Raw genomic sequence first — 506,760 nt, 5'->3', positions numbered from 1 at the left:
TGTGTGTATGTGTGTATGTGTGTGTGTGTGTGGGCATCTTTTTGTCAATGTTTAACAGAGCAGTACACCGAGGGGGTCTTATGTTCACAGGAAGAAGATACCTTTGGTATGAGGCAGTCAAGTTCTGTTTTACAGTCTGTTAGCGCCAAGCTTGATAGGTTTAGGTTAAGGCCTCTGGTTGGGTGTGTATCCGAAGACAAACAGTGAAAATAGATTGAGAGATAAAGCGACATAAAACAAACAGTAATCTTCTATGGGTGTCTAGAGGTACAGACAAAGGAGGACATCCTTTCTGTAAACTGGATCAGGAAAGTGGGTTAGCCCTATAGTATATGATCATTGTTTCCTGCTATATCAAGGGACCGGAGCCTCTAAGAAGTGGTGTGGCCCACATAATACGGCTCTCCTGGGAAAGGGAGGCGTTGATAGATTGTGGAGAATAAAAGAGTGGAAGAGCTGTAGTATGTAGAGGTCAACCATTTTCATTATCGTTAATCCGGAAGAAATAACACATCGTCTTACTGCATTACATCATTTAAACTCTAGTGTAGTTTATTTTATACCTCTCAGTGCAATTCACATCCTCTGAGATAGCTTAGTTTACAACAAATCCTTTCAATGTCCTATTTTCTCTAGTAATGCGCAGTACAAATGGGTGGACAAGTAGGGACACGCATGGCAACAGTTCTGGGTTACTCTGATTCAAACGCATTATCCACTTCACTAACCAAGGTGGTAACTGAATGAGACAGGTTTGATGATGCATGGAGGAAGTTTCCCATCTGGGAGAGTGGGAAAGTATCCAGTGATTACGCCACCTCCATCTACCTCTCCATCTGTCTGTTAGCCGAGTCACTGGCAGTGACAGCCTCGCTCAGGACAGCGCGCACTGTGTGAACAAAGCCTGTCTATGTCTGATAATATGCAATGGACCTTGCTCAAGGAGACACTGCTGCTTAGTCACTGTCTGAAGGTTTGTGTGTGTGAAACAGAGGCTGACGAACTGCAGTCACCAGGAATGACTAATAAAGCGTTCAAAACAGCAGCTTTCATTCAGAACACAGAACGGTAAGCAGGGTTGTTAATGTGCGGGGCATACATGGAGATGCAGACATCTGTGAACTGGATTCTGACGGTATGGGTGTCGGTTCCTGCGTGTGTTTGTGTGCCTGTGCCTGTGCCTGTGCGTGTGTGTACATACACATGATCTATCTTTGCTCTCTCTATTCACTTCTTGTTAAGTCCTATGACATACAAGGAAGCATACTGTATCTGTGGTTGGGTGGGGTTCACTTGCAACATCAGCAACAGACCCTCAGCTGTTAAACTGCACCCTGACACCAGTTGCCACATAGAGACGCAGGCCACTAACCACATTCCAACATGTATGGCCCTCACACAGAGACGGTACACTTTTGATCCATTTGGAGCAATGACGACCTAGAAATAGATCCCCGAATGGCATCAGAGCAAAGGAAAAACATAATTGCATAAAAATGCTTTGTCCAGCATGTCGAGGCGGTGGGACTTAGATAAGATAAGGCTGTGAAAGAAAGTGCTGTCCTTGACGGGCACACTAATGTTGTGTGTGTGTGTGTGTGTGTGTGTGTGTGTGTGTGTGTGTGTGTGTGTGTGGTCATATGAAATAGAAAGGAACAGAGACCTTCAGGGCTTTTGAGTCCCAACACCAAGTAAACAAACGCAGTATACTGTAAATATCAACTGTGAAAATGAACAAATTAGAGACCGAAAGAGATTATCACTGCCTCAGAGCAAAGACATTACGTGAATTACATTTGATGTATGACATTTTCCTACAAACAATAGGCTTATTGTGTTGAATAAAAAACGGCAACATAACCCTGCCTAGTTGCATAAAAAGATAAAGAACGAGCATATGAGAATTCAAGAGTGAAATAAGTAATACTCTTTATTAAATACTTTAGTTGAACAATAAAGCATTGTTCTCTCTTTCACTAAACATATTAGAGAAACAGTTACTCATTACCATGGGAGCAATTGCAGGACATTGGCTGAATTTTTAAAGAGACTTAGATTAAATAATTTTTCATTTGTGCTAGCACTCTGAGGCTGAGTGGGAACAGTGCTCCACAATGATGTATACACAAAGCTTGTGCAATAACAAAAAGTTAAACATTTACTAGTTAAAATATCCCTCAGCATACCGAGAAAGCCTCCGAGCAGAAAGCTCCAGTGGTCGAGCTTTGTTTGAGAGGAAGGGTCTTTGAAAGGGTAAACCTTTCCCTGGCATCTCCGCTGCACCCCTGCAGTGTTCAACATGCCAGAAAGCCCCGAGGCTTCATAGTAGTATGAAGTCCAACACTAATTTGGAAGATTGGGCTACAAATCTCAGATGATAACTCTCTCACAGAACTCTTGTAGGCCAGTCTTGGCAACTTTGACACTGTAGTTGTTCAAGAAATCTGGAAGAATGCCTCCACTCTTAAGAATCCCCGGGCCTCGGAGCCTCTTTGCCTCTTTGCCTCTCATGCCCAAGCTCAAGGCTATGCATTGGGCTTTGTGAGGCGATGACTCATTGTTCTCTGGGTACACAGAGCTGCCTTGAGAGAGAGAGAGAGAGAGAGAGAGAGAGAGAGACTGTGGGGAACTTTTGGCATTCCTTGAAAGCGACTCTTTTCTCAATGGGTTGATGATCTGAGGTGCTTCCTCTTGCTGGCTAGTGTCGTCCTGGCAACGTCTATATGACCTCTCTCTCTCCATCGGTGTATGTGGGGAGGCAAGCATATGCTTACATAAACAGGTTTAGTTCATCGCAGTTTTCTGCCAGGCCACATTAAACACTAGCAGAAGCCACACAGAGACGCTGCTGAAAATGAGGCTGCCTACAGTGCGAAGTCTGCCTCTGAGAACTATAAACCATACATCCTAGCATCTGGAGAAAACATAAGTGAGACAATATCTCAGACGTGGGAGAAACAACACCAGGTTTCCAGTGATAAAAGCAAAAATATTCCCCACCCCCAAACATAAAAACAAGTAAACATTGAACCAAGTTCTGAAAAGAGCTGCAAATGTTTGACTTTGCATTAAACTAAAATCCCATCACATCACACAAAATACAAGACAGGAGTTACCGCTCTACTGGTGTGACCAACACATTCTTTTAGGGTGGGTGAATATATGCTGAGTATAGGGAACACCAACATTTCACTAAAGCTACTAGTATGTTTAGTTTGGATACTTACTGGTGAGAGTGTGTGGCTCTACAGGGTGGAGAAGGGCAGAGCACCAAAACCAACCAAACCGCAGCCCAAAGTTGTTAAAGCTTTAATTTGACACAAATGCAGACTCCCAGTACTTGCCATACACTCCTGCAGGCTGAGAGGAGTGAGTGGGTAGATGGGTGTGTCATTACACACACACACACACACATCTAACCACTTCCTGGCCTTACGTAGCTGGTAGTAGCCACAGTGGTGCGGACTAGTGGGGACCATCCTTGAGTTAAACACAAGACGGAGCATTGAAATACAGGACATTCCATCCCCACCTCCATAATAATACCCGCACTAGCCCAGGCTCCCACTGCATGCCTGGGTGGCTTCAGCTGAAACAGCAGAGCCGACGAGGGCCGAGATAGAGCAGAGTGCAGAGACACACTGGTGGCCTCTTGGATCAGAGAGGAGGGATGCAGAAAGCAGAGGTCTTCTCTGCTCCCACTGAGAGCAGCAGGCAGAGGATCGACAGAATGGATTTCTAAACATATGAGCATGTAATCTTTTGCTCAGTTTCTCAATCTCCCTCCACTCTCTGACCATATTGTCAATCTGTGATGTGCACACAGCAGAATGATTCAGCACTGAACCTCAGAGGATGTGGAGTCAGAACACATGCAGGACTGTCAGGACTTATAATGCTGAGACACTCAAACTGGACGCATGGCAATATTTTAAACATTTGAATCTTTTATTTACATAACTGATAGGCACATAGTCTACATAAATCCCCAAAGTCTGGTTCTGCTGTTTCTAGATTAATGATATCGGTCTTGGCTTCATTTACTTCCAGACAGACACAGACACACACACACACACACACTATTTAATTTAATGTTTTTAACACTTTACTCCATTCAAAAGATTATACAAGCACACTTTACCAACAAACATATTAAATGCTGAATGAATAAGCTAATCAAATATACATAGTTTGCTGCTGTGAATATGGTCTAATGCAAGATAACTGGGGCATTTAGGCAGAGTCCTAAAAATGATCTTTTCTCTTCCAATTACACATTTCCATTTCCCACATACATACAAATAAGATTCACTTTGGGTTCAGTCCAACAAAAGACACGCTCTCTATCAGATGGTTGTGCATTTCATTCTCTGATAGCAGGTCATTGACTGACAAACAAAACAACATTTCAGACAAACAACCTTCACGCATTTAAATAAGAGGCTCAAACGTTGGCACACACAAAGTGATATCCCTTGGCACGGTGAAAAGGGGGTGCTTTCACACTGAGGTAACCTGCTTCATTAAAATGCCACAGTGGCATTGAGAGAGCCCTAACACACAGAGCCGGAGGAAAGCCTTAGTCCCTGAAAGAGGATCATTAGCATTGGCAACAAAGGCAGAGACACAAATTAATCTTGTATGAGAACCAGCGGAGAGAAGATTACACAGTTAAGGAAGCAATGATTGTTGTTGTGAAAAGAAGGGACGCTTTTACCTTGATAAATAACTAACACAGAGACTAAACAGGGAAGTAATACGAGTTAGGGGTGAAAGCTTGTTTTAAAGATGAATGTGATGGTTTGCCTGGTCAGTCCCTTTTCTTTTATCCGCTTTTCATTTCATTTAAGTTCTCCAAAAAACAGGTAAAGTACAGTCTTCGGCTCTCGACTTTTGCTCCCTCCTCATCTAACCCTCACCCGACTAAGCTGGCAAAATAAATACAGAAATAAATATTATAAACGATAAGTCATGAATGCTTCCACTGCTTTAAAAAAAGCCCAAGTACCACTGCTTATCTCTCTGATCACAATGCCTCTGAGGAAAATTGCTTACACTCTCTGTGCACCTCGGAGACATTCATCAACTCGCACCATCTGAAAATAAAACACATGAGATATTCCTGCCTGAGATACTCTATAGACTTAACCACATGAACACTGCTGCACCTCCAGGAGGTGTTATGCATTATTGGCCTTTACGAGCTTGTGTGTCAGATATGAACTTGCGCTGCTCAGAGACCAAATCAGGGTAATTCTGAGTGCACATCAATATGATACGAGTGTGCCCGACTCTCCAGGGGTTAGTGGTGTTTTCCTGTGACGTGAATCGTAAACAACTGGTACACATAAACTGACAATATCTATGCCTGCACACACACACACACACACACACACACACACACACACACACACACACACACACACACACACGGTGAAAAAGCAAGAGAGATTCAGAGAGGGGAGGAGAGAGACAGAATCAATACCCTATCTTTTCCATTAACTATATTGCACCATTAACATTTCTTAAATATCCTCTTACAATCGAATCCATCACATCTTCTCTCTCTCTCTCTCTCTCTCTCTCTCTCTGATACTCTCTTGCATACACACACACGTCACCACTTTTTCCTGTCTAGTATCACCGGAACAAATCTATCCAGAACTGTGTACAGCTGAAATGTTGGTTTAATTTTAATTTGACACACACAAACACTCCTAAAACTGGAACATGTTTCTGACTGAATTACCAAATATCAGCACTCTCAAGTGAAACCAAAGTTATATGCAAACTGCCCACGGCTCACAGGAAAGTGTGTTTGTGTGTGTGTGTGTGTGTGTGTGTGTGTGTGTGTGTGTGTGTGTGTGTGTGTGTGTGTGTGTGTGTGTGAGAGAGGGAGAGGAAGACAATGTAGATGGACAGAGGGAGCACACACAAAATTAATTAGAGGTTGCATTGGAAATCACTTCTGAGCTTGTCTGCTTTGCCGACAAACAGTGGCTAATGTGAAGCAGATGTTGACATGGGAGCTTTGCAGGGAGGAAGAGGAAAACATGCATGAAGAGTACCAGTTCTAATCCAGTGATAAACAGCTGAGAGGGCTACATCTCTGACCTAGTTCTCAACTTTTGGATGCAGCCTTATTTTCAACTGTCCACATTCTGCAAAATTAAAGCAGCTAAAAGACAAACAAGTGAGCCAATGCACTTTACAAAAGAGCAGTGAAGCAGAAATCTCTGGAGGACAGAATTACAAAAGTAGGTATAATGCATTTTTTTTCCAAAATAAAAATGAGCCATAATGAAAAACAAATGTCATGTTTTTCATTACTACTTGAAGGTGCCAGCATCACAACAGAATTACACAATACCCTATTAAACCAAATATTAAAACAATACCATGGGACTTGGAACATAACCTAAAGCACATTTAACTTACTATTAGCGCATTACTGAGTACCGCAGGCACACTTCTAAGTCTCTGTAGGGATATTATTGGTTTTTGTTTAGAGTCGAGTAAAATGCAAAGTAGTTTGGAGATGCTGCAATTAAGCTTTAATTTGAGGACGTGAAGGCAGCAGCAACTCTCCAGTGCAGTTTAATTAAAATATCGCACAACTCAAAAGCCTTCAAAACAAGATTAAAGTGTGCCAAATGAGATATTTTGTAGAGGGAGAGAGATCAGTCAAAGTTGTAAACAGAGAATCCCCCGTAGTGTGTGCGTGTTTATTAGTTGCGTGTGTGTTTGTGTGTGTGTATCTACCTGTGATGTGTCCAGGAAAACGCTCTTTCTGAACTTCCCTCGTCGTATCTCCATTTCAAGGGCAGAGCCGCGAGCAACGGTTGCTCTCGCTGTTTGATTTCGGCAAAACATCGTCTCTGCTTTCTGCCAACTTTACAGATCGTCCTCTACAGAGCGTATTAGCAGAACTTAAAGAGTGCGCAAAGAAGAGGAATCGCTTCGAAAACTGCCAAGCAGCCCGACGCAGGTCCAGGTGGTACACAACGGCCCCCAAGAGATCAATAAAAAGCCCCGAATCAAACACTGAAGTTGCTTCTGATGTGGGATCCGAGACTGAGACAAGTCCATTCGCAGTAAGGCACAAATAGATTTACGGAGTCTTCCTTCACAGCTGACTTTTCACTTTTCCAAACACTGCCCCTTGTGCGTGCAACAGTGACACAGTGACACCCCATGTGGTGGAGTGGAGCTGGGAACTAACTTTGGCCTATCCGGAGACCCCTACCGGCGATGACTGCAGTGAAGAGATTTACTATTGCAATATCTCAGGTGCCTGTTGTAGGCCTGTTAATGCAAGTCATTCAGCAGCGTTGGATGAAGCAATAGCAACATTTGTAGCCTAAATTATTTCCTTTTGGTATTTAACTTTCAAAATATAGCCTACACAATCTAAAACATATAGAAAGAATTAATCGAAATTAGGATACTTTTATAGGAATTAATGATATCTTTAAACTATTGTTCCAGGTTCATATTTGAACTTTTCTTTTGTTCACTGATTTGATTTGATTTTTTAAAATTATTAGAATTCCCCTTAAGTGGGTTCAAAGGGAGAGCATTACATTACATTACATTAAAATTATAGAATAAAAGTATGACAAAGAGTCTACAGAAAATACTATAACACATATGTATAATATTAAAGTTTAGTACACCTATGTTAGGGGATGTGCAAAAGTTCATAGTTAAAATAATATTTGCAATATATAGTGACAATAGTCCAAAATGTGCGTTCATGTAATGCATAGAGAACGATGTCAGGGGTGGGGGGAGTCAGTGGGTCCCGAGACTTCTTGATGAGGTTTTCTTCCTGATGGACTGCAGTCTCTTCGGGCTGTAGCCTACCATCCTTAACCTTACATGTTTGATATCGTTGTAAAGCTGGAGGTCTTCACTAGAATACAAATGGGTGTGAGAGATATTTGGCCAAGTTTTGTGCCTTTGAATAATGAATCCACCAGTGGGACCAGCTGGGTTGATGAGGTTAATAGCATATGGCTTAGCCTATCACATAAAGAGAATACCAGATAAAACAACTCCCTTAACCTGTCATGGGACCAGGAGCTTGTTTGAATATGTTTCAGGTGATGCTTATTTGCTACTCTTTAACCTCTCAGAATCCCCATTTCCTCAATACTAATAATGCAGCCTACTTAGGGGGCCGCGAAGCGGGGGGTACGGCCTTTGCCTTCATGGTATAACATTTTATTTACGATTGTCTGCACAACAGGGCTTACAGATTCAGCAGGAATGTGAATCACGATATGTGGCGGCACCGGACCTGCTGTGAGTGGAATTCTGAAAGGTCAGAAAGTCATCGAGGTCACATTCACGGAGAGAGTGACAGAGGTCTGCTGGGAAATCTCAGCTCCATGACACAAGGTGATACCACAACTCTGCTTAGTCCAGTCCCACAAGAAGGCACATGTTATCCAGACAGGGACTCACATCCAATTCATGAGCCTTAGAGTCACACTACTTTGTACATCTTTCCTGAAATGCATTAGTGATATTACAAGAACTATTGGGTAGCAAGAAGCCAGTGTTCACAGCTCGATTTATCTTTTTGTTTCTGTACATTCAGACACTGTATAACCCCAATCATGACCTACTGTATCAACTGAAACTATCCAAATAAAGTGTTAAAAGAGAGGAAGCAGAGGCTACAAACAAAGACAAAGATCAGTAAAAAAGCCGTTAGTGATGCCAGGATGAAAATGCTTTGCATTAAGATAAAGTCTACATTAGGGTTTGTGTAATTTGCAAGCCATTGTTCTGTGTGATTGTCCTACTATTTACAACACAACTGCTTTAATCAACACTGGGAAGGCAATTAACTCTGAAAACCCACTGTCTGGCATTATGGTATCATGTTGTGATGTTGAGCATGTTTTGTTCATTTTTGTCTTAAATCACAAACGAGCCTTGATGCAGCAATCTCTTGTCTGTCTTCCAATCATAAGATTAGTTTTGGTTTGTGTTCTTTGGGTATTGTTGCATTTCCCATGCTATGTTTCAACCAGATTTCTCAACAGTTTAGTGCTCGATGCTCACTGTAAAACAAAGTCTTGCATACACTTACATCCAGCGATTAGGCACAGACCACACTTACTCCTCCATCCATGGGTTAAAGGTGTTTGCACCACAATCTTACAAATATATTGTTGATTGTAGGTCTGCAATGAGTTGTGCACGGTCTCTATAGAAAAAGGGGCTTGTGTAGCCCCTGTTCCTCTAATCTCCCCCCAAGCATCTTATTTAAAAGCAGGATGTTTGTTGATGTTGGGAGCTTGAGTAAATAGCTGAAGGCGCTGTAACTCATGCAGCAATGTGATCTCCCTTGGATGTCTGTCTGTTTCCTAGAAGGGACAATGTGAAATGCAGATTTTGTTTACACGCCTCATGCCGCTTTGGTCAGTAGGGGGTAGACAGTCTCAGAGGGGAGCAGTGCTTTCCCAAGCAAGGTCTGACCCCCTTTTAACTCCTCGTTGGGCTCCATCGAGCCCTTTGGGCAGCTCAGTTCGCTGCAGTCAGGCAAGCAAGGGGCTTATGTGCAGGCTTTGCCATGGCAGATTTTAAATCCATCTGTGGGGAAAAGATAGGTCTGGTTTATCACCCCTCGTTTATAGTGCATATTCTATTTGTAAATCCCTAAATATTTATCTCTTTTGCCCACACACACCGGCAAAAACAAAAGTGACTGCTACAGGGAGAATCAAGTACAGCAGTCAACACTGACACTGTCACAGCAAGCTATAAAATGCCTACCGCAGTCAGAGCACAAACGGCCGCTCTGCACTCAGAGAGCAATGTCTATGGAACAGCTGGAGGAAGATCACATGATATAAAAAAAAAAAAGAGACAATCTTGCCGATACATGGTACAAAATAGAATTCTGTTTCTCTCTGCCTCATTCCCACACAGTGTATGATCGATTGCCCACCAGTGTAGATCCAGAAGTGTGGCTGTAAACAGGCATCAAATATTGGAAATATAGGAAATCTCTCTGGCTTCCTTTTCATGGAACGTAAGCGCTACAGGCTCAGCAGAATGATTGTGGCTGTTCCCACTGTAATTATATGTGCTTTTCTATATTCTAAATATACACTTGCATACAGTAACTATTGCCCTACTTCCTCTACTGTTCTTACATTATTGCACTTCAAACATTCCAGGATCAGTTTTCAGGACACCTAAGGAAATAAATAATGGGTGTGCAGATCCAAAGTTAACACAAGTAATGGCCAATGTGCTCTCATGCCACACAAAATGATAAATCACTGCGGCAATGGTATTATAACACCTCAATGTTCTCTCTCTGACCTGTAAATACCCTTTTGTCTGCAATTAAAGCTTGCAAGCTTAAAGGATGTTAAGAACTGGCCCAATGTGTGTCTGTAAACCCTGTTATCACTCTGAAATATGCACACATCCGATGTGAAAAACATTATGATGGATCACTCGATCCATGGTGTTTGGATGAGGGAACACCTCAGGGAAAACGGAGAGCTCGAACACAACGCATATACTGGAACGGAAACTGTGTGGAAAGCACCAGAGGGACTAAAGGAGGACTTAAGTCTGGCTTGCAATCAAATTATTAGCCTGCCAAGAGACACTAGTGTATACAGCGCACACACACACACACACACGCACACACACACTTGGAAGCAGAGTGTTGGGCTGTGATTCTGTACATGCTTAGACACCAAGCCCTTATGTATTCATGCAACATTTTACTGTAATGTGAATACATTATACTAGTCTGACTTCTGCTGGACATGACTTGCCATTACAGCAACACATCATTAAGTCGGTCACACACATTTGGGTAACAATTCCCCATTTTGCTAAAATTTGTAAAAAATAAAAAAAAATATATATATAAACAAAAAAATATTTAAAAAAAAATATATATAAATAAATATATATATAATATAAATATACACACACGAGTGGAAAACCTGTCTAATAAAGTTTAATTTTAGAGAGTGCATGTATGCTACAGTGCAATGAAAACAAAACATCGAGCGAGGCATGAACTGTGCTCTCATAGCCTTTATTTAATCTATTTACAAAGAATACAAAACTTTCCTTGAGCTCAGATGTACGTTCTGTTCACAGCATGTACACTTAGTTCATAACATTTCATTGAAACAAGAAAAACACACATTAGGCACAACAGGGAGGGTGGCTCTGAAACTGAAACTCTGAACTGTTGAGTGGATCATTTCATTTGTGGTGCAGTTTCGTCCAATTGGCGGCTTCTTTGCGTACCTTGTTTCAACCCCTGCTAAAAAGAAAAGGATGTTAATATAGGTGCTCTTTTAAACATTAAGGACACTCACCTATGATGTAGCATTGGATGAAAAGGGCTATTCTTGCCTTTAACAAAAAGGCATCCAAATAATTAGCATGTACGCACACTGCTCTTCACTACATAATGCAAGAGGCTGAAACTTTAAATAAAAGCTGTAAATCTCTTTTATAGCCCACAATAAGTCAGTTAGCGTCCGTGCACATACCAAGTAGTATCCAGTGTGATATCCACTCATGTACCAGGAGATCAGCATGCTGCCCAAAGCCTCGTCATCCACCATATCAGGGCTCATCGGTGGAGGTGGAGGAATCATCTTAAGGAAGAGAGCGTGTGATCACAATGCAGATGCTGACAATATTTGTCGTCCATCAATAACATGCTAAATGACAATTTACCAGCTGAATTGGTTAATGTGTGATCCAATTACTCAAATTATAATCAATCAACAATATCTGCTAAAGCTTTTGCATTTCTTATTAGTGTACAGATCAAGTTCAACTTACTGGTGGACCAAAAGGCATCATGGGAGGCCAGGAAGGAGGCGCAGGCCCCTGACCACCAGATCGTCTGCTACCCCCCTGGTAGAGGACAGAAATAAAATAAAAGTATTACCAAGCATCAAGTATCCCAGATCCTTTTGATTGAAAGGAACGTACATAGCTAAAACATAAAATAAGTGCAGTCTGAGTCAGTTTTTGTAATATCAGCAACTTCTATGTACATTATGTGCAAAGAAGGTAATATATATTCTTTTTAAAACACATTTGACTATTCCTCTTTATACAGTTACATCAATACAGAGGGTAGACCTATTAGCATAAACGCCAGTTAAATTCATTGCAATCCAATACAATCTCCCAGCTATAAATGCCCATTCTGAGAGCTTGTTGTTTATATTCTAGTTTTATTGTTCACATTGTAAAAAACACTTTATTGTTTACATTTCATTTTTCTATTTTTTTTTTTTATTGTCTGCAGCAAAGAACTAACCTTCTCACATAATTTATAAAGTCTTACCATTTTAAACTCGAGCAGTAATGTGTATGAAAATACTCGATTACCGGTTCATTTTGTTCGCTGACTTCTAAATCCAAAAAAGGAACGGCGATAAGGAGTCTTTCTTCTTACCTGTCTGAAAGCATGCATGGGAGGTGGACCTGGAGGAAACCCAGGGAAACCAGGAGCCCACATAGGAGGAGGTTCTCGGTGGGCCTTGGACTTCTGGGGTTTACTGTGTGGCTGTTGTTTGTGTTTGTTTGGTGTGGCTGACCGGTCACTCTCCTCGGTTGACGATTCTACCTCCTTTACCTTAATTGCAGAGACACAATGCTTTAGCCTTGATTTCTCATTTATTGGTGACTACACATAGGAGAACTGAAATATATTAAAATGTGTTCTTTGGAGAGAAAAAAAAGTATTAACTTATCTTTTGCCACAGTAATTTACAATCTATATAAAACACAAGTTCTTGACTAATTAAATGAATCCTTGGATTGATTACACAAGATGGCAATTTCTTATCATTGCCTTCCAGGACTTATTATTGGATAAAAATCAAGTCACTTTGCCTCAACTGAACTCTTCTGTCAATAATTGCCAAAAATGATATTCAGATAGTGGCCAAATAAAAACATTTAAAAAGTTAACTTGGCTATAACTTAATCTATTTTTAAATCACAAGCTGTTCATTATGTTAATTTACTTTTTTGTGGGTGCATACTTGCAGAGCCATAACCTTGTGTGAACCGTACCAGGGAATAATGCTGCCTTTCTCAACCAAGTAAATGTGCTAGAAATATAACCAGGTTTGAGTTGGCTTATTGCCAGAGTGATTTAAAAAGGGAAAAAATTATATCTCTTTTCACAGTGAACAGCAACATGCTAAGTTAGTGAGCCATCTACAAATTCAGGTGCATGTGGGAAAAGGTTTTATAAATATCAAAAATGTAAGTGTTCAGTTTAGAAATAACTAGATAGATAAATAAAAAATAAATAGAAATCTTATAAAATTCAATAAATATAAATACAACTATGTATTTGCTCTGCTTTACCTTGGTATTCGTCTCCTCATCTTCCTCAGAAATCTCTGAAAGCAAGTCTTCAAGGTTCTGTTCCTCCTCGTTGCCATATTCTGTAAAAACAACTATGCACGTGCCCTTCTCCTCGTCTATGGAGGAGATGGAGGCTGCATAGAGCTGGGCGTCCTCTGACCAGTACGCACTGCACGAGTCCCCAACCTGCCACTGTGACACAACATAACAAAGTGTCACCATACTGTTTTGGTTGTCTCCGGGTAGGAAGTAAACCAAATCCAGAATGACAAAATGGGTGGACCAAACTCTAATTATGATAACTGAAATATGTTATCTTACGTGTTAAAAAGTTAAAACACATACGAGACCCCTACAAACGGTCATTAAAATGACTGAACAATAAGCCTGCTTCTTGTATATGTATCAGTGTTCTTTAGGTACTTACCTCTTTATCTGGTGCTGTATTGGTTCTTTTCCTGCTCTGGTTCTTTTTGTTGTTCTTGCGTTTTTTTCCTGGTTGTTTTTTCTTGGAGGCTTCCGGCTCATCTTCACCCTTAAGGGCAGTCTGGAACACAAAGCAGAGACATGAGCAAAAAAACAAACAAACGTTGTACAAGCACATACAAGCACCAATTTTACCTTGAATGATGAGACTGCCTTGTCATAAGCCTTTATCAATGCTGTGTCATCCCATATATCCGAATCGTCACTCTGGAAAGGAGAACAGATTCAAAGAGACTTTTTAGAAAGATTCCTGTTTAAACAAACCTTTTTCACATTCAATGCAAAACAAGACAGGCAAGATGTAAAATAATTGTGAACTCTTGCTCTCTTTATTTTCATTTATCCTACGGCTAATTGAACAGTACAGCTATGTTTCTCTAAGTCCACCTGATATCTGACTGATGTTTACCATCGCATCCCTGCATCATAGAAAGGATGTTACAGTCAGTGCAACATCTATGCGCAGCTAAAGCTAACTCACGTGTTGTCTGTCCACTACACTGTATTAAAATAAGGCAATATTTCGACTAATGAAAACACACCAGACACACTGTGGATTTCTGGTTTCATTGTTTCTCTTGCTTTCCCTCTTTGTTACCCAACCTAACTTAGCAGAACTCAGCGTTGGTTTGTAGCTTAGCTTCCTAGCTTAACAACTCAACCACATCTACAGCGGCCTCCAAAGGTTCGCATGTGTTGTCATCGTATGCTCACAAGTGCATCATAACTAACCTGTCCACCTCCACGTGAAAACAACACGTCTTTGCATCCATTCGCCATGTGAAGATGTGTAGATGTCACTGCTCACTGCTAAAGGCTCAAAAACTAATAAGCAACGTGCGTCGCAAATGTTGACGGACTATAGTAATGGTGACGTATATAACCTGCGACGCAGTGGTTGGCTTGGCAACGACAGTAGCCAGGTTAGCTTAGCTGTTGACTTCTCAAGACCCGTAAACAAAACGGATTTTTGTGTATAATAGTCGAAACTACGGCTTTTTCCTCAACCAGGCAGCACCGGAGATCATCCTCTTTGTTGTGTGAGTCACTGAAGATGATTGATTCATCTCTAAGTTCTCTGGGTGCAAAAGTTGTCGTCGCTGCATCCAGCGATGAGAATCACCCTCCAGAAAACATCACCGACGGGTTAGTGATAGCTTAGTTGATTCTGAAATAATAACGCAAATGGATTTGTCAACCTTAAGTACAACTTAATGTCAGGTATTCACTTTATTCAATGCTACTGAATTCCCAAACCCGTCGGATCAGCGTTGACATGTGATGTTTGTTTTTCCCTTTCACACAGAAACACCAACACGTTTTGGATGTCCACCGGGATGTTTCCTCAAGAGTTCATCCTTCGCTTTGCTGAACCGACGAATGTTTCTGCTGTGACCGTGGACAGCTACAATGGTATGGTGTCACGCATCCTGCTACTGTCAAAGGAAATGATTGAGAAATCAAGGTTACTTATTATCTGCTTTGACGTCCCCTACTGTAAACTGTCATTATTCCTCTATAAATCAAAAACTAGCCTATTTAGATATACTCACACATTTTGATAGTATTAAAACTGTATATACATATTTAATCTGCCATTGGTAATAGTAAGCATAATGCATCTTTAAATTCCATAGTCAACATACACATTTACATACATAATACATACATACATAATTAATATTTTAAAGTTTAGACACTATTTATTTTCCAATGCACCTAAATGGACAGAAACTAAACCCAATATATTGAATAAAAACATACAAAACGACCTAACAAATTCTAAAACTGAATGGCATATACATGTATATGATCAGCTATCAACTCACCACCATTTTCCTCTGCCACATAGTTTATTAATATGAAGTCAAGACTAGGTTTTTGGAGACTTTTAAAGTTTTTCTCTCTTAGATCGGTAGTGTTTGTAATCACAAGTAAAGAAGCCTGTCTTTCATGTTATGATCATAGACTTTATATATAGTATGTGATTATTATATATATAAATTCCTATTTTAACAAATTATTTAAATTGTAAAAATTACTTATTGATTTGGAAGTTATTAAACAAGAACTAATTGTGTAGTCATTTGAAGTGGGAACATTATTGGTAAAAGTAAAGATTAAGATAAATGTACATAAATAAAGACACCACAAGAGTCTATAGTCCATGCACTGTGAGGCTGAGCTTTGAGCTAAAAGCTAAGGTCAGCATGCTAACACTCTCACTGTGACAATGCTAACAGGCTGCAGTTATGATGTTTATAATATGTTGACCATCTTAGTTTAGCATGTTGGGATACAAATATTTAGTTAGCAATAAGGCATAAATTACTGCAGAAACGGATGGAAATAGGTCAGCCCGTAGGGACGTGACTAGTCCCTGAACGGACCAAGTACAGAGTGTGGACTGTTACTCTGAGAGGTGCCAGTTCTCTTCCTGGGCACTGGCAGAGGTCCCCTCGAACAAGGCACCGGAACCCACACACTGCTCATTTGTTGAGACATTTTATTCAAAAGCACAAATGTCAACCTCATGGTAATGCTAGAAGAAAAACTAGGAAAAAATCATCAAATTCATTAAGTTAAATCGTTTGGGAACCAACAATGTCTGAAAAATAAAATCCCATGGCAATCCATCCAATAGTTGTTGAGCTATTTCAGTCTGGAGTCTGAAGTGTTGGACCGTCCATCGAGCCATTCTGCTAGCATAGCATAAAGTGTCATTTTAGCTTGTTTGTTATTTGAGCACAATTTGACAAGCTCATTGCCAATAACTGTTTGTCCCTAGGCAGCAGTGAAAGAACAACATGTTCATACTCTAGTTTGTCATATTTTCTCACAAAAACAGATTACAGAACACTTTATAGATATCTGGTTGTGTTATTTTCTTTTGCAGTCAAGCAACTAAAGATAGAAAAGAACACCTCACAAAATGCTTCTCAATTTGAGTCTGTTGCAGAGAGAGGTAAGAGGAACAGCCATCTACAGTATCTGTTTGCTCATTTTGTTTGAATGCCAAATAATTGCAATTTGTATTAACACGATGATTGTTTTATAGAATTTGAAATAACCGAGGGACATCTTCAGTCAAATGCTATTTCGGTGAGTTGAAATGAAAATATTGTTATACAAAATATATTAATGCCTAGAATTAACAGATGAATCCACTTCTTGTCTTTATTTAATTCTAATTTTCAGCTAAATGGAAGCGATGCAACTCACCTTCGTTTTATCATCACCTCAGGATATGATCACTTTGTCTCAGTGCATCGAGTCAGTGTACAACATTGACACACTTGACTTGTGAATTAAAGCTTTGTGATACATTTTTTGTATATGGCATTATTTGACCTATTGTAAATATGAGTAGAACACACACACACACACACACACACACACACACACACATTCACACACACACGCTGACATCTTGTCCCTCGTGGCAGGCAGTAACTGGGAATCTGATAAGCACACCACATGAATATGTGAGGTACATTGATTGAAATTAATTACCGCATGTCTAAACAAAAATAAATGTTATCATCTACCGAAATAACACATGGTTAAAAACTAAGATGCATTTTTTTTTTATCTGGCCTCAATTTCTGAAATGAGCTTGAATCCATTTTCTGAGTTTGTGCTTATTTAATGTTTTGGATTCACTCTTTTTATGCGCTCTTTATCTTGCATTCAACTGTTCCTCGCTAATTTCACGATCTGACCAGTTAGCAAAGCTTCGGAATAAAAGGATTGTATTGTGATGAATGGTAGAATTACTTACAAAGGAAGTTTCTCTCTGTGTGAGAGAGATAGAGATAATTAACAAATTATGAGCAGTGGGGGCTTAAATTGGCATCCGGACAGCCCCCCCCATGTGCAGAATTTGACATCCCCATAGAAATTGGCGATGCAGCTGGAGGATTGGGGAACCAGATGGTTTCCCTGCCAACCAGTGAATCTCTTAAGACTGCGGGCCTATTCACACAAAGTACTGAAGCCACCCTCCTGTACTTATATCCTCCACACACACAAACACTGAATCCTATCTACCTCCATTGCCATTTCAACTTGTCTGTAGCAAAGAGTTCAGCAGTATGTGCTAGGACCCTCTGGGACTCCCTCCCCAATTACGTTGGTGACTGCAGAGGAGCTTGGGGATTTGCTGAGGCTGAGTTTGCTGTAGCTTGGTCTGCATGTAGAGCTCCGAATAAACCAATAAAACTATGAAATACATGCCTGAATAACTAGCCCCCTGATATTTTAGAGCAACTAATTGCTTAGGGGTAAGGCTGGGATATAGCACATTTGAGTATGTGAGTGTGTAATGAGTAATGAGGGTAAGGTAGAAACTGTACAGTGTTATTGACTCATCTATTATTTATAAGTATGGAATATGTATTATAATGTTAGAGGTGAGGGTGGGGCCATCAAATGAAACTCCCATTTCATAGGAGTGCGATTATATGTATGTTTCCGCAATAGTTTAAATTGTGAATTTGTTCCATTTGTTTTCTGTGAATGTTTAAGCAGAGATCGCTTTTTTTGCATGTCGAACAGGTTCGCAAATGCGCCTCCCCATGGCTAATGAATTCAAGCCCTTTTGTGCTCGACTGTCAGCCGATCAAGAGAATCCCAGCAGGATATGAGTGCATTATCATCATGTCAGTGCAGGGCAGGGCTAAATTATCACCCAGTGTCTTCTGACGGCTGCCTCACTGCTGTCCAATCGCACCGAGACATCTGCTGGACCCAAACTCTATATGTTCAGCTGACTCCATATAAGAGAAGTACATCACAACCTTCCCAAAACACGTCTCTGCTACGGCATGCTGTAATTGAAAATGGTAGATTTTATGATAAAGATAAATATTGAAAGCCAGAATTTAATGCTGCAATTAAAATCCTCTGCATACTTATTGCATGATTCACGTGAGAACATTGCAGCAAGGATCTATGTTTATTGTATACTATCATGTAAGTGTAGATGATGTATCTTATATGGTTATTTTATGTATAAAAAAAAACACCTTTATCCAGTCAGTTCCGTTGCTTTCTTTCATGTCAAACCAGCGACTTTGAATTTCTTGTTATCTCTGCTGTGTGGTCCTCCTTTCATGTCAGTGACGGAGCAACGCGCACTGACAATGGGCCTTAATTTGATTTCAGTTTTGATTTGGTCCAATCAGCTTAATAATGACAGAAGATGAGCTGGAAAGAGCGTCTGTTTGAGGAAAGAAACAGTATAAAGGCCGAAATTAGATGATTAGGCGGTAGAGGAAAACAATCTTCTCATTTAAGTCCAAGAGGAACGGAGAATGATAATGAGGAATTGACAAAGAGCGCAGTTGAAGAAGCTTTGAAAATATTTCAACATTATTCATATTTATTTATAAATCCAGCATTTGCTTGCGACGTTATAGAACAAGCATGAACCAGATCTAATACATCTTTACATTTACAGCAGTGTTCTCCAATGAGGTGTGGTGTGGTGTGCTTAACCAACAGTATTCACCCGTGTGTCTTTCAAGTGCATTAAAGTACAGTATAACTAATCATTAAAAAGCAGAATGATTCGTCCAACAAATGAATCTGCTTCTGGCAAGAAGAGCCTCAAGAGGTAGAACGAGCACTGCTGCACAAATTACAAACATTTGCTGCTTTTTGAATCACACATGTTTGCACCCTGGCATGTTTGTTGGTACTTATTTCCAATTTCCTCCCAGCACAGCCTCTTTCACTGAGGCTTTCCCCCCCCAAAGTGTACAAGAGTTTGATTGTGTATATTGTATTCCAAGAGGTTTCACCAGTGTCACAGCTGGACTATCAGCCATCCTTTTGCTACTTCCCCATTTGACCACTTTTATGTTCTAAGGACCAAGGTAAGGGCTGTGAAACACTTATCGGAATCGGAGTGCTACTGGTTATAGCACCTCACCTAGGTTCCACTTAGTCGGGCTGCCTCCAAATCTCTCCTGACCTGCTGTGGTAATGTAATTTACTGGTGGGTAGCTGAGCAATCTCAAGCAGCCTCATTACAGAGATGGCCACACATTCTTGACCAGCGCAGTGTGTGCATATATTTCTGCCTGATTGTTGTGAGCCCCTGAGTATTGAGTGGGTGGAGTAGTTAAAGTTTTGCTTCACAAACTACTTTGCCCTTGTGGGAAATGGAATAGCTCCAAAATAGCAGAGCCAAATGTCCGGGGCTGCTGCTGCTAGGAAGGTTTGTTTGTCTCCAAGTGGAGCAGTGCCAGCTAACTCTCACAAAGTTAGATGAACAATGTAGGGAGGGAGATAGACAAAACAGGGACATCTTCCTTTTCCCACTTGTTCTTCTCTTAAAATATTAGATTTTATTGCATTCTCTCCAGCCCCATTTAATCTCTCTCTCTCTCAAAACACACACAGCAACAAAGTGGATCCCAACATTTGCATTTGCCCTTGGTATCTGTCAGAGGGGCTTTCTAATTTCTACCGTATTATGTGCATTTCTACATCAGGAACAGGTTCAGGCATAAGGCTTGCTTTAACAAAGTCCTGCTTTCATGCTCAAGTGTGTAGATGGATTCAATTAAATGACACAATTAGATAACAACCCTTAAAACCTCATCAACACAGTCAGCCTGTACTACAATGACATCTATCATCTATTCATCTATCAATAATATATCTGCTCAGTGGAGGAGGGATGGTTGTTATTTGAGTGATATTAAGAGCGTGTGTGGCACCTGCATTGACACGTGTAATGGTGTTGCCTTGCAAGATGAATTTACTGTATCAATGAAATGTCCTCAGTAACAGAAATGTTGAGTGTGACAAGATTCAGAGAATTACAAAAAACATACAGATGATATAACATAATAAATGGACTTCAGTGTAGTGCATACTGAATAAAATATTCACTGTTGAATTGAATTTAAGGGTGAAAATGCACGACGGCTTAAAATGATTTGAACATGTGTTTTGAAGTACAAAACACCTTTGTGTGGGAATAACAAATATTCATATCATAAGACATGTGTATTGTTACTCATAAAGTAGTATAAAACCTTTTTCCATGCTCAGACCCCCTAAGAATGGATCGTGTGGAGGGTATACAATAACGTGGATACAGATGATACATCACTGCCATTTGCCATGCTGGAAGGGACAGATGTAAAGCCACTGTCATGCTTATCGTGTGTTACCATCAGACATTAATCATAAAACAGATAAATCAGCTTGTCTGCCCTGTATCATTGAACAACTAACACCATGCTGATCCTGTAAGACAGCATGGTAAAAACAAAAGAAATGAAATAACTTAGTATTTACTAACAGTGGCATCTCAAAAGGTTTTAATTGTACTGTGTTTTGTGTCAAGGGCACAAAACACAGTACAATTAAAACTATGTTTTTTAATTTATGCACATTCTATTAAATAATCCGTGTAAAACACTAACTAGCGGTGAATGATCTCCAGCTGTTACAATATCATAAATATCTGTGGTGAAAAAATAGTCAAGTGCCCAGCGTCTAAGTGCTCCCATCAAATCTCTGTGGCAATAACATCATCATATGTTTGTAACCCTGAGCTGTAGTTGTCCATGCCGAGTTCTGTCCGGCTCTCCAGTTCAGCGGTCAGCTCCTTCAGGATCCTCTCCAGGTCCTGGTTTTTCTTGTGCATCTGCAGGTAGTTGATCTGCAGCTGCTTCTGGTACTTGATGACTCTGTCTTTCTCCTTGTTCCACGTTAGCCTCTCCTGCTCAAAGCTGTTGGCCAGTCTCTCCTGTGCGTCCTTCTCCTCCCTGAGCTGCTGCTTCATTCTCTCCACTTCTCTCTGGAGTGATTCTGTGGCGGTTTGTCTGCTGGTTTCCTCCCCCTGGCCCTGGGCGGGAGGGTCTGAGCCTTGGTTTAGTCTTTCCAAGGCCTGAGTCTGGGCATGGGCCTCAAGTTGCAAACTGTGCTGCAGCCTCCGCTCTTTGGCCATGGCCAGATCCTGTTTCATTCCCTGAATGTCTTTCTCCAGTTTGCCTACTTTCTCTCTCAGCAAACCAGCCTCATTCTTCTTGCGCTGAAGTTCATTTTGGCACACCTGAATTAAATACGGAAATTGTTTATACATAGGCAGCAATTAAGAGGAGTATTTTGACTGATGTCTTAAGTGTCAATCTAGCCCACTGATTAAGAGTGTAATTATATAAGTCTGCTTAAACACAGACAGTGAAAAACAGTCTGAAGGTCACAGTTGAGTGTAGCAAATAACACGAGGTATCCTTCCTAGCTTGAAGTGCTTTTATACTTTAGCACTGTGTGGGCATTTTATTCACACGTCCCTAATTGAATGCTGTAGTGGAATGAATTGCCATTGAATCATGAACAGACTGACCTCAACCTCTATGGTGCGAGTGTGAAGTTTGTCCTCATGGTCTTTATTCTGTCTCTCGAGCGTCTCCATCTTTGCTGTGCTTTCCTTCAGTGACCCCTTGAGGCTGACTATCTCGTTTAGTTTGCGCTTGACGTCCGCCTGGCAGTCTCTCAGTTGCTGCTTCAACAAAGAGATCTCTCCTGTCTTCTGGCACACCTACATTTGGACAATTTACAATTATGAAGATGAACCAGTCACAATAATAATGTGTGTGATGTGTACGCTACACTGGCACTTAAAGGAAAAATCAGCTGTTACTGTTAATAATGTTCAAGGTTTCATGTACATTTTTACAATTATGGATTTTGTGCATTTCCCATAAAGCTCCTAATAATTGGGAAATGTTGAATTTGTTTGTCAACACAGTGAAGCCAAGATGCAGAATCTTTGGACATTAATGACAAACTTATTAATTATCAGTAAATTATTGTTCCTTTATAAAAAACATCATATGACAATAGCATGCATGGGAAACTACTTTCACATTGTCACCTCATGCAAAGGCAGGCTAAAGATTTAAATAAGTAAAACTATTTATTTAAGAATATTTTTACTAGGTTTTTGAGCCACTGGCATGGCTGTATACATAACATTTACATATTTTCAACATAAAATTGTTACCAAACGTGTTTCAGCAGACACATTATTTCAAAGTTATGTTTCTAGCCACAGGGCAAATGTTAAGTCCAATATTCACTCTCCTTTTTTGCTCTTTTTTGTTCTCCACCAAATCCCGAGGGAACTATCTGTCTCTGTAGCTGCCAAATGTCCACTAGGTAACTTTGTTTGTCTGCCATTTGGTGTTGGTCTGCGAGCGAGGTCAGTCAGTTGGTTTAAAACTGAAAAGGGTATGATGTGAGCGGTGATACTGAACCAAAACAGTAAAGTAGAGTTGAGGAGAACTGCAGAATTGGTGATAATTCTCTGTGGGTTCATCACTTTGAGTGGTCCCTTTCACATAACACGTAACAAAATAGATTAAAAAAAGTAATGCTCCTGATGTTAGAGGCAAAAAAATGTAAACTCTTTTATAATGGATTTCTTTTTAAACATGATGCATAATGGTGGATTTTTCTTCTAGTGATGTAAGAACACTGTGTTCCCACATCTCGTCAGCAGCCTTCAAGCTTGTACCAGATTGTATTGTATGCTACAAGGTTTCAAATACAACTGATATAACACATAAGACTCAGGACTCACCTCCCATTGAGTTTCCTCGAGTGTTGGAGCAAGCTGTGTGCTCTCTGTCGCATAATACCCCAGCCTGAGCTCAACAAGATCCTTCTCTCGGCTTAGCTTTGCGACATCCTCCTGAAGTGTCTCCTTCTCCGCCTGCAAAAGAGTTAATTTGTCATTTCACTAATTCATGCAAGGTGTAGAATTACTATGCCTCTGCTAATGCATTTTGTTCTTAAATAAAATTCAGGTAAACTACTGTGTCTCAATTAATTTATTGGTGGGAATAAGATTAACCAGAAATCAAGGGGGACTAAAAAAATAAAAGATAAAGTGAGCTGACCTGGAGCTGGCTGACCTGCAGCTGGAGTGCCTGCTGGTTTTTTGCAGCAATTTGGGACACTTGCCGCAGCTTTGTGGAGCATCGCTGCTTCAGCCCCTCCATCTCCTCAGAACAGTACTTTTGTCGTTCCTCAAACAGCTGACAAGTGTCTTCCTCCTTATCTTCAAAACTCACCTATTGTAAGGTGAAGACATCTCAGTCAAAAGTATTTAACAGTTATACAGTCATTAATAGAAGTACTGATCTAAATTAATCCTGCTTGTAACATGACAGCTTGGTACCTGTAGCTCCTGCAGTTCAGATTCTCTCTCCAGCAGCCTTTGTTCCAAACGTTCAATCAGTGACTCATCTGTAGTTATAGGGGACCGAATCCCACCTGCAGTTTCAGAGAGAACGCTTGGCTCATCTGCAGAAAGTGGGGAGCCAGCATCCCCATTAGCCTTAGATGCCAACCTATTTAAATCAGCCCTGTAGCTACAGTCAAGGTTAGTGCTATTCCCGTTGACCCATGGAGGGAAATTGAGCTGCACTCCTTTGCTGAGGCTGTTTGCGGGAGCTGAGCTGCCATCGCTGTGACTGACGGGGCCCGTGGAAGCACTTAGGCTGCCACTGGTGCTGTGGGTGGGCAGGCTAGACATAGAGTTACGTCCAGAGTCGGAGAGAGTCCCTGAAAGGAAAAGAGATGACATTTTATTTTAGGGGAATTTGCCATTCAACCTGAATTAGTTTTTTAATCACGTCACACAACCCTGTGTTATACAATGACAATGAATGATCCTTGTATCCTCATATAATTGCATTTTAAAGAAACATTTCAATACAGTATAGATAAAGACCTGAGAAGGTGTCTTGCTTGTGTCTAGTGTCTGAACTCTTTGCTTTCTCCAGAGGACGAAGGATGTGGTCCAGGCTGTTGTGGACTGTCTCTGTGGAGGATGTACTCCTGGGAATCACAGGCTTGAAGGCAGTAGAACGGACCAATGACTTCTCAGCAGAGGTCTAGAATAGTGAAATGACAAACAGTCAGGGGTGCTTTTCCCAATTTTTATTTTGATATGCAGTAGCTCCTCTTAACGGTTATGGAGAGCGCAAATAGCCAAGGATGGGTCACGTTCTGAAACTTGAAAATCATAATGACTGGCTTTCACAAAGATATATATATTTTCCACGTGCTGAAAGTCTGTATAAATGAAAGGGATATATTATTTTCCCAATCGTGTCTTTTCTTATTGAAAATAGAACCACTGAAGCGTGAAGAATTGCTTCACTACAAGCTGGCAGTATTAAAAGCTACACAGCAGTGGTTACAAGTAAAATTCACTAGAATGTCATGAAAGAGAAAACTCATCTCATAGATGAACTTATATTCCACATGCCCCCATCTGTGCTGTCCAAGGACGTCACAAGCAGTACCATACCTCCCCTCCTTTCTGTCCTGCTCTCCTCCCCTCTGCATCCCACATCTCTCCCCCATGTGCTGTCTGAGCGAAGATGAATAGCCCTTCTCTGTGATATTAATAATATGAGCTACTGCTGAAGTGTAAGAGGTAAAGCTTGTGAGCTCAGCATTCCTTCTCACTGACTTCATGACTGGGATGCCTTTCCTCATTTATTCCTCTCTTTCTATCCCTCAAACTCTCGTTGGCCCCCGATGTCTCTTTCTCTCTCCTTTCCTTCATATTCTCTGCTCTGTCTCTTTTAAAGCTGCTTCCTATTCCTCTTCTTTCTTCCCCTCTTGCCCCTGAGGAATATAGACCTATTGAAGGAGACTCCGTTTTATTCTTGGCACAGAAATTACTTCAGTGAGAAGATCAAGGCATGCTTAGGTCATTAATCTGGGAGGAGGTGATTAATAAGCTGGGAAGGTTCAACACAGGTTATGAAGAATGGCTGCTACCAATTAAACTACCTGCTGTGCATGTTTTATCCTCAACTTTGCTGTGAGATTTTCAAAGTCTGTTGCAGCTGTGCAGTATGACTTCTTAATGGTTGTTAGATTAACCATAGCAACACTTCCAGTTAAGTAAAGGACAGCGAAACAGAATCTCTGTTAAAATATATCTATGGATATATCTATAAAAACAGACAATTCTTTTTTAAAATTTCAATTAATTTCTGATATATCTGATTGGATATTGTTTCTACACAGTATAAACACGATAGGTGAATGTTGATACGTTTGCACGGAGCCAGGCAAGCTGTTTCCCCCTGTTTCCCCGTTTTTATGCTAAGCTAAGCTAAGCTAACCATCTACTGGCTCCAGCTACACATTTACCGTACAAATGTGAGCTTGCCATTAATCTTCTCATCTAGCTCATGGCAAGAAAGCAAATATAATCCACAAAATGTTGAACTCTTCCTTTAAAATCTAATCATATTATTACATTACAGGTCATTTAGCAGACACTCTTATGCAGAGCGACTTGTGAAACACGAGAGAAGAAACAACGGGCATTTCGCTCACCCTTTCGGCCATTTTTCCTGACACAAGCAGCCGTTTCGGTTGCAGTCGCACATCTGATTCCCCATCTCGGTTCTTTCCTCCTGCATGATCTTCCATTGGTCCTCCTCTGTGATACCCTGATCTTGATTTATGGTTCACCTTATATGGAACAGGATCAAAACGTTATGCTTTGTAACTCTAGTGTAATGTATGTGCACTATAATGAATTAAAAGCATAGTTTTAATGTCATGCAATGCATACCTTGATGTAAAAAAAATCTTCGCTTCGTCCTGACCGGGAGTGGGACAGGCCCTTAGAGGGTTGAATGGTGGACGAGGAGCCCTGAGTAAAGCCACACTTCAGTAACTCGTCAAGACTGCAACCTCCACTCTTTCTATGAGGGTTTGTTCCCTTCTTTAACCTATGCTCAGACGCCTTGCAGTGTTTGCTGTTGAGGCTGTTGCCGTTGACGAGGCTGCTGACACTGCCCATGATCCTGCAGGCATAGATGAGGAGAGGGTGGGGCGGAAGTCCAGGTGGTAAAGTTACACAGAATTGAAGGGAAGACACAGCTCATGACCCCAGAGGAGTCAGTCTGTCAGTAGCTCCATCTGTAAAACAAGAACGAGATAATACAGATTAAACACGGAGAATATTAGCTGCTGAATGTCAGAATGGCTTCCTGATGTATTTTTGTGTTGTTATAGTCTATTGTTTCTTGAAACAGTCCAGACATGCAGTGTTGAAGCAGGTATGTTCACATTTGCAAAACAAACAAAGTAAAAAAAAGTCCATCTTGGCACGCTGCCTGGCTTTGTGTGTCTAGATTTATGACTCATCCGTTGAATTTGACAAATAACCCTTTGGGTGCCCTTCCTCTAAACAAACGGGCAATTAGGCTACTTAGAGCCTTCTCAACACTTGGCTGGTGCTGCCATCTGAATAACACTGTGCTAACATGTTGTATGTGATATTGTACTTCAGCACAGTATAGACACAAAATATTACGTATTAATAGGGAGATTGGCCTCGAATTACCAAATAAAGATTGGATTAAGAACGGAGAACATTAATGGATATGTGTTGTTAACATTCTCACTTGTAATACGAGGACATTTATTCATAGAGGTAAAAGAGATGCTCTCTATTCACTGTCCCCACCTCCCTTTAAAAGACAACCAGACCCCAGATGCTGCTAGTCATGATCTCCGACCCACAGGGGAAAAGTAGAGAGTCAGTGGCAAAGGGCTCCATGCTGGCTGATCAGGCCTGTGGGCTTCCCTGACCACCTGGTCCTCAGCCTTTAAGCATTTTGTAATGGCCACACTAACAAAGCATTGGGACTAATGGCCTGCTGTAAGTCACATATTAGTGTACATTGCATTAGGCTTGAGGCTAATCCATAATTATTGGTTGCACAATGTTTATAAGGAAATGCATAGCTGTCAGTGTCATTTTCTTGAAGTGTTCGATGGGCATACTTGAAGGGAAAATGCAGAATGAAGGCGGGAGAGCTGATTAAGGCTGTCAAAATAGATGTTTCATCATGAGGAGAATAATAGGAGCATCATAGACAGACAGCAAGGAAGACAGAGTAGGAAAGTTTGAGTGGTCTCTGCGGCAGAATGAAAAGCTGACAGTTATAGTCTATTTAAGGTGAACACAGGGAAGGAAAGATAATCTTAAATTGCATGGAGGCTTCTAATCTTGAAATAATCACATTGGAAGTTGGAAGTCTTGCAGCACAGCTTCAGTTTGAATCTTCTGCTTCATTCGGGATGAAATTCAATTGTAGGCTAGAAAGTAAACAGCCCCTGAAAATGTTGAGTAATGGTATATGATGTTAAATTTGTACCTGCAAAGTAGTCCCCCCCGTCTGATGTAAACAGTCTCTGACATGACTGTGACTGCCTCTATTGTACTGTGCCTGGATGTCTGCCGCTGAATTCCAGCCTTCACTATCACTCTCAGATATTAGCATCCACCACTGACATGGGACTGAAGCAATGAAACAATAGATTGTACTTACTGCCAGATCAATCAAACATCCATCTCTAGCAAGGCCCCTCCTGAGTCATCTATCCAGTCCTGGAGAAAGTGAAGAGGCAAACATGTGTGTTCGTCTGTGAGTGTGTATGCCCTTGAATGAACCAGCAGCATATGCAAACCTACTAACTGTTCTGTGGAGTGGGTGGGACTCTCTAGTTGGCCTGTACCCAGCTTTGCATTATAACTGACATGTAAATCCAACTCTGTGTGTGTGAGTGTGTTTTGGGACCTCCCTCTCCCCCCGGGGGAGCCAGTGTACAACATGTGCTCCCATAGAACTGGCGTGTGCCGCTCAAGTGATTAACTCCCAGCCTTCACAAAAGATCTTTTACACCCCCCGTGCACCCCCCCCCCTCTTCTCCCCACTATCACCCACAGACACCCTCCGTTTGTGCATCGACTTACTGTGTAATAACCATTCATCCTCCCTCCCCTCCTCCCTCCTTTCTTCCATCAGTCCCTCCCTCCATCTACCCGTCCCACTCGGTGCCCTGCACCCACCCTGAACAAACAACACTTCATGTGAAGGAGAAAAAAAAGGCGCTTGCCCTCTCTCTTTTCGCTCTTTGTCTGTTGAAGTGTGCCGCTCTTTGTGTGGACTCTTGTGTGCCAGTTGATGTATTCTCCCCAAACAGCGCAGGACCATATTTGAGTGTTAAATAAATGACTAGTTCCTCACAATGAGAAGGCTGGAGAGTTTCAGTTTTATAGTGATTTACCACCATCCTGTCTTTATGCTATTTGTTCTGACACACACGCACAGACTCACTCTCTCTCACACACACACACACACACACACACACACACACACACACACACACACACACACACACACACACACACACACACACACACACACATCTCTACACACCCACACAAATAACACACACTTTCACACAGTCTCATTTCTGGAGTACAAGTCTCTCAAAGGGCAGTGGAGCGTTCAGCAACCCACGGAGTACACACTGTTAACAAAACACCTTGTGGATGAAATACAATCACACATCACGACAGGAAAATATACAAGGTACTGTGCTCAAATGAACAGACAACAACAACAGAAGAAATATGGCCCCTAAGCTCTGCTGCTTACAAAACAAGTGTAAATCTTACAACCCATTTTTGTCAATAGGAAAGGTATTCTTTTTCCTAATGTGAAGAAAACAGACAGCTTTATTACACATGTACTGATAGAACACAACTGATTCATTGATAGCATCACACAAAAATCAATAAAGAAATCAGTTTGATAAAGTTGAACTAATGTGAAGCAGCATGACCCTATACTGTGAGATCTTTCAACATGTGCAGACAGAACTGCACCAAAGTTTACATCATCTTACATCATACTGTCTGGAAGTTTTTCTTTCCATAAAGTCTTTTGACCCACTAATGCAGTAGCTCTATAGATCTACCATAATCTTTTTTAGCAGCACCGCTCACTCAGCCTTTCAGCTGACGACAATTGCTCCTTGATTAGTCCCATTCAGCGCCCCGAGCCTGTGTGTCTGGACAATGATCTGGCCATTTCCCTTGTATGTTCCCACTCACTCACTCACTAGAGAGAATCTCTCAATTTCGGCTTCTATTTGAAGCAAATATTGAAGTAAAACATTTTTTATGGCTCAATAATTGCAAATTTTAATAACCAACACAAATGGTCTGACCTTGCGGCTTTTGAGTGGACAGTGTGATTTAAGACCTTTGGTGAGATGGGATTAAGGGGGGGGGGGGGGGGGGTGGGGGTGGATGTGTGCATATATCTAATCTTACATCTGATTGGCTGCATGTTTTTTCTGTGTCTGCACAAAAGAGTGTGTGCACTCGTTTGTCTGTGTGTAGGCAGGGAGTGGTGTGTGTGTGTGTGTGTGTGTGTGTGTGTGTGTGTGTGTGTGTGTGTGTGTGTGTGTGTGTGTGTGTGGGGAGGCGGGGGTCATCCTAGCTTTCGAGCCCCAGCTGACCTGCCTGACACAAAGCCCTGTTCCGCACAAGACCAGCTGACAATACAAACCCCCCCCCCCACCCATCCACCACACACACACACACACACACACACACACACACACACACACACACACACACACACACACACACACACACACACACAAGCAGACACAGTCACACATAAACACACACTCCGAGGGCATAGCCAATCCATTACCACAGCCAGTGGAAGGCAGCAGTGTGCTATAAAGGTCCAGGATTTATACCTGTCTTACAATGACCATGAAACTCTCCACTGTACCTCTACACGGCCACGGTGCCAGATGGCATCACTTTAATTCTCACTGTCTATATGGTAATTTCTAACAGATGCATGTGTAATCTATCTAGTTCAGTGTATCTGTTTTTTTAGGTCACTCTCAGACAGCTTATGGTTCTTTGTTCATGTGCAACGTCTTAAGCGCGCACATAATTTCATACTCAGTATTTCTTTATTAGAAGAGCCAAATATGGTGAAACACTTTTTATCTGTAATATAATTTTTTAAGATTTAAAGGGACGTTTCAGTGTTTCATTTCACAGTTTCATCACATTTACCATGATATTTTTGAAATTTAAGGTTGAATTACTGCAATTTTAAGTTGGAGAACTTGTGAGGGAGGCCTGTCAATGGTTACAATTGAAGAGTTATCCTGACTTTTAGTTCTCAGTATTTGTCAAGCTCATGTCATAGCCCTTATGACATAAAATTTTTTCCTGATTAGAAATATGGTCTCCCATAGCCTCCCATTCATTTTTCCCAAAAAGTTTTTATTTTCATTTTTAAATGTGTTTGCCATATTGTACGGGCAGCCAAAACTTCTGATTAATGTCAGTACAGCATCTTGTAGACTTAAGACTTACTTGAGGCATCTAATCCATCACAGTTAATATTTCTGTTAAAGTTTCGTTATCAATGCGAGATAGTGGAGATGAAAGCAGTTTGTTTTGCAAAGACTTTCAGCCTGGCATGTTCAAGTGCTGGCAGGGATGTCTGACATCAAGGCCTTACGAAAGGAGTCGACTACTGAAGCAAAAAGCTGCAAATGTTCATCCAAATATTTTTCCTATGTGCCCGTGTGCACAGATGTTGTTTTAGAACATTCACCAAAGTGCCAGGAATAAAAATAAACAGAACAATAGACAGATCAGTCTAAATAAATCCCTATTTTGCTGTTCGATCCTCTAAACGTACGCGGAACATGTTACATGTTAGATAACTGGAATCGATCTGTGGTTCACACAAAGTAACTGATGACTCACATACAATGAAGCAGCCATTTCCCAGAATACCTGGCAAGACACTGGAAATGAAACTCACAAATGAAAGCCAGAAGAAGAAAAACAGCTCACGTATGACGCAGAGAATGATACGCTGACAGGTTATTGAAAAGCAATACTCTTTTTCTCTGTCATCCACATGTGACAGGACCCAGTCACACACACACACACACACACACACACACACACACACACACACACGCACACACACACACACACACACACACGCACACGCACGCACGCATACACACGCTTCCCTATGTCTTACTCACTGTGGCTTGTGAGTTGTGGAGATGAGTAATGTGGCCTCCAGCAGTGCATCAACTGGGAATGAAGTGTGGGGCACAGACAGCCATCTATCTTTCACTTTCACTGCTAACACTATCTACTGACCAAGCACAAACACACACACACGCACGCACACATGCACACACACGGACAATGGCATCCAATAGCAGCTAATTGGGTAATCCCTTTAGTGCATTGTAAAGGAGATTGAGCATGAATAGGGCTTCAATGCTGAAGAGCAGAATACCAGACACTCATTACTGCTCCATAGTAAGGAGATGGAATACCAGGCACGGAGAGAGAGAGAGAGGCACGAGAGAAAGAGACAGACATGGAAAGACAGAGTGTGTGTGTAAGAGAGATTTATATTCTGTGCAGCTAACTTTGCTATACATTGATGACTTTTGTTTGTTCTACAGCAAACAGTCAATGTCTCCTCTGTTCAAAGTTTGAGGGGTTGTTAGAGCAGAGAAAGGCTTCAGAACCGCATGTTCCCTCGAATCATGCTAGTAATTGCTCATTAATTCAATCTCAGTGTCTTCTATTGGCAGCCGTGTGGCCGCATCTTTGACTCGAGGCTGGCTTTTAGTGACGGACCCCCTGTTTGAATTAGATTGCATTCAGTTACTATTTTGTGCATCCAAATGAGACATTAGGTCAACCAAAATAATCTACCTCCTTAGGCTTTAATAGATAAAGAGGTTGTGTGCAATGCTCACTGGGTTTGTATGGCGGACCAACTACTGCTCCTGTAGAACGAGCATTTGCATAACCTTGGCAGCCAGAGTATAGAGCAAAATGTATTTTTAATGGAGTCTAAATGGGAGCCTTTAGTGCTGTGACGAGGATGGGAATTGATGCTCATGAATTTAAGGAGTCCTGAAACTAAATATATGAATTCTTCTTTTATATTCCTTTATTGAGCTGCATCCATCCAAACGAGATTGATTATTGCATTACAATGTGTCTCTGCACTTTTCTGTAATGCTTTAAACTTATGCAGTGCCCTGGAATCAGTCCAACAATGGCTTTAAAGAGTTCTATGCGTCTTCAGTTAGATTCTGCAGATCACCGTCCAGATACAGAGTCATGAAATATTTACATCTAAGGCTTTTATCCCACTCTAAAAACAGCAAGTGAAAATGCATTGAAACACACGGAAGTATTTTTAGACGTTTTAAATTATTGCCCATCCATTAGCCACAAATATTTACCTTTTCCATAACCCGCCACTTGTTTTGAGTCATTTACGGATGATAAGACAGCCTCGTGAAGATGAAATGTAAATTTGATGTATTGTGATAAAAGCTTTGTTGTGGTGTCAGATTATTATTTGTACAATAATTGAGCTTTCAGCAAGGAAGCACACTTGCTGTCAAAATGTAGAAGTTGTATTGGTAACACATAATTCTGGCTATTCATCAGATTAGAATAAAGGTTTTGATCATTTCATAAACATTGTGTTCCAAATACAAATTCGAGATACACTTTTTTATAACTTGGACATTTTACATAAACTCACCTAACTTGCATTTCTCACATAGTTACACATATTCACACATATTCACACATATCATATTCACACATATTCACACATATTCACACATATTCACACATATTCACACATAGCATACTATTAAAAGCATGTCTCATATATTTTTGTTTGATACGGTATCACTGTGGAATGACATGCATAGGCAGGTGGAAAAGAATGAGGCCTTTCCTGGCACTGGGGCCCATCGACCCTGCAAGCTGAAGACTCAGTGATAAGGTTGTCATTCTGGAGCATAACCATCCTCCCATCCTCCTAATCTGCTGTGGCTGTATGTATGTGTGTGTGTGTGTGTGTGTGTGTGTGTGTGTGTGTGTGTGTGTGTGATGTGGGAGTAAGAGAAGACATAACAAGCTCACTTTCAGGGGTCTATATCATTCTGAAAGCAGCTGGAAATATGTGCTGCATGCAATACCTGCGCTTAGCTCCAAAATAAAAGCCCCCTGACCTTGTAATACTAAATTGTTCACGGTAGGGAAACTCTGTGTGGTTCTTTTAACAGTTTGAGCTGTCATAACTCACAAAAGTCACATCTGTTACTCACCTGCTGTGTTGCTCAGTTGACTCATATACCAGCAGAATATTATTCTATTTTGAGGACGTTTATACGAATCATTACTGAAAAGTTGAAAACTCTGCAACATCACACTGAGCTGAAACTCCTAAAGATGGTGGGATGCTGCACTTCTCCAACAAACATCCTTCACTCATGAAAGGATGCTGCATTTGAGTATCTGGGACAGTTATTTTAAGCAGCGTCTTCTTTAGCAGGTCATGACAGCTCCAATGGTCACACGCTACAGATATGGAACTGAGCTGCATTAGTTCCCACGAAACAATTGCAAATATAAAAGATATAAAACTGACCTGTGAAGTCAAGAAAATACATTTTGCACTTCTCTTAACACAAACAAATCACTCAGCTATTCTCTGCTGTGACACTACTGTACAAGAGACGTGTCTTTGCGACTTTCATCCTGCACATCCTCTCCTTCGTCTCTCTCTCCCCTGTTTTTGTCTCTGTGAAATAAGTTACAATACAGAGCAGAGCCGAACATGCCTGAGCAGGTGCCTTATACTTACTTATTCACCTTGTCACCAGCACAGCAAAGCACATTCAGGTTCCCTACAGGTCTCAACACATATTACTGTACACAGGTGTGACAGTTCTGAGGTTGTGCTGAAGGAACATTTTTTCCCACACAGATCTCCACCTTGTGTTGCTGTTAGTTATACTGCCAAATCATCAGAATATTCAAGAAATGTTGGGGCTGTGACTTAAGAGAATCATAGGGTGGGACATATATGGACATTAATTCATGCTTAAAACACCTTTAACAACCGGCTCTGTGTCCAATGCCATTTATTTCCCTAAATTGCTGTGTATAGTGTAACATTTAAATAAAGACCCTATTATTTCACCAGTTTAATAACAATGGTTTGTCCTGTAATGGCTGTGCTTGAAAGTAAAGAACATGATTGGTAGTTTTCTGCAAAGAAACACAAAAGACATTTCATTCAGAGCCGGCATGTTCTCAAACTCAGAGATGTTTTTACTTTGAGCTTGCATAGTAAAAGAAGCCAGACTTGGACCATGCTGAGAAACTTTCAGCCAGGATGTTGAACGAAGTAAACAACTGACATAACTCAGTGTGGTAACAAAACTAACCGAGTGTACATTTCATACCTTACGTAGTCCAAACATAGCTAAAGAAAAACGTTACGTAAGTCACATCAAGAAAGCTCCACTTAACAAATCACACACACTTAAATCCGCGGGACCTGTTAGTGCCACCCCGGCTCACTGTGAGCCCTGGCTGAGTCTGCACCCTCAATTGTCCTCTGTCACATCCAGTCAAACAGCCACAACTTTCCTTCAAGTCCCGCTGGAGGTGACTTACCTCTATTATAGTCTGCCTGCCCCCACGGTCACAGTCAATGTCGCTGCTTTCCCAAAGCGATGTGGATAACTGTGGACAAATCACTTCCAGCCGGATACAAGTTAACAATACTGGTGTGTATAGAGATGTCTGCTTTTGTTGCATGATCTTTCTACGTCCCCATCTCACCCCTTGTCAACACCTGGTATGGTGCAATCAGTCCGTCCCATCTCCCTTATTCTGAACACAGTCACATTCCTTCATAAACTCTCTTTCTCTCTCTCCCCTCCCTCTCGTTACAGTGTATCCTTGTTGCCTCCCTGCTGAACTCCCTCCCACTCTCTCCTTCACTCTGCCTCCCATCCTCCCTCCCTCCGCCGCTTCCCTCGTCCACCTCTAACATACATTTCTCTTTAGTTGTGCACTATCTCTTTAGTATTTCATCTTTCATCCCTTGCATCCGTCTCTCTCCACCTATTTTCTCTCACCTCATTGTTTCTCACTCTCTTTTTGTCTTTTCCTGGCGACATGCCCAGCTATTCATTTTAAGACACTTTACTGCCTCTGCATGCCTACGTACAGCACATCATCCCTGCCCACACTTCTAAGCCACGCATAATATCTGTAAGCTGTCTAAATATCGAGGAGTGTGTCGAGCTTCAAATCTTCCTCTTACCGTGTGTCCATTTGTGTGGCTGTATTCATGTGAACCATTGCATGTGAGTTCACCTGCAAGTAAGTGGCTGCTGGGCTGATGACTCATGCATGCTGGTAACCACCATGCTCTGCTGCTGAAGATTTAGCCCGCTTCACAGCTCCAACTCACTCCATTGGCTCTCACACACATGGGAAGCCAGGGGCAGATCTGTTGTGTTTTGGCTTATTTATGTAACAGATGAGTTGAATAAATGATCAGGATAGTAGTGGTAGCAGGTTATAACCCCGCAGTGCAGTCTTGGCAGTATACCTACTTGACATGCTAGTACATCCTTCCATCTCTCTGTTTTGTCTTTCCGTGTCCATCATTTTCCTATGTGCCTGTCTGCATGTCTTTCTTGTTCTTGTTATCTTCCTCTTTCTTCTTTCTCTCCTCTTTTAAAGTCTTTGCTCCTTTCTCGTTCTTAATCTTTTGCCCCAAAACTCTCCGCCGCATCACAATTAGAGCTATCAAAACTTCCACTCTCTCTCTCACAGTTATATGACAATGATAAAATAAAATAAAGTTTTAAGTTACATTTCTGGCTTGTGAACATAATGAACAATATTCCTCTTTGCTGTCTGGGAATGTTTGGTGGAGATATAATGACTGTTTCAGACTTCCTTCAGTGTACCTGGAGTTCAAATTAGTCTTGAATATATCCCAACTTTAGCAATTAGCACCAGTCATCGCCTTTACAATCAGCGTGTGCCAAGCACGTGTACATCTGTGTTTAACTATGTGCTTAGGGTTTAGGCCTGTAATCTTAGTTGTGACCGAGGTGTATTTGAATGATCTCATTTCGATACTCGACACCGTCATTACCCCCCCTTTTTGTTTTTTACTGCCCTCTGCTATAGCTGACCACATCCAGGTTATTCATATGTGTGTCAGTTGTTTTTTTCCTCATCACACACAGTCATGTCGTGACAAAGTATACCAGAAGCCCCTACATTTGACTAGTTTCCTTTTTGCCCTCGCAGAAGCATCTGTGCGTGCACGAGGGAATGTGTGGGCAGGATTGAGCATTTTGAAATGTGTGTGTGTGCACACATCATCACAAAAGAGCTCTGAAATAGTCTTTTTTTGTACCTCGGTGCAAAGGTAGCAATGATGGTGGGCAGAGTTGTTAAAAATAGTTATTGATTATTTTTGCGCCTCAGCACCCTTTTGCGTGTGAGATTTTGTGTGCGTGTAGTGTATGTGTATGTGGTTCTTTGTGTATTTACAATCACTGTCATATAAATCTTCTACCAAGTCTCTAAAGATTGCATTACAGGAAAACAATTAAGAGATGTTTGTGTTTTCTGCCAAAGTGAATGAACCGGCGTGATTACTCTTGTGAGTTTTGTGTTTTCTGTACTTGAAGGAGCAGCTCAGGCTGTCAGACTGGGAATGGGCTGCAGCAATTGATTGGATTTTATGTCAAATTTGCTCTTCCAGAACGTGCGTCCTTTTCTTGGCCTGGCCCCATTTCCCTGCTTATCTTCACTCACCCCCATAGACACACACACACACACACACACACACACACACACACACACACACACACACACACACACACACACACACACACACACACACACACTAATATAAACACATGGAGGAAGATCAATACCTCATTGAATAAAAAGGCCGAGCATAATGCTGTTGACCCAGCTGGCCCAAGAAACTGACCCTACTCAATGTTGGGTGGCCAGATGCTGGCACACACACACACACACACACACACACACACACACACACACACACACACACACACACACACAAACAGCTGATAGCAAAATTTAATTTCTTATGTAAGCCTGCTCTATATTTGCACATATGCCTTTTTTGGCAGACTGGTGGATGTAGGCAGCTGAACATAAATCCAGTATGAATCCATATTATACTGAGGATTAAATAGACAGTGTCAAATCACAATAGTATCACACATGCCGAAAACATGCACAGTAGCTGTATGGTTTACAACTGTCATTTAAAATCATAAGCAGCTACAATGGTAGGGTTTTATTCCAACATTTCTGACAAAGGCTGTGTTGGACTGAATCTTAAAATTAAAGTTGTTGTTTTGCAAGAAGGACTTTGTTTTGTAAATCAATTTGAGCTTTTTCATCTGGTACCAAATGACATGAAAGAAGAGTAAAACATACTCACTCATTACAAAATGATCACTGGCGCAAAGCACCCTGCTATTAAAGGTGTCTTACATACTTACACACATCTTTTCAGGACAAAACAAGCGCTGCTTTTAAAATATTAATTAGCAAAATAGTTCCGGAATGCTTTTATAGCATTTTAAATTTGAACCTTTCTGTAATACTTTACAACTTTAACATAACTATGATCTCTGAAGAATCATTTTTATGGGGAAATATTTCCAAGAGAGATTAAAGTACCATTTCTCAAAAATATAATCCAAGTCCCTTGTGGGAGAACTTCATAACGGTAATCGACAGTAATAAATGAAAGCCAAACCTCTTCGCCCCAGGAAACTGCTACTCTTTGGGTCGTAAACAGGTAGCAGTGACATTGACGCTCCAGTTTAATTACCGTGAACTACTCCCCAGTGCTCCTTCTATCTCTCTAATAGCATTTCCACTGCTGTCTGAAATGGTTTGTGGGTACTACACAAGGCCCTCCATCATTTAAACTGTCTATTTGGGGAGCATTCTCCCCTCTAGAGCTTGAATCACTCAGCCCCTCTGTAAAAATTAAGTATGCATTTGTCTGATGTAGGTGCCGCTGCACTAACAAGCTGAATGGCCTTCTGTAATCCTAAAGCCTTGGTCTTTTTCTTTACTTCTGAAGTGCTTTTCTGTTTTCTTTATTCATCTCCTGTCAAGGCTGACAGCTCCACTGTGTATCAGCATGTTCACCTGAGGCCCAGCAGAAGGGCAGATAGAGATAATATTGAAGTCAGACACAGATAAATGATGTCACCCTGGAAAAGACAGAAGTGGAGAGAAAAATGTAAGGAGGAAAGAGGGAGAGAACGTGTGTAAGAAAAGAAGGTAAAGAGGCCGAAGCGGGGTCTGAGTGCAATAGAAGTAGGGCTTGAGCTAAAGATTTATTGACTCTGTTGGTTTTGTCTGTCACCGCCTCAGAGGACACAGTTGGCCTATGATGTATGGCTGCTTCATTCTCTGCTGCTGCGACGAGGGACACAGGTCAGGGAGTCAGGCACCACAGGGACCGTGTGCTACGCTGCAGGTACAGCAGGGGCAGGGCAGCCCTCTGAGCCCCGTTCATCACAACTCCACTGAGAGCCGGTGTGAACCAGAAAGAGCAAGAGACATTCACCTGCTTGTTGACCTGTAAGAACATGGCTTCACACTGAACGTGATGAATCCCCAGCACTCACTGCCAGACAACAGACAACACAAAATTGTCATCAATAAATAAAATCCATACACAGATTTGTGTTTTCCCCTGGCGTAAATATGTACAGCTTGTCTTGCCCGCTGCAAGAGTTGAAGTGAGAGGCTATGCTCACACGCACACACACACACAGAGACGCTCACACTTCAAAGCAGTGATGGCTGCCTCTCTCTGTGCAAGGCAATTTGCTCTCCCTAAGATCTCTCTCACCGGCAGCATATAAATAAGCCTGGCACCAAGCGGTCAGAGTGCACAGTAACAGCCTGTCAGGTTGCATGAGAACAATAAAGTTGTGTGTCTGTCCCCCACCTGATGAGTGGACCAAGTTAAGAGTATAGTATGCATTACACACCCAGATGATGGTGTTGTCACTACACATACAGGGGTTATTAGTATTGATTTAATGTACCTCGCTCAACTCCACTAAGCCACAGTTTGATAAGGCTTTAATTCATCAACATACCCTCTGTGTTGAAAGTGTTGGGCACAGAGCCAGGGCGAGCATTGTCTTCATAGACGAAGAAGGATTAACTGACTTCAGATAAAAGTATAGGATCAAACACGTACGGGTCTGCTCGTCATTATATATCTTGACCCCTTCGAAAAGTGAGAGGTTATTGGCAGGACAGGAATGCCTTTGGTGCTCACTGAATCACTTTTAGTGCTTCCAGCTGCCGTTTAACCCTCATTTACCTTTAGATTTGCACATAATCCTATTAAATCGTGGGGTTAATAGAAGAACTGTTGCCGATGATTTAAGTTTTTGATGCAGGGGCACGGAGGTGCAGGGTGATGTAGTACAGATGGATCATTGCCAAAGTCACCCTGATCCAGCCGTTTTGCCCCCCAGGTGTTAACGTGCATAATATAAATTCCACAAATTAAGTCATCCATCTCTTCCTGTGGTTAACATTTCACAGGCTAGCAACAGTTAACTGCTTTCAGAAGTCTTAAGCATCTGCTAATAGGGATTATATGGAGTGTAACTAAGCTATAAATTGTATAGCAAGGTGCATGGTCAGGTAGCGTGAACAGAATAGCAGAATACACTAAACACCTCCTCCCTCCAAAATGTGTTTGCTTCATAGAGCATGGTCCGGTTATGTTAGCTCCAGATCTTACCGGTTTTTGTATTTTCTTCTAAAGATTGATGGTGTAATATATGTAAATTGCACTATAATGGATAGGCTATAGCGGACTTTTGGGCCTCATGCCAGCTCTAACATGTGTCTCAATTGAATCATGAAAATAGTGGTGTGTAAGCCAGTAGTTATTACTTTCAAAGAGGCCAAGCTGAAAAAAAATGGCCTTCAATATCATATAATTAAGCCTATGTGAACACTAACACAGCATTAAACAAATGTGTTAATACTTGCTGCACTAATTAAAGCTGAGGCCCCATTGCACTAATGCATTTATAGAAATCCTGTTGTAGACATAATACCAGCTTGTGATTGCACTTTATTCATAGTGTTATTGTATCCCTCTTTTATTCTGTGCCACAAACTGCTCATAAGCTGGTACCCTAAAATAACCCAACTTCACGTAACCTGTTTCCCTCAGCTATGTTGTCAGTCCTGATCTTTCCTGATCACTTAATCCTTTTTAGCATGGCTAAAGTAACTAAGGTGTGTTGACAGTATGAGGCTGCACCGCACAAATCAGCTTCTTCATGTATGAAAGAAAAGAAAAAATGTGAAGCCATTGCAAATCTTTAGCTGCACTGTTACCGAATGCAGAGAAGTTGCTGCTGGGCTTCACAAGGGGGCACTGTTGCCATTCACTCCATAAACCATGGTCTCCTCACACATTATTTTTCATGTTTTCTTCCTTCTAGATGATATCATACATGAAATGAAATTATGTTATTCCTTATAAGCATGAGGGAAGTATTAACAACAGCTTCCTCATTTCTTTCCTTGGTTAAAATTAGCTGAGTGCTGATACAGGGGGCAGTTCCTCCATTGTGCTTGGAGCACGCAGGGTCCCTGTTAATTTCCTAGCTCAGTGGTGAGGCAGTCATTATCTGAGGATGGGCATCTACAATGGATAATTATCCTGGGAAAAGGATTTCAAACTGTGGAGAAAATAGTGCTTTCAGCAAGGGGGCCTGAATGCACAAAAACACTGGCTAGCAGTTAGTCACTACCATTACATCTTTCTATCTGCTTTTTTCCAGACGCCCAATTGTGATTTGGACAAACCAAAACAATTTAAAAATCACTCCCTTTTCCCTTTTTTCCGCATAATTCTATATTTATTGCTGTTTTAAATCTAATTTCCAAATGAGCTTGCTGGCTGGAGAGACCAGATAATAAAGTGTGTAAGTGTGTCTAGGCAGAACAGGAGAATGGACAACAAACACAAATACGTGCACATCAGTGAACACAGGTGCATAAAACATGCACATACCCACAAATACACAGACAGAAAATCATAGTTGAGGCTGTGCAGGAGCGTGACGTGTTTCACTCACTGTTGAGTTGATATCAATAATTACTTTCTTGTATTTCAAAGGCAGCTTTTTGGGGATGGGTGGGTTGTTTTAAATGGTCTCTTCCTGGTGAGAAAGCAAAGTAAAGTGCAACATCACACACACGCTCTGAGAGAGTCCATTTATCAACACAGACACTCTCGCTTTTGATGCACTGACTTATAATTTTAAATAATAGGAAAGCTACTCGACCCCGGTCAGAATCCCCTTCAACTGTCAATCCTTTTATCGGAAAGTCGAAAGATAAATTACCCGACATAATGTCATGTCAATGTTATCTCTACCTCTTACATGCAAATCAATACTGCAGTCAATTCCTTTGTGTTTTGAGGGGACTCAATTGTAATGGTTAAAACTAAGGCTGGCTTTTAAAAGTTTAAACAGATCCTGGATCAGAAGCGGCTTGACCCTGCAGAGCAGAGAGAAGTTCAGTTCCCTCATACGCCCTGTGAACTCAAAAAAGTAAAAAGTATTATTATTACTATTTTATTTCACAGTGGACCTCATATCTCGTTGGAAAGATCCTGCAGAGATTGAATTGATTCCCAGCTGTTCTGTGCGGTAAACTTAAATAAACTCAAATCATATCAGACCAAAAGAATACTATTAATGACTTGGAGAAGCTTCACATACCCTCAGACATACACACTGCACACTATTCCCTCTTCCCGGTTTCAGTGATGTTTGACCCTGGCGGGCAAGTGAGGAAGAAGCCAGATCTTGAAAAATACATTATATCCTAATAAGATTATCCTCTATAAGATAAAAGTAAAATAAAAGAACAGGAATTGTATCTGGATCGGGAATAAGCGACTGACAACATTGTATCTCTGATTTGTTTCTGGTGTACTGGTTTAGCTCAATATAATTGGCCATACGGTCTGCAGAACACAGGTGATTTACAGATAAGTGGGTCTGCATGAGGCCTGGTTTAAGCTAATGCTCAGCCTCTAACGTCAGCAGTTGGTCTCCTTTTTGTTTCAACTCATTAGACTTGAGTGCTGTGAAGGGCAAGGGGGGGGGGTGGGGGTTACGGACCTGAGAGCCGTAGAGCTGCAACTCTTAGAACAGCCTTGGAAGTCTAGATCTATAATTTCAGAAATGAAAACATATAAACTTCATAGTGCACTTTACTCACTTCTCATTGTAGCGTGCTGGTGTGGCTGCTGGCTGTTAAAAAATGAGGAGGAACAGTGGGTGAGAATAAATATCATAATGAATTTAAAACTCTGTCACGCTAAACCTGTCACTGTCACTTGAATACCTAAGTTTGGGATGTTGGGATTTTCCCCCGTATCCTTTACCTCCTCACAATTTAAATCCCTTCCCAAAAGACACATTATTATTCCCGTATCTGTGGATTGAGTGTCCCAGGTGACAGAAGATTTAAAAAGAAAGATAACCACAAGAAAGAAAATTCCAGCCAAAAGTTTTGCGATCTGATTTTAAATCATATAGTTGGTATCATAACATTTACAGTCGCTAGAGTTCTTGTCCTCAAAATACCAAAGTTTACCTTTGCCGTGCTTTTACTTTGTAATATATTCAAATGTACCCACACTTCTAAGCTCCATTTAGTTTCTTAAATGAATCCTTTAGATCAGAAGGCCAACAAGGAGTATGAAAGGTTTTTCAATGCCACGGCCTTGGATGATGTGGTCTGCGGTGTATTAGCGCTGAACATGTTTGGATGTTAAACAGAAGGAGACTTAATGCTACCGTCTGGCCCAAAAAAATCAAACCCTTTCAAATCCGAGCAAAACAGAAGCACAGCAGCACTTCTGTTGACAGGAAGCATTTGGAACAAATCATCAGCTTTGTGATTGTCCATTACTGTCTTATTGTCTTCCACCATTAGCTGCAAGCATCAACAAGCAGCCATCTTCTCTTCCAGCGTACTTGACCTCCTCAATTAATCACCCCTCCTTTTTCCATGAAATGTTTACCGTCTTCCTCTCTGTCCAGCCCTACTCACTCTATCATTTCTTTCCATTTCACGAAGTCTCCAGTGATATCTTTGTAAAAGATGGAGCAGTCATTATGTCAGTGATAGAGAGCCAGCCTTCATTAATGATAAAGTCATTTAGATTTCTTGGAGATATACCACATTGATCCACCTCATTATGAATTTAACCTCCCAGTTGTGCTGTTTTAACAGAAAGGAATAGTTCAATATTTTGAGAATAATCGCTTTCTTGTGGAGCGCTTGATCTTAAGATCAATGCTATCTGACCTTTAGGCTTAGACAGTAAGCCAAAAGCCAGTTAGCTTAGCTTAGCACAAAGACTGGCTTTGTCCAACGTTTACATAATCCATTTTCATGAACTTCTAGAGCTCACAAATTAACATACCTAGTTTGTTTAATACAAAAATGGAAGTATAAGAAGAACATTTATCCATTTCTTAGGGGGTTATGAGCCAAATTATTCCTTAGTCGGGAGCAGTTACTTCCTGGGAGGGAGGATTATGTTGCTTATGGACAGAGCCAGTCTGAAAGGAATAGTTAAACATTTTTCCTAATTTGCTTTCTCGTTAGATGCTTATGTCTGTTAGATATGAAATTACAGCCAGCAGCCGGTTAGCACAAAAACTGGAAATGGGGAAACAGCTAGAAATATACAAATGTAACTAAATCTGCCTACCCAGTCGCTGCTCCCAGAAATAGTCGAACACAACCCTGCAAAATGTCCAATTGTCATTTGAATATTTTTTTTTTTAGATTAACCAAACTAAATGTTAATTAGTGAGTTTTAGAGGTACTGGTAGACAGTTTCTGTAACCACTGAGCCATGGCTAGCTGTTTCCCCCTGTTGTCAGAGCTTTGTGCTAAGATAAACTAACCTGCTGAAGGCTCCTGCCACATATTTACCATTGAGACATGAAAGCAGTCAAGCGATTTCAGCTAGGCTGTCTCAGACTGTGCCCAGTTAATAAGTGGAAATATTTTATAACAGAGATATCTTGCCGTCAGCAGTTAAATAAAACAGATTTACAGAAGATAGTGTTTATTTAAGGTATTCTGTTCTTCCATCCGTCCCTTCTTACAGAATGCAGCATTTAGGTGCACAAGGAGTAATCACAAGTTGTTATTTCTGCTCCATCTTCAGAACTTTGTCAGTTTAGCTACAAAGTGCAGCACTTGATGTATGTATGTGCTGTATCAGTATTCACCAAGCAAGTGCTGTAGTGGGAGAAAGACAGCAAAGAACATCTTCAGGTGTGTGATTTCTCACTTTTTTGCGTCTTTTTTCTCTGCTCCCCTCTCCATATCATCTCTCTTTTTCTCCCTCTCTTGAAAACTCCATTTTATCCCCATACATACATACACCTCACACCTCTACACAGTGTATATAGACCTCCCCCCCCCCCCCCCCCCCCCCCTCTCTCTCTCTTAGCCTTCCCAATGTGTGGTTGTAAGAAGAGGTGTTTCGACCTGACATTGGGTTTGTTCAGCACGTCGGTTTACAGCTGCTGGAAGCCCGATGGGGTCCTCTGGGGTCGGGGTTTGTTGGTTGTGGAGTGCAGTTGTCCAGCCAAACCTCATTCAGAATACAAACCTGCAGCTCTCCTCTGAAGAGGGGGGAGACAGCGATAAGGGCTAAGAGCAGGCAGGGGGGGCTTCATCACCACCTCTTCGTTCCTCCATTCAGCACTCTCATCCCCTCTCCTCCTTCTCTGCTCTCCTCTCACTCCATGCCCCAATGCATACATAAACACACAGACTCAGGTTAGTACAACGGCCCTGAGCAAAGACCTAAAAATACAAGCTTCAACACACCCTTACATGAGGCGATACACACACACACACACACGCACACACACACACACACACACACACGCACACACACACACACATGCTTGCAATATCACACAAGATTCCCAGAGCTGCTCTCTACCATCGCACAGAGCTGTGTGGGATCCACTAAATACATCGCTGTCCACACTTGAAGTTTTTGATCTGAACTTTACTTATTGTGTTCTGAGCTGGACGACAAATCATTAAGGTGTTTAGATGTCAAAGCTCTTTTCTCCCTCTTTCCTATTTTTTTTTAAGTTAATTAATGCAATGTTGAAACACTGCATCACTATTTAGCGTTTCTAATTCATTGGCTGCTGATCCTGCCTAATGTAATATTCATTATCATAATGCGTTTTTATCAATACTGTTTGATATGTTGACACGCCATCTCAGTCATAATGAGTGATCCCCAATAATGGCCATTTTATTCCAACAACAAGTCCAGACCTATACGTTTCCCCCTTGCTTTGGGTTGTGCAGCACACTTAAATATTCTAATTCATTAATTATTTGCTGTTGGTTATGATATGACAGTTAACACCGGGAAATAAATAAGACCACCGCCACAGTTGCAGCAGATTTGCTGGAGCAGCAAAATACTACTGTTTTACTGTAATTGATGAAGCACTACAGTGAACAGTATTTCATATGCTGAGTAATTTTCTAATTGGTTGAGGGGAAGTAAGCTGTTGTGCAACCCTGCTGCACCCTCGGTGGGGACGGGGGGACGGGGGGGGGAAACATGCTTATCAGAGAGAAAGGAAAGGGGGAAAGAAATCTAATGAATTGTGAATCTCCTTAAGACATGCAGCATGAACTGAGTTCCTGCTCGCTGTACATTCTTTGGCTTTATAATAGTGATGTTTTTATTGAGTTTGGCCTTCAAAATCCTTCTCCAGTGATTGGGTCTCATACAGCTCTCCTGCTGGAGTATGTACAGTTCATGTACATATAATTACAAGTCTGGAAGACACTCGCATCAACATAACAATGCCTTCCTCTCCCGTCATTTAGGAAATACTGTAATCATGTAATCAAAACTCTAAAAGGGTTGATTGTAAAATCCAAGTGAAATTGACAAAAAATCTTTGGGGTATTGCTGGTGTTGTGTATCATCCACAGGAGGTGTCTTGATGGGTCATCTGCTCTAAATTCAAAGATTCCAGTAGTGAGAAAAACCAAGGGTTATTTTTTGTGAGAGCTCATGTAATCCAAAAATCCACCCATACCATTTTAAATCACCACAGGCAGCAGGAATAATGAATCTTTCGCTGTGTGTACGTCATAAACATGTAAACTCACTGGGCTGGGAGGTGCAAGAATAATGAGAGGCAGTCTAAACAGTCCGTCATCATCTTGCCTTTAGAGTGGTTCCTTTACCCGGGCCCCTGCAAAGTATATTGGTAGCATTATAGCATAGCGGACCTCAATTTATCAATAAAAGAACCAATGTGTCACTCCAGCAAACACACAGCCGGCATTTGCATTCAAGATAACGAGACCTGTCATGTGAATTTTATACTCTGTCTCCTTGCACTGTTTGTGCTGTCCCTCTTTCTTGCTCTCTTGCCTTTCGTTTTTCCTCCCTTTGGAAATTCGGATGAAAGCTTCTCCCGTGACCGCGATGGTTCTTCGTGGAACACTGTGATATTTAGATTCCATTCTAGTGTGTTACTGATACATTATTCATAAATTGCTTTGCATTATACTATTTCTTTTATTCTATTTTGTTCAAATCTATTGTATTCCACTTCATTTCTACTAGGCTACATTCACTCCCCCCCCCCCCCCCCCCACCTTGTAATGCCACTCTTCCCACCAACCCACCTATTGTTGCACGCTTTCTGCAGCCACTGCTGATACCAACTGTGCTTCTAGTTTTCACTGCAGTTTTCTTCTTTAGGAGCCTGCTTCCATTATGTTTGCCTTCTTTTGAAAGAATAGTATATTTTCAGAAAGCACAAAAGTCATTTAACTCTTGATTCAATTGCAAACATTATTCTGAGAATGAGAAACGGTATAAAATACAGTAAAAAAAGCATTGTTGACAGACCAATCCAGAGAGGGTAAACAATAGCTACAGTGGTGAGCTGCAACGTAATCCCTAAACGCAGGACTACATACAGTGCTGTATACTGTGTGTGTATATAATGTGCTATCCACAGGATGGCTGTGCAATAAAAGCCAGACTACAGCTGTGAGAGAGACAGAGATCCCATCGCCAAATCCAATAAGAGGAGTAGAATTTCATTACAGATGTTCAGCTTGGATATGACGGCTCCATCAATAACCACCCCACATGTGAGAGGCAGAGGGGTGAGCATGACGAAGTCAAAGTCGCACCGCCATGGCAGAATCTATATCGAATTGTTTCACAGCTCCACTAGCTTGAGTTTTCTTCTCCCTCCCCGATGCTTGTCTTTCATTCCCTCTCTTTCCTCCTCTCTTTCTTTCACCTTCACTTTCTTTTTTGTCTTGACAATAGAAATGTCCAGTCTTTCTTCATTGGAGCAAAGAATTACATCTCAAGTGGTCTGGTTCAATACGGCTGTCCACTCTCCTCGGCAGACAACGAAGATGTTTGCTTAAAAAAAAATATATGGCCCCTTGCTTTGATTTCCAATTGCATTCTCTCCCCCTGTCTCTGCGCTTCTCTCCTCCTCACTGAAACGATTTTCACTTGTCAAACAACGTGTCATAACTAACACCGTTTCTTGTGTGGCAACTACAGAGACAGTTTAACAATTTATTAAAAGAACAACACCACTTAACTTTACAGCAAGAAATCAATATGCATGTGCTCTTCTCATTCACTGTGTGTCAACATAAAAGGAAGCACTGCCGTTATTGGCTTTTTACCAATAACTTATAAACAACATTTTTCTCTGCTTCACTTTTAAACTAGTGTCTCCTATATATTCACAATGGGATGTGGTAACAAACAACTTTGTAAGTCCCTTTATAGTAGCATGTGGCTGAAGCCCAATAATAAATACTGTCAAAATACCACTGCAGTCCTGCAGAGATACTTGAGCAGAGGGTCAGAGCGACTCCACTGAATAGACAGAAAGGATAGCAGTATCTGGAAGAGTTGTCACCCCTCTTGAAAGTTTTAGTTTGAACAGTCAGATGAAGTAATGGAAAAGTCTGAATAAATCGTACTCTTATTTTTCAGACCATTTAACTTTTTCAATCAGACATTCGTTTTATTCAGACTAAATAATATGTGAAGGAAAACAAATTTCAAATCCATATTTCACAGCGTGAAGAGACACTGCTCTTCAAATCATGCTATTGTCAGAAATATTTGACATCAAATACTTTTCAGGGTTGTAATTATATAATGTAAAAAGGTTGTGTCAGTTAAAATGATCAGATTTGTGTTGTCATGCAGGAAATCAACTGTTGAGGCAATATTTATATCCAATGTATTTGTGTACAGCCACCATTTGAATGAATGCAGAGTATTGAAGTATTAACATTTTTCAATTACCTCTCGCTGCCATCTGGACCCGCCACCACTTGGGTACTGCTTTGGCCAACCTTTGTTTTATTTAATGAGCCGAGTTATTTCACAGAGGCACATGCTGAAAATCCTAAATGTATTAGATATGTTTTAATAAGCAAGATTGTGTAATGTAAAAAAACACCTGCAGTATCAGAGCCAGATAAAGACTCGGAGGATTTGCTCTTTTTAGTTTTTACTGTCAGCTATTAGTATTCCTTCTCCGACTGTCTCTCTCTAATCACTTTAATTCCCTACAACTACCATTAATACCGTATTGCAAATTGATCAACCAGAAAGGACTTTTCACATTATAGTAGAATATTAACACCTTCAGCGGAACAAACAAAAGCAGAAAGAAAATCATTTGGCTTACTGACCGTAACAAATACATCTGAAAATGTTTTGCTGGCATAAAAGTAATACCCTATCTCACATGGATATATATTGATATATATATATATATATATATATACTACACACAGCACTACGGGTCTATTACTTTGAATTTATTCATCTGATGCTTCTTCTTTTTTCATTTTATCCCCCTGTGAGTTATGTTCACAGTGTATTACAGTGCTAAGGATACATGCTGTGGCTGGGATTTTTCTGCCTCGGCATTGAAATAACTATAATTCTCAGCTCATATCGCTGTGGTTGTGAGAGCCATTAGTACATGCCATACATATTTATCAAGGATCATCACATCCAGGCTGCGTATCAAACTTGATAAACATGACTTTATATCGAAAATACAGTTCTGTCAAGCATGAAAGTGATACATTTTCAAGCACATCTGTAACTATTACTCAATATTTTACTTGAGGATCTTTTTCAGCTGTCAGCAGGCAGCCCACTATACTTTTCTCTTGCATGATGACATAAGCCACATTAACAGCTCATTACAAGCGTTTACATCAGTTCCTGTGCTAATCCCCGAACACAGAGCGTGAAACACACTGTGAACTGCACAGTAGCAGATGTATCACTCATTTCTCAGACAAAACTCATTGGCATGGTACCTAACACGGGGTAAAGGGTCCAAATTCATCAACTACAAACTGCTGTGGAAAAGAGAAGAAGAGAGCCCAACAAAAACAGGTGGGTGAGCACAGAAAGGAATGATGGGACGGCAATGGGAGCCGTCTGTGATTGGAGCATTGCTAGCCTCAGAAAACCTTTCTTCTCTGTCCGCCATGTGCAGAGTGTTGATAAGAGACATCATCCCACTGACTCATTAATCAACTGTGAAATATACAGCTACCTGCCGCTTTCTTATTCCCTTGCCCCCAAAACCCCTCCGCTACCTGCTTCCTCTTCTTCTCCACTTCTACCCGCCTGTAAAGAGAAGAAACAAACTGGACTCCACAAGGATTCCTTTTGAAAAAAAAGAGAAGAAAATTGCTCTCCCAGCACATTTTCTGTTTCAAGATTTTTTTACTCACACCCTTGTGTACGCATGCATTCACGCACACAGACGAGTGCGAACACAAGCTCCGTGTTTAAACACTGGAATGCAAGGACACGCGGGCAAAAGGAGCACCCACAACTCTGCAACTGGTTTTTTTTAAAGTTGTGCAGCTGAGCATTTTGTTCCGCAGACACATGTCCTTCACATTTCTCAGTAGCTTAAATTATGATCATGCAAACAGATAACTGTATCCTTTTGGCTTTACATCTTTAACATCCAGACCCAGCTGCCTTTCCTCCCCTATAAAAGCACTTTATTCTGCCTCTTTTCAAGCTGTCCCCTCGCTGCTCTCCTGCACTGGTAATATCTGCTATAAAATCCCTGATACATTTCTTAATTGTGCTGTGTGTTGCGTAGGTCTCCTGCATATACATTCTCTTAAGCTGTGTAAGAACTGCTGATCTGCTGTCTTTTTCCCCCCAAACTCAGCCCCACTCCAGGGAGGGTGAAATGAAGTGAGGGGAGGTTTGAATTTTGATCAGTTTATTTGCATTTTCCACATGTCAAAAGCCTTAATTTATCTTTGATCGCCTTTATAGGAAGCTGACTATATAACTTCGTCATCAATTTTTCTGAAAAGTAAGCAACAAACTGACCAAATCAAAGTGTGATTAATAGGCAGGGAGGTATAGACAGCATTGTGCTGGTGACAGCTGAGTAAACAGGAAGCCCACAGAGCTTTTTAGCTATAAATGTTCTGATAGAGCAGATTGTAAAAATATACACAGCAGGGCAGAAGTTCACTTTCATGTTGCATTTATGGAACAGAATATACTGCTAACAGGCAAATGCAGTGATTTACATTTACGGTACTCTGCGGAGGCATGAAGAACTCTATTTGGTTGCACGCATGAAGTGAAAGCCAAAAACATTTTATGTTGTCAGAAAGGTTGAACTGAAGTGCCAGTCATTGACTTCTCACAGTACACATCCCAGAAACATCACCAGATTCCTTCTTATCATCCACGTACAAATGCTGCAGTCTGTCTGCATTTTACCTTCTCTGAGTAATAACCCTGCTGTAGACCCAAACTGAGCTCTAAATTATTCAGGCAAAATGCAAAAATACATAAAGGTGTAACTGCAGGTAAAGAAAGGCCCAAGTGTCAAACTGGACAAACACTTCCTGACATTGTAAGCTCAAATATACTATATTTGTAATTGAATATGAAAATGTAAGCATAACATAATTGTAATAAGGTTTTCCTGCTTTAAAGAGGAACCATGTCTGTGACGTTGTGACTGTATTGCATTATGGACTACAGAGGCGGTTCTTGCAGGAGAACTGAAGCTCTGCTTTGATGGATTTCTTCCCTCTGAAGTTGTTAAATGTCGATGTGAGATAAGAAACCTTTGCTTTTTCATTCTCAAACACAGAGCCTGACTTTTACTATCAGGGTTGCAGATAATGTTTTAGATCGATGAGTAGATAGATTTGTTTAAATTGAACACATCCCGCCTGTTTTCTTATTTTTTGTTTTACTTAGACAACTATGTAGAAACATGTTTTCTATAACTTGAGTTTATAAACAATTACATCATAATTCAAAAGGACTGCTGCATTGCCAGGAATAATATCTGATAAAAAAAAAGAGATGCTTCTGACAGCAAGCGGAAATTACTAATGACTTTATCTTTTGAAATAATATGCTAGTTGGAAATGTTGACATAATTCTTTGTTCTGAAAAGTCTGGACTGTTGACCTCATAAAGTGACCATATCTATTGACATCCAAAATCATAACAAGACCGAGCCAAAACATCTAACACGGTGTTCAAATTTGTTGAATGTGTAAAATGATACATATAATATTCAGAAGTTTGACATTTTATATTCTCAGAAGCCCAGAGCAGGAAACACACCAGTTTAGGAAATCACTGTAATTTCTGCCAGACCTGACCACACTGTATACGCTGCATTTACAGTTAACAATAAATATTGAGCAGAGTTTAATTTTACATCTGTTCCCGTGACAGATTGTAAACCTTTTTTCCAAATCAGCCGGGAACATAAAGCTGTTTGATTCGGTAGCATGCATTTATGTGGCACAACACTAAACTCGATGTGCCGCCTGAAGACATAAACATTTTGGTGGAAACACTGATTGTGCATCAGTTACAGTCAGCATTCATTCACTGCAAGGAAAACATATGATGTATGTAAAAACATACACAAATACATGTTAAATGATTCTGCAGAATGTTTTTAAAGGATAGGAAGGATTTTTATTTTATTTTACACTCACTAGCCCATATGTACATTGGAAAAATGATTGGTCATGAAGGAAACTCTTTCTAGCAAACATAAGGGGCGAGATCCACGTCCTCTGTAGGAAGGGATCCCATCACATGTGAACAGGACATATGAATATGTTTTTCAATGTACATATGAGGCCTTTGAGTTATAAGTAAAAATGTGAACTATCCCTTAAGAAGTACCTTTTTGTCAAAAGTATAAAATTGCCACATCAGATTCATACTACTTTCATGTTGACTAAATACAGTTAGCTTTGCACAAACCCCACCTAAATTACATCATATTCACACAACACACAAGATATTGCGTGTGAATCAATGAGCTTCAGAGGTGGTTCTCCGTTTCTAGTCTTTATGCTTGTGCGGTGACTTCGTATTCAGTGTACAGATATGAGACTGTTATTGATCTTCTCGTATAGTTCTCTGCAAGAAAGTGAATAAGCGTATTTTCCAAAATGTCGGATTATTCCTTTAAATTGACACGTTGCATTTTCACAACTATTGTTTTGAAGGCAGCCAGTATTCAAAAATGTACTTCTTAAAGGACGTTCTTTTCAACAAAATATCTTTCAGTTAATAGATGAAGTTAATTTTTTTTATGCCTAAAATATGGGACTTTTAAAATATTATATTAAAAGATGAACTATAGAGTTAAAAGACTGGGTCACAAGCACCACTAAAAACTGGTGGCTGTCCTGACTCTCAAAAAACCTTGCAGTTAATTACACTATGCATCATAACCTCTGTTCTCTGAGGGGGGCAGAACGAACCCCCACACTGGCAATTTAAACTCCTCCTAATAAGCTTCTTTTCTCCTGCATGGAAACATAGGTGCACACACATTGTAATAATTGTCCACACACACACTCAGTGAACACAGTATGATACTCACACACGGGGTTATGGCTTTCCAAGCAGTTTGAGCTTGTTTAATCTCATCCCTGTATACATTCTTGTGATCAAACCTTTATAGACAAATATAAACGCAGATAATGAAGGCTTTCCATTAGTACCAATACAGAGCAATCTTAGAGTACAGTCCATTCAAGGTACCGTAGATATTATTTGGTTGAATGAAAGAAAAACGTTGTTTATATACATAGAGACAGAAATATACACATGTGCAGGTGGACGTATGGCGAACACCCACAGTCATTAACAACAACATCTCAAATGACCAAAGGACCATTATTAACTGTTTACTTCAACATCTTTAATTCTTTTCGCCGCCTGCTGAAAAAGTATACGTACCCAAATGAAAGAGCTGTACGGTAGATTGATTATGGTCACGGATACTATACCAACACTTAGAACACTGAGTAGGCTTTACAGTTTAGAGTTTACACTAGTGTTGAAGAGACAGAATATAATCATCCCCCATCCCCGCCCCTAAATTCGTGGTCTGTTCATCCAAGAGAAGATTAAGTCGAGAACCAATTCAAGACAAAAGAAGTGTGACTGATAGCAGAAATATGTCTCTTTCTCTCTCTCTCTCTCTCTCTTCCTCCTTTCGCTCTCACTCTACCCCATTTACCTCTTACTCATTCCCTTTCTCTCTGCAACAATTTATTTTCTGTCAATCCAGTCTTCTTTTAATTATGTTGTTCATTCCCTCCTTTGGTGAGAAAAGTGCAGAAGTCTTTGAAATGATCAGCTTCAGCCCTCCAGGATTTTTGTCTCAGTCTGAGGGAGAGACGTTCCCAGAGAATGGCTTTCGTGGTCTCTCTTACCAAGGGACCTTTTAAAAGCCATGTGCTTCATCACAGTCATGGTCCGACCTAACAATACATCAAATGAACAACAAATTCACAATTGTAAAATTTCAATATTTTCCATTTCTTTTTGTTTTTTTTCCTCTTTCATGAATGCCATTTATTTCAACTGCCGAGAGATTCAGCCTTCTTAATATCAGTCTCAGAAATAACACCTTCTGCTTTTGGGATCAGCTTGTGGGTGGATGACCTCTTTTTTCTCCTCCTGGCGCTTCTATAAGGCATGCTGGGCCAGGACAAGAGCCAACGCCAGGCCGGGAAGCACTGCCCAGACGTTGGCACACAGACAGGCAGAGTGATCCTCTGGCAGGCCACGGGTTTTGGCCAGGCCACCGTCTCTTGGTTCAGGATACTGGGCAGATAGAGGGATACAGCGACAGACAGAGAGAGAGAGAGAGAGAGAGAGAGAGAGAGAGAGAGAGAGAGAGAGAGAGAGAGAGAGAGAGAGAGAGAGAGAGAGAGAGAGAGAGAGAGAGAGAGAGAGAGACGTGTAAAGGTTAGACATGACGCAGACACTCGTGCTACTTCTTGTTTTTGCATTTGATGAGAGGAGAGGAACAGGAGGAGACAGGAGGAAGGGGAGGAAGGACAGGGTCAAAGGTAAGGAGAAGAAGAGAAAACGAAGAGTCAGAAAGTCAGAGTAAAAATAAGACATTACATGCATCCATGGCAAACCCACTTTGGCACAAACATTAAGGGTTTGATCCGCCAAATGTTTTAATATGTGAAGTATATTCCAAGCCCCTGCTGCTTAGTATGCTCTCTGCTTCTTTAACAAGTTGGCAACAAAGGAAAGCTTCTTGTGAGGAACTCTTTTAGGTTGTGCCAGCAAGTCTCTAAACACTTTTTAAAGCTATCATTACAGACTTTATTTACAAGAAAAACATGCTATGAAGCCAAACACACACACTACAGAAGCCAGCAGCAGCTGTGGATTTCTTTCAATATTTCATAAGGCATAAATTACAGCAAGCAGAGCCCGAACAAAACACTTGCAAGACCCCTTGTATGCAATTTGACTGTGCACAATCAAAACACTACAATGTTTATTCTTATGCACAAGAGAAAATAAACTTATGTACAGAGCCCAAACAGAAGGACAGGAAATGCAGTTTAACACACTGTTCACATTATGGCAGAGAACAGTGGGAACACATCAGCCCAGATATTAAACTCTATGGCCTCCAGAGTTCTCTTGTTATATCCACACTGAAATTGCCTTATTATGTGCTTTCCCATAAAATTGTTAGCATTTTGAATACTTTTTAAATTTTCTCGGATTCTTGTAACACAGAGCATAACCATTTGCCTCCAAGTTAAAGTAGTCTCGCTCAATTTGTGGAGGCAACATTTTCAGTCTAGCACAGCAATATAGAGGCACATCATAAGGAACATGAAAGATTCTCTTCTCTTCCTCCTCCTCCTCCTCCATCACCATCCCCTCATCTCATCTTCACCAATGTAACCTTTGCAGAAATTGCACGTTAGTCCATTTTCCTGAACTCGGGAAAAACATCTACTCAAATGTTATCTACCGGCGCCTCATCTTCCAACAGAACAAGGCAAACATATGAAGAAGTACATCAAAAATGAAAGAAGAAAATTGTGTTGGATTGTATTAACAAGACAGGCATATTCTTTTTCCTGTTAAGGGAAAGAAGGATGGAGAGTGAGGTAGGGAAAGGAGGGGCATTCGAAATAGCTGCAGTTATCACAGTACCTGGGCTTGTGCATTCACACTCTACAAAGAAATGGTTAAAGGACAGTTGCCAATAAGGGGGGGGGGGAAAGCTATGGGTAGCTTGACAATGCACCAAACACATCCGCGACTAAAAGCCAATTAATTAGCAGGAGCAGTGATGTGTGGCAGCAGCCTGTTGACATGAGTCCAGATCTCTGGCTGCAGCCAATATCCACACATACACTCAGGCTTGTGAGAAGGCACACACACACAAACACACGGCTAAAAGCGCAAACAAATGCATGCACCGTGACGGAATAGAGACAATGTCAAGAGAGAGAGAGAGGGGATGGAAAACAGTCACAAGTATTTATTTAAACTGTTGATCCTGTTTGTCATTGAACAGGTTACTACGCATGTACTGTAGACAATGTTTTCATTATCGATCAGCACGTTGTCAAATTTACAGTGCAATCGGGCTGCATTTCCCAAGACAGGCAATCGAGTAACAGTGAGGTACGTAGTTTCTATCCACAATCAATCCATTCAATTGAGCTGAAAATCAACACATGGCAGTGACAGTGTGGGAACACAGACATCACCAGCTTCCCAGTGGTTATGAGGTTAGAGGGGGGGGGAGGTTACACATACAGAAGTTGGTTTGTATTACATTTCAAATTAAACTTGAAATGCAGTAAAAAAGAAATACAAAATTCAACTTGAACATTTGCTTGTTTAAGAATCTGTTAAGCAAGGATGTTAAAATTCAAGACATGATTCCAAAAGACACACACAATAAGTGAGACGCCCACCATGGGAATATAGTAAAGACATCATTGGGGGGTTTAAAATACTAGTCATTACATTTGACAGAAACATGTTAGTATTTGGGAGGGAAATGTTTCTCCATATCAACAAAGCAGGGCTTGTGATGGCTATTACCCTCTGACAAGGCTCAGAGAACCAAGCTTCTGCCCACATGTTTACTCACTGAGCACGAGATAAAGCCAACAACCACTGGCAGTGACATTTTTGAATAATTATGAATCTAAATTAGCTGAAAAAACTCTATAAGAGAAGTATGAATGTCGTGAACAGGCTTAGTCACAGACTGCTGATTCTGCTGTGCTCACGCTTCTCTAACTGTGCTTCATATTATAGGTTGTACTTTTTGTGTCATGGTTCGTTCATCCATCCATCACAGACCTGACGTAGTCCGTAGGCTATTTGTACACATGTGTGCATTCACGTGTGTGCGTGCTACCGTGGGCCCAAAGCTGGCCGCCATGAGATTTAAAGCCCTGGACAGTCAGTCTTCTGCCAAGAGGACCCCATACCATAACAACATGTATCTGCTATGGAAGTTTGACAAGTTTTAATTGCCAAGCTTAGTTGTCTGAGAATGCAGGGCCCCCCAAAATGTCCCTACCAACTCCCTCTCTAATTATAAACTTCCTGCTTGAGTAATCACACGTCTTATTGTTTCCTAATTACCATTTTTACAATAAATTAAACACCACGCTGCAGTGAGACGGGCACAGAGCGGTGCATCAATACTGACATACACACACACAACCTTTGCAGAAATCCACCATCCATTCCCTCGCCCCCATCCCCTCTCTCTCTCTCTCTCTCTCTCTCTCTCTCTCTCTCTCTCTCTCTCTCTCTCTCTCTAACACCTTTCCCAAACATACACACTGTTATTGTTATCAGAGGTGCTTGTTCATTAATTCTCCCCTTCGCAACATTTTTAAGGTTTTAATTCCCTGTCTTCGCAACAATGAGGGTTTCTGCGTAAACGACAATACTGCATGACTCGGCTGCAGTGTGACCATTTAATGGCTGTGAAAGCCCCTGGAATTACTCAAAATAGATGTCTTAATGGGAGTCATTCATTCAGCATGCAAATTTGCATCCATAAACACTGCACGCTGCTTAGATTCTGTGTATATTTGTAATAGTGACTGAAAAATGGCACTAACAATAACATCAACAACAGCAGTGGCAGCAAAAGGTTTTACAAGGTACCATTTTATACTACAGTATCTAATTCAGCCAAGCTTGGTAACTGGGTGTTCTGCAAAGGTGAAAAACATCATTAGTCTTTCAGCAGAAGGCTGCACGGCACATCTAAAATACATCTGTAAAACAGAGTAATATTTCATTGTGAAAACTAATCAAACTCAACAGCTAGATAAAAAAGAAAAGAAAAAAGAAAAACCTCTCCTTTGCCCAAAGTGCAGTGAAATATTTCTGTCCTGTTAAAGAGAGACAGACAGAGAGGGGGAGTTTTTGGCGGACAATATGTTCCTTTCATTTTCACATTTATTTGAAAAGAAAATGAAGTACAGTTCTATTAAAAGACAAACACATGTGCATTCTTGCAGCACAGCAAAGAGTGATGTTTTCTGCTCCAGATGGTGAACCCAGTTATAGCTGAGTTGACTGCAGTCTTCAGAGTAGACGGCGTTGAGCAGTGCACAGGCCCTGGGCCAGTATTTTAGAACCTCTAATCCAGATTAAAATCCCACCCTCCCATTTATTTCACTATTTCATTGTGTGAGAGAGAAATATAATATTTCAACCAAATGTCATCATCTTGGGTGTAGCATAAACTGTCTTATCATAAAACGTCTGTTCTGATGCGCCAATTGCTTTAACAAGCGTAGAGATTGAATGTGATGTGAATGTGAATGCTGCAGCGTGTTGAGATTCATGATTTTGCCTCTTTACAAAATCCTCCTTTCACAGAAGCAGAGTGAAGCAGTGTTTCTGTGGTTCTTCTTGTTGTAAGACGTCAATTTTAACAAATGCATTCAAGGAAGTTGCTTGGAACTGCTGGAAATGTACAGTATGGATATATTTGTGCTGCGACAATAACAAAAATAATCATTTTGCATATGAATTTAACAATCAATGCAAACCTATTACCTTTGGGATGGTGACAAAGGGAGGCTCTGAGGTGGCTGTCGACCAATCCGACCCCATCTTCGTCGTCGCTGATGGGCCAGGGACAGACTCATTTTTGTTCTGCATGTTGTCTATCCCGTAACCGAAGGCCTGAATGGCATTTCCTGCAGGGACAGAGATATAAAGTCATTTGTTTTTCACTGCCGTCCCAGCAAGAAGCCAGCTAGCAGACAGACAGCTCTAAGTCAACATCTTGGTCCCCTGCCCAAACTTTGGCAACCGAGGGAATGAGGGAGGGCGGAGTGGGATTGAGAAAGGAAGGAGTAAAAAAAGAGTACCAACAGCCAGTCTTTTTGCTTCATCAGTAAGCTTGAGAGTTCAACTAATCAAAAACAACAATTGGGGATTTGTTTGTAAAATCTGTCAAATTGGAAGCTGAGACTCAATTTAAGTCCTTTTTATAATTTAGTGATTGTGAAATGTTTATATATGCTTTTATCGTGACCTGACTTGACTACTGTAATGCCCTTTAAGTTGGTAGCCAGGCTCCCGTCTTTTCTGTCTAGGAATACGCAGACAAGACCACATTTTCCCATACTCGCCTCCCTTTACTGTTGCCCCATGAAAGGGATCCTTCGGTGACCCCTTAGTTGACTTCATCAAGTCAAGCGGTCACTTTTTGTTTGGTTGTGTGCATTAGGCTACATTGTATTGTTATATGCTAGCAGAGCCAACGAGATGGGGATGAGCATGAGTAACGAGATGTGTCATGTGCTTCCCAAGCCGTGCCTGTCGTGGTGCACCGCGGCAGAGCAAATGCGCCTGGCAAGGGCCAGCCAGCGCAGGGGAGAGATCCCAAGAGGGGATCCTCCACACCAAGCGCCCGTTGCTGACCCTCCAAGTTGAAACAAAAAGGGAAAAAAAATATCTGATACATATCAGTACAGCCCTAACTCCCTGTACATTTCAGGATTGATTTTAAGATTTCATTGTTTGCCTACCATTAAATGGACTAGCTCCAACCTATCTCTCTGACGTTTCACAACCACAAGTCCCATTAAGTTAAATCAGTTCCACTGACCAGTTACTTCTGGTTGTCCCAAGATCAAGGTTCAAGCACAGGAAAGAAGAAGAGTTGTAGCCCCCAAACTCTGGGACGAGTTTCCCCTGCATGTTAGGCTGGCCCCTACACTGCCTTATGTTCAACATGTTAACCTGTGCTTCCTTTTTAAGTGCAGAAACATGTTTATAGTATACTATCAATTTAGCTAGTAATATTAGTGAATCCTTCAGAGACAGAATGGGAATGTCTATCAAATACTAACAACCAAAAAAATAGTGGAGTAATGTCCGCACTTGAGATGATGAACCTCAATTTGTTTGCCGGCATACACTCAGAAATGGAATCTTTTAAAAGTAGCAAATCATTCAGCTCAAACAAAGCATCCTGTGAATGCATATGAGTGCTTGTGTATCCGCCTGCAGATTTACTGTATGCATGTGTATAATTTTGTGTCTAAGTGCATGTGTGAGTCTCTGCAGAAGTGTGATAAATCCCTGTTCAGTCAGCTTTTCAGCTAGATATGGCAAAATAGGGGCTGAGTACCTTTTCACTGCTCATCCGTTTAAAACACGAGGCTTGTTTCTCTTTGTTCAGCCAGAGAGAAGGCAAGGCATGTAATTGCTTGGCAACCACCTCCATTATAAGGTCAGCATGCAGAGATGACTTTGAATAGATTCATGTGACTGATCAAACTAAAAACATTCCCAAACAAAGCAGAAATGGCATTTCCCCACCACGACACAAAGGACAAATTGGGAACACACATGCATAATTGGATGGACACAAACAGTCCTTAGTACTCCCGCTGCATGGCCACATAGATTGGTCTGTCACATCCTCTGTCCACCTACACAGTAGGAGCACACAAGCACACATACTGTACAGCAGAACACAAACAAAGGCACACACACAAACACACACACACACACACTCGTGCACACTTAACACATACAAAAGCACGCTCTATGTTTCTCCTTCTGTTCGACACTGGTGATTTTGGCATTCTGCTGGAAAATAAAAGCACAGAAAGGAACAGAGCTCACCAGTAAAGCCTAACAACTTAGATGCTAGCAGTGGAGAGCTAGTGAAGTACTGCTGAGACATGCGATGTTACGCATCTGTTTGTCAGGGTCGTCTATCGCTTGCTATCCCCCTACAGATGCGATACGATGGGGGAATAAAGTCATAAATCAAACTAGTTGGCTGGAGGGCCTCCACACAGGATGTTTTACTGCACCCAAACGTTTCACTGAGTGATTAAGCTCATTGCCAATAGCAATTCAATTTTTTAATGACTCTAGATAAGTTTTCCTTTAACCCCTGGGCATAGCATGCATTGCCCTACCTGCAGGGACAGATGGAGTAAGAGAAAAGGAAGGAGAGTACAAGAAGAACAGAGAAAGAGAGAAGAGGGAATTCAGAATATGTTGGAACTATTATGATATCCTTTCAGCTGGAATGTTTTATGTTGGCCTTACCAACATAAAACTAATGTTCAGTTGGACTATTCATTTGCTTGGTCTTGTGAGGAGAGTTTGGGAAATAGAGTGTGTATAATGAATGATTTGTCCAACAGATGGTTTCAATCGCAATATGCTTCGGTTTGTCGATAAATGTAAAAAGAAAGGATTTACTCAGAGTCGGCAGAAACAGGGAAAGATAGGGGGGAGATTGTGGAGTTGACGGGGGACATGGGGAACTTAAAGATAATTTCTCATATATATATAAAAATATATATATCCAGTGGATACCGTCTCTCTCTCTATATATATATATATATATATATATATATATATATGTAAAGAACTGTACAATGATGTGTTTTTGTGTCTATTCTCCTCCCTGGTGTGTCAAAGTTTATCGCCTGTTCTCCTTGACTGCAGAGAGGAGATGCTGCATTTTGTGTTATTTTTCAAGACGCCTCCTCAGCTCCCAGCCTCATCCCTCATCCTGCACACTCAGCTAAAACGGTACCCCGGCAATCTATTGAAATGGTCTGAAAGCATTATCCACACAATGGAACATGTTAAAGGCAATGGTGTCTTGTAGCACTGATGACACTGCTCGCTCCGCCATAGCAAGGAAGGAGCTCGCTGTATTTTACTTCTCAGAGGGAAAAAAAGCACAGGGATGTTTGAGGTAACCACTCTGTCATGCTGCAGCCTGTGTGTTATGCATAAGATGTACAGATGATATGTATTTTAGCTTCTGCTATTATTTCATTTGTACTAGGTTTGTTCCTTTTCATGACATTTTTCTGCCGCAAGGGATAAGCACTTTAGCTCTCTCAGATTGAATATGAAAATGACATGCAAATGGTTTCTTTTGTATTAAAGTCTAGGCAGATTTTGCCCTAAAGGGGGGGGGATGAGAAGTGATAAGAAATGACCAGCTTTTGAGAAACTAAGAACATTTAATTCCGACCTAATCAGTGGACAAAGGGCTGTCCAAGGATAAGTTGTATCAAACGATGTATCACACAAACTTTATTTGAACTTCACGATGTTCCATCCATTAATATCTTAATCCTTCCGGTTTTATTTACTCTTTTTTTATAACCAAATAACATTAAATAATTTCTTATTTTCTGTTTAATTTAAATAAATGAATTAATATAAATGAAATTTCTTAATTTAATTTACTTTTTTACATTTTAATACCTGGATGTCTGAAGTGTATCCAGCCCCACCTCTCAGTAGTTCAATAATCAGTCCCCCCCACCACCACCACCACCACCATCCAAACCACCTCCACAGTAATATCACTGGAGAGCTCTACGACATTGAAAAACAGAATCTGCCATGGGACCATTAAAGTTGCATTAGATCGAAGTTCATAGCTCACTCTACTTCTTACATGGCAGCAAGAGTAACTACCCGCATCACATGCTTGTGCTCTTATCAATATTACATGAATGTTGGACCCCTTTAAGTTACAAAACCCATTTCAGATGCATGCATAGTATCCATGTGTTGGGATGGCTCACTTAGGCATGTGTTATCGGTGAAGTACCGCAGGAAGTTCATACATTCCTCTTCTTGGTTTCCACTGCCCTTACAGGTGCACCACGGGGAGATGGTCCAGTTGGAGAAGCTGCTGTCGACATAGTTGGGAGTCATGTCTGTCCCTGTGAGGGCATCCACACACAAACACATACACAAATCAGGACAAACAGTTATGGGTCACTAATGGACAATAATGGACTACATTTATTGCACATAGTATATAAAACGGATAACAAGATGTTAGTCATAGGAATGGGTTTGCACTATGTGAGTTTATGAGAAGGTGAAGCATTCTGTAATGCTTTATTTTAGATGTAAAGAGGCCATTATGTTATGAATATTTTGCAAAGTAGGTGCTTTAGGAAGTGCGTGTGCTGTTTGAATATAGCACTGCGGTACCAAAACATTTTACTTTGCAAATGTGTCTCTATGTCGATGCTTTCAGCTAGAGTCAGGGGTGTTAGATGCACTTTGTGTAGCATTTTCCAGAGAAATCCAGGAAGAGCCATGGCAAATTATCACTTCACACTGCACCAGTTATGACACATGGCGGGGAGGCAGTGACCGTTACTGAATTATGGACACTTCAACAACCACTATGCAGAATTAAAATAAGTTATTTTAAGTATATTTGCATTTTTAACTCTTCGAGAGCCCTGTAATGTCGCCGCAACATCACCAAGGGACTGTTATCAAACGTTGGCTGGGGTTGGAAAAATGTGCATGTACTCGTCCAAGCACATTGTTTGAGCAACATTTACTATGAGCAAACAGATGGTCATCAAGTGTTTTAATTAAGTAAACACTCTCTGTGCCTCTCCTGCCTAATTACTTATAGTAGTGCGCTGATGTCCAGTGTACTGGGGGAGATATAGGCCAGGAGGGGAAATAACAGAGTCTCGGTGCTTTAAGTGAAGGTCACGCTGTCTATAACCAGCAATCTTTATCTCATCATGTATCTGCAATTTGAGAGAATCTTGTGGGATTTGGGATGGGTAAATGTGCATTTCTGTATTCCCGCCAATTTTCTCTCTCTCTCTCAAACACAGAAACACACTCACCGATGAGCCTTGCGTAGGAGGCCAAGCAGGCTTGGTGATTGTCTTGGTTGGGACAGGTGCGCTCTGTCTGCGGACTCTGCCAGCAGTTCACCAAGTAATCAGCCAGCCTAGACCTGCACAACAAACATGAAGCACAGCAGAGACATAAACAGAGAGGCAGGGGCTCAGTCACAAGCACATGACAGATGAACAAACATACGGAAATTCAAAGCACAGGGCCTCATTTTTTTGGCACCATTTTTGCACTGAAGCATCTGCCAATTGAGACCTGCATCTAACTGGGAAAGTATGTGTAACATCTGTTTCTGGACCATGACGACAGGTGTCCTGAATAGCAAACGAGGTCTCACTCACTCAGTAACAACAAGCTGCTTACTATCTTAACAGTATGCAACATAAACCCAGTGGAAGTGCATTTGTGTGAGGATGAGAAAGATGCCTCTTTTGGCTGTTACTTCCACGCTTATCCTGGACATCTCAACTGCCTCCCAAACTCACTTTCCTCCACAAACCGAGGGAACTGATAAAAATAGTATGTTTTGTTTCGGTGTGTGTTTGTGATAAGAGCTTTAAGTCTGTGCAGGCCCCCAGGGTGGCATTGCTAATCCACTTAAGTAGGTTTATTGGGAGTAACGTGTGCAAAGTTGCTCTGTCTGTACTGTTCACATCACAGCTGCCCACTAAGTGAATCACAATCCATTGCACATTTCTCGCTCTCTTTCTTTATCTCTGTATCTCACTCTGCCATGACTTATTCTTTCTGACCTGTTCTGACCAATTCTTGCAGCCTTAAGTTCAAAGGTACTGTAAAGTTCCTCAGGCTGTCTTGTCCTTCGTGAACACAACAGCACACACACACACACACACACACACGGAAACACAGAAACATGTTTCGTAAGGGAAGTTATATACTGTTATATACAGTGTTTTAAAGGGTGATATGGGAGAGGATTTCCAATAAATAATTGTGACATTAATTGCAAGACATTTTATTTACCAAAAATAAATGACTTGCCCTCCAGAGTGCCAGTCTTTACTGTATCTTGAGGCAGTGGTGTTGTTACTGCTTGTTTCTCACAATTAAAGTAACATTTGTTGAACATTGTTTGACATTTTGGGAAATATCCTTTTTCATGTTCTTTCAGAAAGTTCTAGAAAGATTGTTACCACTCTCAGGTCTGTACGAAATGTAGCTTGATGAAGGAGATAGTTAGTTTAGCTTAGCATAAAGACTTGAAACACTTGAAAAAAAGCTAACTTTGCTCTGACAGAATGTTTTAAGTGGTGGTTTGCTGGTATTGCAAACATGTTTGACAGAGTCAATCTAGCTGTTTACCCCCTTTGTCCAGTCTTTATGCTGAGCTAAACTAATCTCCTGGGTGTATTTATAAAATGTAGTAGATACATTTGTTGATATTGATATTCTTTATTGGCAATAAAGCCATTAAAACTATGTTCCAAAAATGCCTAACTATTCCTTTGAGACAGCATTTATGTCAGACACTTGTGTTCCTGGTGCCAACGTCTCAGTCATAGGATTTCTCTTCTACTAGAAAGAGGAGATTTTTTCATTGAATTTTTCAGTGCTAACCTATCTACACTGGAGTCAGACATGTTTTAACTGGGTTTTTCATTCGTCTGACAACAGATACACTTTTATGCTTTTAAGCACTGCAGCTGTCCATATCAGACACATAACAGCTTGTGGATCTCTCGTGTCCTTGGCCCATTTTATTTAGCTTATTTTACTGTGCAAGATGTAAGAAATGTGTAGTCTTTTCCTGGTGATGGTTTCTTTCAGCTAAGTAACTATCCCAATGTCTCAAAATGAATATGATAATAATTAATAATTAATTAATAAGGTAAAATACGACAGATGTAACAACAGTACTTGTACAGTACAATGTGAATCATGCATTTGCATGTATTCACATTTCACTGATAGCAAAAATTTAAAGGATTAATTACGATTTATCGGTAGTTAGTGAGAATCTTTGACAGATGCATCTACAATATTGCAGTCTGAGCAAGAGATTCATATTAAAAAACAACAACGTGCTGATGGTGCACATCCCTGCATGTCATAGTAGCCTAAACAGGTGGAATGTTAATGTCACATAAATTTACATACCGCCTTGTCTCTAAATATGCATTGCGGCTGTATTACTTACACCTTCTATAGTGGTGCTACCTGATCACTATTCATCATGTTGTGCTTTTAATTGGATTAGATGAGATGCATTGCAATGATACTGAGCTTCTGCATGTTTATCTGCAAACACTGAATCTATTGCTTTCGGCAGGAGGGAACTTGTCATTCAGGAAACTCAGAGAGGAGGGTACGTGTGGCCATAATACTGTCTATAAGAGAAAGACAGAGAGTTCTTCTGTTGTTGCAGGAAGTGAAAGACCAATGTATGCTGTATCTCAGCTCTGCAAGTAAAGACATTGGAGACTAGCAGATTTGGCTGAGGGGGAATATGGGGTGATAAGGTTACAATCTCTCTGTCTCCCTCTCTCTCCATGTCTTTCACCACGGCAGAAATGCAGCCAGCATGGTGTGATGGGCTTGGGCCTCGAGCAGCAAAACCCACTCAGACTCACTTCATTACTCCAACTCCATCTCCATCCGCCCTCCTATCAAATCATCCGGAGAGCCTCTCGATGTGACATGCTGCTAACATCACATCTCAAGCCATGCTTCAGAAAATGGGACGTATGGTTGCTCTACCATGGCTGCAAAGACTGATACAGATGCACACACACACGCAGTGATACGCAGTACATAATGTTAATTCACACACAAAAGAACACACTGACACAAATACAGACCAATCCCTCTCCACACCTTCCTTCCTCACTCAAAGCCATCTCTTATATATTCCTGTGTTGAGTGAAAGAAGGCACTCGTACCCACAATCATTCCACAGATGATAAAAAAAAGACACAACAGACTCATAGAAAAAAACTCTATTGTGCCGGTACAAAGCAACCTTTACAACCACATTTTTCATTTTTCTCTGGGCAAAGGGTCTTTTACTTTTGTGTCAACAAAGAATGTGAATGTCATATTTCTTGCAGGAGAGGCAAAGACCACGGAAGATTAAAGAAAGTAAACCAGCACTATGTTGCTTTTTATATGCAGAGCCTTTTCAGACAATGATGGCTTAAAAACAGTCATTTAAAGTTTAGAGAGGTGTCCAGAGTGTTCAGACAATGGTGTTCCAACATTGGGATTCAGCAAATTTCATGGCTTCCACAGGCTTTCTATTATACCTCGGCCAAGCGCCACTCGCTGCTGAAATTACAGGCTGTCTAGCTCAACAGAGTTTTATGGTCATTTCAGCCACTCAGCCCCCAGGGAAGTGGCAAGGGAGCCCCCACAGAGGTAGACTTCTTTCAACCAACCTGACACTTTAAACACAGTGATTCGGCTGAGCACTGAGTGCCTGTCCATCCAGCTTGGCAGTAATAGAAAACTAATGGCTTTTTATATGGATTCTTATTCCTATCACTTGATGCCCGTGACAAACAATGTGATTCAAATCAGATGATTGTCAGTCTTGGAAACCATTTCCTTATGAGGGAGGAGGGCAGGAGAAAAAAACTTTATCAATCTCCAAAGTCTCTAATAGCTTCCTTTCTACATTAAAACAACAGTCTATTGAGAGTCCTATCTGGTTTAGAGACTACCCCTCTGTGCTTTGTCTACAAATATGAGTTCTTCTCGGATGATAATTTCTGTTAAATGTTACGGCGCTTTGCTCTTATCACTTCCCGCAGTCTTCAGCCTAGAGATACTTTAGAAATCGTATCTCTCACTCATTTACAGAAAGCCTAACAATAACCATGACACAATAGCTGCCAACATAATAGCAGTCACATGTAGCAAATGAGAAAAACAAAAGATGTTTTTCTATGCTACGCTTTCCCCCTTCCCCTATCTTCTCCTCTGTTGTGTTCCTCTGACCTTATCTCCTCTCCTCCTCTCCTCTCCTCTCCTCTCCTCTCCTCTCCTCTCCTCCCTTCTCTTCTCCTCTCCTCTAGAGAATCGAGACGAGAGCCGAGGGAGAGGCTTCTTCAAAGAGAGAGCGAGAGAAGAGAGAAGAGAAGAGAGAGAGAAGAAGGGATGAGGAGAAGAGAAGAGAAAACAAATGAGAGATAGCGAGAAGAGAAGAGCCAAGCGAAGAGAAGAGAAGAGAAGCGGAGAATAGAAAAAAAGAGAGCAGAGAAGAGAAGAGCGAAAAGAGAAAAGGAGAAGGAAGAAGAAGAGGAGAAGAGAGAGAATAGTAAGAAATAAAGCCAAAGAGAAGCAAGAGAAGAGAGCGAAGGAGAGAAGAGCACAGAAGAAGACAAGACAGGAGAGAAGAGAGAAGAGAGAAGCAAGAGAAGAGAACAAGAAGAGAAGAAGAGAAGAGCAGAGAAGGAAGAGAGAGCAAAAGTGAGAAGGAGAAGGAGAGAAGGAAGAAGAGAAGAGAGAGAGAAAAGAGAGGAAGAGAGAGAAGAGAAGACTAAGAGAAGGAAGGAGAGAGAAGAGAAGCGAAGAGAAGAGAAGAGAATACCTCTCTCCTCTCCTCTCCTCTCTCCTCTCCTCTCCTCTCCTCTCCTCTCTCCTCACCTCTCATCTCCTCTCCTCTCCTCTCATCTCCTCTCCTCTCATCTCCTCTCCTCTCCACTCTCATTAATGTCCTGTTGTCACTGTCATATAAACTGATTGTCATTGCAGCCCTAAGTGTTTTTGTGCAAACTCACGACTCACGACGTTTGACCCTGGCCTAATCAATAGGCTCAACAGCCTTGTGTGTCCTTCTGTCACTTGATGTTAAATGCCAAAGCAAACACTGAGTCTTGGCAGAGCTGAGATTTGACTAGATTTGACTATTACTCTATTTCTATTCTACTCAGAATGTTCTGCATTGTGCAGCATGGTTCATTACATCATAACAATTATTATGAAAAGCCTAACAATACAGCTACTGTGTCATTCCGGTCCTGCTTTCTCACTTAAACTTTTGCTGCTGACCTAGAGATGGTCTCTTTGTTGCTCTGGTCAGAGTATATTGTGCATTTTACCCGTAGCTATTTTCTCTTGAATGTGCCTGGACAGAGGCCTGCCTTTTTTTGGCAGCACTGTACTCATTAGGATTCCCAGTCAATACTCTAAAAGGGCAATGTGGACAGATGGCATTCAGTCAAAACACAAGGCAGTTTAGCTTAGCTGTCACACGACAAAACCTTTCACCCCCTTACTCAGCAGAGAATAGAAACAAACAAAAACTGTCTGGTGAAACAACCTCCCCTGCATTTTTAAGTGGAAAATCCAAAAGTGAACAAAAACAAATATGAACTTTCATATTTATTGAATAAACCCACTTTTTGTTTTATTTTGACATATTTACTTTTGCATGGTTGAATTGTTCCTTGTTTGGTGCCCAGAAGATTGGCTTGCAAGTCAGTGTTTCTTTTACTTTCTCTCTGTTTCTCACTTGTTGCAGATGTCTTACAACCCCGCACTGAATGTTATATCATTGGGAATAATGTTAAATCAAGCATGCCACACACAAAACCCAGTACTGCCTGTTTAACAAGGGGCGAGCAGATTATTCAAGGTTATCTGAACTCCCTAAATACTCTCCGAACAAGGTAAACATCCGCCCCCCAGACAAAGTGTACATGTCAAACAGATGGATGAACTGTCCCTGAAAAAATACCGAGTTAGCAGCACACTGCAGAACAGTTACTATCAGTAATTAAATAGCTGTTAGTCACATACAAAAATCATTCTGAAGGTAAAGTTTAAAGAAAGCCACAACCTGCGGCTATGAATGCGACTCCTTAACTACAAAGAGAAGTTCAGAGGAAGACTGATGAAGAGCCAAAGAGCAAGCCCTAATTGACACATTCAAAACCACATATTGACCTTTCTGTAAATAAGGCTGAAGTCTTATTGATAATGTTTGCATTAATAATAAATACGGTAGCATTGGCTGAAGGGATTGTGAAGGAAAGAAGAGGCCTAGTCAGTAATGACTGCCGTTTTCCGCTATACCATGTTCCCTTAGAGAATATTGTTAGGAATGTAAATGGTCATATACTAATCCACATATTGGAATTAAATGCACAACTCTTTCTTTCCAGCTCCTGCCCCATCCCTCCCATTACTTGTCTTCCTCTCTCTCTCTCTCTTACTTACTTTCCTCTTCCCCCGTTTTCCACTCTCATGTGTAGCCAGCAAGCTGAGCACGTCTGCACTGAAGCTAAGGCTTGATTAAAGCCGCACACTGCAGCAAACTGTACTATGTATGAGGAAAAGGTCACATATTGACACATGCTTCGCTTGCAAAACCAAAGCTTTCACATCAGAAAAGACTCTTCGCTTTGATAACTTGTATTATAACTAGGGAGACAGAAAGAGTACAAGGATAAACTTAGACCTTAGAACATAGACTTCTACAAAGGTGAGTAACACAATACTCTATACTTCTGTCACTGTGAGAACCGTTTTGAAACCTTGAGAGTGAGAACATTTGTGTGAGGACAGTTTGGCCAGTCCTTGCTTCTTCAACAGGGTGCGTGAGACTTAAGACTTTTACATCAGAGAAAATAAAAAGATTTGATTTAAATTTGTGCTAATTATTCAATATTCTTAGCTTAAAACTGGGCCAATGACTACATGGAGATACTTATCTACATATGAAGCGTTTCACCCGACCCAGCCTGCTCTCACGTTCCTATGCAACAAAACCGTAATGTCAATTACGCTTCGAGAGACATATACACATATTTTCTTTCGGATTACGTTTGTTTTTAATGTATCACAAATATGTGTCTCATCAAAGTCTGCCGAAGAGGTTGGGATGAATGGACGGGTCAAACAAACACAGGACTTTTACCCAGGAGACTGCTCTTTGTGTCACGTGTGAAAGAAAAGCAAACGTTCACTTATTTGAACTTAAGTTACGTAAAAAATGTAAAACAGATCTTTTGCTAAACCTAACCTTCAAAAGTGTAACCTTAATCCATGAGAAAATACATTTCCCTCCCAAAGTAATTAAGAATGCAGTTTTAATGTATGGGAACGTTTAAGCAGACTGGGTTGCCATCTCATGTGTCTGTCAGGACAGATATGCTAATATTTTAGAAAATGCAGCTGTATACACAATACTGTGCCTGAATGCATCCTGCTTAGACATTGACTGAGGACTGGAGTTGCTGTTGCTCTGCTAACTTGCTGATTTCACTTCACATGCTGGGTAATGTGCATGGGCTCTGCTGCACCAAATCACAAGAAAAAGACCAAAGAAGAAAAAAAGAATCAACCCATGTTTATGGTAAGGGTTTAGCTGTGTAGTTGTGATGGTTAATGCCTCGCTCACACATTGTTTACATATGAGTCTATAGCTTAGGGCGTATTTCCGTTGAGCATGTCATTTACATACACTGCTCAGATTATGCACTCATTATCTTGATTCATTTCCTGGGAAATCGGTTTCCACCCCGCCAAGTCTTGGTTGCTCATTTAAGTACATTATAGAAAACTGTCTGTATGTGTGAACGCGAGGTTAGCGAAGAGTGTGTGGCCTGGAAATACACTGTGGGTCCTCACAAGTACAAGAGCACAAAAGTGTATATGTTTGAGAGGGGATGTGAAAGAGAGAAAGAGAGAAAGAGAGAGAAAGTGATGATAAAAAGGCAATACCAATCTTTCAGCTTCGTCTTAGAAGCCACAGAGTAATGCCATCTGGGCCAGTCAGTCTCCCTACACTGTTACCCCTCAGTGGAGGCTTGAGTTGTCAGATACAGCAGAGTAGACTGTTTGTGTGTGTGTGTGTGTGTGTGTGTGTGTGTGTGTGTGTGTGTGTGTGTGTGTGTGTGTGTGTGTGTGTGTGTGTGTGTGTGTGTGTGTGTGTGAGAAAGACAGAGGGTGTAATACCCTTTGGGTTTTTTGTGTGCTAAGGCGGCCTGGTACAGAACATCTCCCAAACTAGGTCAGGTTACCTGTACAGTGATCGATTGTCTCTCAGCTCCCCACTTTGATAACCAGTGGCCAAAGAACTCAATCAAAGAGCACCCAGTGAGCCTGGAGACCCGGGGATATTAATCAAAGATAGAAGTGTTCATTGATCCTCAGACAATCAATACAATACACATACAATTCAATGCTCTTTGATTTAGGCTTCATTGGGCTTGTGTTGCGTGAGCTGACATGGAAATAGATAGGCGAGTTTATCTGCTTGTGTACTGTACATGCATGCACACACATGCTCAAAACAGCACATCCAAATATAGCCCTATTGTCACCCTGTGGACTCAGCGGTCCCAAATGAATAGATGTTGGATCCATTGGAAGGGTGGTGAGAACACAGAGCGGAGAAGCTGAGAGGAGAGGAAATTAAGAAAACAGTAACAAACACAGATTTATTGTGTGTTGTATGTCTGTTTTTTCCCTCTGTTTGAGCAGGATTATTGAAGGAAATAACGTAATAACTGCAGCAGAAGTACAACCAGGTGTAAGAAATAAGAGCTGCTCCATTTAATGCTTGTTCTCCGTCCATCTGCAGTACCTAGATCTCCAGAGTATGTCAACAATTGCCTCCACAGAGACCCGAGAGAGAATGAAATATTTCAGTGCAATATGCCACCTAAGCCCGAGCCAAAATTATATATTTGAAATGCTTTCAAATATTTATTTTTTGTTAGATTGAGCTGTGGGCTCCACCTGGAACAATCTGAACAATCTCCAAAGGTGAAATAAAAGCCAATCTGGCATCAATTGTGCTCAAGGTAAAACTCAAAAGAGAAAGTATTTCAAGGGATTTTTCCTGTTGTAAAGGAAGTAACTACCTTTCAAAGTCTAAAAGAAATAATAAAATAGGTATAGAGTATAGAGTATAGAGTATACATTTTAACTTTTGCACTGAGACTCCTTCTTTATCAGAGCATGCTGCAAAAAGCTAGGCTTGTCTTTAAGATGCTGCAGAGATCGGTAGCTGTGTGACCAAACAACTGACCTCCAACCCGCTGCAGTAGCTTTACGGCCCAGATCGATTCCGCGACCCTCCCTCCGTCTCTCTCTTTGTCTCATTATCTCTCTTTCCCTCCCTCCCATTCCCTCCCCCTCTTGTGCTCAGTCCCTTGTGTTAAAACGAAATAGGCTTGGGTTAGCTGTGTATCCTCGGTTTGGAGTCAGACAAGCGTCCCCAGGAGAGGCAGGTCTGTGGTGGAAATCTTCCCCTGCTTTTATCAACATATCTCTGAGAGGTGGAAAACGGAGCCAAGGAAAGTTTCCTTTAGTGTAGTACTTAAGTCTGCTTTGACTTCTGTGTTTAAAAAGTTTTGGAAGGGCTATTTCTGGGGTTGTTTAATACCAAGGTTGCACAAAACAAACTCTAATCTGTGGACTTTGTCTCCATTAGCATGACAAATACGTTTTAAATTCAATTTGCTTGTACAACATACTGAAAGTGCAGAGCAAATTAAGGACATAACGTGTTGCTTAGTGCAATATCTCGATAAATGATCAGACAAAATAACAAGTCAGTGTTTCCAAGGTCTTCCAGGACAGATGCTCTGACATCATGTAACAGATAGAGGACATTGAGACAGATAGAGGACACAGTAAAAAATATCTCACAGGACGGTGGTGAATGTGGACACATAAAGGCCGGATGAAATCACCAATCAAAGAACATTGTCAGCCCAGCACCGACCAATGACATCTCACTTTAATTGAATCGTAGTGACATTCTCTTGCATGGCAGCACTTATTCACTGCGGGAGAATGCGTCACCCAAACAGTAGATTATTAGAGTCACGTCCAAGCTAAAAGTGGTTGTGTATGAGTGTGAGTTTTTTGTGTGCGTGCGTGACTTCTGAATGGGTGTTGTTCTGTCGGCGCGCAAGCCAGCATGTGTCCATACTGCATGAGTGTTTGAGCACTCATCGAGCTGTTGACCTCAGCGGGGCATTACACAGCCACAGATAATGAGCTTTAACGTTCTATTTCATCTTTCTCAATAAGCAGGTGCACAGCAGACACCTGAGGGCCTAAAGGTCAAAGAAAGCAACTCAGCCTGAAAACAGATTACACAATGCAGGCAAGCAGGTAATTATCAAGACAATCGTAAATCGTAGAGGAGGCAATAGAGTTTCTCTACTTTAGCAGCGATGTGGTTGGATTTAGTGTTGGTGGAGAGTGAGGACGAATTGGGTTTTTGCCATTAATGCTCAGCCTGCAAGGCTGCTTACCTCTATAGAAACAGGACAAATGTGAAGCACCACGGATTTACTTCTCACAAGGAATTGTTGAGCATGGCTATCAAGCCTAATTTGAATTTCATGTGACTGTAAATCATTCTTACTTCTTACAGAAGCAAATGATTCTGGCTCGTTATCCAAAAGAGAGCAAAGTAATGCAAATGTGGTACAAAATGTTTTCACAGCTTTTTAGGACTATTATCCATATTGGGCTACCTAGTATTTATTTCAGTGCACAACACAAATCAGTTGATAAACCATTTAAATTAGTTTCAACTAATTTTCTGCATTGTAATAGTTGTTGTGTCTGACACAAGCACCTAGCCAAATGTATTCCAAACCTGTCACAAGACCTGTGTCAAGACCTGTCACTCGTTTGCACTGAACTGAATCATGCTGCCTAATCATCTGTCAAACTGGGACTAGCCAAATGTTTCCCCTTCTTATAATTCATACATTACGAGTATTATTTTTAGTGGTGAGCTTTCAACACTTGGTCAAAGTCCATTAGGCTCACAAATGAGCTTTTAAATTCTTAGAGTTATTTAAATGTCCCACATTTTTTTTACGCTATTAGACTAATGAACGCAGAGCATATCTCCTTCAGCAGGCTGGTTGTGTAGCCTGTTGATGGCCAGACACAGCACATGGTTCTGGGAGGTATAAAGATCTTGACAGCTGAAAGTACAACCGCTGTGTTTCACCTGCTCTCAGCTGTACTAACACAAGGGAACATGTCACGGCTGGGTAGGTGTGAATTGAATCCGGCCGCTTGAATCCAATAGAGGCCCCATACAGCCAATGTGATCCACTAATGTTTTGTTCAGCTTAATTGAGCATTGTCCCTTCAACTTAGCCTCACATCTTCATCCTGCGTCTAATAGCCGCAGCTTCCCTGGAAGTCTAATTACTTCACTGGCAAAGTTACAGCATAGAAATATACAACTTTAGGATGCCATGGGAAGAAGGAAATTGCCGACAAACAGCAACTGTCTCTAACGCAGGGATTCAACTTTGTGTTTTCTCCTTTTCTATGAATAGAAGAAGGTGTTAATGATTCTTCACATGTGTTTGTCCCTAGCTTGTCTTATTTTCACAGCACTGAAATATGTCCATCAAAACAACAGAACAAAATGCACTAACAAAAACAAAGATATGCATGCGCATACAATTAGTGTCTTCCCTGCCACCCCTTGCATCACATACACATACAGTACACCCCCCACCATTTCCCTTTCTTTCACCTGCAGAGAGAGTCCTGGCGGCAGACCTTGCGTAGCTCCAGACAGTTGGGTTTCTCCTTATCTTTATAGGAGCAATCAGGAACGATTGTCTGCCTGCGTCGCTCGGCACAGCCCACACTCTGGCAGGGACAGAAGAGCAGCCGGTGGCTAAACTCAGGGGGCACGCGGTCCAGGAACAACCTCAGCGCTTTGTGGCAGCGCTTCTTGCTGCAGGCTTCACCCTTGTTGGGGTCCTCCTTACTGCAGGTAGCGATGTAGGCGGAGCGTTGTCTCTTGCAGCTGCTGTTGAGGTTGCAGGCTTTGGCCGCATCAAGACAGGGGTTGCAGTTTCTCTCGGCGTCGACACAGTGGAAACCTTTTGGGGCCACTGTGAGCATCCCTGACAGTGGATACAAAGAAGAGAAAGAAATCAGTGAATTCAGTGACTGTATTTATCAAAGAGGGATGAATAGTTTGAATTTTATTATGTAATCTTTTTTCTGATTTGGTACTATTGAAGCAAACACGGTTCAATTACAATCAGATCAGATCAGAACAGAAACACTCTTTCCATTGATCCAACATCATGAATCTGATATAGTTTACAGTCGGCTCTGCTGCAAAGTACGATCAACACATAAAACAATATTTCTTGCATCTCTACCCATCAGGGGCATTCATTGCAAATGTTAGATTTAACTCTGAAGGAGACTCTTCAATATCATCCATCAGTAAGCCACTGGAGGGATGCCTGAAGCAAGCCCACATCCACTCTAACTGAATTATTGATTCAGTCTGTTTCAGACCTTGAGTGAAATATGAATGAATTAAGCAACAATTCCAAATTGGAAAGTAATAAATGATTAATTTCCAGGTAACATGATGTGATTATAATATTCCCTCAATAATACCTGGAAATGATGTAGCCTATGTAAGTGTAAGTAAAACAAGCAAACAATATATTTTAATTAATGGAGCTAATGTAAAGCAAACAAGTTCGAGTCCTTGGGAAGATATTGACAAGAACGCTTATTGATGTGAACACTGGTCAGTGGGAAACAACCCTAAATACTGTAACATCTGTTGATGCATGCTCAATGACTCCACGCTGTAATACACGCTGTGCTCTGTCATCTACTTATTGGATGGTTCAAGTCCCTTATATTTTTTTCCCAGTGTAAACACAAAGTGAAACATTGCAATTACCCCTCAGGTTGCACATCATATTTGTGGAAAACAGATTATTTCATTAGGTGTGTCTGGGTGTTCTGAGACACTTCATATACGACAGTTGTGGTGAAAAAAACCCACACGTTTTCATGAGATATACCGGTAATAAAGCAGGATCATGTTCACTTGTGGCACTTCTTTCTTTTATTCAAGCTATATTAGAGAAGTTAACCTCCCTCCCCTGTAGATAATGATATTTCAGAGGTCGTAGCGGCATGGTGACACCCAAAGAGATTCATCTCTTATTCAACAGAACCAATCTAACTCTGTGTCTATCAGCCTGGAGCAGGAAGAAGACCAATTATTTTAGAGAGGTGTGCTTGAGATGCTGTGTTGTTTTCCACTAGTGAATCCCACGTTATCAATCCTAGAAATGAGGATACATAGAATACATCGCATCACAACGTGGGGGATGAAAAATTAAGCAAACCACCAAAATTAATGATTTATGGCAGATCACATTAGATAAAACAAAACTCTCTCCGACTGAAGAACAGCGGAAATAGAATATCGGGACTTCAACACAGATAGAACAAAAGCACTCTTATACTAGCTTTCCGTTAACCATGAATTTAATTTAAATGTAACAAGGTTAAATGCAGCAGCCGCTACGATAAACAGGCAGGATTCAACAGCGGTATGTGTCGTTTTCAACGCTTGTCACAGGCCAACCTTTCTTTTTATGTTCGAGCATTAACTTTCATGGCTCTTATTAGAATAAGACATCATTGTATCGTCAATTGAAACTTGTTTATCCTTGCACTCTCTGAGGGAAGCAGATAAATGATCAGCAGCAAAACTCAGTCTTGTTAGTGTTTGTGACTGAGAAGGCAGACAGAATTGTGCTCAGATCCTGCACTTATGTGACAGTAACAAACATCAAACCTTAAAGGCAGGATGTGAGACAATTAGTCAACCTCGACGAGAGGGAGCAGCTTGGTTGATGTTGGTTCAATGAGAATTGAAGAGAGAGCTGACTTTGGCACTGGGCATGAAGAGGCCGAAGCAGGGCCAAAGTTTTACTAAAGTGGGCCAAGCTTGGCTGAAGAGGGCCTAAAGAGGGCCGGTACGGTCCAGCTGGAGGATAGGTTAGCGGAGCGGCTGTCCAGTGGTTTGGGCATTGATGGATTGCAGTTCCTAAATCTCCCCTGGCCATCTGCAGGCTCTAATGTGGGCCACTGGGGGGTCCAGGATGAAAAGAAAATAGGAGAAGGATGAGCTACTAAGATTTATCTGACCAAGCAGAGATGAAGCCGCTTTTGAGGTTACAGCGATGGACGGGTTTTTTACTACCTCTGATTGGGGAGCTGAGATTGAATTTGTGTGCTCAACCCAAAAAGAAAGTCCTGGGGCGAACATAAGACACTAAGCCAACACGATGGCTCTGACGTGCTTACACACAAACAGGATGATAGCAAGAGCGGGTGGAGAAGAGGAAGGGGAAATGTGCAGTATTGTGTTACAGAGTTATAATTGATTTTCCAAGTGCATTACAATAAAGGTTTTCAGCAAACATATTCTGCTATAATGCGAAGAGAAAGGGGTTGATAAGTTAATGATACGAGACATTTAAAAATGGAAAAAGCTTTAAGAGCGGAGAGGAGACTTGAGCAGTTGATTGCAGCAGCTGATCATGACAGATAAGGAGAAGACATGAGAGGACACAAATTTACATATTGGACGGTCACTTACAGAGACATGCTGGAGAGCTTTCAATTAATCCAGCCAAATTCAGGAGCGATGTGTGACTCTTGCACAGAATAATTAACGCAGCCCATCAGCAGTGTAATCAACACAGCATCACAATAGTTTACACATATCTATCCCCTTACCTTGCTGGTTGTTGTACTATACAATGATGAGAACGCTGGGCGCTGACTGACTGAATGAACAGACAGATGGGCTGGTGGCTGCATTGATTGGTTAAAGGATGTAATAAACACATCACATCAGTGTCATTAAGTGCAGGAAATAATATTTGTATCCTGACACTTGTTGAAATGTTTGCTTTGTTGTTTTAATTGTGCGTGAAGAACAATGCAACATATTAATTTGGGGAATACAAAACAGGAATTCACAAAAAGAGTTTCAAATGGTCTTATGTTGTTTATTCACAACTGCCTCGTGTAGCTGGGAAAATGCAATCTCATAACTGTTTAGTCGATGTCAACAACAGTTAAAGCATCGTCATTGCTATTGGTGATCCTGCCGTTTGACTGTAAATAGGCTTTTAATAGGGCTCTCTACTCTATGGGTATCATACATTAGACCCCACTGATGGTAATGTAGTGGAAATAACCATCTATTCATTCCACACATATAACACACACAGGGGAGAGAAAGAAAAAGAGGGAAAAGAATAATGAGAAAGAAGTTTAAAATAAAAAAGCAGAGAGGTAAAATGTGAGATAGGAAACACCTTTTGGGAGACAGATGGAGAGAAACAGAGAATTACATAAGACCTGTGTTCCAGTGAGAAAACAGAAAGAGGGATAATAACGAGAAAGAGAGAGGTGGACAGAACACGTATAAATGAGAGGAAGTGGATAAAAAGTTCACGTACCCTGTATCTGGATTTTGATGCTTCTTTTTTTCGCAAAGAGTAAGGGATCTTTTTTCCTCGGTAATTGCTCTCTGTCAGCCTAATTTGAATTCTGCATTTCATGTATCATCCCATACTCAAGGGATACTGCGCTGCAGAGGGGAGTTCAGCCCAGGTTAGGAAGAGGCACTAGGCTCCGGGTATGTTCTCAGTAATTAGGAAAGGTGCCAAAGTTTGGATTTAATACAGCCCTGGGTGAGCGTGCAAGAGCTTGTTAGGGAAGTCTTTAGTCCGTACCCTGAGGAGCATGTCAAGCATTTCCGTGTCAAAGGGCTCATCAGTGATTAGCTCTATGCTCTGTGTCGCTGTGGGGTTTCCAGAGGGTAGGAAGAGGGTGCACTAGATCTACAAAATCATCCCCGTGAGCTTTACTGAGCAAGTTAGACGTATGGACGTCATCAAAGGAAGACCGTCGGAGTCTTCTGCCGGGATCAACTGAATCACCTCTAAGCATGAAATTATTGCTGGAAAATCAACTGACGTGCAGATGAGAGAGAGAGAGAGAGTCGGGGAGATGGAAATGATGAGAGAAGACTAAATATTTGTACGTGATAATAAATGTGTGTGTTCGTAGGTGGGAGAGAGTTGTCCAAAGGAATTTTAAATCATTGTAAACACACTTCTAAATATTTGAGCTGTTTATGAGCGTCTGCCTTTAAGTTGAGCTTCCTCTGGTGAAATTCAAAGCTTGAGCATCGTCGGCGGCCCCCTCATTCTTAATATGCATGCTGTTTAGCTCCTTTTACCATCACTGGCTATAATGCATAATGTGTTGAAATAATCTAACAGGACGTGTGTGTCGAGTGAACCTACACAATATTAATAATCTGCTTCAATTTTAATTACCAACATGCTAGTAGGGAATAACTAAAAATACTAACAAACTGAGTATTCTGTGGATTATTCATTCTTGTTTAACACAAAGTTGTTAAAAAAAACGCTGACTGTAACAAAGGTTTCCCGATAAATGAGCTCCGAACAACAACTCTCATTACTGACCCACAGAGACACAAGCTAAAGCCGGACTAAGGGTAAACTCATTAGAAAAATCCCTACAGAATAATGAAGCATATAAACAAAGTCATATAAATGCACACACACACACACACACACACACACACACACACACACACACACACACACACACACACACACACACACACACACACACACACACACACAATCACAAGAATTCACCGAACAAATCTTGCACAAACAAAAAAAGGAACACTTAAACTAATAACCAAAACCCCCGACTGTACGCATGCAAATAAAAAAGATCTTAGTGTTACAGTAACAGTAATTGTTATGTGGGCAATGTGAAAATGTCTAACATTTCAACAGCATGCTGAACACGGCTGTTGCACTGGTTCCTCCCCCCCGCTGTAGAAACAACTTTCTGGATTTAATTGGATGGTGGGCACACTGAGCTGAGAGGTGAGAGGCTTAGTGCGGAGAGTTAGAAGGTCTAACTAAGGGATGTTAAAGTTAATTCCTGGAGGGACCTCTGAATGCAGGATTCTACGCTGCCCTCTGCTCCTAATAAGTTAATTAGCTCAGTGCTGGGTCAAGAGAACAGAATATATTTAACGTGGAACATATTAACAATTACACTTAATGATATATTTGTATGCTGTACGTAATATGGAATTCATTTGTGCATTGATGAGGGTCCTGGTGCATTGTTCAGGAATGATTCTCCCCCCACATCCTTCATACATGGTGTCTTATTGATTCCAGTAGAGAGCTATTGACCTTGAAACCAAGAAAACAACGATTATATAGTTCTGTGAACAGGACCAGAGTTCTCTAGTGGGGCTCTGCATGCAAGAAAAAAAAAGAACAATTCCAGCTTTTAAATGTGAAGATTTGCTGCTTTGTTATTTTCCATTATAACAAACTAAATAATTTTGACTTTTGGAAAGTTAGTCTGACAAAACAAACGATTTGAAGACATCACCTTGCTGGGAAAATGTTTCATAGAACCAACAATGAATCGCTTAATACAGGAAATAAGTTGCAGCCTTATCCCTCATCAACAAAAGGTTTCTACGAGCATACAATGAACTAATAGGAACATATCAGGCACCGAATGTGATTCATTTTCTGAACTAGGAGCTAGAGGAGATGTCTGTCATTGGCAGGTGTGGGACAGTAAACAAGACAAATGGGCCTTCCTGTAGCATCTCCATGCTTCATCTTTTAGTTTGATTGTGTTATATTTCCACTGGAGTTTAGTCCAATTTGATTAGAACAGGAAAAATATGCATTAATATTACTTATTGCGTTTAATTCTTCTGTCACCTCGAGGAGTGTTGGGTAGAGAACTGATCATCAATAGATTTCCTCTGGGAAATACTCAGCTGTCGCTATCATTTAATGATGATTGTTCAAGTTACAAACAGTTACATGCGTGTGTATTTCTTCTTGTAAATGTACCTCAGCTTTCCACTGAAGACAATACAGTAACTATAAATGTCCTCAGTGTCAAGAGAAGAGGAAGTAGTGGTTCAAAGGGAGCTTTGGTTTGGGCTTGACAGCCATCTTTAGGGAGATCCTCCTTGATAGTACGTTGCTGTTTTTTATGAACATATGAACACGGGAATGCAGGAGCAGGCTAAACACATTTCTGTGTCTCCTTTGACCAGATTACAGCTGTAACAAACAGAAATCCAATCTGTAATACATCATTGGATGATACACTCATGAAGCTCTGAATTGGACCTGTGTCAAGCTTAAAAAACAAGAAGAAATAAATTACTAAATTAAAAAACAATGATTGAAAAAGGGCAGCAGTAAGGTAAAACAAATCAAATTAAAACAATATTGTACTGAGCTGCTAAAACAATACTAGGCGATGCTAAAAAATATATAAAAACACACTTTAAAAAACAATAATAATTGCTTATCTCGGGTTCAATAGAGAGCAACTGTGAAGTGCATTTTAAATGGATCCTTTAATTTGCTACAATATTTTCATTGTAATAGTACTTCAGCTCAGACACTGATATTAAGGACCGAAGTTGTGTCATCGCTCTCTTTTTTTTGCTCAATCCCTCCCTATGGTGTCTGAAAGGCATATTTTGTGGTATTATTGAACCTTTTTTATTTCTGCCGTATTTCCGTGGAGCAGAGGTGGCACTTCATGGTTGTTGTCATACTCGTCATACGATAGCTCAAACCAAAATGTTGGTGATAAAGCAATTTGTGTGACGTCTTTCTCTCTGTGTTTCTCACTTTGTGCCTGATGTATGCACCAGGTATGTTCATAGTGACAATACATTTAGTGTTTTCAGGATATTGCCGGAAACATAATGTGATCATTGAAGCTTTACGCTTCAACGAGGGGGTTTACAACACCTAACCGTCATCATATTTCAGATACAGGCTTAGTATTATAGATGATCAGTGTTTTCCCCAGCATCCCCACTTGCTGGTAACCAGGGATCACTTCCACTTCCAGCCAGCTTTGAGTATTGTCATATTGACACGCTTGCTTCCCTATAACCTTTACTCTCTTTCCATCTTTATCATCTGTCAGATATCCATGCCCTCTGCCCTGTCACTGACAGCCTAACATAGTGATGAAGACTCACAGGTCACAGGAGTGAGCAACAACCTGCAATACCCAGACTCCTTCAGCAGAATGCAGAAAAGTAGGCAGGTGTGCAGCTTCACCTTGTGACAGTGGGCCAAAAGGTGGACACTGCACCTCTTGGATGGGATGGGGAGCAAGTGTCATCCTGCTGATAGCGAAGCCTAACTGTGCCAGGTGCCTCATGCTGTGCGTCCATTTAAAAGTATAACATAGAAAGGTCTACGAGAACCTGCTGCCCTTGTAGGCCTTCCCTTTGGAATACAACATTTCCTGTGCAGCGATGGAATCTGAGAAACATGGTGGTAAGCATTTTTCATGCAACCAAGAAACCTAGCTGGCTTCTACACCTAGCTACTTCTTGTAGCTTGCATCACAATGACAGTAGGATTATTCTTCTCTTGTGACTTTAAAAGCAGTTCACCTTGTCACAACACACACTACACCTACCTCACCCTTTAGTGGTGAGAGGCGTGGCACAAGAGAGAAAACTGTGCCTCGCTGCCATCGCAGCAAAAAGGCCAGTGTAAAAAAGCCCACTGTTGTTGACAAGGGCACTCCAGTAAGCCTTGGATGCAACTGTGCTGAGCGCTGAGATGATAAAACACTGCTGATGCAGGTGCACGGTGCCTGAGAAGCCAGGACAGGAGGAGCAGAATCTATCGCTGTCTCTCTAACTAAGCCATTCTTGGCTATACGGTCATCACTGAAGGGCAGCCACTGTCCTTATTTAGAGGAATACATCATCCCCAAAATGATTGTTTGTATATCAATTAATCAAAATAAAGAAAATGTAGTTTCTCACATGACTCCATAGTGAACAAAGAATCCAAAAAAGGAGAAAAGTCTTGATGAGTTGATGTTTAACCACAGCAAATCTATGTCAAAGCATCCGTTTACAGACTCTCACACAACTCGTGCGGTATAATCCAAGTCTCATTTATACGCTCACTACTTCCCAAACAAATGCATTTTGGCTGAAACTATTTAAAAGTCTTTATTCACCGTGGAGGCATGCGAGAAAAGCTAAATTGTATTCACAAATTCAAGTTAACACGGGTTGAATAAATGATATATAAATGATCATTTTAGGGGTGAAGTATTCCTTTAAGGGACAGACCCCGCAGTTTTAAATGTGCTCGTCCTCTTTTTGTCTGTGTATGTTCAGTGCATGCAAATTTTCAGTTTGAAGATATGCAAAAAAAAGAGTGTCTCAGACTACACAGTCCTATTAGAAGGAGAAGCCTGTGTGAAATAGTTTTGTATCACTTGGGGCAATGCAGAAACAGAGTATCCATATGTTCTGTTTAATTTCAACTTCGAGTGCGAGAGCATTCAGCGGTATATAATGCTTTTTCATTTCTATCACAACTCCTGTCCCTTATCTTCCTGCCAGACAAAAACTTTTAAAGTAGCAGAGATTATTTTTCAATTTCCTACCTTTCCTTTTGGAGAGTGTACATTTCCCCTGTCCTCATCAACCAACCAGATATCATATATTCCCCGGGTCTCCTTGCAGTTTAACATTTATAGACGTGATTATGAATACGTTTGTGTGGTTTAGTAATCGAAGGGAGAATTATTTTCATAAAACAAGTGTGTAATTACTTATCCATTTGCCTGTGGTTTTCTCTCAGCACCACAATCAATTACTCTGTCCACAGAAATTATAAATAATGAGTAAAGCTTGTGGCTAAACAGATTTCAGAGAGAAAATCCGATATTTCACCTTGGAGGGAATGGAGGAAACAGCTGAAGCAAAATGGATGAATTAATGAGTCCCCTATTGTATCTTAATATGCCTCGGATCACTGTACTGCGCTCCTTGTTTTACCAGGGCACTCAGACAATGCTAGGCTACAAGCTCCTGTACTTCAATTATTATATTGCTGCTAGCAAGGCATCTCAAAACTACTAAACATAGGTCAATACATTTTTGGAAATGTTGTGCTCATTAAAAGGTTCTTTATATTCTCACTCACACATCGTGAACTGGATTGAAGGTCTTTTTTACATATGTGGCCATATTTCTTGAGCACATTGTGCAACCGCAGTTGTATTTAAATGATGGGTGCACATATTGTTTCGACTCTGAATCTTTTTTCAATATTTGCCTTCATTTCACCTGCAGGTGCCGCTAAACTAACAGGATAAATTGAAGTGGTCATGAATCTTAATCACAAAGTTTCTCTTTGTGCAAAGCCCTAAAAAAACTACCATTAAATCAGCACAATTGACATCTTCCATCATTGAAATAACAATTTTTGATTCTTCAGCGTTGACAGAAGAATTAGCTTTTTTCTGAATTCTGTCTAGAGGAAGATGCTCTTAAATCAGGAAGGGCAGTTTGCCATCATTTCTCAAAATTAATCAAAGCCTGCACCTTTTTCATATTTGATCTTGTACTCGTTTCTTCTTTCACTATATCAAACAAGCACATTTAAAAAAAACAAGTGATACACTGCTGATTTCAAGCTAAGAGGATTATACAAAAAGCGTGTCTTTCTTGTACCTCCCAGTTATAAAACAAAGCAAGATACATCAGCCAAATGAAAAGGAAAATGTGCAGTTTTCTGTTTGTACATTGCTTTTGGCAAAAAAGAAAAAAAGAAAATAGAAGAGAACATCCTTCGGAAATTTCTGTCAGAAAAAACTATTGAATTTTCAAGTGACTGTAGCCTGTAGCTCTGGCAATGGCTATGCACTGCAGTTACTATTGTAGCTGTGTCTTATAATAAGATCTACATTGATTCGGGATACCATGAAGGTAATAACCAATATATTAAATAGCAGGCTATAACTCCCCTGCTGAGTGCTGGGCTGTTTAATTAGTAAACCCAATAGGAAATCAAACTGAAAGCTAAGTCAATAACTGGGAAAAATGTGTGATAATAAACTGAGAGAATATGGTTTACCCCACAACAACTGTCGTATGTCAAGACAGATCAAAGGATATGTGCCGATTCATTCAGAGGCCAAGCACAGTTGAATGGTGAGCAACAATTAGCACAAGAATTTTAGATCACTACATTGTTATTTATCCCAAAGGAAGCTCCATTTCACCGTCTCTAGAAGAAATATTTACACAACATTTCCACTCGTGTGATAAACACTTTAGTTTAAAGATTAAACCTGTGATACCTGAAGAGATGGAGGCCAAGCGAAATGCGTCATGGTGTCGGTTTGGTGCCACAGGTTCATACGGGGAAGTGTCATCCATGCCTCCACCTGAAACAACAGCAAGGATGACAAAGATTAATGTTTACATCAGATGATGACGTTACCTTCCCAGCAGAGCAGAGCGTTTCCGCAGAATCAAAACAGAAATAAGAAAACATTCTCACTGCGAACACACAACAACAGAAAGGAAATTCAGTGCATGAATAGAAACACTGTAATAAATCAAAATGTTTGGGATTAAATGTAACATCATACTGTAATGATTTAATATCCTAGTATTGGAATGGCTAACCAACATCTGACTCCCACTCTGGAAGGTTAGTTATTATTTTAATTTGGAAAACAGGATGCTCATCATGATCAAATCATTTGAAGAGAGGATTTTGTTCCTGCCGTGGTTTGATTTTGGGGAGCAGCTGAAAGAATAAAGCACACGCGATGCATCTTCCCTGCTAACAATGTGTTGCCAGAGCTGTTTGTAAAAAAAAAAAGAAAATGTTTTAAATCAAATTAGCACTCAACTGACTGAGTCTCTCCCATGTGCCCGCTTCTCTGTAGGCCCTAATCCCGCATTTAAAATTCATAGCCATTCGGTGTGATTGAGACAACCCCTCCAGTGTGTAATAGCTTTGCATTCTGATCCCAACAGAAACACAGCCAGGGTGTTGTGAGGAAGGTTTGGAAGCCCGCTGCTACAAATGAGAAAATGTGAAACCTGTTGGTACAAGACTGTGTGCTGCCTACCAATCAGTATTTCCAATCAATAGTTATAGTACATTTTGTTTATCCACATCCTCCTCTGATGCTTTCCAAAAAGATGATGCCAGCTGATAATATGTTGTCTTGTAGCTTGTATTTAATAATAGCTAAGGCTATCGTGGAAAATGTGTTTACCAGTACATTGTCCATTAAAACTGACCAAAAGCACAGGAAGATATGCACACTGGCACACAGTAAAAAGGAATGGCTAAAGGTAGATAATTAAAGGAAAAGGGAGCTAATGGAGGGAATTTTCTATCATAATTTGTCCACAGAGTTAAAAAAAACAACAACCTCAGACTTGTGTACATCTGCAGAGTCATTGCTTTACGCCTACTTCTACATCTCCCCTCTCAATCAATATTGACAATCATAACAAGATGGAGCAGCTCAACTGGCCATTCTCTGAGCACATAGAGTATTGACATCTGGCACAGTTGAGAATTGTAAGTGTGTTTAAGAAAGAGAAACGGAGCAGCGGAGAGTCAGACTGGAAAGAAAAGAAAGACACAAAGGAGAGAAAAGAAAGACGGACAACGACAGGGAAAATTGGAGGAGAGAGAAGTAACACATAAAGTGTCACAAAGAGACTTAGAGAAAATTACCTTGAATCACCTGAGAGTTTGGAGCGTACTGAATGTGCCTTTCTTGGTTTGTCTTTTTGGTTTGTGTATAGAAAGATATGTTGACACATGAATTTATTTGAAAGTGTATCTCTGTCTTTCTCTGTTTTCCAAGGTTGCCTTGACGTCAGCCTCATCTCTGTTCATGTTCGTCTTTACATCTCTGTCAAGAGACAGGATCTGGAGATACTGCCAGACTCAAAATCTCTCAGTAAGTCTAATTACAACACCTTCTAAATTACCTTCTAAAGCTATAGTGCTTTAGAAGCTTTTAAAGAGCTCAAGACTTATGGTTGCACAACCATGTCTTTTTTCAGCAGTAGACGGTTATTGTGTATTTCTAAAAAAAAAGAGGGAAATATTGCACAGAAAAGGGCAATGCTTCTTCCACTACACCGAGAACACTTTGTGCCGTGCAGACCAACATGGAAATAAAGGATGCCCCATCTTTTTGCCAGAAGCAAAACAAATTGTTATGAGGTTGCTTAGCATTTTGTTCAGGCAGCTTCTTACAGTGTGGGGAAGCTTCAGTGCACAATCAGCCCGGGATCAAACAGTGTTAAGGCATATTCAATTTAGTTGAACTTTATAGTGTGCACTGTGGTGATCCCATAAAAACAATATTCAACCACAACAGTAGCTGTAGTTAATGAATATTAAAAGCTTATTTACATGGATGTTACAAGCCGTACTGAATCATAAAATTGCAAAACACAGTGTAATCACACACACCCTTAGGATGTGAAAAAACCCACAGCAGGAGGCCTAGTTGTACTTTTTTTTTTAAAGTGCTCTTTGACAGTCATCCTGGACCCAATTATGCATTCATAATAGAAAATTCTTCCCAGCTGTTTAGTGATAAGATGTTTTTAGCCAGAGGGCAACAACTTATCGCTGTAATTAAGCCTCCCTTTGACTTCATTTGCTCTGACAGTATGGAGCATGACCGGCACAGCTCAGAAAGACATGCAGGCCTTTCCCTCGTTACAGCATGGGAGGAATACCGCTTTTAAGTGGATTCACAGTCTTCTCCTTTGGGTTTTATGAAGCCGTTAGGCGGCATCATTCTTCCTTTTCATGTGCATTATCAATGAAGCTAAACTCCTGAGGCGATGGAAAGTGTCCTATGGATTTCTTTAGCGACTTGGCTGGAAGCAAAAAATGTAATAACTGTCATTTACTTTGTTTTGTGTTTTAAAGGTGCCCTATGCTGATTGTGTTTCTATTTAATATTAATACTAATTTCATAGTGTACGCTATTTCTTGGCTGCAGGCAATGTTGGGAAAAGACCAAATACTAATATTAAATATTACTCCATATTAAAATAATGACAGTATATTGCACTTCTATTCTTATGTTAACCACATACCATGAAAGCTTGGCACAGGCTGAGCAGCCCGGAGCACAGCCGGAGGTCCTCTGCAGAGCTCCTATGGTTATTGCACAAACTGGGCAGTAACAAAAGGTGACCTAGTCTTTGCTGTCAGAGCCTCCAAAGTTTGCAAATGAGCTGCCAGAACACTTTTCTCTTTAAAGCACTTCTCAAAGCACACTTGTGTTCTATAGAAATCTATTAGAAGGAACACTGGAAAATGGGAAATCACATTTTTATCACAGTGAGATAAATGCATTATTTGTTTCCTCTCAGCTCCATCCCATAATGTGCTCATTTCACCAAAGAAGAGATTAAGTAAAGTGATACTAATGCATCTTTTCTTCTTCAAATTGTGTATTAATTCAGTTCAGTAGCGGCTCAGCGTTTGAAGTGATATTGACATTTTAAACTCAATTCCAAACCATACAAATAGAATATTGGATTATCTCAGAATAATATTTCAAGTCACAATTCCAATCCAGCGTGCCTTGGTGAGCAAACACAGCTGAGAAAATGAGTGCTGAAACTTTCAGCCGTGAGTTTGGCTGTGTGAATGTAATGTTGATATGAATAGCTACACACTCGCTTACCTAACTCAGCATTTTAATACCTGGTGTCGGGTACTAAATGTTGAATATGGTGTAAATGCTGCACAACTTCAGTAAAAAAAAAACAGCTCTCATCTTTATGGCATAGCAGCATATTGGGGAGAACATTAAAAACAGGCGGCAGCAGTGCAGCCCAATATATCAGCCTCTCCTCAACATTTTACATTTTATATCAATTTGAATAAAATAGAAAACCCCATTTTGAATGTTGTAAATTCACATTATCTTAAATAGCCGATATTACATATTTACAACAAAATATGATTAGTGCTGCTGTGTTTGTAAACGAAGGATAACGACCCAAATGATTGATCTAAATATATCAAATGTTTTTGGCCCCTAGTGTGCTTTGAAAAACTTGGCTGACTTATTTGAACAAGCAGCTATTTCAATGAATGACGCAAAGTGAGAAGCAAAGAGAGAGCGAGATCGCGGACACAGAGAGAATTGGAAGTAACTATGCCGTGATGACAGCAACCTGTGAGTTGACTTCTGCGACACACATTCATTCAGCAGCGCTGTGAATCTAGGAGCGAGTCTTATTGCCCACACCATGACAGTATTCACTGAGCTGAATGGGCCGTCACTCAATCTCCCCTCTGATAGAGAGCCGGAGAACTCACTCCACTATAAAACGCTAATCTAAACCCCGCTACCTGGCCTTCATTTCAGCCGCACTGTCACACTCTATACAGCCTCATGGTGAATGGGAGTTATCTCGGGCACTTCACCTTACAGTGAGGAAAATCATTAGACAGATTTACGAGGACAAACAGTCCCTGTTTTGTCATCATACTTCACTGATCCTTTTAACATTTTGGGATGAGCGATCCCAAGCAGGGGTGAAAAGGAGGAGGAGGTGAACGCTCTTATTGAGCACATCCAGAAGCTATCGACAGGTCCCTTCCTCTGATGATGAAGCAGCCACCTAGTGAGTGCCGGGCCGGGTCTCCAGCGGCAGGAGGGTGAAAGCAGAGAGGACATATTCAGCATGCAGGAGCCTGCTTCCCCTATCCCCTGACATGCAGGGCTGGCTGGAAAAATGTTCTGCTTATGACAGTGGATGGCTAAGGTAATGGCCGGTGACTGCTACCATTGCTCATAGTAATGATGGTTTCACCCAGGAATACTGTGTACCTTTGTAAACCCCCCCCCCCCCCCCCCCCCGCCCCCACCACCACCACCACCTCTTGGTTTCCCCCTATGACTCTCTCCGTCTTTCTCTCGCTCTTTCATTCTTTTCTCTGTCTCTCTCTTCAATTTTCTCCCCTCTTCGTCATTTATCTACCGTCCTCTCCTCACCTTCTCTCCTCACCTCCTGTCCTCTCTCTCGCTCTCTCCATTTCTCTTCCTCCCCCGCCTATGTCTATCATGATGCATGCAGCATTCTTACAATGTCCATTTCATGTAACCTCACACTGCACTTGTGGTATTAGCATGATGTGGTGACATATTCAGAGGGTGACCTTTGCAACACTGACATTCATGAAAATGGAGGAAATAAATCAGGGCACAAAATTGTCTGGTTTTCTTGTCATCTCGTGTAAAGATACGGTCTTCTCTCACAATGAGCTTGAACTAACGAGTGGTGGAGCTCCCTTTTACCTCTCTGCAGTGATAGTTGGCTCAGCTAATTAAACTGCTCTGAAAGCCGCCCGCAAAAGATCTTCGATTGTGACCCAGGCTGTGATTTCATAGCAGAGGCTATGAAATATTGTATGTTAGAGGTGTGGAACTTGTTGTTTAGATTTCTAATTCTACTGCAATCCTGCAAGGCTATATCCGCAAGTGGCCCACGGCACAATTGAAGGAGAACTACAGCTGCCTATACAATATCCCTGTGTGTAGCAGCCAGCGTTTCTTTCTTAGTAATTGCTTCTTTTATAGATTCAAACTGCGAGACCTCATTCTTCACATCACCTCAGAGCAGAAACCACCTATTATCCATCAAGGACGGCTGCTCTGACGTATTGAAATCAGCAGCCATTTTCCTTTAGAAAACATAATTAACAGTTCACAATTAACACCATCACTGATGGTTTCAGGGGAGTACAGTATAGCCTGAAGGTGAAAATAATAATCAAGAAGGAAATCTCACCCCACATCACAGCTACGGTGTCATACCAGTACAGTGTATATAACGTGTTTCAATATTTAACATGCTACAGAAATATAGTTCTTACCACCTGCTGAAATATGCTGGTGTTTCACGTAGACACATCAAATATCACTTAATGACGATATTAGATCACGTTGTTGCCACGCTCTGCAAAGTGTTCTCTCAGCAGCAATGCATTGTTGTATCACACACATTCAAGGATTCAGGTCTCTCATTGGACTTAAGTAACTGGAGAAACTCATGCTGCTCATAAGTGTCTGGACCTTGTTTGTTATAGCTAACGTAATTTACAGTTCCATCTCGACACAGGACACACCGCAGCTGAAGGGCCTTTCCACCAGGGCATTTTATGGTGAGTCTGCTTGGACTCGGCTTGGGATTGATTTCCTTTCAGTCTCGGGGTAGACTCTTCAGTTTGCTTTCAACTTAGTATGACACTTTCAGGTTTCACACTGAAGGAGGATCAAACTCTCACAAGTAAGAGAGGAGCATGCCGCTTAGTTTAACACAAAGTTTTCAAAGCCTGTGCATGAACAACATCTACTTGATTGCGAAATTAATTTAGGTAGAAGAGAACTGTACACGAGGTGACATCCCTTCTGTCCTTCATCCATTTAAACTATTTTGTATTTAAATACCTCATAAATGTGCAATCAAATATAACTTGCTTTCTTTGAAATGGGAAGTGTCTCCGACATTAGCAGAGGTGAGAAAAGGACAAGTGGCAGGTTGTGTTGGTTGTTTATTTTTAGATTTTATTTATGACAAAACACACACTGCAAGTGTTTAAGTTTTCCACCTACTTGAAGGCAACTCGCAACACCTCTTACTCCTTCAGACAAGAGACTGAAGGAGTCTTGAACCTATTATCTGGTCTGTATGGATCATTATCATTGTATTATTATTATTATTAATAATATTATTAATATTATCCTCCATTCCAAACCTCAACCCCACTGTTTCATCACAAATACAAAAACTAAATGAATTAGATTAAAACAACGTGTGAGTCATCATTCAGTATTTAGCTCTTCCATGTGCTAAAGCAAACGTTTCGATGTATGCTGAATGACATAGACCTCAGTGGAACGAGAAAGAGATGACGCAGCAGACTCATGGATTTGAAGAAGCAGATCTTTCAGAGCTTGTTTTGAATCTTTGAATGACATTATTTCTTTCATTATTCTTTATGTGACATGGCCCCCGAACTGAGTCACAAGCAAGCACTTTTATGTGTCATACTGTCTTTTAGTTGATAAAGTCCTTTTGATCTAGAGAATAATGTTTGTCTAGATATTATTCTCTTATTTGAGTACGAACCCTCCAGGCTGGGGGGGGGGGGGGGGGGGGGGGGGGGGCGGTCCTTCCTTCACTCACACATGGAAAATTAAAAACGTTTGATCTGATTAAGACAAAGTCAGAAGAGTGCACAGGATCCCTCATAAATATGTTATGCATTTTATATATATATATATATATATATATATATATATATATATATAAATCTCTATTGTGAACATTTATATATAATATTATGTACAAATGATCATAACGTTCTTTGATACTTTGTTCAAAACAGATATGATTTTTTTCTTACTTGAGAAAACAACTGAAAGGTTTTTAACGTTGTGGAAGCTTCTTTAATATGAAGCCTAATCTTGGATATCTATTGTATTGTTTACTGCATTCACTCGGTTCTGTTTTAGAAATAAAGAATAATACTATATGCACTAAATAGGGTATTTTGACAACCTTGCCCGAGGCAGTGGAGTATCTGTGTGCCGTGTCCCAGTCCATCCCTGGTCAGCATCAGCTTTCCATTCACAGACACAATGGCTTAGCCCTCAAGCTTGAAGGCCAACTTCCTGCCCCTGGTCAACACGGGTCATAAGAAACAGCCCATCTTATAGCTGTGGCCTGATTTCTAGATGGCTTTCTACACTTTATAGTGGCCTTAGGTTGCAAAGTTGCAATATGTGCAAGACCAATCTCTGCCCTCTTCTGTCCGTCATCTGTGTCCTTTCACCTTCTCGAGCTCCACTCATCTTTTAATCTCTAGTTCCTCACTTTCTGTTTCACATTTTCTTGGGCTCTTCATCTCTCCAAATTATCAAGAGTGGACTAAGACTCTCAAAGCCACATTATGCATTATCAAACTCAACGACTACATCGAAACCTTCATGATTTGTCCATAAATGATTTTTAAAGTGGTTTAACACCATTTCGAGAGGGTGTGTTGGGATTCGGCCCTTCGTGTTTGTTTCCAGAGATGGATGTTGTACACAGATTGTTTCCAGTTAACAAAAGCCTGCTTGACTGCACAATGGATCGTGATTAGATTAAAGCTGCACTATAAGAGCTTTTCGTTTGTGTTAAAGCAGGTTTTATCTCTGAGGGCGACAGGGCCAAAACAGGACAGTGCTGAGAGGCATTTGTGCGTAAAGAAACACAAACTCTGTGAAGGGCAGGCACAGAAGGTCTCTATCCCTAACAGTCAGACAACTTTCATGATGCATTCAAACGCAAACACTTTGAGTGATGCCGAGCGGCTGTTTCTTGGAGAAAGGAGAAAGAGAGCGAGATAGAGACATGGAAGGAGAACAGAAAGATCATTACAAGGGGAAAGAGTTTGAAAAGGAGAGGAAGACAGGGAGGAAGACTGAAGGCCTGGGGAGCATCCATGTCATTAGATTTCCCTTGAACTCATGTAATGGACCCTCTGCTGCCATCAGTCTGATGAAGTGTAGCTGGTGCTATGAGCAGTCAGCCTGGCAAATCACTTCACGGATCGCAACACAAAAGCCCAGAATGCTCAGAGCTCTGAGACTTTTTCAGCGTTTCCACCATTACCCCACGTGTCAAAACAGCTGAGCACATTATGTCCTCCATGTTTACATAGCAAGCTACTTGACATCAGTCAACCAGACTTCGGCCTCATGTAAGCATTGAGTACTGTCACTCTTGGGTTAAGGCCCCCCTTTAGCCCGGTCCCCAGGGCACTGCATCTCTCCTAGCTGTGATTCAGACAGATTTGTCTTCATATGAAACACTGTCTACTTTTGACCCATACGGATGGACCATGTCAGTTCAGGAACCTGCTCTCTAAATGTATTGCACTGGTTTCAATGTTACAACAAGAGTGCTATTTTACGTCCTGCATAAGTGGAGACATAAGGGCCACTGAACTATACAATTGTAACCTAATTACATAGTAATATGGAACACTTTAGGTGAAAACCAATAAGTCCCCCATAACAGGTCTACCTAATGTAATCCCATTATAGCTCCATTACCTTTGAGTGGGTGAGGAAAGAAGGAAAGCATATGTTTTTCATCAGGGGCTTCTGGGTATCGCTATAAGAGGGCATCAGGGAATAGGGCATCAACAATGGGTGTGGAGTTTATCCTTCTTGTCTTTGACCGGAAAGTACACTGTTACTTAAGATCGGAACATCAATTTAAAATAAACGTTATAATTCTAAAGAATGCACTAAGGCATACACATTAACATCAATAGAGGTGCGTTGCACATTGAGACAGACTACTTACTGCAGCATTGCATGTGCATCTTCCAGTACGCATGCATGGCTCTACACGATCATGAGGCTCATGTAGAGCCCAGCTATACACATTCAGTCACAAAACCATTGAACATGGTTGTGAGCTGAATTCCCGACCACAGAGGGAATACAGAAGGAAACAAATGACACTGAAGATCCAGGTCGTTCATAATAAGCTGACTGGTAAAAACGTGAAAGAAGCAAAAGCTAATTTCACATGAATAAATGTGTAGTTTTACAAAGCATGATTTAAAGAGGTGTAATTATATTACAGGCTCTGAAATTGCCACACAGTTAAACATGATGGGAATTTTGTGAGACAGAGAATCGTAAAACCATCTGCCTCCTACCTTCAGTGAGTCCCATGTGGATGGTCCAGTAGTTCTGCAGACACTGCAGCTCCTTTTTCATGCTCCTCTTGCAGCGGCAGTCATACAGAGGACTAACCAGGAGCACTTCCAAGGCAGCCTGGCACTCCCTGTTGTTGTCCAGCATTGCTTCCTTCTCCTTGCCCACAAGACACTGGCGCATCACCCGGTACCGAGAGCTGCAGTGAGGGTTCTGGTTGCACATGTCACTCGCCTGGATGCAGTCCACCCATTCTGGCTGAGCTCCGGGCCCAGACCCGGCGCCCAGAGATCCTGGAGAACCGTTGGCCAAGGAAATGGACAAAGCTGAGGGACCGTCCCAGAAACTCGCTGACTCACCTAGGTTAGGGACGAGGGGACAGAGGTTGGTGTGACAAGACACACAAGGGGGCTCAGAAATTGCAAACGAATGTGTGTGTGTGTGTGTGTGTGTGTGTGTGTGTGTGTGTGTGTGTGTGTGTGTGTGTGTGTGTGTGTGTGTGTGTGTGTGCACATACAGTATCCTCAGGTGTGTAAGAAAGTGCAAGTGCAAGCACATACCATAAACCTGTTTTCATTTTTGTTTTGCTGATATGGGACCTATAAACAGGTTTGATGGTCTATGGCATGCCCATACATGTTAGACTGCAACTCTCAGTTTCCTATCACATGTAATTAAAAGAAGACTTAAATTATTGAAGTGTATCTAATTATTGCACCTAAAAAAAGTGAACTACACTTAATTCACATCAAGGTAAGCAGACAATGACAGCTAACAGTGAGTAAACAGGGATCCACTGAGCAGAGACTCAGGTGTTGCCGTTCGACAAGAGTCAAGATTCAAACGCGCATCCAGACACAAACCAAAATCCAGTTCTGGTGAAATGACAAGAGAGACCCCTTGTGGTGATATTGGGCATTGGCCTCAGAGGGGAGGGGATACTGCATCAGTATCGGAGAGAAATGGGTAAAGGAAGAGTAACATGAAGTTAACTGTGAAAATATTTTATCAGTCAGATGATTTTTACTGATGCACTGGCGTTTGTGGACGACACTTATGATGGCAATTGTGATGATTATGATGATGATGATGATGATGATGATGATGATGATGATGATGATGATGATGATGAAGATGGTGATAATGATGGTGATGGTGATATTTTTTGCATATTAAACCAAACACAAGTGTGTAACTGAAAAGAGATTTTAAAAAGCTGTTGCAATAATGAGATTTGTATTCCTGCTATGGAAGCTTGTTTGTTGGTTCAAATATAAGTGGTTCACTCGCATAGACCAACTTCACTTTGCAGCTATGGGTGACAATTAAACATAATCTAATGAAACCATCCATCTATAATATGAACGCATGTCAGTATGTTATCAATAATAATACATTTTAAAAAAGCAGAGTGAACCTTGTGCCCTCAAACAACTCATGCATGATAAAAGTGGACACATAGGAGAAAATGCTAGAGTTAGAATGTATCTCTGACACACAATATTCACAATTTTCGCACAAATGATACATGTTATTTAAATATTTCACTTCTCACCTAAGAGCAGGAGAAAGATGTGAACGCACATCCACACTGTGACAGACTTCATATTGGACTCAGCGGCAAGAGAGATGAGTTAGGGTCCACTACGACTAATATTTCCACCTCGTGAAAGGTTAATTCCCCTTTTCGGATCCTTGACCCAGGCGTAGGCTAACTGTAAAAAAAAATAAAAAATCAATATCCTCATTAAAAACGCACCTCCGAAAAAATCCTCGACCCCAAATAGTAATCCACGATTTTTTTTTTATTATAGACTAACCACGACACAGAAAAATCCTCTGATATTGAAAAAAAATCAAAAATCAAATGCCAATCAATCAATCAGTCAATCCATGAAAGCAGTTTCTCAGGGTCCGTCTGCGCTGCGTTCATACCGACAAACTACTGAGACTTGATCTCTCCGCATCATAAGGGCTCAGGCTGCCCGCTCCAATTGCCCCTTGGAGACAATTTGTCTCTAAAACATTCCTTAAACTGGCGTAAAATGATCTGTCAGCTATGCCAATATCTCTAACGAGGCAGAGGAACTCATCTAAAAGTGCTACAAAACGCTGACTGGATTGTTTTTTCCCCCTCCACTGGCTCCTTCAAAAAGCTGTGCGCTCCTCTGGAGGGAGTGAACGCTTCTTTTGCACTGACTGCATGTGTGTCGAGGCATCACGGCACTTTATAAAGAGGAGTTTCTGTTGGCCAGCAGAGGGCGCTGCAGGGGGGATGCTCTCATTGGAAAACGTGGGGACTCGGTCACATCGAGGCCCAATAAAAAAAATGTTACCCTATAGAAAAATCACCACGATATTCCTGTAATCTTCCTGCAGGGAGCTGGGGGGGGGGGGGAAATACACCTGCGGTACTCAGCAGCAGTGAAATTATAGTGACCTCACTTGGCCTGTGAGGTATTTCCTGTGGGATATTGTCACTGGATTTTCTGTGAAAGCCTATACATTGTGTGAAAACAATTTATATGATTCATGTATAATACCCTTCTTACACTATTGCTTTATCTTTCATAAGGGAGTCTTTATCGTCTTCTGAAGAGAGATGCAGCTGCAGCACATCAAGATAGGAATTAGAAAGCAATAATAAGTGTGTTGGCTACTTTCACTCATAGCAAGAATATCGGGTCTTCCAGGTCATAGTTAATCTTTTATTCGAGTATTTAGCAAGTGCATTTTTTGGCTGGCATTATGGCTTCATACCGCAACGCATAGGAATTTGCAAATGATTTTTAGGGACAGGGTTCAAGGGTGGACTCAACAATGATGATGAAAATGTCATCTTTCATTTCAGCGATACTCCAACAACTTCTCATGACATCTGTGTTTCCTCTGATTGAAAGAAAGAGAAAAAATGGAGAGAGAAAAAAAACCCGGGCACAATGCTTCGTATTATATTTGTGCTCGGAGGAAATAAGCCCACAACCCACAGAATCAGCCATTTTTCAAAGTGGCTTTGCATTAAACAAAATGACTTTGTTGTGCATCATCGCTTAAATAGTGCCCGGAATGTCATAAATCTTTACAAATCTTGAAAACAAAGTCTCTATTTAGAGGCACTGACAGTGACAAACTGCAAGGCCACTGGCTCATAATGACGTTTGACTGTCAGCCCCGGCTTCCATCCAAGAGGGAAAACAGCTCGCCGCTATAATGGCAAAATCAGCCTCATTCTGCCTATATTGGCCCGGGCTTATTCTCGTCTCCCCCCGGATTTTGAAGTCTCTGTCATTATGAGGACACTGAAAAGCATCATCCTCCACCATGAATGTGTCCTGCATCCGTCCTGCAATAGTGCTGCAATGATGCAGCCTATTCTTCAATTGTTTAAAGCAGGAATAATTCAACACAGAATGGCAACCGTGCGCCTTTCGAGCAACTATTTCCTAAAGCAGACCAATTTAGCAGATAAACAAGAAGGCATTAAGTTATTCAAGTAATTTCTCACTGAAAAAAACTGTTATGTAAACTAGTTAAAGTTTACAGTTGCTTGAGCAGTGGACTCAAGAGGAAGAAGGCATTTATAATAAAACACAAAAAAGCATGAAATCAAGAGAGAAACATTAGCGGCAAACACAGTGAATAAACAGCTACATTTGCAATGTGGATTTTTACTCGGGCTTCACATTATTTCCATCTGTGATTGTGCAATATGGATAAATCCTCTCCTCAGATTTTTTTCTTTTCTTGAGCCAGGCTGTCAGGTCCACGGTGGAACATTATTCTTGTTGACATTGCACGATTCACCCCCTCTGTGGGTATTTAATTGCTCCATTCTGACTTCATAAAGCATCTGCAGTTGTTGTTTTTTCACGTGTACAATTAAAAAGAGCCCACAGAGAGAGAGACACACACACACACACACACATGCATGACTCCCTTCTGGTGCACTCTTTTGTAAGCATATACTTATGCATGCAGATGCACACAATCTGTATGTTGCATAACCGTGGTCCCCTGTGATGGCTCAAGACCGTGAAGATAGCGAATGACAAATCTGGATATAGAAGACATTGTTCTTACTATTGAGGGAAATCAGTGCCTGTCTCTGAGAAGTGTGTCTCATATAGTGAATATAGATGATACCATTATGAATTCATCGGATATGAAATAATGATACAGATAGCAGTGAAAGTTAAGACTCTGTGCTATAACTTGTGCTTAGTGAGACAGCAGGGGGGGTTTGAGATACTCATGCATACTCTCATGGGTCAAATAAGAGCTTAGACAGTCTGAAACCGTGAATGCAGGACAGACAAACTTGCATACAAATGTTATGTACAAAACGTTTCATTCGTGTTGCAGTGCTTTCAGGACGACTGCAGTTAGTGTGCTTGGTCGTCATTCAAACTCCACCCAGGTGAATCCTGCACATTTAGCCATCAACATGTTAACTATCTAGAACAACACATTGAATAAACTATTGATCCTCGTGCTTAATGTCTCACCCAACAATACTTTAAATTAAAAGCGTGTTAGGCAACAACATTGATAAGGTTTTGCTTCGCCTCACAGATTTGCGAAAGCAAAATTTAGCTTGAGATTTATCTGAGGGCAAAGGTCTCTGTATCTCTCTCGGCTGGTCATGCTCGTTGGAGAGAGTACTAATGAACCTGAGGATACTGTATGTGCACACACACACACACACACACACACACACACACACACACACACACACACACACACACACACACACACACACACACACAGACAAGCTCACAGAGTTAAGCATGACTGATTAGATTAGGAATTATGGGCTAATTAATGTGTATCTTGGGAGACCTGTACAGCATGCTTATTAGGAGACACAGCCCCGAGTTGAGCGAGGAACATGACAAAAACACAAGTGTTGTTAATTCCCAGTATTAAATTAAATTAAATTACAAACAGTGCACTATAGCTCTATTCCTTCCTGTTTTATCCAGTGCAGCGTAATAAGAGAAGCAAAGATGAAACATATGTCTGTGTATCTGACAGTTATGAATTATTGACGGTTAGGTTGCAAAATATCTTTACAACTTCCCCACCGTAACTCTATTTTGAAATATTAAAAACAGCCAAAACATATATGGGTCAAATAATATATTTGAATCCTCTCAGCTTTCACACAACCGTTAGTGCCTGCATGTATCAAGTGCGGAGCACAAAGTCAATTCAAATCAATCTGTTCAAATCAATGTGAGAAAATAAGCGATGAAATAAGCATCAGAAAAGTCAATTGTGGAGACGGTGGAGTGACAAGCTACTAGTGATAGGCTACTTCATATTCTGGGTAAGGTCTGCGTGTTTCACTCTGCATTGTTGTGTTAGCCTTTCAGTCTAATACAATGAAACAACAAACTGCTCTGGTTCGCGCACAACGTCCTACATGTCAGTGTTTATGTGTGTGTCAACTTTGTTTTGGGTTGTTTTGAGCGAATAAAAAGCTCTGCATTTCTGATGTGACCTCTGCTAGACTCTCTGGAGGCTATCGACCAGTTAGATCCATTTGTTTTCCAGGCATTTTAGACGTTGTCCATTTCTATCACATTACTTTGACAGAAATTGAATTCCCTCTGATGCATTTTTATGTATCCTAAGTGCTGCACCGTTCTCACTGGGAGTATAGCGTTTCCAGTGGCGTGATGATGCAAAAACACTTTAGGTTTAAACAGAAAAAAATGGGAAATGGGTTATATTTCAATGTGTGTATTGACTCTCATGTTCTGTTTTGTTTTTTTTCAAAATGATTAAAGTGTAAGCACCATCCTCATGTGACTCTGGCCATTGTCTAAAGGCTGTTTCAAAATCCAACAAGAGCACACAAGAACACTGAGAGGACAAACTTTATCAGTGTCCTGATGCCATGCTGGGCTTTCTGTCTTGTTAGCCTTCAAAGGATTGCCATCTTTCTGACTGTAATGGCAGCACACAGTGAAGATATGCACCTATACCTATCAAGGAGCCACAAACAAATAGCATGAGTCTGCAGTTTTTTGCAGCTCTTATTTATTTTTTCTTCATTCATTTACAGTTTAGGATTTAGGATTTTTTCTGACTGGTTGCTGGTGGCACAGTGGCACAACTAGCCCATCATGTTAAACACGCCGTGGGTCCCGTATGGGACATTGACAGGGACCTCTGCTCTGCCTAGCTCAGTGAAGGTCTTTGCATCCAGAACGAGCAGGAAAGTACTTTTCTCCTGGAAACAGAAGGGATTAATATGTTAATAAATAAAAAGGTCACAGAACACCCTCCTCACAATAACGGTAGTGAAAGTACCAAACGGTTTGTCCTCTCCATGCATAGTAGCATGACCAGGTCACACACATCTGTGAAAGCTTTGCGTGATATGCATCTTTTTCTATAATATTTCTCACAGTTCTGTGTCAAAGTTCACTGTTACAAACTAATGTCAAAGTGAGTTTAACTATTTGATCAAGTCAACAATGTCTGCCGCTCTTGAGGAGTGTTTTGTGTTCTTTATTTAGTACTTGTTAACTTACTTCTCTGGGTGTGATGATGACTGACAAGACAACTCCATCATCTTCGTCAGTAGCTTTGGGCGATGCAACAAAGACAGGCTCAGACGGGTACAAGCCGGGATAACGCCACACCTAGACAGGGAAGATTACTTAAACATCCCCTTCGCTCTGAGCTGTTTCATGTTATAAAACCAACTCCCAATGTCCTGCCCTCATTGATAGAGACACAGCAGTAGAAAAAACGTTGATGTGATCAGTTAACAATGAGGTCTCCCGAAGGAGTCTTTGATTGATACAGACCTTAAGCTCCTTAGTGTGGACATCCATTTTGAGCAGGGAGTCACTGAAGCAGTGTCCAAAGCCACAGGAGTAGAAATAGCGGTAGGGTCTTCCGTTGTACTGGTCATAGTTGATCTGAGGGAACTCAAGGCCGCCGTACTGCAGCAGCTCGTCATCGTAAAGTTCCTCGTGGGTCATGTAAACCTGGAGGGTTACAGGAGAAAGTCACAATTTTACTTTCTTGTTCAACTTTCACGTTTTAGTCGAAGAATGTGTCCAGTTAACGCTCACCAACAGACCTGATTTACTCTACACTGTTAAAGGCTAGAATCAATACTGCATTATTCTCTAAAAAACCTGTGAACAGATACCTACACAAGATGCCGGGCATTTATTTCTAGCTCGAGTTAAGAATAGGTCAATTTCTTTTAATTTTACTTTGAAATTTATGTTTCATCAATTGCCTTTACAAACCCTTCTTGTTCTGTTTGTCCTCTTTGACTGTGGTAGTCAGCAGCACTTTCACAGATGTTTTCCAACCGTTACATGTACATAACACTACTCTCACTGAGAACTGAGGATAGTGTCACTTAGGTAGTCATGACAACTAAAACATCACATTCCCTTTTAAAGTTTCATCTTTATTCTGCCATAAAAACAATGTTGGACAGTGTGTGTTTGTGTGTAAGTGTGCTAGCTTTTAAATGGCAATTGTTCAGCCATACGGTGGACATCATTTTTATCTGCTGTAAGTCATAAAATGACTATCTTGTAGAAAGTACCCTCAGTGTCTCATCATGCTGGATAATTGCACACAGTACGTGGGAGTGAATTGGCTGTATTCATCATGATTAAAGGCCTCCATTTTTACTTGATTCCAGGAAAACCAATTTGAATGTAATGTACATATTATTTTGTATACACAATGATCGTACTGCACTCTGTTTATTCCTACCTCTTTGGCTTTTGTTTTCTTTGCTGTGGCTTTATAGTTCTGCAGAGTGACAAGGTTTTGGTCCAAAGGAGTTTGTTCGTCCACAGTCAGGGGTAGGACATATCTCCTTGGGAGGTTTCTGCACAACGAGTTGTAAAACTGGCAAACGAAATCAGACAGACATGGAAAACTGTGAGCGTGGCTGATTTGCCTGTAAGGTGCAATTCAACTTCAGGAACAATCAGACATAAACAGATACAAAATACTGACACAAAATCAGGTTTTTATGGCATTTATATCGTTTGGAGGAATTTTAAAATTATTTTCAGGTGAATATGTTTTGATTAAAGTAAAAATTTGAAATTGAGAGAGAGAGAGAGAGAGAGAGAGAGAGAGAGAGAGAGAGAGAGAGAGAGAGAGAGAGAGAGAGAGAGAGAGAGAGAGAGAGGGAGGGAGGGAGGGAGAGAGAGAGAGAGGGAGGGAGGGAGGGAGGGAGAGAGAGAGAGTGGGTATTGCTGAACAAAGATGGGCCTTGTGCATATAACCAGAAAAACCTCTAAATCCTGATTCGTGTTTTGTTTTTGTTAGTTTTGTTTGGAGTTTTATGGACGTTGCTTAAAGTAAAACTTGGTGAATTGATGGTAATGTTAAGAATGCAAACCAACATATTAGCTGAACAATGGTGGCGTAACGGTGTAACAGAAACACCACTGCATGAAAAATGACTTATACATTTGAAATCATTTACCTAAAGCCAGAAAAGCCTTAATCCCAGATGCTCACTGATAGAAGCTCGTATGCATTTACCTTGTCCATTTCCTCTCCCGAGTCTCTCCTGAGGTTCTCCAGTGTGAAGTCTCCAATGACCTCACCATCGTCCCCACAGCACATGTCCATAACCAAGAACCCGTCGTCTTCGAAAGCATTGATCTGATGCAGTGTGAACATGGGTGCTCCGCGGTACTTCACCTCACTCTCCTGTTGGACCGGTCACAACAAGCAATCAGGAAAGGAAAAGATTGAACAGAATGATGAAGGATTATAAATGCTTTCGAACAAACAAGAAGGATTTTTCTTTTGTTGGTTGTAACATTTGAGGACAAGCACCCACTGCTGTTATTGTGCTGTACCTTCACATTATGAAAGTTGGATATTGCATGCTTAATGGGTATGCTGTGTAATGAGATGAGAAAATTGAGAGTAACAATGTATGAGGAAAGGCTACACCATCAGAGTGTGACTTCATCAAAATAAATAAGGAAAAGCTCTACCGTGCGTGAAGAGATTAGCTTTCCTTTTGTTGTTCTGACTATTCAGCAAACGTGTGTGTTTCTTACCTCACACGTCTGCTGCTGCCGCCCAGTAAACTAACCCACCTTGCCAGTGTGCCTGTTCACCAAGTGGAAGATGGTTTCATACTGAGGCTCCCAGGTCATGACTTTATGAAAGCTCTTTCCCTGGATTCTGTAGAGCATGAACTTCAGCAGGTCCAGCTTGATCGGCTGCTCAATGAACACAAAGTAGTTCTCCGACATGACTGGAGACGGAGGGCACACACAGGAGGAAATGTATTTACTGAAAAAACACACGATTGACACATGTTATACGTCATATTTTCATAATATATCATAAATAGTTTCAAGCTTGTATGATCTAGACACGCTGTCTCGTGGTGTAACTCATCCGTGCAATGTTGATTCTGTAAACCAGTTTCATGACTAGTTTGTTGGGTTTTTTTCATAGCCCCACTGATATGGCTACATTTTCATAAACACACATAAAATGTGTCATAGCTAATCATTGCAAGGACATGTAACTTGCACAATATGATTTCAGTGATGACTTAGATCATTTGGAGGGGGGAAATGGTAGGACATTAAAGTCTGTATCCAAACTGAAAATGACCCCGTGTTGTTGAGTAATTGGAAATGATGCCATGAGACTTGTGAATCCTTTTTGCATGAGGCTTCTGCTACTCCACTTTTGGCCATTCAGTTTGCAAGGTTAGACTTTCTTGCTTCGGCACCAACCTTTGATACAAAAATATTGTGCTCGCAGATAAACACATGAAATGGGGGGGGCTAAACATAGCCCACCATCTACTGTAACTACTGACAGAAGTAATTATGCTGTGCCTTGTATAACTGCAAAATGTTCCATCACTTGTGAGATTTCTTGGTGCCAGACAGTCTGGCAGAGCGAGGGGTGGTAGACTGGAAATGTAGATTCTATCAGGGAACTGGTGCGGCACAAAAACCAAACGGAGTTACATTGTGTTGGAAGGAGCAGGGACACCTCTGTGTCTTTGCTTTTGTTTATCAGTGGTTTCTTCATCAACTGCTTGGCTATTAGCTGGTTACTAACCTCCAGTAATATTAAAACAGGTGTTTATAACGTGGCCACCATTACCGGCATATTCCACCTAATAAACCATAAGTTATTAAATATTAAGTTTCTCTAAATGCTCCCTTATAGAGCATATAAAGGCTGATTTACAAACAACAAACAGTATTACACACATTATGTGTATTCTGGTAACAGTGCTTTTTTGAGTTAAGTTAAAAAATCATGTCTCTTTTTTAACATATTTCATATAGTGCATACTTTTGTGTGTGAGTCAGAAGCAAAGTTATAGACAGAGAGAGATAGTGAAAGCTGAAGAAAAAGACAAAGGGGCTGTGATTGTCAAAAAGAAGCAGGGCGAGACTAGAATTCAAATGAGTAATTAACTAAAAACAGTGACGCTCTCGTTCGGTGGAGGAGGCTCACCCTGTAAGTGCAGGCGGAAAACAAAATCTCTCATAGAGCTCATTAATTCCACTTCAGTATACATCCAGCGTGCAGACAACTTAAAGAAGGTTTGTGTTATACTGTAGTGAGTGTCTCACCAAAGCTGTGATAGTAGGAAGGCTTCCTGGGCTCAGCTGCACGGATGGAGCAGATCACTTTGGCTCCATACAGATCTGCAGAGTCCTCCGCTGCTGCTTTCTCATCAGGAGGAGGCACGCGGATGATGTTGTAGAAGAAACCTGAGGAGGCGATAGATAGATAGATAACACAAGGATATTATATGGATATATAAATATATGGTTTGGTAGGTCGACAGGTGGAAAGCAAGGAGTAAAGGAAGGTTACCGCTTTTTCCGTAGGAGTTGCCCATATTGTATGTGGCTCCCTCACGGTCATAGTGTGGGTGAGCTGTAGCTGAGTTGACAGCGATGTATTGAGTCCAGTCCACCTTAAATGGACAGCATTATCATCTTTATTGTGTTCATTATCATTATCAATAGCCATGTTTCTTGTCTTTGCCCTCTGACTCTGCCCCTCTGTTTATCAGCACCAACATTCAAAAGAAACTTTTATATTCGTTACACTGACTCACCTTCTCCTTCGTCTCCAGGCTCTGAGGATCTACTCGTCTCATGTAGTTGGTTTCTGTGCTGACATAATAGTCTCCCTTGTACTTGACAAAGTTCACACTGGCGTTATCTGTGGCCTCTGTTCAAACGCACAGATGTCAGTAACATATTAAATATAGAAGCGAAACTCATCGCTCTGACAGATAACACCAAAACTACTTTTACCATCAATTTCTTTCTGCTTAGTTTTTCAGAAACTTATGACATGCTTTCGCTTACAGACAACTACACACACACACACAACTACACGCACACACACACACTTATGCACGCACTATACAATACTGTGTTCCCTTTACTTCAAAAACACAATATGATGCAAAACTGGCTGTAAAAGCAATATAGAATACAACACATACAGTCAAGGTTATGAGCATTGAGGAAAAAATAGAAAAAGAAAATATATTTTTCTTTGCCTGTAAATATCTAGCACCAGGTACCTTCATGCTCAAATGAATTAAGGTAGTTTAATCATGCATTTGGCACTGCCGGTGCTACATTACGCTGCACTGAAATTGATTACACATGGGAATATGCAATATGTAAGAAGACACGCGTACTAGGAACTTGAAAGCGTGAAAAGAAGCGTGCAAAGATGTTCTTGCAGGGATCAGGCATGGCTAATGTCCCGAACTCTGACACCACGATGCGGTTCTTCTCTGAGTTGAGGACGTATGAGTCACTTCGCAGGAATCGGCTGCTGTAGGTGACATTGCCCTCACAGATGTGGAAGCGGTGCATCATGGCCATGCCGTCAAACCAGTGGGTGTATCTGAAGGAAAAAAGAAAAGGCATTTGTCGCCAGGGTATTTGTGTAAGACAAAGTTAGAAATAGTGATGTGAGCACTGTTAGATAATGAATACAGTAAGAAATACTATACATTTTATTCTTAAATATCCCTAATTTCGTCATCAACATAAGGACAATATTTCTGGAGAATTTGTCATGTATGTAGGAAGAATAACCTCTGTGTGGCTCAGTGTGTGACAGCTTAACATACATGGTTTTAATATCTCTGTTGCTTATTAAATATCTTCAAACTGTGTATCCTGAACAACCGTGCTGCATTTATATACAGATCCAGGCACAGACAACAGGCCAATATATTCTGTTTCAGTTATTCAGTTTTGAGAAAAGGGGGGTAGGCTTCAAGAAATATTTCTTAGCAATTTTGAAAAACTGTGAAAGACCTGTCAATCAATTTGAGTGATGGCAGGTTTCAACTCTGTTCTTGAAGATTAATTATTACTGTTATGTATCCATGTCGTATTTCCTTTTTTTTGCTAGCTGTAATTCCAATAAAGCTCACTTGATTTAGGTATCTTGTGTTCTCTATAACTTGTTTCTTTTCCATATTTGTTCTCAAATACCTGTCTTTCCCAAATTCAAACTTCCCAGGACCATTCCTCAGGAAGCTCCCATTGATCCAAGTTGGCATAGTTCCCTTGATGGTGGTGGGGATGGGATCAGGGGTTTCCTCCACAGAACGCACCAGAGGCTCTATGCTCTCCAGCCCCTTGCCCTGCGGACATTGCTGCCTGCTGGATACTGGGGGGGGGGGGGGATTACAATCATAACAGAACGCATAATCTCTTGGCCCCACAACCCCACACCTCTCCCACCTCACTCGCTTACGTTCTCTCACTCTCTCAAACACACACAAGCACACACACACACACACACACACACACACACACACACACACACACACACACACACACACACACACACACACACTGGTATATCACATGCATACACACTAGGTGTGGTGCTGAGAACCATTTATATCTCTGGGACTTTGAACAAGTGTAAAGTGTGAAGTGATGTAAAATTGTTATTAACCCTTGCAGGCTGGCATTGTCAGCTGACATCAACACAATCGTTAAGCAGAAACGGTATAGCTTTACGTCTATGCAATCTATTTTTGACACAAACCTGTACACCTTCTTCACACCCCTGCGACTGTATTATTTCTTCTGTGGTAGGAGTATAAGGCTGTATAAGTCTACGGTCAGGAGACATTTTGTGCTGTAACAGCTCCTGCTCGAATGTTCTCATGGCTGGTCGGGTCATGCACTGTGAATGACACCTGCACTATCTACTGTTTTATCTGTTATCCAATAACCAATTCCTGTTCCTCACCTCATATCTCCACACATAATGGAGTTTGTAAAATATATATGAGAGTTACGTGATTAGCAAAGGCAAATCATTGCGGTTCAATACGAAGCCCATGCTGAGCTCAGGTTACAATATCAGAGTCAATGTGAATTGTTATTGCGACAAATCAGTAGACACACAATTCTGTTCATTCTCATGACACTACTACAACAGACAATAAAAACGAGAATGTGCAATAGAGAGATAACCACTGTAGGCTTTAACAGTCTCTTACAATGTAGACTTTGTGAGTTTTGATTGTGATTACTGCAGCATTGCAAATGATGCCTGAATGTGTGCTGTCATATTTAAGGGGGGTATTTCATGTACTTTCCTACTGGTGCATTCAAAAATGAGTCTCTTGGAGAAAAAAAACAGCGGCACTGACGAGTCCAGAACTGTTGTGGATAATAGATTCAGGTATTGCTTTTTTTTATCTACATTTTTTTCGAAAATCACAATTGCAAGATTAGTTTATTTGTGACAGCTATTACTTTAACAAATTGTTTTCCTCACGACACCAACAGTATGTCGGTGTAGAAGGAATCAAGCTTGTTGGAAGTAGCTGTCAGATTCCAGCACATCTTTTCTTATTTCTCTTCTTTTCGCTTTACTGTGCCGGCACCTGCTAGTTATATACAGTCTTATTATAGGTAAAAAGCTGAGAATGACTAAAAGCAGTTAATTACAAAGTGTGCATATTCTTTCACCAGCGCTGATTTGACAGGAGACCTTGTAGCAGGAACAATAGAAAATGCCAACATGTTCTATTGTAACTGCAGCTCTGATTTTGAAATGCAAGAAAACACAATTATGACTAAACCACATTATGCACGCAATTGTGTTTCTGTGTGGAATTCTATAACATAGATAATGCTATTGTTAGTGTCCCTTCTTTAAAAAGGATACAGTAAAATACAGGAATGCTATGAATGTCTACACTTTGATTTTGTTTGTTATAAGTGACTTGTTGATTGAGTTAGTCATGCTATTTCCCCAAAATCAAGGATAATAAGAAAACAACCTCATAGTTTGCATTTATGTAGAAACAAGACTAGTGTGAAGTCAACCAGATACTTAAATACTTAGCTCAAAGGAATTGTGTATGTATGTTATTATGAGTTATATAAAATAGAAAAGGTATTCCTCCATTATGACCATCTTTCGTGTTATTTACTATTCTCCCAAAAACCAAACTTTTCATTGATATTTTTGAATCTGCCAGAATCTGGCTACACATCTGAACGTGGTATCTACTCACTGCTGTGTGTCTGGGGCTCTTTGGTCTTGGACATGACTGGTCGTTCTGCGGATTCGATCAGACAAATGCAGAGGCTTTATACGAGCGTGAGGGAAACCTTTGAACCTTTTCTTCCTCACCAAGATAAGGAAGTGACATGAAACAACAGTGGGATACAGTGTTGACTATCATTAAACTGGTAATAAAAGTGACATGAACTGCAGTGTCCGTTGCTTCACGACGCAGGTCACTGTTTGCAAAGTGTGACGTAATACATAGACACAAAAAAATACATTTGCTATATTTTCCTCATCATTGTGCCATATGCATATATTATTGTCAATAGGTATAGCAATGGTAGTGTTATTGATATATACTGTAAATAATGCTGTGTGTAAGAATGACCTTTAGATTATATGCAGCATTTAATCCACGTAGTCTTGCTGCTTTTTTCTAATCTCACTATACATTATCTAGCATCATGCATTTCAAGTTCAAGTTTATAATTACTGTGAATATTAAAACATCTACTTCTATGCCAAAGCTGTTTTTGAGCCAGATACAGCAGTATCTTCAGTCCTATAGATGCACTCTTTTAAGTCCAGTGATCAAAGGAAACTTTGAAAAAGACTTAACTGCACTTAAAATATATATATACACAAAAACACAGGTAATGAGGTACTTTTTTTTGAAAGCCTGTTCAGTGTTAATTGGTATTCTGTCAGTGTGTTGAACTCTGATAAGCACTGTGTGCAAGTTCTATGAAATTGCATGCATTCCAACACCCCAAGCAACCCTGTACACACTCCTCTCAGATCAGAAATAGTTGTGGTGGTTCCAAAACCAAATTACTCTAATAACTCTTCATTTACTGTATGTGTGTGTCCTGTCTAGTATAAATGTAAAACATGTGTGAATGAAGAACAACAATACCCAATACACTCAAATGTAGAAAAATATGTGTTTTTTTTAAAGAATAGAAAGAAAAAAATAACAAAACAAACAACACTGAGGACAAGACAATGAAGTAGACAAACATGGTAAAGGGATTAACGTTAAAGAGTAAAGCTGCAGCAATGCATAGAATTAAGGGTTAAAAGAAAAAAGAAGAATTTCAGATGGTTGATAATTATTTTGTTTGCACACGAGGCATAAACTGAATCAAATAAATCTTTCATTCAAACACTGAGCTGTTATGAACGCGCTATAGCACAGTATGTGGAGAGACAGGCTGCACCCAGTCCCACTACTCCCCTGCTACTCTCTCCCACTCGACATGAAAGAAAATGAAACCTGGCAAGTGCGTACAAGACCTGTAGGAAGACCAGTTGGGTCATGATGTGCTTATGAGATTCAATTAAATCGCTAGTTCCCATCATGGGAGTTTCTATGATATTCAAAAAATGTTGGGAAGCACTGAATCCAACAGTAAACAAAGACATCAAAAAGAAATAAACATATGCGGCAACGATCGAAAAGTGAAGACAGGGAAGACCGTCTGCTAACATCAATAAGAAGGATAATGATAAAAGGAAATCAGCAGCAGACAGCCCGCCGATGCTTGGATTTACTTCAGCCCAGCGGCTCAAACCACACTGCCTGAGGCAAATAAGGCCGGCACTGGAAAATACAGCTGTATATATATAAGCAAAAAGCTTAACAATATGCAAGTTAGTGGGCTCAGAATGGGCTAAACTATTAGACTTTTGCCACAAATCAAAAGATCATTCACACTGTGCATAGTCATAATACATACAAGTGGTGGTAATGTTGGATACAAAGAGGGCTGCAAAAACCGCTGACTGAAGCCAATAGCAGCGGCCTGTTGCTATAATATTTATACATTATTGCAAAGTATTTCTCCTTTGCTCCACGTGGGGAGCAAATGGACAACTTCAATGTTTACTGCCCCAAAGTGACAATCATAAACCTCACAGGTGTCATTCAGAGTTCAGATGCTGTTGTGTTTGGGAAATCATGCTGAAATGTACCCGTTACAAACCCCTGGGGGCTTTCAGTTGATGAGGTGGTTTGCTTTCCTAAGCCATGAAACTAGTACGCCTCATCTCAGAACATGACAGGATGCATCTGACTGCATATAAACATATTTCAGTAGTAAAGAGCAGATGTTGGAGATCAGAGGTTTTTAACTCGCTATGAAAGGTCGGTTCAGGTCAGCTCGACAGCATTACCTGAACTCATTTACTTAACCTATTACCTATTCTAATCCTGTCTCTGTTTCATGTAGTTATATCAATACAGCAAACACCTCAGTTCATTATCTCGTGTCATCTGGCCACTAACAAATTAATGAATACAAGAAGCTTAATCAGAAAATTGGACACGGGAGGGGGGGGGGCATCTTTTCTGGACACTGGCCTGTAACACGTTTAACTGTGTTTTGAAGATTTGAAGAGTCATTTTAATTAACTTTCAATTAATTGCATATTGTAGCTGCAGAGAAGCTCACACACGCACGACGGGGATGCTTTCACACACACACACACACACACACACATTTAGACACACAAATACACACGCACACACAAACAAGCCGAGTATGTCTAAGCTTGTTTTGCTGCTGTAGTTGCCTTTCAAGTGGTTTTTTTTTTTTCAACCTTTCAAGTGTTTTTTTCTCCAGTCTGTAAACTATAGATGAGTAGCTCTAACCAAACTTTGAAAATTAACTTTAAAAAAACATACACTGTTTATCACGCCGGTTATGTAAATTCAGCTGTCAAGAGTTGTAAGGCATTCTCCGTGAGTGTATTAGAGTCTCTGACTATCATTTTCAACATCAAAGTTTAGTTTGACCTCCTTTACAGGTGATTCTGTACAACTTAGTTAGTTTGAGGACTGATTCTCTGAATGGCTCACTTTATAAAGCTTCGATCTAGTATCTTGACACAAAATGTAGCCTTTCCTTGTTGTCTTTTGTAAAAAATAATGCATGGTGTCTAAACAGATAAATTGTCCCATCTAGTGGTGAACTGGGAAATGAAATGATTCATGCACAAAAAGTCCAGTCAGCCGTCTGGAGAAGTCTGAGGGTTTTTTTTTCATTTTGGAAATGCTCTGTACTGCAACACAATGTTTTGTATAGAGGTTACATACCAGACATAAAGCTCCAGTACCTGCCTCAGCAATGTTTGGCCTAAAGAACCTGATTCTGTCTAAGCTGATGTCAGGTTCTTTCATCAGAAACACCTTAAACATCATTACAAGCATTTTGTGTTCAAACACTGACTATTCCTCACCACCTTTTCTGACTCGTAACCTTTATTGTGCCGTGTCGTATCACCAAAGCAGCCTTTGACGGATTTGAAAAGGTCCGAGCCACTTCAGGCGCTGCCCACCCTGACAACCTTTATACCTCAGGAACTGTGTCTGTGACCTCCAAGTCTCATAACTTAATCAAGCCATTAAAACAACCTCATGATACACTTGGTCAGTGTTTTAAAGCACGCATTTTTCTTTACACCAACACATTTACTGCAAAGAATAATGATAAGAATCTTTGATGGGTCATGCAATATGTGTTGCATTCCTGACTGTGTGTGTGTTGTAAGACTTCAAAAGAGTGTGGTGTAAGCTGTCAATATGTTCCGAACCAATCAAACCATCTGTTCCTCATTGTCCTGGTTATTTATCATAGTAAAACCTCTTAGTCTGAGTTGTGTGTTCTATTTTTCGTGGAAAACAGGACATTACCAGTAATCCAGATGTTGGCTTCCCATGCTGTTATGCAAGTGTTTAATTCCAGGTTTCAGGGAAGAGAGTTTTCCATGAAAATTCGTAGAGGTGACTTCAAAAACAGAATATAATGTGGAGGTTGTCTGGTGCTATGTGTCTTCACCAGCTTTTGCAGACATACACATACTGTGCATGTATACATGCGAGCCCTCGTGACCACACATATCCCATGTAACGGAGCATGTACTGTAGCTCTACATGAAGGTCATGAGAAATGTTCCAGAAAGAAACACCTGTGTGTTTTGTCAGGCACCCCAATCGCACTGACCCTCTTCGCCATTGGTCCTTCTTCAATCCTGGAGTCCATGATAAACCAATAGGAGTGTGTGTTGCCGCATTCAGAGCGGGTGTTGCCTGTGGTGGAAAGTTTAAAAGAGTGTGTGCCCTGCTGTCCCTCAGCGGAAGCATCAATCAACATGATCCCCATTGTGCTGGCCTCAGTGCTCATTGCTAGCGGTAAGAACATCTGGCATTCTCTAATTCTGTGTGAAATTGTTTCTCGAGTTTGCAAATTTGTGTGAGTGAGTATACCTGCTTGCATATTACCACACAGGGATCTAGCACTGTGCACGTTTTTTATTGAAAAGAATAATTATGCAGTATGTGCCGGATGTAGGAATACATTTTTTATTGTTCACACTCTGTATCTCATGTTCATGACATTCAATATCTATATCCTCCTCGTCCAGCCCTTGGGTGCGGCACCCCACCCATTGAGCCCCTGACTTCCCGTGTGGTCAACGGAGTAGATGCCAATCCCCACAGCTGGCCCTGGCAGGTATGCTAATATGTACACATCTGTCAATATTTACTGGCAAACTATATGGGCTTATTAGATTCCAGATCCAGTAGCTATTGAAAACTCTGTAATTAAACGGATTTAGTCGGCAAACTATGCCACCCATCTATAAATCCACAGCCTGCTTCTTGCTCTTTCCTTTACGCTGTCCTTATTTGTCTCCAGATCTCTCTGCAGTATGAGAGGGACGGTGTGTGGAGACACACTTGTGGGGGATCTCTGATTGCTGCCAACTGGGTCATGACTGCTGCTCACTGCATCAAGTACGAGCACCAGAGAAACACACAAACAAAAAAACACAGCCACCAAAACCCTCTACATATTCTGCTAAATGTGCTGTACTTATTCTGCACCACACTACCCTAAACCCTATTCAACCCTAATAAATATGAGGATCAGGCAAGTCATAAGGTCCAAGGGTTTCAAACTATAATTTCACATTCAAAAGAAAGTACACTGAAGGTGATCTGAACCACTGCCCAGTTCAAATCCTCTTCATCATCTTGCCACCACAACTAGTCATCAATTTGAGCTCATCACATAATTCAACTGTGCACTAAATATTCTGTCTGAGTTAGCATAGGCATAACAGTCTGTTTCCCCCCCCCCCCCCCCCCCCACCCCCCAAGCTCCAAGCTCTCCTACAGGGTGTTTGTGGGCAAACACAACCTGGTGGAGGAAGAGGCTGGCTCCAAGGCCATCCTGCCTGAGAAGATTATTGTCCATGAGAAATGGAACCAGATCTTTGTGGCCTTCGGGTAAGACAAGCACCATTGTAGAGCACAAAGAGAGAGTCTGAGTTGCCTGCCGCGACATGCAATACATCATAATCTCCTCCGTTCTGTGTCGAGGTGACAAAGTGGGCTGAGGCTCACGTTCCATTTATTCACTTCAGTGCAGCACATACCTTTGACACAAGTTCTTCATCTTCATACAGCTCAGATTTCTCCACAGCAAACAAAAAGAGTAAGACAACATGAATAAGAGTGCCATATTAGTGAATTACTCAACCTCAAATATTGAATTATATATGTATATATGGACTTTTGCTTCTGTGGAAAATGTAATAAATAAGATTAGCCATGAAGCTGATTCCTTTGTATGCAAAGCCATAATAATACAAATGAATACAAATACAGATTGCACTTCTAATTAGCTTTTTTAGAACTGTTTCTCTCTCCTTCTTTCTGGCTCTGGAGTAGGATTTTAAATGGCCTGTCAGTAGACCACTTCCCTCAGTCACTTTCTCGCTCTGTGTCTGTCTTTTTGCAGAAACGATATTGCCCTGATCAAGCTGTCAGAGTCTGTGACTTTGAGCGACCAGGTGCAGCTGGCATGTATCCCTGCTGCTGGCACTGTGCTGTCCAACCTCTACCCCTGCTACATCACCGGATGGGGCAGGCTGTACAGTAAGTCACTGTTTAAGGAAGGCTGGGCTGTGTTTATGTGTCTGATGTTGAATGAATTTCTTTCAGCTAAGCATCTCTGAAATGTCTTCATGTTACCGTCCTTTAGGATGTAATATGGGATGTTTGAATTTATGACCAGCTGCGTGTGAGTGTGCGTGATCACGGTTACCCATGCAAACCTCCAAAGTTGGGATAAAGATTACATGCATGTGATCATTACATGAATTTAGCTGAAACTTTTTTTTGGGGGGGGGGGGGATTACAACTAAATTGAAAAATTGGGGCGGACTGTGAATTTGGAGCTTGGGGGAAATGCTGTAAAGCAGAATTGAAAGACGGCTGGTGTATGTGGATGATGGTAATAGACTCTGCCTGTGTGTTTTAGCTGGAGGCCCCATAGCTGATAAGCTGCAGCAGGCTTTGATGCCTGTGGCTGACCATGCCACCTGTTCCAAGCCTGACTGGTGGGGCATCGCTGTCAGGACCACCATGGTGTGTGCCGGTGGGGATGGAATCGTGGGTGGATGCAACGTAAGTTAATATTTGTGTGTGTGTGTGTGTGTGTGTGTGTGTGTGTGTGTGTGTGTGTGTGTGTTTTTCACCTATTTCCTATTTGCTCCTCTAAATAATAAACATTGTAAAGCGTGTTGAACCTGCTTTGGTTAATGCTGTACCGTAATTATGTCAGGGAGCCAAATTTGAATGTGAATGCAATGAGCGTGTTCAAATAAAAATGTCCAAGGAATCAGAGGTAAAGCTCTTTTGTCAATTCTTTTGTTTTCTAGCTGCCAAGGAACATGACAAATGTATTTTGTGTCCGCATTACACTTGGCGAAACAATGATTCGGATTGTGTTTCTCATAGTTGTGCCTTTCCAGTCTCCCAGCAGCTCCACCAAATGAATAAAACATAAGCTCTCCTCCTCTCTCTCTCTCTCTCTCTGTGTTTCCAGGGCGACTCCGGTGGCCCTCTGAACTGTAAGAACACTGAGGGCGCCTGGGAGGTCCATGGTATTGCCAGCTTCGTATCTGGTCTTGGCTGCAACTATGTGAAGAAACCCACAGTCTTCACCAGAGTCTCTGCTTTCAGCGACTGGATCGACCAGGTAAGGGCGACACATCCAGTTGGCTCGCAGTAAATGCTATTTCATGGTTTCATTTTTCAGCTAATAACTGAATATTTGTGTTTTCAGGCTATGATGAACAACTAAAGAAGATGAAGTGTCAATAAAAAAAGACCCAGCAAACTGCATTTGTCTTGTGTGTGTTTGGATACCCACCAGATTTAGCAGAATCTCACATTCGATAAACTCACATCTAGATAAATAATGAATGAATGCTAACCCTTATTAAGCCCCATTAATTCTGTGCCATTCTCTGAGGCTGGCTAGCAATTAAAACAATGTCAACAAATATCCAGCAGGTGTCCTCATACACTCATGCTAGGAAATTGGTTCTGACAGCTTTCCAAATCAGGATACCGTGCAAAATGACCAACTGTCTGACTGCAAAACAGCAACAAACAGATGAGATACACTGCAAATAGCTCCCATAAAACAAGCACGTGATTCAGATTAAATGCTCCATCTACAATATGTCAAATAGCTTCATTTTGGATGATAAGAGCAAATGGTGTGTGCTGCTCTTCATATAAAATATGAATCTAATATCACAGCTTGAAACTGACCTGGTTTGTCCCGGTGCCCTTTGAACAGGAGGGCTTTATGAAAAACATCATACTGGGGAGTCTATCTTTCCTCATGATAATAGTACTCTGAAAATGAAAAAGGCTATGGCAAAGTTGAGATGAACACTTCTGTCATTTTTTTCCCCTCGTTGTGAAGAGATGAGGATGAGAAGTTAAATTGCCTCTCACTTCTTTCTTTTCTTTTTTATCTCACACGCTCTTTAACTCATTTGCAAGATTCTCACGCAGACACACATCCTGATAAGTTTTGACGGGGTAATGGAGGTGTGCGATCGTCTTCATTGACATGAGAGGCAGTGTTCAGACATGACACGTCCCGCAAGGGTGAGTAATAATGACTGTGTGTGTGTGTGTGTGTGTGTGTGTGTGTGTGTGTGTGTGTGAGTGTGTGTGTGTGTGTGTGTGTGTGTGTGTGTGTGTGTGTGTGTGTGTGTGTGTGGAGAGGCTGGGAGACACAGACAGTTTAACTGTGTGTCTGTGCTTCTCTCATACTATATTTGAGTGCATTCCTCTGATATGATGAATCACTCTAGTGAAGCAGCTTTCTCTAGACTGTCAGTCTGTGATCAGTGATGACTTTACCATCCAAGCGCTCATGAAGACTACAGCACAAGTGCTTCTTTTTGACTAATTCAGTCTGATTTAGATTTTAAAAATTAAGGTATGCATGGATATTGCTTGTCTACATTTGAAATGCACCCATAAAAATAAACCCATACAGTTTTTTACCAGCTTCATTACAGTGCACAGTACTAATGATGTAACACTGCATGAATATGGAATAAATTAATTCTGAGTGACGTATTTCATTACATTTGAATAAAATAACTAAAAATAGGCTAAAAATGTAATTAAGACTTTTAATGTGCCTGACTTTGTCATGACATCCTCCCATGCTGGTGCTGAAATTATAATATGGACTGATAGTGTAATAATTAAAATTAATGCAATAACTGAAGTTATTATCTCTGTTATTTATAAATATTTCACAGACATGGTGTGAGCCAATGTGTCAGGATTAATTCATTTTTGAATTGTGCTTATTGAGTGCTGCTTTTAATTTAATTTAACTACTACATCATTTGGCAGTCGCTACATTCATGTTTAATTCAAACACTGTACTTCTTCAAGTATTGCTAATATGTGCACCAACACAGCACGTTGACTAAGCTGCTGCTCTCAGGATCTGTTCCTCTGCAAAACTTTTTTCTGTAGCCAATGGGGAGGGTTGAAAATGAGGCCTCAAAAGAATGCTTTGTCCCTGCCTAAACTTTGTGGGTCAGGGTGCACACACACACACACACACACACACACACACACACACACACACACACACAAAGAGAGGGAGACAGAGAAAGCCGAGTAGAATCCCCTACGGACACCCTGCTGTTGTGCTGAATACCAACACGTTTTAAGTTTATGCAGCTGCGATTCAGCTTCATGCAACTTGTTTCAAGTCTACTAAGCAATGAAGAAGGTATTTGTAATTCCCTGCAGCTCAGCTTGTGTTTAGGCCAAAGTACTCTTGATGCTTGAAATGAATTCTTCTGCACAAAAATTGTCAGTACTCCATATGTCTTCAAGGATCATGGAATAATCACATAATGTATTGTTAGTATCTATAAGAGCACCCTTCTTTTCCCTTCTTTTTTGTTTTTTTCAAAGCTGAATAATGACTTTTTTTGTTGATAATGTTAGATCTCTTTTGCTCTGCTTTTACTGACTGTTTGTTGGCAATGATCTTTGTAGAACAGTGTTGACTGTGGGATCTTCTCAGAGGTGTGAGAGGAAAAGCCGTTAATGGGATGTTCAAGCGTCTTTGTATAAATAGCTCAGTAGTAACTGACTCAGAGGGAGGGAGGGAGGGAGGGAGCGAGGGGTGGGTGGGTGGGTGGAGGAGGGGGGAGGGACTTTGGGATGATGAGCAGTCGCATTGACAGCAACATCTCCGCTCTGTCGCCCCGCGCCTGTCAGCAGTCTCTGGGAACCAACCGGGACTCCGCCAAACTTCATGGGCGCTGACCGACCGCGCGTGCTGCCCAGCCATCTTGCCAAACGGTCGGGCAGAGTTTAGTGACCTACTTCGGAGCAAAAGTTCCCACCTCACAAACTATTTGGTGAAGATCGGTGTTCATTTTGAACATTTGATATAAACGCGTTTTGCATCTAAGGCGCGCGCGAAGGAGAGGACACTAAAGTACAAACGCTTGGACACTGGACACCCGAGGGAAGAATTAGGTAGGCTGATGTATGAAATATTGATGTGATTTGCCTGAAGGAATACTGCAAGTACAAACAGCAAGCAAAATATTGAAATATAAATAAATGACATTTCTTTCAGTTTGCTCTCGCTTTTTGTAAAGTCCACACTAAAGTAGCCTCTTTTACAAAATAGATGTTGACGTTATTGGATGTGTGTGTTGTCTTCATTGTTAAGACAATTTAAAAAGCGGTTGAAAGTATTTAAATAAATGTAATAGCCATATAATACATTTGCGAAATATCCACAAGGTAACAGGCCACTAGAGTTTCCCCTATAAGCACAAACAATGATTGCATGTCTGATTATGCCCAGGTAGAGGAACTATTTGGTTAAGTTCATTTATGTCATAAAAAGTGTCAGCACTCAACACTGTTGATTCCCCTCTTCATAGGGAAGTTGTTGGCCATGCAGCTGGTGTTGTCAAATGAGCTGAGGAGGAAGAGAAGGCTGTTTAGTCACATGAGATGGAGTTCACTCATTCTGTCCACTGCAAGGTGATGCATCATGCACAAGCATTCACCTGTTTTCCATGTGGTCACTGCAGGCACAAGTTTGTAAGTTTGGTTGTATCGCACCCAGTCTTTGCTACATGTCGGCAAAATTTGCATGCATTTACATTTGATAGTTTGCATGAGTACACAAAAGGCCTTTATGTCGGTCAATGGCACCATTCACAAACACGCGTTCAAGAACAAGCACACATTCATGCTGTATTTTGTTGCATGACACCAGTAACAACCTTAAGCTTAACTATTCCCAGCTACAGCCACAGAGCGCTGACCCATTACGCAAACACATTGACTGTAGTTATCTGTGTATTGATCGTGGCCTCAGGAAGTGTTTCCATGTGTGTTTATGCTTGTTTGTGTGTGATGGGTCACTCATGTGCTGTTATGGTCTTTGAAGCTTTGAATCTACCAAAACAAGCATTCAATCAATCAAACTTCTGAAACAGCTAACTGACTTGTGTGATTTGGGCCTCTTTGAATCCAGTCAATGGGCTCAGATGGACACCAGCATTCACCAAATATCTTTTATCTGCCAAGAGCCGTGAAGCAGCACATTTGTCCTAATCCAAGTGCTCTAAGAAAAGCAATCCTCTTATTTTCGTAATGTTAGGACCCTAACACATTTGCTTTCCTCCTGTGTGCTCACCAGATGAAACAGAGCTACAGTATCTTGTATTGAGAGGAAATGTATTTATCTTGCAAAGAAGAACAAATTATCCTTGTAGCTATTAAAACATGTGCCACAATTATCTACTTTGCAGAGTATGGGTTATGAAAATGGGCTATAATTGGTGATAATGAACAACTGGTGCTGTGTGTTTTCTTGTTATTTGCACCACTGATTGTCTGAAATCAATATGAGCATGCAAACAGCTCTCTGTTCCAATACATTGCTCACAGTCACAGCCCCCCCCCCCCCCCCACACACACACACACACACACACACACACACACACACGGAGATTCTTCCCTTTCACATCTCTCTGTCATCTAATAGCCAACAGTATACATTCCTCGCTTTTGCTCTAATTGAAATTGTAAACTGGATACGCTACATTTAGTGTCCCCTGACTTCTGTGAAAAAGTTTTGGATGTTTGGGAAATATTCTGCAAAGCAGTGAGGGCAGTTTTATTGACAGCAATCCAAGTTGGTGATTATGAGGGTTCATTCCCCATAGCAATGCTACCAGCATCCTGAGAGGGACCCATCTGGTGCAAACAGAAGCCGACTTCACGGGTTCAAATGCATCACTGCCACCTACTCTGACTTGGAGCTATCCATCTTTATTTGGCTTGGACGTAAAATTCCTATAAAAGGAAGGATAACTTTCAAATTAGTTCTCAACAGCAAGCTTGGGCTGTTGCAGTATTGCCCTCAGTTGGAGAGAGGAGGAAATATGTGGTCTTATTATAGAAATGCATTAGAGGTAAGGGAGAGTGGTATAGAAGCAAAGAGATGAGCTCAAGTTTTTATCTGTTAGACTCTGAGAGAAAAATATTCACACTCTCCAACTCATGCTTGAACTGACTTCTCACCCTCTCTGTCAGTCTCTCTCTCTCACACACACGCACACACACAGGCACACCAGTACACCTCAGTGACCCATTTAATATCTGCCACAGAACTGGCAACTATATTCCCACACGTTCCTCCTGAAAACACATTACCGCTGAAACTCATTCAAAATAATTCAGTGAGAAAAAGTGTGCACTGGCACCTTCTTTATCAGTTTAATAACTTCATCACTCTCTGCCTGTATAAAGGAAACAAGACGAAAAAAATAATGTTTCAACACAGCACTGTAGCCGGAAGGAACTCTTTTGTCCTGGAATACTCTCCTATCATCTGCAAATTATTATACATAACAAAGTTCCTAGAATTATTTTTTTCTGCACCTGTCATATACCTTTTTGTATATTACAAATACAGAGTTGATATGATAATGCTTCACAGTGCAGTTTTATTAGAAATCGTTGTAATGCTCTTATTCCCTTTAAAAAAGAAGTCTTGAGAATAAAAACCCTCATGCAGATACTGGATGTACGTAGGTTGTCCCATATGTAGCGTCTGCATGGATGAAGCCACCTTGGCCTGGTGACTACCTTGTCAGGGAGAAAGTAATCTTTACTGAGCTGACCTCATAGTGGCTTCCGCATGCTCATTTGACAGGCCAGCTTAAGCTGTGGCCAAGTATGCCAACGTGTCTGTGTGTGTGCCTGTGTGCAGGTGCTACAAAGATAAACTCATGTGATGCATTTCTTTTCTTTTAAGGGAGAATCTGTGGAGTTGAGGCACCGCTCGCAGACCTCAGACCCACCTCTGAGGTGTGATGTGACCATAAGGAGTCTGGAGGCTGCAGCCTAGTCATGGAGCATGATATAATAATGGGCCTGTCCGTGTGGGCCATTATAGCCATTGCTTGTAACTCTGTGGTGGGCATCCTCATCCTCATCCTATTCGTCATCCTCTACAAGGCCTGCAAGGTGCCTTCACACCAAGAAAAAGAAGCAGTTTTCACAGCATTGCCAGAGAAGAAAAAGGCTGAACAGAAGCTACCTGCTGACTGCAGCCTGATCATGACGGACACAGACTAAGATGTTGACATAATTCAACTTTGTCCATCTAGTACATTCCAAAAGTTGAGTGTTGGAGGACAAGCTGGACTCTGAACTGTCAGTGATCTTCTTTATTTCTCTTCCTCTTCAACAAACCAAGACATTACACTCAGTAACTCCTTTTGTTTTACATCAACATGCATGTTCACATTTCTGCACCATCATTCAGCGTAGCTCAAAGTGAGCTAACTGCATGAAGGGTTGCAGCAAGGCCAACAACAACAACAGCAAGCAGGCCCAATCCTCTTATCTCTGCTGTGCGTCGCTGGGACTATCCATCTGTCAGTCTGTTTGCTTTGCTCTACACAGGCTGACCATGATCTCTTCCTCGACTGCGTCCTGTTTCATCCCTCCATGTGACACCACTGAGAGGATGTGGAGGAGAAACTGCAAAGACACTTTGTATTGTAACATAACAGTTTGCGGTGATGAGGATGGTTGAGAGTCACGAAAACATGTTAGAGGTAAAGAGATAAAGTAGCTCACAAGCGGTTTGGTGTTTGCCAGCTGCAGCACTAATGACGACAACGACAGAGCTGCCAAAACCAAAAGCCTGAAAGAGTCAGGAAGGAAGAGAGATGCTGCTGGGGAAAGTGTGTGAGAGTTACAACAGGGCAGAGAGGGAGACAGACGGAGATAAAGGACGGATATTTTGTGGGGATGATAAAATTCTGGGGAAGAATCTAAGAGGGGATGCTTTGATGTTGTTGTTTACAGAGAGGGAGCTCGAGGCTCCTGTCTGACAGTCTGCCTATTTGACACACAAGCTTCCACCAATCCGACTCCCATGAGATTAAAAGCAGCAGCAAAAATGTTTCTCATGTCCCAGTGTGCCTCTCTTTCATTTTGTTAGCTCCTCTTAAGATTAAATAAGATATTTATACACAGCCTTCCCCAGAAATGACAGACTGACTGAACACAAGTGAATATTGTATTTATTGGAGTGAATGTACTTCCGCTAACACACTTACTGTGCGATGTCAATGTTGTCTAAAGGATGGAAGAGAGACAATGTGACAAGCCAGACATGTGTATCTCCACATCATCGGAATAAAGAGAGCTGCATATCTCAAGATGTTTATTAATGAAAGGGCTTTATTTTGTCTGTACTTGTACTTGTCAGTGAGTTCATATGAGTTAACTTGCTAAAATAAAGATATTCTGATTTGATATTCAGAACTTTCTGCTCTACTTATTAACATGATATTTCTGTACATGTAATGATGAACAGTAATCTGTGTTAAAGTGACTCGTTTGGTATTTGATAAATCATTTAAATCATCACCATTAAGGTATTGTTGCACTGTTGTAATTGCCATTGTGCTCTATGCCTTGTGATACTAATGATAGTTTATTTTTGACTGACTCAATAAATTCTTTACTATTGTTTGTTAGCTATGTAGTCCACAATCAATGTTTCCATGCCCCCTAATAGCCATACACAGTCTTTAAACATGAGGGCTTGAATTACAATAATAATTAACTTCTGCTTCCTGCACTAAAGTTATCAATGTGGAACATATTGACCTCGACCCACTTCCTGTTGTTAGTCAACTGCAACCATATAATCCTTATCTGGTAACCATGATCCTGCATTATTATGACATAAGAGGAAGAGAGGAAACTTGTGACTTCTAACTGCTGCTTTTATTTTCTTTGAGTGACAACCAGCATCTTGTTTATACAGACTGTAATTGATTAAAGTCATTATTTCAGCACACATAACATTACATTTCAGAGGAATTTATTTGAAAGCTAAACTGCCCAATCAATGATTTGACCTATGACCCCCCCCCCCCCCCCCCAACGTGCACTGAAATTGCAGTTACTGCCTCTGCAATTTTTAGCTTTTTATCTGAGGTAGCCTACGTAAGCAAAGTTACGTAACGTACGTAACGTTTCTAACCCTAACCAGCTAGTTTTTGCACCTAATATAACTGAAAGTGAAACTTTCATAAAGTTGGATTTGCAGCTTCTGGCCTGCGGGCGGGTGCAGTTTGCCCAATATAAAGTGAAATCAACTGATAATGGCCATTTAATGGACTGGACAAGTATTACCATGGGTCGAGGCATTGTTGTTTATTGTGAGGTTAACAATAAACCTGCCTATAGGCCTTATTTATTAAACATGAGATTATCTCAACCAACCAACAGCATACAAAATAATGAGGTTTACGTAAAAGAAATTTGTACAAGAAATTATTACAAGAAAAAGAAGAAGAAGAAGAAGAAGAAGAAGAAGAAGAAGAAGAAGAAGAAGAAGAAGTATATTGTGCTGATAGTAAATTTGCACTATTACTTAAATAACATTTACATTGCAGAATTTTTTCTTTCAATCTATTTTTAAATACTTTTATATATGTGTGTGTGTGTGTGTATGTGTATATATATGTGTTTATTTCACTCCTCATTCACCACTTCATAAAGGCATAAGATCGAAGATTGGTTCTCACTGAGTGAATTTGCTTTAGAGTGCCATAGAGGCTAACTATTAACAAGATCACAGATCTTACGAGATGAGATGAAGAGCAATGTAATGGTTTTTGTTTATTTGTTTGAATATATATATGCATGTATGTGTTAAACAGTGGTTTGCAGCACGTATAAGACAGATGGTTGGGGCCTTTGGTGGGCTTTTGATTTGAAAGTGATCATCAGGAAAGCGGCTCTGCATCTGTCTAGTGTTTATCTGCTTCCCTTCTATTCATCTGCCTGCCAGTTCTTCTCGCTCGCTCTTTGGCTGTCTTCCTCTTTTTTGTTTCTCTATTCCCATGTAACCGTACCGGTGCCAGACCCCTGCAAGCTGCCCAGTGCAGATCTAGTGATCCACTCCACAGTGAGCTGGATGTGAAGGTCACTTTATGTTCTGACTCACACTGTTTTTGAACCACTGCACTGAGGTCCCTTTTTTTTAATCAGATGTTTTGTTGAAGAAAGGAGTTTATCATGCTGTGTGACAGCAATGAAAGAAAATAGTTCCTGCCAATCTCACTTCCACAGATCTCTTCATCTCAGGTTTCATGTTCTCTGCACCACTCACTACATCCCTCAATTATATCTGGTTATGCATTAGCAAGCAGCAAAGCAATTTCCAAGATCTTCCAATAGTAGTTGAGATGAAAGAGTGTCATTGAACTAAACATGGTTTTGTATAATGATCAGGAGAAATATTACAGAGAGGGAGATTTCTAATAAACATATGAAAGGAGAGTAATCTGCAGCTCCATCTGCACGGCTGGAGGGGTTGCATAACCCACATCAGCCCAGACTGAGTCATGGGCAGTCTGTGTGTGTGTGTGTGTGTGTGTGTGTGTGTGTGTGTGTGTGTGTGTGTGTGTGTGTGTGTAACGCAATTACCAAGGGATCAAATGTTAATCTCTGTTTTGAACGCTACATGCTCAGAAATTGAGAGGGATTTTTGAGCTATTTCAATGTTATGAAATCTATCATTTAATTTAGTAGCCTTCAAATAAAACATTTCAAGTGTGTGTGTGTGTGTGAGCTTGTGTGAAATAGAGAGGGATAGAGAGTGAATCTATACACATAACTGTTGCTTTGAGGCTGTCTGTGGTTACGTATGTACGCTGTATAGTGAGTGTGCAGATATCTTTGCTAAAGAGTACTGTGCAGGGATAGATACATGTGTGTGTACTGTCCTTGTGTATAAATTATTAATGAGAAAATTCAAAAACCCTCTCTCTTACTCATTGTTAATTAGATCTTCATAACAACACCCCTATGGATATACACACTCATCACAACTACACACACACAGACACACAGTCATTAAATCGATTTTGACAACAGCGCAGCTCTGATATCAAAATCATTATAATTCAGTATAATTTAGTCAGAATGAATGTTTATTCTGTCAACAGAGGTCTAATTATTGCACGAAACAGGCTGAAATCGTGACCGTGAGAGGAAAAGCATCAGTATGCATGGCACTGCAGAAATGTGAAAAAAATTCATTTGTAATTATTTTTCTCACAAACGAGCACAACCTCACAAAAGAGTCTCACAGTTCCCGAAATATGAGAAGCTGACCTCTAGATATGTTGCAATAGTCATATTTTATCCATATGCATAGCCAGAATTACGGCCCTCAAGCTGTTTGCATTTAGAAGACATAAAACACTATGACCTACTTGACCCTGCGCTCACCTCATTGTCATTCATCCTCCATCCATCCTGTGCACCTCCTCTCCTGTAGAAGGAGACTGCCACCTGCTGGTTCAACCTTGAATGTCTGCTGCCTCGAGTTGTAACAACCTGCTGTTGGCTGCAGCAGTGGCTGATTGCTGCCAAGACCCTTCTCCATTATTGTGCAGCAGAGCATGCTGTGACTGCTCTCTGCTGGTATTTCCAGGTAAGGACAATGTGCAGTCAGACGTGTCTGTGACTTTCAATGAGAACGAGTCACACCAGTGCAGATGTTCTCCGGCCGTCATTAGCCAGAGGTTGCGTTGCGTTGAATGTATAATTAACGTGCCCCATTAAATTCATTCGCTTGTTTGATTAAACATTTGTTTTAAAGTTATATGAGGGGTGCAAATTGTCCATGTTTTTTGCCTAAATGTATGTTCATCTAATAATAATTAAGGCTAAGTGTACACAATTATAATTGAAAGTAGAATTTGTAATTAGTTTTATCATTTATTTTCAGATATAGAGGGAAATTGTTACCTACAGCCTACAGGGACACATATACAAATAAAAATATATAATAATAATTATATTAAAAATAATAAATGCAGTTTAAAGATTTATTTATTTTGATCCAGAGAGGTGCCTAATTGTTCAAGCAAATACTTTATTAAGTATTATTACAGGGTAAGTCCAGAATCTTACATGAGTAAAGTAAGATGTACTTTATGTAACAAAACCACACGTACCCATGAGGCAGCAGAACAGCCCGTCAGAATGATTTCAGTAAAGATAATATATAGTTTGATTACTAGGTGTATAACTGATGCATAAATGTACAAGAAGCTTCAACTGTAGTTGGACAAGATGATGCAAATTCCAACTACTTTGTATACTGTTGAGTCGTTTATTACACAATAATGCTTTATATTTTTCAAGCAGCTCATATATTTTTTTAATCTAATATAAATCTGCAAAGTAACATGTCATTGTAGCTGTCAAATAAATGTAATGGAGCAAAAAGTATTTCCATCTGAAATTGTACTTAACTGTATAAAATTAGCTCGAGTAAACTGTTCATTAAAGTCACATCAACTAAGTGATCCTAATTGTTCTGTACCACAGATATTAAACCTCAGGGATGTGCTGTGATATAAATAAATGCAGTGTATAAGAAACTGGATGATAACAGACCCCAGGTTATAAATCTTTTACCAATTACGAATATTACTGCTGTTTTTCGTCAGAAATGTGTTTTGGACCTGTCAAACTCATTTCTGGCGCTATAATTAATTGGTTCCAAGCTGTTTATATGATTGAGTAATTTATTCAGTTTTAATTAAAATTCCTGGATGAAGACAATCGTTAATTGACTTTCCGAATGTGACGGGCTGTTAAGCGTTCTGCTTTTGATATTTCTAGTATTTTTGCAGTAAAGAGTCTTGTGTGTTCACTGATCTGCAAGGTTTAAACTGGAGTTTAAACTTTAAATGCTAAAGACAGCCAGAACAGAGATTTGTATTTTGTTTTTGAGGATATAACGATGGAGATGGTTAATCCTCAGACTTCATTTATTCACATACCTCCAGAGGAGCAAAATAAACAACAAGAACAAGTTACCACCACAGTGATTACCTTACATCATATCTTCAAATAACACTGACAATAATATATTACCAGAGGTGTAAGAAGTAAGACGTTTTATTTAAGTAAAAGTAGTAAATCCACAGCGTATAAATACTTTGTTACGAGTAAAAGTCATGCATTCAAAAGTAAAAGTGCAAAAGCATCAGTATCAAAATATAGGCTGCTTAAATACCAAAAGTGAAAGGGCTCATTATGCAGAATAATGTATAATATATTGTTGGATTATAATTACTAATGTATGCATGTCTACATTACTGTAATGATGCAGCTGGTAAAAGTGGTGCTCATTTTGATTTACTGCTGGCTAACTTGTGAATTTTCCACCGTTGCTCAATAAATTCTTATCTTATCTTAACTTATTATAATATATCATCATTTAATTGTTGATTACATTTTGTACTATTAATCCGAATCAGCAATGCAGCCTATTAACATTAACTAAAGTTGTCATTTTAATTAATGAAGTACAATAATTGCCTCTGAAATTGAATAGAAGCAGTAAAGTAAACGTACAAGTACCTTATTTAGCCATTTTATTTAAGTACTTGAGTAAATGTACTGAGCTACTTTCCCCTGTGCATTACTCACTTTGCCTCGGACCACTTTGTCCTCTTTAAAAGGCCCCTTCTGGGTCCCTGGTCCTCAGCTTGGGATACCCTACCCGGAAGTGGGTGGTGGAGTCACCGTCACCCAACTGGTCACACCACCGTCGACATACTGCCTGCTGGGATGAGGCTCGCCACCGGAGAACTACAGAGATTGTTACAAATCTGAGATCGCTCATAATCTCGTCTAAACGACCAGTTACCAATAAATAGTTTCCAGGAGAAGGAGGAAAGAGGCGCTCTGCCAAAATGATGGAAGAAATAGATAGATTTCAAGTGCCGAGTGCCGTGCAGGAGGCGGAGATGCAGGCTGAGATGCAACCGCTGGTAAATCAGATTTGTAAACTATTATCTATTGTAGTTAATCAGTCAGTTCTTTTATCTTGATTTCTAATTTAATGCCATTGTTATTGCAGGATGTTTAGTGTATGAGGCCTTCCATTCACAATGTTATGCTCTGGGATCCCGACAGATCCATCACCTGCTGCCATGCGTAATATTGGCTGATGTAGCCTAACATTTAGCATTTTCAGCAAGTTTTTTTCGACTACAGTACAATAGCAAAATGACAGAGTAACGTGTCAGAGGATAATTGATCTGCTCATAGATGGGCGTTTGTGTTTCTCTGTGTAATGCAAGAAGCGTCCGGTCTGCTGCGTAGTGAGCAGCCTCCGTCATGTCTGGCGAAAACAAGCTTCCCATCCCAACGCTGCTGCTACATCCTCAGCATCCATGCAGCAAGTTGCTCCGGCTAAACGCCACATGTGTTGCCCTGACGTGATTAGTGATCGCTCTTTAATCTCACATATGTGCATGTATGTACCGTTCAAGCACAATCTTTTGATTGAAAAATATATTAAATCAGTGTAAATGATTTGGCGGTGCGCTCCATGGCCTGCAGCGGGGCCCTGGGTTACTGCAGCCTGCAGGGCGGCCTCTTCAGCCCACGGCCGGGGCCGCTCGAGTGCCAGACTAGACCCAAAGTAGTCTGACCTGCTGTCTCCAGGCGACCCCATAGCTCCATTCATCCCCATGCGTCCTGTAGCCACTGATAGATGAGGTCTTTTTTGTCCTTACATTTATGCCCTGTGTTCAATATTTTGCTTTCACTTAATGTGTTAAAACAGAATAGTGTAATAGCTATTACGATTCACCCTTTAAATCTCTACCTCGTCAGTTGGAGGTAGCTACGACAAGACCTAGTGTGCCTCTAAAGGTTTAGGTTATGTTGTCAAGAAGTATGTGAATGTAGGTTTAAATATTTTAGCAACAAGCAATCCGCCTCATACATTCATTACATAGACTCTTCTCCACATGCTTTATGTAATTATGAACTGTTTTATTCACGTTGTCTGTAGTATGGTGTATTAAGAATTACAACAAACATTAATTATTTATTAATGCCTCAGTCATGCACATTTCTGCTCATCTTTCGGTCCTCGCTGTCTCCAGGATCCGGCCTCGTCCACAGCCTCAGAGGCGGACTCCGACACCAGAGAGGGGGAACCTGTCACTATCAACTACAAGCCCTCACCCCTGCAGATGAAAATAGGTGAGTAAGAGCTACATTTTCTTTGGGCCAAGTGTCAGCATATCCTTTAATCAACTGTATATTTAAAGTCCTGGAAAGAGTAACCTACTGTTATGTGCAGACGTGTCATCGTCTCGAGACAAGAAAGAGACTGTGTTTTTGAGGGTGATGGCAACTGAACAATGAGGATGCACTTTAATAACACAAGCCAAACCAAGAATGTGGGAAGTTGTGGTTTAATCATCCTCGTTATGCTGCTAAATTTATCGGTAAAAATAACAATATTCATCCATTTTAGGATATCTATTTATAAAAACGTCTGTCACAAGTTGCCCTCAAACTGCTTTTTTTCTGAGCAACGGGCCCACACCCCGAAAAAGTATTTAATTGTCCCCGATATAACATAGAAAAAGCAATAAGTCTTCACATTATAGAAGCTGGAACGATCAAACGTTTGGTATTTTTGCTTGAAAAGTAACTTAAATGATGACTTGAATATCACAGTTGTTGTCAATCACCTTTTAATCATCTAATAAATGAATAAACTAATTGTCTCAGCTCAAACCCATTTGATTGTCTTAGGGTTGGACATCCTTGGCAACAAATATCAACCACTCTTGCCTGTTTTAAAGCCACAGTCCTTAGAGGCTCATTTCAGCACCTTGGACAGAGTCCAGTGGTGCGCAGCAGCGCCTCTTTCTTTTTTTACTCCTACTCTTAATACATTCTCAGCCAAAGCCTTGAAGGACCAAGCATATTCAGTAGAAGTGAACCTTTCAGTGATAGAGTTACAAGAAAAGGCTCCTTTTTAAAACGTAACTCAACGTGTGCAGACCTTCAGCCGCTACATTTATCCCAGATATTGAAAGTAAAACCAGTTGTATTTCATATGATTCAGCTTAATCTGCGAACACACTGTCATCACATTTCCTGTCTACAAAATACAATCTGAGTTGTTTCCTTTAATTATGCATGCTTGTCTAACAAGTCACTTTGCCTTAGTGACCTTGAGATAGAAAAGGCTCTGATTTGCATTTCAATGGCATTTTAAAACCCTTTTCTGGATTGAAAATGTAATGCTATCACTGATGACTCAATATTAATTAGATGCATCACTTTCTAGTAGCATTAATGTGTTATACTTCCGTTCACCGCTGGCTCAGAGTCGACTTGTAGTTTAGTTGTTTGTCGTCTGATAAGTAACAAGAATCAAAAAAGGGAGAAAAGGGAAGTGAAAGCCTGTTGTTTCTGAATGTATTGTCTCATCTTTGTGGATTTTGTGTTGTATTTTATTACATAAATGAAACAACCTGCTCAGCACCAACAGCAGTTATTCCTCCCTTAAACATGAACTGATTTTCCCTGATGCCGCTGCAAAGAACACAATGAAATGAAACCGAAAGTAGAGAAATTATTAATGTGTGTGTGTGTGTGTGTGTGTGTGTGTGTGTGTGTGTGTGTGTGTGTGTGTGTGTGTGTGTGTGTGTGTTGCTTGTGCAGAGAAACAGAGAGAGATGGCTCGGAAGGGCTCATTGAAGAACGGCAACGCTGTAGGTAGTCCAGTCAACCAGCAGCCCAAGAAGAACAACGTCATGGCCAGAACACGGTAAGAAGAGAGCGCTGTGCTCTCAGATTAGCAGAGAAACTTAGATGGTGGCTGGCGTCTTTTCGGAGCGATTACGGTCTTTAAAATGTCCAACACTGCATTGAGGTATTTTGAGCAACAACATGCAAAAAGCCACAAAACAATACAACTTCAAATCAAATGTATTTTAATTCCAGTATATGTTTCACACACAAACAGTATCACCAATTAATTGTCCACTAATTCTGTTCGGTTTACTTCATCGTGTACTGTAAGTAGATCATATGTGTAAGATCAGAAAGATCAGGCTGGACCAGAGGGATTGTATTCTCATGTCCATTATTTTCTGTCTGTCAGTGGGGTTGACATGAGTATAGTTTTATTGATTCAGGGTTTGTAAGATGTCTGAGTTACAAATTAGAGCTCTTTCACGCTTCAGTTGTTCCTGTAGTTCAGCTGTGATGTTGCCTCCAGGCCCGCCTCCCTTTTCTTTCAGCATATCTGCCAGTCTCACTCACCTCTTCCTCTGTGTGTGACTCTATTCTCCCTCCTCCATCTCCTCCTCCCTCCTTCCTGTCACACTCTGTTACACCCTTTTACCTCTGATCATTTCTCCTCTCTCTCTCTCTCTCTCTCTCTCTCTCTCTCTCTCTCTCTCTCTCTCTCTCTCTCTCTCTGTTGCCTCCCTGCAGGTTGGTAGTGCCCAATAAAGGCTACTCCTCTTTAGACCAGAGCCCAGATGAGAAGCCCTTGGTGGCCCTAGACACAGACAGGTGAACACACACACACACACACACACACACACTGCTCAGCTCTTTCGTTTTAATTCAGATATATTGTACATCTTTTTATAGTATCTTTTCATATGTTTATTGTCATTTCCTTTTATTATTATTATTATTTTAATTTAATTTTTGATTATTATATTTAATTTCCGTTTACTATGTTTATAGTTAGTTACCAAAGCACCTACTTGGCAATTTGCTGGATTCTGACTCCATTAGCATTAATACACTTCTTGCCACATGAACATCATAAACACAGATATGATAAGCTAACTTGTGTTTTGTGTTTGTTTCAGTGATGATGATTTTGACATGTCTAGATACTCATCGTCGGGCTACTCCTCTGCTGAGGTGAGATATTTGATAGAGCACATTTCTGCTTCTTTACCTCATATTTCTGCTCTCATTCACTCCCTCTCTCTCTCACCTTCTTCCCTCCATTTCCCATGATTGTCAACAAGTCAAGAGCCAAGCCTTTATAAGCCAGTTTTGACACAAACCCATTTATATCCATCCTGCTCATCCATGTTAATTCTGTAGGTGTGTGCGCTCTTTACAGGAGCATTATCACAACTGCACGCAAATGTGCATGATACACAAAGAAGGAAACAAATGAAATGTCATCTCTGGGTGTGTGCTCCTGAAAATCATGTTTTCAACGCTGCGAGTGCCAATCACAGACATATTCGCCAATAATGAGCTAATATCACCCTTCTTAGTTCTAGCTAACAACAACAACAACAACAACAGCAAGTTGTACGCAAGCAATACAGCTTGTCAACAGTGTGATTGTACTGTAGCTAACAAAGTAGGGAATGTGTATACAGTACAGTATAATACATAAAACGCTTTTAAATGAAGACATTGCTTCTGTTTTGCATGCAAACAAAGACATTGTTTTGCTTTAAAAAAAGATCAGCAGCAGGACAGTAGTCATCACATTCATGACAAAGCAATGTGATGATCCTTGCAGCCATCTGTGAAAGTGCCCAAACTCAGATTGCCATGGTTACCACTGTAAATGGTACCCAGACTAAGACACAATGTTTTGTATTGACTTAAACGAGATATAACGTGTCCATTTGTGAGTTTCAGAGGTGTTGTTAGGCAGATTTTGGGACATAGCCAGGCTAGTTGTTTCCAGCAGCTGCTGGCTGAAGCTTCATAGTTATGGTGCGAACCTCTGTCTATCCTCCCTTCTCCAGCAAATCAATCAGGATCTGAACATCCAGCTGCTGAAAGATGGTTACCGCCTAGACGAGATCCCGGACGACGAGGACCTGGATCTGATCCCGCCCAAATCAGTCAACCCCACCTGCATGTGCTGCCAGGCAACCTCCTCCACCACCTGTCAAATACAGTAACCCCACCCCTCTGACCTTCTGCCCCTTCCCCTTCCCACACAATATAACCCCCCAATCTTCATCTGCTGTGAGTTTACTTGGTCGCCACAGTGGTGATAGTGAAGCATTGGTAGAGTATTGTAATGATAGTTAAGTGCTATGATGATAATGACAATGGAGAATAATCAAGTTAACATATAAAGTATTTGTCTTCTAGGAGAAGGAACACATTTGAAAGTATTCAATATGTATTTAAAATGTGAGTCAAAGTTTTGGTTTCCTCCTATGGTAGGACGTGCACTTGTTTGAGAGCCCTTCTCCTAGTGAACATGATGTAACACACTAATATTAGTGGACAGAAAACAGAAGGTCAATTGATGCTATTAAGTGATATCCATTTCCCTGAAGAATAAGAAACATCATAACTGATGACTCAACTGTTCCGCTTACCTTACTGAATTCTGGGTTGCATCTTTGCATTTTTATAGGTTTTTTTAATTTAGTTTTTATTTAAATGCTTTCTTTTTTTAAGCCTAAAGGATAAGAATGAATGTATGTGTTGACGTGGAGATTAGAAGTGTGGACTGCGGTCTTGGTATCCCTAAACAGAGGATATCTGGTACCGTATTCATTGTACTTTACAGGGTTGTTATGTAGCACAGGCCCGGTGGTCGCACTCATTCTCACCACCCTCGACATTTACTGGCTTGATATGTTTCAATGCAGAGTTTAGGGATGAATCTGTGAACATGAATCGCTAAGGAATAAATTGCATGAAGAGCACTGGACTGAATAATTGAATAGAAAATAATGAAGAAGTTGCTTGTTGCACATTTTATTTTTGCCCTGGTCTATTGTGCAATCACATGCTACTCTTGGGGCACTAGCTTGACTTGTATTGTTTTGAATTTGCACATTTTGATTTTATATTTTTTTGGGCTCATATCTGTGTACTCTTTCCTGCACAGCAGTGACAGTGTCTTATCTGAAATGAACTGTGTCAAAAGGGAAATATTACATATCGTTGCAACGACCCTCTAACACATGATGCTCACATGATTGACACATTTTTAAGGCCAAAGGGACGGTGGGGGGCCTTTAGATAGATTTTGCAGCACACACTGCTGTGTTACCCCCCCCCCCCCCCCTCCCCGTTATATCTTTTCTTGATCACTGGCGAGCACACAGATCCAAACAGCAGAAATATTTACCCTTTCTAGTCTTTCATACAAACACATAAGCATGTATAGAGACATACATTGCCAACATAAAGAGTGAGATGGCATTTATTTGTCACTTTTTTGACTGATGGGTTGGAAATTGTTTTGTAATTGCTACATTGAGGATCATTGACTTGGCGCACTAATATCCTTCATTTATAAATCTCTCCCTCTTAAATCAGTTGATGATTTTCAATTAGAGTATGCCTTAAGTACAGAGACGTTTAAAAGATGTGTGTATTTCTTGCCGTCTTAGTTTATTTGAAGAGCATTTGCTGTCTATGACGTTATGCTTTTTTTCATAGACACGGATGATAATTGTTTTTCCTTTTTTTTTATGATTTTCTTGTAATGTAAACACTTCCATTACAGTATTTAACAATGTTATTGTTATGTGCGGTGTATGAAAACAATAAATAAACACAAAGCTAATGGAGCACCCGTGCTACCTTTTTTTGTTTTGTTGTTACACCTCATTTGCATTATTTTATCAACAATAAAGAAGAGCCCCTCTTTATTTATAAAAGGTGTAAAGTACAGTGTGTGATGTTGGACAGACATATTGAGCAAATCTTTAGAAAGAAAAATAATTTTAATGTTTAAACTTTTGAGCAGTAATTATTACACAGCTATGTATATTGCAATAACGTGGGGTCTGCGTTCACAGTCCCTGATTACAGTACAGTAGCATCAGAAGGGCTTCGACCTGAAAGGCACCAACATCTAATCACAGTTGTCATAATGCCAGAAAACTAAAAACAGCTTTTAATAAATGCATGTAGTTTGTGTCCTACAAGCAAAACTACACATAACTCTATCTGGAGGTTTTAATGCATCATGTGGCAAGTATAAAAAGAAAACAATATTTCTAGCTCCTGTAGTGGATGAAAAGGACCCCCCCATTAGTAATATTATAAAAGATTACCAGACAAATAAAAAAATACATTGTACTAAACAAATACATACAAACATGCTACATGATGGAATTCAATGATTCACAATCAAACTAATAAACAGAGACTGCCTCAAAATGCTAGGACGGAAAATAAAAAAGTTTCTTTATGACTTTCTGTTGTGAGAAATGTTGTGCTTCCATGTCACCACCAGGGGGTGTAGTAATTACTGAATTGGCCGTGCATCACGTTCCCTGATAAAATGCAGTGAAGATACAGAGTAGTTTCAATGTACAGCAACTGGCACTGTTGGCATAAGAGACAGTCATTGATATTCATAGTATAAAGGAATATCAACATAAAGAATTTGACGTTTTTTCAAAGGTTGACGATGTAGAAATTCCTCTCTGCTACAAAAACCCTTCAAAAGGCACAGACCTCCTTGTTTACAGTTTACACACTTTAACTAAACATTAATCATTACGGTCTTAACATTGAAAAGTCTGTCAACTGCAAGTGAAAAAGTAACCTTTTACCTTTTAAAAGGCTTTACCCTGTTGTGTTTATCCCTGCACTATGGACTTCATTCAAGCCTGAAAAAGCAACACAAATCTTGAAGTTTCCTTATGTGTCATGGTCAATTACTTACAACGTTATCATGATGTGACAACATTTATGTTCCAAAACAGGAAACTGTACAAACTATACCTACAAGTCCATAGTCAAATATATAAAATTAAATACACAAGCTCTGTAATTCTCTATATTATAGCTTCCTCTTATTTTTCTCTAATAACACTTTACTACAGTATACTGAGTATATCATCCCTCGGAAAGTTAATCTGTTTAATCTATTTACATGATAATACTGCTATACTGTACATCCGCCTTGTCCTGGACTAGAGAGTAACTGTCCAAGTATGAGTGTATTTGTGAAACAATATTTACTAAAGGAAAATTCCCAAAACTTCTTGACCCAAGAAGGATTTGATTTCTTGTTTGTCGTCTTCACCTGCAAGTAATGTCTGTGATGCAAAGTGATCACATGTAGTATTAATGAGAACTATAAATGCACATCTATATATGTACACGGATGCCTCTTGTATTGCAGATTCTTCCAGGAAAAAAAAATAACTCACAGAACACAAGATTAATTGATAATAAAGGGCAAAGCAATTAGAACTTATGTGACAGACCCTGAATAACCTTTAATAAATACCAATCACCTCGGGGAGTAAGACGGGGTCTAGTTCTAGTTTGATTACAGTCAGGTTCAAACGTATGTTTCTATTTGCTGTTGCACAATGTGCCATGCATAGAAAAACTTTTTAAATAGTGGTCGGGCTCGTTGAGTAGATTGGTTTGACAGGATTTGTGTTAAGGTGCAAACACGGCACATTGTGTCTGTGTTTGTGTATGCCTCTGTATCTACTGCATGTACCTTTATGTATATATGTACAGTAGTGTGGGTGTGTCTCACACCCCAACAGGGCTTTGGTCTCCAGAGTCAGATGAGGACAAGGACACGGAGCAGCGGCGTCTCTTGGCCGCACTGGAACCCTGAAGCATGCTGGGATGGAAGCCTGCGTGTCGCCGGGCATGCTTAGTCAGGTGGTCGCTCCTGATGAAGCATTTATCACACATTGGACAGTTGAAGCGCTTCTCGCCTGTGTGTGTGCGGTAGTGACGCGTCAGCTCGTCTGATCTGGAGAACTTCTTGCCACAGACTGGCCAGGTACACTCAAAGGGGCGCTCACCTGAGGACACACACACACACACACACACACACACACAAGATTTGGATTACTACACTTTTAAGGACTTCTCTTTACCTGCAATTATTTAATAAACTCAAACCTTCACCCCTGTCTTTTGCTGATATTAGACCCACAGACCCCACTGCTGTATTTGTAAATAATAATAATAATGCAAAATCAATGATTAGTTTCCTTTAAATGTTAATCCATAGTATTTTAACCATGTTTTACAGCATGCTCTCTGAGACCCCAAATGTAAGTAATACATATTTGTTTTCTGAAAATCTGAATGAACTTAGTACTCAGTATTATGTCATCAGATCAAACATATTAATTAAATGTTGTTTTTTGAGCTCTTACAAAGAGGCTAGTGTCTCCAGGACCCCAAAAAGAACACCTAATCTATAGATTTTACTCAAACGAATTTAGTTTTATTCAAAACCATCATTTTGATTCTGAGCCATTGAAAGAGGGAGGGCTGGCAATAAATAAAAAGAACACAAAGACACAGTACATAACAAATCAAGTGAGAGGAGGAGGAGGAGGAGGAGGAGGAAGAGGAGGAGGAGGAGGAGGAGGGAGAGAAAGTAGGAATGCAGCTAGTACACTTCACAAAAAGGTTGTGGGTTTTGGTTTTTTTCTCCACATTTTTGAAAAGGCCTGAATAAACAACATTTTCTAGGAACAATAACAGAACATATTGATTTGGAAATGGTGAGTCATGATAAGAAAAAAAAAAGAACTATGGCTGCTCCCACCTCCTCCAACATGTGCTCTATAGAACCACATGTCTGCCCTTGTTTACAACCTGACGTAAGGAAAGGGGAGAAGGATGACGTATGAGGAAATGGTGGTGCAGGGTCATCTCAACATGAGGGGGTAACAGTGTCGCAGTGAACTGCATGAGAGTCATAAGCCAAGGTGTCGTCATGGTGCTATTATTAAAATACATGTTATGCAAATAAACGCAAAACAGGAGAGAGATACCACGCGACTGATAACGATGACAATCATCCGGGTCATTACGCGGGATAACTTAATGTGTCATTGCTGTCCAAGATGTCTTATAATCACACCTGAACAATCTACCGTGCAACACAAATATGGGCGGCGGTACGCTGTGTTCCCATATTATGGGTGAGTGCCATACAAGCCTCCCCTCTCTTCCACTACCCTCCCCCGCCCAGCAGCCAGCCTCTGTCCCGTTATGGGCCGATCAGTCACACCCCCAGCAGGGGCAAATTCATGGGACGTGTTATTCATTTGCAGGAACATGCGGTCTTTGAATTGCACTCCTCATGCCACGTTAGTCACATCATGGACTGCATGCCTAGTTTTAAATGTTAGACATAATTTGTTTACGTATTAAATCATTACTTATACTTATAGTAACATCATAATCAATTATCTTGCAGTGATTGTCAATTGTTCACAATTCTGTCCATCGTCTTTGCCTGCACACTTGGCGTCCTAGAAATAGCCAGTAGTGTTTTAACAGTGATGTCAACAGAGCACATGACATAAGTAAGTGACGCAGAGCGATTTCGCTGTCGTCAACAGAATCGAGCACATTAGTTTGGTGGTCGTGCCTCCAGCAGAGGCTCCACTTACCGGTGTGGACCCTGAGGTGGGCTTTGAGGTGGGATGATTTGCCGTACATCTTCCCACAGCCAATAAAAGGACAACAGTGTCTCTTCTCAGGAGACTCCTGTCTCACCGCAGCCGCCTTTTTGCTCCGGGACTGTTTGGGTGCAACCGAGCCCCGACTGTCCCCGGCGTTCAACCGGCAACTCCCCCGCTCCACCTTCTCCTGTGCGCCGGCGTCGCTGCTGCCCCCCAGACATCTGCTGTCTCCAGGGCTGATAGCGTTTGGGTTGCATTTGTTCAAGTCCAATAAAATCATTGCCACCATCAGTAAAGTCCTGTTCTCCTGGTTCTCTTTCAACGTGTCCTCTGTCCGCACCAGTGGTCGGCTGGGGTCACAGTCTGCAGAAACACTAGCCTCTGACATCACTACAGCAGATGTGGAGCAAAGAAACAATGTATCTACAGTAGCTCTATATTAAAAAACAATCCGCCAATATGGACACAGTTAAGCGATCAGACCGCAGTCCTCTCAGAAAACATGTGGTTAAGAATCCACACGTGTCCTCTTCAATGTGACTATTCCGCAAAGGCTGCGTTTTTCTTGTTGAGGTTGCAGGGCGGATAAATAAACACCCCCACAGGAAAGATAGCAGTTTGAATCTCTACCTCTCTCCTTCTCCCCTTGGAACCTTTTTTTCTGAATGCAGGAACAATCAAACCCACCGTTATAACCGACTGAGCGAGAAGCTATTGTGTCTGCGTTTATTCCGTCTTTCTGTGCACTCCCACACTTGCGTCAACTTGTCCTATTTTCACTGAGAGCGGCACTTCCCTCAACTCCAAGAAACAATTTCGCGGAATCCCACGGTGTCATCAGAAAGCGACACTGTGATTGGCTGAGAGAAAATGTGACTCTTTTTTGGAATTGTCCATTCACAGGGGTGAGTGAAGGCACAGTAGGCCAATCACAGGCTGGGATTGATGAAAAGAGGGCGGGACGAGGCTGATGTTGCATTCAGGTACTTCAAGTGACTGGGGAATATGGGAACCACTGTCAAAAAATAATTTTGAAGTCTTGGCTAAAATGGCTAGTACTTAGAAATAGGAATAGGAATCTATCTAAAACACAAATAAAAAATATTGTATTATTATATTTTAATGAGAATGACATTTATACTTTAATATGTTGTGTGATTATAATTGAAACTATGCAGCACTAGAATTGTATATGCGTACATGTTGTCCTATTCATTCTCTTATACCAACTCAAAGCATATATGTTGCTTGACTCATCCAAACTCCTGTCAGCAGGCTTATTTTTGGCAATTTCTAAACCAAAACACAACTCATACTATCATTAAGACATGTTTTGAAGAGGCTGACAAATACACATCACAACAGGGTGGCTGGCTACCCAAACTCATCATGGCACGCCCCTAGGCCCACATGCTGGAGAGAGCTGTCTATTGCAAAATACTGTTTATTTCATATTTGTACAAGTACATATTTGTCATAGCAACTTGCTGGCTGGAGGACAATGGATTTACATTTATTTTTAATCCAACACAGGCAAGCACATATTGATTTGCACTAAATGGATATGCATTGTGCGAGAGAAAACGAGAAGAAAAAAAGGAACAGACTTAAGATTGATCGTGCACCGGTTGCCACAACTTACATTTTGCATGAGGATAAATTAAATGCATGTCTACATCTTTTCACACGCCACGGAGACTTTATGTTGCTTTGTATGTATAGACTGCGGTTCAATGTTTGGCCTATGTGTTTGGCTGAGGTTTCTTAATAAGCCATTGGTCGCTGGTGTTGCGGGATGTCCCGCCCACAGCTGCAGAACTATTTGCTCTACCGTTATCAATCACTGAAGGTCAACCAGGCAATCCGCTTACATCAGAAGCATATAATGCAGCTGTTTTACCAGTATCTATATATTTGTACTTTAAGCAATTGTATAAGTTTATATGTGGTTCACATACTGACTTAATTATGTAGAGTTTTGGCATCATGACATTCCCAGTTTTATTAGGTTAGCATACTGTATAGTGAAATTAGCAGAAGTTGGTTATACCTGTCTATTTGGAAAAAAGGAACTGTGTTGATCACAGATTATGCTTGGGTAACATCCGCTTATTTGCAGCAGCATTGGCATCCAACCGGAGCTCAGTATTTAGAGGGTGACACCTGTGTCATAAGTAAAGATATATTTTTGTTTAGATTTATATGTTTTCTAATTATGAGATGTAATCCAACCCAGCAACTGTGCCTCATAATGTTATGCCTGTAGACAGGTCTCCCAGTTTCACAACCATGGTGTGATCCTAAATTAGTGCAGTCCTCACTTGAACTATTTGATGCCAGTGCCAACTCACTTGACACGGTGCATGAGGTCAGGTAGGCTGTCATTGTATAATACAGTTTTTGTATGAGAAGCTACCGAGGCCAAACTCAACAAAAGAAACAGATATGAGAAAATGAAATGTCAAATCAGATTAGCTGTATAACCTTGTAACAGTCAGCTGGTATTGTAATGAATGCCTCCTCTCTATTGCTCCCACAAAGACACTATCAATTTGTCTTTGTGTGAAGCTGTGCAAGTACACAGTCACACTGTCAATTTAAAGTCTAAAAAATAAAAGAGTTAATGAAAAATATATGTTATTATATGTGTAACGTGTAGAAATATGAAGGGTTATGAGGTTTTATAAGCATCAGTAGTTTATGTACTGAGGGAGAGTGTGGTTAGAGCTTATTTTAACACCCTTATGACTGCGCTGTGTCTGCTTCAAGTAACATGTTAGAAGTTAAAAATGGGTGTTTAATTCATGAAATGGGAAGAGAAGATTACAGCTTTTTCTGTATTTTTGAATTTCAGTGTACACAAATATCTCCATTGATATGATTTCATCAGATACAGTTTGATTGGAGCAGAAAGTTGCACACGTATGAGAAGTTCTGCAATGACTATGATGTTGTTGTATGAGCCATTCAAGCATACCAAGTGTTCTTCTATCCTGCCTAGTCAGCGTTCCCCCTCATTTAATTAAAGATACTTTTTCAAAAAGTCTACCGTTTCCTCTGTGTCTCAGCACTTCCTGGTCTGTATGGACTTCTGCATTCTCACTCAAGCTTTTATAGTGGAGTCTAGTGTCAGGACCAACACAAAGCATAATGTACAGATCCTGCTACTGTCTGCACCCTGCGTTAAGTAGAACCGTACTTGACTTAAACAGGCAATGTGTTGCCATTAAAGTGTCAAACCAGAACCACAATGTCCCTTCTAAATGTTTACAAGAAGCACATGTGTGCTCATAATACATTTAGGCCTTACATGGAAAATAGGTCCATATAAATAGATACTGTGGATCAACTTTTAAGATACTGTTGCATGTGTTGTTATGCATTATCATAGCCTATAAGGCGTTATAAATCAGGGATTCATAGGATGTGTTATTGGTGTTTTATTTGCATTCTTTAACAAAATAATGCATACAAATATATAGGTTTATACATATAGTATCTCTTGCAGAGTATATATTATACTCTGCAGAGTGTAACAAGACCCTTAGTTTAAAAGAAAAAGAAAAAGGAAAGAGTGTTTTCAGTGCAGTGGGTGGTTCATTCATGGGTAAAGTTCCTAGAAAATCACACTGAGCTTTGGGGGTTGCTGGGATTGAGCAATGCTGCCTCTAAACAATTCCTTTTGGCATAAACTCTGTAGTCATTATTTGGATACATGCTCTTCCCTGGGGCTTTTCATACTCGGACAAAGCAATGACAAACGTCCCACACACATGTCCTCATATGCCTCTGCGCTTCCCTCAAAGATACATCATGATGAACTGTGACGATATGATACTATTGTGAACATTTTAAACGGTGGGGATATTACAAAGTAGCAACAGTTCACAACAAGCAGAGTGCCACACCTCTCATGAACAAAGTACCCTCTTCAGTTGAGGCTAAATCCTGTCTGCTCTGCACTGTACTGCAGTGACTCAGTGCCTAAAAGCACATCGTGATCCTTTAATGTTGTCCAATGCTCACACGATATGAGAAAACAACATGCACAGGAGGAAAAGTTCAAGAAAAATGAAGGAGTAATAACTCAAAGTTTGAGCACAACACATGCTGTAAACCTAAAAAAAGTGTCCTCATATTGGAACTCCGCCCCACTTTGCTCTATTCGTTGGCACAGTTTCCACATTTCCAGGAAAAAAATGTGTTTGAACAAGGCGACTTGGCCGGTCGCGTTTAGTCTGCAGCCAGTCTGCAGCCCTCCTACAGCTCCTCCTTCAGCAGAGCTGTAAACATTTCCCTGGAAGAGAGAGGAGGAGGTGCTTCTGCTGCTGTTCCTCGCTTCCCTTCTCACAAAAGTGCGAGAGTTCAAGAGTGCACGGAGCATCTCGGTCATGGGGATGTGTTGACACGATATGGTGATTGTGTCAAAGCTGAAGTTGTTTTTTTGAGTGCGCGTGCGTGTGAGAAGGAGGGGGGCACGTGCGCAATCTCAGTACAGAATGTTCCCTCTTCCACGTGCGGAGTATGAACTGACGCAACTCCGCTGACCTGCTCCCTTATGAAAACCCTCACCAACTGGAAGACCCAGAGAGTTCAGTTTCCTCCTCTGTCTGTTGGTTCATGCAGAGGAACAGGAAACAGTGCTGCACAATGACGACAGAACACATACAACAGGGCGGTGAGAAGTCTACACATCTAGAACATCTATGCTGCTGCTGCAAAGTCACTAAATAGAATAACAAATGAATCCAATAGAAATAAATCATAGGCAACATACATAGAGTGGTGGTGATATTTCCATTTTGCACTACCAGATACTTGAAAATCACCACAAGAGGGAAATGTTGTACGTTTTACTCCCCTACAGTACCTTAACTGTCAGCTAGTTACTGTTAACTTTACACGTGCACAATGCATATAGTCAGCTAATGGAGGCTAATACAATGCATTCACAAATAAAACGTGCATCCTAAAATTCCCATGGTGCTCTCCAGAAACTAGAAGATTAAAACACTGCATACATGTAAATGCAACAATAATATTAACGCTATGGTACAACAGTGGATTTAGGTACAGCATATAATATATTACTCAGAGTGTTAGACGAAAACTGAGAACTTTTACTTTTGATACTTTTGATAGTATGTAACTATTATATAAATAAAACAATTAATGCATGGCTCTTATTGTATTTAACATATGTTATTACTACTTTTACTTAAGTTTTTGAGTAGCCTACTTCTTCCACCACTGTATGCATTATGGATTTTGCAATTCAATAAAACACTAAAAATAAGAAACCTTTCAGTTTTGATGAGACAAGTGTGGATTCAACTCCTAACGTGAATGTTGTGAACACATGAGGTGGTGCACTGCATTGCATTGTATTTTTAGGGATATGGTGCCAAAGATTCTGTTACACCTGTCAAAACAGGAACAATAGCTAATTAACTAAACATGGTAAACAATGGCCTCAAAAAATGAAGTAAGTTTTACAAAGGAAACATTAATTACAGGGCGGTTTGCACAGATTGTATTGTATTACAGGTGGTAATGTTATTGTGTTCATAAAGCAGGGTGAAACAAACAAACACATAAATGCAGAAGTGGTGATTTTCAGTGCGTGCAGTGTTTGTTAAATTTGGCAAACTGGTGCACAGATGGTTGTTTTACACAGACCTTAAAAGCCACTCAGCCAGCCAGAACCATGAAGACAAATAAAGTGCCAGAGAAACAATCATTTCCAAAGAATATAGTATAAAAAAAGTCACATATCACATATGTTCTTATGGGACTAATTCAATACTGTTTGTGCCGGTTTTAAAAAATGACAGATCACCAGTCACACTCCTCTCACCAGCAGCAGGGGCCTCATTACTGGATGCTGTACACACTGTGCACTTGTGATGTTTAATGTGTTCTACTAAGATAAAGGTTGACAGTTTGTAACTCACATAAAGGAGTCAAAGAAATGCAGATGCTCCTGATGTTTAGTCCAATAGGCTATACGCATGTGTGTCTGAGAAACACCTCTCTGCTGAGCATCAGGTCGGGTGATCTCCTTAAGTTTCTTCATAAAACATACTTTCATCTGAGAGCCTTTCCTGATTTTACCTGAGTTTTAATTTCCTTTGAACTGTCTTTTATTTATTTATTTTTCTTGCCCTTTTCTACACTATATTGCTTGTTATACTCCACATCTGTTTCCTTTTAAACATGATTATTTCTGACTTGTCTGTTTGTGTTTTTCTGTCATTGTGAAGTACTTTGTAACTTGGATTTTGAAAAGTGCTCTATAAATAAAGATTGTTATTGTTGTCATCACTGTAACCTGCTAAAGCTGACACGACTGCGCTGTTCATACACACGTTACATACATTTCTCATATCTGTCATACACATGAGCATCACTAATCTGATTCGTTAAAGATAAAAACAAAGTAAAAACAGGCGAGACACAGAGTACCAATCTATTTATTTTTTTATTTAACAATGCATGCCAGACATGATCCTATTCACATTGAAGAATACAGATTTGTATTTGCATCCAAATACTCACTACTTTGATTTCATATTATAATCTCTCTCTATCTTTCTCTCGCTCATCTTTACAGGTTGTCTCTGTACACTCTGAGTGGAAGAACTGCATGCATTTGAAGGACATTAAATAAAGTGTGACCAGTAGGGGGATAAGTCCCTTTCAGTTGTAGAAGCACATCAGCAATTATTGCAGAAAAAAACATGTGTGAAACTCTCTTCGGCTCACAGGTCGTCATAGGAGGGAAGCAGATCTGTTGATTATCATTATATGCTCATGAGATACAGTATAGGAAAATATTTTAAAAATACTGTACACTGAGAATCTGTTGGGTTGTGTTGTGTTGGCATGACCCCTGTCATCTGTATGTCTGGGTTCACACGCAGTTAATGTACACGCACATACACACATACGCACACCACCGATCGATACCTTCCAGCCATGTCAACATACCACAAAACCGTGTATAGAGTCATGTACACACACGTTTAGAAGTGCCACGGACACGCATGTTATCTCATATTCCTTACTGTAAGGATAAAGAATTTAAAAAATAATATTTAGATTTTCATATCACAGTAGGTCGAATAGGAGGGCCTAAACTGTCAGTCTGACACAGTCATCCCTTTGCTTGGTTAACTCCTGCCTGCCACGACGGGTCAGTAGAGCGCGATTCAGCTCCTTTCCATTTGGTTTTGGCAACGTTTGGTTTGGTTCAGCGTGTGAGGGAGCAAAGCTCTCTCTAACTACACGCAAATCTCGTTGTTTGGATTAATTTAAAGTCCTATGGGTGCACTAAGTCAGTCGATCAAGTATGAAGACATTCATTCATATTCTATTGCCGTTTTTTTAAAGACATAAAATATAAAAAAGATATAGATGTCCCTACGATCCCCGAAGATTCGCAAAGCACAGTGATTATATTGGAAGCCTTCTGCTGCAGACAAATGCAAATCTCTCTATTTCTTTTTTCTCTCTCCACCATGATAAACTCACTGCCTTGCATCACTGGGGTAATTTGTCCCTGAGCATTGACTTGTGTTCGACCTCTCCTCTCTTAAACATACTGTGAACTACATATTCGTCTGTATGTCCCGACGGGCTACAACATCCCATCAGTCATCTTATAGGTATTTTAAGCGTGTTACTCCCCTCGATCTGTCCAACCCACACGATCCGTACTAAGCACGTGTCCACAATTTGTGTTGGTGTTGTTACTACTTGGTTAAAGGCGGGAACTAATAAAAGTCAGTTTAATGAACACAGTTGTATGTCTTGTGTCGCTCTGGAGGAAGCTTTCAGAAGTCTAAGAAAATAACCCTGATGATGTCACCGGGGTGATGTTTATTTAGGCTCGAGACTTTACATATTTCACGGACAACCTGCGATATTAACTGGGGGGGGGGGGGGCGAGGGGTTTGAAATATGAGATGATTTAACAGTCAGGCAAGGTCTATCAAAAGATGCTATTGAGTTGCATCATGGGAATTTAAGGATCCAGTGTTTTTGAAGCTTGATCCATAATGGGCACTAAAAGTCTGTCTCTAGAAAGTCCCACAATGTAGCTGATGCAGTACTAAATCACTTTTAAGGTGTAGGGTCAGGGTTATTATAAATATGAGCAGTTTGGATCATCAAACAGATTGGGTTGTGATACAGAGAGGTCGTATTATACAAATTCATGCTATATCCTCACCGTTATGTCGCAGTTTTATGTGCAAATAGATTTTTTTATCTTCAGCTATGAAACTATTATTCTCAATGAGATCTTCCTATGTGTTTCGGTGGATTTAAATGTCCATACAAGCAATGACACATGTCTACCAATAACAAGATTCCCCCCACTCTGTACATCAGACGTGTTTAAAGGGAACAACAAAAGGTCTACGAGTGTATGCAAAAGCCACATGTTGAAAATAATCACAGATATTTGGGGCTCTATGATTAGGGGGGGGAAAAATGTCACAGATTTCTGAATCACTTCAGTCCGCACATACTCCATCCATGCCCAAAAGGCACCCAAAGTTTGGTATACTGGCAACTGCATTGCCGTGTCAACTTTACATTAGAAAATTCTCATAAGCTGCTTGATAAAACATACGATAAAAACTACTTTAAATACTTTAGATATGATTGAAATGTACAGTATATCAGACAATTCTATATTTAATAAATAATATAATACATCAGCATTTAGTGCATGTCGATGGTCATCTTTTTATTAAATTTAAAAGCTTAATTAGAAAATACTTAAAATTCGACAAAAATATCACTGAGAAGATATAAATATTGATTTCGTAATTCAAACAGGCATTTACTGTAATCATCGATAATGAGCAAGAAAATGTCGATAAATAGAATCAATCTCAAAATAAATGCAACGTGATTAAACTGAATCGTGAGTGAGGAAATATAAACATAAAAAATCAGTAAGAATTATATTAATTTCACCTATCTTATCTTTACAAAGCCATCAGAGAAAGGCCTCTTCCTCCTCCAACAATTTCTACGTGAGAATAAAAAAATGTCAACTTTTTAAAACACTGATCTGGCTTTCATCTTTTAATAATAATAACTCTATGTTTCCTCACCCATTTCACCAAAAATGCACGTCTTCTTATATCTCAGCGAGAATGCATATATTTGACAGCTTATTTCAAGCTTTTTTTTTTTTTTTTTTTAAGATAAATTCATGAATGAGCTCTTTCTTTAGGAACTCTTCTTGACCTGTATGTGATTTATAATGGACTTAGTCATCGGGCAATTTATTTCTATTAAAGTCTCCTTTTGCAGCATCTGGCTTTGAATGCATCTAACAAAATAAAGGAGAAAAGCAAATGAAGGACAGTTATTGAGTACATGAAGGACGGATACATTAGGTGTAAGGTGGGTGTTAAACCATTGCAACATAATGCCACCGTCAAAACCTGAAGTTGAAGGGTTGGGCTACACGAGAGCAATGATTCATTGAATGTAAGGATTTTTGGTGTCAGGTGCAGGTAAAGCATGTTCACATCAGGTTCACCCAGCAAGCATTGCTTCTGAATTAGGCTCACAGGCCCCCTATTGTCCCCATTATTTGCAATTGCACTTGGTAAAGCTCTCAGAGATCAGGTCTGAACTAGACTTTTTTTTTTCCTGTATTATGTAGGACTTCACTGACAGTGTGTATGTGTGTGTGTAGACATTTGAATATGCATGTGATGTCTACATGAACTAAATTAAACTCTTCTGAATCCTTTCCTTTATTTTCCTGATATAGATTAATGCCTCGATCATCAGTTGTAAAACTCACATACTTTCTCACTTTTTCCTGATAACCTTTAGCTTTTCACTCTTATGACGTGGGCGACTCAAACTCAGTTTCTACTGCAGATACAATCTGCTGACACTTGTAAGCCATGACACGAGACTTGTGAGACAGTAATGACCTTCTGACTGGAGTATGTTCAAACACTGTTTTCTTTTTCTAGCTTGACTGACAAAAGAAACAGTTCGGTAGATAAATTATGCTATAAAACGCAAGACAACGAAAGGAAAACTTGATATACCTTAGAGAAAAAAAGAGATAAATATTGATTATTTGAAAGGTGTATTTGTGTATCTAGAGGTAAGTTGTTGCCATGTTACTGCAATCATTTCCAGTGCAACCAAGAGAGGAAATAGTTCCAAAACACTTCACTGATTCCTTTAAAAAGTAGTCCGAAGTGTTAGCTTCTGTCTGTTTGCAAGTGCTGGGGTCTTACAGAGTGGAGTTAAGATTATATGAAGAGAGGATAATGTATTTAAAGCGAAAGTTTCTGCGACAATAATGACTCTATGCTAAGACAAAATGAGGTGGTGTCTTTCTTTCTCCTCTTTGTCTCTCAGACTTGACAGTTTCCACCATATAATGCGGCTAGGAGTAACAGTATACTTTCTCTGACTTACGTGATTGATATGTGATGTAACACAGTGACATGTGTCTACTTGATGTAAAGTTAGTGGGTGGAAGACATACAGTACAAATACACCTTCCATTGCCATAACACCCCATTAAGAGTTACTTAGCTACAAGAGGAGGTAAAAACTACTCTAGATTCATAGCTCTTTGTTTTTGACTGGTGTGCAGTAGGACCCCTACATCCCCCATCCTGTTCCCCCTGACACCTGATCTAGAGTAAAGTTGCCCTCCAGCATAACTATGAATACACTTTTACCACCTTTTCTAACCTAAAACGTAAGTGGAAAAAAACTGTAGATCTGGTCCAGATCAGCATCTATGGGCAACTTCACCCCGCTTTCACTTTTAACCCCTTGGCCCTTTCAGTTTTCCTCCCTGGTCCTATCAGTGTGTGAGTGTGCTGACCAGTGTTCTTGTCACGTGTAGTTTTGTCTATCAAAGCTGCGGAAAGCTGACGGCGTGGCCAGCTTCCTCATGGAGAGGCTGTCAGTCTTCGCTGGTTCAGGCCTTGCTCCAGACTTGCTCCTGAGGAAGGGGTTTCTGGTTCCTGCCAGACCCCGGCCCCCCGGCCCAGGCCCCCTGTCTGCCCCAAGACCCTGTCCCCTCTCCATCCTCTCACTCACCGACAGGCTCTTCCGGTGTGGAGGGGCCAGCGTGAGGGAAGGATGGGAGTCGTCTGAGGAGCAGCTGTTTGCTCGCTCCAGCCTGGAGTAGGAGGAGCAGAAAGGGGCCCCACTGGGCCCGTCAAGGCCCCCTAGACGAGGGGTATCAGGGGTCGGAATCAGGTCCTCGGGGTCGTCTGGATCAGACTCTGTGTGGCTAAGCTCTGCCTCTCTCTCTGGGTGAGCGGAAGCAATGTCTAACGGCTTATCAAAGGGGAATGAGGTGGATCCTCCAGGGGAGTGTGAGCGTTCTACAGGAGTGTATGGAGCTGAGACACAGCGTGTATCAATGCAGTCAGTAATGCTGGTGTACTCTGCAGCTTTTACCTGGACTCCTGCCCCCAGTCCACTGTAGCAGCCTCGTGGTGTGAACATGAGGCTGTGTGACTTGACCAAAGGGTGCTCATCCAGGAATGCTGTGCCTGTTGTAGAGAGGTAGCGGCTGCTCTTAGAGCGCTCGAGCAGCCCTGCTGAGGGAGGTGGGGATGGTTCCATGTCCCAAGGAGATGCGTGGTCCGGTAAGAGGTGGGCTGAGCACAATGACAAATCAGCAGCTGCACTGTCATCAAACATGGCTCCAGCTGTTCCGCTGCTGCCTACTCCACCCTCCGAGTGCCTGTCGCCCATACCGCTGGGGGCAGCGCTGCCAAAGTCCCGGCCTCCCGGCAGCACCGTTTCCATGATATCCGACTGCAGCGAGCAGTCTCTCTGGAGCGGCGGGATCATTCGGAGAGGATCCAGAAAGACCTCTGCAGGCCCCACCTCCTCAGAAGTTGAGACATAGATATCAATGCATGATGATGGACGGTGCTGCTGGGAGACCGATAGCGTCGCCAGGGGGAGGGGCTTAGACTCCTTGGGGGCAGTACCTGAGGACACTGATTGTGAGCTGTTGGCTCGATGGAGACTGAACGAGCGTTCTTTGAAGAAGCTCTCAGCTCGTTCAACTCCGCGTGCACGATCAACACCACGACCGACATAAAATGAGTGGCTCCTTGTCCGTGCAGCCATGGCAGTAGGAGAAGGAGGCGACATGGAGCCCTCAGCTGTTCCCTCCAGTGCCTCCTGCAGGCGGTAGCTATTCCCTTCTGTGCTGTTAAAGCTGCTTTGACGGAGGATGTATGCTGCTTCTGGGCACTCACCCTGGCGGAGTATGTATGCCGAGTCTGTGCAGTCAGATGAAGTCCGGGAACGTACTTTGTTGACCTCTCCACGCTCAACGCCTGTCACACGCTCCAGTGCTACGGCAATTCGTCCAATCAGCTCCTCCATTTGGGCCAGACGAATGTCAACGGTCTGCAGTGAGGCCTTCATGAAGTGTTCCCTTTCGTTGACTTCCTCCAGACGCATTGCCATATTCTCCACCCTGTTGGAGTAGAGAAGAAAGGAAAGAAAATACATTGAAAGCACTGGAGAGGGGAGAATGTTGGAGAAAAAAGGAGTCGCTCAAAACACTGTGAAATGAAATGTGCACTATAACATCTGAAGGCTAAGTTGCATCTTCTATCTATTTTCAATATACAGAAAGTTTTAGGTAGAATGCAGACAGAGGTTTACTGTCCAGCTATGTCCCACCTTTCAGAAGTGACTCTGATCCTCTCATCGTTGGAGGAGTGGAACCGGTCGTCCTTCTCTCTGAAGTACTCTTCTATGCATTGCTCCTCAAAGTCGTGGACTTTCTTCAGCTCATCCTCTGTGATGAAAAGTTCTGTGGATGAAAGAGTTTGAGGAAGTGATAATGCTACAGTGTCATGTTTAACTGGTATAATAATAGCTAAAGTTCAAATCCAAAATATATATAGCACTCACTATTAGGTCGCTAAAAACAGAATAGGCCTATTGAAACTTGATGTGAATGAATTACAACTCTAAAAATATTGCTGTTCATATTGTTTATCGGGCTTCTGTCACTCACTCAGTCCATAGTCCCTCTCGTCATCGTCATGCTTGCGCCAGCGACAACACAGATGTTTGAGGACCATAGTTATGTGACTGAAGATGATGAGGGGTGGAGGAAGGACCGGGCGCTCATGGAAGGTCATAATGAGCTGGTAGCGCTGGAACTTCCAAACCTGGTTGGAGATGGACTTCACCTCGAAGAATGTATTGCTATGATGACGGACAATGACGCACAAGAAATATTACATCCACTGAATGTTCAAATAAAGTGAATCAAGTTATCAGTGGCACAGCAAAGATCACTTCAGATAGAATAAGGATTTATTGTTGGATTAATGTATTCCTTCACTTAGCGTGCTGCTGCTGCTGCACTGCAGAGCCAAGTTTAGACACAGTATATGGAGCTATGGAGATAAATGCAGCAGCAGCCGACACAATAAATGGTTTCTGTCACTTGTAATGACATTAAACCTTCAATTTAAATGTCGTTTTTTTAACCATTGTGCACTTTTTTGGTAATTACCCTTACAAACGTGGAGATGAGGATGATTATTATTGCTGCATGGATTAGTCAGATGCACTTTACAGCAGCCGAACACAGACTACTGTCATTTCTCTTTTTCTCTCACACATACACACATGGATCTCACGTCTAAATTGTTTAAAAAAAGACTTCATTAACTGCCTTGAGTAACATCCATGTTATAGTGATACTGTTTTGCAGGGGTGATGCTGGACAGAGAGAGTGTTTCAGTCCCTGGGGTGTCTGTGAAGCAGTGTGGTGTCTATAGTAGGTTACAGGTGGAAAAGCTTTGATTAGAGAGTTTACATACTTGAACACGGCTATGAGAAGGTTGACCAGCAGTATGTTGGCCACCAGCAGATAGCAGGCCATGATGGCTGGGACAATCCAGGCGCCCGTCTTACAGGGAGGCAGGGCCACCACCCCCCCATCATCTGTAGTGATGTTCTGCCCACAGGGGGCTGCCCGCCGCCACAGAAAAACACACACATACAAGTTAATACAAGGTTAACTATATCGATAGATAGAGTTTGAATCCATTATGAATAACATTTTAGTAGAAATTTGTAGATGCACAACAAATTAGAAAGACATGCATACACATGACACAAACAGAACGTAAAAAAAGAAATGATAAAACCTAAGCAACTTAATATAAAGAAAACATACACCATTTAAGCTCATACTGTACACTGGGTTACAAGACAACAATAACAAACAAAGAGACAAGCAGACCTGGAAATACCAAATAAAATGCATAATTATATTTTTTGCAAACAAACAAGAAGCATAATTTCTCTTTATGCTTCTTAAAAAAAGGGACTGGAAAGAGTGGACACTATAATGGTAGGGGCTCATGTTCAGAAATGTGCATCTGAAAAAAAAATACATTCATCATGTCTCATCACAATTTGTGTTCCCAATATATTTAAACATGCAGTGGATGTTTAAAATATATTGTCACATGTGTGCCATAGCTTCATTCAGCAATGGTTGATTGCTTTGAATCATTTGAAATGTATTTAGGATACATAGTATGTTTTTTCCATCTGTGATGGTTCAGTTGCTGTGGCTTATCTGGAAAACATTCAGCATTTGTTCTTGGTTTGTTTGCCTTTAATATTCATTCTAGTCACACTCATCATTGCTTGATGTTCAATTGTTTCACACAATGCAGCCCAAAGACAGAGAACTGAAGTAATTTTTCTATTTTTCAAATTTTCACCTTCAAAAAATTTGGATTGAAAACTCTGACAACTGAACCACGTGAAAAAACAGATTACAGATGATGAAAGGGGGCTGATAAATATATTCTGCTGTGGATGTGTGTATATATGCATTTTATTTCTCTATGGTGTGGTATGTTGTATGTCAATTTCAATGCTTACTCATATTAAATGTTGGCTATATTTGTTAGAAATATTTTGGCAATGTTGCAATTGCTCCTGTGAGAAGCTGAGCCGGCGTAAAAAAAGGGAGGGTAACATGGTTTATGTGACAGACGGTGTTAACATGGCAGGGTCACTTCTTCAAATGAAACTAATTGAAAGTCGAGGAACAAAATAAGTAGAAGAAACATCAAGGGAATATCAAACTTTTACACTTTGATATTTCCTCTTGATGTGACAACTGACCAACAACAAAGAACATAAAAATATTAGAACACATTTGAAAAGTGCTTCTGCCAAGTAACAGTGCCATTTGTCAGCCAGTGCCAAAATTAGTCAGGGTAAAGTTGCTTACAAGATATAGCCTTTGGTCAAGCTACTAGTTGGTCAATCAAAGATTTGGAGAAGATAGGCAGCCTCATTTAATCAGGTTGCCATATCATTTAAATGAAATGAAACAAGCTTCTGGTATTTAAAACAAATGCTGTTTAGAGTAGCTGACCCAAGATACCAAACACATGAGGGCAACTTTAACCTTCGAGCGTGTGGAGCCGCATGCACACTTTTGTCTCAAGTGGCCTCTAGTGGTAGGAGTGGGCATGACATGGTGGTAATGTGAGGATGATGAAGGAGAGGTGGATAGGTAGATGTGATTAAATTGAAGTCTATATCTATTGATTTACTGGGGGTTTGACTGCACTGGGGAAAGTGGGATGGACCACTACTACGCCAGGTTCCGTAAGTTCGTAAGTAATTTGCGACCAGCCAGGGTTTTTCATTCACCCTTTGCTTTAACTTCCTACTATGCATATCTGAAACAAAGAATGAAAACATTATTTCAGATCTCTTCTCTTTGGGCCACTCCTTACATTATGTACACACCATCATATATACAACCGTACAAAAACAGAACAGCACACATCAGCATTCTCACTCTCAAGAGTCAAATGTCACTTTGTCTACATGATAAAAAATAATGTAGAGACGAAAAAGATCACAACAAACTGACAGTAAAGAAATGAATGTCCTAATGTAAGAAGTTGAGTAACTTGTAAAAAGATTCTGGGTGATGAAGCAACATTTGTCAAGAATTTCAATATTAAATGATCAATACGATGCAATTTGTCTTGTAGTACAGTGTTTTGTGAGTGTTATAAAAGGATATCTTCCAGTAATATGTGCACCTGTGGAGGAATGACTGTCACATTGCTTTCATCTCTATTCAGAGTCAGGAACTATTCTCCCCTGAATTAACAAACATTACGTTTATTCAAGTTCTCTGACACTCTGGCCCTGAACTTACGGTCAATCTGGTCGGCAAACACCTCTCCGTAGATCATCCAGTAAGGCATGAAGAAGATGTTCCTAGCTAGCATCCAGGACGGGTCTTCATTAGGGTTGAGGATGGCCTGACGCGCCACCCCAAAACTCATCAGCACCACCAACATGATGATCACAAAATACATCATGTCGATCATCTAACAGAGGAAGGGGGGCAGAGGAGGGTCGTCAAAGAGAGAAGGGAAGGGGTGAGTGGTTTAAGAGCAGTTGGTAAGAATGCTTATAGAAAAGAACGATGATAAAAAAAAACAGTAATGAGGCAAAACAAGAGAGCAAGGAGGGAGCGTGCTGCTCCGTCACAACTGGAGAAGCAGATTGAGAAATGTGATGATTGATCGTCCGCATTAGCATTTTTTGATTACTATCCCTCTCAGAGTCATGGTTGGTCAATCAAACTTTAATTTAGTTTGCTCTGGAATGAAACCTGAACTCAAAAACCAAAATGCACTTAATTTAGATTAATCCCAAATGCTGAAGTAGGAAAAACACTTGTAATTTATATTCCACTAGTCTCTGCATATTTGTTTGCAATTAAGGGTGTCATGCATTGTCTTCGTTAGAAAGCTGAAAAACAACAATTTGACTGAACAAAAGCAGTTTTTCCATAAAGACATGGTAAAACAAAGACATGGTAAAACTGCGTTGTGTAACGAATGCTCGTGGACCAGCAGATGGCCTGAAAGTATTCAGTACTTGAGCTGTTATTTACAATGCACCATTGCTTTTTCATTACTTCTCTGAACTGCTCCGACTTCAAATATGCCTATTGTGCTGCACCATCATACATGCTTATTATTGGACTAAGTCATTGAATACAACCCCCCCCCCCACCCTCTCTAACTAATTGCTGATTTTCATATTAAAGACCGCAGTGGTACACAGCCCATGTAAAAGACAGCCGAACATCAGACGAATACAAATGTGAGCCTTTGATCGCTTCTCTAGTTTTGTTCTCATGTATGTATCACAGGCTCTGATCTTCTGCTCTTTGAAACCAAACAAGGTTTAGAGTAACAGAAGCTCTATTAGGACCGAGCCTGCACACCACAAAAACAGTTCAGGCTTTGTAATGATGGGACTCAGTGAACTCTTATAATCAGTAGGGATCATGCTGAGTAGAAGTCATAGGGTAAAGAAAGTCAGACATAAATGAAGAAAACATAATGTGGAGAGGAAGTATTAGAAAACACACACACACGTACACACAAACACACACACTCCCTGCCTCTTCTCACCATCTTGCCAATCATCATCACATAGGGACCCAGGTACTTGTTGACCCCAAAGATGTCCAACAGCCGGATGTACCAATAGATGATGTTGACGCAATAGATGACCCGCCCGTAGCTCATGAGCGGCGGCTCCTGGAGACGCAAAACCATGCCGACGGAGAATATGAGGATGGCCATGAGGTCTGTGATGTTCCAGTACTCCTGAAGCCAAACCTTCACCTTCTGCAACAACTTCCCTGGCTCTGACATCAGGATCTGGGAGAGGGTTGGGGAGACATTAGAGGATGTTGAAAGGCAGAAATGATAGAAAGATGTGTTCAGAAAATTGAAGTGAGACCAAAAAGTGAGAGAAACAAAAAGAATGGAAATGCAATACATCATGAGCACCATAAGAGGGCAGTATGAGTTCGACAATCAGGGCATCTAGCAGATGTCTTAGGAGACATTGTTGTGCAGCTGAGAATGATGTGCCATCATGATTAATGCATTCCACACTTACAGTACAAACACAGCCACAGAGTGAGGCAGAAGTCTCATATGGCCAAATACCTGTGTGTGTGTCTTTTACTTGTTTTTGTTTCCCCATCCGATTCTTACCTTTATTTCCACCCCAGTTCTTTTCTCCTTCGCCTTAACTCTTTGTTTGGTTGCATCACACTTTTCCCTATTTATTATGAGCTGTTTTTTTGATATGGACATTATGCTTAGCCTCTGCCCTCCACCACAGAACTCACTGAAATGAACCGTAGGCGACATTATGGTGAAAAGCTTTGTGGCGTCAGATGAGTGGGCAGTGGTGAATAATTGATTGTTGTGTGTAAAAAGAAAATAGTTATGGATGCTGGTGCACATTTCCATGTAGCTACTGGTACAATCTGTTGTACCTCTCTCATCTTCTCAATGCCGTTGGTGAAGATGTAAGCGATGACGATCCACTCTTGTGTAGAGGGCCACAGGTCCATCTTGACCAGGACAATGTAGTTGAACAACATCAGGTAGCCCACGTATGCCATCTACGTGAAAACATCACAGCAGAAAGAAATCAGCAGGGACACATTTATGGTTATGTGCTAGGGTTTGCTTTTCCCACAGTAGAACACTGAACATTAATACAGTTCAGACAAACAAACTGGTTCAAACGGTTACTTAGTGAATGATTGACCCTCATTTACAACTCCCTTTAATGCAGGTTTTCAGAGGTGGTGATGGATAGATTTGATGTCAAGACACTTGATTGCTGTACGTCCACACTTGGCCTGAAAATGTCCATTATGTGTCTCCTGTGGCTGTATCTATTTAAATCCATGTCAGCTGTCCACTTTTAATTTTTCCTGCACTTACAGTAGTTGCGCACGGTGGCTCCAGACTAGATACAAATTCTGATCACAATCCAAGTCTAACCATCTAAAGCACAGGCCTAGACGATCTGACACAAATGTATTCAAAATCCATTTGAATGTTTTCATTCCCAGGTCCTGACATTATCGGATTTCAATCAGATATTTGACATGTTTTATTCAACGATTGGTGAATTAGTATCTCCTGAAATCATCTGCACTGCATGAATATATTCAGCAGTGATTTGGAAAGCACTGCAAAGCTGTTCCTACAATTCAATTGGGAACAAAGAGTAAACGATTTGACATATGAAGATTGTAGATTAAAGTAACTACAAACAAATTGGGGATGGTGTCTCCTACAGTCCATGCTTAAATCAAGTACTCCAGGGAAGTACGCTGTAAAGGGAATTAAATAATGTGTGACCGGGACTGTCAATGAGTCCCACATGCACAGTTTATGTGATATGTTTGACAAATAATACTTTAAGCGGGGTAGCCCTCTACAGCGGGTGACGGGTTTGAATACAAATCTGGTGATGAGGTAAAGACCACATTTTGACTCAGCTTCTGTTCTACAGGCACAGTAATGAAATTCACAGTAGAATAGTATTTTTGAACCTGAAGGGCAGGAAGGAGAAGAGGGGGGGGGGGAGTAAATAGCCAGAGAAGAGAAAGTGGGATGAAACAAAAAAAGGCAGTCAAAATATTTTCCCAGGATAAATAAAGAGTGAAATCCCTGCTGGTGATGTTAACATATGTTTTCACTGGACGAGCACGCTGATGGAGTCCAAGCTGGGGTGTGGGAGACAAAGTTCAGCTTATGTAAAACATTACAGGCACGCTCACAGGCAGATACTGTAAAAAACACAAGCTATACACAGACTTCAAAGACATCTACAGTTACAGAATCCAGATGAACAGTGCTGCAAAGAAGACACACATATATACACTGTGAAACCGAACTTCAAAATTAAATAACATTTACTTCTTGTAATACTTAACCCACTGGCAACATGTCATGACTCAGAGGCTTCAGTGTGCGCTTGCTCTCCTGATACAAAACCTCCTTGTTTTATCTTCGATCCCTTTCACTCCCTCACTCATTTGCACTTTTCTCACCATTGCTTCCATCGGTCTCCTCATCTCTCTCGCACTAAACTTCCCCAGCCCAGTCAAGCTGGGTAATACAAAGGTGGACCAGGAGGTTACTGACAATAGAGGCATTGTAGCTGTAAAAGCTAACGGCAGGGAACCAGTAAGTGATGCTGTTGCAGAAACAAAGTGGGCACTGACAGTGCCAACAGGAAGCTGAACACGTAGGTGGTGTAGCTGAAGCCGACACTGACCGTATGGAACCAGAACTTGACAATTGGAGCGTTGTAGAACTCGTATATCTTGCGTCCCAAGGGGATGAGGCGGTGGCGTTTCTGAACCTCCTCAACATCCTTCTTTCTGGATGTCTCTGTGGCTACGTTACCCAGCATTGCCTGGGGGAGCGCAAACCCCACATGGAGCGAGGGAGGAAGGAGTGAAAGGTGTGAGGGATTAAGGGAATCAGAGAGTGGGAAGAGGGAAGTGTTATGGATTTGAAAGACGGAGGAGGATGAGATGCAGAGACAGGATGGAGATGAGGACAAGTGTGTGGAAGGGAGGAGGTGGGATGGGAGGAGTTGAACAACAAAGAAAAAAGGAGAAAAAAAGGAGAAGGGGGAGAGGGTTACATTATGGCTACAGCACAGTTTTAATATCATAATCAAAGAAGCAAGCACAGGCAATGTCATCATTCCAAAATGTGAAATGTGTTTGAGGTGGAGTGTTCGGTGAAGGCTGGTAAAACAGTATGACGCAGACACAGACACTCATGGATTGTGTCTCAGACAACAATTAAGAGACAGAAGAGAGACAATATAATGACAGAAAGAAGACAGAAAAAGAAAAAGACATAGATATCTAATTTCAATCTGTGACACATTTCTTTATCCATGAGAGAGGGTCCGGAGCCCACTGTTTTTATGGGTCATGGTCAAAGCAACACCAGACCTCTGAGGGAGTTCATTCATGTAATTGTATTGTATGTAAAGAAGTATACTGCCCTACAAAGGCGAAACGCAGTAACTATATATTTGATCAAAACAGAGTAAGAACCTGTATCAGACTTTCTGTTGTACTATATACAAAAACATTGTACCATAGAAATGTGTACTTTCTGCAAAAACAGCTTTTTAAACTAGCAGTAACTACAAAACGGACCTAAAAAACAAAAAAACAGTGTGTGCACTGTGTAGTTACTGCACTCTGGTTTGGTAATCTGTGTGTTGTAGGACTTGTCAGCACATCTACTGTACCGTCTACCATAGAAAGACTAACCAGACAACTTAAGTTAGAGGGCTATATCAAGGGAAAGCTATCTTTTGAGATGGATAGCTTAAAGCTAAGTTAAGTTATTGATTTTTAGTTATTCATTGTTATCTGTAAATTAAAAATATCCATTTTGATGAACTGATATTTTGTTTTTTAGTTAGTACTTAGTTTGGTCAGTTTGTTATTCCACATAATTCAATAAGATAGAAGCACGAAGAGCAGCAGCAGAAAAAGCTAACAGCTAAACTCCTGCTAAAGGGAGCTAGCTTAGCAGATCTCAGTATCTAAATGTTTGACTCTAGCAAACTTCAAATGATGTGGTTTGATTCATCTTTAAATCCCATACTTACATTTATTAAATTAATGTATTATTAATTAGAATGATCCAAAACTAAAGTTCATTTTTTTAAAAACACATTAGTTAAAATAGATAAGAATGCTGAACATAGTTTGTTTCTCTGAGAATCCTGTGGAGAGTGCAGTGTCTGTATTTTCTAGGTACTGTGTGGGTACTATGGGAATGGGTTTTTGGGTAACAAAAAACAACCTAAAAAGGATAAAGTAAAATGAAAGCATTACAACCTTTCTATCTGTTTTGCAGTTTGCCGTCCAGTCTGAACACTTTAAACCCTTTCTCAAACTTCACTGTTTAGTTACTGCACTCTGCCTTTGTAGGGGAGTACAGGAGACCTGGGTAAAGATAAAAGGTTTGAAAGTCAGACCATATATCTGAAATGCATGATGAGGAGTTGGTTTAAGTTCCCAGGCCACTAAATAGATGATAAAATCATCAATAAGAAATCACCATCAGTAAGGAATCAAGAGATTTCTATTTTTTTTTCCAAATATGTGAAACATATAGAGCTAAAAGTTTTGTCCAAGGCACACACAGACAGGGCCTTCAAGGTGAACAGATTCAGATGCCAGTGTGTAAATCACACCATGCCTTTACTGTACCGAACATGCACATTATCCGATCAGTAAGTGGACACAAGCTATCACACAAGCTATTACATTCATCACAGTGTGGTATATCTAAAGCATCTGAGGATAAAACAATACAATCTCCCTCTGTGGTGTAGCAGTCTGTGTATATCTGTATGAATCTTTGTGTGATTCATAAGTATCTGAGGGTGCATTTGTACAGTCAGAAGCAAGGGCAATAGGAAGGGGCTCATTGCAAATGCATCCTCTGGCAGCAGGGTTCTTTGTTTAACACCGCAGTGCCTCAAGGACTGCATGTGTGAAATGGCCCATTTGCGCTGGCTTGCTGGCTGTGTTCAATGCAGATGGAGAGTATGTACAGTGGTGCTAAGGGGCGTTCAACTTCAGCTCAATCATTTAATGGGACAACCTTAGATCCAGTTTATGTCTTAAAATTGTATTTCAAATTACATTCTTGCTCTCAACACACACACTGGATCTTGGCAGCATCTCCAGAATTGATTGGATTGAAATGGAACGAGTCCTAATCCTGCTGTACATCCATGTCTATGCAGATGGACCAACTCTTCCACTGTGAGCAGGGAGAAGGTGCTCAGACTCTGCATGATTTAAGCTCTGCAGCAGCAGGCGGACATGGTTATATAATGCAAAAGCCTGGGCCTCCCATGCTCAGCAGCCGACATGCTGAGTGGTATGCTGCAGCAAGCCACCATCATGATGGGAGAGAGTGAGGGGCAGCAATCGGCTAGCATACGGTACTGTACCTCAATCAGATAAGAGCTTGGAGAAAAGAGAAAGAGGGAAAGAGAGAGAGAGAGAGAGAGAGAGAGAGGGGGGGAACTGAAAGCAAATAAGGAAAGAAACAAAAGGGGCAAAGAGAGAGCTGGGCAGAGAACAAGAGGGACCACAGCAAAAGGCAGAGAGAAATAGAGAAGGAGATAGATGGAAGAACAAACATACACGAGGGAACCCACAAGCGGCGACAGACTGAGACGCTACAACTCCACGACCATGTCTTTGCTAAGACGACGAGAAACAGGAAAGGCCGATTTGGCTGGAAGGATCCAGGTGGCCAGAATAGAGAAACAAGTATGTGTGTGTGTGTGGGGAACTGCGTGTGTATGTGTGTGCGTATCGACATCTCATTGTGGACGGAAACAACATAAAACTGGTCCACGAGAGATATTTACAAAGGACACATAATCTGGGCTATGTGTCCAACGATCAGTTTTATAATCTGAACAAAGCATGTGTGTATTGTCTAAAGTTTAATATGTGTATAGATTCTGAGATGCGGGGCTGAGGTGGGTTCTCTCACCACGGAGTTGTACTGCGCCTCACAGTAAGATCTTACTGTGAACTCCATGTCTTCCTCCTCCTTCTCCTTGACTGGTTTCTCAGGCTCCTCCTCCTCCTTCTCCTGCAGATAGGTCTCCTGATCCTGAGGCATGTAGGACATCTCATCCTTGTTCTTGAACTCCAGACTCAGGATGGACGGCGGCAGAAGCAGCCCTAAGATTACCTGGGTGATGAGGAAGACAGGAAGTGGAAGAGGAAGAGGACTAACGTTAGGGAAAAGAGCATTACATTACAGATCATTTGGCAGACGCTGTTATCCAGAGCGATTTACAGTGAACTAACTACAGGGACAGTCTCCCTGGAGCAACTTGGGGTTAAGTGCCTTGCTCAGCGGTACAATAGTGGCAGCCCCTGGTATTAAACTCACAACCCTCCGGTGTTCTGTTTGAAAGCCGTACTACCACTAGGCCATCACCACCCAAGAGTTTCAAGAGCAGCGCTGCAGAAATGAGGACACAGAGAGTCTGGAACAAACCCACCTGGGACACAAATGTGAAACTCACGTACTATACATTTACCCTCGTGAACACCTCCCCAATCAATTACAAAAGCATTAGTCCAGATAGACAGCAAGGGTTCTGCGCTGCAACGGTGGATGAGAGGAACACACACACACACACACACACACAGATAAAGGAGGCAGGCGTGCTGTAAACACTTAGGACACATCGCAGTCAAACAAGAAAAACAAGAGCGAGGCTTTTAACACAGTGTCGAGGTGAAGAACACGAGTAATTGAGTGTTTTCTGATCTCTGGCAGCAGCTGTCTTTAATTTAAGATTGAAATTTAGCTGTTTTAATCAACTATTGACTCAAAATTGAACGGAAGTTGAATTTTACACAGCGTTCAGAGCATTAATATAGCAGTAAACAACTATGTGCTTTGTAAAAACATAGTGGAATAACTTCTACCTGAGCAGAGAATGAAGTCACACTCCCTCAGTGTATGTTGTAATCCTAATGTAGCCGTTGCTTCCACTGTTAGCGCTGTTAGATGTTAGAGCTTTGTGGAAGCAATCCCTCAATCATGGAAATGCTCTGAATTCCGCATAGAGCAATTTAGGTTTACTTTACATTAATTCTGAGCTATGAAAATTGAGACAGTTCATGTCACAACTTAATAGTAACGAAGCTGTCAGTAAAGTTAGATGACAAAATGATTGAATGTATGAAAAAGAATCGTTTCAGGTGAAGGAATGAGGTAAGTGACCAGTGAGAAAGTGATGTCTCAGCTTCTCTTGTCAACAGTTGTGTCAGGGGGACGACAGCTTGGATGTAAGTAGTTTGTCATACTTATCGATGTGTGAAGAAATCAATGCACTCATTTTTGCAATTCATAGTCCATCAGTAGCCTCCAGAAACCAAGTTATGATACGAGTTACTGCCCTCGCAACAATAGCAACTCAAAAATGTGCACGCACATTATCTTGACAACATTTTGACAATGTTATTTGTTGTATATCATGAACTCCTGGGGGCACAGAATCTTGTTTGTTCCACTTGCGGTTTCCTTCCTGTCTTTCTGCTCCAATGAGCAGCACTTGCTTCAGCAGTGCATTCTCTCCCTCCATCCTGCAAAGGCCAAACCACACTTAAAGCATTTGTAGTCTGCCCTGCCCGAGAAGCTAGCCAGCGAGACCCATCATCCTATCTCACTCTGAGTATGAATGAGTGTGAACCCAGCCGTCCTCTAAGCAACTCTCAGGGCAACTCTTCATTATAAATAATTTTAACCTCTCTGATCTGAGCAACTGCCTCCTATCACCTTACCACCAGACGTCTGGAAAAGTCATCTTAACTGAAACCTCTCCCCTCGACTGTGTGTTTACCACACAAACCTCCATATAAAACATGTTGGACATAATATCAAAGTGTGTTAGCGACTAAGCTCAGTTCTTCTGTCCCCTCTGGCGTAAGAGAACACTTTGTGGGCTTATAAATAAAGTTGTGGTGGAAGTTCGACCAGGAGGCTTCAGAGGCTTTGGGACTCTCGTCACACTCCTAATGTTTCTCTTTCCTCTGGCAGATCCTCCTCCTCCTACCTGCCATCCCAAGCGACCTCGACTGGCTCTGCTCCAAGTACATTAAGTATATCATGTCACCTGTAAACTCGCCTACAAATCAGTTTGACTCTTTGATTGAACTGAACCGTGTACTGGTTCAACATTCAAGTGGCATTTATAACAAGAAGGAGCACATTATACCTCTTCTATCATCACTGCAAAGGTTCATATAAGATCATATAATCAGATACTTCTTGCTGTGCCCAATTGTTTTGACCAGAAGGAATCAGGCTTTTGCTTTAAGGGTTCCCAAACTATGGTATGCACTTTGTGTAGAGATTGGATCATAAACATTAGTATCCACTTTAAAGAAACATTAAAAAACACAGTGTATTAGGATAGCATTTTTATAACGACCTAAATTTAATGTGTCTGGTTTGTATATAGTTTTCTTTTTATCACCATGTGTGAACTCTTTTTTACTTTTATATCGTTATTGGTGTGATTTGTTCAGTTTCAACTTTTTTATTGTTTTTACTTTTGCCTATTTCTTCTGCTTTATTTGTCTCGTGAAGCACTTTGTAACACTTGTTGTATTATTAATGTATTATTATTTACTACCACTTGTTTTTTCCCTTTTAAGCTTGAAACACCATGAAATACTTACTACTGTATTCATCAATACTACTGACTGACAACCCTAAAATATAAAATTATTATAAACGGACTCCGAACGATCTACTTTTCACGGTCCAGTGCACTCTCTCCACACTTTTTGGGAATGAGTCATCATGGTCAAACCACAGTTATAAGTAGCCAGACTAATGTGCTCCCAGCATTAGCTTGTCAATTCTTTACTTTGCTTGAATAAAAGCTCCTTTTATCACCTGCACAGTTTGACTCAACATATACAGTATATAGGGACACACTGTGATGGCTAATCTGAATTGAAGGCTATGGTTTCAGTACGAGACTAATGTGGCATGAGATTTAAAAAGGACATGACTATTATACTGTACATCTAATGCATATGCTACCTCTGGTTCCCATCACACCATTCTGCATTATTTATACTTTACACTGGACTGACTGGCAGATTTCTGAGGATGACACTGGCTTGCAACATATTGGTGGTGATTCCAAGAGACAAGATATGCACTGAAGTCTATGAGAAAATAATCCTACTTCTCACTTGATTTATTACCCCAGTAAACATTTTTCCGGATGAGTTTATGGTCTCAATGGCTAGTTTCAAGTCTTCTTTATTACAGCACGATGTTCATTTTGTATATTATGGTCCCATTAAGAGTAAAATAGACAATAAAATCCTGTGTGATTGACAGGTTAATATCACAGTGTGTCCATGTTTTTGTTTTATATCTTTAACACTGTGTCTTTGTGTCAGTTTGTGAAAGTTAAATGTAACATTTTAGTCGCCTTGTATTTAGCTCCACCCTCTCATGTCAGTTCAGGTTTTAAAAAACAAGATGGCGACGGCTGAAATGCCAACCTCTAGGCTTCGTAACAGCCGTGGGTGACATCATAGTGACTACGTCCACTAATCATATACAGTCTATGATTTGTACTGATACTTGTAGTAAAGCTAATACTGTGTGGCCTCTGCTTCTAATATATTATGTTCAAAGCAACGTACAATTTTCATACATTTTCTTACTGATAATCAGCAATTATCTCACCCCGCTTCACATCCCTGCATCCACACATTACACCTGGTAGTTGTCATGTACAACCACTCTCCACTTTTCTGTAAGCTACTCAGCAGATCCACAGGATTGATTTGAGCCACCTCTCTGGTACTTTCTCAGGGAGGTGAGAGGGTTTCTCATTACTTCCCCAGCCCAACTTTTCTCAGGCAGTCTGAGGGGATTCAAGCATTGCAATATAACTCTGCCTCTCTAATACCTGAAGTGGCTGTGAAGTGCACATATGATTTATTTAATGTAGATATACGTTTCTTTACCCACAGGTTATCCCAAACATCTGGCCCACTCCTATTACCTTCAGGCCCGAGTTCTTGCGCATGCGCAGGCGTCCCATCCACATGTCGGTCAGCAGCATCTGACTGCAGGTGTGAGCGATGAAATCTCTGTGTTTGGCCGCTACCGCCAGCTGCAGGCAGGTGGCGTTGCTCCAGTTCTTCAGCTCGTACGTCAGGAGCTTCATCGCCATCTGCTCGTCCTGCTTATAGGACTGGTCTAGGAGTTCCACTGCCAGCTGGGCAAACTCTCTGGGAAATTATACGCAGGACATATACGGGCACACTGAGACATGAACAGAGACAGTGACACACTTTGTCCAAACATGTAAAAATGTAATTAAACTGGTTAAGGAATCAATGACCATCTGGCTAAATTCTGGAGGAGATTAGATTTGCATACAAACACATGTATGTACCGCACACACGCACACGCACACACACACACACACACACACACACACACACACACACACACACACACACACACACACACACACACATCATTTTGCATATATACACAGTGCATGATCAAGGCCTTACATGACAAGCATAACTAATGTTCTTGTAGATAACAGACACTTTCCAAGGTGTAGGGGTTTGGAATATTTGTTGTTCACGTTTATATTGTATGCTTATTAAATGCTTAACAAGAAATGCGGTGTGCAGATTTCAAACTACGGAGCTAAAATGAAATGTTTCTTCGCCAAAATAAGAAAATGATATGTAGGTATTGGGCTGTACTATAGCCAACACACACATAAACATAACCTTGCACTATCAAATATTCAAAACGGCAAACAAACATAAACTACCACGCCTTACACCAGCATTTTAATGTCCCCTTCTAGACAATTAAAACATGAATCAATGCTCTGAGATCAAGTTTCACCCTCATTTCAGCTTCTGAAATGACATTTTTCTACGCAGACACACATACTCACAAATACACAGCTCAATATTGCACACTGGAGAGTTTTCTATCCAGTGTGTAACAAGACACTAACATCGCTGGGGTTTGGACAATTTATATAACAAAGGCTCAGAATGTACGCATCACTGTAGGTACTTCCACACAATTTCACACAAATGTCCCTTGAGCTTTTACATACATACTCCAAAAAAAGGCGTTCACAAACACCACACACATAAAGATAACATGCAGATATACAAATGTATCTATTTAAATGAGCTCTTTGAAGGAAGTCAGCCAAATTCTCTGTGGAAAGTAAACTCAAAATATGCCAGCTCTAAGACTGAAACTGTGTGTAAGTATGTCACAGCCGTGTCTCTAGTTTTCTTGTGATTTCCCTTTCCCTTGTGTCTCCTGTGCTCCCCTCTATCTCTGTGTGTGAGTGTGTGTGTGTGTGTGTGTGTGTGTGTGTGTGTGCTCTCTCCGAAAATGCTGCAGTATATCTCCAAACAGTCGTTATTTGGATAAACTAACTGATTGGTTACTTTACTGCCTGAAAAAATATAAAAACTTAATAAGATGACACATTAACAGCTTGTAGCCTTGCTCAAAATCTTGTGCAGTCTTAAGAGAAGCAATGCATTGTGGGGCAGTTGAGTATGTCCAGTAAGCTCACATCTCATACTCTTGCTAATGTAGCAACGTTAGTCTGCGATTCATAAGATCCAGTCTGTGATGTCGGCGTGGTGCTCCTCTCACTCGCTCGGTTCCCTGATTGCTGCTCAGCCCACACACACCGGCTCCAAGCCGCACACCTACAGCCCAGCTACCTTTCTGCTCTGCAGTATATAATCCCCGGTTCTTCTAGTTTCAGCCCACGTGGTAGTTCCCGTCTCAGGCCTTTTGAATTGTGTATTCAAGTTATCTCTTGTGTTTTTTTCTGGTTCATCTCTAACCCTGTCTCTCGGTGCCACAGGATCACTGCCTGCCTGCTGCTCAGCCACGCTCACATCCAGCCATCTCCCCTGTTCAGCCTCACTTCACCTGACAACAGCTCCCCTCTTCCCCCTCATCCACCTTCATCCACTGGAACCGAATCAATAGGCCTTTTCTTATCCATTCCATTCTCGGAGTCTGTGTCCTGCATTTGGGTCGCCCCTGTCGATCGTTACAAAGTAGCCTATGTGTGTGGGGAGTTTGTGTGGCTGTGCTTCATTTGTAGCATCTGAAAGATTTCCCCCCTAATTAACAGTCGTTTTCATCTCTAGGTAATTACCTTCATCTCAAATGCAAATCCTCAACTAACAAAGATGCAAGTTATCAGATTTCTGTATGTCACTCACATCCCATGGGAACCTGAAGGAGTCTGAGACAGATCAGTTTGCAGGGAGGACGGCATGTTAGTGTTTCTGTGTGTGTGTATCAGCCCATCGGTGCTGGAGTGTGGAGGGAGACATTCCTGTCTAGACTCGCCACTCAACTTTGCATTCATCATTTACAAATTTCTACTGTATTAAAATATCATAAGAGATGCCTGTGTGTGCACATATTTAGTGTCACCCACCTGGAGTTGTGGTTTAGTTCCTGAGAAATGTCATCCACCATGTCGTTCTCGGAGGCTTCGTGGGCCATGGCCTTACAAAGCTTACACGCGACCAAGGCCTTGGCCATGGCCTCTTCGCCATGCTGCCAAAAGAACAGCGCCATCTTTTGACGTTTCATGAGCACGGCCCACACCATGAGCTCATGGAAGGGGAAAGGGAAGTGATTGATTTCGGGGTCGTCCAAATCGATGTCCACTTCCTCCTCTCGTTTGCGTGTCGTCTTCTGGCGGCCTCTGCGGATGGGCATGTCATCCTGGTGGATATCCACAGCAAGTGAGTGGGATGGAAAGAAAAGACAAATATAGAGGCGTGCATATTTTAAGGGTGACTTTTTACAGATGATATTTATTTCCAGGACAACATTAGAGTGTTTAAAGTTGATGCTGATCAATTTAGGAGTGTGTTCATTGAAAGTTTGGGTTCTGAATTACAAGCAAAACCCAAGAATCTGGGTTCATGACTTTATCTCTGCAGGACTCACGTCAGACATACTGTATATCTAGAGGCGTCATATCGCCCAGCGAACATTATCATCTTGTATTTTCTAAAATTAACCCTCCACATGATGAAAGTTAGTTGAATGCAGAAGCAAAGTCAGACTCAGGTGGAAGGACAAAGTGCTACACACAAAATACACACAACAGGCATGGTCTTTGGATTTGACTTTTTCCTATTTTTTTAACCTTTCATTTTGATAAAGATAAAAAAAAAACCCTCTATGAGAGGTGAGGTCCTCTGTGTCTCCATGTCAGCAGGGCGGCATTGATCTCCAATAATTTCACATTTTAACATTTGAGGACGACTGACAGTTAATCAATTACAAAGATGTGAGAAATGACTTTCAGTGCTTCGACAACTGCTGCTGCTTGACAGATTATTTGGACATGATAATACTACGGTATTAAAATACACAGTAATACTATAAAGTGTCACTACATTTAAGAAATGGATATTTAGAAATGATTGGAGCTCCATAAATGTATGGGCAGGTTGCCATACTGAGTGAACGATAGATCAACTGGATTAGCAGAAGACAGCAAGGCATTAGACTTTGACAGAACACACACAGACAGGGAGACGGATTTCAAACAGGCAGACATACAAAGGAAGTGGACAGCCATGCACATTAGATATAAATACCTCTGAGGAAACTGTAGACACATGCTGTGATAAAAGCTTTATGATGTTGATACTTCATGGTGTGTTCTCCATGGATACATGTGAGTACACAAACCATGTATTATGTAATCCTGTTAGATCAGTCATTACCTTTTTAGTTAAATGTAACTGGGCTGCTCCGACATGTGTGAAGAGCTGTATACATGTGTACTGTCTGGAGTCAGCACTAATGTTGTCATACCTTTTTGTTTAGGTCATTTCATAAATGTCAGAAAAATGTAAATAACTTTGCATAGTGCGAAAGTATTGATAATGTTAATTTACGACGAGCCTTCATCCGGCTCAAATGTGTTGCCAGAAAAATAAATGAAATACGCCTCAAGGTCTTCCTTTCAAAGACTGCAAGGCACACAGCACACCACTTAACAACTATCTTGCTGGGAAGATTCTACAGACTATACACTCACACGTTATGAGAGAGAAGAGTGTGTTTTTAAACGAGGAAGAGGAACAGTGAAGGAATGACTGAATAACAATCTCGATGAGATCAACACTCACCTCCATCCCCAGCAGTTTCAGGGCTTTGGGCTAGAAAAGCAACAAAAATATAAACAAGCAGAACAAGACCTTGTCGAATGTATTTTATAGAGTGATTTACTCGATAAGCACAACGCAGCACAGCACAGACTGACAGACAGACTCACTCACATGAGACCAGAAGTAATCTTTGATATGGTAAGTTACTCACTTTCAGCTCAATAGTTTTCATTTAAAATTGCCAAGGCAATGTTATGGTGTTGCGATTCATAGTATACTATACATACAGAGGCAATCTCTGAAGGTTGCGTGTTCACATGTATTAAAGCAGACTGTATTTGTGCATTTGGTACAGTACTGTGTATCTGTATTAAAGCAGGGCATGTATGAATTATGCATTCATGAGCCATCATCTGAGTTGGTAAAAATAGCTCAGGTCTCCTGTGGGGATTTTTGATATCTGCATCTATTTCAAGGCTTTGTTCTTAGTTAACATATTTGTGTGTGTGTAGCGTGCACGTAACTATGTGATTGCACGTTCATTTCATCTAGAAAATCACAGTTAAATTGGAACTGACTCTCCATCTCCCTCTCTCTCATTTTGCCTCTTTGCTCAGTCTCTGCCCCGTTTCTCTGCTTTCGCTTTATCTGTGTCTTTCCAGCTGCTTTGTTGCTGCCATGGCAGACATACAATGAGATAAACAGGCACGCAAAGACTCACATTCACACGCTCACAAACACACATACTCATACATACAAACACAAAGGTGCACAATCGAGCAGAAATATGGCGTTTCAGACACAGCTGTGTACACTTCTATTTTCATCACACCTGTGGCAGTGTGTGAGGTATTGAGGCAGAATGAGAGCATCAGAACATGAACATAGACCACGTAATGTGGAGTATGTGTGGTGTAAAACATACAACCAACAGACACTACAGCACATGATTTCAATGATCAGTTCCTCCACACTGAAGGTGTGCTCATCAGTGAGATGGGTTTCTGTCGTGGTTTGGAATGAAGTGCGTATATTATTGGGGTTATGATGGCACATGATGAAGAGCCACTGCTATAGATGGATGATTTGTTGCATCAAGCTAATAATAGCCCGTGTTTACGTGATGAGGAAATGGAGAATAACCGGAGGACGACTCTTGTGTTTGACCTCTGCTGGTGAACACCACCTTGACTGTAAGAGATCATGATTTGTGTGGATTTAGTGACAAAAATAAATCAATTCTAAACATATTTTTATATGGATGTGGTGTACTGGCCTGAGATATATAGGTGTCTTGTCATTTCAGTCAAACAGGTTACCAGTATTTAAAAAACTAATATTCTAAGCAAAGAACACCACACGCAGTATCAAAAACATCACATTATGTAGTCAACTCATTTCTGTCACCCCTGCTCCAAACATCAAGTATCACACTTGCTAAGGTCTCATGTATTTCCTGCTCATTCAGTCATGTCACAACATGCTAATTTGCTCCTTGCATCAGCAAGATGAAGTCTGCCCTTGAGTACACGCTCCCTGATGATTATAAAACATCATTTGATCCATATTATTCATCTCGCCCTTATCAGGGCTAATTTGTTCATGAGGCTCATTTCACTGAAACTGGTCGTTTGATTAATGACATTAAAAATGTCCAGAAATTAGTGTTAAAAAGCGTTAAATGGTGGGATGAGATTCATTCACTTACTCTCTTGGGTCCAAAGAGGTTGTGGTACAGAGTTCTGAATCTCTTCCTGGTGTAGTTGCAACGATATGCCCCGCCCATGAGGTATTCAATGACAAGTCCGATGTCTATGAGGCTGACGCGGTAGTCCGGGGGCAGGTTTCCCTAGAAAAGCACACAGCGTTAACAGGCAACAACCCACTCCACCTGATTAGGATTGATAAAGGAGAGTAAACAAGAGGGGAACAAGAGTGCAAAAACACACACACTCACTTCACAAAATCCATATCAAAGTGATTTTGGCTATGAAAGAAAACGTGATTATCGGATTCACCTTGAAGTAGAGCCAACTGAACCCTGGGTACTCTCGCTTGGAAAGAACACACAATGTCAATGTGAGCAAGAGCGGGCGAAATGAGATACTCAGAAACTCTCAGGCAAGATCTCTCTTCCAGCCTCTTTTAACAAAAGATTATCTCAACCAGACTGGGGGTTCAGTTTATGTTTTTCTATTTTCAATTCTTTTTAAACTTTGTGCATCTTGGTTTGAATCTAGAAGCTGTTCCTCCGATCTCACAATTGGTTGAACCAAAATACTGGTTACAGTTCGAGATGCGAAAGCTCTCCAGAACATGAATCTGTAACTTGTCCTCTCACAGAGGAGCAATGAGAAGATAATGAAAACTCAGGTGCAATAAGATTCATAGAGAGAACATAAAGTCTGAGGACAATTACAAAGGACGGGTTTTTCTTCTTTTTTGATTTCTCATAATTTGCATTTAGGGAAATAATGAGATCCTCTCAGTGAGGTTCAATGCAGTATTGAAGAGAGGAAAAGAAAGAGAAAGTGGTAACGTCTCATTAGCCTGGAAGAGAGGAGAAGCAGCACGGAAAGCTATTAATGCTAAAGGCTAGAATCATTATTGACATAGAAGTACTTTCACGTGAGGACTATAACTACGTCAACTGTTGCTCCTCCTCGTGCCCTCAACATCAACCCCAGATCCTGCGTTCATCATCCTGTCCCCCACTGTGACCCAGGCGTTTGACATACACCAATTACCTTACATTCCTTCCCTGATACCATCTCCACTCCTCTACAATCAGATGTGAGATTCTAAAAAAATCTGTTCTGTCCTCCTCATCCCTATCCTGTCCTCATATCCATAAATTCAATTTCGGTGGCGGTAAAGCCTCTCAAAGCCCTGAAGGCCATCTGATACACTTTGAAGTAAAGAGAGCTACAGATACTGTTTGTCCGTTCAAAGCGAGCACACAAAGCTTCACCTCCTCATCGCACTGATATATATAGTTCAAAAGCAGCGGTCTGAGGCCAGCCGGGCCCTCTTTTATTTCCCCGTGGTGGTGAAGCTCAAGCTAATAACTGTTTGTTTACACCTTGTGTGAATACACTGTGAGAGCTGAGGGTGCTGCAGTTTTTAATTCTGCAGTGTAGTTAGTGAACTTTGAGTCTCGGTTGGCTTACTAATGGGGAAGTTGTTCTCCTGAAAATGTCTCTGCATCACAGCCATGGCAATAACGACAACTAGTTAAAAGGTTGGAACAACCGGTTGCTTTTTTTTTTTTTGTTGGTGTAATTTGTCGCCGTACTTAAAGAAGCTCACCGGCTTATCATAAAAATATCATATTCAAATGAACACGGTAATGGTCCTGGGGTTTGTTTGTTTCCTGATATATTTGTGTTAGTCGCTCTCCTCATGTGTCATGTCTTCTTTTACTTCCTGCCTTTGTCCTTTTTTCCTGCCTGTTTTCTATCTCAGCTGTGTTTCATTAGTTAATTAGTCCCTTGGATATTTAGTCTGTGTGCTTTCCTTCCTTCAGTTGTCAGGTCATCTGCGATTGTGTCCCTTGGTCCGTATCCCTGCCTGTGTTCCTCGTACCGGTTTGATCTTAGTTTAGTTTTTTGTGCGTTTCCTTTGCTCTTGGATTTGCCTCTGCCTGCTCCCTCAGTTTTGTTACCTGGCTGTTTTTTGGAACCAGCTTTGTTCATTCAACCTGCATTTGGATCTCCTTTGAATGATGACAGTAATACACATTAAGGCAGAGCTCCGTTCACCTGCAATGTGAATACTAAGCTAATGACCTCCAATACAAACCAACAATCACTCTCACTCATTTCTACTTTCAATTAGCACAGAAATCTTGGAGGTAAAACCACCCATTACATTTGTATTTACCCCAAACCATTCCAGATATCTGAGACACAAGGTGTATTTGCTTTCAACCTTTGGCCACACAACTGCATTGTTCATTTACTCTGTAGGAAAACCAATTTCTGCTTTGGCAGCTGTAGTCCACCAGCCAATCTCTCTTCTTTTTTTTTTTGACTCAGCTTTCACAAAATCTAATGAATGAACTAGATTAAACCTGAGAGCAGCCTTCACCGGCCCTTACGGCTGTTAGCACAACATCTGCAACTGAATCAAAATAAAACCTGCCAACAGTAGGACCAAACAATCCACAGAGAGGAAGGAGAAAGAAAGAAAACAGCGTTGATATGACTCAACCCGAGGGATGGCAGTTAGATCTAATGAGCATCACACTATGATACAACGGCACACAAACACTCAGCGACACTATGGCCATAACACACAGCTCTGCAATAAGATGGGGATATTCTGACATGCACTGCGTTGTGTTCTGCATGTGTGCTAAGTAGCGAGGTAAAGCGCATGTCTCAGACTTGTGTTTAAAAACAGAGAGGAGGTAAAGTTTACAACATCGAGCCTCTTCAGCGAGCCCGAGAGGAGCATGCGGCATTACTGTAATCAGTAACAGTTAAATTAATGAACTCATCTCGATGCTAATGGTGGTGTCGCCGACCTCTCAATCATCTTTCGACAGAGGGATCACTCGTAATTGGCGTGCAGACATGTGCTGAATGCATTGCAGTAATTGTCAAGTTGCTATAGGAGACTGTACAAAACCTCTACAGAGAGAGTGGATTCCCCCATGTCATCGTCTTAAACATGTAAATAACACAGTCCTGATGCAAAAGTCTATTTTATGTCAGGGAATGTGCAATGTCACTATTCAAAGAATCAGATGATGCCGCATATCAAAAAGAACACAGTATACCTAATACCTAATAGTGTTTGTTAATAATACAAATAAAAACAGAAATCAATAACTTGTGAGTGTCTACTGAATTCTTGCTTCGCCGCATCACAGCAGTTCCACTGCAGCCTCAGTTTTCTCAAACTCAAGTTCTGTGGGTAAAACAGCGTTTAATACACGTCGTGTTTGTTTACCAGTGTGTGCCTTTGAGAAAGCACAGAGTAAAGTACAGACAAGTCATGAGAGGGAGGAGAGTCGTGCATAGATCTACAGAGCCACTGCAGACTCCAGCTGAAAGAGAAAAGCCGGCCTCTATTTGCAGTAACAGCAACTAGGGCTACCAACATGTAGACACACTAATTGATGCAAATAGAGTAACAACACACAATGCAAAAAAAGCAACTAAAGCTCTAAGTTGTCAAATGTGTCTTCTTTGATATACACATTCAACCTAACATTCCCATACGGGGTGCTTGAACAGCCACAGAGCTAAAGGGACGGCAGGTGACGGTCGTACCTTTTTGACGTCTCTGACGAGGTGGAACAGCGTGTTGGACGGTCCATGTCTCTGTTGTAAACAAACAAACACGACACATAAGGATAATATCACCACCACTGACCTGATCATCATCTACAGATCCTCAGGACAGAAACTAACCCTGGCTGCAATAAGATTCTCTACAAGCGCCAAGCTTCTTGTTGTGCAAGTAGCCTTTCAATCAACATTTGAAACTCACAATCGCTACTCTTTGCAAAGGAGGCTGTTCCATTGATGTGCATTTGTTATTACCGTGTTGTAGAGCTCCTCCAGTCTGGAAAGCGTGAGGAAACGATGCATACTGACACCATTTTCAATCAGGAGCTTGACAAAGTCCACTCTGTCCAGAACTAAGGCATCCAGCATCGCCTGCTCCAGGGAACCGATCTAAGGCAGATGGGATGGAGAATTCATATATTAAGATTGAGCACCATTAGCTACAATTATATTATTATAGTATTATTATGATAGGATTGAACATAAGATGTTGGTGGAACATGATTATTATCCACACATCCAAAATAAAGTTAAATTCGCCCAGACATTTTAAGACAGCTTCAAATTATATTCACTTTATTTGTCTTTATTTAAATGTATTGCTACATGTGAAAAATGCAAGGAATGCATACTTCTTAATTATGTACACAGATAACCGCAGCAGTCCTTGAATACTATTTGCAACCATCTGTCAGTGGCTGAACCTTTCACCCACGACTGATCCCGAGCTTCCTTTATGCATCCAAATTGCCTTTAAAAAGCTGAAAGTATCCTTTTATCTGTCGTTTAAGTTATCATCTTTCTTTTTCAATTTCACTTTTGAAGTTATTTTGTGTGAATGTGAAGCATTTCTTGTACGGAATATCAATTGTGGAGAGTGTTTTGTAAACAAATGTCAGGTATGATATCATTTAAGAGGTACAATGCCAAAGACCTTTCCAAGCAGTGAGGTATGCCATAATGGTAATATCAGTGAGAATGCACCTAGAACAAATACATTTCTGCTGCATTATGCATATTCTCGTGTTCATGGTTCATATTCTTCGTGTTCTTACAGGCCACTGCTGTCCGTAGATGAAGATTTGACTGCGGGCGATGTCCACTCTGTTCCAAGCCAGAGCCAAACTGAGCTGGTCAGGAGCTGAAGCGTTGGCACCTGAAAGAGGAAACATGTGAGTTGAGAGACAACGTGGCGTTACTGAAAAAACAAGCTTTCGTAAACAGAAGTCAAAGATCCAAGATCCAAGATTCGATAAACGCGCTAATGTGTTGTTCATTAGTTGTTGTTTTAATGTTAAAAAAGATGTGTCCTTACTGCTTTTTTATTTAATTTCCCCCTGCTGGATGCAAATACTTTGTTGTTGAAAATGTCACCTGACACACAACTATGGAAAACATAGTTTGTGCTGTTTAACAGTATTTTTACAATGTGCATGTCTGTATTCAAGATGTAATACAATTTCAAACATAGTTAATTGGAATTTGGTTTTGTGAGCTCACACAAAACATACACACACAAAAACCTCACATACAGTAACCACCGTGGGAAATCAAAGCAGCACCACCACATAAAACAAGCTTTCCCATGGAGATGCTCTCAGCACCACAAATCAGCTGTGATGTATACCTTTGTACACATACCCATAGGGGCATCCACACCATGAATGATAACTATAACGATAACTCTAAATTTAACGATGCGAGCATCCACACTGACGAACGATAAAGATCTGTTCTGTAAACAGTGGCGGCAAGCACATGCTGCACGCTCCAGCTGTGTCGGAGCCCAACAATTGGATATTGATGACCCGTTAATGCTGTAAGTTGCGCAGAGAAATAACTCTAAATAAGGATATAAATAATAATAATAAGAACAGTAAAGGAGGGGAGGAGAGCTGCGAGAAACAAACACCGTATTACTAAACTTCCTGTGTGGAACAAATACACCTTCGTATTCAGATTTATTATTATTTTTGATTGGCTGTCAGTGGTTCATCAAATGCTCTGAAAGGGATCCCAACAATATCGTTCGCCACTGTTGTTGTGTGGAGTCCACTCGAGTTAGAATGATTATAGATTATGGATTATAGTTATCGTTATTACCCTTTACAGTGTGTTATAGATAGGAATAATATTGGTGATGGAGCAGTTAAGGGTACAATCTGCCTCTGGGTAAGTGCAGGTGCAGAACCTGGCTCTAATACTTTTCAGTGTTTTGAAGATAGGAAGTTAAAAAGATGGTGAGCAGGGTGAGAAAAAGTCCTGGAGTTTACTGTTGAAGATGTCAGCAAGGGACAGAAGCTCCTCATCTCTGTCTTTTTACGTCATGCATATAAGTCGGGTCCTGAAATGTTTCCATAACACATAGTTACAAAGAAACATACTGTTAAAGACTTCCTACTTTGAAGAAGTGGAGATTGTTACACCTGTTAGCTCTTATGGAAGTCCACCTATACTTATTTTCTTTTGGATTATAACCCTGAGTGTCAGGTATATGATGGTGGTTTGGTTGCAGCAGCTCCAAACTGTCGAAACCTTATTTATTTATGTATTTGCCGCTTGTGTTAGTTCATATCTGATTTGCATTGAACTGTAGAGCTGCTGATAGCTAGCTCCTTCGTCTAACTTCAGTCTTGCTTTACCTCGTGTCTGCTCTGTTACTGCCTTTTTCTGTGCGGCTGAGAAGAAGATGTCATCCCCTCGGAGAATGACAGCTTGGTATTTGAAGTATCACTTAATTTAACGCTCCACCTCATCCCTGCATAGAATGTGAGTCCCTTTGATTTACTGTGTCCGTGAACAACATTTACTGATTTACTGGTCCTCCAGTTACATCCACATGACGTAATGAGTAGAAGAAAAAGAACTAGACACACACACACACACACACACACAGAAAACAAAGATTAACACAAAAGTGCCAGTCTTCACAGATGTGATTTTCTTAATGTAATGCTGGATGATGTAGATGCAAGAACAGATTCAAGGGCACACTGACACATAAGGATAAAATGAAAGTGTTGGATGGCATCGCTGAAAGAAGAAGAAGAAGAAGAAGAAGGCCTTTTTGATCTTCTTTACCCGTCACTGTGATGCGTTGCTGCATGTCATCACTGTTTGGTAAAGAACAGATGTAAATCTAGCGATATAGTTATAATGCAGTGCTGGGTTGTTTTCTGTTTTCCTTTAAAATATTTACATGTTAAGCTGTAATTATTGTTGTACACATCTTTAGTTTAACACCCTGCAGATGTACAACAATTATCATTATGGGGTTTATTATCAGCGTAGCCTAAAGACACTGACATGAGTATGTTTAGTAATACCTCCTCCTGTAAGTATGTCTTACAGGAGCCGCAGTAAGAACATTGACACAGGAAAGACAACCTCAGGCAGCATAAAATGAAAAGGGGGCCGAGAGGGACAGTAAATATAATACCAAGCCTCTCCATTCAGAACTGATCGGTGCTGTATAATCCAATGTTAAACAGATTCACTGTAACAATGACATTGAATATACTCCAATAAAGTATTTGCAGATGTTCACTGTTTTAAGGGGCATCTTGAAACTCAAGTTCAAGTGACCAATGAGATCCGACACAAAGCCGCAGTCTGCCGTTCACACTAATAATTTACCTGCACGCTGGGAGACGTTAATCAAAATGAGAACGATAAGGCAACAATTCAACTCAGCCTTTAGAGAAATCCACTGTAATATAAATATAATAATAATCCCTCGCGTGTAGACAAGGACTGGGTAATTTTTAATAAGCCCAGAAGTATCATCACTTATGATTACACCATGCTCTCTCCGTTGTAAATGCCTGTACAGCGTTATTGGAGCTTAATGGTGTGAGTTCAGACAGAACCCTGCTAATAAGAGCTTTAGTGGAGATATGTGTATATTAAAGGGCAGGGTGGTCCTGCTTTATCAAAGGCCTGCGGTTTTATTAGGTCTGCCTGCAGGGAGGTTGCAATGCAGCCAACTGACTTTATGGAGACAATGTTCCGGATATTGACTACTTCATATAGCAGACCATCAATTCTCTCTCTCTTTCTCTCTCTCCTCTCTCTCTCTCTTTCTATCTCTCTCTCCTCTCTCTCACTCCTCTCTCCCTCTCTCTCCTCTCTCTCACTCCTCTCTCACTCCTCTCCCTCTCTCTCCCTCCTCTCTCTCTCTCTCCCTCTCTCTCCTCTCTCTCTCTCCTCTCTCACTGCTCTCTCTCTCTTTCTATCTCTCCTCTCTCTCTCCTCTCTCTCTCTCTCTCTTTCTCTCTCTCTATCTCTCCTCTCTCTCTCTCTCTCTCTCTCTCTCCTCTCTCTCCTCTCTCTCTCCTCTCTTCTCTCTCTCACACACACACAAGCTCACACACTTACTCCTTTTATTATTTTCTTCTTGGTCTTGCTCTTGCTCTGTTCTCCCCTCAATGTGCATTCCTGACTGTGCTGTGCCTTGTTGAGCTTCAGGCAGTAGCTTAGTTCTTCGGCGAAGGAGTCTAATCCAGTGTTTTAAAAAGCTCTCAGGCAGGATGTGACTGATTTCATTTTACACTAAAAGCCTTAACACGTCTCATTCACTCAGCACAGAATGAGACTTGCATGTAGAATGACCCTCATGCTGTTTACCATAAAGCATTTTGTTGCTCCTATTCTCGGTTGTCCTCTCTCGTCCTTTCACTTCTATCATCTCCTCCTTTTCATTTCATTTTCCCCTTATTTTCTCTTTCTTTGATATCAATTCCTCCCTTCCCTCATTCATCTGCATGTCATTCCTATCACAATGTGAAATGAATTGAATAGAAAATGGATTTGAAAAAAAGTGAGCAGAAATGAAAGATAGAGCAACAGATTGGGGAGAACAGAATACAAGAGTAAGACACGTGTACATCGGACATAAGAGCGAGAGTCTGAGACAAAGACAAAGATCGGGGAGTGATGCATCGGCCACAGAAATCATGCATCTTGACTGCGACACATAAATTATGTAAAACACGTTTCTCCGTCTCTCTCTCCCTCTCCAAACGCACTTGTTTATTGTCTGTGGAACGACTTGTTCCTCTGAGGAATCATTCCTCAGATAGTCAATCACATACACGTGCATGAGTGTGCACCTCCTGTGTTCACATGTATAGGTGTGTTTGAGAGAAAAGCATGCGTACAAACTCAAGTGGGCGCTGTTGGCGTCATAGAGGCAGGAGCAACCGCGAGCAATACGAGCTAATGAAAAATCGAAAGTATGGATTTATGGATTCTGTGTGTGTTTGTGTGTGTGTGTGTGTGTGTGTGTAGAGGGGTAGGTGCATGGAAATATGCATGGAGGATGAGATTGTAATCCAATGTTTTCCCTTATTGATAAATGAAATACAATTAGTTACGGTGGATGGATTATATATATATATATCTATGTATATCTCTCTCTATATCTTAATGTGTCATGCTTTAGGTATGTGCTGTGCTGAATGATTATTCTATGTGTTGCTGTGGGACATAGACGTGAGCTTTTAAATCAACTATAGTCACACCTGTATACCATTACCTGTACACGCCTGTAAAGATAAGCTGATGTTGCATAGCCGCATATAGTTACGTCATGTGTCCCTGTCAAAAGTGATTATTGACCCCAAGGGGAATTCATTTGACGAATGCATATTCAATTTAAATTCATACTTTAAATTAGATGAATTAGAAGACACAATACCTTCCAGAACTCATTGGTGACTGTAAGTGTCTTCCTGTAATTACTTCTCTGGCCACACAGTTAATGAGCAGCTGTGTTCATGCTAATGATTATTATGCAGGTGTTGTTGTTATATCAGTGATCAGCATATAAAGTAGGACACCTGAACTGACTGCAAGCTTATCTAAAACGGCTTTAATGGCTGGTAGGCTACAAGAGCCAGAAACTCCTTACATTTAAAGGAATAGTTTGATATTTTATGTAATACACTTATACACTTTCTTGCTAAGAGTTAGATGTGAAGATGGCCTTTAACCCAACCAAGAGCTGAAGTTATGTGCCAGACGTGTTGGTAAAAGTCTAATGTTTAAGCAAGGCAAAAAGAGCCAGGAGTTAGTCGACCTATATTGGGGCAGGCAGTGATTAAAGGACTCCATGCCAATGACACTCTGTTTCTGCTAAAACTGTACGAAAGCAATTGTTTGATAAGATGTTATAATAACACAACTCTCATACTGCAAGTTTGCTGTGGAGTACTTCCTGCCCTGCAGTGATCAAAAATCGCCTAAAGGAGCTTTAAGAGAGAAAGAAATAGGCACAGATGTCATGTTTTATTCCTGAGCTTTGAAGTGCAATAGTAAAAACATACTTGTTTGCTTTGAACATACACCTAAACAGGGACAGAGAGAGGAATGTTTTCTGAAATGAGATAATCCTCCTTCTATATACAGACATTTCCAAAAACATCCCTGGAGCGCCACAGTGAAATGGAAGCCACTTACTGTACATTCATGCTCCAGCACACACACACACACACAGACACACACACACAGACACACACACACACCCACCTTTGAGCAATGCAGTAAGGATGGCAAGGTCAATGTCCTGATGACCCTCCGACCCCATCCGGAAAACTGTTATCTGAGAGACAATGAGAGAGACGGACAGAGAGAACGATTGAGACAAAGTAGCAACAACTCTACACAAGCCAAACTGTTTAAAAATAAACTCTATTACTTCTTTTGTTATGTTGGTGTTAAAGCTTATAGCTTAAAAAAATGTGGTCACATCTTGAGAGAGAGTTTTTATTTGCTGGATTACACAGCTTCACTAAAAATGTTGAGGTGCAGGAGGAGAGGGGCAGTATTGCGCTGATGAAATGTACTGTATCTCCTCTCCAGACTCTCTTCCATCCACACCACACAATCCTCACATGTGTTCGTTGTAGGGAGGGAATGAAGGGATTCACCAAGAAGGCTCTATCTTACCAAAGGTCATTTTGTTTTTTCTATGTCAGACATTTTTTGGATAAGGCTTTCAGGAAAACATTTTTACTCTACGGCCACTTTACGTCGTATAGCTGCATTTCTTATCCTGTGTGAAATAAACAAAAGCCAAAGTCCGCTGAGAGGGAAATCTGAGAAATGAGGTTTCTCTCAAATATAGCAAGCGTGTGTACACATAACCCACGTTAACATGCGTGTGGGCTCGTATGTGTGCATGAAGGGCACCTTGTGGGAGTCGCGTACGGGAGGATGCGTGTTCTGAATGTCTGACGAGCTATTCCTCTAATCCTTCCATCCACCCATCCAACTCCTCCCACCTCCCTCTCTTCCCTGCAGCCCCATCTCCCTTCCCATCTTCCCCCCTCTAAATGGCTTCATTTTGTGGAGCTCCAGGAATCTGCAGGCTTTGCTGCTGCTGCTGCTGCTTTCCCTTGGGCAATGCTGCAATGTAGTGGGCTAACCCTCCTCTTTCTCCATCTCTTCTCATACAAACTAAAGGCAAAAATGTAATTCAAATCACATTGATGATTTACAGTATCTATTGTGTTGGCTCATTCATCATTTGTACATCATATGCTGATGACATGGTGGCTCCTCCCCGAGAGAGAGATGAGGAATGTGACCTGGGTCAAGCATTGCAAATGCAATCACTAATAAGGGGAGCATCTAATGCCGCATTTCCACTGCATGGTACGGCACAGCTTTACCCAACTCGACTTGCTCTGTTTTATTTTACATTAGCTAAAATAGTTTTTTTTAATACCATCTCGGTCGAGGTTCCATAGGAGATGAACCGATACGAGAAGCTGGAGTTAAAACACTGCAGTCCACTGATTGGCCAGAGAGAATCGTAACTAGCGCGACATGGGACATCCCGCAAGCAATAACCAAGGTATAGTCCAGGGGTCGGGAACCTTTTTGGCTGGGAGAGCCATAAAAGCCAAATATTTTTTTTATGTATTTCCTTGAGAGGCATATATTTAATAAATTTGAACGCAACTTTATGCGTGCGTTTTTTTCAAGAATAATACGTCTCCGAGTACTAATAGCAGTATCAGTGTTGCATTGAACAGGTGCTCTTTTATTAAATAAACTAAACGCTTACGTTATTTATCTCATTTATGTGTCAAACTCAAGGCAACTATGACCTATTTAACCTCTTATGTCTGTTGGTGTTGTTTTTGTTGTTGTCCTGCATTTTAGCGCCTTGAGATTGCTTTTAGCTTTGAAAGGCGCTTTACAAATACAATTTGCTTCGTTATGTCGCACAAAAAGGCGACATATGAAGCATCTCACTGTTAAACCTGCAGCTTCAGGGCCGTGTGATCACGGACATGTGTGTTGCAGTGACAGCGTTCCAAGCCGAGCTGCCTGTGGGAGACTCGGATGCAGAAGGAAACTTTGGTCACTACGTGTTTCCAAACACTGACAAACATCTCCACCGCTGTGTTCCCGACAGCATTCTGCTGATCAACTGAGCGCATTTGCCGACTTTGCAGCTCAGAAATTAAAATTGAACTGCTCAGCAATCCGTTTGCAGTTGACTTAAATATGTTCCATATCTTTTTGCACGTTATCCAATATGTGTATCCTGTTCAATAAATGTGGACCGTGTTTGGCCCTCGACGTAGTCCCAGCTTTTAATGTTGGCCCTCTCTGTGATTGAGTTTGACACCCCCGGTCTACTGCTTGCTTTGCGCAGTTTCTCCTCTGCTGTTTCGCGAAGGGCAGGGCAGGGCTCCGCCCCCTACACACACACACACACACACACACACACACACACACACACACACACACACACACACACACACACACACACACACACACACGTGTGTAAGTGTGTATGCTGTGCAGTCAGAGACAGAGCGGAGGAAAGGAGAGGGGAGAACTAAAAAAAAATCAGCTGCTAAATGTTTTACTTTAAATGACACCGTATAATTATATATTACTTGTTAATCATGTTAAAAAATGTTAGCTCAAAATTGTCTGCGAGCCATATCGCATCATCAAAAGAGCCATAGGTTCCCGACCCCTGGTATAGTCAATAGCGGCAGCAATTTCTTTTATCCACTTGACGCAGATTTATAAAAACATTGCAGCCCACAAAACTACACCGTACAATTGACGAAGTGCAGACATTCCTCTGTCTGGTTGCAGATGAAAGGATTCAGTGAGTCGCGTTGAAGATTATGTCACAGCAGCAGCGCTATGTGATCAGCTCAGAATCCCATCTACATTGAGGGGGTACTATCCGTAGTGGAAAATGGCATAGAGAGTACTGGTACCAAATGTGAGTTGAGTCACGTCGAGCCGAACCATGCAGTGGAAATGAGGCATTAGTGTGTGTGTGTGTGTTGTGTGTGTGCTTATGTGAGGTGTGGCGGTCACTACCAGCCAGTGCAATCAAAAGGTCTTTCTCCAGGTGGAATAGGAGTGCAATGGGATGCGAAGGTATTGATTGAGGACTTTGAGGACACCAATGAGTCGCTGGCGCAGTGTATAATGTGTTCATGTGCCTCTCTGAGTTAAGAGTGTGTGTGTGTGTGTTTGAATGGTGTAGCCAGAGGCCAGATTATTATATGCTAGAATGCATCTTTGCCTTTACTCTAACAGATGCCAACAACACATTTAGGGAGCAATCGGCTGAACGCACATGCAATGCAATGATCTAAAGAAGTGTTGTGTGTATTTAAGATCTGTCTTGTGAGTGCACATAGTGACAAAGATGCTCTATAACAGATATCTGCGCATACATGATCTACAGGATATCACGTTCACAAGTCCCATGGGAGTGAAAGATTCAGGACCTCAGCTAAAGGGGAGGGGCTGCAGCGCCCAAACCCAACATCAGTTTAAGAAATATACAAATCTACAATTTGTAAGGGCGTTCTCATGTGAAAGCCTAATTTCCCCTTATAAGCACAGAATCCTGTTCTGGCCACTTTCCACATCCATTATACCCGTTATAGTAATATCATTATAGCAGAAAGGAGAGTTCCCTTACACACACTTACACACACACACACACACACACAGCTGCCTTCAAGACTTAAGATGAATGATTATATCAGATGTTCGCCATTGTTTCTATTCTCCCCTCTCTCTCCAGGCTTTTCCACCATTACCGCCACTACCTTTCTTCCACCTGTCCTCTTCATGCCCCCCTGCCTGCAATCACTAATCTCACAACAACCTCCCACCGGCATGCTACACCCCCCCCCCTCCCCCCATCATTTCCCACTTCCTCCTTACTTCTTCCTCTCTCTACCTCCAAGGTGACCCTGTGGATATGAGCTACATGTTATCCTGCTCTCCAATACAGAGGCTAAGCAACACAGCCTCTATGACAACGCAAGGTTGCTCATTTAATTGCAACGATCACAGAGAGTCATCAATTACCTCATTACTTTTCTGTGTAAAGGTAAACAGACAGCTTCTCTCCCATCTGCTTTCATCCTACAAGCAAAGGTGCTTAGTGTAAGCAAACAAGTTTTATTGAAAGGGGAGACACAGCTTCTTTGTATTATGTTTTACTCATGGCATAAACTCACCCATCTGTTGAACGTTACATGTCCAATGTGCGTGGTAAATACTGTATCTTAAAATATCTTAAAACGCTGAATGGCCTCTACACTGACAATCATCACCTCGGGGTTCAACATGACAGGACACTGCCTTGTGTCTGTCGCACTCCATCTCTCTGTTGACAAGAAGAGAGGAGAGAGGAAAAGAGTAGGAGCGATAAGGAGAGGAAGACGAGTGGAGGAAGGGATCAGAAGGATAGATGTGAGACAGAGGAAGCATTTGTAAAACAAGACAAAAGGAGGGATATTTAGTGTTGACAAACTCAACACGGATATAAGAAATAAAAGAGGAAGAGGCAGTGGGATCTCTCCCGGTGTGACTGGGATCTGTTAGAGGATTCCCACATCTTCAGAGATGCTGAGCTGCAAGCTTAGAAGAGGATCAGAAAACTGCTCTTCACGCTGCTGTGAGCCAAGCTGATTGAACATTCATCTTCATTTAACAGGCAAATACCCTGCTGATGCTGCTACATGTACATACTGTACAAGACACATGGCAGACCCCACACACACACACACACACACACACACACACACACACACACACACACAGACACACACACACAAGTAATGATGCCAGGTGAGCTGGGGCATTAAAATCCTGAAGGATGCAGTAAAGTCATTTTCGGGGAAGCACCCTATTTTTTCCCTGATAATCAGAAGCGTCTGATTTTTCGGATTCAAAAAGTGTGTGTGTGTGTATGTGTGTGTGTGTGTATGTACATTTAATACCACAACACAGCGTTACTGCTAATTTCTTCTCTGCTGATGTGTGCACATCCACTGTCACTCTCGCTGTAGCTCAACTACACACTCGCTACTCACAAACTATACGCTATTCCTTTTCCGCTAGGCCGAGGGCGAGCATTAAAGCTGTTGCTCGACATTTTACAAGTTGTTTGGTTTTGTGTGTTCGTGCTCATAGTCTCAATAATCATGGGACACACTAAATGCCTTTGCTGTAACATATATTTGTTTCATTTTACTATATCTCCAGCCTTTAAGAGGACAGTTTTGTACTTCTGTCTTAGTCCAGTTTCATGTTTGTGATAAAGGTGTCACATAATTTAGATGCATTTTTTAACATGCATGAATACAAGCATAATAACAAACACAAGTTTAACACTTTTTATTATGGAGCCATTTATTTCTCCTGGGATCCCCTCACATGACACCTGTGGGTGGCGGGGAATCATTGAAACGCGACATCACTGACACACTTCTACGATCCACAGAGGTTTCCAGAGCATGTTCTGCAGTCCATACATACATTAACAACGGCAGCAGTTCAGATCTGACAAAGTTCTGCTAATGGTTTCACGGGAATTTGAGCATAAAACATTTAGATGCTGTATTTATTACTTTCTAAGATAAACCATAAACCAACAGACGTTAGCATGACAGCCAGAGCAGATGAAAGAGAGAAATAAGTTTCTCTTTTCATGAAATGTTAAACTGATGTACTGCCCTGCTGATAATCACCCAAGGAGTTCCTCTCTCTTCCAGCATATTGCTCTGTTTGTAGCTCAAACTCGCTACTGTACCTCATTTTCACATTTGCTCTCTACTCATACCACATTTGTTTTCCTTCTCTTACTTCTTGTCTCATTTCCTCCCACCCTCTCTCTCTGTCATGGTCCATTTAAGTCATTCTTTCGCTCTCCTCATCTTCCTCCCACTCGTTCTTAGTTTCTATTGTCAGCGAGGTGGAGGAACATTGCGGGTTGGTGGTTCCTCCTCTATATTTAATCCGAATTAAACATATAAGGCCTATTCTACACTCAATTATTTATACCACGCTGGGAGATACCAGGACCCCCCCAACACAGATAAAGAGCGAAGACCAAGAGAAAAAGGGAGGGGGAGGTAGAAAGAGGCACTTCTCTTTTAATTAGACCTAGAAGTGACCTAGAAATTTCTAGCAAAAAAAAAGAGCTACGTGACAACAGGCCGTGAGGATATTTAAAGGCACTGGTTCACATGCAGCCTTGTAGTGTTTTCACTGTGCTGGTTTGACATTTATATCAAATGGTTCCACCTTTATGGTGAAGTGATAAAAGAAACAACATAAGTGATTACACGAGGAAGATAATTACATTAATCATCCAGACAAATTGATACAAATGTGTCCGATGCTTTCTTTTAGTATTCCCTTTCATAGCACATATATATATATATATATATATATATATATATATATATATATATATGTATATATAACATACCATTCTATACTTCTCATGTGTTAAAACTCAAGCGCTTGCACATTATTCAATAACTTCGCTATGGTTTCCCTTCCCCTCCGAATTAGAACCCAAAAAATCTATAATTTATCTGATTTCTTTTCACTGGGAGACGATCCAGCACACTCCTAAATTAGACCAAATAAAAGCACAAAGTAGATAATTGGCACTATTGTTGCAGCTCCTAAAGCCCTTCTCAGTTGTATAACTTACTGCCTTCACAGCAACATATTTATGCTAAAATTGATCATGTGGCATCATGAAAATACGATATTAAGGCAATAAATGACTATGAGGCTTGAATACAGCCGCCAGCTCCACGTTTGGTAAAACAAGGATAAAAACATAAAACCCAGAGGTACACACATACGTATACATTTCCGTGTGCACACATAGCGGATGGCAAGTTTATTGCCTCTTGAAATAAAGCATAAACAGCCCTCAGTATGATAAACAAAGCTGAGGCATCAGGGAAATACCTGAAGCACAAAATGTCTACATAAATAAACCAACATGCTCAAAATAAGCAAAGAGCAAGACACAATATTTCTTTACTCTTCCTACTTCTCTTCACTTGCCCTCTTAAGCAGACACACACTCTCCCTCTCTCATACATTCTCCCCAGCCAGTAACCTTTAGTCCTTCTCTTTTTCTCCTAATCTTTGAATTTCCTGCTGCAGAGCCAGAAAAATGTAAGCAAACAGGCAAACAGGCACACAGACAAACACCCTCCCATTGTCTCTCTCTCACATGCTACCTTTCGGCCCGCTGCACTTACCCAGAATAAACTCACTTTTGCTGCCAGTGCGAATGATTCATCATAACAGATTTATGACCTTGCTCTTGCCCTGGGTGTTAACACAGGTTTGACACTACTTGGCTTTGGTCTACAGGAGTAAACACAGGTGTCTATAATTTCTATGGGATTGTAGTACAGGTACTATAGAACTGAGCGGCGACCTCCGGGCCTGAACAATGCATTCTTTCTATTGGCCAGCAGGGAGCGACTCCACTGTTTGCAAAAAAAAAAGAAAGTCCAATTGTGCTTAGCTCCACCCTCTCGTGTCACTTCTGCTTCCAAAAAAAGACGAGAATGGCGATGGCCATAAACCCAAGACGCTCACAATGTCAAACTCGTGGCTTCAAAGCAGTAACTACGTCCGCTTCTTATATACTGTACACTCTGTATACACTGTACAGAACTAATATGGTATCTATAGCAATATAGATTATTTAGTTTGCAGGACAGACTTGAACAGTTTGTTCACCATGCAGAACCGCGTCTCGACCTCAGCCTACTGTGTAAGTCGGGATAACAAACAAGTTTAAAAAATCCATTCCTGCAGACCCCACATGGTGAACTACTGCAGTGAGTGGGGGGGGGCATACTAAAAACACTATGGTCACATCCTGGGAGATTTTACTTTGGCCTCATTTCAAAATGGATGTACTTCATTTATCAAGTTAAAAAGTGGTTCATCATGGTCTCTCTCAAGTGAGTGACTTTAACACAGGTTGTATGAAGATGGTGAACTAGCAGAGAAGAGAAGAAGCCCCCCGTAGCAAAATAAAACACATGTTTCACTTTAAGTGAAATGTGAGATAGGTACATGTTCTGCTTTGCATGGACCGATGGCAAGTCTCACATTTGGTCATTCTCTTTTCCACCCTTACTGTTACTCCACTCTACTCACACCCACACACACACCTACAGTATCTGTGGAGTGCTATCAGGAGAGGGAACCCCTGTGATTTCCATCAGCCTGATAAATACTTTCTCTCTCTCTTTTTCTCCAGCCATAAACAACGTTGGCTTTTCTTCAGACTCTGAGCTTGATCGCTGTATTGATGATTGATGCATGTGTTCAATGAGAAAAGACAGATTTCTTTGACGGAAGACACACAAGGAATAGGAACGTCTTATATAATAATATTTCCAGAATACACTTCCAGTGCTCCGTTTCAATATGGCAGTGGTTCAAGTTGTTTTTAATTCAGAGAGAGGCAGCATCAGATTATCTGGCATGTACAGCTGCTCCTGCTGAATGATTCACACATTGTTCTGCTCTGGTGTATTGTATTCAGAAGATACATCAGCGTGAGCATCAGTCAGCCACTGGAACCCCCCTGACAACACAATCAATCCACTTACACGCTGCACGACCATGACCAATGCTCGGCTGCCTGCAAAATACTACAGTATGTGTGCTATGTGTGTTGCAATTGTCATATGGCAAGACTTTCTCATCATAAATACCTGCTTGAGTCATCTTAAACATCACAGTCGTTAAGTTTTAAGACGCTAAACTGATTTCTAGCTCAGCACTTTTACTTCAAACTAAGTGATTAAAGAAAGGATTGTGTGTGTGTGTTTGTGTGCGCGCTACTAATTATACATTTATGGGTAAAATGCCACTGGCAGTCAGCAGTACCAACAGTCACTGATCTCCTACAAAACACATTGTAAACTATGTTAAAGTGAGTTGAGGCGAGCGCAACCAAGTAGTAAATAAGTTAGTGTTGCAGCAAAACTAAGACACAGTAAAAGCTGCTAGCTGTTTGTTTGCATCATAGAGTGTGTGTTGCAGCCATTATCTTATGAATGAGTATACGATTATGTGTGGGTGTTGTAGATTGCAAGCTTCACTTGACAAAAACATTTGATCTTGGTTCACATATATTTTCATTGTCGTGCTTCTTTATACAGCAGAATAGTGATGTTGTGTTATTAGTGCTTCGATGTTTGCTTTTTCCTCATCTGCAAATATACTCATGCATGTGCAAATATATGCACGTGCATGTGTATGAAAGTGACACTCACCAGCTCCTTCTTCTTCATGCACTCCATGAGAATGATGAACAGATGTTGGGCCTGTGTGCGGCTGTAGGTGAAAGTCTTCTGGATGGTCACCAGCAACTGGTCTCTTAGAGACTCGTTAATTATGCTGCAGAGTTGTGGAGGAAAGGGAAAAGGGGGTCAGATGGAGGTAAGGAGAACAAATCAGTTAGGGGGGAAGCAGGCAAATTAGATTTGTTTGTCAGTAAGTGAAAGCAAGGATGACTCGGGATCTCATCACTGCTGCTTCTGAGTCCTTTGTGAGATGTGATTCTGCAGGTTTACCTTCATCTGTAACTGGATATATGACAATTCTGAATTCATGGTGTGTCTTATGAAGAATATAAGTAAATTGTTTATACCGTGTGTTTTTAAAGTAACCCATCAGCACAGTTAAAAAAAGCACATCTACAAACGTGCATGGCTCCTGTCATGTACAGTATACATGCACATGTATGCTTGTTATGTTTAACCTAAGGCACTTGAGGAAACTTCTGATTACAAATGATATTTTCCACGTTGGATAACATTCGTATCAGTATCAGAATGTGTCCTTGGATTACAGCATTATGTAATAATGTGCACAGGTGAGTGCATACCCTCCCTCCTCAGAGTATTTGTGTCCAAAGGCCAAGATGTCTGAGGCCCTGCCGCTGCCGTCACACACCACCACAGGGACGGGAGGTGTGTCCCTGAGGTATTCCAGCACAATGGAGATCACATTAGGGCCTCCCTCTACGATCAGAGCCACCACCGGCACACCCTGACCAATCCCTGCACATGAAAACAATCGGGAGCAGGAGAGACAGGGGGGTGGGGAGTGATTGTAGAACAGCACATAGAAAGGGACAGAAATGTGAAGAAGGAAGAGGGAAGTTAAGGATAGGGGAAAAAACAGAAGGAGGATAGTCAATAGATTTCATTACATCAGCAATACTTGATCTATAAATAGAAAAAGCTATATCCAAATGTGTTAGCAAGGTGCAAATATGACACCTGCGATGTCTCATTACTGTATTGTCAATACACTGAACACTTTCTAATTAAGGTAGAGAGGCTTTTAAAAAAAGCACCGGTACCAAAAATAACCAGCCTGTTCCTGTGACATGGAGGTGTGTGTGTGTGAGTGTGAGTGTGAGTGTGTGTAAGTTTCACTGACAAACCCCACACTGTTTCACACAAAATGGCTCCTTGCCTGCTAATCACAAGCTATTTAGGGTAATTATGCATAATTAGCATGTTGGATTTTCTGCACACGGTGAGACCATGTACAGGAGAACTTTACTGTAGATATGAAAGTTATTGCAAAACTCTCAAAGGAATTTCCTGCGTCTTGCTCGTGCTGCTCTCTTCCCTGCTTCTTGCTTCCTTTCTGTACTCTATTTCTCACAGTGAACATCGCCTTTAAGACACCGAAACCCCTGTAAACCCCAGAGTACCATTTTTTCTTACCCCCCTATGTTCTTTCCCTTTTTAGTGGTCTCAGTCCAATCAATTTCCTAATCCCTCATCCTGCCCATTCCCGCTCTCTGTCTCACTTCCTGTCTCTCCATTTTTTTTCTTCTATAGACACTCAGTTCTCTTCCTCTCCCTCCCATTCTGTTTCATGAGGTTGTGTTTTCTACCGGGTGTTTTGACGCTTCTAATTCAAAAGCTGTGTAACTGCCGGATCTTCCCCGCCCTGCGCCGTCATCCTGGTCTGCATAATTCACAGAAGAGAAAGCATGGTCTGTCTCTCATAACACGCAGGCAGACGGAGCACATACAGATGCAAGCTTACATACTGTATGCACATACGCACACACAAAACACAAGCACACGCACACATTCAGAAGCATACCCCACCACCATTACACTTTCCCTCACACAGCTCCGTGCGGCCTTGTAACAGGGACAGTTACATAAGTAGAATATTTTAGGGGCTTTGCCTACTTCAAAGAGGTAAAACGTCACTGTGCCACAACACATCACACGACCATACATCAACAGAGCTGGATGTGAGAGAAAAGCAGACTAATATCTTGCATTTTGTATCCGATTCTTACAATTCTTTCAGATGTCTATTTTCGCTGTTACCTGCATGTGTGTGAGCCGTGTTGGATCAAGCATTGATATTGATGACTAGTGAGCTTGGGAGGCAGCGCGGCAGTATCTAAAGCAGATTAGTGTTCAAATGAAACCCACAAGGAGCAGTTGAGGAGGGGAAAGCACAGCTGTGTCATAGCTAATTGGTAGCATGCACACACATGGACGCGCACGCTCGACGCACGCACACACACACACAAATACAGATACACACACGTAAAGAAAAAACACAAATTAAATAAAGTTCTCTTTTGCCTGACTACCCCAACAAACAGCAGAGACGTTTTTAGGATTGGCTTTTGACCTGTCTTTCACAGTTAAGAGGGCTTTAAATACTGTATTTATTCCTGCGGGAACTTTGATGTACCAAAACATGGCAGCCTATTCAGTCTATTTAAAGCCATCCACCCGCCGTACATGCCCAAAAAAGTTTCTCCTGTTTCCTCCTGTGAGTGCCCTTTAACACACATACAGAACATCGCACCAGAATAATGTTTTGATCCCATTCTTAATGCAATTACTGGACCGAGTATAATTTGAATAATTCAATGAGTAATCTGTGTGATTCCCAGGAAACGCTCAGACATTTGTAGTATATTGTATTTATTCAAAGTTTTTGTCTTGATCCACATGCATGACGTGGCCTGAATTTCAATTGCCACTAAAAAAAAAACCAACAACACACACAGTCCAGTGCATATCCTGGGGGCTAGAGTGGAAATTAAAACCCTAACCAAAGCAGTGTTCACGCTCTGCTTCTTCTGCTGAACTTGCAACTTAATATTTGTTTAAAACGTAATCCTGTGATTGTTCGAAAGCTGAGAGTCCTTTGAATTATTGTATCTGTGTAGTTGGATTATGTGGCATGAATTCTCCCTTTATATCAAATAAAACACTAAGTAGCTGAATACATGCGGGGTGGTTACATGAGTTTTCACTTTCAGAGGAATACCTTTTGGTTCTAGATGGAAATGTGAACTCATAGCTGGAGAGCAAAGCTGTTAGATTATTGATTGAAGATGCAATCCTTTCGTACCTGGAGTCCACCAAGTGAAGTGGACTGTGCATACAGTATACGTCTGTGTTTTCATCACTGTTTCTTTGCTATCTTTGCTAATCCAGAAGTGAAGTGGGACTCCATAAATGAAGGAGGAGCATGTCCTCTATTGATACATGCACTTAGTTAAAGTGGATACACTGTTGCAGAGGTGTACAAGGAGACAATGAGTGCAAAGCAGGTTGTTGATATTTTGCTGGAAAATGGTTCTGCAGCTGTCAATCTGCTGCCACTATTACTCTTTGCATTTGTGGGTGGGGGGGGGGCATTTTTATGGGGAAAATAACCAAAAGACATACTGATATATAAAGTTCAGTGACATAGTATATTCTGTGGACACATGATTTAATAAAATGCACAATATACCCTATACACTCTATACTGTCTCTCTTATCACCCCCTATTCTTGTCATGACTGTATCTGTATTCGTGCACCACTCACACACTCCAACGCATCAGATAACACAATCTGCAAACCCCAACTCTCTCCCTTGTCTCTCTGTATCTTTTACGTAGTTTTTAACCCAGAGCCCACACCATATCTCTCAGGAGGGAAACTACCGTGAAAAATTGCAGGCAGATTGCAGAAGAAAAGGAGAAGGTGGTCGCTGAGACTCCGTGGCCACAACTTTCTATATTTATCCAGCCGGGGAGACGACGAAGTAACGAGGAGAAGAAGGAATTAGGGAGGGAAAGAGGAGCGTGTAAGCGAGACACACATAACATGCTTAAATGGTCCTAATTAAGGATCCAGCAATGACTCATCCTCTGCGTGCGTGTGTGTGTGTGTGTGTGTGTCTCTCTCTGTGTGCGTGGGTGTGTGCGAGTGTCTGCGAGTTTGTCCTTGTATGTGTCAAATTAGTATCAGCATGACTGGAGGAGGTGTGCTACAGTATGTGGGTCGTTGTCTTCGCAACCCCCCTCCCTCCACCCCACACCAAAAATAAAAACACTATCACACACATAAACATCATTATTCTAGCAACAACTAAAGAAGACAGGAAACATCAGATCTGTGAAGGCAACATGACTCGACAGGCAAGTGAACAAAGGTCAGGAGATATGACACATTAAAAGGGCAACGCTTCTCTCAAAATGTTCTTTTTCCAATGACATCAACATATCCTGCCATTTTTTTAACTTAAAGAAATGCAGGTTACATCAGATGTGGCACTTTTTTTTTTTTTACCAGGAATTGTAGGCGAGTTGTAGTGTTACCCAGGCCATAAGCCAGATAGAATCACTGATGAACCGTGGTATTGATCGGGAATATTTTTTTACAACTGGGAAATTGGGGTTAAAGGAATTTTACTCCATTGATTTGTGTGTTGGTGTGTGTGTGTGTGTGTGTGAGTCTGTGTGTATGCACTCCTGTGAAAGCACTCTCCATCAGTGTAGGTCAAATAAAGTGTAAAGTAAAGTGTATTAAATATCATCTGGATTTTATTCTGATACAAGACACTTCTCCAAACTATAAATGACTTACTTTGACTTGTGAAAACACTCATACATAACTATGTATCAGCAACTAAACACATACAATATCCTGCATACCTCTACTCTGCACTGACTTTAAATGATCCATAAAAGCCACAGTAAACATGTCATCACATCATAAGTGCGACAGAAAGTGCTACCGTTTCTCTACACCTCTTTAACTGTTTAATAGTATACATAAGTTATCTACCAGGACTCTCTGACCACCACTATTTCTACTTTTCCACAGTTCACACTACTGATCATGCACTCAATTGCTTTCCACACCGAATAACATGTTGTCCTCCACGCACATCCTCAACCTTGAACCCAACCTGCAGCAAGTCTTATGTATACATCATATCCACTAGTGCCTCTGTTATCTCTCAGTTCATGTTTATCTTTTTGACATGTAATTTGCACAAACACACCTTACCCCCCCCATGACTTCACCTATCCCTACGGTGTCTCTGCACGCTTATTCTCACATGTCCGCAAATAGTTTATTTGCTGATCCAGTCCGACCACTGGGACCGAAACCACCGACCACAGGGCTCATGTAAAACTAAAATCAATTCATGTGACTCATAGTATTGATTCTCTCGAAAACCTGAATTAACATCTAAATGGCTTTTGAATATACATTTTTGCAGATCACAAGCTTTACGACATAACATCTTCCTATATATTTGTGCTTCGTTGGATCCTTTCAGCAGAAGGGTGACATCTCTAAACCAGATCCAATCTGTGGGAATGCAGCGTGTGTGATATGTGCCAAAGAACAAGAGCCACCAAGTAATTCAGTTGGTCACACAGTTGTAAGAAAAGGGCAATATTTGAACGCTATATTTGAAAAATCAAGAGTTTGTCCAGGCACTTATAGTGCTTGAAAGAAGAGTATTACTAACCTCTTGACTCCCCATGTACTATCGCTTAACTACAATCTTCCGTATGGGCTGCTCCACGGTGGAGGTCACCATGTCACGGCTAATCTGCAACGCGAGGCCTTATGGCTTCCAGATTCAATTACCAGAGGTACTTCATCTTTTACTTATGCTGTGATTAATGAAAGCACTGCTATAGGAGGGTCGGTGAAGGTTACACAGTGTACAGTTAAAACGCACACATGCCTACACCCACACACACACATTCAATAAACTAAGTAACTATGGACCAAATGTAATACTCCAAGTCATTTAGGTGAAATGGAAGAGGGCACACTCAATTCATTCAGACTTTATCTAAATGTGCACAAATTAATAACTTGTATTCATCTTTGGTTCTGGCATGTGCATCCAATTTAAGATGTTCACATGTGCAAGAAAAACAAACAAGTGTGAGTGAATAAGATGCAGGGTTTCTAATGTTTTGTTGTTCCATTTTAAGAGAGAGAAAATTAGAACACATTTATGAATGAAGCTTGTTTTGTCCTCTTCTCTTGATGCCTTTTCACTGTTTCATCCTGCTTTTTTAAATGAAGACACCTCGAGGTAACATCTCGTCTCGCTGCCTGCATCCTCCACAGCTGCATCACTTTCTTTGTGGCTCATGTAATTCTCTTCCCCCCTCTGCTCACCCTCAATCCCTTTTCTCTGTCCTCATTTTCTCAGTAGCCTTTCTTCCTCTTTTACTTATCATCTCTCTGAGGCAGGTGTGTGATTAAAAAGCATTATAGCGACATCGGGGACATGTCAAAAGAGCCGTGCGGTGGCTGAGTGAGCTGTCATGAATGGTGCCAATCATTTTTATTGATTTTCTTTTTCTCTTTGAGTTAGACAATGTCTGCCGGCTTCAGGAGATGGTAAGTAGGAGTTAAATAGGAAACACGTCTCAGTGTTTGTGCCCTCAAAAACCATAAATGACAAATCAATACTGTGTGTATGATAATGCAACGCTCGTGATCACAGGTTATAAGCTCTATCCCTCTGTTTACACATGAAGCCTCCTGTGCAGCCTAAGCTGAATCCTTGTCACAGTTATCCAGGCTCATTTGCATCCGCATCTCTGGCCAAGTTCTATCGCGTTAGACCACGTCTGGCTGAACAAGTCACCGTAGAGCCACGCAAGTAGTGTACAACAAACCCACATGAGGCGACACCTGCCACAACATCACATATACAGTAGAGACTGGAGGAAGAATGCAGAGGCAATACACACGTCTCGTCACCGTGGAACGAGACGTGTTCCAATTGCAATGGAAATGTGCATTGTGCAAAAATGAACACGTATCTTTTGGCAGCGGGAAATTAAAATGTAGCAAGGTTTCAGTAAAATAATCATGATTTGTTAAAACATTGTCTGCCATATGAAAGCTATATCTAGAGCGTAGTCAGACTAAAACACACTCACATTTGTTATATAGCATCGATTCCCATATTTATAAACTGTCATATTATTGTGGAGCCAATTTGATTGCTACAGCATTTCCAACATTCACATGGTGGCACAGTAGGATTAGCTACAGGATTGCCCAGACATCACAAAAACACCACAGGGGGAGATTACGCATATCTATCCAGCACACTTCTTTCATCTTGTGTGCTGTGTGCAGTGTGTGTGACTTGTGTTAAGAGAAAAAAGAGCTTGTGGTTACGTGTGGTCCGCAACCCACATGGTAGGACATTCAAACTAAACAGTTTTTTTATTTACTCTTTGCTTTCTTTATCCTCCCTTCTTTGACAGAGCCTCAGGCTACACTTGGATCCCACGGGGGCCCCTGCTGTGAGGAACATTGATGATCTCCCTGATTTACCGTGGACAGGTAATCAAATCAAGAAATGGTCCTTGTGTGCCAACCCTTCAGAGGTGAACAAGGAAGTGACGGATACACACGCATAACAAGGTACAGTGCATTATACAGAAGCATACAGAGATCACACACTGGGGCTGCACATTCACAATCTGTGCAATAGAGATTGTAGCAACATTCATACTACAAGAAATGTGTGCATATGTGGCTGCTAGTTTGTCAATAGCGCGTTAAACTCCTTTTATGTTAACTTATTTTGTGAGTAAAATTGTTCCTTTGTTGATATGCAGAGCTTCAGGATTGCAGCTGTTCTAGTGGATGTTTTAGTTTTCCATGTTAAGAGGGTTATAATTAGCCTCAACTTTCACAGCCATGAAGGTTGAAAATATTATTGCTTTTTTAATACTTTTCTTTTCAACATGACCCCTTATTAATGAGTGTTCACATACCACACCTGTATTGGTTTTGTGCTCTATACCACATAAACGGAAGCCCTGAGAGGCAAGTGAGAGAAAAAAAGTCTCACTAAGTCTGATCTAAATAGTTTTCTCTCCCGTGTTTGTGACTTAATAACAGGTGAAAGCATCTGTTGTCAGGATATTCTTATCAACTTCTCAATTTTTATTTCTGTGAAACGCATAGAAACTCTAAACACAAGGTGCACTGTGTGTTAGGGAGAAATTAAAACTCACCAGGAAGAAAACATGAATATTTTTAGTCCTCTTTAAACAAAATAAAAACATTTTTTACCTGTTCAGTCGTAAACACAGGACAGAAAACTATTTAGATCAGAGTTAGAAAATAGATGGGCAGAATTGTTCTTCTCTCGTGCCTCTCAGGGCTTCCGAACACAGACCATAAAAATTGTTATTTTATTTTTAACATTTCTCAAATTGTTAGCCTTGGCCATACTAACCAGTGTGGTGATCTTAAATGAGCTTTATGATAATATTTAGGTTTTGTAAATCTACCACCTACAACTTTCTAAAATTCCTAACCAAAGCCAGATTTATCACACTTTTAGTTGGTTTTAATTTTGTCATTAATTCTCTTATCATTTCAGATCCTGTGTCCTCCTCACCTGCCTGCAATCAACTCATTCCACAGCTCATCATCTCCTCACCTGCTTCTCATTCCCTCATTAGTCTCTCAGAGGATATATACCAGTTCTCTCCCACTTGTTCCCTGCCAGATTGTCTTGTGTTCTCCTGCCAAGCTCTCCAGCGATCTTGTAGTCTGCCTGACCTGCCCGTTTTGACCCTGCCTGCCTGTTTCTGGACTCTGATTCTTCTGCCTGCCCCTTAACTGGATTTGTTTGCCTTTTGGACTGATTTACTGGTTTTTGACCCTGACCCTTACCGAGTAAACTGAACTATATTGTATTCTGCCTGTCTCTGTGTCGTGCTTTTGGGTTCAGTTCTGTCGGTTCCAGTGAACCTCACATGTTGTTAATAAAAAAAGATAAACTTGCTTTGATTATGAGTTACAGTGACAGGTTATAAAGTTGAAGCATGTTATCAGTGTGACCTCTGCTGAGGTTAATGCTCGTGTCAGAGAGATAGTCAGCAGCAGATATACAGCACACATCAAATTGTTTCATTTGTAGATCACAGGCAGTACCAGTGCTGGATCCAGATATACGTTGAAGCTGGTCACATGATGGATACATTAAAGATGGTACCGTACATTCCATCATACGGATGGTCAGACGCTTGTATGACGACTGGGCGTCCCTTTGCCTTCCCAGCCCCTTTTGTATGAGTCCAGGCATAGGATGACAAAGGGAAGTCCATAGGCCACATGACTGGATGATGAACCATCAGCAAGTACATTTGTGTATCATTTCTTAAATCCCTGAAGTCAAGGAGTTAGGAGTAATATGGAAGGTGGTTAGTGGAGGAAAAAAGCCCAGTTTCCAGAGTGACATTTAACATACCTTATAAAGTGAACATCAGTGAAAGGCCTGATGGTGAATAGAAGTGGTGTTGACAAAGGTAAGACTTGAGTCATGATATTGCTCCTGACATTGTAACCATGTATTCATTTGATCAAATCTATCTCCTCCCTCAGATTTTAAATAAGCATTGATGTTAATGTGTGAATTCATCTCACACAAACCCTGAGGAAATTGTTATAAATGGCTTTGTTGACAACATAATAAGGTAGTAACAAATAAAAAAAAAGGATTCTAACAGCATGTCTCTGATCCCACTTCTGACATTTTCTAAACAATACTGTTAGAGGCTATTGAGAAATGTATTTAAAGGGTATCAGGGAGGCTTGTGTGTGCTTGTGTCTTTGTTTGTGACCATGTGAGAGAGAGAGAATAAGAGAATGAGAGAGAAAAAGACAGAGAAATACATTTTTTATTCATGCATATCCATTTGGTTTCTAGCTACGGAGAAATGCAATGTGACAAGAGCTCAACGGTGGATGAACAATCCGTCAAAAGCAAATTATGTGCACGTGCAGACGCATATACACATTTATAAACACCTGCGTCTCGCACAAACAAAAATTCAAATAAACTCTTCCTGCCCTTCTATGAGCAGAACATACCTTTGATGTAACACATTTTAAAATGAAGATATGTAGAGCTGCACTGATGAACAGAAGAGTGAGAGATTCAACATCTGTGTGTAATAATACCATGTTAATTATGTGTCAAAAATATACAAAAATACACACAAAAAATGGGGCCGACCAGACGTCTGTACTGTTGACCCAGTGGTTTAAAATACCTCCAATGCACCATGTTCCGATTACCTTCAAGTTTTAAATTTACAAAAAACAAACAAAAGTACAACTTGTGTGTCTGCAGTGTGTTTGTGTTTGTGTACATGTGCAATGGTCTTGTGCTGGTCATTATGTCTGTGTTTGTTAGCTTGTTTGGTAGCTTTGTGCTGCACCGCATAACAAGGAAACAAGGATTATCAAGCAGGTTTATTTGAGGAAAGAGTTCATCTCAACTGTCAGGAAGCTTTGAAAGAGAAAAATAAACCTCTCCTGAAGGGAGGCACAGTTTCAAAGGCTCATCGAGTTATATCACAGCTGGCTAAAAATACGTCGTCTGACACCGTGTGTTCAGTATTAAGCAGGTAATGATAATTTTAGTCTGGTTGCAGCTATAAAATAGAACCCAATTAACCCTCAGTGGTGTCGTCGATAACAGTGTCATTGTGCTGTGTCATTTAAAAGCACCTCCTCTAATTTAGGGTAAGTGGATCAGTCTGGAAATAGCCATGACGGGCAGATACAGTGAAATCCACTCACGTGTGTTTATTTTCTGCAGGGAGATGTGTTTCTCGAGCTGACGTCGCAGTTTGACCTCAGCGCCGTACTTTCCCGTGGTGCCATTGTCTGCCAGGATGAAGTGGGAGTGGAGACTGTTTAGAACCGTCAACTTGCTCATGGGGTTGGACATGGTCTGGTATGGACGCACCACCTATCCAAGAGAAGATCACATTTATTTATTTATGTATAGGTAAAACATTTGGCAAACGTTACAAAACGCGCTCACTTTTAAGTTTGAATTAAAGGAGTACACCTATTTTACACCTCAACTTCAATTCACTTGTCATGGGGAGTAAAATGCCTTCAGTGGCTCGAGAGGAAACTTTCCAGAGTTTGAAAAGAATTGTTAGAAACTTTTGCGCTACACATTTTTTAATGGCAAGCCTATGTTACACATTGGGACGCATAGTTTGAAAGGCATCAGCATTTACCAAGCAGAGACTGGTTGCATCATGGGAGTTGTAGGATCCATAAGTGACCCATACTAGGAGCTCAAAGTCAGGACATTTCTGCCTCTGCTGCATCGAGTATGACATTTTCTAAATCTGCCTTCTTGTGAGTCCTCCAACTTTATGCAGGTTCAGTACGTGAGTGTCCCTTTAAGACATCAACATTTAAGCATTGATTCTTTGCCAGGGTGATGAAAGACGTTTGTTTGGTTCACAAATAATTACAAAAAGTTAAAAGACTTTGTATTCACTCAAGTATTCTCAATAGCTACTGCTACATCTCGTTTTATTGTACTGATAGTAAAGTCAAATGACACTAAAAACTAGATGAATATTTATACAACATTATTGACAGTTTTCTCTGAAGGTTGGATTTGTTCAGCGCCTGACAATCAGAAGTATACTCATCTGGCCATTACGCGTACAGTTGACACCAATCAAGCGCTGGAAAAAAGAGCTTCAGTACTTCATTATCTCATTTCAGCAGCAACATTAATCTGCTCTGCTCAACTTGTTCGCTGGGACAAATTGCAGCACGTAACATTTCAACCATAACATAACATTGATTCCAGATATGTCAATGAGTTAGCATGTGCTCCGCAGTCTCATGTGGTTCCGTCAGCTGTCAAACTCACTTTGAAGAAGTGTTCGTCACACATTGGTTTGGCTTACTCAGCTTCTCACTTAATAAACTGTCAACTGAAATGTACAGGCCATGGCAACTGTGGACTGCATGTGACATTTTTTACATATAGAAATGCAAATTGTATATGGAAATGAGGGCTAAAGCATGCAAGCGCCCACTCTGAAACGGTTTCCTATTGTTCTGTGTATTTGTTCTCAGAGACTTACATCTTTGCCAACAAGATCCTCTTGATTTTCGACAATGCCCCAAGGAGCAATGCCAATCGTGCAGATCTTCCCTCTTGACTTGGAGGCGTGGTCTTTCAATGCATCACCCACATGACGAATCACTCCTGTGTGTGTGTGTGTGTGTGTGTGTGTGTGTGTGTATGTGGGTGGGTTTGCATAAGTGTTTGAGAGAAGGACAGAGACACAGATAGCAAATCAGTGTTGTCACAATCAATACACAGTGTAAAAGCTGTAAACAAAGATAAACAAGATCTATGAAGTGCAGGGTTAAGAGAACACACACGCACGCACACACGCGCACACACACACACTCGCACACACACACACACACAGCTTCAAAGACAGATAGGTTGTAGCTCCAGGCCTCTAATTGTTGTCCTCGGGGAGCAGCAGTCAGACCTGGAGTCCATCTTATCTCATCTCTCCTGCTGACATCATTCTTTCTCTACCTCCACCCTCAACTCTCCTTACAATCCATCCCTCCATCCTTTCTTTTTCTCTTTGCACCTATTGTCTTAATAAATCTTAAGGTCTATTGCTTTCAAGTGTACGCCCTCTATAGCATCCAATGCTTTCTATCTGTTCTCATGTCTCCCATCAAAACATTTGGTCCCATCTTTGTTTCTTATTTAAAGCCTGCAAAATGTAATCTAAGTTACTAAAAATGCTTGTCTTGTTGTTGACCTACAAACAATACAAGAACAACACAAACAGTGGCCAAACAAAGTGACGCAGCGCTGATAAGAAGACCAAAGGTAAAACTAAGAAACATACCAGGCCCAGTATATAAAAAGGCCATTATTTTTAATATCATTACATGGTAATCATTGCAGCAAAGCATATTTTAAGACTTCACGCCACTATCCACAGCTTCCCAAGATCAGGAACATAGTGGAGCTCAAATTCACTCACGGATACTACTTTCCATATGCAGGATAACGCCATATTCATGCATAATACATGTGCTGTCGATCTGTCAGCTGACCTTTCCCTATATTCATTATTACCAATCGTATATTTTCCATAACACTGTTACCCAATCACCGTGTTGCTGTCAGACTGTTTCTTTCTGGGCTGCCTTTACACTTCCAACCATCCTACTCCTAGATCTGATCTACAGAGCTCCTCATAAATCCTACTCCAGGGCAATATCATCCAGCCACTTAATAAATGGTTATTTAATAGCTGGTAACTTATGAAAGATATATGAACACACTCATCTTACTCCTAGCACAAGTGCATGGCCACTCATTTTGTACAAATAGTGAGGCTGCATCCTAATGAAATATGTTTTACACAGAAACATTTACACTTAAATTGAAAATAAGCTGCCTGTGTGTTCTGCACTTTACCTGTGTTGACCCCGCCGGTGAAGATCCATGCTCCTGTCGTCATGGCCGCCTTGATGAGCCCTTTACCAAAGACCTGTTTGAGTTTGGGCTGTAATTCAAAGTTCTGCAGACCCCCGTGGACTGAGATGAGCAGCTTGGGCAGATCCAGCTGCCACTCCTTGGTCATCAGGTGGAGCAGCAGGTCAGGCTTGGTGTCATAAGACACTCGCACGTACTGAAAACAGTGGGACACGTGTCACATAACTTCACGGCATCATGTGCACGAGACATGAACACAAACAGGAACACACACACATGCATAAACTACATGTTATAAAACAATCAATGTAAAGAAATCTGTGAAGGAAAAATGAGGAAAGATTGCATTGATCAGTGCTGCAGACCTGCTCGAGTGTACGCCTCTCATTTTTCAACAGTATTGAACAGATGTTGGCTATGATTGAAGAACCACATGTATTATAGAGCATCTGTTTATCTTTCTAATTCACCCTCAGACACCCAACCTGACATGTGTCTGAATGAATTATTTAACACTGGCAATAAATCAGACATAATTCAGCCTTAATCATCTGAATCCTCTGAATGCTAACGTACTTGTGATGCGATCTTTGACAGTGATTGTGTGAACAACGTGTATAATCAGGCGACTTTAGGGATGGATCGATTAATCAGGCACAATTTTAAGTCTTTTAAATCAATAATTATATGAAGTTACGTAATAATTACACTAATTTAGTGATGATTTCTCCCCATCATGACTGGATGAATGTTGTTGCATAATGTATGATGCCTTTAAATGTGATTATTTAACCAATTACAGTGTCATTGGGAGAGAAGCTGGATTTGGGAAGTTACACAAAGAGTCGTCTTTACATGTCATTTCCATAAGCATGATGGATGAAATGTAATAAATGATGAAAAACAACATTGCGCTGGTATAACTGAGCCATTCAGACCAATAGCTGAAATAATTTCAGTCAGCCAAGCATCCAACACTATCCTCCTGTGTGCTGTCAAACTGCATCAGTTTACTGCCGCTGAGGACAATATCTACAAATCACAATCAATTATTATGAACTTTCAGCTTTCGCTACTGCCTTTACCAAAGGTTTTACAATTATCTTCTTACAGTATATTCAGCGAGGACCCCTCTGCTTACTCACTAATACATTCTACCTTTTTAAAACCCCACTTATTAACACAATGGAGCATCGGAGGTCACAACCTCCCACGTTTACTGTAACACCTAGTTGTTTGGATGTGTATTCTTGGACCTCCAATACCGTCAGGTTGTTCTGTTCTAGACTTTTTCAGCAGGGACATTTTGACAAAATGCAACACGGTAGATTTGTTATGGGAGTCACCATGGCTTTGTTGGAGTGTCCTCCTCCCTGGAACTCAATGGTGCCGAAGGCATCAGTGGGGCTGAGCTGTGTGTGTTTGCTGATCGACCACTTCTCTGACAGGCTGTCATTCTTGGCCAAACGCTCTGCCTTATCATTCTGACTGGATGAGATGCCCGGGGGCAAGCCCACATGCTGACCTATCAGACGACCACAACAGCACCTGGATGACAGGAGAAAGTAAAAGTGAATGTAAGATTAACACATTACACAGTCCTTTGCAGAGGACAGTAACCAGAGCCCCTTGGAGAAGCTACTGTAGCATTGAGAAGGAACAAGAAGACAGAGAGAGCGATTGTGTGTGTGTGTGTGAGTGAGAGAAAAAGCACAAGAGCTGCCATAGTCATGTGCCTAGCAGTAAGAGGTGGGCAAGGATGAAGTGACAGCTTGTCATCTGACTTTCATCTCCTGATTGGGAGGAGAAGGATCTGAAGGCCCCTGTAATCTTTTATTGGCTCTGTCTCTTTTTGTTTTCTGCTCCCTTCTGTTCTCCTCATCTTCTCCCTCTCAGCAGCTCCAGGAGTTAGCGGGATGACAGTTGAATTGTAGTATTCCTGCACGAGTACATGCTTATTCAGATGTACTGAATGCAGCTTTCATATTCTGTGTTTTAACCTCACAGGATGGAGTGGGAGCCCTGGGAGGAAAGGGAGTCAGGAGGCTTTGATTATCACTTCATGTTCCCGTCATCTCTTACCGAAGGTACTTTGCCTCCTTTTGCCTTATGCATCAACACAAATGTTTTTGACTGAAAAGAAAAAAGTTGATTTGATCTTGAGGAACATCTCTTTCCCCTCCTCGTGGCTTCCACTCGCTTTTCTCCAGTTATGCTAATTCTGTTTAGCTAACAAACACAGTGTGTGTGTGTGTGTGTGTGTGTGTGTGTGTTTGTGCGTATGAGGGCCGGTACTGCAGGAACTAGACTTGCCTCTCTGAGTGTGTCACCCAAAGCAACATCAGCTGTAGTAAAGATCTCAATGACATCACTGTGACTTTGCAGAGCAGAATGAGAGGAGCTTTGAGATAACGAGTGCAAAAGTGTCTCTCGCAAAACTACAGTGCTCTCTTATCATTACAATCATGTTAGAGTATAAATAAGTATTATACAGACAAGTCCTTAATTACTTTCACAGTTACACTTTGCTATACTGATAAGCAGTACGCACCTGTGGGCTCGATCTTAAATTAATAACCTTTTAAAATGATGAGGAATATTTTCCTCTTCATGAACTTGCCTGGCCATTAAAATGTATAATCTCAGTGTTTCGGCTCATTAGTATTGAACATCCAACTTTGATGCAAATAGAGGCCAGCATGATATTACTCTGAGGCATGTTTTAAAAGGTCAGGAGTGAAACAGGGCTCTTAATACGGTCCATGTGAGGTGGGCTACCACATTAACTAATTCATTCAATGAAGGGTAACTTTGGTATTTTTCAACCTTGACGGTATTCTCCCATGTTGAAACCTTTAAGCTCAAGTCAAGGAGAAGTCCTGTGAGAGGTGACTTGTTGCTGGAAGACAACAGTGAAAACGTGAGTGAGAGTTGGAGAGAGGAGTGCCGGGAAGAGTTGTTTGTTTGAGTCCAGAAGCGTGGCTTAGTGTTATCTAAAAGATTTTCAACGTCATGAGCGAGATTTGTACAACAACAAACAGACCGGACATTTTATTGCTTCGTAGAGTCCTTTCCATAATGTTGTCAGACACTTATAATAACAATCTGAGCCTGTTACATTGCAGCCTGTTTATCGGCTGGAAACGCTCTCGCGCAATTTGAAAAATAGTTGTCCCCATCAGTAAACACAAAAACATGGGAAAATAGGGTTCAGGTTGAAAAATACTAAAGTTTTCCTTTATGGTCGTGTGACTAGCGAGAATTAGGAATAAATGTAATGCATTGAGAAACACATTCTTACTCACCTATGGGGGTCTTTGGCGCTCACTATGATACGAACACATTCTCTCTTGCTGAACGCTCTTTCTATCCACGATTTCTGTGCCTGCAGAAATGAAGACAGGAGAACTCAGTCAGTCTTAGTCACATTTTGGAGCTTTGATTTGAGAGAGCGGGACTGACAGCAGACAGACAGCAGAAACAGGTTCAAACCTGTGAGCAGACTTGTGTTTGACTGAGGGGTTCACCTGTAAAAACAAAGTGTTTTCTTGTCCTTCCAGAAACGAGAAGGATTCTGACGGTTGTGTAAAATGACACAGTCTGAGCTTTGTTATATAGAGACTTATATCCCCGTGTCTATTTCTCTGCAAGCAGTAGTCAAGTTTTGGAGCGATGATAAACCATCATCGCTCCAAAACTGTTTGCGAGGTACTGATTAAAAGTTGAAGAAAGTTCTGCAATTACACATCCAAACTCGGTTTAAGAACATAAATCACAGCACTTTGGAAATGGCATACATACACAAAAACAACACACACACACACACACACACACACACACGGTAGAGGCACAGCCCCTCACTCATAATTCAAACGCTTAAGACACTCTGACAGAAATATTTTATGTTATTCAGTGACTCCAGCCCAAACCGGATGAGATGAAGAGCTGTGAAAGAGAAAGCGGATGTTAAATGCAGTGAAGCGGCAAATTATGTCAGAGTTCCAGTCCTTAGATACTCTCATGTGCAGCCATCTGAGTGTGTGTGTGCGTGTGTGTGTGTGTGTGTGTTTATATGAGGAAAAGTGTGCATGTGTTTCCGTACTGTATGTGTGCGCTTCTTGGTTCTTATATTGTGTACAGTATAGAAAGACTTCCTCAGCATAATGCAGCGAAGGGAACGGTGTAATTGTGACACTGTGACGCTCTGCAGTCGCAGCTCATGGCGGTCTGAGTGACAGAGAGACCAATTATCCAGCTACCCACAGAGAGAGGAAGACACTGTAGAGCCAAAGAGCTATAACCTGAAATGCAAATGCATGATTAAGACTAATACACATCTGTATAGGTGTCTCCATACACACATACACTTGTTACATAGCAATAAGGAGGCAAACTCTTGTGTGTACTGGAGGAAACCCTTCTTGGAGCTCATAAGAAAAGAAAACGGTATCCAGAGCTTCATGATGAAAGTAAAAAAAGATATAAAGTCTCATAATATGTAGCAAGCAGCGGCGGGCCGTGCATTTCACACCTAGGCCTTCAGTGATGTCCTTACACAGTCCTACCTGAATTATCCCACCTCTTAATACCATCATTATGACGCCATGGCTCTAGAAACTATACATTTAGACAGAAACGCAGTATAACCGAGCGTTGCATCATCCTAACAACAGAGTTATATTAATATTTCCAAAGCATTTAGTTGTAAACTAGCAGGCATTCCCAGCAGTACAATGTGCAGATGCCTCTCGGAGGCTGTGAGCCGGGGGTACCGCTCGTAGTTAGTGATTTGAAAGTGGCGGACAAACCCTTTTCCCGGCTGTGATAGGCTCTCTAGCGTCGGGGTTGGCCGTTCTCTTCTCACGATGTCTATCTTTTCTTGAAAGGTTCGTCTTAAAAATGGCGTTGTAATTATATCTGAGACCAAATCGATCTCTTCTCCTCCTTCAGCCATTGTGGGTTGAAAAAAAACAGCTTGTAGAAATCTACACAAATTAGCTCGTTCAAAGTTTGCTAGCTCTGCATAGCTCTGCCTCTCAATAGTGCGTATCCAATCAAAAGACGTGCACGTGCTGACGTTATCGTACGCCTGCTAGCTGGCCCCGGTGTCCCCAACTCGAAATCTGATTGGTTAACGCCACAGTTTTGTCTCCGTTCACTTTAAGCGACAGGCGCCCGCACGGTTGATTCTGAAGGCCTCAGGGCAGATCTCTTGGACCCTGGCAACACATCATGGCTGAAATATGATTGGATAAAAGCTCTAACATAAAGGCCAGCCCTCCAAATCTCGATCTGAGGCTGGAAGCAGCGCAACCAAGAGGAAAGCTATGAAATGAAGAGAATAGACTATGGGGAACTAATTTAATACATATTTGTGGAAAGAAATATAAATTATACAAAATGAAATGTATATTCTGATGATGTTTAGGCCAGCAGAGAAGGCCTTGCTGGCCCTGACGGCCCACCACTGGTAGCAAGAGACCTGCGTTATTGTGCAGTTGGAAATGGAAGTACACTTAAGGCATGGGTTTCTGATTAAAAGAAAGAAAAAGAAAAAGGTACCTGTGCTGCAAAGTGAGTTTTAAAAATGTCCCCCCTTTGCACCGTAACTTGAGGTTCGACAAGAGAAAATAGTTCAACTGCAGATATTACTACATAACATTTGAAGAACACAAATAGTTGAGGGACTGATACACAAAAGCTAACGACTGTTTCCCCCACCAAACACAGATTTGTTTTAGTCTTGGCAGACAGAAAAGAGCACATACTAAACAAATGAGTAAATCAAGAGACAACACACGGGGGGGGGGGGGGGGGGGGATTGGTAAACTATGATTAGATTTGGGTCGATAGGCAACCACCAAAATCCTGGAGAACACACATTGTTAATCTGCCAAAATAGAAAGTGATTAATCATAAAGAGAGTTTGCTTTGGTTGTTTGTACTGCAATCACTGCTTGAAAGGGAATGAGACACAGGACAGATTCTAAATTTGGAGCTTCGGCATTTCATCTGCCTAACAGACCCAGACTGGACTTTTTTCCCCCGGTGTTATAAATGATTTATATGTGTTATTGTATGTTGATTAACTATGGATTCCAAAACAGATGTGTATGATTTATTGAATCTCTGTGATTATGAGAATGTTACCCTCTGCCATGTACTACTTTTCTACTCAGAGCTTTGTGGTTCAAAGGTTACACTTCCTGCGTTGACACAACCATTCCAGGAAGTGGACTATGTCTGTGGCAGGTTGTGTGGCGGCAGAGCACAACACAAGAGGTCCAGAATAGGACTGAATGTCATGAACGGGAGAGTCACAGGAGGACACACAGACCAGACTCCCAAACCCACAGCAGAGGGAACACAACAGCCATGAAAACAAAAGGGACAGAGCTTTTTTTTTTTCTGCTTTTTATTCTGGGAGAGCTGCCCCGGCTCTTGTCCCAGCCAGCAGAGCTGAGAGCTGCTTGTACAGGGCTTTCCCCACCGCCACGGCTACAACAACACACGCTCCATCCGCCTGACTGGCCCTGTCACACCACGGCACGCCAAAACCCACCAGGCCCACAAACAGGCTCGGCCTACACACAGGCACACTTACCCTAACACCAGACTTCCCACGATTAACCATTACTCTGGGGGGCTGGGGGGCTGCTTTTAGAGCTCACCCTGGCCACGATGACTCAGCGGGCCACAACAACGCCCCCAGCCCCATTCTTTCCCTGACATGCTAGAACTGTGTATTCATCCGCCAGCTCATCCTAGGACAAAACTAGATCCACTCAATGGTAGCAAGAGCAGTTTCTTGAATCTGGTTAGTATTCACAGGGTGGAAGGCAAAATCACAAACAGTCACACAACAGAAAAAAGACTTTTCTGTTCTCGAGGCGAACCCTTAAAAAAGAGACCGCAGCAGTGTTAACCCAGAGCATCCCAGTCAAAGATTCAATTCCCTTTGCACCCCATCTTTTGCTTCACCCATTTAAATTCAGCTTTTCTTTCTCTTCTGTGTCTATGGCGTGCACATTTTCTCACTCACTCTCTCACTCTTCCTCTCACGCTCTCTAGTGCTGCTTATGAGATTTGACACGGTATGATGAGATGGCACATGGCCTGCACCCCATTGTGTAATTAAGATTTATCACCTGGGCACACTCTCACTCACACACACACACACACACACACACACACACACAAACACACACACAAACAGCCTGTGTGGCTGTGACTGTGCAGCAAGTAAGCAGCATCTGACAGCTGGTTAGGGGTCTTGACTCCATTACAATCAAACTCTGCCACAGCCTCGCCGTCCTCTCTTCCCCCTCCTTTACTATTGTATCTCCTCCTTCTTATTGGCACTGGCAGGAAGCTGAATTGGGAACCATATCCAATCAACAGCCTAATACCTTTGCTCTCTCCCTTTTCCTCTCCATTGTTTTCTCTTTTCCTTTTAACAAACATGAGCGACTCAGCTTTTAGACTTACCTTTAAATATTAGTTCCCTTGATAATCATTTATGAAAAAACTGACATGTAACAAGAGCGATATACATACTGCCAAGATCCCCAAACACTCTCCCTTTGTTTATAGGGTACAGAACATCTATTCCAAAAAGTAATTAAAGCTAAACAATCATCTTTTCGCTTGTGCTGCATTAAGTCTTTATCTTCTCCTCTTTGTACAACTATTCAATTGTATTACATTGCATTTGGTTTTTACTGCCATCTCAGCGATAAAAGTAAAAAAAAGAGACATAACTGCTTCCCATTTCTTCTTTTGATTCCCTTTGATTTTACACGCAAAAAGAATGCTGTCATAACTCAGACAGTTATCAAATGTTCAGTAGACAGTGAACACGTTCATGATAAATCAAGATGCTTTAAGTTGAGAACATTTTTTTTTATATTGCAAAAGATACACTGACTTTTAATGCACCTTTAGGGTAAAACATAGTAAAGTCGACAGCTAAACAGCTAAAGACAGAACCATATGCATATTTAGTTTGTATTCTTACAGGCGATATTTTCTTGAACATTGAACAGAAGGCAGTATTGCATTTTTTTTGTACTTTCTTTCATCTTAAAATAGATTAATAGATGAATGAAGGCAAACATAAAGACCAGAGCTAGTTATTTTACAAAATATTATCTTAGATGGAGCATCCACACACATACATGAGACTCTGATACACCACCACTGAAACAAATAGCAACAATAGTAATCAATAGAAACCAGTAAACAAAGAGATTAATCACACAAGTGGAGATATTGAGTCAAATATAGAGAATAAAAAGACTTAGCTCGCCCAATTAAACCACTATTAAAAATCAGCTGTGGTAAAAAGATCGTTCTAAATGTTTATCAGAGCAAAACTATGACGAACGCTTATGCTTTTCATGACTCACCTGTATTATGTGATGTTCTGCATAGCTGTGGCCTTCCCTTCAAAAGCATGGCTGAGTGTTAAAGGCATGTTCCTACCTCAAAGCTAAGATCACTGAACAAACCTGATCAGACCACCTCTCTGTTCACTGGCAACTGGTCTACTGTGGGACTATTAGCACTGCTGGAATGTGTGTGTGTGTGTGTGTGTGTGTGTGTGTTTCTGTGTGTTCATGGTGCTGAGGGTACACACTGAGAAAGCCCTTAAACACCACTAAAATAGTCTTTCCCTACGTCTCACAGTCTCCTCCCAGCTACTAACAGCTGGGAGCGTCCCTATGAGCCAACAAAAAAAAAAAAGTACTTCACAGATGACTAACTATCTAAATGTAATCCGACAATAATGTTTGACCATTCCAGAATATTCAAAACGCCTTGACCGGAACAGTGTGCTTAGAGAATCACCTGCTGTCCTCCGCTTCTGACAAGCACCTCACCTGATTTAGATTCAAATTAAAGAAGGACTTTCAGGCTGTGTCTATGTGTGTGTGTGTGTGTGTGATTAAGAAAGAGAGAGAGCGGGAGCTGCAGAGAGAGAGAGCGCTTCATCTCCCTGAGCCACATTTCTGTCAGAGATCAAGACCGAAGGGGGAGTCTGAATGGCAAAAGAGCCTATTAGGTGGAGCAACACGACACTCGCCTAGCCTGCTCACCATACTTATTTTGTTCCTGAATGGCACACACACACACACACACACATTTGTGTATGTGAGTTTTTGCCGTTGCATTTGCAGTTTTCCCGCTGTTTTTTTTTTTTATTACAGTACAAGGGTAGTTTCCTACATGTTTTCATCAAAAGGATTAACAGACCTGAGTATAACCAGGTTTAATTAGCAGGAGCAGTGGGGGAAACTGGGAACATAAGACCGTAATCTGAACTAAATGAAGTCTAACAATACACCAGCAGGAAAGAAACACAGAAAGGAAAGAGAATGTACTTTCCAAAAAACTGTAATCCTTCTTGATGTTAAACACAGACACACCGACAACAAAATGTGAATGAAAGCGGAATCATCAGAAACAAAAATGAACCAGAGAAGCTAAAGATGAAAGCGTAATGTATTCAGTGCCATGACAGACTGCACATGAGTCCAGACAGTCCAGATGCTACAAGGCAGCAGAGCCAGATGTGTGTATGTGTATGTGTGTGTGTGTGTGTGTGTGTGTGTGTGTGTGTGTGAATGCGCATATGATTAACCACACACAGACAGACACATACAAACGCGCAAGCAGTGATGATGGTAAGGTCATAATTCTCTGCTTATTCACTTCATTGTTAGCAGGGAGGGACACACACACACACACACACACAACCACACACACACACACACACACACACACACGCACTCACTCGAGCTTACATACATGCACGTTACCTGTATACAAACTGTAGCTTTCTAAAAAAAAAACAGCTCCATGAACAACACACTCTGTCGTACATGTGTTTTACAGTCACAAGATAAACTAGAGCCGATAAAATGACTTTTGAGTCATTCAAAGTGTAGAAGGTCCTGTAATGTGTCTTCCTAATATACAGTCAAGCATGTCTAACAATATTCAAATGGCCAAAGCAGATCAGATCAGTCCGCAGCGACTAACTGCAGCACTGAATCTCTTCTATCAGAATTACTCAGCAACATATCTGTGAAATCAGACACGGCAGAGAGGCACAACATATTGTTTGACATGCTTCCTGTGTGTGCATCAACACCGGTAGGAATGTGTTTCTGCATGCACTGAAATGCAGCTGCATGTTTTTGATATGTAGAGTAATATGTTCTTTTATTGGCAGTGAAGTTAAAATGTAGAAGCTTAACCCTCAAGAGCAGTATAGCATTGAGTATGTGTATGAACGACAGAAGAATATAATACATTGAGTACAGTTTGCAGTGTTTTACACACAAAGAAAATATGCTTGTCTTGACAACAGGATTACGTACGTAGACACCAACGGGTTAATTGCTGTGAACTGCTGGAGTTTGTAAAATGAGTATGAACTATGACACATATTACATTTTGTGAAAAATGATGTTCCTTGACACAAACACATTTACCCCCTAATGGATGATATGAGCTTCTGAGCAGAGGTCACTTGGTTCTTGACTGACCAGCCTATAACCCAGCCGCCAAAATGTTTCTAAGATGCAAAAAAAATAGTTTAGTAGTTGTTGTTTTGGCATTGCTCTTAGACTCCAGGTTGGCCAGAGCACACTTGAACTAAATTGCACTAAAGTTCAAATAGATTCAGCGTAACCGTTTTACCTTCCATCTCTATCACACTCATCTTCTCTTAATGTCTTAGTGCCTCCGTCTATCTCTGTTTATACCTTCTCTCTTCTTCTTCTTCTTTCTCCTCTATCAGGTCCCTTTAGAACCCCATTCAACAGCACACAGGAGCAAACCATGCACACCCTATGTAACCCCAGCGATGGGCATTATTATATACAATGACCTTCACAGGACAGCCACCTTGGGTAAGTTATCGGTGAACAACACTAAATTGTGACTCAATGGTCGACCCAGACCTGCAACAGCCAATGCCAGCACCATGTAGCTACCGCTTGCATTAAGGATGAGGTCATTGCCTGTAAATGCAATCATGTCAAGGAGAGGAACCACTTAGTGAAATAGCATTCACCGACCTGAACACACGCACACACTAGGTTTATCTGCCTGGAGGGTAGCTGGCATGCATGATTATGGCACACACACACACACACACACACACACACACACACACACACACACACACACACACACACACACACACAGACTCTCTGTCTCTTCTCTCTCTCTCTCTCTTCTCTCTCTGACACACATAAAACACACAAAATGAGTTTTCCACTTGTTTCAGCATTTTGCAGCTTAAGAGGGATTTAAAATATAAACCGAGAAATGTAGCAGAGCTAATTTACAGGACTGACCTCACATGCGTGTGTGAATGTGTGTTTTCTCATTGGTCACGATGGACGAATGCACTTATTTTGACCCTTTTAATCAGTAGCTAAGGTATTTTCTTACAAAATGCCTAAACACACAACAGCACAATGGAGGCTCTCTGTTGGTCCACTAAGAAGAAAGTGCAGACCGTAGGCTGAGTCTCAGTCCAAACCAACATTTCCCACCTCGACTCAGCAGCTCTTCTTCGGTCTGGTAGACTGGAAGAAACACAACACAAACAAGTGCAGACTGCCTTCAGCCCAAATTAATCTTTTCCACCACTCTGTTGTTCAAAATGGCCAATACAAAAGATAACCAAGTGCAGAATGGGGGTTCTCCTCTGGTGTGTTACGCCACAGAAAAAGCCTCCAACCCTTCTCCAAAGCTTTTCCACCTGCATTCAGCAGTTCTCCTTCAGTCTGGCAGACCGGAGGACAAAATCAGTCAACGCACATAAATAAATCATTGTATAAATAAATTCAAGGCAAACACTAAGAATATTCGTACTTTTCTTAATGCCGGTGACAGAAAGACTCATGAACTCACAAACACAAGGTTTAGAGTGAGGACTCCTGAGGCAATTGCCCACAATTTCATCATGCTCACAATGTTGTCCAATTAGAACCATGTAACAGCCTAACTAGATACAGTTAAATTACAAACATTAATAAGCTCTTAAGATACTCATGGAAACATTTATTCAAATCATGTCATTTGCTAAGTGCCAATGGGATTCTATGTTTTAATCTCACACAATACACAAATCCAGTCCATGCAAACTAAAGCTGCTGAATAACAAGCCTGTCAATGTGAGTCTTTAGCGTTTAACAGCACGTATTGTGTTATCCACCTGCCATACAATGGCAAACAAAGCACTTTACACTCAGAAAATTGTCTCTTCTCTTATCCTTAGTGGTTAATCTCAAAGAAAGTCATGAAGAAGATTTAGGGAGGCTCAGTTCACATAACTATTTAAACAGATTTAATAGATAAAGACTGGGTAACATAAGTTGCTATAAATCTGCTCCTAAATCTTAAATAGGCTTTCCAACCTGCTCAAACTCCCTTTTGGGTTTACACAACGTAACTTGAGGATTTATTATTCATTGAAAACATCAATGAGCAGATCTGTGACTAGTTATCTGTGTCTGACCCTTTAACTCTTGAGGAGACCTTCACTGAAATGATCTGGAATGGGATTGCTGTTATCCTGGTGGCAATCTTTACACAAGGTTGCTCTCCGGTTTATGGAGTTACTTAAATATAATTGATGGATTCGATGGCAGCTATAGCATATGATAGAGTGTGGATGGAGTAAAATCCCTGCCAGAGCTATAACATCTATTTAATTTAGCCTTGTATGTATGATTTATATGACATTTAATTGAAATACTATATAGCACTCAAGAAAATAAAGCATCCTCTTCAACATGGCATATATTGATGGCTTTCTATGAAATAGACCTGAGTGCACTTTGTCGCTGTGAGTCATGTCTTAGGCAAGTAATTGTAAATCAGAGCGCAATATAAAAAGGATAAATAGAGACAGGCAGAAATCCTGTAGTGAAGTCATGTGAGAATAGTGGATAGAAATGCAAAACAGAAAGAAACATTGAGAGGGGGAGAGGAGGTAAAAACATCTCTATGTCGCTGTATATGTTCGTGGCTTGGGACCTTATTAAGCAGATTTGTCCCACATTGGACTGATACACAAAAAATACACTTTCTTTGTCATTTTAAAAGTCAGAGTTTCAACTATCAGTTATGGCGGACCACCAACTTCTTCATCTTTAATGCTAGAGCGATCTCTGGCCTCGATATACCTCACTCAAATCATCTCTATAAGTTCCATGCAGTGGGGGAATACAGAAGTTAAATGTGTGAAGACTGAGAGCACTGGTATCAGTTCAATGCTCTGTATGAACAGAACCTCTGAGTTGAGATGTCAGAATCGGTATCAGGAAGAGAAAGTTGCATTGGTGCATCCCTAGCTGTGTTTTGCAGAAGTATTTTACAGTGTACTGTTTAATGATAAGATGTGTGCAGAACAATGTCTGCGGAGTGTTTGACACCAAGGCAAAATATCAAAGAACAATGCTAGAAATATTGAAAAACAGTTTCTGAAAGGACATTAAAGTTCATCGTATTACAGTGAGCATCCATGTTTATGCCTGTATACTGTATCAAACAAAACCAATCAGCAACAATGGGTGAGTATCCCACCACCTTATCATTTAGTGCACAACATAAAATGCAAAATGCATGAGCACAAGAATCGTTTAAGTGTGTTTTTTTTCCCAATGTGCTTGGGCATGCATCTGCTTTCTTCTTGAGTAGACTGCTGTGTATAATACGTGCTTGCGTGTGTACTAGTGCGCATGTGCGGGTGTGTTCAATGTGTGAGTGTAATGAGAGAATGCTTGCTTGTTTTAGCTCCCGTCGTTTTCAATCCATCTCCTGAGGCTAGAATAAGCAGCTCTCTTTCCCACAGGCCTCCACTAAGCCTAGCTGAGCATCTGGCCATGCAGGCTCTAATCAAGACTGGCATGGCCATTCTGTCTCTGACAGAGGGGGGGGGGGGGGGGAAAGAGAGAATAGGTTCCCACTTTGGGGGGTTGGAGGTGGAGGGCTGGTGAGAGGAGATGTGGAGGTTAGGTAGAAAGTGGAGAAGATGGAAGCAGAGGCAGGTGGTGGGAGAGAAAAGAGGTGAGACAGAGGTGAAGGTGTGTGAGGTGGTGGTGAGAAGAAAGACAGAAGGGGGACAGAGAGAGAGAGAGAGAGAGAGAGAGAGAGAGAGAGAGAGAGAGAGAGAGAGAGAGAGAGAAGGGGTGAGAGTGCGAAGATGCATCAGGGAGTTTAAGTGAGAGACACAGAGAAAGTGTGGAGGTGAGCAAAGTCAAAGAACAGCAGGAGACAGTACAGAGAACAGACAGTAATTCTGAAGTCAAGATGAAGTGGACACGAATGACGAGAGAAGAAAAAGAGGGAAAGGGATAAGAACCTATCTGTTGTAAATCAGGGAGCAGGTCCAAACAGATTAAGAAGCAGACAGTAATAGAAAACCAGCAGAGAAAAGCGGACGTACGGAGAGAGAGAAAGAAATAGACTGACAGTGAGGAGAGATAAGCTGTTCCCATTTTGTCTGTGTCAAGATGAGGGCACAGAAAGAGGAGTGGTGAAACGAAGAGTGAAAGGCAACTAGCCACAGTGAATGACAAGGGGAGCACCCGGCCAAAGAAGCACACTCCGTCTGATGATCACACGGCGTTTTAGTTAGCCGCGGTTTCGATTGACACCTGTCGAGTAGCCTCAAGGAATTCATGGGAGAAATAGAGAAGTTGTGTTTCTTGTGGTGGTGTTGTTAGGCGTGTTAGCACTAAACTGTGCTGGGCAGTTTTGTGTTAGTGTTGTTATGTTGGCTGGTCATGTTGTGTTTTCCATTGGGATTTGTAATGGTGTGTTGAATTTCATTATATGCATTATGTGTAACCCACAGGCTTTACAGTCAGACTATAGTTTATTGTTTTTACTTCAGTTTGACCTTGTGTTTATGTCAGCAGATTTATTGTAGGGAGGTCGGGGGTTAACAAGCACATTTGATTTAAGAGTTGTCATCACCATAGGTTACACCTTTGCAATGTGTCCATGTCATCCACGTCATTTTTCTGTCAATGGGTCCTCTTTAAAATTTCTGAACGAATAGGCGATGTGTGAGACAGCTGAGCCCGGGCTATGTAACAACATGTTACAACATGTGCTGGCTATGTTTATTTTTCTGTGTGTGCTTTTTAGCTTCAAACTGTATCTCTACTTGTCCACCACTTGTCCTGATTATACTGTGACGTTGGCAAAATTAGTTGCCGTTTCCCAGACCACTGACTTGGACACTGCTTGGACAATGTTACCAGCATTATCATGTAGTGCCACATTCAAGGCCACAACACCAGCTATTGCACACTGTGCTGAGTTGTGTGTGCAGCAGACCAGTGCTAGTGTTCTGTAATGAAGTTGCAGGTGCTGAGGTGGTTCGGGCCAAGGGCTGTGAAATTGCTTCTCAAGCAACCACCAAACTCTGGCTGATAGGGAGTTTGAATAAGTGCGTATATGGAAAATACAGAAAGAGAAACAAAAAAGGACATTCTGCAAAGCTCCAAAAAGATGATCTGTGCCCATAAAGGCTCATATCGACTGACTCTGACCCGGTCTGTTCTGCTCTCTCCACCACATCTCTGCCCTTCTAAATGATCACTCTTTCATCAATGTATGATGGATGTATTACTCAGGTCAAGTGTGCATAGCTAATAATTCATTTTTAATATCACAGCGGGCACACAGTGATTCAGATGGGGTTCCATTAGTGTGACTCACACTCTCGCTGTGAGGATACAGTGTTCTTCAAGCAGCAGTCAGATATGTCAAATGGCTTTCTGAGATCTCTTAAACATATTGTGAAGTGCAGAGGCTTTGACATAGATAGCTGTTATGATCCTTAGCTCTGATGAACAAGTTTAAAGGTTCAATGCGTATGTGCCATAATTTAAACTTAAATCATTAAAACAATGAACTAACATTATCAACAGAATGTGAAGAGGTAACAGTGTTGACGTTATGTCAAAGATGTCTGTGTATTGTGCTGCAGAGATATCTACTGAAGTTAGCATGCTAACTGACTAGCTTGGATCCATCCAGTCTTGTAATACCACTTGTTCCTCTGGAGGCGACAGTGAGACACTGTAGCGCCAGTCTGCCCTCAGTACTGAGGGAGAAGAAGTAAAGCTTTTAAATATCACAGCCATGTTCTGTGTCTGTGCTATAGTTTGGTTATTGGATTACATTCAAAGTGGCACAAACTAGAAAACCACCCGGCTGCCAGCTGCCAGGAGGCTGTTTCGCCAAGTGAATAGCTGTCGGCAGCCCGGGAATAGCCGTTTCAGTTAGCAGCCACAGCACCGGGGAACTGCAGACTTCCTGTTGCTGCCGTCACACACAGCTCTTCGGCCGCTGACTGGGGCTTCGTCTGACAGCTGCCGTGAAGATGAGACGAATATGCGGGTCGTTTTCTAGTTTCTTAGTCCAATAAACAAACTAATGCAACGTTGCGGGGACTACAGTCGGTTAACACCAGTGCCCAGTAAACACAGATAGCTCAGCCCCACGTGAAGACTATAAGACAACAGTGTTTTCTCACCGGCTCTCAGAGTTTCAGCAGTTTAGTCAAATGTTGTGTATTCTTGCCCTACTGACTGCCTGACATGCATCACACAGGAGTAAATGTAGTACACAATATAAAGAATACATTAGAAGACAATAATATGCCAAACTACTACAACATAAACATTAGAGATTGTATGGACACAGTTTAGAGGTGAAATACTGCTTCCTGTTTCTTTGGAGCAGGTGGCTCTGAATTACATATTGAACCTTTAATGTAGGCCTAATTGGAATAAATTAATGCACTAAAGAGAAAGAAAAGAGGCTCTGTTCTGATTTTGTTTTTTAAGAAATGACATATTTTTCGAGTAGAAGAGCGTGTCTGTGTCTAACCATCCCAAAACAATTGACACATTTTGTCGACAGAAGTGGAATATGGATCTCAACATAACAGAACTTTCTTGTGTTGTTACTGAGCTGAAGCAGAAATGAGAAGCTGAATCCATTTATCACAATCACAGAGAGGCATACACAGAGTGGTCACACAAATATACAAGATCCACACACGCAGTATCTGTCTCTATATCTCTAAATCTCTCCGTCTATCTCCCTGTTGTTTCTATCACAGCGGGAACAGCTGACGAGTTTCCTCCTCTGGCACACCATCAGTATCATTTCACACCACACAAACACACACACACACAAAACCTACACACATACATAAATACCCAGACCTTCTTATTCCACCAACACAAACACAATTATATTTAGAATCAAATCATTACGCCTGTATTAAATTGTCTTCTTCTTCACCTGCATCTCTCTGTGAATATTTTCTCTATCAATAAGCAGTTTGGACGCTGGGTAAACTCAATCTGACTCCCACAATAGAGAGACAGAGAGAGTGAATGCACACATAGGTAGACAGGAAGAGAGGTGGGGAGAGGAAGGAAGTCACACATTGTCCCCTTCAGCCAAAATGCACAGTGCCAGCGTTGGCCCTGCTGCCACAGAGAGGGGGGTGTGTGGGAGTAGCGATCGGAGCACATGGGTGGAAGATGCTGGTGATGTACGAGGCTTTACAGAATTGTGCAAATAACTAGGAGGTACAACTCAAGTCACTGAACCTTGTTGGTTTTTCTTCTTCAATATGTCCTCCCTCGCTCCCACCTATATCTATTTATTTGTCCATTTATCCACGTTTACATGAACTCCACAACCTACCCCGTGCCCCTTTGTTTCCTTCCTTTTTACGCATCCTTTCAATCTCCCTCATCCACCATTACTTTCTTTAAATTCTTTCTTTTCTCTCCCTCCCTCCATCTCTGCTGCTGCCCCTCTGCAGCCCATTCCAGCACCACTGACACAGATCCTGGCAGGGCAGGATGGTGTTACCATGGTTACTGAAAACTAGGAGGAGCCCCCCCTCCCGTAGCCCCTCAGGCAAAGCAGGGAACTGGAGTGGTGATCTCTGGAGCATGCCCATGTGCGTCAGCGCACTGATACAACAATGGGCACACACACCTACACACACACACACACAGAAAAAAGGTAACAAAAAACAATTAAATATTTGCCGAACAATATTTCACTGACAGAAGAGGAAAACATATGAATCATATAGAAAAGGCGTTAATATTAATGAAAGGAAATGAGGAGCTGGAACAATGGATTAGGCCTTTTTATGCGTATCTGTCATCCATCCATCAAACATGATTCTGTATGTCAGGTGATATCTGACAAGCCTGGGAGGGACAGCGCCCAACATTTATAATATGACACTGATTACTATCAAGGGAGCGGGTTCTAAAAGTAAAGGTTAAAACATGTAACTTGCTTTCAATATCTCCGAAACCACCGATTCTGATGATAGACAGTCAGTTAATCTTGTTACTGACTGGTCCAAGAGGTCACTCACACATTTGTGGAAATTTACTACAAAAAAAAAGAGGAAAAGTTGACGTGTCACATAAAAGTGTGTCACACAAGTGTCTTTGTCTTTCTGAGTGATCCTGGAGGCTAGACTTGAGTGAGTGGATTTGTAAATGTTACTGTACAAGAAGGACCTACCGTATAAAAATCCTGAGTCTCTCTAATGATCATTGTCATTTTTTGTATCAAATTCAAGGACTTTCCAGGACAATTCCCTCAAATTCAAGGACCCAACATGGCATAGTTTGAGGCACTAATTAGGGTTAATTACCATCGCAATTTCTCAAGGCAGGTTGCGCATAAAACAATGACGCAACTGCATGAGACACACATGCAGACAGCAGAATGTAGCCTATTAACTAACAATATGTTCACAAAAAAATCTAAATAACTTACATTTCTATTCTTGCACGGAATGTATAAATTCAAAAACTTTCAATGATCCATGTTTATTTAAGTCTTTTTCCAAAAGCTTTCAGGGCAAAAAAAACTTTTTCCCTCAAATTCACAAACTTTCAAGGATTTCAAGGACCTGTAGGAACCATGTTTTTGCTATTCTACCAACTTGACTGAAGATAACCTATATATGCTGCACAATTGAACACACTTTGGGACACATGTTGTTTCTGTGGAAGTGGCACAGTGGAGTGATTTGTTATCTGATAGTTGAGCTGTCTGACCATTAATGGTGACGTCTGTCACAAGTGAACAGTTCAGAGGAAATGAGGCTGTATCACTGCTTTATCAACTGCCTGTCACAAATGTGCTTTCTCAATTTGTAGAATTTGTAACAAATGTTAATATGTTTGATGTCATAGATCTCATGGGATTTAATCTGTACAAAGACATTTCAAATGGATAAACATAGTTGTGTCTATTTATTAGGTCCACATACTGTGAAGTGAATAAAATGTTGGTATTATTAAGACCTGAACAACTCAAGAGAGTCCCACACACGTAAAGCCTTATCCCACGGATGATTTATAGACACCATATTCACTTCCAAATGTATTCCCGATATATGTTTGGTAGATTGAGGAGTATAGAGAAGAGGGCCGGTGGCCAGGCACTTATCCCTGTGAATCACATCTACTTTGTCTGTGTTTGCAGAGATTCACTAACGTATCTGTGGTCAAAGCTACTCTGACACAGAGCTCGTTATTGAGACCTGAGCCTTAATCCTATTGTCCCTCTCCACGTCTCTCTGAGTGTACATTACCCCTGGTCTAACCCTGCATCTTGTTTTGTGAATGTGTGTGTGTGTGTGTGTGTTAGGAGGGCATATACAGTAAACTAGGGCTAAACGATACAGGATTGCGTTTTTTTAAGACCAATATTGCGATTCAGAGTGTAACGTCTGTATTATTCAGTATACACAAGCAATACATTATTCTATAGTATGACCAACACAACATTGGATAAAGTCAACATATAAGCTGCTCTTATAGGCCGAGCATCAATCACAGTAGAATATTAGAACTTGTAACCCATCTGCCACCTTCACTCTCTCTCTCTCTCTCACTCGACCACACACTCACTACGCAAACACTACACACTGAGCTATTTCCCAAAGGTGCAACACTACTCTTCTCACAAAGTAAACACGTACATCGCACTGCCTTGGCCATTTTCACATGGTAGTACTGCTAGCATCAAAGCTTGAGCGTGGCAATTTACAAATTCCCGTGTCGCGTCGGGCAGCGTATGTGCATGTGAAACCCATGCCAGGTGTTTCCGTCCCTCTGGTTGGTTTGATTGTGTTGCATTAAAAAAATAAAAATTGCGTTCCATTACATTGCGATTGAATTTGATTGAAAAATCTGAAGGGCTACACTGAGGCAATTTTAAAACAAGGATGAACTAAATAAAGTTTTTTGTTGTTTGCTAATACTATTCCCACATCACAACCTTTAATAATCTAATTAAATAACTAATAACTACCAGAATTTGCAGGTGTCCCAACTAAATAGATATTCTGCATAAGACACTATAGGGTCCAATAACAAACCTGTCAAATAACAAAAGGTAACAATATTCACGGAATCGGAATCACACACACACACACACACACACACACACACACACACACACACACACACACACACACACACACACACACACACACACACACACACACACACACACACACACACCCTCCCTACAGTTGTTTATCTGCTTCCCTATCTGCATGTCTCTTTTCCCATTCCTAACTTTCTTTTAATCACAGCGAGGGGGAATCTGCCAAAAGCTGATAACAGCTACTCTAAAATATCTTTTTTTTTCACTCTGTCTTTCTACATCTTCATTAGCGGCTCTATTTTTCTGGGTCTGACATGGCAGGTCAGAATGACCTCTTAGTTGTCAATTTACTCTGAGCTGTTGTGTGCCTGGCAGCAGTGCTACAGTTGAGGATGTGTTTGATGTTTTGCCAGCAGGCAGGTTGTGAAAACTGTGGCTATGCTTTCAAAGTAAATAAAAGCTATGCTTATCTCTAGTCTTGCCCACAAGGTCACTGATAGTGGGTACTTCCTGTTCCCCCTCGTTCACATATTTGTCACTCCATTAAATATGAGTTTCCTCCTCTACTGCATCTCTTTGGTTTCTCACTGCGCCAGTTCTCTGCAAAGACTCGAGGTTAAATCAAGTGTGTCATTCTGTAGACAGGTATTTATGTATTTGGCAGGATCTGGTCAAACTTAGTAAAAAATAAGTGTGGTGACAGCTCCTACGCACTTCATGCCATCGCAGACAACTTGCACTGTTTTGAAAAGGGAAATCATGCACATTGGAAGTTTTCTTCACAGCATTTATAACAGGCAGAGGGAAAAGATGCCGTGAGGGGTTGTCACTGTAAAACAGACGGGCCAGGGCAACAGACACAGGACAGGACATGAGAGGAGGCTGGTGAGGCCAAAAGAGGACAGCAAGATGGGACTGAGGGATGACGATGAGAAGGACGGAGGAGCAAGCGATTAGGTGGTTTATAAAAGTAAGACCACCACCTCAGGTGCCAGAGGCAGATGTGGAAGTGTAAGAGCCTGAGGGAGGGCATGGGCTCAGTAGCAGTAGAAGTTATGCGAAAACAGGGGAGGAGGGACTTAGTAGAGTGACTGGAGAGAGAGAAGCTGGATTTATAGACATCAATCATTAGGAACATCTAGCTTGTTTAATATAAGCTCCAAACACAGATTTGGTCAGTTGAAACAGGTTAAATACAGATTGGATTTGAATTCTGAGCCTCAGGCATCTGATTTGTAAAGGTTGTAATAGCAGGGAAGAATGCCTGCAAACTGTCAAGCAGTTATTATTACTTTTATGTAATTAGTTAAAATGTTGCATAACATTGTCTCATATATACATATATGGGGAGTGATGACTGCAGGGAACAGGCAGTTTGAGCTTCTCAATTTGAGGCCAGATTCACACCTGTGTCACCACTGCTGTGTCTAATGGGGAGGAAGTTGGAGGGATAAGTGCAGCTGTGGTGATGTTTGGATTGATGGGGTTATACTTGAGTTCAGGGAGATATATCTTTGGCAACTGAGGTTATATTGTCTGAGTAGAAGTGTCTTTCCTCTCAGCTGTCATACAGAGGAAGAGTGCTGATAATGAATGACTCCGTTGCTTAGTGCCTCTTACATCACTAGGTGACACTGAACCCTGTGGCAGCTTTCTAGAACTAATCCGGAAGCAGGTAGATATTAATGGCTGCACACAGCGATTGTCTGTAGTATTTACCAAGGCAGGACAAGTGGCAGGTTTCTGACTCCATGCAGCACAAAAACCTTTGCATCAACCATCAGAGCATCTATATGATACGTTTTCTTTAATTCAGTAGTGGTATAATCATCAACGAGACGCTGAGCGAATCAATCAATGCACGCAGCACTACAGTGGAATAACATTGTTACTTTGTACTTGCTATCTACTTAACTCTACTTATTTGTGTACGTATGTAGGCCTTACAATTAAGCAGCTCACAACATTTCTTCTTTTCTGAGAAGAAAAGGGCAGCAGCTCCAGTAAGTAAACTTCCCTTCCACATCCTCTAGCTCCGACTGGGGGATCCCGAGGCGTTCCCAGGCCAGTAAGGAGATATAATCTCTCCACCGAGTCCTGGGTCTTCCCCGGGGTCTCCTCCCAGCTGGACGTGCCTGGATCACCTCCCTAGGGAGGCGACCAGGTGGCATCCTTACTAGATGAACCACCTCAACTGGCTCCTTTCAACGTAAAGGAGCAGCGGCTCTACACCGAGTCTCTCACGGATGGCTGAGCTTCTCACCCTATCTCTAAGGGAGACGCCACCCGTCTGAGAAAACCCATTTCGGCCGCTTGTACCTGAGATCTCGTTCTTTCGGTCATGACCCAGCCTTCATGACCATAGGTGAGGGTAGGAACGAAGATCGACCGGTAGATCGAGAGCTTTGCCTTCTGGATCAGCTCTCTATTTGTCACAATGGTGCGGTAAAGTGACTGTAATACCGCCCCCGCTACTTAATGTCTAATACTTAATACTTAATGTCTGTTTTCAAAAGACTGTGGTCTGGATGGGAATGAATGAACCTCCTCCATGCCATGTAGCCCGTGCAGCAGTCTGTCACCCATACCGGAACCAGTCGCCGCTGAGTGGATTGCAGCAGTCGCACGCCACCCTTGTCCAGCCATGAGTCCATACGAGACCTGAGGCGCCTCTAATTAATCGATCGCGAATCACGTTGTTATCGCGGACGGATAAAAGTAAAGTGTAAGTCTACGTGTGGAAAACACTGGATGAAGCATAGTGAAAGCAAGAGAAAAAGAGAAAGGAGGACAGTAATTCATAAAAGGAATTGAATATTGTTCTGTTATCAATGTCCACCAATACTGTGCTAAAGGATAATCTCGTCATATCGCCCAAGACTAATTTAAGGTAATGCAATATGTACTGTGGGCTAAAGTTAGGTGCTGCTCTCTAAGTTTCCGAAAGGCTAGACCGTGACTCTGTAAACGCCACTGTGTTGGAGGCCTGTGAGTTAGTGTTCCTGGAGTTAATTGGCAAAAAAATCTGAAATTTTGAACAAAAAGACAACCACACATACAGTGTGTGCACAGGAAAATGGTTTGCATTTTGACAAGTGGTGTCACAAACCATGAAAGTCAAAGTATCTGAGCAGTGGCAAGAGATAATTCTTAAGGAGGAATTTCTGCCAGGAAAAGAAGTGCTGTATTTAAATGAGTCGAAAGTTGCCACACTTTTACCGGCTGTCAAACTTCCCGATGAGTTCTCTCACACACATACAAATGCATTTTTCTTCCCGGTACTGTATGTCATCAACAGCCAGTCTTTCACTTAACCAAAAGAAAACTCAAATCTCCCCAAGAGACCCACCTTCGGTGACACGAGCGTACTTCCATTAACCTGGTCACCTCGATGATGCTTGCTCGTCCATCCAAGTAAAAACAGCCAATCTACTGTAAGCCTTCTCCAAACCAAGTCTGACACTATTCAACTAGATATGCCTGCATCTGACAGCAAACTGAATGATGCTTTTACACCATGTTTCACCTAAACGATGGGCCTCCTTAGGGCAGGGTCCTGGTAGTGCTGTGTTCCAGTGTTGAAATTAGAAAAAGCCATCCAACCTGGCCATGAAGCTGAAAAGTATCATGTGCATCATGTCTGTCAAATAAATATGCAGGCTTGAAGAACTTTCATTTATCATTCAGTTACAAGTTTATCTGCACCAACTTTAAGCAGTTTAATACAATATTCCTACAATATAATACCTTTGTAAAGCGTAAAGTGTTCATTTCTATGCTAAGTTTTGAAGCTGTAGTTAGTGATGGTGCCCAACTAGACTGTATTATATTAGCAAGTTTGGGGTGTGTGTGTGTGTGTGTGTGTGTGTGTCTGTGTAAGTTAAGGAGCTTCAAGGTTATTTCAGTTTCTTTATTCTTTGCTTTGCTGCGACCGGTTTCATTAAAAAACATCAGCAGTCAGAGCCTCTATTAGCAGGTTCACCAGCTCAGTCCATTGTACACTGTATAATCTGTAGGCGGATTTCCTCTTTCTGTGTGAATCAGTGAACCAATCGCTTTGTGCACAGCCTTACCCACACACACTCACGACAAGAGCCTGCCAAATAAATCAAGGTGAACCTTGGCCTTAAAGACAGGCATACAAGTGGGAGGAGGAAGAACTGCAAGGCTCATTAAAATGATTTGTACCTCCTACACATTCAGCACAAAGCCATGTAAGGATGTTAAGATGCAATATCATTGGAAATTAGATAAAAGGGAGAAGTTAATTAGAATGAATAAAACGGGTAGAGATCTGAAACTGTTTTCTTTTTTCGTCATCTCTTTCATGGCATCAGGGTAAAATTGCGATTTGGATGTCTTGCAGGGTATCCTTTCACTAGTCAAGGTCAAAGCTCAAGTCTGCAGGGAAACCATAGGGTGACACCATGATGTAGTGTACTCCCCTCAGCCCTGTCAACGGCAGTTGTGATTTTAGACTTCAGTCCAGGTCACGTGCCTGGAGTCCCCAATTTTGTCCCTAAAGCAAAGCACAACCTTCGTATATTCACAAAATTACATTAAGTTAAAAGCACACAAAGGGAATACCCTGACTCCATAACTCTCACACACACAAACACACACACACACACAAAGGATAGACTTTTACATTATTGTCCCACAAACTGCAAGAAAAAACTAAAAGAACCTCAAATCCAACTCATCAAACCCACAATCATCCATTCACACTAATAGACAATCTAATATAAAGCATTTGCAATGTGTTTATCCATGAATGCTAGAGTGCATAAAATGTTAATTGGACTATTTTCAATTGGTGGAAAACGTTAAGAGACAGCAATGTACACCAATCTTCAGTATCAGTCGTATCTAATCAAATGACAGATTTATAATTGCACTGAACATAGAATTCATTATCTCTATTAGGAATCATTATTGGCTTTGTGTGTGTGAGTGTGAGTGTGTGTGTAAGAGAGGGACAGTGAAAGGGAGTGCATTTGTGTGTGCTCATATTACTTTGCAGCTCGTGTAGGCTACTTATAATAAGCAAACACGAAAACCAATCAAGTGAGACTTGGAACATTATGTTAAGCGCCGGGCAGACCTCCGCCAAATCCTTGTGGTGATATTCAGATCTCTGCTCTCAGCAGGTTCACGACATCATAAACTTTGTGTCTGCTAATGATGCCTTGAAAGGCAGCTTTTGGGGAAAAAGCTGGAGGAAGCCTAAATGTCTATCCCCTCTCTTGTCTTTGCTCCCTCCCTCGACTCTATTATTGTTAATGGAGTGTCGGTTCATGTGTCATTGGTGGTGTGCTGTTGGAAACAGAGTCTAATTGGATGGGCTGGGGCAGTGGTATGTTTAACCACAGACATGGCAGGATAATGAGGACAAAACCCTTGCACAAAAGGACTCTGTAACTTGTGATACATGCACAGAGAGACATGCATACATGTATGCCTAATATTTTGTTCATCCCCCTCAACTCTCATCATTAATTATTTCTGAGTCTTGATCTCACTCACAAACATTGGTGCACTGTAGGAAATATACCACTTATAGACAGACTCAAGTGATGCTCGAGTCCAAGCGAGAGTGAGAGAGTCTGCTCTCATTTGCTAAATCTGTTCATGGAAGATGCAAAAAAAAAGCATTTTTACACACACTTCAGATCCTTGTATCTGTCTCTTTATCTCGCTTTGACTCAAGCATGACATTACTCGGTAAAGGTGTGTAATGTGGATTTTTAACTAGAGTAAAGCAACTAGAATTACCGCCTCAAGGTTGTACGCTTCCACCAACCAGGGAAATTGCAGTTTACATCCATGTCTGTCCAAAATGTCATCAATCCGTCATTCTATCCTATTAGACAGTGTGTGAAACTGTCAACAATGTGAGAATGTTGTGAGGTCACAGTGACCTTGACCTTTGACCCCCAGAACCAAATCAGTTCATTTTTTTTATTTTAAAGTGAAGCTTTTTGCGACTGCTATTCACAACATCTGTATACTATATGTTTGTGGGGAGGATGAGAAGGTGACGGATGTTTTTTACATCTGTTTTCTTCAAACAATCACAATTTTTGAGCCAGCAGCATCTTGCCTGCTTTCGCAGATAATTACCAGTTTGTATGCTATTTGTCCTTGCTCAGCGGGGATTTGTGTCATGTCCTCTAATTGCACAAAGAGGAAGTGGATGGTACAATAAATGGCCTGTATTTACACATCATTACTTCAGCAAGCAAAATCTCCTGCAGTGAAAACATACAAACGCCTTTTAATTAGTGAGAGAGAGAGAGAGAGAGAGAGAGAGAGAGAGAGAGAGAGAGAGAGAGAGAGAGAGAGAGAGAGAGAGAGAGAGAGCACAGAGCAATAAGTTGAGATAGGGACAGCTGAATATAATTTGTTCTTTGATTTACAAAGATCAATCTGGAGATGCAACATAATGATCTCAGGGAACTCAAATGAGTATTGGCGCTGTCAGGTGGATGGAGTTTTGCACAGGGATAATATAATGATAGATCATTATAAGGTTGCATTATGTAATCAGTTATATAATACCTAGAAGGGTTCCTGCTGTAGCGAGGTGCAGCATTAACGTGAATGAATGCCATCTAATGACAAATTAAACAAAGAACAACCATCATAGCTTTAGTAACGTAAATACTTTTTAAAAAGCGCAGGGTACAAAAACAGAGTTGATTATACACCCCAGATGGACCTATTCTCTTTGTCAGAGCTCAGTTCAAGTTGTAATGAATGAATGGGCAGGCTGCCACAGAATCAAAGTTTGTTTATTTGAATCTCTTAAGTGAGAAGTGATACCGCTACCTGAATGCTTTTAAATACATCAGTCAGATGAACTATGTGCACCGTAGGCAACAGCAGGCTTACGTTTTGTTTTATATACATCATTTGGGTAGCATGTGTTGATTTGCTGAGATTAATGGTGTCAAGTTAACACTCTGTCCGGTGCAATGAACTGTCAGACCAGCTGGGGCTTGGAGGACAGCACCATTACCTACGTAATCAGACAATCAGCCCTGCCCCTAATCACACATACACACACACACACTCTCAGCATAGCAATCACAGCACTCACCCTTTTCTCTCTCGCTTTCCAGTGAACCTCACCTCGTCTGTGTCAAGAAGCAGGTGCATGTCACAGTCTGATTTCACATTAAATCACTTGGTTTTACATTTTAGGTCAGCAAATCCATAATTATTAAAGTGTTCAAACTCGCAGTGGTAGCTAAATGTCAGTAGTGTACCTGCTTTTCAGCTGAGCTGCGTTGCACCAGTCATCCTTAATGCACACACAGACAGGCATGAACTCACTTTCATCTCACATTTCTTATCTAGTGCTGGGCGAAAATGAACAAATGGCATGTTGCCATGTTGCCTTGTCAGATAAGTCGAGGCTTTATGCATTTGAGCTTCCTGCAAAATCACTAGCCAATCATCATCAAATAGCCAATGAATGACTATTACTGTTATTCTCTGTTTTTCAACAAGTGAAACTTTGCTATTATATTTAGATTAACTCTATATGTAGTGCATCAAACAGGTGTGCTACAGTCAGCTTGGGAACATGTGGGGTAGGTAAGAATGACACAGGCAGGTTAATCTCCAACAGATGGACAAAAGCAACAGGACACAGAAGTCACTTCCCACAAAGGAACACAATGTCACCCTGAACAAACACTCGGGTCAGATTGTTGTATTTGTCATTTGTCCTGAAAAGTAAAGATGTTAACCGATATGAAAGGTGAAAAAAAAGTACGTATATATGGAAGGACAATGCAGAAGCAAAGAGTCACATTGCTCCTCTTGTTATCTGCTGAGATTTTTCACTTGTGCATAACATTTCTTTTGCGTGTTGCGGATGGACAATCTCATCTCATCTCAATGTAATTTCCACGGGGAGTTTTAAGACACTGCATTCACACCCTTGCACACACAGTGCATTAGTAACTATCTCGATCCCCCTCGCTCTCCGTCGGTTTCTCGCTTCCATACCGTGCACAATATCTCATTTCACATGGAAGAACAATGATTCGAAAGGCTTTTATGTTGATTTTTCACGCCTGTGTCAAGTCGTAATGACATCACAGGTAAGCAAACGGCTTCACAAGCTCATCAACCACCTCATCAATGTCTATCAGTGAGAGTCACACTGAGTAAGACCTACCTTGATCCCGCAGAGGTTGGTATGCCCGCCCACACACACACACACACACACACACACACACACACACACACACACACACAACACACACACACACACACACACACACACACACACACACACAGAGTGCACTTAGAAGTGACCTACAACGGAAACTACACATCTGACCAGTCTCTAAATGCACATAAGGTATATGTGTGGACTTTTTCATTATAAATGACATGTCACTAAACAAACCATGTGATAAATGCAGTGGCACTGAGTAATGTGTGCATTTAGAAAGCATACTCATCAGCTTTGCTCAATGTTACCAGAGGTTGTAGCTCAGTGCAGTTCTGTTGACTGGTACACGTGTACTATGTTTCTATAAGTTTACTTTCAGGCAAAAAGAGAGCAACACTTCCAAAAAGCCATTGCCAGACATAATGCTGTATGAAACCGTCCAATTCCTCCACAGGGGATACATTTGCCTGAACTGTATTATATTGAATAATTATTATGGTGGAATAAAGAGGAAACTTGTTCATCAATGACACAAATCGAAAGACATTATCTTTATGATTGGTCTGAGTGTTTGTGCGTGTCTCTATCTCCTTTGTGTTGTGTTTATGCATATGTGTAAACTGCAAACTTAGACAACGATACATATTGTGATGTGACCTGGACTCCACTCTTGATTGCCAATGACTGAGTCTGGGGCATACAAGTGTGTGTGTGTGTGTGTGTGTGTGTGTGTGTGTGTGTGTGTGTGTGTGTGTGTGTATGTTTGTTTTTTTCCTGTCTGCCGAGCCATGCACACAAATCATTCCCTAAATCCAGAGATGAAGAGCCATTGGCACTGGCAGGCGACCTCTGAGCTGATAGGATGGGGTTAGGGGTTCATTCCAGGCGGATGGGCAAGAGCCACAGTGCATTGTGGGTAAATGTTTTTCTCCCATGTCTGGACTAGCCTGATAAGGGGAAAACGAACTGGCTAAGGATCAGGGTTAGTGAAACCTCTGTCTTCCTCTCTGTCTTTTACGCAGGCTGACTCTTTCACACCCTCATTCATTATCAGCTTTTCACTCTCCATTTCTGACATGTCTCCCTCTCCTATTCTCTGCTCTCTTAATAATCACATTCTTTTCTTGTTCTATTCCTGGTTTTTCTCTGCTTTACATTGGACCGTTTCACTTCCTTTCCCTTTCCTGTCTTATTGCCTCATTCAGCCTCATTCAGCCTCCACTTCAGTCTTCTACCTCTCTCTACTGTATTTCTCTTTCTCACAAGAAAATGGGATTTATTCTCCTCTCTTTCCGTTGTTGAAACACCTCATCACCTCCCAGCTCTCAACTCTTCCCTTTCCCTCTCTTTGGCTTTCTTTTCCTCTCCTCTGTTGCTGTCATGCTGTCAGCCCACAGACACGTTCCTGCAACAGAAACACTAAGAAGTAAGGACATGTGAGGAAACTGGAGGACTCGTGGGTGCTGGCAGTTGAACAGAATGGAGGGTATGAACTAAGGCTGTACATATCTGGAAAACTCACACTTTTATTTCCTTTAGTTTAGTTTAGTTTGTTACCATTTGCTAATTATTTCTCAGCGGCAACCTAATGCTTTTGCTTACTATATGATTTAAGATAGAACAATCATTAACATCCATTATGAACCAGTGAGAACCTTTCTTTCTTTTCCTTCTCATTTATCATCATTACATGAGTATGCCAACTATGCAAAGCGTTGCATTACATGCATGAGCAAGTCAACATAGTTTAAAAAAGAAGTTAGCATCAGCTTCCCATTACAGCATGCTGTAAATGTAATTGGTCAGATAGAGGTGAGTTGTCGGGGATTTAGCTTACAGCCTGCGCTTGGGGAACACATTGAATTGACACATCAAGGCCGAATTGTTTAACACAGAATCACTATGTATCCAATGATCAAATATCTTTCTCACTCCTGGTATGAAAAACAGAAAAGGGCAAAAGAGGTGACTTGAATTAATGAGGAATCACGGATTTGAAGTGAGCAAGCACCTGAATACAAAGCTTTATCATTATCTTTGAGTCAGCTGTTCTTCATAATGTCTGTCAGTCAGCACTTTACAGAGGGTGTTTTTAAATCTCCTTTTATTCCACAGCTTAGCAGTCACACCAAACATCTATAATCCTGAGTTTTCATCCTTCCTTCCAATATCAGACAGGAGTCAGATCATACATTAACATGAAGCCTGGCCACATGTTCCTGGCTCTTCTGATGTGTCGTGATGAAGCATCTCGTGGTGAGGGCTGAGCGTAATTAAGCCAGGGACTGACTCCCTTCGATGCTCCGCTGCACCGCTACCATTTGACTGTGCCACTTTAATTGCTTTTCTTCCCCTTATTCCCACCTCACTAACCTGCCCCATTCTATCAATCTATATAATTCCATGGGGGGGAAATGCCTTCATACAAACATGCAAATATGGGAGTGTGTGTGTGTGTGTGTGTGTGTGTGTGTGTGTGTGAGAGAGAAAGTGCCCATGCATGTGTGACTCACAATTCACACTTCACGTATGCCATCCCACACACACATACATGTTTGCACATGTCCCAGTGGATGTGTACTTTGCATGCGTACTGATGCGTACCTATGAGCTGGTGTCTGCCCATGAAATGACTCATACGTTGTTTCTCGCTGCACCTGTGGTGCAGAGCTGTGGAGAGTGAGGTTTCCCCAAATAGCTCCTCTCATTTACAGCCTCTCTGTGGCTTAGGCTTTCTTTGTCTGCCTTGCTTGGCAGCGGCTACGGTGAAGTACCTGACCCTCTTTACCAGAGACACACTCACAAACACACACACAAACACATTTCCAATACACGTACCCTTGAGTATTTCATGAACATACAATATGGATATGCTCTCATGGGGCAATGAGTAGCCCAAGATGAAAGCATATGAGAAATGCCATATGGGACGCCGGGAAATGGACCACCGTCATGCATTACTGGCTTTCCACATGCCTAAGTATGTGTCACACACTGCTGAACCATATGTGACCGCTGCTGATCAACAGCTAAAAACAAGGGTTGTGTTTTCTTTTTTCCACCTAGCTCCACTCAACCATGCAATGTTTGTCTGTCCTCCTGACCCTGTCATTTTGACCTTAGACAGGACTGTCAGTGTAAGAATGGCGGTGATCCTTCAAAAGAAACATGGAGGACAGAGCAAGCAGAAATCCTGATTTAATATGTAAGTCAGGCATTGCTGTACACAAACTGGGTATGAGAAGCGAGTGTATCAAACTAGAAAAAATTCACATTTGTAATTTCAGTTTAGGGGCCTCCTGGTGGCTGAAGGGCCCTAAGCAGGAATAACTGAATGAATGTACTGTAAGTAGGAGTCAAGGACACCCAATTACTTGATAAAATATATGAAATGTATAATTCCATATCCAATCTGTTGTAAGACTCAGTGGTCAGTACTTTGCACTGATTAGCATATTAATGATTCAGCAACAGACCCATTTGAAACTGAAGCGACCTTTAAAGTTGAATGCGTAAGACCAATGTGATATTTGAACGTTTTTTTGTGAGACCATTTTAACACAATTGATTGAGTCACAGCACAAAATGTAATCTATAAAGAGCCAAAAAAGAAAAAAGAAAAAGTTGAGCAAGCAAGCCCCCATTCATGTTCTTAATTAATGATATCCAGCTTGATATTTCCTCATGGCATTTACACAGGAGGAAGGCGCTGTGCCGCTGTACGTATCACCCTCATGGAGTGACAGGGATAACGCTTCATTACATAAGGTTGCTGGCAGTCCTGGAGCTGGTGCTCAGTAGCACAGAACCTGCCAGCAATCCCACAGCACACCGGGCAAACATTCATCATTACACAGACTTTCTGCATCCTATTTTCTGTTCCTCTTTCCCTCTGCTCATTTATTCATTTCCCCTTACTTATAATTCTTTTCCATTTCCTTTTTTTTTTCGTATTCTGCCAACCCCTTTTCCCCCCCGCGCCCCCCCCCCCCCCCCCCCTCTTTCTTTCTCTCTGGGAAAGTGATGCATCCTACTTTCCTTCTGCCTTTTGGGATCAGGCTGAAAGGCAGGGAAAGAGAGCAGTGCTGTCTAAGTCTCGGGTTGTCCTCATAGAGTGTATAATCCTCTTGATGTTCTGCCACTGCTGTTGCACACTCTAGCGGGAGGCATACTGTTAGAACATCCATACTGTATGTCGTATGTGCCTTGCAAAATATCTAGGAAAACATAGGAACAGCAGTTATGTCTTTACAAAGTAATGAAAAGGTGTTTGTACAAATGGCAGTCCATGCTTTGTATTACATTTTCAGTGCCGTCCTTCTGTGTGCACGTGGGAACAATTCACAAAAAGTCATGCTGAAATGCCAACAAGCTGTTCTGTGAAACCTTTATTTGTCCTTTAGTAAACAGACTTCCTCTACAGTAACTGCTTCTACAAATCAGCGTCTTCTGACTATATCCAATCACATCCCCTTTCCTTCCTGTCTAATAAACCCAAACTGCAAACCAATCCGTTCAGACAGAGTGACCCTCATTTCTCCTCCTATGGAAATTATCTCTTACTGTAGCTGAGGCAGAAATTGAATTTTTATAGATACAGATTAATGTACCGTAGCTGAGCTGTCTACTGTAGAAGTGGGTGAGAAAAAGATGAAAAGGAGTGGAGGTAAATCCTGCATAACTATTGCAGAGAATGAATTGTCCTCAGGGGTATAACAACAGGGCTATTTCAGTGCAGTGTGAGTATGTAAAAAAAAAAAAATTAACTTTAGAGCCTAATATTATGCAATGCATATCATGGGGGAAGACTGAACATCTGACTATTGGATGCAGAATTTTAAAGGTTGTGTGTGGAAATGATTTATGAGAGGATTGCAGAGATAATTTTAGACTGACTGTTGTAAAAATTGTACTTTGGAAGCCAAAGTGGAGCACTGCTGTAATAACCTCTTAGATGTAAAATGACATATTATCCCTAAAGGGTAGAAGCTGTACCCACAGTCTGAAAAGGGATGGGATATTGTAAGGGTGTACTGGTTTGACTGGGATGATATGGCCCCAGTTACATCAGATAGATTGGACGGAAGGAGAAAGAAGAGATGACAGGGAGAGAAAAAAGGGAGCAGGAAAGTTCGGGGAAGGAGGGGGAGAGAGAAATCCAGAACTGAGAGAGCGTGAGAAGGACTGAGAGATGGATGGAAGGACAGAAATAGCCCTGTGTGGCCATGCTGTTCACTTTCATTTTCCATGTCCCAATATCCAATTTAGAGCCACACACACACACACACACACACACACACACACACACACACACACACACACAAACATAGTCACACATCTCCATATAAAGTCTCTCACATACGCAAAACTACCACAAATTACACACACACACACACTGATGCAGATATGTACATATAGAAGCACGCACGCACACACACACACACACACACACACACTCTAATGTACCTTTGTGATAGAAATGTCTATTTCTCACATTCTGCTACACCGCCACACTCACTCTTTTTCTCAGTCCTGTTCCCACCTCCATACTGTATATGTCCAACAGATGTTAAGTTGTACCTGCCAATGCATTGGGAATACATTTATACTGAAACATAGCCATGTCTCTGCACACACACTGACTACAGCGGGTAGAACTCTCCGGGGTGCTGCCCTATAGCTGTACCATGAGATGTGAAGCTGTTCATCCCATTACAACGGGACCAGAGTCAGAGTAGTAGATGAAGTTGAGAGGAGATATCAAGGGTACAAGTGACAGAAGCCTAGAGATAAAGGCTGAGATGCAGGAAAGGAAAGATGGAAACAAAAATGGAGAGAAACATTTCCATACATGTGGTCTTAATTCCTGTTAATGGTGACACACAGGAATCCAGCATATTTTTCAACAAACATTTAGTTTCATTTAATTTCAGCTGAGAAAAAACACAAATGCCTCCACTGGGACTGGGACAGGCTCCTTATCCATTTAGCAGGCGGGGAATTCACTTCTATTAAAAGTATCATTACAACTCTAAGCCAGAGAGGAAGCAGGCTTATCACACACACACACACACACACACACAACACACACACACACGTCTCTGTTCTGTTTTATGTGTGTGCATGATGTTTTTATTTTGGGGGTCGAGTGTGTCTCTGTGTTGATCCAGTAGTGCAAGGACAGAGAAACATTTTAGAGGAGGCACTTGGGGGAGCTAAAACTGCCCATGCATGATTTAAGATGGCAGCACTCACAGCTAATGACCTGAATGAGATCACTGACACTGAAACAATACACTGTGTGAGCCGCAGCCAATAGTGTTGGTAGGGCGAAGGATACAGAGTGAGAGACAGATGTTGACATAGAGCTAACAACAGAGGGGACGAGGAAGATCAATTACTGGACAGAGACCGTTGGAAGTGATGAAGAACAACCTGAACTAAATGTTTATAGAGAGTCTATAAAAGAAAATGTGTTAAAGGCCTTAAATGAAGAAGTGAATATGAGTAAAAAGGAGATCATTATGGTATTGACAAAAATGTGTGTGTGTGTGTTTGAGCGTGTGTTGCATAAAACAAGACAGATGACCTGTCCCACTTCCAATCACAGTGCAGCTGTGCAGCTGGACAACAGAAACACATCTGAACTGTAGGAATGTTTCGGGCTGGACAACAAGCTCAGCTCTTTCCTTCCTTTAAATATGTAAACACTATAACAATGTTAAAAGAATAGTTGGACATTTCAGAAATACGCTTATTAACTTTCTTGCAGAGTCATATGAGAAAATCACACCAGTGAAAGCAAGAGCGAGTCGGGGGATCAGCTTAGTTTAGCATAAAGAGTGGACGCAGGAGGAAAACAGCGAGCTCGCCTCAACTGTTTAACACAAACAGAAATGTAAAAACAACCAGGTATAGTTTTACAGGGAGTTACGTGCTGGAAGTATTTGTTGGTGGCCAGCGGTCGGGCACAATCTCATCTGCACCTTGAGGTTGCCAGGCAACGAGTTGAGATTGTATGCTAAGCAAAATGAATCAAGCCCTTGCTCCTGCTTTGTACAGTACTATTATCAAATCTGTTTCCCAAAAATGTCAAAATATTCCTTTAAGTATGGCAACTGCTCTCAAACAGGAACTCTAAATGCTTCACCGATGCATCTTCAATAGGTACAGATATAATAAGTAAGATGGAAACAGTGTAGTTTTCTCTTGATCAATAGAGAGAATGTGAGAAAGAGTTGAAGAGGGTAAGTGATATTGATAGCCATGGATGCTGAAGCAGGGAAGGGCACATTAAGAGAGGACGGATACAAAGGTTCAGATTGAGAGATGATGAAATGAGACACAAGGCAGGACAGGCAGAGAGAGAGAGCGCTCTGTTTCAATGCTCTCTCAGATCAAAGCATTTTGTTCAAAGACTCTTCTTGTCATATATAATCATATTCTCTTTCAACGCACTTATATTTAAAAAAAATAAAATGTTTAATTCACTCCTCCTTATTTGGCTGTCACTCTGTCACACCAGCCCTTCAACACAACAGACAAGGTGCAAGATGTGCAATCTCTTCATGGAGAATACATCCACAGCAACCAACCAAAGACCTCACTGTGCATCTCTGTGCAAAGAAACTTAACATGTTTGTTTTTTTTTCAGTGTACTGTTGAAATTCAATCGAAATCTTAACAATGATAAATGCATACTCCACAAATCTGTGAGGCGGAATAAACCATACGTGCAGGCAACCTGAAAAACTAATAAAAAACACTTTGTTTTTATTTGATGCCCTAAGATGATAAAAGCCAGACTGCTGTAACTGTTTATACAAAAGATACCACTGCGTGCAGCTCTAAAAGTTTGATCTCCTTTCCACACTAAGAACAATATTAAATCAGCAATATGCAAAGAGTGAAAACAATATTCAATCTTCTCAGTCCGTCTTCTTTGCGTGATAAATTGCACCTCAATTTGAGCTACAAGGCAGGTTGGGGGTGTGAGAAATACAAATTCTCTACCAAGTTTTTGGGACGTTGAACTGGGTTATCAAACAGTGCAGGATAACGCACTGCAGTCAACTCGAAGCTTGCATGGCTCTTATAATCGGTTAGAATCTGGAGAAGTTATATTATGACTCAGCCTTTCCTACACACAAAGACACACACGACAATTTCCAAGGCCATATTAATTATTTACAGGCTACCACATGCTCAGACATCCACAGACGGTCATGTCTAAGCGTCCAGTCTCATGAGTCTGTCTGAGGTTGTAACAGGTGACAGTCGATCAGTACAGATTCCAGCATGTCATTTAGTGTCACATACACTGAAACGTGCACACATTCTCTGCAGTAGACAGTCAAAGTCCCATCTTACTTCAGGGCAGGGTGTGCCATTCTATTTTGTTCTAAGGCTACTGTATTATAAATATCCGTAATATAAAATAAAATCTGAGCAAAGGAAGAAAGATTATTGTTAAAGAGTCAACACAGTCTTGACAGCACATCTGCTGTTAGTAAAACATCATGGAAAGTGCCATGATAGAAAATAATCACTGCTTTGAATTACACCATTTGATGACATTTGGCACTAAATCTATAAAAAGCAAAAGTTAAACAAAACATTTTGTTGTAAAATAAAAGGAATTGCATCTTTTCTTTGTCTTATATTACAAAAATGAATATCTTTGTTGGTTGGACAAACAATTCTGGTAAATTGTGATGAGCATGTTTCTCTATTTTCCAACATTTTATAAACAAAACGATTAAATGAGAAAAATGATTGGTAGATAAATTAATAATGGGCATAATTCTTAGTTGTAGCCTTAATGAATAACATTAACTTTGGTGAATAAAAAATAACTTCAGGATGGGATTTGGACTACCACGTGTCTTCAGCATTGGAGCTTTGAGACTGAGATGTCGCTGTCCATGGTGCTGATTTTGAAACGTCAACTAACCTGGCTGCATTTCACCACACTGTCAAGTAGCACTGATTTTCTTCTGGCTTCAGTTCGACGTAAACAACAGATTGATTGATTACACACACACATCAGTAACAATATGGCTTCAGATTTAAGATTATTAGAGAGCCTCTAATTTTAGTCTCTCAGAGCTCTGGATGCAATTTCAATACATTCTCCATACTCCCATCATCCCCTTACACCTCAGCATGCCATTTAATTAGCTTAACAGCCTTGCCAAGTATATGTGATGCATGAATTGGTGGATTTATTGATTTATTGTTGACCTATTGATTAGCTGAAAAATGTACTTTGAAGATCCATGCATATATGAATATGTCAGATTGCCACAGCCAGACATGCCTCATACATATGCAGACACACACACATAGTCCAATATCCTTAATGAAATAGCCTCATTCCCCATTCTAAGCAAGCCCACACTACCACTTAACTAATAATTAGAATGCACTACTTCTATACTTTGATTTGTGTAAAGAATTTGGCTTTAAAGGAAGAACTCAACATTTTGGGCTTTACTGAAGTGTAAAAATGATACATTTCAGTGTACGTACTATACGTTTGTACAGAGCCAGGCTCGCTGCTTCCTGAAGAAGTCTATTCTCAATTACACTTAATCTTACTTTAATGGTTTCCTCCTGATCCTACCTGTGAATACAAATTCTCAAAAATAGAAAACAATTGTCGTGTTTTTGATCTAAAATCAAGTCAGTTTCTCCCCGGTGTTCTTATCATCCATGTCTACTTGTTGAGGGATGGTGGTGGTGAAATACTCAAAACCAAATATAGCATGTGGGTTTAAAGAAACATGCAATGGCGTAAAGCTGAACATAGAATCCAACAAACATAGTATATATTATCCCGATACCAGTGTCACACTTATTACACCCGTGTGTAATGTTCATAACACGTTATCAGGAGGATTCATGACATAATTAAATAGCCCTCCATCCCCTGCATATAATTCCCCATGACAGTTTACAGGTCAAAGGTCAGCATTCAGCAACCATAACTCTACTTTTAGTGTCCTGTATGCTTCTACGAGGTGGAAGATGTGGGTGGATGGATATGGATTTTTTCCTTTGTATGTGTGTGTGTGTGTGTGTGTGTGTATGGGCCACTGATGTTTGTACACTATATGTGAGAAATGTCCACAGTGGAAGCTAGAAGTGGTTCAACAAATTATACATTTATTCTAAAACTGCAGGTCCTTTCAGCATCACTTCTCATAAATGATTCAGCAGCTGACTGGTAGGTAGTGTCATTCTGTAAAATCTGTTGCAATAATTCAGGACAAATACATTTAGAAACAAAGCGTGCAAAAAGCATGACGACACATTGTTTCCTCAAGCTGGTTTCTTGTTTAAAGATCCAGATATTTTAAAGCATTAAAGACAGCGTGTTTCACTCCCCATGATGTTTAGTGGCAGCGTGCCAAATAAGAAATATGAAGTCTTTGTGTGCCTGAATAAAAGGATTGAGGTGTTAATTGGCAGCTTATGTTCTTGTTTTGGCTCATTAGTGAGATAATGTGTAAATTCAAATCTCATAAATGAGGTATTTGCTGGTTAATTGAGACATAAACAAGCAAGCTTAGAGACATCCTGTGAATTTAATACATGGCCACACACACAAAAAAGAAAGCGGAAGAGGAAGAGAGAGAAAGGGGAAAGGACCCTCCCTTAGGGGTGTGTGTCACGAAGTGTTGTGTCTTCCAGTTTCATTCAACACTCAAGTAGCATTTGTTCTCAACACCTTATAATCTGTCAGTAAGTGTGGAAGTAAGAGACCATGGGGATTTTGGGAGAAATAAGAATGACCTCCAATTCACTGCACTGAACGGCCTGCAGAAATATTGAATTAGCAGCTAGTTTTCTTTGTGCATGAACTGAACACATGCTGAATTACCTTCCACATAATAAGGTAAATGCAGTTGTTTTGTTTAAATGTAGTTTTCCCAATTGTAATTCATTGTTTTATTTGTGGCTTATGCGTGATCTTTGTTTGTTGTAATGTTGTGAGTAACGTGTTATGTAACTATGCTTTTATATTTACGTGCACAGACTACAAATAGTATAAGATAGTACCTATTATTATTAGTATTATTCATTACTGAGAGCAACACACATCATCTGTCATTTTTCAGATTCATGTTACTTTACCTGTTTCAATATGTAACGTACGTATTATGGGTGTCATTATTGTGCCACATGGTAAGTTTAATCTAATTATCAGTGCTAATTATCAAGCTTGGTAAATGCAACAATTCCTGCTGTCAGTCCATCAGAATGTGTGAATGATGCACAACATACAGAGGGAGTCTAAATGCAAAGACTCGACTCAGCCTGAAAAAGGCAACAAGTAAGCTGCTCCAACAGTCACATACATCTGATAACCAGTTTAAAAGAGTATAATATGTTAAGCACGGTATCATATGAAACTGAACAGAGTTAAACGGACACTTGTTATCAACGCAGTGAAAACAACAAAGGACTGTATTACATTCAGTCAGTGAAAACAAAGATAAGCTGAGCTGCATCACTGTTGGCTGCTGCACTGATATAACAAATATGCCACCCCCCACTCACTATTTTAGATCAGTCACATAGAGAAATTACAGATTTGTTTATTGTTGTAAAAAGTTATGTTCTCATGTAATACAAATATGCTACTGTATGTGATATAAAAAGAGTACAGTATGGGAACAAATAACCCATTTATGTGAAACTGTAAACTGTCAAGGCTTCATAGGTTAGTTAGATTATGTTATGCTGAGATCTACTGGATCCATATACCTTACTGTATCTACTGTAGATACAAAAATGGGTGGTGCCACCTATGGGTGACAGGTTGTACTTTGCTCCTTGGTTATACTGTATATTGTAGTTATTAGAATTCACATTAAAAAGAGGAGATTTTTACATGATTATGTTAGATTGCTGTGTAGGATGAACTCCCATGCATATTCACTCCTCGCAGCTAAACTAGAAGATATAAAGCACTGCAACAGTGTATCTTTTTATGTAACAGAGTTGTATTTTTAGCACTAGAGAGATATATTATTTTTTTAGCAGCAACATCCCGTCCCCCATGTATTTTGCAAGAAGGAGTGTTATCTATGCTTTATGATTATGGGAAGCAAAGGAATAGAAAAAATAAAAAAAGAGAGAGATAGAGACGATTGTACCAAAAAGAGAAAGAGGGAGAGGCAGAAAATGGAAGAGCAAAAGATAGGCAGACAGACAGGACACGACAGAGGAAAAATGCAAGGTAGACACAAGAGAGAGGGAGGGCAGGAAAGGAACGACTTCATGAAGAACCAAATAACGGATTATTACTGTATTCACTGTATGCAGCATTTCTTTAACACAATTACTGCACAGCACTGCAGAGGTGTTAACACCTTCCTAAAAAGCGTGAGGGGATGTGCAATACAATTCATTTGAAACTGATAAAGAAGAGATAGTTAATACAACTCAATGTAGTAAGATGATAAATAAAAGCACACAATCATGCGTTTTAGTGAATATATCCATATATGGTAGAAGTTTTAAAGTCGCCAAGAGAGGATGAAAGAAGATAGATTGTATAGTTTACGATTGTCTGTCCATTTTGTTTTCCCTGTTTCACACTTTATCCTGCTGAGTCTACACAAAATCCCAGGCTTAAACTTTCAGCTGTCAACGTTGCAAAAATATCATTATTTCAGGAGCAAGGCACAGTGACAGGACAGTGAGAACAGTTTTGATTAAATCTACACTGTCAACCATATCCAGCAAAGAGCTCTTTTATAAAAGGTCTGCGTAAAAAAAGCACAAGATTACCAAGGGACAATGAGCTCCAAACTGTATGACTCTATGGCTTACTGGCTAGACACACAGGATGAGAGTACATGGACCAGATTGAAACCCTGGGTGTGCTTTATCTTTCTCTCAGGTGTCCCAGTTCAGGGAACAGCCCCCTTGTCTAATAGGAGCATTACTCTTCTGTGAAGTGGCACTTGACCAATTGCTTGCCATTTTAAAAGGTCAATAGGAAGCGGTTGTAATGACTTCAATTACTTGTTGAACATTTATATCAGTGCAAATCTGATTTATTGTCGGTCCGGGATCATTAATAAAACTGAGTTAGTGTAGCGCTACCGGCCGTGCAGACAAATACAAGTATTGTGGAAATATCTTCAACTTAAACAAATGTGCATTCTGTTTAACGAGACAGGAAATCATCCTGATTGAAGGCAGCTTGTAAATTCACGTAGACTAAAGTCAATTCTCACTGACACAGAGCTCAGCAATATTTATCTTTGAATTGAACTGAAAGAGTCGCAGGCACACCATAAACAGAAACACACTCAAATCAATTAACATCTTCACACTAGGCTTGCCGCGGTACTCATTCATTGTTACCGGGGTTGCACGATGTCACACCTTGTCCGGCCATACACTGATTACAATACTTGCCCACATCGTTGTTTCTCTTCCTTTTTTTTTATCAAAATAAAACCCATTTAGTTCATGATAGCGGAGGATTGTGACAAAGTGTTTTGGATTTAAACCCAATGGTATTAGAAAATCTGATGAATTGAATGAGGCAAACTGGAAATTGTAGGTATGAAGATGTCTGTCTGTCTGTCTCTCTCTAACTCTCTCTCTGTGTCTCTCTCTGTCTAACTCTCTCTCTCTCTCTAACTCTCGCTCCTCTCGTCTGTCTCTCTCTCTATCTCTCTCTCTCTCTCTCCGCTCCCTCTCTAACTCTCTCTTCTCTCTAACTCTCTCTCTCTGTCCTCGCTCTATCTCTCGCTCCCTCTCTAACCTCTCTCTCTCTCTAACTCTCTCTCTCTGGTCTCTCTAAGCTCTCTCTCTCTCTCGCTCCCTCTCTACTCTCTCTCTTCTCTAACTCTCTCTTTACTCTTCTACTCTCTTCTCTCTGTCCTCTCTAACTCCTCTGTCTCTCTCTCCTCTAACTCTCTCTCTATCTCTCTAACTCTCTCTCTCGCTACTCGCTGTCTCTCGCTCTCTCTAACTCTATCTCTACTGTCCTCTAACTCTCTCTCTCTCTCTCTCTCTCTCTCGCTCTCTTCTACTCTCTCTCTCTCTGTCTCTCTAACTCTTCTCTCTCTCTAATCTCTCTCTTGTCTCTCTCTCTCTCTCTCTCTCTCTCTCCTGTCTCTCTCTCTCTCTCTCTCTCTCTCTCTAACTCTCTCTCTCTCTCTCAACTCTTCTCTCTCTCTCTCTCTCTAACTCTCTCTAACTTATTCTCTCTCTCTCTCTAACTCTCTCTATCTCTCTCTCTCTCTAACTCTCTCTAACTTTCTCTCTCTCTCTCTCTAACTCTCTCTAACTCTCTCTCTAACTCTCTCTAACTCTCTCTCTAACTCTCTCTCTCTCTCTCTAACTCTCTCTCTCTCTCTCTCTCTCTAACTCTTATTCTCTCTCTCTCTCTCTCTCTCTCTCTAACTCTCTCTCTCTCTCTCTCTCTAACTCTCTCTCTCTCTCTCTCTCTAACTCTCTCTCTCTAACTCTCTCTGTCTCTCTCTAACTCTCTCTCTCTCGCTCGCTCTCTCTGTCTCTCGCTCTCTCTCTCTGTCTCTCGCTCTCTCCATCTCTCGCTCTCTCTAACTCTCTCTGTCTCTCTCTAACTCTCTCTCTCTGTCTCTAACTCTCTGTCTCTGTCTCTAACTCTCTCTCTCTAACTCTCTCTGTCTCTCTCTAACTCTCTGTCTCTCTCACTCTCTCTCTCTCTCTTTCTCTAACTCTCGCTCTCTCTAACTCTCTCTCTCTCTCTCTAACTCTCGCTCTCTCTAACTCTCGCTCTCTCTAACTCTCTCTCTCTCTCTCTCTCTCTCTCTAACTCTCGCTCTCTCTAACTCTCTCTCTCTGCTAGCACTGCTCGTTAACAGCGATATGTATCAATGTTTTCACTTTGCGTTCGTTATTCATTTAATCGATTTTGATGGATCGTAACACCCGTTAACCGGTTCCTTCACAGGGGCATCCTTACTGTACACCAAGCTTGCTCTCAAGGACATTTGCACACACACACACACACACACATTTTGAAGTGGCGGCTCTCGAATGGATAACACATCAAACAGAGTCAATTCTAGGTCTTACCACTGTGAAAATAATATCTTCAAATGATCAATATCTGAGCATGCTTCAGGTCTTGCTCATGCACACACACACATGTTCACACGCACACTTCCACTCATTGCGTAGTGAAGAAGACGGTGAACGTGATGATAGGTTTTTGATTAACTGAATCGAATCATAAAAGATATACTGGCTGGGGTCATCGGCAGGTTAGGTTGCCTGTGTGTGCTCGTCATGAGATTAGATTGCATTTCATGGTTAGGCTTGAGGAGACACATTTGGTGGTAGATCTTATATGATGTAGAAAATAACATTTCTTGGTGTGTGTTATCCATACTTGCAATTTAATATTACAAATAAAGGTTTCAGTTCTTATTAAATGTTCTTTTAGTAACCGTTTCTGCCACTCTGAGCAGACCACAGGGTTTAAATCATATTCTCACACACCGGCGCTTGCAGGGTACATATTTACTGCAATGTCAACTGTGCCTGTAGCACTGCATTATAAATGCACATACTCAAAACATAGAATACCATGTTGTGCACAGACATAAGCACACACCCACGCACGCACAATCTGTCAGACATATTTTCCTGCCCAAGGAAGACACAAAACATTACTGACAGCCTATAAATTGTAGTCACTCTCAGGTGCACACACAAGCATAAGTAGGCAGTTTCGCAGCAGTGGGATGGTAATAAGTTAGAGGGACATGGGAAGAAAGTGCTTGTTGTGCAGACATTTCCAGCAATAATGACAGCCTGTTAATTTCAGTCTGATGTTTTTCTATCAGAATTCACATACAGTAGACAGTTTCAGGGACCATAATCCCCTGTAGCTTCACCCATGGTGATAACACAAGCAAGGTTACAGTGTCAGCAGCTGCTACTGACATTAAAACGGTAAGACTTTCACCTCAAAATACAAAATCAGCTATTCAAAAGCAGTGACAGTTAGTCCTTCTGAAGCATCCACCCTGAATGAAAATGCACGTTATTTTATAACATTAACATATTAAAACTCACTTTTTATTCATTTGAACAAGCATGTCCTGAGCTAAACAGAGACAACACTATGCTAATGTGGACTGTCCCTGGACACATCGAGGGAATATGTGATGGGAACCATTTCTGTTTCACAGCAGGGAGCCCTAAATTCATATAAAACTTATTTTTAGTGTAGTCCCACAGAAGGAATCACTTATTCAGTGTTAATGCACAAAATTCAAAAGGTCTCACTTGATGACATCATATATTCAAGTCTTGGGGAGCTTAGGGAGGGGGAAAAATCAATCAATTTAATCTAATTTGTATAAATTCACTTCAACTTTTGAGGGTGTTTGGAGTGGATTTACTTAAGCGTGGTGTACACTCGAGGATTTTTTATATTTGAATCGTAAGAAAGCACACGCCAGACGATTCAGTCAAGGCGCAGGAGCACGTACTGCACACTGTGGCTGTCAGATGGTTGCACTTGTGTGTGCTATGTTTTGCAATGAAAAACAAAAACTCATACTGTTGTCATATTTCCACAAGCTTGTCCTCCTTTTCTCCTGTCCACCTGGCTCGAAGGGGTGTGTATTGGCAAGAATCTGGTGATTCAATATGTATCATGATACAGGTGTTACAATCCAATATAGTGCGACTGCTGTAAGCAAGACAATATATTGGGATTTAAAAAGAAACTGTCATAGTATAAAGAACACAACGCCATTTTCAATAAATCTGAGTTAAAACAAAGTTTTTATGCAATCTTGCATTTACCTGTAGCATCCGACATCATAGCATTACTGTTTGTGCAATCTGAGCCACTTGTCTGCCACAAATCTTTGCACGTAAACTATTCATTAAAAATAGAATCGTTACATTATCACAAAACATAGTATCGTGGTACTCAAGTGTCTCGATATTTTCTTAGCTCAGGAGACAAAAGTTCTATTTCTGCTGTTGGCAGCCATGTTTGTGTTCTATACAAGTACGAAGCATCCGGTTGGTTACACTTTCCAGTCGGCCCGCTCTCATTGGCTTTTGAAGGTTACTGCTCCATCGTTGATCCTGCCAGTAACATTAAATTGTGTCTGTAAATCCCTCACACTACAGAATCATTTGGGCAGATAATCTTCTCAAAACAGCCTCAAATAAGGTGCACAAAATGTGTCCAGTTATCCTGTAGTGTGGGGCCAGTATCAGTAGAACGTTTGCTTTGGGAGTTCACCTGTTTTCTTAAAGGAATACTGTATATTGTATTACTTTACTGCATCTTGGGGGCGCTCCGAATAATCTAAACACACACATGTATAGAGACACTAACAAAACTGTGTCATCATGTAGAATTCCTTAATAAAGCATGTGCAACACTCACACTATGTCCGTCCTCAGACACACACAAAAACACACCCTGTACACATTTAATCAAGGATAACAATGATATTCAATCAACCAGGCTTTACAAATGGCATGTGCTTTAACATCACAGCGACACTGTTCTGTGAGACACTTTGATAAATCCAGATCAAAGGAGAGTGGAGAAGAGGCATTCAAGACCTCCAACAATAGCATTGGCTGTAATTGGCTTGTGAAAGCATGTGACTGAATAAAGATTAGGTTTTAGGCTACAAATGTCTCTCAATAAGCTCTATTAATGCACTTAACAGAGGCTATAAAACACACACACACACACACACACACACACACACACACAGATGCACACACATATTACACATCTCTGCTCAGGTGATGAGGTGAAAAGGTCTAGTTTGCCAACTAAACTTGGCTAATTCTAACAAAATACAAAACAAGGTTTAACATGGAGGTGCAACTGTCTACTGAGATTTGATGTTGCACATCCACTTCTTTCCTAAATCTCCTCAGTCCCAGTCTGTCATCTCCAATTCAACATTTCTGCTCACCCATCCCTACAAAGACTCTCTTCTCTTATATTCTGTCTCTTTCATTCACCATCTACCTTTCCTTTCGCCTTCCCACATTCCTTTCGCTTGGTCTCTTCACCTTCACCCTTTGTGCAACCCACTGGACCCCTGTGATCCACTGTTACCCTCTGATTTCTTCCCATTTCTTGTTGTCAATGTCTTGTCCCTTTACCGTCCTTCATTTATTTTTTCCCTGCTTTCAATCATTTAGAAATCTTTGCATTTTCTCTTTCTACACACTTTCTTAGTCACTGCTTCTTTCATTTCTCTGTCTCACTCTCTGTGTGTATCCCTCTAACATCATGCTCCCGCTTCTCCCGTCTCCATTTTAATCCCCCCCTCTTTGCGCATCCCCATACTTCCAAAGCTTAGTGTTATGCTGGCAGTTTTGCCACACTTACCACTCATTTTTTGACTACATCCTTCCCTCTATCCACTCTTAAAGCCTGCCTTACATCCACTGGGTTACACACTTGAAGGAAGCCAGGGATGTTGCATAGCAGCTTTTCCAGCATTCATTTTGTATCCTTACACCTCTTTCTACTTATCTTCCTTTGGAAAGTGGAAGGACAGCAGAAGGGCTGCCTGACATATTTTACTATTCAACTCCGTAGGCAACTATTGTTTTCAGTACATTCCCACTCTCCCTGTGTTCTTTTACCTTTAGCAGGCGCACAGATGGCAGGAAGGCTGCATGGCACAGTTTTCTGATGGTCCAGTTGAGCGGCCGTGGTGCATCCAGCTGGTTCATGGTGCCCCCTCTTCACGGTGCAGCCACTGGTGCCCGGGACCAGGATCAATGCTGCCCCACTAGGGGGGCAAAAATGGGAGAGCGTCTCCAACTCCAACTGCCTAAAAGCACGCAAGTCCCAGGGCATGACCCACGACGGACAACCATCAACCACAACCGCGACCACCTTGAAGCCTTTACTCCTCCAAGCAGATGAAGCTCTCACCTGGTCTGCTCTCTGCCCCCCCTCCCCCCCTGCCCTCTCCTCCTCTCCGACCCACACAGATCCAAAGAGTCCGAGGCAAGCCAAACGTGGAGCACTAGGAACATCTGATTCCTCTTCCACCAGTAGCCGGAGTGTACTCAGCTCTGGCGCGAAAAAACCCAGAGTGTACAGTATTTTCCCAAACAATGGAGCAGAGCGCAGCAATGCACAACAGAGATAAGAGCGTGCAGTGTAAGAGGGATGCAGGTATAGAAAGAGAAAGAAGAGGGAAAAAGATGGAAGAGAGATGGAGATGTGAGGAGAGGAGAGACGAGCAGTGCAATGCAGTGCAGAATAGCGCAGAGGGAAGAGGAGAGAAAAAGAGAGTAGCGCAGAGCGCATAAACGGAGCAGCCTGACAGGCAGCGGCTTAGATTTGAGGCTGCAGGCACACTACTGTCTCTAAGATGAGAGGAGGGGAGAGAGGGGGAGAATAAAAGAGAGAGAGACAGAGAGAATGAAGGAGAGAGTGAATGGGAGAGACATAAAATAAGATCCAACACAACTGATGAACAAGCTGAAATTGAAACTATGATGATAAAATGATAGAGAAAAAAATTGCTTCTGCGCATGGAAAAAAAAAAGACGAGCGATTGAGAGACAGACAGAGAGAGACAGACAGAGACAGACAGACAGAGGGGGGGGGAAGAGAGGGCAAGATGGAGAGAATGGAAGAGAAAAGATGTGGTGAGGCACTGTATGGTCGTCAAAATGGAAATGGGTGAAGTGGAGTCAAAGCTCTGTCTTATAGAATGAATTCAGATTGAGCTTGAGGACGGTAGCGCATGAAACAACTTGGTAATGTGGCTTACGACCTACTTACTGTTTTGGACGTTTTTGTTTTTTTGTCACAAATGTACACACATGCACAGCACGCAAAGTAAAATTAATTTAACCCATTGTAGTATAAGGAGCAGTGGGCAGCCGTGGAGCTGTTGGGGAGCCTTGCTCAAGGGCACCTGGGTATTACCCAGGAGGCGGACTAAGGTTCTAGTCTACACTCTGTAAGCCGAATTCTGGCTGCTTGTATCGGTGATTTCAATTTTTCCAGTCACTACCCAAAGCTCATGACCACAGGTGAGGGTCGGAACGTAGATGGACTTGTAAATCAAGGGTTTTGCTTTACGGTTCAACTCTTCACCACAATGGTGCCCCACCAAACCGCCTGTCCATCTCACCATCCATTATACCCTCACTCGTGAAGAAGTCCCCGAGATACTTTGGTAGACGGTGTAACCGGTGTTACACGGTGTAGGGCAGGGGTCACTAACAGGCGGACCGCGGTCCGAGTCCGGACCCAGACACCGACCTATCCGGACCCGGACCTATAATCAATACATTATTAAGGGATTTTCAATTTTGACGTGGCGCTTCTAGCGCACTGGTTTAGCAGTTCAGGAAACTCACAGACCAATTACATGCGAGTTAAGCCATCCCACGTGATGCTACTCAGCCAATCAAATCTGTGCACTCCAGGCGGAAAACATTGAGACTCTGAATACAGACAGATGAGAGGTGAGAGGCGAGAGACAGCTGGAAAGACGAGTTAGCGATACAGGGAGAGAAGACTGAGAGAAACACAGACGAAGAGACGAGTGAGCGGCAGACAGGGAGAGAACAATAACTACTCATGGCGCTCTCCAAGAACAGAAAAGTCAACAGAGCTTTCAACCCAGAATGGACTCATTCATGTTCATCCTTCACACTGGAGCACAACACCAGCGTCTCATATGCTCAGAGACCGTGGTGCTCATTAACAGTGGTGATGTGAAACGCCACTATGAGGCAAAGCACAACGTTATTGACCAAACATACCCACTCAAGTCTGAACTGAGGGCACAGAAAATAAGCACTCAGAGTCCAATATGATTTTGATTTGTGACAAAATAAAGCAAACAGGCCACCTGTCATCATCATCAGCCACAGAGAACAGTTTAACCCAGGATGTGCTAGCCTGGGTTAAACTGTTCAAGTGTTAAGATGTGTTGAGATTTATTCTAACATTGGTTGAGAGTTAAATCAAGATGTGAAACAGTTAAAGAAAAAGGGAAATTCAAGCTGCTGCTGCACTTTATTTTATGTTTCTAAGATTAAGAACTTTATTTTAAGATGCACAATTATTCAAAAGCAATTTTATTTATTTTCTCAATTTTATTTTTAAATGCAGCCCGAGAAGCACACTATACATATCTACAGTAATATATATATATATATATATATATATATATATATATATATATATATATATATATCTCTCTGTATAGTTCAATGTTAAGTGACAATAAATATTGTCTAAATGTTTTTAAATGGTACTTTCTTTATTAGATTAGACAGTTCAGTTGTTGATGATGTGCAGACGTTGATACAGCTACTCGGCTACTTCAATATATCTCACACTAATTCATAACGCACGTGAGACATTATGATGCTCCGGACCTTTGCTCGCGGAAATGTTCTCTAACTGGACCTCTTAAGAGTTTTAGTTGAATACCCCTGCTGTAGGGTATACACCGATTACATTACCTTCCCACCGTCCCCACATTCGTTTTCCTATTTACTTTTTAATAGAAATAAAACCCGTTTAGTTCGTTTTCATGTAGGCTATCAGCGCCCATGTACATCAAATAAAAAAAACCTCGTATTTGTAAAGCGTGTTATCAAAATGTGTTAACAATAATACAAACGGAAACTGAAAGCGTCTGCTCCGTGCAGCAGAAACAGTAGACAGGTGTCGGGTTTCACTCGTCACAGGACAGGAGTAAGAAGAGTTGACTGACAGGACGATGGCGGAGGATTTGGTGTCGAAGGTATTTCAGATTTAAACCCAATGCTAATAGGAATTCTCGTAAGGTGAATGAGGCATTCTGCAAACTTTTGGTATGAAGTCGTACGGAGGACAGAGCGGTCGCAGCCGATGCAGCGCAGAGTGGAAACCTGCAACCCCACAGCAAAAGCTGGATCACAGAGACCGGCTTATGGTTGCTTCCTCTTTGTTGGTGGTTGGTGTGCCTTTGTCTCTGAGTTACTGATTCCAAATAATCAAACACTCAAATGCTTGTCAAAACAAAAGATATGAAAAAGACAATTAACACTATTAACAACTCTCTTTGTGATAGAGTTGGCATGTTTGGACTGGTTAAAGAAGTCATTCAGTGTGATTTGATTCTCTGGTGTAGCGATGAAAGCACTGAGGGTTTAGAGGTGTTGATGACAACGCAGGATGCCTCCTGTAAAGGCTGTGACACACCAAGCTGACGGTCAGCCTCTGTCGGGCCGCCGGTGAGCTTCGGCGACCTAGTTTTTGCGGTGTGTCCCGCACTGTCGGCACTATTCAGCCGTTGACGCCGGCTTTTTGGTCGATTCAGCATCTCAGCATCAGTGGCCGAGTCCGTCTGTGAGAGAAATCACTCTAATTGGCTTTTAAGCAAATCAGTGCACAATAAGAGAAAGAAAAGTGAGGAAACCAAGAAAATGACTAAAGTCAAGAGGGCACAAACACAGAAGGCTCTTCTCGTTTTTCAACTCGTCTGATCATTTCAATACACAGATGTTTTGACAACCACATGGCTATCTGGCCTGAAGCTAAGTGGTGAGAAGAGTTGAAGGTGTGAAAATGGTCAACAAATGCTGCTTTGTTTCATGTATGTATATCCGCAGTTTTCCTTTTTTTGAATGCTACAGACCTGCTGGTATGGAGAGTAATTTCCTCTCACCCAGATGCATAACATGCTGTGCTAACTGGCCATTGGCTGTCATCTTTGCGGTCTTTTCAAGAGAGACTTTCTGGCCAAGAAGCAGACGATGAAAGGAGACGCAACCATCGGCCAAAACATAAATTATACATTTTCATATTGCTAGTATTGGTATTCTAATACATCAATGATAGTATAGAGTATCTCACTGTATTTGTAAATGTCCTAATTGCTCTCTTGATTCACCACCTCACAATAAGTAGGTGTTTTGCTCTGACAGTCAGGGACTGACATTAAGAATATCCACCTCACTAACCACCGAATCCCCTGGGGACCTCCGAGACCTCTGAGGGATCTGTCTGTCAACCGTGCAGCTAGTCACCGTGGAGATTGAGTGTGTGTGTTTATGTGTGAGAGAGGAGGGGGGAAGTAGGAAGAGAGCGTGAGATTTTGCCTTTACGTCCCCCCCCCTCTCACTTCACACGTCTCCATCTCACCCCTTGAAATGGTTCAGCAAACACATCCAGCTCAGTGCATCACTCTGCACTGTCGCCATCCTGCCTCTAGATGGCGACCTTCTAATACACAATACCCATCTCAGCCTAGAGCTCCATCGCTCAAGCTCCTATATGACGCTACAATAATAATCCTCAATCATGATTAAACTACCAGTTACTCTACTACAATAGAACCAGAGAGACGGCCTTTTTATTACTAAATACATCAGGATACTGAGCAGAAGTCAAGTCTGCGTTATTTTACTGCCAAGCAAGTAACACACACACACACACACACACACACACACACACACACACACACACACACACACACACACACACACACACACACACACACACACACACACACACACACACACACACACACACACACACACACACACACACACACACACACACACACACACACTAAAACCACCAGGGGGCAGCGGTTCAACACACCTGCTGCAGACAGAGTGTCTTGTTTATTTTATCCTCTCACTCTTCTTGGCTACACTAATTATCACATTGTTAAAAGGTTTCAAAGCACTGGCAAAGAACAAGACCAGACAAGATGGGATTTAATTCTCCCAATGGGAGCTTAACTTGGCAGATGAGGGAGGCAATTTACTGTGAATTACCAAAGTGCTTCAGCGCTGAGAGCTTGATGGTGAAGTACAATACATACCCAAAACTGTTTTGTTACTCACACTTTCAGATCAGTGGGATCAAGTATCTTAGAGCAAGTTGCGATTGAGGTGAATGGCCTGTTAAACAAAAATCCTATCTGAATATACTATAAACAGACACTGCCCATGACGCATGGCATGGTTAATGTGCCAACTAAAGTCACGTTGTTCTACTGTCTCCAGAGGTGAACTTACGTGGTATTATGTAAATGCATGAAAGTGTAAATGTGTGTGTGCATCGGTGGATGTCTGAATAATTTACTCACGACTCACAGGAAGTCGTGAAGAAACTATAAATCCAATCATCTTCTGTATGTACAAGCGAGTGTGTGTGAGCACATTTATGTGTAATAACACCGAGTGGGTGTTCTCTGTAGCACACTTCTACTCCGAGACATTTCTGCAACAGATACACCTTGTGACATTGCCTATCTGCACTGTGACAGTTGTGCGAAAGAGGCCCATTTCCACCTGTCATTCAAACAAAGCCAGGAGCTCCCGAGAAGCTGCTCGCTCATTGAAAATGTCTGTCCTGTGTTGGTACTTAATAAAATGATGTGACAGAGTAGAGAAAGGTGAGTGTCTGTCCCAGTGAAAGATAGATTTGGAGGATATTATTGTTGTATTTTCTCCCAACATTTTGGAACCCTGACTGAAATGAATGAATCGAACTGAACAAGCGAAGGGAATAAAGAAAGAAAAACTAAATGTGTCAAGTACGTGTTAGAGTTAGGGTTAGTCAAGTTTTCAACTTTCATGTTGGCGCTACTAAATTACAGGTAAGTATGACAATGTGCAATTTACTCCAGAGAAGAGCGTAGAACTTAATGTCGCGATTAGGGGTTCAATTCTCTCTGGTCAATAATGGTGAAAAAAGTACACATGGTAGTGTAGTGAAGTGTAGATAACAGCGTCAATCAAATGGTGCGCACAGTAACAGACAATGACACTGTCAGTTTTTTAATAAGACAAGTGACTGAGCATATGTGATAACAAAGTTGTCTTTTGTAGATTGGTGGTGCCGAAAGCATTTATCTAAATTGGCCTCCTCTCCCTCTTCTCTGTGTGATGCTCATCCCCTGGAGGATTGTCGGTGACAGTTCAATACCTCCATCCATACGCACTCAAACACACACACACTACCCCCTACTTCCTTTGCCCTGAGGAAGCAGGAAGACCACTGCTGAGTCTGGTACACTCTTCCATCTGGAGAGAGGCAATGATTATTAGCCTGCGGGATGGAACCCCATACTACACACACACACACACACACACACACACACACACACACACACACACACACACACACACACACACACACACACACACACACACACACACACACACACACACACACACACACACACACACACACACACACACACACACTATAGCTTAAAATGTGTTGTTTTACTACGAACTATCACTCACTATCAGGTCCACATTTTGCAGCTCTGACATTTAGGCCTCTGGTCGTACTGCTTAATGTTATTGGCAGGTGCAAACAAGTGTAGACAAACGGCAGCGTTATCAGTTGAGACAGAGGCAACAGACCAAGCTGATCGTACTAATTAAAAATAATGACCTGCAGGGGTTGTCCGTCATTTATCACAGCTTAACATAATGTTATTTCAGATGAGTAAAGTTGAGTTTACCATATAGATCCATCAACTGCTGGAGACCACGAGATTGACCTGCCATATCACATTAACCTGAGCATACAGCCTGATCCGAGGGGACCAAAGGGGCTAATATCTTCTTTAACATAATGACAAGTGTTTTAGAGACCTTCATATTGGCATATAATGTTATTCAAAGTTGAATCCAATTCATTCTGAAAACGTGATAAACATGTCATAGATATTGTGTCCTATTAATGTACAAATGCAATGTGGCATTATAGTAATACACAGCGTTATCAGGGAATTGTGTTCCTAGCTTAGAGACAACCTATCAGGACTATCCAGCTAGCAGCCCTCACAGCTCATACCATTGCACCTGAATGTCTTTCTACTTTACTTTGTATTAATGTCTATCTAACAATCATGCCGGTGAGCTGGGGCCAAGAGTTAAATGTTTGGTAAGAGACACAGAAGTGATACTAAGAGGACAGAGGTGGAAGGTAGGTAGGTAAGAGGATCGCAGGAGAGGAAGATAGGAGATTTAAAAAAAAGAAACTACTTAAAAGATGGGGAGTTGTACTTGCAGTCTTCCTACATTACATGTTTCATATTGGGATACTTACTGGAAATGACCTACAATATACGGTAAATAACAGGAAGTAGGAAACTTTCAGCTCCCTGCTGATTTCCCTCCAGCCAGCTGCCACCTTATTTAGGTTTTTGTTCTGAAATGTGGAGGTGTCATAGATAACTCCTCATTTCGACTTTACTATTCAGCCGCTCCTCGTCTATTGCGATACTTTCAAAGCATGTGACAGGAAGACATAGAAACAGGGCGTATGACTAAAGTTCACATAATGCACAAGAATAGACCGACCTCTAACCTATAAACATGTGGGGGTTTCTTTTTAGAACAAATATTTGAATGTCATTTTTGGCCTTTTCTGACAGGGGAGAAAAAGGATTTAACATTTTAAACTAAAAGTTTGGACTTGTGGAAGGAATGAGAACAACAATCTTACCTCCAGATAAATGCAACCTTTTAGTTCAGCACATAATATATCATGCTGTGAGCGAGTCAGACAAAGGAACAGCAAGAGTCAATCCGCTTTTCTCTGCAGTAGAAATTATTTATGTGGCATTTGGCATTCCCCATAATAGGAAGTAATAAAACCACAAGTATCTCACGACTACATGACGGCAGAAGAACAACGACAAGCACCATTAGATTTTTGATACTGGATCTTTCACTTAACATAACCACATTAAATAAATCTCTTAAATTATTTCTGTGTTGTTTTGTCATACATTAGACAAAGTAACAGATACAGTATGAGCAATAATATGTAAACTATGAGGAGAAAATGTGACACCATCCACCCAGAAGTCTTGATCTGTATTCAAATTCATATTATACACTAAATAGAAGCAATCTAATCTCTTTTAGCGACACAACTATTTCAAATGTGTGAAGGTCAGAATACAGTTCACAAGAGATAAGGCAATTACAGTAAGTGCAAAGTAGCTACCGTTTGTGTGTAGGCGCATGCAAATTGCACGGACGCATTTACTTGTGCGTGTGTGTGTGTGTGTTTTCAGCTGTACCTCAAAAAGCAGCTTCAAACTTCCACAGAACTGCAGACGGCACAAACAGCACACAGCGTGCCGCAATTATGGGAACTTGTAATTGGCAATGAATAATAATGAATGACATACAAGGACTGCTGGTGGTCCTTGAGGAAGGAATCATTCTGTAGTAATATGTTACCTAGCCTGTGAACTGTACGCATGGATTCAAATAAACATAAAACTATTCACTGACCGTGTCCGTAGTTCAGTAGTTAGGTTGTCAGCACTGAGGGTGCACTGGAACACTATTATGTGTACTCTTTTCAGGAATTATTAATTATGGGAAACCCTATATCATGAATATAACATATCAACTCGTCTCGTCACATTTAATTATGTAAAATGAAGTTTAGAGCAAACTTCCCTGCAAACCATAGTTACTTACTTACTTTACACTCTTGATACCGGTGTTATTTATTTGGTATGTGGCACTGTAACAGGGTAATGTTTGCCAAATTAACATAACATTGGGATTCTAATGTTTTACATAATCCCTCAGTGTATAGAAAAGAGTATCTCTCTGCACTCTTCCATGAATGGTTTACCCAAAGCATCAACACAGCTCGAGTCCCAAAAATGTACAGTGTACGGTGACTGGCTCTTTAGCCCGACTGTCAAGACTCCAGAATCAGTCAATGATACAAACAATAAATAAATAACAAAACAATTTGGTACAGGTGGAAAATGTCTGGTGTTAAGCTTCAAGTTTCTTAGTACAGGTGGGTAAGAGTTTTTCGTGTTTCCATCTTCTGTCCGATGAAGCAAAGAGGTGTAACAATGAACCAGGGCAAGAGAAAATCCCTGCAGTCCCTCTGACACGCCAGTCTGATACTCACTGAAAGGGCAGATTAGAGAGAAGAGTGAAGATGGAATTGACTGGGGAAGAAATAACCGAGAAGAGGGAAACAGAGAGGGCATGGCAGAGAAAGAAATGAAGAGACACACTAGTTAAGATTAACACTGTGGTACACTCATTTCATGCATATCATTGTTGATAGCCAGCACTGAATTGCTCTTTTGCATAATGTGGCTGCATTAAAGCAGCTGAAGCGATTCAAGCCCTCCCATTAACTTTTCTATCTGAATGTCTCGGCAGAAATGAGGCTGAGAAAAAGATTGTGTTGTATTTGTGTTTAACAATAACATGTCTAGCAGGGCAATTTAGATCTTTTATCTATGAAATTAGACTCAAAATGCACAAACATGTTACACGTTTTTTTAAATGTGTGTGAATTATGATTTAGGATGATGTGAATTTAGTTTTCGTCTTAAATCATATCCACAGTACGATACATTTAACTAAAGAAGACAGATGAGTGAGGTTGCTGTGCTTGGCAGGAAGTGTCAACTTCTTTCATGCGCCTCAAGGGAAAATAAGATTGGCCCAAAACATTAAACCTGCTGCACTTCAGAGGATATATGGCCTACAGTGGAGTCATTGTTGCCAATGGAGAAATGATCATGCTCTTTACGTTAGGATTCACAGGACACAATGCGTGCACTTACTAGAAGTGATGCAGAAGATAAAAGCCAGCTCAGTTGCATAGAATGTTGTAGACAACATTTGATCATTAGTTCAATACATGTTTGTTGTATTTGTTTGATCACATCCTTTTTAAATTGGTAGTATTTTAAATAATCTTCACTTTCGGCAACAGCCCAGTCTATGATGCATCTGTGTGATTTCATGTCCAGCGGGGTTGAATGATGTTCCATCAGCAATTTCAATTTCTTATAAAAAAACAGGAATAAAAATCAAGAGAAGACAATTTTAAGTTTAAGTCTAAGAAGAGGATGATCTATCTGTACAGTCATTTAATACAAACAGTAATGTGGTGGCCCCTCTCTCTCTCTCTCTCTTTCTCCCTTTCTTACTTTCTCTCTTACTCAACATGAGATCTGAGCAGTGTCCATCTGGTAATACCGGAAGCCCCTAAGTCCTTGTCAGTCCAGTCAATGGAGAAATTGAGCAAAAACACACACACAGACAGACACACACACACAGAGAGACAGAGAGAGAGAGAGACAGAGACAGAGAGAGAGAGAGAGAGAGAGAGAGAGAGAGAGAGAGAGAGAGAGAGAGAGAGAGACACACACACACGCACAAATCTATAAATGCCAGATTACCTTTAGTGCTTGCCGATCTAATCTTCTGAGTCAACAGAGCAATGCAGACATGGCTCAGTGTCAGAAGCCACTATAATGAACAGTCACTCATTTCACTCCAATACTGCAGGGTAGACTGGGGTCTTAAAACCTAAAGCCTCATTCTTCAGCGCTCTTTGTGGCTTTTTGACTTTTGATTCATTAATTCAATCCAGGATCAAGTTGAGAAACTTCTACTGAAACTCTCAGAGCCTAAAAGATTTTCAGAGGCTTGTATGAAGAATATTGTAATTTTATTCATCATGTTTCTACCTCTTCACCCACTTCACTTAACGAATTCTAAACATGCCAATATTAGCTTGAATAAGACAAGCACAAGCCATAAGGCTCCTGCGATTTTGATGAGATAGTTTCCCTCTGGCTGAAAAGGCAGAGTCTGGATCAGTCTAGTTTAGGCTAGTTGCATCTAAAAGCTTCTGGCTGCTGAGTGTTTGACGTAGCTTGTGTTTAGGACTGTTTTCAGGTTGTCCTAAAAACCAGGCCTCAGTGCTCAGCTGAGTGGATGGAACCAGTGAGGTGAAATAGTGGATGGTACAACTAATGGGTTAACCTCCTCCATTTTGTCCCTGTGTCTTTGAAATGAGCCGCCACTAAGAAGCCATCACACAAACACACAAAGGTGCAGCTACAAAAACTGATGCACGCACACACACAAACACACACACACGCATATACTGAATGCCTGCTTGCAATAGTGTGTATAACAACAAAATGCCAAACTCCCCTGACATGAATTGTGCATTAGCTGTTGAGAACCTCCATGTTGCTGTAGCAACATAGAAATAGTGTAATTACCATCTTGCAGGTCGGTGTAATAAAGCTAGATCCACAGCACGGTGGCCCCGGGGCCCCTGGTAAGTGGTTTTATCGCAATCATTATTGCCACATCACTACACCAGGATATACATACGAGGAGCTCATGGCGTCATACAGAAGAGCTTCAAAGCCACAGTTCAAAGACAGGATGCAACAGGGGTGTCAGATCAACGGATGTCTATTCAAAGATGTCTACATTTACATTCAAAAAAGTTCCCTTCTATAGGGCTTCGTGGGTTTGAGGAGGGCCAGGTGTAAACACTGACTGGATGAAAACAGACTGCTTTCTACTCATAAAATATTGATCATTTCGGCATCGTAAAAATACCAGCGCTTCCCACAGCATACGAATGTGGAGGCGAGCCGCCTCATCTGAAATAAAGAGCACCTCTGCTAAACTTTGAATAGTGCTGTTCGGTACTAAAATTTAAAAGGCAAAAGTCTAAAGCTCAGGTTTAAATAAGGTTAGTGTGGCAGCATGGCCACAAGAGATCTCCCAGTTATGCCTTGTTCATGACATCAACACATAGCACCCAAATCTGCGGTGAGTGAGGGAAGTGAAAAACTAAAACGCATCATTTTTTTCTGCATACAAAACAGCTGTAATCTAATGTGAAGTGTCTAATGGAAGCTGTGTTAGCTAAGGCATGACTGAGCATCTCTGAAACGTTTCTGTCTGTGTCTCTCGCTCTCCATTTCTGTTCCTCTCCTCCTCTGTCTGAGTGAGGATAAATTAGCAGAAGGAATTCAGAGCAAGGCTGCTTCGAGGATGGTTTAAAAAGCTTTGATCAGGACCCATGCCAGTAATCTGACAAATCCATAAGGGGAGCAACTCAAATACTGTTCTTTTGTAAGAGGCTATGTATTTCTTTAGCAAGTCACCATGTCCTGTGTTGATAAAGATGTATTTATTCCATGCTAACTGGTAATAATGAACAAAAGTGTCTCTAATTAATATTTTTTACATTTATTTAGGTATCTTAGAACACTATATTCCTTCTGGTCGTTTATGATTTGATTATCTGGTTTACCTTGAAATGTTCATGTTTCTCTGTGTGTATACTGACCATGTTTATATATGTGTGTGTTTTCCATCAACACAGCTGTGGAGTAGATAAGAAACCAAAACTAGTTTTTAATCCTGCTCTCCAGGTAGAGCGGATTTTATTGTTTCTTTCACTTTGGCAAGATAATGTGCGCAAACAAGTGATTTCTCTTCTATATCCCTGCCACTCAGAATTAGTGCGCTGGCCTGGAAGGCAAGGAGCACAGTGTGGACAAAGCTAAGTTAAAGACAATAGCACACTTCAATCAGAGTGATATAATGAAAATAAGAGCTTCCCAATGTAATCCATTAGCCCCTCATAGTGTTTTGTTACAGTTCACTTTAACAAAATGATCCAAAAGCCTCGCAGAGAGAAATGATTATAGAGCTAACATAATACCTCTCCCTCTCTTAAAGGCTCTGAGGTTTTACATGAATTAATCGTTTATTATTAATGGGTGAGACCTTCACCGACTTCCTCTAGAGCGATGCAAGGCAGGGGCCATAACCTAAGCTAGTGGTTAGCCAGCTAGCTGTAACTACTCTGCATGGATCTGGTGTTGGTTGCTTCGTATCGGTTAACTGATACAGTAATATGCAAATGGTAAGCTGATCGTTCATGGAGGCTGCGGTGCATGATGCCATTCAGTCTTGTGTGTGATGTCACTGTTTCGGCTGATGCTAGCACGCGCCTAAGGAAGGATGCTTACTGCTGTTCACTTAACGGCCACAGGTGTTATTTCTAACAATGATTTTCTGCAAGTTGAACAGAGAACCTTTAAATCTCATGAAGAAAAAAAGAGATGGATGAAAAGGGATGAATGGATCGTCCGATTGGAGAAAGGAGGGGCGATAAATAAAAGCCAAAAATCAAATCTAGAATATTGATGTTCACATATTTTTGACACCCATGCATGTGTTCTTGTCTGCATGGCATTTTCAAGACTACTTGGTGGTGTAGGATGTGGTATGTCATGAACAAAAATCTGTCAGCTACTTTAATCTATTTTTAGTCAGTTAGGCATTTCGACATGCAAACCGACTAATAGTTCAGTGGAACATAGCGGGCTGTAGCATCAGAGTCAACTGGAGGCAAACTGCAGCGATGGTGATGAGTGTTTTTTAAGATACGCCTTCCATCAGGCAGTCCATAATATCACCACACACACACACACACACACACACACACACACACACACAGACACAGATAATGTCTGTCAGGTCAACTGTGGTCATTACCTCAGCAACATGCGTTGGGGAATCATGACCACAGCAACAAAAGTTTGCCAAGCGACCTTATCAAATCCTGTCTTCTTGCTTCCCTTTTTCCTCCCCTTTCCTTTTCATGACCGGAGTTCATTTTGCCCTTTCTATTCCATCCTGAAAAGTTCACCATCCACATTATCTCTCTGAATGGTATCTAGGGAGAAGATCTCCTTAGATGTACGTAAAAGGGTTGTACCAAACCCCATGTGTTTATGTGTGCGAGAGAGAAACAGAGAGAAACAAAATGTACCACTTTCATTTGTAACACCTAAAACACTTAGACGTCTCAAAATTACCCTTTTACTCAATACTCTCCCACTAAAAGCTCCATCTGTATCACACACCCACTCTCCTCTGTCTCACATACAAACACAATCACAAATAAGTCCCTTCATCCTCCCAAAAGATGCTTCGTCCACAGCACGTTCCCCCACTATCTAACACTTCCCACCACGCTCACTACTTAAGCAAACTATACATGATACTTCGGGTTGTTTCCAAGCTACTGTTGTTACGGATGTCAGTCAACACCATCCAAACACACACACACACACACCATCACTGCCATCTAATAACAAGCTTATTTGAACTACCGGTCTGCCACTGAAACGTGTGTTAAGCAGATTAAATTGTTGAGGACTTATGCCAGAAGCCCAGCCTCAGGTTAGTCATGACTAAGCCCCACCAAGAGTGAAATTAAAGTTTGAAGAGTGACATGACAGTTACTGAGAGAGTCTACTTACGACTACTAATACAATTATTCTCAAATGAAAGAGAAATCCCTATGGCTTTTTGTTTTGCTGCTTGTTCTCCCTGGTTTATTTAGTGCTGTGGTTAAAGGGCACTGTGGGGATTTATGCGTCTGTCTACCAACCGCTAACCTTTCTCCAGAAGACTCTCTCGTCTGTCAGCTTCCCTTCCCTTTGCTACTTTATTTCTCTTTAATTAGTGTGAGGTGTATTATGGTAGGCTAAGGATTTACAGTAAGCAGTGAGTCCTACCTTACCTCAATGCCCTCAAATTCAAAGACCACGGCATAGTTTGAGACACTGATGAAGGCTAATTACTGTTACAACACTGATCATTTTCATAATGAGAACTGGCAGGCTTTAAATAATCTCCAAGACAACAATCATAAGGAGAGAGAGGATTTTGTATTCTCTAACACAGCAACACAAAACAATATATTTTGTGTATTTTAAAAGACTTTGTCCTTGAATTTTGTCCCTCAAATTTACAAACTTTCAAGGACCTGTGGGATTCATGTGTATGATTAACATTTAACTAGGGGGTATTGAGTCCTGATATTGACGTGACGCGATCCGCTACAGAGAAGACGTATCAAACTGTTGGAACTTCAGAAACACTCACTAGTTGAACTGTGGTGTTACAAGTAATCTTTGGCTGGGTACAGACACACAAACCTGACAACAGCCAACTTTGTTCAACTTTGGCCTGCTATCAAGTTACTCATGGAAAACGTTAATTAGCGACTGCTGAATTCATTTTTTTGTTGTTTGTAATTATGACAAAATGTAATCTTTCTTTTTTTTGCCAATCCTTAAAAATATGCCAAGATGGGCCAAGATACAAATCCTTAGGATCCACATGGGACATGACTAAATCATCTCGATGCAACATCACGAGACGCAAGTAGAGTGAGTGGCTCAGGAGGTAGAGTGCAATCAGCATGTCGAAGTGTCCTTGGCAAGATACTGTGAGTGAGTGTGTGTGTGTGTGTGAATGGTTATCCCTACTGACAAGCTGATGTGCACCTTGTATGCCAGCCACTGACTCTGTATGAATCTGTGTGAATGGGTGAATGCTGACATGTGTTGTTAAGCGCTTTGCGTGATCGCAAAGATTGGAGAAGCGCTACATAAATGCAGTCCATTTACCATTTATCCGTGCCACAGCTGTGGATCTGTGGACAATCTGTGGATGTTTGTTGGAGAAAATCAAAATCAAACTGCAGGATGGAGAATGTACTATTCTCTCTAAGTAAGAAGGCATGAACACATATCTCCTCACAGGAAGGTAGAAATCAATACTTACTAAGTACAAACTGACTCCTACAGCTGAACAAACACTTTGTCCAGAGTTAGGCTGAGTAGACTCACTAATGCCCATCATTTCTGAGGAATGAAGTTAATACACTTTTTATTATTAATATTAATAATAATAATAATAATAATAAATTGTATTTGTAAAGCGCTTTTCAAAGCTAAAAGCAATCTTAAGGCATTAATAGTAAGGTTGTGTTCAGACTTACATTAACACTGCTTGAAAGCACATAGCCCCCCTAATTCATTTCAATGAGATCATTGGATCATATGTAACGCCTCGAGCCCTTCATCGCAGTGCTATTTTTCAGGCCGAATACACTTAATCTCATGCATTTCACTTCACACACACACACACACACACACACACACACACACACACACACACACACACACACACACACACACACACACACACACACACACACACACACACACACACACACACACACACACACACACACACACACACACACACACACACACACACACACCACCTCATATTCTATTTCTCCTGTCATTATGTCCGCTAAAAATATTTCCCTCTAAGCCCAATTTGAATTGTATTAAAATGGGCTAAAATTAAAGAAAGGTTTATGAATGTGTAGCTGATGAGCTAATATAATGTGTCAGTGCGTGCCTCCCTTTGTGTGCGGCAAGCGGGAACATTTTGACCGCAGTGGAAATGTTGTTTTTAAAAGGCTAAACGCCAACACATATGGATTAAAGCAGAATATTTTTGATTGATTACGTCTGTCTTTTATTTTTAGATACATTTTGACTTGTGTATTTTACAACTGGTCTGGAGTTATTGGAAATGTTTGGATCACACAAGTCAGAAACAATCCCACGCAGACATCACTGGAATCTAATTCTACAAATACTATAAAACTATTGACTAGCGACAACATTACCTTCACTTCTCTCCACTGCTCCGCGTGTGTGTGCTAAGGCTAAGCCCCGATGCACTCTGTGAAACACAAGAGCAGAGCGCCGCTGCAGAATGAATATAGGGGAAACATGATTAGTGTAGCCTAATCTTAGAAGTTGAACATTGATTTAGAATTTGAACGTCAGCGTTTTGAATAAGGCTTTAAACTATTCGGTACAGCCATTGTGAAACCAAACAGGTCTAATGACAATGACGACGAATCTGAGATACAGTGTGAAGTCACAGAGACCGCTTTATATAGCATTCCTATCAAAATGTATTTTCTATCTCAATAAACACAGATAATATTTGACTGAATTTCTCCAGGACATTGAAATCTGGACACGTAACACGGCACCATAAAAGAACGTCAAGCATATGCAACACAGTGGCGTGTGTGGTTTTTGATACTACCCCCGGTAATTGCCAAAGGTTCAGCCAAAAAAAACAACAACACATATCGTACGTACGTATATCGGTGAACTAGCTATTGTTAGTCTCCCTATCTAACACTGTTTCTTGTTGGTGTTGGAAATATAATTGTGCGCTCAACAGTCTCTTAATTGTGAGTTGTTCACAGTAGGAGTAGGAGTTTCACAATAGCAGTAAGAATTTATTAAATTAAGTTGTAAAATATATTTTGTATGACCTCCATAGTTTTATACTTGATATTTAGGGAACTGATCTGTTGGATAGCTAGATTGTATTTACTAACTAAGATATATATATATATATATATATATATATATATATATATATATATATATATATATATATATATATATATATATATATATATATATATATATATATATATATATATATATATATATATATCTGAAAATACAAAGAATAAAGAGACACAGGATCATGGCTAAGCTGCAAAATGTGCATGTGAAGTAGCTCTAAAATTCACAAATATGAATCCAGTTACTTTGCATCAAATGTAACTCCCACCACAGGGGGGAGAAAGCTCACCAACAGAGTCATTCAACAGCATTTATGTAGCAAAAGAAGCCATGTGGGCCTATTTTTCATCGTTATATTATACCGTCTACGCAAAGGAATCACACTCTGTCATATTCTGCGTGCTGTCAAAAACACAAGCTGGAGAACTCAGCGTGACGAAGCTGTTGGGGGAAGTTGGTACAGTACCACTCTTCCATTTCACCTTTGGTGCAAGTGAGAGATAGACCATATTTTGCTTGAGACTGGATGAAAACACAGGTACAGCCGAAGCTTTAATGCTGTTTATTTTTGGTTTGGCAGTCAAAAGAAATACAGCACGTGGAGTAGATACTTTTTCTGTTTTTCTTTCAGTCTATCACTCACATGCTGGACAGCATTTGTGGAATAATGAGGAGAATAACTCAACTGAAGTCAGTATCTACAGTGAATACTGAGAATGGTAAAGAGACAGCAGTGTATGTTCTTTGTCACAGTTACTTAAATGCATGTGCATTTCAGAAACACAGAGAGGAAAAATAAGCAAAGTAATCCTGTTAAATAGTGTTGTACAGAGGACACTGAATTATCAAGCATGTGATTGGCAAAGTTCCAAAATGCAGTTTGGTTTTTCGTAATCAAATTAATATCGTCGGTGTTTGGGATTGTGTCTTTGTTTGTCAATCAAATCTTTAATGTCACAGCATCGGAGCTACCGTGTCACTTGCTGCACACTCGTGGTTCCCCTTGCTGGTTGACCATTTCCTTGAAGATAGCAAACTGAACCCACAAAAAAGAAACAAATGCAAAAGGCCTATTCAGAAAGTAGGAACAAAAAAACTTAAATGTCACCAACGATTCTAATTCCCTGCACCACCAGGCACTTTTCCATTTTTCCATTATTCGACAACTGGAGTTAAATTAGTTGTATCAGCATACTAATAAACTTGGAGAATATGTCACTGCCATGATCTTTAATTTGAGCTTAACAGGGCTCTGAACCTATATCTATTTTTCAGAACTAAAATGTGTTAGAAATTGGCTGATTGCTTTTCCAAGCGGCAACAGAAGAAATGCCAGATGTCCTACTATAACTCACAGACAACACTTTTAAATGTGAGTCACTGATCTCTCTTCTAAACACATCCTTTTTAAAAAAAACAACACAAATCGCTGAACCATGCACCGTTTCCATAGGAACTGTCAAAAACCGTTGCTTCTTTCCGACCTCCGTCTCATAAAGTAATATCACACTTGGATTCATTGTAATGACAATCCAATAGAAGAATTCACACGTTTCCAGTTTAGTTTCACCTGGGTACAAGAGATCCGAAAAGAACAAATTGAATTTTCATTTAAAAGAAAAAGGGAAAAATCAATAGTAGTTATTGTTATTTCTTCATATCAGCATGCATGTTGAGTGTAAAGAGAAATCAGATGGAGAGCTTGTTATGTTTGTATTATAATTATAATTTACTGTATAATGATATGGTGTTGGAGTAACAAAGTGTCGACAAGACGACATGATGGACTCAGATTGATTCATGAAACAAACATTTTACAAGACTATATTTCAACACATCAGGATAACGTTATCATTTCCCATCGCCCAATACACATTTTTTACTGAATAGAGGTTGAACACATTATAATGTAACTCACTGCAACCTCTGTTAATTAACATTTTTACTGAACAACGGCCAATAGCGATTGGCGGTCGATCAATCGGGGCATTCCTAATACGCATACACACAATATTGTGACATGTTCTCTTGTGATACTGGAGTTTGGTTGCTGTTCTTCTCCATTGCAGATCAGCATTTTGCCATTGTACGGCTGTTTTACATTTAATTGGTGGCACATGTGAACAAGTTGCTTCAGTTAAAAATAATGTGCAGTTTAGTATAACTGTTAATTAGTTTTACTCAACATGAAAGACATGATGGCGACTAAAGACCATTAAGGAAAGGTGACAAATGGGTTGGTTTTTTTTTAAGTCAAGCTCTGAAGCGAGGGGTGAAAATGGTCCCAGAATTACACTCATTACAGCCAAAAGCATCAAGGTAATGGTATGCAAGGCTTTGACACCATCCTATCTCCAAATTGCCATATTCTCTAAGGGAGATTCCACATGACATACTGGTTCTCAAGCACACACCCGCACAAACAGACATCATACATGCAATTTAAACCTGAAAACATTTTTGTCTGGCTGTAAAAAGGGACAGGGGATTTCTCAAGGCATACTGAGCAGAAGGCCTCCGTGATTAACAGATGGCTTGATGAACTGCAGGGCATTTATGTGACAATGAAGACAGAAGCACCACACAAACTGAGACACACATTTTATTGTACACTTGATATCGACAGACTTTCAGACTCTCACATGCAAAGAAGAGGAGGTCCGTCAAGTGGAAAGTACGATATCGTAGGTGTGTCATGATGAACTTATAATGCAAAATAAATATAAAAGTCAGATAAAGGCCTGCACTAGTTCTAAATCACAGATCCAAACCAAATTTGGTGAAATTCGTCAAAACCTGCCGCAGGTATTAAGCAACAACTTTGTCTGCTGCATCTCCACACCTCCTCCAGTTACATTACAGGTCATTTAGCTGACGCTCTTATCCAGAGCGACTTACAGTGAACTAACCACAGGGACAGTCTCCCTGGAGCAACTCAGGTTCAAGTTCTCAGGGGTACAATGGCCTTGGTATTGAACTCACAACCATCTGGCATTTGGAAGCCGTACCACTAGACCACTAGCTTACTGAGACTTAGGTAGCTGAGCCATATTTAAAGTTATTAGTTTCACCTGTTCTTTTTCTTTTTCTTCTTTCTTCTTCTTTTTTTTTTTCTTTCTTTCATTTTTTTCTCTTTCTTCTTTCTACTGTTATGTCTTCTTTTTTTTCTTTTCTTTTTATCACCTGTTCTTTTTTCTTTTTTTCTTTCTCTTGTCTCTTTTCTTTTTTCTGTTTTTCTTTCTTTTGTTTTTTCTTTTTTTTTCTTTTCTTTTTTGTTCATCACCTTTCTTTTTCTTTTCTTTTGCGTCTTTGTTGTTCTTTTCTTCTTTTTTTTCTTTGTTTCTTTCTTGTCTTTTTTCTTTTTTTTTTTTCTTTCTCTTGTTCTGTTCTTTTTATTTTTTTTTTTTCTTTTTTTTTTCTTTTTCGTTTCTTCTTTCTTTTCTATGTCTTTCTATTCTTTTTTTTCTTTCTGTTTATTCTTTTTTCTTCTTTTTTTTCTTGTCTTTTTTTTTTTTCTTTTATTCTTTTCTTTCTTTTTCTTCTTCTTTTCTTCTTTTTCTTGTCTTTTTTTTTTTTCTTGGCCACATTATACCTATAGTCCATTTACACAGGTGTATGGATGAATGGATCCCAATGCGAATAGGGAACCTCATAATGTTGATGATGCAATCTGTAAACTTTAAGTCATGCGGAGGACTGAACAAAACCAGGTCGGCAGATGGAACGTGGCGCAGCGTTACCGCCTGTAACCTGAAAATGTCCTCACCGTGGCTAGTGAGAAGAGCCTTTGATGGTAATTACCAATTCTAGTAAAAGTGAAAACAAAACAACTTTAATTCATTTACAAACACATTTTGAATCACAGGATACCAATTTCTATAGCTCATTCTTTTATTTGTTTGTCCTGCAGATAACTAAATGGGAATATATTTTTCTGAGAGGAATAGATTAAAAACCCCTCCCGTAACATACAGACTTCCACTGAGGATTAAAGAGGCAAACTAAAATTGTGCTGAATTGTATTAAAGCTCTTCTCTCTCCCTATCTGTCTCAGCCTATAATGTTCCTCGTCTTTCACTCTTTCAGTACCACCACTGAGTTTTGGATTCTCAAAGCGCTTGTGGAGTAATTATCTCACCTTACATTCTCTTCCAATTTCTATACTTCACGCTGTTGCACTCATTCAGACAGCCACACACACACACACACACACACACACACACACACACACACACACACACACACACACACACACACACACACACACACACACACACACACACACACACACACACACACACACACACACACACACACACACACACACACACACACCTGGCCATTACAACTGTCTAATGATTTTAAGACTAGCAGAGGTGTTGTGGTAGTATCACTCTGTGGCTTATATCCAAGCAACATGAATCCCAGAGGATCAAGCTTAGCTTCTCTTTGTGCACACAGACACACAGAAATAAATGCAGCTAGAGAAGACAGGAGCATGCACATTTGTTCTCCTGTTATGAAATATATTGACTCAGTTTTTTTAAAAACATCTACATCTTTGCATTTATAAAGTTCCTATTCAAATCTGTGACAAAACTGTCTGACAGCCCACTACCTCAAGTATTCCTAAAAATAACAATTCCTGATATTTTTTATAGCAGAATACGTGTGCAATACAAAATAGCAGTGGTTACTGGGGCACAACTGAAACCCCAGAAATGTATCTCGTATCTCCAACCGTGCATATCTCTGTCTCCCACACATCATCCAGCTCAGATATCACTGCCAAATATCACTCCACAGATTGGCTAAGTGTGATATGAGCACCAGCTAGCAGCAAGCTTTAGTTATTCTGACCTTGATCCATAAACATCAGTGAAGTTCCACATTTCAAAAATAGACCCCAGATCCATCAGAGCCATATGGAGACATTTTTCCTACTAGCCTGAAAGATGCTGCCAAAAGACATAGAGTATAAATCCATTTTGAAGCACTACAAACACCGTAGCACCTTGAAGCAAGTGCAGGAAACAAGTAAAAATTGGGAATGGAGTGAAATAACAAAAGAGAAGAGTACCAGATATCAAAACGGAGTCTGACTGTATTTGTGCAACCAGTTTCCAACATAGTAAGTGGTTCCTATTTCACAATTCTCTCAATATATTCCACTGGTTTTCTACTATTACGCTATAATACTACAAATATGATATTGCACCATGCACATTAGCTTCAGAGAATAATTTGCCAATCATTGAGAGCCTTCCAGCTGTTTCCAGTTGTTCGGTTGATATTCAAATACTTAATTAATGTTTATTTGACTATAATACTCGTCAGAAATCTTACATTTCTTGATATTTGCAGCAACTTTCATCCTAATGCCCCCTTTTGCAAAAGACAAGTGCATGTTTTATACCACGTCAGAAATTCAGCTGATCCCCAAGCATCTTTATAGATGGTAATATCTAAGCTATTCAAACACTGTTCATTATGCAGGATTGATAAAGCCATAAAATAGATAGTTGCCTTTTGAAAGATGATTAACTTGCGCACATTTATCCTCTGGGCTGTCTCGTATGTGGTTCATACACCAGGTAGTTATTTTATACACTGAATGACTATTGCATGTTGCAGTCTTATTTGTTCCCATTAAATATCTAGTGGGTGCTGAGGGCTTTTGGTCAATTGATTCGTTATGTACAGGAAGTACAGACACCATTATCACCAATAGTCTTTGGAGGATAATGTGTTGTGGTGCTCCAGTAGGTAACTAGCATCGATTAGCTTTTAATATACATGGTAAAGAATCAAAACTGTTTATGTAGGTAAGTTTACTATGCATATGTATAGTATATATGTAGCATTTGTTAAAAACAAACCCAAATATAAAAACAACATTCTGACTGCAGTACCTGGTTTCCAAGGTAACAGGGGGTGGAAGACTGTGTGAAGCTTAACACAATGCTAAAAGCCTTTTATCACTCAAGTGTTAGCAAGAGGCAACGCAGAGTGAAGAATCTAAGATTGTGATGTCTAAATCTTTATTACTAAACTGGTAAATTAACCAACAAGTTAGTCCTCCCTCCTAATCCCTCAATGCTGCTTAACTCCCTCCCAGGCAAGGTGCTATCTGACAGCAGCCTTTCCTGTCCCATTTCCCTCCCAGCACCCAGGTCATTGATTAATCTTTGGGGGAACATGTAGAGGGGGCCTGTGTATCCTCGAAACATCTTACCGGTGGCTGCTGAGAGTTGAGCGCCCCCCTCTTGGTGGACCCTCCTCTGGAGCTGATCCTCTTCCACGACTCTGAGAAACGCCCCCTGGTGGTGGGACGCCCTGGCCCAGATGTCCCAGAGGCAACAGATGAATCATCCCTGGTGGAGAACGGCCGATCCCTGCGCAACTCCCTCCGCTCAGACCACTTCTTCTTGGAAGCCATTGGTGTTCAAAAATTTGGTCAAAAAGATGTGATGAGTGAGTCAAGGAGGCTGCTCAAATCAAACTAGTGCCACAGGTGGCATCTCCGCTTCATTCTTAACTCTGCTGCCTACTGAACTAGCCAAATTCACTCAGTCTCTGTGTCTCTCTACTTTCTTTAAGTCTTCTTTCTCACTTTGAAAGATTGTGCAAGATAAATGTCCAACTCCTTTCTCCCAGTTTCTTGTACTTTTTCCCTCCTCTGATATGAGTGGGACAACAGATCTTCACCTGCTGGGCTGCACTCCTGTGCTCTTCTTTTTTTCCTTGGAGCCTTCCTCTGGGAGGGATGAGAATCAGAGAGGAGAGGTGGCGAAGCAGAAGGTGCTGTCTGCACCCTGTTGCATGTGCTGTTGCTGTGGCTCGGCCGTTGATGCTGTTTTCCCTCCTCACAGGGAGGGAGAGGGAGGGAGAGAGAGAGCGAGAGAGAAAGAGAAAGAGAGAGAGAGAGGGAGGGGGTTGGAGGGTACGATATTCAGATCCGGGTGAAAGGGGCTTCAAGTCAGCGACAAAATAATAACAAGGAGCTCACAGAGTGGGCAGGGAAAGAACAGGACAGACGAATAAATGACAGCGAGACAGGTGGAGACTAAAAAATAAAAAGCTATCAGACGAAACGAAGAGACAAGAAAGAGTCTCTGGAGTGCAGTTGAGAATAATGCAGAGCTGCTTTTAGCTGACTGAGAGGCACAGAGACAGACACGCTGCTCAGTAAGTCACTCTTTCACTGCGCTTTGAATACCCACAGCTACTAAACCTCCTCTTCCTCTTGTTCCCTGAGCCTTCATTCACAATCTCACTCTCTCCCTCTTTTCTATGCGGGTACATGTCTCTTCTTCTTTCTCTTTGATGTACGTGGTTCACAGTCCATGAGCTAAGCCACCTGAGTCCTCAGTTTCTCTGTTGCAATTGAAGAGTAAAGGATGATACCAAATGAAACTGGCGGTTGTGATGTTCTTGACTTTTTTTTCCCCCTGCTGCATTACCGGTCATCTTCTTGTTTCGCTCTCAGACTTCTTACTCAAAGTCTCCAGCTGTGCAAAAAGGGATGCCATGCTGTGGAGTTGTGGAGTTGAGAAAAGGTGAGAATTTGAGTTATTTCTTAGGGGACAAAATTATTTTTGTTCTAATCTAATGGGATCTAATCTAACGGAATCTAATGTGCTTTTTGGCCAAAGAACATGAGAAAAATATTCTGAGAAAAGAAAACAAGATGAGAGACACGGAGTGAGAGACAGAGACAGCGCGAGAGAGAGAGAGAGAGAGAGAGAGAGAGAGAGAGGGATACAGACAGGGAGGCGAGTAAGGAGAGGTGACAGTGTCTGAACACCATGGGCATTGCTGTTGTCGCTCCCAGCAACCACTTATCAACTGGGAGTATCTCCAACGTGTATTTATGTATGTGTGTGTGAGGGGGGGAGAGAGAGAGAGAGAGAGAGAGAGAGAGAGAGAGAGAGAGAGAGAGAGAGAGAGAGAGAGAGACTGTGTCACTGAGCAAGTAAGACCAGGGGAAAGTGAAAAAGCAAGTCAGATATTCCCTGAAGGATGAGAGCAGGGAGAAGGAGGGAGATAATCACAACTTTTGATCAAACATAGAACGACACCATGGAGACTTCAAAGTCAGCCCCCACTACTGTATTGAATCACTGGCACAATAATTAACCTTTGGTCAATTGTAACGTATTTCATTGGAAAAGCTGAATGGACGTGGCAAAATACGAGGTGATACACTGCAGTTGGGTTAATCTATAGATAATAAACACTGGACACTGTAAATTGTTATTTATATTCCAGACAGTGGTCTATATAATGGACAAGTTTGCATTATAGTAATTTGGTGCATTTAAATACATATCTGCATTTTCATTTTAAACAATATAGCTCAGCTTATGTGACAATAACGAGTAAAAGCAAACGTTTTTCCAATAACCATAAAATACAGTAGTACTGTCATGTGTCTGTTCAGGTTCCTTTTCATAATAAGTGCATTATATTTTACTATAGAAAAATGTAATGTAGTTAACTGACAAAGTAAGTAACAAAAAAAGTATTGCTAGCTTAACGGTCTACATTTATACCAATTAGCGCGCAGTACAAATTAGCCACTGATTTGCTAACTGCTAAAATGGTGTTTAATTAAGCTACTTACGTTACATGTCATGCTACATGTGTGTTTTGTTGAGCTGTAAAACCTAATGTGGATTAACAGCCCAATTTGCAGGACATTTTAGAAGAACAGGTTTAGCTGTTCAGTGAAAATTATGCTAACTACGTCTTTAGCATAGCTAGCTAACATGCTAATTATTCCTAATACCAACATTTCCCCGCGAGACAACACAATTATTATTAACTATGATGAATACATTACAAAATGTGTGTAAGTATGTTACTTTATGTTTGACTTTATCTTACCTGACACTAAATGACATTTTGAGGACCAAAAAACGAAAGAAACATGTCTTCTCACTGGGGAGCTCAACTGCTGTCTGCCTCCATGTCTTTTTAGAAACGACCACCAGGAGTCTCCTAAATCAAACATTTTCAAATTCTAGATATTATAACCTCTAACCTCTATCTAATGATTTCTGACCACATCCATCCTGCTGCTTCAGATTCAGGGTCCTGGTATTGTGCATGCTTGCTCACTAACTGTGACACTTTTCATATAATTAAACCATTCTTGATGTTATTATTTACACCTGTGCTTTTTCTGCTTTGCCAAGTCAAAAAGTCTACTGTTAAAAGGGTTTATTCGATCAATGGCCATTTTGTTGGTGTATATAATGAGTACAAATAAATTCAGGGTAGGGTTTTTATTCAGACTATAGAACAAAATATGTTTAAGACTAAAACAAGTGGTTTTCCCAAATCATAAATGAAAAATGTAAATGCTCCTGCGGTGTGTTTAAATGTTGGACTAGTCTTTGTGTAGGCTACTAGCTGACATGTATCTTCCTCCCGTCGCCCGGTGCAACCCCCTTTCTTTAACATCTACCAACACAGGGTTGTGTGGTTGCCATGGTTACTAAACCAAAAACTTTGGGTTGCATCATTATAATCCTCCGATGTATTCCCACATGCACTCATGTACAATTTCACACCATTACATCCATGAAAACACACCAGCAGCACACACACAACTGCAAAAATATTAATGTTTTTCTGTCTCTTACAAATACACACACACACACACACACACACACACACACACACACACACACACACACACACACACACACACACACACACACACACGCACACACACACACACAGTCAGTGAGGCTGACATGTAAACAGTTCAACACCAAATACATAAATACAATTAAAAACACCTCAAATCCTTAAGTAACCTTTTTCAGAGAGGATTTTTTAATTGGCTTTCTGAGTGGTGGAATATTTTCTGTGGTTGCTTCGTGTCAAGTTAGAGTTAAAAGAAAGAGAAAAAATGCTTGAGAAAATTGCTCAGTTACTTTGTAATCTCCAATACAAACATTCATTGTCAGTGTTTGTTTACAAAACATTACTTTTTCATAAAAAATATTATGGAATTGAACCCTGAAATGCTGCATATCAGCACCACCACAGAGAAAACCACTTTAGAGGAAAGTCTGTGATGTTGTCGTTTCAAGCCGTGTTTAAATACATAAAATTGCTCTTGTGAAACAACTTATTGATCTCCTGCTGAACGCCAATTTATCCAACTTTCATAAACCCCGAGTATTAAATATTCACCTCAGCATTTGTCACCAACAAAAACCAAGTAACTTTCCTGACAGTCAGAAAGTACCCAGCGTTGACTGAACATGAACGTCACAGTGATCTCCACAATGTCGGAGAAACTGTGATAGTAAAACATATGAAAATTATTTAACGCTTTTTTAAATTGCAACACTTTTAATTTTAACTTTCACATCTCATTGACCTCAAGAGTTAACAAATTATGCAATATTGTGAACTATTTTCTTCCCGTTGAAATGTTGGTGATTAAATACATGACTCAGCACCCTTCTGAAATGATTTAGCAGCTGTAAAAGCAGCTGTTCATATATATACAGTCAACAAACGCATAACTATGAACTCATTCTCAAACTAACACATGTTTTTTTTTCTGACACATTGTCTGTCTATTATGTTGAAGATCCTGGAGGAACAGGAAGTGTGTTTCCTACCTTTAACTCTATGCACAGCGGGGTCAGAACTCTTCTTGTGTGAGATTTCCTCGTCATTTTCACCTGGAGGACAAAATCAGAGAGAGTAAGAAAGTAAGAAAAGGTTCAATTAATTACTTTTTAAATGCCTTGCACTTCAAATCGTTGATATAATACATCACATTAATATCGAATTTCATAATTTCCTTACATTTGTGACATAAAAAAAAAAAGAAGCATGTCAAACATTTTTTAAATGTTAGAATTTCTAAATGTGTGGTTTTGTTAATTAGTCATGTACGTCTTGTACAAAGGCTCTGTTGATTCTACAGCCTTCCTCCTGTCAGCATAATGCAATGTGTTGAAAACATGCACATTCCTTCCATCATTAAACTCCCTTTATTGCTATTTCAGTCGAGAAATCAAGTTGATATAATTTATTGCAAACACTTTTTTCAAAGCTAAAGTGAAGATCTGTTTTGTTGCCAGCAGGATTTTAATGAATTGAGAAATTCTCCTCTGGAACTTTGCCTCACTGTTTTTTTTCTCAAACTGCATTAGGCAAAAAGAAATTGATATGAGGATTAGCTCTCAAGATGTTCTTGGTTCAGGGGTTATGAAAGTAATCCAACCTCATTTAATTGGAAGTGTTTCCAATCACTGAGAAAGATAACATAAGGAGGCAAACTGCAGAATGTATTGTAAACACACAATGTTAAAATAGTGAATCATGAGCAGGTGCTATAGTGCCAAAGGACCAACAATCTAAGGAAATGAGAAGACGAGCGAAGCTTTACTCTCTCCTTATTTGATTTTAATTATCTTTTTTTATACAAATCTGATATCATGGTGATTTCTATGGTGCTCATGATCTGATTCCTGCTGCTGTAAAGTCTCTTCTCTTATACTGACCATATACATGTTGTAAACACAGTGGGGAATAACCTGTAACCTGCAAATACCAATACATCGGCGTTCACTGAAGGGAAGAAATAATGAACGAAAGAATGATTCATTAAATTTAGATATCAATTTGTGTTTTGAAATTGTGTTCTTCTTAAACTTTCCATTTGTGGTAGAAAAACACCTTTCACTGTTCAGAGAGTAAGAAACACAAATAATCATTGGTATAAATGGCGGGAGGCAGGTGTGACTGCCCTCACCTGTCACTTGTGTTTCCTTCACACAACCTGACCATCAACTCGAGCTCATTAAAGCCGTCTACACCTCAGCTAGCTGAGCTGTTCTTTGCCCCACTGACTTTGCTTTCTCCACCTACTCTTCACGTTCTCCCATCTGCACTTCCCACTCCCCATTCATCCATTCTTTCTTACTTTTTAAAATGTATTCAGCTGTGAGTGCCACACTCAGAGTCTGGCACGTAGCCACCTCACTTAAATAAGAAAATCAATGTAGGAAATTGGTGTAATGAATTCAGGATGGTCTTGTCCTCGAACATGGAATGGTCTGGTAAGTGGCTCATCCCAGTCTTTCCTCCAAACGCATTTATATTTTCATAATCAGACATCACTGCACTTCACTTTACTGTACATTTTATTCAAAAGGAAAAAACATCTGTCATCTTCCCTCCTTCTCACCTACACCCCTGTCCACCCGTGAAACCACACAAGTTTAATCATGTGACGAAAAGAATTACAACATGGCATTTTGTTAAATGTATTAACCTGCAGAATCTGTTGGAAATAAAATGAATGTTTATTCCCAAAAAGAGTATGATGGCTGCAGTGTTTACTTCACTGATAATTAGCCTCTGTTGCCTCTCATATCCTTACTAATTAATGCTTCCTCTCTCTGTGCGACAGAAAGGTTGGGGATGCATTTTTAAGCAGGCTGATGCCATCAATAATTCACGCACAGCATCCACAGACAATATGCGTGTTTCTGTTTGCCCGCATTTGTGAATTTCTCCATACCCGTGCTTTGTGCACCAGGTACATATTTACAGATACTACTCTGGTGAAGTATAACTGGCCCAAAGAGAAAGATATCTACAAAATCAACACAAAATCAACACAAAATCAACACAAAATCAACATTTGTGATCATCCTGCAACTACTAAAAAAACAATAAACCCATGATAAAATAAGAACCATGTTCTTTCTTCTGTTGGTTCAACTTTTCTGTCTGTAATTCATCAGGGAAAGACTCAACTAGCTGACAAGCTGTAAGAGTAGATGAGTCAAACGTAAACGCAGCCTTCTGTAGAGAGAGGTGTCACCAAAACTGTCCATAGTGCTGCTGAAACTCCTGCACATCTCCCTGTTTGACAACAGTCTAACTGGCAGCCAGCAAACCCTTGATATTCTCAATATGCTCACAAGATGATGCACTGGTAATGTTCCAGTATGTGTGAATTTAAATGTTTTTTTACGTGTGCTGGCTTTCTATCACACACACACACACACACACACACACACACACACACACACACACACACACACACACACTAATAAGGTACAACTCATCCGTGTCTGAACGCCACAGATCAGCCTGGAGACGAGTCACTAATCACTGAATCATGGAGAAGAGGATAAGGCTTGTGCACGCTCACACATAAAATACACACACGTATACAACTTCCATCTGTAATGATGTAATCTCCGCTGAGGGAGAAATGCCCAGGTCAATACCGAATCTTCCGCCTTCAGCCACTTTTGCATCGTAGAGATAAAACTCCCAATCCTAAACTCTTAAACTTCTATAAAACTATGCTTTGTCCTCAGCTATCAGTATGGCAGGGAATGTTATGTTGTACGCTAGTTGAGGCTTTAAAGGTGTGATGGAGAAAACTAAACATCACACATGACAAGTGATTACATTAATCTGCTCTTAGAGTCCAAAGAAGAACAAAGATTTAAGGAAAGACAAAAGTAAACGACGATCACTCTGTTTAGGAGCCAGAGAATCCCTCAAAGGCTTGTTCTGGGGAAATGTGCTAAATCCATGTTTCATCAGACTAACAGGGATCAGGCTATTGTGGATGATTTATACATAGGGAGCATATGGTTGCTTCAGTGTCCAACGACCAACAGATGGAGGCGCAAAGCAAAAAGGAGAGGAAATATGGGGGGACAACTATAATTTATTCAACACCTCAGCCTCCGACCACTTCTCAGCATTGAGCTCACATAATGCATTTTTTCTTGCCAATAAAATTTCAACACATGATCCTAAAAGTAACTCAACTTTTATGCGAAATCACTTTCCTCGTTTCCACTACTTTTCCCCCCAATTATGGTTTAAAAACGTTCTATGTATGTGTAAAATTATCTTTGGCCGTTTTATTATATTGTTTACAAACTTCTTCTCCAGAGAGCGTTCAAATTCAAAATGGCCGATGTCTTACCACTCTGAAGGTCTCTGAGGCTCCTTTGGGAATCGCTTTCCTTCTCGCCCTTACTGCACTTGAGTCTTGAACTTCTGAATCCTCTTCTGAGCAAAAGTCCTTCTTTCCTCAAAAAAAAAAAGTTCAAACATCAAGTAGTAAAGCTGGATGGTTTCACAACCAGATGAGAAAAGCCAGATGATTGGAAGGAGAGAGAAATGGTGGCTGAGAGTAAAGATGGCTGGCTCCAGGAGTCAGAAGCCACAGGTGGGCAAGACATCCCTCTGTTAGTGGAGGCGTGTAGGAGGACAGGGCATGACGCAGCCTGTGCGCCTGTGTACGTGTGTGTGTGTGTATGTGTGTGTGTCAGTCTCTATTAGAAAGCACATCTGTAGGTCCAGGAGACACGCTGGGCCGAGGACGAGGATCCAGTAATTCCACAATCATTCTCGTTCCAGCTTCAACCCCAAAACCAGACAATTCCTCCAATTATTGTCACCACTGGTATTGCAATGATCTAAAACTCTTAGCAACTCTCTGATTGGGTTTTCTGATTTGTTTGAGCACTTGTTATGGCAAGCCCTGTTTGTTTTTGAGGCTGAAAAATCAGAAAGACGAAGAATATGAAAAAGAAAAAGGAGATATCTTCTTGTGTTGCACCTGTACGCAAAACATCATCTCATCTGGTTGCTATGAAGATTTAAAAAATGTCCAAGGCGATGAAGATGGCGTTCAATCAGGCACGTCTCCTCTGCTTTTCCTCATTTGCGGATCAGCCTGCGCCTTGTTTCCTGTAATAAGCTTGTGGCAGATTGAAAGAGAATGGAGATCAGGGTGTTAGGGAAAACCTTTTCCTGCAGATCTGGCTACTGTCTGGGCCTGATGAGCATCTGGCAGGTGGAACGTCATCAACAAAAGCCCCTGATACACAGTTACTCTGAGGGGCTGCAGGGTGGGAAACTCAGTGTGTGTGTTACCCCCAGTGATCTAGACCCTTTGAGCATCTCACTGGGGCAGGTTGCTAGGTGAGGCTGTCATGATGCCCACCCCAAATCCCTCAACACCCCCCACAAACAAACATGACCACACACACACACACACACACACACACACACACACACACACTGCACAGTTTGAAGGGAGGAGGGTTAATGATAGCAAATGAAGAAAAGTAAACAGCGGGTGGCTAACGAGTGCTAATTTAGTTCGGCGCTCTGCTATGAATTAATGACGAGATCACTCGGATGCCACAGCAACAGAGGGGAGGAGCGGTCTTGTTGGTCGACAGTGAGGGGCCCCTGTCAAGCCGCTGATCACTTTAGGGCCCTGAGATGCTCTCTGTTGTCTGGAAACAAGAGCATGACATAACATCTCATTTGGCTCACTGGTATCCATCCAGCACAAATCTTTCCTCCTTTTATTTCACTTTTTCCTCTTTTGTTTAGTTTTTTAAAATATATTTCTTTCTTTTTCCCCCTTTTCCTGCCATGCTTTGCCTTTCCATCCATCCTCACACTTTCCCCCTCCACTCCTTCTCCATCACTTTGTCCCCTCTCCTGTCATGGCCTGTCTGCGCCGATGCAGCTGTGAGATTGCAAAGTGATTCATCCAATCGTGGCCTGTCACATCAGGTACAAACTGGTACTGATCAGGGCTTCATTCATTTACACACTGCTCCATCATGCAACCGTGCACACCTGCTGCATACACACACATACTTTACATTCACAACATAAACATAAGCCTCCTCATGTTTAAATTAACCTTATACATACTCAAATCATGGAGGAGAGATAGGTCTAAGAAAAGAGAGCGTGAATAAGATAAAGCAATTAAGAGTGGCGTAAAATCTTAGACAATAGGTCCGCTTAACAGCCTGGCAATTAGTAATCAATTACCTTACAGTGAGCAGCAGTGCGGGGGCGGTTCTCTTCAACATTCTTGTTATTTCAAATACTCCATGTACTGTGGGGCACAAATAAGAAGAGACAATAATTGTGGGAAAAAAAGCTGGATGATGAGGAGGAGGTTGAGGGGGAGGACAGAAAAGTGAAGGAACAAAGAGGACATTAAAAGCTTGTGAACCTAAGTTTTTAACCTAACCTAAGATTTTGTGTTTTATATGAGTTAAAAGGTGAACAAGAATTTCAAATATAATGGGAATCAATGTCACTAAAACCTCAGCCAAGGACAAAAAGCCAAAGACTGCCTTATTAACACAAAAAAGAGCAAGGAAAGTACAGAAGACTAGACCGTAGAAAACCTTTCTGAGCAGCGATAGAAACTTTTGTGCTCATATGTCTTTCCATTATTCGTATTTTCAGTTTTTCCATATAAATGTGGTTTAGTAGATGTTTAAGGTTTCATATGCGATTGAAGGGCAAGGACATTATAGACGATCGATCAATGCTGTGCAGAAGCAGAACATATTAAGGCCTTTCTCTTAGTCTCACCTAAGGACACACACAATCTATATCTAATCAGAAAGTCTGGTTACGCTTTTGGGTCAGCTTGATAGCAGTTTGGCCTCCTCAATACAGAGATCACACAACCAGAAATACAAAAAATGTGGATTTAGGGGACACACAAATATTGAGCAATTGCATTGAGCTGGTCATGTGGAAAGCTTATCAGGAGAGCAGGTTTCTGGCAACTAATAGTACGTCTTTAGGCTGTCTTCTGGCTAAATACTGAGCGAGTGTATTCCCTCACGGGCTACATCCTGTGATCTTTGGGGCTGACAAATGTAGGTTTTACTTTGGTTGCGGGATCAGTGGATCAGTGACAGCCTGGAGCAGTATCTCAGCAGAGCGGCAGGCCCTGATGTTTGGTCAGTTACAGCAGACACAAGTCTTGTACCGTATCTCCAGGGGACAACGATTATCTGGTTCGGTAACCACACTTCATGTCTCAACTTGATGCGTCTTAACAGCCAATTGGTTTCACAGCAAGAATTAGTTTAGTTGAGGATTGAGGTTTGATCGGTCGTGATTGCTGCTTCTAATGGCCACATACTTCCATGAACATTTGGTTGTCTTTACAAGATTTTGTTCAAACAAATGTACATCGAGCAACAAAAGCCTCCCATAAGTCATCAGCAACGACTGTGATTCTGTTCAAAGCAACACATCTAGCCTTAACAGCCTCCACAAGGTCCCTTTACAGCTAAACAAAATGAAAATGACTAAATAAAAAGGATGTTTAATTTGCAGTTCTCTGAAATGATCTGCTGCTTCATGCTGAAGCACAGCGCACAAATCAGTTGAGACGCACTGGAAGTTTGGCTTTAAAAGTCCCATGCTGGGTTCCAGCCTTAAAACATCTCACAGCGCCTTCGAGTCCCCAAACACAACACGTAGCCACATATTAATTGAGGGAATGATTAAAATACAGAATAAGCACTTTTGGCAATAAATAACTGCATCATAATCCTTTTTTTATTGCATTTCTGAGGCCTGATTAGCCAGTATCATGCTGTGTGGAAAATACACGGCATATTTTCTAGGAATAGCTTTGACTGGGACAAGCCTATAACAGTCACACCCACACCTCTTCATCTACAGGTAGATAAGGTTAATTCACTCTCTGATGGGCTGGGGGGGGGGGGGGGGGGGCTGAACCATTTGATGTTAAAGGGTAATTGACTATGTCTGAGTAGTTTTGTGTGTGAGGGGAGATCAGGAGACCTAGGTGTGTGTGTGTGTGTGTGTGTGTGTGTGTGTGTGTGTGTGTGTGTGTGTGTGTACATACATAGCCTACTGTCATAAAAGATTACGGACATCATTAAAATATTCCCTCTGTGACCTTAAAGCTATAGCACCCGACTCAGCAGTATGTAGGCTAAAGCAGCTTTTTGTGGTCAATTTGAGGGGGAGGGAAAAAAAGTATTCTTGCAGAGAATTATTTTTTTTGGATTATTCCCAGGGAGATGGTAAACTTGCCATTTTTGTGAAGAGAGGCAATTTTGAGTAAATCTGTGGAAAGCAATACATCCTGTTAATTATTTTTATCTAGAAAAGAAGGGCCCTGCAGAAAAGGGTTTTGGAACCACTGCTATACGCAGTCATGTTGGAAAAAGCCAAACAAAAAAACATATTTGGTTTCCCTCAACTGTATTATAAACACAGCACAACACTGTGCATTGTATGATTGGGTTACATCTTGTCCCACCTGGCCCCTGAAAACCACTTTTAGATTCATGATAACACAGGAACCTCTTCCTCAAGCGGTCACAGGTGGCCCTCCACACATTTCCTCTGTGACGACACTGAGCAGAGCAACCAAACGCTCCCACAGACCCCAACCGGCGTGTCTTTGTGTGCCACTTTGCTGCCGTTACGGTGACATTAAACCGAGAGGAGATTTACATTACTCCTCAGGACAGCGAGGACACCGGGAGAGGGGTCGTTATGGAAACGGACCCCTACACGGCTGTCAGAATTGTTTAATTATTCAGGACCACTGAGCATCAACTGGAACCGCTCAACGGTGAGATAAAAATATTATACCATGTTAGAGAATCCAGATAAACTTACCTTGAATATACTAAACGGTTGGGCTACCAAGCTCCTTGGTGGACTCAGCTAATGAGTATTTACTGCTCTGCACACACACAATTAATTTCTATGCAAATATGCACATGCTTACACAAGTAATCTGTTCATCAAAGGCAGACAGGACATTTGCTACAGGTGTATATTGCTTTGAATATAAATTCAGTCAAGACCAAAATCTGACTTTTTGACAACATTTTTGTTTTAATAGCTTTATCATGCTTTAGAAATGTATCATTTCAAAGAAAACAATGTGGTAAAAAAAAAAAGAATAGCAAAAAATCAAACCAGTCAAAGTAGGCACCCCAAACCTGTTTAAAGTTAGCTTAGCTTGTGAGATAGCCATGGCTAGCATTGTCTGAAGCTAAATGTACTTACTTTCCCCCCCCCCCCCCCCCCCCCCCCCCCCTCCCCAAACAACTCAAATGTATCAATGATGATGGACTACAATGTTTGGTAACTTGTAATCCCACATAAATAAGGTGAATGAGAAAATCCCTGCTAAAACTAGCCAATTTAGCATAGTAGCATTAACCGCCATCTCAGCTTTCGCCTCTAGAGGCGTTTATGATTTTAAGTGGTTAAGCTACATTTAAATCACAAATTTAAATGTATTCAATTGTAAATAAATGTATTATATTCCAAGGTAATGATTCCCCCTTTTTATCAAAGGCAGAGTGCAGTCATTTTGTTGGCAGATGTTTTTTTCTGTAAAATAAGAAATCAGCCTAAAACGAGACACGTTGCACAGTTTACTCAGTCAACCAGAAAACCCTTATTCTTTTCAACTTCAGCTTTTGTAGGGCAGATTTGTCTCCCGTTTCTTCTTTAACCTTTAGAATAAGGGTTAGAAAGTGCAGAAAGACACACAGCAAAACAAAAACGTAAAAATAAAATCTGATGTGACACATTGTAAAGTGTGTGATGCTATAGCCTTCTCATGAAAACTATATACAGTATATCGCTAAAGGCTACCGCCCACACTCTAGCACACACACGAGTCTCTACAGTGTCATATTTTTAGCCTTGGCATTTCTCTAATTGTATTTGCACAGTTCAAAAGCCTGAGTATTACATAATTAAAACTGTAAAGAACGCTCAGTCCACCCATGTGACATAGAAACATAATCAAAGGATTTAAGAAAAAGAAAGAAGAAAAGACACAAATATCACCCGACACACACACGTTATGAAAAATGCTGTGGCACTGGCAGATCTGATGGAAATATAGTCACTGCATGCACTGCGCCAATGTGAAATTAATGGGGTAATACACCCAGGCCTTCCTAAAATACAGGGTTCTGCAGAGTGAGAAACAATGAGGAAAGATGCAGAGTGTGTGTGTGTGTGTGTTTTGTTTTCCTCTTTATGGCAGATGCCTGGGTGTCAGAGGGAGCTGCTTTACTCATGTGCATTGTTTTGCCTGCAAACTGTGTCACACCAATCCCATCTGTCAACCTCTCTTATTTCCAGAATGATGTGAAGTGTGTGGGAGCATTCAGTCTTCATGGTCAAGAGGACAGAAAATTCACTATCTGAGCCATATGGTGCGCTGTGGTCTGTTAGGACTGCACCATATTTCTTTAGACAGTGACAGTTTTTATATCCTTTTCTTGTCAAGGATCTTCACACACGAGCACACAGAGAAATGATCAGTCTCACTAGGCTATCGGCAGCAGTAGCATGCCATGTGTCTGGTTTGGTGAGGCAGGTCCCTGAATCTATGAACATGTTAAGCTGGCTGCCGACTTTGGAACAAGTTACCTCTTGTGGATGATGAATTCATACATTTCTTACTGCAACTCATCCCTCATACATAATTCATAGCAGTAATAGCAGCCGCTGCACTGCACTCCATCTCACCATATATATTTTACTATACCTATATATCTAATAGTTTTACATGTTTGATAGCATACGTTTACTTTGATCTCCAGAGACTCATTAAAACTCCCTCTGCCCACTTCCCAATGTTTGCAGGGCTTGTGTGGTGAAGTAAAAAGTGTTAGTGTACTAAAAGCTACCTGTAGCTGGAAAAACTGACCATTTTAATATCATTTCAGAAGATACATACTACAAACATATACAGGTCGTACTTTTTAATCCACACACTGTCACAATTTACTGTACTGACTTAATTTCAGCATCTCAGATTATGAAAGTGTGGATTTGATTCCTTAAGAATACTTGGCTGCCCTCTAGTGGTACAATTGTATAACTGATGCGAAACACAGCACGTATAAAAACTTTGCCTGATTTTATCACAAAGCATAAATGTTTATTCAATTGGCAATTTCATAACAAATGCTGAGTTTTCCACGTTGAAAGAATCGGCTTAATTTTTTTCAAATGACAACAATCAAACACACAGTAAATACACACACTATTGACAACCTGTTTGACATTTCTATTACAGTTTGAGTTCTAACATTAAACACATTATTTACAAAGCTCACTTCTAATTGAAACAATAAGAACTCTCCGGTTGTGCATCTTCAAAGCTTCAGTTGAACAAAAGGCAAGGGCTGGAAATATTTATTTCTCGTTCTTTTGCTCTTTTTAACAGTAGAGTGGTTAAAAGGCAACAAGGTCATTGTCCTCCAGAGGTTCTCTGTCTCACATGGTCAGTCATATACTCACACACACACACACACACACACACACACACACAAACACACAACACAACACACACACACACGTAATTATCACTGCTCAGTGGGGGAGCCCTGATCACATCGAAACACCCTATTAAAAGATTACATACTGTAGGCCTCAAAATAAAGCCTTATACCTTTCGGCTGGTATATGATCTGTATGCATGTTGCAGCTTTGCAGGGTGCCAACTCTAAAAAGTCACCCTGTATTCTATCCAAACACGGTTCTGGCAATAATGCACATGAAACGGTCATGAATGAGGCAGATGAAAGGTAAAACATTCAATTATGTTTAAGAAAACAACAAAAAAAGAAAAGTTATATCTATATATCTATATATAGATATATAGATAGTTGTGCTGCACATGTGGCGACACTTGAAACACCATCGCTGTGAAGAGATAAATAAAAAAATATGAGATAAAAGATCCAGTAAGTCCATGTAGGAATCCATAGGAAAAGGTGCTTAAAGTCTTTAGTTGTACAGCTGCACGATGATCAGAGGAGGTTTTCCAGTCAAAGATTCAGTTGTTACAGAAATCAAAATGAAAGTAAGATGTGTGAGGATTGTTGGAAAGAGAATAATAGCCTACATAGTATGTGTAGTAGGCATTTGTGTATGTTACAAAGGCAATATTGTCATTTTACTGCAAACTACCATAGGTCTATATAATCACTTTAAATATTAACATGATTATGGCTTGTTTTAACATGTTCTTTTTTGGCTTAATATTGCTGTTTATTTATCAGATGGAATGGCATTTATTTTCATTATTTCCCTTTGACCTGAGCTCATCTAATCCATCTTGTTTAATTCTCTGTTCCAATCGAACACGGTGTCATTTCAGGGACAATGCGATTTATTGTCATAATTTCCTTCCTGCCTGTGTGTATCTAATGCACTGTGTTCGGTTTTATGAATGAATTCAATTCATTCGGTTTTCATTTGCTACATAATAAATAATAAGATTGGTAGGTAAATGTTAAAGGTTGCTTTGGGTTTGTTTTTCTGTTCCAAGATAAACTACAGAGTTATTAAAAAGCTCCATGTGATCACTTTGGCTGGTAAGGCAAGTTGCGTCTTTAAAAGAAAAAGTGCATTGACTCAACAGCCCCAAGGCAAACTTACACAAACATACGCGCAAAACACACACACAAACACACACACACACACACACACACACACACACACACACACACACACACACACAAAAATCAAAAAAATATTCACCCCACGTCATTAAACATACCTTCTTCCCCACTCTAAATTGGTAAACATCTTTGCCATTGTTAATAAATTAAAGGTTCAGCAGTTCACATTCATAAGCTGGTTGTGTGTGTTTGTGTATCTGTGTGCAAGAGTGTTCTGGGTAGTTGAGTTGTATAGTTCACATTGGTCATTGTAGTCCCGTGGCTGTCTTGAGTAGCTCCAAGTCTTTGCGTGTTTGAGCTGCAGGTGGGGTACAGCCGTATGCCTCCAAACCAAGAGGCAAGTACCGCTCCTGCAGCCCCAGGAACTCATCCCCCTGCCCGGCTTGTAGCGAGACCCAAGGAGGGGGTGAAGAACCGCCCTGGAACCCCCAAAGTGCCAGACTCTCTGCGGTGAGATGTAGCAATAAAAGTGTATGAGAAAGAAAATACAATAACTAGACAGACAAAGAAAGGGAAAACATTTGTAAGCTTGTCACTAACCTTTACTGCGCAGATCAGCAGCTTTGGCCATTCCAAAGGAGACCAGATATGGTGCTACACTAACCAGGCCTTCTGGCTGACCTCGCGTTGCCATGAGCACAATAGACCTGGGGGAAAAAACAGGTCTGTAAAGTAAGCAAGAATGTGCATAGCTCTCGTTTTCAGGACTTCTGTATATTAAACTAAATAGAAAAGTTTTTCCCAGATTTTGATACTGCTGTATGTCTATTTTAGAAATGTAAATGTGTAGTGGTGTTAGAAGTGTCATCTTATTTCCCCCAGCTCACCTCTTTGGCATTCCAGTTTTTAGGTACTGTTCCATCTTGGTGTCCATCTTGGCAAATGAGGTGTTCTTGGTGACCTTCCCAGAGCAGGCATCCACAGAGACCAGGAAATACCCATCCTGAGAGAAGGGCATGGTCACCTCATTCACCTGACATGTGACCGAAAAGAAAGAAAAAACGTTATGTAATCTCTGATTCACAAGTTCAAGACATATAGATAAGTTGTAATGTAATGTTTGGATTTGTTTTTGTATTCAAGGCCTGGCATGCTCACAATGATAAAGGAGCTGTCATCTCCTCTCTGCTGCTCTTTGCTGCTGAGAGACTTGACTTGTGTCTGGAGGTAGAAGGTCCATGGCTCACTGGAAAACACAAGCTGAGACGGAGACACATTGGTCAGCAGTGGTGGCTTGTGTTTTAAGCAGATGGAAATCATTTTAAATGTAGCAACACATACCTTTTTAGCACCACAGCCTTTGCAGGGTTGTGCATTGAGGGCCGGCATAGGTACCACTGCAGAGGGTGTCTTGGAGTACTTGGGGTAGGCCCTGGCTGTACAGTTACAGGTCTGTTTGGAGGACGTGGTGGCCAAGACTTTCACTCTTTCGCAGCCTTTTGCTGAACAGTAGCTGTGACCGTCACGACCATGCCGGGCCCGAAGGTAGAACCACAACAAGCTGGGTATGATGGGAGGAGAACAGGAGAAATATGCAGTGTGAGAAGGTTGGCCTTTGTAGGTCAATGCAAGTCAGGATTAAAAACCATGTCTCAAAACTTAACGTTCTCCTTCTTTTTGAGCATAATGCAATAGAGAGGATTGGATTTGGTTTGTTCTCACCCAACAGGTCGGTCAAAGAAGTACTTCCTCTCCATCGGCCTCTTCTCCAGCTCTGCAAGGGATGTCACAGTGCCGTAGTCTGTGAGGTCATCAAAGGTGTTGCTTTGTCTATCATTGATGTCGGCCATGATCTGAAATGTGGTGTCTGATGGGTAACAGAGTCCCACCAACGCCCAGTCATCTCTGAGTGGGAGAAAGAGAGAGACATTACATAACACAGGGGTTCTCCAGAAACCATTTAAAACTAATGAACCATGAAACACCAATTTAATGTAGTTTCATGGCTTTCTCAGGGAGATAAATGTATCCTCATTTTCTTATTAAAATTGCAGAAATCCCATGACTTGCAGCACACGCATATATAATACGCTGCTGACTTGTGTTACCCACTTGTCAAAGTTGATGAGGGAGAGGACCACCTCTCTGGGCGCAGATCCACTCCAGTGCAGAGAGTAGCTCTTGCTCATCATCAGGATGGGCTGGTACTGCTGAGACAGCGCCCCCTGGCTGTTAATCCCCCTCAGTACCAGAGGAGCATCAGGGTATTCATCTCTGCTGATGGATAAACTGAGGTTGGGGGCTCCCTGGGTCTGGATATAAACCTGAAGGAGTAGAGCAGGGGTATTCAACTAAAACTCTAAGCGGTCCAGTTAGAGAAAATGTCCGCGAGCAAAGGTCCGGAGCGTCATAATGTGTAACTTGCGTTATGAATTAGTGTGAGATATATTGAAGTAGCCAAGTAGCTATATATCTATATATCTATATATCTATATATATATAATACTGTAGATATGTATAGTGTGCTTCTCGGGCTGCATTTAAAAATAAAATTGAGAAAATAAATAAAATTGCTTTTGAATAATTGTGCATCTTAAAATAAAGTGCTTAATCTTAGAAACATAAAATAAAGTGCAGCAGCAGCTTGAATTTCCCTTTTTCTTTAACTGTTTCACATCTTGATTTAACTCTCAACCAATATTAGAATAAATCTCAACACATCTTAACACTTGAACAGTTTAACCCAGGCTAGCACATCCTGGGTTAAACTGCTCTCTGTGGCTGATGATGATGACAGGTGGCCTGTTTGCTTTATTTTGTCACAAATCAAAATCACATTGGGCTCTGAGTGCTTATTTTCTGTGCCCTCAGTTCAGACTTGAGTGGGTATGTTTGGTCAAGAACGTTGTGCTTTGCCTCATAGTGGCGTTTCACATCACCACTGTTAATGAAGCACCACGGTCTCTGAGCATATGAGACGCTGGTGTTGTGCTCCAGTGGGAAGGATGAACATGAATGAGTCCATTCTGGGTTGAAAGCTCTGTTGACTTTTCTGTTCTTGGAGAGCGCCATGAGTAGTTATTGTTCTCTCCCTGTCTGCCGCTCACTCGTCTCTTCGTCTGTGTTTCTCTCAGTCTTCTCTCCCTGTATCAGCTAACTCGTCTTTCCATCTGTCTCTCGCCTCTCACCTCTCATCTGTCTGTATTCAGAGTCGCAATGTTTGCCGGTTGGAATGCACAGATGTGATTGGCTGAGTAGCATCACGTGGGATGGCTTAACTCGCATGTAATTGGTCTGTGAGTTTCCTGAACAAGACGAAAAAAGCTGCGCCGGTTATAATAGAAGCGCCCCATCAAAATTGAAAATCCCTTAATAATGTATTGATTATAGGTTCGGGTCCGGATAGGTCGGCGTCTGGGTCCGGACTCGGACCGCGGTCCGCCTGTTAGTGACCCCTGGAGTAGAGGATGTGGTGGTGTGCAAAAGTCAGGAAGAGTGCACATTTTACATTAGAAGGAAGTGTAGACCCTGACATGCTGTACCTGAGAGTAGCGGCCACTGCAGATCACTCCACTCCACTGGGACATGTTCACACAGTCAGGATGTTGGATCAGGTAATTGTCTGCTCTGCCGACGTAGGTGTCTGTGTAGCCTGTTACTGACCCGTCCACATCGTGAAAGATGGAGTTTTTGTCTCCGTCCAGGTCGTTCTCTTCAAACCACTGCCCCGGGCGGCCAAAGAACGTTCGCAGACCAACCTGAGGATGTTATTTGCAAAGAGTGTTGTGAATGCCACCATATTTATTTTAGCACTATGTATCACATAAGTGTTTATATTTGTTCCCTATAAGTCACACTTTCACGAAGCAGTTCTGTCTGTCTCCGGCTACGATCTCCTGGGAAAATGAAGGCTCGATTTACGGCACAGAAATGTTCAAAGAAAAAGCAGTGTGTCCTGTGCAGCGTTGCCAACTCTTTTTCAATGAAAGTAGCTAGCACAAGCTCCAAAAGTCACTAAAAGTCAACATTTGCATGTTGCTGACTTCATCACACATTCATTTTCATTAAGCTTAGTGGTTGTGTTGGTTGCACAAGAGGAACAAGAGGAGAGGGAGAGAAGCCGTGCTGTTGGTAGAAGAGCCGTGAACTGAGATTACTCTGAGCAGCTTTGGGAATGAACTGAAATGTATAATATATTTAATTAAATGTCTTTTTTTTTCCCTAAAGGCCGCTAAATGTGTCGGTAGTAGTAGGCTATGAGGAAAGCAATACGGTTGGAAACGCTATAGGGGGGGTCAAAGACTTGTCCATTGCTCTTTAACTGCCACATTTAAGTAAAGGCAGTGCACTGTACTATACCACCACAAGATGGCAGCAGTGATTTACAATCGTTTCTCCACACGCCTGACTCTGAAAGGGGGTCCCCTTTCCTTCGCTACAATCTGTGCTTCAAATAACTGCCAACTCAATGACTCTGATCAGAGCTGTGACCTAATCAATACGAGAGGATGGTTATAGGGCTGAAGAACAAGTAGGAGAAAAGTGCCTTAGAGGAAACCGTCAGACCTAGCGTACCAAGAGGGTGGACACATAGCGGGGTAAAAAAGGTAAAAACTGAGAGAAATAAATAATCTGTCAATCCAGTTTACAACTACTGTTTTACCAACAGCAGTGAATCTGCAGTGCCAGAAAAAAACACAACAATATAATAAGCATTGATAAAGAGGAAGAGGAAGAAACAACTGCCTCAGACCTGACAGTCACATGACCAACTTATATGGTCAGATAAGACATGCTGGGCGTGAAACCTACACCTGCTATTACAAGCTTATTAAAACGAGATGACAATTGAAACAAGGCACAATATGCTTTAACACTGTAGATATAATGTATGTAAGCGTAGTGTCGGACTGCGTCCTACAGAGAGGTCTGTGTTGACCCTCAGTGTTACCAGCGTCATGTATCGCACTGCATGTTGTCTCTACATTTCTAATATTAAAAACAGTAACTGTATAGTGTGCTTAGATGTCAAAAATAGATGTTTACTCACAGTGGACTGAAAGTTGAGCTGGGACAGATTGTTTCGTGGGGTGAGCTGCCAGGTGTTCTTCAGGTTGAATCCCACAGCGCTGGTATAACGCTCTGGTGTGGGGATGTATCCACGAAATGTACACTGTGTAAGCCGCACCGGACCATCATACATCTGGAAACCTCGGATTGGGAACGTCCTACAGTGGAGAGGGAATAATCCATGATTAGGTAAGACAAATGACAGCTATGAACAAATGGGAGAAAATACAGATTTTAAAGGAGTTTCAGAGGAACATGTTAATAAAAATTCCAAGAAATGTCAGCTAGGCCATGAGCTCACGAGGGAGCAGGACTGCCTCAGACATGACATGCATCATCATTCTTAGTCATATGGGCTTTGAGCTAAGAAAAAACAAACCACTAATTCTTAGTAAAGAGAATCATAGTTAAAAACCATGAACTTTTCCCGGTACAAACTAGTGCCATAAATAACAATAATTCTATGTATGGGAAAAGTCAGGTTGGTTAAATTAAGACTTGGATAATAATTAAGTGAGAATTTACTAATGTTTTCCCTGAATCTTTCAGTTTACTTTCCATTAGACATGGATTTAAGTCTTATGGGATTGCTATTAATGAAACTTTAATTAAAGTGATCCATCCTTTTTAGTGGAAATATCTTCTCTCTGGCAAAAAACAGCAGTAACCGCGATGACTACAGACATCCTGACTGAGCCAGATGTCACGGTGCGGTCAGAAAGCCTGTAAAATGGCTGTAAAGTTGTACACAGTGGTGACAGTGGTTACAAGATGGCATAAAGCCGAGTTCTTGAGACTAAAAAAAGGCTTCTAATAGCCAGTCTCTTGTATGTGTAGCTCTCCTCTTATATAACAACCGTTGTAATGACAGAGAAAGACAGAAAGAACCCCTGAGGGGACATGAAGCCCAACACTCTGGTGTCATTAGGACTGTCCACTTAGTCCTACATGGTATTACAGCATGCAGAGACTCTATAAACTTAATGGAAGTCCTTTCTAAGTCACTGTCAGTGAGAAACATCTGTTTTGTTTACCCTTCAATGGGAGCACTACATGGTGAGATCTACATAGGTTCCCTTCCAAAGATGATTAAAAACTCAAAATGATAGAAACAAGAGAAATAAAGGAAGCTCTCTTACGTAATCAAATGCTACAATGAGTTATCCCTTTCTACGTTGCCACCACCGGATTTCCCCTCAATTCCACACATATCTCTTTCCTTCCTTCTTATCCCTCCCTGTTTGCTCCCCCTCACCTGTTTCTAGGCAGTGTCCTCGTCTTTGCATCAGTCCCTCCTAAACCCCAGTATTTATTCTGTCCTCCATTGGTCCCTCTGTTTCGGCTTTCACCCACAAACAGAGACTGCGTCACCTCCTGGCTAGAGCCTTCATCCTTAGGGTAGCTGCCATCACTGGAGAATTTAGAATATAGAAATAAGTTTTTACTTTTTTGTTTAGGGATGAAAGAAAAGGAGAAAAAAGTGCATGTCAAGAAAGAGATGCTTGTGACACAGTGTCTGCTCTTTGCTCAGTTTCAAATCATTGATAGATACGGAGCAAGTTCACCTTGCAGGGAAAGGCAAATATGGCTGAATGAAATCATAACACTGCTAGAAGCAGAGTGATTCAGAAGCACACACCTGGCAAAAGACAACCCCACTCCATTGTCTGCAAATCTGTTCGGAGAAAGATACAAATAAATATGTTAGTCTTACAACTTTCTGTTATAGAAATACCATGAGCCTGTCCAGATAATGATGACCTCCCTAGGTTACAAAATAAGAAACATAACTGTAGGTCATTACCAACAATAGTCTTGTCTTACTAGTTTTCTCCCCTATAATGTTGTTTGTGCTTAAAAATATGGCAGGTACATAACTAAAAACAGAAATGTCAATCAACGCTTAGTTGAATTCCTCCCAAACTGTGGATGATGTGTTCACAGAACTGGGTGGGATGCGGTGGGATTACCACATCGTATTGCCATCATAAATTTCCATCATGGCAGTTTAGATTTTGTGGTGACACAATCCTTTTCATTTCTCATCAGAAACATTCCAGTCCTCAGTTCCTCCCCATGAATCTTCTCACCCAGAGTCCTGGATGATGATGTCACCTCCCCGTATCCACGCTCCTAAGTCATTGTTCTTGAAGGAGATCAGCGTGTCAATGACTGCCGCAACCCGCGGTTGGCTCGGGTCAGCATTCTGGTGTGGTCGGAATCTGACAAACACACATGTAGACACGCACATTTCTATTATTACTCGCACTCGCACTCGCACTTTACTTCTGGAGGGTTCCGGGTGACTAATGGACCTGATAATCATAATGTCATCATACTATAAATCTGCGCAGAACTAATTTATAACCAGACTAAAAGTCTAAATCCCCACTGTGAACTCTAGAGACTGAAGGCTTCAATGCTCATTGCCTCCCACAATGCACACTAATGTAATGTAGGACACTGTGTCATTAAATACAAAAAGGGTCCATCCCCCTTGGGGGCATGAATGTGCCTGGAAAAGTGTATGACCATCCTCCTATTAGATTAGGAAATATCTTGTGTACAAACTGAAAAGGAGATTTGTAGTCTTCCAAAAATGGACAGAGCTCAGCGTCTCAGAGCTCTCCTTCAACATCAGATATCATGCTCTGGATACCATGAATATCCACAAATCTTATGGAAATCTGTCTGCTAGTTTGTAAAATACCATGTCAAGGACCAAAGTGTTGGTCAAGGGGGAAATATTAACCTGAATGTGGCGAGAGACAAAAAAGGTCACATAAACCAGAAGGAATTATTTGGGAACCATCAATATCCAATCTCCCTCTCTCTCTCTCTCTCTCTCATGAAGGATTAATTCTGAGTACAGATTTTAACATTTTAAATCCTCCCCCTCACACCTCTGCACACATACACATGCACAGAGCTTAGCCAGCAGTCTCAGCGGACACACAAAATTTTTTCCGTCTAGTTGAGGGCTGTATTTGGGTAAGGAGTGGAAACTCTATCTGTGAAGCCTTGTTTTCTCTGTCAACACAAACCTGACAGACCTTTCACTAAAATGCAGAAACAGAGTGTAAAGCCATCTATCTATCCCAGTCAATGGCCAAATCCTAGAAGATATTCAGCAGGGGGCTATAAATAACTGAATTCACAAACCCTTATTGATAGTGGCATTCAACAAGCACATTAGTAAACCACGAACACCATATTATTTACATAGTGTAACTGTACACCATGATGCATATGATCACACACTATAGCCCCCTCCTGCACAGTTATGCACTTTTTTGCAAAAACATGAACAGTATCGAGCTGTTAGTATACTAGTCAGGTGGAAGTCACTAACCATACACTAGCAACTAACTACTTGAGATGTCTAACATATTAATAAAAAGCTCTATCAATTAATATCTCTTTACACATAAAAGACTGTACTTCTTCAAAATGTAAAATGCTATTGCACACACGGTTGCACCCACATACACACCTGGCACTGTTATCTAGACACAAGGTATTCCCGGGGGTCGGCAGCGCTAGCATTGGTGGTCTTCACTCCTTTATCAATGAACAGCCCTGCCTAGGAAGATGAAAGTATGATTACAGTAAAACACCAAATGTTCTCTAAAACCATAGTTTGAGATCCAAGATGTGCCACACATCTATTTCTGTTAAACTGACATAAACAAGACTACTAGTATATTTTACTGTGTGGGACCTGAGGCAATAATAAATGTACTAAATTTAAATCCCAGGCCAACAGAGTGCTAGAGTCAATGCTGTACAGGGTGCTGCAGAAATAAAAAGGTGGCAAACAGAATTCCTGGGAGTAATTTATAATGTGTATAAAAACATAATGTATATTTACATAGTCCATAATGTATGGATTAGTTTCGCATGTTTAGAAAATGAATTGTAAAATAATTTATAGGAAAAATGTTAAACGCCTGTATGTCTCATGTATATGGAAACCTATGCTCGGAGTTGGTCCTGTGGTATAAGAGAGGTATAGTCTTAAACCTCTGGGCTCCTTCCTCTATAAGAGAGGCTGCTGTGGTCGGACTGAACAAAGAACTTACAGTTCACCTGCCCGACTTCTGTCATTACACAACAGAGCACTATTGTAGAGCCTACTTGTGTGAGTGTGTGTGTGTGTGTGTGTGTATGTCCATGTCTCTTTTTGGCATGAACCAAGTGAATAAGCAGAGGATTATGTGCAATGCTTTTTAACAAGTTATAAATACGGTATTTCTCTTGTCGATATAAAACATTGAAGCAGACGGAGACAACACTGAGACGTTTGGAGCCTTGAATACTAACTGAGCTGTATAAAGAAGAGAAAGCACACACTGATTTGAGGCAACACCATTATAATAAAAAGAAAGCTCAACGGTAAGCTACAGTGATGATACCTTAAAGTTGGAGTGTACGCGGTTGTTGTAAAAAATCCCCAAGGGAGTGAGCTCTGCTTTGGTCTCTGGTACCAGCCCATGAGAGTCTCCAGTGGAAGCGCTGTGGAACACAAACCATATGCCAGCATCCTGGAACAGGAAGGAAGAGAGATGAGTTGATAGATCATGTTTATGGTACGGCTGGGCAGCAGCAGGAATTTCATTATCTGGGCTCGTACACAAATCATCCGTAGGTGGAGCGTTGAAGTAACATACAAAACCAATACGCAGAACCGGGAAGGATGTCCTACTACATGTGGCTCAAGCCCCACAGAAATAATAAACCAGGTGTAGGAGTTCACATGAGCTCAATAGTTCATTGAAGTTTACAGTTCAATAGATATAGAAAGACAACCTAATTATCACAAGCAGACCATCACCGATATTTAGTACACAGCCCTCCCCAGTGGACCTCCAGGACAGTTTGTGCAAAATGAAAAAGAGACAGGATGAGGGATCCTCAGCTTCCATCTTGTCCCACGGTGTTATTACACCCCTCCTATCAGACACTAAACCCTGTTAAATCCTATTTTATTGACGGATCAATTTGTTATGAGCAATTTTCCTTGTGCAAAGTTCACATAATATACTACATATCATAAATGAATATGGGGCTCTCCTCGTTGATCACTCATTTTTATTAATCAATTTTAAAAAGTTGAAGCAGTTTCCTTACATAACTCTAAGGGTATTACCTGAGAACCAGCAGCTGCATTGCTGATGAGATTGTTGTTGGGGTTGGCGATCCAGAATGTTGAAACTGCCCTGGAAAGCACACACAGACATGCATGCAGAAGAATATATTAAAAAAGACAGTTCCTTGGCATAACAGAGACTATGACTAATAAGAAGAAGACAGAGATCAAAGAATCCCTTGATCTTTTGAATTCCCTCCATTATCCACCTCTCCAACATAAACCCTGGACAGGGACAGCTCTGCCAAAACACACACATACACACACACACTGAAACTACTGGAAACAGGACTTGCTGCTTCTCTCACAGAGGCACTTTTCTTGTTCTTTCTACGACATAAAAACATCCCGTGGAGAGTAGAGGTTGTTATTGCATGGATAAAACCACCCTGCCAATATCTCTCGCACACACTTATACTAACTACAGTATCTCTTTCACATGGACATGGACCTTCTGTCTTCTTTCAGAGTATGTCTGCACTATCTCCAGGTTTCCCACACAGACTCTTGACCGAGATTAAAATACTTTAATGTCAGTGTGGAAGTCAGTGGCACAAATCATTTGGCCCCCTTGGTCAGTGGTTTCAAAGATAAGGCTCAGTTTCTACCATCTTTCCCTCCCTACATATCAAGCTACTTTACAGTCAAGATTGTGGCTTATTCGCAGCTCTCAGGTGCCTTTGCAGTGATCCTAATATTATCTGTCATTACAATTATCCTCAGTCTTATGCCTAACAAGATCCCAGAGTCTCTGGAATGCAGCTGTTGGATGGTTTAGACATTTTATATTAAATGACACTGAGAAAGAGCCTCTTTCTCTACAGTGCTAAACATGTGAACATGATGGTGATTCAGAAAGTCTGCATTACCTATATATGACTACAACAATAGGATAACATATTGTAAAGTAAAAACAACAATGTAAGTGTAATGTGTTGATGTTTCTGAGATAATCATTTTAACCTGTGTGTACTTACAGAGCAGTTATGGATCTGTGGCAGATGTTAAAAGCTGTCAAAACTACTAAAGTCACTGTGACGGGTGTGTGAACACATAAACAGCATAAACACTGGTGAATAATTGTTTGTTACACCCACACGTTATAACTTCACAGTATCGTAAAGTAGAAAAAACTAAGTCCATGACTTGCAGTCGATGTTAATCAATGCGCCGTAACTATTTATAGACATGCTTTACGATGGTGCAGAAACTGCTGTCTTCCATCAGTTTGCTCATATCTCCAACCAGAGACACATAGAGTCATTCTCCTAATGTCTTACTTGCACTCTGTGCTGGGTGAGGGCGTGTAGCCCTTGTAGACTTTGTCCTTGATGCTTGTGCACATGGTCTCGTTGCGGTCAGTGGGCAGCAGAGTCCCGGGTCTAGTAAGCAGTCCGAGGTTGTGGTAGAAAGTGTTACGCTGCTCGATCCCATCCTCAAGGAAGAAACAGTGACCCAAGGTGTCATAGCCTACAGTGTTCTTCACCTAGGTCAAAGAAAGAAAACCACAAGATGTTAAAAATGAGAAAGAGCCCAATGAGGATTTTTAGAGCAGAGTTCTTGAGGTTGTTTACACCTAATGGATAAAATCTACAAGAAAGCTAAAAACAATGTGTCAATCTTGGAATCCTCAACGAGCCACAGGAAAATACAGTACAACCTCTGTAAATACTTTAAATTCCTGACAGTTTCCTACTAGGACCATTTCTTTTAACCCATTTGAAGCCCATGCAGAGAATGACGGTGTCAAGAGAGCTGTCGAAGAAGATATATAATGAGACAATTTTCACACGCCCATTGTGCCAGAAGGGAAACAGGAAAAACAGCAGTCAAACAATGTTCTCCAAAACTTTGTAAATTCCATTTCCTTGATGCAGACGGGACGATACCTTTCAATCCTATGGCTTCAAGGACAAATGTTAACCCATCACTGTTTGACGTCAAGAGGGAGCATAACTCACACCCACAGACACAGGGATTTTGCAGTTGTCTCGGGTGAACATGTCTAATAATTGAATTTATCTAGCAAGTACATAAAAACATTTACATTTGTCCAAAGAAAGAGACTAATAGTAAACTATTGTATCTCTTTCCAAAGAGACTTGTAGACAAATCACTCTGGTATGTTACTCACCAGCAAACCGTTGGTGGCGTGAATGGTGAGGCAGCGGGAGAAGGAATGATGTATGGAGAGTCCGTCTACATAGGTGGGCTCCCGGTAGCCTCCCCTCTGGTCCACATCCCCGCACATGTGGAAGTGGAGGGGGTAACGACCATGCTCGCCCTGCTGGCCCATGTTCTTCAGCTCCACGTGGGACAGATGCACTGATGAGAAGTTACCAAAGATCTACCAGTGTGGGAGAGAGAAAAAGGCCAGAGTAAAGGATGAGTCACAAAAGAAAGGGTGATTTTAAAATCAAGCAAGAACAATGAGCTATTATATACCGCTAAAGTAAATCACCCTGGTCTTGTGGATGCCACAAAAGTAGGCTCACTGTCTACTCACTCTGAGCCCAATGAAAGGTTTAGGTGTACAGTATAATTCTCTGTGTGTGTCTATGATCCCACTGGGATATGAACTTTAGCTCTGTTGGTATTATGCTCCAGTGAGTCAAACTGCACCAAAACCACTGATCATCCTCTAGATAAATAGTTTATGGGAGGTATAAAAGCACAAATTAAAACTAAACTCACATGCTAAACTCCCCAGTTTTAGTCCTAATAAACTGGGGAGCAAATACAGTTAAACATGAATCAATAAATAATCCAATGTAACAATACTCTCTATGAGGTCTTTTTGTGGGCATGGCATTATGCAGAGTCTGGTTCCTATTAAGGAGGTATTGGCCAATGCTTGCAGCTAACTGTAACTCTTGCCCCCCCACACACACAGATACACACACAGACAAGCAGAACTTAATTTTTTCTACAGTATATACGCTGTACATGATGCCTCAAGATATAAATAATTGCTGTATAAACAGTACATCCATGCAAAGACATGCATATGCATGAGTTCTTGCATGCATATATACATACATATTAACACAACTGACTGACATGTCCATGTCCAGTTTGGAGTTGTGTGACAAATGGATTGAGAAAATATGCACTGAATGTTGAGTGCTATGTGTTTAGGGGTTGGGACTCATTTTAGAGGCAGATTGTGTAATATAAGTGAATGTGTTTTAGTTGGAGACAGTTAATGTAGTAAAAACTTGTGGAAAGTAAAAAGCAAAGAGTTTTTATTTTGTTTAGCACAAGGGGGTCACTTACATAGAGCCTAAGGAATGTTATTGTGTATTTGCCACCAAAGTGAATGAAATCAGACCATCATTAATCAAATTACAGTGAACTCATTGCTTATATAGAGACCCATGTAGGTCAGGATGGATATGACGCTTGAGTTATGGCCCCGTTTGACACTTATCTGTCTGATGTCTTATGCGTTTCTTCAGATTTATTTATCTTTTATATAAAAATAAGAGCTTGACATGTAGAGACAGAGAAGAGAAAAACAGAGAATGAGAGAAGTAGTAGTGCTTTGCAGAAACTGAACTAGGAACATGAATAACCCCTCTCATTTAGGGAGCATTTAAATATAGAATGTATGAACACTTTAGCTCTGCAGTATGGAAACTGTCACGCTGATTAGTGCAGCCACAGCAACCTTAAATGAGCATGAAAAGTCATTCTGAAACATGCAGACATAAACATCAGCAAATACAGACATTAAGTATAGCTTAAACAAGGGCCTGTGCTATAAACACACACATACACACACACCTTGATGTGGCCTCCATAGGTGTCGTGGCTGTAGAACTGGCATGCGTTGTTTCCGTAGCACAAGTTTTCCATTTCTCCGTAGATGAGAATGTTTCTGGAGAGCAGAGCTACTTCACCACGCATGTCGACCCCATCTATGATCTCTCCAACATGGTTGTATTGAGGCTTCCCTGGGCAGAACAGACCGGTAGATTCTTGGTCATATGCTACAACTAAGTGACATGTTACAGAAAGATCTGGTGCACAATTGGACCAAACCTGGAAGAGGCGCAAGTCATTACTTATTATGATTACAAATGTCAAACACTGTATTCCACCTCTTGCAAATAAAGCAGAAAAGCACATGAACACTGGAGGAAACTAATTACATTTGGCTGAATAATGTAACACAATTTGGCTTCCAAGTCATGTGGAACCTTTTTCAGGTCATACACACAAACCTTTTTACTAAAATACCAGCTTAATATAAAATGTTGAAATAGGAAGTGGCATTTAAACTAAACTAAGGTATTTTATTTCTGGCAAAAAAGGTGGGCGTCCAACTGTCAACCACAGGAAGTATGCCTAGCAGCACACAGTCAAACATAAACAACTACCCATGCCCTAAAACCAACCAACCAAAATAATAGACATGTAAAAGCAAAAGTAATCAAATTCATATGAAACACAAAATAAATCAGCTCTTTGACGATGCAGAAAGTACCCGTACCCACAGGGTGCGGCTGCCAATGATAACGCACAGCAGTACTCCAGCTGCTCAGCCCTTCCTCACGGCCACTGGCAGCAACACAAACACTAGACACACACACACACACCCTTCTCTTCAGGAAGGGAGTTGGCGTTTGTTGACAACAGAGGAACGAGATCAGGAAACATGTTTGATAGAGAGATGGATAAGAACTAACTGATAGGTAGAGAAGACATTAGAGGAGCAGAAGAACGTAGGAGGATGTGAAGCAGAGGCGATGTATATAAACCCGTACAACCACTGTGGTTATTATAAAACGAGGTTACGATGAAATCATAAGCTGGCAATTTCTTTTTAGCCTTCTCCAATCTAACATTACCATAACAGCTGAACAGGAAATTAGATCTCTCTGGACTTTAGGATTAGTAGCAAATCTGGTAATCACATTTATTGACTATGACCAATAAGTGTAAAATCTTCCATGTCCAGGTCTCATAAGCTTTCTGATATAAAATATGACTGTACTGTACTTCCCATATCGTTTCCTTTTTTTCTATGTCCTAAACACATTTTACAGGAACTATTTTTGCTCAAAATGGTAACAATGCAGTGCAAAACTGAAGTCAGACTACAATCCACACACTTGAAAGGAGTGGGCTCTCGGAGGACACACACTGACACAGCCAGGGCAACCAGACCTATTTTCACATTGCACACAACACACACACAAAAACTCTCACCTTGTATCCTGACCTGCCTGCTGCTGCAGTGAGAGCAGGGCAACAAGGTAAACTCTTCAGCCTGGTGCATGGAGTAGTCTGTGCTGGCAATTACAATCTGATCCCCGGGTTGCCAGGTCTGCTGCACTTCATCCTGCAGGTTCAGCACCACCTGATCCACAGCATCCACCTGGAAGCCTGAGATGGGGAAACCTGAGGGGAAGGGGGGGGGGGGGGGGGGGGGAATAGCACTTAATTTAAAAGATACATAAAGGACAAGAAACTAAAATAGTATAGATCGGAGTCCTGATGGCTTTTTATTATCTTCAACACACCTAGCCATGAAAGATCTTACGAAGGTTCTCTTTAAGTAAGAACAAAAACAAATCTCCTCATGTGGACTTAAATGTTTCCATAACTATAGGAAAAATAATATTACACCAAGGTTAGTCCCATCTGTTGAACTACACGAGGATCACAGGGTACAAAAGATTTTTAAAAATTGTAATTTTTCTGCAGTACTGCATGCATAGTGAAGTCATTTATTTACATTAAATAGCAATTTAGATTCTGGCTTCTGAAGAGCTCAATAACCACTGTGAGAAAAAATGTTTTAATTAAATGTTTACAGCAGTTATTAATATTGTCCCGCTGTGGGCAATATCCACAGACATAATAATGTAAAGACAGTTAGACAATCCCAGGAAACTCTCTTTACACTTTATGTTCCACAGTAAAGTTGAGCTTTATTTATTGCATGGCCGCAATAAATAAAGAGAGCGGGTACACACACCTAAAGACCTGGTATTTGTCCTAACGCCATGGTCACAAAACCACCGTCACCCACTCAGGCACAAGAATGTCTTTCATGTTCAGATGATTGATCCGTTAAGCAGTTAGCATGAGGTAAACCTCACTCCCCAACCTGTCACCTTCCTGCAAACTCTTTACCAATTCAAAGCTAGAGAAACCTATCCATTTCACTTGAACAGCGTATTATTATTGTACATGACTACAGACATATAGCATTAAACTTAGACAACCTACACAAAATGACCCAAGGCATAAACTAAGCACTAAAATAAATGACCGATCGCCATCTAATTTGTAATTGCTGTCAACATGTTCAAACTGGTTTGAAGTTGATACCGTCACAAGCTCACCATTCTTCCACTCGCTGTAGGCGGTGACCGAGAAGCCCACTCCGTCCACGGTGGTGAAGTTCTGTCTTGCCAGAGCTTTCCCTCCTGTGTCGTGGTTTTCATGTTCCCTGACGTCCTCTGAGCACGAAGCGTTACCACCACCCACCACCGAGACCAAAGCCCACGCCTGCCTGAAGAGACCAGCGGGATGAAGAGAAAAGCGGGATAGAGACAGAGGACAGGGAGTCAGGCCTTAGTTTTCCACAGATTCTCTTTGGATGATGAAATGTATGACCTTAAACTGGAGCTGAAAGTTACAGCAAAGCCACTGTTAACAGTCATTACTGGTTCATTATAACGTCACAATTTACATCTTCTACCTGGCTCACACTTGCATGCACGCATAACATTCTATTATTGTGAATATAACTTTCACCAAACATGACCCATTATTTGTGACGGACAACCCTAACCATCACGATAAGCCACTGAAAGGTGATGGTAACTGCAGTAGCTACAGACAGAACCACAACTAGAGGACAAGTCTTAAAATCCACTTTACAAAATATCTTACAGATACGACAGCTAGTCGGATAAAAAGTGTGACCTGAACTGCATAATAAAAAGGTTTATAAAAGGTATTCGAGTGTCTGTGTGTGTCAGGCATTGAGATAAAGACACATTAACGTCTTTCACTAAGACCATACACCACGGATGATAACAGACACTTACACAGGGTACCTGAAAAAGAGATTAAAGTAGTCACTAGTGTAATGCCCTGTAGGCAGAGCAAATGCCTGGGAAGAGCCTGAAGCAGGTTAGGATGGGGCGACTGAATATCAGAGTTAATGTCATGTAATAATAAAAACGAAGAGCTGGAAAACTAAAGGAAGGATATAAGAGAAGTCAAGGAATTATTAAAATAAGAACAGGGGATTTCAGGAAGGGTGTTCATACTGCTCGTCTCAGAGGAATAAGGGGCGTACCTGCCACATCCTAAACTTAATTCAAATCCAAGTTATTACTTTTGCTCCAAATCCTCCCTTCTCCCTCCATTGCACACTATCTTATAAATCAGGAATGTCAAGAAATGTATTTTAAATAAGAACGAGAGGCTGAAATCATTTGAGTGGAGGAGCTTGAGGGTGTGGATGGCAAAAAGGGATTGAGAAGCTTGACAGTGTACAGAGACTTGCATGTCCTTAGCTTTTTAAGAAGGACTTATTGCTTTTGTGTTGTCCAGTAGCTGAATGAGTCCAAACATTCTTAAAGGCTTTTTGACATTCACGGAGATAATAATATTTTAGGAACATTGTTCTAAACTCTAGCATGACCTTTAAATGCTTTATCAACACAATCTGACCCTGACTAATATGACCTTCTCACATCATTTAACATATGGACCATATCTGTCAGCTGTACATTCTGATCCACTCGAGGAAAATTATCTCAGCAGACGTCTCTTATTTCCACTGAGGCATTGCTTGGCCTTTTCCCACATACAGTAAGCGATCCCAAATTCAGCTTTACTTTACAATGATGGATCTGGAGTAATGCCAGCGACTCTGGCTTGTATGCCTCACATGCTGATCTTCACTGCACATTTTGAACATAATAAAAAAAAAAAAGCAGTAAAGCGCTGAATATAATCCTTGGAGAATTTTTTTGGGATTTATGAAATCACAGAAGATAAATCAAAGTGAGTATTAACAGTAGTTTGTGATGCTATCAACTCCAACACGCCCGTGTTAATATCTGTCTCTGGTCATAATAATTGCTTCCATTGGCATAATCACAACCTAAACTCTTCTTGTTGTAGATGAAAGAGCCCCTGCGCCATGTCACTGTACACCCCACTGGTACACAAACAGGATCCATCTGGGGATCCACTCATTACAGCCACTGAGTGCTTGTTTCACTTTTTTCCTTTTGCCACATCCTTGATTTGATGTCCACCCGCATTTTAACAACCTCATTGTCTTACCGGAAACAGCAAACGTGTGGATGCAAGAGGTGAATTCACTACAGACCAGCATGAACGTGTGTTTAAGTGTGTGATTGCTCTCCTGAGAGACAAAGATTAGAGGCAGAGGGGTCAACGGGCACGAGGCAGGAGTCAACACTTTCAAGTATCTGTGGCAGGGAGAATGGCCGACCCCCCTGAGAATAGCCTATATAAATTCACAGGTGTTTGGGGAATGTGCTAGTATAACATAGAGATCACAAGGGATATGATACACACCCAGCTAGGAATAGTGTTACAGCTAATGCAAAATCTTTTTTTTTAAAAACAAACTCCACAAATTGGTTTCAGCTACATTCCCTGCAGTTTTTTCTGCAACACACCATAACAGGTCATAAACTTATCTCCACTTCATCATTACACACAATCCTATAGGTCACCTGCCTTTACAACCCGACTCTTTCAGCATAACATCGCCAAGCCTAACATTATGTGACTTTAACGAGACATGAAACTGCATGCTCTCTTGTAAATGTGCACTACGTTATTCCTCCTACCACGAGCATCTCCACAGAAAGCAAGTATAAAAATCTCCACTCTGATCATATGTGACATGATAATAGAGTGCACATTGTTAATGTATTGGTACACACACAGACACACTCACACACACACACACACACACACACACACCTCTAAACATATGCAGCGCGTCGTTTGATCCATTTGAGGGGATTTGTTGAAGACTTGGCACCCACCGCCCTAGGCGAAATGTGACACTGGAGAATCTGGCGTAGAACTTGGCTTTTCAGTCAACCAAGGACCAAACCAGGCTGAGCTACAAATAAATCATAAGTATAATGCTACACACTTTTTTAATTGAAACAAATGTTTGAGTTGCGGTAACAGAAGATCTAATGTCATGTAAAGTTGATATCTAATTCTTTCAGCATTAGCACATGTTAATAGGGCGACACTCAAACCTCAAGTGTTATTCTGTCTTTTGCACGACAGATATAAAATCTCCTGAATCGCCACATTTTGCACAAATCCTGAATACTCTGACCGTAACCCTATTATCCTGTATGTGCTTCCTTTTCTGGCAGAGCATCATATAGCGGAAACACTGGAAACAGGAAATGGAATAACTGAGAACAATTCAAGGGAACATCCCAAATAAAAAGAAAGATACATGAAAGAGGACATTTTCCAGGGTACAAAATACTGCTCAGTCCAAAAAAGTGAGGAGTCTTACTTGAGTGGTTAAACAAAAACACATTAAATGTCTATCAGCCCCAGGAGACTAAGACTAACCAAAGCCCTCCCAAACAGTTGTACAGACAACAAACCATGGAGAACCAACACAAACTCGCCAAGAGCTGGCACATTCTGCAACACAAACCCACTCGCACATATATAAACTGACACTCGATATATAAATTGGCACTATTTACCTGTATTTGAGATCATATACAAAGCTGCTGCCAAGCTTCTCTTCAATGGCTTTCTTAGTTTCATCCAGAAGACTTTTGACAGCCGAGTCTCCTATAGCCAGAGTCACAATGCGGCCCTCCGGCAGGGTCCGCAGCAGCTGGGTGAGCTGCCGGCTGTCATTACGAGAGTCATGTGTGTCGTAGCGTTCAGAGAACAGCACAGCAGCGGTGTCCTGGTCCACCACGCGCAAGTTGATGCCTCTGCTGAAGTTCCGCTGGAAGGCATAACTCCCTGTGACGAGACCTGAGGCCGGGACACTTCGGGTCAGCAGAGACCAGGAAACTCTCTCAGTACCATGTAGCTCCAGAGTCCCACCGCTCATGACGCCTATGAACTTGCGGCCCATACCAGGCACTTCAGGCACTGCCTTGTCGTCAGAACGACCCACAAGGGCAATGGTGGCGCGAGAACGGTAGCGACATTTAGGCGCACCGATGTGAAGGGCTCCACCGTCTTCTATAAGGATGTGACGAGTTCTCAAGGTTATGTTTTTGGAGCCTTCAGCGTTGTCTGCAAAAACGACCTGACCTGTGAAGAGGCAGTGAAAAACAAGAGTTATTTTTGAATTATTGTGTGCTGTATGTTACATCCACTCATCAATAAAGATAAGATATCAATTGGGACAATTCACAGTCGCAACTCAAAATGCTTCTTAACAAGCCATGCACATTGATGTGCTTACCTCCGGACTGGATGGTTAGTGTATGAAAGGTGGCAGAAGCATCCAATCGAAGGAAATGTCCCCTCCTGACGATCACAGCCTTCTGTGGTTGGTGGCCTGGGTTCCAGCTACTAAGGGATAGGTTGTGGTCCGGACAATTCTCTGCAAACATTACCAATCAGTGACTAATTATAGAACCTCATGCTTCTCATTAGACAGGGGATATACACAGATGTTACAAACAGCAGGGAATACATGTGCAGCAAGTTGAGAAGCCATAGGTTACATAAAGTGTAAATTCGTAATACTGACCGTCTAACACTTCTCCACTTGTGAGACTAAGGACGAGAATGAGGGTGAGGAAGAAAGCCCCCATCGACACTCCAAAACAGATAAATGTGTTCTTTCTTTGCTGGAGGTTCCTAGTACGCTCCCTACGCTGGTTCTCCTCTGACAGGTTGAAAGTGGCTCGTCGCTCTGGCGGGGGGCCGTGAGGTTTCATCGGTGGAGGCGGTGGAGCTTTGGCAGGTGGTGCCGAGCGGACTGGAGCCACCCGCCCGGGGACATAACCTGGAGACCTCTGGTGGTTGTTGTGGGGTGGGGCCACAAAGACCGGGAAGCGGCTGGGGCCATCACTTGTCGGCATGGTATACGTGACTGCTACCTGAGAGGAGAAACATGACAATGAAGATTCACTGAGGATGTTTTATGGGGTACTAAAAGACTACAACTAGATGTTCCTTTGCACGATCTTAAATCTTAATTTTTATTTGAAGGTAGCCTGTGAAACAGATTCATTTGTTATCAGTAAAGGTATTTCAATAACACACAGTTTAAAGCATAAATTGTAGGTAGAAGTTGGTAAAATAGTAAAATTAAGTGGATGAGACGAAAAAAAAAAAAAGGAGGTCAGACAGAAGAGGTCAGGAAGGAGGAAGAAGACACTAAAAGAGCACATAAAATGAGAGTTAACAGTATGAGGTGAAGGACGAAAAAGGGCTGATTCTGGGGAAAACAGGCAATAACCCTTCGACCATCTCACTCCTGGAAAAGATCCTGGGTGTGGGTCTTAACAAGACAGTCTTTACTGAGAAACAGTAAGCTAATCCCCTGGCTGGTTTGGCTCGGACAGAGTGACATTGGCTGCTCTTGTCCACAGCAACGCAGGAGGTGAATAATGGATCGCAACATTCCTTAGACTTTGTTAAAACAGAAAAAACAGATGGCACGAATTACAGTAGAGAAGGAGGAGAGTGCGCCAGCTCGAGCCTGTCCACACACACACACAACTTGAGGAGGTAGCACAAAGTGATCTGAAGCCATGGACACACACACACACAGACGCACATAGAAAGGCCATATGGACACACACCTGCACACTCAAACCGCAGGCGTAAAGGAAATTACACTGCAGAAAAAAAGACTTAAATGGCGCTTTTCTTTAGCAAAAACACCCTGTACCATTGTAATGACATTACAGCTTGCTACTACATAAACAAAAAGTCAGCAAGTTCAAGCTTTCAAGTGTCAGATTCTAGCCACGTGACTTGATGAATGACCAACTCGTTTTAAGAGGTTGTTAAAAGTGCAAAACTGCAACAACTGTCTAAAATGGGCACCTTTAAAACAAAGACACCCTAAAAGTGATGACTTTCACACTTTAAATCATTTGAGTGCGTATCAGTGCTTCACACACACAAACGGACTCACACACTCACACAACAGACCATTGTCTTGCCAAGACAATTTGTCATCATTTCAGCCCAGAGCACAACAAACCACTTTAACTCATAAACAAAGCAATGTACAATGAAGGGCTGCGCAACAAGGGCTCAGTGATTTAGTAGGCCACAGTATAAGCTGAGCCCAACAGCAGCCTGTGCCCTGCATCAGACAGACTCAGAGGCAGCCCTGTGATGAGATGATCCCCAGGCACTTGTCTTTATATCTCAGGCTCATGTTTTTAAACACATTCCTGACCATAAAAAGAGCAAAGCCGGTCCTGCTCCCCTGCTTCTAACTAGCCTGTCAGAAGCATAAAGAGTTGTGGATTTACTCACCTTGGGGCTATCAACTTTTGGAAAGCACACTCATCAGAAGGCTGCACATCTGCTCAAGGACCTCGTGTATTTCTGAATAACCAAGGGGTGCGCACTCATTGCCTCCCTCTTTCTCATATTTTCCTAATTTCAGAGCTACTGGATATCAAACAGATGTGAGGGGAAACACTGGAGTTAAAGCGGGACAGACCCTCACACATTCCTCAGCTGTAAAATCATCATGTACTTAATATGAAATAGATATTGGCAGTGTAACAAAACATTAAGCCACGTGTTTCCTACATTAACTCAAAACGTGAAGGTGAAACAGCGCTGTCACCACTCTTACTACGAGACTACCACACTTATAGTGAGTGAGTTGTCCCTCATTGATTAATGGACTTACTTATGTTGATTAATGGGCTGGTTTTGGGTAAATTGACTCCTTCCACTTTTCTTGACGATAAAGAAACACTAGCCTATATTTTAAGGGTACTGCCTGGTTAGTCTATCACCGACATATCGGCACAAAAGAGAAGCCTAAAGGATAACATATGACACAAGTTACACAGTAAGGCTAAGTTAGAAATATTAAAACAGATTCTGGTTTTGATAACAGCGGCTTTTCTCCACTTTGACAGTTAACTTACTGACAAGCAACGTTAGCGACACACTGCATACAACTTTAAAACATTAGCTTGGACACACACACAAATCAACCAATGTATGTGTTGGGAGCTTTTTAACAAGAAAACAAAAACCACAACTGACTGTTTCACCCGGTGAATCCTGTACCATCCCCAACGGCTGACAGGCAGACACAATGTAAACGGTCGGACGGTTGGCTCGTACCGTAGGTGAGACTGTCCTGCTCCTCTCGCGCTCTGTCCATTCGTTCTCTGCTGAGCCGTTAGAAACGCTGACCGCGTTGTGTCGAGACGGGTAAATAGGTTCTCACCCTCGCAAGTTTGTTTTTCGTGTCCCTTTTTATATAGTTTTTCTTCACATGGTGTTTTTTTCTGCTGATGGGCTGTCGTCCGTCCGTCGGTCAGCCCCCCCTGTCCCACCGAGAGGAAACCAGGCGCGGCTTGGGAGAGAGGAAGTGATGATGCGTTCAATTTCTGTCGGACAAAATACCGGTAACAACCAAGCTGAACCTCTGAGATACAGTACATGAGGTTTATAGGATGGAGAACACATGATAAAGGTTAGAAATGATGACGATGATGATGATAATGATGATGTAAGAATGATTATATTATCATTAATAGCAGGTGGTGGAATATAAGATCATCTAGTACTTTTATTCCAATACATTTATTTGATAGCTTTAGTTACTAGCTGCTTTGCAGATTTAGATTATTAATACCAAATATGAATTAACTGTTAAATGATTATGTATTATTATTATTATTATTATTATTATTATTGGTTAGGCTACACAGCAGTATATACAGTAACTAAAATAAGCCCCACCTTTTCCAAGTGCAACACTGAAGTGATGTATACACTTATATATATATATCCAATAATATAATATACACTATATGATTCTGAGATGGGCCATTCTGCATGATGAGTACTTCTTTTTGGTACTTTAAGTATGTTGATGCTAAACACTAATTTTGTACTTTTATTTAAGTAATATTTTAAATGCAGGAGGATTTTTACACTGTAGTTTGGCTACTTTTACTTTAGTAAAATATCTGAGTTCTTCTTCCACCACTGATTAGTAGTTCAGGGCTGTAGCGAGGATTTAAAAAATACTATGGTTGTGAGTCCAGTCCTCAAAAACACACCTCTCTACCTTCAGGAAACTTTGACCAGACACCAAAAAAAGTATTATATTTTGTGGTTTTTATAAAGAAAATGCAATGTGTTATTAACTAACTATTATTTATTTTTTACATTGCATTTCCCTCCATAAAGATCTATATTATCCGACAAGAAATTATATTATTCTTAATTTGTATTTTATATATTCAAATTGTATTTATGTTATTCAATTATCTTATTTGTAATGTTTTAATTGTCCCAAAAGCAGTCGAAAATAAGCATATTATGTGTATGAATACTGGAATCAGCCTTTTTAAATTATAGTGCAACTCCCTCCAGGTTGCTAAAACACTACAAAAAAAATACTGAAGACATGTCCTCAGGGTCTTGGTAGCTAGAGCCTTGGTAGTAAGAATAAGTTGTCATTGTTGTAGCTTTATCAATATAAAGGTATCTAAAATGCTTAATAAAAAGAATCTGGGGTTTCCGAGGAGTCTTTGAATGTGTCACCAGGAGCACTTGAGCAGCGTGAACTGAGGGGAGGGGCTTAAACCTGAGCCACACTGCCGCCTGCTGGTATCATAGAGAAGAAATACTCTATTACTACACTCCTGTGGTGACAGACAGGAAGACAAACCTTTATCTTGATGTTCCAAATGATGACTTCTAAAATATGCAATACTGATAAAATCACAAACACCTATATATGGGTTTGCTGTATCAGAGAAATACAGCATAACACTAACAACCTTTAAATGTATAATTTTCATTGCAGTCACACTGCAGGATTTACACCACATCTTTTCTCCCTGACGTATGTAATCTTCCAATCATCTCCTCTTCCTTTCACTGTTACTGTCCCGGAGTCTAAGCTGCAGAGTGGACCTCTTGACCGTAAAGAAGTTCCCACTTTATCCTTGAAGTGGAGTCTGCTTTGAAATATCTCTTCAAATTGGAACTGCTGGAAGTATCAAACATTATGCCTCAGAAAATAACATAAAAGCTCAACTATATTATCTAAACTAAGAGGTTTCAGTATTATGAACAACCTAGGAATACCACAATATAGGCAACACCCTCAGATAATTACTGCCTCTGACCAACAGATTTTATGCAGGACTGTTGTGTTGGATTCTATTTAATTGTGCAGGTGTTTGATAATAACAAGAAGAGCAAGTCCCCGTCACTTCTGGAGAAAGACTCCATCATACTGTATTGCACCGTCTTATATTCACGGGCATTAGATTACTTGGTGCATGGAACAGACCCCATCTCAATAATACATACCTGAAATAAAGAAAGGCAAAAAGTTTCCCCCACAAATCAACAATCCAGTCAGAATATGGGTTGCTTCTCAAATATCATTTTATTTTCTCCATCCACACTAGAATTACTTTATTAATATTGTTATTACATATAAGTTCCTTCTGTATTGAAATATGCTATACAAAATTAATCAAAATCAGAGATGACATTAGTCAAAGGACCGGTACAAAGGTCATCAGAAAGCCAAAAATGATGGCCCACCTTGGTCTTATAGTTGTCATATCAAGAGTTAGAGAAGTAAGAAGAACAGTTTAAAGAGATGACAAAAGCTTGTTGAAAAAAAAACGAAAAAAAAAAAAACATGTCCAGTACAAATATTATTTACAAAGTGAAAATTAAAGAAAGCATAACCTTGTTTATAAGACAACGAGTTGTGAAAAAAGTAGTTCTGATAAGAGACCATCACCTGACAAACAACAGTTACTAATCCTGATCTTGGTCAATCTGACAAAACATCAAGCCATCTTTGCTTCCTCTCAACCTGTAAGTAATCAGACCTGAAGGTTTACAGTAGCACCCATTTTATTGGTTTACAGTAATTTACCAACAATATTCGACCCTTTTTGTGAACACAGGCTCAAGTGTAATACAGGCATTAAAATACCCATACGAAAATGATTCATTGAGATTTCTTGTGTAAGTCCGACTTTGTTATACAGACCAGACAAGAAAAGAAAAAACTAGCCATTCATGGCATGCAGTAGCACTTTGACATTTGCTTTTCAGGCCCTCCATGGAGCCATCAGCTGACTAACGCTCGCCTCACACAGCATTAAAGGGCAACTCAGACAGCAAATGGATCCAGAAATACCATGCAGACAAAAAAGATAAAGTTAAGACAAAAACAAAACATTCTGTCCATGATGGAGGCCTTTAATGCTGAGCCACTTGCGTTGATATAACACATTGTAAATTAATTTTTAAGCTCAAATATGCTCATGTAAATGCAACTTCCTGAACTGAAAAGGACGTTCACCATTCAGTCATGATTGGCATTAGTGGTATAAGTCTACAATAGAGCACAGACAGTTAGCTGCTGTCACAGTAGTTAACAGAGTTACCGTGTAAAAAAAAGAAAGACACCTCTAGAAAGATCTGAATAATAAGTACATACATTATTTAACTTGATACCTTCAGACCCAAAGACAGAAAAAAACACTGTCAACACGGGGTTTTATAATAGTTACTATATAAAGGGGAATATTGTTATTTCCAAAGAGAGGTGTCAGATATTTTACTGACCAGCATTTCATTGTTCTGAAAACATCCAGCTCATAGTTTACAGCGTAGCAATAATGATCATTTTGATCATCAGTGTGAGGAAATAACCGACACTTTATTGGTCAGCGATACACAGCCCCAGCCTGTTAACTGGCTACACGAGCTGCTGACTGAGCCCCATCTTGTATTATATTAATGTAGATTGTAAGTCATTGAATGCACCATTTTAAGACTAAACGGAGAAGTACAGATTGAATACAGCTAACGGAGCTTTGGAGATGTTTCTAGATGCATTTTGTACAAAGTTCTTTGCGTGTCCAACTCTCTGCTATATATATATATATATTATACTAAACATTTGGCAACACTGGCACAGCTAGATAATGTCAGTTTGTCTTGTACAGTTCATCAGTGACTGCTGATACGTGCAAATATCATGTATGATGTAAAAAAATATAATTAACAGTAATCCAAAAAAAAAAAAAGGAAATACATGGTGTCTGCAGAGTGTAGGACGGAACCCGACCTCAAAGTCAGATGTTCAGTTGGATAAGAGAGTCTGGTTCAGTCCAGTTTGCAGCAAGGCTGTGCTTTAAAACCCTCAAGAACCTCTCCATTAAGAACAGTGGACCGTGTCCTTTTCAAAAAGGCAGCACAAAATGACACACACACACACACACTATGTTTTCTGTGCACATCTACTTCCTCTTTCATTCACGATGTGCAAATTTCAACATAATAAAAAGAAAGTCTAAAAGCAAAAACAAAATGATGGGTGCTTGTAAGTTGACAGCTGCAGCCTGTGGAGTGGACGGTACTGAAAGGCTCTGGCCCGGGCAAACGGGAGCTTCAAGAGGACGGGGGGGGGAGAGGTGTTCGATAATGAGAAAGACTGCCACCAAAATTTCAGTACTACAGAGACATACACCACTTCTACCTGCATAAATGCACAAAGAAAGGAAACGTTGTACCCCTTCATCATCCAACCTCTCCTGAAAACCATCGCTTTCTTCTATTCCTCCCTCTCCACCCTTTTTTCCAGCTTTCTCTACAAGTTGACCAGCTCATGTGCAACAAACTGTTTGAGTCTCTCTAGGTATTGTCCATAGAGCTCCACGTCATTGTGTCCAGCCCCCTCCACCCAGAGTGGCTCCACGGGGCGCTGACAGCGTTCATAAAGCGCCAGGCCATGGGAGAAGTCGATGACCTCGTCCTCCGTACCATGGATCACCAGTACTGGGGACGTTACCTTCGAAATCTTGTCGATGCTTTGGAGTAATAAGATATATAAACAGAGTTAGTTAGGGATGTAAAATACAGACTCGAAGACAGTCAGAAAAAGTGAGACCTTGGTTGACCAATTCACCAAAAAAGGGAAATGAAGCAGAGCTAGTTTACCCACCGGCCACCAGAGGGAGCTACCAAATGTTTAAAGCCCTCTCACTAAGAATACTCCCTGTATTGATTTGAATCATCTGCTATGTTTGCGAGCTTGTGGGCGTTTCCCTGATGCAAAGTCATTCATGCAAAGCTGTGTTTTCACATGCATGTGTACTCTTGTTATTGGAATATCTGTGCAGAGAGGGTGTGAGCCTTTATGTGGATGTCTGTGATGCATTGAGCCTGGCTTTCACACGAGCCATCTGTTCCATACAGTGCACTCACTTTGGGAAGGCGTCAAAGCAGTATGTCTTCTTGGTGTCGGGAAAGGCCACTCTCATGCCAGAGGTGAGCGGGGAGTGCAGGATGACTGCAGCGCTCTCATAGCGAGAAGCCAGGTCCACAGAGGGCACGGTGCCAATGCTCTGTCCGTACACGATCACGTTTTCTGGCCGAATGCCATACCTGCGAGAAAGACATAGAATATCTGAACATCACACGTTCTCTGATCATACACAGGATTATTTACACGACTAGTAGCCAGACATATGTGGTTATATCCTGTGTGCTTTACCCGACACTGGCAGGTGTCCAGTTAGGCCTTTTGCCAATTACAGTAGGCAAAATATAAAAAGCAAATGTATTTTGGAATCCACCAGTTGGTTAAAGTGTATTTCCTTTAAGTGTTTTTCAAGGTAAGAGGGTAACCTTGTGTAATCATGATACGCAAGGTCTGCTTTTTACCGATGACATAGACAAAACACTTACACTGCAAATTACTCTCCCATCGTTGTCTCATTTCCCCCACATGCTGCTCCACACACCCACACACACCTGTGTGCTAACTGAGACTTACTCATACTCTATTATCGGCTGAAACGTCATGCCACAGTGATTATACGACCTCCTAAAACAAGCACACAAAGATGGGAAACAGCCATGGTTCAGTGGCTGTCGGCCGCTTTTCAAAGCAGCTGAACCGAGAGGACCACCACTGTAGTCTCCTGATTCAGAGGGAATGAGGGGGATGTAGAGCTAAACAAGCAGAAAGGGAGAAAAAAGAAAAGAAACCAATTCGGGATTGAGGATGAGAGAGGAAAAAAGGCAGAGAAGAAATTCCACAGCTGATTATGGAGAACGTGATCCACTGTAGCAAGCAAGCAGTCAGCTGACGACCAGGAGCATGATCCGAGAACACTGCATCACTGTCTGCACTGCTGGATAGTGCATACTACAAATCCACAACCAGCCTGACAGTCACTGCTCTACTCCATTATTAAAATTAGAAACACTAACATTACAGGCTTAATCCTCGGCCTCTCCAGTCCTATAAATCACCGTGATGAACAGTACATGAACACAGAGGTCTGACACAGCTCTACCCTGCTGTGATGGATTATTATAATTAGGAACTCCACAAAACACAAATCTAACACAACCTTTGCAAAGGAACAATCTGTAATATAGACGTTCTGCTACTTACTGCACTTTAGACAGAAAATGGAAATGTACATACAGACGCACGGTCAAAAACAGGAATATATGAACGGTTCACTGTTGCCGTGTCAGCTGGCCTTCACCGGGTATAAATAGGGGTGAAAATACTGGCACGGCACTGGGAAGTGTTACTGCGAAATGTTGGGTGCTGTGGCATTAACAGCACGATTAACTCTCAAGGTTGGCTGACGATTATATACACAACTGATGGACTGAAACATATCTCAATTATACAACATAATGTGGCTGTTTAAGGGAGGTGAGGGACAGTGGGGACAGTGAGGATCTCAAGGTTTCTTTTATACAAACTATCAAAATGACACGGACCTTTCTGGTGTGTCCGATTAGGTACTAACAGCTCGTTAAAAATCTGCCAAAATCAGCTTTTCTTCACCATCTGCAAGTACACGCCATCATGCTTTCATGACGTTCAATGCAATTTTAAAGATTTTAAAGAAGCTTTTGTCTAGTCCGATTCGTGGAAATGCCGTTTCTCAGATCCTTGAGGGTTTTGATCGTAATCATCTAAAACAAGAAGCATCATCACTGAAAGCAAGATTCACTTAATGTTTGCAGGTGCCGCGAGAATGACCTTCACTCCCGATGTTGAGCATACAAGTTAGATTCCCACATTTACCTTGTTCAGTATTCGTTTCACAAAATAACAATCACAATATCGGAAAGGAAAAAGGGATAATTTCTTCCCCTAAATGACTAAAGGCAGTTTTATGTTGCAAGGGTTAAGCTCAGCTAAAGGTAAGGTAAGGCAGGTCTCAGAGCTTCAGGGCGAGATTTTTACTCAAATCAAACAAGAAAATCTAGATGACACTAACTGTTGATTTAAGACTAGCCTAGATGTTCAATATTTACTCCTCCCAGGAAAGATTAAAGTACATTAAAGCTTGGTACAAGTGGGTTGCTTACTTCCTTTAGTCATAATTGTTCACAGACAGCATTCAATCATAACACATGCACAGCTATGCCTAGAGGTGTGACCCGTTCAGTAAACGTTCGATTTAGTCATATTTGTTTATGAGCTGCTTTATAAGTGCAGCCCTAAAGTAGACCTTTCTCTGTTATCACATTTTACTTGCTAATCTCGTTTTGTTTATACTTATCTAGTCAATGTTCTTTTCCATATCAGGCCACTAAAGCCTGGCCAATCCTAACACACGGATGTTACTACAACAATAAGCTTGTGCAACACAGAGCGGGTAAACTGAAACCATATGCAAGTAAGAGTGTTTTGCTCGAGGACACGTATAAACACAATGAATAATGCAAGGCTTGACCCTGTGACCAACAACAAGGTCACTGTAACCTCCATCCTGCCATCTTGGCACTGTGAGATGGAGTGCTGTGGTTTCACGCTCACAGTGCAGAGCTGAAGCTGCACTCATGATAAAACGCCGCTATAACCCAATTCCACACAACACGCAAACCCCCCCCGGACCGGCCAACACAAGCCTGCAATTTACTCTATTGCACTTCAGCTTGAATAGACCCCACCGAGCCATAGCCAGCCATGCTCCATGGTTACGCCCCTCCCCCAAACCTTCATCGATTTAGTCTCCTGACACAAATCCAATCCATTATGCATTACATCCTCCCGAATTCCCCTATTCTGCCCACATCTTGCTCCCTAAAGACTATTCTCATCCCATAGCCCTATGACTAATAGATATTTTAGGATAACCTGAACATACGTACAGGCTGTTTTAACAGATGAGTGTACCATCTGCACTACAGCAGGGGGATCCTGAAGCGTTCCAATGATCTGATGTTATGCTCAGCATCTTTTTACTCATGTCCTTCCGGTGTATACCTATTTCAGATTTAATTCAATATTAATAAGTTACATAATGAGCCAGTACAGTACCATCACTAAGCTTCGTCAGGTGAGCGATTACACTCCACCCTACTGACTCGACAGACACTGCGGCCTTTGTCTTCATCGCCTAACCACCGCTGACATTTCAAGTACACCAAGTAAACAATGTATAGACATGGTCGGTAGCCTTTCTCCCCACTATTGAACATCTGACAAGACAAATGGCGTTTTGATTTGGATCTAAACGATGATTGACCAGGAAGTGAGTTTGTCCGGTTTGTTTTTATTGGCCACGGTGTGGGAAGACCTCTGGTCGGAAAGCTCGATGGTAAAGGGTTGCTAGGCTACCACTCAATATCAGACGAGCAGGATTGACTGCTGCCCCGCCTCCGTCTCAGAGGAGAAAAGAGTCATTCTGTGGTGCAAAACACACACACAGTTAAAAAGGGGAAGTTGGCTGATGGCTTTCATCGGCTTCATCACTCCAGTCTTCAGCCAATAAAAATACAATTCCCTCAAGCTCGAACAACAAATAATAAACCCGACTCATTCTCCTATTAGTATGCGTTAGTATGATAATGGAGGCTGTGTGAGTGTGACAACATGTTGACTCATACAATATCTGAATCCCCTCCCTGCTCAGGTAAAGGGAGTGCCTCATCCACCGTGTCTGAACAAAAGAGCACATTGTGTGCTTGGCAGCGCAGTCGTGGTTCGACTGTTCGCAAAGTAACAGGAGGCTGCCCTCATATCACACGAGTGTGTGGAGTAAAAAGGAAAGAAGCCTACACAAGTGTGTCAACACTCAAGAGAAGGGGAATTTGCCGACTGCTGAATCATAAGGAGATAAAAGATTGGATGACACAGAAAGCCAAAAACAGAAGCAGAAAAAGACGGAATCTGGATGTGAAGAATCTTTTGAAAAATACACTGACACAGTACAACGAGCAGAGAAAGTGAGAGAGCCGCTCTTCTCTTCAGACTGCGTCTGATCCAACATGAGAAACATGCACGAGGGATGTAGGCAGCTGAGCAGACTAATGCGAGGCCATGCAGAGAGGCCTTTTGATGTGATAAACACAATCTAGTTGATTCATGCTTGGCAGGGTCAAAAGACTGGGTCGTACCCACTTTCTATCCCATAGAAAGACAATTATGAATCTGGCACGGCGCTTTAAATCATCAGACACATACAGCAGAGCCAAAGAGGCAGATGACACATGATACTATGGCCTTATTAACACTAAGCTTTGAAGACTCTAAAAAGGCCAATATTGATTCAATTGCGCACAATATTTCCATTGTATTTTCTGTTCATAAATCTCTCTTAAATTGTCATTTGTTCCAATGAATGACACTTAAAGTCCCACATTTTAATTCTATTATAGTAATTAGCTTTTATAGGTTGAGAAAAACATCATAAGATCATTCTCTTTGTGTAAGAAAAAGGCAAAGATGTCATACAGTATCAATGAAAAACAAGTTGAGCTGATATAATGCCATATGTTTTGAGGCCATAGCAGTATCACCAACAACAAAAAAGTCTGATGCGTGGCAACAGAAGCCGTTCGTGTTGACAATCCTAACAGCGGGGCCATTAACATAATATATACTGTAACTGCAAAGGCAGCAGCGCTCACAGACGGAAAGAGTAACACTGACATGTGAATATGGATGTGGTATCCTAACTACACTTTTTACATCGATGCTTATTTGGTTACGCCAAATATAGCATGTAAATGACCTTAGGAAGCTGACCATTGTTCTTATTTTAACTTCATTTATTTGGTTATATAAAGGAAACAGTAGAACGTCATGGGCCGGATGTCTTTGTGCCCAACCCCATCATGACAAGTGCCTTGTGCTCCATTAACGTATTGCATTACATAACGTTGCTTTTTAACCCTGTGTCCATAAATTCCCAAATGCATAGATTTCTTTAAAAAAAAAAGTATATTCTAAGGTCAAGCCTTATTCTTATCTTTGCATGAACTAGTAAGCAAATCATACATAGAGATAGACTTTAATAAGAATGCTTTTCGTCACAGCCTCGTGCCAGAAAAGGGGCAAAGAGCCGAAAAATACCTGTGACTACTGCAGAGTCCTGGAGGGGAAGGAACGGCCCATTGTTGGGGGCTTCATTGTAAAACATTTCAACGTCATGCATCTCTACAGACGGTGAAGACAGAGCCCGGGCCACACAGAGTGTAGAAGACAGGCGAGGGAAGATAATGTTGATCTAAACTATATAACTGAGCTTACATAAAAAGAGTATGCCAACAGGTTTTGCATTGATGTCAAGAATAGCAGTTTCCACCTTCTGCCCTGCACACAAACCACCAAGCGTAATTTAATATTATTTAAAAGCACCTGTTCTGCTTCGCTCGGATTAAAAGAACATTTGAATAAGAAAGCAGAACAACACAGCAGCCTTAAGTGTTACTTTCTCTTTCAAGTAGTGTAAAAAGAAGGAAGGGCTTCAGACCGTCCAGAAGGGCTTTCTCATGACTTCATCTCTTTTTCCTTTTGTGTGGCATTCATGACAATGAAGGCCTTAATTGAAAACACAAGTGACAGAAGGCTTTTACTGTAAAGCAAAGGAATGCATTTTGTTCCCACAAAGACAGAGTGTCTGGCCACCGGAAAAGCGGCTTCTTCTTCACAGCAGTGGCATATGTCCTGCATGCACAACCTTTATGATCAAGGGATTTCCTGTCTCTCGCCAGCTTCCTTATTTACATGAGACCATTCAGTATATTCTGTGAAATGTACCTAAGGAGCAGTAACATTTTGTTGCCAGTGGCCCTACCAGTGTTACCCATCAGCACTTTTCAATCTCTACAGTGCCAACATCTCCATTTGCCGCTAATACAATTTAAATACACCCACATAAGCATTGACACAGGAGCGGCACTACACTAGAAGCCTAGTTTGTATCTTTGTGGTCGATTTAAACTGCTTTGGCTCTTCTTTTTCTGCCTTATTTATGTCCTGAGCCAAAACCCATCTCCTCTCTTCATCATTTGTTTGTCTTCCAGCAGGAAGTAGACAAAAACAGCCAGACCTACTGGATGAACTTTTGTTTCACCCTCATCCACGTAAACAAAAAACACACAAATATGATGGACACATTCCCTCACGTTCACAGATAAACACACATCTCCCATTTCCTGTCAGAACAGGCGAGTGGTTGTGTCTTTTCTTGTTTATGTAGAACAATAGCATACATCATGCATGTGTATAGGGCTGCAACCTAAAACAGAGTTCCACATGTAGCACAACGCATGTGGTGTTATAAAAAGGACAAACAGAAGGAGATGACAGGAGAGTGTTAAACATGGACGGAAGGAAGTGAGGGACATGGGGTTGACAGACTGAAGAACACTGCTCATCTTGGGAAAGGGTCTGAAGCTGAGAGACGAGTCCATGCCTGCAGGTAGTGACAGATTATACGGGATTTGGGACTGCGGTCAATATCTTTCTGCATATACAGTGTCTTTATTGTCATTTCATTAAAAATGGTATTAGGTGCTGCTAAACCTGCTAAAAATAGGCGATGGACTTCTTTCCCTTTGGCGGTAGACAAGCCCCAAATGCACCTGCTGGCACTGGAAGCAGGGCTAGTAAACAGTGATTGTGTGTTACTTGTTTTTATATCCGTTACTTATTTAGTCTCTCTCTCGCAAACTCTAAGACCGAACAAAGACGGTTTTGATGAGTTTTATTTTGTTTCTGTCAAGTTTAAATGAAGTGAGTTTTATGATGATTAGCGAAGTAAAATATTGTCTCACTGGAGTCTGGTGGCTTTGAAGAGCACATATAGAATACACGTTTTGTACACTAATAAATTATGATAATCCCCGTTGGATTATATTGATCATATATTCACTTCAATCAGCATCACCAAGCGTCCCTCCGGAAAAGGGGACAAAAATGAGTGTGTCCACCCGGTGTCTTGTTTCCATCATGGCCAATCAGAGCTGCAGAGGATAAACACCTGCGACTGCAGAGTCACTTGTCCCAGGAATGAATGCCGATTGTAACCTTTCCCACTGAAGATAAAAGCCTCAATAGAGTCAAGGGGTTGTTTCATTATCATTACAAAGCTATGATACAGATTAATGCACACGGCATCAACAAAAAGCTTTTATCAAACTGGCAAATATTGTACAAAATATATTCATAGCCCGCAGCGCAAAAAGGTTGCAGCAGAGCACCCACTCACACCTACATATGGCCGGCCAGCATGACCACAGAAAACACGCTCCTTATTACTGCCCACAAGAACATCATGTCATTCCTACAAGAATGACCATTCCTCGTCATCTCCACCCAATGATGTTATCAGTCTTATCCAATCTAAATCATCCTTCCACCCAGCTCCTTCTTCTCCGCCAGCTCTTGTTGTTATCTCGTCACGTCTCTGTGATTCCCCCCCATCAATCTACATCAGCCCAGTTTCCTTTAGCTTTTATTTCAGCAGTGCCCATTATCTTTGTCAAACTTCCCCATAGTTGTAAACAAAAAGCAGGAAAGGTTGCTATTGCTGTTCACACCATTATCCCTCACTCCCAATGCAAAGCTGTCAAACGAGAAGGACATGAACAGAGAGTTTCTATTAATATAACTCTCGTCACGGTTTACAAAGCGGATGCTTTCATTTGTGACTTGCAATATGTAGAGTGAAATTATCTGGAACTATTAGTTATGCACTGTAAGGGAAGGTTTTTACAATTTAGTTTTGTTCATTTACTGCATGTAGGTTATAATCATGCAATGCATTTCAGCCCGTATAAGTTCATGGGGCTTTACTCACTCACTGTTTGTCAAGCCTCAACTGAAATCGCCATTTAAATTATATTTTGCAATCACCTTAAAATGTAGGGGTTGTGTGTTATTCAATTACTGGAATATCAATGCATTCATCTCTACTAATCGGTCAATCACTGCATCCTCTCCTACAGGCTGTGCCAACATCTGTGCACAGGTTCTCCCATCATCATCTCTCATTACCGTGACCGGAGTGCCTGCCAGGCGGCGTCGACATCAGCGTACAGGTTCTTCTCCGAGGGTTTCCCAGAACTCGCCCCGTAACCCGAGTAGTCGTAGGAGAAGACGTTGCAGTTGATCCGTGAACCGAGGCCGATGTAGAAGCTGCTCATCTGGCCCAAGTCCACTGCATTTCCGTGGGAGAATAATAGAGTGTATCGGGCACTGGGTGAGCAGCGGACAAACATGCAGGCAATGCGGTTCCCTCTTGAGGTGCGTGTCATGAAGCACTCGATGGCATCCTTCTCACGGGACGAGTACTGCCAGTCGGCGCGGTCTGAGAGGTTCAGCGTCCATTTGCTGCCACTGTCATCAGACATGAGGCTGTAGGTGGGCTCTGGGGGCAGGAAGGCCAGCTTAGACGCGATCTTGCTGGGGCACGGTGGACAGCAGAACAGGCAACATAGCTCACTGAGGGATAAGTGGTTCATCCTCAAAACACTGTGACAGGGAGAGTGAGGATGGTTAAAACAGATACATGTCATCAGTAGATTAAATGTAAGAATTACTTTATAGAACTAAGACGGGGAGAGAAATCAGATATAATATCAAAACAAGAGCATCTGGGCTCTCTGAAATAACTGAAACAGTAATTTGCCTCTCCACCCCCCCCCCCCCAGCAGATTGATCACAAGGAAAACACCACAAGAGAAATTTCACCACAGAACTTTTAAATGATCTCTAAGAACAATAACACTTGTCTTTGTTAAGTAGAAAAGCAGGGGGTTTCTGGGACTGGGGGATAAAACTCTTTTATACACTATCAATTCCCCTCTCCAGAATTCATAGCGCTCTTCAACCAGGATTATAAAACAAGATATAGTTCTGACCCTGATTGAGTGTTTGGTCTCCGTCTGCTTCCAGGCTCCATAACCACTCAGACAGTATTGACTTAAAAAGGCTTTCTTGTTGTTTCACCCTGCACCTGGACCCCCACCTAAGGCTACCTTTTAGATATTCCAGGCTCTTTGGAATTTGACTCTGCACAACTACACATGCCCTTTTTGAATTGGCCTTAACACACATCACTGTCAGGTTACGACTATGTGTTGGGGATTGTATTTCCAATTAAAAAAGGTGGTCAAAGTATAAATTTAAACCTCGCTATTACATCTTTGAATTTACATCACTGAGTCTATGCAAACACGATCCGACAGTCTGCTTCCAGGATACACAAGCACGTTGCTTATTGTAGTCTGGGGTAGAAGCAAACCCCTCATGACTTAATGTCCTATATTGGATTTGACAGATTTACAACTGTTCATTATTTTTACAGTTTACTCTGAGGGATATTCAAAGACTTGGAAATTATATTGCACATCATTTTCCTGATTAATATATGGTCAAGTCTTTATTTGATAGTCTTGCAATAATATTGGCTAACCAGCTGACCTTCGATTACACAGGTGATTTCAATTCCACTTGATTACCTGTGTGCCTTTACTAGAAACAATTGGCTGTACCAAGATGATTTCGGGTGATTACTTTTTACAGCCACTTGTGATCTATGAATATTACTTCAACAAGACGTTGTGACATTCAAAATTAGGGTCAAGTGGGGGCTATTTCCTTCCTATATTCCCCAAAAATAGTCCATAATAATCTCCCAGCCACGGACACAGAATGGAGCCCCGAAGCGAGTTACTGTAAAATGGTGGTGGAGGCAGAAATGTTGTCAGAGATTAGGCTGGGTTGTGGAGGATTAATTTCCAACGCATAGACACAATTATTGCCAAGTATTATGAGCCAATTAGCCAGTAACACAAAACATGCAAATATGCGCGTGTTCCTTATTAACACAGAGCGGAGAAATGATCACAACATTACCTGGACGGTGACAGTATTCAACTAAGTCAGGTGTTATCTTCACACCAAGCAAACCGACTTGTCTTGTAATAGACGCCAGGAGATTGACAAGGTTATCCTCGGCCAGATTATCCTCTGTTCCGTGTCGATGTCACTTTGAGTGTGTATATGCCTCTTGGCACCACAGCTGTGAGTTTCTATTAGCTAGCAGTTTCGTCCTCCGGGTCCAGACAGCCTCAGAAACTGTCGTCTCTTTTTTTCTCCGCTCGGTTTTCTCAACTAATGGTCCTGAATGATAACGAGGTCGATTCATTCAAAAGATTAAAGTCTATATAGCTCAAAAGCGACATGGGTAAAGGTCTAACTAAATTAGTGTCTCACGTCCGTGTTGATTTGGCAATCACTTCACAACAGCATCGCTTGCCTCCGAAACATCATCGCTTTTCGTTGTAAAAAAAAACAAAAAAAAACACTCCGCTTGTAAGGAAGGAGAGGATTTGATTGACAGCTCTATGGACCAATAGCAGCGAGGTTAATGAAACGAGCCGACCAATGGTATGTAGTGTTGATATTTAAGGGCGGTCCCTGTTGACGTCGCAGAGTGGCGCAATGTTTTGATTGACGTTTAGGAGAACCAATCGGAAACTACTATTTCCTGGCTATGTCCAATTGGCACCAACCAAGGTGTTTGTAACATTCAATCAGGTGACGTCATTTGGCTATAACTATTTTATTAACCGTATTTGTAAACTAGTGTCAGCAACCTTTTCTATTTGTATTCCAGCAAACAGCTATTTGTATATATTTTTGATTTATTTCAACATCTGAAGTGGAGGGTTTGTGTTTTGACCTCAATGACGTCTCATGACGTGCTCCTACTTCTTCCGGGTTAGTCCTCTCTCCAGCGTGGTTATTGGAGTTGTATACCCACATAGCATGTGTAGCTAAAAAAAATAGAAGAATAAGATGAGTTCTCAGAAAGGTAATGTATCTCGGTCGCGAGGCCAAAAGCATCAAAACGACACTGCCTACAGAAACGACAAGTACGGAGCGACTATACAAGTGAAGGTTTGTGAACCTTGAAGTAATAATGTGTGTAGCGTTTGCTAGCAATGGACCTTTTCTGCTTTTGTCATTATTTTTTTCCAATGATAATGCATTTTTTAACATGCCATTATTATATACCTACATTATTATAACATTTCCATCATGTCTCTGCTTATGTGATCTTAATTATAGAAGGCAAACTCAAAGATCCATGAAGGGATCTGTCAACATTGTAAGGGTGTTCTGGAGTGGAAAGTAAAGTACAGTAAATACAAGTCACTGACACAGGCCAAAAAATGGTGAGTACTGCAGACATCTGAACTGATCTGCTCTGTTTATATTAAACAAGCAGGTACCATGTGGATTATACTTCAGTTAGTTAATTAGTGTTTTTATGTATTAACCAAAACACTTGCAAGTTTCACAGCTTCACAACAGCTCAAATTAGCTTCATATCCGTCACTACACAGAACATTTCTTTGCTTCTGGGGCCACAAGAAAATGTGAAGGCATCACATTGAGCTCACAGAGTCTCTGACACAGTAGAGGCAGACCTTAATTAAAAGGATTCTCTGGAAATTTAAACCAGACTAGACACATTTGCCTGCCATATATATATATATATATATATATATATATATATATATATATATATGCTTTAACAAATTCCTTGTATGTGTACACACACTTACGCCACTAAAGCTGAATCCAAGTCTGAATTGCAGGACTACCAAATAGCGTCTGACATTATGTTATAGTGTTGTTGTACATATCTGCCCAATTCTCTCCTGCTAGCCTGGCCAATCTTGATTGTTATCAAATTGAGTTAAGTGAAGTAACAGTCAGTGGTACAGACTTTGCAATTGTGTCACACTGTTGTATATGTGCAGTTAAGTGTTTTGGATTTGTTATGTGTAGTTAGTTCCAATGTGAAAATGAATGACATTTAAGCATGCATTGTTTTCTTCTTTCAGTATCAAGTGTGCTCAAAAGACAGTGAAGGATGCATATCACATCCTTTGTAAGCCCTGTTCTCTTCAGCTGGGGATCTGCTGCAAGTGTGGGAAGAAAGGGAACATCGTTATTCCGTGAGTGGTCCTGTATTATTAGTACGCATGTTTGTTTTTTATGTGCAGAATCATTCACAAAAGGGATAAAAGACATTTAGTGTTCTGATCTTAGGTTAATTATCAACCTTTCTGCTTACTATTGAGAAAATACATTTCTTTTTAGTGGAGCCAATGTTATGTTTTTCCTGCCTACATTTCCAGTAGTGACTCCTAAAGAAGCCATTCATAAAACATGTCCTCACATTGTATATGAAGATTATAAGAAATGTAGTTCACGTGTTCCTTATCTGGAGGCAGGATAAAATCGTATTTCTTTTATGAAGTCAATCTTAGTATTTTTCCTCATGGTCAAGCACATTCAGTAAATTCTACTGCAAGTCTGCCATCTTGTGGACAATACGATACATTACAACTGAATCTTGGAAACTCTTTGACAGCATTTTAGCTTCAGTCTTTACATATCCATTTATTGCCCTTCACACATTCAATATTTTGTCTTCCATATATTCTCATGTATCATTTCATCTTTTTCATTTGGTTTCATTATACGATTCAAAACAATGCTTGAGGGATTTTTTTCCAATTTATTTCTCTCTCACTGTGTAGAATTAACTCGCAAGGGGACAAGAAAGAGGAAGAAGAAGAAGAAAAAGAAGAAGATGCTGTTGAAAAGCAAAAGAAAGGACTTGGACGAGGGAAGAAAGACGTGGATGACTTGGACAGTGACGATGTTGATGATGATAACTTAAGTGACCCCGCAGATGATGATGATGATGATGATGATGATGAGGGAGAGGATTTAGATAGTGACTCAAAACCAAAGAAGACTCCAAACAAGTCTGACGTGCTCCCAGATGTGTCCCGAGTCAGCTTTAAAGACTAAACACAGTGGGATGGTTCTTGGGTACCAAGTGGATCATTTTTTTCCTCCTCTTTTTTTTATTTTTACAAATCAAGTTGTCTTATCAAAGTACATTATGAGGTTTGAGAGATGACCATACTCAAATTAACAAATTCTGCTGGTTTGATGCAGAACCTGGAAGATGAGTTCATGTTCAACTCTGGGGAAGTTGAGTTGACAAAAGCGACCAGATGATCCAGATGTTGTATATCATTTTGGATATAAATAACTGTAGATTAAGATGAATGGGATGTGCCATGTACTGTCGAGCTGCAAAGATTAATTGATTAGTTTTTAACTAATCAATTAATTGGCAACTACTTTGATGATCGATTTGAGTAATTAAAAAATGAAAGAATCTCTGATTCCAGCTTCTTTCCACTGGTCGACATTTTTCACCATTTCCTGACATTTTATAGACCAAACATCTCGTAATTAATAGTATTAAACTAGTATTAATCGAGAGAATAATACCCAGATTTATAGACTATGAAAATAATCGTTAGTTCCAGCCCTATTGTACTGTACACTCTCAAACCCATTCTCAAACTATGCCAGCTGGATATATATATTGTAATGTAATAAAAACCTGTACACTTTATTTGAAATTCATTCAAATCTTCTCACAATAACTGAATTAATAGAAGAATCGCAGAAGTAGAAGCTTTGCAAGAACTGACTCTGAAATATTGCCCCTGTCATGCACACTCATATTTTATATTTACGCTCAGGCGCATGTTTATTAGGTCCGTCTAATGCAGTCAACCGTCCTGCATCAGCTCCTCCCTTCATGAAGGTTGTAATGTTCAGTTTTAGTTTAAACTGTTTTAAATACAGCGCTGCTTGAAAGTTTGTGAACCACCGCTCTGTTCTTTCTTGAGAGCAGAGCCTTCCCTCTAGCAACCCTCCCATGACCGTCATACCTATTTAACTTTCGTCTGTTTGTAGACGTGTGTACCTTTTAGCTCAGATGCTGCCCGAGAGGTCTGTAACTCCAGAGGTGATATGCGGGTTGGCTTTTACCTGATTTATTATTGTTCTGGTGCTTCTTGGTGATAGTTTTGAAGGGTGTCCACTTCTAGGCAGAGTTGCGGTCATGTTTGATGCCCTCTATTTGTAAATGATTTGTCTTACAGGTGGATGAATGGAGCTGGAATCTTTTGGAGATGGTCTTATAGCTTTCCCCAGACCGATGGGCTGTCAGTACCTTCTTGCTGATGTCCTCGGATATCTCCTTTCCTCTCAGCATTGTTCTGTGTGGGTACACCTTGGCACTACAGTAGTTTGCTTGGTTTCCTCTCTTTTAATCTGTGTTGCCCAACACTTTTCCTAACAATGTCTCATTTGATTAGTTTGCTTACTTGACTAAATAAGCACAGAACAGAATCTGTTACCTACTTGACTTTACCAACACAGCAGGGGGGGGGGGGTTCACTTCTGCACACACACTAATTCCATATTTCATGTAGTTTTTTTTGGCTACTCACACAATTCCCTCTAAACAAGTATATGCAATTGATAAACATAAACCTGACATTTCATATATAGACATCTGGTGATGATCAAATAAGAAAGTCATGGTAAAACAGCAAAAACTCTAAACTGCTCAAGGGGTTCACAAACTTTCAAGCAGCACTGTAGGTGTTGATTCAACTAATAAGTATGGAGGCCGTAGTTGAATTGTGTTATAATGAGAAAAGATCTGATCTTTTGTCCACTACTATAATATGACGGAGCATTGACTAAAGATTAGAAACGTGTCAAGTACGGGTTGATTCGTTTAAAAGAATATGCCAATAGTTCAAAGCTTACTTTCTCAATAGGATATGCGACAGAGTGACAAATGGATGGTTTTCGCAATGAGCGCATAGGATGCCCATGTATCAATGCCGTGTGATATATTTCTCACATGGCTTTGTTCCGCTTCTACGCTCATGACTGTGAGGTCAACGTTCAGACTTATGTTAACTCTGGAGTCCAACTTAAAGGTTTACTGAACTAGAAGCTGCTCTCTGTGTTTAAAAGATAAACTATTTGTATTTGTTAGCTTTAAATAAGGAGTGTTTGGAGTGGTAAATGGGGAGAACTTATTGCTGTGGTAGTGAAGATATCATAGCTACCAAGTTACCTATTTATTACCCCATTGTTCTGTACATCTAGCCTCTTGTTAGCACACTGTCACCATCCTATATGTCCTATATGTTTCTGCTCCGTCATTACACACTTACAACAAATAAAACATTAACATTAGCAAAGATATTCTCACATTATATGACAAACTAGCTGGATATGATCTCATTAGTTTCCCCATTATTATTCTCTTATTAGCAAAAAACACTCCTCAATTACCCATTATGAAGATGTTACGTAAAGAGCTGTTTAAACACACTATGAGGAAACGTTTCCAACACCACAATGACAGCTAAAGTGGACTGACAAAGAGGAACAAGTAACCTCCCAAGACTATACCCAAATGGGGATATGTGCAGCCTGTCATCCCCAAAATTATTGCAACGTTTGCAATGTTTTAAGTTATTTCAAAATTATAATTTAGTTTCAGGAGGAAGTGGTCATATGCTTATGTGTAGCCTAAAGCAGTGGTTCCCAAATGGTGTGTCATGGGCTGGATCAGGTGGCGCTGATTTTTTAAGTTCTCTTCTTACCTTTCCTCCACTCTGTCTCTGACTGTCCGTGTGTGCGCTCGCGCGCGCGCGTGTGTGGGTTCGGAAGCGGAGAGAATGTAAATACGCAAAGCTATAAGAGATAAGAGATAAATGACCTAAACGTTAAGTTTATTTAATAAAAGAGCACCTGTTCAATGTGAAAAGTGAGTTGTGAATATAAAAAAAAGAAAAACGTCTTGAATTTCAGGGGGGGGGGGGGGGGGGCACAGGGAAGCACTGTACTTTATCGATACTTTGTCCTACACACTTATTTCACAATATAGAAACAATAGGTATTTGGCCTGGTGCTTTGGCATAAATATAAATAAAACAATCATTTAAAAAAAAAAAATCCATTTGCACATGTTGGGAAATATTAGAGTGTGACACATCAAAGGCTCTCTGCTAGTGTGAAGGAGAATAGCTTCTTACAAGGACAAGGCTAAATACATGTTCACAGAGTGATAACAGTGATACTATGTGTTATAGAGGGGATTTGCCCGGATATGAACACAAGTGTGCCTTGAGATTTTGGCTTGGTCTGGTGGGTGTTTGCCACAGAAAGTTTGGGAACCCCTGCAATAACTCTATTACTAAAGTATGTTTGGACATAGACTTATTGCTGTCTCTTGAAAGACAGATGGTACAGGGTCGCGAATTCTTTTCTTTTTTTAATTACAATTTTCTTTTGCTGCTTTGCGCTTTCACATTCCCTCCTCCGCTGTACTCCGCGAAGGGTGGCGACACCTACAGTAAGAGAGGAGTGGAGGAAATGAGAGGGGTGAACACAAATAAATGTAAATGTGATTAAATTGTTTCAATCATTTGAGTGATTCAATGACACTAACACTGCACTTATTCTTTGAGATAAAAAAAAGAAGACTATATCATGACATATATTTGCGCAGGAAAATTGCGCACTCAAGTCAAGTTTTACTGCATCTGGTATAGTGGTATTTGCCACAGAAAACGTTTAGTTTATTGTTACTCTAAAAGGAAGACAGTGCCTAAAATGAGCAAAAGGTGAGGGCTGTTACTGTCATTGTGACTAATAATCAAACAGGCAAAGTTCAACGGAGCTTAGCAGCCATACAGTAAGTGCTGTACCTGATTGACAAACCTCCTATTTGTGATAGCTGTTACACAAAAGCACAACCGTCTTTTTTTAGCTGATCACTCAGTCTTGGGGACTCTGTGACTAGCGGATAGTTATACTACAACAACAACAACGTGTCAATCAGAGAAACCCCGACACGCTCATATACACACACCCTATCTTCTCATTGGCTGCAGGATGTATCTGGGGGTCGTGAGTCCTAGTGGATCGTGGTGAATGCAGCTTTCCGAAGACAAAACCCTGGTGCGCTATTGCTGCTGCAGGTATCTCACTGTCACTGCTCGACTCGGACTGCTCTAGTGAAAGGATGGCACACTCTAATGGACCCACCACCCAAATTGCTCACGTATACAGGGGAACATTTATACACTCTACCCACCAAACAGCGCTGCAGCTCCTGGAAGATACGCTCCTTGGGGTGGATGAAGACGGAAAGGTTTGTCAGACTCTAAACATATAATAATAATAATAATAATAATACGTTGCTATTTATGGTTTTGAAAACGTATGACGTAAGCTATGTGTTTGGCTTTTATATATCATTTGATAAATATATTTGGCTCATTGTAACTACTCCTAAAAAAGAGACATAATGTGGCACAAAAGACTAAAAGAGATTTCCAAACGGCAAAGGGCGTAAATTCGTTACATAATACTTTAATTGCCTGCATTGAGCTGTTGCTGAGCAACTTTCAGAATTTCATCAACACATCAAACACCTTTACATAATCTCACATGGAATACATGTATCTTTTTACAGAAGCTGTTAATGAATATATACACTACACTGTAAATATATACTGTATGGTTCTATACTTGGTCTTCAGGTCTCCCCCTCCTGCTTGGGAATGAAAGAAAATAAAAATAATTTTCAGCTCTCACAGATTACTCTCTTTTACATGCAATCGCTTTTTTTGTAATAATTGACTCTTAGCTGATTTCCATTCTGCTGTCAGATTGCTTTCATTGGGAAAGGTGCAGAGTTAGACAGACTGTCTAAGAGATTTGGATTCAGTCCGTCTGAAGTCACTCAACTGGCTCAACAGTAAGTAGAATATATTATTGTACAATATCATATGGATAATGAAATCAGTCTCTGCATATAACATAACATAAATACTGCATGTTTGAACCATTGCCATGACTTGATGCATTACAGTGAGTTCTTCATGCCAGGACTGGTGGACACGCACATCCATGCGCCTCAGTACAGCTACACTGGCACAGCCTTGGACATGCCCTTACTGCAGTGGCTCAATACCTACACCTTTCCTGTGGAGTCATGCTTCAAGGACCTGGAGGTTGCCCAAAGGGTGTACTCTCAAGTAGTGGTGAGTTTTCTGGCCTCATGAAATAAGTGAGCAATACATTTTATACAACTACTTTCTATGTTGATGACATTGTAATTTGCCAATCATTGAGAGTCCTTCTATTGTTGCACAGTCTGGATGATTTGAGAAGTGTGTGAACAATTTAATGGTTCTGTGCTTTACAGAAAAGGACCCTGAGGAACGGAACAACAACTGCATGTTACTTTGCTACCATTCATACAGATGCCTCTCTTCTGCTGGGCAAGATTGCAAGTAAGATATCCTACACACACACACACACTCACCCACTCACTCACTCACTCACTTCATACATACATAGACTTTGACCCTAATTAAAAAAATATTTTAAAAGTACTAGTAATGTAAGTTTGTTATAATACAGTTTATAGTGATGTGGTGCTCGGGATAAATACAGTTATATCTATCTATCTAAATAGAGCGATGGTAAGCCAGCAGTTTCTGACATATTCAAGCTGTATAGTCGCTATTATAAACAAAGCAGTAGCTCCCAGCGTGTTAATAGATCCATACTGTATGCTTTGTTTGACTGTGGTGAAGAATACAATATAAGACCTTGATCCATCAGATTAAGCACAGTAGTTGTAATCTATAGCTTCACCGTCAAACTGATTCTGATATGAGCTGAGCAACCAGCTGATAAGTTGTTCTCATTGGAGTCTGAATTGGTCCTGTTTCCCTTGGTAGTCTCAACTGGGTTTTCTGGATCACCTATATGCTTGGTCCCTCATGTTATGTAATATAAACACACATCCTCACCTAAACATGTAACATGTGAACAACTGTACATCTGTACTGCATTGACTGATTTCGCCAGCTTTACACAGTCATTATGTGTTATAAAGGTTGTTGAACCCTCACCTTTGTCCTGTTCTGAGCAACTTGTTGTTTTTCAGCGTAAGCACATGTATGTATGTGCATATGCCTGTTTGAGAATTTCAAACAATAATATAGTAATATGTATGTTTAATTTCCTCTTGTGCACTGTGAATGTATTAGTTTATCTTTTTTTTAAGTGTTACGTAAAGAATAATAGTATACATGCACACAAAATCCAATTTATTAATTTTTTTTCTCAGGCAAGAATCTTGTAAGGTCCAATGTTTAAAGTCCCAGGGAAATCTGATACACATGCACATTTTCTGCCTGATTTGAGTGGAAATGTTTAGCCACAGTAGCACAAAGCTCTTTCACAGTCCTGAGTGACCTGATGATTATGTACAGTGTCTGTAACATTCAACTGGTTGAAGCAAAACCTTATTACTATACTGTAACATGAGTGGCTATCACCTCTCACAAACCACCAACACATGTGCTGTATGCACTTAATATAAATATGGTACAGTATTGATAAAAGTTCAAAAGTACAAATGTCAATGAAAGAATGAATGATTAACATGCTTCGTCGACCATAACTTAGTGGTCACAGAATGCATTTGTAATGTCCCTTGTTCTAGTAGTAGATCATTTATAGAGCCAGCCTAAACTAAACTAGCCAGAACGACCAGAGGACCCTGAATCTAGCTCATCTAGATTGAATGCAATCCTTTCGATGTGCTTTACTTGTGCTTTTCCTGCTATGAGAAGTCAAAATGTCTGCTTAGAAAAAGCTTTTTCAGACATCTAGTTAGGTTGAAGTTGGGTTGAACTATACTGGAAATCACGAGAATCACAAAGGGTCAGAGAGATGCCATCAAGCACAGTCTATGCGTGCCTGCCCACACACTCCTGATAGCTTGACTAAACTCAAAGGAAATCACCTATGTGATGGTTACAATGAATCTGTGGGACCTTTATTATGTATTGTTATGTCAAATGTTTAAAGTGCACTGTGACTGAAAGATAGGTCAGAGAAGATTGTTTAGGTGATAACTTGCCATTTGCATGCACATGTAGGATGTGTTTGTACTTAGCTGTGTGATGAAGGTATGTGTTGGTATGTGCGACTGGGTGTGCATTCATACAAGAAGACTGGGATTAGGGCTTGTGCGGGACAGCAGGATTTGACTCTGACATATGAAGGACCTGGAATGCTGTGATATGCCTCGGGGGAAATTATGAAGATTGTTGAATAGTTTTTTCCCCCTAAAGAGAAATCTGTATGAAGTCGTCAATTACCCCTGGGATATCAAAGGAAACTCATTTATATCAAACATCTCTCATATACCTTGTTCATATTTTGTCAAGTGCATTGTGTTGTATTTTCATGCTCAAGATGTGTCACATGGACTATGTTGCCAAATAGCAACACATTTGGTGTGCGCTCAAAACCCAGTTAACTGACTATAGGCCAAAGTTTTCTGACAAAATGTCATACGTAAATACAGTTTAAATGACTTAACGGATTAATGTTTATTCATTCTTTTTACTCATCCTAATTTTTCTTGCAGATGATTTTGGACAGCGTGCCCTGGTGGGCAAGGTGTGTATGGACAGGAACAATTCTGTGAAACATTACAAAGAGACCAATCAGGAGTCTCAGGAGGAAACCTGTCGGTAGGTAGCAACTGTCCAATTCAGTAGGACGACCTTTTAGGTCTGTTGCCTCTAGCTTTGCTGTTTACAGTTGATTCAAACGAAAACAACGGAGAAGGGGCTTTAAATGGTATGTTTGCCCTTTCAAAAACCTTATGTAACGTTGATAATGGTTCAGCGTAATGCTGGGGATTTTACTTGGGTGACAAGAGATTTTTTTTCAGTCAGGAAAGATTCACTGAGGCAACAACTTTAGTTACACTGAATTTATAAAATGTGTGTCGGAGAAGATGCAGTTGTCAGTTTTAGCACGTAAAGCTACAACAGTTGATAGAATATGTAACACATAGAGCAGATAGCAACACATAGAACGCAAATGTGAATTTATGAAAATACATTTTTGACCTTGACTTTTAAATTACATTTTACTATTTGATACTTGAATCAAACACGTGCACTTCACAGAGAGTGTGCACCTCTTTCTAAAGTCACATTCGCTTCATAAACCTTTGTTTTTGCTGATAAAATAATCAACATTTTATGCAGAGACATTTACAACCACAATCCTCTGTAGATGTCATTTACAAAAAAAGTTGTTGTAAAGGTAACAATCATTGTTTTGTTCCCTCAAGGTTCATTGCCGAGCTCTTAAACAAAAAGGTAAGATTGTAAAATAACAACTTGAGGACGTAAGAAAAATTCAAGGTAGTCCTGCATTTAAAAATGAACAAATTGTCACCCTCGTGTCCTCTGTGTGTAGTATCCTCTGGTGAGGCCAGTGGTGACGCCCCGCTTCGCTCTGTCCTGCACAGGAGCTTTGCTGGGACAACTTGGAGCGATTGCTAAGAATAACAACCTGCACATTCAGGTATGCTCACTGTGGCAACCAAACCAGGCTACGTCCACAGGGGACTGTTGCTATAGAAACCATTTAGAGTGGGGTTTCACACTCATGCAATTATCGAAGGCAAAATGCTGACAGGGAAGAATACAATAAAATCAAAGTTAACGCCCCAGATTCTCTTAAAACAACAATTGTAATGTTTGACATATGTGTGTTTATTTCCAGAGTCATATTAGTGAAAACGTAGAGGAAATTAAGCTTGTAAAGGAGCTGTTTCCTGAATCAAAGTCTTACACAGACGTGTATCACAAACACAACCTGCTCACGGACAAGGTAAGGACACCTCCACATTTCTGCTGCCACACACGCATGCAGACATTTTGTAGAAAATTAAAGATGCTAAAGATGATGATGATGATGATGATGATGATGATGATTCACAGACAGTGATGGCCCATGGCTGCTACCTCAGTGATGAGGAGTTGGCTCTGTTCAGAGAGACAGGAGCCTCTTTGTCTCACTGTCCCAACTCTAACATCTCGTAAGTTTCTCAATAGACAATAGACCAGGGATGGGCAACCTCACTTTGTGCGACCCGCGAGTCAATTTCCAGAAATCAATCTGTCGGAGCTCCGTGAGGGGGGGGGGGGGGGGGTGCGGGGGGTGCAAAGTGGCCCTCTGGCGGTGAGGACACACTTTTTGTGGCCCTTCCTATCCTCAAAGTTACCCATCCCTACAATAGACCACAGTTGTATACATATTGTAAGCGTATTGCTTCCTGTTTCAGTGTATGTGAATGACATCAGCTGACAGGAATGCAAATCCATTGAAACGGTCTATATGTGACCAAATGCCTTTAACCCAGTCTGATAAGGAATTGCATGACACAGATTGTACAATAAAATAACAATTAAGCAAAACAGTATGACAGAACTATGCAACAGACTGCTCTGTATCTGTCTCATGTCTCTCTCTATCTGCCTAGGTTGTGCAGTGGTATGTTGGATGTCCGCAACGTCCTGAAACACAAAGTGAAGTTGGGGCTGGGAACAGGTGGGAGCAGAGCAACTGTGTGCACATTTGAAGTATTACCAGACCACATTAGACAATGTTTGTTACACTCTAAAGAAGCAGTAAGATTATGATTTTGTACATTCAAGCATGCATGAGATAGGTGCTATGTTACAGAGGTATGTGGCTTTACAGCAGTCAATCATTTGTGCAAGTGCAGTCAGCAGAGATATTTGACATCAGCTGATCACTTTGATTGGATCGTACTGGTTTAAATGTCCAACTGAAAGTTTAAAAAAATCAACGGATGTAGCCTAGTGGGCCTTTAAAAGCTGAACAAACTGCTTTTTCCTATCCACATTACGTGTTTGTGAATGCTTGTGCTCGTGTCTATGCGTGCTTTTAATCATTTCCGATCTGTGTTTGCGGTGCTGCATCAGACGTGGCGGGGGGCTACTCTGCCTCTATGCTGGATGCTGTGCGGAGAACTCTGGACACATCCAAAATCTTGACCATCCAGAATCCAGAACATGACACACTCACCTTTGAGGAGGTGTTCAGACTGGCCACACTGGGAGGAAGCCAAGGTGAGACACAAAACCAGCTGTCGCTTAGAAACAAAGGTGGCATTGTACAATTAAAACATGTGTTCTGTCTCTTTGTTAATCATATTGTCCACCAACATTCTTGCTGAAGTGCAGAAAGGCCTGATTCAACACATTAGTTGTGGCCTGTGGGAACAAGATATTTTTGATGGTGACTGATTGCAATTTTACGGGAGGGTAGAGAATACAACAGTTTCTTTTATGATGCGCTTCGTCTGTAGCTTTGTCCCTGGATGACCAGACAGGGAACTTTGAGGTGGGGAAAGACTTTGATGCCCTGAGGGTGAATGTAGCTGCTCCTGGTGGACCCATCGACATGGTCCAGTGTGAGGGACCAAAGGTTAGTAGTGGGGCTTAATCTTAATCTTAATCTCTTTGCACATAAATTAATAAAAGCAGAACATTTTCTTTCAGTGTGTTGCTAATTTATCATCACTTCAATTTCAGATTATTTTGGAAAAGTTCTTGAATTTGGGTAAGTGTCAATCTCCATTTATTTGTCCAAACCTTTCAAACTCTAATGTGCCACTCATCATTAACTTTGTTTGTCTTTGTTACTTCTTTGACAGGTGATGATCGTAACATAGTCGAGGTGTTTGTGGCCGGGAGGAAGGTGGTACCATTCGCAGAGTAAACGCTTTGGTCACCCCCCCACCCCCCCCCCCCAATATGTGCAGCCCAAGAAGGATTAGCTGGACATTTCCTACCTGTGCATGAACTTCACTGCTGCACAATTGTATGGAATTAATTATCACCATGAACGTTTTACTGTTAACAGATTACAAGACTGTGGTCAGATAATCTTGAAATGGATCTGTTCTTGAAGCCTCAAAGGGGAAGTACTAGACTTCAAAACAGGAATTAAGGGACTTATTAAGTGCTGGGAATTTGTTGATCTTTATTTTTGTGTGCTAAAACCTTTGCAAATCTCTTTTTTTTATGTTCATGTACACACTGTTGTAGCCTTTTAGTTATATTTACCTCAACTGCTTACTTAAACTAACTAATATTCAAGTACTGGTGATGGCAGTGCGCTAACTGCAACACATTTTCCGTTGCATGTGTTGCCTCAAGAAATTTAAACTGCACAATTGTCTATAAAGTGAAGTGACATATTAACATAGGACTGCTGGTGACGTAAAGCTGCTCGGTGTTGCCGCAGTCACCTGATTATCTTCAGTGACTTAGTGATCTCATTTTCATGCATGTGTAGCTATAAAACGCTTCATGATCAGAAGACTGCGTTTTACTTGAGTTGTAATCGTTGCTCCTTTAGTTTTTACACTGTACACTCCACTCCAGGCGTTTAAAACCACAAAGGCACAAAAGCATTTTATAGCAATCTCTCAGTTTCAGTATGATTTATATCCACATCAGATTGCAGCTCCCAGTGTGGTGAAACTGGGAAGTCATTAAAAGTTACCATTCCAGACTGTTCTCTGTTTATTGTTTATTTTCACATTACACTTTACCTGGAAATCAGTGGAAAGTGAAATTGTTCTTAACCTGGTGCCTTATTATCAGAGTCAATTATTTTTGATACAGTTTTGTCATACGAACCTCAGATTTTCTAATCAATTCAAAGTTTTACTACTGAGATTGTTGATTGCACTACTACTAGGTCGTCCTCAGACGGGCTCTCCATCTGTGCTTCCAGTCATCCCGATCCTCCATGTATCTGGCTAGCTCCCCAGTGTTTTCTGCTCCCGCATCTTTCCTGAGTACGTCCACATATGTTATTGCGGGACGCCCTCGTGATCGGTGCACGTGTGTTGGCTCCCGCAGCACAAGTTTGCTGGCTGGCAGCTCTTGGTGTTTCTGGCCGTGACCTGCCAGCCTCATTCTCCTGACCGCTCTTTTCCTACCCACCCTTAGCGCCCCCCCCCCCCCATAAAAGTGTGTGTTGGTGACATGCTCATCCTTGTTGATGCCGAGTACCATACGCAGCATTCTCGTGTAGCACCCATCTAGGGATTTCTGCAGGGTGGGCTTCAGGGTCCAGCATTCACTGCCATACAGGAGGACAGACTCCACTGTTGTATGGGAGAAGCTGAGTTTCATTTGTCGGGGGAGGTTGGAGTTCCACACACAGGTCATGCCGTGCTCGGACGAGTTGACCCACGAGCCCAGGTATTTGAAATCATTGACTTCTTTTAGAGCAGTGCCTCCTGTTGTTTTTAGAGGTGGATGATCCGGGGGGATGTTATATGTTATGAACTCAGTTTTCTTGGCATTTAGCTGAAGGCCAACCTTGTAAATCATCCACATTTAATTTCCTTATGTATTTGTAATACCATTACAAACTGTGTTATGATTTAAATTAAATGGACTGATTGCTTAATATGTGTTTGTCCTGAGAATGTTTTTAGGACAAATTTACTTCTTTTATTTTTACTGTAAATCAAATTTTTATCATACCAAATTAAAGTTACTTTGTGATATGTGACATCATGGAAGATTTAAATAAAGAATACCACTAAGTCTGTTTAGATTTTTTTGTGTGCAGTTATCAAGCAGCTACTGAGGATCATAACCCAGAATGTAGGTAAAATATCTGGATTAACAAATTGTCCATGGACCCTTCCAGCTCACTAACAGACGAGTCCACAGCTTTTAAATCTTCACCATCTGGGCCAGACAGCTGAGAAGCTGAGGTGGCAGAAGAGTGACATGAAGATGGCTCTTGTCATGTCTCACTGACATCAAGGCCTATGTTCCACTTCAAATACATAACATGCATACCTCACACCGCCAATCCAATTTTAATTTTCAGTGTTTGTAATGGTAATTTTTTTATCTTGTCTTATTCTTCATATGCTCATCTAAGATTTGTCCTACTTACAGCGATTGAGCATGTCACCTTGACATTCTTGTATCTCTTGTATCAGCTAAATGTGCCGATTGTCTGTAAACATTCAAGGTATAAACACTCACTTAACGACTATAAAGTCTAATTCTATTCTCTGTTCTTGGAACTTCAGGACAGACTGTTTACACATCACATTAGACCGTTTGACACTCTGTTTTGTTGTTATTTAAGGAAGATGTGACTAATCTGGTTTGCTACAGATATCAATTTGTCAATAGTACAGACTGGTTACCAGGCCTTCAGTGATGTCCTACACAGTCCTACCTGAATTATCCCACCTCTTAATACCATCATTATGACGCCATGGCTCTAGAAACTATACATTTAGACAGAAACGCAGTATAACCGGGCGTTGCATCACCCTAACAACAGAGTTATATTAATATTTCCGAAGCATTTAGTTGTAAATAGCAGGTATGTCCAGCAGTACAATGTGCAGTGCCTCTCGGAGGCTGTGAGCGCATATATCAAAATTAAATGTATATTCTGATGATGTTTAGGCCAGCAGAGAAGGCCTTGCTGGCCCTGACGGCCCACCACTGCTGGTTACTGTGCTTGGTTTAAAATTAAGAACACGCCTTGAATGATTTGCAACTTCCTACATAGCCTGAGAGATCAAACTCAGGGCTGGAATATCCCTGGAAAATACAGTCAGGAAGTGTCGCTGTGAATCATGTTGAGCAAAGATTGTTACCGACACATTACTTTCTATACAACCCTGGCTTCTTTCTATTGCATTATTGGACGTAAAAACAAATAAGTGATTTTGCAGGTAAGTTTTAATGCATTATTGTTGGATATTACATTGTAGGCTACATACTAACTATATATCCCTTGTGACGCCTAGATCACAAGGTGTTGATGTTATTCCGATCCCTGCGTTGGTATGTTGCAGGTATATCGTTTCCTGACAGCACGTGCTGCTTGAAGGTGGTATGCTACTGTCACACCATTAACGTCCACTGATGCATATTTCCCATACATGGGTTTTAATTGACACAGTTGACCAGTTTCTCTAGTCTAACATGGATGTTGTTAGCCTAGCCAACATAGCCAATCCGACTAATCAATAACATACATTTAAAGCCAACTGAATTAATAACACTTGTATTACTGACAGGTGTTAGACGAGAGAAACTTCACGTTAGACGATCCTTTATTTACGGCGCTATATTGCGCAACACTGTCAATAAATACAATTAAATATACATGTATGAGAAATATATAACTTTATATTTTGGGTATCTTGTGAATTTCCCCCTGGGGATCAATAAAGTGTTATTGATGCAAACATATCACAATTTATTTGTCTACTGACCCCTTAGCACTGATTGCACATGACTACCAACTGTAGCCAAACAATCATTAAAAAAGGGGATTTCTTTATCTTTAAAAGCTATAAAAGATAAGAAATAATAAGAAAAATAGCAAATTGTAGAAAAAAAAGAAACTTGTTCTCTCTCTTCTATCCTCTTAATCCCCTCAGCCCTCCAGAAACAAGGGAAGCCTCCTCATCACACAGATCCAGCATCCACGTCCTGCCTGGAAATGCCTCTGTTCCGGGCTTCGGGTAAACGTGGTGGGGCCATGGCTCGCCCCGGGCGCAGGAGGAGGAGAAATATGGAGGTGATGGGGAGCTGCGGGAAGTCAGATGAAGATGGAGCCGTGCTTCCGTTGACACGACTGTGTCTATTGAGCCTGGCAGACAACATGAAGGAAGTGTGGGTGAAGGACTATGCTGATAACTACCTGGATCATTATTCATTCAGATACATCATGGGGCCTTTCAATTTTCTGAGTGAGTTTGTGAAAATGAAAGGTCTGCGGGAATTATCTTTATACTCTTGTGCAGAGTCAGAGGTTGAATAAGGAGAGGCACATGTTTTTCTTAAACTACTTTCAAATGTTTTGACTTATATCCAGATTTTAGTGATTTACAGAGTAATTGATCACTTCTAATCCTGCTACAATATCTCCCTGTCTGTCTCTCTTTCTGTCTTTTTCTCTCCATATAGCGGGTGAGCTGGTCGAGGAGCTGACATTGCTGCTGTGCACCAGAAAGCAGATGTCCCGGGCAGCCCTCCACCTCCTGCTAGTCCCTCAACTCCGTGGCCTGTCTCTAGAAAAGTGTCCTGGGCTGGTCACCGCCGCCCTCTGTGCCCACATTGCTGCACGTTGCCAGGTCAGATTGTATATGGTATAATCAGGACATACATGTAAAGAAATCACAGCTAATTAAATAAACTTCACCTAAACTAACTGTAAAACAGGAGTTGTACAGACAATTTCAGAATTTGATCAGTATGGTAAACGTTGTTTTGTTTCTTTTGATATCTTGTGTCTGGCCTATAATTCCTTAATGTCTTTATGTGTCCTCCTTGTTGTCTCAGTGTCTGTGGAGTCTGGACTTATCTGGAGCCCAGCAGCTGACCTCAAAGGTCCTGTCTGAAACCCTCTGCTGTCTACCTGCCCTGCGCTCGCTCTCCCTGGCTGGTACACCTTGTGACAGACGTGTAATCAGGACGATTGCCCACTGCTGTCGTTTGCTGCGCCATCTGGATTTATCTCGCTGTCATTTCCTTTCCCCTGCTGCACTACTTCCTCTTGGAGGTGGAGCTTCCTTTTCGTCCTCTGGCTGTCCTTCTAACTCACCTTGTCGCTCCTCGACATCCCAATCTTTTATATCCTCCTCTTGCGCTTCACCCCTGTCTCCTCTCCCACTCAGCAGTCTGCTGGCTCTGGATATTGAGTTTGGGGAACAAGAGGGAGACCCTGTGGCGGCAGCAGCCTACCTCCTCCTCTCCCTGCCCTGCCTGGAGAGAGTGGCCATGGAGGGCCTTGCACAGGCCTGCTGTCTCATCCAGCACAAACAATTTGGCCAGACAGATGAGTTCACTGACAGAGAAGGAGTTCCCAGGCTGGAGGAGGTGTGGAGGGATCGGAGGCACAGGCAGAACATGGACAGTTGGAGTAAAACAAGTAAAGGAGCAGCAGGGGGTGAAGAAGATGATGATGAAGAGGAGGAGGAGATGTTATTGTGGGAGGGGTATGGTGAGAGTGAGGAAGATGCAAGTAGAGATTTAGTTCCAAGTTGCTCTCAGAACCAAGCAGAGGAAAAAGGAAGAGTTTCATCAGGTGATGAACACCTGATCCTGCGCCTGAAGGACGTCAAGGGCTTATCATGTGACTCTCTGGACAGTTTAAGTCGTGCATGTCCTGACATCTACTCCATATCTGTGAACGTTGATGATTGTGAAGATCCCAGAGGAAGAAGCCAGGGGTCTCTGTTAGCTGCTGGACTCCAGGCATGTTCAGGCCAGCTGCGGAGCCTCTCGGTACACTACCCGGGCCCTCTGGTGGATCTCCTTCCTGCCTTGCAAGTTGCAGGCTCTTCTTTGGTCTCTCTCACCCTGGAGGGGGTGAAAACTAGCCCTCACACCCCTCTACTGGAGGTCATCAAGGCCTGTCCCAGACTCAAAGACCTGCTCATCTCTGCCGAGCCTCCCACCACCCCACACGTAGAAGGAGACGAGGAGGATCAGCGGGACGAGCGGGATCTTCCACAGCTGCCTAACCTCTGCTCTCTCACTCTCAAGTAAGGCTACTATTGAGGTACACTAGGTAGTACACAAAGAACTATTGACCTGTGTTTGGGAGTCAGGGGATTAAATGTTTTATTCCTGTCATGTATTTGACACAGCTATGATGGGGATCTAATTGTGTTTTTCGTAGACCTAATACAGGCTTCCTGCAGATCCTTAAAAAGCCATTGAATTAATTAATCTAAAAAGACGGCCTAATTTATTTCGAAAGCCTTAAAAAAAATATGGGACAAAGTATTTTATGAATCATTTTTTTTTTACGCTGCATTGCAAATTCTCCAAATAATTAGTAACATCGATAAAAAAAAAAAGTGCCTTTCACATTAACGTCACGCAGAACTGGATAGCGGAAACATTGCATGTCATTTGGTTTTACATTTCAATCCGAGTGGTTTCCTACTTTCTGTTCAAGTAATCCTAATCTATCAATCCATCTTCTTTGTGTCTCTCTTCTTTGTGTGAAGTTTCTCCTACGAGCACAGCCAAATGAAGCCTGTCATGTCCTGGATGTCCCTGAAGAGGGTACTCAAGTGTCTCCTGGCTGGTTCTCCTTTACTGGAGAAGCTCTCACTGGTGTCCCTGCCCTGCCCTCTGAACTGCATTTTACAGGAGGTACTGAGCAGATTGGACTTGGATTCACCTCACATCCCACTCGGACGTGTACAACGCATTGACCTGCCGCGGACTGATGTGAAGATGATAACAGTGAAAAGTGTTATGCAACGAAGCAAGAAACTCAAGTATGTAGATGTGAGTCACTGCTGGCATATCAGTCACTTCGAGATGTTGGACTGCAAGATGGACAGTAAAGTCCAAGTCGTCTGGTTGTAGTGAGGAGATGGGCATCTTCCAATACGGGAGCAGCACTGTTGAAGGTGGATGAATAATGCTTTAAATTAGTCAAATAAAAATACACACGTTTTACAGTGTGAATTGCACTAGTATCTCAGCTTGTATGACTACAACCCTAGGGTATAACTTTGGTTATTTTTGTACCTAAGGTCTGTAGGTTTACAGACTGTTTTTGCACTAAAAGATTGCAATATTCCCAAGTACTGTATACATATCAAAACATGGTATTCCTTTAGTGCCTTGAATGAATCACAAACTGTATCTTCTCCATTGTGTTTTAAATAAATCTTTTGACTGTCATGTTTTCTAAGGTAATGGTGAATTAAAAAAGGCAACATGTGTCCTATGTGTGAAAAACACTGTTGTATGTATTATGCCTTTTTAGTACAATATCAGTATACCACCACAAAATAAATTATAAGAATTACATCTTCAAAACTTAAAGAACGAAGCCTGTCAAATGTATTTAATGTAGTCTACAGTTACTTGAGAGAAACTAGATACTTAGTTGTTGCAAAACAATAATAAAGAAAATAAATCAATGTCAACATTCCCGTAAGTAGGTGGCGCTAATGCACCTTAATCCTAGTTGCTACCCGCTATTTAATGGAAACGAAGAAGAAGAAGAAATGTTGGGCGGTTCGGGTTTACCTTTTGCTGCTTGTTATCCGGGCAACGCGGAGACAAAATCAAGCGCACCGTGGTCGGGAGTCGGGACAACCACGTCACTCACCGGAGACCTGCCACATACTCGCTAAACATTAGCCAGCGGTTAGCATCTGGCTGCCCAGAAATGTCCATTTTTCCAGAAAAGGGGGAAGTTTCGCTTTTGTGTTAGTAAGTATGACATCGTGTAAATGACACGCACCTAGAACTTTAATGTGTTGACTGACGATTTGTAACAATATGTCAAATTCAGCTGTTTTAGCTCGCGCCTACAGCCAAACACGTACGTTAGTCTGTCCACAGACGTATGAAAACAATGCTGGAAACGCTAACGTTAGCTAACGTTACTACCTTTATTTACAACAATAGTGTTTCTCTGACGTCCTTTCAATTCTGCTCATTTTTGTTTACAGTTTTAAATACGTTAAAATCGACCATTACAGACAGCAGCGATAGATACCAACGAAACTACACCATAGCGTCTTCGTCCAAGGCCTTTGTCATACAAGACTTCAGAAGTTGCCTTGCAAATGTTAACATGTCAGACATTTTACCCTAAAAGGTCACGATGGCACGTGAGGAAACCGGGATGGAGCCTCACATCTTCAGCAGACTGATTCTTGATTTACAATTTGATTGCACCAACAAGTAGAAGACAATCTGCATCATGGGAAGGTTGGTTTTCTGTCATTTGTGGGTAGATTGATCTCTGAGATGTTTTAGGCATACTTTGCTCATGCTCTCCTTTCCTATATCTGTTGGCAGGATCAGCTTTTCGTGCCTTTTCCCAGCCCCATGGCATTTCAGCCTGTCGTCCCAGGTTCTTCCTCGGCTCCTGACACCTTCCCTCCGACAGCTGCTCTTCATCGGCCTGGTGCTCTGCCTCATAGGACTGCTCTACCTGCTGCTTGTCACTGGAAAGGGGCATGCCAGCTGGATCAGAGAGGAAAATCACTTCCATAGGTAACAGCTGCTCTCCAAGTGCTTTGTAGTAATGATCAGAGGCGATCATTATCATTATTGTCTTGACTTAAATTCTTTGTTATCTAAAAGGCACTTGGCAAGGGTGACAGATGTGGACGCAACAGATACAAGCAACCCCGACCTTAACTATGGCCTGGTGGTGGACTGTGGCAGCAGTGGCTCCAGGGTATTTGTGTACTGTTGGCCCCGGCATAATGGTAATCCCCATGAACTGCTGGATATTCGGCAAATGAGAGATCAACACCGCAAGCCAGTGGTCATGAAGATCAAACCGGGTAAGTACCTGGAGTATTTAAAGGAGAGAATATAAGCATTGTTCAACAATTAGTTTGTTTGTAGACTCTCAAATGATGAAATAAAAATAATATGGGCTTTATGTTTTTTCATTGTAGGTATCTCTGAATTGGCTAAATCACCTGGGAAAGCTAGTGATTATATCTACCCACTGCTGAGCTTTGCAGCCCAACACATTCCCAAAAATAAGCACCAAGAAACACCCTTGTACATCCTGTGCACAGCCGGAATGAGAATCCTTCCTGAAAGGTACAGTCAGGCTTAATGAGCATCATCTTATACTGTAAACTTGCACTACTTCCACAATTCATACCGTATGTTTTAAACTGCACTGAAAAGGTAAAAGCATTTTGTGATTTTGTTAAATCTCAGTCAACAACAAGCACTTCTTGAGGATCTGCGAACAGACATCCCGGTCAACTTCAACTTCCTCTTCTCTGATTCCCATGTGGAAGTGATTTCTGGAAAACAGGAAGGTAAATAGGAGGAATAATGAGAATGGATAGAAATAAATCGCTATGCTGAACTCAAATGTGTTACAGTTGCAGCTTTATTTAGATTCATGTACTTTTTGGTTTATATTGTAACATTTAATACAATCTACTTAATTAATTAACGTGGGAAACACATTTGTATTTCTTAAACAAAGGGGTTTAAGACGCTGGTAAAAGTTAATTTATTAACTTAACAGTTTGTCATCTTTTGCTTTTAGGTGTCTATGCATGGATAGGAATAAACTTTGTCCTCGGAAGGTTTAACCATGTGCACAAGGACGGTAAGGACCCAAGCATGTAATGTTTTCAACAGTGTGCCATTCTACAAAGTTCATTTCTGTTTTGTCTACCACACAAACAAGTCGTAGTAACGTCCTGTCTTATCACCTCTCTCCTGTCAATCGTTGAAGATGGGGAAGCTGTAGTGGAGGTTAATGTCCCTGGCAGTGATCAGAAGGAGGCGCAGGTGAGGAAAAGGACTGCCGGTGTCTTGGACATGGGCGGGGTCTCCACACAGATCGCATACGAAGTGCCCAAAACTGTAAGCTTTGCTTCTCCACAGCAGGTTATTATCCACAACCAATTCTGTTTTTGTTCTGTCTTCGGTTTTTGTCACTCACCCTTTGTTCTTCTCCCTCCTTTCAACCTCTGTCATTCCCTGGTTAAACCCTGTATGCACCATTTTTGTCCCGTGGAGATGATCTGCTCTCCATTCATCACTATTGAAGGCATACTGTAAGCCTGCTGCATGACTCCAAAGCAGGATATTTGGACTGAGAACATAAGTCATATACGTAGAGACCGTCAAATGTAATGGAAGTTGTTAAAATCCTGATTTCTTGTTTGTGTTGTAGTGATGTATTGGCAGGTTTGGCATACATTGGTTTTTCTTTACACCACATGACGGACAATTGGATTTTTACTGTCATCTTGTTGGATAGTTTCAACTTCTGTTCTTTGATGCATTAAACTAGGCATAACAATATGAAATGTGACTAAATGTGGCCTAAAACATAAGTAACCTCCTTTAATAATGAATGAATGTGTTGCATGTCAGTACTGCTGTCATCTATGAATGTTAAACACATGCATTGGTATATTATGACGGTTCCCAGACTGACTTTTCTTTGTTTTTTAGGAGGAAGTTGCCAAGAACTTACTGGCAGAGTTCAATTTAGGGTGTGACGCACATCGCACCGACCATGTTTACCGTGTTTATGTATCCACCTTCCTGGGTTTTGGAGGAAATGCAGCGCGCCAAAGATATGAGGAGAGTGTCATCAGAAATACTGCCACTCGAAACAAGTGAGATCCACAGCCACATCACTTTTTCTTTTTTTAAATGTCGGTACACAGTGCTGCGTGTATTTACACTGGTGTTACTCATTTCTCCAGGCTGTTAGATCAGCATACGGGTGAGACGGCAGAGTCTCCTCTACTCGACCCATGTCTACCCGAAGATCTGCAGGATGAGATTGGCCCGTCTACAGAGAAGCTCTATCTGCGAGGCACAGGAGACTTTGAGCAGTGTAGACAGATCCTCCAGCCGTTCCTCAACCGCACTAATGAGACCCTAACCTCCCTCAGTGGCATCTACCAGCCAGCCATCGACTACAGCAACAGTCAGTTCTACGGCTTCTCCGAGTTCTACTACTGCACGGAGGATGTGCTGCGCATGGGCGGGGATTATAACGCTTCCAAATATGCCAAGGCTGCCAAGGTGAATGTTTCATAGAAAGAGGATCATTTAATGTCATTCTGTAACACAGGGTTGCACAACAAAGTTGCAGTTGTCGTCAATTTATGCAACACAAAAAAAACTAAAACGGTAGTGCATTCCTGGAGTGCATTTTTAAAAATAATTTGCATCTACTCTCACAAAGCATGCCAGTTATACCCTCAATAAGTAACTTAATATTATCTAATCATTTGGGAGCAATGGAGGTTAATGTATTATTTATTGACGTCTTACCGGTAGAAACGTTCCTGATGTTGTCGTTTAACATTTACAGAGTTACTGTTCCACCCAGTGGAAGTCTCTGAGGGAACGCTTTGACTCTGGCTTGTACGCCTCACATGCTGATCTTCACAGACTGAAGTAAGTCACACACGATTATGAAACCTCTTCTAAAGCTGCACTAAGCAGTTGGTCACATTCCTGCTACTTCAGACAGCAACGTTTATCAATGGTTTTATGTTTCTTCCTGCAGGTACCAGTGTTTTAAATCTGCATGGATGTATGAAGTCTTGCACTCAGGCTTCTCTTTCCCAGCCAATTATAAAAGCCTAAAGACTGCTCTATTGGTCTATGATAAGGAGGTCCAATGGACTCTTGGAGCTATCCTCTACAGAACCCGGTTTCTGCCTTTGAGGTAAGAAAGATTTTCTCTCACGTGTGGCCCGTTCTTAGTCCCCTTACTAATCAAGCTTTATATAATAATCTGTTCTCCCATGTAAGTGGAGGAATGATTGGTTTACCTTCAGAGCTATCTTTAATAACCACACACTTATTTTGAACATGAGTGGATCAACAAACAATAAAACAATGATCAGTACTCAGGCATGGCACTGAGGCTTACAGACACAGCATGAAGTAAAGCTGGTTTCAAACTGAACTCTGTCAAAGCCTCTATTTAATGACATAAAGACAAGAAATGAAACTGAATGACAACCTCTCCTAATCTTGGTGGTTGATGAATGGACCAGTTGATCCTGATGCAGCTTTCTTTAAGATTGCAGTTTGGCAGGTTGAACCCACATTACTGTACATGTTGCTAAATCAAGAAAACTGCTCGGCATAAATTTTAAAGCATGTTTCCCAGAATCTTTCTCTCAGGGCAAACTTCCTTTGGTCTTATCACATGATGAACAAGGCCCTGAACTGACATTTTTGTATACACAGTATGGCATTGTTCATAGCCGGTCTGATATGTGTGTATTATATTTTTCTTCCAGGGACATCCAGCAGGAGAGTCTGAAAGGACTGCACTCTCACTGGCGGCACAGCTTCTCCTTTGTTAACAACCACTACTTATTCCTTGCTTGTTTCTTCATTGTGGTGTTGTCTATCATGCTGTACTTGCTGCGACTCCGTCGCATCCATCGACGCACAGCGCAGCACTGCACCCCTTCCTCTGTACCGTGGATGGAGGAGGGCCTCGGCTCACCCACAATCCCTATCAATCTCTAAACCTTCTAGAGCGTAAAGTGTTGACCGCATGTCTGACTTTCCAAAGCTCATTTTCTCTCTGAGGTCATTTGCTTGTTCCGTGAGCTTTCGAAGTCGGCTCCCCAGAAAACCCTATTAGTTGCAACGGAGATGGTCGTGAGAGTTGGACACGTGAGGAAGATCTTATGCGAGTCTTCCGGTTTACCTGAGCCATGAAAATATTTGTGTTTTTAAGTTATTTTTGTTTAATAATGAAGTTCTTTCCTGTTCTTGTCTCCAGGTGTCTTCGATTAAATCATAAAAGACAAACACAGTGGTACTTTGCTCACTCGCAAATATCCCATACCCAAATGAATATGTAGTCTATACTTTGGATTACACAAAGTCGGACATACTGGACACTTGCCTTTCTTTATGCCTTTTATGTATATGATCACATGTTTTTGTTTTTGTAGTTGTTAAATGGTACAAACACTCGCCCTTTCTACAGGAACCACAAATGCAATACGATTTATAATTAGTGGAAGGAGCACTTTGTAATGCAGTTGATATTCACTTCACAGCTGGGACGGTCTGTTTTTTTTTTTTTTTTGTCTTTCCCAAATTGTTTTGTCTCAACAAGACAAGTAGCCTTTAATAGCTATACTAGTGCAATACATGTCTTGTCACTGTTGGGAAACTCTCCAAAACAAATCTTCTTCTTCTGCAGAGAGAATCTATCTCTCGTAAAGCCCTGCTGAAATTCTTGTGTTGGGTCATCTGACTTTTAAAGTCGGAAACCGTTGCATATATTTACGTTGGGCTTCATTTTCAGAAGCTGTCATATCACTGCTGTGAGGGGATTGTAAATGTGAGCTCATGCCCCATTATTTATATGAAAATTCTCTTTAGTGAAATGTTTGCACAGATGAATACAAAATTAGTGTCACATTTCAATTCAGTAATAAAGGTTTTACGGTATACCTGTCTGGTTGTTTATTTTACGAGAAGGAGTTCAAGCCTAAACAAAACGGTGTCTGTATGTCCTTACAGTGAATCTGAAATCAATGTTGGTTCTAAGACTACACTGTAAGTGTGTGTGTGTGTGTGTGTGTAGCTGTGCAGAGATATCCTGAGAAGTGTTGTTAGACCTGACCCTAGGAGAGGCTGATTGTAATGGAAAGGGAAACCAAGTAGGCTAGTTAGTGAAACTGGATTAAAACGACTGAATGTCTTTATCAATGCTGCTCACAGTATTTTGTCTTTCCATAACTACTAATGTATTCATCACAAATATATAATAAACAGCGATCAGCGTCTCATTCCAGTTTCCAGTCATCCAGCACTTGTGCAGTGTGTGTGTGAGAGAAGTGTTAATACTTGATGCACTCTGCCTGTGGGATGCAGTGCACCTTCACGTGTGGCCTCCACTAGGTGGTATTAGTCGCCTTAATTCATTGCAACTTCCTCAGAAAGATACACTTACAGATTGGCGCTCGGAGTTGGATGCTAAGATCTTTTTATTGTTAACCCGTTAGTGCCCAAAGAGTATTAAGTATGATTAGGAAAAATGCTGCAATATTTGTTCTGATTGAGTTAAAATGTGGTAGGGACATACTTTGGGCAAATATTTATCAGCACAACTTTGACATTGTTTAGGGATCATATGAAAACTCACACTTTTAACAAGTCAAAGTAAGGAGATTTGAAAAAATAAAGAAAAATGTCAACATTATGTTTATTAAATTCCGTATGAAATATTGTTTTACATGTGTGTATATATTTGATATTCAATTTCCTATAAGTTCATAGGTACTAAATACTTAATTGTGCTCATGTAGTTTCTGAGATATTTATTATTGTCTTCCCAGAATAAGAATAAGAGTGTACCGCACACTCTTATTTTGAACATGAGTAGATCAACAAACGATAAAACAATGATCAGTACTCAGGCATGGCACTGAGGCTTACAGACACTGCAGTAATGAAGTAAAGCTGAGAAAGATCTCAAACATCCTAACTGAAACTGAAAACTCTGTCAAAGCCTCTATTTAATGACATTAAAGACGAGAAATGAAACTGAAAGACAACATTTAATAATCTTGGTGATTGATGAATGGACCAGTTGATCCTGATGCAGCTTTCTTTGTTTAAGATTATAGTTTAGCAGGTTGAACCGACATTACTGTACATGTTGCTAAAAGGGAAACTTCCTTTGGTCTTAACACATGATGAACGAGGCCCTGAACTGACATTTGTGTATACACAGTATCTCATAGCCGGTCTGATATGTGTCTTTTTGTCTTCCTCTTCCCGGGACATCCAGCAGGAGAGTCTGAAAGAACTGGCGGCACAGCTTCTCCTTTGTTAACAACCACTACTTATTCCTTGCTTGTTTCTTTATTATGGTGTTGTCTATGTCCATGAGAAAAGAAATCTCACAAGGGGAAAAAAAAAGCCTCTTTAATAATAACCAAATGCCTCTTTAATTATAATTTCAGGTGACACATCTTTTTAAATGTTTTACTTCAGAGAAGAAGAAAAAGACCATTGGCCCATAAGAAGCATTTAAAAATCCGCCCAATAAGGTCAATGTGATTATCAAAGAATACGTCGCTGCTGCGAGACAGCATAGTGGCAGAAAGAAATACACCTAGCTGCACTTAAATTTTAATTAGGAGCCGGTCCCCACACCCAACAGGTGATCTGGAAAACCCTCCATACAACTCAGGGGAAATGTGACATTCAGCTAAAATTTAATTGGGAAAAGGGAAATGAGAAGCATGAGGGACAGCCACAACTATAGCTCTCCACCATTACAAAGTAAAGGTAGTCAGTATTACAACTTCCCTACATTTAAATGCTACTACTAGCTGTAACAACAGATGCCAGGCTCCTGTAATGCTGAGTCATTGATATGTAACACTGCTTCACCGACACACCCACAGCGACGCTGCTGTGGGCTTTGTGTTAAGAGCTTATGTTTCACTGGTGAGAGACACAGGATTGTTAATAGATCCACTCAAAAGACAGGAAAAGAATCAAAGATCTCCCTCTGTGGTGTAAAACGGAGAGTGGATTGACACTGAATTTTGACTATGTTCAGGTAAATTGGCGTGCACTTGGATATCAATGTGAAATTTAAACTTCTGTCGTGTAACAGGAGACCAAATGACACCGCCAAAAAACAAACATAGTATAAATTATTAAGAATAAGAGATGGGATGAGAACATTGTGTCGACATTCATTTAGCCTCGTTAAGATGATTAGTATCTAACAGGCTCCTTGAACTAATTTTTATTGAATGAATAATTATCTTGAACCTGTTTGGTGGCATCAGCTAATGTACAAGTTTGAAAATTAGATTACATATGTCATTCAGGAACTGAAACTAAAGCATGGATGTGGTGCACTCCTTTGATAAGAGGCTATTCACTCTATGCTTTTTCATATGTCAAATATATATACATATACATATATATGTTCACATAACCTGAAGTAGGGATGATGTGTTCAGATCAGTATGTTCAAATTTAGGAGGGTTACAGGGGAACGGGTGGTGTGACGAGGTTGTTGTATAAACTCACTTCATTATTTTTAACGTCTTTGTAATGTAGATGTATTTGCCCTGACTATAATCTTTCCCCAAGACAAAAGCCAGATGTTAGTGGGGTTTTCTGTCCGGTGGAAAAGGGATTTTAGACAGTTAGATATTTAATTGTTCCAGTACTATCACATTAAAGGTGATACATTTTTTCATTGATTTGAAACTTGATATGATTTTCTATATTGCACAAAAAAAACCGTAAAGATTATGATCAGAAAACCACAACCGAAAACTATTATACCTACAAAGTAAAAGTGTCTAGACAAAGAAATAACCAATAAAACAATCATTTAAAAGAAAGAATTCAGTCATGTCTATTCATGTTTGGGGCATATACTATACAACCCCTGGTAGTGGAAACTAACTAACTAGCTTTTGCCTTTTCTCCCAGGCAGCGCCCAGGTGTTTTTTTATTTTTATTCACAACTCACTTTTCACATTGACAGGTGCTCTTTTATTTATTTATTAAATAAACTAAACGCTTATGCTATTGATCTCATTCATGTGCACGTTTCAGTTTGTACGGTCTACTTTGCGCATTCACATTCTCTCCTTCGCTCCGTTTTGCGAAGGGCGGGGCTTCGCAGCTGACACACACGTGCGCACACACCTACAGAGGGGAGAACTTAATAGAAACCGCGCTATGCACGCGCACGCAATCTCCCCGCGCCATGCACGCGCACGCAATTCCCCTTTCGCACGGTGAGCACCCCTCCAAAGCAGTAAACCTAGGGGAAACACTGTCCCCTATACATTTATAGTTAAATAGGAATAGGAAATAGGAAATATTGTACTTTTTTCTCCCCCCACATGTATTTCGGAGCTGTAGCAATTCTTTGAGATTTTATTTACAATATGATTAGTTAATAAAATAGGATGCAATGTTCCTGATAATCAGATAATAAATGTTTACATGTAAATTAATCAGTAATAATAATCCTATATAGCCTATGATTAATTTCACTCTGGAATGGGCCTTTCTGCATAATGAGTAATTAGCCAATAAGTAATGTTTGCTGTCAACACTTTCTGTACTCTCGCTTCTGTTAAACTTTAAATCACTTTACGTGTAACAAAGCATGTTAATACTGTAGTAGGTTATGACCACTTGTACCTAAATAGCTTGTGGGCTACAATCATTCAGTGTAATAAGAGTTATAGCAATAACAAGCAAATGCTGCCCGATAAGGAGACCAACCCTACTTATCTATTCAAGCAGGAACAACACTTTTGTCAAACCCATTCAAAACCAGAGACAAGCAGAGATGCAGAGCAGCGCAGTGAAGTGTCAGAGGAATCTACCACATACACTTTTAATTGGTCGCCTCAAATCTAGATCCCGCCCGATTGTTGCGTTTGCGGGAGCTGATTGGTCCATATTCATCTAAGCCACGCCTGCAGCTGTGGACGTCACACTGCTGGAACTCCACTAAGTAGAGATGATGTTGTGGTTATCCATGCCGCCGACAGCTCTCTGAGTGTTATCTTGTGCAGAAGACAGACAGGGAGAGCCCTCCACGCATGGAGTTGAGCTCGGACCCTGTGGTGGCAACGCTGGAGATGTCGCAAATCAAAAGCAAAGAGGATGAGCCTTTTGATAGTGACGGTGACTACGAGAGCTTGCCACCTCATGTCTCAGTGGCGACCCACATGACAGCAGGAGCCGTGGCTGGCATACTGGAGCACACGGTGATGTACCCCGTGGACTCTGTCAAGGTAACGTACACAGAGGCAGTTTAGCAGAAATGCACACTTGTTTTGCCTCTACGGCTCTAACTAGCCACAAAGCACTGCTAACTGTACAGACAGCCTGCTATCGCTTGCTAACCAACGTTAGCTATCAAATATTCAAGCTGCCCATCCTTAGTTAGCCTCAGTGTTAGCTAATTTACGCACGACAGCTTGCATGCTTCAAACTAGTTGAGCAGGCTAGCATACATTTAATCTGAATAAAATGAGCTAAACCGAGCTATTTTACTATTTGCTGCTTCTTTCTCGGTGTCATTGTTAACTTTGCTAACATAGCAGGCTTACTGGACGTCCAGTGTCACCTTAATTTACACAAGTCATATTTTTGACACCATGTTCTCGTCATTTTAATAATTTACTGACATGTTTCCATGCTATCCCAGATTTGTTTTTCTCAGTCATAGGTTGTTCTTTCATACAGTGTAACTAAATGAATTACCTAGGCTTACCCTATCACTATTACGTAGTAGGGTAAGTGAAGGTCAAGTACCTGGCTTGGCCATAAAATATTTGAAACTGCCTTGACATTTAAAACTACACATATTAACTTAACATTACGTCCAATATTAAAGGTTAAACAACAACTTTTTACAATGTTGCTAAAGTCTGTAGTGCTTTTGCAAAGTATTCTTTAGTGGTCACTCGTATATGCATTGACACATAAACGAAAGTTAACTTTATGGGATGAAAATATCAAATAAACACTATATAATATCTTTACTAATATGATCAAGACATTTGTTGCATGTATTAGATTAGATTTTATTGTCATTGCTCCCAGTAAGTACCAGTGCAACAAAATGTAGTTTAATATCCAACCACAAACTACAAATAATAGCAAAATGCATAAACAGTAGCTGTATATGAATGAATGAAGGATAAACCTGTGTTGTGCATACATTTAAAAAGCCAATTTAGAAAATGTACAGTGAGTGATTGTGCTTTTTTCTTCTTGTTGGAGAGCAATACACAATAGAGTTAATTGTTTCAGTAATTTTTTAATCATAAATGACGTATTTACTAGTTACAGCCTCTCAAATGTGAGGATTTCCCACATTTCTCAGTTTTGTATTCAATGCAAACTGAATATCTTTGGGTTTGTAAAGTTGGGACATTTGAAGGCGTCACCTTAGGATCTTTTAAATTGAGCTGAGCCGATTTTGACCTCTCAGAGTAAACCATTAATCAAGAAAATGATTGGCAGAATAATCAATAGGGAAAATCGTTGTGTGTTGCAGTCCAGTATGAACACATTTTCATTAAGATTTAGATTTCTTCAGATAAACTTCCCCTAACTTCAGCGCTTTGTGTGACTGGTGTTTAGCAAATCACTAAAGTGTTCATCATTGAGTGCCATCTTGAGGTGAAAGCCTGTTGTTGAAGTTCATGTAACTGAATCACATTATTGGCTAGTTTTGAGCTTGTTAAATATTGGCTTGTGTCTGCAAATTAAGTCTCAAGCTGTTGGTTTGAATGTGAACTTTGCTCCTGCAATCCTCCTCTTCTGCTCAGCTCTTGTTTCCTAACAATGTGCTGTTGTTTTGGTCATTTGTCATGCTGCACTAAGAATAATCTTGAGGTGGCACAGACAACTCTATTAGCCAAGACATTATATCTTTGTTCCAAATGAACATATGTGCCTTTTTATTAAAACAAACCACTTGTGGCCATTTCCTCTTAAAGTTTCTAAGTTTACACAATCACCTTCCAGCTGGAGGTGCTCAATCAGTTTGAGCAGTGGGGGTCTGCAGTTGACAAAGAACCTGTTTTGAAACTTTAGAGGAAATTAAGATGGTTCCTATTTGACATTATTTTGACCGTTACAATATAACGTATAGAAAAACATCTGAGAGAGACTCCAACACATGTATTCCCAGTCTGTGTTTGATGACGTAATGAACTGATGTAATGTATCCATATTATATTGTTATCTTGTGATATGAGAGTAAGACTAGATATCTGTTTTTTTAGATTTTGGATATTTAGATATCGTAATATGTCATGTTGTCTTTTCCTTGATTTAAAGGCTACATTACAGTAAAGTGATTTAATGTTCTGAACTTAGACTGTTGTAGCTGCTCTATTATTTGCCTTACTCATTATATCCACATTACTGATGACACTAATGGTCAACCCTACAATATTGTCTCAATATCGATATTGAGGTATGTGGTAAAACATATCGTGATATTTGATTTTTCTCCACTTCGCCCAGCCCCAACTTGAGATGACTTTAGCAGAATGTGTGTTTTTAATAAGACATGGTTAATTAGTGGACACTGGTAACAATCTCCCTGAACCTGTCAACCTGTATGTTTCAACCTCCGAGTAAGATGCAGACACAGTTGGGAATCAGGGAGTAGCCTGTGCGACTGCGAGGAGGGGGATCTTATCGGTGTCGTGCACATTTGGAATCCGCCTCGCTCCGTAAAGGGTGTGTGTGCATGCAGTCGCTCTTCTGCAAGTGTTGATTAGTAAACCGCCACAAAGCCATTTAACTGCTGAAGATGTTTCATGTAGTAGACGGGGGGTGTTTCCTTTTGTATGCTTGAATGCTTTTGTTACCACAGTTGTGTATATATATATATATATATATATATATATATATATATATATATATATATATATATATATATATATATATATATATATATATATATATATATATATATATATATGTATGTGTGTGTGTATATATATATATATATATATTATATATATATATATATATATATATATATATATATATATATATATATATATATATATATATATATATATATATATATATATATATATATATATATATATATATATATATATATATATATATATATATCAATCTCCCTCTTTATGCACACAACGCTTATTGTTTAACCCATTTCACATTGTTGTAACCATCGAAACATGTTTGAAACAGATTCTGTTGAGAGCCTAATGATATAATGTACATGCTTCTACCGTTCCTTAAAGTTTCATGTTACACCACAGCTTCCTTTCACATCCAAATATGAACACTTTGTTCCTGTTATTTTTGAGGCGTTCAGCTTTTTAATGCTACATTTTCTTGTTTAGTGTCCCCCCCCATCAGTCATCATGATCATAAATAGTTTTACAAAAATAATATTTTTTTCATTGGACACACACATGTTGCCACGCTTGACATGTTTTGACATGCTTCACAACAATTTTCCCACTTTGTCACTCATTGTTAATGTAGCCAATCTGATTTAAGTTTGAGAATTATATACGAGCCAAATGGTCATCTTATAGTCAACTTGTCACCGTTCTGTGGTGTTCAGTGTCAATGCATGAAGCAACATGCCAGTGATGTAAAAAGGCAAAGTGTCCAAAAGTCACATCCAGCTTTCACAGACCAACAAGTAGTGTTGGCTTTAAAAAACAAACCCCAAAGCATAACCACAATCTTGGCCTGAAGAATCCCATAAATGTTTCCTCCGTCTTCAACTGAACAATGTGATTTGTAGTGCAGTCACGCAAACTTAAAATATAAACTGTGCTACCAAGTTCTGTGTGCCCAAAGTTTCCAAATCTGTATCAAACGGAAATGTAACTGATATTTTATTGTCACGCCAAAGGAAGGAAACGCATGGGGACATGCTGAGGAAGATAGACTTGGCATCTCCTGAGCCAGCCAGAGATCTATTGGTATAATAAAAACATGCTTTGTGGTGTTCAGATAACTTGGCATGGTTAAATAAAACAAATGGTTACCACAGCCCCGCACACCAGCCTCAAGAGAGACACACATCACTCGGTCGGGACCTCACGGCTGCCAAGTGCACTTACTGTCAGAACAATGTGACAGCATTACAAGAAAACAATACGTCAAGAAATCATCCTTTGGCCTTCCACAGGTGCACACTTCAAAGCCACTCAGAGTCTCATTCATGCAAATAATAAACAATGGTTTACGTATGGATGTCTTTCTTTCTTTTCTTTTTTTTCAGACAAGGATGCAGAGCCTGCAGCCGGACCCAAATGCAGAGTACAAGAGTGTGTATCAGGCTCTGAAAAGGATAATCCAGACAGAGGGGCTCTTCAGACCGCTGAGGGGCCTCAACATCACCATGATGGGAGCGGGACCAGCACATGCCATCTACTTTGCCTGCTATGAAAGGGTCAAACGCTCTCTCAGTGAAGTCATTCAGAGTGGAGGCAACAGCCATTTGGCCAATGGTACATGTTCCCACGTCTCAGCACAAATCAGAGGAGGAGTGGCGTTAGGATAAGTCATTTTAATGCCATATCCTGTTTACAATGGAAAGGACAAATCCCTAATTTCAAATATGAAAAATCTACACATGGGATATGTTTGCACCAACAAGAGGTTTTATTTGTAGTATTTAAACAGCATGAAAAGATAATTCACACTACTACTAAAATAAGGCTCATATCTGTAACACATTTGATGTTAACATTCTTGTATACACAGTCGCGGTCATTCCTTTAGACCTGACGAGATGTTTTTATGTTTTAACAGGTTTGGCAGGTAGTGTGGCCACTGTTCTCCACGATGCGATCATGAACCCAGCTGAAGGTGAGGAAAAAAAGGATCTTCCTTTCCCTTTTGTTAAAGGATAAAGTTGATGATATTCTATGCTTTCTCTACTGTCAACAAATCCCACGAAAAGAACAAGACCAACAAAGTATCCAAAGCCTCATAGACTTTATTCCTCTGTGCCATTTAAAAACAAAACGATCAATGAGCCACAGCGTTGCACTGGGTCATATGTCGTCTGTCTTTTAAAAGCCTGTTCTTGCCATATTATTCGAGATATATTTGTCTTAAGTATAACATGATATAGAATGCATATGTGATAACTCATGTTAACAGTTACTTGTGTCTTTCCAGTGGTAAAGCAGAGGATGCAAATGTACAACTCTCCATATCGAGGACTTTGGGACTGTCTTCAAACAATAACGCGTACTGAAGGCGTGGGAGCCTTCTACCGCAGCTACAGCACACAGCTGACCATGAACATCCCTTTCCAGGCCGTTCACTTCATCATCTACGAGCTGATGCAGGAACAGTTTAACCCCCACAGACATTACAACCCTGGCAGTCACATAGTGTCGGGAGCAGCAGCAGGAGCCCTTTCCGCAGCAATAACCACTCCTCTCGACGTTTGTAAAACTCTGCTCAACACACAAGAGAATGTAGCGCTCAACTCCGTAAACGTCAGCGGTCACTTATCGGGAATGGCTAATGCCTTCAGGACAGTGTACCGGCTCGGTGGTCTGGCGGCCTTCTTCAAAGGGGCCCAAGCTCGGATTATATACCAGATGCCCTCCACTGCCATTGCCTGGTCAGTGTACGAGTTCTTCAAGTACTTCCTGACGAAGCAGCAGCTGGAACAGGAGGCAAGAGCTGGACCGATGTAATGGAAAGTGTTCCAAACAACACCTAGACTGGAGCTGATGGAAGAAGACTGCAACCTGACGCTGAGTGAGATCACAGTGTGCTGTTTGAGGAAATAACATCAGTTATTGTCACACTGGGATGTTGTCACAGTAAAGGAGTGGCACAGAATGGCTCTCCTTATTGTCACTTACGTGTGTGTGTGTGTGTGTGTGTGTGTGTGTGTGTGTGTGTGTGTGTGTGTGTGTGTGTGTGTGTGTGTGTGTGTGTGTGTGTGTGTGTGTGTGTGTGTGTGTGTGTGTGTGTGTGTGTGTGTGTGTGTGTGTGTGTGTGTGTGTGTGTGTGTGTGTGTGTGTGCTTTCAAGTTAAGATGATGTTGCACAACCAGGATATGCAACAGAGATGACAGATAAACGTAGAAGAGTTCAACGGTCATCTTCTTCTTCCTCCTCCACTCCACAAACACATCAACTACAACTCTCCAATCTCTCTTTTCTACACGTGGAGACCGTATAATTAAGTTGTCTTGAATGATAGTTTTTAATATTGGAACTTTTTATTTATTTTGTTAGCTTTCAGAGGCTTGTATTTTACGGATGCGGAAGAAACAAGATGCTGTTTGTTTTGTTTCATTGTGTATTTATAAGAAAACGTTACAACACATTCCTCATTTTCACTCCACGGTGAACGGAACAGTTGCGCTTTCCAAGTGCCTCGTATATTAAACGCTGCGTAACCTTTTTTTTTTTTTTTTTTGCCCTCTGGTTTTCAAAAGAAAATCCTTTTTTCTCTTGGTTCAAGTTCTAGCAAAGAAGCGTACATGTTGTTATAAGATTCAATCTTAAAGCGTCTCTGTCGTAAATCTCAAGTTGCTAAACTTAATGCTGTTTTGGTTATTTCTATTATTATCTCTGCATCAAATTATCAAATGCCAGTCTGCAGCAATTAAAAAGATGTTACAGTTTTTTGCTTTAAGTGTTAGTTTCCCCCTCTCTCTGTATCAAGATGTGTAGGCCGTAAAGGTCCAGTTATTTGCCTTGTTAAAGCAAACAATACTCCTGAATAACGCACACTAATAGTGTCATTAAAGAATCACACCTGTTGCAGAAAGAAGGCAGCTTGTTTATATGTAATCAAAAACATGAATATATATTTTTAGGGTGACTATTTCTCAGAAAGGTCATTATGCAGGTCCAAAGGTGGATCAAATGAGGCTTTTACTTCACGTGCATTTGTACTGGTGTGATGTTTCGCTTTTGAGTGGCCTGCTTTTGTTTGTGTGTCATATTGACCTTGAACTCAAAGGTCGTAGATTGTATCTCAAATATTTTCATAGTATATGTTTGACTTAATATAAAGTTCAGACTTTCTGTGATCCAAAATGTAAGGTAAGCAGGCAATGCTACTTCTTTTATTTCCACTCATCCTGTTGTAGTTTCACATTTCCCGTGTGCTCGCTGCTCTCTCCAGATATTTTCCATTCAGAAGTCAAGACATTCCTCCAGACATTGATGTAATCCAACAAGCAGCCAGATTTATTTATTTTTAATTAGGGAGTCTTTTCTTTCCTTCGGTAAAGTTCAGAGAGTTCGTCAGATTCCAGTGGTCTCACAAACCCTTTAGCAACACATTCATTGTGCTTGTGCAGTAGGATAATTGTTAATATACCAAAGACATTGCGTTCTATGCATCTTACTAGTAACCTGTAAATATAATGCTCTTTGCCTCCCTGCAGTGAATTGTCATGCCATCTCTTTGCCCCATAGTTTCCTAATCACTTGAATTCTAACTTCTTTATGGACTTATTTGCTGTACGTGTCAGAAAAGTTTTCCTAAAGTACTTGAGAAGAAGCGGCTAAAAGTTTAAATAGTATGTTATGACATGGTGACATCATTTTTATTGACTGAGCAGTCATGTTTTGAATATAGTTGCACTCTGCTTGGATACAAAGCGAGTTAGTTATTGTGGATTCATGATGTTTTATTCTAATCTAAGTGTAGTTCAGTTGGATTCACTGTTAAAACTCCACTGATTTTAAGTGCATCATGTGATTTTAAAGAAGAAGAAGAACATGAGACCAGTCAGATTAGTGTTTGATTGTAAACTAATACTTGCAGTCAGCACTGCTTGCCCCCATTAGTCCTTAGAGGTGTTGATTCATAATTCCCAAACTGTGCTGCAACACCTGTGTCCAAGTACTTTTTAACGTGTCAAAGTAGTGTTTCTCATAGATGCTTACATTTTAACAGAGACAGGAGAGCTGATATTCTACACGAGGATTTCCATAATGTAAATAGTTTTATGCTGATTACGCACAAATGTTTGAAATGGGAGTTGGGATGATTTTTGAGAGCGTGCCATCTCCAACAGGAATGCTTGGAAACATGACCTTGCAATTATGAAATGATTGTGACAATGCTGCTACAGTATGTAACACTGGAGCCGAAATAAACATGCAAGTGGGGAATGCTGTGTTTTTGTGAGTTTTGTATGAATCGGTATTTGCTCCGTATGTTCAGCATCAGTTACTGTTTTCATTCTTTCTGCATGAAAATACAACCAAGAGCTTTACAAGTTAATGGGGCTTTAGTTTGAGATCACCACCTTTCCATTGCAGATATTTAATGTCTACCTTCCACTCACTGCTCATGCAAGTACTCTTCACACCCAATACTCCTCATATTTTGCAAAAAGTAATAATTTGTTTATCTCTAACAAAAACACGTAATTTAACTTTGCTTTTCTCTTGTCACATTTATTGAGCCGGTTTGTGACATGATAAAAGGTTCACATTGAACACACATTTTAAGGTTTTATGATGATAATAATAATAAATAGTTAGAAATATATGACTCATTAACACAATTTCTCTTTAGAGGGAAATTATTTACTTTTGCAGGATTTAGTGTTGATAAGACCTTTAGCATGTTTAATTTAATCCTATTTCACTTCCAGTTCTTGTTTTAATGGATTTGTTTGCCTTATGTTTTAATTACTTTATTTATTATTATGTCTATTTGTTTCAAGAGAAGTTGTAGCTGAATTCTTTAAATGTCATTTTTCAGTGCTGCGAGCAACACAAGCCAAAAATGATTCACCTCAATTGTACTGGGGTGAACGCAAACACCACAGCGACTAATATTAAAAAAAAAAAAACCTATCTGCATGGCAAAGGACCAGTAAGTGAGAAAATATGTTTTTTGTCAACTTTGTGTGAATCAAACCTTTGCCCTGTACGGCCCGCGAGACCATTTGATCCGGCCCTCGAGGTAATTCATAAACACACGCAAAAATACTAGAAACCCCCCCCCCCCAAAAAATCTAGACAGCAATAGAATAAAACGGCGACTGACTGTTTTCCCGGTCAGGGTCCTTGAACACAACACGAGCAGAACGTGTCATCACGTGGTAACGTCATGTAAAACTTCAATATTAAACGAGACTGTCATTGACATCAGCGAACGCAGCGTGCCGAGTGTAACAAAGAGAAAGGTGGATGTGGAATGTCGCACTTTCCAGGAGAAATGGACGAACGATTATTTCTATGTGGAAGTAAAAGGCCAATGTGCCTAGTTTGTGCGGACGCGCTTGTGGTGATGAAAAAGGCTCTCGAGTGTCATTACAACACGAGACATGCCAAACTGCACGAGCTGAAAGGACGAGTGCGTTTGGATAAAGTTTGGTCCAACAAGCAGCTCTCTGCAGAGCGTAACATACAAACATGGAAAGATAGAGAGGTAGACCACCACACCAAGAACAGACTGTTCCACCACTGCTGTGCAATTATCACTGCCATTTACAATACTCCCTTTTTATAATTTGTGCAATATTCACTTTATTTTCTATCAACCACTTGGTACTTATATTATTTTTTATTCTATTTAATTGTTGTGAACTGCCTTTTTACTTCATATGTTCTTTTGCTGTGACGAGATACATTTCCCTGTTGTGAGACTAATAAAGGATTGTTTTCTGATAACAGAAAGATACATGGATAGAAACGTTGCTTTTTTGCACAGCATAAAAGAAAGTGAAATGAATGGGTTGTGTCTTTAAAATGTTTGCAGAGGTTATGAGTTCAATAATTAGTATGGCCCTCGAAGGATGTTATAAAAGATGGCCCTTGATAGGAAAAAGGTTCCTCACCCCTGGTTTAAAGTGTGTATCCTGCAGGAGTTCTGGAGCTCCAGTAGAGGGTGGTGCAGTATTATTTAAAGGTTGTCATTACACACACACACACACACACACACACACACACACACACACACACACACACACACACACACACACACACACACACACACACACACACACACACACACACACACACTGGGGACAATCCCCAAAGGCAGAGATGATGATGACATGTGATGTCAACACTGTGTTTGGATCCACATGCTGAAGTCATAATGAGTCCAGCACTGCTGGCTCTGATCATATTTGTGTGTTATAGAAAGAAACAGAGCACACTGCTTGAAGAACTATCAGCAAGTATTGAATTTGGATTTTAAAAAATTGGAGAAAATAAATAAATAAATAAATATATTTGTCTCTTATTCTATTATATCTAGACATTTTCACTGAAATTGCTCTTCATCAAGCAACTTTTTGTTATTTATTCTTCTTTTTATATGAAGCTGAATTCTGTATTTCATTTGTTTCCTACACAAAATACAGTATAACGACAAAAAAACAAAACTGATCTGATATTTTTATTGTTATGCAGAGACAGTGCAGAGCTTTATTCCAAACCAGCGTGCCTCAGGACACGTACACTTGTGCTGTGAGGTTGATGTGCCTGATGTGTTTAGTTTTCGCCCTTGTCCATGAGCAGGTTGTTTATTCGAAGCGCACAATGAACGGCCCCCTCAGCCCATGTCCTCTGTCATACTGTTCTCTAATCACTTTAATCTGAAGTAAACTGTCCCACTACTTGATATCTTTATCCCACAGATAAGTACACTGGAAAATGAGTCTTCTCTCTCTCTCTGTCTGCCTGTCTCCCCCCTCTGTTTCTTTCTTTCTCTCTCTCTCTCATACACATACACACTGTTCGCAGCCACACAATCAATGTTAACCATCGGACAAGCAGCAGTGTATCTGCTGATGGGAGAAGAAAGGCAGCTGCTCTACTGGTACCGTAACATGAGGGATCCAGTTACACTATCCAAGGAAGTTTATGAGTGTTCCCATGTGAAAAGATCAGGGCTGTTTTAAACCTCCTTATCAACTCCAACAAATTTGTCAGACAGTCACGGCATATTGGATCGCTGACAAAGGCTTTCTTTGTGGTCGGGGTTTGGTTTTCGTCCTCATCTGTTATGAAGATCTGCTTGTTTTTCAAGGCATCATTGGCCACCTTGAAGAGCACTAAGACGGCTCCACGACCACACTGCAGCTCACAGTCAGATCCCTAAATATATAGACAAGGAAGATAAACTCTGGAGAACAGAGACTAAACCCTGTTTCTTTGCATGTACTTGCTTTACTCCAATATCCCAGAAAATCCTTGTGTAACCATGTACATGCACAATCTATGATCCAAGTATAGAGGAAATAAGGCGGTAATGTTATACACACCTCCTCACTGCTTTTCATCATTTACTTGCCAAATCCAGTTGATCCAGGTGGTTCAGAGACAGATTTAGAGACACTCCCTGAGCCAGAGAGGATGTTGTTTTTAAGTCTTCTGTGTCTGTGACTCAATGTACCGTGTCTCTTTTGAGCCTGTGGAAGTGCAGGTATATTCAATGGCAAGTGCAACAATAATACTTCACCTAACCTTCAGTTTCAGCCCTTCGACAAGCTCCTTTATCTGATGAGCGTGTTCGTGTACGGCCTGAGACACTGAGAGACGCGGAGAGACGCTGAGAGATACTGTCAGATTTTCAATGCCGTCAAAACAGATGTTATCTTCCCTCTTCATGTCTAATTACCTGTTTACTGCAAGGGCCTAGAATGAATGGTTCTGTTGATAAGAATTCACTTTAGTTTAAGGAAATCGGTTAAGATTTGAGATTTCCATTTGATTGTTTTTTTTCAGCTTTTGCATTCTAAGAAATGCAACTTCAACTTTCTGCTCGTTGGAAATTCATGGTTTGGCTCATATCAATCTCTAGATACGACAATTGAGGTGGTGAAAACTCTCCACGGAAAGATTTAAAAGGGTTAGAGGAATGATTAACACTTAGAAATAGAAGAATGTGGAGACAAACAGTGAGCAATAAGTAAAATAAGGTCATGATAATCTTCTGACACTCAGCCGTGAGACAAATCCCTGTGAGGGAAACTACTTCACAAAGTCAAAGTCTCAAAGCTCTCAAGGCTCCCGCTATCAATTCCATCAGTCCTCTGCTCACACTTTGGTTGTGTTACTACAAACTTACCCTCCTTAAATATGTAAAGCTTTAAATCCTGCATGCCATCTTATCAGCACTGCACTGAGTCCGCCTGCCAACCTGCATGAAGCTACACTCACTCTAGACAACTCATATACGGAGGACAGCTTTTCTTTTTGATTTCAGGAAATGTTATAATTCTCTTAATGCAATATTTTACACACTCATGTTTGCTCTCCATACATACTGAAGATACTCTGGTAATGTACTCTGGACCGTTTGTATATTTTGTGTTTTATTGTATGTATGGGATCGACGCATGACTTTGCTGCCTTCTTGGCCACATCATCATTGTAAAAGAGATTTGATCTCAATTGGTTTTATGTAGTTATGCAATGCTTCAAAAGTAAATATTTATATATATGTAATCAGTATATATATATATATATATATATATATATATATATATATATATATATATATATATAGAGAGAGAGAGAGAGAGAGAGTCTCATATTCCATGAAGCCCATCTGGGTTTTGTTCCACATGTGACACTTTACAATGATGTCAATATATTTGATTTCTAAACATTATATAAGGAAATGGGATACATCTCTGCTTGGGTCAGCCACTGCAGCTCTGAGGCGGTGGTTTTCATTCACACCAACGACTGCACCAGGTGTAGTCATGGACTCGTTCCTAGTCTGGCTGAAGGTGTCCAAACTATTTGAGTTTTTCCAACAGTTGCACATCACTGTCCTTCCTCCTTGCTTGAAAACAGAAGTTGAGGTCAGAATGTCTTTAAATAGAGATGTAAGGGGTATGGATGGCTTAGCTGTGAGATTTCAAGGCATTGTGTGATGCATGACTTACTGTGGAGTCTCCTGCCAGATCTAATTCATAAATTCACTTTTTTACTTTGCGTGTGTTATTTTACCTTTAAAAAACAGACCATGTTAATAACTAAGACCCCAGGGGGTCCGCGGAGGTACTGCAGGGGGTCGTGAAATTGTTTGTAGATAAAGGAAATTATATAAACAAAAAAAAAATATATATATATTTTCTTTTTATATATATTTTTCTTTTTATGCTTTGCGCATTCATATTCCTTCCACCGCTGTGTTTCGCGAAGGGCGGGACTTTGCTCCCGACACACACACAGTCAGAGACAGAGCGGAGGGAAGAGAGGGGTGAACTAAAAGAAATTTGCGCCATTTATTCAGAGAAATAGGTTTACATGGTGAAGAAAGACTCATGCAAGCAGACACACACACTAACAGCCTGGACACATTCAAAGTGAAGGTTCAGTCTGGAGAGGAAGGAGGCAGAGACCTCATCTGTGGAGGGCAACATACTCACAGAAGGCCATGTGATAACAAAAGGACGGAACATTCTATACTGAAGGTGTGGATAATATCGGTACAACCAAAGATAACAAAGTGCATCTACCTGTATAGCTACCTGTGTGATACCTGTGGCAGGGCAGCTCAAGGACATGTCCTATCTCATTCAAGCACACACCTGCAGGTGGTTGATAGATGCCCTTTAAGCTAACGGCTAAATTGCCATGGGACCAGACTATCCAGATGGTCCATAGCCACAAGTACAGAGCCCATGACTGCAGTAAACAGTGGACAGTTGCAAGGTGAAGGGCGTTTAAAATGAAATGCGATAACACTTTTTATTGCATGGTAGAGCTTTTTGGAAGAGACATGAATCATGAATAAATCTGTATTTTTTGTTTGTTTAAAGCACTTTAAAAAGGTTTTACATTTATACATTAGGCCCACAGTAACAAACTGCCTCAGAACTACAACTAATCCTTAAAGCTGACATCTTTACCTAAAGTCATTCACAAGGATTGATTGTGGGAACTTCACCTCAGACTCATTCAATAAAGATTTTGTATTATTTATGTTTTAAACCTGTATATATGTATGTATAAATGTAGTTTAGTTTCATATCAATTTCATGTACATTGTTTGGGATTCGATCACATTAGCTTATTGTTCTACTGGTTTTTGGCTCGTCTCACATTTGCAAAAGAACTTCTTAATGACCCCCGAGACATTTGGACTAATATTCTGTGGACTGATGATGAGTCAAAGGTGGGACTTTTTGAAAGACACAGGTCCCGTTACATCTGGCGTAAAGCTAACACAGCAGTCCACATTAAGAACATCAGTCCAACACAGTGGTGGTAGTGTGATGGTTTTGGAGTGGCCTAGTCAAAGTCCTGATTTGAATCCGATTGAGATGCGGTGGCGTGACCTTAAACAGGCAGTTCATGCTTGAAAACCCTCCAATGTGGCTGTATTAAAACAGTTCTGCAAAGAAGAGTGGGCCAAAACTCCTCCACAGCGATGTAAAAGACTCATCGCTAGTTATCACAAACGTTTGATTGCAGTTGTTGTTTATTAGGTTTAAGGGGGCAATTTTTCACGTGGGTGATATAGGTTTTGAATACCTTCAATAAGTGAAATGATCATTTAATAGCTGCATTCTGTGTTTACTCATGTTGTCTTTGTCTTATATTAAAATGAGTTGGATCATCTGAAACATTTAAATGTGACTAATAAGCACAAATAGAAGAAATAGGGAAGTCTCACACCACTACATACTACAATGTCAGATAACTTTCTAGTTTCCTATTCCCATCACCTTCTCTCACCCTCTGTGCGTCCCACAGATGTAATCATGGTAACAAACAGGTTTTGTTATAATAATCACATTCATGCGCTTCACCACTTCCTGCTCCAGTAACTTTGAGACAAAAGTCTTTTATGAAGTTTCACTTTAGACTTCAACCAGACTTAAAATGTACATTTAATGTCAAGATGTATGATCATCTGGAAGTTGTGATGTTGTTCTCTAAGTGTTGTTATTACAGTATGATACTGTTCATGCATCTTTATACTCTTTGTTTCTTTTTGAATAATATGTTTTTATCCTTTTGTTCTTTGACTAAAACCCTTATTATCTATCATTTCTCTATGAACTAATATGTTTAGGATTTTTATTTGATCGGCACACTGAGTCATTTTAAATGTCTCAGATAAGTTTCATACGGTAGCATTCCTCATGATGTCCCCATAAGAAAGTTGAAGAGAAAGTTTATCTGCATGTAATCAGGTCAGATGCTCTTTAAAGGATTCAGATCTCATTCTTTGGCTCTCATTTACAATATCAACCTCAGATCTGTCTGGTCTTATCTTCTTATGTGGTTTTACTTTATTATCAGAGCTTAACTCCACACACATAGTTTAAATGTCTCCAGTATTAAACACTGAAATGATCAGTCTTATAGTGTTGCTCTTACCATTTATACAAACTGAGCTACAGTATATATCAAAATGCTCAAGGTTAGCTGAAAGTATGACTGGATATGTGACGAATTCAACTTGTACGTGTCTATAACTAAGGTACTGCATTTGTGTATTTTACACATAGCTTGTATACTCTTTATACTTTAAATATAAAATGTATCAAAATTAATTTAATAATGAATTAATCAACAGTACCAACTGACATCAACCAACGTTTCATTGTGCAAACACACAGTATGTCAATTACCACAAGATTTGTATGATTTTGTAAAACATCTTTTTTCTTAAACATACAAAATGACAGAATGTTTGTTTGAACAAAATCATTTGAGATGGCACACTGGTAGATGTAACACATGGGTTCAAAACCACAAAGAATCCACTTTGATAGTGAACATAGAGCCTAAATATCAGGGATACTTAACAGAGGCTTATGATTATAAATCATAGCTTCATACATCGCTTCACTTTCACCACAACGTCGGCCCCCAGGGGCCACTGTAGTCCCACAGGTAGGGTCTGTATTGGTAAGCTTTGCAGAAGGAGGTGATAAGTGACGATCGGACCAGCTCGTCTCTCAGGCCCTCCGCTTTGAACACGTCCCTGCAGAACTCTGATGTTTGCTGCTTTCGTTTCGTCTTGTACCTCCGGTTCTGAAACCAGATTTTCACTTGGGTCTCGGTAAGTCTTAAGGTGCCGGCCAGGTGAGCCCTCTCTGGGGCGGACAGGTATTTCTGGTGGTTAAATGTCTTCTCCAGTTCAAGCACTTGGAGGTGTGTAAACGCAGCTCTGGAGCGCTTCTGTTTCCCCAAGGAGGAAAGACTGCTGGAGTCTGAGGTGCTGGGACAGGATGTGTCCAGAGACTCTGTAAAGTACAGATGCAATCTAGTTAAACATTTATAACAGTCAGTATGGTGTAGTCTACATGTCAGGCTGTGAAGCGATGGTTCAACAAGAGGTTCATGATCATCCTGAGGTAAACAACCAAAAATACTCTCAGAAAAACATTTCTTTCCCTTACAACTATATTTTTATATAACTTTGCCACAACTTCTCATGATACAGACAGTTCAAATATCTAAAACAGTATTCTGCAAATGACAGTCTATTCATTACATTCCTGCTATTGAAAGTCTGCAGGAGCTCACCTGTCTGCACTCCAAACTCCATCTCCTGAGGGCAGAGTTGCTCTGACAATCCTTCTGCTCCTTCTTTCCACTGTGCACATGTTTCCATCTTCTGTGAACAGCATTTGCCTTTAAACCTTGTGCTGTCCTTAATGGAGAGGATGTCCTCTATGAGGAAGGAGGTCAGAGGTTTGACTGTGTCAGACATTTCCATCCTGTAATCCACAAATCAGAGGCCTCTCTGTGGCGGAGGGTTGAAGCAGTGTGTCTCCCCACACACTCACACGGTCTGAATTTATACAAGAGCAGGGGCGGGTTTACTCCGACAGCACCGGCAAAGGAAGTAGGCGGGGCAAGTGGAGCCAACTATTACCTCTACCTTCATTCACTTTCATTTGTTTGACTCTTCAGATCAATTTGATGGTCATTTTTGAGATCCAACGATGATAATGTCCTTTCTAAAAGAAGCATTGTATGTTTTCATGTGATATGTTTCAATCATTTTGATATCTCTTTTTTAAATCATGCTTTAGATATGACATGCATGAAAGAAAACACTTATATTTGTATATGTTTTGTATATTGTGTATGATCTACTCACACAATATCTGGGCTAAAGAAAATTCACTACAAACAAAATGAGCGAATAAACTATCAGTTAGGCAAACAGTATGTTCATATGGAGAATAAATAGAATCGTTTTTCTTTTCATATGTGTGTTATTATTAGAATATATGGTTGGATAATCTCTCTCAAATTGAATGTCATGTATAGTTAAATGGATTCATGTCTTGTCTTCATGCCCCCATCAGCTGAGTGTATAACCCTGTTGACCGCGGCTGCAGGGACTCAGTAGCAGGAGTGAGGGAGGGGGGGTCAGAGTGGGTGGTCGTATCTACTGGAGCTCTAATGACTTCTACACATTTCGGCCGGCTCCTGATACGGACACAGTCATTGCTCGGTGGCTGTTTATTTGTTGTTCTCCCTGGTTCAGCCTGACTTTCTCAAGAGAATGAGATGTTTACTAGCAGTGTCAGTGTTCCTCTGGGAGTTCATGCTTAATTTGGAAATGCATGAATTTAGGTATGATAAACATGATCCTCTCCGTGCCCCCTGGCCCCGCTGACTCCTCCAGCTTCCTTGGCACCAACCACACACCAAGTTTGCATTCTCACTGTTTTAATATGGTGAACGTGCACCAATTAAACTTTCCGTTATCATATTTTCATTAACGTTAAGTGCTGTATACTTTATGTGAAACAGAAATATATATATATAAATATATATATATGTTGAGCATGGCCTGCCCTGTGTTGTGAATCATCATTTTTAAAAGCCATCTGTTTTAAATCTACAGAGGTTCCTCTTAAGCATTAGCTGCTGTCTTGTCAACACAGCATTAAGATCATCAGTATGATACGTTTCACCTTGAATTCTTTGTCTGCGACCGTCTGTCTGCAAAACTATGTCGAGCTGTAAGCACAGAAGGCCTTTATCCCTCTGTCTAGGCACAGTTTCTCTTTTGATTTTTAAAACCCTAATGTTTTTTTGGGGGGATTTCGTGATCGAACAGTCCTGAATATGAAATAAAAATGTTTTAAGTAAAGGGGCTTCCAGCTTCAAGGTTTTTTTAGCAACTTTCTGATTCCGCTGAGTTTAATTTCAATCGTTGGTCACTTAAATAAAATGTCAAAAATGAATGTAACACATGTTTGGTTGTCATCAAAAGCTCATTCACTTATTCACATGGAGCATAAACAAAGCCAGCAGTGAGAGTGACTCGACCACTGTGCTGTCATCTTCCGCCCTTATTCTGACACAAGATTACTCTTAGTTGAAAACATTGACATTTCCTTCCTATTTATTGTCTCCTGAGCATTCATTGCACAGCTATTTGGCTGCATAGTTGTGCATCAGATGTGACACAGTAGAACCTCTGACCTTTCAGCCCGGGAAGGCATTTGTCTTCCACAATGCAAACTATGTGGTGACAGTGTTTTTGTGTTGTTGTGCCATCAATCTTCTGTTGTGTTCCTGCCGGCTCTTTGTCTGAGATGACGAGTAGTGAGACTTTGTTGTAACTGTAGATTTGTAACAGTTTTATCTGCTCAGCATCAGTATTATGTATGTATTATATCGTCACCTATACCTGCACCTGGGTTATTGCACAAGTTCTTCACACCGTGCATTAAACATATATCTGTTCTTCATTTTAATCTTCTTATTATAGTATACAAAAATACACTACAGAGTCCATTTCTTTCAAAGCCCTATTTGAAAACTTTTATATTGATACATATTACACAGCCTATTTGTGTGATAACACATGTTGGCATTACATTACAGGTCATTTAGCAGCCACTCTTATCCAGAGTGACTTACATTGAACTAAGTACAGGGACAGTCTCCCTGGAGCAACTCAGGGTTAAATACCTTGCTCAGGGGTACACTGGTGGCCACCTGGTGTTGAACTCCTGACCTTCTAGTGTTTTGTTTGGAAGGCGTACCACTAGACCACTAGGCCACTAGGCCATCACCACCACATGAATAAGTTGTCATGTGAAAGTGATGTAGGAGTCTTCCACAAGAGGGAGCTTTAAAGCCAAACATCAAGTCCTTACAGAGTAACAAGGCCAGCAGCCACTTCAAACTACAGGAACAACCACACAATGAAGTATTTCAACAAAGGATTAGTTTGAAGAGAGTCTGATTATACACGTCAATAGTTATCTTTCATCCTCATGTAGCTCATAACTCCACTATTTTCTGTGGTTACAGGGTGGATGTTTGGACAGAGGAGCTCTGATCCTGAGTCTGTGAATCATCTCAGCACCAATCATAAACACCAGATTATCAGACTGGCATTTAAAGACCATTACACAGCCAGAGGCCTATCTGCCTGTCTAGAACTGACGTAATGCAGTTAAAACCTTTTTGAATAAACTATAACGGATCTTTCACTAATGGTCAGACCTGACCTCATCGTCACAGTGTAATCTAGCATCTGTATTCAGGTATTCTGCTTTCATTCATACATCTACTCTCATACTCACACACACTACACGTACTGACATTGTATCAAAAATCATACATTAAAACACGACTGCACATTAACTCCTTTTTTTTGTTTATTTATTTTTTCACGATATTGCCTATTTTCACGACTAAAAATAAAATTAAGATTTTTTTAATTACCTTTTCTTTGATTTTATAATGTTTTGCATATTTGTGACAGAATGTGATTGATTTTAGATTTTAGGTATTTGTTATTTTTGCGTAAATAAGACACAATGTATCAGATCAAATCAATCCCATTTTAAATCCATGGATTATGCAGAACACGGCCATCATTAACATAGCTGCTGCAAAGTCTTCTTCTTCTCTGACACACACACACACACACACACACACACACACACACACACACACACACACACACACACACACACACACACACACACACACACACACACACACACACACACACAGAGACAGACAGGCATTATCTGATCTCTTCAAGTGTCTCTGGTCTCCTCTCTGTCTACAGCTTCATCCTTATCTGTGCAGAGATGCTACTCTCTTCTCCCAGAGGTGTTTCTCCTTCTCAGGCCCTTTAAATCAGAGTCCATGTCTCTCCCTTAAACTCAATTCATTCATTCATTATTAGATATATATAGTATTTAATAATATTTGAGCATGTGTACCACATAAGCCACGCAAGATCAATGGACTTTCAAACATCCTTGGCTAAAGAAATTTCCCCCTTCACAATTCAATGTGGATTTCTTTTTCTTTTCTTTTTTTCATTACCTTCAGGTGCTGGACTAAGTTTAACAGCCAATCAACAGCATGCAATTAAAAATAAAACGGAGAACTATTTCTTTGCAGTGCAAGTGGATTCAGTCCTGCGGCTCATCGGTGAGTGACAGGTAAGACTGGAACTATTTCCCGTTTGATTGAAAATGAAAAAGTTAAAGAGCCACTCAGTCTGCGGGTTTGTTTACCAAGCAAAGCTCCGGGACAGGACAAGCTCTCCAGCCTTATCAGCGGATTTGTGAATGGGACAATAATGAGCTCAGTTTGATAGAGCAGCCCTGCCAGGTCAGATGTCACTTCATCCATTAGCTTTTTGATGGCTCTCTTTGATAAAACTGCACAGACGACGGCTCCATAACCAATTTCTAATCAGGTATGTTGTTTTTATGGGATCCTAAGAGGAACATTACACATTTTAACTGTAAGAAGTGACATTTTATATTATTTAGTTAAGAGTTTATACATTTTTCTGACGTTTTAAGTATTTCTAAATCACCACATCACCTTCTAAATATTTAGCCTAATGTTCCATGACATGCTACCAGATAATACTTTAAAAAAAAAACAACCTACATTCAAATATAGAAACTGTTACAGAAAGAGCACGATTTAATTTTAGCCCATAGGAGCAAAATATTAGCATACACGCGAATGTTGTGGATTAGTCTGCATATAAAATAACGAACTTTATAGCTAATATTACATTTTAAAACCTTTATCATGTGTAGATAATTAAACTGTGAAATGTATAATCGAAGGAAAATATAAAAGGATAAGATACTCGTAAAGACAGTGAGTAATAACAAATCAGCTGATTTTTTATTTGCCTCTGACGTTTTTAACAACTGCCAACAGATACACGTCCATACAAAATATATACAAATTTAACATTGAAATATGCTATGATACAGTCCGTTTTCTTGCTTTAATCACCAGCCTCTTACACCCTGTAATGAAGCCTGGAAGTGTCCGTGGTTGAAGGCCCCCTCACAGTTACCTGTTAACTCAACCAGCTGGTTATTATTACACATATGTGCAGCTGAAGGTGACACACTGTGATAACTGCAGCCGTACACGCCGCTGTTTCCATATCCAAACACGGGGTTATAATGTCCAAGAGTCACATTATAAGGTGCTGAATGGGAACCTGCGCTGCAGAGCTTCCCGTCCCGCACCAGCACCGGCACCGCCACCCTCCTGGCTGCAGGTGGAAACCCCGCCAGCTCCAGAGACCTGTCCTGCCTTTGACGCTTGCATTTGTACCTCCTGTTCTGAAACCATATTTTCACCTGTGTGGAGGTGAGTTTGAGGATGTGGGCCAGGTGATCTCTCTCCGGGGCGGACAGGTAACGCTGCTGCTGGAAGCGCCTCTCCAGCTCGGACACTTGGTGCTGGGAGAAGAGGACCCGGGGCTTCCTGCGCTGCCTGGGTCTGTTTTTTGGATTTGTGTCACTGTCAGGTGAACTGTCAAGACAGCTTATATCTACACATGAGAAAAGAAAACAGTCAAATAAAGTCAAACTTAATAAAAATGAGGCTACTGAAAGTTAAATCTGTAAACAATTTGGCTTCCAAAAACGACACATTTTATCCATTTAAAATAAAACATTTTATAACTTATAATAGTCCTATTCAATACTTTATTTTTCTTAAGTCCAATCTGAGAATTAAAAAACATACACGTGGACACGTGTCTCGTAGTTTACATGCAGTATATTTGATAGTATCCTATATTCATGTATTTTTGCTTTAACATTAAAAAGAAAAAAACATATACTTCTGCAACTTGTTTTGAACAAACTAATTTAATAAAAACACAAAAGATACATTAAATAAAAGTTGGAAGAAGTACATGTTATTATTTTGACGTTTCAAATACTACATTTTAAAGCAAAACTAAATTAAAAACAAAGCAAAGTGTATAGAACCTGTGCAACTTGTAGGAAATTGATCACTCCGATGCCCCTTTTCTATTCAAACTGTGTGTGCCTGATTACTTATAGAGCTGTACTAATTGATCACAGTGACCAAGTAATAATAATAATGATAATAAATCCTGATTGTATCTGGCTCCTCATACTCTCATAAATTGAGTTGATCACTTTTGGATGTTGGTGGCAAAATAATGCAAATGCTTCACTGTGTATGTGTGTTTATTGAAGATAAATTCTTCTTAGTCATTTTGGTTTTGGTTGATAAATTGAGAGATTTGAAGGAAAAGGGAAAAGTGACAGGTCCTGGGTTGAATCCCTGCTATCACGCGCTCAAGGCCCCATTCTGTCGGTCGGCCTAAATAAACCTGGCCGACCATCAGCAGATTACATATACCTGTAACAGACTGAGTATCATGTATGTATCATCTCACCCTGCTCATTTATCTCCTCCTCTGCTGCTGAGTTGTGAATATCGAGCTTCTCCTGCGTCCCAGAGACGCACGGCTCAGGCTGGTAGTCATAAACGTCCTTGGGCCGGGACACACCGTGCACGTGCTGATAATTCATCGGAACAACTTGATCAGTCATCAATAATTCATTTTCAAAGTCATGGTGGTGCTCCAGCTTCAAGATATCCTTCACTGAAAAAGGCGTCGTGGTCGTTGAACTGGGATGCATCCCAACCCTTTTAGCTGTGTGTGGAACTATTCAGATCCTTCTTACGCACTGTGCTCGAGCTGCTGGTGATGCTGCCGGACGTATCTCTTAACTGACTGATGAGTGAGGGGCATGGGGAGATTTAAATCATTCAAGGGTCCTGCTAAAGAGCAAAGGTAGAGATAGATCTGTCACCCCTCTCCAAAAACTCTGGCCAACACCCAGCCTGCGCGCACAACTGCTTCTCTTCTCACCTTACAGGAACACCTCACATTATACCCTTCTTTCTATGTGAGGAAGTGTAACTAAGAGGATTAATTAAGAAGTTAGTTGATAACATGAGTATTTAATTGCAGTACTGTCTTCCTACAAATCCTATTGGAGTTATAAACCTTTTTTTTTTTATATAGTGGGAAGGTGTTTCTTATTTAAAACTTTTTTAAATAAGTAAACTAGAAAAACAAAACAAACAAACAACCTTTCCACTTTTTTTATGGACTTCCAGACTGCCAGTCAGGAAATTGTGTCCAAAAATGCGTTGAAACAAACTTTTGTTTGCATCATTAGAAACAAGTGAAACTGTCTCAGATGAATTAACCTGTTTAAAAAAAAGGGGCGGGGGGTCATTTATTCACTGTGTACCCAAACCGCTTCTGGTCAGCCAACTAAAACCACTTAATCTGCACACAGGTCCTCGGGGGTTGAGTGATCTTAGGTGATGTCGAACAGCTTTACCATCAACATTGTTTTCCTGCCGCGTTATTAGTTCCCAGGCCACAACAAACAGTAACATTATACCTAATGTTGTGGAAGTGGAGAGGCGGCGGCGCCAGCCTGCAATGCTTGACTGAGGCCGAGACGCGCGTCCTCACAGACAGGAACAAGGACAGACACGGCCTGTCCCGCTGGGGGACATGGGGAGATGTATGGAGGGCACTTATAGGCCTGAGCAGGAGCTTTTTAAAGCAGTGATTGAAATTGTTGATAGGTTATTTAGGAAAGTCGGAGTAATAACAGATGGCATAGTAGGTGGTAGCGTATTTAATGTTTAACTAATGGATGATTGATAATCAATTCATAAATGTTAACTCACAGTAATTATATGTGCACGTGTGTATTGATCAGTGAATACATTTTAGTTACCCTGTTGCTCCAGCAAAGAAGGTGAAACTCAAAAGCTCAACCTTTGAACTACTCTGCTGGTTAGTTTTAAGTACAATAGGCTGATTTATTGCATCACTACCACCTGTTGAGTTTCCATCTTTCACAATGAATAAGTTATATAAATATTCCTGAAAAGTTAAACTGATAGTTTAGGCAAGTTAGATCTGTTCTCAAGTTAAATGTGGGTGGAGTAAACATCAACACAGTCCTCAGAGGCTGTTTAAACTGCACCTGTGGTTTAATCCACACTAGTGAACCCTGCTGTGTCCTGTAGAAACCACCTCAGTGCCACTAGAGGTCACCGTTTCAGAGGTTTAACTTAAGCCTGCTGCAGACAGTCACATGTTTAAGGCGTCTCTATAATTCTAAGTGTGGAAAATGTTGAAACTGTGGCTTTTGGATCACCATGTGATGAAAACAAGAACATTTATTCTCTGAAGAACGAAAAGAGAAAGCCGATGACAGCAGCAGCCAGATCAGTCCGAACAGGTAGCTGATGTTGGCTGTTTGTCAAGATAACTACTTGACGGTTTTCAATGAGTAATTGAAGGATCATGGCAGCAAGTAGGTCAGTGAGCAGAAGAACAAGTAACTGGTGCAGCAAGTGAAAAACTAAAGCTGCTGACTGACCAGTCTGACTGCAGCTGGCAGGTAGTTTGCCGCAGTGTCAGCTGTTGTTCGGGCCAAGAAAAGTTGAAAAGTCCCGCTCTCGCCGTGACAGACACAATCCAATTTAGCCTACTGCTTGTGCCATGGTGGAAACAGTCCATATTCCTGCTAGCACGATGATAGAAACAAGGGAAACACCTGCTCCTGCAGTGGCAATAACAGTATGACGCCTTTATGTAAAATGGCAGCAACAACCCGTTTCTTGTGCCGTAAAATAAACGATCTGTTTAAAAGCAGTAAAAGGAGAGAGACTCAGTGAGCTCATCTACCAGTAACTGAGCATAAAAGTAAGCCAATAAAACAGCGACCACAACTTGTGAACTGATGGCACCTCCTGCTCCATCTCAGCAACAGCTACTTTATAGTCAAAGAAAAAGCAACAGCAACGTCTGCTCTGCCGTCGTCAAGCTGTAAGCTGTGCTGGTCTCCACATGTCCACAGCAGCAGCACACTCCCTGCTGACCTCCACTGCTTGCCAGGTTTGGTGTAGGAGAAAATATGTTTTTCCCCTGAACGTTTTATTGAAATGTATTTATTTGATTTTGTTTTACTCTGTTTTCCCTTACAGCAAACTCTGAGGATAGAGGGTGTCACGTTGTTCAGGTCGTAAAGCCCTCTGAGACCTTTCTGTGATTTTGAACTATGTACAAATGACTTGACTTGAGACCTTTGATGTACTGATAGAAGTCCCTTCGTAATCATAATATTCATTTTGTGATCAACAATGCCAGTTGTGAAGTCCAGGAAAGTAAATCTATGCATTAATTAAAATAACATTTAAATGGTTTTATCTAAGGTAACAAATAATTGATTTTTCACTCATTAGGGAAATAGTCCAGTGATGTGAGATATGAAATGAAAACATGAATATTCATGTTTTTTCCCTGTGTTTGGGTATGGTAGGTTTAGTATAGTATAGTACAGCGCGTGCCACTAACCTCTAAACTCAACATCCCTGGCTCTATTCAAATAAAGGCCAACAAAGTGCCCAAATATATAAATATATATATATATGAATGATATTCTGTGAAACAAGCAAACCTTGGCTCATACTGACAAACCAAGAAACCTGAACTTCAAAAGCACAGGGTGAAAAACACTCAGAAGTCAGCTGTGAATTGTTTGACACCTTGGGGATTTCAGGGTGTCCAGTTTGATGAGTAAATTACTTAATCACCACAGCAGCGCTCTCTGAAGGCTCGGAGCAATGCTCTCTCTGAGTGTCTGTGACTCCTGTTTCTTAAAATCAAAGCCTTTCCTATTGATTCCACCATTTGTTCCCTCACTGTAACATAAGAAGCTAGCTAAGTACAGTTTACCACTAAATACCCCTAATTCATCATACAGTAAAATAGGAGTGTGATAGCAGCTGAAAGAGGAGATAGAGTTGTTTTAAACGGAGGGAAACTGATCCCAGTCTTTCTATGAATCATATGCAGCTAAAGATACTCATCAACATGTTTTGTGACATTGACATTCAGTTAGAGTGCAGACTCATTCAGTAGTCATGATATATGAGAGCGTGTCCTGATAGTATGCATTGTGGTTCATCGAGAGCTGAAAGGTGCTAGCTCACCTCCGTATTTTAATTAACATTAACTGAGAAGTATGGGCAGAAATATGTCACTAGAAACTGAATCTGAATTATAACTATTTATATTTTTATTTCTCAACATTAATAACTGAATCTGAATAGCATGATTTGGAGTTAAATGTATTAGTTTGGAACTGATTTAAATACAATTATTTATTGTTGTTTTGTTTTATATTATGTTTCTAAATATATGTGATATGTGTTTGTTGTTGTTGCTGTTCATGTTGTAAAAAGTCATAAAAAGTTATACTATAGTATGTCATAAAATAGTCATAAAAGAGTATACTATGTCATTAAAATGTTATTAAAAATATTCATAGTCATGTCATTAAAAATGTCAAAAAGGCATATGCTGTAAAAGAAAATCATAAAAAGTGTCATAATATAGTTGACTATAAAAATGTCAAAAAAAATAAAAAAATTATAATAATGATCATAAAAAATGTCATAAAACGTTAAAAATGTCACAGTATCGTACCATGTAAAAATATCTAAATATATATATAAAAGCACCATGAATTATTATTATTAAAAAAAGACATGGTATAGTGTGCCAATACAAAATCATAGTTTAGTATGTAATAAAAAAATAAAAAGTCATGCCATGTTAATAAATGGATGAGGAATTGCAACAGCTGGATTCTGAGAGAATATGAACAACAATCACACCGCAATGTCAATATTTGAAATAACCGTTTAAATTTGGTATGCAGCATCATTATGAGAGTTTTGGCTAACGTATGTTGTTGTGGATTTGTCCTTCCTATGGATTAACAAACGGTTAACTGAAGCTGTGTTTCCCGCATGAAGAAAGACATTGCTATAACCCATTATCATCCACTAGATGTCTCTGCCACGCTGTGTTCATTCCAAGGGTCCTCAAGAAAAGGATGAATTAATCTTCTCTTGATGATCAATAAGTGAGAGAACATCATTTATTTATGATCACTAAATGTTGCGCAGAGTGCTCTTGAATTACGCTTCATGTTTGACCACAAATTTGCAACAAATGAATTGTCTCTTCATTGGGATGCAAAGTAGACGCGGTAGATATACTGCATATTGATCTCATCTTGCTTTCCTTAAGACTTGAACTGAACTTGAAATCTTTCTCTAAATGTTCCTACATGTGAGTTTGTGAGAGTCTTGTTCCTCTAAGTCTCAGAAATTCCTGAATTTCTTTGAAAAAGGGTAATAATTAGTGTAAGAAAAGCCACAAATGACCTCTGCTCAAAACCACAACAATATTGTGTGGAACGTGACTTCATCCGTATTCGTGAATCTTTTCCAATGTTCAACCTTCAGAGAGAGCTGTTGAAATAGTCCGGTGCTGCGAGAGAAAGCAACATTTGAGAGCTTTAAAGAACATTTCAACTGCACTAGTGAAGTAACTGCATATGAAGCTCAAATGGCTCCATCAGTTTCATTGGCTGAGGCCGACATTAGGTGCACAAATAGCATAGCATTGTGCAAATTGAGCAGAAAAAATGGATGATGACAAAATGCAGTGAACCTGTTACTTTGACATTTCTAATTATTTAGACTGACTCGACTATAATCAACATGTGAGTAATTTAGTTTAATGTATTCAGCATATCCAGAACAAAAAACAAAACTGCATTGCTTTTGATTCCAAGACAAATCTAGAGATGCTTTTGGAAATGGAAAATGCTCTGTTTCATCTCTTTCGCCTGCCACTCCAGCGATTTCTTCAGTAAAACTTGATCTAATTTTCTTTCCCGTCCTTGGGTATTTCCCCACAGAAATGAAAGGATAGTGATTGCTGGGTGAGATTGGAGTGGATCTAATCTTCCACTGCTCTCAGTCATACTCCATTTCACTGCACATCTAATTTGTCACACTGCTGATGAATATGCCACAAGTTTCATGGGAAAGAGAAGGACATAATGAATATAAAACACACTGGGAGAGGGGAGAGGCAATTGCCGTACCACACTAACCACAGTGCATTGTTCATTTGTAACACTAAATTGCTGACACTACGCATGCACTATGGATACATTGCTTTCCTCCCTCAGAATTTGATCAAAACCTTAAAACAATGATAAACAAAGGTGAATTTCTTTGCTTGATTGCTTGTAGGCAGAAGCTCCGTGGTCATTTGCGATCATTGACTACAGGGTCGACCTGTTTGTCCAAGGTTTGTCCGCCCTCAACGCCGTGCACCCCACTGTGAAAATGCTTGAAAGGAATGCATGCATTTATTGCTCATATTTGAGCAACATTGTGAGCATTGGAAGCAGATGTATTTTACAGACATGCATTTGAAGAAAGTACCATAATGTTGTACCTGATGCCTCAAATGGAGCACTGTTTCTTTTCCAGCTTTAAAAAGCATTAACCTTGAATAAAAAAAACACAAGCAGATGGTATGAATTGCATCTGCATAATTATATTCTAATTTCGTCATTACTCATTATTACTCTGGTTGTGATCGTCAGGCTGGTGATACACTCGGCAGCAGTCCAAGTAGCATGTAATGAATAGAAAGGGTCAAAAATCTGTACTAATGTTTCCTGGCAACAAGATGTTTCTGTGTTGAAGGCAACAATTTCATCCCAATTGCTTTTAAAAGTTGCCCACTACAGAGCTGCAGCTATGCAACTCAGCAAAAAGAGTGACAGACAGATATTTAAACTGACCATATGGGAACAATTAAAAACCGTTTTGTTCTGTCCATCATGCTTGTGTGAAATGCATTGATGAGCTGAGAGTGAATGTCTCTTTAAAGAAGGAGATGATAGAATCTGTGTGCAGAGCTGCTGCATCACCTATCCATGAGACTGGAGAGCGGCGGGTGAGAAAGCCCTTCAGGACTCTTCTCTAAATAGGCATGAAATTATATCTCCCTCTGACTGAGATTAGCGCCCATGGAGCCTCTTGCGCTCTGCCCCCTCTTTTCCTCAGGCTCTTCCAACCCAACGGAGCGCTTTGCAGTTTCAGCTCATTTGTGTTCAAGTTTAGGAAAGTTCATTTTCATCAGGAGGTGCTCTCTATGTCCTTCATCTTTCCTTGTGGGTCCTGCAGTATATGTCACATATACTGAAGGGATGTAGTAAACCGTAGCCATGTTACGTGCTAATGATTTGTGTTCAGTGGGAAAAGATTTTGATTCAGGGTACACAATACATTGATTGGTAAACAGCTAATGTGTGTTATGGTTCAGTCATTCTAAAGTAAAGTGCAAAAAAGAACAAAGAAAGCCAAAGAAAGTCCCCTTACTGTTTAGTCTATTCTTTAACTCAAGCACACCATGGACCGAATGGAAACAAAACTGAGAGTTATGTGACTATGAGTAAGGTGAAAGGGATCGCTGGTAGTGATTAACCCACAGAGAATTATCACCAACTATGGACTTCCGTACAGCTCTATTGATTATTAAAGCGTCTTTCAGATCAGTGTTTTGGTTTGCATCATTTTTTAGAAACAGCAGGCAACTGTTTACAGTGAAAGCGCCCTAAAGTCCCACTGCACCTTATCTAGCCAGGCAAAGTGAGGGACTACCTGGTGAACATAGTGGAAGATTTACCAGCTAAAGAGACATATCTTAAACTCAGGAGTTGGAGGAGACCAACAACAGAGCTACAACGACCAGAAACATGATTTGTTTTGGTAGCTAGGAGGACCCAATCACTGGACACTGACACAGAGGTAGATGCAGTTTAACAGCTTTATTGTAATGTTACTGTAGACAGAGATGGGTTGGAGAGGGGAGATGAGCGGCTTGGTGGCATGGCAGGCAGAAATAGCAAAGAAAAGTAAGTTGACAGGCAGGCAAACTGGCAGACAGGCCAACAAGAATCCTGGAGCAGAGGAAACAAACAAGCATTAATTCAGGTTACCAGAACACAAGGAAAACTATTGACAAAGATCCTTGAGCAAGAGGCCTGAGCGGAGCGACCGCAGAAGTTGACATAACAATCTACCGACAAGTGGGAGAAGAGCCGGGGTTGATGTGCAGGAGAGGTGATGAGCTGATTGCAGGAAGGTGTGCATGTAGGCAACGTCCAGGTGTGCAGCAAGATGGAAACAAGACACACACAAACACACACACACACATGCACGCACAAACACACACAGACAGACAAATCGGAGACACAGGAGGAGTGGGGAACATAGAGAAACACAAGGGAGAGACATGCTGATGTTGCTCCGTACTTGTTGGACGTGTAATAGGCACCCGTATGCTAATACATTTTCCATATCAAGTTAAAAGATGATGATGTTTCAGTTCTGTACCCATAGCTTGTTTCCTATGCCCCTAAGTGGTTGGAAAATCAGTAATTGCAGGTTTAAAATGTCAGTCCTCAACCAATTCTTTTGCAGCCACACCGCTCGCCTGAAAGCTGTCATTGCTGCTACTGCCCTGCTATTTCTGTTCATATAGCATTTTATAAGGCACACCTCGACCCAGCATACACCTGTAGGCTCTGAGTCTACATTCTCCAAGATGGAAGTTATCATTGTCACTCCACAATCTCTACAGTAGTAAGTTTGGTGTATCGTAGTGAGGAGAGACGAGGTGAGAGCCTTGACTCCAAATATGATCGATATGATATATAACATTTACGTGATATCCATTGCACATCACTTCGCTGACTGACACTCAAACTTTGGAGAAGTTGATCATCACGGTTGTAATTGTTTTGACTAAAGATTTGGGACACACTTGGAGACGTCTGTAGTTGAGAGTAGAGTGCACATGGATAACATGTTAGATTACTTTGTTTAGAATAATCTCGACTTTCTTTCTTGAGTTTTAACTCTTTGAAAGCTGGTGCAGAGGGTTTGAGATGATGGCAAACCTGAGGACTGAGCTTGTTTCCATTTATCATGTTGCTGAGAAAATTAGAAATGCTAATAGCTCTGGATATTATCATGGTGTCATGGGTGACACATTTATTGTAGAGTTTGTGGTCTGGTGGAAGGAGTGGTGATGAAGGGAATCAGCAATCCAGAAAATCCAGCAGAAGTGTTGTGGAAAACAAACTCCATGTCTGGGTCACACAGCATTTACACTTTCACAAATAATTGGCAGTTTGGTACTTCTCTCTTTATGTGTTTTGTGGTTTTTGAGGAGACCCATGAACACATTCTCAAACATTTTTTTGCTGTATGCTGTGAACCACAGTCAGATCATAAATGCATCTTTAAGCATAAGCAGTAGGGGAAGGGAACACGTTCCTCAGTTTTCATCATGTTCCATCCATTAAGCATCACATTTCGGGGTTTGCTGATAGATAGACCGAGAGGAACGTTTCTCAATGTTTTAGGGCCAAAAGGACGTTTCTTAAGTGCTCGGTGTTGATGCAAATCTGTGAGTGATGGATCCAAAATGAGTGAAACAAGAGCAAAGCAACATATTTCATACCATATGCCAGATATGATAAATATTTTATTTCTGATCAGCAAAAGACACACAATTGATGCATTTGTATCTTTCATGACTTTTCAGTACAGAGGAAAAACCCAAACATATACACAGTATGGGTATATATGTATATGGGTATATTTTAAAGTGCAAGTGATTCACAAGGGTCAATCATGCGTTACATAGCATCTGTATCAGGAACTTCAGTAACCTCCTTAAATCCTCGAAAACCTTTTGACTCTGATAGTAAAATAACTGTCACTTATATATGAATACAAAATAAACTTTACTTGTCACTGAAGCTTTTTGATTTAGTTTAAGCACAACATTTATCTATTTCAAGTCTTGAGAGGAAAGAGTACCGTGAAGTGCCAGAAGTGAAGGTGTCTTTAGTCTGGACAGGAGAAACTGTTTCACAAAACTCACCATGGGTCGAATTGAATAATGCTCCGATACCACCTTAAGCACCCTATACGTGTCTTAAAATCTAAAACTTTATATACTTTTTCTCGCTTATGTTTTTCCTAACAGCCTTCATGGGTCACCTGACTTGGGCATGTCCTCGTCGAAACAGACATTCAGTATACAGGTACATTCTCTGAAATTACCATTACATTTGACTTGGTGAGGAAACAGTCAATTTGCCCTTGCCAAATATATTTGACACGAGGAATGTTCATAAAAAAAATAAATATGAAGACACGGATAGACAATCAAATGCTTAAATGTGAATATGGACTGATGCTGAGCTCACTGTGTGTTGACAGTCCAGAGCGGCCACAGTGGAGGGGCATCTGGACAGCATCAGACAGGGAAGTAACAGTTTAGCAGCAGCTGCTGGGTTTTGGATTTACCCATGGACAACAAAGATACAGACATATGTATCAATCGTACATGAAGAAGCCCTGACCCTTCAGGATGCGAAATATTGAAACTGATTTCCATTCACTGGGAAAATTAAACATGTCTCAATTGCACATGTACTGAATGTTTCAATGCCCTTTATAGTGGTTAAGATGCAAAGTGCATATTTAACATAAAATAGTAAGCTAGGATATACAACAGTGTGACTATAGCTCTTAACCTCCCAAGTGATTCCTTCAGAACTGCTGTCCTTTCGCACCAAATGACACAAAATAAATGCTCATATTCACAGAACAAAAAGAAACCCCAGTTTACAAAAAAACAAAAGTAAAATAGAGGAGTAATGCCTTCACACTGTGAGTGCAGCATGAGAGCATACATGCTGCTGCTTTATTCACACAGCACTAGCTGGCACTGAATGAAATAAAGGTCAATTTCTGTGTTGCTGTGAATCCTTTGTATGTGAGATTATTGCATAGTTTGGAATTCTTAACATAGCTATTACATTGACACTGACATCTCTTTTTCTGGTCTGTGCTGCACTCTTATTATCCCAGGACAATATATAAATATCTTTTTTTCCAAACAGGACTGGGTTCAATTCCTTTCATGAAGTCAAAGTCAACTATATTTTATAATTTTGTTATAAAACTATTTTCAAGACGACCGATTTGCAAGGTTTGAATTTTCAAGAAAGGGCGTTTTCATGAATCAAACTGCTTAATAGTGAACTGAACCCAGCCCTGGTTCCGAGTTAATCTCTATATTGCATTTTAAATGTGCACAAACATTTGCAATTTACTGTCAAACAGAAAGTAACTTTATCCATTTATTATCTCATTGACGTTAATGGCACCAAACCACCATCTGTCTAACAGGTATAGATAAAACAAACACCAGCATGAAGCGACTGTGGCTCTGCTCTAATCTACTGATTCTGAACGATTGTCTCGATCTCTAAAGGCCATAAAACATGCAGTCTTATCTGCAAAAATGTTCAGGTTTCATATGTTGTTTTTGGAAAGAGAGTTGCTTTTTGGATGAAGTCTACTGGGACTTTTTTTTTTTTTACAGTTACAAGGTCCTTTAATGTACATAAACTAACATGAGCTTCTTACCTACTGAGACGCCTGAGAGTCATTTTAACTAAACACGTTACACCAAGAGTGTGTGAACTAAGTTAGTAACAGCGGTCTGTAAATATCTTTACACACATTGGTAACTTTCTCACATTTTGACTTGTCTGTAGCTAAATCCCAGTGCAGTCTTAGCAACACATGCTACTAAACCTCTTATATAAACTACATATACTGGGTTCTACAGACCTGAATATATTAACGTCCTCCTGTTTTTTCTTTGTCATTATGTAACATAGAGATATACTGTTTGGTCTATGAGTAATGTGGACTTACACAGACTATTTTCCGCCAGAGTTTGAACTGTTTTGTTATTTCAAATGAGAGATTTCTGTCTGTGCTAATATCACTGGTTTGACATGGGTGGTGCTCAGGTGGAAAAGGGTGACGAGCACCAATCAGGATTAAGTAACAGTTGAATCAGAATCTATTGAGGTGTTGGGTTGTTTGCTAATGTTGTCAATTAAATCTTCTCAAACCGCACCCACACATTCCTGATTAAGCAGATCATCTAGATTTTAGGTGGTATATAATAATAATTAAGAAATAAACCAAGTTTAAAAGAAACGTTCTGACCGAGGGCTAAAGCCGATACAGACACCACAGTCTGTACTCCTATCATGCATGTGATCATTTCTCTTGCATCTTTCCTATCTCTTTCTCTACTGTATAATATCAGAACTGACACATTAACAAAATAAAATACAAAAATAAATATTAGCAGGAAAGAAATGCAAGAGATGACGACACACAAGCTACGATGAGAATTTATCTACGTAGCCATCGTGAGTAAAATAAATGTCAGCCCATGCGAATAGAAGCACCGAAAACTAGTGCTGAACAATAAAATAACTTGATGCTGGTGTTTCTTTTACTGTGATTATACCTGGTCAATATTGTGCACAAACCCCCCAACAAGCACATCTAGCAGCTGCAATGACAACCTTTTCTTCAACCAGAAAGTGTGTGAAAATGAAGCTATCGTTTTGTTGTGGTCCCTTGTAACACCCATAAAGTAGATCACCTGACTTGAATGATCAACCGTGTTCCCCTATGGCCAGCACAGAGTCATGACATGGGTCCCATTCAGTCACCAGAGAGTCAGCTCACTTTTTTTTTTTTGGCATAGAGCTCATGTTCAAATAGGAGCTGTGACTGAACTGCTTTTTTAAATCTGTAAACTAATTAAAACTACAATAATGCAATTAAATAATATAGTAGGAAAATAAATATCATCCAACAAGGCTTTTTTTTTTTTTTTAAATATACACTCTTAATCTTGACACTGGAAGCCAGTGTGTATGTCACGTTATTCACCTCAGAGAATGATGATCATCAGTCTAAAAGATGGCCGCTCTCAGTCTCATCGGTGAACGTGCTAATCAGCTACTGCACATACACTACTGCTTCACGCTCAGCTTAGAACATGGATACAGATTCCACTAAACATGGTCCCATATATATATATATATATCGTAGAGCTCAACAGTCATATGCATTACATGTGTCTGGATACAAGATATGCAAAATGGACTTTTTCTGATAGTTAGACTTGGCCACGACCTGGACAATCCTTATGTGCAGGATGATGATTTGAAACACATGACCATGGCTACATCTGCCATCAGAAAAAAAAACTATTATAAGAGTTATAGCTATACACTATTTTGTTATTTCATGAATAGCATTCAGGGCAGTTTGAAGTTTTTTGGTCAGTTTAAGGTAACCTGTCAAAGGTTATCATGAAACCTCTACAGACCTCACTCCGCATGAGCGCTCTCGTTTAGAGGGCTAGCTATGGCTGTCTCAGATAACTTAGTATACAGTACATTTGAACTGTTAGTCAAAAATGGATATGAAACTCATTTCCACATCTCATGCTCACAATTTGACTGGCCTCATCACTGAAATATTTAGATACATCTACCAATAATGTTCCATTACTATCAATGAACTAATAATAATCCAGCTACAGATTTCTATTCATGAATAAATGTTGGGATTATGAGAATCTTTGTCTTTTAAAGTATGGACTTGCGCTCTAGAGGTGTGAACCACCATGGCTGTTTTTATCTTTTCTTTCTTTTCGTTTGGCATCGAAACACTTCTTAAGGATTCATCTCTGTTGGAGGAGGTGAAGAGGAGTGAACAGGACCATGTCGCACAGATGCAACAGCCACATGTTCAACACTAAACTGTGAGCGGACTTGATGGAAGGGGGGTTCTCTCAAGCCTAAAGTGTAGGATATACAATATAACAACAATCAAACTCTGATATCAACTCTATGGGCGATCCGGCATTCCCTAGAGGTGCATATTTCTGTAACTTCCAGTCTAGCGAAGGAATGGATTTGAGCACCCCTAGGGAATAGAGGAGCTTTCATGATGTTTTGAGGAGTGTGTGGAGTTTCTGAATCTGAGTGGAAGTTAGGAGCTGTCACTGGCAGAGCGCTTTTTGCCAAAATGACTGGCAGAGTCTCTGTTTCGCAGATTAGGCTGGATCTTGTACATATGGGGACCCATGGACCAGCGCCAGCTCCCACGGCCCTCCACTCCAGTTGGGATGGCGGCAGCTGCAGCCACAGCAGTGGATGGGCAGGGCTTGTTCTGCAGCAGCTGAATAAGCATGGTCATCTCTGGGCCCAGCCGCGACACCATGCTGGTCCTAACGCGGATCCACTGTGTCCTCATCGCAGTCCATCAGGCTCTGTAGCAGCTTACCATAAAACCTAGGACAACAAAAAAAAGCATCCCAGAATGTGAGGAGCTGAAGTGAAACAGCTCAAAGACAAAAAGGACAAAGATGTACAGCATGACAATAAAGTCAATACATAGTTGTACCTGCTAACAGTTATGTATTTACACACATGCTCTATAGTCTGACGTCATCCATATGGGAGTGACCGTCCCTTCTCCAGTCACTACTAAGCCTTGTGCTAGCACTTTTGTATCCACTCCCAAACTGCAATCCTACATGTATTACAACAACAATAGGAACAAAAAACATGCAAACTTGATATTCCTGTTTAATTTTCTTTCATTGTATGAAAAAATGTATGAAGCAGATGGTAACCAAAACATGAAAAAAAAAACAAATGTAGCCATTTGTTATGCTGCATAAATCAGGGTCAAGTGTGGTATTGCAACATGCCAATCATGTGTTTTTTGGGATTTTTAAGATTCAAACATATGTCTTATTCACTTAAAACTAGCAGCTATGTTTGCTGTCTGATTACTGGAGGAATAAACCCTTGTTTTTAAATGTACTCTGTGGTCAAAGAGCCTGTTGAACATCATAAGCTTCAAACTTGGACATGCCAATTAACAAGCCCTGTACAATGTGTCCTTCGGTCACCACATTGTAACCCTAATCAACTTGTTTTTAAAGTATTTGTGAAGTATATATAGTAGAGGAAGGGCTCACCTATTGGGGAAGTGACTTGGTAGCTGCGCCACCTCGCCAATAGCGTCTGGATTCGATCGGGCAACAGTGCAGATATCCAGCTTGCTGTAACATTCCTCTTGAACTTCAGAGATCATTCTTTGGAAGGTGGAGCAGCGGCGGATGGTGGGGAATGCCTTCGAGGTGATGCCATTGGCAATGCACTTAAGGCTCTCCTTCACAAATGCTTTACCCTGTAAAAACACAGCAGTGCTTCACACATTCTCGCCCTGACAGTTACACCCATATAATCCTAAATAGCTTATGTGCACGGTAGAAATAGAGATAATGGCATACTGTATGTAAGTCTTTCTGAAATGAATTAAAGTGTATACCTGAGTGTCAAATTTAGCAGCACTGTATAGGAAGGACTTGCAGATGTCATGCATGCCATCTGTGTCACAAGTTGAGTTTTCCAGGCAGGCGAAGGCTCCGCAGCCAACTTGGAGGGCACTGTTGAGACAGCGTGCCACATCTGCTGTGGGCACAGAGAATTAACCATCAGCAGGGGAGCCAACAGTAGGTTCACTGGGAATCACTGCACACTCACTGAGCTCATTACACAAGGGTTGCCAGGGTTTCAGCTAAAATATGCAGCGGACAAAAGAGAATTTTCATACTTTGGTGATTCACAAAAGACATACAGTCACTCAGGGCAAATAGTGACTTGACTGGAGATTTGGACACCTTACAAGTCAGAGAGATTCAGACACTATTTGGCACTACAACGTTTTTCTCTTGGCAGGGACCTATATTCCACTGTTTGGTTCTTTTCAGTAGAGCTTGGATGAACTACACCAGAAATACCAAAGAGTTTACTGAAAATTGTTGGCGTGCCTGTAGATACACACAGACACTTGTACCACTGGCACACACACACACACACACACACACACCCACACACACACACACACACACACACACACACACACACACACACACACACACACAAACGCACGCTGCCACCAGACTCTGTCTTCAATTTTTACACAAGCCGTAATTGTCAAGCTGAATTTGAGGACTCTGCCTCCAAACCACTTCAATATTCTTGACTGTTAACTAAGCACAGTCCAATTAAATATCTAGAATTCATCCCATGAACATCTACAAAATGAATTACATGCTGCCATATCCATTTCAGGAGCCTCACATAACTGGAATAGTTATGAGGTTGATTAACCCACAAGCAAAAGCTACAAAAGCTATGAAACAGCTACCCTGCAACATCATTCAGTCCATTTTCCAAAAACTGATCTTGGCCATAAGGAACACAAATCTAAGTCCATACAACCGACTTGAAATTTTACACCAAGAACGAGCTATAAACATAATCTGTAAATCAGTGTATCCAGATAGTTGGATTTCCTTATTCTTCAACCAAGAATCTACTGAGATAGCAAGCAGCCTGACTCAAATCCTTTGTAATAACCATTAAGAAATGTCACCGCGGAGCCTAAGCCTACTTGGCAGACTTCGAATCTGGGGCCCCATGTTGACCTGCACAGTCAGATAAAGTCTGCCTGCCATCAGGGACCGGAGATAATACAAAATACAGAGAGTGAGCTACACATCTTATGATGATGAAGCAATTCCTGCAGAAGCGAATCAGCATCCCTGTTACCCGCTGCCTTTTATCACTGGGCTGTACCTTTGTGTTAAAAAGGAAAAGTCAACATTTGAATGAAACCATGCAGATTCAAGCTTGATGATGATGGTTATTACAAGGGATTATGACACATGCCTTTCTTTTATTTGATTGATAAGACATGTGAACTAACAGGGTTGCATTTATTTGTCCATAAGGCACAGCCCCAGTGACAAACAATGTAAAATATACAATATTGTATCACTTCACTTCTTGTGAAGGCTACACAGGAAGGCTACATGGGAAGCTTTATGTTTTATGCAATAATAAATCCCTCAAGTCCACTATAATGCTGGATAGTAGGACCTATGCAGCAGCCAAATCCATGAGAAAGAGACTACCAGCATGACACAGCCTGCACTCTCAGGTGTCAGCACCAAGCTCCATGCTCATCTGTTGCCGGCAGGACACCGGCAAAAACCACAGCGTTAATCCCGCAGCCTTCTCCATGAATCAACGCGCTCGTTTAGACAGAAAAGGCTGCATAGGCCAAAAAAAAAAATGATGAGAAAAAAAAATCTCCATAGTAAGCGAGCAAAGGTAAGCCTGTGCATTGTGGAAATGGTGTGTAAAAAAAGCAAGCAGTGCACTCTGAGATATGCAGATGGAGGCAGCGTGTTACTTACAAGGGCTATTGGCAGAAAAGCGTGTTCTCCTGGGCGAATAAGACTCGTTTTGATCCAGTTCATATGCAGATGCGTTCAGCACCATCAGGAGAAAAAGTCCGGTCCTCAAAGGCATCGTCCTCTCAACACAGATAATACAACTAAATGTAAAGAGACGCCTCCTGCTTTGTGTGTAAATCATAAGAATAGCGCTCCAAAAAGCTTCTGCCGCACCGAAAACACAATAAATGTAGGCTATTACAAGTAAGCTGCCAGCAATGTCTTTACACTGGACTCCTCACTATCCTTTTGACTTGCATGACAGATAGCACCGATGTCAAGTCTGCATGGGTTTATATGGGAGCGCTGAACAGCGTTTGGACCAATCACAAGGCAGTATTCAAGACTGGTCCTGGTCTTTCCACTTCTAATTGATAAAATCATTTAACAACGGCCAAACTGTAAATCCTATACAGCTCAATATGGAGAATATGTCCAATGTTACTCATAATGAACACAAACATTAAAAAAGGGCCATTATATGTAGCTATACATTTTATTTGAATAGTTTCCCTATATAAACTTTTTTTAAATCGCCTCTACAATTCCTGTATGTTACAGGCTATTAGTGACTAATATGTAATTCCATCCTTTCCATCCACATGTCACTTTAGCTTCAGCCACACTTCATTTCATCATTGAAGTATCCAAACACTGGTTATGAAGTGATTCCTGACTCACATGCAGTATTACAGATTTACATTTACAAACAGAACATTATCCTACAAAGGAAAGGCAACTTCCTGCTTCATAACACAATTAGTCAATGTCAATGTGTTGTATGAAGTTAGTCTATAATATAATTTATAATATGAAGTACAGCATGAAACGCTGCAAACTTGTTTTTACTAGTTTTGGTGACATTTGGAATGATAAGTTTGGAAGTTACAGTTACAGTTTAGTGACTAGTTACTAATGTTATCAGATCATTAATGCACATGCACATCTTTAATCTGAACACACACACACACACACACACACACACACACACACACACACACACACACACACACACACACACACACACACACACACACACACATCGTGTCATATGTTAGTCACTCTGAGCTTCTGTTAGACAAATGACCTTGTGTCTATAATTTATTGTCATAAATGTGCGCAGTGCTAATTTCACTAATGTGCATATTGCTATCTTTTGTGAAAATCAATATTCCATAAAGCATATTAATGTTTGAAGTAGAGTACATCTTGAAACATTTTTTTACATTTTGCCTCTTTTTAGTTATTAGTTATTTTGAGATATTGGTGGGAGAGTCCAAATGAAATATTAAGCTATTGAACTTAGCCAGACTTAAATGCCTTTGTCCAAATGATGACACCATAGTTGCTTTAATGGAATCTACTTAACATGGAGATAAACTACCTGTGTTGTTGACATAAAGTGTGGGTAATGATTGCTGTTGACCTAATTCTCCATTCTCCTGTTCCCAAGCCTGTGAAATGTTGGCTTGCAGCTGCATGTGCCGGCATACAGAGGATGATGTGTGGGACTCTAAGCTATCAAGAATCATGGAGGCCTCACGCCTCTTCACCCAGTGCAACGCTCAACTATCACAGACAGATTCAGACACAAGGAAGCTGAATTATCCTGACGATAAGAATGTGGAGCAAAAGAAAAAAGGAGAAAAAATGAACTTTCCAGTTACAGTGAGCTGACAAACTTCTCCAGGCTTCCAAAGGGATTCACGTCATGCTTTTCATCTTGCCATCAGATAACAGTCCATTACCTGTGTGTCAATGTGTGCCCAGCATAAACCACCCCATTAGTTCTCACAGTTTATGGTATTTTTCTTTCATAATACGTCAAATCACTTTTCTTTTGCCGTAGTGTTTCACAGAGCAGAAAGGGCCTCTTTGTGTTCTTCTGTGTTCTGGTTGTCTTTGGCAATCTTTGTGCTATAACCCTAATTTCTCCCAGAGCGTTGTCAGTTGGGCATGATGTCAAGCTGTTGGCACCTTATCTCTGCTCGGCAATCAAAATATGGGCCCCTGCAAGCTGCACCAATAGTCTTTGTAATGGAAAGATAATATGAATGTAACTGCTTAACGAACGAGCAATAATCTACTGTCACAATCAATCACTATCAACATCCCAGTCCCTGAAGAGCATGCGTTACACATTAGACATAAGAACTGTCAATGTATACCTTTAGCATTTCTTTCTGTTACAGAAAAGAAGTTTCCAGAGTGATGAGTGGTTCACTTCCCTGCACACCGGGTGAGTAACACAATATATCAAAGACCAGCCTGCTTGCTTATTGGCCGTGTCAGCACTCCTAAAGAAAACCAAACAGAAAAAAACAACAACAATCTGAACAATGTAAGATTTAAGTCAGATGTTGAGCTGATGTTCATGCTTGCCATGAAGATGTTGCTGCTCTTGCATTTACTTTGCTTCCCTATGCTTTTTCTCTTAAGCTGGCTGGGGGGGGGGGGGGGGGGGGGGTGGGGGTTTCGGTGTGTGTCCGCTGAAACTGAAGACGGGAATTGAGAGTTTATTCATGAGTTTGGAAGTCGGTCTTGTCCTTGTTAGCACATCACTGCAGACTCTTCCTTTTTTGGAGCGTAGCCATACCACAAACACATTTGAGAAGACCCCTTCTGCGTCCTCTGGGGGAAAGGATAATGAATTCCTTTGTCAGGTAAAGAAGGTGATTCACCTTGTTTTTAGAAATATAACAGACAACATTGGCGTGGAGATAGAGGGCAGAGTTCACTGAAAGGACAAATGTGTTACAGAGAGTAAACACTCAGTAAAAAGGTCCTGCTGCAGGGTGAGAGGTTTGCATATATTTTACATTGAGGTGAACTGATTCTCTGATTACAGACCACTTTGCATCTAAGTTGAATTTTATCAAGCTTATTGCTCTTTGCCTGACAGCAACTTCCTCTATAATTATAAGATTATGAGATTATTATTTTAACTTAATGTAATAAATGGGAGGTGAATCTTTTTATCAAACACAACCAAATGAATCACACATGTTGCTAATGTCTGCACTAAAGCTTTTTAACTAGTTATACAAAAGCGCTTGAAAGATGTCACCTGAAGCACAGTGCTAGTCTACCTGTGTCCACAAGAGGGATTTATTTCAGATGCTACTGATTTACATGAGCTATTACTGTAAAGCAACACCTTCAAACACTCTGGTGTTTCTAGTGTATTGCTTGGATGGAGGGGAAACACTAGGACTTTTCATATTTGAGAAGTAGAAAGGATATAATTACATTTACACACACATGTTAATGATGTATTTGCACCTACATTTACAGTTTTCTGTGTGTGTGTGTTTTAATGTGGGATGTTGCTTTCTGGCAGCAGATGCTTATGGTGTTCACATGAGAACAGCACTTAATTTTTTGAGGATGTATTTTGAACAGGAGGTTTTCTGTGGGCAGCAGCACTGCACAGGGAGATCCAGGTTCTCTGCATTAGACACAGCATCCAGCAGTGCTGTCAGGAAATTAACCCCTAACAGTAAAAGAGGGACATTGTCACTTGTAAATCTCAAGAAAAGATTAGGAATAAATACACATCCATCTATAAAGCATTACAACTGCTCCCATAAATGAAATTGTGTCCTGTCCAATGCTTTTGGAACCACAGTTATAATCTGTATTGTTAGAGGAAAGTCTATTGAAACACCAGAAGTGGAGCAACCAAACTGAGATTTGGTTTCTGTGGGCACACTAAACAGCAATTCTATTTACTATCGTTTGTGGTATTCACCACTCAGAAATGCTGGAATTAGCAGACACTGCTCTCATTTTGTTGTGGCCCTGTGGAATTCACTATTCTTAAAAGAAAAGTATGATTTAAACTGGCAAAACACTCATTGTCACATCACCAGAATGGAAGATGTAATGTTCCAGTTTATTTTCTTAAGAGTGTTAAATTCATTTCTTCCTCGGTAGTATCTGAATGGATGATGTTTTTCCTGAAACAGATGTCTGCATGACTTGAACATAATGCAAAAACTCAGGGGATCTGCATTCCTGAACGTGTATCCAATACGAGTAGCATAGCAGGGATATACATCTGGAGGCTGTAATGAAAGCACACTGCAGCTCTGCTTCTTGAAACATTAGGACCAGAACATTACATAAGAACAAGTTAATTGCTACAAATGTTTTCACGTTCTTCTGGCACTGGTGTGCAATGTAACTACAGATGACTTACTGTAAGGCGTCGCTCTGCAAGAGGGAGTGAGAATCCACAATCATGGTTGGTGTGGAAACACAGCACTCTTTACCTCCATGCACAGTATTACTTTTGCAATGCTGCTTGCACCATTACTCAGTTCAAGTTCTACTAGAAGCGTGTACAAATATTTTACAGATCTTACGTACCAAATACAAAAAAACATGTTAAAAACAACAACTTAATTGCAATCAATTCTTGCGTTGAAGCTCAAAAAGTCAATGAAACTGTTACTAGTAGAAATTGCAAATCATTTTCACATCACAGTTGTAAAGACAACTTACTCAAAGTTCATCTCAGCCAGTTGGAAAAGCACTTGTCCACAGAGTGAAGATAATAAATATTTAATAACCTGATCTTAACTATCTGTCACCAATGCTATCACAGATCTTTTTCCAGATGTTCTGGCTGCTGCAGATGTGAGTCTTATCAGACTCCAGAATTGAGGTTGTTTTACCAGAGCTCATCCACATAGCACATCATCAGTAAAGGTGTAATGTTTCATAGTCACATCCGTGCTGCTGAAGTGACCTTGAGCATCTCCCAGCTCCGTCTGTGTCGTTCTGGAGATGTTCCTGTGTTCCTGTTACACAACTGAAACGACTAATTTCTCCTGAGGGAATTAAAAGGATGTTACACACTCAGTGCCCTGGTATCTCATCTGGTAAAGCAGGCGCACCATGTACCAAGAGATATTCAGTTTTGATATTGTATGCGCTTGTTATGTGTGCTTTGCTCCAGTTTTCTGTTGTTTTCCGTTTTCTTCCTAAAATCCAATTGGAAACAGTTTTTAATGGGAATGCTTTTGAAGTGAGATGGTGGAAAGTATTGTCAACTTGTGTGAGCCATGCTGTTGAAGATACATTTGAAATGCATTAATTTATCAGACCCAAACTATTTCCCAAAGGGCAGAGGCATTCACTGAGCTATGTGAAATCACAATATTATTCCCAGAGCTTCATCGCTCCTAATCATGCAGTGGCACTTTTGCATTTGCTGTTTGAAACATCTGCTGCCTGGTAGGTTTTTTTGTGGGTAATATCCTCTGGTGCACAGGTGTTTGCAGTTTCCAACGGCAGACACAGTAGTTTCAATATAAAACTTTTGAGAATTAACTTTGGCGTTTGCTTGGGCAACATCCACGGTAGATAAAGATGACTGACACCTTCAGATACTCAGACCTCATCATCAGAACATCTAGGGAAACTGTTGGCATCACAGTACAAGATAAATGTTCCTGGCAAGTGACCTCTGGAATGTGCACCCAGTAAAATATGAAAAGGATATTTTGAGATCTGCAACTTTTTCAATGATTTGTTCATTGTGTCGAACTTTTAACATCCAATGTCATGGCTCTTCTATTAAATGTTGAATGGTAGGGGATCAGTCCAAAGAGTTGAAAGTTTAAGTGTCTGTTGCAGCCAGTCATTCATATCTCCCTCTCTCTCTCTCTCTCTCTCTCTCTCTCTCTCTCTCTCTCTCTGTCTCTCTCTGTCTCTCTGTCTCTCTCTCTCTCTCTCTCTCTCTCTCTCTCTCTCTCTCTCTCTCTCTCTCTCTCTCTCTCTCTCATCTCTCTCATACATTCTTATATTCTGTAGTTTTAAACTAAATTAAATTATTAAATTAATATTTTTTTAATGAACTATTCTTTTGCTTTTTTTTCCTTCATAAATAAGACATAGTGTATCAGACAAAATTAATCACATGTTAAAACCATGGAGTTTGCAGAACACGACAATCACTGACATCGTTGACATAGCTGCTGCAAAGTCTTCTTTTTCTCTGACACAAACGCAAACACACACACACACACACACACACACACACACACACACACACACACACACACACACACACACACACACACACACACAGACAGACAAATCGGAGACACAGGAACACAGAGCAAATGATGGTGTCTGTACCTTAGAAGTAGTCTGTCTGTATGCAGCGTGCAGTAGTACCTAGGCTATGTTCCCTTCACCCAGCCATCTGGTTTCAGTTCAGACCCATCTGGATCTGTCTCCAGCCCAGGCATCTCAGGAATACATTTTGGAGGGGTGCCCACATCCGTTCACACAGACAAGTGTTTTCAATTACTCAATTTTAAATATCTCTAAAACCCAAGTGATTGAGCTTTTTTTTAAGGCTGCAGTGGCGGTAAACACTACTTTTTAAAAGAGCAGCTTCAAAGGGAAATGACCAGTACACAAGACGTGGACTGAGTTACACCTTGATGACTGGCAGGAGCATGTCACCGCTCAACTCTGCAAGACGAAGCACAACCGCAGCTCACAGACTCCAGGATCACAACACATACTTGTTTGCTGATTTCAGAGCTACCGCAAATATCCTCTCGGCCAACATGAAGCAACTGGAGAGCCGAGAAGTGATGAGAACCATGCATAGAGACCTCATCTCATATTTTAACTGACAGGATGATTCCTCAAGCTCCCACACCAAAAGAAGCGCGTTAGCTTTATGTGTAGTTGAGGTTTGTATTATTAAACTCAGAAGATATTTTATACAGGTATTATATACAGGGCTCACATTAATTGATATTGATGAATTTCTGCAGCCTGTTACATACGTTACCAGTTTCCTAATCATAATTTATGGCGATTGCTTATTCCAAGCTGCTGCATTCATACAAATCATAAATTGGATAAAGGATGTTTTGGATTCTTCTTCAACTTTTAAATGTTTTTTTATTTTCTAATATTGTCTGACACGGACTTTTGTTTTAACAACAACAAAGTTCAGAAAGAGGAAAAGAGGACAAATAAACTAACATGCAGCAAAACCAAAGGTTAGTTTTTATGCATCATAGCCAGCTGCGTTTTCTATCACTGACAAAGAACTTTTCCATTTCTGTAAGAGTTGTGTATATGTGTGTGTGTGTGCGTCACATCCTCACAGATTAAACCATCCATAATTCTGCTGTGTCAGAGTGACTTTTGTACCTGAATCTATTTTAAATCGTGAACAACAGTACGATTTAATGACGTGTATGACCAGTGGAGATCTTCTTTAGGATGCTAATGGGCATGTATTCATACAGCTACAGTATTTCACATGGCTGCGTGATAAGGTCTATAGCGTAACACTTATACATTGTCACAGGCAGTGGCAGTTAATCCAAAGGAAATACTACCCCCTTTTTTCAATTTGCATGCTAATGCCACTGCAGCTGTAATCTGATATGAGCCGCACAGTGGTAGCCCTCATATAAATTCCCCATCATGCATCCATCCCCGTTGTTCACATCTATCTTGCATTAGTCCTGCAGCAGCTCCCAGCATCATATTCTTTGTCAAATGTTGTAAGGCCTCTTTCAGACCGACAATAGCATTATGTCAAAAATGCAGAGTAGTCCAGGGGGGGGGGAAAGTTGATAATGGCCCAACTATTGTGAGCACAGTGAAGTGTCATCCAGCAATGAACTTTGTAGGCCAATGAAATACAAACGTGTCAGCTTGTTAAGGATTTACAAGGCTTAGCTGCACATTAAACTCCAATGTTAGGATTATCTATAGATACAATTAGCTTTATAATAAATCCAGTTATTTTTTAAAACAAGTCTACAGCCACGTAGTGAGGCAGGGCAGTGGTGCTTTGAGCTAAAGTGCTTACATTAGCAGATATGTTTATAATGTTCACCATCTTAGTTTAGTATGTTCACATGTGAAACATTAGTTCATTAGCAAACACAAAGTACTGCTGAGGCTAATGAGTGATGCAGGTATTTGTTCATAAACAAGTATTAGACAGATTACATTGTAAATCAAAAGAAAAGGAATCATCAAAGTTATTACAATTCCTTATGAGGGGATCCATCTGTCTGCACCACATAGCATGGCAATCCATCCAATAGGTTTTTAGAAGTTTTACGCAAAACCATAAATGTCAACCTGATGGTGGCGCTAGAGGAAAGGTCAGGTGACCTCCAAAGTCATTAGGATTTATCATCTTGTGACCATGAATGTCTGCAGAAAATTTCGATTGAATTGAATCAATAGATGTTGCGATATTTCAGTCTGTACCAAAGTGGGCTGACTGTGTACAAAGGTCATTTAACAACACTTGCTGCTATTCTGAAAGCATTTCCAGAATCCTCAAAGACTCCTCGAACTATCAATTCTACCCCACTTCCCAAATTGTGACTTGGGCTCCTAATCCAAAGAAAAATGGTAGCCTTAAATTGCATACTTGTTCAATTTGTATGACATGGATCAAGGTTTTAAGTTATATCTATATCGGTGTATTTCATACAGAATAATGTGCTCATATTTTTATTATGTTATACAAAACACTGAAGCAGCCTAACTTCATGGTAAGTTGTGTATTACACATGAAACCTAAACATTATTCGACTCTAAAATAAACTATTTCACTACATAAGGCTGTAGTGTTGCACTATTTCAGCAAGCTTCTTGTTCTATAATTGAAGTCTCAATATGAACCCTGTCTGCATACTGCATGCAGGTAGTACTCTGCGGTTAATTTGATTTCCATTAAGAACCAGTCGTTTAATGCATGAGTTTGAAAGTTATAGAAATTCTTTGTGTGGAGCGCCTTGGTAGCTGAGTGGTTAGTGCATTCCATGTAACCGCAACGTCCCAGGTTTGATTCCGGCCTTGGGACGTTTGTTGCATGTCATACCCCTCTCTCTTCCTCCCACCCTATTTCTACACTGTCCTCTGTCAAATAAAGGCGAAAATGCAACAACAACAAAATCTAACAAAAACAAATTCTATGTGGAGCTCTTGTTGTCGACTAGAGTTTGAGTATGTGTGTTTTCCTGAAGAGTTATATAACATCTAAAAAATCCCCAAATACACCAACAAGCCATGAGTCTAACCATTACACTAATTCCCATGTTGTTAAATGTGTTTTATATACAGCTATAATTCTAATGACCAGAATTGAACAGAGCTTGAAATCTGGAGCATCGTTGTGGTTTTGATTTATGGTGCTGGAGTGTTTCTCAATAGTCTTGCGGTATTCATCACATCTATGCGTAATCCCTAATCAGAGTTATGTACATAGCACTCCATCAAGAGCCCTTCAACATCGCTCAGAGAATGTTGACTTGGTAATTGAATTTGAACATAGCTTATGATGGGAACATAAGCCAGATGCCAGGATGTTTATGGCGTTGTTGCTTTGTGGGCAGCAGTGTACACAACATCAGTCTCTCGCTGCAGCCAAATTTTCCATGGCCAGTGCATCCTTATGGTCAAAAAAAATCTCCAGTAATTTATAGTAATGGACTTGGTGTTAGCAGTGATGTGCATCATCTGCATTAATTACGGCGCTGAGTCAGATGCTGGCAAAGAAAACATGATTGGTTATTGCTCTTGCTCAATTGTGTCTATTGTTATCTTCTACGGATGGAGATGCTAATGATTCCCTAAAGGGCATGAGGGTCACTGACTAGCTTCATGAGTAGGAACATTATGTGAGTCATATGCCATGGCCTACAAAGTCACCAGGTCTCAATACAAATGAGCGACGCATTAAACAGCACTCGCCACCATTCTCCATCACTGTCATCAAAACATCAAATGACGGAATATGTTTTGAAAGATTGGCGTTGAGTAGAGTTACAGAGTGTTGGACATATTGTCAGGATTTACAGTCTTTTTATTTTACTAAAGAAAGCAAGAATTGTAAAAACATTGGCCTTGGACTTTAAAAAAAACATTGTTATTTAACTTACTCATGAGATTTATCGAATCTGGACGTACACAAGCACCTCCTCATAACATCATAACAGCGTCTCGAAGATGGGGATTCTGCCCGCAGAAGTACAACCACCATGACAACCACAAATCAAACCAACATTACTACAGTCAAATCACAGACATTACACATAATTAGACTGTTAGTAAGTGGCTGTGGTAATAGATAGAGCATAAGCGAAAAATGAAACAAACCAAACCTTTTACAAATACTAGACACAAATGAGCTGGACACAGAACATAGGGAACAAAACCAGAAATCTTGCACCCACTGCAGCTGACTCTGCAGCTGACTCTGCAGCCACCTCTGCGCGCGATTGTTTGTCATTAACTGTTGCTTTATTAATTCTATTTAATTGTCATTGCTCTGTTTATGTATCTGAGCTGCTTGACCTAAATGTGTGGGTTTCACTTTCCCAATGCTCAGTTAACATTGATTACATAACTTGTTTTGGATTACGCAAAGCACTTATGAGAGGAGAATTTGATATTAACAATACTGGTAATTAGAAAAGGACAATTATGGCAACAAAAACTACTTTAAACACTGCTGCAGTGATCTAGGCCTGTACAGCACAGCCTTGACCTGCCTTTGCAAATTTGAGCTTGAATAGAGGCAAGAAGCATCTTACCAAGCCACAGCCCACTAGTTTCATGGCAGACACCCTAACCACACGACCGCCGCAATGGATAATGGAGAAAGCAATGGGATTTGTAGTAAAAGCGCTGTGCATCCTCACTGAAATACAGCCTCCGTGTCTTCCAGAGCCTGAGCAGCTTGGCTGATCGCTGTGAGTGAACGCAGATGGGAGAGATGCCCAGCAATGGAAAACGGGGAATAAACTAGCTAATGAAAGCATCATGGCACAGTGAAAAGCCAGTCTAAGCCATCAGTGAGAATGCCCCGGGGGTAGGAAGATGGGCTGGTGTGCGTGCTGGGGGCTGGAAGTTTGCCTAGATCCAGGAGCTCTGTTGGCCCTCTGTGGGCTCATGGCAGTCCACTCCCTCACCATACACCCCCTCCTGGGAGCAGCCAGAAAGCTGATATGCCATGTTACAGGTTAAGCCCCGAGGTACCAAGTACCATATCAGGAAAATTAGATGCTTAATTTAGAATGGCAGCGGCCCAAGCTTGTCTTTTACAGATGGAGTTGCATCTGCAATCAATGTCTTTGACAGTAACTGGAGGAGAGAAGCACTGAAGACTCATGTTTTAATTCTTGTTACAGAATACACAACAGTGTGTTATTTTTAGAGCTGCATGACTGATGTTCGCCATCAGCTGGTTAGTAAAGAATTTTAGCTAAGAGATACAATATATCTACCAGCTGTTCAAGGTTGCGTGCAATTGTCGCCTGATATTTATTTTCTTTTTATTTGAGAATGCCTCGACGCATTTACTGCAATTCATGCTTGAGCTGGATGTTGCACGCCTCATTTCAAGAGAAACATGTAAGCTCCATCTTCTGATTTGTTTTGAAGCTGCAGTTATCAATATTAATAAGGGTCAATGGTCACGTATGTGAAAGAGGTTGGTTATTGTGATGAACCCACAGAGATTTATTTGCTCTGCACTTCCCTTTGACTCTAGAGAGCTGTTTAGTATCTTTCAGCTCATTGTTCAGATTTCATGACCCACAGTGGAACTGTTTTGGTTCAGCCTCAGCACTCTCATCAACATTGTTTTGCCGTTTTCAGCAAAATAAAACCCTCTGATAAATCAACTGTACATGATCTGCCCAACACAAATGACAGACAGGCAAAGAAAACAACTAGTAGGAGAACATAATGAAGCATTTAGCTGCGAAAATCAAGACGGAGCATGTGGAGACCGAAACAAAGTTAAAAGGAGAGTGAATATCAGCTCACTAATTTCTCTTCTACACTCCTTAACTTTTTCTTAAAGTCCAGCTTAAGTCACATTTAGTTATCACTTTTTGTAATGTCAATGAGTTTTTTTACAAGTATTGTTAATATTCTTTTGTTATTAAAAGGAAGCCGGCTGGAAGGGCGTGTCCCTGTCTGTTTGATTGACAGCAGTTGGCAGACTGTGCCGGTGTAACACCGTACCAGTGAAAGATGAGAGGAAGTAAACAAACTTATGCTATAGCACACATCATTGGCAGGCAGCATGTTGTTCGTGGTATGGAAGTATGAGAAATTAACCGGACCAAAGGGACATTTGCTGGTAAGTAAATGTAGCCTGGTAGAAAATATAATGTTCACACCTAAACCAATAGATGGGTTTTCGGCCAAACCCAAATTGAGAGTCGATCCAGAGGAAGTAATCAGAACATGAAGAGCAAAACAGGAAGTGAAGAGATCTTCCTTTCGAGCGACTCACCTGTAGTCCTGTCCAGCTTTTACGATTTTACATAAATATGTTTAATAACAAAATGACTGTATAGAAGTAAACGTAACGTTTGCCGTCAATGGTGATTTAGTTGGTCCGATGTTTACAGATTGTGTCCATGTGCTGAGTATTGGGACAGTGCAGGACAAGAGGATGTTCATGTTAGTAAGTTAGGTAGAAGGCAGACTTTAGCAGTAAAGCTAATGTGGAGTGTCGTTCAGAGTCTGTTGTTCTCTGTTGTGTTGCAGGCCATTGTCTGGCTCAGTGGGAACACCTGCTCTACTTGGTATGAAGTTTTTATCCTTTTCTCATTGACTTTCATTCCTGCAACTATAAATAAAGTCTGTCAATAGAAGACTTGTTTCCTCTCCTCAGGGTAGCGGTCACAGGAACCTTCATGATGTTCTTCTTCTCCAAGAATCTGGTGCACAATGCAACATATTCACTGCTTGCTGCTGCCTCACTTTAACAGATGTTGAACTCCTTATCCTTTTATAAGTATGCATTTCATTTTTTGTATTGTTTCACTTTAATTTTATTCTGAAATTGACTAAAGTATGGGTCTGAGGTGTTCCCAAAATTGTATACATGTAAATAAAATGTACTCTTTAGATTTTTCATCCCCCACACCACAAATACCTATATATAAAATGAACTTACACAAGTTACTACTTCACATCACACAACCCGTAGGATGACGTTTAGGGGAAGTACAGTTATGCATTGTCTCAAAGGCACAGAGCTAAAGCAATAACCAAACATCTGTTAATTGTTAGAGTCATGTGGGAAGAGTGTCCCCTTGTAAATGGATGAAGTTTAACGGCCACGTGTCCTGTCAAACGGTCTTTTGGTTACATTGTGTGTCTCTGTCCCTCCTCTCCAGATATAGTTCTACTTCCCCAAACCAAACCATTGCCACCAGATGGCCTCAGACTTTCCCTCCTTTCCCCATCACCTGACTGCCACACCCATCTACCTACCTGTTCCCACTTCCCTAATCATGCCTGGCCTTCCCAACCCACCTCCTCACCTGACGTCACTTTACCACCGAAATCTATTTGTACAGTCAATCGCTTGACCTCTATGCCATTTTTGGACGTGTATGCCCTTTACCGGCCTAAATCCTCTGTTCCTCTGTCAGTTCGTCATTGTTGGGATGTGGTTTCCTGTTGCCTGCCTAACCCTTACCTGTCTGACGGATCTTCTGCAAAGAAAGTCCATCCATACTCATAAGTACTGAGTTCTTTCTGCTACCTCCTCTATTGTCTGCGTTGGCAGTTGACTCACACACCAGCAAGACATTTATAGAGCCAGATAGCCCTTTTATCACTCTTTGTAAATGTCTCTGTCACGTCAGCTAAGAGCCATAAGGGCATGGTCACTTGTGCAAAATGCAGGCCAAGGGTTTTATTCATGCTAATGTGTAAAGGGTGGTTAACCACACACACTTCTTTGCTATTTGTTGAGGCTGCGAATTTGCCGCTCACCAAAGTTGAACTCCATGTGATGCGAATTTGCTTAAGCGAATGTTTTTATTTCCCCCTTTGCTCACATAGAATGGAAGTGAATGGGTGCAAATATTCAATGATCATTTCCTGCATGTGTGACCGTGCCCTACATGTAATAGTTGCTGCCTGTGGACAGTATGGGGTGTTTTCCTCAGTCTATTCAATGTCAACTCAAGTGACAGGCCATTTACAACTTCCAATTATATCTTCCTACTGGAAAAGATGGGGAAGTTGCCATGCATTTTCCACTGATCAATCAAGAACTGAATCACACTGAGAGCCAGGGAAGCGCAAACAAGTCAAGGCTGGGTCGCGGCCTCTCTTTGTCTCTGTTAGCAGAAGGGCGGATATTAACACACACAGGAGATAAGGCAGATGAATTAAAAGGTGACACAAAGAGAAAAGATGCATTCAACAAAGACACGCTCAGTTATTTAGTCTCTTATCACTCATCTCCATCAAAACAATTACTCTTTAATTAGATTAGTAACCACTATTGGAAGGGTTTAATATTTTCCAGTTTGTCAAAATGATGAATATTCTCCGCACGTTATTCCACGCATGGTGATAAAAGTTGTTTAAGCACATATTCCTGATGGGTTTTAGCATCATTTTAGACTTTGAACCGGTATCCACTTCTACAGTGGACTAAGCACAACAATTAAGTATATTTTAGTTTGTTTTTAAGTTATTGTAGTGAACACATCAAGCAAACACAGAGGAACTTTAGCAATCATTTGGATTTATGTGAACAATGTAAATCTCACTATTTAAATGATTCATTCCAGAATTGTCCCACATATAAAAAATCTAATAATCCATGCCCAAAAAGCTAAACCATGAACTTATTGTGTTAAATATACTTGTCTTGAGACAAAATGTATATAAAGTTGTTTCAAAATATTATTTAAAATATCAAATAGCTCTCGAACACCCCTAAAATATTTTTTTTCTCTTGTCCCAGCTTCTTGGTGACCAACTTTGCATGTCAAATATAACATTTAAAATAGGGATTTTATTTATTTATTATAACAATTATTTATTATTCTATTGATATATGTCTCTTGCATTGGTAAAAGTTAATTTGTTAAATCATAAACATATTTTAAATAACAGTAATTATACACTGAAAGTGTGTCCCACAACATGCGCGCAACTCTGTTACCAAAACCTTTTTAGCTTGGCTGAGTAAGTGAAAAAACTGTAGTCACATGACATAGAGGAAATGACATCAGCAAGTCATGTGCTACTACCATGGGTAGACCAAAGGTAAGTCCTCCTTTTTATTTTTAATATATTTCCAATCTTTTCACTAGGCACTCACACAAACGCAACCCTGTTACTCTCATTATGAGACTAAAACAAATGAATTTCATATCTAAGTGTGTCCATTCCTTGACAGTAGCATTACATTGTGCAGCTAGCATTAATTCCTGAGGTAAACGCTAAAATTAGCATTGATTTGCAACCCTGTTACTATAATTAGAGGGACAGGGTTGACATTCAGTAACAGGGTTGCATTTCCTTCAGTTTACTCTATTAGTTATAGTAAAATGTCATGTGTATGTATAATTTAGCATAATATAATGTTTTAAATGTATTACTGTATTACTGTATTACTGTATTTTCCATCTATCCATCGTCTACCGCTTATCCGGGGTCGGGTCGCGGGGGCAGCATCTACAGTAAGGAACCCCAAACCCCTTTTCCGGGTCACATCCTCCAGCTCCGACTGGGGGATCCCGAGGCGTTACCAGGCCAATGTGGAGATATAATCTCTCCACCGAGTCCTGGGTCTTGCAGTTCGGTGGCCTGAGGATCTCATCGCTGCTCTTTGCCGATGATGTGGTCCTTATGGCGTCATCGGTCTGTGACCTTCAACAGTCACTGGATCGCTTCACAGCCGAGTGTGAAGCGGTTGGGATGAGGATCAGCACCTCAAAATCTGAGGTCATGGCTCTCAGCAGGAAAACCGGTGGATTGCCTACTCCGGGTAGGGAATGAGCCTTTACCCCAAGTGAAGGAGTTCAAGTACCACAGGGTCTTGTTTGCGAGTGAGGGGACGATGGAGTAAGAGCCGGAGAATCGGCCGGAGAATCGGAGCAGCGGGGGTGGTACTGCATTCGCTTTACCGCACCGCTGTGACGAAAAGAGCAGAGCCAGAAGGCGAAGCTCTCGATCTAACGGGCCATTTTCATTCCTACCCTCACCTATGGTCATGAAGACTGGGTCATGACCTTTTTGAATAGGGGAACCACATCCCCGATTTGACCCCCTTCCACGCAATGTTGACAAGGCGTGTCCACCAAGACAGCCCCCCAACACCCAAAGCCTTCAGCATTTGTGCAGTGTATATTTGATTATATCCAGTTTGTTGTTGTGTTGACATGTTTGTTATGTATCATTGATACTTTTCCTGTTAATCCTTTTATTGGAAAATATGTATAAAATATTACCAAACAACATTTCTGTGGTCCTGAGTATTTATTTGTCACATTTATGTCATGATCTACAACCACAAGTAATGTAGCCATTCAACCCTGTTACTTTACGCAACCCTGTTACCATATCATTTTCTATTAAAATAACCTTAAATAATTTTCTCAGCTCACAAAAGTTTAAACTAATGTCCTTTTAATAGCTTGATTAATTATATGCATAATGTATTTGAGCAAATATTTCAAATTAAATACTGAAATTAGTAAAAAGAAACGTGTGACAATTGACAAGTTGGGCAAGATCGATTTAAAAAGCTACTTAAATTAATATTAAACCAGTTTTATCCAAAACTACATGAGTATTTAATATAAATGTGATTTTCTTTACTTAATATAAAGAGTTTTATTGAAGAATATCTTTTTAAATACCTTTTTCTGCTTTATGAGTATGTGTCACAGGGTTGCACAAAACATGGCACACAACAAATAAAACGTCTAATAAAAAAGTGTACATTTGATGCCTTAGCTGGCCAAATCACTTTTTTTGATGGTTTATTATCTGTTTTTCCTAAATACATAACAAAAAAGAATAAAATATAAGGTTAATTTTTCAAAAGTGTTGATGTCTAAATTGTCCTCCAATTCTGGAATGACCCAGATGTGTTCTTAGTCTCCAACTCCCGAGAGAAATACACCATTGTATGTTTAGGCCTGCGGAGACATTTTCGGATATCTTTGGAGAAGCATAATTCTAACATCATCAGTTGTGTTTACCATTTTACAAACTTAGTTAAGAGTGTTGGCGAGCTAACATTCGCTTATTGGCCTTAAACACAAAGCACAGCTGAGGCCGATGGGACTCTCATTAGTTTTGCAGCTATTTGATCATAAACCCAAATGTTACAGGAATTAAGATTTTGATTGTATTTGACTTTTTATAGTTATTACAATTCATCGTGAGGGGAACATGTAGCCTGTACCAAATGTCATAATCCATCCATTAGCTGTTGCGACACTCCCATCCTAACAGCTATGGATATATTGATTAGTGCAGCTTTAAAGTATTTAGACACTTCTCAACATGCAGGATCTTATGTTTAATGAAAGGTTAAAGGGAAAGGAAGCACATAGAATCATAATTAGTCAACAGTTCATTGTTTATAGATGTATAATCTTTCAGTTTGACATATACCGTGTCCAGCGGACATGCTTGATCAGGGAGTTAAAAGCATGCGTTCAGTGGCTTTGGTGCATATTCACAACATCTTTCAGTCTTTTCATTAGACCTGTTTTGGAAAGTTTCAGAACAGTTTACTCCATACTGTCCACAAGCATTAGCTTTAGAAGAAAGGGGACAAGAAAGTCTTGCTAAAGGTATTTTCTTGCGTGGCTTTTGTATATGTGTGAGTCAAAGGGAAAGTAAATGAGTGCTATTTTTATGACTCTTTTTCTGTACCACTTTGGTCCCGTGGGTTTATATATAATGTTGCAGTGCAAACCACATCGAACACTAGCAGTGAGTGGGACGAATAACGAAAACAAGAGTGTAACCTTTCATGTGAGCATTCTTGGCAAATCCATGTTCACTTCCCTGAGACATTTTAAATTTCAGCTGCCCAGTTGGAGAGCTCTTGAAAGGGCCTGAGCTATGATGCATTAATTGGCTCACATATTGCTCAGGAGCACGTGGGTAGGGCTGACTTCCGTCTGTGTGTGTCTGTGTGTGTGTGTGTGTGTGTGTCCTTTATTTGCTCTTGCTCCCACATACCAAAAGTGTCAAGAAAGAGTTTGATAGTAGGCTTAACGTCAGTGAAATTGATTATCTCAACTGACCAATGCATTTAAAACACTCTAAATTATTAGAGTTCACGACACAACCAGTAATGTCCATGGTGTTCTTTCCTGGTATTTGTTAGTGAATGTGTTTGCATTCTTGTCTAGTATGACAGTTAAACCAGCTTTGCTTGCATGGAAAGCAGAATTGAAGAATGGCTTTGTGCACGGTGGGGAATGTGTAAACCACAGTGTCTGCAAATGTCCTCACTGGACCTCGGTGACGTCTTTCGGGTCCCTGCAGTTTCAAGATGTAATGGTTTACATACACAGCTGGCAGCGCAGCAGGCCAGCATTCATAGTTGGATTGGATTTGAAATAAGTGGATTTTCTTCACGTTATTAATATATGACTCTGCTTTATAGGAGGCTTTTTTAAAGAAGACATACTTTATTAATCCAGGGGAAATTAAGTTATCACTGTTTTTACACATTACACACACACACACACACACACACACACACACACACACACACACACACACACACACACACACACACACACATACACACACACACACACCTATACACATGCATTACTGAAGGGAAGCCTGCCAAGGTTTGGAGCCCTGAGCAGTTCGGGACACCTCTGCAGTGCTCAGCAGGCAAACTAGCACCTCTCCAGCTACCAGTGCACACTCTGTACTTGGTGATGATAATAATCCTTACTTTTCCTTCAGAGTCTTGAGACAACAATGGTTTAAAATACCATACTGAATATCAGCCTTGAATAAAGTGTATACCGCCACTCTTATACTCTATAGTGAAAATAAGAAACACAACCGCACAGATTCTGATCAGGAGAACATCATACCCATATTCGTGTTGGTGAAAGATTTATTATTCTAGACACGAGCAAGCAGATTTTTACAGCGATCATAAATCTGATTCATCATTTTCATTAGCATGGCGGTTGATAAAGATTTTATATAATACTTAATAATAAAAGCTCAAATGGATTTGAAAGCAAATGTTATCATGTTAGCTAATGTCACATAATCTGAATAAGAAAATAATCCTTGTCTATTTTTGTTAGTCTCTTTTATTTAAATACTGTATTGTATCACAGTGAAAAAGGACCTTGTAGAGGCTAATGTGAAGTATTTCATTCAAATCGCATATAATAAGCTTTTGATTAGTAGCCCAGGCAAGTGACTGGTACAGTCGTGTCAGCTTGGCCTTCTTATTGGTCTCTGTTGAAAAGACTAAGTAAAGGAAAACAGAATGTTGAACTTCAGTCTTTCGTTGCAACAAAACTGCACATCGCACACAAGAATGACCCTTTTTGATGTTCAATCCAAAGGTGACACGTGTAATAATACTGTTTAAAAAACGTTTTATTTATTTGTAATAATGAAAAGACTTGTGTTTTGCACTCGAACAACACAATACAGGTTTAAACAACATGCAATATGAGAAGTTATCTAATGTGTGTTTAGCTTCTGTTTTTCTTGTTCTGCTGTTTACTTCCCAAGTGCACTGGCTGATGAGGAGACATGATAATTCAAAGGAGGTTAAACTGAAAACTGCACAATTTAGAGACGGCGGTTTTATGTGGAAAAGGAGAGGCGTGCTCTTAGTAACACATCCAACAACACTGGCGGTGACTTTGTTGGGGGCGAATATTTTCCATTAAGAAATTCATGAGCTTGTAAACAGCTCAGGTCCTGGGAAGCATAGTTACATCAGGGATGATAACCAGCCTGTTTGGATAAAATGCTACTCATTTTGTTTTAATTTACATACCGCGTGTGTGTGTGTGTGCGTGCGTGCATGTGTGAATGTGTGTGTAAGTGACTGACTGACTGCTTGGCAACCTCTGCCTGCGTGTGAGCATGCAGGTGCACACGGAGCCGCGTGCTGGTGAAGATGAGTCAGTACAAAGTCACTTAGCAGCTTTATAGAGGATGTTTGCAAACTTTAAAGGGCCACCTGTGAACAGCCATAAAGCTGCCATTGTGCAAGCAGTGTGTGAGTTCACATCATTTTGCCATGCTCCGCTCGCATTTCTCATGTTTTCATCTTTGGCCGAGCTCTTTGAGGTGTCACTGCTCGCTGTGACTGATGCTACCATCACGCTGAACAATTCCCCTTCATCTGTCGATGACGTCTTCTCGTCTTGCATGCGATAGATTTAAAATTTGAAACATAAAATAAGCCCATCAGTATTTTGATTCGGGTGGAGTTTAATTACCAGTGCTAATTAAAAAACAACTAAAATACTAATACTAATACTAAAACAGAAAATAAAGCACAATAAGAAAGTTGTGGGTCATAAAAAAGCCTGAAGCGGTCTTAGCATGTCCTCATGAAAGTGATTACTCACAACTGTTCTTGTTGGGCCATTAGAATATAGCTCAATAAAGCATACTCTGGATCCAAAACAAGTTTGCATTACTGAGTAATTACTTATTCTGGTGGATATTTTTATGCTATATTTTATATCTTCTTTTCTTTTTATACTTTCTTAACTGGGTGCAAAAGTCTGGCATTCATTTTCTGTTCCCCCATCGCCATGTGTGGTGCCAGATTCTTCAACTTAACCTTCCTGGAAGGTATCGGTTATTTTGTTAAATATGAGGCCTGCTGTTACTCACTTTTAGTGCGTCTTTATTTGCATTCTGTGGAAAGTCTGTTTTGTATAATCAAGAATAAAGATGATTCTTGCAGAAATCCCAAGCAGACGGAGTAATAAAAGCAAATGCGTAGGTGAGAAAATAAAAAAGCCTTTCTTGTGAAACAGTCAACATGTCAATTAAATGACAAAGTATTACATTGTTATGTGTGAGAGCATTACTGATAAATGTGCACAAATACCAAGAAGCTGTGAATGAGTAAGTACTCTAAGTACTCAGAATCATTAACACCAATTATTCACATCTTGAATGGGAAGCTGAGCAGCTTCCTGTTCACTTGACTTCACTTCCTCCTGTTGCTGTTACTGCCTTGTTTATCCTGTGTTTCTTCCTCTACAAGTCTATCGCTCATGAACACTTCAAACGCCTTGCCCTTCAGTCTACACTAAATATTCTTTCCCTTTCACACTTAAGTCGGTTCCCATGTGTTTGTAAAGCAGTGCAATCCTCACTTGCTCATACTAGGACTCAGCATCCCAGAGATCCTCTCTCTTGTCCTCTCAGGATGCACAGCTGCTTTTCTGCGCTCCACTAGCTGGAAAGTCTATTTTTGTGCAGATAATATTAGCTACATCCCCTGTTTACTCAATGCTGAAAACTGAGCCATTGTATGTGGAGCAGTCAGTGTCTCTGGTGGCTCAGAGTCACGCCTACAGACAGTTTAAAGGGCGCAGGATAACACTGTCTGCACACAGGGACTCAATGGGTGCAGAGCGACTGAAGGGAAGGAACTATATCTGTGCAGATGTGTGAGATGGTCGCATACTTGGGAAGAAGACAACATTTAAGTCATGTCTGTTAATAGTGTCTGGATCATGCTAACATTACATTGATCAGTAAGTTACTTCTTCATCATCCTCATGCTGTTGTTTTCACGGTGGGTAGATGTCAGCGACTTTAAGAGGTGAATTTGTATTTGTTTTTCAAAAGTAGTTTGGAGTGGTAATGTGGCAACATGGAGCTGTTCATTTGAGCATTCACCGCTTCACGATTGATGCCTGATATAAAGAACGTGTGGAAGTGATACAGTATGGAGTTTACTTTATCTTGGTCAAACAGTGCTTCCAAGAAAACCACAATGAGTTACTTGTAAAGTGGGAAATATCCTTTCACTGTTGCTGCTTCGTGACTCAACATGAATAAGGTGGAAGTGGTACGAGGCCACAGGCAACGGTACTTTTCTCTGGGTTATAAGTGCAAAAGTTTGGTGTGTGTTCTTGTTGAGTCACAGATCCTTTTCCAAACCAAACTAGACTGAGGCCACGTACAAATGAGATTTAAAGCCTCACTCTAGCCCACCCTGTAGCTCTGTGTCATCTCAGCTCTGGATCAATGCTTTCACTTTAAAGAATAAAGAACTCAAACCAACCCCCCTTCTATTAACCTGACATTAAGAGGAGATTGTTGCTCTACCACCTTCCGCGCACTCAAGATCAACAACATCTTTTGTGATGGCAGAGGAACTGACTGCTTTCCTTGGCATCATGTCATACACAGGAAGATATTTTTAGGCTGTCCAGTATGAATTAAGCAGTGTTCACTGTTCTCTCTGTGGGGCAGTTCAGATCTACCTGCTTCTAAGGTTGCTATTAGCCCCCCTAATAAAGGCCAGATTGTCGGAAAACTGGTAGTTAATGTGACCCGGCTGTGGCTTGCTGACAGACGTTCCCACCAGCGGTGTAGGACAGAGGCTGCTCCATTTTCCTTTCCACAGGAAAACTGCTATCAGCTCCCTCAGTGCTGCTGGCTCTTTACTTTGCATTATTTTCCCTTGAGAGATTTAATAGCCTTCTATCTTACTCTTGACATCAGCTGCGAGATTCAATGACTCCATTTTGAATATGAGTCCATTTACTGCTTCTGTGGCAGAATGGCAAGAGCAAACTCTTCAGACATGGATACAAAAACCCAGTCATGTGTCTGGATACCGCTGAAAGTGACCGTGATAAATGAGAACAGTCTCAAGTCTTTAGAGATATATACGCTCTTGGTTAGTGTCGAAGAGGCAAGACCCTACAGGGATATCAAGTTTTATGGGTGGAGTATCGTTACATGAAAAAGTAACAAACACGGACCATCGTATCATCCGCAAGAACTTAATCATCCCCGTAAGTCCTTGCTCGTACATGTTTGCTCTTGTTTGAGCTGTAATTACCTGGACTGGCTCCTCGGGGTCTGGGTTTTTATCTCACACATGCATTGTCTGTTGTTCTCATGGCTCACATTAGGCAGAAAAATATTATAGTAGAAATGATCCACAATATGAGAAGAAAGTAGGGGATGTCCACTGTTCAGTGCTTGGTGGGCTGCCTGGATTTCCTTTCTTAAAACATACTGTATAGCAGTATTTATTGTGTATCGCCTATTTTTTATTATTAGTAAAAAGCCACTAATGTCACTTTTAGATTGACAATGGATCACATAACTACGTCAACGCACATTAAATTATCATCCGACTCTCAGGTTTCCTTTAAGCGTCTTTTAACTTTAATGTTTTTAATAGCTTTCTCCGCTCTCATCTGAGATTTATCTGGCCGCAGCTGTTCATTGAAAAAGATCAGATAATCCCGCGGTATGCTACTTGCACCAAATGGCAGAAAAACCGGATGTTGGAGGAAAGCAAAATCAGAGCTAAAAGGAGTCAATATTAGACTTATATTAATCAGGTAAGCAAAATAAGACTAATGTTGCTCCATGCCTGCTTGATGTGTAAATTGGGAACTACTTGCCCAAAAAAACTTTATGAAGAATTTACGAATGAACAATTTGCCAAAACACAAAGAAATACTACTTTAGATCATTTAAGATACTTTCTGATTATAACTACATGGTGCTAGCATCTCGTAATGTTGGTGGTAAAAGGTTAATTAACAGAAAAAGGATGCATAAAAACCACAAAACCTTTGTGGCCTAGTATTATTTTGGGGAAAAGGTTTGACTAGGTTGTTTATGTTATGACTTATGATAATATACAGATGAATGCATGGTCCTAAGTAATTGTGAGGAATTTAACTGATGTAGAAGTTGTGAAAGAGATTACATTTCTAATAACTTTAAACTAAACGGTTGAAACCATTTAATAATTCCATTACTTTTGACATATTTAACGCTGCCCTCTGCCGCGCCACACTCTACCTTAAGCGTCAGATCCCTTCCACCTAAGTCACATTACAAAGCCTCTAATTGGCATCCAGCTTTGCACCCTAAAACTTCAGACACAACAGGAGCATGGTGAAACAAGCCTGTCTCCGTGGTCCTCTGCTAATGGAACAAGCTTGTCTGCATGAGACCGTTTAATTCAAGCTGCTGCGTGATAATTTCTTCTGGGTCTGCTTGGTGCCAGGCCAGCAGGTGAGGACATCCTGTCCCATTATCCAGACAGGACCTTGACTCTGGTTCCCACAACATTTTTCTTTAATAATTTCTCAGAAGTCTCGTCAAACACACAGGATTTCATTTGTTGTTGTGAAGAAACGGTTACATTTTCCAGGCTTTTTTTTTTTGATTCATAATGAAAACATGCAGCTTTTAAGTCATTTAAGATCTTAGTGATTTTTAAGTGTTTTGTGGAAATTCTGGGGAGTGCGGGGGCTTAGAAACACCAGTTAAAATGATTGGTTGTGCTTTAGAGCTGCTTTTTGTTTAACCAAAAACCACACAAAACTGTGCTCCATTTATGTATTTTATCTGTCTTGTAAAGATCTTTTTTAAAGATTAATTTTGCAGCATTTCTGCAGCAGATGTACAAAGAAGAAGAAAAAGATGCAATCAAGGTCGTCAGTCGGAATGAAACTCACCACTACACCAGTGCAGACGATATAGTATGTGCTGAGCTAAGAGGGAGACAAAAAGTCACTGAACCTCATAAACCTCATCACTCACTGTGTACTGCTACAGTAGAGCTGAGGCACAAGCATCCCACACAGCGGGACAATGTGCTCGAGGATAATCGGCTCAATAAAAGTACATCTGCCTTTCACACTGCTGTATACTGGGACTGCACAGGGACACAATGTCCCGTTGTGTTTTTATGTGTCGCTCCTCTTGACAAATACTTTCAAGCTGGAGGATGAACATTAATATATCCCTCTGTACGTGATTTGCTCCTTTAGAGCTGGGTTTATTGAAGGGAAATGCCAAGTGAATTTTGGAAGAGGTTATTTTTTATGTTTATGGACAGCTCTGTTTTTTTTATTATGGAACATTTTTATCATTGATTAAGCCTGGGTTTAAACATGGCCAGCATCCATTTTCAAGAAGCACATTTCATCACATATGTACTCAATGTTCATTAAAAGGCAAACACTGATAGGAATATATATACTACATATAAAATAAGAAAATGCAATTATAACAAAAAAGAGGAGATTTGAGGAAACAAAGTACAATCTCCACTTAATGGACATTTCTATGTGCTTTCATCCACAGCTTGTGGCCTTCATCTGCAGATGACCAGGGTCACAGTCTTACCCCAATATATTTAATCTGAAACGTTCGATCAGACCAACAGACAATTGAGCAAACTTCATCCGTAGATAAAGATGCACCTGGAAATGACCATTAAATTGACCTTGTGCTAAGAATTGTTCGTTCGATCTGATATTCATGTGTAAAACTGTGCTTAGGTTCTTCATGCTACACAACATAGGTATGATATCCATTCTCTCCTTGTCTTCATTTTGCAATGTTTACAAGCACGATTAGTACTATCACCGGGTACATCGTATAAACTTTACGTTACTGCTGTTATTTTGAATATCTGGATGTGTTGAACAGGTAACAGTGCCCTGCAGTGTTTGCACAGTCTGTTCAGGGTAATTACTTTTTATAGACCTGTCTTGCTTAGAGACTGGAGTTGAAATGTGAAGATTCGGCCCCTGCTGTGGAGGGTTTACTTCCTGTGAGTGTGTGTGTGTGTGCGTGTGTGCGTGTGTGTGTGTGAGCTGCGTGAGCTCTTCACTCATGTCTCCGAATCAAAATTCAAAACACTTCAATTTGATAATTTACTTTTACAATCAAGCCTTTAAAGTTATTGAATTAGCTCTGGCCAGACACACTGTCTTGAAACAGAACTGAATTATTTTTGGAGAACGGTTTCATTTAGTGGAGAGCAATAACCAGCAGTGTGCGACGCTATTGACGGAGGGAGGGAGACTGAAAATGGTGTACGGAGACAGAATGAAACTCCTGGAAGTTACTCGCATACCAATGAGTAAGAATGAAAATAAATTTATAAAACCTGGAGTGAGTGCCCGAGAATGCCAAGGTGGCACATGATGTACAAAAGTACTGAAACGTCAGGCAGCTGAGGTTGAACTTTTTGTTTCTCTACCAGACTTGTTCAGTGTGTTCCAGTGTGTCAGCTCTGCATATAATGAATAATATAAATATCCGAGCACAAAAGCCCTATTTAAAACAAGCTCAGTTATTTGATTATACAGCAGCAGACTAGATTATATAATTACACAACAGAAATGAGAAAGAACTTTTCGCTCTGCGACTGTATATTTGTACTCCACAGTAGTAATCCAGATGACACCACATAAGAGGTTCGCAGAGCTGGAACAACATTTCTTGGATTTCCTGATTTTTGCAATGAAAACTATTTCAGTTCTCAGAAACTAATTTTATCCATGAAAATTCTGAACACGTACATTTGGCAAGCTTCTATTTATATGTTTTGCATTAAGCCCACTACGGAAACTAACAATATTGGCTTCACCGATTTTGTAAATTACATGGCAGGAAGTATAACGTCTTAAATCTAAATTTGGTTGTTTTTGGCTTAGGTGAACATGTTTTGGCAGAACAAATCGTAATAGTTTGTTTTATGAATACAGTTTGTCAGGACATGGTGCCTTGGGAGTGGAGACGAGCAAAGTAGGCTCGCGCTGTGTGGGCAGCGAAGGGGCCGACCTCAGGACGGGACAAAAGGTCTGAATGTGTTTTTACATGAACCAGTGAAACCAGTGCATGAAGCTTTTCAACCCTTATGAACTGCTATGACTGACAATCTGCCAATATTTCTGTTTAACACACTGTAAGATGTTGACCTAACACAATTACACAATTAAATTATATCTATAGTGATGTTAGTTTCCAAGGCAACCAAAACAGACCATTGCTATTTAACCATGAATGACAGTGTCGGCTGGTCCACTACTACGATCGGAGGGACTCCCGTGAAATTCAGCATTAACATTCATGTTCCTGTAATAATATATTTGCCATCATCAGGTCAACATTTTAAATTGTCAAATACATGTATACTTCGCTGTACTTTGTGTAAACTGGTAATTATTCCTTCTTGATAATAAAAGCATAGACACTGTTTCTGTCAATCATGGAGTCTGGGCAAACAAAGCAGTCTTTGGCCTTCTTCAGGTGGTGTGGGCATTATCAATGAAAATGAAAGAAGATGCCAAAAGTATTCACCCTGAACTGCTAGAGCAGAAAAGTGAATGTCGCTGCCTGTTGTATGGACACATTTATGACGTCTCTGTCTGATGTTTTGTTACTCTTTTAAACAAAGTCTCAATCTTGAGTTATAGCACAATAAAATCTTGTCCTCACTTTTTTCTTTTGCCAGTTTCAGCATATTCTTCATCTGACATAAACAGAACGAATCTGTTCATACTTCTTCTTGTCGACGGTAGAACAGTGGAGCCTCATGTCCGTGGTCTCCCCAGGCCTGTAAGTAAGTTGCACCTGACCGCTCCTCGCATCTGCCTGACCCCGTCTGTCTCCAGTTTGTCCCCTGTTCTGAGCAGCCCACCCTCTGCCTGCCTCAGCTCTGCATGCGAACAAGTCTGGATCTCGCCCGGGAGGAAGTGGAATGTTTTTACTGGGAAGTTTGGGATTAGACGACCATTGCAGGATTTTCATTCCATCTCTTAGTAGCTGCACTCCAAAGGAAGCTCCCTCTCTTTTCTTACATAAGTAAGCCATCGCCAATGGGGATTAATGAGCTTTATCCCATGCAGAAAAAGCAAACTGGACAGTGTGTCCAAAAATTGCAGAACAAAGTGTCCATGACTGAACTGCAGCAAGGTCTGGGAAAGAAAGACTCTTCTCTCTCTGTTGCCCATTAATTAACTGCCATAAAACAATTTATTTGTGAATTACAGCACTTTTCTTTTCACTGCTTTGAAGCTTTTATTAATCGGTAAAATGTGATTTGCCAGTGTGTGTCCTTTTTAGTCTATGTGTTATGTTTTATGTCATTCTACCTGTGGCAAAGTCTACAGTATGTTGCAGTTGAATATGGAGGTGTGAACTTCCCAGTGCTGATACTATCTCCAGTTCCTGAGGTCACTGGCATTATCTTTGAACACGCAGTGTGTCACTATATGTAGCCAGGGATACACACGAGTGCCACGCAGGAGTCCCCTGGGGAACTTCCTGTATTTTTGTAACCCGGATGAGAAGCTGTTGATAACATGAGCGTGTGGGCGCCAGCAGGGAAGGTGACATTAGCGACAACTCAGGAAGAGGAAGTCAATCAGCAAAGCGAGAGAGAGGAGGACAATAGCTATGTGGCATCAGAGGAAAGCCAAGTGGGGAAAGTGGGAGTAAACACACACAGGAGGTATCTCTGTCTGCAGGTCAGAGGCAATGAAGTGCTGCATCTGTACGTGCATATATGCATGTGTGCTCGTTTGGGCATGGCGTGTGTCTACGCATTTAAGGCCATTTGCATGTGTGTGTGTGAGTTTGCGTGTGGGATCGCACAGTTGTCTGTTTCGCACCTGGCCGGGCTAGAAGTGAGTCAGCTGTGGTGAGAGGTTGAGCTGTATTCCCTGTCACAAAGCTCAAAGTTGTGTTAACCTTTAAAACAAAAGGACTGTGACGTGTGTGGGCTTCTGCTAATCCTGTGAGGAAAGCCACCTGAATGTCATGTATTCTTCTAGCTGCAATCAAAATCTGATTTAAATGTGTGGTTTAGGTCTCTGGGGAAACGATTCAGCAAGTCTAACGGAATTGTAAGCGCATTTTGGACACTGAGTCTTCCTGCCCTAATAAGACTTAGGCTACAGTTCAATTAGAGGGACCCACAGCACACAGGAAATTATGTAGTAAAACATTGTAATTCCAATTTGATCTGCTGCTGTTTTGTCTTTCAGTGTTTCAAGTTGACTGACATTTGTTTTAATAAAAGTATTTGCTACAGTAGAGCTAAAAAATTCAAAAAATCTAACCTTGTAGGAACAAATTACTCTGAAGTCACATGTACTTTTACCATCTCTCCTAACTTCTTTTTAACTTCTCTGTTCATTACTTTCCACAAGTGTATAGAGTTTAAGGAAGATAAGGCTGTCAGTGTAAAAAATGTGGAGTTCTTCACAGATTTTGATAATCTGAAAAAAATATCTATTGCCCTTGAATTCACTGTCTGGCCAGCAGCCACTACAAAGCAAGAAGACAATGAAAGCATGACGCAGATCACTTGGGTTACAGTTTGTAGTGGCAACATTTCTTTGTTTCATTAACCTTGTCAAAGCATATTTCACAGTATATATAAAAAAGAGAAAAACCTAAGACATGTTCTTTCTACAGCATAATTGCATTTCTTTAAAAGAGGTGGCATGGGGACAGGTCGACAAGCTTGCTGTGTTTTGTAGGACGGTATTTCAACCCTTCAAAGTTTTGAACATAGAAAAAGAATTAAGATGGCCATCATAAAGTGTTCGAGACTAAGAGAGGCTAAAAACCCAAAAGTATGACGTTCTAGCAAATGTTAACAGTCCACACTAAGATGGTAATCATGATAAACATTGCTAACATGCTCAACATCAGCATGTTAGCATCGTCATTGTAAGAATGCTAACATGCTGATGTTAACATTTAGCTCAAACCACGATGCCTAAGTACAAAGCAACTAGCATGGCTGCAGGCTGAGAAAGTGTCACAGGTGAAACTGGAACAAATACATTTGAACACTTGTTGACAATCTCCTACTTTATCCAGCTAACCCATGAGGAAATGTAACCGTCCATCGGATGCAAAGTCGAAAGATAACCTTTGCTGCACAAAGCAGCATGATGCACGTCTTAATCACAGGGGCCAACATGTCGCAAGTTCCTCTGTGGAAGAACAGATGCTGCAATGTGACGTGTGCTTTCCTTTCAAGTCAGTAATGTCATCTGGGCTGGATCATCAAAACTGGAAACAGTAATTCTACACCTGAAAAAGCAGCCTTTCAAGCTGGCTGTGAACATGACAGCTTCTCTTTTTTTTCGTGTGTGGGCATGCCGTTTCAGTCGAGTCAGTGGGGAGGAAGTGATAAAGTTGCTGTAAGATGACTACATCAAAAGCCTTTAACCTGCCTTAGCAGACCTCACAAGTGATGAACAAAGAGCAGCTAGGGTTTAAAAAAAAAAAAAAAAGGTTTTGAAAGATGGAGTAGGTGTGAAAGGATGTCTTGTTTAACGGTGACGAGTAGGAAGTTGAAGTGAAATCCGCAACCCAGTGAAAGTCAGCTACATGCACTTATGTTCAGAAAGGCTTCTATAGAAAGCTTCCAAATGGAGGTACTATAGGAAGGATGATTCACCAGTCTGGAGGTGATCGGGCCGTTAGCATAACACTATAAGTAAAGAAACTTCTGCCCGTGGGGTGAACTGTCAAGTATTTATTTTAAGTATTTTCAACCACTAAATGGATACCCTGTGGGAGGGTGAATTAAAGGAGTTCCTCTTTAGTATCTGGTCTCAAATATGAATCATAAATAGACATTTTGAACACTGGTTGTGAAGAAATGCTGAGGCCAGCTGATAATTAGGATATATGGAGCTCAAATGTAACTGAGGGTGTGTCCAAACTAATCAGTAAGTGAATTATGAATTATGTTTGACAAAGATAGTGATGTCCAGATGAGAAAGTGTTAAAACCTACTGTGCTACACACACAGCCCATAATTCCCTACTCCGCCCAAAGACAATCCTTCCCTGGCTGCTGCCATCATGGCTGCTCGCTCCCAGGGTGACAACAGGTCTTGGCTTTGCTTGGCTTGAGGTGAGCAGCAGCATCATTAATTCAACTTTGAAATAACAGAATCCAGGATATCCTGTGGCTAACCACCAAGGCACAGATTGTCTAACCAAAGGGAGAAGCCACGCCTGTAATCCTGTCAGCTCAGATGGATGAAATATGAATGTTTGAGGAGGTTTAATGAAAACAAGAGTGGCTCCAGATGCCCTTTGCCTTGACGAAGATCTCTTTTTTTTTTGTTCGCTGAGATAATTCAATACTCAAATGTTACAGAACATTAGTTGTTCATTTGGAACATTTAAGCCAAAACAATTACTAAGGTGTATATAAAGATAAAAGCTCACACGTTTTTCTTTTGTAATACATCTCACAGCCTTGTGAATACAAAACAAGCGAGTTTGTGCATGCATATGTGTGTCATGTCCTACATTGAAACCAGCCACTGTTGTGATAGGTGCAGGCCCAGCCCCGACTACATGTGACAGCACAAATGACTGCAAGCCTAATGACTACACCTTTTTAATGTGTTTACTTTAAACATCCATCTTCATACACTCTCCAAAAACCTGTGTAATTGTTTTCTCTCTTATTTGCTCTTCCATTGTCTTCCCTGCTACCCGGCATGTGAAAAGAAAAAGGGCAAGATAAAGATAAGATAAAAGTAGATCGCTCAGGTTGGGGGGGGGGGATTGCCCTGTCTAATTGTTACATCTTCTGCCTTATCTGATCTTGCAAGGCTGTTATTGTAATGACACACCGGTGGAGACACCGTGAGCCATTCATGGCACAATCCATCCCTTCATTGCTCTGGGTTTTCTCCACTCAGTCCAGGAAGGATAGTGGGGCATGTGAGGGCTGGATGTGGGCTGGAAGGGCGGCAGGAGTGCTGAGGTAACCACTCTAATAAGTGATGCGTCTCTGCACTGCATTGTGCATTGTACTTTGACATGACGACACGCTGTGGAGTAACTAATTATCTTCTGAAAGAGAAAGGTCAGGTTCCAGATACTGTTACATGTTACACCTTTTCAAATGAATCTTATTAATGATGAATACATTATTTCAGCAGGTTTGTTTTGTTTGTGACAAGCCTAAATGAGTGGCCTGCATGACTTTGGTGCACTCAGGTATTGCCCACTGTTTGAGCTTTTTAAAGGCAAACCCTGTGAAGTCTTTTGGTGTGAATTATAATACTACCCTTTAGTGCCCTGCCATGGTTCCACAAGGTATTGCAATGTAAAAAAAATATTCACACAATCAATTCTTGAGAGCTTCTTTCAATTAATAATTTACTTTTAAACCAGTAAGGGTAACCTTAGTGGGGTCGTTAAACAGGAAAGATAAACTGCTGCTACATTGTCAAGCTACAGACCTGCTTGTTATTTCAAAACTGCATTTAAACTAAATCTCAAAATAACTTACAAAAAGTAAAAGGGTTTAGCAGTGTTCAGTTGTCTGATGTCCTCCAGATACGTGGGTCTGGAGCAGATGTCTGAAGCATTTTTTGCGTTCAGATTGAAGAAGGAATTAGTGGTTGACTGTAATGGAAAGTAACAGCAATGGTTTGAATTATGGTTTGGACTGAATGATGGGTATCACTCTTGTCTATTAAGCTGAGGTTTGTTTACAGACACAACAAAGCTACATGTAAGGCAAGCGATGGAGGCCCCTCTCATTCTGCCACAAGGCATCCTTTATAAAGACATATAAAATACTGTTTGACGTAATCAGAGGTGATTTACGGCCTGTTTTATGAGATGTAGTTGACTCTGCTGTTTATCCTCAGTGATGACAGCTCACATTAGCTGTGGTGCTCCATCTCTTTGCCTGTCTCAGGCAGCAAGGTGTCTTTTGTTTGGTTCCTCACAGTCTTAAGGAAGGACATGATCGAAGAGCCACCGGTGCCCCTCTCCTCTAATGCTGTGGGTGCTCTGCTGATCATCTCCTGCTCTAACTCCTGGCTCTGATTTCGAAGTTGTCGGGCGTGGGCAGCGGGTACAGTGATGAAGCGGCTGACAACATTGATGTGGTAGCTGCGCAAAGCCAACAGTTTTGTGACGCAGTGCTGAAAGGCCTGTCTTAGCCGCTCGCTGGCCTGCTGCTGGACAAAACTCTTTAGGGAAGGTTGCAACGAGATGTCCTGGATCAGCTGCTTGTGGGCAGGTGGCATGTAGTTCCTCATGCGGGTTAGAAAGGCGCCTACATACAGAAAAGGGCATCATCACAATGAGTCCTTCTCAAACCTCTCTGGCACTGTTGTAATCAATCAAATGAAAAACAGCCATCTTACCACTTTTTTCTTCATGTTTGACTCCCAGAAGTTCATCGAAGCAGTGCAGGAGGCTGCTCTGTGCAGCGCTCCCACCAGAATACTCCATTGGCTCTGCCTGGACGCCTTCATAAATCAACCCCTTTGGCATAGAGGGGTTGTCTTTCCACCTATGCATGTGCACATGGACACAAACCCAGATACATTTCAAAAACATGTTTCACTTTACAAATAAATTACTAATAGGTCAAATGAAAATTTACCCAGACAAGTAGATCCTCATAATGCCATAGAAGACCGAAGGCTCCACGTACACTTAACAAAAATCACGTTAATCAAAACACTTGTCAACAGGGTGATATTATTACTTAAAAATATGTCAGAGCAATTACCGTGCATCAGTTTGATTGCTTCTGTCATGTCCTGGATAGACTGGCTGATGTCCTCTAAGGCTCTGGCCACAGCCTCAGTGTCTCCACACCTGACACCATTGATCACAACGGGAATGTTCTGCAAGGTGCAGTTACAATGACAATGACATTTCCTTGATTTAAATGTCATTAGAAGGTGACTTTAATAGTTTTCAATCAACAACTCAAACAGAATTAATCCTCGTGTTTTTCCACCAGTACATGTTGTAGTTCTGATTATACATTCACCCTCAGTGCCGGGACTGCAGCTAGCTCCACCAGCATAGTGACCATAAAGAAACCTCTCACACTGTCTCCACCTGGGAGGCTGACCAGCAGCTCCAGGTTCCTGCATGACGAACGTAAAACAATAACCTTTTGCACACACCAGAATATCACGGTACATTATGTGTAGAGGACCAGAATTAAAGTGAAAATGTACTCACTTCATGTCAAAAGGCCTGGCGTAAAGATGAACATGAAAGATAAAGAGATAACAGATTTATACCTGACACTTCAGGAGGCAACCAAACCACACGCAGAACTGGCCTTACCCCTCTGGATCCTTCTTCCTCCAGTTAGCCAGTACGGCATCTGAATGGGTGAGAATCGGGGGAAGTCCTAAGCGCTGGGACACCTCCCAGTATGGGACCGCCAGGTTATATGGCAGCATCTTAGAGGAAGATTGTTGAAAATGGAAAGCAATTCATATAAATTGTAGAGTAACTGATATCAGGCAGGGAGATGAGGAATGAAAAAGTCAGAATGACAATAATAATAACTGAGATACCTCCACTGTGCCCTTGTCTCCCTCCTGCCAGGCGTAGCCCATGGTCATCACGCTGAGGGCCAGGTGGGCCAGCCGTAACTCCGGGTGTTTCTGCAGAAATTGGCTGCTCAGCAGCGGCATCTGGACAGGCCGAGTAGCAACAGTGAACCATGGCTCTATAAATATAGTGAAATGTCCTTGTCAGTTTATTGTCCCCACTTACCTTGTTAATATGGCTGCGCAACTTGTGAGAGTGCACAAGCTCTGGGACTCGCAGGGCAATATCCATCCATGGCTGGTAGTAGGGGGGAAGCTCTTCCTTTGAAAGTTAAGTTGGAGCATCAAAAGAATATGTTGCACACCGTGACAAATGGAAATGAAACACAGCAGTGCACAGATGTGAGGGTACAAATGCTGTAATAATCCAAGACATTTATTTCATTTTATTTGAAGTCCTCTTACCTTACAATTCCTATTTGCATTTCATTGTTTAATGTTGCTACATGCATAGTGACCTTGCACACAATGGGGATTTATATAAATGCTGCTGTAGGAATAAAGTTCTTTACACAAAGCAAACAGGAACATTGCCAATTTTCAACTTCCCTCAGTCAAATGGTCTCAATCAATACCACCAGTCACAAGTTCACAGTGTTATACCTGCTATGAACTGTGAGCACCATTTTCATTTCATTTTGAGTTGAGTTAAATGGCTTACAATGTTTGTGTGTAAGGTAAAATGTAAAAACTACAAAGAGGCAGAGAAAGAAATCCATTTACACTTACCAGAGGATTAGGGAGGATGAAGCCAAACTCCTCAGAGACATGGTAGGAGTCCAGAGAGAAAGGAGATTTGGAGTCTGATTCAGCAGCAGCCATAGAGAAAGAAACAGAAACCCACTGACAGCGACGATCCTCAGACTATCTGAATGCTTCAAGAAACCCCGACCTGTCTGGACTCTGGTACAGTTGCTCGGGTCAATAACGGTTATTGGTTACACAACATTCACCCCTTACTTCTGCTATTGCGCAAGTTAAGAGTGACAAATCAGTACCTATGCTTCACTTTGTGAATCATTAGGTAGAAGATCTCCACTGTTTGCACAAGCATTTATAATTCTTTAACTTTGCTCAATACAAAAACATGTTAGGTATCAATTATGTGTGAGAATATTATGGTAGATAGAATCATTTCCATGTTGTGTATGTGAAATACTGCACTTTTATTTCACCACGTTTTCAATTTATCAGGCAGGTATGAATGTGTAACAATGCTTCATTTCTAAGAATACAATTACAATATTTTAGTTTACTTGGTGAGGGGAGGGGGTGACATGATGTTATTTGATCCCACAGACACTGAACAATTGAGCCAAGATAGCCTAAAATTGGTGTTTGACATAACATCAAATTACACCAATTACAGAAAGAAGATCTGTCCTGAGGCATTTTTTTGTTTCTGATTCTGGGAAAGTGGCCAAAAAACTTCTGTATCTCTTTAACCAAATCCTACACATTTAGGTTTTCCTATGTGATCTTCTTTTTAAAGCTAATGTATTGTTATTTCACATACATTCACTGAGCCTCACCTGAAAGTGTTTAGAGCCCCCCTGGGGAGGCCAGCCTCACACTTGAGAAATTAATCAATCTTAAATGGATTTTCCAGTCGGCAAAACGGCTTTCTGCTTTGTATACAACAGTACAAACATGTAAACAGCCTAGATAAGTAAAAAGTGACCAAAACATTAAAAAGAAATACCAAAGGTTATCTCCACCTCCACATCCCATCTTATGTCCTCCTCTCTGTCAACACACTGACACCAAATTCTGCGTTGCTTTTATCTCTCATCTTTCATCAATATATTTTTATAATTATGTTTAACTTGTGAGTATTTGTGTTTCATATTTTGGTTCATATTCAGATTCTGCTCATACAAGCATCTTACATTTCCATAGCTTTTTCTTTTTTCCTATTGATTGACTGCTTTTAAACTTAGTATAACATCCTCACTTACAACACAAATGCTACATACATGGTATTATAGCATTATGTCATATGTGTAGCAGCACAAAGCATTATTCAGTATCTGTTTATTCTTATTTTGAAGGAAATAGTTCCACCCTTTGCTCTGTTTTTATATCTGCCCATGTTGTGGCTCAGGATTAAAGAGAGGATTGAAGGAACTTTAGAGTGTCGGCCTCACCTTGTGGAGAAGAATGAACATTGCAGGAGTTACATAAAGAAGACTTCACATGTGGAGAAAAGAAAAGAATCAATCAGTATCAAACTAAAAGTGCATTTAACTATATGGGAACTGGTTGATTTAATTTTGGAAAGCTGACATGCTGTGTCCACTCAGACAAGTATTTCAAAAACATACCAAATGTAATAGGATATAAATCTGACAAAACATTTTTCACAGAATGATGCTTGTTGTTAAGGCTGCAGAAGAGAGTTAGTATAACTGTGTTCTAAAATGTGCAAGAATAAAGGTCAACTGTAATGTGATCCTCTTGGTTCTGGGAACACAGTTGCGATGTCCAAACACTGGATTGCATTGTTAGACTGTAATGTGAATGGCGTAGTTCAGAGAGTGACAAAAGGAAAAGATAAATCAACTCTTGGGAATTTGGTTTATTGTAGATGCATAGCCTTTCCTGCACCACAACATATGAGGCTGTTAATACAGAGTTACTGAATCTACAAAGACAATCTCCCACCGTCTGTGAACTATGGCTGTCAGTCCCTTTAAATGGTGAGTAACCTTTTATTTATCACACACCAACCAATGCAAGTCATTTCTTTGCTTTGCATCCTGAGGTCGAGTTATCACACCAGTACTTGTATTTCTGCAAAGTGCTAAACAATAACTTAACTGACTGCGAACAAGAGCTGTTGCTGCGTGTGTCTTATGGCTAATGTGTGATAACCGTGATACATGTGAATCTTATGCAGTAGATTTAACTCAGTAACCGGTTCAATACTTGTAACATGGCATTGACTTAGTTCTTTTTTAGTATTGAAAACAAGTTTATTGTCACAAAAACTGCAATTCATGGTCTGAATGACCTTGTCGGTCTTTATTAACCAAAACAGTGATGTGATAGTTTGATAATATGCAAGAAATAACATTGAAGTATCAAAAGGAACATGTAAGTTTCATGCAATATTTTTAAATCCATAATAAAACTATTGCAGTAAATCAAAATGCTGCATTAAAGGGATGATGATGTCATCAGGGTTATCTCTTATGTTATCTAACAAAGATGTGCTACTTGTTGCATCATGGGAAATATAGGCTTGATTATTTCTGGAGCTTGACCTGCAGGAATTACAAGTCACGATATCTCTAGTAACATTTTTAACATGTTGATGAAAATGTTTAATTATGTTTATGTATTATTAATTACGTTTTCATTATAATTTCACATTTATTTATGGAATATTTTCCCGTTCAGAGCCATAAATGCACAGTTTATAAAGAGCCAAATGAGTTAATGTAGTACCAGGGAACAGCTCATCATTTAAATACAGCTCAACAGCTATCATGACTCATGCATTTGTCTTTTTCCAGCCTTCTTGAATGATACAATGATGGTCGGCCCAAACATAGAAATGTATTATTTGTGTTCCAGTCATCTGATTCCTTTACTTGTTTGTTTTTTAGAATGTGTGTCATGTATCCATGCCACACATGCAACCACTATGTGTGTATAAGCCACAAGTTACATGCACACACACACACACACACAATAACAAACACACACACACACACACACACACACACACACACACACACACACACACACACACAATAACAAACACACACACACTGGATAGAATACAACATTATCATATAACGCCTATGAAAGCTGATCATTCATGCACACTCAAAACAGAAACATACTGTATACTGTGCAAAGTATTATGTAGATTTGTTCAAGGAAGAGATACACACAAACAAAACCACACGTGGTGGACTGGAGATAAGTCAATCCAGGCTGCTAAAGAGCTGTACAACGAGATTTGTGCGACTTTAAAGTGGATCAGTGTTTTGTAATGAATGGGGTTGTTTTTTCCGTCGGTGCCTGTCTATTATTATCTACGGAGGCCTTACAGTAAGTGGAGGTGGTTCCAGGACGGCCAGAGCTGTAGCTCTGCTTGGCACCGACAGGCTTCAGATCAGCGTTGTATTTTTGGCAATTCAATCGGACTTATCGCACTGATCCGTGGGACGTCTCTGGAAACATCTGCGGTCGGTCGCCTCTTTCCAAGCCTCGTTCACATTGCCTTGAAGATGAAGTTAAATACGAGCCGCAGTCAGGTGCAAGCCGCATCCGATGGAGCCCTGCCTTTTATCTCGTTCATCGACCAACCCGATGCATCACTTCCTTATGTTGCGGTAAGCGGGACATCATATATTTCTTGCAAAGGAATCAAACTGGTTTTTTATTTCCGCTTTGTTTATTTTGGCCATGAACGCGGAGCTACATAAACAGGCTCAAGAGTCAGTGACGGGGTGTTACATAAGGTGTAATGCAGCAGAGCCTCATGACTAGTGTCTCGGTGGTGGTGGGACTGTTCGGTCCTTCTGGTAGGATATGCACAATTTTATCATCTTTGTTGTAGATGATAACTGAGGCTGCAAGCTTATTTAATGATGTTGTGCTTAGGAGGATAGTGTGAAGGTGCTGTATGGGTTATTTAGAGTGTCTGACTATATAACAAAACATTAATTAAATCGGGAGTTGCGCAGTGTAGACTAACCGGAAAGGGCATATGAATGAGCAATATTAGATGCTGTGTATCTCTATAATGTCAAACAGGCCCTGTCTAAGGTCAGATGTTTTTATATAACTACCTAGATGAAGATGAGACCTAGCCTATGGGGATGCAGATTGTGCAGTCAATGAAAGGCTGATTTTATGAATGGCTGCATCGTGACCGTCAGAAATAAATCATAGTAACCCGTAATAGTAATCTCATTGCATACAAGTATAGGCTACATCAAAATATGAAATCCTGCTATAAGAAATAAATATTGTTTCCTGATTCTCATCCTAGAGCATCAGCTGTAGTGTGTAGGTGACCAAAGGTGATGCTTTAGGGAGGGGACCAGTCATTTCTTCACAGCAGGTTATTTAGGGTCGAGGAAGGGACAGGAACACCAGGAGCTTTTGACCTCATTCAGAACAAGTTAGCTTTATCTGAGAATCTAAATATGAATGGTTCTTCTGATCAAAGTTTGTACATTTCCAGTGCAGTGACTCTTTCAAGGGGAAAGATGATAAGACAAAACTGAGATGGTGGTCTGGCATTTGAACATGAGATGTGATCCGTGATATGACAAAGCTTTGACGTTACAGTACACAGAATCTGATGTTCTGTGTGTTGTGGTGGCACAAGTGAGATCTAAAAGAACAACACTAGCATGACAGTAGCCTACCACAGCAGTTATATTTGTCATGTTTATATGCTGCTGTTTTTCTAGAACTAGAATCATGATCAGTGTAATAGATGGACTGATATAAGCTGTGACACACGGAGACACAGACTACAGTTCCCTTGGAAACCAGTCGTCCGGTTACCTAAATCATCAGCCACCATTTTCAAGAGACAGAAATAGTCTATTTACCTATTCCCTCTATTTCATTTAATGAAGGTGCATTCGTGGATGTCAGATTTTTAGAACTCATTGTTATGGTTTAGGGCTGTGATGATTAAAGGTCAGGTTGTTTGGATTTTAATATAAGAACCGTAAACAGGGAAAGGTATTTTAGGCTTGCAGATGGTTGATGGGATTACAGAAATATCTACAAGGAATTGTATCAGCCTTTATTAACCCATAGTAGACCAACTAAACAGGTTATTTTAAAATGGGTTATTGTTTTGGAACTAAATGTGCTTATCCTTTACTATTCAACTAAAATGTTGGATGTAAATGTAAAATTGGCATTTTCATTTTGCAGTACTGGGCGTGTCGCAACATCCTCCTTTTTGTTTGCTTGTCCCTTTAAATTTTTTCCTATATCAGGAGCTAGGACAGGGAACTTGTGAATGGGCTCAGGTAAGTCACAAGACTGTCCATTGATAGCTCTGCAGGCAGAAGGAGCAGTGCAGATGAGGAGTAGTCACAGTGTCTAATATCCGTATTGATTAATGTTCCTGTACTGTTCAGGACAATAGTTTAGGATTTCAGGTGCTGATGCAGCTTTCTGTTTTATCTTGACAGGTCCCAGCTGACAGATTCTGATATGGACTATGAGAGGCCAAACGTTGAAACTATCAAGTGTGTGGTTGTGGGAGACAATGCAGTCGGAAAGACCCGCCTTATCTGCGCTCGGGCCTGCAATGCCACACTGACTCAGTACCAGTTACTTGCTACACATGTGCCCACTGTCTGGGCAATTGACCAGTACCGAGTATGCCAGGAGGTGAGCATGACCTTTTAAGATTGCATGTTTTCAAAATGTGAAAAGATGTTTTTGACGATTTAAATCTCTGGTCCCAAGCTCTAGTCAAACTCTAAATGTTCCACATATGAACATTAAGCTGTACGCATTCACTCTACTGACTTACACAAATTAAATATCCCTGAATGTGTCATCTCTAATTAGGTATTAGAACGCTCCAGAGATGTGGTGGATGATGTCAGTGTGTCCCTTCGTCTCTGGGATACTTTTGGAGACCATCATAAGGACCGGCGTTTTGCATACGGCAGGTGAGATATTGTAAAATTCAAAGTTAGTCTGCCACTACGTGCTCGAGTGCTTCCTGAGTTTAGTGGATTTGTCCTGCCTCTTCCCTTCAGGTCTGATGTGGTGGTACTGTGCTTCTCGATCGCCAACCCAAACTCTCTATACCATGTGAAGACCATGTGGTACCCTGAGATCAAGCACTTCTGCCCCCGTGCTCCTGTCATCTTGGTGGGCTGTCAGCTGGACCTGCGCTATGCAGACCTGGAGGCAGTGAACAGGGCACGGAGGCCTTTAGCTAGGTAGTGGGACTCATGTTCGAAGGAGATTGTTTGAAATCGTTTGAGATGAACTCTTTTTGAGTGCCAGAAATGCCTTTTGTAAATGTATTTTCTTGTTTTTCAGACCCATTAAATCCAATGAGATTCTTCCTCCAGAGAGAGGACGGGAGGTGGCCAAAGAGTTGGGAGTGCCATATTATGAAACCAGTGTTGTTGCTCAATTTGGAGTCAAGGACGTCTTTGATAATGCTATCCGAGCTGCGCTCATCTCACGCCGACACCTGCAGTTTTGGAAATCTCACCTCAGAAATGTCCAGCGGCCTCTCCTTCAGGCACCCTTCCTGCCACCAAAACCTCCCCCACCTATAATCACTGTGCCTCCTCCCCCAACCACCACAGAGGAGCATCCAGTCGGTCTTCTGGAGGACCCACACTGTGCTGACGTCATCCTGATCCTGCAGGAGCGACAGAAAATCTTTGCACACAAGATATACTTGTCAACATCCTCTTCAAAGTTCTATGACCTCTTTATTATGGACACGCATCATGAGGAGACTGAAAGGCCCACTCGTGGTCCTCTCTCCGGCAGAGAGCTGCTGATGCGTGCTGCTAGCTTTGATGTTTGCGAAAGCAGCGACGATGGAGACAGGGCCAACCTGAGGGCCTGCACTAGTGATGGGACCTTGAAAGACTCTGACGCGGGCCGACGGAGCAGACTCCTCTCTTCGTGGAGCCGAGCCTTCGTCAGCATCCAGGAGGAGGTGGTAGATGACCCTGTCACATACAGCCCCAGGCCCATGACTGTAGTTCACATGGACCAGTCCATGCAGCTCGGTCCTTTCCGAGCTGTGCTTCGCTACCTGTACACGGGTCAGCTAGACGAGAATGAGAAAGAGCTAATGCACATTGCACACATTGCTGAGCTGCTGGAGGTCTTTGACCTGCGGATGATGGTGGCCAACATACTTAACAATGAAGCCTTCATGAACCAAGAAATCACTAAAGCCTTCCATGTACGGCGCACAAACAGAGTCAAAGAGTGCTTGGCCAAAGGCACTTTTTCTGGTGAGTGGAAATAATGAACCTGTATTTGTTCATGTGTTCTGCCTGAAATAGAGTGCAGGTGTAAGTCAGTTGTTATCTGTGTCCCACCTCTGTATTACAGATGTAATATTCAAACTAGATGATGGGACCATCATGGCCCACAAGCCTTTACTCATCTCTAGTTGTGATTGGATGGCAGCTATGTTTGGTGGGCCTTTTGTGGAGAGCTGCACCAAAGAGGTAAGTCAACCTACATCACTTTGTTAGGCTGTGAAGTACAGACCAAAGTCAGTACTGGGTAAACATTTATTCCATGTTGCTCTTAATTTCCAGTGGAATTCGTATTGCCAGTTTATTCATAAAGCAGTAGCATTTAAAATTGAATTACTTTATAACTACCAAAACACAGTAGAGCAGCAGCGAGCATTACTGACCCAAGTAGAGCACCAATGATATATGTAGTCTGTGTACAAAGAATAATTTAATTAGCGGATTGCAAGTCTGTTGTAATACAATTACGCCGGCTTCTGTCAACCAAACATACTTTCTTAGAGCTCAGTTTGTTTTTCTACCTTAAGAAAATAACACTGTTGAAAGAAATACTTCTGCAGGTAGTTTAAGATTTAGATTTCAAATGATCAAAGATAATATGGCTCTTTAAAGCTATTTATATGTACTGACCAGTTATCAGCCTAAAACACATCATGCTTTTCTTTCTTTTTTGTGGCTATTCTTGCTACTACGATTTTGAAAATAATGACATTTTCTTTCATTTTCTTTTCATCAGATTATATACATTTAAAAGGGAAAAGTAGATTTCTTCTCTGTTTTCTATTAAATGCTAAATACAGCAAAATCCTTGGGCCGCTAAGTCATGACTGTCACATGTTCCTGTTTCTTAGGTGCTGTTTCCAAACACAACTCGCAGCTGTATGAGGGCTGTGCTAGAATATCTCTATACGGGGCGGTTTTGTTCTCGGACTGACCTGGATGCAATGGAGCTTATTGTTCTTGCCAATCGTCTTTGCCTCCCCCACCTAGTTGCACTTACAGGTACTACATTTGCTATAGTTATTACCCTGTAAAGCACAGGATTGTGTTACACACAACCATTGTGGGAATGCATACAGTGACTAGCTTTTATGTTTCTTTCAGAGCTCTACACAGTAACAGTATTGACGGAGGCAGCGATGATGGGGGCTGACATTGATGGAGATGTGCTGGTGTACTTGGATATGGCCCAGGTAGTGTGACCTGTCAATCAGCAGTAAACAAGGACGGCACTTAAAGCTCTTATGTAATGCTTTGGCAAATTGGAATTTTATTAATGAGGGCATTTCTCAGAGAGAGCTGCTCTGGAGGCAGAGAAAATCTTTACTCCTTGAAGGTGGGGCCAAAAAAACTCTGTTTTTCAGAGTGCAAGTCAGCTATTTGGCATAATAAATGGCACCGGATCTTTGGAGCACTGGGCATTTAGGACATACTGAGTCAGGCTCAGCACTTTAGTTCATCCCATCATTCAGCCGTATGTTTGCTTCAGCACTAGCTCTTCACTGTCAATGCAAGGCTGGATGCCAACCAGGCTAACATGCTCGGTAGCTGCATGTTCATTTGGTTAATTGCTCATTTATTTGGTAATATGCACCACTAAAGCACAAAAATAAGATATCAATTAAATTGAAGGTCTTTAGTTTCCTGCATTTTTCCATATAATCTTGAGGCCCCCATTTTATAAAAGAGCCATGTGCGTACTTTCTCAGATGCCATACTAATGCCAACATGCTAAAATTAGCATGCTAATGTTATAATGAAGGTTAACGTATAAGGGAAGCTCCTGAGTGCAGCTGATGTGCAACACATTACATTTACTCACTACAGCTAACAAAGAACAGCTAAAGCTGACAGTAGTACTGCAGCTGAAGCTGATAGAGGTTGAGAAACTCCCATAAAGGTAGAACAAAGGAAGAGCCAAGTCTGATGAAGCAGATGGTAATCTGAACCCAAGGTCACCTAACATGGCCACTGTACGCGTGTGAAATATAAATAAATATAATTCATGCATTAATGACGATGGCTTTTTAGTCCTGCCTATTTAGGTCTAGCTCAAATAATGAGGTGTCTGCATCCAAAGCAACATACAAACCCCACTGCAACCATGCCTGTCATGTACAACAGTTCACAAATACAACAATGACAAATAACAATTTATATGTTGACAGTTCCACGGCGCCCAACAGCTCACTGGCTGGTGTCTTCACCACATCTGCACCAACTACAACAGTGTCTGCCGCAAGTTTCCCCGAGAGATGAAGGCCAAGTCTACAGGTAACATGCATGTGATCTGGTAGCACACTAACAACCTTTAATTCCCTGTCATTCCTACTAAACACTAACCAGACATAAAGTGGCCAATTCAAAAGAGATCTGTAAAAGCAGGCCCACTACACCTCAATAAGAGTTATATTTAGTTTTTGCACAACATATTTATTCCATTTAATATTAAGCATCTACTAAAATGAATGGTTAATGTCCAAAACTACCTTTTAATCAATAATCTAAAAATACACTTCTATCATCTGGTTTTTAGGTTGCTCTCTTTTCTAAAAAACTAACATAAGTAACAGTTTAGCCAGTATAGTGTTGCAAAATCAGTAATTACAGCGGGCCTGTACGATAACGTCTTAAGTTACTTGTTCCTTTTTATAAATGCTGTTATATTTGCTGTCATGATGGCTGTCAGGCTGTGTTTATATGTTGAAAGTAGATTAAAAGTGTTGCACACTCTCTACATGCAATTCTTCTTTTTATGAATGTATACATTATATAAGATTTCCTCTTAAATGTATTTTGTGCACAATTATTATTGTGAAAAATATGCAAATGTCACTTAGATCTGTTTTCTACGTGCTGCAATTTGTTGTTGTGACCATGTTGAACAACTAATGTGGGAAAATGGACTTTTACAAATGGACTATTGAAATTCCTAAAACAGTTTATTCTGATGCAGAGAACCAAGAATACTTTGAGAAAAATCGCTGGCCACCAGTGTGGTATCTGAAGGAGGACGACCACTACCAAAGAGCACGCAAAGAGCGCGACAAGGAGGACTACTTGTACCAGAGACGGCAATGTAAACGCAGGTGGCTCTTCTGGAACATTCCTTCCTCCCCTAACTCAAACTCTCCTTCTTCTGGCTCCTCCGCTGTCATCTGACCAAGTGGTAAGGCCACGTCCACTCTGAAGTACTTCAGTGTGGATGCAAGTTGTAAAAGATACAATAGAAGATACGCACTGCTGGCTAGGTACGCCCCAATTATTCAGGCACACGGTCTCTCCTCCTGTTTGTCTGCCTCTGCAGTCAAACTGCACTCCTCCAGATCTGCAAGGTCAGCTCAATCTGGCGGTTAAAGTAATGAGTTTTGTTCCTTAGATTTTTAGACTCAAACCTCAGTGGTATGAACCTCACTGACAAATGGCACAGTGTAACTGGCGCAAATAACAACTTATATCGATTGTTGTATGTTCCACCACCTGAACTTTAAGTTTTAAAAATAGGACTCTGCTGGCACAGAACTTTCCACCTATGATCATAATTATCACCAATAACCTGAACGGATAACTAAGTGCTGCTTATCAGCTGCAACAACCAGCAAATCAACACTTCTCAGTCTCAGATATATAACACTTTGCCCTTAAGTGTTTGTACAATCTACCAAACTACGTGTACAGTATGATCTCGTCAACAGGATGTAACGATAGTATGGTCTGCCAGGAATCACTTATTGAAGTCATTCACTCTAGCCATGCTGATTATGATCGTGTAAGCATAAAGGAAAAAATACTGTCAAGTTCCACTCCTGTTTATTTGTGTACAGTCTAATATTGATTATTTGTGCACGGCTTGCACAGCTAAAAGTGAGTCGAGTCTGGACGCACTCAGCATTAACGTATTGTGATCTTGTGATTTGTGGCCTCTTGTCAAACAAAGGGACTTTAGTTTACATGAATGCATCCAGTGTCCTGAGACACAAGAGATCCCAAATCAAGGAAAATGTCATTTCTGTAAAATTCCAGTAAAAACAAACCAGATCACTTTTTATTTCCTATGTGTTGCTCGATGAGGCTTGTTAGCACACATGTTTCCTGAGTTCCTCCGTTTTACATTGAATGATTTCATCAGCTTGATCACTTTCATCCTGGAAAGCAACACATAATGCATCTCAGAGCCAACAGCAGCATGTCCAGTGCTGAAGCCACCACATGTTCATCATGTACACACACCATCCTCTGTGATGGTGTGTCTGACGTGTCTGTCAACTGCTGGAGATTTGGCTTTTGGAGATGTATCATAGCGGATCCGAGGATGCCCCCTGACTGGCTGTGTAAGACTTATACATGCAGGAGGCTTCCTCATGCCTGGGTGAAGTCATCCATACTCTTCTACACACCTCAAGCACTTTTTGGACTCTTCTCCACAGAGACACACACAATAACCTTCAGTAGCAGCATCCTGGTGAACGGCACCGAAAGACAGTATGGTGTCATGACACACTGCAGGCAAATTTTAAAAAAAGGAACTGGGGAGGATACAAAACCATGATATTTAAAATGTTTCAAAAGAAGGTTGTGAAGATGTTTAGCTCAAATCAATTCATCTTGATTTGCTTTGTATATGAGTGAGTCATCTACGGTTGATTGTACTTGATTGTGGGATGAACTGCAGCGTTGTTTGGATTTGTAAGCATAGTGCTCAGTGAAGATTGAAAGTATTGTAAATTGTACAAAATATCAGACAAACGGCAAGTAACTTGCATCAATCTAATGTGCTGTTATCTAATTGTGCACTGCAGGCAGTGAGCAGAATAGTAGAGTATTACTGAGTAATACATACACTGAATATAGACTTGACTTGCATTTAGTTACTGTGCAGCTACAAACTGTTGTTGAAAATACTCATTGTGCTGACCTCCAGATACATCTGTTATATACCGCAGTAGTAAGCAAATGACGGGCAGTTCGAATGAGCAGTTGACTAATAGTAAACTAGGATTACAGTGCAAAGTAAAGTAGTCAAATGTTTATATAAATGACATTATAAAGACTTAGGGCACATCCATAAACATACCGTTATTATACAAAAAAAGAGTCAAATCTGATGGCAGCACATGTTAAAGAAAGGCTAACTTTAATCCTGCATATGATTGGTTAAGACTTTTCCATACCGTTTTTGACCAGACAGATATTTAGAGCCCAACAAAGAGTTTAAAATGATTCAGTGGTATGAATCAATTCAGTGATAAAATCAATTTCTTGCTTGTTTTAACTCTTGACCTAATAACTACACTGCATGATCAGGCTCGCCAAAATAAAAGAAGTTTATTCATTGTCATTTAAAGGGTAAGATATAGATATACAGTAGTGGTGCTGGTGCTCCAAGCAGTAGCTTTAAATTGTTCTCAATTACATGAACCGTTGTCTACTGCAAAGTAAACACAAAGAGCTGTCATTTTAAATATCTTAATGGATCAAATCTTTTGACACACGTGGTCAGACATAAGCTACACGGTGAGCTTCTTTGAGAGCCATCTTTATCTTAACTCTGAATGTTTTAATTTGTCTAGTTTCACACAAAATACAGGTTATTACATTAGTTTAACAGCAGAAGGGTCTATATTGTTATAATTTGCCTTGGTGTGATCGATACATTTCATAGACATGCATTTCATTCCTCAGTGCATTGCATTTCTCAATGAGTCTTCTGCTGATGCTTTGCATCAACAACACCTCATGCCTTAATGTACAGTGTAGTGTATGGTATCGAATGTAAAGTAGTGTTACTGTGGTTATTAGTTTGTTTGCTCTGTGTTCAGTTACCATGGTGCTCTCTAGGTTGTGTGTGTATCTGTAAATGTACCTAATCCATACTTTGGATGTAAAGGAATCGATATATAATCAATTCGATGAGTGTGCTTTACTTTGAACACTGCAAAGGAATTATGTCCTTTTTAAAGCCGTAAACACAAAACTAATTAAAGACTCTGACTATCAAGGCCACACTAGACACTAGACATGATGACAAACCATCAATTTGTGACATTAACCATGAAATGAATGCAGGGATTTCCAATCTGTTCCATTATTTTAAAGTTGCTTTATTCTATTGATCTCCAACTTTGGAGTCTGCATAATTACAAAATGCCGAGACAGGGTGGCCATTGGAAGTTAGATTGTAACTCAAACATGTAAATAGAAATTGTGCGATGACTTGCAATTCAAACTTGGCATAGCAATTGATACAAGCTATTGCATAGTTTAACATATGTTTTTGTACTATGCATACTGAAATGTCTGACTATGAAATTACAAACTTGCACTGCTTTGTAGCACCAGGTTCTATTAAAATTGCATTAGATGGTAGAGCAACATCATTATTAGATATGTAGACAACATCAGGTTAAAAAAAAACATTAGATCATAAATTACAAAGAAGTTGTCACTGGGGCCCTTTTACATATGTTTGGGTGCTAATTTCACCGCTGCAGAGAAGCACAAACCAAAGGGAGCTTTAGCAGCACCAGGAATATATTATATATGCTGCACAATCACTACTGCATAGTTTAAGAGGCCTTGTTCAGAAATGGTTGAAAATTCAATTTAAAGAAAAAACTAATCAAAAGAAAAAAACTTGAATGTTTTCTCAGTGTTCAAAGCCTGGATGACATTTTCCTTAGTCATCAGGTATTTTTGTTCTCAAGAGCTGTTTTTATTGTTTAGGAGCTGTAGATCTGATATTCTGTAGCATGTGTTCTTGAAAATGTGTAAATAATATTTACTAAATAAAAAAAAGAGCAATGTGTGCAGTCGCGTGAGTCTTTTTAAAGAGCTCTTTTAGTGACAGGATGTTGTAAGAAACCTTTGCAGCGTCACAGTTCAGTAGGCTCGTGCACTGCGCAGAGGTGTGAGCAACAACTGCGCGTGATCCAGAAGAAGAAACCTGCAGCAAAAGACAAGTGGACATCTTCTGAAATATGGTAAAGTTAATTACAAAGGAATGTAGCTACAATACGAATATTGAATGTTTTTGTGCAGGGACATGTAATGTCTGCTAGCCGTCTTTGTCGACGTGTAAAGTGTGTGACACTGCATAAATTAAACAAGTGCAGGCTAACTTTGAGCTTCTAAAAATGTCTTGTGTCTTGTCAATATAACTATAGATAAGTCAATTATCAGGAAATAAATAACTGAAAATGAATTAGACGAGCTGCGTCTCTTTCTCTCTTGTGGCAGGCCCAACTGTTGCAATTAAGTTTAACGTTAATTATAGAAACGCAATAGCAGCACGTAATGCATTTATTTGCAGTGTGCCGCGTGCACCCTTCAGTTGATGTAGAATTAGGACTCGTGACATGTATTAACATATTGTAATCAAGCAGAGACATGCGCAATAAAGACCATTGGTGTTAAGTAAACTGTGCAGAGTTAGACACTCGTCTAACAGGTATAGTAGGATGGGCCAGTGAACTTGGAGTTTATTTAATTAATAGGAATTTAAAGGAAAAATGCCTAATATGTTCTGGTTCCAGCCTCTCAAATGTTAAGGTTCCCTGCTTTTCTTTATATATATATGATATTATACTCGTATCATTAGACTAAACAACATTTATAAAAAAAAGGCATATTTTGCTCAGGGTAACTATTCAGAAATGTTTTAGTCCAAACGAATGGTCAATTAAGCAAAGTAATTCAGCAGATGGTCGATGATGAAAATAATTGATAGCTGCAGGTCTACATTAAAGCTGTAAGTAAGAAGCACTTCAGTTACTTCCCACCTTCTGGCAAACCCAGTTTTGTTTTATTTTACGGTTCAAGAGCTATACTGCTTGACAGATGAATGGCCTGTAACAGCTGCTGAACTGTCATTCATTAGAAATGACAAGGTCAAATAGTGTGACATTCTTCCCAAGCCGTCAGTGTGGACAGGCCTCCTTTAACCTTGAATGTCGGGACGCCGTGTTTCAGTCAGACTGTATTTTGAAATACTCTTTGAATCTAACAGATTTCAACTAAATGAAAATAATTACTCCCTGACTAACACTGCTGTTCTGCAGGCTGTGACCACACCCTTTCTGGCGTTATGTGCCTGTGTTTTGGTGTTTTACCATGTGGAAGCAACAACGGACACCCTGAGCCCTCTGGATTCTTCTTTCTGTCAGTAAGTAGCCCATAATGCCTCAGAGAGCTGTGATCATATAGTGTAATTTCAATGACAGGTAAACTATACATACAATTCACACGGGAAAGACAGAAGAATACGAACTAAAGCTTGAATTTGCACACTCATTGTTGTACTTAAAGTGTTAAAAAGAGTCTGCAATTCTAATCCAATACCTGTCCATGAATACATACAGAGCACACACAGAGTGTTTGCGTTCATACAGAGCAAACACACAATGTTTGCGTTCATACACAGCAAACACACAATGTTTGCGTTCATACACAGCCCTGGCTCTGTAAAAAGCAAACAAACTAAGTGGCTCGGATCGAGCCACAAAACACTGTTCTAGCCAGGACTGTGTATGAACTAACTATTATTTTCATTATTGATTAATCTGCATATTATTTGAATTAACAATTAATCTAAAGATTTATTTTATTTTATTTACCAAATAATTGTTTTGGTCTATAAAATGTCCATCCCAGTTTCTCAAAGTCCAAGATGATATATTTAAATCAATAGATAAAGATATTCAGTTCATTATGATATAAAACACAGAGCAGCATTAACTTTCCATATTTTAGAGGCTGAAAACAGCATTTTATTCAATTTTGACTTAAAAAATGACTTAATTGTATTAATCAATTACCAATTACATAGTTGGCGATTATTTTTCTGACGATTGATTAGCCGATTTATGGGTGCAGCTCTACATACATGTAAGATTAGATTGGGATAGATTAGGAGAGAAGCAGTGGGAATGTGAGGGTGAATAAATCAGGCACATGCTTAGTGATTCTAAGTAATTCTTTGGGTGTTAAATTCTAATTTCTCCAGAATCTCAGACTCCACCTTTTAAACACTGTTTTGCTCATAGCAGTATCAGAACCTTTATGTTTAGCTCAGGATGTGAGCCTGTCCTCAATACAGAATATAATACAAAACTGTGTAGGATGAGTTTCATCTTTTATCTCTCTTCAACAAAGCGGTGGACTACAGGTCGTCTATCCAGAACTGGACATTGACAAATGCCTCATAATTCCAAAGAAACTCAGAGAAAAGCTCAGCATAGTTTGGAAAGCACCGCAGATTTACTTCTCTGGAGCAAACAAGGTAAGATATGTATGTATGTGAAATAAGATAAAAAACTTTCCCCATGTTTTCTTATTAAATAGTTGACTGAACACAAATAACACAAATATGTGACATATTCTAAACTGATATCCACCTTTTCCTCTTTGATACTAAAGCTACATAAAGGCCCTGTCACACCGTGCTGTGCGGCAGAAACGTATGCAGGCGCGTATGAAATTGAGCATGTTCAAAAACGTTTCAGCGTTCAACAACGTACACCGGCGTATTGCCGATATTACGCATACGGAGAAGGAATGCGTTATGTATCTGTTATATACGTTGGCCATTCGCTCTGATACGCTTTGTATAAGTACGTGATACGCTATCAATAAGCTCTGTATACGGTCATATAAGTTGTATATGCTAATTTCCATATGCGCCAGCCATATCTGCCATACGGCACTGTGTGACGGGGCCTTAAAGCAGATGAATCAGTTGTTAATATGAAATCCTTTAAAATCTTTCTGCGTCTGTTTATCCACTTGTCTCTAATAAAACGAGCGTATTCCTCATACAAGTTCTTTTGTACAGTCACAAACTAAGTGTGAAATGTTGTTTTTGTGTAGCCCGTGTTATTTGGCAAACACGCACTTGCTTATTTTTAACACTAGAGCGCAGTAATAGATAACAAAACAAGCTGCAGCTCAACCTCAACATAAGAGGCTTTAAGTGACGGTCACAAGAAAGAAAAGCTTTACAGCATTTTGAAGAAGTATAAGCATAAAATACAATTTCAGTAATATTTTAGATGTCATTTCAAGTTTTGAGCTTCTATGCCACCTTGTATTGTCTGTATTGTCTGATTACTACCAGCTGCGGTGAACCTTGTCACCAGAGGGTGGTGCTAGCACATCATACTTGTAAGCCTTTAAATGAACAACTGATAAACTAAGTTAATGTTCTATCTACAGTTTATACTATTCAGAAAATCGTAAAGTAGATAATAATTTAATTGGCATTATTAATTCAGTAAATGATTTTGACTGATAAATGCTGTAATCTCGGTTTTATACTAGTGAAGCTGCAGACAATAAATCTCCATCCTTAGTTCGGAGTCATTATAGTTGATTAAATTACATTTCAGCAGGCAGCACACAAAGCTGTGGACCAGTGTATGAATCAGTATTCTTCAGTGGTTACTCATGTTTAATAAAATAATTACTTATTTAAAAGATATAACTTGCAATGTCAGAATGATATTTGCTGATGATGAAAACGAGGAGAATGACATTAACATTACAGCCCTTTAAAAAAACTTTTCTACCACGTAAACTGAAAAGAAAAACATGTTTGGAAAATGGGTCAACGGTACATGAAGTCGGGCTTAAATTACTCTCAAAAGTCTTACTCATGTCATGCCAGATAGAAAAGAATCACAGAGATTAATTCAGATGTGTAGTATTCATATGTGCATTTATCAGTGGATCGTGTTCCTTTATGGTTGAGGGACAAATTGAGAGAAACACAGTTCCCAATCCACAGAACCGCCGCTGAAGTTGACAATGAAATTGCATCCAGCGCGCACAATATCCTATATCTGTAAATTGAAAACTTAAATTGAAAGCCACCTCGATTTAGGAGGTAGTTTATGAATTCCAGAGCTAAGCACTCTAGCTTGAACATGATCTATTGCCCTTCTCTTGCCCAAACTCCATTTGATCTATGGTCGTATTATCTATAATGCTGTCTTACATGATTCTCTTTTATTGCCAGAATCAGTGTCAGACAGCAAAACAGATTACATGTTGGATTAAATCAATACAAACTTTATTTACTGGGCTTTGAAATGTAATTCTCCATTTCTCCCGACACTTAAGTAAGCGCGCACTATTGAACGATCAGATTGTTGCCTGTGGTTCTTGCGGTTGGTCTGCTGGTCCACCACGCTTTCTGTCACCGTGCCATGCTGCCAGCGCTGCTGCTATTCTCTGCCACTCAGCCCTTGTACCCAGTAGCAAGAATACAGAATAGTGGCTGCTCAGTTTCAAATCCACCCACTGTAACACCCACTTCATTACTGGGACGGGATGCATGCCTGCTGAGTAATTGTAATGGAGCGCAATGGGCAGTAGTCCCATAAACCCGCCTCTAAATAGGTGCTCATAACCAAAAACAAAAGCAAAGGTCCACGGAAACTGCAGATTTCTGTGTTCAAACTTCAGAGCAGTAATTTGACACTCAAACTTATGTGTTAGCAAAAAGCTGGCATGTTTGTTAGTGAAGCATTTTTAGAAAACCTAATTATACTCAGAAGCCTTAGAAACAAGTGGCACATGTATTGGCTAACAGGGACTAAACTATTAACAACAGTCACAGTTATTCTCATAAATGCATTTAGAGCAAAGTGGTAATAAGGATTGGAAATGAAACAGAACATTTTATTTAATGGGAACATGTTAAGAAATGTTTGTAAAATACTTAGTTTTATGAATGAAATAACCTCTACGAAGAACAACAGTAGAACATAAGACTGTTGTATCGTGTGATTGGTGCCTTTATGTAAATTAAAGGTCAATACTTGAGCTGAAACACATTTCTTCTTGCTGCTTCACACCCTGATTCTTTTTGTCAGTAGGAACCAGAAGTATCTGTGAACTTTAACCTTTGAAGACTCTTCTAGCCAAAGCTGTAATTGGAACCATCTTCTTCTAGATTCACAAGATGAATATCTTCAGTCAGAAACCATCTGTTGAAATCACACTCTTGTGTTGTTAAAAAAAAATGGGTCCCGGAGGTCAGGAAATCAGCTCACTGTTGAATCATATAAACAAAAGAAATGCTTGGCACGGATCATTGTCAAATTTCCCTTTTGGTAAAATACTTACACCTGTACAAAAGATATGTGTGTATGATAGACTGCAACATTACAGTTTAGTATTATTATTATTATTATTATTATTATTATTATTTTAATTAAAGATGCTGATTACTTATGTACTGCTGAGGATGTATTAACACCTCTCCTGTTTAAAATATAGACTCAGTGTAACATTAATATCTACTGTGCCAAAATGCTTTTAGGTTTCATGAGTTGTTCATGTTGGTCGAAGCGCTTTGGAAAACCAACAAACTTGGCTACAGGACAGAAAACCTGTCAGATGAAGCTTCGCCTGCAGAAAAGAATAAAAGAATAGTGAAAGAATTAGGAAGATTCCAAAAATAACCAAATAAGTCTGAACTCCTGTAGAAAGGATTAAAAAGCTCTGTATATATTTGGCTACATGGCAGCTCATCCATGTGCACTTTTGGCACAACCGAAGAATGTTTAATTTAGGGATGCACCGATTGTGAAATTCTGGGCCGATACTGAAACCGATGATTTTTGTTTTTGTTGTGATTTATTTTGTTTGTGTTATTTATTCCTCTTTTGTGCCAGGGAAACACACACATTTTCATTATTACATTTCTTCTTTTTTTTTTAAAGTCATTCAGCATTTCATTACACTATCTTTGAATGAGCAGAATTCAATCATACATATTTATGAAACAACCTTTTTATATAACCTTTCAAATGAAAATAAATAGCTGCTTCAAAAGCCTTTGGGCTTGCTATAAGACTACCTACACTATGAGAAGAATGCTTCAGTAGCATACTTGCATACACCAACAAAAATGATATAGGCGACGGACTGCTGCATGCGCTGCACGACGTTGTCGATGTTCCAACGTACTGGCTTCTGCGTTGGACTGACAGGCTCCTAGTGGCACATTACGCACGCACAAGGTTCATTTCCATCCAGACTGCAGTGATTAGTTTTAAGAAATGTTGTAAGTCATTGTTTATCTGCATCATTTTTCATTGAACATAACAACGTTCTTGTGACTCATGCTTCTCAGAGACAGCGTAATACTCCCACAAAGACCACTTTGTCTTTTACTCTCATTTAACAAACCACTTGTGTCCAGCTGCTTTTCTTCGTTTCCGAGACCTGTTGGCGAATGTTGGCTGATGATCCGTCGATTAATCGGTGCATCCCTAGTTTAAGTGAGTCTCCACCTTCTTAAGTCATCAGGAACTTCGCGTTTAATTGAGCTTTTACTGTAATGTACTTTGTGAACGTGTGAACATTTTCTATGTGCAAGACGATCTTCGTCTGCATTTCTCCGGGATGCATTTAAGAAAAGTACGCCACCTTACGTCTGTAGTGTTTTCTTAATCAACTAAATAATGAAATTACTTTTCTTTTGGAGAGCATTGAGTTGGGTCTCATGTGCATCCATGAGAGCGTTCTTCTGTTTCATCCTCAGCTGAGATCGTTGACATTAACGTACACTACATATTATTAAAAAGAAGTTTTGATTTTGAAACAGGCATGCTCATCATTCCTCAATGTAGTAGTAAACAACGCAGGCCACAAGAGCTATCTTTACCTCGCCGTTACTCCAAAAGTGAAGACAGTTTTGTAGTTGTTGTTGTTGTCTTTTTTTTGTTCTTTTTTTTTTTTGTAAGGACCGTAGCCACAGGACACATTCTTAGACATGGGGGGATTTCAAAGCCTTGTTTTTTGGGTAGACATTTCTTGCATCTGGTGGATGGAATGAGGGTTTAAACCATTACTGCGATTAGAGCTGCCTCACTATGATCTCTTGAGCTTGCTTACTGCTGCTAATAGCTGTTTCCTCTATATTTCCCTCTATCTTTTTCTTTTTCGCTTTCTCTCTCTCTGTGAATGATTTTTATGCTTTGCTAAAACATGTGGGGGCGTTGAGAGAGGATTTAAATGCAACGATCCCCCTCCTCTTTTTTTTTTTGGTGAATCTCAGCGTTCTTTTCTGCAAGCCTCTGATGACGACAGGGCAGCTTTAAGCCTGGCAGTGCCCACGGCAGGCTGCCGTCTCAGTGCTGCCCACTCTCCTCTATGTTGGCATGCTGGAGAAAGCGAGGGTGGGGTTCCTCTTTAGCAGACCCTGTCATTCCTAGGAAAGCCTACATGTCCACCCATGCAGGATTCCTGATAGGTCTTCATGTTGGGGATGAGAGAGTGCACAGATAGGGATTCTTTTCCCAGTAGGTGATGGACTTCATTCAACGAAGAGTCAAGGATGTATATTTAGATAAACAGACAAAGCACTTCCTTGAGCCGTTACATGACAGTGAGGGTCAACAAGTGAAACATGTTCTGTAATATCCATCTAATTGCATATTCAGTGTCATCAGGTGGGTGTTTTTGGCTCTGCCGGATTAAATAAGCGTGTTTGGCCGAGATTCAGGGAGTTTATTTCCTTAGCTAATGTTCCCCTTTGTCATTATAACATCCCTGTTAAGCTGACCCGTGTCCCGCTCCATTCAGTCATTGCCCATTGCTACACAACATATATGATTCATGCAAGCTTCCTGAAGAGGAAAGAATTACAACCTTCTGCTACCAGAAGCGCTGGATTGATTATGCATATTCAGTGGAATGAAGAGAGGCAATAAACCTCCTAAGCCACCTTTCCACACAGAAGAATAATAATGTGCACCTTGTGAAGCATGGCTGTGTCCTGCTGACCACTACAGGCGCAGGCAGAAGTACTTAAAAGGATATTTGCAAATGTCTCTCATGCATAAATGCGATTGCACCTGACACATCTATATCTCATGTACAATATGTTTACATTTTCTTATGTCGCTCACCTCCTTTTCCTGTTTTTCTCCCTCCACTCACTCATGCAGTCACTTGTACACTGACGGTCTATTTTATTCTTTGAAGCGACACTTTTGTGCCCTGTTGTTGCAGTGGCATGGCATTACTTCACCTTACATTTGGTTGAAGAGCGTAGGCAGTAATACTTTTTACTCTGTGGCTGTGAGTAAAATATGATTTCAATTACCATGAAAACGTATTGTATTATCCATGGGAGGATAAGAACAGATTAAGGAAGCTCTGGGATGCTCTTACAGATGACAATGGTCAGGTTTCTATGCAAGCAGCGCTATTGGAATAAAATGATAGATTTTGGAGGTGGTTCAACATGTAAAGCTGATTTAACAGACTTTGATGTGTTTACAATTAGGTTTTTTGCTTTAACTTTGTTTAGTATTGATAGAGAGGTCAACTGTACACAGCAAACTAACAAAGTCATGATATTATAACATCCATTGTTGAAAGAAAATGTCCAAATATTGGAATCGGGTGCAAATTTCCAACATGAGACCAGACATGGCAATTATGAAAATTCCTTAATTAGATCCAAATTTACAAAGAAGCTTCAGCACAGAGGCAATAACAAAGACTTAGAGAAGCAGCGGGTCTTTAATAAAAAATACCACCTGAACCTGTGCCTCCTGATTAATATTCAGTATTCACACAGAGCTTCTATCTCTTTCAGTTCATATACATTGACGGCAATATCTGTTCAAACAGAGATTCATAATCTGCATGGGAAGTGCATCTGCTGCTGTGGATACTTAGACAAACATACAAGATTAAATTTCTATTTATACGAGCCACAGAAACCTAACATTTACCAGGGAATCATTGTAAGATCTGGAGAAGACTCGACCGCACTTCGGCACAGTGAGAAACTTGTACATTTTCTTCTCCTCTCTTCATGTGATCTGTCCAGCATGCCTGCAGCCTAACGATCTCAAACATATCACCTTTAAAAAATATCTAGCTGCTCTGTGCCATTTTCATTTTGTCTTCTTGCCATGTGTTGTGTGAGCTCAAGAAGTCTGCGGGCCTTCCTTCCCTAGTATTAAGGTGCTTCTTTTTTAGTTTTTTTTACTGTCTCTTCGATTCTGTAATGTATCTTAAATAAAAGAGTTTCAATATAGAAAGTCTTCATGACTTTACGGACAGGATTACTGTGGTGCTTATGCTTTAAACTTGAGGTAATTAACTTTTTCTTTCTTTGACAGCTTCTTTTCTTATAGCACTAAGTAATCACAAAGTTAAAAGTGATGATTTGAAGTTTACTTAAGACCCAGATGCTTAGCTTAGTGGCATTTTGCCCAAAATGTTTTGTGCTTCTCATTTGTGGTCCGGCGCAGGGTTTAGTTACAGTTGTGTCCCAATCCTCTGATTCACCTTCTTTAGGAACAGCTTCAGGGCTGCTCATAATGCTTAACTCTCCATAATGCCATCCCCTTCATCTCCCCAGTGGTGTTATTGTCTTAACTCTGGATGGAGAGACAGAGTGTTAAGAAGAAAACAGGTTAATACACGTTTGGCACAGTGGAAGTAAAGTATCTTTTCAAAGATGCACTCTATTCAAGTTTTTCTTTGGAGAATGCTTTTCATCAGATGATTCATGTTTCTCCAAACTTGTTTAGTTACTCACGGGTCTGTTTTTTAAAATATTTTTCTTTTGAGCTTGTCACTAATGGTAGCTGCAATCAGGTCCATTGATGCTTGATTGATCTGAGAACACGGGATCATAATACTGCCTTCCTTGTCATTTTCCTGATCCTGTACTTTGGAAGCAGAGAAAATCAGAGAAAATGTTATGCAAATGATTTGTTAATCCCTTTACATTATTTGTTCCATTTCTCCCTTTCGCTTTCACACTCAATTTCTAGCACAGCGTGCTGACAGGCGGACACCCTCAGATTGCTAATTCTTAAAATATAAAAAAAGAAAAGTCAGCCATCCATTTTTCTTTTTTTTTTAAAGAATATGCTTGCTTCAATTAATTAATTTGACTTGAATGATATACCTGAAAAATGCACAAAGACATCCTGAAAGACCTTCAAGTATTTCACTTTAGAGACCTTCAACTTTAACCTTTTTCTCTTCTTCTTTGTGTTTGAGTCTTAAGTCTAAGCTGAGGCAGCAGTGGCACATGAAACTGTGACCAGTGTTTTTTTTCTATAGTTTTGTTGTCCCAAAGGTTGGTGTTAAAAATAATAAGAAAGAGGTGGGATGGTCTTAGATTCAAGAAGCTTAAAATGCAAAATCTCAAATAAGCCCAATTTCCCCTAGCCAATCACGTTGCATTTTGGTGGGCTTGTGTTGATCGTCTCAACTGACTCACACACCGCCCCTCCCCAAATAAAAACACTACAGATTTACGTGGCTTTTCAAAAAATGTATCTAGACATTTATCCAGCTTAATCTTCTTAACATATTAAAGTGATTTGCTTTACCCTGAAGTGGCTGAAGCTGTGAGCTCACCGCCCCTCATGGCACTAAGACCTGAGAGGCATTGTGGACATCTTTCCCTCTTGAATAAGAGAGAGGTGGGCAGAAGTCAACCTGCTTCTCAGCTGTGGAGCTGTGGCTGTCCCCGTTGTGCGTCCATTTTATTTTTTTGTTCTGTTATTAGTCCAACTGTTGCACTCAGTCAGTGTTCATGTTCTTAGGCACATGGCTCTGCCAGAACTGCCCACACTGTGGTGTGGAGGTTTGGAGCTCTCAGCTTTTGAGCTGAACTGAAAGAGCTCTCTCACAGAGTAGGTGTTGGCAGGATGCTTTGTTTCTTTCTGTGAATGTCATGAGAGGTATGGATAATGAGAGAACTGAAGCGCAGTGATGGCATGATTTATCTGGGTGCCAACTTTATGCCTGACTGCAGATCTGGGTATTTTCAGATAGATGATGTGCTTAACCTTTTCTTTAGACGCGACACAAATCTGAGAATCAGTAGTGACGGTTACAATGTGTTTTTCCTTAAAACACCACTTCACAGGCCGGGCAGCTAAAAGGTCTTGTTCAAACTCAAGTACTGCTAATGTCCTTATTTGGCATAATGCTCTATGGATGTGCTTCAGGGCATTAGTTTTGCCAGATCGCATCAGTAGAACTGTAAGTTTAAGGTTGGAGACATTGATTGTAGCTGAAGCCTGAGTCCATTTATTGTCTTCATGGTATTTAGCTTAATGTCTGTCAAAGTTAAATCAGACATGATGGGGTCAAAGTAATTGTGGCCATGTAACAAGCATAATTTACTTTATTTGTATAAAACTTTAAAGATTTGGCTTGAATATAAAAGCCTTTTTTTTTAATTATCTTAAAACTAATTCTGTAAATTATTTTTCATTTGTTTCTCAGTCATGGATAAATATGTTTCTTATGATAAATGGAGTTTTTGGTGAAGAAATGTTACATCAGCTTCCAAATTAAGACAGCAATCGTTCTGACAAGCCAAATATTCACATTCATCTTCAATGTGTAATGTGCCTTGTGTTCAGTTTACACGTCATCTAGCTTTTCACAGCAGGTCTCGACTAAAACATTAGTCCACTGTGGCTCTTCTAAGTGGCTTTTTTAAAAGCAGCTGGGTCATTCTCCTTAAAATACATCCAATAACCAAAAATAACATTACACAGCAAAAGATGTCAATACTACGCCTATCAACTCGCATATATAATACATTGTGTATCTTTGTTTGTTTCCATAATCGCGTAACCTGCCAATAAATCTCTTGATTATTCGATAAAATGTCTATCACAATGACCTACCATCAGGGTACCATCTTTACGCCGCTTGTTTTGGTGCAAATATTCAGATTACTATCATATAAGATGATATGACATGCAGCAAATCCTCACAATTGAGATCAGATTTGTTTTCTTGAAAAATGACTTAAACGTAATTACTTAACGTGCATATGTCAAAAGAAAATAATTGGGCCTAATAACGGTCGCTGTTTTACTATAAAATATTTAAACAGAATGACAAAATGAACATACTAATAATGAAAATAAAAGTACACTCATTAAAACATTGTTTCTCTGCGCACAGAAGAAAGTTTTAGCCTCCCACTTGTGCATCACAGTTTAACGGTCGTTTTCCAAACCTTAGAAGATGAGTAGATCATTTACTCTGCATAGTTATAGCTAGCATAGCATAGCATAGCATAGCATAGCTAAGTTTACATACAATACTGCGCACATATAGTTTGCAGCATTTCCTGCAGACAACATAACAACCTGCTGACCCGAGTGTGACAGCACACAGTGATGACTGTTGCAGAGAACATACTGCAGATAAAGATATACCTATATGTGCTGTACCGTAATGACTTTGGTAGGATGTGTTTCTGTGACTGCGGCCACTTATTAGGATACCTTGTGAACGTTTTGCTTTTATTCAATCGGACGGATACTTGACCTCTTGTGCTTTGGATTGAATGTCTGACAGGTGTTACAATCATACACTGAGGCTGTCCATAGAAAATGTTGTTGAACGCAGCGCAACTCCACACAGACGAGCACTTCAAACAAACTACGAGTGGTTGCTTCTTTTCATATCACAGAGAATAGGAGAAATTGATTGGAACTGGGAGGCTTAGAACTGGATTTTCCTCAACCATAATATTTTTTCTTTAACAACTGCAGCTTAAATTTAGATTTTTTTTCTGGCTTTGTTTTTTATTTCTTTGTCCAAATCCTATCGAGTGGTGCTTCAGGTTTTTCCTTGAGTAAAAAGTTGATATTGTTGTGGGGAGGGAGAAAGGACTTTTTTCATGTGTGCAGGAATGTAGATTTCTTCCCCCCGTGAAATCCTAATTGTGCCTTGGAGGGCTGGTAGGGTATCTCTGCTCGGCTCAGCTCAACAGGATTTGTGTCTGTGTATGTTAGAGTATGTCTCTTAGCTTGAATGCGGATATAACCCTTTCATTGCACAAGCTGCTGATTTTTCAAATTTGCCGATAGGCTGATCCTGTGCATCCGTAGCTTTTTGTGGAAAACATTGAAAGTTTTTGTTAAGGAAGCTTCCATATTTAATTTTCTCTCCCTGAAGTATTTGATATTTGTTAAGAGTTAATGCAGATAACAAGTGGACCACTTTCTGTGGATCAACAGTATACAATAATTAAGCTCCTGAGAGTAGGTCTTGACAGTGTATGGTCAGATTGAGAATATATCTCGGGTCAAAACTACGTCTGTCCTGTGTGCTTCTTGAATTATTGCTGTGCATTTATCTATGCAAATCCAGGATAAGATCCTATCTGCCTGCAGCGACATATCCCCCTGGATTTGTTCTATGTGAGCTAGGCAGGTTATGGTTGACAGTCAAAAAGGAATTGCAATAACATATATGCGAAGATTATTGCTGTAGTCATTAATTGGTGCTTGAAAGGGGATTAGGATTACCAGTCCTATAGAAGACTCACAACACCTGTCCTTCCTCATATCTAACAATGTGACTTCAGTTTTCCTTATTTCAGTATCAGTTCAAGTTGGCAAAATAAAAAAGGCTGATTTATTCAAATGAATCATCAACGCTGGAAATGATTCAATATGTGCCACATTCAGATGGGTGATATATTATTCCCTTGGGGAGAGGCAAAGATGGAGCTGTGGAGCTGTTTTATTTGTGCTTTCTTTATCAGTGTGTCAGGCAGAGAGGCTGAGCTTGTTCTCTATGAATGGACGAGCCCTTGAACCATAAACCTGTACCTCCTCTGATAACAGTTTTTTCATTGTGATATAAGTGCCATTCTCTGTGATGTCCTCTCTGACAGCGCTAAATATATCAACATACACAAAATGATCTGTCAGACGAATTATTTTATTTCAACCAGTTCTCCAAAACTAAGGATTTTCAATGCTGCGTGCGCAGTATGTGTTTTTGAGGACATATTGTGGATTTTGTTAAGGATTCAAATCAAAGCGCTTTTGTGTTTGCATTTTTCTAAGCTTTGCTATTCATGCTCTTAATGTTTTGCCTGTAGGTGAACGTTTTGACTATTCTGTTTTGTCTTCCATACCCTGTGCTGTATACCGTTTAATGCTAATGCTAATGCTGATGCTGGGACCTCAGACTGCTCTGACGTCTGAGATTGCCACATCTTCTAAGGTGATAAGAGTGTTCCCTGAATTACTCAGAGCCCGTGTGATGACATGGCCCTGATTGTCAGACGGGTGGGCTGGTGACACTGGAACACAGACGGTGCTTGTCTGTTTGAAATATTCTGTTTCAAGCTTCCAAGCCCTGGGCAGTCCTCTCTCCCAGTCTCCCAACACCCAGCTTCGCCCACTGAAACAAGACTCTTCCATACTGGAAAAACTGGCCCTGTCAACTGGCAGTCTTGACTAGGTTCAGCCCACACGCCAAGCGCCCCCCCACCACAAATTCCACCCCTTAATAGGCACTAGAGTTTGCCACCCCATGTAGATGCCTTTTGGTCGCCATCCATGGATGGCGTCAATAGCATCTTCCTACACAACAGTGACTGAACGGAGGGCACAAGAAAATGTGGGAATAATTTACACTTTCTCACTGTACTACCATCAGAAACCATAATTAATCATGATAGAAAAAATGTGGAAGCCATCTTGGCTGGTGAGACACACAGTGCCTGTGAACAGGCCTGACACCTTTAACAGCTCTGATGGCCAAATAGGAATGAGTGTCAGAGTGCTTACAACTAAGCTCCCGTCATGGCAGCATGTATCCCATCGTCTTCAGAATTGTGTTTGCTGCATGATGGTTCTCCCATGAAGTGTAACTGTTGTAAGCCTTTCACATATTATATTATAGACAGTCCTTAAAATGTGGCAGTACGTTTCAAAACAGATGCAACAATAGTAATTATTCTCCTAATAAAACTAACAAGAATGATCATTTAGCTCATTTTCATTCTTCTCAGTCCAAATAAAAAAGATGGAACAATTGCTTTCCAAAAGAGTGAAATAGCTGCCAGAATAAAACGTAATGACTCGGATAAAGTTATTTTGCAGAACACATGTTAAATATGAGCTTTAGGTGTTAACAGCTTTCAAATCTCATGTCAACTAACTGTTTTCAGTCGCACGTACAGTCCTCTAACCAAAACATCCACTCATCCCAATATATCTTTATTATGTCCCTCTCTTTATCTCCAAAATTCCCCTTAGTACTTTTATAATCAAAATAGTTGATTTAGATTCCCAAATCCTGGTGAAGTAATTAGAATGTGCTCACCATTAACTTTTATAGGCTGCACTTGGTGGTAAAATAGCAGAACCTTGACTCGCAGTGTTTGATATGCATGACAGACTAATTATGGATATGAGTCCAGTGCTGCAATTTGACTGTGTTGTGTTCTCAGCAGCCAAACTACATGACAACAATATTTCCCTCTTGCCTCATTTAGCCTGGCTGCATGCTACTTCAGAGTACCTGTTAGTGGTAGTTACTGTGTTTGAGCATGTGCATTTGCAGAAATGCTTTCATGGCAGTGAGTAGGTGTATGTGTGTAAAGCCACCACTAGAAAGTGTTGAAAGCCTCAGCTAGCAAGATCGCATCCAGGGTGACTAATAAGCTTAACATGAGCACGGCTGTGTTCGCAAGCATGGTGCGGTGAAAGAGGTCTTCAATGTTGAGAGAAATGCAGAAATGGTTCCCTAGGCTGCTACTAATTCCTTCACCCCCCTCAAGCTCCAATCAGACTGTGAACCATCTTACTGTTAGCTATGGCTTCATAGCAGTTCCAAACTGCACCATGCAAGTACGAGGCTTTACAAGCAGACTTCAGGACAGACTGCTTTCAAACGTGTCTCAAGTTAATCAAAGAGCTGTTTATTTGTGCTTTTATTGGCCAAAATTATTGGATGTTTCAAGAATTTGCAATGTGACACACAGACCGAGACGATTTATATTGAATGTGCAAAATCCATAAGCTATATCAAAATGTTGCTGTGTCTCATTTTACCTTTTTATGTGTCAATTTGAATTAAAATGTAGAATTTTAATCCACGTTTTTATGTTTAAACAGAAAAAGTGTTTATGTGGTTATGTAATTATGTAAACTTGTGTTTTTTTTATATTCTGCTGTGATCCATTTGAACCACTGCCTCCTCATGCTGCAGCTCACTCCTCTGTTTGGCTACCTAGCAGGGATCTAGTAGCTGTGTTGTCTTTGGGCCTAGATTATGCGTTTGTATCCACATGTGACTTTCCTTTGACCATGTGGCTCCTCAAAGTGTGGATTTATAAGCCACTTCACACTCCACTCCTGTGTGGGAGGGAGGCTGAGTTAAAAATAGGCAGGTTTGGAGGTAGTGAGCAGCGCGCACTGTGTGAGGCGCTTAAGAACACACTGAGAAGAATTGGCATTCTCTTTGCATATCATTTATATGTGTCAATAATCAATGTGTTAAACCAGTAACTGTCGTTGTTACTGGCTCTTGTGAAATTCCCCAAGTCATCTTGTATAATAGTCTCAGAAGCATCAATAGCACTCAAGTTGCACCAAAGTGGCAAGAAGCACTGAAATGATATGTTATGGAGTTTGATAATAAATGTCAAGTTCTCTGCTGATTTAGAAAATCAAAGATGGGGGTGAGAGATAATTCAATGTAATCGAATATCGAGATATTATAATACAGAATTACGTTGTCTTAACTCCCGCTTCATAAAAAATCAAGCTCAGTTAAATCAAACTATCATCTTTGTCTGATAACTGTGTTTGTGTGCAATGTGCATTACAGCATAATCTGTGTATAGCTGGAAATATATACATTTGTGTGTGTGTGTGTGTGTGTGTGTGTGTGTGTGTGTGTGTGTGTGTGTGTGTGTTGTGTGTGTGTGTGTGTGAATGCACAGTGCGTTTCCATAATATCTACTTTCATATACGATCTTTAAGGGACATCCCAGCGATTCAGTGTTGCACTTTACATAAAGTTGAGGAGGTTGTTCCCTACTGTTATCGTTTTCACCGGTAAAGTAAGTGCTACGTTTTTGTACCACACACAAGTGTCAGGAAGGCGGTCGTGCTGGATGCTGGGCCTACAACGTGCAGGACTGTGACCCTGGAGACTTTGTATCTTGAGTGCCTTGTGTGGTTCGGTTCAGGCAACAAAAACTCTTTGATCAAAGTTAGCTTAGTGAAAGTTTCAGGTAAATGTCACTTGATTTTCTTTAATATTCAACCAAGACCTTGAACTTTCCATAAACTTAACCAAGTGCTTTGTGTGCCTGGAAAGTCAACAGTGCAGCATTGAAAAAAAACTTTTAATTTGTTTTATAAAGGAAATGCATTTAAAGTGTTTGTTAGACCTCAAGGAGACACACTCATGCTTTAGATGCTACAAGCAGATGTTGTATTGCAAGAGCAGATATTAGTAGTAACACAAATGTTGGCTGTGAATACAAACTTTGGAAACTACACTTCCTAATGACTAGTAAACTGACTTTAACATATACAATTGGTGGAGCATCATCTCCCATTGCATTGTGGGTATCTGAGAACTGCAGTCTAAGGCTAGGTATGAGTGGTCATGTGTATATTTGATACAGGTATAAAAAGCCTACCTGCTGTCCTCCTTTTTAAATCAGTTTTAGCTATCCAAGCTGGATTATGCCTCCGTACTCATAACAAGACCTTTTTAACAATAAGAATAATAAAATATATAGTTTGACTATCGAATAAGATTCCCCAAAATTCAGTTTTATCCTCACCCAATTCCCTTGTGGCAGATTACCCATCTGCCCTTTGTGACTGTCTATGAAAGAGGTTTTATAATGATGCTTGCCTTGAGGAACAACGAGGTTTCAAAGCTTCCGCAGATGAGAGGTGAGAGGCGACTATTATTAATGACCAACGAGGACCTCTTCACCTGAAAGGATGGTGACCTCTAGGTGAGTGCCTCAGCCCCCCTTCTATCTCCATCTCATTTTTGGGTCCTCGGCCCCCCACTCTCCAGTCAGGATTCAATTACTGCTGCCTGGCTGACCTTTGACCTCCTCTCCAGCAGGATGAACCTCCTCTTCTGACGCTGACAGTAGTAGCACTGTACCCTTCCCCATGACTTTCTCTTCTTCCCCTCTCACTGATATCCTGCCTCAGAAATGAGACTTACTTTGTCTATAGAATAAAAGTCCACACAGTTTACCTCTATACATTTACTTGATACTATATTACATATTCAGTTTATTTTCAAAACTTTTTAAGATACTGTTTGACTGCAAACACGAGGAAATTTGTAGTTTCATCATCTGAAAAATGAACTTCTACAGTTGTGTTTTAAGAGTTTCTATTTTTCTGTATTTACAGATCGATCTTTCAACCTTGTTCTAATCTGCAGTCGATGGTTGTTAAGCCATGGCTGTGTCTTAATCACAACACAGATACCTGTTAATTACCAAACGAGTTCAAGTATTTTTGCTACTTAAACAGGGATTTTAGATCGATGCGTTGCTTTGCCCCGGGTCGAGCGGTGAGCGCAGTTGACCATTTAATGCAACGCTGTGGGTTCTGTGTGCAGAGGCTGAAGGAGATGAAGAACGGGGAGGATAAAGCAATGGGTATATTAATAGGCAGCTGCACGGATGACACTGTTTGCTATTGGGTCAGGGATAAAGCATGAACTTGTAAACTCACAGAGGGGCCTCTCCTCCCGCCCTCCCTCTCGCTAACTCACTCTCGCCCTTCGTGGTGTCATCAGTTAGCAGAGCCGGGCTCGATAGCCCAGGCAGCTCTACGAAAGCAGCGATTAGACATCTCTCTGATTCTCATCCCCAGCAGAGTTCACTCAAAGGTAAGCCAGTAGTTTACACCCTCAGAGACACTGGTATTCTTCTGCCTTTGTTCTTCGCCGTCTTCTGTTTTGCAAATAGTGTATCTACTCGATGCTATTGGCATGGAGTGGGAGTTTCATGTCAGGTCTTGAAAATACAACAGTATAAAAATGTATTTAATAAAACTACACCTGTATTTTTATGATATATAATCATGAACATTCAGTAAGTGACCCCCCCCTACCCTCAAACTCTATAGATGTCACCTCTCGTTCCCCTTTCTTCACGACCACTGACCAGTAGTCGTGACAGAGACGCCCAGTCAGCTGCAGGGTTTATTCCAGCCGCCTGGCGTCTGAAGTGTGGTCCCATTGGGCCATTTTGCTGTGATCATAGCAGGCAGAGGGAGGTTAATCCCAAGAGAATGCAGGCTCAATCTCCCCCCCCACCTCCAGCCTACACCCTACACCCAGGAACCTCCTGTATAATGGCTCGATGGAGCTCTGTGGTCTGTGGCCGACAGCTACACATAGACCTCGGAGCTCCTTCAGATACCATTACAGAGCATAACAGAGTGGGCAGCTGACCTCTCATCTCTTTTACTATAATGTAAATGAACTAGATAAAGATAAAACACAGGGACATTAAAATAATTGGAATTTTTACTAATTTACATTGTGTGTGCTCCAAAATATAGAAAATATCATGTCATCAGTCAGAGATTTGAATAGCTGCAGTGTTAAAGCAAATCTACATTTCAAATGATCATCACGGCTCAAATGTTACATTTCCTCATTAGTATTAGTGGTTAATACTGAAAACATATTTTTGGAAAATGTGTTCTTTCCAGTATCCAGTTTTGATATACATTTAGTTTGTTCGAGCCCTCGTAAATTATTTCAAATGGCAGAATATGCATCTGTTTTTCCCTTGAGTCTTTCACACATATCTGTGCTCAATTAATGTGGATTTTGACAGATGGAGAGAAAAACTGTCCTTGTAAGAGAGAAGGGTACATGCCACAATGTGTGAAGTGCAAGCATGGAGGGAGCCTCTTGTATTATTTGCTGCCTGTGCCAGCTGGACCAGCCAGATTCTTACAGGTAGAAATTCAAGCACACAATGTGCGCATATATCATTGAAATTCGGGGGGCCACCATAAATAGACTGTGTTTTTGTTGTTACACTTGGAAATTAATGTGAAATGTTCTTAATTTTGTTCTAAATTTGGCTTTGGGGAAAGTAAGCCTGTCCTATACAGTTTATCTCCATCCATGGTAACTTTCGTGAAATATCCAATGAAGTGCTATTTCTTTCAATGATAATTGTGACTGGAGGTCATTTTTAATTTAAATGCTTGAATTACCTTTGTGTGTGTGTGTGTGTGTGTGTGTGTGTGTGTGTGTGTGTGAGTGCTATTTCTGAATGCATCAGGGTCTGACTTAAGGGTCTGAAATATTAGTGTAACTACATTATCACAGTGTTTTTGCCTGGTAGCAAACATGTACAAATGAGGATTACAACTCTTGAGAAGGCAACAGGTCATGGTTGGTAAGCTGCCCGGGGGGGTCACTGATATAGAGTCACTTTTGACAGGCTGTGGAGGAGGCTCTATTGTTACTGGTGTGTCTGGATGTTACCTGCAGGCACTATCGCTGAGACTACAGTATTATCCTATTATTAGGCTTAGTTGTTTACGCTTATTACCGCTTGTCAGGTAGGCAGAGAATCCTTCTGAAAATGAGCATCTGCAGAAAAATACATGACTACTTCTTTATCTCATTCAAGAACATCGGCTTACGATAATTTTCAGAGGCCTTTAAGAATGTCTTGATAAGACACAACAAACACAAGGTTTATGTTTACATGCGAGCATTTGATGCTATGAAATGTTTTACTAAACCACAGACAGCGTTGTTTGGCAGTCAGCGTAAGAGTGTAAGAAACGCTGCGTCTGTTTTTATATGTATTAAAACTGATACCATTATGGTCTTGATTCAGTTGAAAGTACATATACAGTAAGAGGACATTGTGGATTGAAACAGCCTCGATTAATGTCTCTGTTTGTAGAAGAAGTGAACAAAATAAAAAAAGCCCATCATATGGTCTGGCAGATTTTGGGCACAGTACCAGAGATGACAAATGTGCTCTCGCAATAATTCAATCTGCTCTCATAATTCTCTAACTTTTAGGGACAGACAGAATGAAGATTTTCCGGCAGTTAAGCCGCCAATTCAACGTCCAATAACTGTGATTGAGTGTTAGTTTAGATGCTTTTTTCTCTCACTTTATCTATTGACAGATTGAGGGGTACAAAGATACTGAGTAAGTGGCAGAAAGTTACTGCGAATATGTTAACAAGAGGATTTGGTATCTGATCCAAAATGTTGTCATTTTATTGATGTCACAGTAATTATATTAAGTTTAAGGAATAACAGAGAAAGAGACAGAGCTGTACTTTTGCTATAGGAATGAGCGTACTGCAATTGGTAATAAGCGTCGCTACACAACATATTCTCATGTGTATTGTCGGCTTTTTACAACCGTTTTATTTCATGCCTTTTGCCTATCTCATGTCATTTCTTTCTTTCTAAGCAACATTTTAGCCTTGACAGCTGAAGTAAGTCAGTGTTAATATTATGCGTCAAGGCAAATCCACTCATCTGGTATGAACTGTGTTTGTCAGGTTTGTGTACTTAGTCGACTACGTACATTTTTCTTTATATATATATATATATATATATATATATGATAAGATAATGAATTGAATAAAATTCACACTTTGCAGCATTTTAGGTACAATAAGTAAACCTAAGAAAGTAACATTGAAGCATCTGTTTTGAAGTTAAACTAAGTGTTGTTAGCTGCAGAGATGGCTGTCGAGCCTTAGGCAATGTGATGCACAAATGGCTGCATTTAGAAAGCGAAAGGGATCAGGTACCGCTGTTACTGGAACTGCCTCTGGGCCAATCTCAGTGTGTGTGGCACTATAGTAAAGCACTTTGTCTGTATTAAAAAATAATAATATATATATATATCTCCTTCTGTTTGCAGAATAAGATGTATGTTCTGGTGATGGTTGATGCTGATGCTCCGTGCCGCGCCAAACCAACATTTGCTTACTGGAGGCACTGGCTGGTCGTGAACGTACAGGTACAGTAAGTCATGAGCCTTGTGTTGGTGATGGTGATGGTGACACGGACGGCATTTGTGATTGGATTAGGAGCTCGTATGGTACAAATTTATGAAGTAGCGTTTGGATTTTTCTTCTCTTGAAAATTGTGCATTTTCATTATCTCGGGGTCTCACTTGGCATGTCTTGTGTTTACATCTGCACTGGGGCCGATCGCAAGGCTGAAAAATTATGAATGGTTTTTAAGCCTAACTTGGTGAAAAAAGGATGCCAAGTTCAAAAAATGTTAATTTTTCATATCATGTATCTTGTGCAATAAATGCCTGTGACAAAAGTGTGGGAGTAAGTCTTTCTAAATGGCTGTGAAAGTTTGCAAGGCCCTGTCAGCAGCAATTTCCCTCTGCTGCAGAGAGCCTGGGACGTGTCAATGCAGGCGTGTGAGACTGAGATTGAGGAGAGCAGCATGCGAGGCGCACACTCTTTCTCCCATAGAGCTCTAGTCCCTCAGCTCCCCCTCCAGTGGAGAGATCTTGGCAGAGTGTCCTCCCTTCATCTGTTCCCCCAGGCAGAGCAGCTCCCCCAATGATCCACACTTCTCCATATTTTACACCCCCGAAATGGGCACCGCTCCGATCCCCTTATTTCTCTTCATATTTCACTCCTTTTTATCCATTCGTTTGTGTGTTTTCACATTCTTGCATTCTAACGCCAAATGCGTGTTGAGTTGTTGATTGCCTCAAATATTTGGAGGTTTGCAGACATTTTATAATCCCGCGGGAATCGGGAGATCAACCCAGTAGATTAAGACTAGTGGTCTGAAAAACAACCACACAAAGACGCTTCAGTGATGTATCACTGCTCCCGTTTCGTTTCATAAGGCGTAGTTGTACATTAAAGTAAATGCCACATTGATCCAAATGTGATGTATCTGGGATATATATTTTAGTAAACCTTTCAATGGGTATAGATTCAGAATGTTGTGATTCAGCTCATCAGTGCTGCTTTAGAGATCATTTATGCAACCACATCCCTGCTTGCCTGTAAGAATATTTACCTCATATCACTTGCATACATCAATGATATACAAAAAAAAAAACAAGTCAGAGTGGCCAACTGTGAATAAACAAATGTCTTTCAAGTGCTCAGACAGACCACATTCTCTCTAGCAATTCAATTTCCTGTCACTTGTGTGGGTGTTGACCTGCGTTGCCCATGTAGCGATTGGCCAATGTGACGCGATGTTTTTCTGATTGTGGCTGGTGGTTGGTCAGAAGGGTTAATGAGCCTTTTGAGTGAAGCCAACCTGTAGTGGGAGGTGTTTAATTGACCAGGGTGGCTCTGTGACATCCCACAACCTCAGTTTAGTTTTTTCGAGTGTCGATGTGAATGTATTGGGTTTTGTTTCAGGGCAGTTGTGATTTTGACAGCAATCTAGATCAATTTATGAATTAATCCACATATAATTCAACATAAAAAAAGACTAGACTAGTGCGCAAATATGATTGAGAACTACTTCATTTGTTCTCTGTAATTTAGTTTCTTCTGGATATGAAGTGAAGCGCTGTGAAGTGCTGCACAATAACATGTTTGGCATTTAAATGGATATTTCCGGGAATGTGTTAAAGGTGGTTGTTTTGTAAAGCAAAGAAGTTTCTTCAGCTACAGTCAGGGGTCATGCACACAAATGTCAAACGGATCAGTGTTTTGATCCTCACGCGTCAAACAGCACAAGCTGCAGCAGCCATATTCATTTCATATATATTCATTAGTCCAAGGTCATGCAGTATTGCCCTAGTTCGTAGATGTTTCTATAATTAGTGTGTATTGTTTACCCGTAGCTAAGAAGGTAAAAGATTTCCTTAATTCTGCAGAGGTCAAGCTGGACTGAGCCACAAAAACCACAGATTTACTCTGATTCTTCAGCAGAGGTCTCATTAGAAAAGCGATGGCAACAGAACAAGGACACACTGGACTACCCCGTGTATTATAGACTCATCACTCACCTTGCTTTGAGCTGAATTATGTAGCTGGCGCTTCACTTATCAAAACATGTGCTGAGGATCTCCTCACTATGTGTCAGCCATGCCAAAACCCTCTCTAAACACAGAGAGAGGTGTTTGAGAGCCTGGTTTTTGTTGCCACACACTGTGCAGTGTCTCACTTACTTGAAGTATTCATCCACAACTGCAGTGTGAAGCACAATTTAGCATTAGCTATAGTAACGAGCATGTTTATTGGTCTTCGTGAACAGAAAGGGCTTTATTTGTTACACTTGCAACACTTTTCTAAACAAATTGCTTAATTTCTGGTGAGTTTTTCTGGAATGATGATTCTAAAAGGTAGAATTTTGTATTAGGAAGAGAACATGTTTATATAAGTATTTATGGTCGTGTATGACAAACCGGCCTTAACAAAGCAGAGAGCAACTAGAGAAAAGCTAAAGTAAGGAAAAAGGCTTTAAGGTCTTCAGGCTAACTGCATACAGAGGATGTAATGCCTTCATTTTATGTCATTTTAAATGCAATACTTTGCAACAATAAATCATTGACATGGATGAGATTACTTATCGTATGCAAAGCTTTAAAAAATGATATAGTAATATAGCAACAGTCACTACAAAAGGCCTCTAAATTCCCTCGATTGGACAAAGAGAAAAAACACAGATGAAGTTTGGTGTTTTTTCAACTCGAGGCGTTCAGGGCGCTTCTAAAAAAGCGCGGAAAAAGCAAACAAAACTCTTCACTATCGTGAACAAAATTGACAAAAAGCCGCCCCAAGCTGCTGAAACGCGCTCTGTCTGGTCTGGGACTAAAGTCAAAATTAAGTAAATGTAGCTTTAGCCATGGTTAGCTGTAAATATCTCACCAGCAAGCTTTAACTGCTTTTGGCTTTCTTGTTTGCTTACAGTTGGTTTTTAGCTGTTTTCTTGGAAAATAATATATGTTTCACCACTGCATCAGTACTTTTTGACGCCTGTGTGACCCGGGCACTTGGTACAATACCTACATAACATAACTAACTTACTAACTATATCTGTGTACTTAAGTTCATCTGTGTAAGCATCACCACAAATTAAAAAATATGCACAATAACCGCCCAACTAGACGTGTAAAACAGTCCCATTTTAATGTTTATGTTCGGAGTCAAATCTTTTATTCAACTGGCTGTGTCGTTTATCACATCATTGCTTTCGACTGCCAAGAATAATTTACTCCAGCAGTTAAGTGTAAACTGTGTGGCTAGGTGTCTCATTTTCTCCCACCAGCTGTCCAGTTTCATTTAGAACTCACATTATTAGATGCTGTATGTGCATTTTCATCACAACTGCACATTTTCAGTGACCCCTCAAGCTCCAGAAACCGTCATTTAGAATCTTCTGCAACACACTCTGTGTTTTACATCAATTTTGGACAATTACCAAAATAACCATCAACAGATTGTTGTCTAGCTCTCGAAGTCGAATTCCAGATTGTGAGCGTCTCCCTCTCTCTGCTCTCCCAGAGTCTAAATCAATGCAGATGTTCCGGTATGGTCTCGCAGCGATAATTACTGTAACAAGCAAATCATTAGTATCTGAATAGAGGCAGCTTATATAAATACAGCACTGGGTCTTACTTTTACTTGTTAATACTTATTCCCTCATTATAGTTTTGGCGGTTTGTGAGTCGACATGATGCAATATGAACTTGCAAGAAGAGTGCCCCAGCTAAAGCTCTTTGCTGCTCTGAGTAAAGCCAAGGTGTTCGTTATCGCTGTAAAATCCCATTTAAATAGTGATGTGTAGCCTTAGGTTTATTATGGATTTGTTTCTTACTTTTTATGATGTATGAAGTTCCTCTGCTGAGGGTTTATCTCCATGAAAGTTTCTTTGCCTCAAATGATTTTATTTGTAAAATGTTTATATGTATGTGTACATAGTATGTACACATACAGTATATCCACCAGAAGCATCAAAGTAAAGGTTTGATTGGAGCTTTGCTCAATTATTTCCCTATTCAGTCCGAACGGTTCTTCATTTCCAGATTCGCTTTAATAAAGTCTTTGGATTGGAAGCCATCGTGTTTGTTAACTTCCTCTCCCTGGCTAATCGAAGGCCAGTTGGACAGCTCAGCACACCGTGTGCTGTGCTCATTATTATGATGCATAAGGGATAAGCATGCTTTAACATCCATCTCTGTTGTAGCAGCTCCCAAAGGGGGGGACATAGCCTGTGTTCTGCTGCTGGTTAGGCAAATACAAACAGTGAAGTATTGTGACTGTATCAGACCAGCTGGCTTTGTGTTTGTGAATTCAGCGGCCTGCAGAGATCGTCTGCTCCACACCTCAAGATGTCCTGCAAACTATTAGGCGTGTAACCCTTTATTGAATTTCTATTCAATGTTTTTCCCTGAAAAAGGATAAAAGGATATTGTTTTGTCTCTTTTGTTAACATTTATATATTTTTGGGAACAACAATCGTTCATGTCACAGAGTGAATAAGCTGTATCAGGTTGCTCAGACATTATTCATTAGTTTGGGTCTTTTCAGGAGATGTTTTCATAATTTCAGTAATTAAAAGATCAACACTCAGCTTATCTTTGAAAAGTGCAACCAGGACAGTACTATAGTCAAGTGTGTCACATCCCCTTTGTCTTCTTACAGTAGCATTCCTGTAAACACTGGAGTATATGACTTACTGATACTACCGAGTTCTCAAATATCATTTCTAACCTCTACAAAAGTCTAAGAGTTTGTTTTAGGAAAATACCTATCCAACATTTCAAATAAACATACACAATTGCATTGTTCTTTATCCTGTAATTATCCTACTGTGGCATGTTATGATTTAAGCGTTTCTTTTTTGACAGACAGCTGCCCCCCATATGGAAGCCAAAAACAATTTCCCAAAGGCCAGACGAACCATAGCTAGCTTCATTGTGAGAACAAAGAACCATTGGTATTATTCATAATTAAACTCTTATTGTGTACTCTGCTGAATATTTCCATTCTTCTGCCTCTCTCCTGCTCACTCTCGTTTCCCCTCTCCGTACTTTGCACCTCGTGCTGGGAACATCTGTCTGGCGTCAGAGTGGAGCCTGGCTGTGCAGATTGGAGCAGGTAGAGGAGCACATTGTAGCCCAGCTAATGATGAGAGTGTCTGCCCTCTCTCTTGGAGGAGACGCAAGCTGCTGCTTCACGCTCGCTCACTCCACTCATACGCCCAGGGAAACAGATTTCCAAACATATGCAGTATGTTTTTAATCCAGTTGAGCACTTCATTTCCCAGCAAACACAAATAACCTTACGGGACATCCATATCTTATGACAAGGGGGTGGGCGCAAAGGAATTGAACAATTTTCCTTTTTAATGTGATTTTTTTTTTCCTCCAAAGTTGCTAAACATGCTCATAACCCCGGTTAACAGTTTGCTTGTTTATGGTTTCACAAACTTTTACACAGACGTGCCTCCTGGCTCCAAGTCATATGAAGCAACTTTATCCAATCTCCACTCCACTCGGTGCACCAGTTGTCATCTTTTGTTTAAACTTAAGCTTGAACACATGTTCTTTGTGTGCTGTGCCTTAAATAATTTGAACAGATTGTCGTCAGTAATGTATATGTGAGAAGTAAGTAAACTAAGTACGTGATTAAGAGTTTTAGTAAATTGCCAAGAAAGTTCAATATAAGCTTGTATTTTGGATATTTGGATTTTATTTTGCAGTATTTGACCCTGATAAAGTTTACATGCGGGTCATTCATTTTTTTTTTCATTAACAATCCGAAATCTCCCTCGGTACAAGTCAACAATAGCCCTTAACATGGAAGCTCAGCTGGAGGTGCTTAACATTTAGAGCGGTGCTCATCCTGCTGTCAGCTACAGCCAGACAAATGTCAGAGGTGGTACTACATGGAGTTCAGCTTGTGGAAGTCATTCCCTCACTAAAGCTCATCAAACTCTCCTCACAGCCTCTCAGCTTCGTTAGGATTCTAGTGTTTGTTAGTTTTGGCTTCTCTTATTTATTTATTCAATCTTTTTTTTTTGTTTCTAGCGTTTTGAACTTTTCTAAGGTTGTACACTGTCATGTGTGTGTGTCTGTATGTGTGGGCTGTCTGCCAACCCTGTCTCCTAAAATTATGTTCCCATACAGCTAAACTGCATTCCCAATTATGTTTAGAGGGTGATGATTTTCTCCTGGATTATGGTTGCCATTTTTAACTTGTGGTAAAGTTGATTTGAAAAAAACAAGGCAACAAGATTTAGGCAACAACACTAACTGGGTTATGTTAAATGTTAAGTAAATAAAAATCATTGTTGAGCTTAAAGTAAGTACATTTGATACGTAGTTTAAGTTACGTAAGTATGTTAAAATACGTCAACATTGACTTTTCGGGGCACAAACGGCGGCCTTCTTGGTGAAAGTTCTGTATTTGACCTTTGCATCCATCCAGACCCAACCTCCTCCCTACGCCAAAAAGAAACATACTCTGGGACAAAATCCATTTTCCTCAAAACCTAACTGACAAAGCAGTTTCGTTGTCGCAAAACGTTATTTTTAGGAGACCATGTCTATGTCTATGGATTTGTGTGCATGTGTGACTTTTTTTTAAAGCCCAATAGAACCAGAACCGGTTATTGTGAGGAGACATGCCCACTTTGTTCCTGAACTTGCTGTCACCGTGACTGTGTCCCTGTCGCTCTGCTACATCTGGACACCTCTTGGTGTTGTGTACAAACAGCCTGTAATGATTCCATCTAACTAACTATACTTACTTGCAGCTTATTAACAAGCAGGCTCTTCTTCAGTGTGGGCTGCTGCTCTCACTGTTCTCCGCCACCTAAAGGGAGAATTACATAAGAATCCTCCGCTCAATTGTCAGCTCCATCCCCCGTCCACATACAACAAACGCACACACACACACACGCACACACACACGATACTGTAGCTGATAACCTACCAAGCCTCTTGCTATCTCTATAACAACTGACCTTCCTGCTGTGGTTGCCTTGGTGAGATGATTGAGGAGGTTTCACTGCATGAAGAACGTGAGCTGCTATGAAGCTGTGAATGCTGTTTGGATAGCGAGGGAATAATCATCCATAAATTATAGTTTTCATATGTTGCTTAATAGTTTTTTTTAAAGAAAACTAAAGTCCTGTTGCTTTTAACACATGAATTTAGTTTCTTTCTCAGGGAGAAAGAAATTCTTTCTCTTATAGATTATTTTTATTTAGGGAAGTAGGCCTACTGCGTGTCAGTGTGTTACATTAATGTGTACCTTGCACATTGTCCTGGATTTATCACGATTAGTCTCCAAAAAAACAAGGACAACCTGGAAAGCCCCCTTTGATCCAGTCTGTCACACTATAGCCTAGTAGGGAAAAAAAGAACAGATTGGACCTTCTCCATGCAAATGCAGTTTAAAACCAGTAGCTCTGCACACATAAAGGCGCTTCTTTTAATATGTGCCCCCTTTCTTCACACCCACGACCATTGTGTATAAAATCCTGTTTTTCCTGAAAAGATTTCTAGTCGCAGCCGCAGACAATGTTCCCCCACACAAGCTGTCGTCTTTGTCATACCCCCCCCCCCCCCTGCTCACCCTCCACTTCAGTCAGTAAAGCAGGATCTTTGGCAGCCGGCCCCACGTGCAAAATTCATGTGTTTTAGGGTACAGGTGGGGGGCTTGGCGAAGTCTGCCTACCTACCTGTAAACTGGTCAATTTTGACAGACATGAACAAGGACAAACAAAGCAGGCATGGAAACCAGAAGGGGGGAGAATGAAGAAATGTCAGGGTAAGTGGGGGGTTGCTGGGGCCGCGGCTGTGGAAAACGGTTCCTCTTAGGGGTGTCTCCTGATAGGGTGCGTTGAAGGGGAGTGAGGCATGCTGATAAAAACAACTCACTAACAATTATGCTCACCTAAAATAGCCCTTACTTAAGTATATAGCATGCTTGCCAGTTAATTGTACACAAAAACAAAGACTTCACAAAAGCCCTCCTGTAGCCAATGTATTTTCTTTTTTTTTGGCATGATAATTAAGTGTGACAGCTATGAATGCAAAGTTGGCAGATATTATAGTGGCCTGTCTAACTCTACGTACTGATTAGAATTGTTTGTATTCCAAAAGTTATACCGAACTACAAAATTAGAAAGCTGCAGTATAGGACAAAGAACCATATTGTATAATGAACAAATAATTAGAAGTGGTATGGCATCTCAGATTCTGTATAATAAAATAAGAAGCTCTCACATACCAGAAAGCATGACTTTATAAATATACTCACAACTCTGGCCATCATTGTTACCGACACTTGGTGCTGGGGGTTTGACTATGATAGGTAGACGTTTGCTCAGGTTTATGAATATAATATATTAATTGTTCCTATTTTTGTGAGTATTTTTCAGTACAAATTGACAGTTACAAAAATTGCACGAGCGATGAGTCCATTCTCTGCAGATTACAGTCCATATCTGTTCCTAACCAAGCAGCTGACTGCATGGGATTTAATGACAGCGTTCCTAATATTCTAAGTAGATAATGCTTTTTATAATGGCAAGCGAGAAAGCCACCATCAATACAATGCTTTTCAGCAGAAGCCAACATTTCATCCGTGTTACACTTGAGTAATTTGTGTACCATTGCTGCATTTCCTCTGAATTGTTCTCTGGATTTGTTCAACTTGTTCTTATTGATATGCTGTAGGACTAACAACCATAAAATCTACTAAGACCTCTGATCTGTACTATTGACCATTATCATAGCCAAGAGGTTTGTTACATTGTGGTATTTTTATGCTACACTTGGTGAGAAACCTGTTTACATTCCAGGGTGCTGTACAGTTCACGTCTCTCCGCAGCTCAGTCTTATTCCAAAGCACTGTATAGATTTCTTTCAGCTGATGAAATTAAAAAGACAGCAGTGTGTGTGTGGTGTGCCTTCAAGCAACGCGATTTGCCTGTGAGTTCACGATACGGGTTGAGAGGGGAGTTCCTTTGGGGGGGATTAAATAGCTCCCTCTCTTCCTTCCCTCCTCCCCTGCCCTCCATACTTGCAGAACACAAACAGCTTGCAGGGCTGTACAGTACTTGTACAACATGTTTGCCACAGTGCTGCTCACAGGTAACAATAAGCCAAGGTCAAAGGTTAAGAGGGATTGTGGAGCTCGGATTCTTGTGTGTTCCTCTGGCAAACATTGAGCACACAGGCACAGGAAACAGTGCCCATAGTATCGCTGGGAGAAAGAAAGGAGTGAGAGACAGAGAGAGCGAGTTGGCTCGGAAGAGAAGGGGTATCAAAAAGAGCAAGACCGGTGTCATGAAGATGAGCTAGACTATAAGGTGTATAAAGGTCTATAAGGTTAGGACAGTCTTAGTTTTGCTCTCAGACAGACAGCATTGGTGGTTTGTGCTAACCACTTAAAATAAAATGTTTTATGTGACCTTCTTAAAGGAGGGCAAAAAGTAACAGTGTGGAAAGTGTTTGAATCTTTCCCTAATCTGAATTGAACTTATTCTGATCAGCTAGTATGAGTTACCTCAAATCAGGGACAGAAGACATTTGACTTAAAAGCAGAATGAGTAGGATATCCTAAAAAAAACATGTGTAGAGTAAATAGAACTAAAAATGAACCCCTCTCAATCCTCACTTCTAGCGTGTGGCGGTGTCTGTATCTGCAGAGCCCTCTGCCTGTACTTTCTTATTTTGCCAGATCATAACATCTAAGAGGAAGCTACGAAAATGGCAGATGCAGTGCGGAAAAAAGCGCACATATAGCAAAGCAAAACGCCAAGCGGACAAAGCTCGTTCCAAAACAAGAGTGAATCTGAGGTAGGGCTGAAGAATTTGGAATAACTGATATTGCAATTGCGATATGAATCACAATATTGGAGGAAATTATCATTTTTGAAGAATTATTTTCATTTTCATTGAAAAATATATTAAGATGATCTTGGTTTGATTTTTTGCCTTTTTAACGAACGTTGCGCCTCCTGAGATTTGGATATTGCACTCGTCCTTTTTGTGATTTCGATAAAATTCAAATGAATTGTTCAGCCTACCACCCTAACACTAACCTCCAGCAGGGGCGTGTGCTTCTGGTGTCATTGAGCCGGGGACGAGGGGCCAACTTTGAATGTTGTGTTTAAAAAAACTACAACCGACAAGTGTTACTCATTCTACTTTTACGTAAAAGTAGCAATACTACAATGTCAAAATGCTCCATCGTAAGCATTCAAATTGTTACTTTTTTACTGGAATAGAAGTATCAAGTAGCAGAAAAGAAAATACACAAGTGAGATACGAGTTCTTTAAGATCATATTTAATTACAGTACTTGAGTGCATGTACTTAGTCACAGTCCACCACTACTTAAAGTATTATCTCCTAACCTTTAGGGCAGCAGATCAGAAAACGTGTCCTTTTTTAATCCCATTACAAAAAGTTGTTGAAGATGCTGCGGAATACATTAAAAGTATATGTATTGTTGTAACATGTCTTCCCCATTGTTAAATTATTCCAGAAAGTTTTACATGTTTTTTTAATTGAAAAGAGTTCCCAGATATACACAGAAAATTAGTTTTACCTAAAATCGTCAAAAACTACTCGGCTTTAAGCAACTGATGAACTTTGATGTCAATCTGAACTGTTGGTTAGATTTAAGCCATGGTGAAAGTCTACCTTTGAGAAACCAGATCCCTGCCTCCGTCAGGCTTATTGAATAGGAAGGAGATTATCCATTTAATCTCTTAATCATGCACACTGTATACATAGTTGGTCCTGTGCCTAAAACCCCTGTTCAGATTCAATGACACCTTTTGCGATGATTCCCTCAAACCCACAGACCAATTCATGTTAGCCCCAACATTGTTGCACATGTTCCTCCACAGCTGTCAGTATAATCTACCCTTGGTGCCCTGTTAAAATGCAACCCAGACCAACGGTGTATAAAATGGATTGTGTGAATATGTAGATTTTAAAATGCAGCTTTTCAAAATCCCTCATTGCCACAAATGTATTCAGAATAAAGACAGATGTTTCATAACATGAATAAGGTTACTGTACATTTTGCGCAGTATATGATCCCCAAAAGTAGGAATTATTAATGAAGATGCTTTTTGGCCTAAAATTGCTATTCAAACAATTATGTACTTAGTTTCTTCCAACAAATGCATTCCACATTATTGTTTTGCCTCATAGCAAAGCACCCAAAAGACTAAAACCTTTCATTTCAGCAAAGGCCGCTATTGGTCACCGTCAATAAAAGCATAAAAGCATTTATTTCCCACGTTTGTCAAATTAACAGCATACTCCATCTCCCATAGGACTTGTAAGGTTCATTAACCTTTCTGTGAAGTGGGACAGGTTTCCAGCAGTTACCATAACCTCTGTCTCGCTCCTACCTCAATTATAATAGAAGAATTAAACATCCAGTGATTCAAAACAGTAATGCTGCCTCTTAAATCCCTTTGTACCAGCTCTCAGTTGTTAATGACTAAAGACACTGAATGAACTATAGAGTTATCAACAGATATAACCGCGGACAGAAGCATATCAAATGGCTACTCTTAACAGCCGGTTTACTGACTACATGCACAGTTTTTATTTGATGACCAGATTTTAATGATTTTAAAATTATTATTCAGTTTTTAAATTGTATGTTGCCTTTGTTTTCTATGAATAACACAATATTGGATTTATGGTACATAATAGTTATTATAAATGTGTAAAAACACTTGTTAGTTTTGTTAGTTTATTGCAAATTGCGAAAATATTTCACCAAAATGTCCCCGTCTAGTAGCACCATGGCCTGGCGTCCTTCCAAAGTCAAAACAATAGACTGACCTTGAACTAATTAAGTTGTCAATTACACGCCTGTTGATCTTTTTTAATTTCCTAATAACGAGATTAATTGTGTGGGCAAAGAGTTCGTTCTCTTGTCCACCTTCTCCTCCTCCATCCTCCACCTCTTCCTCTCACTTCTCTTCCCCGTCCTTCTCCATGCCCAGGCCCACATGGTTTCAATACTCATTTATTTTGTGTCACCGTTCACACTTCAAGAAAACTGCTTTAATTCTATGCCATTGACTGTTTTAATAAACGCAATCTTCCTAGTCCTCTCCCACCCCCTTACTTCTCCCCCATCCTCTCGTGCATTAATCAAAATCCAGCACGTGCCTGGATGTATTTGTCGGCATACAGCTCTATTATAACCTATTCATTTGCTATCTCTATGGATTTCTGTTCTTACTGCTGTAGCCATGGAGCAGTGAGGCCTCGTGTTTGTGTGCTCGTGTCTTCTGATGCTACTTGTAGGCAAGCTCAGGCTGGGATTTTCCAGTGCCACCCCCGTCAGTGGGAAGCCCTATATGGGGACATGTCAGCGCCTTGTTTGCTTGTTGTGCTGATGAAGCTGGGGGTGGGGGCGAGTGGGCAGCCTTGTTCAGGTTCCAGGATTCCCTTCAAATGAGTCAGCCAGCCCCCACTCAAACCGACTGTTACCTTGGGAACTCAGGCTTGGGCTTCCCTCAACAGTACTAAAGTACAGACTCATCAGCACCCATACTCACTAACAGACACACACACACACCACACACACACACACACACACACACACACACACACACACACAGGAGCAAGTAGCACCCAGGTTGGATGAAATGATCTTATTAAAACACTCTCATTGTGGCCTGTACTCTGCCCTGTTAGGCCCAATCTGCTCTATGAGAATGAGATGACCAAACCAGCAAGGCCACTTTGTTAAGGCAAATTTGTAATTTATGCAAATTAGACTGAATAGATGAGTGTTATAATGAGTTTGGGTGGCTACTTTCTTAAGTCAGTGATTTGAGTAATAGTATGCTTCCCCACTAATGAGCACAGAGTGTAGGTTTGGTGCATCTCAGTGTGTCGGGTGATGTCAGTGATGGCTGGAGTTCACTTAATAACTGGACTGTTTATGTTTCCAACTCAGTTCATTACCAAAGCCAAATGAGTTTCTTTACTAAAGCCATTAGTACAGCAGGCTATTGTTAAGTGGGTTAATTTGTTGATGCACTGAAGCAGATCATGGGTGACTCCCCCACTGGCTTTCACCCTGTCCTGCTGAGGCCAATCCATCCCGCTCAGCTGATCACCATTAGGTCGCTCTCCCAACTAATCAACCCAGACTCAAGCCCATTAGGCTTTTTCATAACACAGGCTCATTTACCGTTACTGGAGACTCTAGAAAAAAATTATTATTAGAGTTGTGTTTGATCTAAGAGGGTTCAATATTATCCGTTTTATTCTATAAAATAATTTTTTGAAGGAAATTTAATAGTTTATTTTGATGATTAAAAAAGGCATCGCTTGTTTGCAATAATTAAAAACTCTGTGTGAAATTTGGAATTGAACCAATACAGTATTATTTATGTTATGTGTTAACTGGTGTGATACATTTAAGTTTGATTCATTGGTATTTTTGATATTTTCCCTATTTTGATGGAAGGCAACTACATCACTACTTTGCAAAACATGAATAAAACATACCTTTTGCGTGCTATAAGCGGCATACACATCTACCAGCTGCTCAACAGAGAAGTAAAGGTTGCCTGCTATAAAATAAAGTTTGGCATTCCTCCCAGTGCATGCAGCACTGGGCTTTGCAAAGGTCTGTGTGACCTGCAAAGGACACAGACCAGCTTCTGAAGAGCGCCGGAGAGCTTTCAGTAGAGGAATATGGTCTAGCTTGGGTTTGCAGTGCAATTCAAAAGTTGAAGCCATCTGTTAACTGAGCTTTGATGCCATTCTTCAGCACCTGCTCCAATCTCTTCATACTTGTTTTGCCTCAGTTACATAACCATATGGGTTAATGCCCCTTTCCTCAGTGGGGATCAGAGACGACCTGTAGGCCGTTGTCTATGGTAATAGCGAGCAAAATGTTACTCAAGGAAGTCTGTGACCATGCAGGTTGAGTCCACAGAGACCCCCTGAGACCCCACGAGAATGCTGGTGGTACTCTACACCATAGAGTCTCAGATGTTCTCCCAGCTTTAGGAAGGTGGCTCCTCGTGATGCCTTGGTATGTCGATACCATACCAGAACCATTTGTTCAACTTTATGATGCCTAGGTGACCTTTGTCATTCTTGATTAGCATACATGCTTTTCTGCAGCCGGCATCAATGGTGCACACTCACTGGACCGCGCAGATTTTACTCCAGCTTGAGAGCTCAGGAACCTGACTAGCTGTTTTGATATATGACCACCTGGAGTGTAGTAGAGAAAGAGAGAAAGTTTAAAACTTCAAGTGGAGAGCAGAGCTTAATGCCGTATTTCCACTAAATGGTACAGCACGTTTTTTCAAGCTGAGCCGATACTAGAGTTAAAACACTGCAGACCACTGATTGATCAAAGAGAATTGTTCCGGGGACATGGGACATCCTGCACAAACCCAAAAAAATTTTAAATAGCCAATCTACAATCAATAGCAGCATTCTTTATTCACTTGCACGTTCAAGTGCAGACGTTCCTTTGTTTACGGATGAAAGGATTCAGCGAATATCCAGTTGAAGATGATGTCATGGCAGATTCATCGCTACAACGATCAGCTTATCATCCCACTTTACTAAGGGGGTACTATCCACAGTGAAAAACAAAATAGAGAGAAGCACCTGATACCAAAAGTGAGTTGAGTCCAGCAGAGCTGTACCATGCAGTGGAAAGACGGCATAAAGTATGTATTACTTGGTTGTATCCAGGCCTGAATTTGTTTTGGCTGTGGTAGTAGAATTATTTACCCAATGCCTGGCCACCAAATCCAGGGAAACGCATCAACCTCCAGCCTCTTCTGAAGGTAAGCAGAGACTTAGTCCTGCAGTTTTAGAAAGGGTGGCACAGGCATGGTGCGTCCGTTGGATGATACATGTACAGCTCGAGGAGGGACCGATGGTTGAAGGCTTAGTGGCAGCTCAGACCATTACCCAAAGTGGCCCGTTGTTGCTGCCATGGTCAGCCAATGTTAGGGAGGCCTAAAAGACCATAATCCAGAAGCATACATATCAGGTTGCAGAATATAAGACACTAGCAAGGTGGATAAAGACATAGCACACTTCAAAGACTATAGAGTCTACAGTACGTGTCTGACATTGGACAGAGAGTCAACATCTATTCTACCTATAGCAACTGCTTTATAGCCGAACTGCAGTCAACAACAGTTAATGCTGCACACGTTGTTACACCAACAGCAGTTATACTGTACAACATCAATGCATTTAAAGGGATTCCTTTTGGCAGTTAAAGACAACTCCTATGTTACTCTTACGTTTCGTTTTGCACTTTAGATAAAGCAGTCTCTGAATTGGGGCACAGCTTGACATGTTACACCTGTGATAGATTGAGACAAACCTGTGCAGAGGGTCCCCAACTTCTCTATCAGTGTATTCTGGTATAAACCCCAGCCCCCTGCAACCCTGAACAGGATAAGTGGGTTAAACAGTGGGTGGATTGTGTTGATATGAGAGGAAAATAACATAGAATCATGAGTAACTAAGTATACGCCGTTGTTATATAAGTCGCAAACTCTTTTGTCAGTAATTTGTTGCAAACTATGTTCGTAAACTCAAAAGTCAGATGATCTCACTGGCCTCTTCTCACTCATTATTCTAGAGAATGTTTTCACTCAGGCATTTTAAATTCACAACTGGCAGATTACACTGAAATCCTAGAAGAAATGAGGTTGTTACGAACACAAATCTCTTCTCTTTTCTTCCTCCAGATAACCAAGTCTCCTAGTTGAGCAGTGATGTGATTCTCTCAGCTCTTCTGTTGGAGAAAAAAACCCTGTGTTTAACCTGTAAACGGTGATGTTCCTTGTGAGACACACACTTTTAATTCACAATAACCCTGCAAATGAATGGGCTGATTACTGAGGCGAAGATGAGGAGGCAGTCATAAGCACTTGGCTTGAGTGGAATAGGCGCGGGGGGGTGGAGGGGTGGCTGTGGCGGTACAAGTCCAGCCTCAGAAATAGAGCTGTGAACACCATCTGTCATGCTCTCTCTCCCCGTCTGTTAGCCTGACTGCAAGTAAAAGGGAGAATGATGCTCTCAGAACTGCATTAGAAGGACGTGGGTGCTGATTGTCGTAGGTGTGGGTTTACAGGGTGTGCAAGGGAGGAGGAGGGAAGTGGTGTATATACAGGAGGTGCATGAGTAACTGACAAAGGGAAGCACTCACCCACACAGAGAAGGAGAAGGGTTGTTGGGCAAGTGGGTATTCCTGGTGAAACCGCACCCCTGTACCTACTCACCACCTCCTCGCGGACTCCTACCTCTTGTCAGAGGATTCCCAGCGGAAGTTATGTAGACACATTATACAAACACACAGCTCATCTTCTCCTCTAAGGCCTGGAGGAGTTAATAATGCATGTATAATATTAAACTTGATTTCGAAATGTTGAGCAAGTTTACCTCGCTTGATACCTGGCCATAAAAGAGGTGCATCGCTGTCCCATCATAAATCATTTCCAAGAATTTCACGGTGGTAATAATGCTGATGTAAACTCTAAACTAAGTCTGATTCATAGGGTGGATTATGATAAATAAGTTGGTGTGGATCAGCCTTGGTTGTGCTTCACTTGGAACAGAGTGCGAGAGTTGTTTGCGCTGAATATTGGTGGTTAGAGTGTCAGGCTATTACATGACCCACAGAAAAAGCTCTGCTGCATTGCTTTTTCCAGATTTTCAGAATTATTCATTGCTCATAACGTGTAGGTTGTTCGGGATCCTTTCTGCTTTTGTCTGAGTCAGAGTGTGAAATAGAGTCAGTAAAACATGAAGGCAAGCTGGGCCACGATGAACAAGAGAGAGGCAGGATGAAGTATCCGTAACACCGCAGCTGGACTCACATTAGTTAAATCTGTCATTTAAAGTGGTGGGTGGCTCCTACATTGGAACAGAGCAGAGACAAAAGAAGAAATCTTCTGTGAAAATTGTTTCTTTAACATTCAGAAACAAGCAATGGGTGATACATTTAATCAATTCTTCACATGGTTATTTATATATTCAAATCCACAATGCCGTTTGCCACCGTTGCCCTCCGCAGGCAGATCAGATATCAGGGTCAGATATACAACAGCTTGTGGGGACTCTGTCTTTTTCATGGTCCATTCATCGATTCATTACCAGATCACAAGATTCCTGTTGCAGAGTCTTGAACTCTGACCCTCCATTTGAAACGTGGTGTCCCTGCTCACTGCACCCCCTGCTGCCACAAACATATGAGTAGATGGCTGGAAAGTTTTCCTCAAAGTCAACACAATACAACAAATAAACAAGCCAATAGTATGGTGCGGATTTACGTTGTATGAGTGAACTAACAACTGAAACAAAGAATTATACAAAGTCCAGGCCGTGCCATCATTTCTGGTTCTTCGTTTTATATCCAAAGTGATGCTCTCCTCTTGGAACAATGACATAACTGTACACTTCAGAGTATGTTGTTCTTTTCTGTTAAGTATGTAAAATAGCCATTTGAATGCTTTCAGTTTGTATCTCTCTGTCAGTTTCTGCCTCTCCCACACTGCTCAGTGTGTGATTCACTATCACAGCCACAAGAAAGGGTATTCCCCTCGTACGAGGATACAAAGCGTAGTCACATTTCGTTTGACTTAATAACTCTCACATGAACGCAATCAAGATAATTCGTGTTTGCTTCGTGAGCAGATAAATAATAATGGTTTGTCCTTCGGCTAAATAAAAAAGAAATACTTTATAGTTCATAAATGAAATGATTGCCACCAAACATCCTTGCTGCTATCATGACATGTGTGATGAATATCAGGGTTGTCAGGTTTGGTGGCAAGAATTATTCATAATAGGGGTCATCGGGTCACAGTGATTTGTGGTCAATACTTTGCACAATATTCATATTGTAAGTGTAGTGTCTGTTATTGCAACAGTGCTTCAAGGCGTCTATCTGTCTTCTTCATTTCAGAATGATATAATATGACCCTGGTATATGATACACTTTATGTGCATGTATTTAACTCGTATACCTGTCACACGAGAAGAGTTTAAAGAGCAGACATTCCACCCTTGTAAATGTGTGCTTTTGCTAAGAACACAAATAAATAGATATAAATATTAAAGAAGAGTGCAGAACATTATGACCACACATTGATAATATTGTATATATTAGGCTCTATATGACTGGTTGAACCTAGAAGACATTATGTAAAGTGTTATACTCATGAACTTATGAATTACAAATGTAGCGGCTGGATGAGAAAACATTTGGAAACACTGATAGTGGGTTCCTTGGTAACTGCATAGATAATGAAGCGGTTTCTAGTGTTTTCAACTTTCAGCTGTTCAAATACATTTTTTTCGCACATTTCCCACAGTTAAAACACTGACACAGCAGCCGTGAGTACTCTATTGAACTCTCGTGGTAAAGATACACATTTAATATTCTGCTGCTTTACAGGTCAGTGCTTCAGAAGAATCACATTGCTTACAGAGACAGTCAGTGAATAGTGGATATGCTATGCTTTGCATTTGTATTATGAGCAGACAATACTTGTACAATTTAGCATCGTCCAAGCTACTGTTCTCTCTATCATCTGCCTTATGTAATGTAACTTTGATCCTCAGCTTGAGGCCGGCACAGATAATCCAAAAATAAAACAGTTTGTTGGTCAGCGTGCCTATGTACTGTACTGTAATGTACTGTACTGCAAAACAGTGTACAAGTGTGATATTTGTAAATTGATGTTTGCACAACATATTATGAAATACTGGAGAATACAGTAAATACGAAGTAAGAAGAAACCAACTCACTTGCTTTACATCACATTTTCCCCCAAAGCCTTTATTCAATATTTATTACATAGTAATTCAACTATATTCACTATACTTTTTTGGGGAGCTTTCCAGTGTCTGGGGTGTGACGTCTCGACGCTTTTGACTTTTCTAACCCTGAGCTCAGAGTATCATCCTAGCTGAGGATATCATTGATCTAAGATTAACTTCATCAATGCGCTATGTGGCTTTTGATTTCCCCTAACAAAGCTGTAATGGATTAACTATATGAAAAACTTTCTAGAGTGCAAGTGGCTTGACATCTATCATCCGTGCGGCAGAACTGTAGTTGAGATAACTTAAAAGGGAGACCTGTGTAAGTGCTTGTTAGCCAGCACTTTGGTGGGTATAAAAGACATTGTGTGAGCCTTGTAATCATATTATATCACTAATTTATGATATCATCATTCCCAGATTTTGCATGGGTGGGGTTAACAAGAAAACCATTTAACAGGGTCGAGAGGCATTAGTTGAATTTGATTACGTCAAACTACAACGAATTCTAATTGCTCAAATAACGCTTGAATCATTGTCGTCATTATTTCAAATTTCAGTACTTCTGCATTTTATTTTTGTCCACAAATTTAGCCGCGCAACTCAACATTTCAACTTTTTTGCAATTGTATTTATAATTATATAAAGACCCTGTTATACACATATTAAAGATCATATGCATTTTAGCTGAACCTTTCTTAATACACAAAACACAATTAACACAGCGAGCGGCTGTCAATCATTTAGTGGTCAGAACTTTTCACGCTCTGTGTCCCGCCCCCACATCTGGGTCCCTGAGGGAGGCCGCCCACCATGTGAGAATGTCCTGTAGATTAGTGTGACCGAGTCCGTCACTCTCCTGTGAACATCAAGAGTCAGCGACCTCAACACTGCCCTGCCCTGTCACAACTACTGTGATACCAGCTCTGCTCGGGAACAGATAAACCACCATAACCACAAAACAGAGGATTTTTTTGTGAATATATGTGATTTAATATGAGTCCTGCATATGATTGACTTGGGTTTTATTGTTGAATTTCAATTTTGCATTCATTTGCTGTTGTTTTTTACTCGATGTATCATAATGAAATTAAAAGGGCAGAGGGTGCCGTGGAGAGCAAGCGAGAGACGAGCATTAAGATGTGGGAAAATGTTGCACGCTCAAATGTTGACTACCTGTTGCTATGGCAATGGGTTTGGATCCTGCAGGCTGCAGGACTCTCGCTATTTCTAAATAAAGCTTTTTTTCTCACTGATCAGTGGATGAAGATGCTCACAGTTGAAACTAATCTTCTGAATTTTAGCAGGCTGTGTAAACACTGGTGCTCTGCACTCTAATACTTACTGCTAAACCTCCTAAACAGCAGTTACAGGATTATAGACGCGATGGTGCACAATAGAGGACACATGCTTTGCTGCTGCTACATTATTTTTCACTGAAAGAGTCAAATATAAATGAGTAAATTATGATTCATTACAAAGTGCATCTCAGTCCTTCTGGTGTAGACTTACAGACACACTATGTACTTATGACGAATGAGTTGTAACATTTTTAATTGGCCCTACGTACCAACTCCAAACTGCCTTTGTGATGGGGCCAGCTCCCTAGTTCTCCACATATGAGCAGAAAGCAAACAAAAGCTTTCCATTTCCTTGTCAAGAATATAAACTAAACACTAATACCGAAGTTATTTATTCTATTACTGAAATAAAGGGATTAAATTGACTTTCCAACAATGTAATATTTGTATTCCCTTTTTAAAAAAGATCATTATTACTGCAAAATGCATTTGCACCTTTCCCAAGATGAAAAAGAGAAACTGTTCTCAGTCCACATCCCTAAAGAGAAATACAGGGCATTGTTTCTACTACTATAAACTATATTTTATTTATTCCTGCTTAGGATCACACTAGATGAGAACAAAGCCTCTTGCCCTGCATGTCTTTTGTCCCCGCATGCTGTCGAGCAACACAGTACCTTTGTCACCCTGTGGGGGGAGCCTGTGTGTGGAGAAAACACAGGACAGAAATAGATGCTGAGACCAGATATTTGATGCTTGTGATGGGGACTTCCATGCTTACCTCAAGTGGGTTTTGGGCCATTTCACAGACAACATATTTAGTCCTTTTCCTCCCACTCAAGGATGCAGCCGTCTTGCAGTATGCAGCCAAGTCTATCAAACAAACATTTCTGTGTGCAATTTGCAGTGAGAGGTGCCTGACTGTGTGCTTCCTGGGGATGAGGGAGTTTAACCTGACAAATATACAGTAGGAAATGCTTATGAAAAATATCTGTGCTTCACATCAGGGGACACAATGTCTGTTTCTAGGCAACAGGAAGTTAATATACAATTAATAATATGGGAAATTGCTACCTGGAAATCCACTTAGTGGTTTAATTTGCTTGGGAACTGTCTTTTTTTTATTTTTAGATTACTAGCGAGTCAAATGATTGTCTTTTTCAAATCATTACCTAAATCTCAATGTTTATTGGTTCTATGCTTGCTAAAAAATCCCTTGATATGACGGTATATGTCTAATTTTGTCAAAATTCAGCAGGTGAGACTATAACAAAAGTGTCTCCAAATAAAATGTTCCTCTCCAGCCTCTCTAGTTTGGGTGCTAACTTAAGAATATTTGGCTTTGTGGCTTTGTGTTGTGTTTGAGAAAAAGCAATGTAATGACCCACAGAATGTTCTTTATTGTCAAATAGTTGGTGAACTGACCTAACTATGCTTCATAAATCTTCCAAATGCTTTGCCTGACCGACTCTGTTTGAATTTCCAGGGCGATGCACTGAAGGAAGGACAGATACAGGGGACGACCCTCTCTGGTAAGTATGGTTTCACTTGACCATTCATTAAATCTTTACTTTAATTACATACAATTACCTTTTTTTGCTCAATTAGTTAGTCTACATTAGTTTTTATTTCATTGTCACTTTCAGCAATTTAACTTAAATGAACTTTATTATTGTTTATGCAATATTTAAGTCCTACCAGCCATCGATTTGCTTTGCATTTTTGAACGATTGTAATAATTTCAACAACAGTAGAGATGAGAGTACGATGTGAACCCTGAGATGTGTTTATTATCTTGCAATAATGGCGTTTCTTATATTCAAAGAAACACTGTAGCCCGCTTATTACCCACAACCCAGAGTGCCTGAAGAACGCTAGGAATTAAGGGTTACAATTTTATGGATCCACAGCTTCCATTGTTTTATTGTTATCTAGAAAGATAAGCCAGATGCACGAAGAGGACGAATGAATGGAAATAATTGGTATTTCATCACCCTGTTATCCCACTGTCAGATTTGAGTTGCATCATTGGGATAATCATATGCATACAGTATATTGCTTTGTAATATTACCAATCTCAGCTCTCCTGATTCGGATTCTTTGTTTTTCCATGCAGACTATATTCGTCCGACCCCGCCGCAGAAATCTGGTTTTCACCGCTACCAGTTCAGGTTGTTTGAGCAGCTTCCAGGCGCACCACCGTCACTGACCAAGCAGGAGAAGTCAAGCCGCGGTAATGACACTACTCACCAGCGCCTTGAGTTCACAGCACTGTTGGCCACTGCAGTATCATCTATCATATACCAACACTGATCAACACAACTGTTAACACTTAGTTGATAAATCAACAATTGGACCAAAGCATTTAAACTCCAAGGCCAAAACATTTCCCCTCAAATGAACCACGTCATAGGTTTGTGTGGTTATGGGTTTTGTGTTTTAGGAAATTGTGCAGGTATTTTTGTAAGCATTAACGAGTAGATTATTCTATTTCCTGACATATAGTAGGAAGTTGTGTCATTTTACAACATGAAATTGATTTAGGTATTGCCTCATTTGTTTGAGTGGGCTTAATCCTTCATTTAGGGTGAAATGTTTCCATATAAGGTTTCAACAAATGTGTCCTAGAATGAAGCTGCTATTATTAGTGATTTGATTTATTATATAATATCCCAAGACACTCCAGCCAGAAACCATATAACCACCTTTAATCCCAGGTTTTGGTCTGCAGTTGCGTTTTCTCAGGACACGTCATTAGGCATAATTCACAAACAATTATGAGCATTTAATCGAAGCATTTGGAGTTGCTTTGGAAAGATAATTTGTGCTTGAACCTAGCAAGGGAAATGTTGATGAGGTTAGTGCGTAAGTCTGCTGCAGTTTTAATGCCTGCGGGGTCAAGACAAGTATTGTTGGCTGGCTCCCACGCACACCTGCACGAGTCTGCCTGACCTTCGTCTTGTTAGCCTCCGCTAAAACCTGAAATCCTTATCAAACGTGTCAGTGTACACAAACAGAGTACACTGTACGTATAACCATGATTACTGTTGATGTGATTACCAGATCATTTTCTTACTTTGTCTCAGACAACAATGTTTGTCTTGCAGAAAGCAGAGTTATTGTTTTGTTTATACTTCAGGTTTCTGACTTTTCCGCCCCCCTGAAAAAAAAGTCTCTTGGAGGTGGGCACCTGCACTTGACTGTACAGTACGCTACCTTACAGGAGGCGTGCCTGTCTGTCTGTTCTACTCGGGTCACAGCCGGTGATTTGAGAGGAGATCAGGGCGGTGTGAGACTTCAGTGAATGAGTGGAGCTGCCAGTCTCTGCTGTTTGAAGTTTTGACAGCAATGTCAGCAAACAATCCGAGCATATTAGACTGATGTCTGTTTGATGTTGAAACCTCAGCGAAAAAGAAATTCTGAGTATTTTTACGAATCCAAACTCTTATTTGGATAGGTATTGTCAGGGTATTCACTGTGTCAGAACTAGTTAAGATGAAGAAATAGTAGCATGAATAATAGTCAGCTATTTAGAATATTTTAATATATTCTTTGAACAAAACAAACTGGAGCATACTCATTTTCTGCTACCGGCTCCAATACAGTTGCCCCCACATTATGAAGCGATTGAACTGAGTGGATCCACCCATCCTTAATTTACTGGATGAGTTTAACTCCTGCTGTTGCACTTCCTCTCTCCTGCACACTGTTCTCTCCATTCAAGGGAAATGAAATTAAGAAATTCACTCTTGGATAATCAAATGTCTGATTTGATGGATTAATTCGGGAGAGGATAACGGCCCTTGTAAAGAGGGTAATAATGGAAGTAGACGCTGTGTGACATATTAAGGATGAAAACATAGTAATGGTTTATGAATAGAAAAATATTCAATGTTACAGTTATTATTGTTTTGGTTTAATTCAATGGTGTACCTGCTGTATTTTTGATGGCGTCCACTTGGTCATGAGCATAGTATTCCCGCACAGACAAGAGGAACGGAGGGAATCCCATGTCTCCCCACCTCCTCCGTTAAGTATGTTCACTTATTAGCGTCTGTCCTCCCTCCATGTGGTATGACACAGAGAGCATTTTTCATAGCCCATGACATTAATTGATGTGATTTGCGAAGGGAGAGCATTTACTCGTGGGTGGGAGACTCCTAATGATCGTTTTCCACTTCCAGTAGCGCAGTCATTGACTCAATTTTATTGCAAATTTGTCGTCTTTTTTCTTTTCATCTCTGACCATCACTTAAGTTGTAAAGGGGGTAAACAATGAGAGGTGGAGCAGGCCGTGGGAGTCTGGTGTGCCTCCTGTGATAAGGTTATGAATGTGGGTCAGTGAACTGATGGAGACAGCTGCTTTGTTACACAAGGAACTACAGGGGGGCTTCGCTCTTGGCACCGGGTACAGGGGCGTGATCGTAGGGAATCCCCTTCGCTCTGGCTCAGGAAGAATGTCCCTGACTAGAGGCTGCCCCTGTGCCAGGGTGGGGGGCAGACTTGGGCACACAGACCCTTGTGATACTTGTCAGCCACTTGGCAAGCCCTCAACATGTCCTGCTACTGTTTAGTGCTGCCGAGTCAGTTTGTCAAGGGAAACAGTGTTAGCGTTATCCCGGATAGGGAAACTGAGGCCTTGAGAGAGGCCATCTAGTGTTGTTTCAGCCTACACGGTAGTTTGCACATACACTGTTCACACATCCAGCCCCGTGTCTCCTGAATGGGACCCCAACTGTTGATTGATTGGAAACCAAACCTATGATGATCACAAGAAGAACGGCGTCAGAATTATCGGTTGAAAATGAAAAAGGTTTCAGTTTTCGTCTTTTTCCCCCCTCAATTTTTTCGTAGTAAATTACAAGGCAGAGGATGTACACGATGATCATGCTGTGTGAATGAATGGATCACAGTGGAGTTAGCTGCTGGATGGTGCACGTTGCTCATCTTGCCTCCTAGAGCCCCTACTGCCAGCTCAGCACACTCCACAGTAATTGAAGCCATTTGCAATGTTGCAGTGTGGTAATGGGCAGATCCATGTCTACCACCCACCCACAGCCTCTACCATTAATCAGAGCTGCGTGGAGTCAAGAGAGCCAGGATTTGGTTGCTACAGCAGGCCTGAGTTTCAGCCAGGAGTCGGCTGCCTTAAAGGAACACTTTGACGTTTTGAATTTTGGCTGGTTGTGGAGTTTTTTTTTTTTTTTTTAAACAGATGCTTGTCAGTTTTGAGGTGAAAGTTTCCCCTACTCCCCTTATCCGTAATAGCTTCATAGTATTGTTATTCACTGCTGAAATGAACAATGATAGTAGAGCTGAGGCAATTAATCAATTAGTTGGTCGACAGAAAATGAATCGGCAATTATTCAGATAATTGGTTTGAACATTTATTTATATCCTGCAATGTGACAGGTGAAGTCTTTATGCAAGTTTTAAAGGTATCCATGTCGGGGGAAGATCTAACAGTTTAGGGCCAACAGCCGAAAATGCTCGATCACCTTTAGTTTTTAACTAGGTGCGTGGAATAGAAAGCAGTGATTGGTCACCAGATCTGAGCGGGCGGGGGGGGTTAGGGATGAGCAATGTTCAGCAATGTAACCTGGTTCTGGTCCATTCAGTGCTTTAAAAACAAAACAAATAATCTTAAAATCAGATTGAATATGCAGTCCCCGGCAGGGTGACAGCAGTTGGTAACAATGTAGGCTGCGATATCGACAGCAGGCTGTGAGCTGAGATCGGCAGCCAAACAGTGTGACACCGTTTCTCGACCCAGGTCTCTACACGGCAGTCATCTTCAACGCTGAAGCTTCTCTGAGCGAGACATGTCTCTGCTCCAGAGGCACTGTTCTGTGGCTGACCCCTGACCTCTCTGACATCCGCAAAGCATTTCCCCTTCATGGTATTAGGATAACGTTATTATGACTATGACTGTTATATGATAAAGCTCAGTACAGCTCTTACCCTGATATGGCTGCTCTTACTCTACTGCGATGAACAGGATCACTTGATTTTGAGTATTTCCGAGACACTATAAGAGGTTTAACAGGGACACCGCCCACACCACTAAATGTAGCAGTTCTGTGTCACCTCACAGCAGTCCTGATCTTCCTGCCATACTCAGACGGAGAATCAAGGTGGAAACAAAAGGGGAGGCAGGAAGACTTTAACATCGCCCTCAGGTCCCACACTATCTGTCCTTTCCATGAGCAGGCAGATGGGAGAGGCAGAAACATGTCTCTGCGCTACAAACAGACACCAGCCTATTTTAAGGTCACTTGTATGTCTAGGCATTTGCAGGGTACCAGCCAGTGTGATAGCACCAGATATTGTGAATTTGCCTCACTTTGGATTGCGCCCAATGATTGCACAGCTTTAGACAGGATTATGTGTGTAAAGCCTTACACGCAGCGCCTGGTTTTGACTCTCCGTCTGATCGTTAGTCTACAATAAAATGATCTTCAGAGTAACATTCTGCATTAGATGAAATGTTGCCTAAAACCTATTTGAAAGAGAAAGAGAAAAGTGTGATTATTAAAGCATGACTGTCATGAGAGTCTAATCTGCCACATGACTCGTGGACTATATCCCTATATTCAATGTAAAGTGTGTTGCCTCACCCCTCAGCTTACCTTAAAGGTGCTACCTCTAAGAGGGACCGTGTGCTGGACATGCAGGAGTTTTGGGATCTGCAGAGGCGGTACATTATCTCCCACTGAAGCACAGGCCAGAGGGGCCACTGGGGCCATGCCCTATCATACAGGCAGGTCACTTGACTCCATTGCCCTCACTTGATTATTGGAGCCCTTTCTGCAGGCAATCCTCATTCACAGAGGAAACCTGGCGAGATGCAGGTACTCATCTGCTCATATCCTACCTATTATTCATCATCTCCCCCAGCTGAGCTCAGACCCTGACCTGACCTCATGGCAAACCCGGACACACCGAGGTGTGGTTTCAGTCTCATAAGCTAAACATGTAGTGAGGATCAGGAAGGCCAAAAATAGTTGAGTAATAATTTGGTAATACTGTCGTTTTATGTTTAAAACTTTCTAATTTGATGTGTGAATATATCTTCTCCTTTAAGATTTGATATGAGATAAATATATTAATATATTCTGAAAATAGCCTGAAAAATCCCAGTCTTGAATAAGACAGTTTGTCTGAAATGTAAATGAATCCTTCTGATTTGTTTCTTCATTGATGGGAGGTGAGTTGATGTGCGAGGCAGAGGCGGCAAAGTGTATTTCTTCTCCCAGATCTCCTCCACGATGCCGCAGGATAAAAAAATGTGTCTCCCTGATGGCGAAAACAGCTACAGCGAAGGCCTGTAAAGCAGCTGCAGCGCGAGGTGAAAAGAAGTAACGTTTCTATCCAGGCAGAGTCAGACTCAAGCCCTAACTGTCAGGCCATTCTCTCTACAGATTTGGACCATTTCAATAGTTGGCTTTCTTTTCAAAAGGTTAACTTTCCTACGCTATTCTTGAGCAGCTGTTAATATAATTACTCCACGTAAGGAAATAACAGAATGTCAACGATTCCCTGGATTGCGGAGCACGCCATTGTCGTATGTACACTCAAGCATGTGAAGACGCAGACAGACACTCGCTCTCTCTAGAATCTGTTGAAGTTTGCAAGTTTTAAGCACACAGGGTTTTGTTGCCTTGGAATGATAATTGTGAATTTGTCTCTTTTTTAAAAAGAAATTGTAAAAGGAGGAGAAGCTGCAGGGAATCAGCGGTTGTCAAAATCTAAGAAGTGATATTGTCATACCAGCCGGATGGCCGTCTGGTGTTTGTTTAAAAGGGGAGGGAAGAAAAAAGAAACAGTCCAGGCGATTGAATCATATCTTCTTGCCAATACGTCCTTGCGTTCCCACCTCCATCATTACAGCAACATGTTTTATTTTCAGCAGTGCTGTTCTCAGTGACTCACATCCCAGAGCCATGTGCTGCTCAGTTAGGCCTCATCTCCCTTAAACATGGACCAAGCGGTCACGAGAAACACTCTTGCAATGCACCAGAGATTGCGCTCAGACTGTACTAAATTTGTGTGGGATAAAAACATGTTGTCAAATAAACTTGTGAGGTTTAACTGCTTAGTTATTTTTGATCTTTCTTCAAAACATTGTTGTATCAGACTGAAAACAAACCTGGGTTTTAAGTGCATTTCCCCTCCAAATATCTGTAGATACTAGTACATTTCTGTATTCATGTGTCTAACTATGCATCATTCTGCTCCCACAGGTAAATGGGATCTTCAGGCCTTCATCAAAAGGTTTGATCTGGGAGAGCCTGTGGCCACTCTGCAGTTTCTCACCCAAGACTACAAAGACTGAAGGATGTTCAGACACCTGAATGACTAATCTGTCACTATAATCATATAAAATAAGATGTTACTTTCCCTGAATTAAACAGCATCATTTCTTCAAAGCATACAACGGGTCAGCCCTCTTTGCCTCTCATGTTATCGTTGAGTTGGAAAGAGATTTCCTCTTTGTGTTACACCAGCTGCAAGGTTTTGATGTTGCCCTGTATCTCTGTAACGTGGTCTGGAGCGAAGGATTTGGAAGATAGATTTTGACCTCACTGGGGATTTCTTATTAGTTTCCAAACACTGTCGACAAGAGAAGGAACACGGCCTGATATCACAACTCGGTGTGGAAAGAGTTTATTCTAATTCAGGCACGGAAACACGTCAGGGCCAAAAAAAGGAAGTGGGAGGTGAAACCGAGACCGCAACACTGCCGGATGCTGCAGTGGAACTTGAACCAAAATACTCTACAGAGTGACAGGACGGGGGGGGGGGGAGGGGCTGCAGGGCCTGTGGTGTGTTGGGTTAAGGGAATTTGCTGTTTGTGTAATTGTTTATCATATTTCCATCGGCCACTCTCACACCAGTGCTTTCACTTCTTTGATTGATTTTTTTTTTCAAAGTAAAAGCAGCTCTAAGACATGTGGAAGTGTCCTTGAATGTAACTTTGGGAGGATGGACCCGTTTTGAACTTTGGTCAGTTGCATAAGAGGCCTACCTGGCCGGTCTGTAGAGGATGGTGCGGATAAACTTTTCAACCCTTTCACGAGGAGATACTTTTCAGACTTCATGGGTCTTTGTAGAGGGTGGGTCAGAGTACCCCCCAGGAGGAATATTGGTTTCTAACCAGCAACTCTCCTCTGGGAGGGGTTTGTATCAATACCCGAGATGTCTGGAAAAGGCTGGATTTACATGAGGGACTTTGATGTTCTGATGATCAATCTTTAGTTGGTGGTTTCATTGACCCTAATTTGGTGTCTCATCAGTGGGCTAGGCAGGAGTAGGTAATGGAGGTTTTTGTTCCTTTGGTGGTTAAGCCAGCCTTGGTAAACCCCTATGTGCCCTCCTGATGAACTCTGGGAGATCATTGATCAAATTGTCCTGCATCTGCTTTGTTTGCTACCCTGACTTAGCAGTCAAAGCAGCCGTGTCCACAAACAAAACAACCAAAACAATGCACATAAGCACACAGTTAGTCAGACAGGCCATTGCTTTTGAACAAATGTTAAGTATCCTTCAGTTGGAATATCGCTTCTTGACCTTGATTTACCCATCTTATTTGACTTATGAAATCACATTTTTAACAATTGGCAAGGGGAGTATAATTCCACACTCATTGTGAGGCATGCCAAGTGGGAGAACATTCTTCCAAAAACCACCTACTTGAATCCATCAGTACACCATTGAAATGCCAAGATTTGTACTTCCAAATACACTGTGCATTTTTTTCCCTCCTTTATATCTCGGAGATATCCTGCCAAAACAGCTGGGTTTTGCCACTCGGCTTCCTTGAATGTGTTTATTTTTACTCCAAATGTCAGGAGAGTTGAAATATTCTGATTAAGAAAAACTGACAGCTGTAGTTCAACGGTACACAATATATTGCCTCTCTGGAAGAAAAAAAAATATGTTTCTCACATCCCCTGTCGATGTGGGAAAGGTATTTAATATTTTCTTAATTAATTCAAACTTACATTAATTAAAAGGAATTTGTATAATCAATTCAATTGCCTAACCGGCACTAAGTGATCTAATATGCACGATGACTTGAGCTCCATTCTTCTTTTCTCGCTGCTGCTGAAGAAGTGCAGAAGATTTATTTCACTGGGGACTTCCTGCAGTTCATCACTTGTTGTGAGCAGTGGCAAAATGGATTTTGGGTGTGACATCTGTTCGAAGCATGTCAACAGTGTGGTCTGCTGACCACTTTGCACATGTATTTTCTGCATGTTTGACCCCAACAGACTGGTATTGTTCTGCAAATCTGACCGACTCAGTGCACTTTAGTCCACCTGGAGGTTTGAATCCCGCCTCTACAGTCAAATAACATGAATATCCTTATTTATTATCCTTATTTTTAGACTCTAGAAAACGATTTGTCTCCACAAATGTCAGTAAACAACGAGAAATGCAGATTTCAAAATGCACCTTTTGACCTCTAAATGGTTTTGCTAAAGTATCTGCGTCGGCCTCTTAAATGCACATTTCTATCTCTCCTGTGAGCTGTGAAAAACACATAATCCAGACAGATAGCAGTGAAAGGTAGGATTTTAATAGTGTTCAACATATCTTTACGTATGATGTGATGAGTAAAATATGCAACAAAATAGCGCACGTTCGAATGATCTGCTCCTAAGAAATGTGTAACCATTATGTTTTCATGTGATAAACATGTTAACTTCATTTAGATCGGAGATAATCCGATGCTGGTCATCTTAAATTAAAAGCAGTTTGTGGTTGAAAAAGTCATAGTTTGGAGATATGAGGTCAACATTTATGTATTCTTGATCATAATACACATAGAGGCATTTGCTTTAAACAGTAATGTAGAATAAAGATAGTGTTACTGTGTGGTTACTGTTGGTATAATTAGGAATATGTTTATCTATACAGATATCTAAGTAACAGCGAGGAACAACAGCTGTAGTCTTCCCTGTGAAGCCTGGAAAAACTAAACTAATTTGACTATATATCCACAGTGCCTGGGCAGTTTTCCACTGTGCTTTAAATCCCCGTATGCAAAGGAGCCAGGACACTACAGTCAAAGAGATCTACTGCCACCACAAACACTGACCTAGCTCACAGTCGAGGAAATAAGCCTGCAACAGGTAGGTTTCCACCTGGGCTGGCCAACTTTCCAACCGCAAAAGCGTTCAGAGGAGAGACACCATAGTACAGTCCTTATCACGCTGACCTGAGGGGATTCTCTCATTTGTTTGCATTCATAAACATGACCGCCTTTTCCACGGATCTCCCACTGCACTGATCAACCTGTACAACTTCATGCGCTGAACTAAAAAACAGGAACAACACAGAATATAATATAATGCAATAAACTGCTATAAATACTACCTGTTATGTGTAATATGAGGCTGTAGGTCATAGCTTTGTTCTGCATTACATAATACTGTCAGGCTTTCCTGTTTTTTAGTTCAAACCAAGTATAATTAATACACTCCTAGGTTTGTTCAGTTGTGCAGTATACACACTACAGCTTATTTCATATGTTAACAGAAACACTCCAGAGATGTGTATTTTGTTGGTAAAATTACATTCAAAAAGTATTTCACCAATTAACATTATTCCTTTGTTTCAGAAGCAGTGTGCTTTGAAGAATCGATACAGAACTGTGTGTCCCATCCAACGAATGGTTGTATTTTTAAATGACTATATTACAAATAGATATGTAACACAACATTAACAGCTTATGTAAAACTGAATTTCACTGTACCACAATTTAAAAACTGAAAACAATATATATAATCACTAAATCAGTGATTTCTAAGGCCTGGTAATAGCTGTACATATGCAGATATATGTCATACAATGTTTAGCCTCAATGACTTTTTGAACTTTTGACATGGATCAATGTGATAAAAGTCATATAGAGAACTAGTTTAGGACGTGAGTCAGTATCAGGCAGATGATTAAGTCAACATAGAAAATCTATCTTTGGTCCGGACACGAGTGTTGAATTTTAAATCAAGTCCATGAGGTTCATTGTTGTCTATTTTATTGATTCAAGGCACAAGACAGTGAACAGGACACCCTGTGAGGACCTTGCTCATTCTGCCCGCTGGTATGACTGCTACTCATAAAACACCACAGACATACACGGAGGACTTGCCTGTGGTGATGAGCCACACAAGATCACTGGCTGCTCTGTTTGTGTTAGCCCCCTAAACACAGAGCATGATTCAGACTAATTCTCCCACACACTCTGTTTACACTTCTGGTTCATTGAGGTACTATTAATTTCTCAGGTCTGAATATTCAGGCACTGACATTTCATTCAATGTTTTCTGTGAATTTTGCAAAAGGCCTGTTTGTTTTATATTGTTCCAGCAACAGCAGAAAACAGATGAAGTTCATAGCCTAACAAACTAAGCAAATCCTCACTGAACTATTAAATAGGAGTGTACAAGATAATGTAATAGTTATATGAAAGCAGCAAATGACCCCAATGGCTTTCAGTAATTCTTGCATTTGTGTGTAACAAATAGAATAATAAGGGGGATATTTTTAGAAACATTATAAGGCAACCACTGTATGTTTACGTATGTATGAAAAACGACCCATGACGATGTGTCCACTGTGATCTCTTTGAGCGTCTGTGGCTTCCGATCACTTTTCCACTTCTACTTCACCCGGAACTCACATGTCCAAATACAGACACGAAGGGGCGGGGCCGGACACTGCCTTATTTGGAGTTTCCACTTAAGCGGTCACTTGGGCTCCAAGTCAAAGCAAGCCTGTGGATTTACAATGTGCTGCTTGCAATATTTACAAGCGATTAACTCCGTCAATTACTGTCTTTGTAAGTGTTGCTGCATGAAAAAG

General features: G+C 40.7%; 23 protein-coding genes and 1 long non-coding RNA gene across 41 annotated transcripts in view; 11 read left to right on the top strand and 13 right to left on the bottom strand.

The window, feature by feature from the left end:
• The window catches only part of rtkna (rhotekin a), a 53,326-nt gene extending 46,064 nt beyond the window's left edge, over positions 1-7,262 (bottom strand). For both annotated transcript variants that reach the window (XM_029439498.1, XM_029439501.1), the window contains exon 1: positions 6,763-7,262. In XM_029439498.1, the coding sequence (XP_029295358.1) occupies positions 6,763-6,873 (111 nt within the window). In that variant the 5' untranslated portion in view covers positions 6,874-7,262. The remainder of the gene's footprint in view (positions 1-6,762) is intronic.
• A 3,721-nt stretch (positions 7,263-10,983) lies between these two features.
• Positions 10,984-14,766, bottom strand: smn1 (survival of motor neuron 1, telomeric). The gene is given in 9 exon segments (XM_029440633.1): positions 10,984-11,295; positions 11,297-11,311; positions 11,547-11,654; positions 11,845-11,919; positions 12,470-12,649; positions 13,393-13,584; positions 13,820-13,939; positions 14,014-14,085; positions 14,611-14,766. Coding segments are annotated over 9 exon segments (852 nt in total). The 5' UTR covers positions 14,659-14,766; the 3' UTR covers positions 10,984-11,253.
• On the top strand, positions 14,755-17,204 carry hspb11 (heat shock protein, alpha-crystallin-related, b11). Its single transcript, XM_029440634.1, has 5 exons — positions 14,755-15,024; positions 15,185-15,291; positions 16,775-16,843; positions 16,937-16,980; positions 17,077-17,204. Exons 1-5 carry the CDS (start codon positions 14,933-14,935, stop codon positions 17,167-17,169), a joined length of 405 nt encoding a protein of 134 aa, XP_029296494.1. The 5' UTR covers positions 14,755-14,932; the 3' UTR covers positions 17,170-17,204.
• Positions 17,205-19,239: 2,035 nt separating this feature from the next.
• lzts1 (leucine zipper, putative tumor suppressor 1) lies at positions 19,240-35,971 on the bottom strand. 5 transcript variants are annotated; one of them, XM_029440626.1, is made up of 10 exons: positions 35,958-35,971; positions 35,303-35,385; positions 26,510-26,859; positions 26,269-26,406; positions 24,641-24,803; positions 24,086-24,471; positions 23,805-23,978; positions 23,486-23,617; positions 22,247-22,441; positions 19,240-21,952 (listed from the first exon to the last, which is right to left on the bottom strand). In XM_029440626.1, exons 3-10 carry the CDS (start codon positions 26,738-26,740, stop codon positions 21,407-21,409), a joined length of 1,965 nt encoding a protein of 654 aa, XP_029296486.1. In that variant the 5' UTR covers positions 26,741-26,859; positions 35,303-35,385; positions 35,958-35,971; the 3' UTR covers positions 19,240-21,406. The 5 variants fall into 5 exon arrangements, with proteins under 5 accessions (XP_029296486.1, XP_029296485.1, XP_029296488.1 ...); XM_029440625.1 differs by lacking the exon at positions 35,958-35,971 and adding an exon at positions 28,278-28,336 and having other exon boundaries at positions 35,303-35,501; XM_029440628.1 differs by lacking the exons at positions 35,303-35,385; positions 35,958-35,971 and adding exons at positions 28,278-28,336; positions 31,834-31,859.
• Positions 35,972-51,367: 15,396 nt separating this feature from the next.
• LOC115013786 (GDNF family receptor alpha-2-like) lies at positions 51,368-98,045 on the bottom strand. 3 transcript variants are annotated; one of them, XR_003832826.1, is made up of 9 exons: positions 97,411-98,045; positions 95,858-96,214; positions 86,424-86,510; positions 75,877-76,255; positions 64,376-64,488; positions 63,296-63,436; positions 59,268-59,410; positions 54,811-55,007; positions 51,368-54,661 (listed from the first exon to the last, which is right to left on the bottom strand). XR_003832826.1 is itself a non-coding variant. In XM_029440289.1 (9 exons), the coding sequence occupies exons 2-9, from the start codon at positions 97,460-97,462 to the stop codon at positions 54,870-54,872; spliced, it is 1,410 nt and encodes a 469-aa protein (XP_029296149.1). In that variant the 5' UTR covers positions 97,463-97,570; positions 97,676-98,045; the 3' UTR covers positions 51,368-54,869. The 3 variants fall into 3 exon arrangements, 2 of the variants coding, with proteins under 2 accessions (XP_029296149.1, XP_029296148.1); XM_029440289.1 differs by having other exon boundaries at positions 51,368-55,007; positions 97,411-97,570; positions 97,676-98,045; XM_029440288.1 differs by having other exon boundaries at positions 51,368-55,007.
• Positions 98,046-101,976: 3,931 nt separating this feature from the next.
• On the bottom strand, positions 101,977-110,464 carry bco2l (beta-carotene 15, 15-dioxygenase 2, like). The gene is made up of 12 exons (XM_029440087.1): positions 110,431-110,464; positions 108,380-108,557; positions 107,569-107,780; positions 106,972-107,087; positions 106,725-106,827; positions 106,478-106,618; positions 104,966-105,126; positions 104,397-104,567; positions 103,611-103,748; positions 102,677-102,859; positions 102,398-102,508; positions 101,977-102,093 (listed from the first exon to the last, which is right to left on the bottom strand). The coding sequence occupies exons 1-12, from the start codon at positions 110,462-110,464 to the stop codon at positions 101,977-101,979; spliced, it is 1,665 nt and encodes a 554-aa protein (XP_029295947.1).
• A 4,059-nt stretch (positions 110,465-114,523) lies between these two features.
• ela3l (elastase 3 like) lies at positions 114,524-117,614 on the top strand. The gene is made up of 8 exons (XM_029439698.1): positions 114,524-114,618; positions 114,852-114,940; positions 115,127-115,224; positions 115,591-115,719; positions 116,234-116,370; positions 116,756-116,901; positions 117,323-117,475; positions 117,563-117,614. The coding sequence occupies exons 1-8, from the start codon at positions 114,579-114,581 to the stop codon at positions 117,578-117,580; spliced, it is 810 nt and encodes a 269-aa protein (XP_029295558.1). The 5' UTR covers positions 114,524-114,578; the 3' UTR covers positions 117,581-117,614.
• A 2,369-nt stretch (positions 117,615-119,983) lies between these two features.
• On the top strand, positions 119,984-124,859 carry LOC115014106 (uncharacterized). The gene is made up of 3 exons (XR_003832861.1): positions 119,984-120,315; positions 120,732-120,834; positions 123,122-124,859. It is a non-coding gene; the product is annotated as an uncharacterized LOC115014106 (long non-coding RNA).
• Positions 124,860-129,943: 5,084 nt separating this feature from the next.
• fam219ab (family with sequence similarity 219 member Ab) lies at positions 129,944-135,537 on the top strand. The gene is made up of 6 exons (XM_029439386.1): positions 129,944-130,190; positions 131,316-131,415; positions 132,895-133,000; positions 133,672-133,752; positions 134,061-134,115; positions 134,970-135,537. Exons 1-6 carry the CDS (start codon positions 130,113-130,115, stop codon positions 135,126-135,128), a joined length of 579 nt encoding a protein of 192 aa, XP_029295246.1. The 5' UTR covers positions 129,944-130,112; the 3' UTR covers positions 135,129-135,537.
• Positions 135,538-136,900: 1,363 nt separating this feature from the next.
• On the bottom strand, positions 136,901-141,411 carry klf9 (Kruppel like factor 9). Its single transcript, XM_029439385.1, has 2 exons — positions 140,589-141,411; positions 136,901-138,977 (listed from the first exon to the last, which is right to left on the bottom strand). Exons 1-2 carry the CDS (start codon positions 140,986-140,988, stop codon positions 138,697-138,699), a joined length of 681 nt encoding a protein of 226 aa, XP_029295245.1. The 5' UTR covers positions 140,989-141,411; the 3' UTR covers positions 136,901-138,696.
• An 8,348-nt stretch (positions 141,412-149,759) lies between these two features.
• trpm3 (transient receptor potential cation channel, subfamily M, member 3) lies at positions 149,760-285,380 on the bottom strand. Of its 3 annotated transcripts, XM_029440179.1 has the most exons (26): positions 285,351-285,380; positions 282,004-282,066; positions 209,887-209,966; positions 207,928-208,129; positions 206,564-206,777; positions 205,191-205,315; positions 203,869-204,040; positions 193,828-194,002; positions 193,214-193,337; positions 184,128-184,200; positions 178,655-178,755; positions 177,855-177,989; positions 177,582-177,632; positions 174,011-174,151; positions 172,324-172,353; positions 170,607-170,899; positions 168,153-168,381; positions 164,090-164,293; positions 160,812-160,952; positions 159,010-159,138; positions 158,129-158,380; positions 156,856-157,030; positions 154,475-154,625; positions 153,658-153,851; positions 153,318-153,450; positions 151,497-153,108 (listed from the first exon to the last, which is right to left on the bottom strand). In XM_029440179.1, exons 2-26 carry the CDS (start codon positions 282,058-282,060, stop codon positions 151,497-151,499), a joined length of 5,193 nt encoding a protein of 1,730 aa, XP_029296039.1. In that variant the 5' UTR covers positions 282,061-282,066; positions 285,351-285,380. The 3 variants fall into 3 exon arrangements, with proteins under 3 accessions (XP_029296038.1, XP_029296039.1, XP_029296040.1); XM_029440178.1 differs by lacking the exons at positions 282,004-282,066; positions 285,351-285,380 and adding an exon at positions 277,593-277,796 and having other exon boundaries at positions 149,760-153,108; XM_029440180.1 differs by lacking the exons at positions 151,497-153,108; positions 153,318-153,450; positions 153,658-153,851; ... (14 more) ...; positions 282,004-282,066; positions 285,351-285,380 and adding exons at positions 188,213-188,265; positions 277,593-278,890; positions 280,247-280,325.
• Positions 285,381-291,913: 6,533 nt separating this feature from the next.
• On the bottom strand, positions 291,914-317,431 carry cemip2 (cell migration inducing hyaluronidase 2). Its single transcript, XM_029440182.1, is given in 25 exon segments — positions 291,914-294,133; positions 294,229-294,335; positions 294,516-294,661; positions 294,787-294,888; positions 294,970-295,189; positions 295,351-295,533; positions 295,741-295,952; positions 297,171-297,386; positions 298,679-298,856; positions 299,954-300,109; positions 300,338-300,373; positions 300,789-300,920; positions 302,192-302,214; positions 302,216-302,281; positions 303,114-303,242; positions 303,848-303,917; positions 305,128-305,333; positions 305,982-306,194; positions 307,634-307,803; positions 309,062-309,253; positions 310,204-310,373; positions 313,600-314,167; positions 314,322-314,462; positions 314,613-314,964; positions 317,111-317,431. Coding segments are annotated over 25 exon segments (4,215 nt in total). The 5' UTR covers positions 317,138-317,431; the 3' UTR covers positions 291,914-293,933.
• Positions 317,432-319,458: 2,027 nt separating this feature from the next.
• abhd17b (abhydrolase domain containing 17B, depalmitoylase) lies at positions 319,459-332,673 on the bottom strand. The gene is made up of 4 exons (XM_029439648.1): positions 332,247-332,673; positions 330,384-330,860; positions 322,328-322,507; positions 319,459-321,930 (listed from the first exon to the last, which is right to left on the bottom strand). Exons 2-4 carry the CDS (start codon positions 330,848-330,850, stop codon positions 321,711-321,713), a joined length of 867 nt encoding a protein of 288 aa, XP_029295508.1. The 5' UTR covers positions 330,851-330,860; positions 332,247-332,673; the 3' UTR covers positions 319,459-321,710.
• Positions 332,674-332,958: 285 nt separating this feature from the next.
• c9h9orf85 (chromosome 9 C9orf85 homolog) lies at positions 332,959-335,844 on the top strand. The gene is made up of 4 exons (XM_029439649.1): positions 332,959-333,293; positions 333,465-333,571; positions 334,247-334,360; positions 334,949-335,844. Exons 1-4 carry the CDS (start codon positions 333,192-333,194, stop codon positions 335,223-335,225), a joined length of 600 nt encoding a protein of 199 aa, XP_029295509.1. The 5' UTR covers positions 332,959-333,191; the 3' UTR covers positions 335,226-335,844.
• Positions 335,845-339,223: 3,379 nt separating this feature from the next.
• Positions 339,224-347,120, top strand: gda (guanine deaminase). The gene is made up of 14 exons (XM_029439861.1): positions 339,224-339,459; positions 339,980-340,068; positions 340,183-340,354; positions 340,519-340,606; positions 342,763-342,868; positions 343,480-343,507; positions 343,608-343,715; positions 343,917-344,024; positions 344,135-344,232; positions 344,677-344,744; positions 345,143-345,289; positions 345,529-345,647; positions 345,755-345,782; positions 345,877-347,120. Exons 1-14 carry the CDS (start codon positions 339,331-339,333, stop codon positions 345,939-345,941), a joined length of 1,353 nt encoding a protein of 450 aa, XP_029295721.1. The 5' UTR covers positions 339,224-339,330; the 3' UTR covers positions 345,942-347,120.
• Positions 347,121-348,818: 1,698 nt separating this feature from the next.
• On the top strand, positions 348,819-352,930 carry LOC115013383 (uncharacterized). Of its 2 annotated transcripts, XM_029439651.1 has the most exons (6): positions 348,830-348,948; positions 349,024-349,106; positions 349,663-349,974; positions 350,192-350,358; positions 350,567-351,771; positions 352,243-352,930. In XM_029439651.1, the coding sequence occupies exons 3-6, from the start codon at positions 349,725-349,727 to the stop codon at positions 352,607-352,609; spliced, it is 1,989 nt and encodes a 662-aa protein (XP_029295511.1). In that variant the 5' UTR covers positions 348,830-348,948; positions 349,024-349,106; positions 349,663-349,724; the 3' UTR covers positions 352,610-352,930. The 2 variants fall into 2 exon arrangements, with proteins under 2 accessions (XP_029295510.1, XP_029295511.1); XM_029439650.1 differs by lacking the exon at positions 349,024-349,106 and having other exon boundaries at positions 348,819-348,948.
• A 349-nt stretch (positions 352,931-353,279) lies between these two features.
• entpd4 (ectonucleoside triphosphate diphosphohydrolase 4) lies at positions 353,280-359,197 on the top strand. Of its 2 annotated transcripts, none has more exons than XM_029439653.1 (13): positions 353,280-353,467; positions 353,859-353,971; positions 354,062-354,259; positions 354,350-354,555; positions 354,673-354,823; positions 354,947-355,050; positions 355,287-355,349; positions 355,479-355,609; positions 356,207-356,373; positions 356,464-356,788; positions 357,081-357,166; positions 357,279-357,440; positions 358,024-359,197. In XM_029439653.1, the coding sequence occupies exons 2-13, from the start codon at positions 353,964-353,966 to the stop codon at positions 358,256-358,258; spliced, it is 1,836 nt and encodes a 611-aa protein (XP_029295513.1). In that variant the 5' UTR covers positions 353,280-353,467; positions 353,859-353,963; the 3' UTR covers positions 358,259-359,197. The 2 variants fall into 2 exon arrangements, with proteins under 2 accessions (XP_029295513.1, XP_029295512.1); XM_029439652.1 differs by having other exon boundaries at positions 355,479-355,633.
• A 4,041-nt stretch (positions 359,198-363,238) lies between these two features.
• Positions 363,239-371,424, top strand: slc25a37 (solute carrier family 25 member 37). 3 transcript variants are annotated; one of them, XR_003832829.1, is made up of 5 exons: positions 363,239-363,540; positions 367,545-367,773; positions 368,078-368,134; positions 368,450-369,043; positions 369,322-371,424. XR_003832829.1 is itself a non-coding variant. In XM_029440379.1 (5 exons), exons 3-5 carry the CDS (start codon positions 367,551-367,553, stop codon positions 368,977-368,979), a joined length of 810 nt encoding a protein of 269 aa, XP_029296239.1. In that variant the 5' UTR covers positions 363,417-363,540; positions 367,173-367,451; positions 367,545-367,550; the 3' UTR covers positions 368,980-371,424. The 3 variants fall into 3 exon arrangements, 2 of the variants coding, with proteins under 2 accessions (XP_029296238.1, XP_029296239.1); XM_029440379.1 differs by adding an exon at positions 367,173-367,451 and having other exon boundaries at positions 363,417-363,540; positions 368,450-371,424; XM_029440378.1 differs by having other exon boundaries at positions 368,450-371,424.
• A 7,668-nt stretch (positions 371,425-379,092) lies between these two features.
• On the bottom strand, positions 379,093-379,969 carry nkx3-1 (NK3 homeobox 1). Its single transcript, XM_029440376.1, has 2 exons — positions 379,771-379,969; positions 379,093-379,487 (listed from the first exon to the last, which is right to left on the bottom strand). The coding sequence occupies exons 1-2, from the start codon at positions 379,961-379,963 to the stop codon at positions 379,093-379,095; spliced, it is 588 nt and encodes a 195-aa protein (XP_029296236.1). The 5' UTR covers positions 379,964-379,969.
• A 4,525-nt stretch (positions 379,970-384,494) lies between these two features.
• Positions 384,495-386,949, bottom strand: nkx2.7 (NK2 transcription factor related 7). The gene is made up of 3 exons (XM_029440071.1): positions 386,892-386,949; positions 385,931-386,191; positions 384,495-385,048 (listed from the first exon to the last, which is right to left on the bottom strand). Exons 1-3 carry the CDS (start codon positions 386,947-386,949, stop codon positions 384,495-384,497), a joined length of 873 nt encoding a protein of 290 aa, XP_029295931.1.
• A 9,947-nt stretch (positions 386,950-396,896) lies between these two features.
• stc1 (stanniocalcin 1) lies at positions 396,897-402,803 on the bottom strand. The gene is given in 5 exon segments (XM_029439752.1): positions 396,897-399,645; positions 399,647-399,704; positions 400,400-400,611; positions 400,753-400,895; positions 402,689-402,803. Coding segments are annotated over 5 exon segments (771 nt in total). The 3' UTR covers positions 396,897-399,402.
• A 32,422-nt stretch (positions 402,804-435,225) lies between these two features.
• ido1 (indoleamine 2,3-dioxygenase 1) lies at positions 435,226-437,808 on the bottom strand. The gene is made up of 10 exons (XM_029440217.1): positions 437,685-437,808; positions 437,122-437,217; positions 436,920-437,039; positions 436,684-436,802; positions 436,576-436,590; positions 436,379-436,478; positions 436,112-436,229; positions 435,983-436,034; positions 435,741-435,889; positions 435,226-435,649 (listed from the first exon to the last, which is right to left on the bottom strand). The coding sequence occupies exons 1-10, from the start codon at positions 437,775-437,777 to the stop codon at positions 435,252-435,254; spliced, it is 1,260 nt and encodes a 419-aa protein (XP_029296077.1). The 5' UTR covers positions 437,778-437,808; the 3' UTR covers positions 435,226-435,251.
• A 1,793-nt stretch (positions 437,809-439,601) lies between these two features.
• On the top strand, positions 439,602-451,775 carry rhobtb2a (Rho related BTB domain containing 2a). 4 transcript variants are annotated; one of them, XM_029440360.1, is made up of 10 exons: positions 439,602-439,654; positions 443,132-443,333; positions 443,517-443,620; positions 443,711-443,896; positions 444,000-444,940; positions 445,041-445,159; positions 445,822-445,972; positions 446,075-446,163; positions 447,139-447,244; positions 447,927-451,775. In XM_029440360.1, exons 1-10 carry the CDS (start codon positions 439,632-439,634, stop codon positions 448,130-448,132), a joined length of 2,127 nt encoding a protein of 708 aa, XP_029296220.1. In that variant the 5' UTR covers positions 439,602-439,631; the 3' UTR covers positions 448,133-451,775. The 4 variants fall into 4 exon arrangements, with proteins under 4 accessions (XP_029296220.1, XP_029296219.1, XP_029296221.1 ...); XM_029440359.1 differs by lacking the exon at positions 439,602-439,654 and adding an exon at positions 441,149-441,301; XM_029440361.1 differs by lacking the exon at positions 439,602-439,654 and adding an exon at positions 441,476-441,493.
• A 61-nt stretch (positions 451,776-451,836) lies between these two features.
• Positions 451,837-502,317, top strand: pebp4 (phosphatidylethanolamine binding protein 4). 2 transcript variants are annotated; one of them, XM_029440242.1, is made up of 7 exons: positions 451,837-451,950; positions 453,028-453,131; positions 454,121-454,247; positions 473,697-473,795; positions 495,377-495,422; positions 496,007-496,123; positions 502,134-502,317. In XM_029440242.1, the coding sequence occupies exons 1-7, from the start codon at positions 451,948-451,950 to the stop codon at positions 502,223-502,225; spliced, it is 588 nt and encodes a 195-aa protein (XP_029296102.1). In that variant the 5' UTR covers positions 451,837-451,947; the 3' UTR covers positions 502,226-502,317. The 2 variants fall into 2 exon arrangements, with proteins under 2 accessions (XP_029296102.1, XP_029296103.1); XM_029440243.1 differs by lacking the exon at positions 473,697-473,795.
• The last annotated feature ends 4,443 nt before the right edge of the window (positions 502,318-506,760 follow it).

The sequence above is a fragment of the Cottoperca gobio genome, chromosome 9, assembly GCF_900634415.1.
Source record: "Cottoperca gobio chromosome 9, fCotGob3.1, whole genome shotgun sequence".
In the NCBI taxonomy this organism is placed as follows: Eukaryota; Metazoa; Chordata; class Actinopteri; order Perciformes; family Bovichtidae; genus Cottoperca; species Cottoperca gobio.
This window is presented reverse-complemented; position numbering and strand designations above follow the sequence as displayed.

What these genes read in the sequence shown, in the direction of transcription:
- hspb11 (XM_029440634.1), top strand. Translation starts at nt 14,933, where the DNA reads ATGATTGATTCATCTCTAAGTTCTCTGGGTGCAAAAGTTGTCGTCGCT. An exon ending in TGAGTCTGTTGCAGAGAGAG is followed by an intron (nt 16,844 to 16,936) that starts GTAAGAGGAACA and finishes ATTGTTTTATAG; the next exon opens with AATTTGAAATAACCGAGGGA. An exon ending in TTCAGTCAAATGCTATTTCG is followed by an intron (nt 16,981 to 17,076) that starts GTGAGTTGAAAT and finishes TCTAATTTTCAG; the next exon opens with CTAAATGGAAGCGATGCAAC.
- lzts1 (XM_029440626.1), bottom strand. Translation starts at nt 26,740, where the DNA reads ATGGGCAGTGTCAGCAGCCTCGTCAACGGCAACAGCCTCAACAGCAAA. An exon ending in CAAGCAAGACACCTTCTCAG is followed by an intron (nt 24,472 to 24,640) that starts GTCTTTATCTAT and finishes TTTTCCTTTCAG; the next exon opens with GGACTCTCTCCGACTCTGGA. An exon ending in CTCGCACCATAGAGGTTGAG is followed by an intron (nt 21,953 to 22,246) that starts GTCAGTCTGTTC and finishes TATTTAATTCAG; the next exon opens with GTGTGCCAAAATGAACTTCA.
- LOC115013786 (XM_029440288.1), bottom strand. Translation starts at nt 97,462, where the DNA reads ATGAAGTCTGTCACAGTGTGGATGTGCGTTCACATCTTTCTCCTGCTC. An exon ending in CGCCAGGACTCTCTCTGCAG is followed by an intron (nt 64,489 to 75,876) that starts GTGAAAGAAAGG and finishes TTTGTTGTGCAG; the next exon opens with GTCTAGGCTGGCTGATTACT. An exon ending in CCTTTGTCACCATCCCAAAG is followed by an intron (nt 55,008 to 59,267) that starts GTAATAGGTTTG and finishes CTATCTGCCCAG; the next exon opens with TATCCTGAACCAAGAGACGG.
- bco2l (XM_029440087.1), bottom strand. Translation starts at nt 110,464, where the DNA reads ATGTCCAAGACCAAAGAGCCCCAGACACACAGCA. An exon ending in GCCTGGAGACGAAGGAGAAG is followed by an intron (nt 106,828 to 106,971) that starts GTGAGTCAGTGT and finishes TGTCCATTTAAG; the next exon opens with GTGGACTGGACTCAATACAT. An exon ending in TGAACAGGCACACTGGCAAG is followed by an intron (nt 104,568 to 104,965) that starts GTGGGTTAGTTT and finishes CCGGTCCAACAG; the next exon opens with GAGAGTGAGGTGAAGTACCG.
- ela3l (XM_029439698.1), top strand. Translation starts at nt 114,579, where the DNA reads ATGATCCCCATTGTGCTGGCCTCAGTGCTCATTGCTAGCG. An exon ending in CAGATCTTTGTGGCCTTCGG is followed by an intron (nt 115,720 to 116,233) that starts GTAAGACAAGCA and finishes GTCTTTTTGCAG; the next exon opens with AAACGATATTGCCCTGATCA. An exon ending in CGGATGGGGCAGGCTGTACA is followed by an intron (nt 116,371 to 116,755) that starts GTAAGTCACTGT and finishes TGTGTGTTTTAG; the next exon opens with CTGGAGGCCCCATAGCTGAT.
- fam219ab (XM_029439386.1), top strand. Translation starts at nt 130,113, where the DNA reads ATGATGGAAGAAATAGATAGATTTCAAGTGCCGAGTGCCGTGCAGGAG. An exon ending in AGGCTGAGATGCAACCGCTG is followed by an intron (nt 130,191 to 131,315) that starts GTAAATCAGATT and finishes CGCTGTCTCCAG; the next exon opens with GATCCGGCCTCGTCCACAGC. An exon ending in ACCCCTGCAGATGAAAATAG is followed by an intron (nt 131,416 to 132,894) that starts GTGAGTAAGAGC and finishes TTGCTTGTGCAG; the next exon opens with AGAAACAGAGAGAGATGGCT.
- klf9 (XM_029439385.1), bottom strand. Translation starts at nt 140,988, where the DNA reads ATGTCAGAGGCTAGTGTTTCTGCAGACTGTGACCCCAGCCGACCACTG. An exon ending in CCACCTCAGGGTCCACACCG is followed by an intron (nt 138,978 to 140,588) that starts GTAAGTGGAGCC and finishes GTGTGTCCTCAG; the next exon opens with GTGAGCGCCCCTTTGAGTGT.
- trpm3 (XM_029440178.1), bottom strand. Translation starts at nt 277,796, where the DNA reads ATGGCTTCCAAGAAGAAGTGGTCTGAGCGGAGGGAGTTGCGCAGGGAT. An exon ending in AGGCGCAGTACAACTCCGTG is followed by an intron (nt 160,953 to 164,089) that starts GTGAGAGAACCC and finishes GCGCTCCCCCAG; the next exon opens with GCAATGCTGGGTAACGTAGC. An exon ending in TCAAGTTCTGGTTCCATACG is followed by an intron (nt 159,139 to 160,811) that starts GTCAGTGTCGGC and finishes GTTTTCACGTAG; the next exon opens with ATGGCATACGTGGGCTACCT.
- abhd17b (XM_029439648.1), bottom strand. Translation starts at nt 330,850, where the DNA reads ATGAACCACTTATCCCTCAGTGAGCTATGTTGCCTGTTCTGCTGTCCA. An exon ending in TGGCAGGCACTCCGGTCACG is followed by an intron (nt 322,508 to 330,383) that starts GTAATGAGAGAT and finishes TCTTTCTCGCAG; the next exon opens with GTATGGCATTCGGCCAGAAA. An exon ending in TGCTTTGACGCCTTCCCAAA is followed by an intron (nt 321,931 to 322,327) that starts GTGAGTGCACTG and finishes ATTACTCCAAAG; the next exon opens with CATCGACAAGATTTCGAAGG.
- c9h9orf85 (XM_029439649.1), top strand. Translation starts at nt 333,192, where the DNA reads ATGAGTTCTCAGAAAGGTAATGTATCTCGGTCGCGAGGCCAAAAGCAT. An exon ending in GAGCGACTATACAAGTGAAG is followed by an intron (nt 333,294 to 333,464) that starts GTTTGTGAACCT and finishes TCTTAATTATAG; the next exon opens with AAGGCAAACTCAAAGATCCA. An exon ending in AAAGGGAACATCGTTATTCC is followed by an intron (nt 334,361 to 334,948) that starts GTGAGTGGTCCT and finishes CTCACTGTGTAG; the next exon opens with AATTAACTCGCAAGGGGACA.
- gda (XM_029439861.1), top strand. Translation starts at nt 339,331, where the DNA reads ATGGCACACTCTAATGGACCCACCACCCAAATTGCTCACGTATACAGG. An exon ending in CCGAGCTCTTAAACAAAAAG is followed by an intron (nt 343,508 to 343,607) that starts GTAAGATTGTAA and finishes CTCTGTGTGTAG; the next exon opens with TATCCTCTGGTGAGGCCAGT. An exon ending in TGTCCCAACTCTAACATCTC is followed by an intron (nt 344,233 to 344,676) that starts GTAAGTTTCTCA and finishes CTATCTGCCTAG; the next exon opens with GTTGTGCAGTGGTATGTTGG.
- LOC115013383 (XM_029439650.1), top strand. Translation starts at nt 349,725, where the DNA reads ATGCCTCTGTTCCGGGCTTCGGGTAAACGTGGTGGGGCCATGGCTCGC. An exon ending in GGGGCCTTTCAATTTTCTGA is followed by an intron (nt 349,975 to 350,191) that starts GTGAGTTTGTGA and finishes CTCTCCATATAG; the next exon opens with CGGGTGAGCTGGTCGAGGAG. An exon ending in ACATTGCTGCACGTTGCCAG is followed by an intron (nt 350,359 to 350,566) that starts GTCAGATTGTAT and finishes TTGTTGTCTCAG; the next exon opens with TGTCTGTGGAGTCTGGACTT.
- entpd4 (XM_029439652.1), top strand. An exon ending in GGTCATGAAGATCAAACCGG is followed by an intron (nt 354,556 to 354,672) that starts GTAAGTACCTGG and finishes TTTTCATTGTAG; the next exon opens with GTATCTCTGAATTGGCTAAA. An exon ending in GATTTCTGGAAAACAGGAAG is followed by an intron (nt 355,051 to 355,286) that starts GTAAATAGGAGG and finishes TTTTGCTTTTAG; the next exon opens with GTGTCTATGCATGGATAGGA.
- slc25a37 (XM_029440378.1), top strand. Translation starts at nt 363,346, where the DNA reads ATGGAGTTGAGCTCGGACCCTGTGGTGGCAACGCTGGAGATGTCGCAA. An exon ending in ACCCCGTGGACTCTGTCAAG is followed by an intron (nt 363,541 to 367,544) that starts GTAACGTACACA and finishes CTTTTTTTTCAG; the next exon opens with ACAAGGATGCAGAGCCTGCA. An exon ending in CAACAGCCATTTGGCCAATG is followed by an intron (nt 367,774 to 368,077) that starts GTACATGTTCCC and finishes ATGTTTTAACAG; the next exon opens with GTTTGGCAGGTAGTGTGGCC.
- nkx3-1 (XM_029440376.1), bottom strand. Translation starts at nt 379,963, where the DNA reads ATGGAAATGTCTGACACAGTCAAACCTCTGACCTCCTTCCTCATAGAG. An exon ending in GGAGTTTGGAGTGCAGACAG is followed by an intron (nt 379,488 to 379,770) that starts GTGAGCTCCTGC and finishes TGTACTTTACAG; the next exon opens with AGTCTCTGGACACATCCTGT.
- nkx2.7 (XM_029440071.1), bottom strand. Translation starts at nt 386,949, where the DNA reads ATGTTACTGTTTGTTGTGGCCTGGGAACTAATAACGCGGCAGGAAAAC. An exon ending in GCAGGAAAACAATGTTGATG is followed by an intron (nt 386,192 to 386,891) that starts GTAAAGCTGTTC and finishes TTCCACACACAG; the next exon opens with CTAAAAGGGTTGGGATGCAT. An exon ending in GGAGGAGATAAATGAGCAGG is followed by an intron (nt 385,049 to 385,930) that starts GTGAGATGATAC and finishes TCTCATGTGTAG; the next exon opens with ATATAAGCTGTCTTGACAGT.
- ido1 (XM_029440217.1), bottom strand. Translation starts at nt 437,777, where the DNA reads ATGGCTGCTGCTGAATCAGACTCCAAATCTCCTTTCTCTCTGGACTCC. An exon ending in GAGACAAGGGCACAGTGGAG is followed by an intron (nt 436,803 to 436,919) that starts GTATCTCAGTTA and finishes TCTTCCTCTAAG; the next exon opens with ATGCTGCCATATAACCTGGC. An exon ending in CAAACATGAAGAAAAAAGTG is followed by an intron (nt 435,650 to 435,740) that starts GTAAGATGGCTG and finishes TTCTGTATGTAG; the next exon opens with GCGCCTTTCTAACCCGCATG.
- rhobtb2a (XM_029440359.1), top strand. Translation starts at nt 441,240, where the DNA reads ATGGAGCCCTGCCTTTTATCTCGTTCATCGACCAACCCGATGCATCAC. An exon ending in GCACGGAGGCCTTTAGCTAG is followed by an intron (nt 443,897 to 443,999) that starts GTAGTGGGACTC and finishes CTTGTTTTTCAG; the next exon opens with ACCCATTAAATCCAATGAGA. An exon ending in TGTACTTGGATATGGCCCAG is followed by an intron (nt 446,164 to 447,138) that starts GTAGTGTGACCT and finishes ATATGTTGACAG; the next exon opens with TTCCACGGCGCCCAACAGCT.
- pebp4 (XM_029440242.1), top strand. An exon ending in ACTTCTCTGGAGCAAACAAG is followed by an intron (nt 454,248 to 473,696) that starts GTAAGATATGTA and finishes TTCTGTTTGCAG; the next exon opens with AATAAGATGTATGTTCTGGT. An exon ending in GCAGGAGAAGTCAAGCCGCG is followed by an intron (nt 496,124 to 502,133) that starts GTAATGACACTA and finishes CTGCTCCCACAG; the next exon opens with GTAAATGGGATCTTCAGGCC.